Source organism: Lonchura striata, chromosome 21 (assembly GCF_050655825.1).
Source record: "Lonchura striata isolate lonStrDom1 chromosome 21, ASM5065582v1, whole genome shotgun sequence".
Taxonomy (NCBI): domain Eukaryota; kingdom Metazoa; phylum Chordata; class Aves; order Passeriformes; family Estrildidae; genus Lonchura; species Lonchura striata.
The window spans coordinates 6,873,717-7,408,410 of record NC_140723.1 but is presented as its reverse complement, the minus strand read 5'-3'; the positions used below and the strand labels follow the sequence as shown (position 1 = coordinate 7,408,410).

The 534,694-nt window shown below is 52.3% G+C and overlaps 23 protein-coding genes and 2 long non-coding RNA genes across 170 annotated transcripts; 7 read left to right on the top strand and 18 right to left on the bottom strand.

Moving 5' to 3' along the window:
* Window positions 1-3,770: 3,770 nt before the first annotated feature.
* On the bottom strand, window positions 3,771-70,331 carry SPEN (spen family transcriptional repressor). Of its 9 annotated transcripts, XM_085558423.1 has the most exons (16): window positions 70,059-70,330; window positions 63,288-64,262; window positions 51,876-52,196; window positions 48,104-48,580; window positions 27,917-28,077; window positions 26,554-26,754; window positions 25,648-25,799; window positions 23,027-23,152; window positions 22,348-22,461; window positions 21,098-21,211; window positions 19,463-19,563; window positions 8,963-16,886; window positions 8,160-8,555; window positions 7,295-7,489; window positions 6,328-6,486; window positions 3,771-4,886 (listed from the first exon to the last, which is right to left on the bottom strand). In XM_085558423.1, the coding sequence occupies exons 2-16, from the start codon at window positions 63,302-63,304 to the stop codon at window positions 4,755-4,757; spliced, it is 10,590 nt and encodes a 3,529-aa protein (XP_085414549.1). In that variant the 5' UTR covers window positions 63,305-64,262; window positions 70,059-70,330; the 3' UTR covers window positions 3,771-4,754. The 9 variants fall into 9 exon arrangements, with proteins under 9 accessions (XP_085414549.1, XP_085414547.1, XP_021393523.1 ...); XM_085558421.1 differs by lacking the exon at window positions 63,288-64,262 and having other exon boundaries at window positions 27,917-28,074; window positions 70,059-70,331; XM_021537848.4 differs by lacking the exon at window positions 63,288-64,262.
* On the top strand, window positions 38,417-48,650 carry LOC146765675 (uncharacterized). 2 transcript variants are annotated; one of them, XR_014949746.1, is made up of 3 exons: window positions 38,417-38,993; window positions 39,258-46,886; window positions 47,536-48,650. It is a non-coding gene; the product is annotated as an uncharacterized LOC146765675 (long non-coding RNA). The 2 variants fall into 2 exon arrangements; XR_014949747.1 differs by lacking the exon at window positions 38,417-38,993 and having other exon boundaries at window positions 42,192-43,228; window positions 45,476-46,886.
* A 2,305-nt stretch (window positions 70,332-72,636) lies between the features above and the next one.
* FBLIM1 (filamin binding LIM protein 1) lies at window positions 72,637-90,708 on the bottom strand. 50 transcript variants are annotated; one of them, XM_085558542.1, is made up of 13 exons: window positions 89,882-90,708; window positions 88,842-88,912; window positions 88,612-88,752; window positions 87,636-87,853; window positions 87,125-87,258; window positions 86,935-86,998; window positions 86,676-86,845; window positions 86,405-86,583; window positions 86,198-86,315; window positions 83,838-85,892; window positions 78,558-81,212; window positions 77,795-77,904; window positions 72,637-76,617 (listed from the first exon to the last, which is right to left on the bottom strand). In XM_085558542.1, the coding sequence occupies exons 1-8, from the start codon at window positions 90,208-90,210 to the stop codon at window positions 86,547-86,549; spliced, it is 1,164 nt and encodes a 387-aa protein (XP_085414668.1). In that variant the 5' UTR covers window positions 90,211-90,708; the 3' UTR covers window positions 72,637-76,617; window positions 77,795-77,904; window positions 78,558-81,212; window positions 83,838-85,892; window positions 86,198-86,315; window positions 86,405-86,546. The 50 variants fall into 50 exon arrangements, 44 of the variants coding, with proteins under 44 accessions (XP_085414668.1, XP_085414669.1, XP_085414658.1 ...); XM_085558543.1 differs by having other exon boundaries at window positions 72,637-76,612; XM_085558532.1 differs by having other exon boundaries at window positions 72,637-78,389; window positions 78,558-78,685; window positions 78,996-81,212.
* A 133-nt stretch (window positions 90,709-90,841) lies between these two features.
* Window positions 90,842-94,653, bottom strand: TMEM82 (transmembrane protein 82). 3 transcript variants are annotated; one of them, XM_085558570.1, is made up of 6 exons: window positions 94,515-94,653; window positions 93,947-94,019; window positions 93,563-93,737; window positions 92,440-92,877; window positions 91,356-91,543; window positions 90,842-91,254 (listed from the first exon to the last, which is right to left on the bottom strand). In XM_085558570.1, exons 1-6 carry the CDS (start codon window positions 94,526-94,528, stop codon window positions 91,189-91,191), a joined length of 954 nt encoding a protein of 317 aa, XP_085414696.1. In that variant the 5' UTR covers window positions 94,529-94,653; the 3' UTR covers window positions 90,842-91,188. The 3 variants fall into 3 exon arrangements, with proteins under 3 accessions (XP_085414696.1, XP_085414697.1, XP_031362460.3); XM_085558571.1 differs by having other exon boundaries at window positions 92,440-92,848; window positions 94,515-94,582; XM_031506600.3 differs by lacking the exon at window positions 94,515-94,653 and adding an exon at window positions 94,091-94,224 and having other exon boundaries at window positions 92,440-92,848.
* On the bottom strand, window positions 94,506-97,275 carry SLC25A34 (solute carrier family 25 member 34). The gene is made up of 5 exons (XM_021537829.3): window positions 96,163-97,275; window positions 95,569-95,634; window positions 95,055-95,207; window positions 94,830-94,964; window positions 94,506-94,738 (listed from the first exon to the last, which is right to left on the bottom strand). Exons 1-5 carry the CDS (start codon window positions 96,616-96,618, stop codon window positions 94,574-94,576), a joined length of 975 nt encoding a protein of 324 aa, XP_021393504.1. The 5' UTR covers window positions 96,619-97,275; the 3' UTR covers window positions 94,506-94,573.
* Window positions 97,276-97,650: 375 nt separating this feature from the next.
* PLEKHM2 (pleckstrin homology and RUN domain containing M2) lies at window positions 97,651-122,169 on the bottom strand. Of its 5 annotated transcripts, none has more exons than XM_085558477.1 (21): window positions 121,983-122,169; window positions 111,620-111,726; window positions 111,359-111,468; window positions 109,982-110,081; window positions 109,433-109,520; window positions 108,776-108,962; window positions 106,971-107,099; window positions 106,540-106,599; window positions 104,485-104,719; window positions 102,683-103,468; window positions 102,350-102,419; window positions 102,179-102,269; window positions 101,853-101,917; window positions 101,490-101,578; window positions 100,911-101,043; window positions 100,640-100,830; window positions 100,272-100,337; window positions 99,656-99,815; window positions 99,272-99,451; window positions 99,076-99,192; window positions 97,651-98,736 (listed from the first exon to the last, which is right to left on the bottom strand). In XM_085558477.1, the coding sequence occupies exons 1-21, from the start codon at window positions 122,040-122,042 to the stop codon at window positions 98,599-98,601; spliced, it is 3,162 nt and encodes a 1,053-aa protein (XP_085414603.1). In that variant the 5' UTR covers window positions 122,043-122,169; the 3' UTR covers window positions 97,651-98,598. The 5 variants fall into 5 exon arrangements, with proteins under 5 accessions (XP_085414603.1, XP_021393556.1, XP_021393554.1 ...); XM_021537881.3 differs by lacking the exon at window positions 106,971-107,099 and adding an exon at window positions 116,244-116,299 and having other exon boundaries at window positions 121,983-122,051; XM_021537879.3 differs by lacking the exon at window positions 106,971-107,099 and having other exon boundaries at window positions 121,983-122,168.
* A 5,010-nt stretch (window positions 122,170-127,179) lies between these two features.
* LOC110474455 (DDI proteasomal shuttling factor 2) lies at window positions 127,180-150,421 on the bottom strand. Its single transcript, XM_021537877.3, has 9 exons — window positions 150,201-150,421; window positions 145,611-145,740; window positions 144,381-144,614; window positions 142,406-142,532; window positions 140,483-140,610; window positions 139,828-139,956; window positions 138,995-139,098; window positions 138,405-138,594; window positions 127,180-133,344 (listed from the first exon to the last, which is right to left on the bottom strand). Exons 1-9 carry the CDS (start codon window positions 150,336-150,338, stop codon window positions 131,465-131,467), a joined length of 3,060 nt encoding a protein of 1,019 aa, XP_021393552.1. The 5' UTR covers window positions 150,339-150,421; the 3' UTR covers window positions 127,180-131,464.
* Window positions 150,422-151,494: 1,073 nt separating this feature from the next.
* On the bottom strand, window positions 151,495-156,793 carry DDOST (dolichyl-diphosphooligosaccharide--protein glycosyltransferase non-catalytic subunit). Its single transcript, XM_021537912.4, has 11 exons — window positions 156,632-156,793; window positions 155,450-155,560; window positions 155,133-155,219; window positions 154,801-154,904; window positions 153,960-154,054; window positions 153,550-153,643; window positions 152,999-153,147; window positions 152,590-152,737; window positions 152,364-152,484; window positions 152,094-152,200; window positions 151,495-152,004 (listed from the first exon to the last, which is right to left on the bottom strand). The coding sequence occupies exons 1-11, from the start codon at window positions 156,768-156,770 to the stop codon at window positions 151,855-151,857; spliced, it is 1,305 nt and encodes a 434-aa protein (XP_021393587.3). The 5' UTR covers window positions 156,771-156,793; the 3' UTR covers window positions 151,495-151,854.
* Window positions 156,794-156,805: 12 nt separating this feature from the next.
* KIF17 (kinesin family member 17) lies at window positions 156,806-171,235 on the bottom strand. The gene is given in 20 exon segments (XM_085559091.1): window positions 156,806-157,364; window positions 157,435-157,501; window positions 157,716-157,810; window positions 157,812-157,885; window positions 157,887-157,949; window positions 158,737-158,862; window positions 158,865-159,100; window positions 159,932-160,100; window positions 160,260-160,333; window positions 161,316-161,411; window positions 161,414-161,462; window positions 162,096-162,193; window positions 163,203-163,538; window positions 163,541-163,764; window positions 166,877-166,978; window positions 167,771-167,810; window positions 167,813-167,870; window positions 168,278-168,424; window positions 169,916-169,985; window positions 169,987-171,235. Coding segments are annotated over 20 exon segments (2,442 nt in total). The 5' UTR covers window positions 170,124-171,235; the 3' UTR covers window positions 156,806-157,183.
* A 62-nt stretch (window positions 171,236-171,297) lies between these two features.
* On the bottom strand, window positions 171,298-179,762 carry SH2D5 (SH2 domain containing 5). 12 transcript variants are annotated; one of them, XM_085558520.1, is made up of 10 exons: window positions 177,850-179,762; window positions 176,545-176,769; window positions 176,301-176,381; window positions 176,123-176,197; window positions 175,493-175,636; window positions 175,192-175,404; window positions 173,708-173,870; window positions 173,519-173,621; window positions 173,252-173,411; window positions 172,060-172,374 (listed from the first exon to the last, which is right to left on the bottom strand). In XM_085558520.1, exons 2-10 carry the CDS (start codon window positions 176,626-176,628, stop codon window positions 172,171-172,173), a joined length of 1,227 nt encoding a protein of 408 aa, XP_085414646.1. In that variant the 5' UTR covers window positions 176,629-176,769; window positions 177,850-179,762; the 3' UTR covers window positions 172,060-172,170. The 12 variants fall into 12 exon arrangements, with proteins under 12 accessions (XP_085414645.1, XP_085414637.1, XP_085414638.1 ...); XM_085558521.1 differs by having other exon boundaries at window positions 173,519-173,612; XM_085558519.1 differs by lacking the exon at window positions 173,252-173,411 and having other exon boundaries at window positions 171,298-172,374; window positions 173,519-173,612.
* A 148-nt stretch (window positions 179,763-179,910) lies between these two features.
* On the bottom strand, window positions 179,911-200,572 carry HP1BP3 (heterochromatin protein 1 binding protein 3). 2 transcript variants are annotated; one of them, XM_085558497.1, is made up of 13 exons: window positions 200,135-200,572; window positions 192,866-193,063; window positions 192,351-192,453; window positions 190,978-191,128; window positions 190,456-190,615; window positions 189,276-189,419; window positions 188,390-188,470; window positions 186,514-186,668; window positions 185,716-185,806; window positions 184,885-185,044; window positions 182,814-182,925; window positions 181,759-181,896; window positions 179,911-181,045 (listed from the first exon to the last, which is right to left on the bottom strand). In XM_085558497.1, exons 2-13 carry the CDS (start codon window positions 192,959-192,961, stop codon window positions 180,760-180,762), a joined length of 1,677 nt encoding a protein of 558 aa, XP_085414623.1. In that variant the 5' UTR covers window positions 192,962-193,063; window positions 200,135-200,572; the 3' UTR covers window positions 179,911-180,759. The 2 variants fall into 2 exon arrangements, with proteins under 2 accessions (XP_085414623.1, XP_021393566.1); XM_021537891.3 differs by having other exon boundaries at window positions 200,540-200,572.
* A 93-nt stretch (window positions 200,573-200,665) lies between these two features.
* LOC146765674 (uncharacterized) lies at window positions 200,666-216,375 on the top strand. 3 transcript variants are annotated; one of them, XR_014949750.1, is made up of 3 exons: window positions 200,799-202,217; window positions 202,645-211,342; window positions 214,963-216,375. It is a non-coding gene; the product is annotated as an uncharacterized LOC146765674 (long non-coding RNA). The 3 variants fall into 3 exon arrangements; XR_014949749.1 differs by having other exon boundaries at window positions 200,805-202,217; window positions 202,645-210,697; window positions 211,188-216,375; XR_014949748.1 differs by having other exon boundaries at window positions 200,666-202,217; window positions 202,645-216,375.
* Window positions 207,968-351,223, bottom strand: EIF4G3 (eukaryotic translation initiation factor 4 gamma 3). 28 transcript variants are annotated; one of them, XM_085558436.1, is made up of 38 exons: window positions 313,156-349,625; window positions 311,594-313,019; window positions 309,007-309,082; window positions 300,995-301,138; window positions 282,500-282,595; window positions 281,089-281,202; window positions 277,731-277,763; window positions 272,046-272,066; window positions 270,214-270,393; window positions 269,135-269,249; window positions 265,349-265,449; window positions 262,610-262,732; window positions 258,162-258,270; window positions 252,052-252,897; window positions 245,319-245,407; window positions 243,540-243,795; window positions 241,073-241,230; window positions 239,929-240,054; window positions 238,766-238,876; window positions 234,993-235,163; window positions 233,834-234,031; window positions 232,845-232,991; window positions 232,326-232,562; window positions 230,189-230,293; window positions 228,704-228,836; window positions 227,589-227,683; window positions 225,963-226,056; window positions 225,317-225,434; window positions 223,764-223,987; window positions 222,470-222,585; window positions 220,277-220,449; window positions 218,059-218,184; window positions 216,941-217,022; window positions 215,080-215,178; window positions 214,077-214,223; window positions 212,938-213,019; window positions 211,433-211,579; window positions 207,968-210,536 (listed from the first exon to the last, which is right to left on the bottom strand). In XM_085558436.1, exons 2-38 carry the CDS (start codon window positions 311,746-311,748, stop codon window positions 210,355-210,357), a joined length of 5,529 nt encoding a protein of 1,842 aa, XP_085414562.1. In that variant the 5' UTR covers window positions 311,749-313,019; window positions 313,156-349,625; the 3' UTR covers window positions 207,968-210,354. The 28 variants fall into 28 exon arrangements, 27 of the variants coding, with proteins under 27 accessions (XP_085414562.1, XP_085414560.1, XP_077644314.2 ...); XM_085558434.1 differs by lacking the exons at window positions 311,594-313,019; window positions 313,156-349,625 and adding an exon at window positions 351,024-351,215 and having other exon boundaries at window positions 258,162-258,267; XM_077788188.2 differs by lacking the exons at window positions 311,594-313,019; window positions 313,156-349,625 and adding an exon at window positions 351,024-351,214.
* Window positions 351,224-356,844: 5,621 nt separating this feature from the next.
* Window positions 356,845-369,178, bottom strand: ECE1 (endothelin converting enzyme 1). Of its 6 annotated transcripts, none has more exons than XM_021537886.4 (19): window positions 367,100-369,178; window positions 366,150-366,356; window positions 365,989-366,075; window positions 364,928-365,069; window positions 364,003-364,215; window positions 362,582-362,706; window positions 362,084-362,296; window positions 361,796-361,987; window positions 361,140-361,282; window positions 360,940-361,054; window positions 360,618-360,728; window positions 360,267-360,365; window positions 360,075-360,152; window positions 359,587-359,690; window positions 359,275-359,385; window positions 359,079-359,146; window positions 358,812-359,002; window positions 358,624-358,719; window positions 356,845-358,344 (listed from the first exon to the last, which is right to left on the bottom strand). In XM_021537886.4, the coding sequence occupies exons 3-19, from the start codon at window positions 366,073-366,075 to the stop codon at window positions 358,168-358,170; spliced, it is 2,265 nt and encodes a 754-aa protein (XP_021393561.2). In that variant the 5' UTR covers window positions 366,150-366,356; window positions 367,100-369,178; the 3' UTR covers window positions 356,845-358,167. The 6 variants fall into 6 exon arrangements, with proteins under 6 accessions (XP_021393561.2, XP_085414618.1, XP_085414619.1 ...); XM_085558492.1 differs by having other exon boundaries at window positions 366,150-366,211; XM_085558493.1 differs by lacking the exon at window positions 366,150-366,356.
* Window positions 369,179-370,460: 1,282 nt separating this feature from the next.
* On the top strand, window positions 370,461-378,821 carry ALPL (alkaline phosphatase, biomineralization associated). Of its 2 annotated transcripts, none has more exons than XM_021537892.3 (12): window positions 370,461-370,576; window positions 371,429-371,520; window positions 371,593-371,712; window positions 372,826-372,938; window positions 373,515-373,689; window positions 373,777-373,952; window positions 375,228-375,371; window positions 375,521-375,590; window positions 376,263-376,397; window positions 377,031-377,222; window positions 377,925-378,044; window positions 378,143-378,821. In XM_021537892.3, the coding sequence occupies exons 2-12, from the start codon at window positions 371,463-371,465 to the stop codon at window positions 378,397-378,399; spliced, it is 1,560 nt and encodes a 519-aa protein (XP_021393567.2). In that variant the 5' UTR covers window positions 370,461-370,576; window positions 371,429-371,462; the 3' UTR covers window positions 378,400-378,821. The 2 variants fall into 2 exon arrangements, with proteins under 2 accessions (XP_021393567.2, XP_085414626.1); XM_085558500.1 differs by having other exon boundaries at window positions 370,461-370,603.
* A 1,656-nt stretch (window positions 378,822-380,477) lies between these two features.
* RAP1GAP (RAP1 GTPase activating protein) lies at window positions 380,478-389,278 on the bottom strand. 2 transcript variants are annotated; one of them, XM_085558496.1, is made up of 22 exons: window positions 389,126-389,278; window positions 387,131-387,207; window positions 387,001-387,048; window positions 386,854-386,892; window positions 386,569-386,766; window positions 385,561-385,655; window positions 385,407-385,485; window positions 385,269-385,322; window positions 385,106-385,189; window positions 384,926-385,026; window positions 384,712-384,841; window positions 384,132-384,287; window positions 383,984-384,055; window positions 383,815-383,901; window positions 383,194-383,331; window positions 382,577-382,645; window positions 382,395-382,504; window positions 382,242-382,313; window positions 381,334-381,427; window positions 381,175-381,256; window positions 381,030-381,097; window positions 380,478-380,949 (listed from the first exon to the last, which is right to left on the bottom strand). In XM_085558496.1, the coding sequence occupies exons 3-22, from the start codon at window positions 387,037-387,039 to the stop codon at window positions 380,941-380,943; spliced, it is 1,776 nt and encodes a 591-aa protein (XP_085414622.1). In that variant the 5' UTR covers window positions 387,040-387,048; window positions 387,131-387,207; window positions 389,126-389,278; the 3' UTR covers window positions 380,478-380,940. The 2 variants fall into 2 exon arrangements, with proteins under 2 accessions (XP_085414622.1, XP_031362456.1); XM_031506596.3 differs by having other exon boundaries at window positions 386,569-386,754.
* Window positions 389,279-390,318: 1,040 nt separating this feature from the next.
* Window positions 390,319-421,458, bottom strand: USP48 (ubiquitin specific peptidase 48). Of its 5 annotated transcripts, none has more exons than XR_014949732.1 (27): window positions 421,202-421,457; window positions 420,234-420,354; window positions 420,008-420,149; window positions 418,855-418,982; window positions 417,220-417,344; window positions 416,556-416,664; window positions 415,257-415,390; window positions 415,006-415,088; window positions 414,298-414,477; window positions 411,635-411,760; window positions 408,221-408,370; window positions 405,708-405,908; window positions 404,328-404,442; window positions 404,062-404,192; window positions 402,702-402,773; window positions 399,807-399,931; window positions 399,530-399,652; window positions 397,628-397,689; window positions 397,058-397,168; window positions 396,328-396,453; window positions 395,562-395,668; window positions 393,652-393,756; window positions 393,077-393,232; window positions 392,805-392,930; window positions 392,100-392,148; window positions 391,969-391,995; window positions 390,319-391,870 (listed from the first exon to the last, which is right to left on the bottom strand). XR_014949732.1 is itself a non-coding variant. In XM_021537874.3 (27 exons), exons 1-27 carry the CDS (start codon window positions 421,333-421,335, stop codon window positions 391,848-391,850), a joined length of 3,096 nt encoding a protein of 1,031 aa, XP_021393549.1. In that variant the 5' UTR covers window positions 421,336-421,457; the 3' UTR covers window positions 390,319-391,847. The 5 variants fall into 5 exon arrangements, 3 of the variants coding, with proteins under 3 accessions (XP_021393549.1, XP_085414601.1, XP_021393551.1); XM_021537874.3 differs by having other exon boundaries at window positions 396,328-396,458; XR_014949731.1 differs by lacking the exon at window positions 393,652-393,756 and having other exon boundaries at window positions 421,202-421,458.
* A 1,026-nt stretch (window positions 421,459-422,484) lies between these two features.
* Window positions 422,485-466,646, bottom strand: HSPG2 (heparan sulfate proteoglycan 2). 7 transcript variants are annotated; one of them, XM_085558415.1, is made up of 94 exons: window positions 466,507-466,646; window positions 460,167-460,305; window positions 459,280-459,363; window positions 459,095-459,160; window positions 458,752-458,861; window positions 458,606-458,664; window positions 457,707-457,867; window positions 457,388-457,513; window positions 456,678-456,920; window positions 455,407-455,526; window positions 455,203-455,334; window positions 453,716-453,860; window positions 452,414-452,562; window positions 452,188-452,334; window positions 451,961-452,124; window positions 451,714-451,890; window positions 451,214-451,410; window positions 450,990-451,137; window positions 450,774-450,901; window positions 450,618-450,704; window positions 450,479-450,537; window positions 450,337-450,404; window positions 449,649-449,789; window positions 448,896-449,072; window positions 448,616-448,795; window positions 448,328-448,446; window positions 448,133-448,244; window positions 447,941-448,054; window positions 447,734-447,861; window positions 447,570-447,656; window positions 447,435-447,484; window positions 447,263-447,351; window positions 447,048-447,188; window positions 446,776-446,967; window positions 445,620-445,712; window positions 445,456-445,536; window positions 445,141-445,371; window positions 443,974-444,087; window positions 443,757-443,884; window positions 443,589-443,675; window positions 442,420-442,646; window positions 442,230-442,340; window positions 442,061-442,161; window positions 441,560-441,740; window positions 441,013-441,075; window positions 440,710-440,832; window positions 440,482-440,622; window positions 439,495-439,637; window positions 439,275-439,410; window positions 439,042-439,187; window positions 438,821-438,959; window positions 438,588-438,742; window positions 438,350-438,488; window positions 438,061-438,212; window positions 437,533-437,671; window positions 437,256-437,413; window positions 436,767-436,905; window positions 436,532-436,683; window positions 436,298-436,436; window positions 436,066-436,217; window positions 435,843-435,981; window positions 435,609-435,760; window positions 435,387-435,525; window positions 435,153-435,304; window positions 434,931-435,069; window positions 434,697-434,840; window positions 434,488-434,622; window positions 433,842-434,023; window positions 433,576-433,768; window positions 433,310-433,489; window positions 431,234-431,494; window positions 430,826-431,021; window positions 430,639-430,736; window positions 429,876-430,142; window positions 429,689-429,801; window positions 429,464-429,611; window positions 429,265-429,381; window positions 428,938-429,022; window positions 428,709-428,853; window positions 428,537-428,636; window positions 428,344-428,453; window positions 428,161-428,269; window positions 427,983-428,081; window positions 427,147-427,368; window positions 426,663-426,895; window positions 426,074-426,176; window positions 425,305-425,439; window positions 424,704-424,757; window positions 424,530-424,605; window positions 424,314-424,392; window positions 424,146-424,216; window positions 423,953-424,036; window positions 423,770-423,873; window positions 422,485-422,933 (listed from the first exon to the last, which is right to left on the bottom strand). In XM_085558415.1, exons 1-94 carry the CDS (start codon window positions 466,564-466,566, stop codon window positions 422,770-422,772), a joined length of 12,597 nt encoding a protein of 4,198 aa, XP_085414541.1. In that variant the 5' UTR covers window positions 466,567-466,646; the 3' UTR covers window positions 422,485-422,769. The 7 variants fall into 7 exon arrangements, with proteins under 7 accessions (XP_085414541.1, XP_077644301.1, XP_085414542.1 ...); XM_077788175.2 differs by having other exon boundaries at window positions 441,013-441,072; XM_085558416.1 differs by lacking the exon at window positions 440,710-440,832.
* A 2,257-nt stretch (window positions 466,647-468,903) lies between these two features.
* LOC110474429 (proproteinase E) lies at window positions 468,904-474,577 on the top strand. The gene is made up of 8 exons (XM_085558580.1): window positions 468,904-470,146; window positions 470,227-470,303; window positions 470,423-470,520; window positions 472,073-472,207; window positions 472,281-472,417; window positions 473,271-473,416; window positions 473,493-473,645; window positions 474,492-474,577. Exons 1-8 carry the CDS (start codon window positions 470,104-470,106, stop codon window positions 474,507-474,509), a joined length of 807 nt encoding a protein of 268 aa, XP_085414706.1. The 5' UTR covers window positions 468,904-470,103; the 3' UTR covers window positions 474,510-474,577.
* A 2,939-nt stretch (window positions 474,578-477,516) lies between these two features.
* On the top strand, window positions 477,517-480,879 carry TMEM269 (transmembrane protein 269). Its single transcript, XM_021537914.4, has 6 exons — window positions 477,517-477,610; window positions 478,890-479,037; window positions 480,048-480,145; window positions 480,236-480,379; window positions 480,451-480,651; window positions 480,732-480,879. The coding sequence occupies exons 1-6, from the start codon at window positions 477,586-477,588 to the stop codon at window positions 480,839-480,841; spliced, it is 726 nt and encodes a 241-aa protein (XP_021393589.2). The 5' UTR covers window positions 477,517-477,585; the 3' UTR covers window positions 480,842-480,879.
* An 861-nt stretch (window positions 480,880-481,740) lies between these two features.
* On the bottom strand, window positions 481,741-482,783 carry SVBP (small vasohibin binding protein). Its single transcript, XM_021537915.4, has 3 exons — window positions 482,693-482,783; window positions 482,035-482,156; window positions 481,741-481,926 (listed from the first exon to the last, which is right to left on the bottom strand). Exons 2-3 carry the CDS (start codon window positions 482,152-482,154, stop codon window positions 481,840-481,842), a joined length of 207 nt encoding a protein of 68 aa, XP_021393590.1. The 5' UTR covers window positions 482,155-482,156; window positions 482,693-482,783; the 3' UTR covers window positions 481,741-481,839.
* Window positions 482,784-484,193: 1,410 nt separating this feature from the next.
* On the bottom strand, window positions 484,194-490,638 carry LOC110474470 (E3 ubiquitin-protein ligase TRIM62). 3 transcript variants are annotated; one of them, XM_085558498.1, is made up of 6 exons: window positions 489,951-490,638; window positions 487,927-488,336; window positions 486,813-486,908; window positions 485,458-485,714; window positions 485,271-485,386; window positions 484,194-484,911 (listed from the first exon to the last, which is right to left on the bottom strand). In XM_085558498.1, exons 1-6 carry the CDS (start codon window positions 490,183-490,185, stop codon window positions 484,361-484,363), a joined length of 1,665 nt encoding a protein of 554 aa, XP_085414624.1. In that variant the 5' UTR covers window positions 490,186-490,638; the 3' UTR covers window positions 484,194-484,360. The 3 variants fall into 3 exon arrangements, with proteins under 3 accessions (XP_085414624.1, XP_031362462.3, XP_085414625.1); XM_031506602.3 differs by lacking the exon at window positions 489,951-490,638 and adding an exon at window positions 489,506-489,636; XM_085558499.1 differs by lacking the exon at window positions 489,951-490,638 and adding an exon at window positions 489,267-489,439.
* A 5,748-nt stretch (window positions 490,639-496,386) lies between these two features.
* On the top strand, window positions 496,387-506,807 carry ZNF362 (zinc finger protein 362). 12 transcript variants are annotated; one of them, XM_085558507.1, is made up of 11 exons: window positions 496,387-496,426; window positions 498,133-498,159; window positions 498,270-498,354; window positions 500,175-500,375; window positions 503,304-503,367; window positions 503,501-503,747; window positions 503,834-504,155; window positions 504,254-504,478; window positions 505,229-505,307; window positions 505,383-505,541; window positions 505,613-506,807. In XM_085558507.1, the coding sequence occupies exons 5-11, from the start codon at window positions 503,305-503,307 to the stop codon at window positions 505,727-505,729; spliced, it is 1,212 nt and encodes a 403-aa protein (XP_085414633.1). In that variant the 5' UTR covers window positions 496,387-496,426; window positions 498,133-498,159; window positions 498,270-498,354; window positions 500,175-500,375; window position 503,304; the 3' UTR covers window positions 505,730-506,807. The 12 variants fall into 12 exon arrangements, with proteins under 12 accessions (XP_085414633.1, XP_085414636.1, XP_085414632.1 ...); XM_085558510.1 differs by lacking the exon at window positions 498,133-498,159 and having other exon boundaries at window positions 504,288-504,478; XM_085558506.1 differs by lacking the exon at window positions 498,133-498,159.
* Window positions 506,808-507,861: 1,054 nt separating this feature from the next.
* On the bottom strand, window positions 507,862-520,352 carry PHC2 (polyhomeotic homolog 2). Of its 11 annotated transcripts, none has more exons than XR_014949734.1 (15): window positions 520,162-520,352; window positions 517,027-517,212; window positions 516,787-516,945; window positions 516,638-516,715; window positions 516,396-516,557; window positions 515,739-515,843; window positions 515,457-515,670; window positions 514,628-514,968; window positions 513,538-513,697; window positions 512,211-512,404; window positions 510,599-510,728; window positions 510,376-510,490; window positions 509,765-509,976; window positions 509,034-509,355; window positions 507,862-508,592 (listed from the first exon to the last, which is right to left on the bottom strand). XR_014949734.1 is itself a non-coding variant. In XM_085558482.1 (15 exons), the coding sequence occupies exons 2-15, from the start codon at window positions 517,168-517,170 to the stop codon at window positions 508,438-508,440; spliced, it is 2,421 nt and encodes an 806-aa protein (XP_085414608.1). In that variant the 5' UTR covers window positions 517,171-517,212; window positions 520,162-520,341; the 3' UTR covers window positions 507,862-508,437. The 11 variants fall into 11 exon arrangements, 7 of the variants coding, with proteins under 7 accessions (XP_085414608.1, XP_085414607.1, XP_085414606.1 ...); XR_014949733.1 differs by having other exon boundaries at window positions 510,376-510,512; window positions 510,600-510,728; XR_014949735.1 differs by having other exon boundaries at window positions 509,034-509,328; window positions 510,376-510,512; window positions 510,600-510,728; window positions 520,162-520,350.
* Window positions 520,353-521,550: 1,198 nt separating this feature from the next.
* Window positions 521,551-524,526, top strand: LOC110474422 (uncharacterized). Its single transcript, XM_085559090.1, has 3 exons — window positions 521,551-521,674; window positions 522,428-523,329; window positions 523,934-524,526. Exons 1-3 carry the CDS (start codon window positions 521,551-521,553, stop codon window positions 524,210-524,212), a joined length of 1,305 nt encoding a protein of 434 aa, XP_085415216.1. The 3' UTR covers window positions 524,213-524,526.
* Window positions 524,527-534,694: the final 10,168 nt, after the last annotated feature.

The following is a 534,694-nucleotide window of genomic DNA, read 5'->3' as shown; positions in this document are numbered from 1 at the left end:
TGTGTCCAGCTGTACGTACAGTGTCCAGATGGATGGACAGACAGACAGGAGCATGTTCAGATGAGAATGGGGATGATGGATCTGTCAGATGGACAGAAGAACAGAGTGTCCAGCTGGACAGTTGGACATTGTACATCTACTTGGACAGTTGGACACTGCACATCCAGTTGGACAATTGGACACTGTACATCCAGTTGTAGAATTGGACACTGGACGTCCAGCTGGACAGATGGACATTGTATGTCCAGATGGACAGTTGGATATTGTGCATTCATTTGTACAGATGGACAGACACCTGCCCAGCCAGACACGTTCCTCCTCCATCCATGAGCATAAATGCCCCAAAAATGCACTTTTTACCCCCAAGGCCCCTCTCCAAAACCAGCAATTTCACACCCCTACCCCGCCCCCCTCACGCCCCTGCCCCACCCCCCTCACACCTCTGCCCTGCCCCCACAGCCCCATGTCCGTCTGTCCGGGCCCATCCCTGTGTCCATCTCCAGCCCAGGCTCTGAGAATGGGGAAGGGTCCAGCCCAATCCCAACTCCAAACCCATGGACAGTGGGGAATGGGGTGGGGGCGTGGCGGGGGCGTGAGGGGGGTGGGGCAGGGGCGTGAGGGGGGCGTGTGGGGGGCAGGGCAGGGGTGTGAAATCGCTGGTTTTGGAGAGGGGCCTTGGGGGCAAAAAGTGCATTTTTGGGGCATTTATGCTCATGGATGGAGGAGAAAAGTGTCTGACTGGGCAGGTGTCTGTCCAGCTGTACGTACAATGTCCAATTGTCCATCTGGACATCCAAATGTCCAATTGTACAATTGGACGTACAATGTCCAACCGTCCAACTGGACGTACAATGTACAATTGTCCATCTGGACACTCCTCTGTTCTTCTGTCCATCCCCATTCCCAGCTGAACACTGTCCTGTTTGTCTGTCCAGGTGCATGTCCATCCCTCCCCACAGCCACAAGTGTGTCCATCTGTCCGTCCAGCTGGACACTGTACGTACAGCCGGACACACGGACATTGTACGTCCATCTGGACACTGTACGTACAGCCGGACACGCGAACATTGTACGTCCATCTGGACACTGTACGTACAGCCGGACACACGGACATTGTACGTCCATCTGGACACTGTACGTACAGCCGGACACACAGACATTGTACATCCAGCTGGACACTGTACATGGAGGTGGACGGACAAACACTTTCCTCCTCCATCCATGAGCATAAATGTCCCAAAAATGCACTTTTTACCCCCAAGGCCCCTCTCCAAAACCAGCGCTTTCACACCCCTGCCCTGCCCCCCTCACGCCCCCCTCACGCCCCTGCCCCACCCCCCTCACACCCCTGCCACGCCCCCACCCCATTCCCCACTGTCCATGGGTTTGGAGTTGGGATTGGGCTGGACCCTTCCCATTCTCAGAGCCTGGGCTGGAGATGGACACAGGGATGGGCCCGGACAGACGGACATGGGGCTGTGGGGGCAGGGCAGGGGTGTGAGGGGGGTGGGGCAGGGGTGTGAGGGGGGCGGGGTAGGGGTGTGAAATCGCTGGTTTTGGAGAGGGGCCTTGGGGGTAAAAAGTGCATTTTTGGGGCATTTATGCTCACGGATGGAGGAGACACGTGTCTGCCCGCCCACCTCCATGTACAGTGTCCAGCTGTACGTACAATGTCCATGTGTCCGGCTGTACGTACAGTGTCCAGATGGACGGACAGCTGGACACACACGTGGCCGTGGGGAGGGATGGATATTCAGCTGGACAGACAAACAGGAGAGTGTTCAGCTGGGAATGGGGATGGTGGATCTGTCAGATGGACAGAAGAACAGAGGAGTGTCCAGATGGACAATATACATCCAGTTGGACAATCGGACATTGTACGTTCAGCTGGACAATTGTACATTGGACATACGGATGGACAATTGGACATGACACATCCAGTTGGACAATTGGACATTGGACGTACAGCTGTGCTTTCATTTGGACAGATGGACATGCACCTGCCCAGCCTGACACTTTCCTCCTCCATCCATGACCATAAATGTCTCAAAAATGCACTTTTTGCCCCCAAGGCCCCTCTCCAAAACCAGCGATTTCACACCCCTGCCCTGCCCCCCTCACGCCCCCCTCACGCCCCTGCCCCACCCCCCTCACACCCCCACCACGCCCCCACCCCATTCCCCACTGTCCATGGGTTTGGAGTTGGGATTGGGCTGGACCCTTCCCCATTCTCAGAGCCTGGGCTGGAGATGGACACAGGGATGGGCCCGGACAGACGGACATGGGGCTGTGGGGGCAGGGCAGGGCAGTGGTGTGAAATCGCTGCTTTTTGGAGAGGGGCTTTTGGGGTGAGACGTGCATTTTTGGGGTAATCATGGCCATGAGTGGAGGAGGAAGATGTCTGGCTGGGCATGAGCATGTCTAACTGTCCAGAAGGAAATACATTTGTTCATTTGGACGTCCGTCCATCTGTTCCTCCATCCAGCTGTTCATCTCTCCATCGGTCCAAGCCTGTGTGTCCAGCTGGATGTACAATGTCCGTGTGTCCAGCTGGACCCTTGCCTGTTCTGTCCATCTGACAGATCCATGGGATCCACGGGTGGGTGAAGGGGATGGGCCTGGATGGACGGGCAGGTCCAGGCCCAGCTGGGTGGATGGACATTGCACGGACAGCAGGACACACGGACAGTTCACACCTGGCCAGACAGGCAGTGCCCTCCAGCCCTTGCGGAACACCCCAGAAATGTCCCTTTTTACCTCAAAGGCACCATCAGAAACCAGCAGGGTCGGACCCTTTCCCTGTGCCCGGTAATCCTCGTGTCCATCTGTCCAAGCCCCATCCATGTCCAGGGTCTGTCCATCAGTCCTGCCTCAATCCCCCCTCCCTGGGGGAACGGGGGGGAAGTCCAAGGCCCCAACCTGACCCCCCCAGTGGGACTTGGGGGTCGCTGTGGGGTGTCCCTGGCCAGGCTCCCAACACCCACTTCCATCCTGGGGCACCAGCAACCCCTTTTTGTCCTGGTTTTACCCCAAAACAGGCTCCGTTCTGCCCCCCACCCTCAGCCCAGAGGTGCAGGGTGAGGGTCTCCCCTGGTTTTGGGGGCCACCCCAAAAATTCTGTCCTAAACCTCCTTTTTTACCACATCTGCTTGATTTTAACCCATTTACACAGCTTTGATTAGGCTTTCCACTTGCACCTGGCAGGGATTTGGGTGGAAAAGCAGTGAAAAACATCAAGGCTGGCTCTTACATTTCCACGCACGATGAATGTCAGTAATTCAGGGATTCCAGTGAGGAACTGGTGAGTGGTGAGATCAAAAGTGGGGGCAAACCCTGTGATTTCAGTTTGCACAAGTATTTATGAGACAGGAGGGAAAATCAAGAGAAATTGGATTTAGTGTGATGAGATGACCTTTTTTTCCCATTTTTTTTTTGAAGGAGAGGTGAGTGACCCCTCCCCGGCAGCCCAAGCTCCCCTTCCCCGCTCCCCCTCCCCACGCCGAGGGACGAGGTCGGGGCGCCGACGTGTTTTGTATTTTTTAATAAAGTTCGTAATCCAATGGACACACAAAACAAAACTGCGCTGAGAAAAAAAATAAACCAAAAATAAACAAAAAAAAAAAAACCAAGTTCCATAAATTAATTAAGTGTTAGGGGAGGTGAGGGGGCCAGGGCAGAGTCTTTGTACAAGTGTATAACACTTCCACAGCTGATGAGACGAGGGGATGTTTAAATGAAGCGCACTTACAAATGAGTGACAATACAAAGTCTGAGTATGAAAATAAGATTTTTTTTCTCTGAAAACACATTTTTGGCACAGATTAAAAAAAAATGTATGTTGTGGGGATTTGATTTTTTTTTAAAGTCAGTATTATATATATTTATATATATTATATATATATTTATATATACACACACCCACTGAGTTCTGCATATCCCACCAGGAAGGAAAAAAGCTCTCCCTTTTGTTTTGTTGTTTGTTTTGTATTCTCTTGTTTTTCAGTGTAAACTGTACATCCCAGATGAAGAGAAGACGGCTGCAGCAGGGGCAGGTGGAGGAAGAGGAAGGTTCACATCCGGAAAAAATAATCCCCCCCAAGAGAAATAAACAACCCCAAAAGAAGGGAAAAAAAACCAACAAAAAACCCAACGAAACAACCAATAAAATAAAAAAATGACTGTGAAATGCTCCTTGACCCACAAATCTCAGCAGAGTCCCTGCGGAACGTCCACGGCGCGGTCAATGTGTGTCAAGACATCCAGAACGTCACAGCGTCTCCAACTGTGCAAAGTCCGAGTCACTAATTTAGTGCAAAGGCAGTTCAGGTTCTTTTTTATTTTTTTCCTTTTTTTTTTGTTAAAAAAAATAAGCCATCCTTTTCTCTTTTTTTTTTTTTTCTTTTTTGTGTATTTTTTTTCCCCAAAAAGGAGGCACGGGAACCCAAGCCCAGTCCACCTGCTGAGTGCATCAGTTGTCCATAAGCTAAAGCAACATGTAAACATCCAAGGTTTGATCGAGGCCGGTCGGGCAGGAGGCTGGTTTCTGGCAGCATATTTCTTGTTTCATAACCTTCTCTCCTTCTTCTGAATTAGTTTTATTTTAAAATTAACTTTCTGTGTGGTTTTTTTGTGGGCTTTTTTTTTTTTTTTTAAATTGTTGTTGTAGTTGTTTGTTTTTTTTTGCTGCAGGGCCTTGGAAAAATTAAAAAAAATTTAAAATTAAAATAATAAAAAGTCAGTAACTGGTAAACAGCTCATACCGACGCGATGACAATCATCAGGTGAGGAGAGATGTTGGAGATGCTGGCGAGGAGGTCGGGGGCCAGGCGGGACAGGTGGCTTTCCGAGAACTCGCAGGGTGGGAAGATCTGCAGAACGTAGGCAGGCTGCAGGGAGGGAAAAACCAAGGATCAGAGACAACCCACGCCCACAGAGGTTTAAAAATGAGACATTTTGGTGATGTTAGATCCTAAATCTTGTGTAAGAAAGAAGCTGTGGGTTTTGTTTCCCAGGTGGGGTGTTTTCCACACCACATGCTGATTTTGCTGGGAAAGGCAGAAAAATTCCCATTAATTATCATTTCAGTGGTGGCTCAGAGGGCTGGGCTCATTTTGGGCTCTTTACACCCAGAATTAAATTGCACACAGGTTAAAATGCAATCAGTGCAGCAACACACCTGGAATAAACCCTCCACTGCACCAAAGGCATTCTGCAAGAAAACACCAGCTGTCCTGGAAAAGTCAGGATATGGGGAAGAAACCAGGACTCCAGAGATAAAGAGCTGGGAAATGCATTTGGGAAATGCTTTTCAGCCCAAGATGATGAACTGGGAACACACCAAGCACACATTTGGGGTTCTTTTGGCTTTGGGGTCGCTTTCATAGATTCCATCAATGACTATATTGATCCATCAATAATTTGTGGATCCCATCAATAATTTAAGAACTCCATCCATGTGTTTGATGGGTGATGGAACTATGGGGGTTGTTTGAGCAATAACCCCAGGCAGCTCCAGCAGAAGCCTGAGCTGCCTGTGCCATTAGGGACGAGTTTGGTGTCCCTGTGGCACTGCAGGGGTGCTGTGCCCACACCTTTGGGATGGGTTTGGTGTCCCTGAGGCACTGCAGGGGTGTTCTGCCCACACCTTTGGGACTGGTTTGGTGTCCCTGTGGCACTGCAGGGGTGCTGTGCCTGCACCTTTGGGACTGGTTTGGTGTCCCTGTGGCACTGCAAAGGTGCTGTGCCCGTGCCTTTGGGATGGGTTTGGTGTCCCTGAGGCACTGCAGGGGTTCTGTGCCCGTGCCTTTGGGATGGGTTTGGTGTCCCTGTGGCACTGCAGGGGTGCTGTGCCCACACCTTTGGGACTGGTTTGGTGTCCCTGTGGCACTGCAGGGGTGCTGTGCCCACACCTTTGGGACTGGTTTGGTGTCCCTGTGGCACTGCAGGGGTGCTGTGCCCACACCTTTGGGACTGGTTTGGTGTCCCTGTGGCACTGCAGGGGTGCTGTGCCCGCGCCTTTGGGACTGGTTTGGTGTCCCTGTGGCACTGCAGGGGTGCTGTGCCCACAACTTTGGGACGGGTTTGGTGTCCCTGAGGCACTGCAGGGGTGTTGTGCCCACACCTTTGGGACTGGTTTGGTGTCCCTGAGGCACTGCAGGGGTGCTGTGCCCACACCTTTGGGACGGGTTTGGTGTCCCTGTGGCACTGCAGGGGTGCTGTGCCCACACCTTTGGGACTGGTTTGGTGTCCCTGAGGCACTGCAGGGGTTCTGTGCCCGTGCCTTTGGGACTGGTTTGGTGTCCCTGTGGGTATGTTCTGTGCCCGTACCTGGTTGGAGCCGGGGTTGGGGACGTTGATGATGCCTGCAGCCTGCTTGGCCTGCAGGTAACTGATGAAGGCGGCCTTGAGCGACTCCGTCTGACTGACCACGTCCTCCTGGTCCCGGCCGCAGGGCAGGGCCAGCAGCAGGCAGTAATCGCTCTCCACCTGCCAGGGAAGGACACGCTCAGGGAAATGCTGATGAGAGGGTGCTTTCCAGCCATCCCTCCACTATCCATAGGGGAAAATCCTCACTGTAAACTCCTTGAAGTTACAATTTGTACCCCAGAGAAGCTGTGGCTGCCCCATCCCCTGAAGTGTCCAAAGCCAGGGCCAGGCTGGACAGGGCCTGGAGCATTCCGGGATAGTGGAAGGTGTCCCTGCCCATGGCAGGGGGTGGGATGGGCTTTAAGGCCCCTCCAACCCAAAGCAGTCTGGGATTCTGTAATTCCAATACTTGCTGAGAGCTCAGCCATGGTGGAAAAGACTAAAAATGGATTTCCATGACCATCTGAACTCCCTATCATACTCAGGCACACTGAAGCCAGCAGGAGTTTGTCCCCAGGCTCAGGGTGACCTAAAGGTTTTTCCCTAAGTGCAGTGTAAGACTATTGCTCATCACCTGCAATCTGTGTTACACTCCATGGGTTGAAGGAATCAGTGTTGATACTAGGATCCCAAAACAGAATCATAGGGATCTCCTGGATTGGAAGGAATCCACAGGGATCAAGTCTAACTCAGGCCATGCACAGCATCCCAACAATCCCTCCTTGTGCATCCCTGAGAGCGGTGCCCAAACGCTCCTTGGGCTCTGGCAGCCTTGGGGCTGTGCCCATTCCCTGAGGAGCCCACATGACAGAGCCCAGGTTTTGGGGAGCCCTGGTGGCTGCCAGCCCCGCAGCTGGTGAGGCAGAGACTCCCAGACTGCAGCTCCGAGATTGCCAAGCTGCCTCGCTGCCCCAGCGCGGGCCCTCACCATCATCCTGCGCGCGACGCCCTCGAGCTGGGAGGCCTCGAGCCGCATGCGCTGCGCGATGCGCAGGGGGGGCCCTCCCTCGGGCGCCGGCAGCGACCGGTGCGCCAGGACGTTGTTCCCGGACACGAAGTGCAGCTGCACGGCCGCCGTGTCGTTCTTGAGAGCCAGCAGACCCTGCCAGACAATGGGGTATTTCTGGGAAGAGAGGGAGACAGTGTTACAGGCAAAGCAAGGAGAGAGGGATTGAAATGCCGAGCTGGCTGCCGCCCGTTCTTCCATCGGAGGTTTGAGGGCTCAGCAGAGACGTAGCACCAGATCAACCCTCCACAGGCAACGCTTGGGTTACATCCTGCTAAATCAGGAATTCAGCCCTTTTCCTTCCAGCTGGGTGGATCCCATCACCCCAATCCCTCAGCCGCCCACCCAGCACAAGGCTGTTCCTGAATGCTCTGTTCCCTTTTACAAATGGACAAATTGAGAAACAACAGAAGAACTGCTCGAGGTTATACGGGAGACATTTGGTGCTGAACACAACTCTCAGTTCCTTGTTGGTACCTGTTCCTCCCTCCTGCCTCCCTCCTCTTCCTCATTTTCTACACTTGAGAGAGTGGTTTCTCCTTTTTATTATTTAAATGAAATACAGCAACACTCTCCCCTGGCTATGAGAAAACACCTTCCAGGAAAATGCTGTAAAACTGACTTGGAACACTAAACATGGCTAAAATCCATCAGGGACAAAACAATCCAAAACCCAAACAATGGTTTTCCTGCATATGAAGTTTTTGATGCAAGAAAGGTCAGATTTGGTGCTATGGCTGAGACAGAACCAGGTAATTTCCCTCCGGATCAGGAGCACGACACTCACTGTCAGCAGCTGGACCATGTCCACAGGTCTCTGGGACACAGGGTGAGGGGATGGCTCCTGCTTGAGCGTGGACTGGGGCTCCGGGCGGCTGAGGGGCGGCCCCGAGGTCGTGGGGATGAACATGGATTGCTTGGGAACTGCCTGCGGCTGGTGCGGCGATGGAAGCTCCTGCTTCATGGAGATGGCGACGGGCGAGGGGTAGGAGGTCTGGCTCGTGTCCCCCTGTGCCCTCTGCAGGTGGATGTGGGGGTCCATCTGTGCCGTGTGCCTGTTCACAGGGCCGTGGTGACTCTGCTCCGGCCCTGCTGCCGACGGGCCCTTGGGATCCTGCGGGATCTGCGGGGTCTTGCTGCGGACTGGCTGGCTTGGGTGCGAGTGCTCGCCCTCCGGCAGACCCTGGGAAGGAGGCGGGGGGGAAGGAAAGATGTTTAGGCCGAGGGTGCATTATAAGGCTGCCACGACACCATTAAATTCCTGGTGGAGGCAGCTGTGACAGGCTCCCACTTCCAAGCCCATCTGAGCTGAAACCCCACTCCCCGAATCCTACCCCAAACCCATCCTTAGCCACACCATCCATCCAAGGATGTCTGAACCACGCACCACCTTGGTACTGACAATTCTCCCTGACACCACATACAGAAACCTGTGGGCAACTTCTCCCCTCCTGGGTGTGGCTCCAGAGGGATTCAGGAAATGGGTGGTTTTGGATTCCTCCAAGTAGCATTTGAACCCCATTTCCCAAAAGAAACAGCTCAAACCCCTCCAGATTCCAGGGAGACGGGTAAAGGGGTTTTCCTTCTCACCTGGGAAGGGGTCATGCTCCGGGAGGGCAGCCCGATGGGCGAGGCGCCCGGGAACTGCGGATGCCCGAGCTGTGCCGTGTGGTAATTCCTCATGTCGCCGTACACGGAGCGGTAATCGTGGAAGGAGCTCCCGGCGGGATGCATGATCTGCACCCCGTGTGGGACCACCACGGGCTGCGTCAGGGGCAGCCCGGGCAGCTGGCTGCCCGAGGGCACGCTGAGCAGCCGCGGCTCGCTGTGGGGAGAGTGGGCCATCTTGCCCTCCGAGGATTTGGGAGTCTCTTTCCCGGGCTGCGGGGTCTTACTGACAGGGGGGGTTTTGACGGCCCCTTCGGGCGTGCGGGATTGTCGCGTTTCCGAGTGGTGCTCGCCCACGGCGGCCATGTGCGGGTGCATGATCATCCTGACGTCCCGCGGGACGTTGTACTGCTCCAGCCGCAGGCTGCTGGGGTGCATGCGGTAGTCGGGCTGCATCACCAGCACGTCGGACTGCACCGGGGCCGGCCCGCGGCACACCGCGGTGTGGTGGAAGTGCAGCTCCTCCTCGGGGGGATGCTGGGAGGACAGCGGGGGCATGACGATGTCTCGGATGGGTGCTGGCTGGGGCGTGCTGGATCGCTGGGGTTTCATCTCCATCTGGGGTTGCAGAGCAGCTCGGGGGGAGTGGAGCGCTTCCGTGCGGATGCTGTAGGGAATGCCGGAGAGAGGAGGGGTGTTCATCCTCACCTCACCTTGGGATAGATGGCCCAGGGACACAGTCTGTGTTACGCTGTGGGGGGGCATGATAACAGATTGCTCGGGATGCATGCTGGATATGTACTGAGGAACGGGAATTCCCGGCGCCAGCATGACTGGGGTGCTGCTGGACAAAGCTGGGGATGAGGTACTGCCGGGATGACAGGCCCGGGGGAACGGCGACGGCGAGTGCCCGCTGGTACGCGGCGAGTGCGGCTCCTGTTTGGTGACCCCCAGGTGGGAGATGGCTCGGTCAGTCGGGGTGCTGGGGCCCGAGCTGACGTGGTTTGCTTCCGAGTGCATCTTCCCAGAGAGGGAAGGGTGGTGAGGACTAACCCCAGGACTCAGGTTGGAGGGTTGCAGAGTCTTTGTCTCCACTTTCAGAGAAGCTGGGTCAGACAGTTTTTTGTTCACGACCATCTGGTTATGGACCAGCACAGGTGGAGTGTTCACAGTCTGTGTCAGGACCTTGCCGGGCTGCGACGCCGGGGTCTGGACAGCAAGGTGGGACGAGTCGGGCTTGTCCAGCGCGGTGCGCTCCTGTTTGACGGAGGAGATGACGGGCGAGGTGTTGTAGGGCTGCGTTCCGAGTACCAGTGAAGAATGGGTGGAAACAGTCCCGTAGCCCGTCGAGGTCTGGGAGCCTTTCGGTGCTGGCTGGGATGGTGTGATAGGCTCCTGCTTAATCTGAGACTTGGATACAGACTGCTGGAACTCGATGTCCACAGCGCTGGCTGGGGGAATCTGGCTGATCTTGGCACTGATTCGCTGAGGGCCTTCTGTCTTCTGCCCTGAGTAACTCAGGAGCACCACACCCTCTGAGGTGTTTACCCTCAGCCCTGGACTGGACCCAGTCTCCACAGGCCTCTCCTCGATAATAGACATCGATCCTGGATGAAACCTGCTGTTATCATTTGTACTTGTCCTTTGTTTAAATTTTGGCGAGGGAGCATTGACAAGGCAGGTCTGGGTTTGGGGAGCTTGTTTCACCAAAGTGATCCTCGGAGCCTCCTCCAGATCCACGCTGTGGGGCATCCTGCTGATGACAGAAGTGGCTTTGGGAGCAATCACAGTGTTGACCTTTTCCTTCTCACTGAACACTGGCGCTTCGGCCACCGGTGGGTCCAGGGCGTTGGTGACAGGAACAGCCGGCTTCTCCTCGGAAACCGGCTTGATGGCCTCCACGGCAGGGTGGAGAGGTGCCTCCTCCAGGCATGGCGCGCTCACCGGCTCCGTGTGCGTCGTCGTCACGTGCGTGGAGGTTATGCTCGTCGCCGAGACGTATTTGGGCTCCATGAGTATCTTCCTCAAAGTGCTGGAGTTTGTGTCGATATCCGACGCCTTTGTGTCTGGTGGGAGAGCGGGCGGGGGCGTGGAACGGGCACGGGGCTCCTCGTGCCTGACCATCCACTCTGGCACTTTGGCAGCGCCGGAGTGAAGGGGGACGATGGCAGTGGGCACTGGGGTGGGCAGCTTGGCTGTTGCCGCAGGGACAGCAGGAAGGGCTGAGTTTGGGGCACTCGGTGGCGTGATGGCAGCGTTCTCCAGGGGCGACCGGATCTTGAATCCAGTCTGACTCCCCTCATCGAGGGGAACTGGCGGGGCACCCAGGTCCAGAGGAGCTGGAGCAGGCACCTTTGGAGAGGTGCTGCTCTCAGGGACAGCCTCATGTGCAGCCATGACATCAGCAGCCACAGCCTTGGTGACATCAGAAGCACTTGGCTCCATGGATGCTGTGGGTTTGATTTGCTTTTCCTCCTTTGAGGCCTCTTCAGGTTTTGTCTTTACTTCGTTGGCAGGGGGTGATTTGCTCTGCACCCTCTCCGGCTCAAAGGCGTTGACTTCGGTGGCATCGCCCTTCCTGCTTGTGCTCTTCTTGCGTTTCTGCCGCGTGGTTTTCGGGCGGCCCTTTTCTTTACGAGCAACTTCAGCCTCCTGCAAGGTCTCGGCCTCCTGGGCAGAGTTGGAAGATTCACTGAAGCTGACTTCAGACTCCTTGCTCTCAGTCTCCAATGCTGACGGGACAGAGCCAGGCACCGGCTGCACCACAGGCTCAACAGCAGCCTCGGTTTCTAGGATGTTGTTCACTGCCTGATCTGTCTCAGGCTCCATCTCCTCCCGAGGGGACTGCAGCACCAAGGGCTCTGTGGGGATTTCAGCCTCAGATTCAGCAGGATATGTTGGTGGTGCAGGGAAGCTTTCAGTCTCCCCAGAAATGTCATTGATGATGGAGCCGATGGCTGCTGCCAGCTCCGTTTCACTGGCCTGGTGTGCGGGTTTATCTGCCTCCTCCTCCTGACGGACTTCAGCCACATCTGTTGTTGGCTCTTTGTAGGCAGCAATTGTCGGAGGAGTTTCAGTGAGTTTTGCAATGTTCTCCACTGCCTGCTCGAGCTCAATCTGCTTTGCTAACTGGGCAGCCTCAGGCGACTGCTTGGGCTCCCGTGTCACCTCCTTTTCTATTTCTGGAAATGAATCTTCTACCTCATTCTTAGAGAAATGGGGTGGCAGGATGTCCTCTTTTGGAGGGCTCTTCATCTTGGGTGGTGACACTGCCGCTGGCTCTGCCTCCTCTTCGGTGGGCCGCAAGGCACCCTTGACTTCATCAACGTTGAGGCGTATTTCTACATTTTTGAGACACACGGATGCCTTGTCAACAACGGTTTTGGTATTTTTATACCTTCCCCTTTTGGATTTCGTAACCTTTTCTGGCACTGGCTTCTTCTCAGTGATCTCAACTGTGGGGATTTCTAGCTGATTTTTCTCCACATCCAGTTCCTTCCGATCACGTTTCTGCTCACTTGCTGCTGGCTCTTTCTCAGGGGCTTTCGCTTTATTGCTGTTGTCACTGATGCTTGATTCCTGACCGCTTCTTTCAGCAGCATCTTCGCATTCAGCTGTGGTATCAGCTTTTGTTTCGTTCTTCCCTTTCTTCCCCTGTTGGCTGGCAGCAGCTGACGTGTGAGTGTGCGTGAGCTTCTGGGATCTAGGAGACCTCCAACCCTCTGCAGGTTTAGGAGCTTCCACAGTATCTTTAGTTTCAGCCTCCTCCACCTCTTGTTGTACCGGTTCGGCCTTTATTGGAGAGATGTCTTCCTCTGGTTTACGTCGGGTTTTGGGAGGTCTTCCCCTCCTTGGGGTTGTGGGAACAGTTGTCACTGTTTCCTGTGGTTCCTTTTCCACTCTCTTCCTGGTGGACCTAGTGACCTCCATGGAGTCCTTCACCGGAGATGGGCCTTCGTTGTCCCCTGTGGTAGCATAGACTGACCTCACGTTTCTGCGCCTGGTCCGGCCTATTGACAAGCTCGGTTCCATATTTTCCGGCTCTGCAGCAGAACTTGGGGATTTAGCAGCATTCCTTGAAACCTTTTCTGCTTCCACTTTCAATTCAGAAAGCTTCTGGGTCTCCCCACGAGGAGAGCTCGACCTTTTCAGTTTCTCACGGTCAATTCTTTCGCTCTTCCTCGTGACAGGCTTTTCTGTGACATTAGCTGCAGCCGACTGCACGGGAGTCTTGGACCGTTTACTTTTGTAGGGCTTTTTATCTTTTACAACAACCGGAGGTTCCACTTCCATATCATTGTCGGAAACGGGCGGCAGGACCTCAGCAGTCACCTCCACCTTTTGACTCACACCAGCATCGCTGTTGGCAGAGGGTAGAGGATTTTCCTCTTTAGGTTCTGAAGCCTCATCTGACTTCAGAACTAGCTTAGGTGGAGGTGGAAGCAGCTGGGCAGCTTCAGGTTCTGGATCTACGTTGATGTCTGCATCGGAAAACGAGGCCCCAGGAGTGGGAGGTTTGGTATCCAAGTATGAAGGATGCTCTGCTGCCACAGCATCTTCCTCTGGTGCCAGGGTTGTAGCAACAATTTCTTTACTCGCTTCTATAACTGGCGGAGGCTCCGTTTGCTCAGGAGGTTCCATTTTGACAGGAGCAGCAAGGTCAGGAAAAGGTTTTTGTTCCTCTGCTGCAGCAGCAGGTTCAGAAGGTTTCTCTTCTTTGACAGAAGCTGGTTCCACCAGGATCTTTTCACTCACTATTTTCTCGGGAGTGATGGGAGCTGGTTCCTGTGGGAGGATGGTGACTGAAGAAGGACCAACAACTGAGGAAGGTTTTTGTTCTGTTTCTTTACTATCAGGAACCATTTCTGGTGTTTTCGGCCGGTTTTCTTTATCTTCCTGTTTCTCCACTTCTTTTGGCTTCTGATCTTTCTCCTTTTCTTTCTGCTGCATTCGTGTCAGCTCAACAAACCTACTGTGGAAGAGAACTACCGGCTCTTGCACCAAATCAGCCGTGCTGTTTGTCCCATCAGAGGAGGACTGTCTCCCATACAGCCTTCCAGAGATGAAGTCCAGATCATCATCCTTCCTCTCTAAATGCTGCAGGCGTTTGGAGTCCTGTTCAAAGATTGAACTGTGCAAAAACCGAGAAGCAAACAGTTCCTGCCGCTCTTGTTCCTCCTCTTTATGATCTTCTTTCTTATCATCCAGTTTTCCACCTTCGGAATCGGTTCTGATTTTTTTCTTTTTCATATACCAGGATGGAATAGGTCTTGGAGCAGAGTCAACCTTTTCTTTGTCTTTATTGTTTCTGAAACTAGCAAATCTTGAATCCCAGTCTAGAAAGGACCAGTTTTCCTCTCTGGAGGAAGAGAGGGATTTAGCCCTTTCAAGCAAGGCCTTTGTGTCAGGTGTGATTGTCTTGTCCAATGCAAAAGAGTAGAATTTGTTTCTTTCTAAGGAACTGGACTGGAGTCTTTCCTCTCTTTCACGGAACTTCTCTTCTCTGTCCCTTAATAAAAAAGACAACCTGGAACTCTCTAACAAGGCTTTTGGGGAATGGGGTTTGTTTTCGCCATCGTCATCTGAATCTGAAGGCACCTCCCCAGGTTCCAGGTCTCGGACAGACCGTTTCCGTATACTGTCTCTTTTCACAATGCTGCTTGGAAAGCTGATATCGACTCTCCCAGGCTCTTGTTTCACTTGGGTTTCCCACCTACTTGAGTCTTCCTCAGAACTCAGCACAGAGAGTTTTATTTTAGCCATTTCTGCCATCTGTTCCCTTCTGCTGGAATCATAAGGATTGAATTTTAGTGAGTCCTCCCTCACAGTCATGTTGGAGTATGAAAGACCCTTTTCTTCTATTTTAGGTGACTCTTTGGTTTCCTTCAATGGCATTAACCTTGGAGAATCGAGAGTGTCATCATCTTCATGGAACGGGAAGTGCCTGATGCTTGGGGAACAGGACATCCTTTCGGAGTCCTCACTCACCTGACGAGAACTTCTGTAGTTCCTTTCTCTCTTAGTGCTGATTTCAAAGTCAAACTGGTCAGTCTTTTTCCTTTTACTTGGTGGAGAGTCATCGGTGACGTCTTGTGGAGGCTTTCCCACCTCGTGAACCAGACTCCGCTTTTCATACTCATCCACATCTTTCTTTGGACTGCCAAACTTCTCCGACTTCGCTATCTCCATTTCCAGCTGCTGTTTCAACCTGCGACTCTGCTCCATCTGCTTTCGGTAGCTCTGTGTGTGGTCGATGTCGATGCTGATTTTCTCCTCTGTGTCAGCTGACTGAGGTTTCTCTTGGCCAAGTTTATGGTCTGGTGTTTCTTCAGGAAGGCTGGTGTAGTTCTTCCTTGTGTCCTCTCTCTCTGTTCCCTGCTCGTCCAGCAGCTGTACCTGTTTATGCTGGGGTTTTCCTGGGTTCAGTTTTTTAGGAGGGAGTTCCTGAACTTCCACTGGTTCCTCAGGTGCCTCCATGAGCCTTGCCTGCAGATCCAGGGTGGGGCGCATGCCAATCCCACCAACATTAAGAGTGTCCTGGATTTCTTTGGGACTAGTAACAGGAATAAGTCTTTCCAGTTTGAGTTTTTTAGATTCCCTTTTAAGCATCTCTTTCCTCAGGGGTTTTCTCTCTGATTCTCCTTCCCTTAACACTGGTGCTTCTCTAGATGATGCCGCTGCATCAAGCTGCTTTTTCAAAACCACGCGTCCATCCTCCTCATCTTGACTGCTCCGTTTTACATCCAGTTTTTGCCTGTCGGGTTTTGGATTTGCATCGGCAAAACGCCTTTTACGAGCCTCCAATTTGTCTAAATCCACTGCGTTGGCCCCCTCAGAAGTTTGCTCTGTCTTCAAGTGCTTTTTGGGTTTCATTTTTCCCTCCTTGTCCACCACTTCGATGTGACTGGCAAGGGCTTTCTCCTTCTGTACCTTGGTTCTGACAGGTTCTAGTTTAGACTGCTCAGACTTGGCTTGCTCAGCCTGGGATGTCTGGGTTTTCTGTTCAAGCAGTGGGGATTTCAGAGTGTCGTTATCCAGCTTTGCCCTCAGTTTCTCCAGCGCAGGCTGATCGATCACCTTCCCCTCCTTTTCCTTCACACGGGTCAGCACAACACAGGGCATCAGTTCCAGGCGGTTCTTTGCTGTCCCTTCTTTGTCACCCCTCTCTTTACTTTGTTTACTGTTGCCCTTCAGTTTTTCTGGGCTGGGCTCTCTCTCATTCTCCTGATCAGTTTCCGAGGACTGAGAGCTGGGCGAATGGATTTTTGCTTTTCGTTTCTGCTTATCTGTTTTCTCCTTTTCTATTTTTTCCAGCTTTTCCTTCCTCACCAAGCGCTTCTCCTTGTCCACCCTCTCCTGCTCGAAAACACGCTCTTTCTCCACTTTCTCATTTTTTGCGTATCGTTCCACGCGGGCTTTGTCCAGCTTGTCGTATCGTGGAGGAGACAGCGAGCTGCAGCTGCCGCTGCGATCTGAGGACCTGCTGTAAATCCTCCTCTCCGAGTCGCTCTGCAGCCGTTCCGACTGCGAGGGGGACGCGCCGGGGCTCTGCGGGCGCCGGGAGTGCGTCGGGCTCTGGCTCCGCTCGATCGGTCTCCGCTCGTGGTCTCTGTCCCGATCGGATTCGAACCGTTCCCTCTCCCTCTCCCTCTCCCGTTGCCTGTAGCTGTACTCCCTGATGTCCTGCTCGTACGGATCTCCCCGGTAATCCCGGTACTCGCGAGGGTCGTCGTAGTATCGTGGGTCGTAGTAGTCTCCTTGGTAGGGATCCCACTCAGCATAGAATTCTCTGCCCCGAGCTGGGTATTCCCGCCGAGGATCCTCGGGATACGTCCCTGGGGTCCGAACGGTCTCGTAGTAAGTACGGTCAGGGGCGTATTCGTAGGATCCTCTTCGCTCGTCTCTGCTAAACATAAGAATAAACAGATTCTAGCTCTCCTTCTCAACCAGTGTACTCTGTTACCATAGATTTTTCTTATGTAAAGAAACCGTTTTCTGGTCTTTTTTCCTACGTGCATCAAGGCAGCTGCACACAGAGGTTTGGCAAGGAATCTGTGTGCCGTGGACTGAATACTTTTGTTAACTTATCAAATACCAAATGTACTTCATGGGTAATGTCATAACAGCTCTTCCAAGTATTGTTTCACCACCCTCACTCCTTTGTTTTTGTCAAATTCAAACCTTGTATAAAACGAAGGAAAAAACAACACAACACCTGTGCACCCACAAAGGCTGGCAGGGTGAAGACACCTCCTTATCCAGAACCTGAGACCTTCATTTGACTCTGAAAACATGAGTCAAATCAGAGTTCAGGCATGGAATCTCTCCATTACTAAGCAGCAAAGTGATGGTAAGATTTCTTTAAAAATCCTAAGCCCTGCAAGTGATCTTTTAATTCCCAAATTTGCTCTTTCACTGCATCTGACTTCCTGGCATTGCCTGTTTACAGTAAAACCAAGTCAACAAACATCAGGCTGTTTATAAGTTCAGGTGAATTCATTCAGCAGAGCAAGTCAAGCAATTAATGTTATTTCAATACCTCCAAGCAGTAAGTAATTTGTTAAGACTGAACATGGCAGGGAGGTGGAATAAAGCTGGAGTTCCAATTCCTCACCATTACAGATTGTTTTGCACACTCTGTACTAAGGTGGGGTTGGGCTCTGCTCCCAGGGAACTGAGACAGGACAAGAAGAAATGGCCTCAAGGTGTGCCAGGGGAGGCTCGGGGTGGACATCAGGAGGAATTTCTGCATGGAGAGAGTGGTCAGGAAATGGAAGGGGCTGTCCAGGGAGGTCCAAAGTCCCCATCCCTGGAGGTGTCCAAGGAAGGCTGGGATGTGGCACCCAGTGCTCTGGGCTGGGGACAAGGAGGGGAGGGGATTGAGGTTGGACTCGACGACCTTGGAGGTCTTTTCCAACCTAAAAGATTCTGGAATTCATCATAGGTTTATCTGGCTTCACAGTCTATGTTTTATGTTAAAAGCTGGCAACTTGCTACTTGCACCTTTTAAGAAAAGTAAAAAATTGAAACAGGGACAAAACACAGAAGACAAAAACCTCATCCTGGCATGTGAAATGGGATTTTGTGAAAAGCAGCTGTGAAGTTAAAAATATTTATCAGGGATTTTGCTTTTTTTTTTAAATGTTTTTTTTTCCCCTGGGTCCTATTTAGACTGGCTCCAACTACAACCATGAGAGAAGGTGGTTTGTGCAGATCTCAGCAACTCTGCAAGGAAGAGCTTGAAGGGACACCAGAAGCTGCAGAATTACAGGAGTCACTGCAGAGCTTGCTCCACTGCTCCACGATCATTATCCCTATGGATCTCCTGATGACTGTTTGAGCAGAGTGACAGAGAAGGAAAAACCCGACTAACGTGTGCCCAAACACCAGAAATCAGGGTCCTGCTCAGGATTATTCCATGGCAAAGACAAGCCCACCTGAGTCCTCTGTGCTAAGAAACATCCAAAAATGCCCTTCTCTTGCCTGAATCGAGCCCAGTTCTGAGGAAATGCTTATTGCTGGCACATCACAACATCTGGCAAGGCCTGGGGAAGGCACACTTGCATTTCCATTGATCACTGATTTCCAAACTCTGCTTGCTTTTAAATCTGCTCATTTTGCACCCTATCAGACCAATCTATTTTGCTGCAGAAAACTGTTGGGTATATCCAGCTCTCAGGTACACCCAGCATCATGCTGCACTGACTCCTGGGCAGGCAGAGCCCTAACTCTGGAGGGAATAAAACATGGGTGTTTTTTCAGTCACTGAAGGTAAAAAAGCCCAAAATGTGGAGTGTTTCTGTGCCAGGTCTTCAGAGATAAACAAGTGACTGTGCAGCATATGGTGCCAGCTGCTGGCAAGGGGCAGACACACAGGACACAGCTTTATTCAAAATAAAATGCATCCTTACTCAAAATGTATTATTTTATCAAATTACAAAAAAAAAAATTTTGGAAAGAGGGAGGCGGAGGATCAGATTTTACTCGCTGCTCAAGGGCTGAGCAGCAGTTTATCAGACTTTTTGTACACCCACCAACACACACATTTCTCTGTTACAGATAAGCTGCTCTCTGCATTCCTAAGATGTGATGAATGACTCCCAACTGTGTCCTGGTGACCCACCAGAGAAACAGGATACTTAAATATGGATCACACAGACAACTGAAACCTCCACCTCAGCAGGAATTCCACTAACTGGCTACACCTCAGATGTGTGAGAGCCTGCCTGCTCTGATCTGCACAGCTTAAGTTTGCTCACCTAAATTTAATTTAAAAAATAGTGAAAAGGTTAAAAAAATTAAAATGCAGAGGTGTTTTTAATGAAACTTAAAAAATAAGTATAAAGTTGAAAGGAAAAAACTTGTTTAAGAATTATGGCCTGAAGAAAGTTTGATTGTATGATGAGGAGGACAATGATTGTAAAAGGACTGTGTAAGGTGATGCTGGAAAACAAAAAATGGAATAAAAAGATTGATACATGCCTTCTTTCTGCCAGCATTTCATAGAAGTCTCTGATATCTTGACCCGTTTTCTCCATGGAATGATAAAATGCCAACTGACTCTCCCGATTTGCAAAGTCCACCTGAAAAAGAAGAGGAAGTCACATTCAGTCACAGAAACATCTCACTCTGCTAACATTTCCCTGTCTGCTGAAGGTGGGAGCAGAACTGAAAATAGGGGTAAAATTTAACAAAAAAAACGTCAAACACTTCCCAATTCTGGCCCTGCACATCCCCAGGAATAAAGATATTTCTCAGTGGAGCTGTGTAACTACCTCCTTACTGTGTTGTTGTAGTTGCCATCCCAGAGGCTTCTGTTGGGCAAAGCAGCAGGAAAAATACACATTATTATCGTGGTATTGATGTTTTTAATGCCAGGACAGTTCCAAAGTCCCTTTTATCTCAGGGCTTTGCTACAGAGGGCCAGGATTACGAATCCATTCTGGACTCCACAGTGTTTGCCTGGGGTTATAGAGCAGGAAAAGAACCAAACCTCCTGAACTGCAGCTCCCTGTTCCAGCTGCTCCAAGAATTAGTGTTTGCTAGTACTTAGAAGCGAATGGCATAGTGAAAAAAATTAAGGATTAGAACAGATTTCATTATGTGTATGTCATACAATGGAATATTTTTAACATTCTAGTTCCTCTTATTTTTTAAATCAGCCCAGTCCCGTGTGTAACCACAGCAATGGAGCACAGTCCCTCAGCGGGGTGTTGCTTATTCCAAAGTCATTAAGCAACAAGAGCCACACAAATTGTGAAACTTTTAAGGGACCACAGGCTTTCCTGCACTGGGAGGTGACTGATATCCAACACCACACTCAGAAACTACAGAATATCCAACTCCCAGCCCTGGGTGAGGTGGGAAGTTGCTGAGACCATGCCTGACATCACTCCCACTCTTTAGGAGAGGAGAAAGGAGAAGGAGGAAGATAATTCAAAGGGTTGGCTGACACCTCATGTCCCCAATTAGTGGGACTGATGGGACAGTCAGAACAGGTATCACCACATTCACCCAAATCCAAGATATCCCTGTAAATGTTGCTCCAGGAAGAAAAATACTTTCTGTGTGTTTTCTAAAGTAGTGTTTTCAATTATTGTTCAAAATCTGTTTCAGGAAGGACAAGATGACCTTTAAGGTCTTTTTCAGCCCAAACCATTCCATGATTCCATGACTCCATGTTGAGGTTACTGTACCCCAGAGCCTGGACATCAGCATGGGGCAGCTGGATGCAGCCATGTATTTTCCTGGAGGAATTCACACCTTCAGACTTCCCTTTTTTAACACAAAAACAGACAAAAGTTTGCCTTGGATTGGGGTAAACGAGGCAGTGACACGGACACCAACACTCAGGAGCTCAGAGAGACAAGTTCAGCGAAACAAACAGCAGAATACTGGAAAAGGCTTTTTAAGTAACAGTTCAGGATTCCCTGACATCTTGATAAGCCGAGCATAAAAATATAATTTAAGCCTTTGATATGTGGGACATGTGTGTCCCGCCAAGTATTCCTTGAGCCTGGCAGTCTGCACTGCCAGCATTTAAGGGGGAAGGCCTAAACAGAATTTGTTTCTCTTTTTTTGCCTGTTTTGCTTTGGTTTGGAGGTCATTCTGCACACCTTAATTTTATTCCCACCGATTTTCCTCCCCTTGGTCTCTTTTACAGCTGCTTGTGCATATTCAATCTCATTGTAGAGAACCAGGGCCATGCCTTTTAAGCGGTCAAACACCACCTGTAAAAAACAAAAAAACAAAACAAAAACCAAATAAGAGCCTCATCCACAGGACTTAATGTCAGTCCCAACAAAATCCTAAGTCATGAGGACACCAGGAAGGAAATAATTTTTAGCAAGGTGAATTTCCAGGCTTTTCTGATGAGGCATATTGGAATGAAGAGACAATAAAAGGACACGGGACTGCTTTGAATTGTGGATATTGTGGCTTGAGGTATATTATGCCTTTATTTTGTTTTTCTGTATTTTACTTTGAATATTTTTTTCTTTGTTGACTGAGTTTTGTATAATTTCTTTGTTTAAGGGTTTTTTGTGGTTGTTTTTTTTTTTTTTTTAATTTCCAGTGCATTTTATGGGGGGGAAAAAGGTAAAGGAAACATTTAATCCCAAAGTGGAACTAGCTTTTGTTATGAGACTGCAGTACCACTCACCAGTTGTTCAACACCCAATTTCCAAATACTGCCTTCCTTTAGCTGCATAAATGTATTATTCAAGCAACAACAGCTACAATAAAGAACGTCAAAGCTGCAACACAAACCCAAAAAAATCCTTTGGGGAGGCCAGACCCTGATCCTGCAAAGATTTACACACATTGCTTAATTTTAAGCACATCCATGTCAAATAAAAATACGCAGGACAACTCCCACACTAAAGCTTAAGCACGTGATAAATCACTTGCATGGGAGAGGCTCCCGCTGCGTGACAGGGGTGTGTTGCACCATTGTTGACTTTCTCTCTTCCATGTACTTTTGATTGTCCTGATTGCTTTTAAAAAGTCTTTTTTTTCCTTGGTCTGACGAAAAAAAACATAGTTATGTCTAATTATGCAATTAGCAAGTGTGAGTAATTACGTAATTAGACCGCTGCTCTTCCAACTAACATTTAAGAAGTTTTGCTGGGGAGAGACTGTACTGCACAAGAGCAACAAATGGTTTCTAATACTCAACATCTCGGCTCACTTGAAATAACTTCTGATTGCTGTCTATGTTGATGGAGCCCTGTCAGCCGAATTCCACCCCAGGGAGAATTTTTTCTACCTGAGCTATAAAGCCCTGGACAGTGGGGTTGAAAGGACAGGATGGGAAGAAAGGAAGACAGTAACGACTTGGAAGCACACGCCAAAGCCTCCCACCTACCTTCACCACAGGCCCGTATCGGCAGAAATGTCGGGTCAGATACTGATCCGTAACGTTTGTGGAAAGCCCATCTAACCACACGCAGTTTGTAGGCATGCTCTTCCCAAAACCCAGCTGGACACAAAAGGGCAAAACTTCCATCAGTACAGTGCACAAGGGTTAAACTCACTGAACAGAGCCTGCCTGATGAAAGACTTATTTGGAGAAAGCTGTTGTTTGTATGGATTTTCTAAAATTAGCATCTGGTGCAGGTGCGAGACAAAAATCAAAGAGCAATTAATGAAAATAATTCTGCTTGTTTAAACAAATACAGTGTTTGACAACATTGGGTTCTTCTACAGTTTGAATGTCTGAGAAGTGACAGGTTGACAGCTCTGGGGCCTGACAGGCCTCGTTTGCCATGGGGAATGGGACAGATTCCCAGCACAGCCTTGCCAGACGTGGCCCTTCCAGGCCAGGGAACGTCAGTCTCTGAGTGCTCAATCCCAGGATTGTGTGTGCACAGAGCCAACAAAAATGCTGATTAATCCCAATCAGGTGGTGGTTGAAATCATCACACTCTGATATGATCTTGCATTAAAAACCATCTTACTTCCATAAACTACCTCGCTGTGAAACATCCCACGATGAGGCTTTGGAAGACACAAGAAGGATACAGTCCAGGGGAGGATTTCTTTACCTTGAGCCTGTTATTTCCAAGATATTCCCCATCCATCTTCTTAATGGCTTTGCAGACGCTGGCGATGTCGCAGTACTGCAGGAACGCGTACTGAGGGACACCGTTCACCTTCTTAATGTCGATGTCCTGGGGACAAGCACAAAACACAACAGCCCACAGTCAGCAGTCAATCCCATCTAAGAGGACTTGGCTTTTTTCAGGGACACATGGCACAGCAAGCTCTTTAATTAATATTTTCTTCAGAGGGAGGATTTAAACAATAGTAGACAGTTAGAACTTTACTGTTCTGTTGCATCTCAAAACCAAATCCTTACTGAGCAGGGAAAGCTCTTTATCCCGCAGATTTAAAATGCAAGCCCGCAGAACTAAGCCTGACCTGATCAACAAACACCAGCTTTAGGCTGTTAATACTATATCAAGAAGAGACAATTCAGGATCAAAGAAATACAGATTAATTTTCGCTCACAAAGGCTCAAGAGAAAACAACCTGCTCCGATCCTCATCCCTGAGCCAAGCTGGGCTTCTTTTCCAAATAAATCATGATCATCCTGTTCCTAGAAACACAAAGTGATGTTGGACTCATCTCTTGAACCAGACTGACTCATGGCAAAGGCAAAAAAGATTCTCAACTTCAGTTGCTGTTGCTCTTTAAAACCAAGCCACCATGGGCCCATTCACAAGTACAGCCAGAGGCCCACAGAGCCAAATAAAGGCTGATTTTAATAGATTTTAAAAAGCCCAGCAAGCCAGGAACTGACATTTGGTTAACAAACAAGCTCAGCACTAGCACTGGAAATGTACCCAAACCTCTGAACAAACTCATGATACTATGATTCATTCCAAGCTGAAAATAGGAGGTGGAGGGTTTGGCTTTATTTGTTGGAATAGCAGGAGCTGCCTTTGTGAGCCACACATGGATCTAAGCACAAATGTTCCAATGTCCAGGACAGACTAATTTCATGGTTAATAAATTTAGGGACAAGGCAGCAGTTTGACACACTCTCACCCAAGAGCTCTTTATCTGGGAAAACAGAAGTAAACAGGGAGATTTACACAACTATTAGACTCCTACAGCCCTGGCCTAATGATTTAAGTGGAATATTAATAGAAAACTACACTTCCAAGTGTTTGAAGTAGCACAACTGCAACCATGGCAAATTATACTTGACCACTCACCCTGGGCAAGCAATTCCTTGTGACAGGCAAATAAAGTATCATTATTGTGCTCATTACCCCTCAGAAAGGTTATAAAGCTGGTCCCTTCTGCACCTGAGCTTGCAAGTTTTCCTGGAAACAGCGAGGCAGTGCTGCCTCCCAGTTCTGAGCCATTAATAATGCTGACAGGGAGCACCACAGCACACAAAAGGCAATTTACACTAGCACTGATAAACATCTTTATCAGGAGAGCTCTGCTGATCTAACACTGGAAAAGGGTTCAAGCCACAGACATGGCACGAATTCATAAATCAGTTTTGGTGTCGAGGATACAGCAGAGTCTGCATACACAGACATCATGAAACGGGGATTTTGTATTTGTTCACATTGCACATGGAAGCAACCTCCTCTTCTTTTGGGGAGTAGCAGGGATGGGGTTCCTGGAATGTGTGACTGATTCCTCAGCAGTGATAAAGACATGTCATAGCAGAGTGAAGGAGGCACAGCACATTCACAAGCACCCACAGCTGACAGGGAGAACACGAACCATCTGAAGCTCAGACTCAACAGCAATCACAGAATGAATTCCAGAATGGTTTGGGTTGGAAGGGTCCTTACAGCTCATCCAGTTCTACCCCCTGCCATGGGCAGGGTCACATTCCACTGTCCTAGGCTGCTCCAAGCACTGTCTAACCTGGCCTTGGACACCTCCAGGAATGAGGCAGCCACAGCTTCCCTGGGCAACCTGTAAGGGCCTCCCCACCCTCCTGGGGAAAAATTCCTTCCCAATATCCCACCTAACTCTGCCCTCCTTCAGCTTAAGGCTTGTCCTTTCACTCCATGCCCGTGTGAAAATTATTTAAATAGGATAGTTGCATGACTTTTATGGAAAATTTCCCTTAAATATAACATTGATGTGAATCGATAGAAAGTCATGAGCAGAGGAGAGGAGGCTGCTCTACCTCATCTGGATACTCCCCCTCAGCTGAAAACCCAAATGCCTCATGTGCCATCACTGATCCATCTGCTCCAGTCCCCTCTGCCTGGGCACAGGGCTGCTTCCACATACACTGACCAAGCCCCTTGTTCCAGGAATCAACAGGAAACTCAGATTCACACAGTTGTAGGAGTCAACACGAGAACATCACCTGGCATACTCATATCCCAAACATGAAGTCAGCTTGGAGCTACCAGGAGAGAATTACAAGGAGAAAACAGCAGGAGAGACATTTGTTGTGAACACCCCTAGGACAGTTTTTCCTGCTAAGCTACCCCTCAACATTCATATGCTGAACTCTGAATACAAAGAAAAGCTTTCAGGTATATTCCAGCAAGATGAGTGACTCAGATTATTACAGAAAGACTGAATTATCTGTCGTTGACAGATTTAGCACCACTTACAGCATTTTACAGGTCTGTACAGACAGGGGAGCAGTGCCACCCCACACAGGACACCATTCACATACCACTATTCCCCCAAAGCGCTGGAAGATGTTGCGAAGGTCATGGTAGGTGGTTGTTTTCTCCAGGTTGCCTATGAACAGAGTTCTCGTTGCCTTTGGGTGAAACTCATCTATCCTTTCATCCAAAGGACGAAATTCATTCTCGCTTTCGGTTTCTAGGATAAAAGAGAGTAGGAAATTTGTAACGACTGGAGATTTGGTGCATGTTGGTTTATTCAGGTCTCCTTCTTGATCTGAACAAGAGTAACTTGTTTTTGAGAAAAACACCCAGTACTGCACCCATGACTTGTTATTTATGTGGGATTGGGAATTTTTATATTCCGCGGAGGAATCTGAGCATCTCAGGTGAAAGGGAGCTGCAACTGCTTCTCTGGAAATTTACTCTTACCAAGTATCAATGCTTGAGTGCATGAATTCCAATAAGGTTTCCCTGTGCTTGGGGAAGAGCACGTGGCAGGAGTTTGTTTTCAGGAATCAATTTTTAAAGAAGCCATTGAAGTGCAGTCTGAGAACTTCACCACGTGCTCAGGGCTGCAGCTCTCACTGGTCGGTCACGTGGGCTGTGCTGCCACAGCCTCAAAACGCAGCACTCGTTGGCTGTTTTAATTAAAAGGAGACGAAACGAGGCTGGGAGGACTCAGTTCTGTGCTCACACCACCCACTGGCAGCTGCTCCACCGAGACGTGGCAGATGAGATCGTTCCTTGCAGCAGATCCCACTGTTTGGGAGGAGGGCAGGTTTCCTTCTCTCTCGCTGTTTGATCCAAGAGCATCCACTCTTTTTGCTCTGGAGTTTATCGTGACATTTTTCCCAGTTTCTTTCAATGTTTCCTATTTCTATTCTGCCTCTTTACAACAGCTCCTGAACACACCCAGAACAGTCCTGTTGGGAGAAGGGCATGGACCTTACCTGGTCCTATCCAGGCTGTGACTTCAATCTGCATGCCAAAGAAGAGCTTTCCTTTGGAGGCATTCAGTGCTTTCTCCTGGTCCTCCTGCTGCCGGAAGAACACGAGCCCGTACCGCTCCTCGGACGCGCCGTGGATCTGCACCGACGTCACCTTCCCGTACTTCTTGAATTCGTGGAAAAGTCCATCTTTAAGGCTTGTATCTAAACCAACAAATAAATATTAACACTGCAGAAACATCACTTCTACCAGCTCAGCAGCACCATAAAGGACATGAAGAACTCTGACAGTCTTTCTGAAATGTGACTTCATCCCATTTAACTCTGTGCTCACATGAGTGCCCTTTTTAATTTGGGTGTTAATTTTGCCAATGTCCAAAGTTTCTTGCTGATCTTTCTCTTTTAAACCCAAGAAACTACACACATGAGGTTTTACATGGCTAAAGCTGGCGGTGGATGGTTTCTGCTTCTGAGACACCCAGTTCCAGGCGAAGAAGAAATAACAGGGATACTCAATTAAAAATCCCACAGGAATACTGTACACAGCTGGGATGAGGTGTCTGGAGTGGAGGCTGGAGTCACACAGCATGCAGTTCAGTCAATTCAGAAATATAACTAGGCAGATCCATCAGATTTTGCAGAATCTGACTCAGCCCCACACAGTCTGTCTGAGATTCGTGGAATATTGACCTCAGCATCGTGTACTTTCAAGGAATATGACAGGCATTAAATCTATAGGAAGATACCAACACGTGAGGTTCTCTGCTCACAAGATTAACAGATATTATTTTAGGTCAGCCACTGCTTCTGCATCCATGAATTCTGTTAAAACTGTTTCACAACTTATGCCATGCTGGTTTTTCCTGTGGAATCTCTCCTGTGCTCAGCACAGGGAACAGGGAGTAATCATGGGCACTCCTCAGCACTGTGTTATTTCCCATGCAATATGCATTGCCTTTACAAATATGCTCAGGGGTGCTTTAAGGCACTCAAACTGCAACAGAAAACCCTCAACTTTGCAAATTAAAAAATAAATTGAAGCAGGGTGAGATAAAAGAATCAAAGTTTTAAGTTAAAAATGGAGATGTGTCAGTTTTTTCCCTGGGAAAGCCTATATTACTGTTAGAAGCACCAGTTCCAGGAGCTGGAAATGCCCACTACTTGGAGCTGGGACCAGCAGGGTTTCTCACAGATGGTCACTAATTAAGCAATTTTCCCACTGTCACACAAGAACTGAGGCAGAAGCAGGGAGAGAATCCCATCCTCAGAGGCAGCACATGGCTGCTGTGCATCAAAGACTCAGTACAGGTTATCCCACCAGTCCCACCCCCTTTGTCCCCTGCTGCCCTTTCCTGAGTGAATTTACCTGTTGAGCGCACTGGAAGATTTTGCACCTTGATCCCAAAACTCTTCCGGGGCTCATCCTTCTCCAGCGACGGGAGCAGCTGGGACGCGGGCGCGGGCACGGCCGTGGATTGCACCGAGCGCGCCGGGGACTCGTCGCTCGAGCTGCTGCTGGAGTCACTGCTGGGAATGGCATGGAGAGAAGGGTGAGTGCACAGGGCAAAGTCACCCAGGAAATGGTTATCTTATTAAAAAAGCAAAATTCCAGAGTTTCTGCTCGCCCACAGGCTTTCCTCCCTTTTGTGCCCAGTTCTGTTTCTGTGCTGCCGCCCGCTATTCACACAGATTTAAGCATCTTCCTACCAATGTTCCCCTCCAAAGCCCCCAGAGGAGACAGGCAGGGAAGTGGAATGTGGGTAAAATGTCAGCGAGATCCTGTTACCCACCCTGACAATGGTGGAGATTTAATTAAGTGTAATGCAATGTTGGATCAGCTCAGGAGTTGTGTAGGAAGAGTAGAGAAATACAGGGAGGATGCACAGGTCTGACAATGCCTCAAAACCCCTCCCAGCACTCTCATGTACAGGAAAGAAATATTATTGTGCTTTCAGGCATCTTCCCTGAAAAGATCTGTATTCCAAAGAGATCATGCATGAAAATCATGGCAAGCATTTTGGTTAGCTGCTTGGGAATAACCTGGATAGGTGGGGATGTCCCAGCCCATAGCCCAGGGTGGAACAAGATGATCTTTAAGACCCCGTCCAGCTCATACCATGCTAGGATTCTCTATGAACCAGCAAATACTATTTCCAAGCTTAGCCTCAACCTCCAACTTCAGATAGGAAGAATTCAGACCCAATAATGCCTTTTATAAACAATAATTACAGCGGAAGAGGTTTTGCATATTAGATCACAGAGGGAGTCAATCTAATCCACAGACTCAGGATCATTTGATGCTTCGAGGAGAGGCAGAAATACAGAGAATATAATGTTATTAAAGCTTGCCCAGTGGGGACACGTCATCCTGCTTCAGTGGCTCATTTCTTCCCTGAGGCACGAGGGCTCAGAACAGCGCTAAAAATAATTTTGTCTGACATAACCCCGGAGACTCTCATTCTCCATTACACGAGCAGCCTTCGAAAAAATTCTGCTGGAATTTTAACTCAGAGGCTGGAGGGAGGGAGATGTGCCACGTACTAAAATAACCCTGTCAGTCTGAAATCTGCTGCTTGATTGAATTTTTATATTCCTCTCCACATCATATTAGAAAAACGATGTGCAAGTTTATCTTTTTCTTATCTTAAATATTTTATACTCTTCTTACAAACCTTCTTGCCATTAAACCACTTAACTTTTCCATTTCTTTTCTCAGGGAAACCATTTCAGGCTTCTAGTAATTTTCAATATTTGATTTTGTGAGCCCTTCTACTGCTTTTTTGTGGGTGTATTTCTTCAAACATTCAAAAAACCTGGTTTTCTTTCTGAACATCTTGCTGTATGGAACGAGCACCGTGGCACATTCCCAAAAGCCCTTGGGCTCTGTCCCCATTATATTTGGAGGCGCAGAAGGGAAGACAATCTCTGTCACAAAATACTTACAAACAATCCAGAAGGATATAAAAACAGGCCAGACCAAAATAAAACACAACAAAAAGGGTCAAAAATGCAGAAGTAATAATAAACTCTGCTGCTGGTCTCACCCTCTCATTACAACCCTCCCATCCCATCCAGCCACTTCACACGTTGGTGCTTTTCCCACACATTCTCCTCCTACTCCTCTGGCCCTGGAGGAGGAAGTTCAGCATCACTCTGGGAGAGGAGTGAAAATAAAGCCATGCCAGGAGCGGAGTGAAAAACGGAGCCCTTCCCCCTGCCCTGCTCTTCCCAAGGGCAGCTGCCCTGCACCACCCAGCCTCTCACTTCATGGATAATAAATAACATTTCCCTTCCCAGCTACAGTCCCTTGTGCTTGCCAGCAATCTCCCACCATCAAGATGTCCCTTCACAGCCTCATTCTTCTGCTAGATTGGTAAACTGCCTTTATTTCTGTCTCACCTGTGCACCCTCCTTTTGTGCCCTCTTCATTAATGAACTATTTAATCACTGAAATGGAAGCATTTCTTCCTCATTTTTATTCCATTCCCTCTGCCTTTCCATTAAATCACCAAACTACAGCATTTTGGGAAAAAAACAAACCCAACCCCACACAAAATGTCTCTCAGTGTTCTCCAGAGGTAACATCAGCCATCACCTGCTACTGGGAAATAAATTGGCAAAGAATAGAGAAACTTCTTTTAACACACAAATACAGGGCAGGGAATGTGGGTGGGGAGAAACTGAAAATAATTCCCAAGCTGACAGCAGCTCCACGTGGTTCAGCAGCCCCTGGGGAAGGCTAAAGGAGGACTTTAGGGATGCAGAACCCTCAACCTTGTGCACATTTCTACTTTTCCTTCTCCACATCTTGATGCTCCCAAAGCCTTTAGAATTCCAGTGCGTTGAGATCGTATCTCTGGAGCAAGAGGCAACGTTGAATTGATTTGAGCAGTGCTTTAGAATGGAGACAGGCTATTTTTACAGTTTGGGGTTTTTTTGTGAGGATGTTAAAAATATGGAACATACTGTTGAAATCACAGCATTCCAGTAGAGAAAAAATATTATCTCGGGATAACACTGTTAGATAGCCAAGTGATGACACAGCAGTGCAACAGGGTGATAAATTCTACAAAGGAGCCTGAATTCTGTGCATCTTTGGGAAACAAGGATCATAGTGGTAACTTCCACTTTCCCAGGGAGTTTTAAGGATATGTGTCCCTTAGCAAAGCAAGACTTTCTGAGACATTCCAGAAAAAAAATAAAAAAACAAACAAAAAAAAGTCTTTATTTCCTGACTATTTTTAGACAAGAAAATAAAATGATTGCAAGAACAATCTCCCCTTTCTTTAGGGAAATCCCCATCACTTTTCCAACTGAAGAAACATGGATATAATAATTCAAAAGTAAGTCAAAGGTTTGATGTTCTGTGAATGGGAGAATGATGGAAGAGTTAATTATAGCTGCTGTGTCACCCAGTTATAGCTCACAGCACAATCAAAATAAAGCATCTGACAGAGAATTATGTGGAGTCTTGAGCAGCAAAATACAACTCTTTTTAGCTTTAAAAATATACAGATCTGAAGCCTGAAAGCTACTCAAGGACAAGTTCCCAGAATATCAAAATGAGAATATGGCTTTGCTTTTCCCTGTGAGTAATTTTGAAAACAACCACCCATTGCCAACACAGAAAATAAGTTATTAAAAATTCTTCTGGCAAAAGTGGATTCATAAAGCTTTTAGAATGAGCTACGGAAATTTTAACACGGGAACATAATAGGATAAAACAACAGCTCTGATAATCTCCTCCTTAGAAGTATTCCAAGCATCACTAGGTTTTGGGGCAGGTGAAAGAAGACACAAAAATAGGTTTGTAACTTCATTTTGGGCTTCCACTAGCAGCATTAAACCCGGGGTGATTTTTTTCCAGAAGCAGAGCGTGCTCTGGCACTCAGCCTTTTCCCAACACGGGAGAACCTGCTCTTCCACATCGCTGTGAAGTCAGCGGAGCAGAATGCCAGCATGCCGAGGAACTAATCTCCGGAGCTGTCACAACACACGCGCGGCGCCGGGAGGGAGCTGGGAACCAACGCTCCTCCGCGCCGCGCCCGGAACGTGGCATCACTGGGGAGCACTCGGAGTCCTTAACCAGCATTTCAGATGCTCTTTTGTCCAGCCCAGGTACTTCTAAAATCACTTTCACTCTACGGCATCGCAGCATTGGAGAAAAATGATTTTTGTATTTTACTGTCAGCAAAATCAGATGGGAAAACGAAGAAGTAAGAGAGATTGTTCTTAACGAAACAAGGGGTGGACATAAAATCTTTCTCTTACACATGCACTTTACTACAGGTGTAGTTCACAAGCCCTTTTAAAACACTTATCTGCAGTCCATAATTACCTATGAGTATATACGGATGTGTGTTCTTACTCACACTATTTATGTGCCCATTTTTCATCAATCATGATAAAATCTATTATAGCTTACAATATTTATCTATGTATCTATTTTCCATTAATCAAGATTAAATTTATTTATAATCCAATCTCAATTTTATCCACATGGGCTGATTCCCAAAGACTCAACACGTAATAATCCAGCCATGAGGTTCAGATTCAAATACATCTGGTTTTATGGAATCGTGGAATATCCCGTGTTGGAAGGGACCCACAAGGATGATGGGGCCCCATTCCTGGTCTCAGTACATTGCAGCTCATTTGGCACACAGAATTTTCCTTTGCTCAGTTCTAAATGCAAAGATGACATTTCAAATCCTGGTATCTCACAAACCACTCCTCATTTCCAGACAAATTTCTCATTTTCAGGCAATTACAGTTCGCAGGCCTAGTGGCGATGAAGTTACGCTGGGTTTACGTGTGAGAAATGAAAGCACCGAGTGGAGAACACAAAGCCAGCTGTCCTTTGTTCCCACAAAAGGAGATAAAAGAGAGGCTCCAAGCCCGTCCGTGGAACGGGAGACCCGCTGCTTCCCCTCAATGGCAGCGGCGCTGAATCAAGGGATCTCACAACCTGCCCTGCACCCTCCTGCAATTCTAAAATGTGGCACAATTGTCATTTCTGCCCGTTGATTTATTTGAGAGCAGTGAGTCAGCTGCAGGCTGGGGACTCCCCACAAGTGGCAGGCGGGAAACAAAGCTGGAAACACGTCTGGAAACACAGCAGCCACCACGGAGGATAAAGCAGAGGGAAGCTTTAACGTCCTGTGGGCGCTGAGCTGCCAATGTGGGTCTAAAAAAACAAAATAAAACCAACCTGATGTTGCCCAGAAAACCTGTGACTGCACAGTCCCTGAAGTGTCCAAGGCCAGGTGGGACAGCGCTTGGAGTAACCTGAAGCAAGGGTGGAATGAGATGGGTTTTAAGGTCCTTCCAACCCAAACCATTCCATGATTCTGTCATTTCATTATTCTAACCTCTGTTGCTGGAGCAAGTTAAAAACAAAGCCACCTAAAATCAGTTTAAAACCTTTGCATTTTTCATGTCAAATTTCAGCTGTGAAAAATGTAAAAATTAATACTTAATTTTTTTTTTTTTTTTAGCTGCCTTCAAAAACTGTTTTACCAGACCCGGTGAAGCATCCAAGATTTTTTTTTTTTTAGTTTTACAGGAAATATGCAGAATGATCACTTTTTCCCTGCCAAAATTAACTTGAAATCAGGAACTCTGCCTGGCTCAGCTCGACTCAACACCCTGTCAGAATAATCTCCAAGTGAAGATTATCTCCTAGAAAGATCTACTGAGGACAGGCTCCATCCCTGCTGACGGCGGGTTATTCTCACGGCTGATACCAGCAGCAGATTCCCAAGCCGGGTCAGGAAATCCAAAGTTAATGTACAGTCATCTCTGAATGGAAGCAAGAGAACCCTTGAGTTTTCTCCCTGTCCCTCCCTTTCCAGATCCAAGTTAAGTCACTGTAGATGATCTCCATGCACAACAGTGACATTGCTGTATGGGTCAGCTCTATCCAGAAAACACAGATCCTTGGGATGCTTCATAGGCTTTGGAAAAAAAACTGTTGGTGAGATTTCCTCAACCTGGGAAAACAGCACCAGAAACTGCTCCAAGTTTCCTGAATGTACTGATGTATTGTTTGGAAATAAAAAGAATTAAAAAGACATGATTACTGCCAACCAACACCCACAAAAATTTGATTGCAACTGCTTAAAATAAAAGCTTAAAAAATTCACTGTATTCCATTCTAGCAATGGACTAAAGGATCTTCGCCTGTGGAACACTTTGACTTCTGGATGGAAAATTATATACGGGAACAGTATATGCACAGGGCTATTACAGACTGGTATTTCTGACCTATTGGCAACTATTACATAAACCTAAGATGATATTTAACCAGAATTTCCCCTGTTCACACAGATGTAAGTCAAAAATGCACATCAAATCACACTTTCCTTCCTAAGAACAGCAGTAGGCCATTCCCACAAAACTCCTGACACCACCCTGTTAATCCAACAATCCAGGTGGCTGTTCTGCCACACTCAAGCAGGAATCACAGAATCCCAGAAAGGGACTGAAAGAGACTCTAGAGATCATCTCATTCCAACACCCTGCCACAGGCAGGAACAACCACAATGAAAATTCCAGAGGTCAGGGCACACAGACCTTAACTCCTTATCAGAGCTGATTCCAACACTGACCTAAATATCTGAGCAAGCAGCAGGCAGTTGTTCTGTACACATGACACGTCCCACACCAGGGCATTTGTATGAGAAATAAAACATTTCACACACCTGCGGAAATAAATACAAGGGGTTTTTCCCTCCTTCAAAAGAGTTGTTGAACCTGAAGTTGAAGACGTCAGAAAGCCCAGTCCAACCTCTGAGGTTAGTTTGTATGAAGAGATCAAGAGGAAACAAGCCGTCGCTGCATTTTGCCAACTGCAGGCAAGCGCTGAAGGGGCTCAGCCCACACAGGGAAACCACGAAGAACCTGAACCCAGCTCCTCCACATGCAAACAAGGCTTTCCACTGGAAATACGGATATAAGAGGAAGGGAGAGAAAGCCACCTAAACATTCCCTCAGTGTAATTACCCAGTGCCCATCACCCCGGCCTCGGCCCCTCCGGAGCAAAGCTCGCTGGGATGTGATTCTGTGACATTCTTGGCACCCGTTCAAGCTGCTGAGAACTTGCCACCCGAGGAACTTTGGTTTGTGCATGTCACACACTCTGCAGTATTTAACAGCACTCAGCTATGATACAACAATCCACTGAAAGGGCGGAAAGGCCAGTGCTGCACGGAAACAGAAACAGCCACAAAAAGCACGCAACAGATAAAACCAGCATTTACAACTCTAAAGAGAGATCATTAAATACTGCAGACTAATGAAACAAGGACATCCTCCTTCCCTTAACTTTTTCTGCTTTACCACAGCCAGAGAGAAGACTTCAATGATCTCCTGCTGGGCTGGAATCCTAAATCCAAAGAAATTATATTAAATTATGTGTTTAAGGGCCATGGTAAAGCAACACAACCATGACAACTCAGTGTCCTTTACGTGGCCAACTAACACATACTGTTGTATTTATTTCAGTCTCTGACCAGCAAGTTTTTGAAGACACAGCCTCCAGGTACTATTTACCATATATTTATCCCAAGTCAAGTGAGTGCCTTATTAACATTCCATTTGCATTTCTGTGACAGGCCATGTATAAATACATATAAATATATCTACGTCAGTTATTTTATCCTGATGTCTGACACCTGATCTTTGATGAAAGTCTGAAATTAATCATGGAGAAAATGGAGATGTTGCTCAGAAGGACAGACTACTCCCACCCCCAGAACCACCTTCCCCTGCAGCCCTCAGTTTCCAGACAGCCTTGGGCTCCTTTTAATACTTCCCTGCAACTAAATAACCCATTACGATTGCTAAAAATATGTATGTTTATATTAATCGCTGTCTGGCTGAGGACACTGCCCAACCCACAGTCGGTGTTGCCACTTCGCTCCCTGACCTACGTCCCCCTGTCCTTGGGCTTGAACTTCGTACAGCCAAGAATTAAAACCACTAACCTGGGAGGGGAAAAGTGTTGGTTACAAACACACTGGCCTATCTCTGGAGTGAAGAGCTGACTCGGCACTGACAACAGCCTCCCACTGCTGGGAAGAAGCTGCTCAATCCCTGCGCTCCCCACGCTGGCTGGGTTTGGTGTTGAATTTGGGAGCAGCTGGAGTTACCTGCCTGCCCAGCCAATGCCTCTTTGAACCATGGATGCTCCCTGGGAACATTGGGATTGCTCATGCTCCGAAAGAAACCCTGGGAAGCTGGAGGAAATGCTTTCTCAGCAAACGGCCACGGTGACAAAGCTCGGTGCTGGGAAAGATAAAAGTCATCGAGGCCTTGAGGGTGAAGTACAAAGCAGCTCTTCAGCTCTGCTTTCCCACAATTAAACTTCCACCGATGCACAGAGGGAAGAAAGAGGGTGGGTGTGAGAATGGGTGAGCAGGATGAGCCTCTGTTTAACATCACCTTCACAGAGTGAAGCCCTGGGTCAAGATCCCTCGTGAGAAGTCCCCGGCAGCCACCCAGAACTCCCACCTCCTCCAGCCATACTCCAAGTTATTCCAAGCACTGCCAGCACATGCCTGAGGAAGAGCTGCTACTCCAGGCATGGATCAGACAGAAGTTGGCCAAAAGCAGACTAATTGTGTTAAAGGGAAGAGCTTTTGCCATCTATCTGCTGATGATCTAAATTAGTATTTTTGTAACTGACACCTCAGAGCACATTAAATCCTTGGACAAAAGCTGTATTTTAATACCAGATTCACGGGAGGCTGCCTTAACATCCTCTGCAGATGGAAAAGGAAGGTACGAGGAGGCCAAGGCTTTGCCCAAAATCATTCTGTGATCACAGAGGGAACAGGCTGAGGAATTTGATCTCCTGGCTCACGGGTGGCCAAGTCTTTCCAAAATACCAAGAAAGCAACACAGAATCACTGAAGCTGAAGAGGGCTCCATGATCATCAAGCCCAACATTTAAAGGCAGTTTCCTCAGCAATAGCACTGCTTTCATGAAGGGACCTACTCAGATCCTAGGAAAAACCACCAAACTACTCCAAGTGCTGCCTATGAGCCAGCAGAGTAAAATGCCATTGAAAATGTAACCACCACTGCATCCAAGTAGACTACTACACATTTACTCAAGGAGCAAAAAGTAACCTCTTCTGCCTTAAGAGCCCTGTCAAACAAATTCCTAGGAATAAACACTTCTAAGTACAATTCTAAAACCATTTGGCATTGACTAAGTGTTGATCACTGGGCATCTTTCAGAAGAAAAGCCTTTTTCAGACATATGCTGGAACAGAAAAAAGCTCTAGCACTGATTCACCTCCAGGTTACTGCAGTTACTTTTTAACATAAAGCTGCCTGAAGATCACATCAGAAAGACCCATAGAATTAATTCTGTCTTCATGTTTTAGAAAAGCATCACACCTTGCCTTAAAAAAAACCAAACCAGGCACTATTTGCATGCACTGCCTCCTCCCAACCCAAGGCACTGGGTTTTTTTAGCAATACACAAAACACCATTTGTTGAAATTCCTGATTTGGAGCAGTTTTGAAATGGTGCATCCTCTCCTATAAACAGAATTGTTCCTGGGATGGGAGCTGCAATGGAAGGCATGCCAAGATACACAGCTGAGCTACAATGCCGCTTAAGTAAATTTGGGAACATGCAAAGCTTAATATAGAAATTCCCTTTATGGCAGATAACACCGTGGAAGTTTAGTACTTCTAAAAATGGTCACTGTCCAAAGAGAAACATCCAAATGGAAATGGACAGAGCAACTCTAGCTCTCCATTCAAAATAAATCCATTTATCAAGGGTATTTTTCAAAGAGAATTTCTATTCCCTTACATCTTACAATCATAAAATTCTCCTTCTGATCTAAGATTCTAATACAATCTTCTACAGCCTTTCAAAAAAACACCAAAGAGATGAAGGGAAGAATAATTTTGGAGGCTTTTTTTTTTTTTAATGCCCCCTTTTAGACTGGCAACAGTGACTGGAGGAATCACAGGAGAGCTCTGTACAACCAGAATGGGAGCTGTTGTTCTGGAGTAAAGGACTACTTAAAATGGAAGGCCTGGGAAAAAAAAAAAGTCATTTCTGTGATCTCAGGCAGCATAAATTATAGAGAGAAGACATTTGATGAGTTCTATGCTAAGGATTAATTTGCCATTTAAAAATGCAAGGAACAGATGGATCTCTTGGCTAGGACTATATTTGGGAATTACTTCATTTTGCTGCCCACATGCAAATAAAAATACAGAACTTTTTGTGAGCTTTCACATGGGTAGAAAACACTGAAGTAATGAAAATAAAACCAAAAAGAAAATGTCTGCATGAAATAGGTAAAGTGCCACAGCACCTATTCTGGGTGTGCAATAAGCCGGGGGAGAAAATGCAGTTTTACTTTGTTGAACAATTATGGAGAGTAATGCCAGGTTTAAAAAGTAAATTTCAGAGAAAAACAATCCCAAAACCAACCCAGCAAAACCTGTATCACATGACAGTGTTTGCCACTTAAGAGTAACTTCTGAGAAAGCACCTTGCTGTAACTTAATTCCAGGGAATTTGTTAGGATTTAGCGATTACACCTCCACACATGGTCAGAAGCCCAGGGATTCTCTTTCCCAAAAGCCTGGGCCAGTTGCATCGCACTTACCAGAAATAAGCACAGGTGAGAACTTAATTTGTTTGAAGAAAAATGCGTAAGTAGGGGAAAATCCAGAAGAAAATGCCTTACACCTCCCTGGACCGAGTGCCTCTACAGCCCTGGTCTCCACCCTGCATGGCAGCGGCTGGGAAAGGAGGAGCAGCGCGAGGCAATTCCGCTGGCACAGTGGAGAGGTCGGAAGAAAAGTCCTCTGAGGAATTCCCACAGGCAAAGCCTGTGTGCTTCCCTTACAGGAGCCAGTGCTTTCAAAGCCCCAAACCATGGCAGCCACACGTACAATGTTAATTAAGCACCTTCCTTTCTTCCATGTGATTTCTCTGAGTTCGAGGGAAACTGCATGTTAAAAAGCAAACCCAACATCAACTCCCGAGACAGCTGTTAGATACCATCTCTGTTTCTCCTCTAGCAACACAATGAGCCTTTCCTCCCTCTCTCCAGCTCAAAAACAAAGAAATAAACTGCAAATTTCACCCAGTAAAGCCTTGACCAGCGCAGGACCTCCTTGGCGTATTCCCAGACTCCGGAACAGGGATAAGCATGGCTCCGCGCACATTTAGAAAACAAAGAGGAACAGAAAATCTGTACTAACCCGACAGCTTCCTTTCTGTGACTATTCATCCTTCACAATCCAACAGGACACACCAGCCAGTAAACAAACATGGAAGGGAGGGACCAACTTCAAAGCAAGTGTGTAAATCTTACATAATTTGAGGGTTTGAGATCTTGCAGCAACCTCTTACCCAACCAGGTGTCAGATGATCCGAGGAGGTCAGACCTGTAGCAGCCATGGTAAGTAGGACACTCTGCATCTCACTCAGCCCAGCTCGGCACTGTTTGTCCACAGGGACCTGGGGCCGGGCATTCTTGGGAATTCACTTTCAGGAGGAGACAGTGCCTTTCTTTCACATCTTATCACGCCAGAAAAGCTATGCTCTCAAATGGATGAAAGATAATAAACACGTGAATGCCCTTAGAGCCAAGATCTGCTGGAGATATGTCTTAATTATTCTTGATTTTTAAACTGTTTGATGAGGTTCTCATATTTTTTCCCAGGTATAAAAACTATAATTTCTGGACATCTACAGAGAACATCCCACAACCATGGAAGAAATGAAGCTACAGCACTGAAAACTACTTCCCTCTCATAGAAAGGATTCTCTAAGAGGTACCTTTCCTGCCATCCTGGATTTCTAAGTGTCTTCTAGCCAAAACCATCGCTTTGAGCTAAATAAAGCAACTGAGCACTGAAGCCCAGACGCTTCTCAAAGAGAAGGAATTAAAAGGTTCCAAGTCTCGCTTCTCCAGACAGCAGAGTGCACTCAGGGCTGGAAGTACCAGGAAACAAAGGAACAGGTCCCCTACCTTTGTTATGGGCCTCTTGCCAGGAGGGATCACAGAGAAGTCCTGTTTCTTAACGCCAAAGCTATTTTTGCTCTCATATTAGGCACTTAATGAATAATTATGCAAAGACTTTATTCACATGGCATCAACACAGTGCATGTCTCCCTGCTCTTCCTTTTGAAAACTCAGCTTCCCTTCAAGATTTAAACAAAATTTGGACCACATACCAAAACATATACATTTTTTCTGCTCTACAGAACCCATCGAAGCCCTCACCTCTCGGCCGAGCCTGTGATTTTCCACTCAAGAGTCAGGCTGCCTTCTCTCCGGGTGGCATTAGGAGCTGACTGCAAGGATCTGCAGTGGGATCCCTAATCTCCTGCTAAGAAGCTTTTGCACTTAAACCCTAGATGCCATCATTAGTGGTTTTGGCACTCGCGACGTCACGGCCGGACTGCGCTTGATGCTGGGACGATGAGGGCAAAGCTAAGCACATCAGGTACATGGTTAATTCAATGGACAAAGATTAGGGGATGATACTATTTTTTATTTTCTCCCCAATAAGGCTTATTTACTATTAATTCCCATCCCTGTGACCTTATTTAAGAACAGCGTGTTCCTCCTGAGATTGTTTGTAAAGTTAACGCCCAAGACACATTGCTACGCCTCAAGGAGACCTGTTCTCCCAGCCCTTAGGTTTTACAGGGAAGGTTCTCCTTCTGCATCCACGCCTCTGGCAGAGCCAGAAACATCCTCTTTGGGGAAAAAAAACCCCAAAACAAAACCAACAAATCACTGTATTTGCAAGTCCAAAGGGATGTGATGTCTAGGTTTTAATTGGAACACCTATGGCTGAGCACAGGCAGTGGCTGGATTTTTCCTCTGATCACTGCAACGACTGGTATTTTTTCAAGAAGCGTTCAATACAGCCTTCCTCTTCTGCTATTCATCCCTCCACGTGAATATTCATCAGAAATTATTAAACTGCCCTTTATTCCAAAGGTCTGTGCCACAGGGATGCTCTCCCCCAGCTCTGGTGCCTGCGGTGCATGCATCTCCATCTAAGCTGTAAGCACTTCCAGACTACAATCCTCCTATCTATTTTAGCCATGATTCACATCCGAGCTGTGTGTGTCTCCCAAAGAAAGGGGAATCTGGACCGCTCATGCAGAGGGAGGCAGCCACCACAGCCCACGGCACCACACGTTTCCCTGTTTTCCTTGGCTTTCTCAGGGCTGGTTTCCCCTTGCTCTCCCAGTGTGCAGCAGGAAGAGAACACATTTCTCTTCCTGCCTCCAGGATCCCTCACACTAAGCCTGGCTTCTGAGCAGTAACACGGGCAGCTTCAACTTCCCTGACCTCAGCTAATTCTTTCCTTCCCTCAGCCTACTCAAGATGATTAAGCAAAATACTTGGAAGGAAATCAAAGCCTTAAAAATGCAATTAGAAGTGACCATTTTGTTAATACGCACATGCACAACCCCAAAGTCAAGCCCAATCCAGCAGCACCTGACCTTTGGGAAAACAGCAATTTTTAGCAGCTCCCACGGACTTAAGGAACAGCCCAAAGTCTCCTACAATGCTGGTGAGAGCAGTACTGTCCACATAGCTCAGGCTTTTTCCACTATTCCTAAAAAAGGAGGTTAAGAAGACATGAAATTGTGAATTCTCACACCAGACACTGGCTCCTACAGACCTACAGCTGTCCAGGGATGACTTTAAAATATCATTTTTAGCACACATCCTTACACACACCCAGATCTTTCTCCCCCAGCTGCAGAAAAGGCAAGTTTACCAGAGGGTCTGGAATCAGCTATCACAAATCCTCATATTCTCTAGCAAGGATTCTGATCTCCTTGCAGGAAACCTTTAAAGCATTGAAATAATAATAATCTCTTTAACAACAATAAAGTCGTTTGAAATCATCAAAACAGTTATCACAGTAATAAACCAGAAATATTTTTCTTGGGCAATTTCCACTTCAGCCATCCACAACATGATACATTTTTAAGACTCCTTTCCTGAAAGATTTCTTTCTTCCTCTACCTGTAAAGAAACAAATGCTCTTTGACAAAGCAGCAGTTGAGCTTCTGGGCCCTGACACAGAAACAAAGCCTGACAGCCCAGATTTAGATAAACACCTACTTCTGCACATTTAGGAAGAGGCTTAATTGCTTTGTCATTTAGAGCCAGCAATTACCAACTATTACTGGAAGTGCGGTGGTGGTGGGGGGTATTAATTGCAGCCAAATGTCCACTCTTTTTTGGGCAGCTCATGCCAAGAAAATTAAGTACTAAATAAAAAAGACATTTAAACCCCTCTTCGTTATAACGTTTTAAAGTATTTTATTTTCTATTCATATGTAAGGGGTGGGTTCTCCCAGAGGGGCCAACAAAGATAAAATTTCTATTTAATTTTGGAAACTGTGTCAAATCACGGCAAGGTGATATTTGGATGTTGGGGCAGGCTCCAAAATCGCCCTTTTGGGGCATTTTGGGGGCTGATTCCTCCAGCGAGGAAACTAGCGCTTAACTTCTAGAGCGAGCAGAGCATTTAAGGTTTAAAACAAATAAATAAACAACCTAAAATAGGTTGAGAGGGAGAGAGGGTGGTTCTCCCCCCTCAGAGCCAGCTCTGACACAGGCACTACTTGATTTGTCTGAGCGCTCTGAGGGGAAAACCTCCACGCAGGAGCGAGAGCTGCTCCAGCGCTAAGGCGGGGGAGGGATTCTATGTATTTTCTTTTTAATTTGAAAGGTTTTTTGTGGCAATGGCGATGTTTTTTCCGCGGGGCTCGGGCGGCCCCGCCCCGGGGGCGGCGCGGCAGCCCCGGCCGGCTCCCGCCGGCTCAGACCGGTTCTCAGCGCAAACAACCGCCCCCCGCCCGCCGGGGCAGCGCGGCCGCGAAACTCCCGCTTTCCTCCAGAAACACCCACTTTTCCCTCAGGAACACCCGCGTTTCCGTCAGGAACACCCGCTTTTCCCTCAGGAACACCCGCGTTTCCCTCAGGAACACCCGCTCTCCCCGCCCCCCAGAAACAGCCGGGTCAGGCGACGCCGCGGCCGCGCCGCCATTACAGCGGCGGGCGCGCTCCGCCGGCCGTGAGGCGAGAGAAAGCGGCGGGGTTTCGCAGCGAGATAAAAAAGTCTTATTATGCAACGCACATTTTTAATAGATTGTTGCCGGGTCCGGGGCTGAGGTAACGCGGGCTGTCAGCAGCTGGGGCGAGAGGCTGAGGGACAAGCGGGCTGCGACCGCTCCCTGCCAAGGGCGCTGAGGCACCACTTCTTCACCATCCGTGAGGAGTACTTAAATATATCACGTTTTTTTTTTTTCTTCACCATCCGTGAGGAGAACTTAAATATATCACGTTATTTTTTTTTTCCACAGAAGGATCTGTTTATGTGGTTACACATGCACAGGTACGTCTTTTTCGGCATATCTCGAGCATAAAGGTTTGCTTTCTGTGTTATAATCTCTCCAAAGCCATCTGAAAACGTTCTGCCTCTGCTCTATCTCAAGAAACCCGATACAGTCCCAAGGGTAAAAAAAGCCACGTTTAAAGGATGGTCTCGGTTATATTTAGCTGAGCAGCAGCACCGGCTGACACGAGCAGAAACACAAGGAAGAACAAAGTGAAAACGCTCGACAGTTGTTAACAAAAACCTGCGAGTATCTGAGGTGGAGTTTTTTTTCTAAATTTTCCTTTCCCTAATTTCACATTTTACCGTGCAGAGAGAACATTAAAGCAGCACATGGGTTTATGTGAACAAAAGGTAAGGATGAGGTGTTTCACCTGACTCTGACAGGATTTACTGTTGCCTTTGTGTAATGGAAAAGGCCTCTCATTCTAAGAAATTATTTTAATTTTCTTTTATAAATCTTAGCCTAATTCTTTTCCCATACAAACACGAGCCTGCTCAACCCTGTTGTTCTACTAGAAGTGATTACAATTTTTCAGTAATTAACTGTACCAAATGTACGTGGAATTATTTAACCTCGAGAAAAGCCATCTCACAGATGCTTCAATAAAGACCAAACAGCTACATTTAACCTCATTGTTCCTGATTTTTCATCAGTCCTCAGCACAGGCATCTCCAAACCCCCTCAAAATCCCAAATCCCAGCTAAATCAGTGATTCATCACTTCTGGCAGCAAACAACACAGGAAGGAGGAGATTAAGACAATGGTAGAGAAAGGTTTGCATTATGTAATGAAACTAAAACTCTTTTTTTTTCTACTTTCATTTCAGTTGTTCAAACAGGGTAGGAAAGTCCCTGACTACATAAAATAACCAGGAGGTTTCAGGGAGCCTGTTTTTCCCATGATTAAAATTCTCTTGGCAGTGTTTTTCATCAGTTTATTTCAATATTAAGACACACACATATTCCAGTCCAATGGTAATTCCTTGCTCCAGAAATAATTTCATCACAGAAAAATCTAAAATTAAAACCAATCTCTAATTACCTTATGCCTTGCCCACTTGTCACGAGAACTTTAAATACATTTATCAGAATTACAAAAAAAAAAATCCCTTTTCAAATCTCTGTAAGAGAACTTCTTCCCATTTCTTTATTTCAGGAAGACTGGAATAACTGTGCTCATATAGATCTTGGTGAATATAAAACCAGTGTTGTATCTAAGCTGAAAATGCTCTTTTAATTTCCCAATATCTATTTCATATTACAAGCTATAGAGAAATAGTCATCTTAGTAATCATTCATCCAACTCCAGCATCCTGGAGATGAGACAACCAAATAAACACTCTTAAAAATAAATTAAAGGTGACTACATTACACATTATAGGAAATTATTCATTTAACTGGCAAATCCCCCAGCATCCTCCACATCAGACAGCAGAATAAACATTCTTAAAAAATAAATTAAAGGCCAAAGGAAACCTCAGGTCGCTTATCTGCAGATGGAACACATGGGGTGTTCATGCTTTCACAGCCTGAACATCACCTACAGGAAATCAAACATTTCTGCCTGGGTTTTTGTAAATGAATTCAAACCCCATCCCAACAAGGATTTTAGGAGCAAAATGCTCCACTCTCAGTGCTGGGTGGTTCAGCACGCTGCTGCAGCAAAGCTTTAAGAATAATCACTAACACATGGACAGCAAGAGACATTGTCAGGCCATTTGACGTTACAGCACTGAATCAAAAAGCCCAGAAATTATTTTTAGCACATTAGAGCACCTCAACAAGCAGCCTAGAAGAGAGCTTTTGCTACAAAAGAAAAAAAAAACCTAAAAGCAGGGGGGATCTTTCCAAAAGGTTGCGTAGGGCACAAACAAAATGTTGTTTGCTTCCTATGGGATCACCCAGCTTCCATCCAGAGCCAGCTTCTTCCATGACACAGTACAAAAATATGTTTGCTAATGTATTATTTGTGGTGCATGTCTGAATCACCAGAACGGAGACAATGAAGCTTCTGGTGGTGGCAAATTACCATTTTCAAGGGCTTTTTTATACTTTCAAGGTGATAAAAAAATTCCACCAACCCTTTTCCACTATATGGGTGGGGAATGAGCAATCTCACACTAAGAAGACTTCAAAACACAAATTCATCCTCAAATCCACGCAGGAACCATCCACATCCACGAGCTTCCTCAGCTCAGCAGGCAACTTCTGAGAGGCCACAAAACACCCCAAATAAAGCCTGGCTTCAGAGAATACTGGTTATTTTTAATGTGCTCTTTCCGGTTTTAGTTTCTAAATCACTCCCTTGCAGCACCATTACCTGCAAAGGCCTCCAAATAGCAATTTAAAGCAAAGTTTAGTGGAGACCCAACACAACAAACTCTGAACCTTTAGGAGATAAAGGCTTTTTCAGGTTGTTTTTTAATTTTTAAGCAAGCAGTGTTTCTTCAGTATTGACCAGGAAAATCAGCTCCATTTAATCAGTGTTATTTACTTCACACAGGTCTTGAAAACCACAAGCAAGGAAACCCAAACTTCTCCTTCACCACCTTACTGCTTTTTCACAGCTTCTGAAGGACAGTACCCAGCACAAAGTTCCCATGAGTGCTGAACACCCACCGTGTGCCCCAAACACCCCCAGGGCAGGGAACACAACTCTGCCAGCTGAGACCAACAGGGCCAGACTCGAGTGACCACGCTCTTAAATTTAGAAGAATGCAGTGTCATAAAGACCTTAATAATAACCATGGCCCCTCAAAATTGGCCATTTCCACTTATAAAAAACCTGTAAGAGAATCTCCAGCTTGCTAAAATCCTAGAGACCACGGAAATTGCAGGAATAATTATTCTCCAGACAAAAGAAACTGGATATATTACACAGCAAGTGGGAGCACCGAACCACGGAAAAGGGGGTGAGGCAGCTTTTGCTCACCAACAGTCTATGAGGGGCTTAATATTTACATGGCTAAATTTCAACTGTGTTGAAAATTAAACACTTCTGCTTTGAAAGATTTCAAGGCCCGGTGGGGTTTTGCTTCCCAAAGTAAAGAGAGGGTTAAATGTTTATTATTATCTAACTGATTGCTAAGAAACATGTAAAACTCTTTTCTGATCCTTCAAAATTAAATATACAATCCACCAGATTCCATTACTTGCTTGACTGAGTTTGATTTTATTGTATTAATAAGAAAAAAATGTTTTATTTCCTCCCAGAGTATAGTCTACTTTTCCATTACTACAACTAGAAATTGCCAAGAAAATGAAATGCTCAAGCACAGCAGATGCTGCTTTTCTTCTCATTAAATCTTAAAACTTGGTTCCAATGGGATCATATTTAGTCCTCTCAAATTCAGAACAGGATTTCATCCTGCCTCGACATCCCAACAATGACATTTTATAAATATTACGAGTTTCTTGGACGCCTTTCTCATTCCACAAGGAGCAGAGGAGCACCAGTAGAGATTTTTTCTTCTTCCCCTGCTCAAGATTTTTTTTATTAAAACTTAAATGTAACCAGCCCTCCTTTCAATCCATTTTCTCTATGATTTTTTTTAAACCTCTGGAAGTCTCACAGCTTTTTCTGGGCTGTAATAACTGTGAAAAATCTTTGACAAAGGATTGTCTTTATTCAAGCATTAAACTCTCATTGAGAGAGATGCTGTAAATAAACAAGTGCTTAAAAGCAACCTAAAAGTTGTCTTAAATCTTCACCTGCTCTCTAACCGAGACAGGACCTGGATTTCTAAATCCAAGAAGAGAAAACAGTAATTAAAAGAAGTAAATAAACCTTTGCATGATTCTTTAGACATGAGGGGGTGGGGCAATCAGAAGAGGAGACACTGATTTCCTAATCTTCCGTACACTCTCCGTGGGTGTCAGCCCAGCTCACCCTTCCAGAAGGTCCAACATTCAAGGTAAGACTTTGTGAGAATAATTCTCTTGGTCACAGAGTTCTGACAGTGGTAAAATTCTATTCACAGTGATAAAACACAGGATCCTAGAACGGGTTGGGAGGGACCTTAAAGTTCACCTAATTCCACCCCTGCCAATAATCCCATGGGCAGGGACACCTTCCACTGTCCCAGGCTGCTCCAAGCCCTGTCCAGCCTGGCCTTGGGCACCTCCAGGGATCCAGGGGCAGCCACAGCTGCTCTGGGCACCTGTGCCAGGGCCTGCCCACCTCACAGGGAGGAATGCCTTCCCCAAATCCCATCTAACCCGGCCCTCTGGCAGCGCAAGCCATTCCCCCTTGTCCTGTCACTCCAGGCCTTTGCGAAATCGAACACTCTACTGATTCACTTATTTACTTAATGAATATTTTCAGTTTTAGAAAAGACCTGGTATGCAAAGGAAACGCTGCCAACTCTGCAAACCCTCCAGAAGAGCAGAGCTCTTGGCCAAAGAGCATAAAACATTTATGGGTGCAACCATAGCTTTGTGGCTTCCACTCTTAGGGTGAATTTAATCTTAAAAAGCCAAATATCAGAGAGGCACTTCAATATGAATTTAAAAACTGTTAAAAGAAATCAGTCATTTTCTAACACCTTCTTTTCTCCCCCATAGGTATTTTGTAAAGCATGCAAATACAGAGCTCTTGCAGAACTAAGGACTCGCATCCCCAGGAATCGCAAACTTGGATTATTTTCTTTCAATTCTTCCAAGTCTGCAAATTTTGCTGTGAGGCAGCAGGGCGAGAAATGGGAAGGCGACAAATCAACCTCATGAATGTCAGCAGTGTCAGGGAACAAGAAGAAACAGAACAATACCACTCATCATTTCCCAAACTATGCTGAAGTGTGGTCTGTAAAAAGCAGCTGACCTTAACATTTGCTTTTTCTCTCACTGAAGCAAATAAAAGTGACCCTGTTCACCAGGCACACAGGAAGGAGGCCTTGTGTCCATACATCCCTGCTCTGCCCAGCCACCATCTTACAGATGCTGCATGGATCCACCATGGAAAATGACAAAACAACAGCACCAGCGTTCCCCTTGGAACCCTCGGTGCCAGCTGAGCCTTTTGACATTTCACTGCAGTTCACTTCTACCTCAACGACCAAAGCTTCGCCACGGAACAACTCCTTGGGCTCACACCTCGGCAACGACCCGCACAGCCCACGGCACAGGGACCTACCTGTCGCTGCTGGTACTGCTGCTGCTGCTGAGGGAGTCGCTGCTGGACGATCTGCTCCGGGAGCCGCTGCCGCTGGGGGAGCGGGCGGGCCGGGCGGCCTGGCTGGCCAGGCGCTGCGGGGACTGCGTCCTGGACTGCGACGAGTGCGGCGAGCGGCTCCGGCTGTGCTGGTAGTTCCGCTCCGGCCTTCTGCCTCGTACCTCCCGTGTAATGTCATCCCTGTAGATATCCCTGTGTACCACACTGGGCAATGTAAACTGCTCCCGGGCCCTAGGTTCGTAGCGGGGGTCGTGAGCGTCAAAGCGGTTTGGACTTCGGCTCCGAGAAGTGTAATAGAGCCCGTGTTGTAAGGTCCGCTCCCGAGGGTCTCTATAGTAATCCTGATCGTAATGTCTCGTCCGATCAAATCCGCCCGTCCCCCGCTCATGGTGTCCATAGGCACTATGTTCATAAGCACGCTCCCTGTTATCTGAAGCCCTGCATTTGGGAAGGGGGAAAAATATTGCATCAGAAAGGGGCAGGCACAACTAAAAGCAAATCATGCAAACATTCATGGCAGCACTCGACTTATTGTAGCGACTGCTTCTCCACTAACCAGCAATAACCTATCAAGCAAACAATGACAAACTTCAAAACATTTTACTTGACTCCAAAATTATATTTGTATAGGATCAAGCTGAGCAATCATTTTGGTTTAATCACAATATGGGGCTTTCATGACCAGCAACTTGCCTGCACAGGAAAAAAATTTCTGCTTTCCCATGCAGAATCCTCATTTCAATTGTTCTTTTTCTTTTAAATTCTGTAAATAAGAAAAACTTCATGTTTGTGGACATCATCACTAACTTCTTCCTTTTCTCTCCATTTTTGCTTAAGAGCTTAAAAAAGTTTTTTTTCAAATTCTGATAATTACTAGAGCTCTTGTAATTATCCTTCTGCAAAAATGGCATCACAAATTGGGCTGTAGCCATGAAAGCCTCCATGCAAAGCATGACCCAGAGGTAAGAAGCTGCTTTCAAAAGGGGTGGTATAACCCATAGACATTTCCCAGAAAATTAGGGGGTTTCTTGTTGCTGCTCTAAAATATTTCACCCTCTTAGAGGGAATTTTTGCTTTGACCAGATTCATTTCTCTACAATCATTTCTTGTAAAAGTTGTGGATGCTAAAGAAACATCTCCATTACTAATGCTGGAACTGCAAGGATGCAGGTCCCCAGAACATACTAAGTCCCTACACAAGGACTGGGAATCCAATTTTTAGGCAGTGTTTTTGTTACAACTGCTGCAATCACAGAATTTCTATCTGCACAAGCTGCTGCTTTCCAGCAGCTACAGTCCAGTTCATTTCAGTGTTTTAAACATTCTAAATTGAGAAAGGCTCGGTGATGTTCTGAGTTAGTGTGATCTCTCAAATAAAGAGATTGACATATAAAGGAACACTACAAATAGGTTGAGTATTCCAATTTAGACAAGTACCAGGATGGTACATCTTGGTTACATCCACAGAATGGAAAATCCAGAATGGTTACTTTGAACATTTAAAAAATACTTCTAAAATTCTAAATATGTCAGGGTAGCCAAAATTAATTTAAAAATTAATTATCCATCTTACAAGGACATTTCAACCTTGTTTTTCAGCCTTCTCTATCATATTCTTCCTTTGGAATCTGTTATGAGTCACTTCAGTCGCCTGCATCCTGATAACCCAATTCTGCCTTGTGCCTCCTCCTCCTCTCCTGCATCACAGCTCTAGTTCAAATGGCAGAAATATTTCAGGGATCTTTTATGAACTGAAAATGGGATTTGAATGTTTTTTCGATTAGTATCTCAGGAAGTTCCTTCCATTCTTTCTCCAATGAATCACTAGATCCTTAATCTTCTCAATATATTCACTCTCTGTTGTTAAAGTGTAACTCACATGAAGCTTTCTATAGGGCTCCCTGAGATCTTGCCTGCATTTTTTTCTCTCAAACGATATATAAAAAACTACTTAACAAGTGCAAGAGAATGTCATTATCTTCTACATCTGCTTGAAATTCATTGTTGCATTTCTATTTCCATTACCTCTTGCTCGCAACAATGAAATTTTGAAAGCCATTTCAGCATCTGGCACAGAAATGTGTCTCTGTTTTGGTTCTTTTTTCCCCCTTTTGAAGGACCAAGATCAACAATTTTACAAACGATTGCATTTAGCATCCTACAAAGTGTTAATCAGTGAGAGCTGATTTAATGAGGTCAGAGAAAAAGCAGTATTTTCTAGCAGGTTACTGCTACAGAGCTGACAGAAAGAACAAATCCTTATCCATGAGAAGGACACAAAAGACAGACAGAGAAAGCAGAGCTGAACAGCTACTGACTACAGTGCTTTCTTCATTTATCTATTAGTACTAAGTGCTACTGGAGTTAGTGGAAAGAGAGGGTTTGACTTGGGTTAGGAGAGGGGCTAATATACACAGGGCAGGACATACCAACCTTTTCCAAGTGTGGAAACACGACCTATATTCCCAATTAAATCTAGGGAGAGAATTGTGAACATAACTTCCCCAATTTTGGCCCCTCTTACAGGGGTAATCCACCTTCTTAATGGGCAAGGGTGTCAAATGATATTTTAGATGAACCAACAAGAAAAAAAAAAAATCTTAGTGACAAGACACAAAAAAAAAATTCCACTGGACGGAAGTAGTCCCAGACTGAAACCGTAACTCTGAAACCCCCAGACTTCTTTCTTGAGACAGAAGGCACTTAAATAGATCCATAATTTTAATTTCCAGCCCTAAGTCTGAATCAAGCAGCTGGTAGAAGATCCCCCGAGGCCCGAGGGCCCTCACACTGCTGCCAGCAGGCATCCTCTGGCCGCCTTGGTAACCATCCAGCCCAGTCACTTCTCACTGGTGTATCCACAAACGGGTATTAGCACCACGTCCTTAAAGCTAAAGTATGTTTAATGTGGAGCAGCAGAGCTTTTTAAGAGACTAGATAGTAATCCACTCCCCATGGCTACTGGCGTCTTGACTGTATACCATCCAATAAATTCAAGGCAGTAGTTCTTATCCCAGCTTTAAAAAAAAATAAACTATAATTTCCAAAATTTAGTAATGTCCGTCATCTCTTTTTGCCAATACCATCAGAAAGAATAATCCCAATAACTTGGAAATGATGTAGATCCAAAATGGAACCATCACAAGCTGCCTTCGGTCTTCTCCATCCAAGCGTTATTTCCATGGCTAAGAGTTGTCGGTAGTATCCAAGGGGCTGCATCATTAAAGTCTACTCTGAATTTTGTGGTGACAATCCAATTAACATACCCGCTGCGTATAGTGAGAACTGAGAGCTAGGCATCAAGCTTTCACCGAATTCTAGGTTCTAGTATTCCGAAGATACTCCACAGAGAACTTCACCACATGTTGTAGAGTAAGATAGCTCCATCTGGCAGCAGGGATACATCCAGCAAGGCCTTAATATTATCCAAGAAATGGGATCGCTACTTCTAGAAAAGAGTAACTCCAATATCGGTGCTGGCCAAAGGAAATCTTCCATCTTAAAACCACCTTATTTCAAGTGTAGGTAAATATCCAACCAGCTGCAGGACACATCCTCTATGGATCCACAAGGTACCAGCCACTGGGATAGAAATCACTTCCGTTTCCAACCCAAAATAGGAAACATAGATAATTCCCAAAATTTTAAATCCATCTGGGGGCCCTAGATAGGAGTTTGTGTTTCTCACCATATCAAATACAAAATACCTGCCTAGAGAAACCTTGGAACTTACCCATCAAGTCTCCGCTCATAACGTCCTTCCCGTGCATGAAGTGATGGTGGGGGGCCATAAGTGGGCCCCCCACCACCTCCTCTGAACCCAGAAACCTCTCTACTACGAGATGCTATGGAAACTGTATCATCCAATCCCCGCGCAGCACTGGGAATGGTTCCTGGCTCATTATAATCCGTCCGTAGGTCTCTATCTCCCATTTTGTTGACAGAGTTGTGTGCCTTCTGGGCACTTTTGATGTCCACAAAATCCACAAATGCTGCCACTCCGCCTTCCGACCCCCTCTTAGGGAGGATTTTGACACTTTCGACACGTCCATATCTGGAAGAGAAGCAAAGCAGAGCACACATGTTAGTGCTGGTGGGAAAAGACCATGTTTAATAACATTGCCTGCTGCAAAATCAACATCCAACCCTTTACCCTTCCCCTGTGCCAGGAAAATCAATCATTGGGAGACACCAAGAGGGGAAAAAGCCATTTAAACTTTCCATGGTTACATATAAACTCCTTTCTGGAAGTGTGGGGAGCCTAGTATGGGATCACCCTTTTTATAGCAACAGAGCAGCAGCAGCTGAAGAAATAGAAAGGTGTTCACAACCAGAGCACCCTGCACATCATTAGTCTGACACAATTAAAGAGGCACAATTAAAACAAAACTGTGTCACGAGTTAAAATACAGACAACCAACCAACAATTTTCTTGGGAGACAAATGACCTTGACACAGCAATTCCACTACTTCGATCTGTATTTAACCAGGGGTGATCCTCACTCCTGATCCCAAACCCATTTATTTCCACACCCAGCAGGACACACGGACCCCCAGACCCAGTTACTGCTGGGGTTCAGCCTCCCACCCCCACTGCAGACCCAGCTGCCCAACAGGAGCCGAGAAATGCTGGAGGGAATGTGACACCACCCTACGTAATGTATGTTAAGTAACTGCAACACTTACGGATGAGTAAATGTCTATGCAAAATAAAAATAAACCCAAACATGTTTGTGTACACAAGGAAACAAGATGTAAAAACATATTTAAATAAGTTGCATCCACTCACAAAAGAAAGGACAAGCTGGGCGGGATGAACACAGTGACATTTTAACAGCCAACAACTGCAGGGTTTGGGTGCTCAGTTCTCTCTGCCAAAAGATTCTGAGCAAACCAGGGAAAAGCTTTGAACTACAGTTGGTAATCCAGGACAAGAGAAGGCAAAAAGTGTATTTCTGAATGCGCCGACATAGAGGAAAGGGATGCACAAATAAAAAACCCAATCAGGAAGTATTTGTAAACTTCTTAAAGAATCATTGTGAAAAAATTTCTATGCACAAAGGCGGCACAAGGCCGGGCAGATGTAAACAGACCTTACACAGGCAAAACTGTTCTCAGCCACACATGCAGGGAGAAGGGAATATACAACCGCCAGGCTGAGGCACACACGCTGTCAGATCCCCGAGCTGCCTCGGTTTCATGCCTGGCTTTTCCTACACCTCACAATTTCATCATTGTTGTTGGATGACTAATCCTTAAATACGATCTGAAAACCTGCCTTGCTGACTGCTGCCTTCTCATTCCAGCCTGACCTACTACACTTATATATAACCTGGTTTGGATTTAGAGCCCTTTTTTCCCTGGTTTATACGCCACTGAACACGGCTGTGCGCACAAACAAGAGCATCTTCCAAGAAAAAAATAAATGCCTTGTTGGGCATAAAGAGACACAGTCACACGCAAGACACGTTCCTGCTTCTCAGCTGCCCAGGGCTGAGCTTGTCACCTTTGTGCCCCTGGGTACAGCACAGGGATGTTAATTCTTGGGAGTTTCCTAATCTGTAATGCTCTGGTTATTTTTTTATTGTTTCTTTGTATTTTATTTAATTAAAAGTTTCAAATAATGGCAAATGGAACTGCAGGAAAGCTACTTCTCAAAGCATGCTCTCTTTGGAAGCTGGGTTTCGTTATCTTGCCTTGCAAGTAAGATTTAGAAAGCCCAGAAGAGTCGAGGAGCTGGTTAATAAAATCTGTGTGAGGAAAAAAAATGGCCTAATTGGATGTGGCAGATGTAGAGAGCACAGGAGAGGGAACAGGAAAGGAAGGAGAGGGAAGGAAAACAGGAAAGAGCCTATTTGAGAAAATGTTCGTGCCATGAATGAACGTGACAAAAAAATATGGAAAGTAATTAGGAATCCTAGTTAGGATCACCCTTTAACACGTTTCAGTGCCAGTTTTCTGCAAACAAAAATGGACTCTAAGCCTCACACATCTAAACCATGTAGCTCCCAAACTGACTGCTTAGAACACACGCTTTCTTTGCTCACTGTGTTTACACGTTCAGTTTCTGGCAACACGAGCCTGCACTTGCCTTCAATCTTCAGGGGGGAACAGGATTAAGATACTGTTGATAATGGTATCAATCTCCCTAAAATCCTAGCTCTCCTTTGACTGCAGCCACCATGGCCCACCTCACATGAAGAACTGCCTGCCAGTGACATCAGAGCTGGCTCTGAAAAACTCCCTGCTCCCCATCTTGACAATTACTGCCTAATTCTGAAATCGTAACACGTACATGTTATTATACATACACAGTTAGAACTGTCATTCTTTTGCTGCAGAAGATACAGAATGTGTTTAAAATGTTCAAATATCTAAGCTCTTACCGCCCAGAAAGCAGACAGGATACAAACCACTTGTGTAGCAATGTCCCCATCTACCACAAAACCCACCTAGCAAAGGTGTGACTCTTCCCAGTATGAATTTTTATACTGGAAGAAGTGCACTTTGGCTATTAATTTTTTTTTTCCTAAATAAGAAATGGATGGGGGAGGCTACTACTGTATTGCACTGCAGCCATGGTGCTAAATCACTCCACTCCGAGACGGCGCCTGTTAATCCCCCGTTATCCAGATACATAAATATACGCTGTGCTTTGGTGTCCTGCCCCGTACCCTTGACAGGCCCTGAGGATAATCTGTGGCAATCGCCTTTGCTGAAAGCGAGGGAGGCAGGCAGGAGGAGGAGAAAGGAGGCAGAAGGAGACGAAAGAAAACCGAGGAGGACAGAGCCCTGAGTATTGCAGGGGAGCTGCTGGAAGAGGAAGGTTTGCCTCAGTCCTGTGACTGCAGGCATCCTTCGATCCCACCGCCAGGATCAATGTGCCGAGTGATCCGGCCTGGCCGCACCCATTGGCGTCTCTCCGAGCTGCTCCTGTCTTGGCAGATGCTGCCGGGAGGAGACCAGGGGGAGAGGAGGGAGATCTGCAGTGCTGCATCACCACACGGCTTCACTGCAGCACAGTAACGTTACAAGGAAAAAACCACGACACTTTCTGAAGGGCCGGGGGAGGAGAGGCGGTGAGAGCAGCGCGCTTCCTTATGCCAAAGCAAAGCAAAATGGAGGTGAACATGCTCCGAGAAGCAACCTTTGTCCCGTCAGAGGGCTGGGAAGAGGGGACAAAAGGCCAGGGGAGGCATGGCCGCGACCTTTGGTAGCGCTGGCAGAACAGCTCCTCTCAACCTTCGCCTCCTATCGCTACACCTGTGCGTCAGCCCTTCCCAAGGCTGCGTTTTGCAATCGCTGCCAGACCAACAGAAACAAAGAGGTGCCTTTGCTCGGCTCCCATTCCGCAGACTCAAATGAAAACAAGGCCTTTTAGTGCCTCTTCCCCATCCACAACTCCTGCTGATTAATCATTAGCTTCACATCGTAAAGAAGGCGGCCGAGGCCGTGTTTTCGGCGGGGTTTACAGTTCAACCTGAAGCGGAGGAGACAAGGACGTGCAGGAGCTGTTATGTCACCAAGCACCTCCACCAGCACACCACAACCGAAGCACCCGGCTGTAGACACACATTGAGCAGCCCTTGCAGAAAAAAAGTTGCCCAATAATCACTGCTTGAACAAAGCCACACTAATCCAGCTTTTCAGACAAAGAAAAAGAATTCATAATTTAAGCATTATCGGTTTATTCACTGTAGATCAAAGCACCTCTACACTGAAGCAGCTGAAATGTCTCTGGGCTCTTGGCACGGCTGCTCAGCGTGTTTCGCTCGCTCTCCAGCCCTTCCTCCTCCTCAGCTCTTCCTCCCAAACCAGGAGGCAGCCCAGCCAGGCTGGGAAGTGCAGCCTCTCCAATGCAGGGCTGGGCTGGTTCCTCCTCCCCAGGAGCGACGTGTCACCCAGGCACAGCCGAAGTCATCCCGCACCCTACAGCCTTCCCTACCCCGGGGATCGGCACCTCGGCTTTCCAGCTCTAATAAACCATTTCAGCTCAGCTGCTCACTCTGAACGTTCTTCCTGCACGGTCCCTGCTGCTCCAAGCAGAAGCATTCTAAACAAAGCATGGGCTACAAGAACACCAGCCAGTAATTGTGTAGTGAGCAAACCTTACTGTTTAGTTGCAATACTTTATAAACTGATAAGGATCTTTATAGGATGATCTGTACATGATAAGAAAAGGCAGGCTGAAGTGAGGGAGATTTGCTTTTAATATAAACCAAATCCCACTTAAAATCACAGTTTCTCTTGCTGCACTTCCCACAGGTTTGTGAAGACCTTTCACACCCAACTATCCTCATCACTGCAGAGGTCTGCAGGTCAGCTGCATTCCAGCCAAAGCAACTTCACCACATTTTCATCTAGAAGCTGATGCTGTGCTCCATTCCACAAACTACTAAATGCAACAGACACTGCAGGACCCAAAATAGTGCAGGAGCTTTTTCTGTGTGTTTCTGCACCGCCCATTACAAGCATGATTTGACAACCTGCTCTGATACAGCAGAACATCCCAGTATTCTGTATTTGCTCAGGTTCCCTTTGACTGCAGTCAGGTATCTTCAGCCATCTGAAAAGCTCGGCTGATTTTGCTGTGCCACATTCAAACTCCTTCCTCCTCTGTGATTATATAACCCCAGCAAGTCCCAGCCTGCATTATTCAGTAAAACACTTGCACAGCTTGAAGCTTTCCTTGGCCAATCACATTCCTCTGGCTTTGTTGTTATTTCATAACAAAATAATGTGTCCTGAAAAAATACTTCACCAGATGTTTGTGCTTCTTTCCCTTACTCCTGACACCAAATAAGTCCAAATACCCCACGCTAGGGGTACTCCAGCCCTGCATTCCTCCTGCACAGAGCAGGACTGCTCTAAGTACAGGGAAATCCAGCATGTGCAGCTACTACACCTCCATAAAGCAGGATGCCATCACCCTCCGTGGGGTTTTTAGCCAGGCTGTTGTGTCCAAGAACATCAGTTCTGGGTCTTCTGCTGTCATGGATGCTCATTTCACAGCCTGAGAGACCTGACCCACCACAACAGCACGTGTAGTCGCTTCCCAGCCATAGAATACACAAAATAACACAGCAAATAGCAGCACCGACCACACTGGGATCTTACCAGCAGCAGGACACGGAGCCACAGGGACAGCTATCCTGCAGAAATCCTGTTTGGAGTTGAGCACCAGCCTCTAGTTCCACCAGCTCCCAGCAGGAATCGCACAGTGAGCGTCTCCCGCCCGCACCGCTCACAAAAGGTGTTTAATATTCACCACTGAGAGAGTTCCTGAGCCAGCAACACAAAGGGAACTTGTGTCTCTACACGGGCGTTTGCAAAGATTACAGCACTACAACTGATCACAACGAGGGCAGTGATACAATAAATGAAATACGCAGCAGTTCTAACACACTTATCCTAAGGAAATGACATCTCGCCGTCTTCCAAGCTTTATATGCATCACAGACACCTGCTTTACTGCCATAAAATTTATATATATGCTTATAATGTTTTTTTAGAAAGGCAATTTCATATGTAGAGCGATATAAGATGGTATTTCACCATCTTCAGACCTGAGCAGCACAAGTCTTTGGAATTAAACTATGCCTCAAGTAATGCAGAGCATTACTCAAAATTTGACAGTATCATCACATGCCTGGCATGGAAGGAGACTTGGAGACTCAGAGACAGAAAAATCAAGGTATCTAAACAAAAACCACTCCGAATTGCACTGTTTCATAAATACAGTAACTAATGTACAGCAGATAGCAAAATCAGGGACAGACCATTGAGAAGAGTGTGCACAGGGCCGGGATGAAAATAATTCCAATTCATTGAGATGGATCTTAACAGAAACAAGCAGAATTCCACCATCCTGGAAAACTACACTTAATTTTAAGTCTAACAAATGTGGGGAACCTGTTGAGCCACAATCATTTCACTTGGTAGGACTGCCTGGGTCAGCAGCTACACTCAGGGCAGACCAGAAGCAGTATTCACTATGGACAACTCGATACCAAGTCCTGGTTGGCTCCTTCACACACTCCATGAACCTCCCAGACTGCTTCCTCTCTACTATATTTCCAGCAGACATGTGGTAGGTTTAAGTTCCCCACATGAACAAGAGTGATCATGAGACTTCTCCCAGCTGCTTAGAGAATATTTCATCTGTCTCTTCAGATGAAACTGGTCTCCTGGCTGGGTGGTTTAGAACAGACTCCCATTGGGATATTTGCCTTGTTAGCCTTCCCACCATTCTTTCCCATAAACACTGAACCCTGTCACCACTATCATTAAGCTTTAGACAATCCAAACACTTCCTAATACACAGGGCTACTCCTCCACCTCTCCTTCCTTGCCAGTTCCTTCTGAAGAAGTGGCAGCCATTCACTGCAGAACACCAGTAACGTCAGCCATCCCCACCATAATTCCATAGTGGTAACTCATACCATCATCTCCTGCTGTGCAATGGTTTCCAGCTCCTCCTGTTTCTCACCTATGCTGGGAGCACTGGTGCAGATCAATTGCTGTGTCTATAAAGATAAGACAGAGCAAGTGGCTGGGACAGCACTCCAGACCATCACAAGTAGGAAAGCTCATCCATGAGTGATAAATCCAGGAGATGTGCAGCTTTGAAATCCTTCATCTTCCCAGTGCCAAACAAAATACAAGAGCTCCTTGTATCACAAGAAGCTCTGGTTTTTGAGCCACACCAAGAACAGCCCTTGTGACAACAATGATTCAGAAATATGCCCTAATTACCAAGCTCCCATCATTTTCTAGATTACAATCTGAGATGCTTTAAAACCTGTTTAGAGTGATCTTTATTGGCTCTGTGACCTCTGGGGGGAGAAAAACAAGGTTCTTCAGGGCATTCTTTGCAGCTCTTCTAGTAATAAAGATCTTCAGGGAAACGTCAAAATCCAGGAACAGAAACAATCAATCAGGTTACAGAGCTCAGCCAGACAATCCTGGGGTGAATCCTGAGCCCAATGCTCAAACTTCTGTGCTCCTGCCCCAGCACTCAAACCTGGACCCCTCTGGACATTGCAGCTCCCTCTGGCCACCAGCAGCACTCAATGGGAAATCTCCCAACTCCCGACTACAAACGGGGGTTTTGTTAATGAGATACAGCACGTGTTCCTGCCACGCACAGAAAACAGCCAGGGCTTTGTCTGCACTCGTAATCCCTCCCTAAGAGATGACAAAGTAGGAAATTAAAAAGCTAGCATAGGCACATTCACTGATACTCCTGATACCTCTGGTATTTAGGAGCAAAACGCTCAACAGATCAGACAGGCCAGAGATAAAGCCATGCTGGAACAAATGCTCGCCTCTTTCTTTACAGCTCAGCCAAATGCTCCATTTTGAGACCCCAAGTAAGACTGATTCCTGAGGACATTTTATTTATGTCTTTACTGCAAAGTGACCTTCTGGATACTGATGAAGTATTAATATACGAATGAAATTATTACATGTCATAGAGGGAAGAAACTAAATACTTAAACCTGGCTTTTCATAGTTCCCACTTTCAGTAGCAAGGATTTAATCCAAGAGTCAATACACCAAGAAATTTTTCTGCAACCCCATGACAACCAGTTCTGCCACAGATCAGCTGTTGCAGCCAACACACACCAGGTCACATGTGAATATAGATGCATCCATTCCTTAAAATACTGACCAGCTCCACTGCAAGACCCCCAGGACACAGAACAGCCTCAAGGAGGAGTCCCAGCAACCTTTCAAACCAGGGTGAAGAGGAGGGCAGGGGAGCTGAACCCAAGCTTTGGACATGGGGATTACATGAAGCTGGATGAATAAAAACGCCTCTCAGCACTCCATGCAACATCTCACTGGGCTACATTTAATATCCTCCCTACCCCAGTCAGCAGTTCCGCTGCCAGCAGCGCCAGGAGAACCTGGCATTGCATCAGCCCAGCCAGAGCTCCACCACGCTGGAGTGGAGGGCTCAACACAACATCAGCCACTTTCAGCTGCCAGGGTAACCACACAAGGCACACCCACCTCAGCCAGCCAGGACAGAGAAAAGTCACTTACTAAGACACTTTTCCTAGTTGTTTCTTCAGAACAATCATGGAAAAGCACAGAAGCACCCATAGCTTATTGGTATATATATATTATTAAAAAAAAAAAAATCAAAGCAGCTTTGTGAGCAGAACTAATGAAGACTCATTTCTTACAGATGCATGTCTTGAGGTCGAATTCTCTGGCGTCCAATAACTGCCAGTTCCCACTGCAGCTTTTCCCACGGTCAGGAACACCTCTCTCCCATGTGGATTCTTTAATGTCTAATAAGGGCTGTGCTCTCACTGCAGCTTTTCTCTCCATGGGGTCGCTAATCAGGTCTCTCTCCTCTATTAAAACCGCTTGTTTTCACAAAACTCAAAGGAACGTCATGTCTCTGAGACTGAATATCCCCTTTGCCCTCAGGTTTAGCCAAAACTGGCAAATGGGCTCAAAATTGATTAGGGAAGATATATATACACATGGCAGGAATACCTCAATCTGGCTCTCCAAGCAGATCAGAATAAATATCACTATTTGTAGAAGCACAGAAAGGTTACAGAAATATGTAGGAACTCTGCATGTTCAGCTGTGTTGTCTCAAGTACAACGAGCTGTGATTCTTTATCCCCAACCTACACAGATGCGCACCGTCACGTTCCTACACGCTAGACACAGAGCCGCCAAATTCCATCTCCAGGGCATTTTTTTTTTCTTCCAGCTTAAAGCATAATCTGCAGATTTGCTTCAAAAACACCAGTGGTGATAGGCTACATTCAACACTTTCTGCAGGGGAATTGCTCAAGCCTGTTCTTTTGCGTGACTGATTTTAGGATTTGTTTGGATTTGATGTTAAGAACGCACTGCATTGCAACTGTAGGGGAATCTCTTGATTAATCAAGTTTTTTTCATTCTTACATGAAAGGGTAATTCCCCATCTCACTTCTGCTTCTCCAAGCTCTGCTTTGCATGTATTTGGCAGCAGATGGAGGAAAATGCAGAGTCACAACATTATTGTCTCCCTGCCATGCTGCACAGCACTTGATGTGGATCATCCTGAAGTTTGGAAGTCTTGGTCTCACTGGTACAGACTTCTCCAGTAACAGACATTTACAACCTCTTCTCCAAGGTTTTGTATACTTTCCAGAAAACGGTACTTCAGAAGAAAAAAAAATGTTTATCTGTCTGTAGTCTCTGGGACCTCAAGTGATAGAACTCCTCTCTCCCCTCAAACCTCAACTGGGTTTGAACAAGTGACTGACATCACTTCAGCCCACAGGTTTGACAACTTGAAATTAATTTCTAACAGAAATCAGCCATGGATCCAAGGACTCTCAGTCAAATCCCTAATCATAAAAGCTCACCAATGCTAAAAGGTTATGATGTTGACACCAGGGAGGAAATCCAGCCAGTTCCCAGTCAGTCCAGCCACTCCCGCTCTGCCACACCAGCCAGTCACCAAACGCAGATGTGCAAATGTTATTTCATTGCTTCATGACTCACGGCTTCCATTGCCCTGGAGAAAGTGCTTGTCCCTGTGACTAAACCAACTGGCAGCACAGTCCTTGGCGTGAGCCAGGTGTCAGCACAAGGAAAATAATATTCCCCACTGACAAGCACCCGGCAAGAGGCAGGCACACACTCGGGTGTGTTTTGTCTGCAGTGACTACCTGCGCTCCAGGCACTTTCTCCACAGGTGAGAACCCGGGACTTTCCAGAACAGAGCTCCTGAACCAGCCAGACTTTAATGGCTTTCCTTTTAGTGCAATTCAAAGTCAAGGTTTTGCAAAGCTGAGCTGGAAACTTGAGTTTCATCGCAACAACAGGCGAGGTTTCACACCTTGGCTTTAAAGGAGGCCTCCCCACACCAAAGACATGAGTACAGCTGAATCTGGAGGTGAACATGCACTACCAGATCAAGAGGGCTCGTCCTGGGGTTCAAGGATACACCACACAACCAGATACACCAACACAACTGCTGGGAAAGCTGCTCCCTCCTTTTATGCTGTTTCAGTGATGAACTTCACCTTTAAGCTAAAAAATCAGACTGACACAAGCTAGGCAAGAGCATTAACTGCAGCCAACCCAGGGGCTGTAAACTCTGAAAGGATGTAGAGGAAGAGATGCTTCCTGAGCTCAACTGCTGCCAAAAAACTGTGTATCTCACCATACCCACAACCAGCATTATCATCTACAACATCAATCTCGCAGCCACTTCTGTTTTTTAAATGTGGCAAAGATTCTCTGCTACTAATTCTTCCAATACGTTGTTTGAGAGTTAAGAAAAAGACCAAAGGTTTACTGAGACTTTGATTACAAGGAAGTGACTGTGCTGGCCATTGGCTGTCTGGATGTATATCCAGCTGCCTTCCTAAGAGCAGCATCTCACAGATCACATGAAATTAAATCAGATGTTGACTACACATACAAGGGAGATACTCATCCACCCTGAGCTTTTATTCCCCTCACAGTAAGGATGCTAATGAGGCCGGAAGACTTCTTTCCCCTCCAAAGATGACTTCTTTAAACATACAACTTGGCAATTTATTTTTCTTATTTTGCCCTATTAACTATTACAGGTCACCCGCAGCTGCCACAGAGAGCCTAAAGAGGGACATTTAAATGAGCCTCTGTGATCTCTTTGGCAGCCATCACTGTTAATGAGGACAGGAGGTATTCACCCGGCAGCAGGAGCAGATGGACCACGGCGTGGAGCTTTGTGCCGTGCGGAAGCCGTGAACACCTCAGTGAAGACACAGGGAAAGCTGTGACAGGAACACCAAGTTACTCTCAATGAATCCCATGGATAGCAAACACAACCAGGTCAGTTTTCTTCCTGGAAAAAAACTGTAGGTGATTCACCACTTGCTTAAATAAAATCATTTACAATCCGGCCTTTCTTTGTTGAGCTAAAAGATGGTTTCAAATCCAGCTCTGACTGTGTACCTGACCACCTTCATGACAGCAACTTAGTCTGAACACTGCTCTCATTTCCTACCACACTGGGAATAGTAAAAGATGTGCAAGCTCCTCCATTTGGACAGAGGGGCATGCAAGAGGAACACACACAGGTCAGAACTATCTCACCAGCAGTATCCAACAGACAGCCCTGCAGATCATCCATTCACCTTGCTTCCAAAGACATCTGGACTTCTCTGGCTTCTCAGTGGAGAGATGACAGCACTCTCAGGGCATTCTGATCAGATGCGGAAGCTCACACTCCAGATCTAAGTGTGCTCATACAAAAAAAGTGCTCTCAGTTTTAAGTTGTTGATTAAAAAGGGGAAGAAAAAGGAAGCAAAAAAAGCTCCCTTTTGTTCTTAAAGATGTCTGATCTCTAACCAGTCTTGTGAAAGACTGCTGCTCTCCTCCCATGATCAGTTTGAGCAAAAAAACTGATGCTCCTTTTGCATCTGAACTCTGCTCCTTCTCATCCAAGTCACCCCCAACATCTGCACCTCACACAGGGCACTGACACACAAACTCCAGTCCAGAGCCAGCCACACACAACGGCCATAGAATGCATTTCCAAAAAATACATCCCAGGAAGGATGTTGTTTGCACCAAATTGAGAGGTGCTGCCTTCAATCTTTCCTGCAGACAGACCAGGCTGCAGCAGGTCCTGGGATTATCTGGTGTATTTATAAAAAACCTGGAACGAGGTATGTTCTTCTACTGAAGGATGTTATCTTCACACTGCAGGATTTTACAGATTGCAGGAGATGATTACAGCAGGTTAAACGGTAACTACTGAAATGCACAAACCAAAGCACTTGCTGTTTTATTCATGGTCCAGGAGCCTTCATCACCTCCGAATGTGCTGCTGCAGAACAGTGATGGAGATGGGTTTCAGGAGATCTGAGCTGCCATTACTCCCCAGGCAGAAAGGTGAAACCTCCGAACAAGTGTGTGTGTACAATCACCAGAAGGGAAACACTGATGACTCGTAGCCTGGGTGATGAAAAAAGCAACTTCTGTCTGATTTTCATTAACTGTCCAAGGAATCTTCAGAACACCACAAAAACTTGAGCAAAGGAAAGCAGCGAGGCTGGTTGTACACTGTGAATTTCCATCCTCAGGCTCCTCTTCCTCCCACAAGATTCCTAAATCAGCATGCCAAAGACGCAGTTAAACTCAGAATCTTATTATGGAGAGCAATCATTTTTCTAGTTTATTCCTCAATTCATTGTTTAGGAATGTTTGTCCTTGCAGTCTTTGGTTTCAGGGCGTTCTCAGACCTCAGCAAGTTCAATGAACTTAATAAAAAACACAAGTGAAATATCTCACTGGTTCTTATTTTTGGTAGCTACAAATCCAGAGCGTATCCAACACAGTGGCAGCTCCACAACTCACACCCAACAGCAACTCTCCCAAAACTTTCAGCAGCCTAAAAGCAGCCAGGAGGGGTGACCCTCAGTTCTACCCCTTTGCAAACATCTTCAGAAAACAGTTTTGGTGTCTGTTATTTCTCAGCTGTCTCTTCACAAGCAAAAGTGCATCTCCTCTTCCTCACAACCCAACAGCGGTGTGAAACCACCACAACAGCAAGACAAGCTGCAGTTGTGACACATCAGCTCACAAAAACAAAGTTCCTGAGGAGCCCCAGGTCCGCCCTGACTCATCACCTCATCCAGTATCTGCCTTCCTCTCATTTGGATATTTACTTCCTTTTTTTATGGAAAGCCAGCAAGTGCCTCTTCACCCTCAGTAAAGACAAGGACCTAATTTTGGACACTCCTTAAGGTCATTTGCCAGGGAACTTGGCATGATTTTCTGGCCTATGAAAAGCAAGGAGGAATAAAAAACCAGTAAACAAGGCTATCACAAAGTGAATTTAAGCCTTTATCATCTCCTATTCTGACCTGATGAATGGATTTAATACCTTTGTATGCCTCACTGGACTGGTAAGTTCTCAACATATAAATCTGTTTTCTTGTACTCTGCAGGGATTATCTTACTGCTGTACCAAATGAATTTACAGTAAGGGCACAAAATACCAAAAGCCAACATCGCTCTTGAACGGCTCAGCAACAACAGAAGCTGCTCACATCAAATCACAAATAATCACAACTAAACACAGCCTGGACCTTTGAAGAAACTTCAAGAAGAAACAATGCCAGCCAGGCTCAGCAGATGACAGAATTTTGTGACCAAGTGTCATCAACTTATCTTTTTACTACAGCTCAGCACATAAAACCACTTAATAGAAGCTTAGTCCAAATCTACACTCTTTGTGGCTTTTCATTAAGTTTCTCTGAATAATTACCCAGCCATTTCCTTGGCCAGTGTGGCGTCAACGAGCTGCCACCTCAAGTGCAGGCACAGAGCAGAATCCAGAGCAGCCGTGGATCTCAGCTTGCTCAGGAGCCACCCTCCAGACTTGACCTGTGAGAACCAGGAGGCAGCTGCAGGCAGACACTGCTGGGTGCCAAGCCAGGATGCCACTGAGGTGGTGCCTGTGCTGCTTTAGGGCGCCTGGGATCTGTACTAGGAACAGAATTATTAAAGATCTGATAGCAAACCACCACCAGAACTGGCACCACCATCACCCCAATGAGCCACTTGACTGACCAGCCTACGCTCCATGCAAGGCTGCCTTTCAGTGGAACCCACCAAAAGAACTTGCCTCATGTGCTCCCCTTCTGATTCTGGGCAATTATTTAAATCCCCCTGCTGCAGTCTCCCAAACAAACATCCTACTATGGTCTCTGGATTACATTACTGGAAGTGTTTGTAAAACCAGCACCAACAAAGTTCTGATGCCACCCATTATTCCAGACATCACTCCAGTAGAACACAGGTGTAAACTGTACCCTCCCCTCCCTCACAGCTCTGAGTTGAAAAAGGCAGTACCTCATCTGTGAAAATACCTAAACTGACACAAACCCAGTGATGAAACAGGAATAGTTCAGTGGCCTTACTTCTGTATTTTTCTACAATGAAAGTACACCTGGATAGAGATCTCTATGGGCTGAGCTGAGTTAGGATAACCATCCATATGCTTGCATCCCAAGTGATATCCAAGGACTTAGCAGCGATCACCAAAAAAAGTCAGGGAACACATTTAAGAGCTTTACTGGAAAACCAGGAGCACTGTTCCTTCTGACTCAGGCCAGTTCATGTGGAAAGGCACTGCAGGACCTGCCAGTGTCTGATGTGAGAAGTTTTTCCTCCAAGTGTTCAACATCAGCAGTGGCTTCTTGCCAGGTCACAGCCTGGACCAAAGCTACCTAAATTCCCCTACACCACCTCAGTCCACAGCAGTGACACGCAGCAGAAGGCACAGATTCCACCCTCCCAGGCCGAATTTACACTCCAAGCCATTAAGACAAAACATTTACTCACACTCCAAGCCATCAAGACAAAACATTTACTCACAAACTGACCAAATATTCTCTAGGAATTACTGAAAACAGACACTGGCTGTCATGGCAGGTTTTTTTGCAGTTATGTTTAAAATGCCAACCACTTCTCCAGGAGGTATCCAAAGCATCTCCTGCGAAACAGACACTGGAACACAGCGAAGCCACCCAAAGCCCATTTCCCACCCCAAAAAAACCTTTTAAGTTATTTATCTTCTCCAAGATTCCCTGATCTGCAATGTATTCTGTTGATTTTCAAGGAGCACTCTTGTTTCTCGAAATACTAGACTTGGTTGCCACTGAATGTCTTAATTCTCCCCAGCACAGGAGATTGCACACAGCAGTCACATGGTCCATCATTAAGAGGCTTTTACTCCTCTTTGCCCTTTAAAACACCAGTAAAGGGACAAAGCCATGTTCTTTCAGATAACTGGAAGAAAACACAGGGAGGAAAAAAATATGGAAGGGCAGCACTTGTGTTGGGGACAAGTGTTACTATATTTAGTCGCCTTGTTCTGCAAGCTGCTGAGCATCTGTTTCAGTGATGGTAAACGACGGGTTTAATTCCAGCATTAATTAGGTGAACCCAAACCCCTGCTCCCACCACTTCCCCAAGCTCACATCTCCCAGATCATAACTCAGATTTGCTACTCATTCCACCTGAACAGTGGATCTCCAATCCTGGCACTGGCTGCATTTCTATTTCAGGGTGCCTTAACAGCTCAGTTGAAAGGAAATATAGAGCATTTGTTTTTGCAAAGGGAGTATTTGGGTAAGAAACTAAAAGACAATTTCAATGTATTGAATTGCATGGAAAAATCTCTCCTTTGCAATCCCCTTTAATATCAGAGAAACAGATTTTAAAAAGGGCTTCTAAGGAAAAAAATAGCACTGCTCATGTAAGCCAGTGCTTCTCGAGACCAGCTTCAGTATTCTCTAATTTGAGAGAAGAATCCATACTAGGGAGTGTTACTTCCATTCACCTCACTAAACTAAACAAACCAATCAGAAGCATTTGGGGAAAAATAATAAAAACATATATTTCTTCACAATTCTTAATTCATCCCTTTATAGAATTCCTTGTGAGGCTGCAAATCCCAGCAAAGTTCCCACAGTCGGTGGTTAAGTGAAGGGGGAGGAGAGGCAGCAAACCCTCCATACTCCTGCAGAGCTGTAAGTTTTAGGAGTTTTCCCTGAATTTTTGCTTGTTTGGAAACAAAAATGGTCGTTTCTCAAACTCGTGCCTAGCAGGGACCGCGCAACAACCCAGCGAAAACGGGCTTCCATCTGGGAAGGACAGCATCTCCCAAGCCCAGTGGAAAAACAAACACTCGGGTGAGCTGCACAGAGGCTCCGGGGGTGAGGCGATTCCCGGCCGCAGCCCAGTTGAGGTTTGAGGCGGTTTTCCCCCAAACCTCGCCCCGCTCCCATGGCTCAGCCTCCCCGCACACGCTTCGCCCTATTCCCAGGCTGGGGGATGGGTGGGAACCGGGCTCTGCCAAGCCCCGCTCCATCCGAAAAGACCTTCTCTCCCGACTACAGCGTCCTTTCCGAGAAGGGAGCCTTCCCCTTCCCACCTCCACGGCCGGGCAGCCGCTTTCCCTTCCCTCTGGAGAAACCCACCACGCCGTGCAAGCCCTTGTGCAGCGCCTGTCCCTTCCCCCAGGCGAGCACGGGCATACAAAGGAAGGCTCGCTCCATTGTCCACCTACAGCACCTACACACCCAGCCTCGGACCCGGCTCCCCGCTCAGCCCCTCACCCCTTTTCCAGCCACAAATATTCCAGTGGTTACATCCCACTAGCATTCGGAGGCGGCGTGCCATTCCCTCCCCCTGCTTTAGTACCTGCAGCCAAAGGGCTGAAGCGTGTTTTAACTGTTTACAGCCGTGAGATCAGCCTCATCCAAACACACAAATCCAGGGCAAAAATCACTTGGGAAAAACGGGGGGAAATGCCTGGCTACAAAGCTCCTGCCCAAACCTCTGATCGTAATTTGCCCAGGCAAAACAACCAAAAAAAGGTAATTAATTCAGCGCCTGCCATTTTTCCCATCCATCTCCAAGCAACAGCACCATGGCAACTTTTTCCCTCCTTTAATACATCTTATAAAAGGAGGAGGACTGGACAAAATAAAACCTAGGAATGTCAGATTTTCACTGTGGAGCACCTAATCCCTCAGCTAGCTACCGCTGGAATTAACCAAATAACCCTAGAGCGAGGTTTTCCCCCCAAAACCTGGCTTTGTAAACAGCACTGGGTCACAGAACCTGGACTTGAGGGACATGACAAACCACCCTGAATATACATCCACCATCCCGCGCCTTCACCAAGCGGCAAATTCTTGGCTCAGGGGGATAATAAAGGCAAAAAAAGGTGAAGCTTGATTAAAACAGGGCAATTTCAGAGCGATGAGGATGCAGAGATGGGGTTTGGCTGCTACAGCAGCTGAGGCCAGGAGGATGGAGGGGGATACGAGACCCCCAGTCCTTCCACAACAAGACGACCAGAAACCAGGGAAGAGGCGCTGGGACCTTCGCTTCTCTCTCTCGGTGTCACCGCATCTATTTTTCCCATGGTGACTCATTATTAAGGAGGCTCCGTCATTTTTCCAGCACAGGAAGATTAAAGGAAGCTTCAAAATCCATTTTTTTCTGCTGCTGGTGGGATTAAAGTGAAGCGCCTGTAGGGGCCATGAGCTGAGCAGAGCTCGTTGCTCTCTTTTTCTTCCTAAAAACCAGCTTCCAGCGTGGGGTGCATCAACTTGAGAGCATTTCCACAGGAAAAAGGTGTTGGTGAGGCGGCGGGGGAGAAGCCTCTTCCTCCTCCTCCTCGCAGGGAAAGACGGAGGGAGGAGGAAAAAAACCCAACCATGCAAACAGCTACTACTTCCTTATGAGCAGGATTAACCTATGCAATTAAAAAAAAAAAAAAAAACAAGGAAAAAACAACCCAGCACAATATAAAGAGTCCAGAGTGCTTCCCGCGTGCAGGATCCCGTGTTTTCTCCGTGGGTTTGCGTGATATTTTTTTTTTTTCCCCAGAGTCACGTTTTTGCAGCTGCCGGCGCTTCGGTTCCCACAGCTCGCTGCACCTCGGGGGGACACGCAGCATCCTCCACGGCTCCAGGTGGGAGGGAAACGCAGTGAAATGGGCAAAAATAAACAGAAAAAAGTCCGAGCGCTGAATAATCGGGAAAAAAAAAAAAAAAAAAAAAAAGGAATGGAATGGAAAATAAATCGGCCAGGCTCAGCGCTGCCTCCCGACATCCTCGGTATGGGATCCGCTCCGTGACGACCGCCGAGCCCCACTCGCTGCTGCTCCGTCGTTTCGGGTCCATTTTTAGCCATTTTTGTATTTCCCCGCTCCGGCCGCGCCGCCGATCCCGCCATGGCGCGGGTTATTTACAGCGCTGTTTTCCTCCTCCTCTCCACGGGAACCGCCGTCTCCGCGCACTCCTCCCCCCCTTTCCCACGTTTTTCCCCCCGTTTTTCCCCACACCGCGGGTCGGGCCGGACGGGCCCCGCTCGCCACTCACCGCTTGAAGTGCTCGATGATCTTCTCCTCGCGCACGTTCTCCGGCAGGTTGCCCACCCAGAGGTGCCTGGTTTCCCGGACCATGCTGCGCGGCGCGGGGCGAGCCCGCCGCCCGTGCCCCGGCTCCCGGCCGCCGCCTGCCCCCGCGCCGCGCCGCCGGCCGCCGCTCGCTGCCCGCCGCCGCCTCCGCCTCGCCCTCCGCCCCTTCCGCCGCGGGGCCCGGCCGCCCTCAGCGCCACCGGCCGCCGGACCGCACCATCCCCGCCGGGGGGGCCCCCTGCCCGCCGGGCCGGCTGCCGGGCGCCGGGCTCGCTCTCCGCCGCGGCTGCGCTCCCTCGCCGGCTCCCCACGCCGCGCCGCCCGCTCGCTCGCTCCCGCTGCCTCCTCCTGCTCCTCCTCCGGCAGCGGCAGCGCGGCGCCCCCGCCGCCGCCTCCTCCTCCTTCCCCCCCCCGCGCTCCCGCTGCTCCGCCGGCCCGGCCGCGCTCGCTCGCTCGCTTCGCCCCCCCTCCCCTTCCCTTTTCCCTTCCCTTGCCCGCGCCTCGCGCAGCGCCACACGGGGGCCCCCGCGCAGGCGCACTGCGCCCCGGGGCGCGCGCCGCGGGGCTGGCGGGGGGGCGGGGCGAGAGCGCGCAACGCCCCGCGCGGGGGGGGGCGCGAGCGGGAGTGCGCGTGCGCGGAACGGGCGGGGGCGGTGGGGGTGTGGGAAACGGGGGGACGGGGGATTGGGGTGGGGGTGTGGGAAATGGGGGGATTGGGGTGGGGGTGTGGGAAACGGGGGGATGAGAGATTTGGGGTGGGGGTGTGGGAAACGGGGGGACGGGGAATTGGGGTGGGGGTGTGGGAAATGTGGGAATTGGGGTGGGGGTGTGGGAAACGGGGGGATGAGAGATTTGGGGTGGGGGTGTGGGAAACGGGGGAATTGGGGTGGGGGTGTGGGAAATGGGGGGACGGGGAATTGGGGTGGGGGTGTGGGAAATGGGGGGATTGGGGTGGGGGTGTGGGAAATGTGGGAATTGGGGTGGGGGTGTGGGAAACGGAATTGGGGTGGGGGTGTGGGAAATGGGGGGATGAGAGATTTGGGGTGGGGGTGTGGGAAACGGGGGAATTGAGTTGGGGGTGTGGGAAATGGGGGAATTGGGGTGGGGGTGTGGGAAATGGGGGGATGAGAGAATTGGGGTGGGGGTGTGGGAAATGTGGGAATTGGGGTGGGGGTGTGGGAAACGGGGGAATTGGGGTGGGGGTGTGGGAAACGGGGGAATTGAGTTGGGGGTGTGGGAAACGGAATTGGGGTGGGGGTGTGGGAAATGGGGGGATGAGAGATTTGGGGTGGGGGTGTGGGAAACGGGGGAATTGAGTTGGGGGTGTGGGAAATGGGGGAATTGGGGTGGGGGTGTGGGAAATGGGGGGATGAGAGAATTGGGGTGGGGGTGTGGGAAATGTGGGAATTGGGGTGGGGGTGTGGGAAACGGGAACAGGGAATTGGAGTGGGGGTGTGGGAAATGTGGGAATTGGGGTGGGGGTGTGGGAAACGGGATGAGAGAATTACGATTGTGACAGTGGGAGACTCAGACACACAATGGGGGGTTGTAAGACAACGGGGGGCTCCGAGAGTCCTATTGGGGGGCTGTGAGGCTCATTACAGGGCCTTTGAAAATTGTAATGGGGCTGTGAGAGATTTAAGAGGCTCTGAAAGAATTGTAATGAGGGGCTGTGAGAAATGCATGGGGGCTCTGCAAGTTGTGATGGGGCTGTGAGGAAGGGCTGGGAGACTTGCCATGCTGGGCTGGTGGAGTTGCAACAGGGAGCTGTGAGAGACAGAATGGGTCACACTGTGAGGGCAAGGTCCTGCTGGCACGGCTCAAAGGAGCTTCACCCAGCCAGGGGCCCCTGCTGACCCCCAAACCTACAGCTCTCCCAAATCTCGTAAGGATTCCAAAATCTTGGGGTACAACCTACCTTTATCCCTAGATGAGCACACGTCCAGCCATGGCCACCAGGCAGACAAGTAAAAAGTTAATTGAGGAGATGGCAGGGAAGGCCTCGTGCTGCCGTGGCTCTGCTGTCTGCAATGGCTCCAAGGCCAGAGCAGCAGGAACCGTGAGTGAGGCTGCAGGGGGATCCCCAAAACCCCTTGGCTGCTTCACATGCTCCCCTCCGCTGACACAGGGAGGATGTGTCACCCTGAGACACTCCCTCCACCAAAGCAGGGTGGCTGTGTTGTTCTGAGGCATTTCCTCCAACAGAATGCAGACCAGGCTGCTCTGAAAACCACACAGGAGAAACTCCCACTGTGGGAAGGAGTCACCTCCTGCTCCCCCATGGGAGCTGGCACATCTCCTTAATTAACGTGGGGAGAAAAAATTGCCCAGTGCCAAGATCACTCATCTCTAGTTGCCTGACATGTCACACCCCAGCTCTGCAACGTAGAACTTTAACCCACAAGATCTTTTCCATCGAAGCATGCCACTGCACTGATAAAAACCCCTATTTCTATGTCCCAGAAGGAAAATGCCCAACCAGTTTGTACTGTGAGACTCTGAGCAGTTTGAAGTCAGGAAAAAAGACACACCCACAAGTGTTGGTGTTAAAAGCCTTCACTGCTTTCACCACTGAGCAAACCCATATTTCAGTATTTTCCATGGCCAAAGTCTCCTGATGATGTTTTGGTATTGATCAAACCCATGTTTTATTTGTCAGAGCTGCTTTTTGCCACCCAGCCGGACACCGTAACCTTCTGGCAATAAGTCCACCTCACTACTGGTCAAAGTCACCGAGCTGTAGTGCCTTAACAAATATGCAAATCTCCTGATTTAATCAGATCTCTGACGCAGGTGGATTCCATCCATGGTGGCCCCGAGCCTTAGCCCCAACTCCAGTTGCTGCAAGCCCATCCTTTGGCAGCCCGGTGCCTCAGTTTCCCCAGTGATGATGGGCTCTGCCAAACTGGGATCTACTGATTAATTAAAAAGCCCAACAACTCCTTGCACGCAAACCATCTATTATTCAAAACGTGTGATGGAGCCACGTGTGCAAAGAAAATGCGCTGCCAACACGCTCCACCGGCGCTTCCAGTGTGGAACTGGGCTCAGCTTTCCATTTTTCCATTTCCTGGTGGGAAGCCCAAGGAGCAGTTTGTACATGTCTCTACCTTTAACGGGCTCTCCATTTCGGAGAGGAAAAACCAAACCAAAAATGCCAAAAAGCCAAACAACTTTTCCATGATAAATTCTCCCTCTGATGGAGTGTACTTGCTACAACTGCAATCCCAGCTCTTCTTTCTCCTGCTGGGGTGGCATCTCTGAGGGACACAAGTAAAGCACAGCAGCTCCCAGGTCCTTCCAGGGAATCTCACACGGAGTCACTGCTGTCACCCGGCCATCTCACAGGACATGCAGGGGCTGGGAGCTGTCACAAACAAAGCCATCGACTCTGTTGACAGGAGAAGGTTCAGATGAGTGCCAGGAGGGTTCCATTTACACAACAGCCAGCTGGAAGAGGAGCACAAAGCTCGGCTGGTGACGCAAAACAAAGCTCTGGACCATGGTGATACTCTTCAAATGCTTTGCAGGGAAGCTGTTCCTAGTTGCAACTGCACCAGCGATGCTGCTGTAACCAGATCCTCCAGCTCAGCCGAAGATTTTAAAGAACACAGACCCAGGCTGAAGAACAGAGCAGGTATAACACTCCCCTCAGCAGGCCAGAACGGCTGTGACAAAGGACCAGCACCATCCTTGTGTCTGCAGAACAGACACACGTTTGTGCCAGCCCAGTGTCCTGCCATGAGCACCCAGGGGCAAGATACGGCTGCACTGCCCTGTGTGCTGCCCTTCCCGGGGGCCAAACAGCTGAGCACAAGGGGACTTGAGCCGTTCTCCATGACCCGATGGCCCTCAGCCTTTGGGATACACACTGCAGGGAACAATTTAAATTACTCCTGTGGGGGTGTAACTGAGAGCCCAGCTATCTCTGGACAACTCAGCCAGCCCCACAGTTAAAACATTTGGATGTTTCTTATCAGTGCCTGGAGAGGATTAAAGTGCCAGGCTATTTATTAGTGAGGGAGCAGGTTATAAACCCATCTCAGCTTGAGCACCACGTTCATGTCAGGAAAAGCAAGGCAAGAACAGGACAGATCAAAAGAGAGCCATTAAAGGCGTGAGAAAATGAGGCTGCCATATAAGGAGCTAATAAAGTTAGCAGCTCTCCAGTTTGAAGGGAAAAAAAAGGGCAGAAAAAGTGGAAAACATCCTTGGGGTCCACACAGCAGCCTCTCCTTGAGGAGGAAAAACCAATAAATAGAAGTGGGCAGACACAATGCTTCAAAAGGCAGGTTTATCCTTTTTGAACACAGCACCTTTCCCGAGCGGTGGAGCTGCCACACATTGCTGAGACTGCTCATCAAACGTTTCAAAAAGCAAAGATTAGATACTGAACAAGGACAGCAACCAGCACTCTGTTGGCTCAGACCGTAACTTCCTACCCTCAGGTCTGGCTCAGCAACATCTCTGTGTGACGTGTTGGGAAAGGGGGATATTACACCTCTCCCTGGCTACATCAGCCAGGATTCATGGGGATCTGAGCGGGAACACGAGGGTTCTCCCCACCACCAGGGCACAGCCAGTTCCTTTGCTTTTTGTAAAAAAGCAGGATGTTTCCCAGCAAAGAGCCCCAGAAAACACTCAGTGTTCCTTTGTTTGAGCCAGCCAGCTCCAGCCACCATCTTGTCAGGATAAAATGTATTTACGTGTCTTCCTCACTCATTGATAGTATTTATGAAAAGAACACTATGACAACTGAATATCAAATTCCCAGCTAGGCTTTTATCTCCTTTTTAAACCAGCCTGAATTATTGGCCTAATTTTATATCTTACCCATTCTGCTTTATGCTCATTTTCTCCAAGAAAGAATTGGTGCCGTTTGATATTTAGACCCATTTGTTGCCAAGACAGAGGCTATCAGCTTAGGGGCTGAAAACACTTGGAGCACAGAGCTGAGTTCTGGAGCCTTAACCAACACAAAGCACAGGATTTATATTAATAAAGCTCTTGATTTCAGTTCTTTTGAGGGTTAGTGCTCCAAATCTTCCTGATGAAATGACTCTGTGCAGAAAACTCCCTTCACGTTTTTGAAATGCAATATTTAGTAATTTGTTTTCTGATGCTCTTCCCTGTGGTGTTCTTATCCACAGTGCCAGGGACAGGAGCTGCCATGAAATGCCACCGTTTTAGCCAGTGGCTTAGCACCAGTCACACCCACAGCCCAGTATACAGGGGGCCCTGGACCTCAGTTGACATTAAACCCGTTATTATCTCTATATAAAAGCACATTTCTGTTTTTAAAATTCCTTCTACAAAGAACCAGAGGTTTCTTCAGCAGCAGAACCCAGTGTGATGGTTAAGCCACACAACCAAAATCCACATGCCAACAAAGGACTGCAAAAGAGTTTACTCACGCTTATGGCGTGGTAGATGTATTAGAAATAACACTTTTTCTTTAGCCTGTTGTTGGGAAACAATGAATATCACAGTGCCAGCTCCTGCCCTGCTTCCCCTTGCCCCCAAACTCCTCCACAACCATGTGCCAGAGAGCTGTGTCTGCTGACCTCACAAGGGTTCTCCCCAAACACAGGGCTGGCTTTCATCACTAGACAGGACTATGGCCTTCCAGGCTGCAAAATATTACATTTTAATGGAAAACCAAAGAAACCAAACATAAAAAAAAGACAGTTCCATGTGACTGGATACCCAAACAGGACAACTGCAAAGGATATAAATCCCCTAGGACTGGTTACACTGGTTACATCACCAAATCCTATACTTTGCCATTTTTAACACTTAATTGTTGCATTAACTCTACATCCGGATGTGATTTTTTACCTGTGTGCAATGCCCAGGAGGAAAAAAAAAAAATCTCAGAAATTACACTGGAAATGTTACAGGACAAGGCTTTAGCACAAGCCCTACAGTCTAAACCTGCAAGCTACAGGCTTCTCTTCCCACATTCCTCATTGGATTGAGCAGCATACCCAGCACAAAATAAACACCAAGCCACCACCATCTGAGCTTTAGTTTCATCAAACACCATTTTGATACCACAGCAAGGTGAGGGTGTTTAAATGAAAAGGAGTGATCCCATGTCTGTGGAATTACTGCTCCTTCACTCCACAGAAAGCACAAAGAGAAATATTTGTGCATCAACACCTGCTGCGCTCTAAGCCTCTCCTCCAACACGGCATGGGAGAAGTTCCTCGTCTGCCTTTGGCTTTTATTTTCACCTCTGCAAATCTCACAGTGCAGCTTTTAACTCCTTGGGCTAAGAGCAAAGCTTAAAAGACCATGGTTTTCTGCTGGAACTCAAAATGTCTCTCAGACATACCTGAGCAAGCCCGGAGTTCTCACAGTTTTCTCCTGAACAGAAGAGGAGTGGAGGTTTTTATCGCTTTTTGGCACTGGAAATTCAGGTTTTGTTTAGCTTGGAAATATCATGGATGTAGCTCGAGTAACTCTTCAGGGGTAAAAGTTCAGCACTCACAAGGCAATTCTCAGTCGTTTATCCTAAACTGCCAAAGGAAAGTAATTTAGAGTCCCACAGGGTGTGCCAGCCTGAAAAATGTGGAATCATCCCAACAGGCAGCTTCTTGCTCCTCCAAACTTCCCTGCCAGCAAAGGCCTATGAAGAGTACAAGGTGTATCTCCAAACCAACACAGCCCTAATGAGGGAATAAAATCCAAATCCCTGTCCACCTTGGCTTATTCCAAACAAGGCTTTAGGCACATTGTTCACACATCTACCACAGGGAGCAGGGTATGAAATCTGACCTGGCCACCTCATCCCCGCCCTGCACTTAATTTTGGCCAAAAAGAAGGATAAAGCTGTAGCTGTGCTAGAAATCCCTGCAGCAACCAGTCAGTGAAATAATTTCTCCTAAGGGGCTTCTCCAGGGTCGGGTCAGACAGCGGCATCCATGGAATCCTGATGCAATATCCTCATTAAGAGTGGCTAACGACCCCCAGCACTCCCTGTGCACTAATGACTGCGGGAAGCTGCGGCTCCAAGCCATGTGTGACCTGGCAGAGACCAGCACCAGGTCTTTGGTTATTGCCTTTGCAACACAACAGAAGAAATGACACCCAGTAAGGAAGCGTTTCCCTTCTTCCCCGTGAGCAGGACTCTAAGGAATGGAGTTATAAACCAGCTGCATCTCACAGGACCAAGTTCACAGAGAAAAAAAAATGTAATTCAAGGGGACCCTGATCTTCATCAATACCATTTAAGATGTTCAACACTCCCTCCGACCTCCACTACTTTTGCCTGAGCAAAATTAGGAGGAATAATAGACTATCCCACGTAGGTCTGTGGGCTTGAAGGGAAAGGGGCCCCACAGTTTTGCTCCCTGGAGGCACCCGCTGTCCCCACCCCTTTTGTGTGTATTTTTTTTAACGTGCCACACATCAGCACAATGCTGACAAGGGCTTTGTATGTTTTCTGCCTATGCAGCAGTTCAAGACACACAACTCTGGATTTTTTGAAAGGGAAAGGGGGAGGGAGCTGCCCTTTGCTGTACTGTTTAATTGCACCGCTTGCTCTTCTGCATGACCACAGGGAAGGGAAACAGCACCAAGGTTTAAAAACAGGACCATTTTTAGTAGCCAAAAGGGTCAAACTCAGTCTTCTCACAAGATGCAGTGGAGCTCAGAGTAAAATCTACCAGAGACAAGAAAAAAATTATAATTCACCAGGGTTTCTTCTCTGGAGTTGGATGTGACCCCAGAAAACAGCTCATCCATCCTCACTTGCTGCTGTTACAGTCTCCACATTTGCACACCTGCCAAAGCATATTCCAGCACTGAAAAAAAAAGGAGGGAAAGGTCTGGAAAGCTGGACTGTCAGATTTTCCACCTGCCAGGAGCAGCTCAACGAAGCCTGGGTGGCTGAGCTCCAAGGAGCAGCGAGCAGAGCACGTTACCAGCCTTCTGGAGTTCCCATCTCACACGCACATGCCTGATTCGGACAGCGCTGGCAAATAGCTTCCTTCAAAAATAAGGATGACTAATCCACAGCAGCCCCGCTTTATTTATTTATTTTAAAGGCCACAAGGCAGAGCTTTTTCCAGAAGCATCAGCCTTTGTGAACCAGCAAGCAGTGGGAAGGGAAGCCCTGGGACCCACTGATGCTCTGCAGACAGAAGTAACCACAGGAACACTGTGGGTTTGTGTGGCCCGGGTATGACACATGCAGACATAGCTGGAACCTTGTCCCTCATGCTTCTGGCAAGGCCAGATCCCACTGCCTGGGCGACTCCTGGATCCCCGCGTGGTTTGTAGGGATCTGCTGTGGAGAGGGGTTATATAAACAATACACTGTTTCCCTTGGTAAAAAACAAACAACCAAAACCAGAGGACAAAAGGCATGAAACAGCTTTAAGTGCAGCATCTCCCAGGGTGAGGGGATGTGCTGGAAAAAAAGGGGGTGCAGGGATTTGGGATCAAAGCGGAGCACCTGAATCGCTCGGTGGGTCCAGTCCCCCAGCAAGGTCACTCCGGCTCGCAGGGACACACATTAGTGTTCCAGTGCAAGGCTGCGCTGGAACCGCAGCGGAGGCAGCGCTGCAGGAGGTCACTTAGGGACTGCACAAAGGGAATGGATTAAAAAAAAAAAATCCATAAGCAGATGTTTACTGACATGCAGCAAATCCACAGCTCGGCTCTGGAAAGCTGCGTGGCTGGAGGGAGAACAGCCCAGTTCCCAGGACGCAGCAAATACTCTGCATCTACAGATTTAGGTTACAGCTTTTAGCCAGCCCCACACCCGCCACCCCACCCACCACCCCCACTGAAAAACCCCCAAACCAAACCAAGTTTGTCATCTTTTTAAGCACTCAGAAATTGAGGTTTGCCACCGAGGTGATTTTGGGTGGTGGCACCATTAAATACTTACCCACCTCACAGCCAAGGGCTGCACAATCTGAAATTTGTGAGTGTTTGCAAATGGTTTGGAAAGCTTTCCAAGGAAGGTGCTGTAGGATTGTAAATCCTTCCCGTTATTAATAAAAGGGAGCTATTGTTCCAGCTCTAATCAAGCCTTGTCTCCAGCTGGGCAATTTTAAAATGCAATTCAAAACACGCACAGGAAGAAAATAAAAGATCATGAGGAAGCTTCGGGGAAGAAAAAAAAAAACCAAAAAACAACAGAACAAAACAAAACCAAACAGTGAAGGAGAAATGGGAGGAGGGAATGAAAATAAAAATTAATACTCCTGCTATTTAAAATGAATTCCAAGCAGGAGCATGCTGGGGTGGGGGGGAATCCCCTCTCCCACCGCCTGGGAAAGGTCACTCATGCCATCGGTGCCACGGCCACGCCGGAGCAGAGCTGCGGCGCTGCCAGCCCTGCCTCATCCATCTCCATCAGCGACAGCTCTGCTTTCCAATTATTTAGAGGGGAAAAAAAAACCAAAACAACAAAAACCCAAAAAAAACCCCCTCCAAGTTGCAAACACCTCCCCAGTGCTCTGTTTTCAAGGCTGGGGGAACGGAGCAAGGGGGAGCGGCTTGGAATGAGGCTCCCAGCCAGGGAGAGGTGGCGCATCCTCCGCATCCTCCTCCTCCTCCTGCCCGGCGCTGCGGCAAAGGCGCCGCAGTGGGGGCTCCCCGCCCCCGTGGAAACTTCTGGAACAAGCAGCCAAGCTGGAGAGAGGAGAGGAACCTTTATACCCGCAGAAGGGAGAGGGAAAAAAACAAAACAAACCCATGTAATAAAAGGGAGAGGACTGCACAAGGTCGGGGAAAAATAAGCGATCTCTGTAAAAGTGAAGCCCCCGAGCGGCTCCGGCAGCCCCGGCTCGGGGGATGGTGCAGCCGCCTCGGCTCGAAACAAAACGCCCCAACAAAGCGTATTTAAAAAAAAAAAAAAAAAAAAAAAAAAAAAAAAAAAAAAAGAAAAAGAGAGAGAAAGGGAAAAAATAATGGTGGCGTTTGTAGCGCGAGATGGTGGGATAAAGGAGCTGATCCCTCCTCCTGGATCTACAGCAAAGCCGGCCATTGCAGTTCCATTTATCCTTTTTTTGTGCAATGAATTGTCTGATCCGGACTATTCGGTTGCATTTGCAGCTTCACTTACTGCGGTTTGGTTCTGTCGTGCTTTTTTCCTTTTTGTTTCTTTTTCATTGTTTTGTTTTGGTTTGTTTGGTTTTTTTTTCCCTGGGTATATTTTTTTCCTCTTTTTCATTAAAAAATAATCCTTCCCAAATCTCCCAAGGAAAATCTACATCTCTGTGGAACAAATAAAACATGCAGGCACAAACTTCCATCATGGACTGTAAAAAAAGAGATGGGTTGGTTTTTGTTATATTTTTTTTCTTCTTTTTATTTTTGATGGCATTTTTTCTCCTGCTTTTAGGACACATTGTAGTAGGAAACCAATGGAGGAAAACAAAGGTAATATATATATATATATATATATAATCAAAGATATATATGGGCCAAAGTTATAGTGATTATATATAATTAAATTATAGTTTTTAGTTATGTGGGCTTATTTTATATTTTAAGTAGTCCCTAGGAAAAGGTCATCTATATAAAAACATTAAATATATAGCAGTATTTATATATTTATATTTATTAAATACATATAAGTATTTATGTATCCATAGAAATAAAAGAGCATCTGTATAGGCCTAAATCTGCAATTCTATGGGAAAAAAAAAAAGCAATATTTTTGGTACGTAGCTTTTAAGAAATAACAAGCAATGTTATAGCCGGTAACACTGATGCAGGAAAAAAGGGTAAGGCAACATTAAAGTAATATTTAAAACAACAAAACAAAACAAAAAAAAAGCATGGTACCTTGGCTACAGCCTCCAACAACGAGTGGGTGGATGTTACGGGATTTGGGTTTTTTTTTTTTAATGGCATTACCACGTCTGATCACACCAATATATGATTTTAATTAAGCGAAAGGCGGGTGAGCTGTCGTGGGGAGCAGGCGAGCAGCGATCGCTTCTTCCCATACCGCTCCGGCTCCGATGATAAATCAATCCTCGTACGTTTGGGGCTTTTTTTTTTTTTTTTTTTTTTTGGGTGTATTTTTTTTCCCCTAAGCACTTTTGGGGATTTTCCATGCCGTGAGGAGACCGAGAGATGGCGGCTTCAACCCCTGCGAAGGAGAAAAGCGGTGGGAAAGCGAAGAATTAGGCATAAACTACCCACCTTGGGGGTGCGTGTGGTGATGATGAAGGAAAGGGGTGGGGGGCATGAGGAAAGCGCAATTCAGAGCCAAAGCCCCTTAGCTGTTAGGGGGAAAAAAAAACCTTATTAGGGGTATAAATGGGGGAGCGGGGAGGGGAGCTGAGGTGAGAAGACCGGGGGCTCCGCCACAGCCGAATAAAAATGCGCATTTCTGGCCATTTTCACATCCTTTCCGCAAAGGCGGCGAGGAGAAAAGGGCAGGAGGGAGGAGGGGATAAGAAGAAGGTCAGGTTTCACCCGCAGCGCTTTCGCCGCCCGCCCGGAGGGGGATTCCCACAGGATTAGAGCCCCTCCGTTGTGCCCGCGCCGCTCCTCGCCCGCCGCCATTTTGTCGCCTCAGAGCCGATCCCGCGGCCCCGCCGGGCGGCCATTTTGTGAAGCGGGCGCGGGGGGGCAGCGCCTGAGGGGCCGTGAGGGAACCGTGAGGGAACCGTGAGGGGCCGCCCCGGCCGGCGCCGCCTTTTGTCCCCCCAAACCTTCCTTTTCCTCCCCGTTTAACCTTTTTCCTTCGGGAGTTCATCTTTTCCCTCCCGAAACACTTGGTGCTGAGCTCCCCGCCTCGAGCCCCATCGCTTCAGCAAAAAAAGCAAACAAACAATAAAATGAAAAAAAAAACCCCACCACACTCAGGCGAAGCAATCCAGTAAATGAGATTAAAGCATATTCCACATCTTGGCTGTGAGGAAAAGTTTAGCTGCACGGAGAATTAAGGGATATAATATTACGTATACTTATTCCCTGTCCTTCTCCACTTCCCCCCCCCCCCCCCCCCCAGTAATAAATCCCTGACATCAATAATCCACCTTGACAAAGGGGATAACCTCTTCAAAAAATATCCATGTTTTTATTTCAATAAAACACCTCACTCACACTGCTTTACTGGACATTCCATCAAAATAAAGATATAACTTAAACCACTTGAAGCCAAATCTGGGTGAAAATTGGTAATTTTCAGGAAATAGGGCTGCAGGATGCTATAATCACTGATACATGAAGGAAATCTGGGGTGTGAAATAGCAAAACTCTGCTCGCAGGTGTGTGCTGTGAGTCTGTTTTGAAAAATAGGGTGGGTTGGGCTTTTATCCTTTATTTTATAAAGAAGCCAGTATAGCACTCGCAGCCTAGTAACGCGCTTGCGCACTTGCCTCATCCCTTTCCCTTCATGCTATCAAAATCAATGTGCTTTAAAACTACATTGTGGCAGCGGGTGGTTCAGTTTTTCCAGAAAAATTTGGGATAAATGAGAATATTAGCATACAGCCTTTTTTTTTTTTTTTTTTTTAAATATATATCTCACCTGTGCTGCATGACCTGGAGAAATCCACACTTGGGCTGTTCTTGTATAATCCCTGCTGGGTTTTGCCTCTCCCAGAATCAGCAGAATCAGACTGCTTTTCATTTAAGAAATCTATTTTTTTTTTAGGCTGTGTCAAAGGAACACGCAGAAAATAGGTCTGAATGCTCTGTGGGGAAGAACAGCGCTGCAGGGAGCTGGCTGGGATGTGACTGCCATTAACCTGGGATCCAAACTAAAAAAAAAAAGTTTTCCTGCAGTTCTTTCTATCTTATTTGAGAAAAGCCATCGCCAGCACCCAACCTTGCTCCCAGCACTTTTCCCAGCCCCTTTATCATCCCACTTTCCTTGCACCACACAACAAATCTTCCATTTTCCAAAGAAACCTGCAGAAAGGGTTATTGGTTTTTTTGGGGGTTTTTTTTGTGAGTCAACACTTTAACCGCTGATTTGAAAACACTACAGCTGTGCCTGGCAGCTCCTTCTTCAATTTAAAACCTCTTTTTAAAAACCAGGCAGTCCTTTGAGTTGTAAAAAGATAACCTTTAGGCTTTCTTTATGGGACGCACGGTTGTATTCCTGGGAGCAAGTTGGCCTCGCAGCAGAGCGAGAGCTCGGATGCCTTCGCTGGGAAAGCCCAAGGAAATTTTATCCGCGGGCCGCACCCAGCCTGAAGTGAGGAAATATTTGCATTTGCTGCTCCTTGGAAGGCAGCCAGGTCCTTCCCGCTCTCCTCAGCCTGCCAAGAGGGATTGCAAGAGCTGACGGGCGTATTGCAGCAGCCAAGGGAAGGGCTGGAGCCATCCGGAGCGCTGCCATCCTCTCTGCCCTTTGCCACTGCCACAGGGACAAGAGGAGGGACTTGGAGTGGGCTTTACACCTGGGTGGTCTGGGGGGGTGCTCCACAAGGCTGTGGAGCCCAGCCCCTCAAAATGTTGTTTTTTCAATGCAGGATGTGTGGTTGGTTTACTTCTGCAGACCTGGGTGCTTGCAGAAGTTCTCGTGATGGGGTGAGGAGGCCAAGGACAGGCTGAGCCACTGCAGCCGATGGCAGTGGGACAGGATCCAGCCCCAGCCCTGCAGGATCTCCTGCATGCGGCTCAGAATTCCTCGAGCTCCTCCCAAGGGAAAACACGGGGCTGTGCTTTTCAGGCAAAGCAATGCTCCCCAAGCCTCAGCTCGTAGTGCTTCTCCCTTTATCCGGGAAGATGCCTTAAATCAGCCTTTTTGTCCTCTTACCTGTGTCCGTGTATCCCTGTCCCTTGTCACCCTCCGCTCCTGAAATACCACGTCAAATCTGACCACGCCACATCCCTTCACCATGCTGCCAAACGCTCCAGCGGTGCCTTTCCTTTCTCCTTGCTTTCCAGGACCTTCTCCAAGGCTGCCTGTAAATAAAAGCATTTCCCTGCCTGTCTCCAGCCAAAAATTCTGCAGTCCCAGTGCCAACAGCCCATCCTGGAAGGCTCCAAGGGGGAAATACCCAACTCCTTCCCACCATTCCTCTGTGGAAGAGTAGTGCAATTTGCAATAACACATCCAAAACACCGCTCAGCATTGCACTTCCATCCTCCCCAAAAACCTTGAGTGGAAACATATCCATATTACAAAATGCAAACAGCCCTTTGCCCTCTGGGCTTTCTTTTTCCTGCTCCCTTTGGCCACTGCCACATCCTTTTACTTTTTTAGCATTATTTTGATGCCAGATTTTCCTCACAGTGCAAGAAGCTTTGGAAAGTGAGAGGTGACTCAGAGCACAGGAATTCCTTGGCATGGGACAAGGAGTTCCCACCCAACTGGACCCAAAGCCACCAACTTATGTGTCCAGGACAGACCACAACTTATTTATAAATACATTTAAAGCAAGTTATGATCTGATTGATGGCCCAGAGATGCTCATTAAAAAACACTGAGTAATCAGCTTTGTAGATAGGGAAGAGTCATCAGGAAATAGTTATTGATGTGATTAATTAACTATCATTAACCCCTCCACTCAAACAGAGCACACACCAGAGATGTATGTGATCCAAGAGCTGCTGGTCTGGTGGTTGTTTTCTTTGTTTGCAGCTCCCATTTTCCATCAGGAAATCATTAAACATCATCTCATGCTCATGAGATTTTCTCGCATGCGCATGCTATTTTCTGCTCTTGATTTGTGGCTTTTTAAACACTTTCGGTTAAAAAGAAAGTTACGAAGTTTCTCCGCCTGGTTTGCAGCGCCCTCGCAAACAAAACCACTAAGTGCCGCCAACATCAGTTGCACAGATGTTGGGCACGCCGAGAAATGGTCTAATTTCTGCTGGTTTGAGGCCTGGACTGAGAGGAGATCAAAAAGTTTCCACTGGCAGAGCGATATAATCTTGGATAATATGCAGAAAGCGGGCTGTCCATCTTTCCCAGCGTCCCGGCCCTGCGGGATGCTTTTAGCTGGAGTTTTACTGCCTGATGGAGGAATCTGTGCTCCGGCTGCCCTCTGCCGGCTCCGGATAGATAGTCAGCAAAAAAACCCGAAACCACACCAAAACCCCTTTTATCAACACCACGAAACATCGCCAGATCCCATATGCACCCTAAAAACAACACTCGGCTCTCCCCAGGGTGGCAGCAGCATCTGCCATATCGCTGCACCCTAAAATCAATGGTTATGAACCAATTCTCGCCACGCCTAGAAAATCCAAAACTGGCTTTTTTCCCTTAATTTAAACTTGGATTTTATAGGTTTGGAATGCAGGGTGGATTAAAGAAATGAGTGTTTAAAAACTTGGGGTTTTATTTAACTGCGAGTAACTAAATCAGTGCCCACAGCTCTCCACAGAGAGAAACATTTCAGTGAAATGCCAAGGAAGCTTTAGAAGAAAGAAACACCACCCAAGAAAACCAAACTGGCCTTCGGAAAAAGGAGTTTAAAAAAAGAAATGAGGACTAAAACCTCCAGTCCTTATTGCTGCTCTGTCAGGGCATTTTATATTCATGATGAGTGCAGAGCTGTGCGGGGACGTATCCACAGTTCTCCACCCAACCAACCCACCAGGTCAGGGGCCTGGGGACATTTTTGTGGTGAAAACTCAGTTCTGCAGTAATCTGGGGATGCAGCAGGCACCCAGGGTTGGCCATGGGGTGGATCCCACTGGGGGCACCCCCTTTTTGGTGCACTGGAAGATCTTGATGAGCTGCAGGGTCTCAGCAGGACGACTCGTTGCGCCAGTGGATGTGGCAGGACTTGCAGAGGAGGTGGTCGTCCAGGGGGTAGCACCCGTTCTCTGTCAGCTCCGGTGACAGGGGCATCCTACAACTCTGGGGGCAGGAGGGGGAAAGGAAGCCACCTTTTAGAGGTTCCTGTGTGTGTTACATCCTATTTTCCCTGCAAAACCCACCAGCACTCCAAAAAAGCGACAAACTACATCAAAAGCATGCAAAGCTAAAGTTCTCCAAACACATCACCACCACCCAATTGATTTATTTTGCCCCTCCCCATTACTCATAAGATAAACTGAGGGCTAAAACCCAGTCATGGGTGCTGTCATCCCTGTGTCCATGCTCAGCTAAGGTTCAGTGCCACCCCTTTGGTTTTGGGGACCCCTCAGCCCCCAGGGCCGTACCTCGCAGCGGTAGCAGCTCTCGTGGAAGCTGCGTCCCAGGCACTCGATCTTGTAGGTGTCCTCGTCCTCGCGGGGGACAATGGGGCGCTCGCAGGCGCTGCACACCGCGGCGTATTTCCTGATGGGAGCCAACGGGAGCAGCGTGAGCTCTGCAGGGGATGAGCCAAACCCAGCTCCCAGCGTGGGAGACACTCCCCCATGGCCAACCTGTAGTAGTCGGGCACGCAGTACACATCACCCTGTTTGTCCACAGCAAAGCTCTCGGTGCCGATGGCCCGGCCACAGCCAGCGCAGGAGAAGCAGCTGGGGTGGTAGCCCTTGCCCAGGGCATGGACAATGTGCTCCGTAATCAGCCCCTGGCACTTGGCACATTTCTCCAGCGTGGCCTGGAATTTAGGGAACACGTGCCATAAGACACCAGCCCACACCCCGAGGGATGTTCCGAGTGTGCTGGTTTTCCCCGAAGATGGATGGGTACCTGGAAGCAGGTGTCACACGTGGGGCACCCGTCTCTCTGGAAGTAGCGCTGCCCAGCCAGGAGCCGGTGGCACATACGGCAGGTGAAGCACTCAGGGTGGTACTGCTTCCGCATCGCCTCCACCGTCGGCTCCCGGGGCCCCAGCGCTTTGTGGCAGAAGGCACAGATGTCTGCAAGAAGCAGGGAGAGCGGTTAGGAGCTGCGTGCCTCAGTTTCCCTAAGAGGGGATGAGCCCATGCACAGCTGAGTCTCCTCTTACCTCTGGAGCTGTCCCTCCCCGGGTGCCCATTTGCATCCTGCCACTGCCGCTTGCCTGCTTGCTCCTGGGAAAATGTGGGCAGCTTCAATTCAGCAGGGAAGGTGGAAGGGGCCTGGCAAGTGGGGAAGGGCAAAGCCACGTTAGTGGGGAAGCTGAGGCACTGGGGGGTGCTGCACTCTGTTATCCTCACCTGGAGGGTGGCGGGCGCTGCAAGGTCCAGTTGCTGCAGTGCCAGACCCAGCGGCTCCACAGACAAGGGCTGGGGCACTTCAGAGAGGGGCAGGACTGGTGGGGGTGCAGGTACAGGGGCCACCGGGTGGGTTTCTGCAGCAACAGACAGATGTGGGGGATTTAGGGGATCAATAATGTCCAATAGCACCCCGTCACAATAACACCCTGTCACAATAACACCCCAACAGCTTTGCAGCAGCGCTCACTGACCTGCCCCAAAAGCAAACGCCATCGAAGCAGGAGGAGACAAGCAGCACCGATAAGCACCCAGCAATGGAGAGCAAACACAGCCCGTCCCCAGGAGCCGGATCCATGCCGGGTTGCATGCAGGGATTTGGGGAATAACTCCCCAAAACATACCCCAAAATGCCCTTCCGCACGCACATCCTTTAGCAAAGCATCTCTACAGCCTCCTCAGCCCCATTGCCATCCTTCCACATCGCTCGCAGCCCCCCATGGACACCCCTCACCTCTGTAGGGCAGCGAGGGGGGTGACAGCAGGATCTGGGGGTGATGAGCGCCAGGGACCTTGGCATCACCTGGCTGCAGCTCCCGTTGGGTTTTCTCCTTGGTGGCCACGTCCCTCCGTGGTGGCACGAGGGTGATGAAAATGGATGAAGCGATTCTCTTCTCTGCTTTCCCTGGCAACATTGCTGAAGCCATGGAAAGGCCAGATCGGGGGTTGATTCTAGGGAAAATAAGAAAGAAAGAGAGTAAAACTTGCAGGCACACTGGCAGCTCCTGCAGCCGTGCTGCCCTTCGGCATCAACCCACCTCCCTCCTCCCGGAAAGGGAGAAGGAACAAGCGTCCCATCCCACGTCACAGCAATAAATGGTCTCGTGCCTGGGAGGACACAGGGTACAGAATCCTGACAGCAGCTGATATCTCCCATTTTCACACCTCTGTGGCCATATTCCACCTTTTCATAAGCATTTGGATCTCCTGTATTTCCTCTTATTGCTCCTACCCACCTGGGATTAAACTCCCCATGGGCAGCAGGAAGTACCCACCTTTCCTTTTATAAAACAGGGCAGCTATGGGATTTTGCTTTTGCAACCCCTTTTTTGAAATCTTTCTACATCCCCATTCCCTCCCTCCTTATCCCCAATTCCTTGCCAATCACTTCCAGCTCTGCACATCCCCCTCTTTTACTTTTCCAGGTGGGAAAACTGAGGTGTGGTGCTGTGAATCACCACATCCCCGACACTGACACATCCCCTGAGCAGCACCCGGCAGCACAGGCAGGACGCACCCGACCCCGAGAAACGCTGCTCAGGAAGGAAAAGGGCTGTTTGTCCAACTTCCCAAGGGGAAAAGCAGCTGGGGCGAAGCTTCCCCTTCCCAAATGGAATGGACTGAGGGGGGGGACCCTGAGGCTTTAGTCAGGGCGCTGTGTTGGTGAAGCAGAATTCATCCCTGAGGTGAATTGGCAGCTTGAAAGATACCTGTGTGATGAGTTCCCGGTCTCATGCGGCTCTGCTCCCCCAAAATCTCACTCACGGGGGTCAGCACATCCTTTGAGGGGCAGACAGACTCCCCGAGGTGGGCAAAAAGCTTCGCGATGTTCCTGCTGGTGACTTCAGCCTCTGACTCAAGGGATTAAAGAGGAAGGGATTAAAAAGGAAAAAGAACCCCGATCATTTGCTCCCTCTTTCCCTCCCTCCCCGCCGGCTACCGGTGCCTTCGCCCAGCTCCTCACCCGCCGGGGCTACCGCTTTTCCTCCTCCCCAGCAGAACTGCGGAAAACTGAGGGGAAAAAGAAAAGAACAATCATTTAAAAAAAAAAAAAAAAAAAAAAAAAAAAAAAAAAAGTTCTCCGGGGTTAATAGGAACCATGTGCTCATCGCATTCCTCTTTGTGCCGGGGCTGACGGGATCCCGGCAGCGGCACCCCCCGGATGATCCCCCTGGCCCGGGGCCACCGGGCTGGTCGAGGCTCGAGGGGTGCATTAACGGGGGTCCCCCCTTCCCATGTAGCTCCACCCTGGTTTGGGGTGGCCGAGGCCACACTGGAAAGGAACCCCCCTGGTTTCCCTGAAATCTCCTGGGATGGAAGTTCGGGTGGGATTGATGGGAATAGGGCCACTTATGGGGTATCCCCACAACCCCAAAACTGGCATGGGACGCAGCCCTCTAGAGCTGCACCTCGACTCTGCCCTGGGAGCTCTCACAGGCTGCTCCGAGGACGCCCAAGGAACAAGGGATGGGATGGGGGTACATAACACTTGGTGTCCATCTTCCCCCACCCCAAGCAGTCCCGCTGTCCTCTTGTCCCTCACCTGGGGGGTGGCCTTGCAGCCCCCGGGCATCCCCTGTGCAGCCCCACAGCTTCCTGTCCCCCACCTGGCAGTGCCCTGTCCCCTGTGGAGCGGTGCCCCACCGTGTCCCCCCTGCCTGGGAGCCCCCATCCCCTCCCTGGGAGGGTCCCCAGTCCCCTCCGTGGGGGTGGCTCTTGGTCCCCTTGTCTCACCCCAGGATGACTTCGGTCCTTATCCCATCCCGTGGGGGTCCCGTATCCCATATCGGGGTGTCCCCTGTCCCCTCCTGGGGGGTGGCTCTTGGTCCCCTTGTCTCACCCCAGGATGACTTCGGTCCTTATCCCATCCCGTATCCCATATCGGGGTGTCCCCTGTCCCCTCCTGGGGGGGTTTCCAATCCCACATCTGGGGTGGTCCCTACCTGAGGGTGGCCCCTGTTTCCTACCTGGGGGTCGTACCTTGCGGGCGAGGAGGGGTGTCGCCTGCCCGGAGGTGGCCCTGCGGCCTCTCGGGGGGTGACCCTGTCCCCGTCCGTGTCCCCGACCTGGGCAGCGGCTGCGGGTCCCTCCGTGCGCTCCGCGGGCGCGGCGGGGGCAGCGGGAAGGCAGAGCCGCCCGGCATCACCGCCCCTTCCTCCCTCCTCCTCCTCCTCTTCCACCTCTCTTCCTCCTCCCCCCTGCCTGCCCCACAGCCCCGGGCGGAGGAAGAGTGGGGCACGCGTCCTTAGGGTGCCCCATGCACCCTCCGACTGCCCCGCGCTCCCCAAAGCGCTCCCTGGGGGCCCCATCTACCCCAGGGTGACCCATGGTCCCGTGGGTGCCCCATATGCTCTGGGATTACCCCCTCCCAGGTTTTCCCATGGACCTGCGGTGGGCTCCACACACCCTCAGGGCACCCAACCCCAAGGGGTGCCCTGTGAGCCCCCCATACACCCCCGGGGTGCCTGCGTACCCCAGTACAGCCGAAATACCTCCATATACCCCCAGGATAACCCCTATCCTCCAATACAGCCGGAGTTAGCCCCATATTTCTTCTATGTACCCTCAGGGCACCCATGTGCCCCCCTAGAGCCCCAGCATGCCCCATAAACCCCTATAGAGCCCCCGCTGCCCCAAACACCCCCAGACCCCCTCCTGCTCCTCCCTGCATTGGGAGCCCATGCCCAGGCAGCCAGAACCCCCCCTCCCCACACTGCACCCCACCTTTGCAGGGCCTGTTGTTCCCTTGCACAGCACAGTGAGGTGCAGCCGGGGGAAACTGAGGCACAGGGGCACCTCCCAGCCAGACGGTCACCCCACTCAGTGCCTCAGCTTCCCTTCCCAAGGAGGAATTCCACCCACCTCCCTCAAAAATCTGCACCACCACCATCCCAAGTGCCTTTCCAGCACAATGGGACCCCAGGTTGCTCTGCCCATGGATTTTGCTGGAAAAAAACACCTTTATTTTCCGAGATTTATAATCCCCTGGAGGCCCCTGATAGTGTGGCCCAGCTGCCAGCAACGATGGGACATCCATCAGCATCCTGCAATCCCACTGGGACCAGAGAACAAACCCCAGCAGTGCTGCAACCTCATGGAATCCCCCCAAAAACCAGGGGCAACATGAGCCTTCCCCCCAACCTCCTCCATCCCATGGGATGGGGTCGGACTCCTTCCAGGAGCCCTTTTTTCCTTATTCCCCACGGGGGATCTGTGATGGGGGGATTCTGGGGTGCCCAGCGAAGCCACCCCGAGTTCATTTCCGCTGTCCGGTTCCGCCCTGCGGCTCATCGGGACGATTCCTCGGGTCCGGATCCCGACAGATTATCCACGCGAGGCTGCTGGGCAAAATCCTGGCCGGGATGGAAGAGAGAAGCCAAAAAATCTCTCACCGTGGCCCTGGGGCTGCTGCCAGCCCTCACCCTGCGTGGCAGGGAGGTGTCCCCCCTCTCACCTGCCTCCAGCAGGACTCCAGCAGCACCCCGGAGCGCAGCAGGCACCAGAGCTCCCCCAGCAGAGACACGAAGACGTGCAGGATGTCGGTCCATCGGCCCACGGTGAGGAGGAGGATGAAGAGGCCGCCCATCCGCACCAGCACGGTCCGGAACGCCGACCCCCTGCCCGTGCTCTGCCGGGACTCCTCTGCGAGGACGCGGCATTGGGGAGCCACCGCGGGGACGCTGGGACCTCCGCAGCCCCACAACGGGGACACCAAGCATGGGGTGGCTTCATGGATAGCCCATGTAGCCCCTATACACCCCCAGGACAGCCCTTGTACCCCTTATAGTCCCAGGGTGCCCCAGGTACCCCCAGGACATCCCATGTACTCTCTGTACCCACCCAGTACCCTCTATGTACACCCAGGATATATATACACACACCCCCTACAGACCCCCAGGGTGCCCCATATACCCCTGTACACCCCCAGAATGTACCACATACCTCCTTACAGACCCCTGGCATGCCCCATATACCCCTATACACCCCCAGAATGTACCACATAGCCCTTTACAGACCCCCAGGATGCCCCATATACCCCTATACACCCCCAGAATGTACCACATAGCCCTTTACAGACCCCTGGAATGCCCCATATACCCCTATACACCCCCAGAATGTACCACATACCCCTTTACAGATCCCTGGCATGCCCCATATATCCCTATACACTCCCAGAATGTACCACATACCTCCTTACAGACCCCTGGCATGCCCCATATATCCCTATACACCCACAGAATGTACCACATACCTCCTTACAGACCCCTGGAATGCCCCATATACCCCTATACACCCCCAAAATGTGCCATATACCCCTTTACAGACCCCTGGCATGCCCCATATACCCCTACACACCCCCAGCACATACTATATATACTACCTATACAACCTAAGGACACCCTGCATACCCCCAGTACACCCCATATACTCCGCACAGGCTCCCAGTCTGCCCCTATACAGCCCCAGGTGGGGGTGTACACCCCAGTGGCCCCACACACCCCGAGTACATCCCACAGGCCCCTCGGAGCCCCCCGTACCCTGCATGTAGGCGACCAGCAGGGTGTAGCAGATGGTCAGCGGGGTCCAGAAGCGCACGGCCTCGCCCGTGGAGAGGAAATCGCGGTTGATGAGCTCCACGGCCGCCAGGTCGGCCACGGCGAAGGTGATGGCCAGGGCGCTGCGCAGCAGGCGCGGGATGCCGTGGCCCTTGGCCAGCAGCAGGATGCAGACGCCGCAGTAGCGCTGCCGGCTGTGCAGCTCGTACAGGGCGCAGACGTGCCGGGCCAGGCGCCGGGCGTGCAGCGCCAGCAGCCCCGCCAGCCCCGCCGCCAGCGCCAGGTTCCAGCTGCGGTGCGGAGCCCCCTCCAGCAGGAAGCTGAGGCCGCAGGACACCCCGCAGCCCAGCGAGTACTGGCACAGCAGGTAGAGCTGGCTGCTGCGGGCGCCCTGCAAAGCAGCGGGGGGGTCATGGGATCCTGCAATCGGTGAGGATGGAAAAGATCTCCAAGATCAATGAGCCCAACCGTTCCCCCAGCATTGCCGTGTGCACCTCTACTCATGTCCCCAAGCGCCTCGTCTAAACACTTGTTGAACCCTTCCTTGGACGATGACTCCAGCACTGCCCTAGATAGCCTGTGCCAGTGCCTGAGCACCCTTCCCATGAAGGATTTTTCCCAATATCCAATCTAAACCTCCCTTGGCTCAGCCTGAAGCCGTTCCCTCTCCTCCTGTCCCTGTTCCCTGGCAGCAGAGCCCGACCCCCCGGCTGTCCCCTCCTGGCAGGAGCTGTGCAGAGCCAGAAGGTCCCCCCTGAGCCTCCTTTTCTCCAGGTTGAGCCCCTTTCCCAGCTCCCTCAGGCTCTCCAGACATTTCCACCTCTGGACACTCCAGCCCTTCAATGTCTTCCCACAGAGGTCCCAGAACTGGAGGTGTCCCACCAGTGCCAGCACAGGGGACAAGCACTGCCCTGGGACTGCGCCCACACTGGGACCAGCCAGGGCCCATTGGCCTCTTGCCCACCTGGGGGACACCTGGCTGAGGTGCAGAGGGACACATGGCCACCTCCACCTACAGCCCCTCCATCCCCCGTGGGTGCTGAACAAACCCCCAGTTTCCCAGCTCCATCCACAGCGTGCCTCAGTTTCCCCCGTGCCACCTCACCTTGCCGAGGGAGAGGATGGTGGAGACGGCGCGCAGGGAGAACTCCAGCACCACCAGAGCGGCCACGCGGGAGCCCACCAGGGCCAGGACCGGCGTCAGCACCAGCACGTGCAGCGGCTCCAGCAGCGGCCGCCGCGCCGCCATCGCCTCCTTCTCCGCCTGCCTCTCGGGGTTGCTGGGGACAGCAGGTGGGAATGCTGAGCCAGGGGATGTCACCCGAAATAGGGTGACAAACCTTAGTGACATCCCCCTCGGTGCTTTGCAGCAGAGGCTGCAGCCCCTGCCCTGCACCCCTCGGTGCCAAGAGCCACGGCCCAACAGCAGATCCCAAAAATCAGATCCCCAAAACCAACCTGCCCCAGGGGACAAAGGGCTGGTGCTTACTTCACACACTGGATGTAGAGATAAACCTTCAGGAGGCTGCAGAGCACCGAGACGGCGCAGGCGCCCACCAGCCCTGCGGGGAAAGGCAGCAGTGGGTCACTGGTGTCCCCTGGGCTGTCCCCAGGCCACCCTCGGGGATCTCACCTTGCAGGAGTGCATCCAGCAGTGCCCAGCCCCACGCCAGCCCAGGAAACGCTGGGAGCCAGAACCCCAGGGAAAACATTTTCGGTGGAGAGGAGCCACAGTATAGCCCGGCCCCGGCTCCAAGGTCCACGGGGTGGAGGCGGGGAGTGGCCCCCCCCAGCTAGTAAATCATTATTAGGGGAAGCCAGGGCAGCTGGAGCCCTGGCTGGATGAGATGAGCTCCAGCTGCCCCGTGGAGGTGAAAATTAGGAGATGAGGGATGTGATGCACATGGAGGGGCTCAGGGACCACCAGCACCTTTAACCTCCCCCCACGACAGCATTGCCATTCTCCTCTCCACCCTGAGGCATTGCAGTATTTCAGGTCTTGCCCCCGCTTCTGCACCACCCCAAAGACCCCAGGACAACACCAAAAATAGAAAAACCTCTTTATTAACATCGGTGGTGGTGCTGGCAGGAGTCTGTCCTACAGCCCTGGGGGCCGCTAGTGCTGAACCATGTTCCTGAGCTTGTCCCAAAAGAAAAGGCTGAGGACGGTGTGGGGACCGAGGCGGAGGTAGACGGCGCCGATGCCCTTGTACAAGCCCAGCAGCCCCTCTTTGCTGGAGATTTGCAGGATACAATCCAAAAAACCTCGGTAGAGCTTGCCCTGGGGAGAGAGGAGCCAGCTCTGCACCCCTGCCGGGTGCAATCCTGGGAAAAGCCGCGTGTCCCCTGTGCCGTACCCGGAATGGCCTTACCGTGCCGTCGGCGTCCACCGGCTGGTTGTAGAGCCGCGTGCTGATCACGTCAAAAGGTGTCATTGTCACAGCCACAGCCACACCACTCACCATGCCCCCCGCCAGCACCGCTGCCCAGCTGCCCTTCCTGAACCACTGCGGGAAGCGCCGGCATCAGCTCTTCCCAACAATGAAGGGGAGCCCGGGGGGCCGGTGGCGGCCGGATCCGGCACACGTCCCGCTCACCTGGCGCTCGCAGACCCAGTCCTTGGCGGAGGCGAAGGTGGCGAGCTGCACGGCCGAGCCCACGGCCACGCGGGGCACGGCGCCCGACACCCCCCGCCACAGCCCCACCACCCCGTGCTGCTGGTAGATGCTCCTGAAAGCGCCGGAGATGCTCTGGAGAATAGAAGGAATCAGGGAAAATGGGAAAAATGGTGCATCCCACGTGGCCAAAATTTCCCACCCTGGCAGAATATCCCACCCCTGCTGGTGGTGACATGAAGCCACTATTGGCATTGGAGAGATCTCAGGGGGGTCTGGATTCTCTGGATTCGGTATCGCAGCCCCACGTGCCTGTCACACCCCCTCTGTTCTCACACTGTTATTTATAGCATCATTACGGGGCCAAGCAGCCAAACAACAGCTTTAAATTCCTGCTGACCAAAATAGCATCGTCCCCGCTGGGGCCCGGAGCGTGCACGGACAAGGTGCCACCAAACCCTCTGTGTCCCCTCACCCCACCCTTGTCCCCACTCACCTCATGGTTGTGCTGGTGGCCCACGGCCATGGCCGACAGTGTCTGGGCTTGGAGGTGGGTCTTGACCTTGGGGGGGGACAATGCCAGGTGACAAAACCCTCCAACGCCCCCGCTGGGACCGGCTGTGGTCCCCCCATCTTCTTGGCAGATTTTGAGGGGAAGTTTCAGCCCCTCCAACAGACGTGGGGGACACAGCTGAGCAGCCAAGTGGAAACTCCAGACTTTGAATCCCGTTCCTTTTACCCCTCTCACCTGGGGCAAAGGGACCCTGCAAACACCCACTGCTGGAGCTCTGCAACCCCAAAAAACTGGAGAAACCCTCTAAAATGGGAGGGGGGAAGCCCCACAGTTTTGGGGATAATTTCCTTATGAGGGAGTTCTCTGCTGGTTTCCTGAGGGGGATTTGGGGGAGAAAGCAGGGGAAGAGCATGCACAGCGCGACCCCACATTTTGGGGGTAGTGGCAAGGGATGAAGCAAAACAAGCTAAGCGGCGGAAGAGAGAATGCACCCAGCCAGCGTTTATAGGATACAGCCAAGATGCCGAACCTTTTGGGGGCCCCCCAAAACACCCCTTGGGGCGGAGCAGCACTCACCAGGTACGCGGGGCTGCCCACGATGGCTCCCACCGCCCCGGCCACGGCCCCGGCGGCCACGGTCCCGCCGGGATACCCGGTCCAGCCGGCGTCCTCGGCGTGGGAATAGCAGTAGAAGCGGACGCCGTTCATGAGCCCCTGGTAGAGCAGCCCGGCCGCCAGCCCCTTCTGCAGCCCCCGCAGCCCGTCCGCCCGGCACACGGCCACGGCCGCCCGCAGCACCCCGCGGTAGGGCCGGGGGTACGTGCCCGGGGGCTGCAGCTCGCCCTGCAGCTGCAGCCGCGTCTTCACCACCTCCAGCGGGTTGGTGAGGAAGCAGGCCAAGCACCCGGCCGTGGCCCCCAGCACCAGGTCGGTGGCCGGGGGCACTCCCCCGGCCGGGGGGCTGTTTTGGGGGGGGTACTGGAATTCCTGCAGGGAGTCGGCAGGGCGGGGGGCGAGGGTCCCCGCCGCCATCCGGCACCTGCCCGCGGGGGTGGCCCCGGGCTCCACCTTCCCGAACAACCGCAGGGAAAAAAATCCGGGGGGAGCGAGAGCGAGCGAGCGCCGCCTCCTGCACACCAACCCCCCCCAGTCCGGCCCCCAATTTGGGGAAGGGATGTGGCGCAAAGGTCGGGCCCGGGGATGCGTCTCCGGCCCCCCCACCCCGACACCGGCGCGGCCCCGGCAGCCGCGTCCAGCCGGGCCCGGTCTCACGTGATGGTGCTGCCCCGGCGCAAATAGGGAAAAGCAGGCAAGAAAAAGGGCGGTAACATTGAAATAGAAACGGAGGGAGAGGAATTTTGGGTCACCCCCGCCGCCCCAGCCAGCCTGGGGAGGAGGATGAGCCCTGGAGAACTCGCCGCGCTCGTGGCCGCGGTGCGGGGGGACTTGCAGGGAGGGTCTCGCCCGCCTCTCCCGGTGCTTTGAAATTGGAGCTTCCCGCGGAGAAATGCTGCGGGGGGTATGCCGGTGTCCCACCCTCCGCCGTGGATTCCTATTTTTGGGGCTGCGCAGGCACCCCCTGGGACCTCCATGGCCGAGGCACTGCGGTGCTGATGGGCAGGACGGGTGAACACCCCCATACACCAGACTCCTCCCCTGCCAGTGGCTGTGCCAGTCCCAAATCTCCCAACACTTTGGTTTTGATGTCAGAAGTCAAGGAGGGTTTATGGGGACAGTGGGTGATGCTGGTGGCTGGCCCCATGGCTATTTCTTTCTTTCCTAGACTGGACTAGATCTCCCCAATCTAGGGGACTGGGAATATCTCTTGGATCCAGAGATAAGCAAGGACAAAGCATGGAGACTCTGTGTCCTGATGGGTTGAAACCACAAACGTGTCCCACCGCAGGGTTAACACTGCTGGGATTCAGGGAGGAGCTGGAGGTGCACATCTTCCCCTCTTTTCATCCAAATCCCCTTCTGCCTGCCCAGAGCCATCCCACAGGCTCCAAAGTGATGGCAGGAGGAGCAGTAGCCCCAGTGGCAGAATCTGGCATAGGGCAAGGCTGAGTTACCAAGGTCTATTTATTTGGGGAGGGGGAAAAGGAAGCAGATGTATGTACATATACATTCAGTCACGTAAGTTTCCTCCCACAAAAAGGCCCCGTGAACTTATATTACATGAGAAGGTCTCCAGGTTATTATTATTGTTATTAATATTATTTAAAAGCTGGGGCTGTGCCCCAAAGTGCTCGTTGTGGAGCCCAAGTGGCGATGGGTCCTCACTGGCCTCGGATGCAGTGAGCTGAGGAGATGGGGACGTGTTTGGTGGTAGCCACCAATGTGACAATGTCCCTCAGGACACCTGAAGAACGTGGGACTCCATCTCTTCTCCCCAGTGCACAGGGTCAGCATTCAAACCACAAACCGGCCGCTGAGATGTCCTAAAACCATTTTTAAGCCAAATATTTGGCCCTGTTCCTTCTTCCTTAACCTCTTATCTCCTGGACAGGCTGAGAGTGGCTCAGTGGTGTCCGGATGCTCCAGGTGAACTCTCCAGGAGGTGGGGAGGTGCTGACTCCTCCTCCCAACACAGCGGTGATTGTATGAGCAACAAAACATGCACGGTGGCGATCGAGTGTTCCCACCTCGTCCCGACCCTGTTCGAGAATGAACAAGTCCTCAGTCCTGCTCCCCACCAGAACGGCGATGCTCGTCCCAGCTCACTCTGCTCCCACCCTCTCCCTCACTACTACTGGGACATTATTCTGTGAAAGGCAAATTATTTGCCTCGTGGCAGCTGGACAAGGAGGAAGGTGCAGGTGGTGAAGCGTCTGGCTGCTCCCCAAACCATTCTGGATGTCCCTGGCTCGGTGGAGAGCGCGGGGTCCACGCTGCAGGCATGGCCCTGGTGGGGACCAAGCGATGGCAGGAGGGTTTGGGGTGCCAGTTAGCCCAATACAGGCCCTGATCCCCAAAAATGGGCCCCCGTGAGCTGTCCTCCCCTGGGCAGGGTTAACACCAGGGGTCCCGCTCGGCCCGTCCCCGGCAGAGGCTGTCACTGCGCTGCCAGGCGCTGTCGATGAGGCTCTGGGCATCCTCGCATTTCTTCTTCACAGCAGCATCCAGAATGGCCTTGTGCTGGAGATCGACCTGAAACATGGGTGTGGGGAGTCAGGAGGGGGGACATCAACAGTCACGTCTCCCTCTTGCTGTAAAATCACCTCAAATCCACATGGGCAAGCAGCCTGTGACATGGTTATGGTGACAGCGGGGCTGACCCACATTCCTCCCACTCCCCTTGCCAGCCTCTGGGTGCTCATGGCTTGTCTTGCCAGGCTCTAAATCCCACATCCTGTGATTATATGGACCCAGAGGAGCTCCCTGGCTCTCCTGCCCTTTGTGGGACATCTGGGTTCACCCTGCAGGGACAAATTCATCCCTCTGCCCTCCCTCACTCGATGAGGGTGTGAGGCAGGCCCACAGGCTCACCTGGTAGATGTTCCTCCACGCGACATTCAGTGCTGACAGAAACCTCTCCAGTTCCGTAGTGCAACTAAAATACAGGACCCATGGGGGCAGGAACTCCTTGCTGTCCTGAGCAAACTCCTAAACCGAGAGAGGGGCCAGGTGTCAGCACTGGGTGCTCGCCCAGCCCCGGGCCGGGGGTCCAAAGCCCTGCCCTCACCAGGATGCAATACTCCTTGCCAGCCTCCGTGGAGACGGCGGTGACGTCGGTCAGCTCCGCGGTGCCCAGCGAGCGGAAGAAGCTGGTCTGGCAGTCCTCGTGGCACGTGAAAGCCTTCTCGTCCGTCAGCACCAGGCAGCAGGGAACGCACGGCGTCGGGGCAACGCCCTGGGGGATCACCTGCGTGGGGTGGGGAAGGGGGTAAAACCTGGCATGATGAAGCCCCATCTCCACGGGGTGGCCTGTGGGGAAACCCTCCTGGCTCAGGATAAAGCTGCCTGCTCCGTCCTGCCAGACATTCCTGCTCCCTTCGGCAGCGCCAAAGGGGCTCTGAGCAAAGGAGGGGGCTGAAGCACCCACGCTCGGGGCCTGTCCCCAGCTCACCCCTTTGGAGACAGCCTGGCAGAAGTACTGCATCCAGTCTGCCATGTCCTCCTCGTTGTCGGCGCTCAGCTCCAGGGAGGGCCGGTCCGTCAGGATCACCTGGAAGGAGTGGGGCCGGTCGGTGGTGTTGGAGCGCCGGCATCCCCCGCACTGCTCGCCGCTGGGAGAGAGGGGGAGGATGGAGATGAGCGGGATGGATGGGCCAGCAGGAGCCTGAAAACAGCCTCTGACTGCCCTCCCTGGGCAGCACCTCACCCCTGTTCCCAACAAACACTCATTTCCCATCCATGACATCCCCTGGGATTGCTCCATGGACCATCTCCAGGTTCCTGACATTGCAGGAGAGCTGGAGTTGAGCACAGTGGGTCTCCCAGAGGGCTGCATCACCCTTCAGAGGCCAAGGCCCCATCCAAGGAAGGAAATGAGCCCATTTCCAGTGGCATGCCCTGGAGCCAAAACAAATGGGCACCTGCCCCCAGGCATGAGCAGCTGGGATTCCTGCAGCACAGACCAGGTCATGATCCAGCCTGGAACTTCCCTCTGGACATCCCAAATAGCTCCTGCTCCCCAGATCCCCATGGAGTAGTCTGGGTGTTGTGTCCTACCAGCCACTCACCCCATGTTGATGGAGAGCAGAGGGGTGACGTCCGTGCGATCTGGGTACTGGTACAAGATCCCATTGCTGCCATTTGGGAAGATGAGAGAGGGGTAACCGGAGTCAGCCCAGCTCTGGTATCCCCTGCCTTTTGTCCCACACCCAGTCCTGCCCTGCCCTCCACCCCCACAGCCCTGTGGGGTCACATTCCTGCTGTTGGGCACTCACAAATGGTGGCTTTAGTCACCAAATTGGTGGCTTGGCCCCTTTAGGTGGGTAGATGAGTCCTCTCCACCTCCCAGGGAGCTCTCGGGCAGCAAACTGCTCCCAGCACCTTCTCCCAAGAGCCCTGTCCGACCCCAGCCCTGCCCCACAGCCCCAGTGCCCACCTGAGCACCACGAAGCAGGGCTTCCACTGCTCCTTGCCCAGGTAGGAGGTGCCTGCCTTGTAGTGCAGGACGCCGTCCTTGGTGATGGCGGGCTCTGCAGAGGAGCAGCTGCTGCTGGCAGGTCCCAGCGCCTCATCCATGGGATCCTCCCAGTGAACGAGGCCGTAGAAACGCACAACCACGTTGCAGGCCTGTAAGAACCAGGAGAAGTCAAGGGAGTCTCCTGTGAGCCTTCATCACCTGCAGTGATGGCGGTGATATCCAAACTCACCTCACACTTGGACTCCTGTGCCACAAACTTGGCAAGTGCCAGTTTCTCCATGGTGGCATCCGTGAGGATACTGGGATAAGGGGGCTCCCGGCACCCTTTGATCATGGCTGACTTCAAGGAGACCAGGAAGAACCTGAGAGGGAGGCAGAGATCTCTGACAAGGCTGGGGCAAACAGCCCCTTGTCTCCCCCATACACTCTGGTGCCCAAGGGGCTCCCCTTAACCATGGGCCTCTGGTCTTCCAGACCACAGAGTCGCAAAATCAACCTACAGAGCAAAGGTGACGGGAGGCTGCAAAGGAAACAGATGACACCGGGAGGTGCTCACTCATCCCAGCACAAATCCTTGTATGACCTGATGGTCACCTCCCCGAGCTGCCAGCACACACACAGACCTGGGGACAGGCCTTGGAGCTCATCCTTGGCATTTCCAGCTATCAGCTGGGTTCAGCCAGTGGCATCAAACCAGCCCCCAACCCCCTCACGGGTGCCAGGACTGTCGTGAAGGGCTGTCTCTGGAGTCTCCCACTGTCCCCAAGTCCAAGAATTCCGGAGTTCCACGCTCCAGTTCCCCACTCACTCAGTGAGAGCCACGTCGGCAGTGTCGAGCAGGAACTGCTTCCTCCGGTTGGTGCACACCAGGGTCACTGTCTGCTGATCCAGCCCAACCTGTGCCACACAGAATGGTTAGGAAGGCCAGGCACAGGATGAGGGGCAACAGAGCAGGGCTGACAGGGCTTCTAGCCCCAGGGAGAGGGCCAGTGGTCACTCTGCTGCTCATGCAAAGACATGAGCAAGGTGGGCACCCACAGAGGTGGCACTGGAAGGGGCATCACTGCCAGCTCTCCCAGTCTCAAAGGTTCACTGTCCAGAACACTCTCCATGGACATAAACACACCCTCACCCCTGCACAGGTGAGAGCTGCCCCCCTGGCTGGGCTCACCGAGATGTAATCCAGCTCGTTGTAGGACACGGCCTCCTCCACCATGTACGGCTTCTCCGCTGCCCCTGGCACAGACACAGACAGCCACATGAAGGGGGGCAAAGCACCCCCTCTGCAGCAGCAGCAATGCACCTGCAAACCAAACCATGGCCCAGGCAGCACAGAGCCACGGGACACGTGTCCCAGGGCTCCTGGGGGACTAGTCAATCTGAGCTCCTTGCTGTGACCATGGGACTCAAGGGAGCTGGCAGTGAAGGCAGTGATGGCCTAATTAATGGACAGGCCATGGATGGAGCCTCCCTCCCTGCCACTGAAGGATGAGATACCTTTCCGGATCAGGTACACATAGCAATCTGTCAGCAGGACGTAGATCAGCTGCAGGTTCCCTTCCATGTGCCCCGTGCTCATTCGGATCATCTGCATGGAAAGGAAGGAGCTCTCAGCCCTGGGCTGATGCAGGCACAGAGCTGATCCTTTGATTGATGGAGATCCCTTACCCTGAACAACTGCTCCTCGTTCTCCCGAAAGACGTGGATCATCAGCAGGAGGAGATGGTTGTTATCCACCCTGTGGAGAAAGACAGCAGAGGATGGACATGGATGTGAGGCTGGGTGAGTCCAGGAAGGGCAATCCCCTTCCTTGTTGAGCATGTCCATTATTTGGGCACTTGTTAGCTCCCCAAGGCTTTCTCTTCCTGACCCTTTGTGCCTCCTCTTCATCCTGGAGAAGGATGGGCTTTGCCCCCCAAACCGAGGACAAACAGAAAGGTGTCAACTTGAGCTCAAGATTGTTTTGAAGATGCTCTCCCTTGTGAGCAAACCCATCCTCACCTGAACTCGGAGGGATGTGTCAGCTCCGAGGGGCTGCCCTGCCCTTCCTCCACCCCAGAGTCCTCAGCGCTGCTCAGGGAAGGGCTGGGCTGCTCCTTCTTGGGCTCACAGAGAGCCTGCGGGTTGGTGGTTTCTGTCTGGCTAGGTTGAGGATCATCACTCGCTCTTTCAGACTCCTCTACTGCCCCAACTGCTTCTCCCTCTTTGCTTTCTTCTTCTTCAGGAGCCTCAGGGCTACTAGAAACATGTGGCGGTTGGCCAGGCCCTGGAGGGTCATGGTGGCCACCACCTGGTGCAGCAGTGTTTGGACTCTCGACGGTAAATCGGTAGAAGTCCATGGGGGCTGAAATCCCCTCGCTGAAGTCGCCAGAGGACGATCCATCTGGGGTCTCCCCTGGCGTGCCGGTCCGAAAGGGCTGCCCGGGGGGCTCCAGGGCGGCGTTCCAGCCCCCGGGGTCCAGCTGCCCGTTGAGCCTGTCCATGACCTTGCTCAGGGGCTGCCCCACGCTCTCCATGGATGTGTCCTTCATCTCGGGGATGCGCAGGGCCAGCGGGCCAAGGGCAGCGCGCTCCCCACCCTCCTCCGGCCCGCCCGGGGCAGCGGGACCCCCGGCCCTTGGCAGCTCCTCCCTGTCCCCCTCCCCGTCCCTCGGGGGCTCCTCCCTGTCGCTGAGCCCGTTGATGCCGCTGTCCCCGCTGGTCTCGGGCGCTGCAGGTGCTGGGTTGTTCACGGCCTCCTCAGGCTTCACTTTCTTCTTCTTGCCTGTCTTCTTCTTCTTGGCTAACCTGTGGGAGAGAAGAACGTCACCCACTGTGCCTGTTTAGACTCTGCAATACGCAGGGAGGTCCAACAACATTCCTTCACAATTTTCCCTATTGCAGACAAATCCTTCTAATCAGCAACATCACTTAGTGTGTAGCCGTGTAGAGCCCCCATCCCTGTGCCAGTTTTCATGAGACAAGGTATGGGCACTTTCTCCTACCTATCCTAGAAAGAGGTGTCACTGCTGACACAGCACCTTGGGCTTTCTTTCAGCTGTAAAGGGATCACAAATGGTTGTGGCACTGGAGTGATGTGGCTGAGATCAAGAAGCTGCGAAGGGAGAAGGTTTCTGGAGGTGGCAACACCGTGTCTCCACCGGCCAGGAGAGGGAGATGCAGGTTGGAGCACACCAGGATGTGCTGCAGGAGTGCTCTGGCACCTACAGCACCCAAACTGCTGCCAGGTCACCCCCGTTTGGGAAGTGAGCCCAGTGCTCCCCTTCCCTGTGTCTCCCATGTGGGATGATGTGCAAAACCCAGCTGCTCTGCTCCAGCACAGCCCTGCTGGGCGGGTTTGGGGAGTCCCCATCGATGGGTGTGAGCAGACAGAGCCTTGAGCTCTTTGTCTGGATTGAGGGCTCTGAGGGATCCCTTGGGGAATCTCCCCTGCTGGAGTCAAACACCCAAACCCCAGCCAAGAGCTCTGCAGAGGCATCTCCTGTGACAGGTTCGACCACAGCTCACTGACAAACAGGAGGAGGGGCAGGATGGGAGACAAGAAAGATCCAAGCCCCAGAGCTGCTGCAAAGCTGCCACCAGCTGGAGAGAGCTCCAAATAAACGCTCACGGATTACTGTGAGCCCTCTGTCGCACACTGGCAGGGAAAGGGGGTGATGTGGAATCTGCCCAAGGGACCCAGCCCAGCCCCACGGGGCTGAATAAAGGCTGCAGCGCACAGACCGTCCTCGCTGGGATAGAAGAGGTGGCGCATCCTCAACAAGAGGTGCCGCCTCTTCCGAGGCCAGCAGCTGTGTCCCTACCTGATGACCTCCAGCTCTGTGCAGCTCTCGGACTGGTCTGTTCCCTCGGGGGTGGCCTCTGCCTTGTCCCGGGAAGCCGCGTGCACCGGCGTGGTGTCGGCAGAGGATGGCACCTCGGCCCTGTCCTCGTTGAAGGGGTTGTGGCGCTGCGTGGGGCTCCGAGCCGCGGCCCTGCCGCCGTTGGCCTCCGAGGCGGCAGAGCGCGGGCAGCTGAGCGTGTCCGTCAGGTCCCCGTCTGCAGGACAGGATGGAAGAGAGGATCAGCGCCGGCTCGGGCTCCTGGACACAGCCAGATCAAGCCAAGCCACGCACCGGGGGCTCGGGGCACTGTGTGGGCACCACGCCACTGGCAGTGCCAGCAGCTCTTGGTGAGGATGGACAGGGAGGCCAGTGTGAGACCCTGCACCCCCTCTGCAGCTCAGAGAATGACTGGACACAACAGAGAGCAGAGGTGGTGTCTGTGGAAGCAGTCTGAGGGGTCCTGGGGCCACTGCTCCTGAGCAAGGTGACAGCAAGCCACGAGGCTGCTGCTTCTCCCCTGCCATGGCCACGGGAAGGTGCCTGCTCAGCTGGAAGGGCAGACATGGAGCCAAGCCCATGGAGCAGCAATCCTGATGGAGCTGGATGCTCTGCTCTGCTCACATGAGATACACATGGGGGCTGGAGCGTGCTGGAGAGGGGACACAGCATTCAGCAGGCGGCACAGACAGGGCAGAGCACAAACAGCTGGGCCCGTGTTAGTCTTCAGATGGAAAAAGAGCAGTGGAGAAGGGTTGCAGGAGTCATGCTTGGACTATTATTAATCCAAAATCACAGTTAAAGGAAAGTTATCCATGCCCTTCTCTTCTCCAGCACCATTCCTGGTCTAGTGGAAGGTGTCCCTGCCCATGACAAGGGATTGGAATGAGATGATCTTTAAGGTCCCTTCCAACCCAAACCATTCCATGATTCTGATTCCTTTCCACAGTCAGCTAAAAAGGCACCTTGGGAAGAGAACCACAGCCCTGGCAGACTGATTTGGAGTGTAGGATTTGAGGAGGAAAATGAAACCTCTTGTAAAACTCTAACCCAGCCAGTTCGTGCTGCATGATTTCAAAACTCCACTTTGTTCTCACTGAAAGAGTGGCCCTGGAGCGGGGAGAGTGTGAGCTCTACCAGGGAAGTTAATCGGGTTTTAAATCCTCAAATTCAGAGGGATCTGCCTTCCCCCAGCATCCCTGGGCTTCAGCCTCCACCCAACACTCCCACTGGAGCTGCTGGCTGCACCCTGGGTTTGGAAATCTGGTTTGTACCCTATAGAAACAGGTTAAACCACCTTTGTGACATCCCTGTGCTTGGGGTAAGAAAGAAAGTAAGAGGGAGCGTGTTAGAGCCCGAGAGCAATCCACATGGAATTCAGGCAGATTTACCCAAATAGTCCCCAAATATTTGGGTGCTTCCATCAGGCTCCATCCAGCTTTGAGCTGCAAATGATGGAGTGTGGGTGTGTTTCCTCTGGGGGTGAAGCAGAGAGGATGCTGCTCCAGTGGAGGACATGCACAGGGGCTGCATGCAGAGGAAGAACAAATTCCTTTAACTGGGCAAGTCTTCTTGGCCAGAGGTAGCTGGTAAGTGAGTTTAACAAGTGGTAAAATTCATAAAAATAACAAATGTAGTGACCTAAACTGAGCATGGCCATGTGCTGGATATTCTGGTTTCATGGGAGAAGTTTTGACATGGGACACAATGATCCAGGGAAAACAAAACCTCCCAAACTAATCCCTGCAAAATGCCCAAAATTAAAGGCAGCAGAATTACTTCAGCTGTTTTCCAGGGCTTTCAGGAAACCAATGATAGTGGATCATTTTTTCAGTCAGCATCTTGTGTGCTTTACCCCAAAGAGGAAATCCATAGCATGAGGGCAGCTGGCACATCCCACATTTTGAGCCTGTATGGAATTCCATCAGGACAGGGCAGTTGGTTGTTAAAGAAACAAACATGGGAACATGCAGCAAGCTCAGGGGGCAGCAATGCAGAGAGAAAACAAAAATGCTGTAAGAGATGAGTGTGTCCCACCTTCCCAGTCTCTACTGGGCATGGTCTGCATTGCTGGAAAGACATCTCCAAAATCATAATCTACAAAAATGAGGGATAAAACTCAGGATTAGAAATACAGGTAGTGAGGAGGGAAGTGGGGAGAGGGGAAAGTGTGAAGGGGATTTGGGGAGGGAGATGGGAATGGGGAGAAACAAAACAATTGCCCACTGGTATCTGAAACACAAGAGAAAATAGGGAATGTGGATGTGAATGGAAACCAGCTGCACTAATGGTTGTTCCTTCTGGAACAACCAGTGTTATGGGAGCTACAAAGGGACCAGGGAAGGGTGAAAGCCCCATTATTCAAGCTGCTGGGAAGCTAAACCAGATAAACAGTGTCACCTAGGACTTGATCCTCTCTGGGAAGCCATTTAATTTCTCTGCACCTCAGTTTCCCACTTCACACTTACCTCCCATAGATATTGTGATGTTTGACTCATGAATGTTTGCAAAGCCAGGGATCTGATTAAAGGGGAAAACTTGTCCTCTGATCCTACAATCCCCAGTTCCACCTACACTCTCAGGGTAGAGACATGCTCCTGTTGAAATGATGAGCAGGGTAATAGTTACAGGGGAAAGTTAAATTCCTCCACACCAGAGGAGCAGCAGCAATTCCTGACCTCCTGGGTCCTGGTCCAGCATTCCTATGTCAGCACCAAATCCCTCTGTGCATGGGGAGACTGAGACACAAGAGCACAGCCACTGCCTGGACACATAGGCTGAGATGATGCCAAACCCAAAATCCATCTCCAAAATCTCCTGAATCTCTACTCCAAAGCCCTCTTTTCTTGAGCTTTAAGCAGACAACCACCAGAAGGCTGGGGACACCCAGTGATAGGGACAGGTAGGAGATGTCTGGCACAAGACATGCTCTGCTGAGGGAGGAGCAGGAATGCAAACCCAGAGGTGCAGCACAACAGCTGCTTATGTCAAATCTCTGGGGACAGAGAACCTCCCTCTGTGATTTCTATTTCTAGGTTCCTTGTGCTGTCTCCAGCTTCCCTGGGACACTGGAGATTTGGCATGAGTAAGTCCCTAAAATCAAACCCTTTCCTGAGTGCAGATTTGGTGAGACCAAACCAGTGCTGTGCTTCCAAGTCCTTTGTTAAAACAACTCCAATGCCCATCCCAGGCTGCTCATTCTCAGCATCTTTAATACCTGCAGGCTCTGTCTTGCTCATAAAAGGCAACTGGTGACTCTTGTCTCAAGGAAACCCATCTGTGTGTGGGCTCAGTCCCAAATTCCCTGCATCCATTTAACAGTTCATTCCAATGCAATTCTATTCCACAATCCCTTTTGCTCAAACTGACATAAAAACCAAGACAGGGCCAATGCATTTTGGATTAGGAAGAGAGCTCCCTGCTCTGGGTGCAGCAGATTCATGGTGCAGACACAAGGTACATGTCTGCCCAGGTCATCAGGAATAACATCCAGCTTCTCTGAAAGGCTAAGGGGGTGGGTAAGACAATTTATCAGGCTGCTCAAGATGTATCAAGAGGAAAAACCAACACCTCTGAGACCACTGGCTATCTTTCTCCCAGACTGAAGACACAGAGGAGACTCAGGAAACTACTCCCCTGCACATGTGCATCTGTGGACTGTGAAACAGTTAAAAACCTCCCCTGCAGCCCTGTGTCCCTGCTGGCCTGGAAGCCACATTCAGATACAGGACTGGCCTTTACTCTCTGGGGAGAGTCCTCCAGTTCTTGCTAAAACCCCCAGGATGGGAATGTGGCCTGGGGTGCCTGCAGGGAATGTCCTTCTCTCCCAGTCTGAGGCATAGAATCAGCAGAGAATGGTTTGGGTCGGGACCTTAAAGTTGACCTAACTGCACCCTCTGCAATGGGCAGGGACACCTTCCACTATCCCAGGAGGCTACAAGTCCCATCCAACCTGGCCTTGGACACTTTCAGGGATCCAGGGGCAGCCACAGCTTCCATGGGCACCCTGTACACCTCTGGGCACCTCACCACCCTCACAGGGAAGAATTTCTTCTTAATACCCAATCTAAATTTCCCATCTTTTAGTCTAAAACTCTTAGTTTAAACCTATTTCCCCTTGTCCTGTCTCCCAAGGATGTAAGACAGGACAGACTCCCAGCCTGGCTGCTGGGTCTCCTGCTTTGGTCTCTTCCAGTCTAAAATCTGCTGCCTTATCTGAAGGGGATATGGGAAGAACACAGCCCTGTCCACACTGTCCTCAAAACCCACTGACCCTCACTGGATGGAGCAATGGCACTGTCGTCCCATTCCAGGTTGGTGGAGGTGACAGAGTTGAAGGAGTTGAGGGAGAGGCTGTCGGAGCCGTGCACGGAGCTGGGCAGGCGCTCCTCGAAGTCCAGCAGGTGCTGAGGCTTGTAGTAATCCGGCATGTACGGGGCCAGATCCAGGTATGGAGCATCCTGCAGGGCAGGGAACGTGTTCAGAGTCAGGCTCCAGTGTCACTGTTACTGGCACAGCTGGGGGGGAAATGCCACCCCATCAAAACGGTGGGAACTGCCCCTTGAAGGTCCCTTCTCAGTGTCCATCTCAGAGAAAACCCAGCAGTTTTACCAAGGGTTATCCTGTGGATTTGTATTTTCTGGAGGGACACCGGGGTTTTGTATCACACTTGCAGAGCTCAGCTCCTTTATCCCCATCAATCTGCCCTGCAGCTGCCTTGCTTCTCCTCCAAACAGTGAAGAACTGAGCAACAGAAATAAATCCCATTGCTGGATCCCCAAAGACCTAAAAGTCTTTCCCAAAATCATCAGCATCACGTTTCCAGCAGAAGATCCACCCTGGTCTAAGCAGAGGGATCTGTCCCACCCTGGACTTCCCCTGCTCCACATTCCCACTCTTCCAGAGCCAGGAAAAGAGATCAAACACTCACCAGGTCCAAATCAAAGCGGATGAATTCCAGTCCAGACACCAGTGTTAAGAACAAGGTCAGATGGTCGTGACTGCAGACCAGGGCGTTCCTGCCGCAGGGAGGAACAAAAGAGCTTTACAGATGAGGGAAAGAGGAGGAGCAGCTACAAGGGCCCTTCTGTTTCCTTGGGGCTGCCATAGATCAGCCCTGGAGCTGGCAGCCCACTCCTTCCCTCTGTGGGCAGCCACTATGTGCTGTCCACAAACTGAGCTACAGCCACATTTCCAAGTGTCCAGCAAAGCTGGGTGCCTGGACAAGAGCTTGGAAATAATGGAAAAATATAAAGGGGACTGCAGAGTAAAAGCAGGAACTAGGAGAAATGTTTGCAAGGCCTCATAGAGATAAGAGGACAATGTGTTCACATCTAGGACCTTTAAATTAACCACATAAATGCCACAAGGAAAAAAATCAAACCCTGATCAACTGCTTGTCCCCCGCTGGCAAATTCAGGCTGGCTTCTGACAAGGAGGGATGTCAAATGCTGCCCAAAGAAGGAGCTGGGATACTCACTTGACATAGTACTTGTGCAGCAGGCTGAGGTTCTCCTGGAACAGCCTCAAGTAGCTCTCCAAGGAATTTTCGTTGAGGGCAAGGTATAGCCAGGCCCGGCCTGGAAGCAGAGCAGCAGAGAGATTTATCTGGAAACACCTGAGAAGTAACACAAGCCTAGAAATAGTCATTAATTACTTAAAACCCCTCAGATCATTCATTCTTATCATTTGAGGGGAGCAATTATGAGGGAAATACGCAGGGGGAAATGACATTGAGAGATTAATGATTTGGAGTAAAATTGGTGAGAGACAGGAGAAGTAGCCACACAGCTGTGTCTCTCCAGCAAAATGGGAGCCCTGTCAGCAATGACAGGAGATGGGAGAAGCAGAGGGAGAATCGCTGTGAATCAGCCCAGGTGAGATTTGACACAAATTCTGGTGCAGAGAGAGGTGACATTAGAGCCTGTGCTCAGCTCTGCTCTCACCAGCACAGGCCCAGGACAAAGCAGCTGTTTGGAAAAGCAGGCACAGAGGATCTAGGCACGGTCCTGTGTCAAAAGTGGCCTCGATCATCCCAAACATCTGCTATGGACAACTCGGAGCAGGGAAAATGCAGAATCACACACATGACTGCTACAGCAAGATGTGGGGTGAGAGGGGATTCTCCCATCTGCCAGGAAACCTTCCCAAGGGCATGGCCCCACAGAGCTCCCATCTGCCAGGAACCCTTCCCAAGGGCATGGCCCCACAGAGCTCCCATCTGCCAGGAACCCTTCCCAAGGGCATGGCCCCACAGAGCTCCCATCTGCCAGGAGCCCTTCCCAAGGGCATGGCCCCACAGAGCTCCCATCTGCCAGGAACCCTTCCCAAGGGCATGGCCCCACAGGGCTCCCATCCTTCCCAAGTGCTACCCTCTGCAAGGAACTCTTTCTGAGGTCATGGCCCCACAAGACTCCCATCTGTCTGGAACCCTTCCTGAGGGCACAGCCTCTTGGGTTTCTGGACAGCAGAAGCCAGGCTACACCTCAGTGCCTGACCCTGAAGCATAGTGACATTATTTCCAGAGACCTCACACGGTCATGGCAGGACTCCCACCTCCTTGGCACAGGCTGCCCAGGGAAGTGGTGGAATCACCATCCCTGGAAATGTTCAAACCACATGTGGATGTAGCCCTTGGGGATGTGGCTTAGTGGTGGACATGGCAGTGCTGGGCTAATGGTAGGACTCGATGATCTTAGAGGTCCTTTCCAACTTTAATGATTCTGTGATTCCTTTGCCCGCAACCTGGATTCCAATGGCTCCCTCGATCTGCCAGCAGCCCCAACTCCTCAGCACAACCTGGGCCTCCCCAAGTGTCCCCAAAGCCAGAGCTTTGGGGGACACTGTGAATACTCACTGCGTCCCAGGTTGGTGGCCACGTGCTGCAGCACTTCAATCTGTTTGATGGCTTCCCGGCGTGTGAAGTGAACCACCAGCACCCAGTACCCCGAGGAAAGATCTTGCAGTCTGGAGGAAGAAAAATCCCAAAGGAAAATTAAGCAAAAGCTTCATTATCTCCACCCCAATCCCTGCCTAGATGCTTTCCCCATGCTAAGGCTCCACACCAGGCTTTTTCCATGGGGAAGAGCAGCATCCCAGAGATGGGCTCCAGGCTCACCCGTACAGCAGAGCGTGGTCCAGGTGTTCACAGAGCCTCTGCAGGACCTTGTCATGGTTTCTGATGGCCGGTGTCTCATCTTCACAGGCAGCAAAGTAGCTCTGCAGCTGCAAAAAGAAGGGATGAGATGGCTGGAATGGCCTTCTCCAGCCCACAAGGAGCAGGTAGAGGTGCCAAAATGCTCATATCCAGCACTGAACAGTTTTTTGTGATCTCTCAGCTTCCTAAGCCCTGTTGCAGGTTTTAGTTACAGGGTGTAGCTGTACCCTAAAGGCAGTAACTACAGGGAGACCCTTGCCCAGAGTCCCCACATCTCACAGCCCAGCAGTGCTGTGGTGGCTGCACAACCAAGTTCCCTCATGGTGAGCAGCCTCTTCCCTACCAGCCAACACAACAGCAGGGTCTGGAGGTTCCTCTGCAGCCACCACAAAGTGGTTCAGAGCAGAAATAAACCCCAGCTCTGCTCTGTTTCTGGCTCTGACATGGATGAGGCCTGTCCTCAGTTTGGCTAGAAATCCTAGAAATCCCCTTGGACCCAAATCCTGAATCCTTTCCCAGCTGACCCACAGGCCTCCTCCTGCCCCCAGAGCTTAGGGATCTATTTAGGTCCTGTCTCACACACTCTCCATCCAGGCAGGGAGATTACTCTCCTGGGATGTAATCTCAGCTGGACAGGCCATGGCTGTTTGCTGGCAATGCACATGAACAGCTCAGCTGAGCCACAACAATATTAGAGACAATATATATGTTATTTTAGTGACCTGACATGTCTTTGCCAAACCCCACTAGATCATAGATGTGTAAAACCCAAAAACTTGACATTACTGTGCTTGTCAAGTCCCCCAAAACAGGTTTCTCCTCCAGAATCATTACTAGAGAAGCTCCTTCTGGAAAAATCATCCAGTCTTGATGTGCATTTACCCAGGGGTCAGAGAACACCCCGGGGTCCCTGGGAACTGATCCCAACAGCACTTTTAAGAGTATGAACATATCGAGTTCCAACACCCTGAAGACCTTGAATCCCCCTGGAGCTCTTAGGTAAGATGGCAGAGCCGGGCGTGTTCCTGCATGGAGCTGGTCCCAGCCCTTAAGTGAGAGAAAACTGCTGAGCCTGGAGAATGACAGCCAGAGCTCCCTGCCCGATGGCACAGCCCTGCTCTGCCTGTCCCTGTCCCTGTCCCAGCAGGTGAGTCCCCTGGGGAAGCAGATACACAACCAGGTGATGATTGCAGAGGCACCTGTGGGTGTTCTGGGCATCCTCAGGGGCTCTCACAACACCCAGGTGAGACCTGGAACATTTCAGCTCAACTGCACCTATCCATTTCTGGGAGGAAACTTTTCCAGAAGATTCCCAGTATTCATAGGCAGCCCAGACTGACACAGAGAGGAAAATGCCCCAAAATCCCACTATTTAAGAAAAAATTCAGGAGGTACTTGCAACCAGTCTTTGAAGCTGCAGCAAGAACACCAGAGGAAGAAATAAATCTATAATTTAGAGCCATATCCCTCAGGTGATGGATAGATGAAGTCATAGGGATGATCTCCAAGAGTTGGAGCTCACTAGACTATCCCATTTTTGAGAAAACTGAGGCAGAAGCAAAGATCTCACAGGACATGAGCCAGCACTTGAAGGCAGAAATTCCCAACTTGTCCCAGCCAGGCTGTGGGCTCTGCAGGGAGCTGGGGTGCCCTTGGAGGAGGTTCTGGGTGTTTCTGCAGCCTCTGTGCTGGATTGGGGAAATGCAGCTGTGGGGAACAGCTGAGGGAAACAAGAATAAATCAAGCATTTTGTTAGCTCACCACTGAATAAAAGGAGACACAGCTTGGGGAGGTCTGTTTGGAGGGAACTTGGAGCCTGTCTGTGCCTCTGACTGGAGGAATTCCTCGTGACAGAGACACTCCAAGCCTGGGCAGCAAAAAAGATGAGGAAATAGAAGTATTTCCTCTTTTTTCTTTCCTCCTTTCCCCCAAAATAACTCAGAACTTCGTCATGCTCCTTCCTGCAGTCAATGCACAGCTCCAATTCCTCTCCATGGACTGATCCGCTCCTGTCATCCAAGGGTGCAAACTATTAGCAAATGGCAGCTGTATCCACCTCAAAAATGGATTTCTCTTCCTTGGAAAATCCCAATCTTCCCCCAGGAAGGGGTTTAGGTTTTGAAGGGCTCGTTCTATGTTACACCAAGGGCTGGTGTCCCTTTTAGCTGCTCTGCAAGGAGAACTGAGCCTCCTGCTCTGCACAAACCAGCTCTCCCTGCATCCCCCTTCCTGGGAGGCTGCTGGAAAACCTGGCCCCATGGCCATACCACAGCAAACCCACCCCAAAAGGCTCAACCTGTGGCACATCAGGGACCACATGATGGGCTGCTGTGACTGCTTTGCTCAGTCATGGGGTCACACCAGCCCAGAGGGTAGGAAACACGTGCTCAGCAGTTTGGGATCGAGATTCTGGCACTCCGAGTCACGGCCCTTGAGGAGCTGTGGGTCACAGGGAAGCCACAAGGGCTCACTCCCACTGAGATGTGCCACCATGTCCCCATACAGCGCTGCACCCAAGGACGGTGCCATCCCCAGCATCTCTCCAAAATAAACACCAAAGGCTTCCCGTGCTTAGCCAAGGGCAGGCACGGCTCACTGGAGCACAAATCCCAAAAGACATCAGCCATGTGAATCCCTGCCCAGTTACCCTGTCCAGGGAGGAAACAAGACACAGCAAGCCTTGGGATCTCCTGGGTGGAGTCATCCCTCCAGCCAGGGTGGGGAAAGACTTGCAAAAGCTGATGGGGAGGTGCTTCTGGCTCAGGAAGAAGGGTGAAGACACACAGAGAAAATTTAGGATGAAACAGCTTTCCCAACTGGAAAACAAATTCCAGCTGCACTGTTTTTCAAAGATCCAATGCCTAGATTTGTAGAAATTTGTAGAAATCACAATGAGCATAATGAGGGATGATCCCAGCACCTGCCTGAGTGCAGTAATAGCAGCAGTGATGTGGCACTGCCCCAAAAAAATGGCATTTAATAGAGTGTTTATGTGGAGTCTCCTGTAGGTTGTTATAAAACACACATGGATAATTGAACCAGCCTTTCCCTCCACAGTCAGACCTGTCTGGGAGGTGGTGACCAAACTTCATGAAGCATCCACAAAGCAGCTTCCTGACACAGCAATGTCACAGCAGTGAGCTGGGCTGGAGCCAGGGAGATCAGGAAGGAGGCAAATAATTGGGTCAAAAGCACCATCCCTGGGTTTCCAGAGAGATGCTTTTCCCCTCTTCTCCTCTGTGCCTCAAATCCAGAAGGAAGGGCTGAAGGCTGGCTCGGATGGAGGGCACAGCAATGCCTGGAGCCCCGACCCAAGGCTATTTATAGACATTCCTGTGGCCAAAAGAAGCCCTGCTGGCATGCAGAAGGCATCCCAGCCATCCATCCACTGGGACCACTCCAGAGCCCCAGCCAGGTCTGAGCACCAGCACTCCTGGGACAGAACCTGCTCAGGGAGAAGGCCACAACAGCCCAGCCATGAGCTGAACACACCTGGGAGAGCAGGTGTTTGTCCAACAGGAACAGACCTGGCTGCCACTGGGAAACACTTGCACCTCTTCCCACCGAGGAGGAGGATTTAATTGCTGTTTATCAATCACAAGTTCATTTTTCTAGCAGTGACACACCCCACCCCACACTGGCAAGCATGAGAGAGGCTCTTCCTTGCACAATTTTATAACCTATTACTGCAGCGGTTCTCAATGAGTGTGAACATTTCCAGGCTGATCTGCAGAGCTCCTGTGTTGCAAGGGAAGCCAACAAATAATCAGGGAGGTGCTGTTGAAAGCCCATTCCCAAATCTAATCATTCTTGTGGTGGTTTTGAAATCCCTTCAGTAATTCTAAAAATGCAATGGAATACTGAAATAGTCTCCTGACCTGTTCAGGGCTGGTCACAGCTCAACTGAGTTCACATTTTCCCTCTGTAAATCTGCCCTGCAGATGTTTCACCAGCAGCTTTCCAACATAATTCTATTTCATTTGTTCTGCTTGGTATTTCCCTGGCAGGACAAACAGGGTGGAAGAAGAACAAATACCCTTTGCATTCCTCAGCTCCTTAACTGGGATGGGAGGGATGAGAGGTGCTTCAAAAGCCCTCATTCCCACCCACAGCACATGGACTGAGGTGAGGGGTTTGCTCCAGCTGGAAGAGCTGAGCACCCTCAGAAGCAATCCTGGAGCTCCAGAGAGCACAAGAAAGGGCAACTGACCTTGTCCAAAGCAATGACAGCTCGAGGGAAGACACACAGGAAGGCCAGGACAGACACCTCAGAACTGACACTTTCACACCTGCTCAGGGAGTACAACAGCAAATGGATAAAGAGGAGGCTGAACTCCTGTGCCTGGAAAAGTCCTAGTTTTCCATACCATCCATAAAAGCAGGCTGAATGCCATGGCAGGAGCATTAGTCTTCCTCACACACTTGCACAACACAAAGCCCTAAAACTCCAGCTCTAGCAGGACATTTTGGAGGTCACACACATGATCTGACTCAAAACTCCTAAAAATCAGCACTGGCCTCAGCTCCCAGATTCCCACTTCATGCACCTCACCTTGATCTTGGGGTTTTTTCCAGAAAAACTCACCAGGCACATTCAGAGCATCAGCACTTGGAAGGTACCACGAGTGCCAGTAGAGCAACCTGGAGATGTAGAGGGACAGGAGCCTGACCAAAGTGAAGCTGAAGCCCACAGCAAAATTGCTCATTGCTGGAAACACTGAGCTTTGAAGCATTCCCAATCCAATGCCAGCAAGATTGTCACCCCCTGGGACACAGACACATCTCAGCTCACACCCCCCAGGGCTTTTCTGGGGCTTTCCTTCACTGTTTCTAAGCAGCAAAGCTTGCAGCAGGTTGGACACACGTGTGGCTCAGACAAGGATAGGATTTTTTCCAGTGGGAATTTTTAGGGAGCATCCTGTTCCTCTGTCACAGCAAGCAGAGCAGCGGCTGAGTACAGAATTGGCTGCAGGGGAATAGGGGTCCCTGAGCTAACCAAAGGCAGGTGGGAAGATCACATGCTCAGCATAACAGAAAAAATAGATTTATGGGAAAAAAAAATAAAACAAGTCCAGTGGCAAACACACCAGAAGCAAGCAAAGTGCTGCTCTCCCAGGGAGCTGCTGCTCCTTCACACACCAGGTACCGCAGCTCCGAGTCCCTCCCCACCACCCATGGCCTCTGGCCCCTGCTTAATTCAGTTACACCTCTTGGACGAGCTCACCAGAAGTGGGGAAAGCTGAAATCACTTAACAGCCACCAAAATTGTGCAATCAGAGGCAGAGAGGCTTGGAGGCTTTCCTTTAGCTCCTTGGGAAAACCACAGCCAAATTTACCCTCCTAAACCGGCTGCTCTCCCAGCAAAATGCTTTGTGTTAGAGGGAGGAGAACAAACGATATATTTTAATTCCCAAAATGTTATCACAGGCTTGTTCACCCTCAGCTCCAGAGCTGATTTTGGGTGTTATGGAGGACAAACATCAGTTTAGGTACCTGCAGAACCCAATTCCCTTGAAACTATAGATTATGAACTCTGGATCATCACCAGCCCTGTGGTGGTGCGAGTGTGACAACCAGAGCAGCTCCTGGATGGCCAGGCAGGGAAGCTTCCTGATCACTGGGATGAGGCAAGAGGAATTTCTAAACAGATAAACCTTGAAATACTCAAGCAATCCAAGCAATACACAGCTGTGATGAGAGTAGAACCACAGCACCAAAGAGACAAAGCCCTTGGAGGCCCACCAAAACACATCTGTAGACTTGCTGAAAGCACCTGAGTGACTCCTGTGTCTTGTCTTCATGGACAACTCAGGAACTCCATGAGATTGCTGCTACTTCAACCCCAGGCTTTTGGCAGCTGGGAAACCTGGGACACGTGGCAAAGGAACATGCAGGGCTACCCTCTTCATGTGGTCCCAGCAGCAGCAACAGATGTGGCTTGGGGAGATGTGAGTGAACAAGAGGAAAGTCCCTGGCAGAGATAAAACCCCTGTGGTCTTTGAGACAGAGAGGTGTTTCTCAAAAGAGAGCAGAATGCAAGAGATCGCTTCACTGTTTTCACATCTCAGAACTGCTGCCTCAGTGCTGGGCTAAATAAATGCAGCCAGGCAGAGATGAGCACATTCCCTACGTGATTTGAGTAGGGATTCTCCACTCCAGCACTCCCTGCTCCTCTCCAGGACACGGGGGCTCTAAGCCATGCCCAAACCCACCCTCCCTCAGGAGAAGCAGAGGTGTTACAAGGCAGAGCTCAGCAGCTTAGGAGACTGCAAAGCCATTTCAAAGGTACAGGGCTAAAAATCCAACCCGGAGACAGGCAGCAAAGGCTCTGCATTAACTTGCTGTGAGGGCAGTGGAAACCTTCCCAAAGTAATGCAGAAACAGAGCAGAGCCAGAGATTTTGGCAAGAACTCCTGCAATGTCAGCAAAAACCACTACTCCACCTGATTGACATGCACCAAGGATTAGCTGCTCCAGAACTCATGGCAATGTGTGTCCTTCAAAGCCAGAAGAAAGGCCTGAAAATCAGAGGAGTCCCAAAATCTGTGATTCTAACCTCTCTTCTGGTTTTACATTCAGCTCCTGGAATTGTCCACAATAACACTAAAGACTTTGCATTTTCACCACCTAATCCCAGGTAGGAGAGCACTAAACTCCTCCTGAGCCCAGGGAATATTCAGGGAAACCCAAGAGAACACAAACCACCAGCTTCATGGACCAGGGAACCTGTGACAGCTCCTGGCTACCAGGAGATGTTTGGCCAAGGATGGATTTGAAGTTGTTGGCATTTCTGGTATGTTCAGATTCCACCTGGGCAGCACCAGGAAGCTGCTCTCATCCCACTGCCACCACACACAGCATCATCTCCTAGAAGGAAACAAGCACTTGAGTGAACAAGAGCCTGCACACTGAGCCATAACATGCCCAACCACAGCCTTCTGCCCCAATAAAGCCCTAAATCTTCACAAAAAACAAGGGTTAGGCATCAATCTATGCAGTAATTTGAGCTGGAGCACAGCCCTCTTTGCAGAAGGGGAACTGAGTGGGAAAGGGGAAAATAAACAGTCACAACACTGTCCATGTGTGCAGAAAGCATCACACTGTGAAATAATCTTTAGCTCCCAGGGAGGACACAGAGGACAAACTGTAGCTGGGAAATCAAAACCATGCTCCCAATTTTCTTGCAACTGAAGCAGCTCCCTGGTGCTGAGCTTTCCCAGCCTCTCCTGAAGCCACCAAGAGCAGAAACCTCTTGACAACTCTCTGGTTAAAGAAGCCTATTTTGTCTAAGTTAGGTGTTTTGTCTCACTTTTATCAGTGGAGGCTGACTTCACACCTCCAACCTCACACCTCTGAAATCCACAGCAGAGCTACCACTGATCTCGCCCCCCTGGGTACCCAGGAACCAGACAGAGAACCCCCCAGGTTGGAACTACCCTCTCTAAGCACATTTGGCACTTCTCCATCTGTGCTCTATCCCTCAAGTCTTTCCAGAAAAATAAGAGAAACAGACCTGTTTATCGAGGTTTGAGGGATTTGCTTGGAATCTAAGCATTTTTTTGCTGTGGAGTTGTACAAAATCCACACACTCATAATCCCAGTTCTATAATTCAATTTTAGAAGCCTTCTTCACATCCTCAAGTCAAATGCAGTGTTCTCTTAGGGATCAGTGCCTGTCAGCACAATAAATCTAAAATTCTCAGTAGCCAAGGTTCTAACACGCACCAATCCCCCACCCCTAAAATCCAGCAGCACGGGCTAAAAGCTGAAATCACAGCCAAGTACAGGTGCAGCCTGAGTGTCCGACCCTTCCCAGGGCTGTGCTGCTGCTCCTCTCCTTCCCCATCCGAGGCTGCTGAGCACAGGGTGCTCTTCCCTGGGAAAGCTCCATGAAAATATGAAATTGTCTCCTCCCCTTTGGCTCTGCAGCTGAGAAAAGAAAACCCCCACCATCACCATAGACACATCCAAATCCTCCATTGCACACCTGCATTGCTGGTGAAAGGAAGGAGTGAGCAACCCACACTGTAAGGAAGCTTCTGAAATCAGAGGCAGGATACTTGGAAAACTCCTCCAAGCCCCATGACACAATTCCAGTGCCAAGGAGTTACTCAAGACGAGGATGACGGAGAGCAGGATTTCCCAGCACAAAGCCACTTGCTCCCTTAAACTCGTACTTTACTCTTGCCACTCACAGGAAAAAAGAGGACCAGGGGTTTCAGGCTGATGTGGGAGAGGTAAGCACTGGGAAAAATTAACAGCTCCATAATGAATTTCCCTGAGGAAGGAGAACTGCATCCTGGGGGTAAAAAAGCAGAGTGGAATTTCACCATGGCCTGAGTTTCGTTTCACTGGGATGGTAGAAATTAATCCATCAGCCTGAAGCAGGCTCCTACAATTCCCTGAGTTTTTCTCTGAACAAGAATAAGCAGGCAGGATTAGAAAATCCCTACATTTTCACTGCTGGACCAAGACAGGAGTTAGCAGGGATTGGGTAGGCCAAGGTGTGCTGGCAGAGCTGGAGTTGAAGAGTCCTCTTCAATCACAATACTAGTTAAAATAAACATGTTGATTTTTTAGCATTTCCAAATGTGATCTTCCAAGGATTTTCTGCATGCAAATAAATTATGTCCAAACAATCCTGTGTAGGAAGTTGTATTCCTTATAGATACAGGGAGGCAGGAGCATTGCAGAGCATTGTGACAGAGCTCAGAGCAGGCTGAACATCCACGGATTCCAGATAGATACAAGATTATCCTTAATTCTTAGAGGACAAAAATACAAGAAACCAGAGGTCAGGGCCATCCATGGACAAAAAAAAACTGGGAGAGGTTTGTACATCCATCCTACATCCCAGAGACAGTGTCCAGCCATCACTTTCTTAGTAGCACCAGGAATTTGCTCATGCTGATCTTCATAAAACAGGTTTTCATGGATGAATATGTGTCAGGACACACTGCAGAGCACAGAAAATCTATTCCACAAGGCAGAGGAAACCCAACAACTGGAGAAACAACAGCAAGTCCAGACAGCCTTTGCCCCAAAACCTGGGACAAACACAAATGAAACTCCCGTTGCCTCCTCAAATGGAGCAGGGGTTGCTTTCAAGGTTGCTTGGAGCTCATGTGTGGGCCAACCCAAAACTTCCATCACGTCCTTACAACTCACTCCTTTGGCCTTCCCAAGGATTTCAGCATCCCAGTGACAGCTCACGGATGTCTCCACCACCAGGATGGGCTTTAAGGAACCATCCAAGGAGAAATGAGGAGCAAGGAGAAGGTGAGAGGACACATATTCAGAGCCCTGTTTTGAGGGCACAGAGCAGGGAACAGGAATGAACCACACATCCCCTGTGTCCGTGGGAAGCATGTCCCAGGTCTTGCCCCTCTATCCTGTGCCCCCGCAGGACATGCCTGGCTGGAGGGAGAACCTCTAGAAAGATGGTTTTAGGCTGGACTCCAAATCCCTCCTGAACAAAGCCCCAGGAAAAAGGGTCTCCCTAATCCTGTCCTTTGAAACAGGGAATCCCAGGCAGGAGAATCCCAGTATATCTCAGTCAGCAAAACAGAGGGTCCTGGGGGTGACCCTGGCAGTGTCCCTGTGGCAGGGTGACTCCAGACTCCAGATGTGCCATACCCACCACCAGAAGAGCTGCGTTCAACCTCACACCCTCAGCACAGGGGGTCTCCAAGGACACTCCCAAAAGTGTCCACCTCTGGCAAAGGGGATGCAGTGTGCCCTTGACCCCACACTTCTGTCCAAGAGTTCATCAGTATCCCTGGGATGTTTCCCGGGTGTGAGGGTCTGTAGGATTGTCCCCCAGCCCCACACCTGAGGCAGGAGACACATGGGGTCCCGTCCTTCAACCCTACACCCATGGCAGTGGTGTGTGTCTGGGGGGTGCCCAGCAGTGTCCCCCAGCCCTGCACCTCTGCAGACACAGCCCGCACGGCTGTCCTGGAGCCGTCCCCAGGCCCACAGCCCCACCCTCAACCACAGGACAGTCAGGGGTCCCAGAGCTGTCCCCAGCACCAGCTGAGAGGGGTCCCCAAGGATGTCCCCAGGCCCAGAGCGCTTGCAGAGCAGGGCCATCCCCAGCCCCACGGCTGTCCCCAGCCCCAGCACAGGGAGGTCCCCACACGTACAAGGAGAGTCCCCAGGGCTCTCCTGTCACCAGCGCCACCAGAGCACAGCACCGGCCGACCCGCCGGAGCCCAGGGCTGCCCCCAACTCCTACAGCCCCAGCCCAGGGGTGTCCCCAGGCCCAGTCTTTTCAGCACCGCAGCTCGCTGCCCGCAGCCCCCCGCCGTGCTCCCGCTCCCACCTTCTTGACGGAGAGGGAGATGTTCTCCAGGATGCGGTCCTTCACCTCCGCCGGCTCCATGGCGCCTCCGCCCACCGCCGCCGCCGCCCGCCGCGCCCGCCCGGCGCAGGCCGAGCGCCGTCCCGCCCGCCGGGCCCGCTCCGTCCTGCCGGCTCCGTCCTGCCGGCTGCCCCGGCCGGCCCCGGGCTGGCGGCTCCGCGGCGCTCAGCGCGCCATGGCCGGGCGCGGGGGCAGCGGGCCCCGCGGGAGCACAGCGGAGCCGAGCCGCGCTGGGGCCGCGCTCCGCCGGGAACTGAGGTCACGGGGAAGGAGGGAGGGACGGAGGGAGGGAGCGAGCGGCGCTGCCCGCCCCGGGCCGGCAACGGCACCGCCCCGCCCTGGGAGCAGGGGCCGGCCCGGCGCGGCCGAGCCGAACGGAGCCGAGCCGAGCCCGGCCGAACGGAGCCGAACACAGCCGAGCCCAGCCGGGTCGAGCCCAGCCCGCCCCAAATGGCGCCCGTGGGGGGGGAGGGACCCTCGTGACCCCGCGAGGGGACCGTGAGGGAGCTGTGAGGGAACCCGAGGGGACCGTGAGGGGACCGTGAGGGGACCGTGAGGGAACCCGAGGGGACCGTGAGGGGACCGTGAGGGGACCGTGAGGGAACCCGAGGGGACCGTGAGGGAACCGTGAGGGGACCGTGAGGGAACCTGAGGGGACCGTGAGGGAACCGTGAGGGGACTGTGAGGGAACCCGAGGGGACCGTGAGGGAACCGTGAGGGGACTGTGAGGGGACGCGAGGGGACCGTGAGGGAACCGTGAGGGGACCGTGAGGGAACCCGAGGGGACCGTGAGGGAACCGTGAGGGGACCGTGAGGGGACGCGAGGGGACCGTGAGGGAACCGTGAGGGGACCGTGAGGGAACCCGAGGGGACCGTGAGGGGACCCGAGGGGACCGTGAGGGAACCGTGTGGGGACCGTGAGGGGACCCGAGGGGACTGTGAGGGAACCCGAGGGGACCGTGAGGGAACCGTGAGGGAACCGTGAGGGGACAGTGAGGGGACGCGAGGGGACCGTGAGGGGACCGTGAGGGAGCCGTGAGGGAACCGTGAGGGGACCGTGAGGGAACCGTGTGGGGACAGTGAGGGGACGCGAGGGGACCGTGAGGGAGCCGTGTGGGGACCCGAGGGGACCGTGAGGGAACCCGAGGGGACCGTGAGGGAACCGTGAGGGGACCGTGAGGGAACCCGAGGGGACCGTGAGGGAACCGTGAGGGGACCGTGAGGGAACCCGAGGGGACCGTGAGGGAACCTGAGGGGACCCGAGGGGACCATGAGGGAACCGTGTGGGGACCGTGAGGGGACCCGAGGGAACCGTGTGGGGACCGTGAGGAGACCGTGTGGGGACCGTGAGGGAACCTGAGGGGACCGTGAGGGAACCCGAGGGGACCCGAGGGGACCGTGAGGGAACCGTGAGGGGACTGTGAGGGAACCCGAGGGGACCGTGAGGGAGCGCGAGGCGATGTGCCACTGCGGACAGTGAGGGCAGGTGGGACTGGGTTCCTCACAGCCCGGGGCTCAGTGAGGGGACATGGTGTTGAGGACAGTGAGGACATAGACGGAGGTGGCACTGGCTCACTCACAGCCCTGAGATTAGCGAGGGGATGTGGGGAGAGATGGCCTTGGGTCTGTCACAGCCCTGACCTCAGTGAGGGGAGATGGCATTTGGGAGACTGCCATGACGCAGTCAAGGGACACAAGAGAAGGTGGCGTTGGTTCTCTCACGCCAAGAGGGATGTGAGGGGGATAAGGGGAGATGGTGTTGGTAAGCCCCATTTGCCATCACAGAACAAAGATGGGAGTTGATGAAAAGACTTTAATTATAAATAAAACCTGAGGCTGAGGTGAAGGGTTGTGAACTGGGGCTGGCCTAGCACCTGCATCACCAGACCCTGGTAACTGAAAATTGAACTGAAAGTAAAAGCATTAAAAAAATGTGAAAGCCAGCAGCTTCCAGGAGTGCATTCCTTACCATTCCCACCCCTTCCTCCATAAATAACCTGCTGGCAGGGAAGGAAAGGGCTGAGCAAGGGCTTGGACAGAAAAACCATGCCGGCCAAGCCTGCTCTTTTCCTGCAGGAATGGCCCAACCAGTTTAACAGCTCTGGAAACCATGAGGGAAGGGAAGGGGAAGGGGAAGGGAAACTTGGGTTAGAACTGAGCCAAACAAAAAAACTTTTCCCAGCTCCTCGTAAGCCTCTGGAGATGCAGAAACATTGCATTAAGGGGGATCCTAAGGATAAGAGCTTGATTTGCATGTGAGGAGGAAGGTGACTCCTGCTGAAGTGGGGGTGGGGGGGTATTGGAGCAAATTCTGAAACACCCCAGCCTGATCCCCCACAAATCACTGGGGAGACTAAAGTCAGCTGCTTATACAGCAGTCCAACAGATCCCACACACCAGTTTATGCTTTCCTGGTTAATTTTGGGATTTAAAGCATAAGGTATAAGGCAAACAAGCTGTACAGCACCAGCAGGTACAGGCATCCATTTGCATTCCTCCTTGTTCTGGAGGCACCAGGTGCAGCATTTACACCTGTATAATCCCATGGGGTTTGGAGTGAGCTTTAAGGTCCCTTCCAACCCAAACCACTCTGGAATTCTATGGTAGAACAGACTTCCTGGTGTCCTGCTGTTTTCCTGAATGTTTTGAATGCCCCAAGTATTTGTTTTATTTTAAGTAAAATGAGTTGGTCATAATCCATAATCCCACAATTATGGATTTACATGGAAAATTGCCCGCTCCCAGCATTTAGACAGCTCTCATTCTCCTTAGAAAAGCTTGGGGGATCCATCCCACTCCCACCACATGCTGGGTTGCCTCCCACCTCTTCCCAAGTTTTAACTCTTTGGTCAATATTTGCAGCCCGAAAGTTGGCATGGAGAACATGATCCCCAGGGAGAAGAGCCACCAGGTGCCTGCCACGGATGGAGAGTGAGGAAGCACAGAGTGAGTCACTGAGGGGAATGTCCCCCCTGCAGCAAGGTGTGTGACGTGCAAGATACTCCCAAGATACCTCAGTAATGCTGAGTGATCTGGGGGGAATTTAAAGAGGCACAGGAAACACTTCAGGAACTGCAGTATGGATTTCAGGAGGAAAAAAAAAATAGTATTAGGAAAAACATGGAAGAAATTGCTGGGTTATAAGGATAAGTCAAGAGTGAGCCCATTTCCACAGGCAGAAGTGATTTAGTTTTAAACTCCTTCCCATTTCCATTTGTTAACAAAGAGACTGGGAACCAGACATTGCTTTGGCAGTGGCTATTGGGAGGGATTTCAGTCACCAACCACTCACATCCTTGTGTTTGACTCAGTGCTTTATTGGCAAGCACACAGCACCTTCTAATTAGCACATGTGGTTGCTGGAGGTAATTATGTCATAGTGTAGTGGTTACACTACCAGGGGTCCCAGCACCCCCAGGGAATGAGGCACAGTGAATCAAAAGCCAGGTGGGCCAGCAGGATTTCCCAAATCCCATTCTGGTGACAAACTGGCCCAAAAAGTGGTTACCTTGGCAAAGACACATCAGGCACGAGCTCAGACATGGGACTGCAGAGGGGCTGGGCAGGGGCTGATGAAAGGCACTGCAGAATTCCTGAGCAATGGCTCAGTCATGTTCCTTCTGCTGACCATTCCTTGAACTATTCTGAGGTAGGAAATTGCATGAAGGAGCACTCACCTCTCTGCATCCTGGTCCTGCTCTTAATGCAGCCGCTGCATCCACGTGACTGCTCAAAGAAACTCCAGCTGTTATTTTTAAACTCCAGATCTCTGCAGGAAGTTTTTAGGAGACCTCTACTCCTAAAGGCCCACAAAAGATAACCAAGGAAAACACCAACTTGGAGTGCACATTTATTGCATGGGGCCTGACCCTCTCTTGGCTGTATAAAAACTGCAGATTTCAGGGTGGCAATGCCCCAGTTCATGGAATCCCAGAATGGTTTGGATGGAGGGACATTAAAGCTCATCCCATTCCACCCCCTGCCATGGGCAGGGACACCTTCCACTGTCCCAGGCTGCCTCCAAGCCCTGTCCAGCCTGGCCTTGGGCACTTCCATGGATCCAGGGACAGCCACAGCCCATCCTTGTTAAGCTTCAGGACATCAGGCCAATTCAGACTGATGCAATCCCAAACATGAAAACCGTATAATAATAATTTTTACACATTAATTACCAAAATAAAACCATCTTCATCAAGCAGAACAGGCAAGACCCAAGTGCTCAAAGTAGTTTTGAACCAGAGTGTTCAATCCTTAAATCATCTCCCAGCAGAAGAAATCAAAGCAACCCTTTGGCCAATGTATGATGAGGCTGTAGCAGCCCACACATCAAACCTTCCCTTTGCCCACTCTGAGAGCTGAATTCAAAATGTGGTTTTGCATGATAATTAATGACCTCACTTAGTGACAGTGACACCAGCATCACGTGCAGAGCCCTGAACATGTGAGGAGGAAACCACTGCCCAGTTTGGCATGGTCACTGAATCATAACCCATTGTGTTTGTGTCTCTCTCACATGGCACCAGCACCTACAGCTCTGGTTAGCGGGGATTTAAAATGGCTAAAACCTCAGTGCTGTCTCAAAGAAAAGTAGAAGATTTTTTAGGTCTGAAAAAGGAACTGCTCCTCCATGAGAGGACCTTAGGGTTAATGACTATGCCCCAAGTTTCAGAGGAGGAATATCCTCTATGCCTCCCTTCTAAAACCTGTTTCTAACTAAAACTCTCTTGAGCTTTACAAGACTTTAAATGACAATTTTTTTAAATGTCCCAAGAAATTAGCTTCCAGCTCCAGAAAAACAAACCATCTGCTAACTGAGCTGGAAATGAGGTATTCAGGTAGGAGACGAGTGTCCCATTCACTTTCCCATCAGACAGTGCCATGGTCAGGTGCTACATTTTGTGTATACTCTGATACTTTTCCAAGTCCTCCATGAAGGACCCAACAGCCCATCCCCAAATAAAGGGAATACAGGAATTTCTCAAGTCTGTTCTCAGGCCCTCCCAACCTTAATAATTTTACCCACAGGTTTCTATTCATTCTGTTCAAAATGGCAGCATTTATGTTACGGAAAATCCACTGGATTTGGGAAAAAAGGCAGTGAAGGATTTGAGTGCAGAGCTGCCAACCTCAGAAATAGAGATAGACCAACCAAGCAACATTATGATAAAGTGTTTATTCATTTTTTTTAAATATCAAATTTTTTTACACATAATTTGTTGATAAACAGTCCCCCAATATTAAAAAAAAATCATAAAAGAATCAAGTGTGTATTACTTTGGGCAGAACCACATCCCATTGATGACACACCCACTCCTCTCTTCAGCCGCCTGCGAGGCCACAGCGTGTTCAGCCCACAAGAGTCAATGACACAAAACGCAACCAGCTTTAGGATTCCTGAGTATTGATTCCCTCAAGTTCCCTAAGTGAGTCTGTAAAACTCTGAAGCATCAGTCAAAGTGTGACCCAAACTGCTGCGCTTTGGATCACGGACTAAGCCTCGTCTACATAGTGCAGGAAGAAATCTCCAGCGCTCAGAGGGGAATGATGTACATGAAACTGACCTCGTTTCCCAAGCTGACTTCGAGAGAGGCAGGCAGAAATACCTCTGGATTCCTCCTCTTTGAATTTCTGTTAAAGAGTTCTGGGGAGCCGTTTGGCAGGAAGTCCAAGTCTGGTGAAGAAACCTCTAGGACCTGTTCCTCCTTTTGTTCATCAATGGCATGGTTTTACAGAAAACTGATCTGAAGTTGAGCATTCAGCAAGTACACTTAAATATTGCTACTTTTTAGAAGAGGAGACAGCAAGAAGAAGACACAGAAGAGGGGAACATGGAGGACATACAAGGTTAACAGTCCTGGAGACCAAGTGTCTACATAGAAAGTTAAACATACACAGCAAGGAGGCAGAGATTGTCACGGTAACAGCATAGCTCAGCTCTGTCCTGCAGCAGGTAAACACGCCAGGGACAGTTACCAGGAATACTCCCTCCTCTTGTCAGAATTACCCATGCCCAGAAACTTCCAGATGTTGGGATTCCACTAAATATCACCTCTGTGTTCACCTGTGGCCTCGTGTACACAAACACACAGTCACCAAGAGGCCAAGTGAATTATTCAGTATTTTAAAGGAAAAAAGTAAATCTCAGAAACCAGGACTGACTCCAGGGCACACCCTAAAAGAAACTATACAGGCCCACATGGGTCTCCATAGGTGCTGGCAGCTTTACAAAGCAGCTTCCGAGCACTGCTTTACTCTCTAGAGCTGGACTGCCATGGTGAAATCCCTTTATTAAGTGATGTGACATTAGGACACTACAGCAGTGATTAATGAAGACGGGGAAAAGAACAAAGTGCCTGATTTTAGGCTGGAACACCTGGCTCCTTGGAAACCTGGACAGCTGTTGGTGGTACCTCTATCCCCTGCTGTGGCCAATAAGCCACAGCACTCTGCCATCCTTCCTTTCATATAAATACTGGACCAGTGAAGGGAGTGCGGGAGGCTGAACAGAGGATGTGCGTGTGCATGCAGCAGAGAGGACACACATTGAAACAAAGACAACTTTTAGACAGCGTTTGCTAAACATACATTCTATTACATTTTATTTTGACCTTAAGTACTCACTACTGCCCCAATTTTATACTAGATCTTGCTCCTAAAAAAATTATTCACTAATTTAGCAGCACTTAGCCATTCACTCAAAGCAAAGTTTGGAAATGAAGAGATCTAAATCACCAGGCTTGGACCTACTTGATAAAAGTTTTAGAAATATTTATCAGTTGGGGATCAGGGTTTGCTTCTAGAAGTTTGGAGAGAGTTACCCATGGAATTCTAGCACTGTGGATAAATGCTTCCATACAGCTTTGGCAGAAGGGCGAGATTGAAAACTTATATTTGACAAAGAATAAAAGTGAGCATTGAAGCAGATTGGCTGATGCTCTAGAGCTTTTATAGCATAAATTCTGTATGCGCAGCCTAAGTCAGCGTGGCCATGAGAGCAGAGCCTGTCACCAGCTTGGTGCAGAGCAGCACCACTTGGGCCAGCTGAGCAATGGCTTTTCAAACAGAGAGAGTGATACAAGGGGCTAACACTGAGTAGCCAACACTGAGTAGCCAACATCTGCTGCTCCAAGCAGCTGGCAGTACATCCACCCACAGGCAAAGGGTGCAGGTTCAGCTCTCCCGCATCTGAGAGCCAACCAGGCCCTGGCTCCTTGTGTCACTTTGCTCCCAGGGCCACCTCACCAAGCCCTGCAGTGTGAATCAGGAGCAGATTCAGCTGTCTGAAGTTGCTCTGGATCTGGAAGCCTCATTGCTGCTGCTTCTGATGGTGAACCAGATGCAGACAGGAATGGGTCTGATGGATCCTATTTCCTAAAAGCCTTAGGTGTAGAGACCTGCTGACACTGTACTCCCGTACCAGCCTAAGCTTGCCCTTCACAGAGGGGCTTCTGCTGATTTGAGGTGCTCATTGCAAGAATATTAAACCAAACCTTCAGCAGGGGTAACTCTACCACCTGCCTGGTGAAGATGAGAAAGCTGCAGTCTGGCCTCAGTAACTCATTTTGAGCAGACCCTCAAGTGAATCACTGGATGGTGCTCCAGAGAGCCAAGCACTGCTTCCCACACGGAGCGGTGCCTGCTGATGCCATCACAAGCAGAGGGATGTAAGCCAAACCTGTGTGGGAGCTCCAGGTCTGGGTGGTACTGTCCCAGCTCATGGAGAAGCTCCATTTGACAGCAGAATGCCTTAAAGCCCTTTATTACTCCAAAGGATCTCCGAGCTGCCCAAGTGTCTGAGGCAAATCTGACACCAGCACTCAATGACAGCACAAACTCCTGTGAGGTGACAGATGAAACCAAATCGGTGCTGTTTTTAAATGCCACCTGCATAAAAACAGCCCAGCACACACACAGGAGACCTGCTAAAGCAACAGGGAACACAAACACCAGGACACAGGCCTGGGACAACCACAAGACCACATGGAAGCCATGAACAAAAATGTGACGTGGCTCCAGGTTTAGCTCAACGTGTCTATTTCAAGACAAACACCTAACACAAAGCCACTTCTGAGATTTGCTAAGTGGGACTGAATCAAAGCTCTTACTTAAAATTTGGTTTCAACCATGCCTTCCTTCCTTTCCCTTCCCCAGCCCTGACAGAGTTTTGGGGCTTTGCAGAGCATCACAAAGGAGTTCTTCCCCCCGCTTAAAAAAGCATCTGGAAAGGGTTCCCTACAGCAGAGCCCTGGTGAGGCCTCTCCACTCAGGTGACTCACCAGAGGTATCCCAGAAGGCCACGATGGTTGTAACGCAGAAGCCACATCGGTGCATTTTTCCATGAACCCTGCTGGGGAGCCCTTGCTCTTGAGGCGGTGTAAGATCAGCACCTCCAGCCATGGCATTCACAGCCACAAGGCTGACCAACACCAGACATCCAGACAAACCACAGCAAAGCAGATTCTTCCTTCTTCCAATCACAGCCCTGTTTGGAGCCACTGAGATGAAGTTCATTCCTCCCTGGGCACAGGGAGATTTTAGAGCTATAACACACAGTTGGTTTGTTAAACAAATTCATCATTAAGGTTTAGCCTTAAACTGGTTGAGCTTGTTCTTTTTGCATGAGAAAAAACATGATGTGGGCAAGGCTAGAAAAAAATGTAAATATCTTTTCCCTCCCCTCCCGTCCCTACAGTTAATACCAGCACATCTCCAAATAAGTTAAAACATTTCTTGTAAGTTTTGGTAGCACCAAATTCTATCCCTTCCCTTCTTCTATCCCCATGTTGTAAACTGGAATACACTGGCCCAAGAGCATCACAGAATATTTTGAGTTGGAAGGGACACACAAGAATCACTGAGTCCAACTCTAAATCAAAGCATAAAAGGGTTTGGCAAAAATAAGCATCAGCCTTCCCCATGCACACACAAAAACCCATGCTCCCAAAAAACCCCCTCGCTCCTCTGGCAAAAGCCTTACACATCCAGGAGCATCTACACACCTTTAATAGCTGCCAGAATAATTTCAACAGCTGGGTTCCAAGGAGTTGCAACAAATCCAGAGTCCACACGGGACTCAGAGTGCACCTCCCCTCCTGTGCGTGTGTGGCCATTTCCCATCACAAATTGCTTTGTGTCAGACAGGGCAGTGAGCGCAGTGGCTGCTGCTTTGTATTTGCAGCATTGGAGCTATTCTAAAATCATAAATTTAAATAAAAGTAGTAGTTTTAATCCAGTATGCATGATTAAAAGCTATCCTGTCCACACAATGCAAGGACATTTTCTTTCCTTTCAAAGCCCAAGTCTAATGAGCGAAACAGAAATGTTTTACTTTGGCTGCAAATAATTTAAAAAATCTGGCTCAACACTCTGCTTGTCCATTGTGGTGTGTAGTTGAGATACTCCTGTAGAAGAAAAGATCCCCCAGTCAGCTCCCTCTTCCACAGTTACGTGGGAACAACAATGCTCTTGGCTAGCAAAATGAGAAGAGCAAGATCTGCATTTCCACCCGCTTGTTCCAAGGCCTGGAGAGCTTCCTGTGGGGTAAAACCAGCACCGAGGATCCGGTCGACATCAGCCACAGGGAAAGCAGGGGCTGGAGAAGCCCCTGTGGTCAGTCTGGTGTAGGCAGCTGGGGGGCTCAGCAGTGGTTCCTCACTCCCAGCCAGCGGCCACGGACCTGCAGGAGCAGCACTGCCACTCCTCCCAGGTGCTCCTGTGAACAGGCGCCAAGTATCCTGTGGTGCTCCTTCACCCAGAGCAGGTGTGGAGGAAACAGGCGTGCTCTGCTCCAAAGCTGGACTAGGTGCACTCTGAGAACCTCCTGCCAAAACCTCCCCCTGCTCTGGGCTCTGCTCCTGGCCAGGGGTGGCTGCAGAACTCAGCACGCCCACATCGCTCTTACCTGAACCCTTCTGCCTCTCTAAAGCACCTCCCCCAAGCACAGGCTGCCCAGGAGCAACAGGCCTGGTGCTTATGTGCTCTCTGCCAGAATCACAAAGCTGGCTCCCCTCTGTCCCTCCACCCTCACATCTCGTCTCAGGGAAGGAACAGCTCTGTTCCTGGCTGGCTGGATCCGAGCCTTTCTGCTCACCTTCAGAAAGTCCTTTCTGCTGCACAGCTGGCTCTTTGTGAACCATTTCCAGCTGTGAGACTTCTTCTGAGGCAAGGATCTTGAATTCTCCTTTCCGACTGATAACCAAGAGTTTGTGAAGCTCTTTCAAGGCTGATGCTAGAGGGAAACATGGCTCTTCTGAAGGTCTTCCTGGATCTGTGTCCAGCTGTTGGGTGCTGGAGGGGGAAGAGCTGCCTGCTGCCAAATTAGCCAACTCGTGATACTCTGCAGGAATTTCACTAGTGCTTTTAGACTGCAGGACATCACTGGTGGAAAGTGGATCACTCAAGGAGGATGGAGACTTCAGCAACTCCACCTCCATGGAGAAGGCATCTGAGTTTGGGTTGGATATATGTCTGTTCTCAGTCTGCTGCTTCTGCTGCCTTGCTGAGCTCTGCGCTTCAGCTGCAGCCTGCTCCTCTGCATCTATTTCCATGGTGGCTTCCATGTGCACGTGGCTACAGGAGGCTGACAGTTGGATACTCCCTTTCACACAGGAAAGACCTGCTCTCTCCAGTCCATCTCTCATTTCCATGGGAGGATTTTCTGGCTGTTTGGCTTCTGCCACGGCAGGTTTCTCAACCCCATCAACACAGCAAGGAGGTTCTGGGTCAGTTGTCTCAGTTTGCTCCTCAAGATGTTCCTTTTCTGGCTCTTTGCACATCCGATGGTCTGTGGGAAGCTCATGTTTTTGCTCCTGCTTTGAAGACAGACAGACATCTTTATCCTGCTTGGTAGCAGTGTCATCCAAATGGACTTTTGTCACTTCCAGAGGATGTTCCTGACCATGATCTTGTTCTTTAGCATTACATTCCTTTAAAATGTCAGCACTAAACGTTTCTGTGAGTGTCTTCTGTGAAAGGCAAGCTGGATTGGAGCAGGTCCCATCTCCAGTGTGCGGAGAGGGGTCATTATTTGCCAAGGAAGAGCTATTGGAATGATGCTGTAATACCAGAGCATGTTCTTTTTCTGGGGTTATCTGGTGTTCAGGTGAAGAGTCAGAAGTCTTGATGGCTCTAGGATCAATGGGCTCTGCGAGGCTGGATTCAGATGAGCAAATTGAAGCAGGGGCAGAGACAGAACGATCAAGTAACTGATTTGTGGGATTACAGATCTTGGAATTTAGTCCTGAAGACTGGACTGGATTTTGAAACCCATCAGAAGCTGGTAATGAGGGCATTTCCAGTGAGGTAGTTTCTTTGTCACTATTCTCTATGGAAGACAGAAGGAAAGGAGCAGTCAGGACACAGCAGAAGCACCGTTCGCACCATGGCAGCACAAACTGGAACGGGTGGCTCTAAATACCTGGTCTGTGGCCCACTCCAGCTGCAGTAAACACACACTACATGCATCAAGGCTTCCGACGTTCTGTTTGGATTAGGAAACAAACACACCGAACTCGTGTTAGCATTCAGAGCACACACCATGCATGGTTACAGTCCTGCACAGCTCCCCTCCTGACTGTCCAGCACAACGGCACGGAGGCTGCAGGAGCTCCTGCCTCCCAGAAAGATTCTGCCTGGCAAAGTTGGCACATCAAGGCAAGAATAACTCGGCCAGAGCACAATTTAAAGGCTGCTCTGTATTGTCTATGCCACAGAGAAACTCTACACAGTACAACATGTGTCTAGTGCTGTACTTGTCTGTTCTCCCTTTGGCTGGAGATACTCAGGACACATATTTCAGGGATATGGGAAATGAGATGGTAACACAATTCTTGAGTTGTGCTCCCGGCAGTGGCATCAGACCCAAAAGAAGGTGTCCAAACACCAAACACTTCCCTTTTGCTGGCTGCAGAAGGGAAGTGTACAGATTGTAGGGGCAAAGAAATCCCCCAAAAGAACTGCTGCTCAAGGCAAAGCAAAGGAGAAGCACCCAAAAGTCAAGTCCAGCTTGCTCCTTCCTTGTCCTCACAGAGAGCTGATGAATTGCAGATCTCTATCAGAAAGACCAAACACTGGCTGTGGTTATCAGAGGAGATTAAGTGGCCTTATCTTGCTGACAGTCTGATCTCGCTGATGTATCAGCGCTCTAGTGCTTGTTAAATCACTCACACGACCTTTGCAGGAGTGCCAGCCCTGTCTGCCCAGGATCACACACCCAGGCTCTGTGCTCTGTGATTTGCTGCCCTTTCCTTTCCCAAACTCAGTGGTCTTAAACACACACCACTGGTTTTCCTGGAGTCTCTTTTTACAGGAGTACTGGGGTGCAGCTTGCCATGCCTACACCTCCAGCCATTCCCTTTAAATTCCACAACACAACAGAAATCTGCCTTTCTGTCCTCAGCATTTTATTATCTGTTCCTTTTATTCTGTTAACTAAAACCAGTGCAGTATCTGCTGTGACACCAACCCCTGCTCATCTTTCCTAAGGGTGGCAAGAGCTTTGTGACAGAGGATATGGATGAAAGCCAGAGGGATCCTTTCTATGTGGACTGATTACATTCATGCTCTCTGCTCCCAAACCAACCCTTCAGGGAGAAAGCAGAACTGTCTTTTGACCTGCTGGATCATTAATTAGGGTCTGATCAGACACAGCAGGGATTTGCATTTAGGTAGCAGCAGGAGCTGGTTTTCCGTCAAGCTCTCCTCAGTATTATCCTTCTCCTGGGGTAGGCACAGGAGCTGAGTCCCAGCCCCACCAGGGATATTGATCCAGCTAAAAGCAGGAACAAACTCTTCCCACAGAGTGCACCATCAGGGATGAATTCTGCTCTGTACCAGGAACAGCCTGAGCTGTTTGTGGTGGCAGTGACTTGGACCGAGGCTGCCTGGATGAAAAGGTGTGTGTGGGATGAACTGCCTGGCTACGTTTCCTCCTCAGCAAAACAGCTCCAGTTTTGTTGCCAGGTTTGTAAATCCTCCATAATTACCAAGTTCCTCAGTGGTGGGAAATTGGCACAAAACAGCATCTAGCCCTCAGAGGTAAATAAGGATGTGGAGGTCCTGGATCTTAGTGAAGCCCACCAGCACTCCACCACCACCTCAGCTGCCTTCCACAGATGCTGAATGTTGTGGTTTGATACAGAAAAAAAGAATTTTTTTCTGAAGGAAGAGGTTAATTTAGTTTGGGATCAGGGTTGGATATTAATATTTAGAGTGATTAATTGAGAGCAGATATGTTTTTGAGAATATAGAAGGGTTAAAAGTAAAATTTTTAGGAGATTTTTTTTGTTTTGGTTTTTGAGAGTATAGAGTTTTTTTTTTTTTAGTCAGGTGGTTGGGTGGGAGAGGGGAAGTTATGTGGTTTAGGTTGAGGTAAGTTGAAGGGTGGAGAGTTTAGAACTGGTTTTGGGTTTTTGTGGATGGAATGGTAGAGAAAAATTTAGGATGTTTGTGTTTGTTTTTAGAGTCTCTCTTGAGAGAGAGAAAGAAACAGCAATAGTTTGTTAATAATATACTGGTAGAGGAGGTAGAACGGGGGGAACAGTGTGGGAGATGGAGCTTGGGTTGAGAACTATTTAGGGAGTTGAGATTTTAAAATTTTTTTTAAGAAATGAAAGATTTGTGAAATATTTTTTTAGTTTAAAAGAAAAGAGAGATCGTTTGGGACTTGGGATGTTAGGGAAAGAAGATTAGGGGGAAGATGATGGAGTAGTTTTTAGTTAGATTTTTTTTTTGTTAATTATAGATTGAATTGATTTTTTTTTTAAGAGAGATTGTATTTTAGGAAGATGTTAGTGAGTTAAGAGATTTGTTTTAGTAGTTGAAAAAATAAGGAGTAAACAGAGAAAAGTTAAGGAAGTTTGTGGTAGTGCTGCTTTTAGAGAAGAAGAAGAAAAGATTTTGGTTTTAGACTTTTAGTTTTAGGGGGAAATGGGGGCGCTGGCATTGTGCCAGTATCAAACCATGACACTGAACCACCAGCAAAGCAGCTGACAGAAATCATGAGGCTCCCTAAAGTGGACTTCAGGGAATTAAATAAAGCTCAGGGATAATCCAGGTGCATTCAAAACAAGCACTTTAATAGCCTCCAGGTGCAGGCAGCCATTTGTGTTGTACCATCTCCTGGAAGCCAGCAAAAATTCCTGCTGTTATAAAAGAACACATGTGTTGTGGGGAGCTGAGCTTCTTTGGAGCTGCATCACATCCTCTTTCTGCGCTTCTTCCATTTTCTTTTTTTTCCTTTCTTGGTTTTCTTGGTACCATCTAGCAGCAACTCAGGTTTTGGAAGAGAGAAAGAAGCAATGTGCTGACATTTTAGGATACAGCCAACAAAAGCCTATGGACCAGAGGCCAGTACTGTGTCTAGAACTGTCCCAGTCAATCTGATCAAGAGCTGCTTTAGTTCTGTGCCTCGGTGTTCTACAGGCATTAAGTGAACACACAAAATGGATTTCCTACTCCCATAAATCTTTTACATTCCTCTAGGGCTCAGCATCAACTGAAAGTGTCCGAGTGCTGACTAGCCTGAACAAAGCCTCATGGTCTTTAGAACCATATGTGGTACATAAGCAGATTGGATTTAAGTAATTTCAGGCACTTTTCTGTTTAAAAACCTTGTCTAAAATGCTTTTATTGTAAAGACTCATAGTTTGGGCTGAGGTTTGCTTGTTATTTAGTTCTCTTGCAACAGAGAACTAAATTCAACCAACCACAGTATCTGCAAGCCTCATCCAAAGTAGAAATATATTCCAAAAGCTAACCCAGGCTCTGCCAGGCTCCAGGTTTTCACAAGAAAAAAACTTATATTTACACCTGCCAAGCTGTGGGAACAGACAAGAGCCCAAGCTCCTGAGCCTGGCCTTTAGTGACATCAAAACCTGATCACAAGGTCAAACCCATGTTTGTATTTCTCTCTACTGGCTGCAACTTCAGTTAATAAACATTCAAATTTGGCTAGAAAAGTCACACATTTAAACTATTTCTTACTGATTCATTAAAGCCAGACCTTCCTTCTGATGTTTTTTACATTTCTGGAAAACTTATATTCTTAGGATATAAGAAAATAGGCCAGAGGGAGCAATAAGTGCAGTCCTGTGCTCCCTTTAATGTTATCAACTTCATTATTTGTAATTAACTGCTTACTCTTTGGGTTGTCAAACAGTAACTGGGAGGTGTTAAAGAAAAATTTTGGTGCATTTCAACTAAATATACATATATATATATAAAATACATTTTAGTATCTAATAGATATATAAATATACATATAATATATGGTTAATTCTTTTTTTTCTCATTTCAATTTTAAATATGGGCATGCTAGAGTTTTCAAAAATTAGCAAGAAAAATATTGAAATCAACTCAGCCAGCTTAAACCTGATCCAGCAAAGAGTTCTACATGTGTGTAGGAAGCAGAATTTACTGCATTCTTTCTGAGGAAAAATGAGCAGTAAAACTCAAAGGTCTCTAGAGAACTTTTGGATATAAAATGTTATCTTTAAAAGTTTTGGAAAAGGCTTAAGGAATACACCCTGAGGTATTCACAGCTCCTCTTGAACAGCAGGAAAAAATTAATTTCCCCTTCAGCTAAAAGCTGAATTAAGGAAGGAGTTGAACAGAAAATTTGAGTTTCAGACTGGTTTTGGCTCATAGTTCAGCTTTCATCTATTTTGGCTGCAAATAAAATTTGTTAAATTTTGCAGCCACCAAAAATCCTTGTGGCCATCACATCTGTGCAGCATTTGGATTCCAGGGACACTGGGAACAAAACTGCAGGAGGGTGAAAGTTCTCTTTGCAGGTCATGTTTAAGGCTGAGGATGAGAATTCAGCTTTTGAACCTTAGAGCAACTGCAAGGAGGCAATTCCCCCTCCAAGGGCACGAGCACCATTCCAGGGAAAAATGCTGAAATAGTGCAAATTCTAAAAATTGTCATGAACTTTTGTCACTGCTACAGCTGCTCTATTTTTACGTGGTGCAGCCAATAAGAGCAGGGTTTTGGGAGCCTCCCCAAAGCTGTGCTCACACGAGGCTGCAGCAGCAGTACAGCTGAGCCACATCCCTGCCGGGCACTACAACATGATCCTGGCCACAGACAACCATTAACCTCCACACCTTGAAAGCCAGGAAACCAGAACGGGTGGGAAGCTGCAGGGAAAGCACCAAATAAACAGCTTGAGTGCCTTTGTGCAGGTTTTCCAGCCCAGAAGGGAATAGAGAAGTGCACTCAGAGGCCACAAGCAAGAATAAAGCCCTCCTCTCCACCCTTAACTGGCCGATGCTGCTCCCAGAAGCTGGAAGGGGAACAGCTCACAGACATCCTGCCATGCAGCAAAAAAAAAAAGAAAAAAAAAAGCACATATTCCTATTTCAAGTGGGCTGCTGCTGGTACCTGCTTCCTCTACGGATTTCTGTATTGCCTCTGCGAGCTCCTGGTCGGCGATGTCCTCGGGCCGCACGTCGTCGCGGCCCGCGCCGTACGCCAGCCGCGCGCACTCGGGCAGCTCCCCCTCGGGCAGGAACGAGGTCTGCGAGCCCGTGGTGCCGATCACCAGCACGTTCTTCTTGAGATCAATGGAGCACTGCAAAAGAGCATCCACACGTCAGGGGCCTGTGGAGAGCCAGGCACTTCCCAGGGGAAAAGGGAGACACGAGGTCAGGCGACGCGTCTCCAACAGGACGGCTCACAGCAGGCAAGGGTGGGCCAGGAGAATCAGCTCTAACCAAAGGGCCCTGTCTGACTCAATTTGTAATAAATCATTCCATTGGAAAGCTCTGAGCATCTCTGATCACAGCAAAAAGCTCCAGGCAGCAGCCAGACACCCCAGAGCTGTCCATGATGGATGTGCTTCCAGGCTGGAAGATAATCCACCATCAACTGTCCCCAGGAAAATCCTATGAATTCACAGGCCAGGCATTCATTTTGCACTTCTCACTAAACCTACAAGAGCCAGGTAACTGTTTCAAAAGAGGTTTTGATACCTGATGCCTCTTAAGCATATCCAGTCCTAGGAGCATGTCCATGGGCTGCTCTTCAAGGATTGAGAAGGAGCACGCCAGGAAATCCCCTTCAATCTGCACCTGAGCTGAAACACAAGGCAGAGAAGTTCCTACTACAGCACAAAAAAAATCTGCTTTCTTTTTCAAAAAATTTCTGCCCTTCCACCTGGGAATCTGGGAAAATCTGAAACCAGCACTCTGATGTACTGTTTTGGTGACGGAAAGTCTGGCCCTGTGCAAGCCCTAGGACTGCCAGGCCTGCCATGGTCCCAGAGTAATTATTTTAAAAGCTGATGTGCCTGAGAACCTCCAGCCCTGCTTCTCTGACCCTCCAAGCTTCAGGGGCTGCAAACAGTTTATTAGAGCACAAGTCTAAGCAGCAGCAACAGCAAACAGAATTGATTTTTCAGTAATAAGGGCAGTGTCCTCCATCCACAAAAGCTGCAAAAGAGCAGAGAGGCTTCTCTTTCCAAAGGAACAGCAAACACTGCACGGTGCAGGAACCCTTCCTGAGTAGCTCACTCTGTCCAGCAGTCCCACCCAAAACAGGGAAGGTTGTGGTGTTTCATGTTCACCTTGGGTTTTGCCCCCAGAGAACATATCCTCTACGTGTGCAGGAGCTGGGACTCCCTCACCCCAAAGCATTAAATGAGACAGAAGACAGAGTTCTGTGCCCGAGACAAACACATTGCAGAGGCACTTTGATTTTACTCTGCAGGAGCTCCTAGCAATTACAGCACCAATCCTCAGTGCCAAGATTGCAGGAAATGCAGTCAAACCCCTGCTAAAGCTACCCCAAAAATGCCAGTACTTACCTAAGTGCACTCTGCCAATGATTTTCTGTGTCCCAACACCTTTAGCAATGCCAGCCCACCGCCGATCCACCAGCCTCATGATGTTGCACCTTTCAGCACAGGCTTGGCTCATGATGGTCATCTGGGCACCTACCAGCAACAGAACTTTTGTTAAATCCTGATGGCTCAGCACAAACTTTTATTTTCTCCTGGAAGAGTTTAAGATATTACACTCAGTGTCTGGGAAACCAACCCACCTGCCCCAGAGCATAAAGGCTTCCTGTGAATCCCACTGTGCTGACCTGGCTGCCCACGCACGGGTCAGCACTGACCATTACTGTGGGCATGGAACAACCCCAAGAATTTTCCCTTGCAGGTGTATGGGAACCACCACATTAAAGGTGTGTGAGATTCCCCTGTCTGTAAAATGAGATAAGATATAAACATGGCAGCGACCTTCCAGGCATAGAATCCCAGAATCTCTCCTAGGAGCCCTAATCCAGGGTGTTCCCACACTGCTTCTCCCAGCAATGTGCTTTGCTCGCCCAGGCTGTGCTCAGGGTTCAGTAAAGTGCTCCAAAATCTTGTCATGCAGTGCTTTATTGTAGGATTTTTAAAAAAAAACTACTGGAATGTTTACTGTTGCCCTCAGTGATGGAGAGTGTGGAGAAAGCACCTGAGTCCACAAAGGCTTTCACGGGGTGTCCATTGACTTTGCAGTTGATGTAGAGCATCACCACCTGCCCAAAGCTCTCAGGTGCCTCTTCCATCGCTATCGTCATGTTCTCTTCAATGTTTTGTTGCCTAAATTTTGTGGAGAAGAGACAGAAAGACCAAAATTTCTGTCACCTGGATCTTGTAACATCCCTCTGATTGACAGACAGACCTGGAAATCCCACCTGCTGCTGCTCACCTTACAAACACACATTTGAACCACCGCAAAGGCTGCTTCCTTAATGAAACACAGACTTGGGAGCTGAAGATTGCTAGAAATCATCTCAGCTAGCTGAGTCCAGAGACATTGAGTGATTCCCCAGCAGCCACTACCCCTTCCAACCCCTGCCTAACTCACACCTCAGCTCCTGACAACCTTGTGCTGCCAACAGGAACCTGACATCCATGTTAACCTGGAGAACTCAGAGCAAAAAACCTGTGGATTCATTAGTCATGCCGAGTACACGGAGGTGTTGCCAATAGCTACATCACTGGAATCCCACACAGCAGCTGAACATTAAAATCCTCAGGTTTCCCTGGTATCTTTCCTTTTCCAGGCATAGGAAAGGAGGGAGGTGAGCAAAACAGCAGAAAGAACACCACCACGAGCACCAGCCCTTGGTGCAAATTCAAGCCGACAGAAAAAATGCTCTTCAAGAAATCCCTCATAGCCCCAGGGAAATCTTGGAAGTGATGGGCATCTGCAGTGACTGCATCCAAAACAGCTTCATCTCCCCAAAACAGGGAAAAAGGCTTCAATTCTGACGCCATTTCATTTTTCGCTGAGTGGGGTGTGAAATCTGGGTTTGGCTCAGCCCAAACAGCTGCAGAACCTTAGGCACATCCCCTTTACCTGTCCCTCACCTAAGGAAGAAGAGAAGCATTCCTGTGCCTCTGAGCAATGTTCCACTACCTACAAATGTCTATTTTCTGCATTGCTGAGTGTTTATCTGGCACCAACACCTTGTCAGTTGTGATGTGAGAGCGCTCCTATCACCAGTGAATTCTGGTTCTGACCAACAATGGGTCTGTATCAGACACTTTGTTATCAGGGGAAAACCACCAGCCATGAACTGACTCCAGGATTTACCACTCAGCTGAAGAAATCAAGCCTCAGCCCAACACAATTACATCTGGAAGGCAGCAAGAGGGATCGAGCTGATGAGCAGGATGCATTTCTGCAGAACCTCTCATCAGTGAATTGGCCAGACACGGAACAATTAGCAGGATGCAAAACCAAATCTCGAGGGCAGCTGGGAGGAACATTGCCGTGTTGCTGTGCAGAGCTCAGCTGGGAGACAGCACCAGCCCAGCTCTTGGGTTCAAAACGCCCCAGGCAGCAGCCTCAAGAGGAGATGTCCTTTCCACAAGTGCTCCAGTCTCGAGAGCAGAGCAGCTCAGGCAGCTCCAAGACATCACAGGCACAGACAAATGCTGTCACCTCGTATCACACAGTCAGTCCCAGAACAGTTTGGGTTGGGAGACACCTTAAAGCCCACCCAGTGTCACCCCTGCCATGGGCAGGGACACCTTCTACTATCCCAGGTTGCCCTAAGTCCTATCCAACCCTGAACACTTCCAGGGATGGGGCACCCACAACTTCTCTGGGCAACCTGAGCCAGGGCCTTCCCACCCTCACAGGGAGCAACACTCTGTGATCTCAGCAGGACACCTCTCAAGGATGGGGTGCACCTCCATGTTCCCAAATCCCAACCCTCCCACGTGCACAGGTGGCCCAGAGCAGTGCCCTGCAAACACTCCTTGATGCAAGGAATGTGTTTAGATTGTGCCTTCTCCGAGGAAAAAAGACCATGGACAGAAGCACAGAGCAGTTTTTTCTCCCCAGAGAGGACCCCAACACCTACAAGCCACTTTGATTTGTTACCTTATGTCTTCTTCTATCTTGGCCTGTGCCTCGAGATCAAAGGGGTCAGCGGAATAGAGCCGGATCCTCTCCTGCTCGCGCCGGGCTCGGTCCTGCTGTTGCTCCAGCAACACCCTGGTGAATTTCTCTGCGGGAACAAGGAGATAAAGAAATGCTTTTTACTGGAAATTACTCTTGCAAATCAAATTCTGGCACAGCAAATGCTTCTTTTGATGCCAGCTGAGGAATAGACTCAGCAGCACACAGAAAAAAAAAGATTCCTCTGAGGGCAGCGTGGATGGAACTCAGAGGATCAGTGGTAAATCTGGGAACCTGCTGAGATGAAAAGCAACTGGACAGAGCTGGCTCTCCTCATGTCCCTACCCAAACACTGCACAATCAAACTCAATTTCCTGGCACATACATTTTTATAGGGAAAAAAAATTTTAAAAACACACAAAGGTTAATGACCAATTTCTTTCAAACCCAAGGAACACAGCAAAACCAGAGATTATAATCCCTAAAGCTGAATGCCTACCACTGGAACCAGGGGATGTTAGCCAGGTCTAAATGCACATTTTAAGACCAGTTTTTAGATTCCCACTTTCCAGATGGCCTCTGGCCATGTTTTACTGCTTGAATGGGATAATGTACGTCCCCAAAAGGACTTGGCAGTCTGTGCAGGTCTGCACAGAGGGAAGGTTTGGGTTTGCTTCCAGAGATGCCATTCCCAGGAAGCAGCTCTGCTCAAAGGCTGTTATGGGCTCAGAGAGGCATTGGGTGTATCTGACTGTTGGATTTTTGAAATCAGGCTTCTGTACAGCAGGTGCCTTCATCCAGCACAGCCACCGGGCACGGATCTATGCAGATATTTGGGAATCCAAGCTGGAGCTGAGCTGGATCTGTGCCCAAACATTGCCAGCAGCAGCAGTGCAGCACTGCAAGGAAAAACCAGCCCTAACCACTTCCTCCTGACAGCCCAATGCAGCAATTTGGGACTGAAAATGCACATCTGGATCAAAGCGTGATGTGCACAGACCAGGCAGAGCAGCAGAGCAGCCAGTTCTGGGTATCTTGGGCTTAACCTCTGGTCTCCTGTGCCAAGAACAGCACCCCTGCTTAAGGTGATGGGGAAAACTCCCAGCAAGATGCATGAAAAAGCCCGAGAGTGCAGAGAAAGCCTCAGCACTGGATATGAACTCAAGGCAGAGTTAAAAACAGAACAGGCTGACGAGGTTCATAGAAGTTCCTCTCTGGTTTCCTCTAACAGAAATAACTCAGATGTAACCCTGAGAGTGGATAAAATCTCCTGCTAGAAGCTCCTTCTCTTCATTTATTTCTCCACACTCAACTATGTCCCATCTACTGCAACCCAAAACTCCTCCCTTTTCACACCTAAAGGACATCAGAGTTCAAATCTTTCACCACAGGAAGAAAAAGGGACCAACATCAGCTGCAGAGGAAGGTTTCAGCTGAAGGATGACATTTCAACTGTGCTCAAAACACACAGACACTTCCAAGATTAATAGAAACGTACACATTTATGACTATTTCTATTGAGAAAGTTCCTAAAAGATATCATTTTCTTGTTCTTTTCCCTTTCCCTTTCTGCAGCTCAATTCCACAGTACCAGATCACTATGGACAGAGCTGGGTTTGGAGTGTGCTGCTCTCTGCTCAGAGTCCCAGCAGCATATGGGATGCAGCTAACACACCACCTTTACTGGAAAATGTGCAGTAAGGAGTGTCTTAGCGTAAAAATCAGGAGCTGAGTCACTTGTGTTCATAGACATCCAGATTATCTATGCCACTGATATTTCTGAGTAGGAGATATTAAAGAGGATATTAAAGATGCCAAGCAGGAGAAATACACCCAGAAATGGAGGAACTCTGCCTTGAATGCTCCCAACTGGCACCTTTAATCTGCACCACAAGGAACGTGCAGCACATCCCAGCTCGTTCAAGAGCTGACCCTGCCCACCCCAAGCCCAGCTCACCGAGGTCCCCGCTCAGCAAGGCCTCGGCCAGGGGCGGGTTGCGCTCCTTGAGCAGGGACAGCTCGTGGGGGTTGGCCAGCAGCATCTCCCGCAGCAGCGCTGGGTTGTCCAGGCCCTGAGGGAACGCGGGCGCGTCCGGGGGCGACGGGCGCGGCCGCTGCGCCGGGGCCGGCGGCTGCTGCTGCGTGGATGTCCCGGGCACGGCGATGCTGCTGAAATCGATCCTGGGCAGGCCTGAAAGGAAGAGCACAGGTGTCGGTGCTTCGTGGTTGCAGTTCTGCTGGGGAAACCAAGGGAAGGATGAGCTGCCCTCAATGCTGCATGAGAGCAGATTCCGTGAGCAGCAGTTTGTGATGGAAGCGCAGCCACATCCCCGGGTTACTGGGTTAGCAACGCTGGCACATTTATGTAACTGGTCTCGTCTGTCTGCCCCATTTCTAATCCCCTGAAATGCACTTGCTGACTAGCTACTCCCAGCTTCATAAACATGAATCCCTCATGGAGGAACTACAGGGCTAAACCCAGTGGTTCTGAGGCACTTCAGAGTCTCTTGGGTTAAAAAAAAGCAGGGGAAAAAAAAAAAGTAGTAACGTTCCTGCAGACCTGCATTGCAGGTACCCATCCTCCAGCTGAGACAGGACGAGGACCTCAGCAATGCTCCCACGCCCTTCTCAGCCTGTGGCACCTTTTCTAGGGATATTTTATGTCTGGGATTTGCTATGAGTGGCTGTGGAAGGCAGGACAGAGGTGCAGGGCTCCACTCAGGCATTCCCAGAGGAGCCTTTGGCATGCACACATGATTAAGCCACTGGATTTGGCAAGATGTGGCTTCTCAGGGAATCTGCCACAGGACAGGTTCAGGACACATGTCCATAGAGGCTGTTCCTGGGTCTGAGCCACACATGCCTGTGCCATCACACCCACCAAGAAGGGAACTGGTGGTTGTAGGGAAACTCACACACCTTTACCAAACCTGTTCTGAACCAGTCACCTCCTCACTGCCTCCACACTTCCCCAAAGGAACAGTAAAATGGTATTGGCTTCCTCAGAATAAAACACTGAATCAGAAGCCCTCTGGGTCATTTACAAGCCCCCCTGACTCACCCCAGCCACCTTCCCCCCCTCAGCACTTTGTGCAGAAGGTGCTAAAGGACACCGACAGAGCTGGTGTTGGTAGGTGTTGATGAGTCTCTGCAGGCTCAGGCAGAGCTGGCACGGAGCCTTTCTCACCTGGGAAGCGCATGGAAGGCCGTGGCTCCACCGTCTCCTTCTGGCGCAGGATCACCACGTCCCCGTCCTTCAAGCCATAGGAGGCCAAGGACCTGTTGTTGTCGGTCAGCGGCCGCTCCGCATAAACGATCTGTGCCAGGAGAGCCACCAGCACCACCAAGCAGAGAAAAAGTTAAAACAAAAAGCAAGATGTTATTTTGTTATAGGAGAAGAATAAAACCATTCCAATAAATCCTGCGGATCCATCTCAAGCTTCAGAAGGGTAGGTGTGATGTCCTCACAGGCCCGGCCTTGGGCACGGCAGGGCCTCGACACGTTCCTTGGACAACACGGGGTTGGTCTTGCTGAAATCCAGCTGTGGTTTGACAGCTGGCACCACAGAGAAGGGCCAGTCTCCCCTGATCAGAGGCCAAGATCATCAGAGGGAAGCAAGTCTTGACCAGGACTGTCTGTCCACATTCCCAAACTCCACGATTACACAAGCCACGGGCGTTTTCTGCAGCATTCCCTGCCCCAAGTCAGCACCCACTGACCCTGGACTAACTGCAGACATGTCAGCAGTGCCGATCCAGAGATGAGCCAGCCCAACATCCATCATTCTGCCTCTTGTCACAACACAGCTCCCCAGAATAACCAGTTTCACAGGAACCTCAATCATTAGCTCACTGCTTTCCATTTCACTCCAGTGATGCAACTCTCCAGACCCAGAGCACCCAAAGGCTCTGCTCCCAAGATTGCCATTAGTCCATGCAGGGAATTGTTGTGACTGCAAAACACCAAGTCAGATCCATTTCTATTTTGATAACCTGGTTTAACATGGGGTCCACAGACTAAACATAAAATCACTGAGATAAAAGTGAATAATCCCCATGGAACATTTCCATGAACATCAGGCCTGTAATACCCCCTACAGAGGTCCTAAGTTCTGGGAAAGCCCAAAATGTAACATAAAGCTGGAAGAGAAGTTCCCAGAAATGGCATCTGGCAACAAAGGTTTCTGTGCTGTCACTGGAGCACAACAAGACCAGGAAGATCAGCCCAGCCACCTCCTGCCCTGGCAGCAGCCCAGATTATGGAGAACTTGGCCTAAACCCCTCAGGCAGACGATCAAATTTCACAAATACCACTTTGTTTAGCCAAACCTCCTCTCTTTGGGGCTGGAAAAGGCCAGTTCAGCAACACGTTTGCCACAGGTCAGGGCTGGCTGAGCCATGTGAGAAGAGCTTTCACAGTCCTGGCGAGGATGGGCTGTGACTCTGCCTGATGCTATCACAGGGAGCAGATCCAACGAGGTGCCAAAAAATCAATCACTACCTGTCTTAAGGTCTGGCTGGCACTACAGACTTTCACTGCTTCACTCCAGCAGCTCCAATATCTTACACAGACTCTCCCTGCAGCACTCAGCAGTGGAGACCCATCTCCAGCAGCAGTGCAAGGCAAGACGAGGCAGGAGGAACACAAACCACCAGAAGCTCGTGGGGCAGCAATCAGAGAGTTGGAGAAATGTGTGATGGAACCAGGCACGAGCTTCCTGCCTCCTCCCCACCACCGGAGCGTGCAGCCTCAGCGCTGCCTCACACCCCGGGTTTCTCCCAGGGTCATGGGCAGCGATCTGAAGGCGAGTGGCCTCCACCCCAGCTGGCACCACCAAGGTCAGCTGGTGCTGGCAGAGCCAGGCACAGCCTCTCAAGTTACCGGCCTGAGTCGATGCCACTGCAGTGACAACCAGCATGTCATAAATCCCAGCTGCACACCCAAATCTGAAGTGGCACATTCCCTGCGCAGACACTCTGGAAGAGACAAGTTAATCAGTTTAAGTGAGGCTTTACCTCTGTCATCTTGCTGGGATTGGATTTATGAGCATTCGGCCTTACATCCCAGACAATGAATTAAGCGCCTGGCACTCGCCACGTCCATTAGCAGCACAGATTAATCCACTCCTGACCCATTCTGCCCCAATCTCAAAACAAACTGATTGGATTTTGCTGCCTTTTGATTGTCTGGTTGGTGGCAGTTCTGCTGGCTGGCAGGCACCAGCCACGGGTTCTTCTGGAGGTGACTCAGACAGGGATGCAGGCACCGATGGATTCATTGTGCACAATGCCAGAGGGTAGAGCCTTCCTATGGAGCGGGGAAGCCCAGCCAGAGTGCTGGATACCACCTGCAGCCATCAATCAAGCCAACTCCTGGGCCCAGCAAATATTCCTGAGCACGGCACAGATGGAGGGCACGCAGAGAAAATAAACAAAGTCAAGGAATGAAGAGTGTGGCTCTGCTGAGAGCCTCCTGTCCCCTCTCCCAGAAAGCCAAGGCTTCGTGTGTGGAGGAGACTGGAAAGTCAGATTATTTCCCCTCGCCTCGCCCAGCTCCTCTTATCACCACAGCCACCAGCAGCTCCCTCTGTTATCTCAGACGTGTGCCCACAGTGTCCCTTGGACACCTCACAGCTCCCTGCCCCACCCCAAACTGCAGCACCCGGAATTCACTGCCCAAACCAGCAGAGAACAAGGCTGGGATTAACCTTCCTCCACATACTGAGTGGTTTACTCCACCCTGCATGACCCTCACAATGAAATTCATCCTTTCCAGTGCCAACACAGCACCTTCAATGCAACATTCACCTTGGCCAAGGAAAAAGGGCAGAAAACAGCCAAGTCTGGTAAATGCAAAACTGCCTATTTGTGATTTAACAATGCAAAATCCTTCGACACAAGAAGCTGCTTATCTGGTAACTTGTATTTTTATAAATTTCACACAGGAAGTTGAGGCTGGAAAAAATCAATGAGGCTGGAAAAGCCCTCCAAGATCATTAGGTGCAATCCCCACCTTGTCCCCAGCCCAGAGTGCCACATCCAGCCCTTCCTTGGACACCTCCAGGGATGGGCACTCCAAACCTCCCTGGGCAGCCCCTGCCAAGGCCTGACCACCCTTTTCCCATGAAGAAATTCCTCCTATGCCTAACTTGTTCTCCCCACTGAAGCTCCTCAAAACACCTCACGCACACCAGGGAGGAAGAGAAGAGAGAGGAGTGATAAATATCAGCCTGGCAAACGCGGCACGACGCGGCACAGGATGATGCACGGGTGGCAGATGGATGAGCAGAAGGAAGGCAGAGGTGGCTACAAAAGCGCAGCGCTGCTCCCCTCGCCCGGGGCTGGCAGCACCCAAACCCCACACAGGTCAGCTGGGCTGGAAAATCTCAAACAAGGGCACTGCTGACAAAAAATACACGCAGGAGTGACCCCTCGTTACCCTGAACCAGACCCGGAGCTGCAGGTCACCCTGACACAAGGGACAAAGGTGACAGCGAGGAGTTTATGCTCCAGTTCATGCCTGGAGATGTCAAAGGCACTGCAGAGTCCCCCATGCAGGGGCTGTCCTCAGACCTGGGAGCTCACTGAGGGCTGTGACAGACACAGGAGGGTTGCTGAGAACCTTTGTGTGAGGTGGGTTCTCCCTTTCCACCTGCCCAAAACCAAGAGGTTTTTTTCCTAAAAGAGAATCCACCCTACCTGGATTTCCTACCCCTGCTCTAAGACTGTTTCTCTGTCATCACCAACCTCCCATTCCAGAAAACAAGGCTCTCCCAAGACAGAGGGAAAGCCAAACGTCAGGAACCTGCTGGGTGAGGGACACCACAGCCCCAGGGCTGCCCCTGCACCAGTTCTTCCAGCGCTGACTAATCTTGGCTTGGCTGGAAAAACACTTTGTTAATTTAGACTGGGAAAAGGCTCGGGAAGCAAAAGCCACCACCGCCAAACTCCACAAACTCTGCCAGGCACGGCCGGCGCCGAGCAAAGGAGCCGACACCGCCCTGCCCAGGACAAACGGGAGGAACGGCCAAACACGCGGGACTGAACCCAAAACATGAGCAAAGCCCAGACAGATGGCCCAGAGCCGCCCCCAGCGCAGCCTCCCCCACGTTTGGTACACGAGTGAGCCCCCAATCCGGGCTGGAGGGGGATATTTGCTGGCAAAACCACACGGATGTGCCTGCTCGGTCCCCACACCTGTGTGGAAAAAAAAAGGAGGAAAAGACTCAATGCGCCCTTTCCGCCCCAGACCGGGCAGGCGTTTGATGGGATAAATAATCCTTTCCCGAACATTTCAGCCCCGTTTCCCGGCGTTCGAGGATACCACGGACCCCCACCTTCCCCGCGCTGCGAATCCTGTTCCCCTCGCTCCAATTCCTGCCCCGTTTAAACATCAAATTCCTCCGAAACCTCCACATAAAACAAACCAAAACAAACCCACATTATTTTCTCCCTTTCAGCTGCACGGCGGGCGCGGACCGAGCCTTTCCCAGAGGGGACCACAAGTCCCTGGGGACGCGGAGCCCTCTCCCGAGCGGACTTGGAGTGAAAAGCGAGCGGTTTCTCCCCAAAGCCCAAAGGTCCGTGAGGGGAGAGACCGGGAGGGACCCACCGCCCCAAACAAGCCCAAACTCCGGATGGCCCCGGGGGCGTGGGGGACACGGCCGCCCCCAGCCCGGGAGACCCCGACCCTGCGGGAGAAGAGGCCACGGCCGCCCCCGGCCCGGGGGCACCGGCCCGGCCCTCCCCGGCGCTCGGGGCGGGGGCAGGCCCTGACCTGGCTCTCGGCCGCCGGGATGCCGGACTCCAGCTCGCAAAGGGCGCGGAAGTTCTGCAGCTCGAAGTCGGCGTCCACCTGCAGGTTGAAGGTGATCTCGGAGCGGTCGCGGCGCAGGCAGAACACGGTGAGCAGCATGGCCGCCCCCGCCCGGACCCGCACCCGCCGCCGCCGCCGCCGTCAAGCGCCGCCGTCGCAAAGCGCCCGCCCCGCCGGTCAGGCGCCCACGTCAATCCGAGCCGCCCGGCCAATCAGAGAGCGCCGAGCGGGAGGCCCCGCCCCCTCCGCGCGCCGGCACGTGGGAGGGGCCGGAGGGGCAGCGCCGCGGGCCCGGGACTCCTCTGAGATTCCCCGGGACTCCTCTGAGATTCCCCGGGACTCCTCTGGGGTCCCCGGGGCCCCTCTGGGATCCCCGGGACTCCTCTGGATCCCCGGGGCTCCCCTGGGATTTCCGTGTCCCCGGGGCACCTCTGGGATCCCCGGGGCTCCTCTGGGGTCCCCGGGGCCCCCCTGGGATCTCCGTGTCCCCGGGACTCCTCTGGGATCCCCGGGGCTCCCCATGTCCCTGGGCGTCACTGGTCACCGGCGATCCCCGTGTCACCCGTGGTCCTGGTGTCCCCAGATGTCCTCCGGCCGTTCCCGTCTCCCCAAGGATCCCTGGTGGTCCCTGATGTCCCTAGGTGACCCCCGGGGGATATCCTTGATGGTCACTGTGTCCCAAGGATCCCCATGGGTCCCTGTAGCCCACCCACTGCCCCCCAAGGCCCCATCATCACCTCCATCCTTTCATTCACTCGTTCCTCACACCCCGTCACTCCCACTGTCATTTCTCCACCTTCCATCCCAAAACAGCCCACGTGCACCCCAAGAGCCACTCACTCCACCTCACACCTCTGCCCCCACTTCAGCTCTTCCACTTCACTCCAATTTTCTTGGGATTCCAGCCGATTTTTTCCCCCCTAGACCCCTCAGTGTGCATTTGGGGCGATCCCTGGCCCTTGCTGAGCTTTTGGTGTGCCCCTCAACTCACATGTTTGGATTATGCGGGACAGAGGGGGTTTTGACATGCCCTGTCCTGCTCCATGTGCCTTTGGTGACACCTCAGACCCTTTGTTGTACTTTTTGGGGTGTCCCAAGTCCCCCTGTGTGCCCCAGACTCCCCCTTTTGCCTCTCAGCACTCTCCAGCCCCAGCACAACCTGACTGCTCCCTCCCCTCCCACCCTGGTGGGGACACAGCCCCCAGTTCAGGAATGCATCTGAATGCCCCAGGCATGAACTCGCCTTATTCCCATGGAGGATGAGAGGAACGAGACTTTATTTTGAACTGGGAATTAATCTGCAATCCAAATCATTCCAACCCAACTCCAACCCATATCATTCCAACACGACTCCAACCCAAATCGTCCCAACAGTGGAGCGAGCAAAAAATCACAACTCATCAGTAAACATCCTGGTCCTGGGATGCAGATACCTTGGTAACAGATTCTCCCCCCAGAATTTGTCATTCTCAATAACCCCCCAGGTGTAAAAATGAAAAAGACCAAACACAGCCCCACAGTGCACCCGGCACCCACCAGTCCTGACACGGATACACGGGAGGCTCTGAGCACTGCCCAGCCCCCCTGGCGCTGGGAAAAGGCTCCCACAGGGAGCTCAGTCGGATTTCTCCTTCTCCTTCATGTGCAGGAAGACGATGCTGAACATGAAGAGGCCGACCATCATGGAGAAGGCGCCGGCGTAGTAGGGATATGCCGAGGGGATGAACCGCTCGTACTGCGTGTGCTGGAGGGGACGCACAGACACCTGGTGGGGGACAGAGCAGCCCCTGCAGCCCAGCAGCCTGGGGCAGCCTTTCCTCCTGGGACACGGAGCATTCACTCCCCTGTGCCTACCTGTGTGGAGGAGTAGAGGTGGGTGTATCCCAGCCGGTTGTAATCCACTTTGAACTGGAACACGCCGTAGACGTCCGGCAGCTTGAACTGCACGCTGTATTTGCCACCTGAGGGAGAAACAGGTGACACTGAGGGGACACGAGAAGCTGTGGAAGGTGAAAAAACCCCCAAATGTGTGGCCGGGGCAGCAATGGAGACCCCCTGCTCATTTTGAGGGGACCCACTGCTCCCCTAGGGGGGAACCTCCTGCTCCTCATGGTGGGGACCTACCGTTCCTCTTGAGGAAGGTGCGCACGAAGGGGTCGATGCGCACGAACTCCAGCTGGATGTCGTCCCCATCAAAGGGCACCCACTTGCCGTCAGCGAGCTTCTCAATCACGATGCTGTACTCCTGGGACAGATTAACCAGCGATGCCTGTAAACCAGCCTGGCCCACCCCGAGCCCCAGCGCTGCCCAATTCCTCCCTGCAGGCCCTGCCCCGCCCGGCGGCCTCACCACGAGGTCGGTGACGGTGTAGGCGTTGGGCGGTGCCCGCTCCCCGACGCGGTGGTGGGACACGGCGCCCACGCGCAGAACGCCCTCCTCCTTGAACACCCAGCGGGACAGGGCCACGGCCAGCTCGTAGTTACCTGTCTGGGAGTACCTGCGCAACAAGGGAGGCTGAGACAGCCGAGAAAATACCCCATGGCCCAAACCCAAAGCAAACAGAGGAGAAAGCAACACAAACTGAGCCGAGGTGAAAGGAAGGAGCTGCTTTCCAAAGCACTTTGTTCTGACATAGTAAAGGATGTGTCACCCCAATTCAAGCTTTCTGCTCCTTCCATAAACATTTGTTGCCCGTTTCCCAGGAGTTCTGCCCTCAAAGTGCTCCCCAAACACTCCTCAGCCAGGGAAGCCAACGCACCTCTTGGAGCCGGGAGTCGCTTTCTGCACGGCAGAATTGAAGAAGGCGTCGCTGAAGAAGTCGAGGGAGCCGCTGAAGACGACGCGGGCGTTGTTGCGCGCCTGCAGCCCCGCGATCAGCAGCGTGTTCTTCCCCACCGCGTGCGGGTACTGCGGAGCAAACGGGAACCGGGCTCAGCCCCCTTGGGGATGCACCAACAGCACTCCGCTGTGGGCTGGGACAGTCTGGCTGTAGTAGCACCAGCTGCAATTAAGGAGTAACCATGAAGCTCAGAAAAAGCAGGAATAGGATTCTGGTTCCACTCCAGACGGGATGGAATGGGAGAGATGCTTTGATCTAGGCTGGCCTCTCCTCACGTGTCCCTCACACTGAACACCTCCTCACCAGCAGAAAGCAGAGAGGCAGACAAGATCAGGAAGCAGCCAACAGCCCAATCCTTTAAAAACCAGTCAGGAGATCAAACACTCCAGGATTTTCCCAAGCAGCTGAAGTTAGAGGGACTAAATTGCAGAAGCACAGGCCAAAACAGAAGAGAAAGGAAGGGAGCATACCTGAGTGATGGGCTTATCTGGGAAGAAGGAGTAAGAGGTAGAAGAGCCAGTCAGGATATCCAGCACCAATGGGTTGTCAGGATCAGCCACCATCCTTGCAGGGAAAGCCACAGTGAACAGAACGAACATCCCCAGGGTCCCTGCACCCAGAGGAACATGTGGCCACCTCCTCAACCCCATGGACCTTCTCACCCTTCTACCTGCTGAGAAACTATTTCCTCCACTATTTTGTTAGCAACCATTCCTAAGTGAACAACTAAACTAGTTTGCAGGGTTTCCTTCTATTTTTGTTTGAAATCAAGAGAGATTTGTTAAGCTCACATTAAGAGCCCCAGAGGCTGACGCCACCTCACCTCACAGCAACACCACAGGTTCAACTGTCTTCCCCCACCTCACCCCCTGCTGCTCACCCAACTCCTCGGAACAGGATGGGGTTCAGTGCTGCTTTTCCCACAATGGTGGGGGCCTTCAGGAGGTTCTCAGTGTCAGCCACGATCAGCGTGTGCTGGGGAAACAGAGATCTGTGTGAGCTGAGAGGGGTCTAATGACAAACAACAGCTTCTCAGTTAAAAGTTTATTTTTACAGACAATTACAACTACTGGGTGAGCATTGTAGTTCAATTAAAAAGCAAAACAACAGCATTTGTGTGTTTATAATCAAATTAGGTTAATACTGATCTTCAAGGAAATACAAACTGCCATTGATAAAGACAGCAACACCTACAGTGTTTTATTTCCCTGCATTTAGCAACCTTCATCCTCAAATCAGGTCAAGGTGCACGTACATACTGCTTCAACAGTTTACCTTAAACAAAAATTACCAAAGTATATTTAGCTCAGACTTTAATATGTGTTTTAATTTTAAAATGCTGGATTACACCAGGCAGGCAAAATTGAAGAAATGCTTGTGTGTTTCTATACTGAGCTGAAAATCTGGGACTGAAAATCTCCCTTCCCACACCTGACACGTCGCACTCGGTGTCTGACACGCCTCACCCTCAGGTGAGAGTCCCCCCCAAGCTTCAGAGAGATCCAGAAGCAGCATTAATCACAGCCCCACTGCCCGCACACGGTGACCCTCTGAAACCAGAGCCTGAAGAGTCCTGACAGCAGCAGAACTGAATGTTGCAATAGGGATTATTTCCCACCTTCCTGGGATGGAGGAAAAACGGGAGCACAAGGACAGAGGATTCACCCCTAAAGCTCTGCACCCATGTTAAAGCAGCCAGAAGGAGCAGGCAGGGCCCTTACCTGGCCGGGGTCGGAGATGTCGTAGTTGTGGTGGTCGATGACTGCTGTCCTCTCCTCATCAAACTCGATCCCACACTCGCTGCCCAGCTCTCGCAGGGGGTCACCTGCAGGGACACAAGGGACCCTCTGTCACACCACACAGTAAATTCAGCTAAGAGTCGTGTGCTCAGCGCTCTATGAGCCAAACCCCAGGGAGCAACACGACTTCCCCACTGAATTCGTTACTAAAGGCATGAATGACCCATTTCCTCCCAGAGCAAGCCCTGAGGTGCACAAGGAGAAGCTGGTTTTGCTGCAGTGAATTAATTCTCCAGAGGAACACCTGCACTCACCGATGTCTGAGCTGGCGGCGACGAGGACGCTGCCGCCGCCATCGATGAACGCAGTGATGGTCTCCACATTGATGTTCCCACCAAAGTCTGAAAGCAAACAACAAGAATTCATGGCTAGAGCTCAAAAATAGCCCCTGGCAGAGATAAACCACCAGCTCACCAAATCAATGGAAGAACCACCAATGAAGGCTGGGACAGAGCTGCCGTTTGCTAGTGGGTACATCCAAAGCATAGGACTTAACTAAAATTCACAGAACAGCTGGAAATCCCCTTCCAAAAATGCCATCAAGCTCCAGAGTTTTCCCCTCCGCATTTACCTTCTATGGATGGGGAGAAGATGATGAGGTTGTCGTACAGGAATTCCCCGTACTTTATCAGGGACAGGCCGGCGTCATCTGCTGTCCGGAAGGTGAGGTCGAAGCCCCTGTCTGCAGCCAGGACACAAAAGTGACAACTTCTGCATGCCATGAAACCACACATGGAGCAGCAAAACTGCAGTAGGAGTCAGAGGATTATTTCCCCAGTGAAGGATCACTTTGGAAAAACTGCCTTTTAAGAGCAGCACCTGAGAGTTCCCAAATAAACCCAAGGGGTGGATCCCCTCAAGAGCCCTGATGTCAAAGAATGCCTCACTGTCATCCATCAAACAGGGACTGATGCTGCAGGGGAGCTAAACACAGGCACAGCTGGGAAAGCAACCCCCATCTCCTGCCTCCTTCTGACCAGGAGACCCCAAACAGTCACACCACACCCTGCCCCTGCCTCCAGGGAACCCCAGTCTCCTCCCTTGGCTTGGGGTCTCCTTCTTCTCACTCAGCCTGACCAGGGAACTCCAACAGCACCCCCCTCACAATCTCCTCCTTCAGCCTGACATGGGGACACAAATCTTCTTCGTTCTGGACAGAGGAACCCAAACAACCCTCTGTCCCCAGCAACACCAATTTCCTTTTCTGTCTGACCAGGAGATCTCGATCTTCTCCCCCATTCTGACATGGGGAACCCAATCTCCTCTCTCATGCAGGCACAGCGTCCCCATCACTTCTCACAGACTGACCAGGAGTCTTCAAACCTCCCATTCTCCCTCAGGGGACCCCGATCTGCTTCCTCAGCCTGACAGGAGACCCTAGTCTCCTCCTCCACTCTGACATGGGAACCCCAAACACCCCCCTTTTCTGCCCGGAAATTACCATTTCCACCCTTTGCCCGGTGCAGCAATTCAAATCTCCTCCTTCAACCTGAACAGGGAATCCCAACATCCCCCTCTTCCTCATCCTGACAAGAGGACAGAGGAGCCCCTTCCAGCAAGGGACCCTTGGCTGCGCACCCAGCCCAGCCAGGGGACTCCAGTCTCCTCCCTCGGCCTGACCCGAAGACCCCGAGCATCCCCTTTTCCCTCAGGTAACCCCAGCCTCCTCCCCCATCCTGACCCTGGGTCCCCAAGCCCGCTCCCCCCGCCCCATCCAAGCCCTCCCGGGATCCCGCCGCGGCCCGCTCGGTACCCGCGAGGCTGCGGAAGAACATGGAGTGCGTGTCGCGCAGGTTGCCGTTCTCCAGCAGCACCAGCGTGCGGGGCCCGCCCTCAGCGCCCGCCGCCAGCGCCGCCAGCAGCGCGCACACCGCCACCGCGCCCGCCGCCATCTTGCTCCGGCCCCACAACTTCCCCATGGGCTGGCAGCCTCCAGCCAATCAGCGCTAGGGCCGGGCGGCCTCTAGCCAATCAGCGCCGGCGCAGGGCGGCCTCTAGCCAATCAGCGCCAGCCAGCTCCGCCACGCTGGGACGCGGCGCAAGCGCCGTCGCGCCCCGTCCCGGCCGCTGTCGCGACTCAGCGCCGCGGGCGCGGGAGGCCCAGCGCCATCCCCGCGCTCCGTGCCGGCGCTGGGAGCCACGGCCAGGACTGCAGGCGGAGGGCCGGGCCTGGCGCATGCTGCAGGAGCTGCGAGAGGAGAGGAAGGGCGTGTGGTGGGTCAGCGCAGCACCCAAAACGCGAGAAACCCTGAGAAGCCAAGGGGTTGAAGCAGAATTGATCCTGGGTGGGTCGCCGCTTGATTTCTCAAGGAAGAGGAGGAAAATGAAGAGTGCCAGCCATATGTGGAAAAAGGGAATTACCTTGGTCCAGGTGGAGAATCCGGCTGGCTCGCCGGGATTCGAAGTAGTTGCTGGCGATGGTCTCGCCGTCGCTGCTGTGCAGCACCAGTCTGTAGTAGTGCTCCTCGGGCTGCAGGTGGCAAACGCTGCCAGCAGCGCCAGCAGTAAGGCAAAATGGGTAAAATGGGATAGAAATGGAGGAGGAATGGGCCGTACCGTACCCTGCTCTCATTCGAGGGGCTTGTCCGGCCAGGTCTGGGCTGTGGCAGGGCTGGAACTGCTGTGGGAAGAGATGGCGTTAAGGGTTGCTGTGTGTAGAACAATCGCCATTCTGCTGGCTGCACTCCCTGCTCAGATTCCCGAGGGATCCGCAGCACATGCCATCTTTGTAGCTCACACTTTCCAGACAGCTTTGGAAGATGCTAGGAAGTGCACACCATCGTCACCTCCGTGTCCCCCCAGCGCCCTCCTCTCCCCGGGCACTGTCCCCTTAGCTGCGGGCAGCTGGGTTCTCTGAATGACAGGCTCTGGAATTAGCCAGCAGCCGCTCTCCTCGTCCCACACGGGCTTTTCCAGGTTGCTCTAGTTGCACAAGGGACTGCACCTGACCCAGCAGCTGCTGGCAGAGCAGCAGGTCTCGCTCCTGGCACCGGATGGTGCTCAGGTAAATCCATCTTCTCCAGCCCAAATTCCAACTGCAGGTCTTTGATCTTGGTCTCGGCAGCCTGGAGCTGGACACAAACCATCAGGGTTATAAGGCAGAGAGACCAATGCAAACCATAAGTACAGGAATTTGCCAAGCACAGAAAGATACTCAGGAAAGCTTCAATATTTGGAAAGTGTTCTAATTTAGGTACAAATTAGGATTAAACTTGTTTTGAGAGATTACTCCATGCCTGTTTTAAAGGAAGTTTTCTCATGTTTCTCCACAGGGATTTTTGAATGAACCTGAAGTTAATCTTACTGATGTGGTCTTTGAAGTCCTGGAATGTCCTAACTTTGGTTAAAAAGGTGCAATATTTCTTTGATAACCTAAACACTCAAATAAAGTAAGTCCTTCATGTGCAGGTCTAGGCCTGTACACAAAAATGTAGATTTTTTTTTTGCAGACCCTCTGATTCTGCCACAAACTATCAGAGCAAAACTGATTTTCAAGTGCTTTGAAAATGAAGACTTTTAAATGTAAAATTTAAGAGCATTACTTTTATGCTTTGTTTCTTGCCCCAGAGAGCGTGCTCAGAACTGGCAGCAGCTGCAGCAGATCTGGAGGTCGGCAGAGGGAGTCACATCCCCTCCCATCCCAACACATGCTCCTCCCGGCAAGCGTCACACATCGAGCCTTTACAACTTGGGGGGTTTGGGCTTCAAAAGCTTAATCCCCCACCTGAGGGATTTCATAAAAGCTCACACACACAAAGTGGCGTATGAAATACTGACACAGCCAGAGGCACTCTCTAAACCTACAGCCCTGTAATGTAAAAAATGGGGATGTGGAGGAGGAAGGAGTTGCTCCCTCACCTTCTCCTGCACCTTGCTCTTGGCTCGAACCTCCTCGTGGATGGAGTCGTAGACGTTGAGGAGATCCTGCTCGCTGCTGTCCTCGCGGGATTCCTGCAGGGCAGCCACCAGCTGCAGCCTCCTGCATATTTCCTCTGGCTTTTCCTTTTTTGTTTGTGCTTTTCCTTCAGGTCCTCATTCTGAACCTGCTCCCCCCCGACCACCTGCTGCTCCAGCACCTGCAGCCTGCAGAAGGGAACACTGAGCTCAAGAACCAACTTCACAAGCATGGAGGATGCACATCCTTCCACGGGTGACATTTGGGAAGACACAGAAAAATGAGAATTATTATAAGATTTTCTGCCCTGAATAATCATAGCAAATCCTACTTATTATTAACAGTTTCTGTCATAAAAAGAATCCCAGAATGGTTTGGATTGCGAAGCATCCCACTCCTGCCACGGGCAGGGCCAACTCCTGCTCTCCCAGGCTGCTCCAGCTCTGTCTAATGTGGCCTTGGACACTTCCAGGGATCACGGGGCAGCCACAGCTCCTCTGGGCAAAATACACGTGTATTACTCCAAGCACCTCAGTCAACAAGGATGTCCAGAAATCCATATCTAAGCTCACAACATTATCTCTGCGAGTCTTGTTTTGTGTACTTTATATTTAAAATCTTATTTAAATAAACATGGAATATATTATGTTAAAGGTTTTTTAAAATATGCACAAAAATTACACAGAAAATTATTTTAAATGATGAATGTGGGAGTGTTAGATCTGAAGCCACAGTGTGGCTTCCATTTTGGGGCAGTATCAGCCAAAGCTGATGATTTCTGTGACCTCAGCATTGTTAATGCAGCACTGGCACAGGTCTATGTTTGAAATCATGCTCTCATGTGGAAATAAAGCCATGCTCCAGAGCCATTCCTTTGTCTGCACAGGATCTGGAGCAGAGCTGATAGCTCAGGTTGGCCAGCCCTGGCTCAAATTTGCTGATAACCCCTATACTGATAATGGCCTCCTAATTATCTCCAAACCCTGTGAAAGGGCTCATTCTCCCCCAGAACTGACCTGCTATTTTGCTGCACTGCTCCTGCCCAGCGACCTTCCCTTTCCTTTGCTTAATATACACCAAATCCAAGGATTCAGTCCTTGCTCTGCTGAGCTGCCCTGATGTGTAAAGCTTAAGCAGGTGGCTTTGAAATCCCCACACCTGTGGAACCAAACCCTCCTGCCCAATCTGCACAGAACCTGGATGTAACTATGTGATTAGAAGGACATTTTCCCTTGTTTGCCACAAAAGGAATAGGATTCATTCTTGCAATAGGACCACTAACATTTGATATCAAATTCAAATGAAGGGCTTCTTTGGAGAGCTCTCCCTTAACAGACAGAATTGCCCACAAATTACAGACACTGCTGTTCTGCATTTCATAGCATCTCCTTTTTGAGCCAGGAGAGACTAAACAGAGCAAGCACACACCACAGGAAAGCTGAAAGACTGGTTAAAGCCCACAGAAGGACTGGAGCCTGGAGGGTACCTGGGCTGATGTTGGCTCTTCTGCATGTTCATATGGAGGTGTGTGATCAGAGGTTGTTCTAGTCCCTATATCAGCTGAAAAGAGGAAATCCCCACAATGCTGAAAATGAACTGTGCAAAACTAGACATAAATCTGTGAAACCATTTCCAAAAGCCTTCCCCCAAAGCTAGAAATTATGTGTCTAGAAGGAAAACGGCTGTCATTCACCTGCTTTTGCTGGTCAGTAAAAACCATGAAACACTGAGAGGGTGTATTGGGTAAGGAATGCAGATTGTACAGGGCTGGGAGAGCCTGGCTCCAAAAAAGAATCCATTTCAGAGGCTGGGGGTGCACATTTGTAATCAGAGGGGGAAGAAATAAAGAACCTCTTAACCTACACCTCAAAAAGTGATAGCACCAAAAATGAAGAACACAGGTTCACAAATTGCTAGTGGGTGATAAGTGCTGTATGAGCACATGGCAAACCATGCTCTGAGGTACTGCAGGTGTCCATAAAAAGCAGTAATGGAGAGGGAGAGGAGGCAGCTTCTAGGATGTGAGAGGAATATCTGCTTTGCAGTGAGCGATGGTGTGGATAATCCACCGGGAGAGCAAGTGCTGCAGCACATTTGCATACCGAGGAGGAGACTGCGGCAGCCACCCCGGCCTCGGGAACGAGAGTCCAGGGGGAAGGGGGCAGAGCAGTGACCTCTGCTCCAGAGACACGCTCAGCAGGGGGAACTCTGCTACGTGGGCAAAAAGCAGGTGTTTTACTCAAAAATGAGGCTTTTCATTGCTTCAAGGCTTCCAGGGTTGGGTCAGGGTCAGGCTGATCCCAACAGAGAAAGAAGTCAGGGGTGTAGGGAAGAGGACAAAGCTGGGACAGAGTCTTAAATCTGGTCCAGGAGAGGCAGAGTCCCTGCTCCTGCTGTGGATGAGGGTGGGTTGAGAGCAGGGACTGCTGCTGCCAGGCAGCACTTGCTGCCTTTTAAAGGCTGCAGTGGCTGCCACAGATCTGAGTGCAAAAACAGTCCCTGCTCCCGAGGGAACCTGGGTTGGGCTGCACAGCCTCCACACCTGCTTCCTTCCTGAGGAGATCCTGCATTACAGACACCTTGAGACCAAAGCCATCCCTCAGGCTGCTGATGTCCTTCTCCAGGCTTGCTCCTTGTCCTGCTCTGCTTGGTAGCTGGCCTGGAGCTGGGCCAGCCTCTCCTGGAACTCCTGCAAGGCATAGCAACAGTCCTGTGACTGTTCCCGAGGTCACACCCAGGTCCATTCCAGGTCACACCTTATGTCCATCCCAATACAACTCCACCACCAGTATTCATGGACTTTTTCTGTGACTTAAGTTGACACAGAAGTGATTGTTATTGATGAAAGTGACTGTTCAGCCCTAAAAACGGCTGCCTTGGCTGGTTGTGATGCCCTGGAATGTACTTTCTAAAGAGCAAGGAGAGAGTTTTGTTTCCCTCTGACTCCTCCTGGCTCTGTAGTCCTCTTTTTCCTCTCTGTTCTCTACTCTTTTTCATCTTTGTCCTGTTCCTAACACCTTTGACTACTGCTTTCCTCAACTCTATTCCTCCCTTTTCTGATAATTTCACAGGTAGTTCTTCCAAAAATTCTTCCTGGGAATCCATTCCAATCCATCCCCAGGGAGGGAGGTGGGAACAAGAAGTGGGTTATAATAAGGCACATGGCCTCCATAACACATGGTCTGTTCACAGAAGTCCAAGGATTAAAATAGAGAAAAATAGAAAAAGAGAAGTGTTCTAGAAAGGCTGAATCATATTTGTAATGATTACTATGAAAAAGGTTTTAGTCAAAGCCACTCTGGGATATCTGTTCCCAACTTACTTCTCTGATCAGCTGCTTCTCTGCTTCCAGATCCACCTGGGGTTTGAGGCAGGGAGCTGGATTTGCTCCCAGGTGAGCAGCCTCAGCAGGCAGAAGCCCTACAAAGCAAAGTAGAAATAAAAATCACTCACAGTCACTGGGTGGGATTGTCTGCAGAATTCCTGGAAAGAGAACAAAGAAGCTGGGTGCCAGGAAAGAACATGGCAACCCCTGTGCTCCTTCAAACTATGCTCGCTGCCAAAACGCCGCTGGCCCGGGCTCCAGAGGTGTGGGGAGAGAGGGAGAGGTTCCAGCTTCAAGGAAATATAGAAGTGGATGCAATTGTATGGTATTTATATAAAGAAAAATAGGACTTGTTTCCAGGGCTATGCTACAGATTTGGGAGATAAAAGGGAAGATGAAAAGTGCAAGGAAATTACCTTCTTTCTTCACAGCTCTTTCTAGGGGAAAAAAAAAATCATCCTACAGCCTTATTCCCCTGCTGAAAATTGCCCTTTTTTAGGGGCTAATTCTCCAAAGGTGATCAGCTCCCTAAAGACTGCTCTTCCCTATATTTGCTCCTACATTTCCTATTCCTGCTCCAGAGGACAGAGCACATGTGCTGAGGCAGGGCTGAGTCCTCAAGCACTGCTATAAGGAGGGCAAAACTTCTCTTGTAGTGTCAAAAATATACACTGTAAGAGAAGAGAGGTTGAATGCTTTCTTTGAAAACATACATGCATATATTAAAATATAAATATAAATATATTTAATAAAGAATTTTACAGTATTATTTCTTTTGCAGCTCATTTTTGTTCTTCCTGCTGAAACCTCTCTTCTGCAATTGACCAAATTCTAGCCACAATCACCAAAAATAACCAAGGATTTGAATCATGTCAGCCTTTTCTAACAGAATTTGTGACTATTGAAAACACTGCATTATTGAGATGGTCTTTGCCATCCCAGTAGGATAAGGTCAATTCAGCAACAGTGAAGGAAAAGTCTGTAACCAGAATGGAGAATTCTTCCTCTAATAGGTAAGGCAAAGGTTGAGGGAAAATTTAGCTAACATTTTATGTGTAAAACCCTCTTTTTTGGCATCTCTGCAGCCAGTAAAGGTGCTCCTACCTGACAAGTCACTCATGCCCATCTGTTTAGCCATAATGACCTTCAGCTTCTTAATCTCCTCCTGGTACTTCCTCAGCAGAGCATCCTTGGGGTCCTCATTGATGCAGGGCTTGTTCCTGATGTTCCTGGCCTGACTTGTGTAGTGCAAGGTGCTGAGGCTTTCCTCGTAGCTGTCGTCAGCCTGGGACATGCACGCCACCATCAGGGTCCTGGTGTTCCTCCCCAGGGAGCCCTGGAGCAGCCTGGTCAGCTTGGAGTCTCAGAAGGGAACGTGTCTGCACCTGCCATCCACCAGGGCTGAGATGATGTTGCCCAGGACAGACTGAGAAAGGTTTTAGTGGCCTCTTTGAGCCCCTCCCCTGTGGCACCAGTCCTTGCCTGTCTCTCGCTTCCTGCCAGATCCAGCAAGTTGAGTTTGGCAGCCCTGAGGGGATCCTGCCCTCGCAGGATTCTCTTGGCAACATGTCCTGTTCCAGCCCTGTTCTTTGTCTGCTTTGGGCCCTGACTCCCTGAAGTAAGCAAATATCTACTTAATCTAAACACTGCACATTTTAGTGTTTTTCTCGACAGGATTCACAGCAAAAATTCATGCCTGTTCTTGCTCTCTCAGTGAGCTCTGAACACACATGCCCCCCCACCCCCCCCACCCGTTCCATATATTTCAACAGTATTTACAATTTCAGCTGAAGTCCTCTACAAGTAACATGATCAGACCATGAGTTTATACAACTTTTTTCCTCCTCAGTTTGTTCCATGAGGGGAAATTTAGATGAGATATACAGAAATCTATCAGAAATCAATGTGACCCCCAACAGGAAGAAATGATGGTGCCTGGCTCCAGATCAGAAGGCTGAAGGATAGCTTTATTAAAATTATACTATAATATACTATTTATATACATTAGTATACTATTTAAAGAGATACTATACTATTCTACAAACTTAATTCTTACTTCCCTAACTAATAAACTCATTCCTCTGCTGAGAGTTCAAGGCACAGCTGGACCTGATTGGTCACTGAACCCAAACAACCTTCACCAGAATCCAACCCAGCAATCACTGCAGGTGAACGATCTCCATACCACATTCCACATAGGGAAAACAAAGGAACAGAGATAAAGATTGTTTTCTCTTCTTCTCTCTGTGCTTCTCCTGAGAGACAGAATTATGTCTCTGTCCAGAGAATGCGAATTCTGTGAATGTCACAGAAATCCTTTCCTGTGAGGATGGGCAGGCCTTGGCCCACAGAAGCTGTGGCTACCCCTGGGTCCCTGGAAGTGTCCAAGGCCAGGCTGGACAGGGCTTGGAGCAGCCTGAGATAGTGGAACATGTCCCTGCCCACGGCCCAAACGCCCCAGATGAGGAGTCAAACACGGTGAGCTGGTGCCATTCCCATCACTTTAAGGCAGGAGCAGATTGAGCTGAGGCTGCCCAGCTGCCTGGACACACCTCACACATGGAATACCTACCCTGGTCAGCATTTGAGGCTGGAACAGTGTGATGGCACAGGGTCCCTGTGAGGAACACAGAGTGTACCTGGTTCCTTTAGGAGCCCTGCACTTTCACTGGCTCCTTACCTTTCCCAGCCTCACACAGAGCAAAGACTTGGGCACACATTCCTGGAACTGCTGTCCTAAGTCCTGGACCACACTCTTGGATGTCCACATCCAAAATACTCCATAAGATTGCAACCCAAATTCAAGGGAAGAGCTCCTTTAGCATTCCAAGCACAGAAAGCACTGAGATTTTAACTCAATCCACCCTTTTCAAGGGAGACTTCCACAAATCCTGGCCTCAAAAGGAGTCAGAGTTTTGTTTTACAGCTCTGGACAATACCTAAACATGAGCAATGAACAATCTGATGCGTGAGAAAAGTTGAAAGTTCACAGGTAAACACCAAAATCTCTAAAATCTCTTGTCCCAGGATACTTCTGTTGCAACAGACTGGTAACTGTGGAATTGAATGTTTGCTGCTGAGCAAAGTTGCTTCACTCCAGCTCATTCTCATGTGTCAAAATATGGGAAAACAGAGTAAAAACACATGGGGTTTAAAGAGAGCACCCTCTCATCCTTTCTGAGTGCTGGGGTGAGTGGGCAGCCACAAAAAATAGGTTTCCTAACCCTTTCCCTTCTTCCCTTGGCTCATGTAAACACTGCCAGGCTATCAAAAAGCTGTGTTGGTTCTTGCCAGTCCTTTTACCCACCGAGGCTGTTTGTTTCCAGCTCAGAGTTCATGGACTAGTTCCCATGGTGTGAGAAGGTCCCCAGACTCCTACTAAAATGTCTGCAGCAGTCTAAAGATCTTCCCTAATTCCCTGTCAGTCCATTGTCTGGTCACAACAAGGGCCACTGAAACAGTGGAAAATTACACTGGGAATGGCCTGGAAGCTTGAGAGCTACATGAAATTAAACTGCAGTATGACAAAAACAGCAAAAAGCCTGGTTTCTGAAGGAGGAGAAAAAGAGAGAACCCTCTTCATAGCTCAGAGAATTCAAGTTAAAAGTTGCTGATTGAATCAGACATCCCCCAGGCCATGGGGAACCTGGTTTCTATCCACCCTCCACCTTCTCTATTATTAAGCTGCATATTTTAAACAAGAATCAAAACACATCTCACCTATTATGGCAAAGGCTGTAAGATCTCCTCAGTCATAGGAAGCTTTTTTTAATATCAAAGCACAGATACAATATTCCCAGATATTGTTCCTGGTGCTTTGCTGAACTCTCTGCTCTGAGTGGGTGGCTTGAGATCACTGACAACATTCCCAAAGTACCACTCATCACACGCAGGTGAACTGTCACCATTTTTCTCCACATTAATTAATTTTTAAATTAACAGGAATTGTCTTTGGGACCCTGGGTTGAGACAGAGAATTAAATACCCAACAGCATCTTCTCAGTAATTATCAATTGCACAGATGAAAAGTTTCATGAATGTTAATAAGCAATGGAAATATCCAAAATTTTGAGTTACCCATCAAACCTACATAAAAATACAAAATAATCCAGAGATCCCTGCACTCCTACACCAGCCCCCTCCACAATGGGAATTTTAAATGAGCTACATGAATTTTCCACAGCTCTGTTACACCCCACATCTGCTAAGTTCATCACCAAAATTATCTTTATCTTGTCAGCTGGGATATTGAAATATAGTTGTCATGACAGAGCAACAGAGACCACATTTGGCACTGTGACTTCCAAAGAGGAGGCTCAGATACTTCAGTGATGCTCACAAGAAATGATGTAAAACAGCGTTTGCTGTTAAAAAAAACCCCACAGAACAGAGCAAAAGTGGCTGAACACTTAACTGGGTGGGATTTATCCTTGTTCCAAAGCCACAATGCCTGGGATGAATCCAGGTACAGTCACAGGCAGTGTTCATAGACTGTGACTGCTCTGTGCTACTGAGAACCCCAGGACTGGCCTGGCTCTGTCTGGGGGTGTTGCAGAATCCCTGAGGAACACCTGACCGAGGACATGGCTGCAGTCACTGAGGTGAAAGGCAAAGGAATGAGCACAACTGGGGTTCTGGGGGAACTGGGGGGCTCAGAGGAATGCAGTGGGGCAGCCTGGGATTTATTTCGGCAGGACACACTCCCTGAAGTACTCAGTGGAGGCAGCAACAGGCAGCGTGACAGAGTTACCCTGGAAACTGCTCTGCCCAGCTCCTGCCTGCCCAGCGCCATCCGCGTCGCCATGGAAATCCGTGTCACCGCCGCGGTGGAACAAAGGAGAGGAAACTGCAGCAAGAAGTCCCCTTCTCCCACTCTCCCTCTGCAGGAGACAGGCAAAGCACGCTTGGAACATGGAGCAGACAGGGGTTTGCCTGCCTTAAAGCAAGAAACCTGTTAGAAATACCTGTCCTGTACAGCAGTTTGGGTCTTTGCCATCCCAGAGTGCAGCAAGCTGTTACTGCCTTGGTTTTGTACACCGGGGCAGGCCTGCAAAGAAGTAAATTGGGACAAATTTCTAGATCCCTCCAGGAATACAAACAAAAGGATCTGCAAAGCCAACAGGAGGTAAATGTTATAAAGATCAGCCCCCTGGTTAGGATTTTGGGAGAGTTTACCCTCCTATGGTCCTGTAGATGTCACATGTGTTCCCATTGTGATTAATATCTGCTGTGTGCCCTCAAAAAGGATCAGTCTTTTTGATTTAGGCAGATAAAGAGATCATCCATGGCTCCACTAGATCAGATTAAACATTTATAAGGCCCAGAATCCTCTTGCTTTAGAGACAAGCACAAGATGAAAAGGATGAGGAAGAAATTGCCCCATGAGCACTTTATTCTATCCTTGTCCAGTGAAGGATTTTCACAGAGCTGCTGCTGAGCAATCAGCCACTATCATGTGGGATACACTGGACATGTCTCCAACTGCATGGAGAAAATTCCTAAACTTTCACTAAAGTCCCTCAAAAGTCCCTCTTAGCTTCCATATTTCTCATGTAACTTCATATTCTGGCACTCAAGCTTCTGACACACCTTTGTGTCACTTCAGTAACTTGTGGTAACACCCATCTGAGCTAATTAAAGCACTTAATTAAGACACAGTGAGCCCACCTCACCTCCAGCTTCTGTTGGTATCAGCTCCTAGAAGGTCTCTATGTCCTCATTGTAGATCTCCAGGTAGGAGGCTCTCAGTAGGAACCTGGTGTTTTCAGCACACTGCAAAGCACAGGGAGGATTTTGGGTTTTCAGCACACTGCAGAGCACAAGGAGGATTTGGGGTGAGGCTGCACAGCACAGGCAGCCCAGGGAGTCCCTCCCACAGCTGGGTGCCCAGCACCCTTCAGCACCTCATCCAACCTCCCCTGCCATTGACTCCAGGTGGAACCACTCAACACACTCACTGCATGGGGCTTCTGGTCCTTCCACACCTGGAGTCCACAATGTCACCTGGCACGAGGGTGCAGTTCATCTGACTATGCACAGGCCTCAGCTTGAGGATGAGGAGCAGTGCACCCCAAACCTGTCCCCATTCACACTTCATGCCATCAGCACTCACTTCTTGGCACAGCACACCAAAGTGTTTCTAGCAAAACAAGATCCAAGAGGATCTCTTTCACACCCACCTGTACACTCTCAAAGATGTGTTCAAATGCCCTGGGAATGATCCCTTTCTGTGAGGAAGGATCCACAGCTCCCTGCATGGTGAAGGACTTCCCACTGACAGCCTGGCTATAGGCACAGATGGTGCCATTGTAGCCTTCCATGACACCCTGGAAATGGGGGAAAACCAAAGAAAACAACCATCTTCTTTGCCTAACTGGAAAAACATTGTCCAGATGCATTCCCACCCCCTAAAAGGTATTTTTAAAGGAAGAGCTGGAAGTAAACATCAAACAGATGCTTAAATCTTCACATGCCATCAGAGTATAGCAATTATAAAATTAGCATATAAATCAATGTTTTTCTCTCAAAACAGGGAATCTTGAAGCAGTGCAGGTGTTGAAAAGCAGTTGACAACACCAGCACTTAGAAAACTATAATATTTTTGTCATAGGGCATAAAAACTTACGAAATTCAAAGAGACAAATAGAACAATAGTTGGTTGTGGGGTGGCCAAAGGGATGGTCTCTGGCTTTGAATAATTTTTGCTTGACAAGCTGCTCACTGTCACTTGTCCTTGTTTCAGAGAAGTGTGGTAGGAAGAAAAAAAATAACTGGATTTCTTAAGTTTTAAATAAGAAAAAAAAAGAACCTATTATTCAAATATCTGTTTCTAGTCCTGCTTGTTCTCATGATCAGGAACTTCCATCTTAAAACCATCAACAAGTCATTTAATCCATGTTACCACTTCTAACAAAACTTTTGGCAGGGGGGAGGTTGGTCTTTTTTTGCTTAACAAGTTCTCACCTCACCTGTTTCCTGTGCTGATCTGCTAACAAGGAAACAAATGGATCCCCTATCCTTTTGCCAGTCTAAGCCAGGCTGAGGTTCCCTGTCTTCTTTAAGAAGGTTTCCCACTTGACAGTAAAAATGTCTCTAAAATCATCAGTTTGGTACCAGAGCAGCTGTGGCTGCCCCTGGATCCCTGGAGGTGTCCAAGGCCAGGCTGGACAGGGCTTGGAGCAGCCTGGGACAGTGGAAGGTGTCCCAGCCCATGGCAGGGGGTGGAATGGGATGAGTCTTAAGGTCCCTTCCCACCCAAACCTGTCTGGGATTCTATGATATAAACATCCACCTAAAACAATTAAATGTAACTCTCTCCTCAGTGCCCTGCTAGCTGCTAACAAAGTTTTGTTTCTTCCCAATTTCTCAGACTATTTCTGTGACACTGTCAGCTCTCCTCTGCTCCCCAGCCTTGTAGCTAAACCTCTTGAAGAAGTGCACAGGGCTTTCTGCCCATAAATAAGAGAATCCCAAATGGTTTGGGTTGGGAGGGACCTTAAAGTTCATCTCATTCCACCACTCTGCTGTGGGCAGGGACACCTTCCAGCATGGGGAAGGTCAAGCAGATCCTGCTTCACTTAGGGATCACCTGTAAAATTCCTCAGCCTCTGTCCCAAACTATGTGTTCACAGAATATCCTCACCTGGAAGGGATCCACAAGGATCAGAGTCCAACTCATGGCCCTGCACGGACACTCCAACAATCCCACCCTGTGCCTGAGAGCATTGTCCAAAGGTTCCTGGAACTCCTTCTTCCATTGTGGTGCCCAAAACTGCTGCTGCCCCTGGCTGTGCGGGCTGCCCTGGGTGTGCACTGACCTCCACCAGCGGCTGGGCGATCTCGTTGTAGATGTGCTTGGTGCTGTGCTCCCCATCCGAGGAGAAGTGCTGGGGGCTCCACGGGGTTCTGCACGAGGTTCCGGCCCCGCGCACTGTCCACACCGACAATGGCTCGGCACCCCAGGGCCCCCTCACGCCCACTCAGCGGCCAGCAGCGCATGGCCACCTTCACTGCCTCTGCGGCCATCACCCTGGCCACCCCCACAGCGGGTCAGTGACACACGGGGGTCAGTGACAGACATGGGGGTCAGCGACACACAGCGGGTCAGTGATACACACGGGGGTCAGCGACACACAGCAGGGTCAGTGACACACAGCAGGGTCAGTCACAGACAGCGGGATCAGTGACAGACACAGGGGTCAGTCACAGACATGGGGGTCAGTAACACACACACACACTGGGGTCAGTCACACGGGGGTCACTCACATGAAGCAGGGTCAGTGACACACAAGGGGGTCAGCAACACACACACTGGTGTCAGTGACAGACATGGGGGTCAGTAACACACACATACTGGGGTCAGTGACAAACATGGAGGTCAGTGACACACAGCAGGGTCAGTCACACACACTGGGGTCAGTGACACACAGCGGTATCAGTGACAGACACAGGGGTCAGTGACAGACATGGGGGTCAGTAACACACACATACTGGGGTCAGTGACAAACATGGGTGTCAGTGACACACAGCAGGGTCAGTGACAGACACGGGGGTCAGTCACAGACATGGGGGTCAGTAACACACACACACACTGGGGTCAGACTCCCCCCACAGTCACGCCACCCATCCAGACCAGCCCCACACGCACTCACTCGGTGGGACTGGGGGGCACCGGGGGCTGGGTCAGCCTAACCCCGGGCATCTGCACCCCTTGTGGGAGGGACGCATTTACCCCTCACTGGGGGCACGCAGGGGAAGGACCCCGAGAGAGGGAGGCTGGGGGGGAAGGGGAAAGTATGGAGAAAAAGAGCTGGGGAGGGATGCAGGGAAAGCTGGGAACAAGGTCTGAGGGGGAATTAGGGCAGCTCGGGAGAAGGAAACCTGAAGGGAGGGTTTGTGAGGGAAACCCTGAGGGGAAGCTGAAGGGTGGGAAACCCAAGGGTAAGGAACCCAGAGGTAACTTTTGGGAGCCGAGACACGCCCAAAGCGGACTGAGCGAGGCAAAACCGGAGGTGACCCCGCCGGCGCCGCGCTGGCCGGAGGCGCGCACGGAGCCCTCAGGGCACGGCGGCGGGGGGCGGCCCTGCGCATGCGCGAGGGACCGCGCGCGGCCACCGGGGCCGCGCCGGGAGCGAGACCCCGCCCGCCGCGTCACGTGACCGCCGGGGGCGCGCGGGCGGCGGGGGCGCGCGCACGTGTGCGGGGTGTGCGCGAGGACAGGTGTGCACGAGGACAGGTGTGCAATGGGGTGACAAGTGTGCAAAGGGGGGTGCACGAGGACAGGTGTGCAGTGGGTGTGCGCGAGGACAGGTGTTCACGAGGACAGGTGTGCACGAGGACAGGTGTGCAATGGGGGCGCACGGGAACAGGTGTGCAATGGGGGTGCACGAGGACAGGTGTGCACGAGGACAGGTGTGCAATGGGGTGTGCACGAGAACAGGTGTGCAATGGGGTGACAGGTGTGAAAAGGGGGGTGCACGAGGACAGGTGTGCAGGGAGGGATGCATGAGGACAGGTGTGCAATGGGGTTGCGCAATGGGGTGATAGGTGTGAAAAGGGGGGTGCACGAGGACAGGTGTACAACGGGAGTGCACGAGGACAGGTGTGCAGTGGGTGTGACAGGTGTGCAATGGGGGCTGCACCAGGACAGAGCTATGACTGTGCGATGGCAGCAGTGCCCAGCTGTGGCCCCTGCGTGTGCAGGCGAGGCTGAGTGGCCACGTGGGTGTGCAACCTCCCGCGAGCACCAGTGCAGCGCTGCAGCAGCGCGGGAGCGTGCAGGAGCCCGAACGCGCGGTGCAGTCGCATGAGTGCGAGTTCGTGCGGTGCCTGGGCCAGAGATCGTGAGCACACGGGTGTGAGCTCACGGGTGTGAGCACTCCGGTGTGAGCTCATGGGTGTGAGCACTCCGGTGTGCGGCGCGTCCCGCGTGGGCGAGTGTGAGCATCCAGCCGAGCCCTGCTCCGATGCACGAGAGCCTTTATTGTGGGAGGCGCCGGCCAGGGGGATAAGGCGGGCAGCGAGTGGAAGCCGGGGGTCTCGGGGGCAGCCGTGCGCGGGGAGGGGGCCGGGCCTACCCCCGATCGTGCTGCACCCCGGTGGGGGCGGCGGGGGCCCAGGCGGCCTCCCCCGCCCCGGCGCTGGCCCCGCCGCCGGGGTCCCGCTCCTCGTAGCCGGGGTTGCGTCGGCCGGGGGCCAGGCGGCAGAAGCAGCCCCCCGGTGGCCCCGAGTAGTGGGCCAGGAGAGCGGCCACGCTGGCGAACTCGGCGTTGGAGTGCTGCCGTCGGGAGAGAGGAGAGAGGGAGAGATGAGCCCCCTCCGTGCAGGCTGTGCCCCCCACACACCCCTGCACCCCTGAACTGAGTGTGCCCACGCAGCAAATCCCGGCGTGCCCGTGTGCCAGCACACCCACGCACCTCGCACACCCCGGGCTCTGCAGCAGGCATCCACAGAGACAAGGTACCCACGCACCAGGGCACAGGTGAGGGTGTGAGTGCAGCACAGCCTGCACGCCCCGCACCCCGCGTGGGTACTGGGGGCTGCGTGTGCCAGGTACACCCAGACACACGCACGGACCAAAGCACCTTGGTCTGGCTGGGGGACCAAATGCACACCAGAGCACTTGTGCATCACATACCTGGGCATTAGTGCACCCAAAACTCAGGCGTGTTACACACCCAAGGGTGGATGTGCCAGTGCACCCACGCCCAGGGGTACCTGTGTGCCGTGCCCAGATACACCTGTACCCCAAAGCACCTGTGTATCAATGTGCCCACGCACCCACACCCCTGTGTGTGCACCCACACCTGCACCCGAGCCCAGCTTGGTGCATCCCTGCGCCAAGGCACCAGTGCAGCCATGCACAAGCACCGCAAGTGCGCTTACGCGGTGCATTAGGTGCGTGCGCACAGCAGCGCATCCCCGTCCTGGCGCACCAACACACCGGCGCAAGGCACAAATGCACTTACAGCGCCAGCGCACCCGCGCACGGGTTCTCCAGACACGCACAGAGTACCACGTAAACGGTGTGCACACACATCCGTGCATGATGGGCACACCAAATGCACCGAGGCACACCGCGCCCCTCTGCACCCACACCCGGTGCGCCTCCCCGGCTCAGCCCCCGCACCGGACCCGCCGCAGCCCGGGCTCACCTCCACGCAGAACCTGCCCTGCTGTGTGCGGAGCACGCCGTAGCACACCACGCCGCAGGGCGCCCGCACCCACAGGCACCAGCGCTTGGGCAGCCCGGGCTCGGCGCGCAGCACGAAGGAGCCGGGCACGTCCCGCCGCAGCAGCGCGACCCCGGCGGCCCTGGGGACGAGGCGGGGCTGGGGCAGGACCAGGGCGGGCAGGAGCCGGGCTGGGGCAGGGCAGGGCTGTGCGTGCCGAGGATCAGGTGCTCGCACACACGCACTCACCTGGCGATGCCGGCGAAGGACCACACGCTCTCGGCGAGGACGCTCTCGTTTTCGGGCAGGAAGGCCAAGCTCCTCGCTCCTTTGCTTTCCCCTCCTGCCGCCGCTGCGGGAGCCCGTTAATCCCCTCTTGGCTCCCAAACACTCGTGGTACCGTGTGTCCCCGTGCCTCAGTTTCCCCCCGGCACTCACCGGCGTCGCGCGGCTGCTGGTGGAGCTGTCCCTCGCCCCCGCAGTCCCGGTAGGCTCCCGAGCGCAGCACTTTGCTCCGGATGGCTTTCTTGCGCACCAGCACCGGCGAGCAGTAGGGGTTCCCTGGGCGCCAGGCTCTGCCCTCCACCTCCGACCGCCGGTCCTGGGGGATGGACAGGCTGTGAGAGTGGCCTGGGGGCTCTGGCCGTGGGGAATGTCAGGTGAAACACCACACGGAAAAATGCTATCCAAAGGACGCGACACCAAAAAAGCTGTGCAAAACACCATGCAAAAAACAAAAACAAAAACAAAAACAAAACAAAACAAAAAAAAACCAGAAAGAAAAAAAAAAGTTGTACAAAACACCGCGGGGAAAAATGCAGTGCAAAAAAATGATGGGTAGAAGAAATGCCATGCAGAACACTGTGGAAAAATGCCATTCAAAAAATCACCACGCAGTGCAAAAACACAGTGCCAAAAGAGCTGTGAAAAGCATTTTTACCGTGTAGACATTTCTGCCAGAAATGCCACACCAAAACAGCCGTGCAAACCAACATGCAAAAAGTGCCATGTAGAAAAGTTATGAGAAATAATGCTGTGTAAAAAAAGTTCTACAAAAGCATATCATGGAAGGAAAGTGCTGTGCAAAAACGCCAAGTTTAAAAGGCACTGTAAAACCTCCTGCAAAATCGCTGTGCAAGTAAAAGCTGTGCAGATTGGCCGATGGCAGGAAAGGCCCTCAGGGAAAGGCCGTTTCAAACAGGCTGAGCAGAGCAGCGTGCGGGGCCGGGCTGTGCAGGATGGACCCTGCAAAGTGCGACCCTCAAAAGAAAAGGTTGTGCAGAGCACTGCACACCCAGCACTGTGCAAAGAAAGGCTGCACAAAGAGGAACTGCAAGGAAGCCATGCAAGACACCAGGTAATGATGTGTGGTGTGACAGTGTGCTGCTCAAAATGCGAGAAAAGGCCGTGCAAGAGCTGCTTGGGAACACGCTGTGCAAAAACGCCTGTGACTAAAGCACCGTTCACAGACTGCTGTGAGAGAAACGGGGCGGTCCTGTGCAGGGCCAGGAGCTGGACTTTGATCATCCCTGTGGGTCCTTTCCAGCTCAGAATGAGGAAAAGCCCCACAAGATCCCATGCACAAATGGGCTGGGCCAAAGCACTTGTGCAAAATGCTGAGCCAGGAAACCCCTGTGAGAACCTCAAGTGTGAGAACCCCGGGTGTGAGAACCCCAAGTGTGAGTACCCCAAGTGTGAGTACCCCAAGTGTGAAAATCCCGGGTGTGAAGACTCCAGGTATGAGAATCCCGTGTGTGAGAATCCCAGGTGTGAGAACCCTGGGTGTGAAGACTCCAAGTATGAGAATCCTGTGTGTGAGAATCCCAGGTGTGAGAATCCTGGGTGTGAGGACCCCAAGTGTGAGAATGCCCTGCACACACACGAGCAAAGGAGCAGCAGCCGGGCAGGGCAGGGGCACCTACCCCGGTGCCCAGCGGGCCGAGGCCACCGGGCGCGGGCAGGCGCCGAAAGGACACGAGGGCGTTGACATTTTGCGACACCTCCTCGGGGTTGAGGGGCTCCCGCAGCACCCCCGGCCCCGGGAGCTGCTCCCCCTCGCCCGCCTGCTCCTCGGGGTGCGCCAGGAGGTAGCAGAGCTGGAAGGAGCGGCAGAGCAGGAGGTGCAGGGTCTGGACCTAGGGGAGGTGAAAGACGCTGCGTGCAAATATTAAAAATAATAATAATAAAAGTGTTTTGGGGGGTGGAGCGGGGCTGAGCCACCACCTCTCCCGGGAGTCCCACGAAGAGGTGGCAGAAGAGGGTGCTGGGGGGGCTGTAGGGGTTGCGGGCCACGAAGGCGAACTGGCGGTCGGGGGGCCTCCAGGTGCTGTACAGGATCCGGCGCAGAGCATGTGCCATCAGCAGCGTCTGCGGGACGGGGCGGGGGTCAGGGGCACCCAGCACCCCTGGGCCCCCCCAGGGGCACCCCTGCTTGCACACACAAAGCAGCTTCTCTAGAGAAAAGAAGTGCTCAGAGAGGCAGAGCCCTCCCAAGCACCTTTCCAGCAGAACACTCACACCTCCCCGGTATCCCTGACCCCCTGAGAACTTCTCACTCCTCCTCCCAGCACTCCTGACCCCGTTCCCAGCACCCGTGACCTTCCAACCCCAGCTACCCTGACTCCACTTCTCAGACTCTGACCCGCCTTCCCCAGCACCCCTGGCCCCCTCACCAGGCCTCCAAAACCCCTGACCCCTCCCAGCATCACTGACTCCCCTCCCCAGAAACGCTCATCCTCCTCCCCAGCACCCCTGACCCTCCCAACACCCCTGCAACATCCCTGACCCTCCTACTCAGGCCTCCAAGCCCCAGCACCCCTTGCCCACCCCCCTTGACCCCCCCCAGCCCCCTACCTCCCCATCGGCGTCGTAGACCTTCAGCCCCTGCAAGCTGAACCTCAGCACCACCAACCTCCTCCTGGGACAGTCCTGTCCGGGGGAGATGGGGCACTGAGGCTGTGCCCCTGTGGGTGCCCCGATTATTTGGGGTCCCCTGTGTTTCCCAGCGAGGGGAGTAGTGGTCGATCCCGACCTTCAGCGCCTGCAGCTGCTCCTCCACCCGCCCCGCTTGCTGCTGCAGGTCCAGCTCCTCCACCGTGAAGGATCCCACGTACTGGGGGGGCAAAAACCCCACTCGTGTCAGCAGCAGCCCCCCATGATGCTCCCCCGGGCAACAGGCCCCTGCTGAGGTGGTGGTTTGAGGAGTCATGAGGGTGCAACAGCACCCGAATCTCATCTCAGGGTGTCACCCCCCGCCCCCGCCATGGGTAAGTCACCTCTGCTGGCTTGGTGACAGAGCGGGCTCGCTGCTGGGGGGCCGCAGGGTCCGGCCCCCGCCCATTCCCCGGCTTCCTCTTCATGGCAGCGAGGATTGGGGGTGAAGGCTGGATCAGGATGGGGTCAAGCAGCTCCGATGCCACATCTCAGTTATCCGGAGCCTTCCACGGTGATGGGGCTAGAGCAAACACGGAGAGCCTGAATCCGGCCCCTGGTCACTGTCCCTGCGAGGAGGGAGGGGACAGACACAACCTGTCCCCACTGTCCCCTGTTTCCAGCCCTCTGAGCCCTGGGGAGATGCTGCAGCCCCTGCACGGAGCTCCCCAAGTCCTGACGCCAATGCAGATGTCCCCAGGTCCCGGTACAGGTGTCCCCAGGTCCTGGCCCCAGCCCCGACACAAGGCTTCCAGCCTCCTGACCTCACGGGTGATGTGAGGGTCCCCATCTTCTGTTCCTGAGGTTCAGTCCAGGCTCCCATGTCCCCACTCCAAGCAGCATGCAGGCAGTCACCCATGTCCTGATCCCGACAGGGATGAGAGGGTTCCCACATTTCCACCCCAAACCTGATGGATGCAGTGCCCATCTTCCACCCCAAATGAAACCCAAGCAGTCCCTGCATGCCGAACATACACCCTAGACCCCAGGTGAGGTGCATGCAGTCTCACATCCCGAACTCCAGCAAGGTTTTGGGGTCCCCCCACATTCTCCCCCTCCCATCCTCCATCCCACTTCCCGCCTGCCACGCAGCAGCACCGAGACCCCGGGAGCTCTCCAAGGGTGATCCCAAAACACCAGCGATGAGGGCAGCAGGTTTGGGGATGCTTTTTGGTCCAGAGCAGCCATGGAGGAGTGCGCCGGACCTTTCTCCGGCCACCCCAAGGGGGGCTGTGCTGCGCAGCCTTCGGCCGGGCTGGGACCGGCGCCGCTCGTGTCCCAGGGCCCCGCCGCAGCCGCTGCTGCAAACGCGTGACGGGGGAGGGGGTCCGGCTGCCCCGCTCGCATCCGAACGGTGCGGGGGTCCCTGCGGTGCCGCTGCCCATCACAAGCGCAGGTTGGCCCCTCTCCTTCCCGGCACAATTTGGGGGTCTCCCCCCTCCCCCAGCCAATCCGCGGACAGGCAGCCCCCAAGCCCCGCCCCACTTTTCCCACGCTTCATTTCTCAATGGAGCCCCCAGCCCACCGACCACCCTGGGGGTCCCCGAGGAGGGATGCTGACCCCCCCCCCCCCAGATTTAGGTGATGTGTGACACCAGGCACCAAGCATCCCCTGGGACCTCCATCCCGCTGGATCCCCCCCGGCTCACGGGCAGCTCTCGCTTGGATGGCTCCGGAGAAACGCAGGTGAAAAATTCCCGCTGCTCCGGTTCTCGGCCTCCGCCGGTCGTTTTCCCCTCGCCGGTAGCTCCTCCGGCCGCGGCGCAGGGATGCTCGACCCGTGGGTGTCAGGCCCTCGCCGCCAGCCAGGCCCCGGCGAGCCCGAGCCCACGGAGCCCACGCCGGGCACGGGGCAGGCAGAGAACTCTCATTTCCTGCCTCCGATCTGCCCGCGATGAATCACCGCAATTTTCCTCCTCGGTTCTCTCCGTTTCTTGGAAGCGACGGAGAGCAGGAGCACTCGCTCGGGATTTTGGAAAACGCGGCGGCAACTGATTTTCTCTGCGTCTTTTCCCGTCTCCTCCGGCGTGCCCAGCGGAGCAGCGATTTCTAACCCTGACACGTACACACGTGGCTGCTCGCTCGCCACCCCCTGCCCTGATGCTTAGACCCTTTTCACCCAATTTCTACATTCCCTGTGGAGTTTTGCCCACTGCTGCCTGCTTTTGCTGGAATAAAAATGAAGAGGGCCTCACTGCAGAGCAACCACGTAACCCAGAGCCTCCCTCAAACCCTCCGTGCCAGCTGAAGGAAGCTGCCCCCAGTCCCAGAGACGAGCTTGGCTCCTGCAATAGGAAAGCAGCAGTCTGGGGAGGAGATGGGGTCTATCCCTCGGCGCTGCATCCAAAAATCCCTGTCTTGTGCCCCAGCAATCCCAAGGGTGTGAGGAAAAGGGTCTGACCGGCACCATTCAGCCCTTGGGCCACTGCCAGCACCAGCTGCTTCAAGACACTGTGAGCTGCGATGGCAGAGCCACCCCATCATCGACAGCAGAGAAACCGTAGAAGGAAAAAAAAGGGACAGATGGGGCTGAAGAAACAACATAATGGAGCCCAGTCTGGCCAGGAAACAGAGACTGGGGAAGAGTGAGGGGCAGAGCAGGCACAAACCCCACAGACAGCGTTTGCTCTGCTGGCAGCAAAGACTTGCCCATTCAATCCCAGTCACTGCTCCTGGGAAGAAAGGACCACTCCTTTGGATTAAATACAACCAGCCCTGTGGCTTTTTATGGCTTGGTGTGCAGAAATCACTTAATTCAAACCACAGCCAGAGTCTGGTGATGACCAAGGTTTTGGCACAGCTCTTAAATCAAGGTGCTCCTACTTGGATGTGAGAAAACTGTGTCATCCAGAGCAGTGTTTTAACAAATACTCATTGGATTATTGGTGTGGGGATGCCACTGGGAGGAGGGAGGTTGAAAAAGGCCAGCACTGGGGTGAAGACTCCTTTTCCCCATAAATATGCCAACACTGAAAAGCTTCTCCAATTCATCTCACCACAATGGCAACAAACCCCATGGCTTTGGTACAAGAAGCCCCAGGAACAAGCCATTAACTAATGTTCCTAATTGCTTTACATTCCTGTGGATCATTCTTTGATCAGAGCTTTCACTCTGTTTCCCATCAGCTGTGATTTCTAACCTGCTGTTTGTACCCTTCTTACAGGGCTGGGAACAATTTAGGCCATTTCTACAGGAATTTTTTAACTCCCAGCTAGAGGTAGCACACTGAGACAGCAGCTGAAAAGAATAAATTCAATGAAGCTGTTTTCTCCCTTTCTGTGTAACTCCCCTCCTCACAGCTCTTTACAGCAGCACGTTGGAGACTGTCAGGTTCCATTGGCATCGCTGCCCCAGGTTGGCAGAGCGGGGAGGTGGTGAGCTCTGAAGGCAGGTGCTGCTCTGTGGAGCAGGGCTGGGGGAGAAGGTTTCAGCTGGGATTTTTGTCCTCAGTGATAAGGGGAGAAGAGGACCAGCAAGAGGTTGCAACAGAGCTTTTTTTTCTCACTCACCTTTGTCTCCAGAGAAACCAAGGAAGAAAAAGGTCAGGAGTTGGTCCAACTACAGAGCTTGGCGGTGGCTCAGGCTAAATCATGCTGACTTTGAACAAAGATCTGCCTCTGCAGCAATCCGTGGTGACTGTATTCCCTCTTCTCTACCTTTCCAGGAGGAGAAGCTGGGGCGAGGAGAGAATGGACATAGAAAGCAGGCCTGGAATCTAGTTTCATTTTATTTTAGCAAACCGCATGTTCTTCACTTATCAACATCTCTACATTAGCAATTGTATAGCTTTCCAACTTCTCTTTAAAAAAGGGTAAACAAAAGGTGACAAACTCAGGCTTTTCATCTCTTAAAAACATTTCAAAGTTGGATTCAAGAAGACTTTGATATATTTTGGTTTTAAGGTAACAGATGTGGTGTGGAAACACTAATTCAAATCACCCGCCTAACCAAGAGCTGCCCCTTTTGGAGCCCCTCTGGCATCAGACCCTCAGGAGACGCCAAGGATCCAACTCAGCAGCCACCCCTGGGCCCATGGCTGAGGAGAGCAGCACCTCGGGGCTCAGTGCAAGTGCTGTCTGTACACAGCTCCCTCATGGGAGCGCCAAGGACCCCGGCATGCAGGGATCTAGGGAGGACTCCTCTGCCATGGCACCTTCTCAGTAAAGAATCACATTCCCCCAATCATCTTGTTCCTGCTGTCTAAAGATATAAAGATCTTCTTTGAAGAATTGTTTTAAAAGCCACCCTCCCCCCTGAAACCCACGTGGAACACCATAAATGTACAGATTAGAGACGTCCTAGAAAAGTCCTAAAATTATTGCAGAAAGTAAAGATGACTCGTTCCAGGGGAGGGGTAGGCACGAGGCACAGCATTGAGATCTAATGAATGCTCGGGTTGGTTTGATTTAGTTTTCAGCTTTTCCCCATCATTCAAGAAAAAAAAATTAAAAAAAAATTAAAGAAGTATTTAAGCATCAGAACTAAAATACAAATGCACGTTGACTTATAAAACAAGATTGTGGATTTGACCATGGGATTCCCTGACACTGGAAACATTTTACTTTTTTGCCCGGAGAGATTTCCTCATGGTAGATTTGCCCTTGGCAGAGGGCTTCACTTCCTTCCTTCCACTGGCTGCTGGTTTCTTAGAAGAGCTGCCACTGGAGGCTTTCTTGATGGCTGGGGCTGCTGGTTTGGCTTTCTTAGCAGGGGTTTTGACCTTGGGAGGGGGCTTTGCTTTGCCCCGGCGGGGGGTGGGGGTTTTCCTTGGCTTGGGTTTGGACTCTCTTCGCTTCATCGGAGGGGCCCTGCTCCGGGATTTGGGGGGTGGTCTCTTCTGCATCCTGTCAGGAAGAGACAGCACAGAAACTCAGTGGAGGCACAAACGGTACCCAGAGCAGAGCTGCTGTCAGCAATTTGCATAAATGAAGCACATCTTGGCATCCCTGTCCTTTGCCAGCACATTCCATGAGCTAAATCCCAAAGAGCAAGAGCTCCTCTGGTAGCTCTACACTGAGCACTTCCCATCTCCACAGAGCTGCCAGCTTACAACCCCTTTGTTAGGCAAATAAACATATAAATAATGACAGTGAATCAGTCAGCTGTCAGAACAATTAAGAGCCCTAAGCACTATCTCTCTCTCTAAATGGGATTTTATTACTTAACAAACAACACTCATATTAAGTCCAAATTCTGAGTGAGGCTGGTCTCATATCTGGCTACAGAGCTGCAAATAATTACTGTAGGGATGAATTATTTTAAGGAAAAAATAAATATAAAAATTTCCATGCAAAACATCACACTTTCTAAAGCAGGAGACTAAAGGCAATGCAAAGAATAAACACAGGCTCTCTCTCATCTGGAGGAGAAAAGGGAAGGCTTCAAATTATGGAATGGGGGAGGTCAGTACCTCTGGAATAAGGAATAATTAGAAACTCCTGCCAACACCTGTGGATAGGTGACCATACCAAGAACACACACACACCTGAGCACTCTACAGCTGTGACAGACATTTATTTCATCCAAAGGAGCCCACACAGCTCTCATGCTGCCATACCTCTTCTTTGGTGGTGGCTCTTCCTCCTCAGACTCTTCCTCTTCAGATTCTTCTTCCTCCTCAGATTCTTCCTCTTCTTCCTCATCAGATTCCTCAGAATCCTCATCCTGCTGCTTCTCTGGATAGAGCACATCTGGGCTACAAGAGGGGTCTGGTCAGGGCATGATTTGCTTCTAAGGCACAACTCCAGGGTAAGCAAGCCCCGGGTAACACTGGCTCTCCTCTGGCACTGCAGCTTCCCCCTAAGGTTACAGCTTTAGTCCAATCCAGAAATACCCCCAGGAATTCTGTGATTGCTGCTGTCCCAAACCAAGGTTATTTAGTCTCTGCAATGGCAGAAACACGACAGCCTGGGAACGTACCAGCCCTAAGCTGTCCCTTCTCCATTTCTCCATTTTTCCTATCCCTCATTGCTCCTTCCCTGCGAACCCAGGGAGAGGAACAGCAAAGGGGCAGGATCAGACCCCAGCAGCTAAGCATGGCTGAAGCTGTGGGGGCTCACATGTGCAATAAAGGGGGCTGGGGAGCAGGCACTTCAATGACTGTGCTGCCATTTGGCTCTTTCTGGGACACCAAGGCCTCATCCTAGGTCTCCACATGGCCCAGCACAGTATCAGCTCACAGGAGAAGAAAGGCTGGTTTAGACTCAGTAACTAAACTAGGTCATCCTCCCTCCTCCCACTTCTCCACCCTTAAGGAAGGAACATCTGGGTCCTGCTCCTTAGGAGCATCCTGGCATGGAGAACCCACCCCAGTCCCTGCTCAGGTGAATTGGTTTTAGCACAGAACAATGAAATAGCCCAACTTGCAACAAAATCAGCACAACAGACTACCTGAGAACACTGAGCCCTTAAAAGTTTCCCTTCCTAATGAAGTCAGCTTTCTGTTCACCCGTGTAATGCCATTATCCAGAATATGGATGACAATGTGGCAGTTCACCAGTGATTAAACCCTCCACAACTTCCCTGTAAATAGGAGGTTGGCTCATGATCTTCAGCTCTGATACTTGAGCTGTGCAAAACTCCTGAACATAATTTTACAGACCAGATCTTTACCTGGGGTAATAAGGGAAGCAAAGCTGAAAGGTTCCACTGAAGCCCTTCCCAGAAATTTGCTCCATCCAGCCATTCTTCTCACATTTCTGCAGGGTTCTCTTCAGTAGATGCACTGTGAAAAAGAAATCAGAGAAAGGTTGTGTTACTATCTTTATACTCTTGTCTGATCTTACTGCTCTCTACTGTGTCCTCTGAAATCAGAGCTGGAGTCAGGATGGGAAATCCTCTCCATCAATTTGAGCAAGATACAAGATATTGTTCCTGAGCACCTGTAAGAGTGGCTTTAAACTCTCCAAAAGAAGGAATCGAGAACAGTGCACATGTCCAATGTCATGATCATGGGATGCTCCTTCATAAGTCATTTGGGAGCACCATGTAACCACCACTGTCCAGATTTAACCCAGGTCTCAGAATGTCCTCTAAAGTGTGTTTTAAAACAAGCCTTTTACCCTGGTTTTGATCTCCTCATATCCTAAATGTTGTATGTGCTGCATCTTTCCCCATACTGTGGTTTGCTTTGTGTTTTGCTTTTTAAAGGGTAAAATATCTGGTCTAGAAATACAACAAATGAACTTCTTACTCCAGACTTTTATTCCAGCCATTCCATTGTGTACTGTGTAAGAACTGAAACTCAAACTGTGCAAATACAGGGGATCTTTGTCTCTGGCAAAGGTCTTGGGTTCTTTAGTCAGTTCAGAAACATTTTCAGCTTGAATTAGAGGGGCCATTTACATATTGAGCTCCCAGGAAAAAACAAGGTTTACTCTCAAGTATGTTCCAAAGTTTTTATAACCACAAGGCAGGTTTTACTCTGGGTATCAAAGGTCAATAACAGCATGCAAGGGATTTGACTCCAGTCAAGTCCAGTTCTGAGATGAGGCATAAACTGGGGGAGACAGCAGAGCTGTGCTCTGCAGTGTGTACCCGCCTGCTTTTCACATCTCACCAGATCTTCCTCTAGTTCTCTCAGAACAAAGCAGAGATCATCAAAATTCCTTTTATGTAATGGAAGGAGAAAGAAAACAACAGATTGCAAGCTGAGATTTCCTTATTGGCCTTGCAGGAGTGACAAGCATTGGAGGCTGGCTCAACACAGGCCCTAAGGACCAGGGACATTTCCAATGGTCCTGAAAATAAACCATGGGAGAGCTTAGGAAGACTGGAACCTATTTTCCCTGGCCCAAGATTAACAAGTCACACCCAACATTAATTTCTAATTGGCAGAAGGCCTCAGGGCAGCTTCTTAGTCCTGGAACCTGTGCTGTGTGTCAGTAACCCTGCACCAAACAGCTGTGTTGATGCTGTGCTCCAGCTCCAGGTAAAGACTGTGGGATCAGAAATCTCCTCTCTGCTCCTGAGGAATGGCACCAGCTCAGTGACACCACAGGAACAAACTGATCTATGTTCAGGTTTGAGCAGAGACCACTGTGACCCCAGTCTGTCTCTACGGACCTCCAGCATCATCCAATTGCATGGGGGCTCAGCCCAAATAACCCAAATAAGCCACCAGAACATCTGCTTGAAAGCCTCTGCTCAAGCAAAAGTCAAACCAGACATTAGTGTCACTCCTGGGAACAAAGACATGCCAAATCACCCTTCCAAACAGAATACAATTGGCTTTCTCCTTATTTGCTTGGCCTTTTAAAAATCAGATGCAAAGTAGGGTCTCAAACAAATCAGTAAGAGAGGTGCTCATGAATTTTTAAAAAAAGTTAAACTACACAAGTTCTCTAAATAAAAAGCAATTAGGAACTGCATTGATGCCAAGCTGCTGTCCCTTTCAAAGCAGAGAGATATGAAATCAACTTGATGATTTAAGAACAATGAAGTACTTAAATACTATTCCCCCTTCCTGGCTATAGACAAGAGAATCATGCATTCTGTCTCAGGAACTGGCTTGAAAGCAACTGATAGAACAAAAACCACAGAGCATCTCTGCAGCACAAAGGGCTGAGCAGCTGCAGCTCCCTGCAAGCTCAACAGAGCAGTTTAAAGGTGCTGCACAGGCACATCTGCAGCTGCAGGACTCTCAGCATGCAGAATAGAAGTGGTACAGGGATCAGTACTTTACCCTGCAAGTTGGAGTTGGTCCCTGGGTAATTTTCCAGGATATACTTCTTCAGGGCTGTGGTGGAGCAGGTCTTCGGTTCATTCATGGCCGCAATAGCAGACAGGATGGCATCTTCCATCAGAGTCCCACCCAGCAGGGGCTTCTCCCCTGATTTCTTCAGCTATTTTCCAAGGAGGAAGAGAAAAGCATCAAGACAAAATTCTCCCAAACCAGGTCAGGACAAGCTCCTCTGCACCAGGTGGGTCGGCGCTCCTGCATTAGCACAGATATGTTTAATATTAAAACACTGCACAGGGAACGCTGCTCTCCCAGCTATAGGTGGGAGGACAGGCCTAGTCAGTCAGCTGGCCTGGGGGGCTTTATCAGCAACACCTCAGCCCAGCTCCCAAATACACTGCAAAGACGTGGCAGTCTAAGGGCTTATTGCTCAGGGGAGGAAAGAGCAAAATAAATCACATCTTCCTCCATCCCACGGACCAAATGTACCCAAGAGATTTCCGTGGCACACACATGAGTAAAAGATGTTGCGGGCATCTGGGGTACCTGCTGCACTTCCAGTGAGGGATGGAAAGGAAAGCTTACCACACCAGCTCCCTATTGTGCTGGTGAGTCAGAGCTGAGCAGTGCATGCAGCACGCTCAGCGAGGGAACAGGGGTCTGCTCCTGAAATGGAGACCAAGAGGAGAACAAGAGGCCTACTGCTTCATAGCTGGACAAGCACTGAGCATGTCAGACTGCTGGAGAAATGGCAACCCAGGGAAACCAGGGGACAGGGCGCAGTAACTGACATCCGAGGCTTGTGGTCAATAAGGATTGAACCCAGTCTCTGACCTGGAATGTCCCAGATGCTCCCTTTCCTGTGATCTGCTCTAACTGGCCCTTCTCTACAGCTCTCTGCAGGGCATTCTTCAGCAGCTGGGGTCTGAAACACAGGAGGAGAAAGCTTTACTGACACACACTGACAGCTCCAAAAACAAACAGAGAAACAGAGCTTTGCAGCGTGTGAGCAGAGCAGCACTTAGAGTGTCTGCCTACATGCAGACACTTTACATGGAGACCTGTCAGCGAGGCTCGTTGCCCGGGCACCACGCTGGGAGCTGAGCAGCGGCGTGGGCTCAGTGTCACAGCAGCTCCGGGCACGCGGCCCTGCCAAGGGTCCACTCACCTTGAGCAGCACATTTGGATGTGGTGGGCACTCAGCTCACAGGCAAACAAGGGCTGACAAAACCCTGTTACAGGTGACACGCAGGCTTTTCCTAGTTTTGCTTCCCAAGCTTCAATCTGCTCCACACAGGTCAGCTTAAAGATTACTGTACATACATGCTGCCTTAAAGCATCCAGATCCAAGGAGCATGAGACTCCAAGGAGAGCCCTTCACATCCAGGCAGTAAAGGGATGTGGGTATCGTTAAGGTGTGCAGAACAGCACTGCTGGTGGTGTCAGGAACAAAGATGGGATGTGGAGGGATGCAGGAAAAGGCACAGCTTTTCCTCAAGCTTTCCCACAGGCCCTGCAACTCAGAGCAGCACCTGGCTTACCTACCAGATTGAATCATTGAGAAATGAGACAGAACCAGAGGAGGGCCCAGTTTCCCCAGTCCTCTGCTTCCTTAAGCAACTCCAGACTTACCTTATATCTACTTTGAGTTTGGGGTAATACTGAGACACATATTTCTTGATCAGGCTGTAAGAAGCTTCCTTGGGCTCACACAGGCGGGTGAAGGCCAGCGGCAGGACGTCCTCCAGCTTCACCTGCTGCTCTGTGCTCAGAGCAGAAGTGCTTTTCTGAAACACACAGACTTGTATGCATCAGCAGGGCCTAAAACTCTGGGTTTTTGAACCAGCAATGCACATGTGGGGATAAGTGCTCCTGCCATTGGCTGCTGAGCTGGAAACTCAGGAGCTGTAAGGCAGTTCTTTATCAACTTAAAACAGTTTGCAGCTTAAGAGATATACAGAAAATCTGGCTGAATTGTCATAGGAGTTTTAGAAAGACTTTACAAATAAAAATTGCTGAGTACCTAACATCTGTATTTTTAATTACTTCCTTCCTCTTGCTATAGATGGTTTCCTCTGCCACACTTCAGTGAGACAGAAGAAAAATCATAGAATCACAGAATTACTCAGTCTGGAAAAGCTTTCCAAGATCATCAAGTCCAAACATTAACTCAGCACTGACATGTTCACCACCAGACCATGTTCCCAAGTGCCACATCTGCAGGTTTTTTTAAGAATTTCAGGGATGGTGACTCTCTGGATCCTCTGTGCCAATGCTTTATAACCCTTTCTGTGAAGATGATGATACATGCTGACACAAAACTTAAAACTCAAAGACAGAATTTGTTTACATAAATCAAGTCTTCTTCCCCAAAATGAACAGTTAAACAGGATTCTTTTTATTTTTTTTCCAAATAACACAATAAAATCTTGATTGAAGCCAACATTCCCTTCTGAGTTTTCCTCCACCACTTTTGTTACTATGAGAGGGGACGATTAGGGAAAAATGGTCTGTGCTTTATACAGAAAATGTGCTGAAGTTCAGTGATTTGATGCTGAACAGCAGCTCTGCAAACAGTGCAATGGGTGAGGGAGCTGCTCCCTTGACAGCCAAATTCATCCAAAACATTTGCTTTGCTGCAACGCAGAGAAAGTAACTGGTAACAAAGACACCCATATGCTGCAGAGAGAGGTGATGTGTCAGCAGGTATCAGCTGCCTTGCTCACACTTCTTATGGAGCCAGTGAGCTCTGTTTAAGAGCTCAATAATTCCACTACAATTAGTTTCTTCCAGGGCCCTATACCAGGTTCAATTTTAGGGCTTTTGGTCTCACCAGGAGGCAAGAGCTGACCACCAAGGTGTTACATGTCTAATGTCACCTGTCTAATCCCAAGGGATTGGCAATTCCAGCTAAACATTTTGTAACTGCAGCGTTAGGAATGTGTTTCACACACTCAACACAGCATGGAGTGGAGATCAGAAGTGCTGGGACCACAACTAACTGTGAAGCTCAATAAACCATCCTCTTTCCCAACAACACCAAGCATCAGCAGCTTTCTTCCAGAAGCCTTAAGATATTTTCTTCTTCCTCCCATTGTCCTCAAAGCTGATGGGAAAACATTCCTCTCAGTCCTAAAGACTTCCCTTTATCTACACAACACGTAAAACACACAGAGCAGTACCATAAAACTCTCTTCCAATACCTGAGAAGCACTTCTCTCTGCCTAGTAAAGACAGAAGAAGAGTTTCATGGTAATTCAGTTTTCTGTCTCTGAACCAAAGCCTAGGGGGTTAATGTAAACATTTTAAAACTGAGATTTTGATCATTCGACTTGGGTTTAATTCCTCACAGTAGCTTTCTGATACCAGTGGGATGAGTGTTTTAATTGCTGTACTTGGGGAGAAAAAGCACAGGAAGGAAGAGAACACTGGGTTGAGAATGTTGGGTAAGGTACATGTGTTTCAGTGCAGTACATTTCAGAGTGTTGTTTAAAATGATCCATCTTACCTTTCTGTCTCTGGATTTTGGAACAGTTTTTCCTGCATTAGACACCACCACAAAGCTCCCAGAAGCTCCCTTTCCTTTCACCTGGTTCAAGAGAAAGTAACAGAGTAACTCAGGATACTAACAACCTGAGAGGAACTTATCATGATGCAGATTTTGAATGCACTGTCACCCTGCAGTGGGTTTTTATGGCAGAGGCCTGACTTGAACCCATTGAAACTTCAGTAAGATCAGAAACTGCAGCCAGACATTGGGACATACTCTGCTGTGCTGACCAGGAGATCCTGACAGATAACACAGGCAAAAATTAAAGTGTTAAAACCCACACTGCTGCAAAAGTGACACTGTGGGACTCATGTGCTGCTGCAATGCTGTGTGACACAACACCCAGAAATGGCAGGAATTGCACAAAAACCAACGGTGTCGAGAATGCAACTGACACAACAGTGCTGAAATCCTGCCAGTGTCCAACAAAGCAGTGACAGAGGTTGAGGAACCTCCACGAGGGGGAACATGCTCATTCCACAGACTTTCTAATGGAGTTAAGGAATTCCTATGCAGTTCCCAAAACCATGGAATGGTTTTGGCTGGAGGGGATCTTAAAAATCACCCAGTTCTACCCCTGCCGTGGGCAGGGACACATTCCATTATCCCAGGTTGCTCCAAGCCCATCCAACCTGGCCTTGAACACTGCCAGGGATGGGGCAGCCACAGCTGCTCTGGGCAGCCAGTGCCAGGGCCTCCTCACCCCCCAGGGAAGGATCATTTTCCAATACCTCATCTAACTCTGCTCTTTGGCACTATGAAACTATTCCCCCTTGTCCTGGCACTCCAGGCCCTTGGAAATAGTCCCTCTTCAGCAATGCCATCTCCACAAAGCAGCTCTTACCTGCCTAATGATTCCCCTCTCCAGCTCCCTTTTCAGTGCTTGCTTCAGGAGGTATCCCCTCCTCTCCAGCTCCAGGGAAGGGTATTTGTGGATGATGTATTTCCTTATTGCAACGACCGAGGCACCGCTCTTCTGAAAGCAGGCCTGAAACAGACACAAAACATCAGAAACCACCTACACTGGAACTATCCTGAGTGGGGTGGAAGAACAGAGATCGGACTGATGCACACAGGCCACCACAGGGTGCCAGGACTGGCCTTTTCCCCACTGTGAATCAAGTATAAAACATGACTAACAAAATACTTAACTTTCCTCTTCTGGGTAGCTGAAGAGCAACACAAACAACACAAAAGCAGCACAGCAAGCACATATCTACTACTGCCCTGCTCTGAAGCCCTCACACAGAATGTCTTAAAATACAAATAGTTACCTTTTGCAGCACTGCACAACTGATTTACTAACATTTTATTAATGCCAGACTGAGTAATCATTAAGCCAGGACAACCTGCCAATTATTTTTTTAAGAAGATGGAGGATTGACATCAGTAAACTAGCAAAACTAGCAAAACCTAGTGAAGTTGTTTTAGTAACGTTCATCTTTTGAAGATAGATGGAAAGGCCATCTTGCAATTAAGGCGGGTGGAGTCCCCGCCTCCTCTGAAGGGAGCGACCAAGCCTTAGAGGGGGGCAGCAGCACAGCTACAACAGCAGAGATCTCCTCTGACAGTCAGGAGGGATAGAGTAAACCAGGACCAACTAAACCAAGACTTTGGAATGCAGGTTTACAGTATCTCCATCTGTACTGAGTTAGAGTAAGTTAATGCTGAAAGAAAGCACATGTATCAAATGGATGGATGAATGCAGGTAAATGAAGTCAAATATGGCTAGGAGGCACAGCAAACAAAATTATGACAGCAATCAACAAGGTTATGCCATCCTAGCTGTTCCTCATCATGTAATTAGGGAGGGAAACAAATTCTAAACAAAGATATCAGCTACGGGGCCCCTCATCACCCTCATGGACTCACATGTCAGCTCCATGGGCTTCCAGAACAAGCACAGCCATCTTACACATGCAGCTTCCTACTAATACACAGCACTGTCACCTGCACCTCAGCAAGCTGAAATTGTGTGTTTTAGAACACAGATTGAATAAAAACCACATTTGTGTCCTGCTGACCTTGATGGCCTCAGTTAAAATCGCATCCATTTTGGGCCGGGAGGTGGCTGCCATCTGAGTCTGCTTCTGTGCCCGAGCCAGCTGGCTGGCAGAGAGCGTAGCCCACGCAGGGATGGTCTTCTTCACCTTCTTCTCTTTCTCCTTAGTCTGATCCTTCTCACTTAGGGAAAATGCAGAGCAATAGTAAGACAGGAGGCACTAAAACAAGCCAACAAGCAGGACAAGAACAACAACAACAAAAAAAAAAGCCCAGAACATCTGACATTATTTAAATTAATGTAACTTAAAGACTACTTTGATGTTTCTATTAGTAAAAGAGAGACCTTGTATTGGTATTCAGCTTCACATGTTTGAGAACAGCAGCTCCACGTGATCAGGAGCTTCTTCCTTAAAGTATCTTAAGGAGATGCACCTTATGGCACTCATTTTCCTTTTCTCTCCCACCATCTTTTCTCTCTGTAGAGCCTGACTTCCTTCAGAATCCTACCCAAATCCCTGAATTCAGCACCAAGTAAGCCTTACTCCTTTTTGGTTTCTTCTGAGGACTTTGTTTCCTCCTTCCCTTCATTCTCAGGTTCCTTTGGCTGTTCTGCTTCACTGGATGCAGCAGGCAAGGTTTCAGTCTCTTGCTCTTCTCCAGCAGAGGCAGATTCCTCAGAGGTGACTTCTGCATCTAGAAAATGTGAAAAAGCATGAATTTACCATCCAAAACCAGCTTTTATTCTCTAGGAAGGTAGAGGGAACAAAACCCAAACTTAAGAACATACCCCACTAATTATTTCCCACCAATTTATTTTCACTAACTTAAATGTGTTATTTAAAAGCAATTTAAAAAGTGAAGAAAAGTACTGAAAAGAGCTTCCACAAAGGTCCAGTCAGCCTTCAAATGCCAGAATAACTACAAACAACATCATGCAATATTTTCACAATTAGCCAGTTCTAACAGTGTTCTTCTCTTAACTCCACAAGTTGCTGTTGATTCTAAGAAGTAGCTTTGCTTATGACCCAGTTGCTTTCAAACACAAAAGCACCTGAGGGATAATTACAATTCCATCACATTTTCCCAGACTTGGCAAAGTTTTGGGTGGCACGTGCATTGGCAGGAGCACTTGGATAGAAGGATCAAATCCAGTCAGAAATCAACTTACCAAGGAAATAAAAAAATAAAAAATACCTAAAAGTACATTTAGCTGAGAACTGGCCTTAGAGACTGGGCTGCCTACTAGATAAAATGCATATAAACTGAAATTCCAGACTTTTTGGATAAATAATTGCCCACCAACATTGCTCCGTGCAGCTTAAGCATTTCTGATCCATTCCTGTGCAGTTTTTCCATGGAGGCCTTTAAAATACACAGTGAATTAAGAGTAAGTTTTGTAGGCAGTCTTTTTAATTTGTGACATCAAATAGGATAAAGTCAGTGAAACCAATTGACTGCAGTAGTGAAATGACACATTCTGGGACACTGAGGCCAAGCTGCTAAGACCAGTCATGTTAATATCATTGCATGACACGTTGTGGTAAAACATTTTTACTCAGAAAAATTGAAAAAAAAATGGACTACTCTTTTTCCATTCATTAACTCCACCTTTTGATCTCAAACCATCTTTCTGATGCTACTGAAATTTCATAATTTCTTTACCCTAAAGGATGTGCAAACTTAAAAGGGACAATATTTAGCCATATTTTCATGTCTGGAGTGATACAGGGTATGAAAGACAAAACAAGTGGGTTCAGACTGAAAACAGTGTCTGCAAAACACAAATCCTGGAAAAGCCTGTGACAGGGAGCCAAACATTAATAATATTTGCATCCTGGCTGTAGGGTTTTCCAGGAGTTTCAGAACCAGCCTATGTTTGGATGTATATGAACCCCCTCTAGAGCCATGACTGTACCTGCTTTGACCTCTTCCCCTTCAGCAGGTTTGCTTTTGGGAGGAGTTTCCCGGGACGAAGCATTCACCGAGCGGCGGATTGGCATTGTGTCGTCTTCTACTTTCTACAAAAAGCATGTGAAAATCAGCACAGATGCTGGAAAGAATCAGAAAGTTTTGAAAAGGGATTAAAGTAAATCAAAGCAGCATAGGTAGAAATATTCTGGTTTGGATTTTTTAGGATGTTAAAAGACAGTAGCCCTCAAACCAGCTTCTTCAAAGCATACTAGGAGAGGATAGTTCCACATTTTATGGTTAGAAAAGAAATAATTTCAATTCCAAATTAAGTGAGATGAGCATTTGAGGATTTTGACAGGTATATCAACTCAGGGAAAGCAGGGAAGGGGAAGCAGAGTTTGTTAGACTCCCAGCTGAGTTTCCTAGAAGCAGGGCAGAAAGAGTACTGAGTAACCTTGAGCAGGACTGGAAGCCAAGGACTGATCCAAGGGCAAGCTTGGAGAAAGGGCCAGCCCCTACCTCACTTAACTTGTCCGTGTGGATCAGCTGAGCTCCCGTTAAGAGTGGAAGCGCCTTATGATGCACGGGTTCAGCTTCAGATAGATCAGTCGACATTTAAATTAATTTCTAGACCCAAGTGCAGGTAACTGTGGAGCCCCACGTTTTAACCCCAAGGACTTTTTCCTAATGGCTTTCACAGTGCAGTGAGGAGTCAACCTAAAGTACAGAAAAGATGTGGTGTAAAAATTAACAAAACAAAAACATCTGCATCCATGTATCTATCAAATTAAAGATTAAAAAGAAAAGGAAAAATGACTTACAGCTCATGACTAACACAACTGACAAACACTTGCATTCAACAAAGATGCTAAAACATGTGTGCAAACTGGTAAGCTATAGGTGGAGCAGAAATGGGAAAGGTGCAAGCCAGACCTGCTCCATTAGAAGATGGCTGAAAGATAAAAAGGCTCTTTAAGTTAAGGGCAAGCATTGATGAGAAGCAGTCATTGCACTGTGCCCTGCATGAGGGAACTCAGAGACTTTGGGTAAAAGCAGGAGCTGGCACCTGGAGCTAAGGCATTACACCATTACATCTGTCAGGCACAAGATACAAGCATTGGGAACCCAAGCCATGCTCCCTCAAACGATACTCCATGCAATTTAAAGAAATGAAGACATCTTTTGACAAAAAAAAAAAAAAAAGACAATCAGAAGAACAGTCTCATGCCTTCTACCAGAAAGCATAAGCTTGCAAAAGCTTTGCTCCAAACACATGCACTGTCGTGGATAACAAATGGGTTAAGCTTAGTTTAACCCTCATCAAGTCTCAGCCCCTACCACTATTATGCTTTTACAGCCTTTCTTACCTGCTGCCCATCTGCCTGCACTGGTCTCTCCTAGAGAGGGGCTCCACTAATTCCATCACAAAACCAGGATTCATTGGTTCATTCACTTCCTCTCAGCATTCCCTTTAAAAAGCTTCTGAGTATCCTCAGAGGCAAAGCCTCACCTCCAGCAGACCACGGCTGGACTTGTCCCAGTTGCATCCAAAAATCAAGCTCAGCCTGGCCTCCTCCCCTCCTGACAGAGAGACAGCCAAATGCCCCCGTTTTCACCTCCTCTGGGTGTCTCTTTTCACTCAGAAGGCAGGCACTTATCCAAAACTTTCTTTTTCAATAGGTATTTCTCCAGCCTGGGTATTTTCCTCTTGAACAGCCCCAGCCCTGCTTTCAAACTGACTTTCACCACAGTTTCAGCACTGCTCTCCCCATTGCACATCTCTGTACCACATCAACATTTTCTTGCCCAAAAATACAGTCCTGTCATTACTCAGCAGTGGGGATCCCTAATCAGTCAGAGGCACTTCTGACAGGAACTGAACAGCCACTCTCTGAAAACCCACAGAGAACTGGTCTTGCCTCAGCACCAGGGAAAGCAAAGCCCAACAGCACTGGATGTTTTCTTCTGAGGCCAAACAGAAAGATCAAAACACACCACATGCCAACAAAACAAAAAAATGAGATCAGTGAAGCTTTCTTGTGAAATGTCAGGATGTGAAAATATACTAATTGCCAACTAGAATATACAGAATTTAGCACAGCACTTAAAAAAATCTGGCCTGTTTTAAGGAACCTTTCTTCCTCAAGTGTGGGAAGTGAAAGGGAAAAAAAAAAAGAAAATTTTCACCAGTCTTTAGCTCAATATCCAGTGTTTCCTCTAGCAAGCAGAGTCTAAAGCCCTTTAAAAAAATGCCAGAATTTTGAACTGAGTCCTAAAATAACCAACTGTAGATTGCCCCAGAGGGAAATCAGTTGGGGACTACAAAAGATGCATTCCCTGGGATTAAAAACACACACAAGCCACACTGTAGCTGACATGGTCCTGGGGTTTAAGTATTTTTAAGCTGTGTAACCTGCATGACACATGCATGAAAACAGTACTCCCAACTTTGAGTTAAAATTCCCCAAGTTCTGGAAACCCTTTCGTTTATATGACTGTAAAAAGCACTGGAGTCTTTTTGCTCTCTAGAGTACAATTAAGCACAATTCCTCACTTCTGTGCCTACAGTACATGCAAACAAGCCAGGATCCAGCAGAAATTCAGGTTTGTTGAGTCCCTCTGGATCATCTCCTGCTCAAAAGGCCCAGGGAATCAAAGGGGCAGGAGGACAATCTCCTCCTGACTGCAAGGCACTGATCTCCAGGGGCCAGGTCAGAAGCTCCACCTCGTGAGAACATCCTCTCAGGGACTGTGCCTGCTCAGCTCATTTCTTTCCACAAGGGCATCAAAAGTGGTTTCTGCACTGCGCGTGAAGTATCAACCACATACAGGCCTGAATTCAGTTCATCAAAAAGATACAGTGAAAAAAGAGAGTTTTGCAATGACAATGTAGACAATCTCATTCCCCTCTCCAAATACACCAGATCCATGTAAAGGAGAGATCAAGTCACCCAAGCCAGCTGTTACTTGGACACACGATTTCAAAAGACAACTTTAAACAGGAACCACAGCTACAATCACAACCATCACCCAATAAAAAAAAGTAACAACTGGGTTTTACATTTACACAAACATCAAACAAACGTTGTGCCTTGAAAGGGGGTAGAAGCCACCAGCTGAGGATGCAGTTTTCAAGGTGGCTGTTGGGTGATTTCACTGAACATTTAAAACTAATCAACTGTCAGAAAAATATCATCACATCAGCAGTGAAAACACCACTGGGATACTAACCTTCACTAAAGTACAGGAAATCTCTCCTGACAGAGTTACATCTCCTTTTCTACAGGAAAACTACAGATTTCTATAGGTTCACAGGCTCCCAGACTATCATGAACTGGTTATTCCAAAGGAGGTAATCCAGCAAGGAGCTGATAAGCAACAAGCCCCCCGCAAACTCCTGGATTTCTAGATGAGCAGGAATGTGTCCACTCTCCCAGCTCAGGGAGTAGCTGCTAATGGAAGATCCAAAGATACAGAGAGTTTTTCAGGAACTACTCTGAACCCTCCATAGCAGTCTCCTCCTGAACTATCACATTATTAGGAACAAATAAAGGGAGGTTTCAGGTGAAACACATATTTGATAATATTTCCAAAGTGTGGAGTCCCTCCACTAATGTAAGAGACACAAGAATTAAAAAAAAATCATCTGAATTGTTGCATTTCTGCTGGCTGTAAGATTTTAAATTTAGCCTTCAACCTCCTTTGAGAGAAAATGCTTCAGGATGAATTAGGTTTTGAATATGGCAATCCAAGTGTCAGGCTGGCAGAAACTCCAACTGACAGGGACTCGGGGTAGGGTGAGCAGGCTGAAAACAAATATGCAATGGAAAAATAAGGAAGTGTGTCCAATCCTGGTCCAGTGGGGTGTCCCCTTACTGTCACATGACACCTAGGGGTGATTGATGTACTTAGATGTGACTGGGTACAAAGCACACGACACCAGCCTAGAAATGAGGTCAAAAATGGCTAAAAAAAGGTTTTATGCAGGTTAGAAGGCAGGGCAACAAGGGGTACAAATCCAACAACCTGACAAGTCATGCAAGCAAAAACAGCTGTTTGATATCAGGTCTTAGAAAGCACAGTAAAACTGGGTTTAAAAACCAGGCTATCGATTACTGACAATTATTTATTACTCTATAATGCACAAGAGTATTTAAATTACTTGGAAATTGCAAGGAAAAAAAAGCACAGGAAATGTTAATACTTCTGCAATTCCAAATCAAACATGCCAAAATGCATCACCTTCTAAACAGCAAGCTGCACAACTCTGTTAAGTCTTTGTCCCCCTGAAATCCTCCAAGCTGCTCCCTAAAAACCCAGCCCGGGTAGCAGCAGATCCATTGTCAAACCCTCAGTATCTACATGGTCACAGTATATAATCCAGCAACATCTCAGATACAACTGTGTCTGTCAGGAGTTCTCAGCTGGGGGTTCCACTGCCTGCCCACTGAGGCGTTCCAGCAAAAATCCTTTAGCTTTTCCAGCTCATGGAGCTGCCTGTGGGCTTGGCTAAATCAGCCCAGGAGTATTTAGTCATTTAATCCAGCCTAAAGTCCTGCAGATTAATAAAATATGTTATTGAATAAAGAATATAAAGTTAGTTCCAACTTCTGATCCTTATTTGTCAACCCACTTGGAAACTCCCTCGTATGTGCTGAGCACAGCTGGCATTCCCATCACTCCTGCTGCATCCAACAAGTTTTGTCCCGATCCTTAGGGCCACCATTCCCCAGGAGGTGTCCCAGCTCCCTGGAATGTCCCCAGATTCAGCCCCAAGGTCTGCTTTTGCAGCTCTCCTGCAGTGGAGGCTCCCAGGGCTCTGCTCCAGGCTACCTGAGCCCTGCACGGAGCAGCTTGTTTCAATTAACTGGGAGCAGTGGTCCAGCACACACCCCCAGAGCTCCCCACTTGCCAGGCAGCAATTCCTCAGCCTGTTTTACAGTGTCCATTTCCATCCCCTCCTTCCCTGCATAGGGTATGGGAGGAACAACAAACCCCATACTTCAGGGTCCAGGGGAGCACAGCAAAAATCCTTCACAGTTCTAGCATCCAACCGCAGGAATTCCTACATTCAGAGACCCAAAGGAGAGGTTTTTAAGCCTAAAAATATATTTTCATTTGAAAACATTTTCGTTCAGTGTTGAATTTGAGCCTCTGACTCCAAATGCCATGAATGCAACCCAACTTATTTGTCCCCTGTCCAACCCAACCTGTCCTGATTTTTATAGAACACAGCAAAAGTTAAACCTTGCCCTTCTGTGCACACAGATGCTCCTTTCACTGAAGATAAAAAAAAAAAAAATTGGTACATTACTAGAGTGAGACTGATGCTCTGACCCAGGGCTGAGCTCAGCCCTTGTCTCTGTTAGGGTCCAACACCAGCAGCCCCAAGCCAGCCCAATCCCCATGTAGTAACCCCATGTAATTCCCATGAAGTAACCACCCATGCCCTACCTCCACTGTTCTCTACACAAAAACCATCAGCTCAACAGAAAACCACTACAGGTTTCTGATTCTCTCACCAACAATCTCTGACCTGCACAGAAGCCAGTAAGAACAGATCATTTCTGTTGCTTGGATTATTTTCCATTCCTACACCCAGGGGTTTTTCCTCACGTCCCCAAATAGCCACAGTCAGTGAGCAACTTAAATTACACCTAAAACTCACAGAAACCTCAGCCAAGGGACTAATATGAAGCAGAATTTCTGCCTGTATGGCTGTCTGAAAATAATCCTTCACCACACTGATGCTCAGGATCATGATGGTGACAAGCTCTGAGGAACAGTTAGGAGTTTTGAACAGTTTTTGGCTTGAATGGCCCTTGATCTAAATTCTACACACTCTATCTATGCCTCATGGCCACTGAGGGATGAAATCACCCTTGTTAGCATGCACAGGGTTCAGCTTTAAGTTTAAAACAAGCTCAGGTCACAAAGTTAAAACAACTCCAACATGAAAAATCCCCTGCTGAAAGTTTTCATAGCCTTGGATAAAATATCTTAATTCAGGATCCAACTTAATGAATTTTGACAAACTGCTGACACTTGAATGAAAATTTAGGCTGCAAGTGTTACGTACCAGGGTTTGAACCCTTTATAGGCCATCTCCTCCTTGCCTAGATAAATTTAAAACCACAGTATAAACCCTCCTCCCAACTACTACTTATTCAGCTATTAGTTATTATTCTACAGCCAAAACTATACATGACAAAAGCCATTATTCCATTGCAGTCTGTAAGAAATCTACCCACACTTCCCATTATAGTTCATCAATGTAACACTTTTATTCCCTCTCACAGAAGTTTAAATCCTCAGAGGACCCCAGGTCACTTGTAACAAAACGCTGCCAAAAGATTTACATGTCACTTTCTGCTGAAAGGGAAAAAAAAAAAAACCCACAGGAAAAGATATTCTGAAGACAAAAAAGCAATTCAAGGACCTTCTGCCTGACCAACATGCATGATGAATTGAGAAGAACATTAATTATAAAGCTCACACAGGTAAACAAGAGAATTCTTTAAAAAGTCACCTTTTTGCAAGGTATTTATACCAGGTTCTTCCCCCCAACAGGAATTATGTGTTTTTTTTCCCCTCTACTCATTCCTGATTTCCAAAGATCTCCCACTCTATCCAACAATTTTTTGAAGTCTCACCTGAGGAAGGTCTGTGCTCTCCTGCCCAGTCCATCAAACACCTCCCCTCCTGAACTGAACTCACCTCCCTCTCCCCTCACTGCTCTCATGGAGAAGGGACGCTGTTTACAAACACAAGCACTTCCGAACCTCTCCCGCCTCAATGGGAGCTGCTTGCCAAAGACTGCTGGCCAACTCTTTCTTGAAGATGCTAAAAATACTATTTATGGTCAAAGCAAACAAAAGTCACGTGCTGGGAAATCAGAGTGCAACACTTAACAGTTAGTTAAGCACGGGGAAGTGACACGGTCGCTAACCCAGAAATAATTCAGTAGGGCTCTTAAGAAGTGAGAAATACCCGAGTATCCGAGAAATACCACATCTGTAAACAAACTATCCAAGCGATCGTTCCCTGCTACACTGTATGAAGGAGAGAACACACCCACAACCTCACATAATCCAACTTTTCTTCTGTAGCACAAGCTGCGCAGTTCCCCAGTGTTTTGCAGACATTGGTTAGTGGGAAAAGAGTAAAAATACAGAAGGATTTGTTCTGAAGTGTTCCCAGTCTGGAGCTGTCCTCAGGTGGAGCAGGTAAGGTGATGGGGCCCCCTTGACCTGGCAAAAGCCACCCCAGAAACTGCTCCTTCACTCCTTAAATCTATGCGATGTTTTACCCAAAAACACGCCACAGCCTTGAGAGGCAAGAAGGATAGCGATACAGGAACGGAAGCCTGCCTGGAGCAGCCCCGCTGCAGAGTGGAATTTAACAGCTTTCTCCGTAGAGAACCTGAGCACTATGGGGAGGAGGGCGATTAACATTCCTTAAGCAGGCTGCGAGCACCGGGGCGCAGGGAGGCACTCGCAAGTGCCGGGAGCCTCACGCGTAGGTCTGTAGCCATCGCTATCGGCGCCGAGGGCGATTAGCGACCTCTTTTAGGAAGCGGAGACACACCGAGCCAGGCTGAGGCTCCCCTCGAGCGGCGGCACTTGCCGGGCGCTGAGGAAGCGAGTTAGTGCAGGCAAAACCCCGAACAACCGCACAGCCGAGCGGCCAAAGGCGGGAGGGCCGCGGCGGGAGCCAAGGCGCTCCCTAAGTTTATAAATAGCCATTATTTATTGTGTCGTGGCCCTGCCAGCCCCTTCCGCCGCTGACCTTCCCCGGGGCTCGCCCTGTGCCGGCGGGACGGGAGAGGCGTGCTTGAGGCGTGTTTGAGCCCCGCAGCTCCTTTGTGAGGCCCGCGGGCCCGCAGCCCGCCAGGCCCCGCCGGGCCCGGCGCCACCCGAGGCCGCCTCCTCGGGCCCGTGCCAGACCGAGCCCACCGCGACATCGAGCCGCGCCTACGCAGCGTGTCGCGACTCCCCGTCACGACAGCCCCGCTCCCCCAGGCCTGTCAGGGCAGGGAGGGCGGGGGGGGGACGCGCTGAGGGCAGTTCCGGCGCCCCTTCGGCGACGCCGTCAGGCCGCCCCCGCGCCTCGCGCGCAGCACCCGCGGCCTCCCGGGCGCGGCCCCGTGTCCCGCCCGGCGCGGCGCCGGGGGCGGGCGGGGCCGGGACTCACCGGGCCCGGCGGACACAAAGCGGCGGCGCCTCCAATGGCGGCGGCGGCGGCGGGACCGGGGGGGGGCGGCCGAGGGGAGGGGCGGAGCCGCGGCGCGAGGCGGGGGGGCGTGGCCGGGTGGCGCCGCCGGCCAATGGGAGGCCGCGGGCATTTTTCGAATGCCTCCCCCGCCCTCCGGCCCCACCGCCTCCACGTCGCGCGAGACTGCGCGTGCGCAACGGGGGGCGGGGAGCGGGGCTGCGCGCGCTTCCCGCCACCACGGCGCTGAGGCGATTCCCGCCCGGCGGGTCCGTGAGGGGCCGGAGGCGCCCCCGGCACCGCCTCAGCCCCGCCGGGCCCTCAGCTCAGCCCCGCCGGGCTGCGACTGCGCCGCCTACTCCTCAGCCCTGTCAGAACCGAGTGTACGTGTTCCTGTATCACCTGCTCCAGGTGACCCGGGCTTGAACTGGATCTTCTCCAGAGGTCCCTTCCAACCCCAGCTATCCTGTGATTCTGTGTGTACCCATGAATTCCCGGTCCGGAGCACTCCCGCCTGTATGTCACCTCCAGCTCTTCTCACCCTCTGCGGTATCCCCAGTACCGCCCTCCCTTTGCCTCAGCCTCTTCACCCCCATCCCTCATTAGCTGTGTAATTATTGCCTCCTGCAATTACACCAGTCCCAGTGCTAAGGTCTGGCTGCAAGCTGGGAATTTTCTGTCACAACACGCTCACAAGTTCTCACATGTGGGAAGGATCCCTTTCCTGATGATACTTTGCTCTTCTTTCAAGCAGTTTTTACCTGTGCCTCCACTGCTCAGGGTGAGGATTATCATAGCAAAGCAGAGCTGAGGTGTGACCCACACTTGTATCTTCACTGTCACAGTAATCTCAGCTGTGGAGGTACACTGAGAGGTAAAACCCGAGCTTTTCTTGTGTACCTCTTGCTACACTTTTGCTCCAAGTTTATTTAGCTAGACTCCTCGATGTTTTTTTCTTTCCCCCCCTTCCTTCAAACGGACTACTTAATAAGTTTAAGGTAGAATTCCTCAATTCCCTACCTTTTCATATTTTCTGCCATAAGCATGCTTAGAATCACAGAATCATTAAAATTGGACAAAACATTAAGATCATTGAGTCCAGCCTTTCCCATGGCACTGCAAAAGTCACTGCTAAACCACGTTCTCAAGTGCCACAGCCACACTTTTTGGACAGCTCCAGGGATGGTGACTCCTAGTACACCACAGCAATTTCATCTGCTCTCATCTGAGCAGTTTTCTCATTTTTGTTTTCTGAAATAATCATTACCTGTCTCCTGCCAACCTCTCTTCCCATCTGTGTTTTTACAATTTGAAGACCATATGGGCACTTACCCATTTATTTGAGCATTTTTATCCCTGCTGTGATGGGAAACCCCTCTGTGAGCACATTTAGAAGCATTTACACCATTCAAAGCACTACAGAAATGTCTTATTTCTGCAGTAATGCCTGTTTCTTGTCCAAGCTTTTTCCAACTCTTTCCCCTGTAGGTCACTACTCTAAGTTTACTACACCTGAGAATGCCACCTTCTAAAGGCTTGTGAGGAAAGCCTGGCCCTGTTCAGTCTCCTCCACTCCAGATGATCACTGACGTGGAGCTGAGCAGCCCTGGGAGCGGTGCAGACAGATGGCTCCACTTTGCTGAACATTCCTGTCTTGCCTGTGAGTGTGAAACGAGCCCTGTGCAACTGCAGAAAAATGTGTTCTTTGGCTTTTTTCCCCCCTGTGGTGCCTCTCTGGCAGGAGAAGGTGGAGCAGAGGGGGAGAAGAGGGAATGTGCTCCTTCACTACTGAGTTTTAAGACACCAAGAAGGAAAATATGAAATTAGACCAGCAACTCTCCCTTTGCCCACTGCAAGGATGTGCCCCAGCACCTGTGTTGGCTGAGCCACAGAGCTACAAGTGGAGGAGAAAAGCTGTTGATATCTCCTTCTCTGGTTTTTACCTCAAAATCCATCCCAGAGGGGAAGAGCAGACCCTTCACATTCCTTACAGCCACACTGTGGGATCACAACCCACTGCTCTGTCTTCTCTGCTCCACTTTTTGGGCAGGTTTGTGTCATTTGTGTCCCTCTTCCTATTCCCACAGGAATGAAGCAGTGGGAAGCTCAGAGCCAGCACAGGAGGAACAGGGAAATCCATGGCCAGGGAATCAGACTGCAGCTTGGAGCTGCTGCCAGAGTTATTTGTGATGGTGTCAAGCCCTATCAACATCAGGAATATTTCTAATAAGGACTCATTTTTAGTAAGTACTAAGCACTGTTAATAAGTCCTAAGCCCTCTCAATACCTTTCCTGCCTGCAGGTGCCATGGACTAGTAAGATTCCAGCTGTTTTTTCCTTGAAAAGAATTTAATTTGATTCTACCTTGCTGTCCCTTAGAGCTCTCCTGAGTCTCCCCACAGCTTTGGGCTTGGGCTGTGCTGCTTGCAGATCATCCAGATACATTGCTTTTGTTCCCAAGGAGTCATTGTACAATTTGGAGTCAAGGGTTTTACTGTTTCCACCCAGCATCCAGAGCAATACCACTTGTTGTTCTTGTCCTAGAAACATGGAACCTCTTGTGTTTCTGATTTAGATAGTTTTATGTTTTAAATCTGTCCATGGAAATTCCATTCCAAGGGTTATTTTGTTGACTTTTTTTAACCTAGACCAACTCACATTTTCCCCACTTTGCCACGTTTATTATTTAAAGTGAACACTTGAATTTAATAAGCACACTTCTGTGAGGCTTAACATCTATCTGCCACATGATTATTACCTTTATTACCTCCGTCAAACTGTGCAACTGCTGAAATAATCTTCTGCTGATACATTCTCAATGTTTCAACGTTGACCTGCAGCTCCAAACTTCAGCTCTGAATACATTCAGGCCTTGCGTCTGGTGTTGTCACCCCAAGTTTTTGTCGATTTTCTCCCTTTCCACTTTTACCTCAGCTTTTACATTTATATTAGGAAGCCTTTTATGCCCTTCTGACCTGCAGTCCACCTGGCTCAGGGAGAATTTGAGCCTTTTTTCCAGCCCCGCCCATGTCTAGTTACCACCAGACTGGGAAGCTCTTCTCTGTCACTATACTCAATCATCCCTAAAACTCCATGTTCTGCTGCTGCATCTTCAGCTTCTTGTGCTTTGAAAAACAAATCTAATATTATATATACACACAATCTGGTATTCCCTGAGAAGGTCTTTACCATCAGATCTCACTATGCCTGAATATATATCCAAGGGGGTTGTTTTGGTTCTGTGTCCAGCCATGAGGGGATGATGGTCGCTGCTCTCTTCAGCTTGACCCTTTGTATCTGCACAGGGAGTGATGCAAAGCACAACAATCCCATAACCACCACTGAAGCAAACATTTAATTCACGTGGGTCTCTCACTTGTTGAGCCACACACAAACTTCCAGAGGCTTTTTGCCCATGGCAAAATAAGCATTACACAAGGACCTGTTACGTGGTGATGTTGCCCTTCCTGCAGACACACACATAATTCCTGTCTTTATACCTGAGCTGCTTTTTGAGTTCTTACTTCTACTTTACTTATTAAGATTTTTTTTTTTCCTTTTACATGTCCTGTAGAAATAGGGACTTTTAGTCCTTTAAACTGGAATTTTCCACTTTGTTGCTGATTCACTTCACCAAAGACCTCTAATGATCACCAGAACAACTTACAATTCTCTTCCAATTCATCTTTACTTTTTTTCAGCTGCAGTCTTACTGTCATCCCTGCAGCTTCTTTAATTCTATGCAAAAATAACTAATTTTCTGCTTTCAACCCCAAAATGCATATTCTCTGTCTCTTCGTGGCTTTCAAGATATCACTTGATTTTTTTATTTCTTATCAGCTTCCTAGTAATTAGTTCTCCATACTTTTCCCAGTGTCACCCTACACCATCTCACAGCTGGTCTCCCTTGCTGTCTCTCTCACACTTACCCTTAAGGTTCTACTTCCTTATCTTTTCAAACATTTTCCCCTTTCCAAGGGGTATCCCATTCCTCTATGCATTTTCAAACCAAACAACCCATTTTTTACATCAGATCTAGCAAGTGAATAAAAATACACTTAAATACACCAAAGTTGGTTTCATTCTGGAGCAAGTGTAGCATAGAAATACCACTGGAGCCGACAGGAATTTGGAGCAGGAATTTGGAGCAGGAAAATGTTATGGCCTGAGCAGTCTCCACAGGCTGCTGCTTTTCTAGAAACACCCTGATTTGAAATAGATCCTGAGTGCTGTCATTACTAGAGGACCAGGGGCTGGAAGCTGTGATTCTTTTTCTACACCACTTTTGGCATTACAGTAATGACTGATTTTGCCCAAGTCAGGTACATGAAGTGACACCTTCACTAAGCAAGGAGCAGCTGAAGACCACCAACTCAACACTGCACACAGGGACAGCTTTCCCAAAGCTACATCTCCCCACAGTTAAGAGACCTGGCAGTGAGAATTTCCTTAACTCTGAACCAAACAGTGTTTTGGATGGTAACATCTGCCATTAATTCTTGCAGGGGGCTGCAACAGGACAGCCAAGAGCTTCACTGCTCTCTCCCCTCACTCAGTAACACTGACATTTCCCAACCAACAGCATCTATTGCCTTCCTCACGCCCACTCTCCTTTCCCATTTGCAACCACAGCATATCCATTCCTGCAGCTGGGCCAGCAACTTGGACACAAATTCCCCCATGGAAAGGACTGAATGGAGTGGAGCTGGTTTTATTCCTGTTGCTGTTTCAGCACAATTTAGCAGCTGGAAACGAGAAAGAGAAGCTGGTGCCACATGACAAAGCTTTCCACAGTCAGCATCCCTACAGCAGCATTTAAAGAAGCAGGAGTTATTTCAGCAAACAACAGCTCCACAAAACCTCACCAAAGGTGGCAAATGGAGCCCCTTGAAAATCAGAAGGGTAGACAATCTGAGGTTTCCTCAGATACTGTGATTTAGTCATGCTGCTGGAAGCTGAGTTAATCAATCTCTTGCTGCTGTTCTTTGCCCATTGCTGGTTTTCCTCCAATGGCTCCTTGCATGTGGCCTGTCTGAGGATCCTCTGGGCTGAAGCCTCCTGGTCCCCAGGCTCCACCCTACAGTTGTTGCAGGTTGCACATGGCCTCAGGCACAGCAAACCTGGAGTTTCTGTCAGCGTGTGGGGCCTTGTGCAAACCTCAGGGCTGGCACCTCATGAAAAGCCAGTGGTGTGTGAAGAGCTCAGGCTCCTGCTGGTGCTTCTTGGCTTCAGATACTGCTCAGCTGGCAGCTTCCAGGCCAACACCTCCCAAAGAGCAGAAAGGCCGAGTTCCAGTTCCCAGCCTGACTGGGAGAAGCAGGAGCTTGGAGCACTTGCCAGCCCAAACACCTCCCAGTGGATTCAGCCCCAGGTTAGAGCCCAGCATTCCTGGCCCAGCTCCAACCATGAAGCATCTCGCCCCCACATATGACCTGCAGCCAGCAGCCAGCTCTCCTGCAGGTGGTTCAGTGCCTCAGGGCCAGGGCCATTGGATCTAAGGGCACAAAAGCATTCTGGGGAGGTCTGATTTTGAGATTCCTGCCCCCAAAGTTAAACCCTCTTGAATCTGAAAGAAACCAAGCATACAGGCCTAGCTAACAGCTTCTCTGCTCTGCCCAGGACACTTCTGACAAAGCAACCCGGGGCATCTACCAAAAACTCATAATGGGACCAAATGCAGCAGACCAATCACAGCCACCCTCTGGCAATGAGATGCCAAAACCTGCAATTGGCTTTAAATGTTTTCAGAATGCTTAGCAAATTAAGGGGACATTTCATTGACCCTATTACTCCTTTATCAGTAAAAACAATCCTATAGGGTTGGAACAAAAGCTCTGTGGGTCACAGCAACAATTGGTCTAAGTTATTAATGGCTTAGACCTGCCTTGTGCACACTAAAAACCATTCCTGCAGAGGAATCCCTTCTCCTGAGCCTCTCCTGCCATGTGGCCTATCATGTCCTGCACCAGGGAGGGCTGATCCCAGGCAAAAAGCTCAGGAGCTGGACTCCATCATCCTGATGGGTCCCTTCCAACCCAGCATATTCTAGGATTCTATGAAGACACTTCCATGCGCCAAAATCTGCTCCCGGACCTGAGGCTTTTCTGGAAAATACGGTAAAACCTGAACATGTTGACACAAGCAGAGAGCACAGCATCTAGGATCAGTGTACTTCTGACCTCATTCCCAGAAATGGCTGATCTCATTCTGAAAACCCTTTCCTAGAAAGAGACCACCCTTAGGCAGACACCCGGGCTGAAAATGTGCTGTTTGGTGGCTTCAAGATAAGGGACATTCTCAGTAATAAAGAGGGATTTAAGCAATGCATCTACTTGCCTTTGTTTCTGACAGTGCCCCAGCCTTGGGAAAAGAAGGCTTCCCAGCAGTAGAAATGGTTCTAATGCCACTCTTCCATGCTGAGCTGTGCTAAGCCCTGCCACACTCAGGAGCCTGCACACAAGATGTGTTTCAATAGGATCAAGACTAGGAGAAAAAAGCCTCAGCACAACCTGCAGTATTCTTGGTATAAACCTGCTGCCCTCCCTGCTGAGGCTTTGCTGTAACGTTGGGCCAGTGACCACAGCTGATCTCACCTACACAAAATGAGGCTCCTGCAAATCACATTCCACAGGAACCTGTTTTAATTAATAATTCATTTTCTATTTCATATAGTTTTTTTGTATTTTAATACCTTTCACAAGAAACTGGTTCCAAGGATGTTTCATGAGCCACATCCTGAGGAACCACAACCACCTGCACAACTGTGCTGGTCTAGAAGGAAACTGGAAAGCAACTGGGTGCAGTAAATGCATGGCAAAGAACACAAGAGAAGCGAGTTCTGCTCCTTGCAGCGACTTTGTTGGGAAGCTGAAACTTCAGGTGACACACCCACAGCTGGAAACCTCAAGGCCTTGTGCATAAACTGCTCACAGCATCCAGTGTGCAGCTGAACTGATTTAACTTCAAAGAAGCCAAGACCTGCCATGCTGCAAACCCAGCTTTGGGTAATTCTGAAAAACTCCTTGTGAAAATCTCTGAGAAGAGCCTTCCTGGCCTTTGCAGGACACTAACAGGGCAAGTTCTCACCCCCTGGAATGTCATTAAAGGCTCTAACAAAAAGGGGAAAAATTTTCTCACCTCACCTCTACCCACCTGCTGGCAATTCCCGTTCCCTCCAGCCAGTGGTTTTCCAGTCAGAAGGTTTAAGCTGCCCAGCCCTGACACACTGGATTCACTGGGCTATTCAAAGGCCCTGCAGCAAGTCTGTCCTTTCCAATCCAAGGCTATGAGAGAGAAATCAGTCCCTGCACAGCTCTGCTGCTGCACACTCATGTTCCCAGCAGGCTCTGACACTGCCCACCCTGAGAGGAATTCCATCATTTACCCACACTGACTTGGCAATATTTACCCTTATTTCCATACAAACTGGCATTCATTTAATTCAACAATTTAACTGCTACAGACCACCATGTACCGCTCCAAAAAAATGCCTTTTGGAAGAGGAATACCCACACGACCTTCTGCAAAGGTGTAACAGACACCCCTGGAGCCCTGGTGGGTGGGGGTTCCATGGGGACAGACCTTTTGGAGACCTTGAGAGCCCATCCAAACCTCTGGGCCCAACGGCGAGGCTGAGGCATCACTGGATGTGGTACATGCAGATACATGAGTGTACAGTAACGGTGAGAATATTTTTTCTTTTTTTTTTTTTTAACAAAACTTCAGAGAGAAGTGTTTTATTGTTACTAAAAAAAAAAAAAAAAATAACCAAACAATGCTCTAGTGTTTTAGGCCATGGATTCTCTAGCTCAGATTCATGGGGTGGAACATGTTAACAGGGAAAGTGTCTCATGGACCTCTCCCTTCTGGCCACAACCAGGCACCTCCTCCCTTCCCCGTGGTGATCAAATCACATCCTCAGGCAAGTACAGCAATTGTTTACATGTAAAAGCAAGATTAGGAAAGTAACATATTTGTAGCCTTTCTTCCCTTTTCCGTTTCTTTTTGTTGTTGGTTTTTTTTTGTTGTTGTTGTTTTTTGCTTTTTTTTTTTTGAAGAAGTGATTTAGCAGCTGGAAAGAAAAAGACAGCATCATGTGAGCAGTCAGTGCTGCAGACACCCCCAGCAAATGCTCCACAGATTACTCACGGTCCACGGCCCACAGTTCACAAAGCACATTTCAGGCTTGCCCATCTTTGCAGAGTCCTTGATGGCAGGTGCTTCTCACAGTGAGAGCCAGCGGGTCATCCTGGGTGGCTGCAGACACACGAGGGCCTTCCTGTCCTCAGCAGCAGCTGGGTGTGGAGCAGCAGCCCGGGTCCCGCTGGGCACGGGAAGGGCTCCCACGGCTCTGCTGCCCCGGCACTCGGAGCGGGCGGGCAGCGCCGGGCAGGCAGCGCCGCTCCTCCTCCTGCGCCCTTCCCTGGGCTGGGCTCTCGGATCTCGGCTCTCACAGCTGTGGCCTCCGGAGCTGCCAGGGTCACAAGTCCCCGGGTGACGCCGCTGATCCAAGTCACGCTGCCACAGGGCTGGAGAAACCCAGCTGGGGTCGGGCACAGTCTGCCCTGAGGTCACATCCCAGCCTCGGGAACCAACTGCTCCTGCCTGGCCCCGCAGCCACTGGCTGCTCCTTGGCCAGGGAGTTTCTCGGCACAACAGCATCCCCTTTTATCATTTTTTCATTTTTTTTAAACAACAATTGCTCTCACCCTTCATTTTTGGTAGTCACACATACAGACACACACTATATGTACACAATTTGGGCCCGAGGACCTACGGCATGCCAAGGAAGCCAGCACCGCTCAGGATGGTGCACACATTCAGCAGCTGTCAAAGGAGAAGTCGTTTTACTTTCTTTTAAACTTGCAATGTTTGTCTTTATTTTGTTCTTTATATTTTGAAAGTGAAAAGAAATAGTATTGAGTCAATTTTTCTTTTTTTTTTCCTTTTTTTTTTTTTTAAATATTTGTTCTATGTATTTACAAGCCTTAAAGTTGCTCTAAAGGTTCTCAAAGTATCACTAGTACTTTTTTCCCCGGGGTAGCACGGTTTTCAATGAGTTATTTTCGGAGCACTCTGGTCCTCAGCGGTTTTCTCAAATGCGTTTTCCTTCCGATCCAAGGTTATGTATGGTTTGATTACTATTTTCTTTTTAAATTTCTGAAGCAAGCTGAGAGGCAGGCATAAAAATCTGATGACAATAAAAAAAAAAATTGATCTTGTCCTCATCTAGCTCACCCCAATCCCCTTCAAAGTTTTGTTGATTTATCATGCTTTGAAACAAAACTGAGGTGCGTATGAAGGGGAGGGAAATTTATTTCTCTGCTTTTGTTCTATTATACAATTTGTTTACAGAAACTGCAAATTTAAAAATTACACTGGCATTTGCAGTCCTTAAAATAATAAATTAGAAGTTTTCAACTTGTTTTTGTTTTTGCTAAACAGATTTGTTTTGCTGTGTGTTTTCCTAAGTATGAGTCCTTGTTTAAAAACAAAAGAAAAAGATTAAACCAGAAAATATTTTCTATAAATAATACACGTATTTTGGTTTAGTGCTCCCGCCCTCAGGTTTGAAGTTTACTTTTGTGGGTTTGTTTTCAAGTACCTTTTTGCCTCCATGATCACCTCGGTGTTTATCGGGTTTTACCTCTCCCACTCGTGCGTGTGTGGGGCAAGGGGGGTCTGCGAGAGAGAATTGGCCTTGCTGCACTGTGATTGGCGAAGACGTGAAACTTTTTAAAAAAATACTTAAATTGTTTCTTTTTTTGTTTGTTTGTTTTAAATCTGTATTTTAAGTTTTAATTATCCTCTGACTCCTCTTCGGCCTCCCGTAGCCACGTGAAGAACGCCGTGACAGATTTTAGCGCTACTCCTTTTCCGTTCTGCTCCGCCGGGTCCTTGCTGCTTTCCCACTTGTAGAAAGCATCCTCTGAAATGACCTCCTCGTCATACAGGCAATCAAAAAACATCCGCAACAAATCTGCAGTAATGGAATAAAGGCAGGGAACATCTGTCAGCTCTGCTGCGGACAGAGATGGCTGCAGATAAGGGGATTAACTCGACCTCTTGGCACGGGAGATGGAGAGACAAGGAGAGCACGAGGCTCTTACTCAGCTATTGCTTCTGGCTGCTCACACTCGGGTGAGGGGGAAAACCGACCCCTCTGACACTGTCAGAGAAGAGGGAAAGCTGGGAAAGCAGCTGTGGGAATATGTTATCTAGAGATTGGCTGGCAAGCAGGACCCACAGCAGCCCATCTCCTTAGTACCACACATCTGGATTCCCTCCAACCCTGGATTTTTGTGGCTCATCAGCAGAGATAATGCCCAACTAATGTCATAAAGGGCACTAAGGATGATTATGTTGAATGTTTTGAGCCACTCCTGGATTTTGTGCTGCAGATTCCCTGGGAATCCCTGTTTCTTTGGCTACTCCCTTGCCTCTTGTCCCACAAGGGTTTTCTGTAGCATCTCTGGGACAAAACTCATGAGTTGACCAACTCGTTCCCTCCAAGCCCACAAACATCTGTGAAGTAGCAATGCAATAACAACACCCATGCTCTCACATGCCCAGGCACTGCAAACTCAGATTATTTTTTACAGCTCTTTTTTTGCTCTCTTTTTATCAACAGGTTTGTCCTTCCTTCTGTGTGGCTGCTCACAGGAGCAACCAAAAGAAGAACCGGCCTCTGGCCAAGCATTTGGGAACCTGAGCTGCTCTAAAAGTCTGGGATCTGGACAAGCTGAACCCACCCACACCAGCTTCTCTCATCTGGTACCTACAAAGGTAAGGAAAAGTACATCTTCTTCCATATCTCCCACAGAACTCCCCTGCCTTTATGCAGGCTCAAATCCCCAGCACAGAGGCAACACTTACTAGGAGGTTGATCAAGTTTTACTATTGATGCTTGTAGTGCATAAAGTGCTTGTAGTTCCTTCTCTGTGTCTGAGTCCAGGTACTTGAGTAAGATGGGCACTCTCTGTTTGATAACAGCAGTGTCCACTCGGAAGCTAGAAGAGTCCGCTGAGGGGAAGAGGAGAAAGCAGGGTCAGCTTGGCACATGGCAACAGGGACAGGCCTTTGACTGCCTTTACTACTGCAAACAGCAATCACAAACACAGATTAGAGTGGAGAGAACAGGAAGATGAGAAGTAACAGGAAGATTTTTGGTTAATGGCTATTTCTGGAAGTCTTTATTTCTGGAAGTCCTTACAGTTCCCCAAGTTCACTGCCTGCAGTGACACCAGCTCTAATACACACAGAAGCAGCACAATCTTACTTTGCAGTGCAAATTGTGTCTTCACAGGCAACTGCATTCAGAAGGTTAGAAGGTTTTTAGAATTTTTTTTTTCTAAAAATACCAGGGCAGAAACAGAATCATAAGTTGCACATGATATAGGAAATAGTAAATATATAAAAATATGCATTAGAAGTCCATCAGCCACAAGGATGATTCAGCAGCTTTCAAGTACATCATGCAACCCAATTAAATGATATTTTGCAAACAAAAGAAAAAAACTCAGAGGCAAGGTCAAAATTTAAACCAGAGGATGATTTTCCTTACATAACAGGGAACCCTGAGGCGCTGGAAATGAAGTCCTGTGTCATGTCTCTGTTAACACTAGGTGGCACGAGCAAGGTTCTGTTCCCAGAGAGAGGAAGGAGCTGGCCTGTCCCTCCCCTCGCTCACACGGTGGAATCCAGCCCGTTCTCTCCCCCAAATCACAGCTCAGAGCAGAACCAGACCCTTTACAAGTACCACTTTTTGCTGTGCCAGATGCCAACAGTAAAGTTAAAGAAAGCCAAGTGAATTGAGCAGATGTTTCTGGCTGCGGTGCTTTACTCAACCCCCCTGAGGGTCTGAGGCTCACGTGTCTGACTTGGGAGCCCTCCCTTCCCTGTGTTTCCAGCTGTACAGTCAGGCAATCCACATAAATCATCTTTCCAAAATTGAAACTTTGGATATAAAACTCTTACACGCCTGAGCCCCAGACTGGCTTTGTCCTGCAGCCCACGCTGGGGTGCCCACGCATCTTTGCTGACACAGGAGTGATATGTTAATTGCCTTAATGATGATCTCAGTAATTTCCACCTTTGTCAAGAAAATCAACAAACAATCTGGCATTACCCAGGGCTGTCTGAGACCCCTGCTCACACAAAGTCACTGGGACACACCAGGGTCACCTCAGGAACACCATACCCGGCAAAGTGCCCGGCTGTCACGTGGGGAAGGGACACCCTGTTCTTGGGCATAATCCCAAATGATGGAAAAGCCTTAGTGTGTGTCAAAACACAGCCTTGGCTGTGGTATAAACCTCAAAAATACCAAATACTTCTTTGCAGGTTTGGTTTGTGTGGTGTTTACACTGCAAGTTACTCACCTATAATAGCTGCTTTACAAACTGCTGTCATTAAAGCTCTAAGGAATGTAGGTGAACTCATCTGGCTTTCATCTAGATTAGCCTGGAATCAAGAGTAAACGGACCAGTTAAAAACATGGAGCTGCAGGACTGCAAAACTCCAGCTCTGAACCCGGCAGCAAGTCCAGGCTCAGCTGCTGCTGCGGCACAAGCCCAGCTCAGCCCTGCAACACTCGGCTTCCCCACTCCCTCCTTGGAACTCCCTCAGGACCTCAGCAGGCAACCCCAGCTCCCAAGGGATCCATGTGCCACCGAGCACCTCCTGCAAGGAGCCGTTTGTCTGCAGAACCAAACCAACCACGCTGGGCTCCTGCAGTGTCCTCACAGAGCCTCACAGAGTTTTAGGCTTTTCCAACAAACTCTACGGCGTGCTCCTTGGGTGGAGATTGTTTGCTTTGTGAAAGAAATTCAGGGAATGGCTGTGGAAACTCCCAGATTTTCAGTGCTGCTTTCATTCCACCCTCAAATCCTCTAACAGCAGTGGAAAAATGACATTTGTAACACATTGCTCTGCCATAGAAATAACTGAACTGAAGCTGACCAAGATTTAGTATAAGCACAGATGTAAATGCATTGGTTGAGTATAATTTCAGATACTAAACATATGAGTTAAAGAAGGCAGCCAGAGACTGAGAGCAAAGACCAGTGGGATGACAGACCTTTTCCTCTTTTTTTCCTTTATTTTAATTTTCTCTTCCAGTGCCTGGCCCAGTGCACTAGGAAAGGTGCTCTCAGTGACTGCCCAGCGTGTTTTTACAGTGGGAAATTTGGAGAGGTCATGTTGGAAAAAAGTAGCGAGAAACTTCCCTATTTTATGAAGAAATGATGTAGCAGTGTATATCTAAAATGTACTGAGTGGCAGAAGCAGGATATTCAGTGTCAGAAAGTATACAGTATTTAAAAGACGTTAATATGGCTAAAAGCCTTCCTTCCTAAAACTGACTCTTAAATACTGATTATATTTCAGATTTTAATTCTTTGGAAGTGTTGATTGCATAGATCAAATCCCCACAGTGTCCCGTACCCTGAGATGTCCAGACCAGAACATATTTACAAAAGCAGTTAAACAGTCTGCAGGGAGGGTGAAAATCTCTTTGTACCTCTACCCAGTCAAAGATTTGTTCATCATTCGCCTTGTCCTCAACAATGAGTTTTTCCAGCTGCTTGTTCAGCTCTTCTGCAGACAGTTCTTTCTCTGAAAGTGCTTCTGAGGAACTGGAACAGTCAGACTCTGTGAACTCCAACTTCTGCAACACCACACGTGATGATGAGAATTAGTGAAACGTACTTTCCTAGCCTGAATTAGACCAGATTGAAGCAGGAAACTACATTTAATTCTGTTTCCTGGTATCTTTCAGCTGCTCAGTTATCATTACCATATCAACTTTCCCTGTTCCAAAGGTTAGGAAGCATTTTACAAACACGTGGGAACTCCATTATCCAGCAAAGACAAGGAGGCACCTCAGGCAGCTCCAGCCCTGCACAGCAGAGCACAAAATCAAGTGTGTGTTTTCTGGCTGGAGCTACAGGGGCTGGAATGCAACAACCAGAGCTGGCACTGGCTCAAAGGAATTGCAGCCAATGCCCCAATTCTTGAAAACTGTGACAGAAGAGCTGCAGTCCCCTCAGCAAGGCCCAGGCCATGGTAATAATTTCATTTCCTGCAGCAATTCCAAAGTGCCAGAACAGGGCAGCAGATCAGTTGAAGCTCCAGAGGGGGACAGTGACTTCCTGAGGAGCAACACCAGCAAGAGGTGAGGTGCCTCCATCAGTCCTGGCTCCCTCCGGGATCATAATCCAAGGTGGGATGAGTGAATAAATCCTGCCATTACTTGTGACCCTTCTACAATTGTCTGTCCTTGCTCCAGAACTCATTAGTGAATGTTTTTTTCCCAGCTGGAGAAAAAGGTCTCCTCGAGGAAGCCAGGTGACTGGAGATGTGTGTCTGGGAGCAGCAGGGACAGGCTTTCCTCCCTGTGCTTTCAGGTAGTGCTGAAATCTACCCCAACGTGGAGACACTTCATCCCATATTCCAACTGGGCATACAAATGGGATGGGAGAGGATGAAGAAATGGGATGATCAAACAAATGATCTGAACTCACCTGTTCCATGAGAAAGGTATGTACATCCTCCCCTTCGGGCAAGTAGTCCTTCCAACTGAGGCCAGATTCCCTCCATAAGGCTCCCACTTTCTTATGGCTCTGAAACACAAGCAGTTTGTCCATTTAAAGAGCTGAGGGACACCCTGGGAACTCACAGGGGCCGGAATGGTGCAGCTGTGTCAGGAGGAATAAAGGACAGTTCAGCCACCCAACAAACGGCCAGCAATGAGTGAGAACATCTGGAGACCCCGTGCAAGAGAAACCACATGTGCAATCCCCCTGGGAATGCACATCTTGTCAGGTGGGCAATGCCTGGTGACGGGCAATGGGCAAGGCAGAAGTGACACGGGGGGTTCGCAGCGAGCTCCGAGGTCACCCAGGAGCAGTGACACGTGGAACAGGGCACCTTCCCACGGCTGACTCAGACCCCTCTCCTGACTTTGTCACTCACACTCCCTTGCCTTGACAGTAAGGCTCTGGCAAACTGCTCCTTTGAGAAAACTCCTCATTTACACGGCTGTTTGCTGCGCAGAAACCAAGCCTCAAATTCAGGCACATAATCCCAAATTCTTTCTTCAGTTCCTAGAGTTTATGTAAACCTTGAGAGCAGTGCCTTTGAGCACAGACAGTTCAGCCTTTTGCAGCCTCTAATGTCACACTGACCTTAGAGCCTCCTGCCTCAGAGAGCACAGTTCTCACACACACAGTTCTGACAAGAATAAAAATGCTGAGCACAACCAGCTCTTTTCACCCAAATGCTTTGCCAAAGTTTCACCTTACAGCACCTGCTCACAGGAGATCACTGAGTACCTAAGTCAAGCTGAGAAATGCTGCCTAATTTTAAGTTTACAAAGCAGATCACAATTTTCAGTTTACAATACATAGTTCCTGCTCTGATCCAACAAGATCTGGATTATATGGCTGATGTTACACTGAAATACCCGAGTCCAAGTCTTGGCCTGGACAAGATCTGATCAGAAAGCTGTGGCAGAAACAGAGACCCAAGGCTGTGCTTCCACACCCAGAGCACAGCAGCTTTTCTTTCAAAGAATAGTTAAAAAAAAAAAGAAAATTGACTGTCCAAACAAGCACAAGACTAAAATAAATAAATAAATAAATAAAAAGCCACTCTTTGCACTGTTGGACTGAAATGCTCCTAGAACATTCAACCTTACTTGAATGCATGCTTGAAAAAAATGAAAAAAAAGGCAAGTGAGGGATTTTACAGGGTTGGAAATAGACACTATCCAAAGTGCAGGATTGAGCTGGATTAAAAAAAAAAAAACAAAAAAAACCGACAAAAATGGAGATGAGTTATAGGGAAACCACCAAACTGGTTGGACACGCAGCTGTGAGGTGTGAAAGAGAGCTCTCGGAGTCACGGGGTGAGGAGGTGTCACTACCCCAGTGCTGGGTGAACCTCAAGAGTCGGCAGGTTTAGTTTGGATAAGCACACAGCAGTCTGAGGCCATCGGGAGCTTATCCGAACCCTGAGAACCTCTCCGGTCTGCAAGAACAGTTCTCTCGCAAGATTCCCGGCACTTGCTGCTTCTGGTCAGCCCAGAAATCCCTTGAGCATGTCCCTCTTGCAGTATTTCAGCACTCTTAGCTTCTGGGAGAAGCCAGGTGCAAAGGTACCTGCAAAAGGGAAAAGTGATGAGAAAACAAAAAGTTAACTCAACTTTTTGGAACCTCGTAAGGCTTGGTTGGAAACTGGGGGTGCGAGGCAGATTTCCTAAGTTATCTGGACTGGCTGGCCCATCCCTAAATGTCCTCATGTGGGAATGGTGAAGGTTTCATGCATGAACACGGGCGCTGCATCCACTCCTCCCTCCGGAGGACAGGAGCATGGGGCACTCACCATTTGTTTGCATAGAAGGTGCAAGATTTCAGCAAGCAAGACACCGGCTCTTCCCACAGGAAGCAAGGGTTTGCTAAATTCTCTAGAATGAAAGAAAAACAGGTGTTTTTTCTGTTATAATTCATATTTGGAATGCAAATCCAGGGGTAGTGATCAAACTGAAGCAGGAAATCACCTTTAACTTCTGCCAGGGAGGAAGGATTTGATTAATCCAGCACTGCTGATAAAACATTTAGTGATGCAGTGACCTTGTCACAACAGGGCTAATTACAAAGACTTGAAGTTTGCATCCAAAAATATGTTATATTTATGTCAAATCCACTAATTTTTGTGGGATACTGCACTTGGATAGACTTTGAAAAGACTGTTATTTTCTTAATATACTGGTAATAGAAACAGGAACCATTCAACTGGCTCACAGTCAATCCCCAAATCTGTAAGGACATACAGAAAATACAGGAATTCTGGTCTAGGAAATAGTTTCTTGTCTTGCAGACAAGGTTTTGTGCCCCTTCAAGGCAGTGCCCAGATGGTAGAAAAATAGAATCCCATAGTTTGGGCAGAGACACCATCCACTGTCCCAGGCTGCTCCAAGCCCCAATATCCAGCCTGGTCTTGGATATCTCCAGGGATCCAGGGGCAGCCACAGCTGCTCTGGGCACCTGAGCCAGGCCCTGCCCATCCTCGTGGTGGGGGAATTTATTCCAAATATTCCACCTAGCCCAGCCTACCCTCACAGGGGGTAATTGATTCCAAATATCCCACTTAACCCAGCCCTCCTTCTGTTACCCTCTGAGCCACGCAGCCGCTTTTCAATACCTCACTCTCTGCAAGTCTAATTCTCACAGCCTCTGTGCTCCCAAATCTCTCCACTCTACAGCACTGGAGTATTTTTAAGCTCAGTTGAAATAAGCAGCAAACTTATGGATAAAACCCTTCTCCAAGGGTGAAAGCACCAAGCTCCCTTCCCAGCAGAGCTCTCAGGCTGGTGTGGGCCCCTGAGGATGTGCAACAGCTCTCCTGGGGGAGCTGAGCCTCCAGCACTGCTCATCCTTCACCTACTGATGGGAACCACACTGAGAAAACACTACAGGCACAGCTGGGAAAGCATCACTTACTGTATAAGTTCTCTCATAGAGATTCCTCCTTCTTTTAACATGGGGGTCACCAACTCAGCCAGGTACAACCAGATATGGGGTATATCTATGGCCATGTCATCCGCCATCTCCAGGGTCTCGGAAAAACTTCAGAAGGAGGAAGAAACACCAAGTATTAAATAAAATTTAATTAATTAATTAACCCCCCCCATATTTTTAAATATAATTTAAAAATTTTATAATTAATTTCTTCTTTCAAAAGAAATCTGCACTTGAAAAATATTTTGTAACGTAAGAGGAGCGAAGAGAGAGAGGAGTGAGGAGAATCACAAAGGTAAAAACCTATTGCCATTTTATGCTTTTGGTACTTCCAAACTGCCAAGACTGAATTTCTCCATGCAGTAAAAAGGAGAATATGTGGAAAAGACACCACCTTTTGTATATCCAACAGAGACATCCAGGAAACCTCCAGTTAAAATAATTGTTATATCCCAGCAGCCAATCACTTGCTGAACAGTAACATCTATAAAACTAAAAAGCTTTTTTTTGTCTGTATATATAAACCATCAAGTAAATGAAACCTTCTTAAAAATATCCAAACATTTAGAGAAGGGGGTTAATTCTAACAGAATTCCAAATGTAAGGTAAGCAGTGAAATGTGTGTAAGAGGTCAGTTCAGCAGAGGAGAGTTTCTATCTGCAGCAGGAATTAGAGGACTGCTCCCCAGTGATACACTTTCCAGAATGGCTCAAAACTCTTCTTTCCTATCAAGCCCTTGCAGGTGGCTTCACTTCCCATGCCTGAGAAATGGTAATTTTTCTGCTCTCTGCCATTTCTATCATGGTTCGTTTCTCCCTGAAAACCTTGAAAAGTCCAGTGTCCTGTTTAGTGACTATAAATCCACATTTTCTCTCACGTTTCAAAGCAGAAACCATCTCCTTTGCTTTGTTCTTTGCATCTTCTGCTGCTCCTCCAGCCTTTCTGCCAGAAATATTTTTCCTTTTGTGCATCTCCCCAGCCATGGGCTGTGACCAGTGTTCATCCTGTGACCCCTCATTACACTTCTCCTGTGTCTGTAGGTGAGGGAGTTCCTGGTGTTCTCCTCAGCACCCACTGAACACCACTTGCCCTTTCCATCATCTTCAGGAGTTGTTTTGCATTGCTTATTCACATTCAGAGAACAGATCCCAATATTTCATCAAAATCCATTTATCCAAACTCCAGGCAGCTTGAGAGCAGCTTTAATCACAATACATTTTGGATATGTATCACCTCAAACGAGTCCCTCTGACCATCAGTGCTGTGTGGACACAAGAGTATTCCCTGTGGATTTAGATTTTTTCAGCTGTTCCATACAGTTTTGAGCTCAGGCTACCTAAACCTTTCCTGTGAGCTGAAAGAAGTTCAGGGACAGACACGGGTGTGGGGAGTTTCCTGTTGGAGCAGTCAACGGTACCACAGTGACAGGGACTCATATTAAAGCCAGACAGAACTATCTCCTCAGAAACTCAGTATACTTCATCTGCTCCTTCACTGCTGCATTTGTGCTTATCCCTGTTTTATCCCTCTTGCTCTGCACCCCAGCGAGGACCGAGTGCCACCAGGGACCTCCAGGGGAACAGGGATTGTTTTAGTACTGGACACCAGGCTGGGAACACAAAACTCAGGGAGCTGAAATGAGCCAGCAGCTGAAACTCGGGTCTCTTGAGGCAGGTCCAACCCATCTGCTGCATGTTCTCCTCTTCAGCCCCTCGAGGGTTCGGCCGCTCCAGCTGAGGCGTCCTGGGAAGTGGCAAAGTGTTGGTGAAGCTTTCTTCCCACTGGGAGAGTGGCTGAAGCTCTGGGTGCACAGGAGATACTGAAGTTGTGTGAAGGATTCTGACTGCCTCCTCTTCCAGTTACATTCAGGCATTTGCAAAAGGCAAACAGGGAGAAATGCAGCACAGAACAGGGATCTGAACACACACGTTTAAATAGACACCTCGAGATCCACTTCAAAATAAAAACTGATATAAATATGAACATATTTATGTTCACTAAAACATCTGAAACACTAAAATATATTACAATAATAATATTCCTTATAAATACACCCAAATGATCCAGTCCTTCCAAAAGAATGTGTGGAGAGGTCAGGATACCATAACAAGGTGGGAGATCATTTCTCTGCAGCACAGCATCCGTTTGCAAGAAACACTGAGGAAAAGAATCTGTGGATTCTCTGTGCAGGAATACCAACCCCTTGAAGAAATCCTGCTTGCTCAGCTTTCCCGAGTGCACCAGCTGATGTAACAACTGGCCCATGTGATCCCTGGTGATCTGACTCCGCTCCAGCGTGGACTCCACGCCCACGCGCACGAACACGGGCAGCAGGTTCTGGGCACTCAGCTCCTCCACACACTGCATGGCCTCCTGTGGAACGACACACAGCAGTCACCCTCCACCAAAAAGCATCAAACACGGGGCACGAGAGTATTTCCTGCTGTAACACCGGGGATTTTTGGTGAAATGAGTACTTAGTGAGGCTGCCAGGAAAAGTGCTGAATTAGGCTGTGGAACCTCATCACATAATAATAACAAAACCAACAATAATAGCACTAGTGGAATTTATACTACTCAGGTAACAATTTTTAAAATACACAATCATATTCCAGGGCTCCTTGGTGAAATGACAGGAGTGGATGCCATCAAAACACCTATTACTGCATCGAACATCAAGCCAAGTCAAAAAAAAGGTATCAGATCAGATTTGTTACTGATCTGACCTGGCACAAATGCCCGTTACAAACCCATAGCTCATCAAGAAGCAGAAAATAGCTGGGGAGCACTTGGAGGAAGATTTCCCCTTTCTAAAGCTCCCACTTTCAGACTTAAGCATTTTGCAGCCTAAACAAAGAAAACACTCAGAGACATTGAGAGCAGCTCTCAAAGTCCCACATCACAAATCTTCACTGCCATCACAAAGATCTTTCTGTGATCTGGGTCCAGCCCACAGATCTCAGGGGACTTCCTGACCACAGGCACCTGCTCTGTGACCAGTTATGCCTTGAGCTACCAACACCTGGCAGCCCCAGATGTGTTTCCTTGGGCCCTGTAGGGCTTTTTCCTGCAGGTCAGGAGTGCAGTGCTCCTGGCCTGCCTGCTCAGGCTGGAGTTCATCACAGGACCCTGCTGTCCTGGGACACACAGGGAACCCTGCTGGCCGACCCTGCTGTCACCAGGGTCACAGCTCAGCAGTTTGAGCTCGTGCTCAGATCAGACTCTGAGGACCAAACATCTGCAAAGGGTCATTCCTCTGCTCTACACAGCAGGAACTCACTCGTGGGTGGCTGCAGGAACATGAGTGTAGGCAGTCAGAGCTTTGCTGCACCTGAGGAGCACCAAGAATCCGCCAGGACCAAGTAATTCCTGATGCAAACAAGCTGCCTTGATTCCATGAACTTTTAACCAGCCCTGCCCTGTCTAATGCAATTCAGCTTCATTTTTCCAGCCAGCCACAGAAACACACTGCTGTATTTGTAAACAGGGAACTGAAGTGGACCCTTTATTGCAGGCATCCAGGGGAGCCTTTGGAGTCCATCCTAAGCAGGAAAAAGAGCAGAGACTCCTTGGCTCACCAGCCCCTGGGTCCCAGGCCAGCTCACTGCCAATCAGAGCAAGGTTTTTCCTCTCCAAACCAAGTATTTAATAATTTATCCCAATAACTAGATGTGAACTCTAAACAATCCATCATAAGACTATTAATCTTTCCAATTATTAATTGGAAGTCCAATGAAATGGAAGCAGCAATTCTGCTTTTAGGGTGCCAAACCAGCAACTCCCAAGTGCTGCCATTTCAAACTTGGCAGGTTTGAGAATTTATTGCAGGGAAAGATCAAATGAAGCAGCTTTGCAGCCAATGTAACACTTCTTGAAAACTCCCTGGACGAGCTAAAAAACCCATTTACAAGGGAAACAAAATTTCAACCTTTTAACTAGGAAGTGATGACAGCTGCTCAGTAATTTCCAATGTTTATTAAAAATCCTCTGGAGTGGTTTGTTCAATATTTAGTATTGCTTTATCTGCCTCCAGATCAGAACAGCACATGCTTTGATAACTAAATGAAAACCTCTGTTTATTTTCCCACTAGCTTTTCTGCTTCCAAAATTGCTGCTATTATGGAGCTGCTCAGTGATTCATGACAGACACACATCCATCTTGCTACTTTAAAACACACAGGCTGGGCTATTTTTCCTATTACCAGCAGGGCAGAAAACAAGCTTGGGAGACAGCTGTCCTGAAAGTGCCCCTGGAGCTGCTGCTGCTGCTGGGCTCTGTCTGGCCCTGCTGCCTCTGTGTGGGCTGGGTGCTCACAGAGACACATCCTGGAGAGAAATCAATCACTGCTGCTCCTCAGAGCTGTCTGCTAAGTGAGGTTTGCATCTTGCTTACCTTAAAATCATTAATATGCAAGAACTCGTCAATGATAGATTTGCATTTTCTCTCTATTTCCTCTTCTGAGAGTGAAGGCTTTTCTTGAACTGGAGCTGGGGGAGCTTCTGGCTTGGCTGGTGGAAATACAACAACAAAAAATGTTTGGAAAAGGAAAATCAGCATTTTAGAGATGACATTCTGAGAACAGAAGTCACTAGGGCAGGTGTGTCCCCTGTCCTACCCTCAGGCACAGGGTAGTTGGGGCTTGGAGCAACCTGGGATAGGTGGAAGGTGTCCCTGCCCATAGCAGGGGGTTGGAACTGGATGAGGTTCCTTCTAACTCAAACCATTCTGGGATTCTGGGATCCTTTCCTGGCTATCTTTCCCTCATATGAACTCCCAGTATTTCTGTAACTTGACCTTGCAGGATCACAGCTGGCAGTGGCACAGGTTGAACACCTTCAAAGCTCTGCACGAACATTAAATAATTAAATGGGAGCTGTTGCAGCAAAGTTAAAATGCGCTGACTGTGATGGGCAGCAGCCCAAGGCAATCTCCCAGTCATATCCCAAAACCCTGGTCCCCATGGACTGTCTGCAACATCCCAAAGCTTCAGGATAAGCCTGTGCTGTGCTGTGGCAGTCGAGGTGTTTCCCTCACTGCAGCAGTCTCCAGATGTTTCCCAGGGAAAGAGCTGAACGCTGTCCTTACTATAAAAGTTTTGTCCACTGGAACATCACCCTAATTTTCCCATTTTCCCAGGCTGGCAGGAGGGAAAAGCAGGAGCTGCAGGACTGACAGGGTGACAGGTGAGATCCTGGTGGGTGACACCATCCTGCTGCACCAGGGCTGGCTTGGAAGGAGGGTTGGCAACAACACGGTGCTAAAAAGCTGCTGTGCATCATCTGTCCCAGACCCAAATCCCCGCCCTGGCCCTGGGGAATGCTTGAAAAGGGGAGATATGACTTCACTGGGCACTGAAAAAGCATTCCTGAAGAACTGACACTGATTTGGGGGACTTTGTGTGCAGAAGCCAGTGGGACAGTGACAGAAACAGGGCAGACAATGCCATGGGGTGGTGCTGTGCTGGCACCTGCAGCCTTTCAGCCCCGCTGGATCCCCCCAGGGCTGCAGAGAGGGATAAAGCCCACGCCTGCCTGACTCAGCTGGGTCACCCAGCTCTGGGAGCTGCATCCCAGCTGCAGCAGCCTGACAGTGCCCTGCACAGGCACCTGTCACTGCTCCTGACAGGTTCTCCCTTGTGCCTTCCCACACATTCAGCAAGGCTCCCCGAGCACAGAGGAGCCGTTACCAGGTTCCTTGGCTTTGTTCCTCTCGGCCTCGGTGCTGTTCCTGTCCACCTCCATGCCTCCTGTCAGCTGCTTCACCGTCTCCAGCATCTCCCTGCGCTGCTCCTCCTGGGCCTGGTTGTCCAGCAGCAGCTCCTTGCTGCTGCTGCCCCGGAGGAAGGTGTTGGGCCGGGACAGGGAAGCTGGCAGAGGTTTGTCGTTCTTCTCCCTGCCCGTGCTCCCGCGACTGCCAAACAAAAACCCGCTCAGAGCTTAGAAAAGGGACTCGAGGGCTTCACTGCAGGAGAAAACCACCCCCCGAGCCCTGCAGGATTGTTCACTCTTTCTTACAGCTATACACACAACCAAAATTAACTAATTTCAGAGATGCACAAACACAAATACCCAGAGTGGACAGAACAGCCAATGCTTCCTAGAGAGTATGTGGAAAAGCAGTGCTCTAAAGCACCCATTTAATACATGGAATAGTGAATTTTATAACACAAGGACTCTGTTTCCCTTTGAAATGGTGTGAGAGCTTTAGATTAGATGTAACAAAGAAATTCCCCCCTGGGAGTGTGGGCAGGCCCTGGCACAGGGTGCCCAGGGTAGCTGTGCCTGCCCCTGAATCCCTGGAATTGTCCAAGGCCAGGTTGGGGGGAGCTTGGAGCAACCTGGCAGAGTGGGAGGTGTCCCTGCCCATGGCAGAGGGTGGGAATGGGTGATCTTTCAACTCTCTCCAACCCAAAACATTCTGTGATCCCATGAGAGTTGTATTTTTTACCCATTAATTGAAAAATACCTCCCAAACTGTGAGGGCTCCCAACAACAGGTGACAACAATCTGCCCTACTAATCATTGTGTTAATGAATAAACTGGGCAAAACGATGACAAAATGGAGTAATTTCCAGGTAAGCCCAAGTTTTACTTGAAATAGAAGGGAAAACATTAGAGGCACAACCCAGGAAAACACTTCAGCAGCTTGTGTGCACTGGAAGGAAGATCCAGTGACATTTTAAATGAACTGTACATTTATAAACCGTGTCTAGAGTTAATAAATTATTGAGGGTTAATACATGTTTCATGCTCCAAACCGGAGCGGCTGCAGCCCTGAAGGAATTGGAGTGAGAAAGAGGCTCTGCAGTTTTTTGTTGAATGTGGGAGCATGGGCAGGTCACACCTCCTGGGAAGGGTCAGACACAATTTTATGCTGCATTTCTGCAGAGTTTTAGGTGTGTTTTCCTGGATAAATAAACCTACTGACCTAGCTCCATTCATAGCCATTAAATCCAACCTATTTATTACTACATTTTATCTGAAGAGTTTGTAATCTGTTAAACACAACTACCCTTGACTGAAGGGTGAAGTGGAAACTAAAACATTAATCAACATGGTTTTAAAAATTAATTCCACCTTTCTCCCCTATGATACTATAAAATACAGGCATGTTCAAAGGTAACTCTGAGTGGGAAAAGGACACAGCCATTCCTGAAAAAGCAAGGAATTATCTTCTGTGCAAGTGCTGGTGCCAGAGCAGGGGGTGCAAAGAGCAGAAGAGCGATGGAGCGACACTCACCTCGTTAAGGCCCTGCGAGATTCTAGTTCTGAAGATGCAGATGAGGCAGATACTGGGGACACTGGAGGCTGCAGGGCAGAAAATCTGTTCAGACTTGTGGCACTTGGTCGCAAGGAGTCTGGAGATGGTGGAGACAACACAGAGCAGAGCGACAAGGTCAGGAGCTGCTGACAGCTCAAGGTCACCGAGCAGTTCAGCCAGAGCCACGGGGACAGAACTGCAGGGAAAGGCTGGGCCTGCCCCACTTCCACCCTTCTTGCCAGGAGCTCACACAGAGAGCAGAGGAGCCAGAGGGGAGCCCTCACTGGGGCTGCAGCTCCTCCCGAGGGGCAGCTCTGATCTCTCCTGTGAGCAGGGACAGCACCCAGGGAAGGGCTGGAGCTGGGCCAGGGGGGTTTGGGCTGGAGATCAGGAAAGGTTCTTCCCCAGAGGTGCTGGACACTGCCCAGGGAATGGTCCCAGCCCCGAGGCTGCCAGAGCTCCAGGAGCCTTTGGACAGGCTGGGATTGTTGGGGTGTGTGTGCAGGGCCAGGGGTTGGACTCTGATCCTTGTGGGTCCCTTCCAGCTCAGGACATTCCCTGGTTCTGTGAACCCCACCCAAACCCTTGGCAGCAAAGCCGAGGGTGAGGGTCCATCCTGACTTACCCATCTCGCTTGCCTTGGCTCCACCACTGCTGCCCTTCCCCCAGCTGCCCAACTGGGCTTTAGGCACGAGCTGAATCTTCTCATCTATTGTGGGCTGTAAAACACACCAGGATGTACAAGGGCAAATCATACAGTGTAATAATAAATGGGAGATGTTCTGGCAATAATCCCAGTCTCGTCTACACCAAAATACACTTCACATATTTTTGGAAGACTAAACTGTGGCTCAAGACAGGGAACACAAACAACAAAGGGCATCACAAAGAGGCTCTTCCAAACGTCAGTGAGAGGTGAGAGACATTCACAGTGAGCAGGAGCTTCTTTTTACTGGGAATTCTGAAGCTCAGGAAGGTAGAAAAGCTCAGTATATCCATATTTGAAAGATATTCAGTTTGTTTCTGATGTGTAAGCCAGTTTCACTGTCCATCAACTGTCCAGTCATGGCTTTGGGGGGATCTGCAGGGCACCAAACAATCCAGAGGGCAAAGGACGACAACAGGTCACAGAACCTGGAGGAAGAAGTGATGTCTGGCAAGAAGACAATATTGATTTTACAATGTTCAGTTGGAGAATTTATTGACAAGGAGGTTGTGACCTCACAGATCTCATGGGAGCTCCTCTTTCCTTCCAAAGCAGCTGCTCCAGCAGCTCCATTTGTATGGAACAGAGGGGAAGGGCTTTCCCCAGGTGAGTGGTAAGGCCAGGCAGGAGGAGGCTGAACCTCTCCTGCTAATGAAGTTTTGGAGACTGCTTTATGACTTTCAGAAGGAACAAACTGACTGGATCTGCAGAAGGGCTGCAGTCTGTCCAGGTCCTGCCTTAGAGCTCTCCGAGAATCCAGGCACTGAGCGTAAAAATTCAGGGCAAGTGACATTAAGTGGGATAAGGGAATATTTAGGATTCAATGATTTATGCAAAGGTCAGACTTTTCCTTGGCAAGAAAACCCAGAGCTGTTCTGAAGTTTGACAAAGGAGAAATCTCCAACTTGCCCAACCTGCAGCCTGGAAAACTGTCCCAAAATCACCAGTTTAATGGTGAAATAACAGGAAGATTCTCATCTGATGGATGAACATGAGAGTTTATCACATACTTTGGGATGCAATCATGCCACCAAGTCAAGAAACTTCTAAGAGTAGACACAGCTCTTCTCATTCTAGTGGAGCATCCTAAGTCTGGAGTGCTGCTATTTGTGACACATCAAAATGGATGTGGCCGCTCTGTTTTATTGAGGAGCAGCATCAGAGTAATCTTAAGAACTTGAGGGAGCCAAGGATTTCCAGCAGGTGTTTGAGACCCATGGAACATGGGTGCTGTGCTGCATCTCCATGTCACACAATACCCTGGCTCACACTTTCATCACTGAGTAAAATGCAGATTTTCTGACTGTGAGAGCTTCTGGATTACTAAAAGAACACTGTCAACCTGAGAAAGAAGTCTGCACACTCCTTTCCCTCAGGACAAAACAGGAACATCCAGAAGATAATGCAGCTTGATTTGCACACAGTATTTAACTCAGAGGATTTAAAATGTCCCAGCCCCATGTTTTGACCTGCACACACCATCCCGGTCCTTCCTGGATTAACAGATGTTTTGTTGCCCTGAAGGAGGCTTGTGCTGGCACCTACCTTGGTGATTTTAAGGAACTTGGTGGGGTCCAGCACTCTGCTGTTCTTTGCCCCCTGCACAGTGTTCCAGCCGCCTTCGTCGACCCGCGGGACACCTGAGGAGGACAAACAGAGCCACATTCAGCTCAGCTCACCCTGCTGCTCTGATGGGCAGAATCCTGCTCAGGAATGTCCTTTTCTCTGGCATGCCATAACCAGCCTGCCTGCCTGTGCTCTCACAGAACAGTTCTCGCTCCTTCCAGGTGCTGCTTTTGGAAGGGATGGTTCCTGCATGGATTTCTCTGCGTTGCTGTGGGTGCTGCACGTTCACGAGCTCGCAGAAGGAGCAGGTGAGATGCTTCCCTGGCAGAACCTCACTCACCCCACAATTCCTGCAGTGCTTGGCTGGTCTGACACAGAGCCCCTCAGACACTCCCAGGTTCCTCACCTTCCCCTAAGTCACTTTTAGGATAATTAAAGTCTACATGGATTTTCTTTACACGCTGATTTTTGAAAACAGCATTTTCATTTGACAATCCTTAGAGAATCCCCCAATACTTAAAGAATCCCCAAACTTACTTTCTCCTTGCCCTGCTCTGTCCCAGTCTTAATTTTCCCAGTCACTCCAAATTAGTCTTCAGACAATGCCCTGAGGGCCAGGAGCAGTTTAAGGTGATGCCAAGACACTCCCTCAGACAGAGTCAGCACCTCATGACTTTAACAACTAAAGACAATACAGTTACTCCTGAAATTAGAAGTTTTTCTCTTGAAATGAGACTCTGCAGTTCTGCAGTGCATGAGAATGAATGGCAAATCTGACTCCTAAGTAATAAGTGGTTAGAACAGATTTCTGGCAGCCTGTCACAAAATCAAACATGGTTTGCATGAAAGGAATGTGTAAGCACTGTTGGCCTGTGGTTGGTTATTTTCACCCATGAGATTTGCCCCTGAAAATCCCCACAGCCAATACATGGCAGATCTGTTCCTTTTCCAGCCTCTGCCATATCAAGCCCATTACATTACACTGCTCATTACATTTAGGAAAAAAAAAAAACCCACAGATTTTTTCCTTTAATGTGGGATTCCCTCTAAGACCATTGGATGTGAAATGAGCAGCCAACTTGGCTTTTATTTACCCGGTCTCCTCTTGTCTTTGGTCATGAGTTGTTGCACCTTCCTCTGTTCTTCCTGCTCTTCAATCTTGGCTTCTTTGTGGATCTGCTCGATGGTCTTGGGGCCCTGGTCTGCTCTCCGTGACACCCAGTTGCACTGGGGAAGAAGCAAAAAAACCAAACACGTGCTCAGGGAAACTTCCAGGGGAGCATCGAACGTGGCGAGTTTGAATATTGGGAAAGAGGATTCATCCTCCCACCCCTGTCATGCCTTAGAGGGGCTGGAGAAAATCCTGTGGAGCTGGGACATGTTATGGGCATGGTTATCCCAACACCCAAGAGCAGAGCCTTGTACTCAGGTACAGAGACTGCAGCAAAGACCTGACTGAATTCAGGACATGTTCATCCCCAGCCTGCACATTCCCAGCTTCTCTTTCAAGGCTCAGAGGAAAGAGAAGAGCTGCTGTCACTCTCTGTTTATGCCTGGTACTCTTTGTGGGAGCCTCTCCTCCAAGCTTGAGGGAAGAAATGAAACCTTGAAAATAAAAAAAGCAAGAAGTGACTGATTTAAAGTGGAGACAGTGCTTTGCACTCCAGGAATGGTGATGGCTGACACAGGAATCCTGCAGAGAGGAGCAGCAGTCACTCCAAAAACACTTTCCTTGCTTGATGTGTCTTTTCAGCCATGCAGTGCCCAGACCCCTCCAGACCTGGAATGACCAGGCTATCCCTTATCTTGCTGCAGCCTCATTACAGCTGTTGGGGTAATTATCTACCTGCAGCCAAAATGGTGACTTCAGCCTCCACACAACCCAAACCAATTCCCCTGGGGGGAAACTGCAGGTGCTGGGAGAGTTTGTTCCACCCACGGTCACATCTTCACCTGCACCGCATGTGTACTGACCATGGCACCAGGACAACATGGAGACATTTCCTGGCTTTGGACAGCCAGGCTTGGGGGAGAAGGGGAGCAGATCTCCCCCTAACATCCCACTTGAGCCATGAATCCCAGCTCTTGAGCCATGAATCCCAGCTCTTGAGCCATGAATCCCAGCTCTTGCATGCTGCTCTTGCAGCTTATCCAGCCTGGATATGGAAAGGAACATGACAGACTGGCATCAGAGCTGGGCGTGTTCACCTGCAGGAGAGAAGGCCCCAGGGAGAGTTCAGAGCCTCTTCAGGGCCTAAAGGGGCTCCAGGAGAACTGGAGAGGGACTGGGGACTAAGGGGAATGGCTTCCCACTGCCAGAGGGCAGGGTCAGATGGGATATTGGGAAGAAATTCTTCCCTGTGAGCGTGGGGAGGCCCTGGACTGGTTGCCCATGGAAGCTGTGGCTGCCTCTGGATCCCTGGAGGTGTCCAAAACCAGGCTGGACAGGGCTTGGGATAGAGGAAGGTGTCCCTGCCATGGCAGGGGGTGGAATGAGATGATCCTTAAGGTTCCTTCCAGCCCAGACAGGTCTGGGCACCCATGATTTCACACTTTTACTCACTGGAGCTAGGACCTACCAGCCTTAGGTCTATTACATCCTGAAGCATGAACCGAATCCTTGAGGAGGTTTTCCTCTCTTTCACAATCTTCTCCATCTGATTAAAATACTGGTCCATGCGGGGCTAGACAAGAAAAACATCATCAGAACATTGTGGAGAAAAATGAAAACTCCCTGGAGCTCCCTGGAGGGGCACCCAGTGGGTCCTGCATTCTGGGATTTCTGTGCTAGAAACATCAGGGACACAGGGCTGCTCCCCAGAGAGGTGAGTGCTGGGTCTTGTACACTCCTCCAGGATGGATTTGAGGGTGCACAGGGCAGCATGTACAGGAGATGAGGCATAACTGTGCAGGCACACACTTCCTCTGCGTTTTTAATTACACAAACCATCTACACCCTCTGCATGTACAGAATAAACATTACATTCATTAAAAATATATCTCAATCTGAGCTTCCCCCCCTCAAATCAGCTGTGTGCTCACCTCAGCCCAAGAAAAACTGGCTCAGGAAACAAAATGGGTACAAAACCAGCCTCAGACACATCATTCCATGGTTTATCCCCTGAGCTGAGCCAGGCCAGACTGAGCAGTAGCTCTGGGTCTTTCTCCAAGAACAGTTTAATGGGCTCAGCTGTGGGAAAAAGACCCAAACTCCTCATCCAGAAAATTGTGATCTCAATAGGTTCACACCAAGACATGAATTGGGATCAGCAGACAAGCTCTTGTTAGGTCTTAATTTGGCTCAACAAGCTCTAAAAAGCCTTCTTCTCAAATTAGGGCCTCTGGTTGTTTCAAACAAGAGTTTCAGAGCAGTTTTCTACCATGTTTCCCACTCTCTTCACTAAAAACCAGCTAAATCCTTTTCCTTGTAGTTAAACAAACAAGAAAAAAATCCATTAAAATTTGTGTTTGGCCTTGCCTTGGAAAGTTCCAGCTCTGGGAGCAAGTGTTTCCAAAGTTAGGAATGATGGGGAAGTATTTCCAATAGACTTTGTTTAAAAGTTTTAATTAAATTATGACTAACAGTTCAGCTTCAATAAAAACACATAATAAAATGTCTCCCCCATTAAGAAGGATTCTCTCAGTCTTGACAGAAATAACCAATCCCAAAAACAGGACAGATGTATCTGGAGTTGCTCCTTAGCTCCGTGCCCTGCCGTGCCCCAGCCCGAGGGTTCAGAACCAGCAAAGCACCAAAATGTTGACTTTTAGAGTGCTCCAAAAAACCAAAACAGCATCCAGGCCTCGTCCAGCCTGACCTCAGCCTGGAAGTCAGACCTAGTTTTCCTCCCAAAGCACACGGAGAAACTGATGGAGAATGGTGCTGCGCCCACAGCACGGGACGTTTGCCTGTTTGCTGATAAACCACGCTGTTTTGGTCAATGCTCACGGAACAGCCTGGGAAATTCCTTCCCCCTAAGGCTCAGGACTGATCTGCCCTGATCCCTGAGATCCCTGAGTGGAGAGGGAACTCCCTGCCCGGGGCAGCTCAACACAATTAGCTCCGTTTGTTTCCAGAGCCCAGCCCCACTGATTCCTGGCAAAACCCCGGAGCTGTTCATCCCAAGGCTGGTTTTTGTGAAGGAGCAGCAGGCTGTCTGTGCCAAGGGAAGCTCTTGGACTGCACAATGCTCTGTGCTACAGATATATTTGCTGGAAAAGGGGAGGAGAGTGCAGGAGCACATCCCAGCACATCTGGGGACAAGGACGACACAAAACACAGAAACCCCCGAGGCTCAAGTGGGGGCTTGGACTGGTTAATGAGGGTGTTGCAGATTTAACCTGAGCAACACATTTCATGGTGACTTCTGTAGGTAACACAAACCTTCAACTGGAAATAATAATGTTTTGGGAGCTACAAAGGAAGAGGAACATTCAGCTTGGGAAAAGGAAACATTGAGCTTTTTTGGACTGTGTGTTTGGATAAAATCTTTGGAAATAACAACTGGATAGCACAGCTGAAAATGATACAGAATCTATTACAGAGCAGGGAGCAAGGCCAGGTCATGATGAAACATCCACAGAGGAGCGGATGATTTCCTCATGCCATATGGAAATTCCTGAAGAAAAAACAAATCTTCAAATAAAAACCACCCCACACCCATTTTTCCAGCTCTGCCCAGAGAACCTCATCCCTCGCTCCCATTCCTGCCCCACCTTTGCCTTCTCAAAGTCCAGGTCCTTGCCAATGGTCGTGAGCAGGCGGCAAAGGCACTCGAGGGACTCCTCGTCGTGGTTTTTCAGCAGCTTCACCACGCAGTCGTGCATGATGGCCTCCGTCAGCATCTTCAGCTTGAAAAGCTCGCCGATGAATTTGATGTTCCCGATGGATCGCCGCCGGGCTTTGTCCTTGGCCTCCTCCAGCTCGTCGTGGAGCCGTGTCTTCTCCTCTGGCTGTAAAACAGGAAAACAGCTCTGCAAAACCACGTTCCCAGTGCACAGAACTCTTGGAAAGATCCAGTTTTATCTTCGTAGACACTGTTCCCTCTTTTTCTCCTAAAGCCCAGAAAGATGTTGGGATAAACCCACCGTCAAGGCAAGTATTTTTTATTCTTCTCAGGCACAGTGACAGAATGAAAGTCTCAACTCCAAAATTCCCCAAAATCAACTGCTGTTTCAAAAGGAAATAATTTTCTGAGGGAGCTCTGAGAACTTATGGAGAAAAACACCACTTACAGTGGTAGCAGCTTCGAGTTCTTTCTGCTTCTTTTCAAAGACATCATCGTCAGCCTTGTCCTTTTCAAATTCCTTCTGGCAGCGATTTAACAGCAACTTACGAAAATTTACTGTGCTCCCAGGTTTGTCTGCCATGGGCACTTTCAGCTGGAGTGAGAAGGAAGAAAAACATCAGCAGAAATAGGGATAAACTCCACAGAGGAGGGGTCATCCATAACAATTTATTTTGCTCTTCATGTTGAGCTGCGTAGCTCCGCAAGGCTGCGGAAGTAAAGCCTTACATCAGGATTTCCAGGGGAGTTTTACATTGTGCATGTAAAGTCACACTCCAAACTTGGCTGACACCACCTCCACCCGGGGATGAATTACATTTCCATCCATATTCTCCCTTAAAAACACCCCGTGCTTGAAAACACTCCTGTTCTGTGCTGAAGGCTTAAGTCCTATTCCTTCACTGCATGTCATGAAGGACCTGGGGAAAAGAGGGCTCTTTTGTCCCAAATTCACCACCTGAGAATGATCTGTGCAAAGCCTGGCTCATCCTGGGCTCCCTTGGAACTGAAGGACACAGAAGGGTGGGGAGGCCCTGGCACAGGTTGCCCAGAGCAACTGTGGTTGCCCACCCCAGAAGTGTCCAAGGCCAGGCTGGAGGGGGCTTGGAGCAACCTGGGATAGTGGAAGTTGCTCCTGCCCATGGCAGAGGGTGGACTGAGAAGGGCTTTAAGCTCCCTTTCCTGCCTGTACTATTCCATGCTTCTGTGATTCCATGAACTTCCCAAATACGACTCATCTTGCAAACCAGGTGGAGGCAAGGAGTCCTCAACTCCCAACAACTGCTCCAAACAAATCCCTCTGCCTTGGGCATGGCCAACAAACCAAGACTCCACATTAATTATTCCTACTTACACTCAGAAGCTGCCATTTAACTCTGCTCTCTGCAGTTTCTGTCGCTGCCCCTGAGCCCAGAGGAGCTCCCGGGCGGCTCTTACCGTCACCAGGCAGCGGCACATGTTGGCGTAGGCCACGGAGAAGCTGGGCTCGTCGATGGCCTTCTCAAAGACCAGGTCGATGACTCCCTTCAGCCTCTCCTCTGTGTCCACTGTCAGGTCTGTCACCTGCTTCATCAGCTGGTTGAACATCTGGGGCGTCAGCTTGTTCAAGATGCTCCGTACCTTGCGGAACAGCTCCTGAGGGACAGAAACACTGCGAGCTCAGGCACAAGTGGTGCACGTGGATTTCAGGAATGAGCCAGGATGCTCTCCACAGGGGAATGGAGATATCCTGTAGGAATGTCTGGAAGCTGAGTTACACACCACACGCTTCTGCACAGCCCAACCCCAGTCCTCACTTGGTCACCAAAGACCAAGACTGCAGGGCAGGAGTTTTGGAAAACACCCCCAAGTGCTTTTGTCAAGTGCAACAAAGCCCTTCCTGTCAGAAATACTCTTCTTTATATCAGTTTAATCCATGAGCTGTATATTAACAGGGAGTGGCCACTGTCTCCTTCAGCCAGAGATAATCAAACTTTCCTATAATTCACTTTAAGGTACTTTATTTTTTCCTATCCAGGATGATAATGAGGTCAACAATGCCACCATTAGCTCCAAGAACAGAATTCCAGTATCCTTCAACACCATCCCAACTTATCTTACAAATTACAAACTTGACCACGAGACAAACATCTCCTCCCACAGCGAGTGCCCCATGGAGGAGAGGAGGGGGAGAAGGACAGAGGCAGCTTCAGATGGCACCGCTGGGCTGGGCAGGACCAACTGAGGGATTTTACAGAGGAACCTCAGTCTTGCTGAGGATTCAGGGAAGAAACGTAGTCTAAAAGGAGATGAAAACCAAGTTCTGTGCTGGGAATGTAGGGCTCTTTGCTTTACAACAGAGACAGAAATATTCCAGTAAAACAGCAGTAGGAAAGCAACCCTGGAAGAGAGACAGGAGGTTGTCTGGTGTTCTCTGCTTAATATGCAGGACTGGCATTTAAACACCAGGTCAAGAATAAACATACAGAAAATACCATCAAGGAAGGGGAATTCCAACTGGAATTCATTGCCCTTTTTCACTGTCTGATATAAGAGGGAAGCCAAATACCATTACCTGGGGCAGCTGCTGCACCCTCAAACCTGCTTTTGCTCTCACCTGGGTTTTGACATTTTCTGGGTCCTCAGTTTGGTTTTCCCTCTTCAGGCTTGGTTTCCAGGCGTTCTCTGCCTTCTTCAGGTGCACATCCTCCTTCACACACACAGTGATGATCTTCCTGGGCTCCCTCCTCTGGCCTGGCTGAGATCTCCTCGGTCCAACATTCAACAACTAGGACAAAAACATTCCTTGTTATATCCCACTTTAAGCTCACGCTGGATAACACATCCAGGGCAAACGCCAACAGCCGCTGGTGGCACTGCTGGCCACCAGCACGTCCTGCTGGGGCACCAGGAGTCCTCCTGACCCTGGGCTGCTCACAGGAACCTGCAGACACCCAACACATTTCTCTGGGCAGCTTTTCCCAACAGAGAGATGGGATGACTCTGCCTACACAACTTGGTGACGCTGCGAGTGCTGCTACAGGGGGCAGAACTGACCCCGACTGGCCAAAAGTGCCTCTTGGGAGTCAGAAACTGCGTAACTGAGACACCACAGCAAGGTGGGGAAGAATTCAGCCCTTACAGGTGTATTTCAAACACACCATCCCAAGCACTTAGACAATGATAAATTGGCAGCTTTGCCAGAAATGTTAAGTTTTACTGGAAATTGCTTCCAACAAAGCAATTTTGAGATGGGAATTACATAAAACACAGTGAAGGAGTATCACTGCAGCTTCTGCACTCTAAAAATATGGATCCTAACAGAAATGGGACAAACTCTGTGTGGTTTCATGGAAAAAAAAGGGAATTGGGATGCTTTGGAACTGCCTAAGCACCTCTGCAATCCTGTGTAATGTGATGTTCCTAAACAGGCACAAAACCTGCCAAAGCTGGGGAGTTTTTCACCAGGTGTACAAGTGGTGGGACACAGGACACCCCCAAACCTCCTCTTCCTCATCTGGGGGGCTCTGATTAAAGACTAAAGGTACCAGGTACTGTTGGGAGGTTGCTCTTCCCCCATGCTCTTTCACATTTCTGAACTCATTTATCACAAATGGCCAACCTCAAGGTACAAATTAAAGCAGCAAAACTCCATTATCAAACCTGGTACTTCCCACAGCAGTAATTAATCTGCTCAGCAGCCACTCATGGAAGATGGGCCATTTCAAAGACTGCTTTGTTCAACAAAGGGATTGAATGAGCATCAAAAAGGCCGGTGCAGTTACTTGAAGAGCTTCAATGAGTAGGAGGAAAGGGCTCTTGGCTGGTGCCTCTTATGTCATACATCAGCCACAAACCTGGATTTGTGGTTGTTGAAAGGCAAATTTCTTCTTAAAGGCAGGAGGGAGTTGAACCACTTGCCTTTGACAAGGTAAATGTGTGCAAATGAGCAGGATCACCAGCAGTGCTGGGGCTCCTGTCTGGGGTAACAGCAAGAGAGGGAGATGTTGTCAGAAGACAATGACCTCATGCTGTGACCTGCTCTGTGTGCCCAGGGAGAGGGCTCAGAGGAGCAGGGTGTCACTGAGCTCCCCTCAATTTACAGAGACCCCTGTTCACATCCCCTGCCACGCACAGAAATAGCCCAGCAGATTATTCAAACTGCACAGGGCACAAGCCCCATGAATGCTTTAATTCACCGAATCATTTATCTTGGAAAAGATCTCCAAGATCATCAAGTCCAACCTCTTGTAGCGCAACTGCACCAGCTGATCACTCCTGAGGAGTCAACAGTGGAACAGGGAGCCTTCAGGAAGTTTTTGTGTCAGACACCTTCCTAAAGCAGACACTGATCTCTCCCTGTGTCCCCTCTCTGCTCCCACCCTGAGCCCTGGCTGACACTGGTCTGGCTCAGCAAGGCCTGACAGCAGCCCTGCCTTCACACATCACCTCTGGTGTTGCACAGTTCTGCAGCCCAGGCTCTGACCACGCTGCAAAGGTGCAGAGAAGAGACTTCCCTCCACCAGACAATGATGTCAGAGAAAACTGACTGGCCACAGCCACGTGTGCCACAGCTCAGCACACACCTCCTGCCTGTGGACAGCTCTGTCATGGGAGCCAGGCTGGAGCGTGCCCTGAAAACCCAAACCTTTGAGCTCATTCCCCCCAGAACAGGGCAAAGCCAAGGAGAGGTGACCTGCAGCCATCCCACCTCCTGCACAGAGGCAGCTCTGGTCTGAAGGACCTCCCAGCCAGCCAGGCTGTAACGCGTGGGACGGAGTCGGCACTTCCTCGGGCACGGGTCCATGCAAATGTTCCTTTTCAGCAAACACCCACCCCTGAGGGAGGTGACTCCCTTGGAAAACTGAGGGATGCATGGAACACCAGAGTGTCACCTGTCACCTCCTCGCATCTGGCTGCCTTTGAGCCCAGACCTTTCAAGCATCAACACAGTAAAGACTTTCTTTGAGACTGTATGTTTTTAATATCTGTGAATAAAATCAGTTCAAACTGTGTGATTAGGTTTTCAGTCAGTGAACAGAAGCATCCTTTGAAGATGTAATAACATAATAGATGGATCTAATTTTTAAGAGAAATTGTCTAGGGGTCTGGGGTTTTTGGCTCCAGATTTATACAGCAAATTAAAGAGGTGCCTGAGCTCAGGCCTGGCTTCCTGTAAACACTAATGGTTCTGGAGCATGGGACAAGCACCAGGTGTTCCTGCATTAATCTGAGTGACCTCTTTCCCAGAGGAAGATACGAAAGGAAAGCAGGAAGACACAGGTACAAGACTCCTGCAGGGGAGCCAAAGACCCACAGCAGCATGGAGTGGCCTGGTGCTCCCACTCAGGCCACAGGCCATGGAAATACTTTAGAAACCATCCAAGGAATTAAGGAAGTGCTTCTTCCTCTATAAGAGGCTTTGAATGCAGACAGTGAAATTGATCCTCGATGGTGGGAGGGGTTGAGGTGATTTCAGTTTCCACCACCTCTCAGGAAGGACAAAGCAAACGCAGCCCGTGCAGGGACGGACCCATCTGCTCCAGCCCCACGTCTCTGAGCTTGCATCTCCTCAGCTGGCACGCTCACCTAACCCTGCCTACACCAAAGAACCTTCCCAGCTGCATTCTGCTCCTGTGCAGCTCCACCCCGCTGCCGTCCGGCGCAACTTTGGTTAGTGGCAGAGACAGTCATAAAACACGTTCAAGCAAAAAGTGGGAAACAAAGACAGAAGCCAAAGAAGCAAAACAAAAGACTCTCCACGTGCCGGAAGCGGTTAGCGCTGAGCTGCTCGATGTTATTTGGGGCAAGGAAGAGGCAGTGGTTTGATGGTTCATGGCATGGCCTGTGCAGAGGTGGGATGGCTGGGGACAGGCAGCGCACACGCAGGGGTGGCCATGCGTCACGAGAGGGGAACGTCTGCCACTGCTGGGGCTCAGAACCCTCTGATCCTACAACCGCCGGCGTCGAGGACAGGCTGGTTAAACCACGTCACCTTCCAGCCCTCCTCCAGAACAAGGCAAGGAGAGGCTCTGCTCTGCAAAGGTGCAAATGTAAGATGTATGTTACGTGCTGAATGCTCCAAATGAACGGGGTAAGCGGGACTTACCTTTTCTCCCCCTTTCCACAGGTCTGCAAAGTGCAGACCCTCGCGGATCCCGCTCGGGCCAACGTGCCAGCATGCCCTCAGCTGGTGATGTCCCACCCACCACTGAAGACTGCCTAGAGGGGTACAACGCAAGTCTTGTTTCGGTTTTTTTTTAAACAAGGTTGCACCTTTTTGTAAAGTTTTCTGCCAGTCGTTCTTTATCAACAGCGGGTGGTGGGGAAAAAAAGGCAACTCTACAAAAAGGTGCAAAGTCTGGAGGGAGAGGGGGGGATTTGGCTTACCCCTATTGGCAGGTTCCTCAATGGTGGGTGAGGCGAGACCAAGAGAGGGCATGCTGGGGGCCCACACCGAGCCAGGGAGGGCAATCCAGGGGTGCTCTGCACTTTGCAGGCCTGTGGAGAGACAAAGAGCGACAGCCGCGTTACCCGGGCGCCGCAGGGCTCGGGACACAGCACTGACAGGAGAGGAGGCGCCGCAGCACAGCCAGCATGGGAAGCACTGGCGATCTCACGAGGTTCTGTGGACCAGGTGGTGCTCCAAGAGAAACTGTGGCACCGAAGCAACTCCAAGACACAGACGTGCAGCCCGGAACTGAGGCACCGGCCATGAGGATGATCCCAAACCAAAAATATTACATTGACCCAAAATCTTTGGGTACGACTCCTGGAAAGCTGTGCATTTGAAGTTGGGGTGATTCAAGGAACTCTTCTGGAACCAGCAGATTTGAAAGCTCCACGATGGCTGTGTTGTTAGACACATCCAGATGGACACAGCAGAAGCAGCTCAATAGCTGAAAATCAGTGATTGTCCCTAATGATGTCCTCCTCCAGTGGCACTGACGGGGTAGCACGTGCTGGGGGCACCCATGCCCCAGGAAAAGACATGGCAGAGGCAGGAGTGAAGAGCTCACAGGGGGATTTCGGAGTGTGGGCAAAGCCAGACACAGGGAGAAGAAGGGAAAATGAAAGAAAAGCAGCAGAAAAGGTGGGAAAACAAGGAATAAAGTGACCAAAGCAACATGTGGAAGCACAGAGAACGCAGGAACACACAGGTGCTGGCTGTATTTTGTTTGTTAGTAAAATCTCTTTGCTCTGTGGGTGTGTTTTGCAGCACAGCCCCCAGGCTGACGCACTGACGCCGGGTTTGTTGTACGACGAACGCGCGACCGCACACGCGACTGCCGGGTCCTGGTGTGGAAACGCTTCCACCTCTCCCACAGGGAAACAGGAAGGAGACAAACCCTTCCCAAACAACAGCTACCCATGACAAACATCCACAACTGTTTCCAATTCCCCTACATCTTGTCAGCAAAGCAAACATCACCCCCGCAGTCATGCTGACAAAACCAGAACCACCGGCGCATTGGAAGAGGCCCACCGGCCTGAGGAAGGACTTCATCGGTGTTAATACCAGTTTTTAAATGAGCAAGTTGGGGTAAACTCACACTTCCAGACACGTTTCTTCCCCCGGGGGCTTGCCTCCCAAAATCAGCAAAGGCTGGTGTGAAGTCGGGGCCTCGTGGCAGGATCCGGGGGTCCAGAGTCCTCAGCGGCAATTTGGGCGGGTTGATCTGTGCCGTGAGCAGAGCACACAAACAGGGGCTGCTCAGGGGTCATGCAATCTACAGACAGCATCTGCTACACCATCACAGTCATATTTAACAGCCAAATTAAAGCTTTTAACAAACTACTCAAGTTTTAGGCAGCCACACTTATGCTAAAAATAAACATTTAATTTAAAACACATCTTCAGGAGACTATTGAGGAAACAGGAAGAGCTCAGAAACATTTCAAGGATTATGGAGTTGGCAACACGAGAGATGGGCAACTGAGCCCAGGAAGCTCAAACACAGAACGGTGAGAAACAATCATGGGAAAATAGAAGGTAGATGAAATAATTTTGGCAATAAAGCTGTGTTTTACAGTTTGCCTGGGTATGAAACTCAGAGCGGAAATGTTTCTGCACACGAGGATCACCCACATCCCTGAGTCTCATGAGTGAGGCTGTTGTGGCTCCATCAAAGTCAAGGAACTCTCCAGCTCTCAGTGAGAGCAGAACGAGGCCTTGGTGTCAGCACTCAGAAATCCCAAGTGTTTCACTAAGCCCAGACCTCCAGCAGAAACAATCAGCTCTGAGATGAGGCTGGAGAGAAATCCCAAAACTGCCTGAGAATGGAGCTCTTAAGGATCTTTTATTAGATCAGCTTATAAATAGTGAAGAAATTGCTTCAGGTCAAAAAAACAGTTTGCCCAAAAGCTTCTCTCTGCTTTTTAATTGATCTAATAGATCAATTAATTGATCTAATAGAAGCCACTGTCTCTCCATCCAGCCTTGCTTGGATCTTCAGCTCTTCACGGCTGGGTAATTTTAAATTTTAATAACATCCTGGTATAACTTAATCTAGATAAAGACTATCAAAAACGCTTCAGTTTTTAATCATCTGTGCACATTCATCAGGCACCAACACCTCTATTTGTAGAATTTTGTGATGAGACCAACTATTCCCACTTCCCACTAAAACCTGGCATGGAAATGGCTCAGGAATGAGGCATTATGGATCTTTATTTATATCAAAACCCTGCACATACCTGTTTTATGGGCTCTCCTCTCACCTTGTCGAGCACCACGTCGCTGATGGGAGGCAGCCCCTCGGGCTTCTGGATACAGGCAGGCATGAACTGGATATCCAGCAGGAATTCCCTGTCGTATTGCTTCTTCCCCTCAGGGTCCAGGGGCTTCCACTGCTCTATAGGGAGAGAAGTCCCTGAGAGTCACAGGAAACAAACCCCTGCTCACCCAGATGTGGGTCTGGTAAATCCAAAGGGATGAAGCTGCTGCACCAGACTGGGACATTTCAATTTAATTTGATTTTCGTTTTGAAGGGAGAGAGGAGGGCAACACACCCAACATTAAAAGGATATGAATAACAGAGAGTGTAGAGCCAGGTCCCACCACACCTGGATCTGGTCACTAATTCCAGTTCTAACCCATGTATCTAACTTTGACTTTGCTCTCCTGTGGGATATGGCAGAATGAGAACAATTCCCTGGTTCTGTGTGAAAATAAGGAAGTTAAAGGGGTTTGTCTGGTGTAAAAGGAAGCCAGAAACATGAAGTCAAGGAGAGCAGAGCATGGGACAAAAACACCCTCTGAAAATGTGAAACCATGGAACTGTGAACAACCCATGCTGGAGATAACAGGCAGAAACGAGAAGCCACAACCACAGGCCATGATCTGGGAATTACAACTTTCCATCTATTTTACATGGGGCTTTTTGGGTGTGGAGGACTCTGCCTGGGGCAAATGAAAGCATAAACATACAGCCACTTTAGCACAAGGGAAGTCAGCCTCTGGTGGCCTGGAGATGGGACTTTTGGCACTGGCCACACAGTTTGTTTGAAATTAGGGAAGAAAACACGTTTTATCTGAAGGAAAACATCTGTATGAGATGCTGCCTTTGGATCTCCCTCATACCAGACTGCATTATTTAGCATTCATAATCCCTTCAGGTATTTATTTCACTCCCTGACCCCTGGCTTTGGATCTCTGGGATCTCACCATCTGCACCCCTGCAGAGGCCACGAGCAGGGACTTACTCCAACGATGGGTTTTAATAACTGGGAATGAAAATACACAGAAGTGATTGTGAATTTTAGCTTTTTATGTAGTTTTGTTTCTACAGAGCTTTAGGATACAGGGGTGCAGAAATGGTTTGGCTGGATCCTGGCTGGAATTCCTGGCCTGTACCTGTCATTTACCGTGGAAAAGCTCCAACACAACAACAAGCAGTTTATGTATAGTTTCCTTCTCCTGGAAAACTCTCAATGAGCTGTTTTAATGTGAGGAGCAGCCAGGCAGCATTACAAGAAGGATCCCCAATGCAGGGAGAGACAGGGATCAAATACAGAATTCCTCCAGAGGCAGAAATTCCCCTTTCTCAGAAGAGCAGAGCCGAAATCAAGGACTGTTGCACAAGTCTGATGTATGTTGCTTTCCCAGAGATCCATCCAAACCTTCCAGCTGAGTGAAAGGACATCTGGACACAACTGGGATTGTTCTGACTGCATCAGCTGATGAATTATGGATTAACTTCAGGAAGTGCTTGGCTAGTGAACTGCTCAGGTACCCTCAGTGTGATGAGCTATCAAGAGGCCTCTGTGTTTTCCCCTCACAATATGATTGTGCTGAATTAATAAAACCAAAGCAATTGAGGTCTTTGTCAGAACCAAGTGGTGCACAAATAACCACTGCAGTGAAGTCCCTTAATGGTGGTGCTCCTTGCCCATCAGGTTCTCCAGGTCCCTCCTTACTATTATTATACTCTTTAATTTCTGGGCTCTCAAAAAATGTCTACTTTATGTGAAGCATTTGAATAAGAAATTGCTTAAAAACTGGGAGCAACTGAGAAGCTGGTCTCAAGTTCTCTCTAAATGAGGTGGATTAAACTGAGGTTTAGGTCCATAAATTACAAAATCTTCATAAATAATAAAAAGGTTGCGTCTTGATAAATAACAAAAACACTCTATAGATATCCGATACCCTAATCAATGGGGCTGAGCTGGGCAGTGCCTGGATTGAAAACCACAAACTGTTTCTCTTCCTTACTTTTCTACAAATCCAAACATCCATGCAACTGTTTAGCCAGGAAATTAAATCTTTATGAACACGCATATTTGTATTTAGGACCCAATGAACACTTTCATTTCTTATTTAACCACCTCTTATTTCAGAAGTATTTTGGTTTATGTGGAATTTCTTGGATAATTTCCAGCTGTGGATCACACAGGAATCAACTCTCATTTCCACTGTGCTGTAGCCAGCATCCAAATACACAAAAATTTCAAGAAGTTAGGGATTTTCTCTTCTCTTGACCACGACCAGCAAGACAAAAACCATTTCCCCCTTTCGCCGCCCTGGAAGATCTCTCGGGACCTGCTGGGTTGCAAATCTCGGCGGATCTAAATCCCCTTCCAGCCCCAGTGGGAACTCCTGTAGGGATGGCACTCGGGGTGCTGGCCAGGAGGGAGGCAGAGGAGCAGGTGGAGCAGGACCTACCTGGTTTGTACTGGTACCCGGGCCCCTCTCCGGGGCTCTCCGTGCAGCCGCAGGCGGCGTCGGTGCCCTCGCCCTCCGAGACGCTCTCGGCGCCGTTCCGCACCGGCTCTGCCTCCTGCTCCCCGTTCTCCTCCACGCCTTTCACTGCTTTGAGCTCTGAGGGTTCCCTCTCTGCTTGAAGCCCATGGCTCATTTTCTCCTGGTCGGATTCAAGTACTTTGTCCCCTGAAGTTTCCTCCTCCTCCTCCTCCTTCGGCTGGAGCACCGAGAGAAGCAGAGGTTTCGTTAGAAACACCTCGACAAATTCAGTGCACGTGAAACGGCTCTTCATGGATTCACACTGCATTTTTGGGAGCAGCAGGAATACTAATGCATCTTACACAGGGATATGGAACACCACACTGAGCCACTGGGTGATTTATCAGCTCATTCCCATGGATAACCCACCGATAATGAAGGGTGCAACTGGAAAGACTCAGCATTGCCCATGAAATCCCCATGGGATTGGATGGAGGGAACTGTTAAGCCATGACCAACCCCAGCCTAGAAACACAACTCTGCTTTCCTTTTCTCCTACCGTCCATGACAAAGGGATGGTAAAGGGCACATGGTGCTTATTTTGGGGGATTCTTCCTTTCAATGCCTGCTGCCAACTGGAGCAGATGCCACTAAGGAAGGCAGTGTGAGATCCAGCCACAATTCCAGTATCTCAGTTTCAGGAAAAAGCATTAATAGTATCCCTGGCTGTTAATTTTAGAGCTCTCCAAGGACACAGCCTGATTGTGCATTCAGACGAGGAGGCGTCGGAATGTGCTTCTCCCGGGAGAAATCCCAGCCCCTCTCAGCACTGAACAAAGGAAAAACTTCACTGAGGATGCTCCAGAGGAAACTCCCAAACGTTTGCCTCCCTACCTGACAGCACCACATCCTGAAATACTTCTTGCAGAGTTTTCAAGGGAATTCTCTGAAGAATTCCCCAGTGGAACTGCTGGGTGGTGCAGGAGACACGACTCCTCCAGAGGAGGATGAACCTCCTGGTGCAGCCCCTTTGCTCTCCTGCTCTGCACCACATCTGACCAACCTCAGCTTTTATCCACAGTTTTACTCTCTTGCTTCCTTTCTGATCGATTCTAACCTCATACTGACCCAGGATATTAAGCACAGGCCCCTGCTGCAATATCCCTACTAGAATAGCAGTGAGGGAGGTTTTCTTTACTCATCTAATCACTCTTGATGTGGTTTTGCCTGAAAACTTCAGCATTTTCCTTTGTCAGCTTCTCCATCACTTGGTCATCAGAAAAACTATCCTTGGCCATGATATCCCTGCACAGAATAACCTGCCAAATGTCAGGATGGTGGCCTGAAACCAAAATGGGGCAGAGCTCAGGGATCCAAACCCACTTTTCCCTCACCCTTCACTGAAAGGGGTTCTTCAGTGCTGGGAGGCTGGTGGAAATTTAGTGGAATCTTCTAGAGGAAGGTGCTCCTTGCTGTGGCAGGGGTTGGAATGAGATGAGTCTTTAAGAGCCCCTCCAACCCAAACCAGCCTGTGATTCTATGACTGTATCAGTCATTACATTAGGCAAACCCAAAGAAAACTGAAGAGCTTTAAAAGGAAGAAGACTGACACCTGTTATCTAAAGGATGCTGAGGAACAGCAGAGCTCCTCCCCAGAACTGCCCTGTGAGACAACGAGGAAGCAACGTCTCTAAAGTACAATTTCAAGAGAGGAACACCATCTTTAAATTTGGGTAAAGCAGGACATTGGTTCCCTCTCACCTCTGTTTCTGCCTCTGTCTCCTCCTCAGTGGCTTGGGTCCGGTCTTTTGGTTTCTTCCAGGTCTTTGGTGCAGTTACAGCGGTTTGGGCTGCAAGGTAAACGTGCATCTGTTACAACCCTGAGTGACACGGAGCTGATGGGGCTGTGAGTGATGAGCTTCCCTCTCAGGGGCTGGTCTGAGGCACAGGACAACGAAGCAGCTCAGCCTTGTGGAGGATTCAGCTTGATTCAACCACTTCGGCCTTCAATGCAGCAGTAACAATCATCAGAATGACATGAAAACACAAGAATTGTTTTACAAGTTGCTCATTCAAGCTCCAAATTGCACTTGGGGTAGCAAGGAGGTCACTGCCAACAGCACAAGGATCATGCAGGGGAAAAAACCTTCAGGAAGTCAAGTTTTTAGAAGGATCAGCTGCTGGCTGGGAGAGAAGGTTGTTCTCAACATATTTTTCTCAAGAATTACCACTGTTATAATATTAACCATAAGCAAGCCCATATTTACAGTATCTCATCCAAAAGGAAAACTCCTTCAATCCTGCAGCACTGCCCTGAGCTGGATTTATATTTCAATTTAAAAGCAGGTTCATAACTCCAGCATTAATGATCTCCCTGGCCAACTGAGTCAAAGGAAACACCACAGAGTATTCCCAAGATCAGCACTGATTTACTCCAATCGTGTTTTCCCTCTAAAGAGTAGAAGAAACCACACAATATATTAAGAGGAGACAAACCCATTAATCCAATCTGCTCCTAATTTGTGGCAAATGCTCCCAGCTTAAATTCGGATCCCAGGCACACATGCTCAGTTAACAGAGTGTAAATGGGATTGATTTTGTGACTGAAGATTACTGCAAACAGATTTCCAGCTCTGGCCTTTGGTTTCCAGCAGACACTGTGGAAAAACCCAGTGTGTACTTCCTTTATCACAATAAAACAGAATTTTGAAAGGTTCTTCACTATGGATAAATAAAAAGAGTTAGTAACAGCCAACTCTGTTCCTAAGGGCATGGAGCAAATGGGATTTGCTGCATTCCCACTGCCCCAGAGAATACATACGAGCTTCTGTGGCTTCTCCAGAGTGTTTCTCTGTTTGGAGGGTGACCATGGACCTGCAGCCACTCTGCAGATTCCTGTGGGAATCACCACATCCAGGCCCCAGCCCAAAGAGCAACAGGAGCTACTGGTGCTGATGGAAGACTTTTACCCTGAGGCTGAACACCCCAATTAGAAAAGGAAAGTCTTATTTAAATATTCAAACATCATCTCTGTATTCACAGAACAAATGGCTGGAAAACTCACCCAGATCTCCCAAGCTCCAGGTCCAGCCCATCCCACCCATTGCATCTCCCTATGGAGAGGCTTTAAGGGCAGGGCAGAGCCCAAATCCCAAATTTCCTGGGACTCAAAGGAGGGGAGTCCAGGCAGGCCCAGACTGCAACACAGCTTTGTCTCCCCCAGCTGGGATCAGCCTTTACTGCTGCTCCTGGCAGCTCCCTTGGCAAGAACAGCCCAGTTATTCCGTGTCCAGGGGCAAAACCAGGGCTGGGGATGAGCAGTGTCCATGCACGTGGTAATTTCTGGAATTCAGCAAAGCACAGATCTAAGACAGGCTTCCATCACAAAATCTGCTAAAAACTCAGTGAAAAGTGAGCCCTTTTCAAAGGGCTGCTTTCAGTCTTCTTTGATGATGCCACTTGTGCACTTCCAGGGGTTTCTCCAAGAATGAATTAGGCCTGCAAAGCAACAACCTCAATTTTGCCACAGCCAAATATTTTAACTGATCAGTCCCAAACTTCTTAATCAGAATTTCACTGCCCTCAAACTCAAACCATGGAAACCATCTACAGCATAAAATAACATTTCATTTTTAACTGCACAGAAATAAATTCAGGGGTCATGGATTTGGGGCTGGCAAAGGTCCGGGTATTTCCTTCCTCAGCTGTCAGGATGTGAACATTACTGCTGCTCAAGTATACATTTTTCCACCTTTTTTTGGCAAAAGTAAGCTCTGTAGAGGCTGCAATCCTGCCAAGCCTCCCGAATGAGTCTTGCTTTAAATCCCACAACTTCCATCAGCCTGGGGGTTCCAACCCCTGGCCGTGTTGTGGAGCTGCCCAAGGTGGATCTCCAGAGATCTCTGGAGACATTGCTCAATCTTCCCCACTCTTAAAATAGCAGACACCAGATTCCTTTTTTTCTGTCAAGTTCACATTTCTGCTGCAGGAGCTCAAAGGAGAATTTGCACTGATGGGAGTTTGGGTTCCCAAACCCCAAATCCAACAGGACAATGGTGTTATCATCTGAAGATGGAGTTTCATCTGTGAGGCTGTAGGGAAATACAAAGTAATGTGTCCAGTTTGGCTCTTGGAGAGGGACAACTCCAGACACTTCTGGTCTTCTTTTCCATTTTCTTGTCCCCAGTTTGAGCAACTTCATGTCCTCTCCAACAGCTTAAGTCCTGCCCAAATGCAGATTCATTTTTGCCACTATTCACACTTCCAGACCTTGCTTTCAGCTCATGTAATTCCTTTGGAAAAGGGACACCGGAAACCCAACCAACACTCTGAGCTCTTATCACAGCTTCCAAAGGCGAGGGAGATAACAGGAGGGATAAGAGATTTACTTTAGGACTGGAAAGAGGAACAAACCCTTAATTCCAGACTGCACCACTGCCAGTGCTAACCCCACCCCTGCAGGGATCTGCTCAGCAGGCCCAAAGCTCCCTCACCCCTTTCTCCAGCTGTGTCACGTTCCCAGTGGAATATCTTCCCACAGGATTTACCCACCCGCGAGCTCACGGCCCGTCCAGCGGGACACGAGGCCTCTCCTCTCTGATGTGGTGCCAACTGTGAAGCCTAAATTAATACCAGCTCTTACATTTTTATTTTATTATCCAACATGCCATGAAAGACCAAAGCAAAGATTCACCATTGCCTTCCAGCTTATGGAAAAGAAAATATATTCCAGTGGTTATGGCAGCAAATCAAGAAAAAGGCGACACCTGATTTATGTTTCTGCCTCTCCAGGTTTTGGTGCTGGAGAAATGTCTCCAAGGTATTTCCAATTACAGCCCAAGTTGCTCGTTACAGCCTCCTCAGCTCAGAAACTCCAGGACTTGCCACAGCTGGGCTATTTAATACAGAAATATGTCTCATAAACGAGCTCTGCAAGAAACAGCCCTTTGAATTCCATGTGTATTAAGTTCTTTCAGCTTCCTGTGTCCCAAGGAGTTCTGTTTGAGACACATCAGTCTCTTGTTTTCCTCTTTGCTTCTTTTAATAGCCATGATAGAATGGTAACATCAAAGGCCTCAGGTCTCTGGTAGCACCTTCTGCAGAAATTCCACTCTACCAACAACACTTTTCCTGTTTTGCTGCCTGGAAAATGCTGGTCCCTCACTGTAGTTACAGGAACCCCAGAATCTAATAAAAAGCAACAGTCATTGATGACCTTTAGCCAGGGTGATGTTTTTAGTGTGAACTAGAGCCCAGGTCCTCTCTTGATACAATTTTTCTCCTTGTAGAGCAGATGAGGAGGAATTAATTACTGTAAAAAGCATGTGCTCTTGCCCCTTGCAGATAACAGCTCTGCCTGTCCTAAAAATTTCAGGGAAAAATTCCTGAGGAGGCAGGAACAGAACCTGTACCCTGAGAACAGGGGAAACGTGTCCCCTTTGGATGCTCAGACCACAAACATGGTAAGCAGCAAGAAACCATCCCTGGTGCAACAGCCTGCACTGCTCAGTGGTTTAGTGCTCTGAAACCCACCACATCCTCCCCATTTCATCAGGATGCACAAGCAGTGGTGCTGATGAGCAGGGAATGATGATCCAGTCACTCAGACACACAGACTGAACCACCAAAGCTGCTGACTTCACTGTGAGGGTGTTCAGAGCAGGTAGAATTCAGTGTAAAATACAACAAGGCTGCTCCAGCAGAATTCCCTGACCTTGGAAATCTGGTAGAGACCTAATGCCAGTGGAAAAGGAGGACTGGATCCCTACAGGATTAATTCAGCTCCTGCCCCTCCCTGCAAACACTGACAAAGTCCTTTTGCTGAGATGTAAAAAAAGAACTGCTGCAGTCTAAAGATGTTTAACAGTCTTAATGTATTTTCTTTCTCGCCACAGAGATTGACAGAGCAAAAAATCCAAGTCTGGTTTCCTTGACTGTTGGACAGAAGGTGTGTCTTGTAAAACTCTACAGGAAGAGGCAAATCCCTTTGCTCATCCCCAAAAAGCTGCCACCTCCAGTGCAAAATACAGGATCCACCTGGGAGCCTCAGCAGTGCTGCCCCAGCAGCTCAGAGAGGAGGGGAGGAAGGTTTCATTCCCCAAATCAGGCAGGCCAGGTTACAGCTATGAAAAGGACAGGCAGGAGGAGCTGCTGCAGGAGTGAGATTATCCTGAGAGGTCCCAGCACTGTCCCAGCCAGCCCAGCTCAGCTCCCTTTAAAGGGAAAGCAGGGGCATGATTTGTGGCCAAGCTGCTCTGCAATAAAAACACCATTCTGCTGAAAACCCCAGAGAAATATTGCTCAAAGTCACAGAGCTCACAGCTACCAGCACGTGCTCGAGAAGTTTCCCTTATCCCAGGTTTAATCCTAACTCCAGAGATCATAAAAAAAAAATCTCTTGGCCTTTAGTCCAAGAAAAACACAACAATATAACCCTTTCTCCTTGCTCCTGAGGGTCAGCATCTGGATTTTCCAATGTATATGGCAGACATGCTGTTCCTTGTTCCTGAATTAGCAGGCAGCCTCAGATGATGTTATTTCAATCTCTCTTCCTCCCTCCAAGAAACAAGAAAGAACTGGAAAATTATTGCTGAAAAGAAGGTTGGCAGAGAAATGCAATAGTTCGGGATCATTAAATCAAGGGTAGAGCACAAAGAACCACTTGGAGAGCTTTGTGCTTTCTTTGAAGCCCTGAGCTTTTAATAGAAATCTGGGTTTCAAGTCATCTTTTACATGACTTGAGAACTCCTTGTTTCCGTGTTGCCAAAGCCAATGGCTTGGCTAATGTGTGCTCTGGAGCATAATGACATTACAGCATTAAAATTAATCTTCTGCATAATTAAAAGCCCAAACACTGTAAGTTAATTTTTTTTTAATTTAAACTACAGGCCATTACAAAGCCAGTAATAACACTGCAAGCTGGAACCTGCCTGTGAAAAACCTTATTTACAGAGTCCCATTTCTCCTCTCCTTTTTAAGGAAATTAATTTGGGTTATGAAGTAGCTCGGATTGAAAGAACAACAAGTGCCACAGCAGTGAAATGACCCGAGTGAAATAAAAATAGAAGAAGATTAACAGGAAAAAATCCTCATGGTCGGTGTAGTAAAGGGATTTTTCTTCTCATCTGTAGATACTGGATTTTAAAATCAGCATATTGAGCATCACACAAACATGGAACAGGGCCAATCTCAGCCTTTCAGGGCATTTAAGAGCTGAGATTTCTGAGCCCATTTCCCATCTATCAAAGAAAAAAACTAAAAAAAACCTAAATGAAATGTTACTTTAAAAAAATGAAACCAACATGATCCAGATCACAACTGACTGTTTGTCCTCTTTGTCCAAGCTTCACCAGGTTCCAAGGAACTGAAAATACTGCAGAACAGGATGTAGAAAATATGACACATGAAATGCTTTAACACTGCTGGGTGTGAAGAACAGCCCCCATTATACCCCTCCAGCAGCAAATACAAGGAATTGATAATTTAACTTCTTTTCCACAATTTGATCTCCAGGAAGTCCTGCAAAAAAAGCCATTTTCCACAGGAAACACAGAGTTTAAAACAGTTGGCACTGTTAAAGCCACAGTGCCAAACCAGAGATGTGGCAGGGCTGAAACCAAAGGCAGGAAACAACACTTGGAGGAACAGGCTGGATTTTAAAAGGTGGTTGCAGAAATTGCAGTTTTAGTGAATTTTAAACTGTAAACTGCAGAATTTAAATTTAAAATTGGAAATTGTACATTTTGCTTGCATGTGATTTTTGCAAATGAAAAGCAGAAGCATGATCCTGGTGTGACACTGGTGTGACCCAGGTGTGTGACACTGGTGTGACACTGGTTGTCAGTTGTATGGGTGAGTGTGAATGGTCCATTTCATTTTCCCACATCTGGGAACACCGTGACACATTTTTTCAGCTGGAAAAGGCCCAACTCCAGCAGTTCTAGAAATTGCTTCATCCCAAGAGCTTCAGGGTCCCAAATCCAGAGCAACAGGCCCTTGGACCAATTGCTCACCTCAGAGGGAAGAGGAGCTGTCCTGTCCCTGGAAGTGTCCAAGGCCAGGTGGGACACTGGAGTTTGGAGCACCCTGGGACAGTGAAAGGTGTCCCCACCCATGGCAGAGGGTGGCACTGGGTGGGATTTAAGGTCCCTCCAATCCAAACCATCCTGGGATTCCATGAAGAGCAGTGTGCTCTGCACTCCCCCTCCACCAGCCCTGTGCTGCCATGAAAGCATGAGCCCACCCCAGCCTGGGACACACGTGCCAGTCAGTGACCAGTTATGAACAACCTGGAGGGATTTCTATCCCGGCCAACGAAGATCAGCATTTCACAATCACAGCAGCCATGCAGCCCCACCAGGCTTTTTCTTTTGCAGAGAGAAACAGAAGTCTATTGGATGATAGAACAGAAACAGAAACATCTACTGGAAGAAGAAAAAGCCCTTTTCCTTCATCCTGCAGTTCACAGCATGAACCCACAGAGCTCAATGCTTACCTGGGACAGGACTCCTGCTTGAGTTCACAGTCAGAGCCTCCCGGCTCTCCTCCATTTGCCCATCTGCTTCTGTCTCTTCCTTCTTTTCAGTATCTTTTACCTCTTCACTAAGAGTAGTTCTTGTGCTCTCCTCTCCCTCTAAATCTCCCTGGACAACAGGGAGGGCACTCGGAGACAGGAGAGGAGGTGGAGAAGGAGCTGTAGGGGTGACAGCAGCGATGGGAAGCGGAGGGGACGGGGGTGGCGGGGTGGGCGGCGGGGTGGGAGGAGGAGAGGGCGCAGCGAGAGGAGCACTGGGAGGTGATGGAGCGCTCTCCACCTCTGCTGGGGGGGCCTCGCTGGGCTCCACCTCCACAGTCAACGCTGCAGCTTCCTCCTCAGCCACCTCTGGCCCCGGCTCGGCCCCGGCGCTGCTCGTGTCGCTGTCCCCAGCGGGCCCGGCCGGCTGCGCCGGGGCGTCACCGGGGGATGCTACTGCACTGCTGGGCTCTGTGCACGCCTCGGCACCGGGCTCCTCCGCAGGAGGAGCGGCCACTGGCTCCGGGCAGGCTGTGGCACTGGGGGTAGGCATCGCCTCCTCTCTGGGGAAGGCCAGTTCACATTTGTCCTCCGGGTCAGCCGCGGGCAGGGCTTGGCTGGACATGGTGACAGCAGCGGCAGCCGCGGGGACAGCGGCGGCCGGAGCGGCCGGGGCTGGCGACGGAGCACGAGGAAGTTCTGCCGGGGTTTCCACTGAGCTGGGGGCCTCGGTCGTCTGCCCAGCTTGATCTTTCTTCTCCCCAGCAGGTTCTGGTCTGAGGACTGGAGAAGGTGGTTTTAATACTGGGTCTGGTTTTGGCTTCTCTTCTAGGAAAGGAGAAAAAAACCCATTATCAACAGCAAGGCAACTCCATGTTCCTGCCCGGTGCCTTGGCTCCCTTGGTTCCCATGCCTGCATTCTGCCAAGGAGCTCTGGGGAAGACACCAGAGGTCCCTGCACCCCACTGGGAATCTAAATTTGAACATACAATCTCTGCCATCCTGAGATGAGAGAATCTGGAGAGACTCATTGCCGCTTTCCAGTGCCTAAAGGGGGCTTATTAAAGCAAGGAGGGCAACTCTTTACATGGACAAAAACTTGCAGGACAACAGGGAACGGGTTAAACTGAAAGAGGAAGATTTAGATTAGATGTTTGGAAGAAATGTATCAACGCAACCCCCAAAATCTTGTGCAGAAAGAAGTCCCTGCACTTTTCCTATGATTAGCAACAGACCTGGTGATCCTGTCCCTGCCATGACCATCACACAGCTCCCAAAGCTCTGCTGCAGCTCTCTGCTTCCCACTTCTTTGCTACAAAAGCATGAGCCATTATCATTTAGGATCTTGCAGGAACACTGGACTCCTTCATGACAATGTTACACCAGCAAAAATAATTCTGGAAAAGCCAGAGGCACAAACCTGCTCTTCAGATTAGAAGTCAAAGGCCACAACCAACTGTAAATCATCAAAATTCAGGTAGAACTGAACAGGTTTGGCTCTGCTGGATTTCCATTTGGGGCTTATTCAACAGCTCAGCTGAAAAGAACCGAAGGGTTTTTGAAGGAGAACCCATTTGAAACTGCCTGGAGCATCAATCCCACTTTTAGGAATAGCTGGAGCAAAAGTGAGCTCTGCTTGCAGCCATCAGCAGCCCCAGCAGCATTACAGAGGCCCATGGCCAAGCAGTAGCTTATCAACCTAATGAGGCATCCAGGGACATGGCTTTGGAGGAGGATGACAAGTGAGGAAAGAGATGGGAAAGAGTATCCCAACAGCTGATTTTGATTCTGGAGGCTCAGTGGAAGAAAAGGATGCAGGAAGTGGTTTGGAAGAAGAAAACACGTCACCTCTGATTACTGGAACATCCTTTGCAGGAACTCCTGGAGCATTCCTGACATTTGCAGCTCACTATAAACAACTGCCTGGATATTCTCTCCCTGAGTCAAAGGAGAATGCTCAAAAAAAACCCAAAAAACCACCAACCAAATGCATTTGAAGTGTTAAGAAAATAATTCTGAGAGATAAAACCAGCACAAATCCACAGCTGTGTTTGAAACCAGAGGTTTAACTCCCTTCCCTCAAACCACACCTTGTCTGGCCAATGTTCTCGTCATGGATACAGGTTGTGTGTGCAAAATCCCAGAGGAAAGTGATTTAATGAGGGATTTCAGAGAATGAGGAGCAGATTTGGCTGATGAGAAGCAAATCTGAACTTGAACCCCCATCCCAGAGAACAAATCTCCAAGTCCTGGCAGAGGAGGACTCATCCTTGCCAACTGTTACAGAGTCACGTGAACAACTCACAGTTAGGGAGGGAAAACAAAAATCAACACAATTCATCCCAACTGGATCAAATCCCTCTTCCTAAATATGCTGAGATCATTCCTCATGTTATATTTAGAAAGTATTTACAGGAAGCGCTGGCTGTTCCAGGGGAAATATCAAGAGATTTTTTTAAATGTCCTGATAAACACAATTTTTGCAAAATTATTCCTTAAAGATTCTTTCACATAGCCAGTGGGACAGCCCCCACTGCCTGCTTCATGAAGAGCTGTTGTTGGGCTGCTGGGTGGTCCCAGTGGCACAGACTGGCCAGGACAGTGGATGAGGAAGATTTTCCTGGATACAGGAATTTGTTCCTGCTCTGTAGTGTTTATCTGACAATAATTGCTGGGCTCGCTGCCATTTTTCCATCTTTTGTCCTAATGCAAACACTCACGAGGTGGCACCAGGACTGACTCAGTGTCAGCAGAGAGGTTTTGGAGCTTTCCAAACTCCAGGGTCTGACATTAATCTGTTCTCCACAAACCATGTTGTACATTCTACGTGTCTGATACATTGCAAGATTTGGAAAGAGGTTTAAAAAGAGGATAATACTACTCCAAACATCCCCCTGAACCTCTGCAAGCACAAAAAATGTGGGCAGCTCTGATTCCATGCAGTTCTATCCCACTGCACCTCCTGCACCAGCCTGGCCTGCAGCCAGGCTCCGCAGACCCGGCCACTGGCTTGACCTGGATTCTCCAGCAGAATCCTCCCCTCTGTCAGCCTGGCTGGCATGGACACACCAGGGACATCTCCAGGAACCAGAACTTGCACCTAAAGATGGGATTCTTCAAGGTATTGTAGTAGCAATTCCTACACCTGGTCCACTGGAAGGCGTCCCTGCCATGGCAGTGGGGTCAGAATGGAAGGAGCTTTAGGGTCCCTCCAACCCAAACCATTCTGGGATTCTATGAAATGCCAAAGGCTTGTCTTTAAAAAAAACCAACCATGAATATAAATAATGCAATCCCAAATCCAGCCTCAGGAATGACTTGCAGACCAAGCCAAAGGGACTGCAGATCCTGGTGAGCTGGCAGAGCACACAGCCCCAACCCTGAGCCGAGCCCAGTGCAGCAGGCAGATGCTGCTCACTGTTAGAAGCAGCTGCACAATCAGCACTGGGTGTGACAGAATCACAATGAAATCCTGATCCCAAACTTCAGCAGCTGCCAATGGGCACAGGAGAGGAAGGGCACAGGGAGAGCTGATCCATAGGATGGACAGGGCAGAGGGGATTTGGAGAAACAACAACACTGGTTTGAATGAGCACTTCAGCCATGCAGCCCCACCTGTCACTACTCTTGTTCTGAAAGCAAAGATCCCCCAACATCAAAGTGAAAAATCATGTTGATACCTTGGCATGTATTTCTGAACAGAAGTGCTCCCCAAAAGTCATTAGTTCAGTTTAAAAATAATTAATGGGCTCTGTTAATTACTGACACCAACCCCTACATTGCTCTGCCCCCAGCCATGGCTGGGTGCTATTCCAGGGCTTTCCCTGCAGTGCTTACATAAATGTGCTCTTTAGCAATTTTTGGACTGGAACAAATGTTTGACTCTTTCTGGGATGGAACAGAGATAAACACAGGAAAGCTCATCAGTGTTAAACCCCAGTCAAGCCCTGCTTTATGTTTAAACCAGTACTGTCAGAGCTATGTAACTAAGCAAACACACTTACTTCCAGTTTACTCACAGCTGCCTACAAAGGGATTAAGTTAAAGAGAGAGAGAAAAGGGATAAGACCTGTTTGTCCTGGAAATCCACATTTCCATACAGAGAGATTAAATACTGTGAAGGAAAGTGCTGGATTTTCAAAGATGAGAGTTCAAGGAACTCCTAGTCGTATGATTTAGTGGTAGGTAGTCCTGTGAGGAGCAGGGGGTTGGACTTGGTGATCCTTACAGGTCCCTTCTGGCTGGAGATGATCTGTGATTCCACAACTTTACAGCTCAGCCCCAGCTCTGTCCAAAAGATGTCCCTGGCAGCAAGAGGGTCTAGGGAATGTTGGCAGAGGGGACAGAGACAGGGATGAGCAGCTGTGCCAGAGCTGGGCAGCACCAAACAGCCAGGGGAGCTCAGGCAGCACAGCCACAGCAGAGCCAAGGGACATCAGACCCACCACGCCTTGTTCAGGTGACACTGGGGACATTGAAGGTTTGCACCAACATCTACACAGAGCCACAGGCTGCCTTTAAGTGGGAGATGGGACCAGACCAGTCCCCAAAGGTCCTTTTTCAGCCTTTTATAACCAATTTCTAGACACTGCAGCAGTTTAGAGGCACAGCACTGGAAAAGGGAGACCCTGATGTCCACGCTGTGGCTGTAAGAGCAACCCCAGGGACACTGTCCTTGGCTTCCCAGCAGTGACTGTGCTGGGATCCAGGGCACCTGCAGCACCAGAGATGTTGCTTTGTCCCCTTTTCTAGGGCTGTGCTCCTCTGGGCCTTGGTTTTCCTCTAGCAAACCTCTCCAGGGAATACACAACAGGACAAAAGGAAATAGCCTCATGTTGTGGTTCAGGTTGGATTTTGAGAAAATTCCTTCATGGCCAGGCACTGACCTGGGCAGTGGGGGAGTCAGTGTCTCTGAAAGTGTTAAAAAAAAAGTGTGGGCAAAAAACCTGGGGACATGGTTTGTACTGAACATGGCAGTGCTGGGTTGGACTTGAAGATCTGGGAGGGCTTTTCTGACTTTGGTGATTCTGTGACTCTGGATACCCTGAAATAAAAATCCCAGCACTCCATGATACCCTGAAATAAAAATCCCAGCACTCCATGATACTCTGAAATAAAAATCCCAACACCCCATGATACTCTGAAATAAAAATCCCAGCACTCCATGATATTCTGAAATAAAAATCCCAGCAACTCATGATGTCCCTGCACGTGCTGCTCCAGGCAGGGCCTGGAGGCTGTGATGCCATGGGTGAAACTGGGAAGCAGATGGTGGTGTCAGCTCTGTACCCCAGCACCCATCCTGCTGCCACACATCAGGAACTGCAGCTTCCAATGGCTGCAAACTCCAGTGTGGAACAGCCTGGGCTTGCTCTGTTGCCTCCTGGGACAAGTCCCTGAACAGTTTTAAAAATTTCCCTTCCAATGGGTATTATGGAATATCCTGAGCTGGCAGGGACCCATCAGGATCATCAAGTCCAACTCCTGGCCTCATGCAGGGACCCAAATAATCCCATCCTGTGCCTGAGAGCACTGTCCAAGGAAATGGAATTTTAAGAAACTCACTCCATCTGTGCCAATTTTACCAAAGTCAGCAAAATCTGCTATGGGCTTTATGAGACACTTGGCATACTAATGGGTTTTTTCCTAGTTAATGTTGCCCATTCCTACAGGACTGGACACACAAGCAGCTCTGGGGAAGCCATATGATCCTCTGGATCCCTGCCACTGCTGTGGCTAATTACCCAAATGATCCAAAGCCTCTCTGGCTAAAGCGTTTCCCTGACAACACGCTGGGTTCTGGAGGATGGCACTTGGGTGAGAGGAGTTTCTTCCTTCTGTGTGCTCTGAAACAACATTTAGGACACAGAAGACTGAAGACAATTATTTTTAACCAGTTCCACATTAGCAAATTCCAATTAATTGCCTTAGCAACACACTTAAAATGTTCCACTGGAGGAAGAGAAGTTCCTCCCCTCCTATTTCTGCTGCCTGTTGGTCTCCCTGCCAAAAATATTCCAACTAAAACAAGAAAGGAGGGGAAAAAAATAAATGATTCCAAATAATGAAGGAGGAAATCTCCATGAACCGACCTTGTTTGGAGGCGGGGGCCGCGGTGCCGGGGGCGCTGCCAGAGGGGTGGGAGCTCTCCACGGCTCCCAACGCCGGGGGAACGGGCTCGGGGACCTGGCTGGGCACCTGCTGGGGGGGAGGGACAACAGGGTGAGCCTGGGAACATCAAAACAGGCAGCAAAGGTAAGGGGGAGATGACACAGCGTGGGATAGAGAGGAGAAACCAAAGGTGGGGAGGGCAAAGAGAAAAATAAAGAGAAAAGATACACAGGTCAATTGGATAAATCCAAAAAGCTCATGGGAAAGGGAGGGAAAGACAGCAGGAAAAGGGGAAAGGGATGTTCCCTGTTAGGAACAGCAAGGAAGGGACAGCACAGCACCATTATCAACGTGCTTTGCTCTCCCAGCAGCTCCTCCATGCAGGACACACACCAAGCACACTCCTGGATCTCTCTGTGACTTCAGTTCACCTTTGGGATTTGACTCCTTTCTCTACTGATCCATTATTTCAACCCCCTTAGAGATTTAGATCTATTGATTTACTCTTCTGTGTACTTATCAACAGCTGATGTGTGCAGGATGGGATGAATGGTGGATCTGCACACACATCACTCCTTATCCCAGGAGGAAAATCATCTCAGACTGGGAGTGCTTGGATGAAAAACATCCCCAGCCTACAGCAGCCTGGGGGTGGGAGAATAAAAGCAGCTGGGCAGCAATCTGAGGGAGAGCAGGAGGAGCAGATTCCCAAAGAACATGGACTGAGATTGTCTGTATGGAAGAACAAAAAAAAAAGGCCTGCAAAGATTGAAGGAAGACTGAAGGAGCCCCAGGCTGTGGCAGAAACACGTATTTCAATGATCTCCCACCAAACACTCACCTGTGCTCAAGAAAGTTTGATAAAATCCTTTAGTATTTAGTCTCAGAATTTAAGGAAGACCAAGTTATTGTTATTGGCCCAGACTTGAAGGTGAGACTTTCTGGAGTGAACACAGACAGAGCAAGGCAGCTGGTCACGAAGTCCCCTGAAATACACACTGGCCAGGCAGAATAAAATGGGGCTAAATTTTAATTTCCTAATCCCAAGTGGAAAGCCAGGCATCTCGCTGCAGGTGTCTGCTTTCACCCAGTTCCACATCCAGGAACTTCTCTGAACAGATAAAGGACTTTTTAATCACTCCTGATTGCAGACAGGCTCTCAGAAACCTATGCAAAACTTATTTCCCTATAAAAGGAAATGCTCTGGCAACCTGCTTCTCTTCCTGATAGTCTGTTTTTTCCTCCCATCTCCAGCTTTTAGCCTATTGCATCTGAACAGTGCAGGATAAAGAGGGAATTGTCTCCAATACACTATTTTTCACCATTTCTGGAAGACCAGGAAAAAGCACATCTGGAAAAATAAGAATGAAGATTTAATTGGGGCTGAAGGGTTGAAGTTTTATTTGGGATTGCTCCTCTTTCAGGAATGAGCCTGACAAACTGGAGAATGGATGAACTGCAGCCTAGCCTCCAGCCAAAGGGAAGGAGCCAAAGAAAACCCAGCTTTACAAATGAGCAGGTTTCAAGAACATTTTCCCCTCACCCTCAGTGATCAGGACATTTCTTTTATAAGAAAATTTATGGATGAAATCCATATTGTGGAGAAAGAAAACTGTGATAGGAACCACAGGAACCTAAGTAGAGAGGTGAAGAAGAAACCCATGAGCCCAGAAACTTCTTGGGTCAGGAAATGTATTTCCTTAAGAAATGTAGAAAACATTTATTTTGTGGGAATGATATTGCAAATGAATAAATGCTCCTTATGCACTGAGTCTTGCAACTGCAAAATAGAGCATTTAGAGAGTTTTCAGGGAAAAATCCCACTGAAAATTGCTCTCCTGATTTATAATGCTCCAAGGGTTGCTCTGGGTTATTCCACCCCACCATGGCCTGGACACTGAGCAGACACAACTCTGACAAACTCATTGAGACTTGGAAGAGTTTGGCCAGGAAAATAAGAGCATTCACTCATTAAAAAGTGATCTTCTGTGGAAGCCAATGCTGAGGCAATACCATAATCAGATTCTGGCCACGGGTTTTCTTTCTCTTCCAAGTAAAAACCAGAGTGAAAATAGTGCCTGGCTAGAAATGGATAAATCGTATCTCCATGCACCTCCAGCTTCTTTTGCAGGGACTTTAAAGCACTTTACTTGCTTGAAAGCAATTAAAACACACTGCAGAGGCACTGGGAAACTCCACCTAAAACACTTTTCAGTCAGCACTGCTGAGTAAAAGGTACAGGAATGGCTCAAACCCTGCATCTCATCTTGGCAGCAATGCTCATCTTTTGCACAATTGCAGTAACTTTTTGATGTTAAGCACAATTCCAACAATTTTTTGATGTTCAGCACTTAAATCTATTGAGAAAAGAGGGTGCTTAGGGCTCGTGCTAGCTAAGTTTTGGTTTATTTGAGTCTGTTAATAGAGTAATTCAAATCTAAAGGAAAAAAATATGAAACTTTGTAAATCTATTATTATTATAAAAGGGTTTCTTTTTCAAATGCAGAATTTGGGACAGGGAGTGGTCTCCAGCACTTCCTGAGGATGTTTCTTCCTCTGTGTTTGTACCATGTAAATAATGAGGTAGCAGATTCAGAGAAAGAAGTTTTATTAGAATTTGCTATAATTCTAAAAATCGCATTGGACTGGGAGTCACTTTGATGCTGCCTTGTCAAGCCCTGAGGCTGCAGCAGCTCTGCTCTCCCTGCACTGTCCCAGGAGCTGCCCCAGTTCAGGAGCATCTCAAAAGTTATGGCTGCATATTGAAAATTTACTGACTCGAGCCTGTTCAAAACAGTACCACCCCCACTACTGCAATTCCTGAGCACAGTTATTAAGGCACGATTTAATTTCACCCAAGATATTAAACGTGCTCTGAAGACTTGATTTAGAGAAGCTGTTGGGACAATAATGTTGAATTTCCTGGCTTAAGTGGGCTTAAATTTTCAGTTATGTTACACTAATGAACTTATTCTGGTGAGCCCAATTTCAGAGCTCTTCTGTGATTACCAAAAGTGGTTCCAAGCACCTAATCAAAAGGAAGGCTGGATATTAAACAATGGAATATTTGCATACCTTGGAGGAGATGATTGGACATCACTGCTGTGTTCTGAATAGAAATTACAGCTGATCAGAATTCAGGCCTAGTAACCTCCTCTTGAAACACATTTATTTCTTTCTGTTTGACTTAGTTGTAGTGCCTTAACATAGATTTCAGAATGTAAGAATGGCCAGGTAGGTGCCTGGATTCACTGCACTGTGCAGGAATACCACAGGAAATCCTGGCTGGTTCCAACTCTTCCCACTTCCAATGAGGAAGGTCGGGTAGCAAGAAGAAATGGGGAGATGATCTCACCAAGATTCTCATGTTTGGCATCTTTACTGTCTTTTCTAAAGGAAAGAAGTTTACCTGGTGCCTTGCTGCTGCTTGTCCTGGATGGGGACCAGAGGAGAAAACTGGTGACAAAGCAAAAGGTGGAGCCTTCAGAAGACACAAGGATTGGACTCAGTTGGGAATGGCTAAAAGCTGAAGCCCTGCTGCTCCCAGGGAGGGATCTCCAGGCCAGGCTCTCACTTCACCTCAATGATCCCAGTTACACCTCCCTGGAATCCCAGCACAAGCAGTGCTCCCAGACAGAGCTGTGCTCCTGCCTCAGCACAGGCCTTTCCTCCCACACGGAGAGGAAAGGAAGGTTTGAGCTCAGGAAAAGCTGTTTCACCTTAAAAGCTGCCAAAAGCTGGTGACATCGAACAGAGAAGAAGGTGGAAGAAGAAGAAATCACATCCCAGCACCAGCTCTGCTCTACAGCCCAGCCATCAGCTAGAGAACCTTCCTGACCTCTACCCAGGGACTTAGAGGAGTCAGACTAAAGGTGTATGACAAGAAGGGATTTAAGAGCTACAGAAAATTATTTGGAATCTTTATAATTTTTCTCTCACCAGCAATATATATTGTTAAGTTTGAACACCCAGAGACCAAATGTGTGATAAACTTATTACAGTTCTGTGAGACAATTCCTGAGTTCCAGATCTTCTCTAAAACAGCTGCACAAAGGCAGAAAGAACAGTGATGCAACTGAAGGTCTGTAATCAATCACCTGTGTGACATGGACTTTCCTCAGGTGCACAAGACTTAACAGAGACACCCCCTTTCCCACAGATATTTTGGCTCCTCCTTTAACTCTGAAAAGCTCTGAAAATCTACTGCTGATGAAAAACCAGGGAGGGAAAAGTACAGCAGCACTGGGGCTCCACATCGACAAGCCATGGACTGCTAAGAATGATCAAACTTGGGAAAACATCATTGCTGAAGAATATTGATAATTTAGGAGCATCCAGGTCTCTGAGATGGTCAGAGGTGTGGTTGGAGGCGTGAGGGAGAGGCACAGCAATGCAAAGGTCACAGGGGAGGAATGCAGCCCTTCCTTACCTGAGGTGGAGTCGGGGTGGAGGTGGGTCTGACGATGGGGGGGGTGGGGTTCCTGCTGCCCCCTCCAGACATGATTTCTTCTGTTATGTCTTTGCCTCCCTGGTTTGGATCCCGGATTCGTATCTACAGGATTGAAAGAATGGCAATAACAACAAAGGAATAATTCCCACAAGTGCTCCTGGTACTGCTGTCCTGGTGGAGAGCGGCGTGGGCAGCACAAGCTCCCAGGAGATGCTCTGGGATGAGCTGGTGGTCAGCAGCAACACTGGGATGTGGCTTGTTTCCATGGCTTGGAATGCATGGCATGTCACCCCTTCATCAACACCTAATTTAATCAAAACCTAATTGAATAATCAACCACACCAGTTCAGTCTAAATATGTGCACCCTGTAATTCAAACTACAGGCTTTGCTGCTGGAACGTGAGTTTCCTGCAACTGAGAAAATGTGGGAGACAGTTTAGGTACAAGCTAAGCTTGCCCAGTAGTGGAAAGGGCAAGAATGGAGAAAAGGCTGTCTTTTACCCTGACAGGAAATTCCCTGACCTTGCCAGCCCAGCTTCTGGGAAAGGGGGAAAGCAAATCAGTCCCTAGTTCCACCAAAACAGAAGAAATCAAACAAAAACACTGAGTGGAGGAAAGGGAAACTGAAAGAAACACTCAAGTCCATAGAACTCTGCAGCATTTAGGAAAAAAGTGGGATTTCTGAGTTTCTTCACAGCCCCAAAATGGGAAGAAAAAAGTATTTTCCAAAACAAACCACTCCAGAACACTCACTGAATCCTCAACTGACACTTGAGCCAACCCATGTCCCTGAACAGGGGGAAGAGCCAGCATGTCTGGGATAATGTGAAACAGCTTTTCATCTCCAGTGTAAGAACTAGAGATTCTGATAACCCTGGAGACAGAGTTCTGTCTATCTGCCCACCTTCTCCAAAGCTCTTGGCTGAACTCGAGATTAATTCCAGAAAGAAATCCAAGCAAACAATTCCAAGCAAAGCAAGAGACACCATCACCCTTCCCAGGGCAGGGGTTCTGCTGGAAACCACCCTGTAATTGCCTCATGGCAGGGGATGGGAATGGTCCTTCAGGTCCTTCCAAGCCAACCCTACTGGGATTCTGGGCTATAAAATCCTAACTGCAGAAGAGTTTTGTGACTTGCCAAACTCAGTTTGGTGGATGGTGGCTTCACACTGTTTGTGAACACACAAACACACACACTGTACTCAGTATGTGGAGTTTGGGCTTTTCTTATTTTTGATGGAGTTTTTTTTTTGCGAGTTGGCACTAATTCCTGCCTTCTCCTCCACCTGACACAGAGTCAATGGCATTAAAAACAAGATTTCCCTGCCTGCAAGGGAAATTTGTAGTATTCAATACTCAGCTCATGGTGGATGTGGGCATGTGCACATGAATACATTTAATTTTTCTCATTTCTCCAGTTGCAACACCAATTAGCAAACTGAAACAGCACATTCAGAGAGAAGCATCCCGGGCATTTAAAATCCCTTTTCTGCCTCAAAGAACGTAGCTTGGCTGGCATGGAAGTGCCTTAATCCCAGCTGAGCGTGTCTGATCAGCTCTGCATTTCAATGGCATCAGGGATCTGGGCATGTCGTGTTTGGGATGCTGAAAAGAGACTCCTGGGGACTGAAGAGGTGACAAAAAGGCTGCTGAGAGCAGCCATCAAAAACGCCTTTCCTGAAAGCACAGCTCACACATTGTTCAGCTCTTCCGGTCTCCCAAATCAAGTGTCACCCCAGATCACCCTCAAAACTCCAAAGATGCAAATATTCTGCATTTTGAGACATGTCCAAGTTCTTTTATTCTTTTCTACCCCCAGGAAACTGTTCTTTTAATGTTTCCAAAACACTCTCACACAAATACTGCTGCAATTTCCTTTTCAGTCCTTTACAAATGATTCATTCACAAGTTCAAGGCCATATCATCTTTTCTTGGTTAAACCTTATATTCACCCCAAAGACCTTCACTGCTCCCCACCATCCACCTGTAGATGAGTTTAAATTCCATTCATCTGCCTCTCTCAATTCCCCCCAGTGAAACTAGAAAGAGAGGGAATGTGCTCTCCAAACCCATATCCACTTTGATAACGTGGTCAGGTTCTTTCAAGCCTGCAAATACATCCACAACTTACTGGTTTTCCACCTCTTTCAAGGCATAAAATTCAATAATTTCTAATTTGTCACTTTGAACCAATTCCCAACATTCTCCCAAACTGATGAGTTCACTCATTCCAACCTGGCTTTTTGGGAACACTCTAAGCAGCAGCACAGGTGAGGATTCCAGGTTTGGGGAGACCATGCTGCTTTTGCTTATGTTTATTTGAAACCAGCAAAATTATTTTCCTTTTTGATTGGCTGAGATGTCACAAACTCAGAGTGCGACCATAGAAAAATGGAAAACAGCAGTGTGCAATGTTTAATTACACTTAATCCCTTTGGGAATCACAAAATGACTGGTTTGGGATGGAAGGGACCTTAAAGCTCATCTTCAAGCATGGGCAGGGACACCTTCCACTGTCCCAGGCTGCTCCAAGCCCGGTCCAGCCTGGCCTTGGACACCTCCAGGGATCCAGGGGCAGCCACAGCTGCTCTGGGCAGCCTGTGCCAGGGCCTCCAGTGAAGGTAAAGCTCAGGCTTAATCTTAAGAACATTACTGATGTCCTTGCAGCTCCCATCCAGGACAGAGCCTGGGGCTGAGTCCCCCAGGGCCCCACTCACCGTTTTCTTCTCTCTCTTGGCAGGCGGCGGCTGCTGCTGCTGCGTAGGCACAATGATGGGTGCAGACTGGTACACGGGCTGGCTGGGGTAGAAGGGAGTTCCTGGGGCAGCAATGACACAAACCAGAGGGACAAGGTCAGCTCAGGACAGACAACCAAGGCCAGAGGTGCAGCTGGCCAGAATTTCCAACATCCATCTGGTAATGCTGCGTTTGCTCAGCTCCACTGCCACTGAACAGAAGCTGATGCTCCATCAAGACAAGAGATTCAGTCCCCATTTCTTATTTGATTTCCATGACCCAAAATTGGCCACGTACATCATCCATTTCTGAGAGGCTGTGGATACTACAGAGGCACTGCAAGACCATCCCTGGATTCCTCTGCCTGACAAACAGGAAGATTTTCTGCTGGATTTGCTGCTGGTTTATCAGGGGTTTTCTGCCTTTGTAGAGAAATTTAGTCTAACCAATACAAACAATTTGTGAGGTCAACTGCAACCTATTTGGAAGCATAACCAGAAAATTTAATTATGAGCAATGCTCTTCTCATGCTGCAACACACAAAAAGCAGGACCACAGTGATGAGTGCAGGATTACACCATGCTGCTGATCACATTCCTCACAGCCAATGTAGCTCATTATGGTTTTCTCAGTGGAATGAGAGTGGCTCAATAAATAACCAAGTGCTTTAAGACCACGCTAGAGATCAGGGTGGCAGAACAGAGCTGCCTCCTGCCCATGGATCAGGTGTCAGGGGAATGTGTAAGGTGCTGCTGGGTGTTCTCCCTTCTAGGCATGGATGCTGGATGAGCTGAGTGCTTCACTTGCCTCTGGCACATTCTGATCTGTTCTTCAGCTACACTCACCTTTAACTGGGAATGAAAGTCTGGATTGTGCCTGTAACCCAACCGGGAGGTCACCACATCTCAGGCAAGGGGTGAAATCCAAGAAAGCAAATTAAACCAGCCCAGCACAGCCAGATTTGCAACTTCCAAGGATGCATTCCTCCTGCTGAGAGCTGGAAAGCCCCAGCTAGGAGCAGGCTCCCTGTCTGCATCCTCAGAGAGGGAACTTTTTCCTCTCTAAGCAGGGAGCACTGCATGGCATCAAGGAGCTCAAAGTGACACTCCTGGGTGGGCTGAATCACTCAAGAAATGTCTCATTTTGAATGCCAAGGTCAGCAGAGCCACTTCAGATCTGGCCTCGAAGACTCTATCAGCATCTCTGCAGGCTGGGAATCAAATATTATTGCCCAGAGCAGCTGTGGCTGCCCCTGGACCCCTGGAAGTGTCCAAGGCCAAGCTGGGCAGGGCTGGGAGCTGTGGTATTCACTTTCTCTGAACAGAGAGAGACATGATTCTCTCTCTCCCAGGATTCTTCCTGGGAAATTGTGAGACACAGTGAGAAAGCTCAGAAAAAGAAGAAAACAATTCTTATCTCTAGTCACTGCTCCTGTTGTTTGGCACATGTGGAATGTGTTATGGAGATTGTGTTCTGAAGAGTGAGCTGTTAATTGGGCACCGGTGATGGCTGTTTGGATTGATTGGCCCATTGGGTCAAAGCTGTGTCGTGACTGTCTGGAGACAATCACAGGTTTTTCTTTAGTATCTTTTTAGTATGTTATAGTTCTAGTATAGTAAAGTATAAATGTAATATAATTTAGCTTAATAAAAGCAATTTATTTAGCCTTCTGCACCATGGAGTCAGAGCATGTTATTCCCCGTACAGGGGGTCGCACTGCTTTGACAGGGAGCAGCCTGGGAGAGTGGAAGCTGACCCTGCCCATGGCAGGGAGTGGGACTGGATGGGATTTAATGTCCTTCCAAGCCAACCATCCTGAGATTTGGTGATTCTATGAAGCCTGCTGATGAGCAGGTGTCCAAGGAGAGCCTGGGTAAGGTGAGGGAACAGGGGAAGCCTGGGATTCCTGCAAGGGGTGAATTCCCTTCACTGGTAGTCTCCTCTAACCACATCACCTGCAATGTGATCCCTGATGGAGAGGCAGCTCCAGCAGAACTCAGGGAACAACTCTCACTTTATGAAAAGTATTTTTGAAACCCAAGTCCTGAAAAAAGATGGGAAGAAACAGCCTCTGTGACAAGTCAAGTGCATTTGTCAGTGCTACACTCTCTGCTCAGCTCCCTGCCTGTGATCCCTTCCAGTTCTTCAGCACCCAACTTTTATTCTCTTTCCTACTCACTGTTCACTTCAAGGTCTTTCCCAGTGTTGTACAGAAACTCCCTGACATCAGAGAATGAAAAACTGCAAAACTAAGTTATAAAACTGCACTGTCCATCTTCACAAGTTCTGTCTTTCACTGTACTTTCCCTCATCACCTTGTTTAGGTCTTGCTGAACTGCAATGGTTTTGATATCCAGCAGCCACACTGCTGCAAGTCCTGTGATTGATGGAAAAGGCACTGCCAGCAGCATTATCCATGCCTGGACTGTAGATTTAGCTGTTCCCCAACCCTGGCAGCACCTGGAGAGAAACTGAGCATTCCCAGTTGCTACACACAGCAAGGGAGTGACAGGAGGGAAAGGTGGGTAAGCACAGGCAAATCCCTGGTGAAACCTTCCCTGCCTGGAAAACTCTGCAGGACAGAGAGCTCTGGCTTCACCCACTGATGCTCCACAGTTGCAGCAACCTAAAGCTGGGACTAAAAGATTCCAAGATTTTCTGCAAAAAACCAGGCGCTTCCAGGAGAGGAAAGGAGCTGGAAATGAACCTTTTCCTAATTACAGAAGTGAAGACAGATAAATGGCACCAAGCAAGCAGGAAGTAAGAAAGCAGACCTGTAACAGCACAAAAAAAATGAGGAATACTGGGTAATTTCCTCATCTAGTGGATCAGATTTGAAGAACCATTACAATATTTCTTCTATTTTCTCTAGGATCAGCCACTAGGAAGTAGCTGCCCTGTAATTACCCTCTCTCCTATTCTGAAATTGCATTACTAGCTTCAAAGGCTTCATGACAACCTTTCAGTAATTCCCTTGAGTTCCACACAGACCAGATAACTAAGAGAAGGAAAAGAGGAAAATAAGAGACCTTTCTGAATGTTGGACAGGGAAGCTACTGGGTTTTTCTCTCCCTCCAAAGGGATCTCTGTGTGTGAAGAGCAAACTGCAATTCTGCCAAGGGAGCAGGGCTGTTACTGGTCAGCCTGGAAGAGAATCAGTCACCCCAAAGCTCCAAAATTCCAACAGAGAATTCCCATGGGAGCCTGAGAATATCTCTGCCCCCAACAGGCTGCAGAATGTGAGTGGGCAGGGAGCAGTGAGTGACCAAATGCATGAAAAGGCCAAGTTTTGGCCTCTGCAGGGGTTACAGACTCTTCCACTGGACTAAATTATCTTTGCAGCACCAATCCAGGGAAAAACCCACACAGCTTGTTCTTATCCCCCAGCACACACCTAACAAGAAACACTGGGATAAGAACTGTTACCTGCTGTTAACTGGTAATGCCAGTGCATGGCAGTGAAAACCAAGACTGCCAAATGTTCCCACAATACCTGAATAAATAATAATGATTGAGCAGGGACTAAAACCCAGCCCCATTCCTGGTCACAGGCAATTCTGGGCAGCTGCAGCCTTTCCTGACACACTCACACAAACAATACTCTGGGATTTTTCAGGAGGGAATAATCAGGGCTGTGACACCACCAAATTTAGCAGCTATTTGAAGTTCAAACAAATGCTAATCCAGCTTGTTATTATAAATCTTCAGCTTGACAACAGAAAAACACACCAAGAAAAGACTGTAAGAACTCTCCAAGCAGAACTCACCGTAGGCATTGGGGAATTCTCCAGGACCTGGGCCTGGATAGAAGGGTCCTGGTCCTGGTGGCTGCACAGGATATTGCTGGGGTGGCCCAACGTACGGGGGGCCACTGTGACGATACTGGGGGGACAAAAACAACCATCACTGTACAAGGACTGGGGCAACCTGTAACTGAGCCCCCCAGGATCAGGGATCTGATCCTCACATTGGTTCATGACAGCTTTGGGCATCACAGAATCATGGAATTGTTAAGGTTGGAGAAGATCTTTAAGACCACTGAGTCCAACCATCAACCAGCAGCACCACCAAATTCACCTCTGACCACGGCCCCAGGTGCCACATCCACATGTTCTCTGAACACTTCCTGGGATGGGGACTCCACCACTGCCCCAGGCATCCTCTGCCACTGCCTGACCACCCTGTCCACGAAGGGCATTTCCCCAATATCTACCTAAACCTCCCTAAATGTTAGTGCCAGAAGTAAGGTAAAGCCAAGGCAGGGAGGACACAGGAGCTGAGGTAGAACAGAGTCACTCCCCTGACTGCAGCACTGTGTAATGAGGCCCAAGGTTCTGGAGTGTCTGTGGATTGGTTAAGTCAAAATAAATGTTTTTAAAGCACTAAATATTTTCCAAGAGCTTGGTTTCCTACTGTGCTTGAGAGAGGCCTGAAAAAGGTGATTGGTTCCTACTGCCTCCATGCACAGAACAAAAACTTCATACAGAGAAAGGACAGAGGCTGAACCACAGAATCCTGGAATCATTTAGGCTGGAAAAGCCCCCTACAACCACCAAGTCCAACTGTTCCCCCAGCACTACCAAACCCACCCCTAAACCTTGTCCCCAGATGCCACATCCACACATTTCTTCAACACTTCCAGGGATGCTGGCTCCACCACTGCCCCATCATCCTCTCCATGAAGGAACTTTTCCCAATACCTAATCCAGACCTGCCCTGGCACCTGATATACAACTACCAGCCTGATTTCACAGACACGTCTCCACACCCTCCTGGCAGTTCCTGAGGACCCCCATGGAGCAAACATTGCTCTGCAGCTCCTCAGGTGCCTGGATGCTGGATTTACCTGTGGGATACAGTACTGGGGGCCCTGAGGCATCGGGTAGGGCATTGGCAGGTGGTTCACCATCATGATGTGCTGGTTGGTTTGGTACACGGCAGTCGGGGTCTGCGCTCCGGGACGGATGGAGGGGCTGCTGTTCTGGATGGTGGCTCTTGGAGGCTGGATCTGAGGCCTCTGAAAAAACTAGGATAGGGAAGGGAGAGAGGAGAGAAACAAAGAACTGGTCAGACTTCCTGGGAAAGAATTGAAATATCCTTACAATATTATAGTTACGGTGTTAAGTTTCCAGGTATTGCCACACTTCCCGAAAACTGCAGGACAGTCCATGTTTCTCTGTGAACAGCAGGGCCATCTATGGCTTTCTATTTTACAAGGCAGAAAACAGGCAAGAAATTTTACAAACCAGTAATTATTAGTTTGTATCCCCTGAATTTTACAGCTGAACCTTCACAGTCAACTTTAGAAAAATTAGTTTATCTAATTTTCTTTTTATAAGGTGGGTTGGCTGCTAAAAAAACCCACCTTCATAAATACCCCAGGGAAATAAAACATCAAGACAACTGTTCCAATTTATCTCCAGAAGAGCTAAAAATCCAGAATTTCATAGAGGCCAGAGGCACCTCATGTCTCTCCTTCACATCCAGGTCACTTGTCCTGCCCTGTTTTCCAAAGGGTGGCAACCTGTCCCAGAGTGATCCCAAAGCCTCGACCACACTGGCATGAGGCTGCCCCGGCGGATGGGCCAGGCCTGGCAGCCCAGCAGGGCCTGGCAGCAGCTCCACGCTCGCCCTCCTGGCAGCCCCAGGGTGGGCACAGGGCTGGATCTGCACCCCGGGACGGGCACAGGGCTGGATCTGCATCCCAGGATGGGTACAGGGCTGGATCTGCACCCCAGGATGGGCACAGGGCTGGATCTGCACCCCGGGATGGGCACTGGGCTGGATCTGCACCCCAGGATGGGCACTGGGCTGGATCTGCACCCCGGGATGGGCACAGGACTGGATCTGCATCCTAGGATGGGCACAGGGCTGGATCTGCATTCCAGGATGGGCACAGGGCTGGCTCTGCACCCTGGGATGGGCACTGGGCTGCAGGCTCTGGCTCTGTACCCCGGGATGGGCACTGGGCTGGATCTGCACCCCAGGATGGGCACTGGGCTGGATCTGCACCCCGGGATGGGCACAGGGCTGGATCTGTACCCTGGGACAGGCACAGGGCTGGCTCTGCACCCCGGGATGGGCACAGGGCTGGCTCTGCACCCCAGGATGGGCACAGGGCTGGATCTGCACCCTGGGATGGGCACAGGGCTGGCTCTGCATTCCAGGATGGGCACAGGGCTGGATCTGCACCCTGGGATGGGCACAGGGCTGGATCTGCACCCCAGGATGGGCACTGGGCTGGATCTGTACCCTGGGACAGGCACAGGGCTGGCTCTGCACCCCGGGATGGGCACAGGGCTGGATCTGCATCCCAGGATGGGCACAGGGCTGGATCTGCATCCCAGGATGGGTACAGGGCTGGATCTGCACCCTGGGATGGGCACTGGGCTGCAGGCTCTGGCTCTGTACCCCGGGATGGGCACAGGGCTGGCTCTGTACCCCAGGATGGGCACTGGGCTGGCTCTGCACCCCAGGATGGGCACTGGGCTGGCTCTGTACCCCAGGATGGGCACGGGGCTGGCTCTGTACCCCAGGATGGGCACTGGGCTGCAGGCTCTGGCTCTGCCCCCTGCAGCTCAGGAGGTGAGGGGTGCACCGCACGCTGAGGCATTCACTGACGGAGGTGTGAGCAGGTGAGAGACACTGATGCCATGCAGAACCAGGAGTTAGAGTTACCTGTATAGGTCTGAATCCTCCCTTCAATAACGAAGCAAGAAAGCAGCAGGAAACAGAAAGAAAGCCAATGGAACAGCTTACAGATCAACAGGAAGGAATAGGATACAACATGCACCCTAAATGCACAGTTGTAGTCAGCCTCTGCCCTGCTCTGACTCGTCCCTTCCAGAAACAGCCAGGAAAAGACACTGAGTGGTATCACAGACTCTGCTGCCAGAATCCCACAGGGTTAGAACTCTCCTAGAAAAGTTTCATATGGAAGTATAAAAGTTAAAAAAACAAAACAAAACAAAACCAAAAAACCCAATCAAACCATGATTTACTGCATGAAACATGACACTACAGAAAGACTTTATGTTTACTCTGTTCCTAAAACATCAAATATTTCTCCTTCTGGTCTCTTTCAGTGGTACAGAGTGAGCAGATAAAGCAGAAACCCTGGCTCAAATCATGGATTTCTCTCCTTTTCTGCACCAAGCCTGGGAAGGGAAGAAATACCACATATTTAACTGTTCAGTAAAAAGTAATTATAATAATTAGGCCACCACACATCACACTGAATCCTGCTGGCTGCTGTGCAGTGATGTGTTACAGGGAGTAACTGTGCCAGGAGAAGTGAGAAAAGAAGAGAGGAGAATGAAGGGATGAGCTGGGATTATCCACCCCAGGTTTGGGAAGGGTGGGGAGGTTGTGATGTCTCTATCCTCAACGTGACAATGAGATTAAAATGGCCATTCTGGTGCTGCTGAAGATTTCATGACACCTGAGCTGTTCCCCACAGCAAACAATCTCTCCAGGAAAGCCCTGGATGACTCTCCTTCAGATAACCAGACATTGTTAAGGTGAGCACACTGATTTTATGTCCAGCCCTGTCAACCTGGATGAACAGCTGTCCCCAGCATGCTGGAAGTGTGACCTGAACTGGGAGAAGGGAACTGTTTAGGGAGAAAAGCTTGGAAATGAGGGTGGAGAAAGCAAATGAGAAGAACAACAGCCTGCCATAGTCCTGCTCTGATAAAACCCGTGTGTGGCTGAGAGATGTGGGGGAGATGCAGGAGTGTGGCATGAACCAAGTACAGGTGCTGAATTTATGGTAAGAATCACCAGAGTTTGTGATTTTTCTATATCCAAAGACACCAAAAAATGTAAAAGTCTTCCTTTTTTTCACCGCAATTCACTGAGTAATGGTCATTTCTAAGCAGTAAGCATGTTGCAGCTTTCACTGAGGGAAGGCTGGAAAAATTAATAAACCCCACAGGTGTGTGTTTATGCAGAGTGAAAAGGGCTGGAGGCAGAAGTGAGACCTCTCTCTATCAACAGCACCTCCAGTGCAGTGGCAGGAAAACCCCCACTGCCAGAGACAGGGACACTTCACCCATGGGAGCTGCTCCTCAGGCTCCTGCTCACAATTAACTGGGAGTATTGGGGGAACACTCCCAGCACTGGGAACTCCTCGGGCAAGGACAGCTTCTCACTCCCAGAGCCTCCAGCTGGCCCCTGGCTGGGGCACAGCTCTTCCACTCCAAACCTCCTGCCTACCCCTCTGCCCTTCCTTGCCATTTTCCCTTTAGTCACTGCTCACATACCCCAACCCTCCCAAATCCTTTTATTTACCATCATCTTCTTCATTTTCTTCCCCAATCACTCCGTGCCCAGAGTAATAAAATCAATGATCAACGTGCCACCTAGGAAAAGCAGAGATCAAGGAGAGCCCCAGCCCCCTCTGATCACCCAGCACTGCTTTCCACAGATTTGCCACGTGCTCTGTATTTCCAGGCCATGACTCCCAATGCCAGGAGTGCTCCCTTGGACCCCCAAGGTGCACCTAAATAGAAATTTGGGGTAAGAGCCTGAAAACAAACCTATGCTAAGCTCAGCCTGGCAAACATGGGCATTCATCTACTTTTTTTCCTAGGCTCAAGGCTGGATGTTATGATGGGTCCACGGAGCCCTATGGGAGGTTTGGAGAATGGAAGCAAAAGGGAAGTTCAACAAGTTGTCACCCAAGCTCTGCACTTCACTCAAGCTTCTCATGCCCCTGTTATTAATTTTTAGTCTTTCTGGTGCCACCAGGAAGGCTGGTGGGATAACCTGAGCCTGGCCTGGGGGAGAGAGGTGCCTGTATGAGCAATGCAGTGGGAACTGAGCCCTGAGATGTGAAGATCAGAGAACTGTAGAATTGTTTAGGTTGGAAAAACCCTCTAAGATCATTGAGTCCATCCCTAGCCCATGTCCACAGGTGCCACATCCACACATTGTTTGAACACTTCCAGTGATGCTGACTCCACCTCTTCCAGTGCCTGACCACCCTCTCCATGAAGAAATTTTCCCAATATCTAACCCAAACCTCCCCTGGTGCAGCTTGAAGCATTTCCTCTTGTTCTGTCCCTCCTCCAGGAGCAGGAGCTGCAGCACAAACCCCCAGGTCCTGCTTCCCCAGCACCTCAGCGCAGCTCTTTTGGCTGCTCAAGGCAAGGCTCATTTCCTTCCCCTCTGACTCCCCCTGTTTTATTATTTACTAAATGATAAAATGAAGGGGAAAAGCCCTTTTTGACATTTAGATGTGGCAGCTCCACCACACACTCAAGGATGCAGACAGGGAAATGACTGCAGCAGTTTCCCATCACTTTCTGACTTGGAACACCCCAAAACAGCCACAAAATGGTCACTTGGGTCAGTTCAAGGAGTGAATTCCTGACCCCTCCAAGTCCCAGAGCTCTTCCACAACAGCACCCAGCCAAGCCCATTCTCTGTTGTACCAGTTACACCCAGAGGAACTCAAGAAACCCCAAGCTAAAACTGTAATAAACTCCACCAGTAACCTCAAGTGAGAGGCTGAGCCATGAGCAGCAAACCCATCTCAAACACAGTTCAAGTCAAAAGGAAATGACCACATTTCAATGTGTATTTCTGGTTTAAGTCACATCAGCCTCTTCTGAGAACCTCATGCTCCCCAAGTCACCTCATAAGTGAAGAGATTTTAGGCAGATTCAAATGTAACAAAAATTTGCCTTTTGGAGCTGGGGTTAGAAGAAAACTGCTGTTCTCAACTGTGCTTTGTGAGGATCAGAAACAACAAAATGACTCCAGAGCCTCACTCAAGAAAAAGAAAGAAAAAACAGAGAAAGTCTGTGCAAAATACTGCCCAAAACACTTTGTAGGGGCTATAAAGTGAGATTCTGCAGATTCTCACTGTGTGATCTCAGAATCAGGGATTACTGATGCACATTTAACTTCCAGTCAGAACTGCTGCAATTACTTTATTTCCCTTCAGCCAGTAATGTTAAAACCCTAAATCTCTGCTATTTTCTCTCGTACAGTGGGGTCACACTTCCTTCAGCATTAACTGGCTCCACCAACTCCCACTGTAACTGTCCAACTCCAGGGAAGGCATTTCCATCCAGGAAAAAACCCTGCTCATAAAGCTGTCATTCAACTTCAGGTGCTTAAATCATGCTCATTTGAGAACCTTAAAGATCTAATAATTACAGGCAGTAATACTGAAGAACAATCCATTATTTGCCTGAAGGAGACCCAGAATCAATACAAGGCACATGTTAATAAAAGCTGGGATGGACACAGGGAATTGCAAACCCCACGGTGCTGCTGCTGCCTTCAAAGGGAAGGTGGAGTTGTTGCAGTAAATATTAGCCCTGCTGAGGCCAATTCACTTATTTAGCATTTTCTAGCTTATGAATCCCAGTCTCAAAGCTCTCAGCTTGTGTTACACAATTTAACCAAGTTTAAAAACTCTCCCGTGAGGATAATTATTTATGTTGGTCTTGAGCATCCAACCCATTTATGTGGGGTTCAGGATGAACATGCTCCCACAGCTGTGACCCTCCTGCAGGTGGCAGGAGTCAAAATCCCTGTCTGCACCCCCAGTCTACACCATGGGTGTTTTGGCTTAAAGGAAACAAATAGCTCTTCCACAGCCCAGGTTTCTCTGTGCCTGTCCTGGTGCAGCACACGACAGATGTAACTGGGAATAAAGCCTGGAATATTTTTCTAATGGTGACAGCTACTCACAGATCATTATAAGCAGATTCAAATGTAACAGAGACAAAAATCTAACTGTGATAAAATCGGGAAAACACTTGGAATTTATAAGCACATTAGGGCAGGGCCATAAGTGGGTCCAAAGGAAAGTTTTGGATCCCATTCTGACAGACTGGCGGCCAAGTCCCACCAGTAAAACCCCAGTCACAGGAATATTTCCTCCAAGGCTGAGCTGCCTCAAGTCTTGTGGGTCAAAACCTGCTCAGAGAAAGCTCAGTAAATTTTAGGAGAATGTGAAATGGCTCCCAGTGAATACATCCCTTAGGAATGACCCGTGAAGGAGCTAAGGAGCTGCAGAGCAGTAATGCACTCTTTGTACTGTGCAGTATAAACACTGACCTGAAGTTAAGGTCAACAACAAAAGTATCTAAACAAGATCCTGATGCCCCCATCATTGCCCAGGCTGCCCCTGCAGTCATCCTGCAAACAGTCCTCTGCCCCTGCCTGTCCAGCCATGCACACAAATCACTGTCCCAAAGGTCCCATGCTACCTTTGCCTATAACCCAACACTGCACATGTCCCATTCTACTCCCTACACTCCTTTTTCTGCCCTGCTCTGGAAGGCTCCAGCTCCCCTGCTGCTCCCTGAGCTGGAAGGAACAAGGATGATGGGGATTTTGGGCTCTGTGCCCACCTAACACTTACCTGCTCTCCCCCACGGTGCTCATCCCAGTGTTCAACTGCTCAGGAACATGAGTCAAGTGAGAACAAAATAATTCTCTGGAACAAACCTTCCATGCCTCAAGCCCCTGTCCTGACACCACAGGATTAATGGGACTTTTTCTTATTAACTTGTGGAAACAACCTGCCTCAAAGCCAAGAGAGCTCTGGGAGAGCCTTCCTGCCTTGTCCTGCCTCTCCTCTCTTTCCCACCAGCAGTACCACCTCTGTTCACTCAAAACCTACAAGAAGCATCAAAATCAGCTCCCAAGGATAAGTGTTTTGGCAAAGAGTAGTGTAGGAGCTGAAGAAAAGACAATTCCAGACACCCTGACTAGGACAGACAGGCCTGTGTATGTGTCCTGACACTGGAGAAATCCCAATTCTGCCACCCCTGAGCTCCAGGAGCCACAGTTATTCCTAGCTCTCCTTCTTAATAACAAAGTGGTTCCTTACAAAGTCCAAGTCGTGCAATGGGAACACTGAAAAGTTTCCTCCAGGTCTGGCTTTTGTGGGCTAAGTGAAAATGACATTAAGCAATGCAATGGTGACAGAGAACCAGGTGTATCACACAACAAAGGCAGGACCTGGGAAGTCATGTGTTTTGCTCCAAGCTGGAAAAGCAGGATTTTATCAGGTGACATCTTCAGAAAACTGAATCCACCCATTGTTTGGGAAATACTCAGAACAAGGTTCTAGTGATGTGAGAAGGCAAGGGAATCCCACAGTGGCTGGCAATGACTCCTAGAGGTTCTCCTCCCCGGGGGTGGGGTGGTTAATGGGAGCAGTGACCCTGGGTGAGGTCTGTGTCACTCAGCGGTGCAAGTGGTTGTTAGCAGGGTTATGCACGTGCCAGGAGCTACTGCAGGGCTGCTTTCCTCCACTCGAGTTAGTGGGTGAGTCACCTCCACCCCCACCCCCCAGCCAATTAGTGCAGGGTGATAACGAAGGGGCAGGTACTGTACCTGGTGATGGGCAGGTCGAGGCCCCGCTGCAAACTGAGGAAAGGCGGGAGAAACAAACACAAAAGGAAAGGCACAAAGAGTCAGAAACACCACAACGAACCAAAATGTCACACTCTATGCAAAATAAACCCACAGAAAATAAAATAACAATGACACAGTCAAAAGCTTTGCTGCAGGACAGCGACACACAGGGACTGAGGTGTCACGATGGACATCGCTACGGGCACTGTGCTGGGAGCTGGGACAAACAGCCAAAGCTGCCCGGGATCCTACAGGCACTCAGGGATGCAGGCATTCCTTATCCTGCCTGGGAAGAACACATAAAACCAAAAAACCAACTGAAAACGAGCAGCAGTGGAGATCCTGAAACTGTCTGAGGTGGGAGGAGGTCAATGGTTAGAGCAGCTGGGCCGGAGCCGTGCTGGGGCTCTGAGGAGAGCAGAGGATGGAGAGCCATGGCTGGGGACATCCCTGCGAGGCAAAGAGCAGCCATTCCTGGCACGTCCAGCCCTGCTACTGCACTTGCAGCTCTATTCCTCCTCTGGGGTCGCAGCAAAGCCCCCTAAGCAGTGGCATGTGTCACCCTCTCTGGAAGCCAAGGATCAGCTTGTCCCCAAGCCCTGAGGGCAGCAGCAGTGCAGCCTGGATGGAGAACAGGAGGTCCCAGCCCTGAGCCCAGGCCACTGAATCATCTCCCACTCACTTAGGCCACACGCAGAGGAAAATAATCCCAATTTAATATGCTCAGCTGACATTAAAAGCATTTCCCAATAAGGAACTGATTGTTAAAATAGAAATAAAAATGAATGCAAGAAATGGAAAATATAAATAAAGATGACAAGGTACCCACTTCCAGAGCTGAGTTAGGTGTTGAAACCCATAATTCTCAGTGTAATGAGCAGAGCTCCACAATGAGAGCAGAGAATTCTACTGATAAGAGTTCCAGTAATTAACTGCAGTGACCACAACTACATCCATAGAGGATTTTAGACACCATGTGCCTCTGCTGTGATGGCTCAGCACAGCCACCTCTGCTCACTCAGGGGCTCATTGTGGTTTACTTTCTGCCTCAGAACAGTGATCAAAACTGACTACTAATTAGTGACTTCCTTAATAAGTTTATTTTCTATAAGGAAAAGTGGGCCTGAGTTCACTTGCAGCCCCTTACAGCTCCTCTAATGCCATCAAACATGAAGCAAAACATAAATATTCACTGGTCCATTTGATCTTTTCCTTTACAAACACTTAAATTGCCTAGATTTTAAGATTTCCAAGAACTACTCTGCTAATCCTGGTGTTTATATACTCCTACCTTCACCTCATGGTGGCACTTGGTGACACTTGGATGAAAGTCATAAAAACCTTCAGAAACGAGTAAATATGGACACACAGGCTGTTCCTGGGACAAGAGTTTATAAAGAACGACCTGCACTGGTTCACCAAATAATTTTCTCACCCTGGAAAATTTTCTCTAAGCCTTACACTGAAGAATAAAAAAGCAAAGCATGGTCACCCTGTGAAACTGAAAAGCTGTAATTTCTATTTTAATAAAACAGAAGGACTCAGAACCTCTCGGCATTCTTGCAGTGGCTCTGTGCATGAGGAGAAACAGGTACCTGGATGAGTCTCTGGAGATAAATGCACTTCAAGTCCTTAACTTCTCAAAGAACATCCCTAAAATATCTTGTGTTTGGGAAAAGGGACTAAAGGTATCCTGGAAGGGCTGAGCCTTTCCATGGGGCTGCACGTTCTGTGTTAGACACCAATGAAAGAAAACAGCCAAAAAGAGAATGTTGGGATGCAGAAACCTTGTACTGCTTCACTTCAGGGCCAAGGCACCTCTCTCATCCCTGTTGCACAGAAAAGATTTGTTCTCACTGCACCTAAAACAAGAGCTGGAAGTTTACATCTGAAGAAGCCAAAGTTTGTTCCATGGTGGAAAGTAATGTGTGTTACAAGAAATAAAAGCTCCAAGTTAGTGAAAAATGCCCTTGTCTATTTTGCACTGGTCACCACTGGCTCTTGATTTTTAAATGTTTTAAAAATAATTCTGTTTGATAGGAATTATTAGCTGTTAATAGCTGTAAGCAACAGAACAAACTGTAGTAGTCACTGCTGGCTTAAAATAGACACTTTGGGTTGTTTTTTCTCTGTTTGATGAAGACAGTAGATAGGAAAACCTTATAAATCCTGGGTCCAACCTCCCTGCCCCATCCCCACTCCCTACAGTCCTGCCCACTGCCCCATGGACACAGGAATGTTCTCTCCCTGCAGATATTGGGCTGGCACACCTCACCCCTCCTGGACTGCTCCACCACCCTCTCCAGCATAACTTTTTTTTCGGCAAAGTCATAAAATTGGACAGTTTGTGTTGAGATGGGGGCTGGCATGGCCAAGAGCTAATGGGGAATTTTCAGCAGTGCTGAAGGTCCTGGATTTTGTTTTCCTTCCCCAGCTGGAGCTTTGCAATTCCCACTGTGGGAGTGATGCTAACAGGGAGCAAACACGGATTGCAAAGGCAGCTGTCCTGGGAGGAACAGAAAAGCCTGAGCTCTGCACTTCCAATGGCCCTTGGATGCAGAGCAGGATGGAGGAAACTCTGGCTCGAGGGAGGGGCTGGATCAGCCCTGCCTGCCCACATCAGCTGTGCCACAGCACAACAGAAACCCCAGGGATGGCACAGCCACCCTGCCACCCTCCTCATCCCCTCCTCACCCTCCCCTCACCACCAAATGGACGGTTAAAAAATAAACGGAAAAAAAATAATAACTAAATTACAAATAAATAAATCAAGCAAAGAACCAAATGCAGGAGTAGCTCAGGCCTGGGCTAGTCTTGCATTTGCTTTGGGGTGGGAGGTGGAATGAGATGTGATGGGTGGCAGCAGCTTTTAGTCATGGGGTGAGATGGGCACTAGCAGAGCACATGGCAAAACCTGCACACAGGAGAGCTCAGAACAATACAAGCAAGGCTGACAGGTGCAGATAAATTCTTCCTCGGGATCTCCTCAGTTACAGGGTCAAAACCCTAAAAATTTGACATTTACTGGCCAAATTTCCTGCAGAATCTCTCTCTGCTGAGTGACAAAGCCCAGGGGGCCCTGGCCTCTGTCCTACCCCAGGTCAGACCCCCCAGCTGTAATTTAGCTTTGGACCCTTGTGGCACCACCTCACCTGGCAGAGGCTGCCACGGCAGCTCGTGCTTTCAGCAAAGAAGCAAAACCAGTGCATTTCTGTAGCCAACAAAAAAGGATGTGGTAAAAAAAAAATATATATAATAAAGAAAGGAAGAAGAAATAAAAACAGTGCCGTGGGCACAATTGCCTGCAAGAAGGAGTACAGTTTGTTATATTGCTTACAATGCAGTATTTTATCCAGCCTCTTCCAGCCAGGGACCTGTAAACCGGACTCTGTTCCAAAACCTTCCTCCTCTTCCAGTTTTCTGTGCAATGTATTGGCACTGTTCTGCTGGGCTGTCAAAAAAACTGGTTTAGAGATGCAGCTCTTCAGTCAAGTTTTTGCTCCAGTTCTAACCATACCAGCTTAGTTGTGCTTTGCAACAATTAAAGAGAAAGATGATTATACTTACTGAGGAAAGAGTTTTAGCAGCAGTGTCCTGCATTACTGATCAGAATGGGGCACTAAAGACAAATTCCCAGCTGTCCACATCAAAGAACTTCAAAGTCAGTGTTACTTGACTCGTTCATCAGCAGAGGTTGAGGAGCCTCAGAACAAACCCTGGCATGTCCTGCAGGGGAAACCTCCAGAGCTGGGCATGTGCCCCAGTGATGTTGCAGGTTTGGGGATCCTTGCCCTGGGTATATCTGTATTTATACCTGTTTTGTGGACAAATTTCTCTGCCTCAGAGGCTTTCAGTTTGTTCCAGGAGTGTTCACCTTACTCTAAAGAGAGAAGAGTGCTGGGAAGGCACCAGGGGGTTATGGGCAACTGGAATATGTCCTGACACAGAGGGGCAGGAGGTGCAGGATTGCTGCTCCCTCGGCTGATGGAGCCCTGAGATGTGGTGATGGGAAGCCACCATGCCTCCAGAAGCTGGGCAAAGCCTCTGATGCCCTAGGAGGGTCTTCTAACATCATGTGGAGCTGTGCTACAAGCAGAGAATCCCCAGAAAGTAGCTGGTGTGGGGAACTGAAGTCCTACAACAGCAGAGCAGTATCACAATAAACACCCACCCCCAAAAAACAGACTGTGAAGGATGATCAGACCTGAAGCTGGATGAAAAAGGGGCTCAGCACAAAAAGATCTGAGTACACAGAAGCTCTAGGTTACATGTGAGCACCTCCAGGGTTAGAACTGATCGGTGGCATTGATTTGGGAGCAAAGCCCAGAGGCCACTGGAGACCGAGGGTTGCTGCAGAGAACTGCTTGTGTTTGATCTCTAGTCTATCCATGCACAAAGCAGATCCTTAAAGAAAAAAACAAAAAGAAAAAAAAAAGAAGAGAAAGATTCTGGCAATGAACCTGAACACTATAATGAAGTGAACCTGAAAGTAACTAGGCTAAAAATAAATGGTGTTATTTGAAGGTAGATGAGAATCCCTCCATCACTTCTTTAGGAACTTTAGAAGGAAAATTATCCTACCAGGATATTGTCTGAAAAACTCAATCAAGGTTTGCCATTCAGGATGTGCTTCCACGTGAGTAAAATGGGCTTTCCAGAGAACCAGCCCCGTGCTATAGACACACAGACAGAGAAACACACGAGCAAGGAGGAGACAGCAGCAGATGAGGCCAGCATGGGCTCCTTACCGGCGAGCGGGTCTGAGGCTGCGTGCTCATTGTTTGAGGGGCTTGAGGGTACACCAGCGTGGTGGGAGCTGCATTCTGTCCTGAGGGATAAGGAGCCTGCCAGGGAACAAGAAAAGTCAAGTGAGTGGATCCAATGATTCATCCCAAAAACCAGGAAAAAACACATTATCAACTGTAGGGATTGACATGGAGATAAAGATGAAAAGATTGCAACAGAGAAACCATCTCTGTTGAGGACCAATTCATCAACACTGCCTCTCATGGGAGCAGCTTGTAGCTCCACTAGGAAGTAACAGCTCCATTAGTAATTATTAGTCAGAGTTTACTACTATTTTATAAGTCAGAGTTTGCTACTATTTATCACCTGAGCTCCCCAAGTGCTGCAGTGGAAAACAACCCAGGAGACACATGTCATAGTGTCACCACAACCCTGCGTGTCCAAAGGCCTGGCCAGCTGTTTCCAAAAGCCTCCCCTGAAGCAGCTTCCAAGGAAAGCTAGAACTGTAGATGATGCCAATAAATCCCCCAAAATCAGACAAAGAGCAAGAAACAACCTTGAGTGTGTTTAACAGAAGCTGCTGCTGCATTAAAGAATTTCCAATGCAATGGAACAGCCCAAAATCATCCCAGATGGAAGGCAGGCCGTGGCTACAGGCTCTGCACATTTTTCCTACTTCCACCCATTTCCATGGGCTATAACAATTTATCCCACCAGATGCTCTCCCCAAATGTCATTTGCCCAAAGTAACAATAAACTGGAGTTCTGCCGATGACGCATTTTAACGAGACATTTAGAAATAACTTTTCAGAGTGCCTTTTTCCTTATTCTTTTTGAATAACAACATTATAATTTACATTATTATTTTTAAAAATTGTTTATTATTATAATGGCACTAAAACCAGCCACCAGGCTGAAACAGCTTTTGCTCTCAAGAACCATAGGATTGTGGAATTGGTAATGTTGGAAAAGCTCCTCCATTCCTATCTCTGGAGATGCTCCAGCCCCTCCAGGTCCTTCCTATCCTGAGGCACCCAGAGCTCCCCAGGACTGGAAATGCCCCAGAAGTGCCAGCACAGGGGTACAAGTTTGTGTTGTCTCTTTTTTCTGCTTTTCCATCTCTGGCCTAATCACCTGCTGAATTAAGCCACATGCAGTAAATAAAAATACAGTTTGGAAACAATCCAATCAGGAATTCCCTGGTCTCAAGGAGAAGGAAAAAAAGAAAGGAAAAGAGAAAAATACAACAAATACAACAAACACCCCTTCTCAAAACACAGTAGAGGGGATGAGGGGAATGAGCACAGTCCAAAAATAGCCCCATCCCATCCTACTCTGGGACCACACTGGAACTGCTTTTTAAAAAGCAAAACTTAGACACAACTCCACAGACACGTGAGGACACTGCTCCTGCCACACAATGTAACTAGGCAGGACCTTCTGTTAGCTTCTGCCCCATTTTCACAGCTTTTTGGGTCAAAATGATGATAAAATGTGCGTCTCCAAATACACCACTAGATCCTTACTATGATCCAGGACACCAAACACACTGGGCAGGGTATTTAGCTGGACAATGTTGTTCTGGAGGAGTTTATAACAATACAGCAGCACAGCCTCTGGTTCAAAAGCAATGAAATGCTTTGCTCAGCTCCTGATGGCAGCAGCATCCTCTGAGGGGTGGGCAGGGCAGGCTTGCCCTGTCCCTCCTCTCCAGGAGCTCCCTGATCCAATTCACTCCAGAGCCAGCCCTTCTCTCTCTTTTCACCACTGCCAAAACCTAATTAAGGTAAACAACTAAATGGAAAGAATTTTCTAATTCTTTCTTCTATTTTTTTTGGAGATGTCAGATGCAGCATCAATTCTTTTCCCCTTTTAATTGAGTGATTCTGCTGAAGCTGGTGGTGTCAGTGTCATTCCAGAATGAATAACCCAAAGCTAAGGAGAAGTGGGGAAACTCTTTTCACCCACAACCTGGAAAAGTTGTCCTGCCTTTGTAGTATCCTCCTGCTGACTTTCTGCATCTGGGATCTTTGTCCAATGTAAGATTAAGGCTTCTTCCACAGGTCCAGATGCTGCTGTTCCTATCATGGAATCATGGAAGGGTTTGGGTTGGAAGGGATTTTAATCATCCTCATCCCATTCCACCCCCTGCCTTGGAAGGGACACCTTCCACTGTCCCAGGCTGCTCCAAGCCCTGTCCAGCCTGGCCTTGGACACCTCCAGGGATCCAGGGACAGCCACAGCTGCTCTGGGCACCCTGTGCCAGGGCCTGCCCACCCTCTCAGGGAAGGATTTCCTCCTAATATCCAACCTAGACCTACTCTCTTTTAGTTTAAAGCCATTCTCCCTTGTATATGTCCACCAGCCAGCAGTGTGCACACAGGTAACTGTGTTGGGAAATATTATTAATAAGTAATATCAATAAATGCACCAGTTGATCACTGACTCCTTGTGCCTCCAGCTCCACAGGAGATAAGACCTCGTCCCAAACTGCTGCTCCCACAGCACCTCAGCAACAAGAGAAGAAAGTATCTACTATTTGCCCCATCTTTAGGCTCATGAAAACATATTCTTTAGGCTTAAACTGCATGTGACAGAGCAGAGCTCTGACATGACTCCCAAAGGTAAGTCAGTACCCAAAGTCTGTACCCACCTCCAAAGCAGCCCTTGTTTTCTTTTAATCACCCAAGCATAAGGAGATGTGAGAGAAAGGGAGAACAGCTGTCATTAAGCCTGAAAATCCTCTGAGTTTTGGCAGTAAAACTATAAAACAGGTACTTGGAAACAAAGTGCCAAAGGCACTTCACTGGTGACACACCAGTAACACAATCCAGGGTTAAACTTGGTTTAGTATTTGAACCCTACCAGAATGAGCACAGCATGAAGTTAAACATAAAGAAAAAACCTAGAAAGGCTTAACTAGAGGCCACAGAAGGGTTTCTGCTATTAAGGTGTCATCAACCAAGGCAATTCTGGACAGATGACCCCCATGGGTGCGAGGTCACAAGTAAGGAACAAGTGCAATAAAAATGCCACTGGAGACCACAAACATCAGCTAAATAAGTATGTTTTACAACTATTGCACAACAACAAATACCTCTGTTTCCAACCAGAGGGACGTTGCCTTAACTAGTATTTGTGTTAAAACCATAATAGGGGGAAGAAAAGAGAGGGAAAAATGGTTTATAAATTTCTGCAGGTATTGACTTCACATCAGCTGTGGGAACCTAAATAAACTATCAAAGATCCAACAGAATAAATCACAGCACTCTGCTGCTTTTCATACACATCAGCTGATTAAAGCATTGCATCTATTCATCTGCCAAAGGACTTTTTTCTGTGCCAAGCAGCTAAATGGGTACAGAAAGTGATGTGGTCACGTGCAGCCACACAGGGCTCCATGCACTGGGGCTGGAATAAGGGAATGAAGAGATCAGCGAGGAAATGCTCCAAAAATCCCCTAAATAAACCCCCACAGAGGGGACGGCAGGGAAACAAGTACTGTTCTGCAGACAAATGTTGGTCTGAAGCATCTAAAGGCTGGATTGAATCCCTAAAGTTCAAATAACTACTGGGAGAGGACAGAGTGCTGCTGAGCTGCTCCAGTTTGAGACAGAGCAATTTGCTTCCCTTACAGCTCTCACCTTCCTGATTTTATGTTTCAGCTGTGGCTGTTCAGGGGAGGAAGGTGATAATAGCTGAGTGTTTATGTATTCCCATAACTTGCTGGGAAAATCCTTTCTCTGGACTGTTTCCACCTTGAGCTGCTGCCTGTGCTAAGCAAGGAAAAATAATCACTATCAACAAAACGACTGAAAAAAGTTATTCTTAGCTCAGGCCCGAGCTGGTTAATAAACACTGAGCCTGCAGCGTAACATGACTCCCTTGGGACTGCCTGTCCTGGGAATAAACAGGCAAAGTACACACATCAGGCTCGAAAGAGCTGAGTCACCCAGTTCTGCCTCTGGAAAAATCTTCTGGGAACAAAACCCTTCCAGCCCTGAGCAGAAAAGTGTCACTTGCTGAGCTGTGGCTGGCTTGGCTGGGAAGGGGTTAATCCCTGTGGCAGATTCCCGAATCCTCAGGGAAGGCTGCTGGGTCTATATTTACTGAAGTTACACATGAGGAGGAGAACTGGACCCGCAGCTCCAGCACATGACCGTGACTCAGGAGCTGCGCGGCTGCTGCCAGCGCCCTGACCTTGGGAGGAAACCTCTGAATTCCCAGTCCCAAACCTCTGCATTCCCAGTCACTTCCCAGTCCCAAACCTCTGCATTCCCAGTCCCAAACCTCTGCATTCCCAGTCCCAAACCTCTGAATTCCCAGTCACTTCCCAGTCCCGAACCTCTGCATTCCCAGTCCCAAACCTCTGCATTCCCAGTCACTTCCCAGTCCCAAACCTCTGCATTCCCAGTCCCAAACCTCTGCATTCCCAGTCCCAAACCTCTGAATTCCCAGTCACTTCCCAGTCCCAAACCTCTGCATTCCCAGTCACTTCCCAGTCCCAAACCTCTGCATTCCCAGTCCCAAACCTCTGCATTCCCAGTCACTTCCCAGTCCCAAACCTCTGCATTCCCAGTCCCAAACCTCTGCATTCCCAGTCCCAAACCTCTGCATTCCCAGTCACTTCCCAGTCCCAAACCTCTGCATTCCCAGTCACTTCCCAGTCCCAAACCTCTGCATTCCCAGTCCCAAACCTCTGCATTCCCAGTCCCAAACCTCTGCATTCCCAGTCACTTCCCAGTCCCAAACCTCTGCATTCCCAGTCCCAAACCTCTGCATTCCCAGTCACTTCCCAGTCCCAAACCTCTGCATTCCCAGTCCCAAACCTCTGCATTCCCAGTCACTTCCCAGTCCCAAACCTCTGCATTCCCAGTCCCAAACCTCTGCATTCCCAGTCCCAAACCTCTGCATTCCCAGTCACTTCCCAGTCCCAAACCTCTGCATTCCCAGTCCCAAACCTCTGCATTCCCAGTCACTTCCCAGTCCCAAACCTCTGCATTCCCAGTCACTTCCCAGTCCCAAACCTCTGCATTCCCAGTCCCAAACCTCTGCATTCCCAGTCCCAAACCTCTGCATTCCCAGTCACTTCCCAGTCCCAAACCTCTGCATTCCCAGTCCCAAACCTCTTCATTCCCAGTCCCAAACCTCTGCATTCCCAGTCATTTCCCAGTCCCAAACCTCTGTATCCCCAGTCACCTCCCAGTTCCAAACCTTCACATGCCTAGTCACTTCCCATCCCCATAACCACGGCTCCAGCTCCCTCTGGACACCAGCACCAAGCTTAAATTTCTTGGGAGGAACGGGACAGAGTAATCAGAACACACCAGAAGAACCCAGGGTTTGCCAGGGCCACAGGCAGCCCCAAAGGCTTTTTCTGCATGGCCACAGACCAACGTGGTGCTGCAGATCCCTTGCCCAGGTGGTTTTACATCTCGTTCTATCTCGTGTATCACTGCACTACTGATGGGGAGCACGCAGCTAAAAGCTCACCCAAGTGCCACCACACACATTTTCAAAAGCATCTTGTAATTATTTAATATCAAGACATAAAGTGCCAAAAACATGCACTGTCTAGAAAGAGGATAAAGCTGTTAAGAGATCTCTTTCCCCAAACAGCACAACACCCCCAGCCCACCCCAATTTCTCCTGCATAAAACCTGCACTGGTCTGTTCCCAAGCCATTCCCTGACCTGGTTGAGTGATTCTCAGAGGCCCAGTCAGTGTTCTTCATTTAGATTTATAAATTCTAACTCACATATGCCCCTAAGACCAAAGGCAGTTGCCTCTGAAGCGAAGTACAGGAGGGGGAAGTCATTGCACAGAAGGAGGAATCTCCTCTTATCTCTGATTTTAACAACCAGACTTGGTTTTCCTTCCACCTGCTGAACTATTTTCGTTGAGGAAAACCACAAAGGGAGCAGGGGAGCAGCTGTGTTGATGCACCAGCCCCTGAGGCTGCTTTTGCAGAGGCCTTCCCTGGGTCACTGGACAGCAGGAATTTGGCCTGAGATACAGGTGAAGAAATCCCCCACAGCAGCAGAAACCATCACTTCAGCCACAAGTGTGGAGTGATGGTGACAGCAAGGATGTGGCTTTTAATTGTGAATCATCATTTCTTTGTGGAGCTGGGCTGGCTCTGCCCTCCCACAGCCCCAAATCCAATCACTGTGACAACTCAATCACTGCAACCCAAACAACTGCAACCCTCCAATGAGGGAAATCTCTGGGCATTCAGCTCTGGGAAAGTAAGAGGATTATAATTTAAACCCTGTCTCTTCATTTCTCCCTAATGAACTCCCTGCAGGCAGCGCAGGCTGGAGCAGCAGCTCCTCAGGCTGCCCCTCCTCACTCAAACCCAGCACCTTGATTTCCCCCAAGCTTTGGTTTCTGCATGCCCTGGATTTTGAGAAAGGTGCATCAGGACGAACTCAGTGCCAGGGGAAGAGGCTTTCCTGGCCTCCCCACAGGCAGGTGCTCCCGTTCCTGGGAAAATGCACAGAGCATCTGAAGAGATGGTTACAGCGAGATTTTACTTGTTATCTGATGTGCAAAGCTGTGTTATTGAAGGCAGAGAGAAAGCCTCAGCCAGAGCATCCCAGAAGAGCCCCGAATCTCCTCCTCCCACACACATGGCCAGGGAATGGCTCCTCTCCCATCCAGGGGCTGCCTTGGCGACACCAGCAGCACCCAGGGGAGCCACAAGGACGTTCCTGCTCTCCCTGTCTCCCCTGCCACACTCCCAGGGGCTGCAGCAGAGATCACTGAACACGGGGTAGAGCAGCTTTTGACCTAAAATCAATATTAAGGCACAAAATGAACCACTTTGTAGCTATATCACCAAGAACTGGACATACCCAGGATCAACCTCAGGTACCTCTAGCATCTGACCACAAACAGGGTCACTCCTGCACCTCTTCTGGACACACCTGACTGTCACCATTATTTTGGCAACCACATAATTCAAGTCCACCTCATTTTTTTTTCCCCCCTGGTGTGCTCTGCACTCAGCAGAACAGGTTTGGAAGCTGCTGGCAGGAAAAAGAGTATCTGTAACATACAGATCCAGCTCACCTGCAAGTATTACAGATGATGGTGGAGAAACCTGAATTATTATATTAATTCATTTCAGCCTTTTTTATACAGCATCCTCTCAAATAATGCATAAAGCATATTCTCCCACTATTCCTGTGAACTAGTCCAGCTTTAAAAATAGCACAACAAATGATTAAACTGCTAAACAAGGACAATTCCCCTCTAAATGCTCCCAGTTTGCCTTTCATTATTACAATGATATTTCAATGATCATCATACACAGTCTCAGATTCCTCTGCTTGAATACAAGTCCCCATTCACAGCCACGTGTTCAAATATGCAAGTCTGAGGTACCCACCACACCAGGGATGCCACATTTTTTAAGCAGCTTATTTGCAAATTATCTAGAATCACTGAAATCAGCTCATCCTCACCAGGGCAATGCTGCAAAACAAAAATATGCAGCAGTTCTACTCTGCTGCCTCTCTCAGCCAGGGCTGCTCCCCTGCAGGGTGCATCAGCACCTGAGAAACACTGTTTTCCTGAATATATTGATATATAATACCTGGAATATTCAAAGTCCCATTAAAATCAGTGACAAAAGGACTAGAGCTCTTCTCTGACACCAAGCAAATTGTGCAAATGAAGAGCTCCATATAAAAAACATAATTAACAAAATTCCAGTGCAAACACTCTGCTCCTGATGGAGGGGTTGGGATGGCACCAGGGTGGGACATGGCCCAAATCTCTGTATATTGGATTTACTGGGAAGTTTTGAGGTTTGGATTTGGGTGGAGGCACATAATAAACAGGAACTGTGACTGTTCAGTGAGTTTATTTAAATATGTAGGCTTTTTCTAAAGCTATTTCCTCAAAATGCCAAGACTTGGCTTCAGGTGTTTTGCTTGATTTGAGGACTTTAACAACTTGCAGACAAGTAGAAGATGCAGAGAAGAAGTAGCTGTCATCCCCATTCTCCTGACAAGTATACTGATGTGTTCCCTATTTTTCCATAAGTCCAGCTGTCTGGGAATTCCTCTTGTTGGTAAATATGAACATTTTAGTGGAATGTGTCCATGCCCATGGCAGGGGGTGGAACAAGATGAGCTTTAAGGTCCCTTCCAAACAAAATCAGTCTGGGATTCTGTGACTAAGCTCAGCCTTTAAAAGGATACAAATATCCTGACCCAGAAGGAATTACTCCTCTCTTTCCCCTTTTTCCTCTGCAGAAGTTTCTCTTGGGATACATCATCTGTGTCATTTCCTGCACAGCCAAATTTGTAACCATCTTTTTTATGGCTTTACATGTTTTCACCTCACACATCTGAGTGGGCAAAGGAGCAAGGCACAGGGAAACAGCCCCAAGTAACATCCACGGAGCTACAGGCACTTTTCCTACTTCAATGTGGATAATGAGATTGTCTCCAAGGGAGGATGGTGAAGGAACATGGTCTGCTGTTCCCTGGACAGGGACTGTCTGTGCCAGGGACCCCAGTGACACAAAATGCACATTCTTGACCTGCTGGAGTGAGTCTTGAGGAGCCCATGGAGACACTCCAGGGCTGGAGCCAGGCTGCGAGAGCTGTGGGTGTTCACCTGGAGAGGAGAAGGCTCCAGGGAGATCTCAGAGCCCCTTGCAGGGCCTGAAGGTGCTCCAGGAGAGCTGGAGAGGGACTGGGGACAAGGGCTGGAGGGACAGGACACAGGGAATGGCTCCCACTGCCAGAGGGCAGGGATGGATGGGATTTGGGAATTAGGAATTGTTCCCTGGGAGGGTGTAAGGCCCTGGCACAAGGTGTCCAGAGAAGCTGTGGCTGCCCCTGGAACCTTGGCAGTGTCCAAGGCCAGGCTGGGCAGGGCTTGGAGCAGCCTGGGACAGTGGGAGGTGTGGGACTGGATGAGGTTTAAGGTCCCTCCAGCCCAAACCATTCTGGGTTCAGTGATTTTCTCCTCAGCTCCACTGGCTGTACGCGTCCCTCACCACAGTGCAAGGGCAAAGAGAACACCCAGCCTGAGGGAGGACAGAATCCTCTTCCCCCTTCCCAGGCACAGCTCCAGCCCGTGAGCCCATGCTGAACTCTGGACACAGCAGAGGACCTGCAGTGCAAGACCAAACCAGTGATTTTGAGCCATGGGGGTGGACAGGGGTCCTGCTGGTGGCTGCTCCCTCCCAAAGCCATTTTTAGATCTATCAGCATGGAATCTGCTGCTAAACAAAGTTTGAGGCCACAGATAATGTCCCAGGAAAACATTCTACAACATCTGGAAACACTGCTATGGCTTTACATGGCTCCTTCCTGAGGCTGAACTGCCAGGCTCTGCCCTGGCTGCAGCACCTGGCTCGCAGCCTGAGGTGGGTGGTCTGCTAATGACCATTATGTAATTAAGCAAATTGGCATTTTCTGTAATAAAGGTACTCAAAAATATGGAGTGTATGTGTGTGCTGAGGGCAGAAATTCCACCATCACCACTGCTGAAAGCAGAGCTGGGACTGACTACAGAAACACCCTTGAGTTCACAGAGGGCCTTTCACTTGTTCTATAAAACTGCCTCCCATTTTAACAAAATAGACTTTGAGGACAAGTACTTGCTCCCAGGAACACAACCCTAAGCAGACAAGATCCTATTCCACATCAAAACAGCATCAGTGGCTTTGCAGCTTTCCTCCTATTTTCTTCCAAAAGCCAACAAAAACCTCCAAAAATGTGTTATCTGGTATCTCAGAGGATGCTGCCATCCTTGGAGACACTCAGAACCCAAGGGCAGGTGGCCCTCAGTTATTTCTCCAGCTGACCCAGCTTAGAGCAGGCACCTGGACCTGATAATCCCAGGTTTCTTCCAACCTTCACCTGTGTAAGGGCAGCAATCAGATAAAATATCAAAGTTTTTCTGAATTCTACAGAAGCCCAGAAATACCCTTCATATAAAGTGTCTGAATGTGCACAAAGTTAAAACAAGTTAATAAATGATGGGTTTCTAATGACACCATAAGGAGGGATCTGTGGAGAACACAGGCACAGCCCTTCCAGGCTGCAGGGAGTGGAATTATGATTCCAACATCTCCGTTGGTTCAATGGAAAGCAGCACAGTGAGAGTTCAGCTGGCAGGAGAACCAGGTTCTTTATGAATTCAAAGCCTCACCTCTGGAATGTGGCTGTCCCTGCTGCAGGTTAAATGCCTCCAGAGGTTATTCCTCTGTTTCCCAGTCTGACCCCACAGCTAACAGTGGACTCCAGGAACTCCAGGGCTCCATCTCCCTGGTTTCTCTGGCTGCAGGGATATTTTATGCCCTCTGTGCTCACAAAATGCAGGCTGTGTGAAGCCCTGACTTTTCTGCTGATTCTGGTGCTTTACAGAACACATGGTGTTTGTTTAAAAACTGCCTATTTTCTGGAGCATGCAAGAAAACATCCATTAAATTGCATGGAACAGAAGGTACTATTACAGAAGGAATTCCAGAATTGAAGTTATTAAATGCAAGAAAATGGCAAATTGCCTCGTATTGTTTTGTCTTCTTATATTATTCATAAAAATGTGGTTCAACAAGTGGCTAAGTCTGAAAAGCACCAAAATAAAGCCCAGGGCACGTGACTGTGAGAACAGAAAATGCACGTGGAGGAAAGGGATCTGAAGAATTTTTAAACAGCTACAGAGAAGTTTGATTTTCTATTAAAAATGCTGTTTTATTTCACCCAAAACCAAGTTACTGGCAAGTTTAGAAGTGCTTTTGATTCCCAATAATCTGACAGGCCAAACAAAGCCGCTTCCGCTTGTGCAGCAGCCAGGATGTGCCGAGTGGCCAAGACACCCACAGAGAGCTTTCCCTTCCAAGCCCCCGTGCCTGCCCAGGGTGGAAGGGCCAGGGAACACTCAGAGCCAGGTCACGGCTACACCAGAGAAGAGGAAAAGCTCAAGCAGCAGTAGAAAAACACTTCTCTCCCCACTGAGCAAAGCAGACCGCCTGGAGAAGGATTAAACACACCTCTCACAGCAGGAATTCTTTACAGTGCCAGGACAAGGGAATGCTTCCCACTGCCACAGGGCAGGGATAGATGGGGTACTGGAATGGAATCCTTCCCTGGGAGGGTGGGCAGGCCCTGGCACAGGTGCCCAGGGAAGCTGTGGCTGTCCCTGGATCCCTGGAGGTGTCCAAGGCCAGGCTGGACAGGGCTGGGAGCAGCCTGGGACAGTGGAAGGTGTCCCTGCCCCTGGCAGGGGTGGGACTGGATGAGATCAAAATCCTTTCCAACTCAAACCATCCTGGGATTCTATGATAGGATTCGATGAGGCAGATGAGGGGTGGGTCTAAAGCCAGACCTAGTCCCAGCTAGACTCAGTATTTCTGCTGCATTCTTTTCCTATGATAAAATTGTAATGGGTCTTCCTTTCTTTCCTTTCCTCGCTAGAAAAAAATTAATTAAAAGCTCTTTCTGTCCTTGAGTGCACAAATACTAAAACTAATTCATACATCTCTCCTACATTGAAATGAATTCATACCTCCCTCCTATGAAGCTAACTGCTTCTAAGGTTAAATAATTAAAATAAATAATAATGTTAATCAGCATTTCAAGCTACATTATGCCCCAACTCTCCCTTCCTGCAGCTCTCACACCCGGATGCTCTCCCAAATTAGAAGACACCCATGAAGCCCAGCATCCTCACACAAAAGCCTCCTGAAGCCCAAAAGCACCGAGATACAAGACATGTTTGATGTTTCCAGCCAGATTTGCCCAGACTTAACTTAATGAGTTAAAAAGCACAGTAATGAACCAAAAGTAATGAAATACACTCTCAGAGGAAATATTCCCAGCATTATTAACCCAATCAAAAACCTCCTAATCCTATTACAAACCAGAGGGTTCAGCTGCACTTCCAGCTTGAACACAAAGGCCAAAAGAAGATTACACTCCTGGATTTATCAGCTATTAAATAACTTGCAGTTTCAAATCTCTACCTGCAGTCACATATTCCTGCAAGCCTGGAATTTGCAAAATGCATTGGAAATGTGCTGGGATGAAGTCTGACCCGGATATACAGAAGGAAGCACAAGGAAAGAAGTGAAAAGAAAAAGTGGTCAAACTCTTGACTGGTTAAGAAAAAATCCATTGCTACATATTAATCTGGTTATTTAGGTAGGTTTATTGTTCACAAAACACAATCAGGAGTTGAGTTGTTTAAATTTCCCTTATTATCTGGAATGGACAGCAGATCCAAGAAACTGGGATCTGCTACTTGGAAGAGCAGCACAACCAGGCAACATTTTCCCTCAGCTGGTCCAACACCAACTTTACACAAGGAGAGTTTAATCTTTCATTCTGTGTCTACATCACAAATAAACTACCTGACTGACAACTATAAAAGTTATGGCACTGTGGGCAGGTTTAACCAGCAGGGAATTGGCTCCTTACACAAAACAGGGAGGTTCCTACACAGAGAAGTTCTCTGGGGGAAGAGCTCCCCGCAAAGCTTAGAGATCAACTCAGATCAAGGGATTCACAGCACTGCTCCTGAGCACAGAAAATGATGGACAGGGAGTTCATCTGAATGAGATGATAAAATTGGGAGCCCCTTGTGTCCCAGGAGCAGTGGAAGTTTATTATCTGATTTTATATTGACTATTTCCTTCTAGCAAAGCACATGTGGACCAAAATAATGGGAATCATCAATCTGGAAGGGACCCACAGGATCAGAGTCCAACCTCTGGCCCTGCACACACACCCCAACAATCCCAGCCTGTCCAAAGGCTCCTGGAGCTCTGGCAGCCTCGGGGCTGGGACCATTCCCTGGGCAGTGCCCAGCACCTCTGGGGAAGAACCTTTCCTGATCTCCAGCCCAAACCCCCCTGGCCCAGCTCCAGCCCTTCCCTGAGGTCCTGTCCCTGCTCACCAGGGGGAAGATGAGTTTAATGTGTAGCAACCAGACTCCAAAGGCAGCTGCCTCCAACACGAGGAGAGAACAAGGATTAACACTCCCCATGTCCCAGGGCACCTGATTGACCCCAGGGTATACCAATGGGTGAGGTTACAATTAAATTACATCCCTCCTTCTGTTCCAATCCCTTAATAAAAATCCCTTTATTAAAAGCATCTCAAATTGGGCTGCAGAAGATGGAAGCAGTGAATAAGCATCATGGTTCTAACAGGATTATTCCAGCTCCTGAAGAAAGGATCCAAGATCATAAAAGAGGGGCTTGGGGATTGCCTAATAAACATGCCACAGATGGCAGGCAGACTTGCTTCCTGGCACACATTCCCAGACCTGAAGGTACTAAGGAATGTCTCCCTGCTATTACAAATACTAATTCAACGATGGTGACATTTTTGAGGAGCAGAATGAGACCACAAAACTCTCTTCACTTCAGGCACAGAACCAGATGGTAACAAGTTTCAGCTGGTGCAATCTGTTCTGGATTTAAATCAGCCACCTAAAAGTCAAGGTCTCTGTGCACCAAGATCCAGAGAATTCAGCCTTCCTGAACTTTTGTTCACTTAGGTGTATCTCGATCTTTTCAGGAGCAGGTGAGGGATGTCCACAACTACAGCAGCTCCAGAGGAAGGTCCCCACGAGTGCTGTGGGATCCTCTGCTCCCTAGAGCTCCAGAATTCCAGCCCATCCCAAGAGGCAGCCGTGGGTAGGCAGCACCAATCTGCTCAGTGCACAGCATGTTCTTAATGAGAGCTGAAGCTATCCCTGATTACAGAGGAAATTCCTGGCAATTTCTTCTAAGCATGGTCGCTTGATGCTTCCAAACTGTGGGCCTGGACTAAGAGAATCCCTCAGCATCCCACTGGGGCCTGCAGTTCTAAAGCTGAGGCAGAGAAAGCCAAGAGTCTTTTCCAAACCATTCATCCTCACATGCCAGAACCCACTGCACTTGATTCTTGGGATCCTCCAAACCACCCCCAGGTCACAAGGGAGATGAAACTGCCTTCTCCTGGTGCCCCAAGCTCTGCACACTGCCTCTGGAGGAGTCCTCTCCTCCTCTGTTCACTCCATGGACAGAGGAAAGCTCTTTCCTGCTGCTCCCAGCCCAGCTGCTCTAGAAGTGCTCTGCTTTCCCATTATCCCATCCTACCACGGCTGCCCCATCCCTCAGTGTAAGGCACTGCAATGGGGCAGATTTACAGCGTTTCAGCTGCTCCTGTTAGGGGCCCTGGGGATGCTCTCAGCCTGCTCTGGATTCTCCATCCATCAGGGGATGGTGCCTCACTGTCAATCCAGGCCCTACCTGAGCTCTGCATAACCTGCTCTGGGAGCCACATCCAAGGAGGAGCTGCTCTGCCCTTTTTCCAATGGCTTCTCCTTTACTCCACACACTGAGAAAGGGAATTCTGTCAAACCAGCCCCTTCTGCAGCCTCAAGCCAGGAGAGGAGGAAGAGGGGCCATGCCCCCCCTTCCCTTGTCGGAATGAGGGAAAAACACGTAAAACCCAACAGGAATATGAAATTTTATATATTTGGGGCCACATCTGGCCATAACATCACTGCAGCAGCATGTGCTGTGCATTCCCCTGTGCCAGAGCTCAGCACATTCCCGAGAGCAGCACTATGACTTCAAGGCCCTGGAATTTGGGAAGCAGAGATGCTGCCTGTTGCTGCAAAGACGGGGGTGTGGGACTGCTGCACATCACTGCCAAGGCCTCCTCACTGTGCTGCACAAACTAATCCTGAAGGGCACCAAAGTCGGGAAAGCCTCAGAGGAGGTGGAGCAGGGAGTTGTGCTCTTGTTTTGGCTATGCCAGATAGAAATGGTGGAGGAGGAAGAGAAAGGACCACCCAACCACAGCACCACAGAACCAACTGCTTCTGTCTGTTTAGATAAAGCTAAAGGAAATCAAACAAAGGTACAACGTTCACTTGCACCTGACTTCTCAGGTTAAATACCCCATACATTCCCTGATTCCTGGTTCCCCAACTCTCCCTTTCAGACCACTCAGTACAATGCTTACAAACACACAAACTTACAATGAACTGCTCCAGCTCCTGGAGCTCCAGGAAAGGACAGCAATTCCCTTACTAGAATTCAAGATATTACTGCATCACCCAGCCCCCAGATGTGCTGGGACAGGCAGCTCTGGAGCAGCCAGGACAGTGAGGGGTCACTGGTAAAACCAAAGCATTTGTTAACCCTCCTTCTCCTTTGGAGCATGGCTTCTGCCAAGGGTGAGGGGTCTGGAGGGGCCACACGAGGAGCAGCTGAGAGCACTTGGTGTGTTCAGCCTGGAGCAGAGCGGAGCCCTCACTGGGGCTGCAGCTCCTCCCGAGGGGCAGCTCTGATCTCTCCTGTGAGCAGGGACAGCACCCAGGGAAGGGCTGGAGCTGGGCCAGGGGGGTTTGGGTTGGAGACCAGGAAAGGTTCTTCCCCAGAGGGTGCTGGCACTGCCCAGGAAATGGTCCCAGCCCCGAGGCTGCCAGAGCTCCAGGAGCCTTTGGACAGGCTGGGATTGTTGGGGTGTGTGTGCAGGGCCAGGGGTTGGACTCTGATCCTTGTGGGTCCCTTCCAGCTCAGGACATTCCCTGGTTCTGCGAGATCCCCTCTTCAAGAAACTCTAGAGCCTGAGGAGATGCTGAGATCCCACCTGGGTAACAGCAAAGAGAGACTCTGCGGAGCACTCAGAGCAATCTTCCCCACCAGCAGTGACATACATTCTCTCTCTGCCCAAACTCCATTTAGTACCAAATGACATCCAAAGCCTAAAACACCCACCAGTATTTTCACTCACTACTGCCTCAAGAGCAGTCCCTACCTTGGAAAGACTCACTTTGATGAGGATTTATTAACTCAGGAGTCTGATGAAGAAATCAATGACTCTTAATCAGACTGTAATTCAAACTAAGTGGTCTTGTCCTTATCTTTTATGCACAAACACCCCCTCACTACGTTAGGCATGACTGGACAAAGGCAAAGACAACGTTTGTTCAGTGTTCAGTCATCAATGCAGTGTGGGTGGGTAAAATACAGTTATTTGTGGTTTATTGCTGTTAAAGTAATTAATAACACCACATTCATCTGAGTCCCATGTCAGCTTGGGTCCCTTCTTCTCTAAAGGGAAACGGTAGAATTTAAGATTTAAGGTGCCCAAGAATCAGACAAAATTACTCAAAAATTACTCTCTCACCATTTTCTAAAAGAAAGCAAATGAATGAAAACATGATGGAAATTCACAAACTACAAGAGGTGTGGAAAGAGAAAACTTCCACTCACCTCCTTCTTAACACAAGCACTGTTTCTTGAAGCCCAGGGGAGACAAATCACAGATGCAATGAACAGGTTAAACTTTCATCCAAATCTCCATTTAGCTTGGGAATTTCTTACCATAACACAGCCACTCAACTCCTGACAGGGGTCCAAGTGAGATACACAGAAAAATATTCAGAATGTACATTTACCCAGCTCTCTAATAGTTCAGGGGTACAGAAAACTGTCCCTGGGGACATGTTATTCTGTAAGGCTTTAATCCCCCTTACTGGTGTCCCAAGTGCAGGCACCTGCATTTTGGCTCTTCACAGAACCCTGGAATGATTTGGGTTGGATTACCTTGCTCCAACTTGCCCAGCCATGGGCAGGGACAGCTTCCACCAGACCAGGCTGCTCCAAGCCCTGTCCAACCTGGCATCAGCACCCAAGCTTCACCCAAAGGGGAGGGTTCCTGAGGGGAGCCCCGACACCGGCTGGGAATGAGCAGGAGCTGCACTTGTGCTATTTCACTGCTGAGTCCCACCTTGGCAGGGAACACCTGGGGAAAACCCTGCAGTGCCCAGGCCCCTCTGGCCCCAAAGCCTTGCTGCTCCTCCCTGTCCCTCAGCACACGAGGGCTGGCTCCTAACAGGGGGAGCAGCACGGCCACCCTGGGAGCCCCCAGGGCCCTCAGCTGTCACCAGGGCTGTGAGGTCGCTCCAGCAGCATGGCAGGGACACAGGCTGACCCTCGCCTCCAAGAGCCAGCAGGACAGGAAAGCAGCATTATCCAGCTGGCTGGAGATTTGGCACAGAGCCCACTCCCTGTGGATGCACTGACTCAATGGAAAATACTAAGGGAAGAAAAGAAATCCCTTGATTACAATAGATTTAAAGAGGCTGCTCAGAATGTTCTCTTCTTCCCCTCTCCTTTGCCACATGAGTAGCTTCCATGTGTTGATGAGGTTTACCAGGAAGGAATGTCTTGATCCAAGACAAAAGCCAGGCAGCATCTGAGGGTTTGCTCTGCAACCCTGCTGTGCCCTCCCTGTTCCGTGAGCCTCAGCCCAAGAACCCTGCAGCCCGAGTGCAGGAACAGCTCCAACACCACCGATGCCTGCCACAGCCACTGCAGCCTCTAATGTCCCACCCATGGAGGATGAGCATCTGCACATTGCCAAACACAACCACGAGTTTCACTTTCCCCATCATGCTCTATCCAGAATGTGCATCATTCAGGTGAAGTGTTCCTTCCATGACCTGTTTCCAAGCATCTCCTGAAGGTCAGCTGCAGATTAATGTTTCAGAGGCTGGTGGGGGGGCTGGGATCCACCTGAGGCTCTCCCCATCACTTCCCCGTTCCCAACCCACCTTCAGCCTCCCACCCTGCTCCCCTTCCTCAGAACAAAACCACTCTCCTTAATAGCTGACCTGCCCTGGCCTTCCTGTTTGATCCACACAAGTGTAAATCTATCAGGAGCAGAGGGAACATCAGGCTTTCCTCTAGTTCACACCTCATTCCTCACACATCCCATTTTCCCCATCCCAGTACCTTTTATCTCCCTTTTTTTCCTGCCCTATTACCTGCCTCTTTTGCCCCCTCCTTTTTCAGATAAGCTTCTCCACTCAAGTCAGCCCTGCAGAATATTTATCTAATAGAGGCTACAAAGAGACCAATTTATTCCACATATCTCACTAAACTCTATTTCTTCATCCTTATTATAACTCCCATTTATCTCCGGTTCTGGACTTTTCTGTAACCAGCCCTTTGTCTCATCTCTTTTATGAGAAATCATTTGTGCAACTCGTTTTCCTGACACATTTCTTAGACTTACAGAACTGCACCATCTTGTACAAAACTGCACCATCTTGATCTCCCCTCAGAAAATCCCTGAGACAGGACACAGGGCACTTTTAGGGTGTTAAACCTGGAAGTCAGGCTGTGCCCCAAACTGCCCGATCCAACAGCAAAACACATTCCTCCTCATCCATGATTATTTTCTCTAATTTTTCAAGTTGGTTTTAGTTTCTATTACAGACTCTAGGAGGAACTAATGCCTAATAAACTCGTACTTAATTTATAAATACCAATTTATGGTATTGGTGTGCTAAGCTAAGTGCTGCTGATAGGTCACTGCAAGGTTCAAGCCACACCCTTTATTCACTTTATTTCTACACTGGACACAGACAACACAACTCAGTTCCTTGCTGAGCAGAGAAGCTGAGAATGGGATAGGAGGAAAAGGGGGAGGCTGGGAATGCTCTGCTCCAACGCCAGGTCTTACCTGTGAGAGCCCAGGGGACGATGCATGTCCCGGTGGCGTTGCAGCAAGATTTGGGTGTCCCTTATTTATTTCATGTGCAGTGTAAGGGGATGGGGCAGGAGGACCCGGTTGTCTTGCTACTTGTGTTACCTGTGTGGAGATAAACTGTTAGTAAAACATTACATTAGTAAGCAGTCTGCAGAGACTCCATTGTACATATCTAGAGAGACAAAATAATGCATATTTCTCTAAGTGAAACACCGCACAAGTTATCTAACTATTTATGTGATTCACAATGTGGAAGGATCAAAAAATCAGAGCACCACCTGCAGTCACTGGTGGAAATGTGTGGGATCCCTTTGCCTTCAGGCCTGGGATCTTCTGATCCCTCCATGAGAAGCTATATCAAAAAATATTGGGATTTTGCAAGGGGATACACATTACCAGCAATAAACTATGGGGGAAATTTGCATATTCCCCTCAAAAAAGGAAAAATAAAGGACTGCAGAGAAGGCATGGTATCCGCAGGGCTTGCCACAACCAAAGAATGAAACAGCAAAGCAAATCTTGCATATGTTTATCTCCTTTCTCAACTTTGATTAAAAAAGCTCAACAAAACACATTAAGCAAAATATTTGAAAAATATTTTCATGGCACACAAATATTTGCTCCACTTTACTATCTCCACGATGGAACTGGTTTAAATATATTTTAGAGAGTGGCTATAGTTGAAAAAAAAGGGAATCAAAGGAAAAAAAAAAGTCACACAACTATTGGGTGACACCTCCAGCTGTTCAACGCAACTGAATTTTGGCAGATTGGGTTAAAATGCGGGCTACTGAAATCCAGCATTTGCTTCTGACTGACCTTTTCTCATTTATTTGTTTGCTGAAAAGCACCACTTAATAATGGAACGATTTGGGTTGGAAGGGACCTTAAATCCACCCAGTTCCACCCTTGCCATAAGCAGGGACACCTTCCACTATCCCAGGCTGTTCCAAGCCCCGTCCAACCTGGCCCTGGACACTGCCAGGGATCCAGGGGCAGCCAAAGCTGCTCTGGGCAGCCTGTGCCACCCTGCCCACCTCACAGGGGAGGATTTATCCCAGTATCCCATCTAACATGCCCCAGTCTGAGGTAAAGGCACCTGAAGCCCACACAGGTCACTGGCACTGCACAGGCCAATGTGTCCATAAATGTCCCCAGTGGGGTAAAAAGAAGACAGAAGGAAATTCCTGGCTCCTTTAATGGAGTATTAGCTCCAAGCTCCAAGAGAGCAGAAGTCACGGAGTTCACCACTTAAGTGCTTTTTCCAAGTCACTTTATTGCACCCAGAGTGTCCACGCCTGTCATTACAGTTCCTAAACCACAGCAGCTGCGCCAGCCCCGAAATCCCAGGAAATCACAACGTGCAATGGCTCCAGGGCTTGGGAATGGGCCAGGAGCCTTCACTGTGGGAAGATTTACAGCCCCTGAGTGCTCATCAGAGGAAAGGGTGGGTCAGTCACAGAACCTCATCCCGTGTCCCCAACTGGATCCTTCCCTTTGCCAGGGATGAATCATCTCTTTTTTGGGCTGATCTCTCTTGGCAGGTGTGCGCACGCAGCCTCGGCTGAATCAGAGCCAGCCTCACAGAGAGCTCCATAAAACTTTCCACAGCCCATCCCCGAGAAAATGAAAGTCTGTCCCATGACTCTTGTGTCAACCCTGAGAGAGTTGTCATGTCAGTCATGCAGCACTCGGTGCTTAGAAGTGACTACGGATTGTGATGGGTATCAAATAATGCAGTCAGGAGGGGGAGGAAGCAAAGGCAACCCCAAAAACCAAGGAACTCACTCCTGTCAACAGCCCCTGCAACGGGCTGTGCCCATGCTCCTCACAATTCCCCTTGAATGGCACTTCTTGGGGGAAAACAGAGGTAATTTTGTGACAGATGTGGGACTTTAACACTGCCAGTTTTCACCTCCAAATTCTCAGCAGTGCAAACACTGCTCCAGCTAAGGTTGGAGCCATCCAAAATCCTCAGATCCAACAGCAGCCAAGTCCACAAAGGGCTTTGACAATGGGGACAAGGGGCACTACCAATACCCCAGGTCACTGTGAGCATCCAGCAGTCCTCCTCCTCCTCAGAAATTGCAACATGCAAATAGAATCGTGGACTAGAATCCCAGAATCACAAAGGTTGGAAAGCCCTCCAGCATCATCTAGTTCAACCATTAACCATGCACTGCCAGGTCCCAGGTGCCACATCCCCACTCCTGAACACTTCCAGGGATCGTGACCCCAGCACTGCCTTGGGGAAAATAACCTAAGCTGGAAGTTCCTGAAAGACATCAAGAAATACTCTCGTGAATGGATCTGAAATCTGGAAGCTGAACTGAGAGAAAAACTGCAGCTGCCTGAGTGAGTCCATGAGATATCCTCGTGCAGTGCAGCAGGCACATGACAGACACAGGTCTGGACCTACTAAAATTGGCTTGAAAGCCTAACGAAGGCAGCAGAACAATTATAAAATTGTACTAACTTGACAGTTTGGCAACAGCACACTTGGAGAGTATCCCATAGCAGCCTACCACTGATTTTCCAGGACCTCCAAGTTTAGCAAGTCTAGTTCAGTGTACCCAAAGCAAGGACTGGTGTTTGTTCCAGCTGAAGGAAAAGCACAGAGAGCCTTTCTCAGCAGCTACAGCAATGTTGGTGTTTCCACACCTTCCTCTTCCTACAACAAATTATTTATAAATAAACTGAATTATATAATATTGATTTTAATGTAAACAGATAGTAAAGGAAGACAAATTTGCTGAATTTGTGCTTTTTCTTCAGTAATTTTTAACAAAAGTAAAAGGTAGAGATTCTGTCTAAGCTCATCACTCCTGGGGTATCTGCCCCCATAGAGCCCTGGGTGTGGTTTGCTGCTTCTTAAATGGTCTGAGATGACTATGGAAGCAAATAACCTCCTTAAATCTATAGGTTAAGTCGTTCTCCTAAAAATGGATGTACAAAATTACATATTAATTTGCTAGGGCACTGCTTTCTATTTTCCCTGAGTAGCAAGAGCTAATTTTAGTTTTCCAGAAGCTTTAATCCTGTATTTTAAAGGAAGCAAGTAATGAAATACAAAATAAAAACTCAGTCTAGAATTCTTGCTTTTCGTTCTGAGATCTTTTACATGTTTTGGGTTTAGCATTTTCTGCAAGTTTGGGATTACTCTTTACCACACCTAAATCCCTGGTTTCATGTACTTCAGAAGCTGTGGCCACCCCATCCCTGGAAGTGTCCAAGGCCTGGGATTGTGGGAGGAGTCCCTGCTCATGGCAGGGGTGGCACTGGATGGGCTTTAAGGACCCTTCCAACCCAAACCATTCCATGATTCTAGGCTGGAACAGGATGAGGAACTGAGCTTCCCTCCTGCACATTCCACAGCCTGTGCAGCAGGGACTGTCGGCCTCCTGACCCAGATCCTTTGAGTACAGGGTGGCTGGAGAAGCTAATCCTCCCTAATCCCTTTTCTACAGGATTCTCTTCACTGCAGGAAGATCCCTTCAAAGGACACGAAGGTGAATCACAGAACCTCTGCTGGATGTGAAACTCTCGGGGGGACCAGTGGGCACCCCAGGACAGAAAACAACCAAAGCAAACACCCCAAGAGCGAATGACAGAGTCAACCCTTAGTCCTTGAAAATCTGGGACAAGGGGGCTCTTCAGCACTTCACTTCCCCTTCGCCTTCTTTGCCCCCCACTGGTGTGAGCTGAGCACCCTGACAGGATGTGGCACCTGCTCCAAAAGGCACATGAGGACAGCAACTCACGAGTGCCTTCAACGAGTGCCGGATCCAGCCCTGCCACAGGGACCCTGCTCCAGGCTGCACCTGACCAGGCGACTTTCCCCCACACAAACACACCTTGTTAACACTCACTCCTAATCAGTTCTCATCCAGAAGTCATTCACAGAAGCACAGAATGGTTTGGGTTGGAAGGGACCTTTAACTCATCCCATTCCATGGGCAGGGGCACCTTCCACTGGAGCAGGTTGCTCAGTGCCTCAAGTGTTGCTCCTCAGCTCATGAGAGTTTTTCCCTGAGCAGTTTTGGTCCAAGCTTCAGCACTTCCAATCACAACATGGTATTAAATCAGTTACAAACCTCCACCATAACCTGCCAAAAACAGTTATTTGTGCAAAACCAGGATGTCCATGAACACTGTTATTCTTCTTATCCAATTCTGCTCATTAATCTCATTTTCCATAGATTCAGGCCCATTCCCCTGGGCACAGGACAGGGGTGGTTGGTGGGATTCACACTCACTTTTTGCGCGGTTCCCTTCCTGTTAGAGGTCTACATCTTTCAAAATAACTCCAACCCAAAAAACTCTCTTGAATATATTTCTTTGAAATAATTTACAACAGAAACAGAATTTCATGCTTATGTCCCTTCTCAGCTCTACAGGTTTGGGATTTTTCAGATGCTATACAAGTAATCACCCTCACTTCTTGCAGTGTAGAGGATCTGGAAACACTGGGCAAGAAGCAGTTTACAACAACCCAAACTTTTATGTCCAAAAGCAGCACTGCAATAGAGCATTCTCCATTTTTGATGAGGGAAAATTATTGCAAGGTTAGTTTATTTATTTCCAGCTGTGGCTTACTTTCAAAATTTTCCTGCTGGATTTATTTATTAAAAAACTCAAGCCAACAACTCATTCAGTATAACATGTCACAATAAAGAAATAAATACAGATGACTTATGATAAATTTAAGTGGGTTTGGTTTTAATACTAGTAAAAAAGGTTCTACTAAATCCTTACTGTGCATTTTGAGCATCTCCAAGTTCTCAGACAAACTTCATCCCACTTTGCCTCTTCCTCACCTTCTACCTCTGTCCTACAGGAAAATTTGTTCCTCAGATTTAATTTTATTATTGGGACTCATAGTGAAAGCCACATGATTTTCCATTCCCATTTTTGTAGTTGTGGGGGAAAAAAAAAGAGCTCTGGAATGTGCAACCAAGGTTCTGAAAGGCACAGAAAGGATAATTGAATTATTTTTTCTCTTTCTCTAACTAAAAATTGGGGGTTCATCTGTGGGTTATCCATATCTCAAGTGATTTCTCCTCCCACCCCATGCATGATGTACAGGGCCAACACGGGGGTAGCTCAGTCACCACGTGGTGGTTATGGACCCCAGAACTCTTCCCACACCAGTCATGCTCTGGAAAAACACATCTCTAGAAATGATGATCCATAATCCACGTGGAATCCCACAGAAGATGTGCAAGCAAATAAAACACTGATGGGAAAAAGCAGCCCCTGGGTACTGAGGATGCACTTGAAGGTTGGACTTGAAGATCTTGGAAGCCTTTTTGAACCTTCAAGATTCTGTGATCTCACATTGCTCTTCAAAATGCCTGTTTAATGCAAACCCAGGCCTCAAACACATGGTGCTGTTCCTTGTGTAACAAACCGCTGAGACCTTTCATGAATGAATTTGTCAAGGCACTCCCATCATGTGTTTTTTCCATCCCAATTCATTTTCCCCTGGACTCCCTCTGAATCTGAAATCTGCCTGGGGCTTCTAATGGAAGCCTGAAAGGAACCCAGGCGAGAAATTTCTCTCCTTTCCCCAAAACATGAAATTTTCTCTCAAACTTCTGCATTCTCATATCCTGAAACTGAGATATTTCCAGCCCTGTCTTCTATTCCTGTAACATAGGAGTGGTATTTTTCCACACTGAAAAGCTATTTTAGGTCATTCTTCACAGTTACTTTTCTATTTTACATTAATTTAAATTTTTACAGTCATATTTTCCCCCACAGGCATCTGCATTATATCTTGGGAGGAAAGAATTGAAAAAAATAACCTTCTTTAAAGGACTTCAGATATTTTTAAAGTGTTTTTTAAGTGTTGTGTGGGGTATATAAAAGATAATACAAACTGAATTATTTATTATAACTGTTTGTACATTTATGTTCACAGAATGGTTTGGGCAGGAAGGGACCTTAAAAGCTCATTTTGTTCCAGGGCCAGGGACACTTTCCACTGTCCCAGGCTGCTCCAAGCCCTGTCCAGCCTGGCCTTGGACACTGCCAGGGATCCAGGGCAGCCACAGCTGCTCTGGGCAGCCTGTGCCAGGGCCTCCCTACCCTCCCAGGGAAGGATTTCTTCAGAATTTGTTCCTTTGGTTTTACTTTTCTGCACACAAACATTTCTCTATCAGGTGCTGAGAACAGAGGTACCCAAAGCCTGCAGCTCAGGTTTGTTGTTTCCCTGGTTTCAATGCTTCAGAGTCTTCAACCCTTGTTAGCTGTACCCCACCCATTCCAACTCACCTGGGTGGGAATCCCCAGCTCCCTGACCACCAGAGCACCCATGGCCACACCTGTGTCCTCCTGCCACCACAGCACCTGAGCTGCTGCATTTCGGGGGCCAACGGGCACTTGGCAGCACTTTTACCCTTGATCCTGCCCAGAGCTCAGCTTAGCATCCGTGACAGCCCCCGTAGAGGAGGCATCCCAGAACTCCTCTACCACCCAAAAAAGGGATAAATATCATCATTATCATGGAACCATCATGGAATGGTTTGGGTTGGGAGGGATTTGAATCCTCCTCATCCCATTCCACCCCTGCAGGGGCACCTTCCACTGTCCCAGGCTGCTCCAAACCCCAATGCCCAGCCTGGCCTTGGGCACTGCCAGGGATCCAGGGGCAGCCACAGCTGCTCTGGGCAAGAGATGCTCCAGCCCCAGGGGCCCCCAGGGAGCCAGAGCCAAAAACCCCATCCCCAGTCACTCCTGCAAACAGAGAAGGAGAAAACCTTGCACAGCAGCTAATGTTCTTCTATAATCAGCCTATGTTCCTGTATAAAACGTAGTGAATTTATCCCATCTACAGCTTTTCTTCCTGTTTTCCAAATAATTAAAAGAGCAGCTTAAAAGCAGGGTTTTTTGGCATTAAAAATATTTGCACTATCCCAACCAGAAAAGCAAAATATGACTTTCCCAGGGCTGTGCTGATTTAGCAAAGTTTATAAATAACCCTGGGCTTCCAGCTATTGCCATTGGAAAAAATTAATAAAAGGAAAATACTATCATGTTCACAAACAAACATTGCTGTATCTAAGCTAAATTTCTACAATAATCAATATTATACATTAGCAATCATCTAGGACAGTGAGCCAAAGGCATTTATCTCAAATATTGTATTTACTATCAAAATATTTCCTCCTCTGTGTAATGAAATGTTTAATGTGAAAACAAATCTTTCTTGATCATTTTTCTCAGAAGAAGGTACTAGAAATGTGAAGCCACTAGTACACAAAAAAATCAGTCTGTGTGATGCAGGGGAAAGAGATGGAGCCACCCAAGTGAAAACACTGGCCAAAACACTGTCATTCCAGTGACACTCTCCCACTGGGAGAGTGGGAAAACCCACTCTCCAATATGCTAAATAAAACCAGAGACACTTATAAATAGCAATGGACCCACCAGTATTTCAAAGACTTCTCCCTTTCTTGCTCCTATGCAACTAAAAAGATTCTTCATAAAATCATGGAATGATTAATGTTGGAAAAGACCTCCAAGATCAAGCCCAACATTCCACCAATATCCCAGTGCCCACCCAACCCCTGTCCCGAGGTGCCACATCCACACATCTTTTGAACACTTCCAGGAATGTGACTCCACCACTGCACTGGGCAGCCTGTGCCAATGCCTGAGCACGCTTTCAGCAAAGAGATTTTCCCAACATCCAGCGTGAGAGGTTCACATGGCACAACTTGAGGCTGTGTCCCCTTGTCCAGTCCTTGCTCCCTGGGCGCAGAGCCTGACTTCCCCCTGGCTGCACTTTCCAGTCAGGGAGTTGTGGAGAGCCAGAGGGTCCTCTCTTCTTTTCCTACTCACATGCCACCAAAAGGGTCATTTTGAGCACCATTTTTTCAGGGACAAAAGGAAGTTGCATTTTCTCCAACGCTCGTTTCTGGCTGCTCTGGGGTTTTGCCCAGCCCCGATCCCCGCGCTGCCCCGGCCCCGCGGATACTCACAGTGCTGTACACAGCCGAGACGGTCGGAGTGAAGATCCGATCCTCCAGGGGCTGCTGGACAGGACCTCGGGGGATTCTGCAACACAGCCAGTCAAGGAAAGCAGCGTGGAAGGCTTGGGGACCCCACCAGGGACACCCCACCCTGGAACCCCAGCTGGGCAGCTCCGATCCCTTGGGATCTCCCAGGCTCCAGAGACAGCTGTTCCCACCCTAGGAACGAGGGAACCAACGCAAACTTGTTGCTGAATAATCCACAAAACCTTGGGCCTGTCCCCCACCTCTGCTTCTGTTTGAAAAGGAAAAAGCCCCGGAGCCACAAGCCCTCAGTATTCAGTGGTCAAACCCTGTGGATCAGCAGGGCACTGCCGGACAATGGCAGCTCCTGTTCTGCCAACCACGCAGGAATCCTGCTGGAATTGTTTCCTTGTTTGCCTCTCTTCACCCAGTGACTCCTTTCCTCATCCGCCCACCAACAGAAAGGGCTGGCAGAGCGATGGGAGGTTTTGAGGAGCTGCTGCAGGGTGATTTAAAGGCAAATTGAATGAGTTTTCTTAATTGTAAAGGCATTGTGAAAATCTAAGGGGGAAAAAAGAAAGGGGGAAAAAAACTATGCACAAAAAGCCCCCACAACAGAATCTGGTTTATTTGTGGAATAAAACGGGGGGGATGCAGGAATCCAAAAGAATAAAAAAGCCTGACTTGGGTAACACCTTGTGGCCTCACATAGATCTAAACAATACCCAAAGCCCACTGTCACAGAAAAGGTACCTGCTGAAATATTTTCCTAAATGCCATAATCGCATTTCACTGTTTTTTTAATGTGAAATGAGAACAGCTGGATTGACTGAAATTCGTGTACCTCCAGGGCAGCAGAGCCAGGAACAGGATCCAGCCCTGCTGGTGCCCAGGCTGGTGCTCATTCACCCTACATCTCATTTTGCCTTTTTTTAACCATGACAAGAATTCGTTTGCAGGGTCTAAAGCTCATCTGCACTTAGCTCATCTGCCAGCTCAGGCTCAAGTGGTGTCATTTGATAAACAGAGAGGTTTTTAACAACCAAATGGGATTTAAAACCCTGAGTCAGCCAAACAACTGTAAGATTTGTCACAAACTTGAACAGTCACTCCCAGCCTTCATCCCAAGGATCTTGCATTCACCCCCAAGTTTTGGAAAACAAAAAAAAAAGCCAAAATCTGGGACAAAAGGATTAAAAACACACTGGAAGATGGAATGAAAACTCAAATTTCCTGCTGTAGCATCATTCCCTCTCCCCTAGAACATCCCTATAGCAGGGATGACAGCACAAGGTGTGGTATGGAACTGCCCCCCTTGTGTCACAGCTGAGATTTCCCTTCTCCAGGCACTCCTGACAATCCATTGAAGCAATTGCTGCTTCAAAAGGGATCACTCCTAAGTTTGGAAAAATGGTTTCAGCCCTGTCAAGGTTGGGATTTATTTTCTTATTTTAGAACTTATATAAGTCAGGAGGAAATAATCTCCTTTGAGCAGAGCAATCTCTCTTTTTGCACCCAGGAAGAGCTGCCTGAAGGAAGGAACAGTTTAGATGGATTTGCAGAGTTTGGAGTTACTGTTTAAGATCTCTCCTAGGAAGAGATGAGTCTCATCAGATCCAGAAGAAACCTTTTAAGTCCTTTTTGCAAAAGGATTTGACCTGGACATAAGACTGATAGGAACAAAATGACCTAAATTCCAGTATATCTTAATGAAATAATGGTTGGAGAAAGTGATTATTTCCAGCATCCAACTTGTGGCATCCACAGGCTGACTGAAAGACGCTGGACAAGTGGAAAGGTTCCTGCTTCCCTGAGAGGAGCTGGACTAGTGGAGAGATTCCAGCTTCTCTGAAAGGAGCTGGGCAAGTGGAAAGGCTCTTGGCTCCCACCAAGCCTCTTGGAGCTTGTTCCTGCTCCCCAGTGGAAATCACCACCTTCCCTCTCCCTCCACCTGCCAAAGGAGCCTGTTCTGGGATAACAGCTGCTGTTACTGGGGGAGAAGCGAGCCAGGGTGCCAGCAAAGCTCATCACAACTTGTGCTGATGAGGCTCTTCTAGGAAAGGGTTAAGTGACAGCATGGATACTCCACCAAGGGAGGTGAACGGGTCAGGGCAGGCAGGTGAGAAGCAGAACCTCATCCAGCAGCATCATTCTATCCTTCTGCACATCCACACCCACACCACCCCAGGGCACTCACTCATCTGCTCTCGCACACAGATTTTAGTGCCACTGAGGCTGCACATTCCAAAATGCAGCACAAGCTTGGGATTGCTGCCCTCAGGCTGCCCCAGCACAGCCAGGCAAGTGCAGGATGAGAGTCCAGCCAGCCCAGCCTCGCTGCAGCACTGGATTCACCACAGCCAGGAACACCAGGATGCCCTGAGTAATTCAGGCAGCTCTTTTGTGTTACTACCCTGCTGTGCTGAGATCCAATTCAGGAGCACCCTGTGCCCTCCCTCTTCCTCCCCCATATCCTGTCACCCACATTACTAATTTGGGCAACTATACTCTGAAATCATTCAGGAGGGTGGGAAGGGAGAGGGAGCAGAGGAAAAGCAAAGAGAATCCAAACCTCACACAGTTTTCACAGCTCCTTCCACAGGGAGAAAAGACGAGGAGAGCAATGAAGCAGAAGAGCAGGAGCAAGGAGACCCTGTTAAATCCAAGAAGAACCTCTTGAAGTACCATCAGCTGGTAAGGTGGAACTGCAGCCTCTGTTTTGCTCATGTCAGGCTGAATGACTCCTCAGAGCTCTCCCTGCTCCATCAGCATCATGCCAGGATCTGGGAGAAGGATGGCAGCACAGGCAGTACCAGCACTGGATTTTCCTCATCGCTGTTCAGGGCTCATTAACTCATGAAATATATATCTAAAATCTCACCTAAGTGAGATACTTCTGGCAGATTCATAAATGCAGGCACAGATGCAATGGGTGTTCCACCTAGTCCCCATCTGGCTGCAGCAGTGATTACAAGCTGGGGAATTTTGGGAGCTATTATAGACCCAGTGGGAGAAGGAACGCCGGCTGGAAACCACACAGAATTTTTCTGGAAGCCAAAAATCTCCCTAAAAAGAGGAAGAGCTCTGTTAATTAGACAGCCATGGCCACACTCTGAGGAGAGGGGAATATGTGACTGCTCTGTAAAGCGATTAAGGAAAAAAAATCCAGCCTGGAGCTGCTGGAGCAATCAGTGACACTGCCAAATGCTGAGTGAAATGACAGTCAGCAGGAATTCCTTGCAGAGATCTCCTCCTTCTATCACATTTATCTGCTTGTTCCAATCATATTACAGAACTGCGATTCTGCGAGATTTCTGTCTGCTGTTACAGACCTGGGAACACACACCAAAACCAGCCCTTCCAGCAGGAATTTCTACAGATTTCTCTGCTCCACCAAGATTGCAGGAAGACAGAGAGAACATTATTCTATTTTCTCCCGAAATGGATTCATTTTCCCTCGAATGGGGCTTTTCACCTAAGCTCATTTCAGCAACTAGGAACCATTTTACCCTGAGCACCGCTGACCTCTCCTCCCCTTCCAGCTCACAGCTCTGAGGAACCACCTCTTCCCAGGAATAAAAACACCTGCAGTACCCACAGGCACCTATGCAAACACCTTACACAAAACCAGTCCAGAACTCCTGATTTTCATCTCTGCCCAGAAATGGAGTCAGTCTCCCACCAGCTTCCCCAGGGTTATGTAATCCCCACACGTGTTCCCGCTTGTACCGAAACTGTGCATTAAAAATCCCAAGGAAAAACTGTCAAGCAAGATTACAGAAGGGCAAGAAACCACATCAAATTTGAGCATTTCTTTCAGTTTTTTTGAGCAAGGAATCTATAAGAGCCAAGCATGCAGGGATGTGATGGCAGGGAGCTTTCCAGGACCGTGTTTCTCCTCTGCAGCCTCTTCTCTATTCACCATACAATTAAAATGCAGGAGGTGAACATCCCAACAGCAGCAACACTTCATTGAGCTGGCTGGGCAACACAAAGCTCTGAAAAGGTTCAAAGGGAAAAGCTCTGCCACTCACAGCAGCTGGAACTTCCCTGGCATCACCCCATCTTCCCAGCTCCACCGGCCTCCACTTGCAGGGTCAAGCCTTTTGTACGGCACGGCACTCTCAGTCCTACCTGGCAGGGAGCTCCAGCAGTGAGATCCAGGGAGCTCTGGCAGGGAGATCCTAGAGAGCTCCAGCAGTGAGATCCAGGGAGCTCTGGCAGGGAGATCCTAGAGAGCTCCAGCAACGAGATCCAGGGAGCTCTGGCAGGGAGATCCCAGGGAGCTCTGGCAGAGAGATCCCAGGGAGCTCTGGCAGAGAGATCCTGGGGAGCTCCAGCAGTGAGATCCAGGGAGCTCTGGCAGGGAGATCCTGGGGAGCTCCAGCAGTGAGATCCAGGGAGCTCTGTCAGGGAGATCCGTCAGAGAGATCCCAGAGACCTCTGTCAGGGAGATCCCAGGGAGCTCTGTCAGGGAGATCCCAGGGAGCTCTGTCAGGGAGATCCCAGAGACCTGTCAGGGAGATCCCAGGGAGCTCTGTCAAGGAGATTCCAGGGAGCTCTGTCAGGGAGATCCAGGGAGCTCTGTCAGGGAGATCCCAGGGAGCTCTGTCAAGGAGATTCCACGGAGCTCTGTCAAGGAGATCCCAGGGAGCTCTGTCAAGGAGATCCTGGAGAGCTCTGGCCGTGAGCCGGCTCAGCGCCGTGTCCTCTCCCTGCATCCATCATCGAAGCCCACGGCTACATCCCCTCACAGCCACATCCCCTCACAGCCACATCCCATCTGTGCCACGCCGGGCTGGCTCCGGAGCTCTTCCTGCCCATCCCCATGCAGGCAGAGCCTGAGCTCTTAAAGAGGCAGCACGGGGGGTTCTCCGTGGAATTTGGGACCTGAGCACCACAACCCCGCTGCCATCTCGCTGCTTCCCCGACTTCTGTGCTGTGCACGCACAGGAAAAGGGATGGGAGGCAGCATCACGCTCCTCCTAGCAAGTAGACAGGGGATAATAATCAAGCCAAGCTTGTAAAGGAAAGGGTAAAGGAAAAAGATGAACTCCGCAGCACAGAGTGGTTTGGAAAGCTTCACGGCAATGAATGAGGAGTTCAGAAAGCATCAGTGCTCTCTATCAGAAGAATTAAATCTCAGCACAAACTCCTCAGCAGGAAATTTTGCAGCTTGTTTCCCCTCAGCTTTCATCTTGCTACTCCCAAATGTAGCACCACAGACTCCTTTACTTAGCAACTACTTCAGCAATCAATTTTCCCTTCTAAATCAATCCCTCTTTTGACAGATCACGTTTCAGAAGCCTGAGGAAGGAATGCTGGCAAAGCAAACTACAGCCTTTAGAAGACTAAACAACAACAATATCCCAAAGCAAACTCCACCAAGTGACACATTAACTGGGAAAAATGAAAATATATAAGATCAAAACAGTGTCATCATCTTTCCATGCTGAAATGCGAAAACCAAACTGACTTCTTCCCAGGAAGAATAAAATTCATGTTACAAAGCAAGTAACTCCAAACTTAGGGAAAGGCAGGATTGATGTTGCCTGGGTGACCATAATTCAATCCTCCTGTGTATCTGCAGAATCCAGCCCCTAATTACAGAAACCCATGCTGATTTCCCCCATTCTCTGTCACCTCCACATTTTCAGCTCTTACAGGACTTGAGCACCCTGACCCTTCACAGCTGAGCTGCTCTTGCTCATAACAGATGAGAGCTAATTAATATTACAAAAATCAAGAGCAACATAACTTTGGAAAACATTTAAAGACCCCACCTAATAAAATGCCTACCCTCCCTAACCATCCCCTGCCTCCATCCAACGACACATCCCATCTCACTTCCTTCAGAGATTGCATTTTATTTTAGGGCGTGTTTGGGTGGGGTTTTTTGTCTGTTCAGGGTTTTTTTTGCTAGTGGATTACCAACAAGGGATCAGGTTCTTTGGCTGAGTCTTAAGGAATGAGGTGGCCTCTGTATGAAAAGAGTGCTTTTATTTCCTTTTTCTCAGCTGGATGCAACCCCTCTTGCACAACGTGATGGGATGTCAAAACAAAGCACAATTCTGAACCCTGACTACACCACAGGTCAAGCTCCAGGGAGGCACTGGTGTTTCAGTGTTTGGTGTTTATTGTTACTATTCCAGGGAAAAACAAGTACAATTTTTTGCTGGCATGAGCACTCAGGAATACGGTCAAGGTTAAGAGCTGCAGGTGAGGAATTCCTTAAAAGCTCATGGCAGCTTTACACCAATAATTAATTCTGATCTAAGGACTATTTCTGGCAAGTCAAATGTTTTAAAAACAAAAGAACACAATAAAAAGTGTTTGCAAAGTGGCAAAAATGGGGTTCATGGTTTAAAAGTACTGAGATTTTTAATAGAGCAGTACATCATCCCTGTCAAGAGATGCAAACCTTCAGGGTCTGCCACTTTCCAGAACGACTTATCCCCTTATCCCCAGAAGGATCCGATGGCAAAAGCCATTATTAAGCTTGTTTCAACATTTTATGGCCCAGTATAAAGCTCCTTGGTGCCACATGTGTAGTCAGTGTTCACAGTCCAACTGCCATTTATCAGACATATAAATTTTAAGTGGATCAATGAAGTGTTTGTACAAACAACCTCTTTAATCCTTCATGCGTTTTGTGTATTAAACTGCATCAGTGGACTCTCTTTAAATTCTTGTTTATGGGCTATTTTATACTCGGAACAAAACCTTAAATAAGGTATTTATCTTCTCCTTTTGTACCAGAAATACACTTACATAAATATTGTTGATGTTTCACCACTCTTTTATTGCCTTGTTCAAAATCCCTGACTGCAGGACTCGTTCTTTGCTCCCCAACTGAACTCTGAGATAACTGGAAGTTATCATCCTGTCCATCCCTCTGCATTAAGTGCTCCTCATTAAATCATTCTCCCCAAGCTGCAGATCCAAATGTTACAGTGAGGCTTTCCCAGCTTATCCCAGCTTATTGCATGCTCTAAATGAACACTCTCCTTGTAACAAAACTTGCCTCAAAATACATCTTGAGCTTTTTACCTAATTATGTATCATTAATCTCAGCACCAGCTTCCAAATAATCCCAAACACTGCCTTTCCCTGCTGTCTGCCACACAATGCACGGAGCTCAATGGGAACAGGGAGAGCTTTCCAAAGAGAAGGAGCACACAAATCCCAATGAACCTCAATGCCTGTCGGAAAACAAACTTTCCACGGTTGAAAACTGCAGCTTGAAAGGAAAATGTGACCTTCTAAAGCTCACTGAACAGCAAGCTGTCTCCCTCTGCCCCCAGCATCTTGCCGCTGTTCAGAGTCCTGCTCCTCTCCCTTCAGGAGTCCCGCCACGTTTTGGAATCTGCGGACGCGGGCGTTGGCACGTCCGAGTGTGCGGCCCAAGTTCAGGGGCAGAGCCCACCTGGCACATCCCCATCCTCTCTGTCTGCAGCAGCCACAGCCACAGTGCACGTCCTGTTTGTACCTGAGCACGTCTCCAAATCCTCCGACTTACATCCCTTTAAATATCCATTCCACAAAATACCCCAGGATCCCAGACTGGTTTGGGTTCTGAAGGTCCTCACAGCTCATCCAGTCCCACACCTGCCATGGGCAGGGACACCTTCCATTATCCCAGTTCACTTCCAAGCTCCATCCAACCTGGCCTTGGACGCTTCCAGGGATGAAGTAGCCACAACTGCTCTAGGCACCCTGTGCCAGAGCCTGCCCACCCTCAAAAGGAAGAGTTTCTGCCCAGTATCTCCTCTATCCCTGCCCTCTGGCAGTGGAAAGCCATTCCCCTTTGTCCTCTCAGTATTTGCCTGTATAAAAAGCCCCTTTCCCCTCCATCTTTGGTCCATGTGTGATAATCTCACAGTCAAGCCAAATGTGAATGCCAAAGGAAAATTGGGGGCTTAGGAGGAAGGTAACAGAAAAAAAAATCCCTTTGTTGCAAATTATCCATATTCCCCACATCCCACTGATTCCATGACGCTTTCAAACACAAACCAGCAATACTGGGAGCACCAGCTGCAATAGTTCCACCTGCAGACAAGCACCTAATTAGCCAGAGCTCATTACTTCCAGGCTCAGTTCTGCATCTCTAAATTACCCAGCACTGAGACAGCTCACCCGCACTAAATCATCGCAGACCTCGCCTCACCCCATGCGTCTCCTGCTGGCACAGAGCTCCCGGGGCTGGCAAGACCCACGCGCGAGCCAACGCCACAAAACCCCAATCAATTCTTCTGCCCAATACAAATGTGTTTCTAAGGGCAACCTGATTTTGTTAGTTCGTCTCTGTCTCCCTCCACTGCAACCTCAGCATGGAGGCAAACTGGCTATTTTCAGCTGAGACATGGAAAGGTTGTTTGGGGTGGAAGAAACTGTGTCTAAACCCTGCTAATCCTGCTGGGATTTTCCTTGAGGCGGGGTGTTGGTGGGTGGGGGACGGGTCTGGAGGCGACACACGGAATATTTCTGTAACTGTGAACTTTGAGGTGTATTTTCAACATTCTCAGAAGTGTTCACAGCACAGCCTGGATAAGGTTAAATCCAGGTTTCAACCCAGCTGTGAAATATTAGTAATTACCAAAATAAAGCCACAGAGGCTCCATGGGTTCTGCCTGTGTCAGCTCAGGTAACAGGGTGAAAAATGTGGCAGGAGCGCATCTCTTGCTCAGCTACAGACAACTTCTCACCAGCTGACTCGTCCTCTTTCCTCCATAAAAAAACAGCTACTTCCATATTTTTTCAATTTACATTTTATTCTCAAAATATACGGACTCTTCTAAGAAATGAAAGTCAATGCATCTCATCAACTCCCTTCAGCTGGAAATCATGGCATTGCCACGGAGAGGCAACAGGGACTGGTGCCAATGAAGCCTTAAAATTCCATTAATTTTAGGAGGGTTATTTATGATTGTACTTGTCCATGTTAATTGAAACTCCCATTAGGCTGCAGAAAACAGGCAATACTCAGGAGCCTGGAGCAGCCCTATTTGTCTTCCAACAGACCCTGCTGCTCTGAGTGATTCCTCATGGATCTCTAGCCACAAACCCCAGGACAGGCACCTCATAAAGAGCCCAAAATATTAAGGTGGGGGAAAAAAGGCTCAATAAAGTGAGCTCTGGAGACTCCAACTGAATTCTGGAAAATCGGCTCTAAGTAGCAGAGGACTATGGTGGGCCAACATCCCATGGAGATATTCCAGATGAGGCCTGAACTCCAAAATGCACCCAATAAATTGGAAGCAGAGCTGTGTTACACCAGCAGCATGCACACCCAGCCAGCTCAGAACAACCTGGCCCCAGAATCAGCCCTCAAGTCCCAGGCAGGGCAATGCCAAGAAGTTGGGCTCATGCTATGTGATATAGTGCTAAATACCTCCTAAAATTCCATGAAATTACTATGGATCTCTGCTGGAGCTGTGCTGCTCTCAGCAATGATTAAGCTTTTCTTTGCTTTCTGCCCAAGGAGAGAGCCAAAGCGTGGGAATGAAGGATTTTGGTGCTGCTGTTCTTTACATTCATATATTAAAGGCAAACCTGGATTTTTGTTTGTCATCTTAAGGTGTACACCAAGACATCATTTCCTTATTTCTTAAAACAAGCACCAAGTGATCAAAACACAGAGTCAGAGCAGTCAGTGTGTTTGTAAGGATCCTACAATGTGTAAATGCACCTTTACAGGTGATTCACAGGCATATAAAGCAGGGAAAGAAAATCTGCATTTCCCTGTTGTTGTTTCAGAGGAGCTGCATGTTCCCAGGCACCAGCCATGTGTGGGAATAAATCATATCCAACATGGCCTAGGTAAGATCTCTGTCACTCTGCTACCAAAGTTGGGGTGACGTTCTTGGAGAACCCATTTCCAGCTGTCTGGGAGGTCAGACTGAGGTTTCCAAAACCATTGAGGTTCCCAAAACAGCAGGACAATGGGAAAGGAAATCATGGAATGGGTTGGGTTAGAAGGGACCTTAAAGATCACCCTGCCATGGGTAGGGACACCTTCCACTATCCCAGATTGCTCCAAGCTCCATCCAACCTGGCCCTGGACACTGCCAGGGATGGGGCAGCCACAGCAACCTGTGCCAAGGCCATGCCACTCTCACATGGTGGAACTTCTTCTATTTATCTAAGCTGAATTTTTCCTCTTTCAGTTTGAAATCATAACTCCTTATCCCTACAGTTATCCTTATCACTACAGTTCCTGATGAAATTTTAAGCTCTTCCCTCCTTATGACACAGCAACTTCCTGCTACTCAGTCCCTCCTCTCAAACCTTTCATTCTGCCTTTTAAAACTCCAAATCTGGCCCTTGCTTCCTTTCAGGGGATGAGCTGATTGGGAAAGAAAGCATTTGCAGCAGCTGGATGCTCTCAGACCTATCCCTAGGGAATTCCTAGCAGAAATGAGGGAACAGACAAGCCTCTGCTCCCAAGACTCCTGAGAGCAAGGGTAGGCACCCATGGCACCTAGAAGTTGTCAGGTGGCATCAGAGGAAAACTACTGTCATGAAGGTGTAATCCAAAGGACAGGCAGGGACCGAGAGGAGATGGAGGATTAAGCTGTCACCCAGGGGAAGGCTGCCCCACAAAATGCTCCTGGTGTCGATTCCCTAAGCACATCCCTGCACAGGACTGTGGGGATGCAGTACCCCCAGAGGCAGCAGCCAAGGCCTATCTAAACATAACCTAGTGATCCTAAACATCCTGAACATTACAATCATGGACTCATTAAGGTTGGAAGAGTCCCTCAAGATCACAGAGCTCAACCATTAAGCCAGCACTGTCATGTTCACCATTAACCATGTCCCCAAGAGCCACATCCACACATTTTTTGAACATTTCCAAAACTGGGGACTCCACCACTGCACTGAGCAGCCCGTGACAGTGCCTGACCAGGAAAATTAAACTACTGAATCAGATGCCTTTCCAGAATATTTTTGCATTCCCAAATGAGAACCAAGCAGATCCCCCTTGAGAAATAATTTTCTTTACTGTGTCCAGTTCTGACCCCTCAGTTTGGGAAGGACGTTGAGATGCTTGAGCATGTGCAGAGGAGGCAACAAGGCTGGAGAGGGGCTGGGAACACAAACCCTGTGAGGAACCACTGAGGGAGCTGGGGGTGCTCAGCCTGGAGAAAAAGAGACTCAGGGTGACCTCATCACTCTCTACACTCCCTGAAAGGTGGATGTGGCCAGCTGGGGTTGGGCTCTTTCTCCAGGCAGCACTGACAGAACCAGAGGACACAGCTTTAAGCTGCACCAAGGGAAATATCGGTTGGATATTAGGAAATGTTTTTCACAGAAACAGTGATGAAATTCTGGAATGTTCTCCCCAGGGAGGTGGTGGAGTCACCATCCCTGGATGTGTTTAAAACAAGACTGGATGTGGCACTGCGGGCCAGGGTTTAGTTGAGGTGTTTGGGCTGGGTTAGACTCGATGATTTTAAGGTCTCTTCCAACCTGGTGATTCTGTGATTCCCACAGGAGATGGTAACAATCTAAACCTTCAGTATATGATTTACAGGTACTGGGAGAACCACCAGCTTCACAAATCAAGCAAGTCTGGGAGGACTTAATCAGAGGATGAAGGTTTGATGGGACTGGGAAAGGAGGAGCATGTACACACCCTCAGGAACAAGCTGAAGCAGTGCTGTGCTATACCATAACCATGTATCTACCTAAGTCTGACTGGAGGCCACAAGGGGGTTTTGGAAGATGCTGCTCCCCACACCCATGTGCATCTATTCTAGGAGCACAACACACTGCGAAAGCAGCAGCTCACTCATCTGGAAGCACAGGGGATAAAAAGACCTCAGTAAGATAAAGGTAATAACAAACAGCTTTTAGTTTTACCCTTCCCAATTACAGAAAAGCCACCAAGCCATCCTTGGTGCACCATCCCCCAGGGGCTGATCAGACTTGACCACACCAGCAATGAAGGCTGCAAATACAGATACAAACATCAAAATCATCCAAACTGAGTAAGTAACAGGCTTTCAGTTGACCAGAGACAGTGACATTTATTCTAAACTTATTCTTGTGGTTGGCAGCAGCTGCTAAATCACCTTCTGTGCTTTGAGACGACTCAGACATCTGCATGTTCTCACAAAGGCAGAAGGGCTCCTATAGAAAACGCTGGAGGAGCAGCAGCTCCTGGCTTGGCTGCTCCAGACTGGGCTTGGAGCAACCTGGGACACTGGAAGGTGTCCCTGCCTGTGGCAGGGGGTGGCACTGGATGAGATTTAAGGTCCCTCCCAGCCAAAACTGGTCTGGGCTTCTATATGACCCATGAAGTTGATTTAAACAGGAGAAACCTTCATGATTCCTGATGAAGAAGCTTTTCCAGACATTCTCACATCCCAAAAGAATTAGCATTTTAGTGGCAGTTTACAAGACTAAATAGTTCAGCTGCTTCTTTTAATTAGAAGATTTTTATGCAACTATTGCACTGCTGCTATTCCCTGAAACAAGACAAAGCTCTGAAGCTCCCTTGCCATTGAAATACTTATTCTTGTGGCCCTGATAAAAATAACATCCCTTTTAGTGTCAGCCAGCAGACTGCCTGCCTCTACAACATCACCTCACCTTCTGCCCTCCCAACACAAAAAATTCTCATCTGTCTACTCAAGTAAAATGAATGTAATAAATAACATTAATTCTAATAACAACAACAATAATTTCTTGTGCAAGTGACTGAAGTCAGTGACTGTTACTATTTTACATGGCTCTTACATTGCATATCTCATACTTTCAAAACACAAGGGACAATCCTGGATCAGAACCAGAAAAAGCTGGGAAAAAGCCCAAGTCCTCCATCCTGCAATACCTCCATCCATCCATGCCTGGGTGGCCAGGTAGGGAAAGAAACAGAGATTTCAAAGGTGCTGCAAGCTGTAGATCTAAAAATTGATCTTCCCCTTGTACCCTCCACCTCTGTGGAGCATTGTTTAGAAACCTTCTGGAGCACTGTTAATTAGGGGGACAAGGGGGCATAACTCCAGGTCATGGGGTAGCCCCAGTGTCCCTGGGAAAAGGGAAGAAAACCAAGGTATGGCTCCCTGAGGGCACAGTGCTTCCCCTGCCCCTGCCACAGGTCAGCCTGCATGGGATCCTAAACCTGCCCTGCTGCCAAACACTGGTACCCACAGCTTCTGCAAGCTGCCTCAGCAAGGAATAATGCTCCTCAGAAAGGACTAAGGATCACAAGATTCCTCTGTGAACCAGCTCAGCCTGGTGAGTCAAGAGAAAACTATTTTTTTAGCCTGGCTGGGTGAAGTTTTCCATGAATTCTTTGAGCTGATTTAAATCACCAAACGTTCACATGATCGTCACATCTGAGACCAGTCAGCAAAGGCAGATCACCTTTCCCACTGCAGCTCAGAGGGACACCTCTAATCCCAACATGAAACCACATCCATGAAGGCACTCCCAGAACATCCTAAACTCACACTGTGAACCAGAGGCTGGCGCCTTTCTCAGCTGGGCAGAGCTCCTGGTCCTGCTCTGTGGCTTTGCCTCCTTTGCATTCCAGTGGAGGGACTGGGTATGACTACACACCAGGCTCTTCCTACACACTAGCTCTTCCCTTCTCCTCATGTTTCCACACCTCCACTACAGTCACAGTCCTGTTGGAGTCAGGAGAAAGCCCTGAGGGACCAAAGTAGATTTTGAAGCTATGAGAAAGGAGTAAAGCAATGGGTATGTTCACAGCAGCTGGAGTCACAAGGAGCCCTGTGATTCTCCACGATTATTTTAGTCCTTCATGTGAGATGGCAGGGAGGTGAATCTTGGTAGGATGCAGCTTATTCCTGAGGGATGGGGTCTGTCTAGGTGAAGGGAAGTGGTGCAGAGCAAATGAGTGAGAACCAACACAGACACCACAAGGACCACTTGAGCCTCAAGGCACTTCAAGCCTTAGGACAGGACACAAAACTTGTCAAGCATTTACCAAAGAAAAAATAAGGACATGGGGAAAGCAACACTTTATCTGAGAATAGATTTCCTACTGCTTCCCTTCAACACTGAGATTGTCCTCTATGTTACTTCCTGATTTGAAGTATTCTAATTTTTTAATGAGCAGTTCATTTCAGTGCCATTAGTTCATTAGCATGCTGAAGCTTTCAGATGTTTTACATACTACCTTGAACATGTCAACTCTTGCCTCCTCTGGAAAGACACTTTGGGAAGGGTACCCTTCCATCTGGAGCTGTGTCCAGCAGTGCACAACCCCATCCCGTTCTGTGGAACAGATCCAAATCTTGCAGCTCCACCCCTGCAAATGCTCCAGTATTGTTTAAAAACATCAGGTGAATGCTACGGTCACAAGCCAAGCTGTGATGGATATTTGGGATCTGTCCCTCCACAGCCCCCTGACCAAACAGCAGTGCAGTATGACCCAAGTGATGACTGTAACACAGGAGGGGGTTTGGAAGGGACAATTCCGAGGGAAGACAAGTTTATGCAGGGGTCAGCTGCAATTCCACATCATCTGCCAGGCGAGGGGCTTTAAATTGTTCCTTTTTCTGGTTTAGGGATTAAGCTGTGGGGAAGGAGATCACCAGCACTGGGAACAGGGAGCAAGGAGAGATCACGGACAGGGTCCAGCCCGGAGCTCATGATTTACCCCAGCTCCTACCTCTTAGTGCACTGGTGGGAACAGTATTTATAGGAAGTGACACTAAATAGAGCACTGAGCACTAATTTACATCCAGGGAATCTTTTCAATAGACATGACAAGCAAAAAACAGCCAACACTGGAAAAAAGTAAAATCAAGGAATCTACCATTGAAATCTAGGCATGAAGGTTTTGTAATTCAAGATATGGGGCATTCCCAGCTGGCACAAGGAGCTACAGGGCACTTGTCTCTATGTAGGCAGTTCCCTCCAGCCATCTGAGGACTTCAAAGCAGAAGGGAGGGGAGTGAGGAGGTGACCACTTGTGCTTATCTATAAAGTTCTTCAGCAAAAATTCAAGCCTAATGGAACTTGAGGCAGAAGAATGATGCCCTCCCTCATCCCTGTACAAGGAAACCAGGAGGTCATTGTCATTTAGCCTTCCTCCATACGAGAATTATACCCAGAAGCTGCTGAACATCCAGAGCACCAAATCTGCGGCTGCTCCCAAGCTCAAGTCCAACATAAGTCCATATATAATCTACCTAAATAATACAAGTCACCACGGGATCAGAGTTTTTAAAATATCCCATAATACCAGATATGTGGCTGCTACTCAGCCAGCTTCCTCTTTTTTGTGTTCCTCAGAGGAAGCAATGCTGGTGTTAGAGGACAAATTACTTATTAAGGAAGGAGTTTCCAGCTCGTGCTACTTCAGTGCAGGAAGTTTTCTGGCACAGCTTGAGAAAGAGCAATTTAGCAGCAGCTTGTGCAACTGGCTGCACTCTGCTCTAAACTGATGAATTGGTGTTATTATTTGGGATGCTGGGCCCATGCCTTCCTTAGCTGAGGGGGTCCCTCGAGGTGGGAGGCAGCTCTGAGGACCGGGATCCCAAGGAGCAGCTTACCAGCACTAACACAGGGGGCAGCCAGCAGGAAAGCTGCCAGGACAGGGCCAATTACACCAGGAGCTCCCTCACAGAACCACAGGAACAGGGACAAAGATCACCAGGAAGCATTCTGGGGCGTTTGTCCTCAGTGCAGCAAGCAACCGTACCCATCACCAGAGGGGTCAGGCACACAGGTATTTACACCATCATGGGAAATCATGCTGGAGGTGGAAGGTTTATGACTGTTTTATTAGAGATATTAAAACCTCTGAAATTTAGGAACAATTAAAGAATCCCCATGCTGCACAGCAAAAAATACAGAGCGAGGTAGATTTTTAAGCAGATTTAACTGAAAGCAATTTTCCTGGATGCCCGAAGCACCACATGTGGCTTTTCCAACAGTTATCATATCCCTATCAGCATAAAGAGCTCTCATTCTATAATCCTCTGTAATGCTTCAAGACGAAAAGTATCCCGCCCTTCCCATTTCTCCTGAGTCATCTCACTCTTCATGCTCCTCTATTTTCCCAGCAAATGCCAAGGTCACTAAGATTTTCCTGGGCAAACAGTGTCATTTGATGGCACAAGAACTGAGGTGTAAGAACCACTTATGCAACCCACTGGCTTTAACATAAGCCAGGAGTATCTGAGGTCAGCGCTCACCTGGGCAGCACAAACACAGCCCTGATTTTCCAGGGGAGGAAAAGCTGCTCTGGATCAGACAGCAGCCCAGTATCCCCCTCATTCCCACTGCAGTTATGCTGCTGCTACCAGTAAAGAAACCTTTCATTTCCCTAGACACTGCTGAAGTATATACCTTAAATATTGTACAGGAATAGCAATTCAGGAGCATTTATAAGGTTTGCATCCAAGTTTGGACAAAGTCCTACCTGTATATTTGCATTATATCCAATAATAGGGATGGATTTAGGACTTTTCCACCTGTGATTAAAACCCAATATTCCTTTAAAAAATAAAGTAGGGGCTAATCACAAATAACTGCAGCATTTTTGCCCCAGTTCTGCCAGAAGTTTCACTAACCATATCCTTGGATTGATGTACAATTCTGTACCTGTTATTAACATCAGCTAACATTTCCTGCAATAGGTGCTGAGTATGGACACAGTCAGATCTGCACCCCTGAATATTCCAATTCCCCCAGAATCATCACATTTTTAGCAACAAATTATCAGAATGCAGAAAAACCCTTAAAAGCTAACTCCCTCAAAGCCAGGCAAATTCACATTTAATCTAAAGCATTCTGGTGTCTCTTTGGCTGAGTTTGTTTACTTAAAAAAGGAATTTTTAAGGACCCATAGACAAGGAGTTTACAAAACTGCAGAGATAACCGAGTTCTCCTTTAAGTAAAAAGAGAAAACAGATGCTGTAAAATTCCAAAGCATCCAAGCCCAGCTAACCCACAGAGCTCTTCAGAGACCATCCCCATTAATTAAAGTGTGCTGAGCTCTGTTCACAACTTCTCACACACATTCACTAAATGGCTTAACTGACAATACTGACAATGATAGAATCATTTAGAGTAAATACACGTGTGATTTCAAGATTTACATAAGTAAATGTCCGAATTGTTATAAACCAAACACACTACCTGTGGATTTGTGTGAGGTTTCTTAGGGTCATGGATCAGAGTTTGCTTGAGAAGTTGCTTCTCCAGTTAAGTGGAATATTAAGCATGCTGCCACTCTATATATTAAATATAACCAAGTGATTGTATCTACGTCCTGTGATGTGCTCCTCCATATTTAAGAGCACACAGCCAAGAGAAAGCATTTTGCAAGGTCAGCTATTTCATCAGCCATCCTTACTTTTACACAACACACTTTTTACCCTTTCATCCCATGGGTTATTAATCTTTCCCCTATTCCAATATAACCAACGGCACTCTCGAAGGGGAAACCCAACTGGAAATCCCCAGCAGAAGCTCCATATCTTGAATGCCAATTAATTTAATCACACTTGCTATAGCCTGAAGTACCTGGCCTTAGCTACATAAAAAGGCTTTTTCCTCTGGCTGTTTAAGTGGACACTTCCATTTGGGTTGACTCACACCCAATGTGCCCAGAGACACTCCTGAACCACCATGGTGACCCAACACAAGGCCTTTTATAAAAACAAGAAATCAAAAAGTTTTTAGGGAGGGCAAGTGAGGATCTGTGCAGAGACAAAGAACAGAGAAGGCCGTTTCCAAGCAGGAGAAATTGCTCAGCCAGGTAATGGGTAATGTAATGTAAATGTAATCCTAATCTGTACCTTGCAGTGACAGAGCCCTGCAGCAGTGGGAAGCACATCATGGCATGTAGGGCAGAGGGGAAAAGCCCACATGGCACTGCTTTAAGGACCACCTCTGCCACAGGCCAGCTGAGGTGAGCTGCTGCCATAGCACCCAAGGAAGAGCCAACACGTATAAACACTCACTGAATATGTACCATGGCAAATCCCAAAGCAATCCATGCATAATTCCACAGACAGCTGGGAGTTACCTTCTGCTATTTACTAGAAAATAAATTCCCTGTTATGACAGAGAAAAGTGTCCTGAAAAAGAAAAATCCTTTAAGAATCTCCTCCTAACTGAAGGGATTGAGGTAGTGAAACTTTGACTGTTATTGTTGCTTCCAGGATTAAAAAACCCTCTACATGAGGGAAGCCTTAACTCAGTTAAACATACCCTACAGGCTTCATCCTCTCTCTCATCCCTTAAAGGAAGGGCTGGTACACATCCAGGAAAGCAGAGGCTCTTGAATGGAAAAATCTGAGCACTTTTCAGAAACCTCTGAGGGGCATTGGGAACCTTAGATAAACTGAGCTATGGAAACACCCACACGAGGCTGATTACTGCACAGCAGGCACTGAGCTGGGGCCAGTGGCCAAGGGCAGAAGGAAACACTGAGGCACAGAACAGTGCTCGAGCAAAAAAAGTTACAATTTCACCATGCAGCTCCTATGAAATAGTGAAAAATTGATTTTATTATGGATAAACTGATTGCCACTTTGATTATTTTCATTTTATGTCAGTTGGCCTGATCTGCTACTTTGGAGCTACTGAAATCAAGACTGAACAATCAGCTTTTGCATGTTTTCCCAGCTCCTGGGTCTCTCATGCTCTTGTTGCAGAAGGACAGGGACTCCCATATGAGCAGGAGTTAACTATCATCATAATCATTGTATGTTTTCCTTCAGTGGCATTAACCTCCTTGGCTCTGGCCATCAGAAGAACAGCACTTGACTGCAGAACAGATTTTCTGTTTCGTGACATCTGCAAGAGCATCAGAATCAGTCCATGAGTAACAGCTGTGATGTGTCTGCCTCTGATTCCACAACAGGAGCCAAGGTCCCACCTGGAGCTTCCACGCAGCCCTGGAGCACCTCTCTTCCTTGTTCCCAGCCGACCCCTGAAGCACAGTGACCAACCCAAAGTGTTCCCCAGACACTCTTTCACAATTTTTGCAAGCACAGGGACGTCTCCTCTGTAACCTCCTGGAGGTGGAGCAGGAGGAACAAGGCATTTCAGAACTTCCCAAAACTGCCACAGCAAGAACAGTGAGAAACAAGGGTTGAAAGCCAAGCTGAGTGAGCATTTGGTTTGCTCTCCTTACAGTGCAATTCCTGCCCTTTCTCCTCCTCCTCCATCATGAACCAAGCGACAACCAAGGCTGGGTTGAACACCACCACTGCTCCATGCAGCTCACTCCAGCCCCTACTCTAGAGCAGAGAATCCCCAAGACAGCCTTCACATCCTGCCCTAAGGAACTTTGGTGAAGGGCCTGGAGTGCCAGGACAAGGGGGAATGGCTTCACACTGCCAGAGGACAGGGTTAGATTGGATATGGGGAAGAAATCCTTCCCTGTGAGGGTAGAAAGGCCCTGGCTCAGGTTCCCCAGAGGAGCTGTGACTGCCCCACCCCTGAAAGTGTTCGAGGCCAGGCTGATAGGGTTGGAGCAACGTGGAGTAGTGGAAGTTGTCCCTGCCATAGGATGAGCTTTAAGGGCCCTTCCAACCCAAACCACTGCATTCCGCCCACTTCTGAAGCCTGATGATTTTTAACACTGCTCAGCCTCCAAGGATAAGACGTGTACATGGATTTGTGAGCAATCCCATGGAACATGGCAATGCTTTGTTGCCTGAATTAAAAGCCTCAGCACTGAGCCTGGCACCTACACACTTTGAGGGTGAGTGAAGAGCATCACTAATGACTCTTTGCTCATCCCCAGGGGTTTAAGAGCCCAGTGGGATCCTGCCTTCCCCTCATGGCCTGGCGCCTCCCAGTCGCTGAATGAAGCACTCCTGAGCCAGCCTGCACCAGCTTCCGGGACTCAGGCTCTTCAATGCCTCCTTTGAGCAGGGACAGCTGACTTTTTCTTTGGAGAGACGTGGGTGATGGTAGAGCATAAGAAATGGGTATTTATGGCATTTGGGAAGGATGGGGTTCTCATCCCCCCAAAAGCTTTTGAAACCCAGTAGCTACTTAGTAAAAGGAGAAAACAGCATCGCCAGATTTTCCTTAAGCACCTGAACTGTGGTTCTCTACCCCACTCCCTGCACTGATTTTGGTACAAGGTCATGACAAATCATCCGTATCCCCACAGAATACATCTCCATGTACCTATTTCCAATGATGTTCAGACAGTCAAAGGAAAAAAAACTAACAATATAAACAGACCTCAAGAGGACAAATACCTGAAACAGAACCATGAGCATGAAAAGTACTGTGACAATTAGTAAGAGGGTGTGAAAAAACAGGCTAGTTCTTATTGCCTAGAAGAGAGCTGGAGCTGAAAACACACTGGTGGGAAGGGAAGTTAAGGAAGAGAATGGAAGGACCCAAACAAAAAGGAGTTGATCCAATTCCCTCAAAGCCCAGCAGCTGGGTGCAAATGCAGCCACTCTCAGTACAAGCCCCACAGTAAAACAAAGGAGCAGCTCCTCTTGGCACAGTCCAACTCATCTCCTGCATTCCATGTCAGGGAAACAGAAAAGCTTTCTCCAAGATCAGCCCAAATTGGAAAGGTACCACTGCCTCAGCTCCTGTGGCATTTTCATCACCCCCCAAATCAAACAGATGCATTTAACAGGCCGGGTTCTTCTGCTCCAGAGGCCTCTGCGGGTGTGTCTGCCAGGTCAGCTAACAGGCGTGCAATGGGATTTTGAGTTTCTGGACAGCAAAGGCTTAAGGGACTAAAACAGGGATTGTGCCTTCCCATGGCTGACAGAGGGACAAACTCATATACTTTAGAGGATCAAGCATCACATAAGTGTGGTCAAGATCCCTCCTAACTCAGCTGCACCAAACCCCTCCCAGCCATCCCGGAGCTACCTCTGCACTCTGACAACTCTCCCACTGTAATTAATTATCTGATTTAAGAGTTCCAGGCTGATGGTTCTGCATTACAAAAACCTCTCTTTACTCAAACCTAATCAAACTGAGGTTGAGCACTGGTGTAGTAAGTCTGGAAGCACAGCCATGTCTGTCTGAGCACAGCACGTGCCTGTAGAAATCACCACAAATATCCAGCACTCCAACATCAAAGATGGGAAAAGATGAGCAATAAAAAGGGTACCCAAGGTCAAAGCCAACACCAGGGCTGCTAAACCCAAGGTTTTTATTAGAAAAAAACCTTCCTGAAAGACTTGCAGAGGAAGGTGGCAGATTTCCTCCCAACAGAAAGAGAACCAACATCTGAAAACCTGCATTTCAGCAGCCGGAACACAGCCATTGGGTGGATTTGTGCCACAGGTGATTCTGAAACACACTGTGGTTTGGGTGGCTTTCGGGGTAGGGGGGATTAGAAAAGCACTCCTTGCTTCAGTCAGGGCTATGTGTATACCAAAATCCAGCTCATTTGGTCCAGTTCTGAGGTCTAAACCCTCCACCACTGAACCAAGAAGTGTTTTACTCACTGAAGATGCCAAGGACACGGCTAACTTTTACTTTGTTGGCTAAGTTTGGGCATATATTTTAAATAAACTATTAAGAAAGGACAATTTGAGTGTTGTCTCATGGACACATCTCACACTTTTTAAGCAAAAGCAAAGGCCCCAAGGGCTTCAGATTCATTTCCCTTTTGATTTACAAGCCCCTACATTTATTAGCCTTCTGGACATGTGGTGAGGCCCATACTTCGTACAGGAAACTGGAAGGAATTCAGACAAGGCTTTAGTAAAAGTTCACACTCCCCCTATTGGGCTCCACTACCACACAAGGATTTTACCCCAGGCACTAAGTTCCAAAGCTTAAAAAAAACCAAAAACCTGGAGCCAGACCCTGTGACAGGAATAACAGAATTAAGACAATGCTTACCAAGGCATGAGGAGTGTTTGCATTGCATGGTCGACCAGTTGTGAAGTTGTTTCTGGATAAAGTAATCCCTTCTGGGTAATTAATGAAATATTAGTGCCTTTTTTGGTCATAGAATCCCAGAATGGTGTGGGTTGGAAAGGCTCTTAAAGCTCATCCTGTTCCATGCCCTGCCAGGGGCAGGGACAGCTTCCATTATCCCAGGTTGCTCCAAGCCCTGTCCCACCTGGCCTTGGACACTTCCAGGGATGGGGAGCTCTCTCCAGGATGGAGTACACTGCAACCAGACAGATCCACATCCTCCAGACAGGAGGCAACAAAACATCAACTTAGGGGATTCTCCCACCTTCCATCCCAATGTTGCTGTACCTATCTGAAGTTGGTTTAATTTATTTAAGACTATGGATCTTCAAGCCTTCAAGTCCTTAAAAATAAATGTATGCAAGGACGGGTACTTTCTGTCAGTGAGGCACGAGCTGGATGAGGGGGAGTGATGAGCAGTTGTGTCTGGGGTTACTTTTTCCAGCTTGAAAGTGTATGCTCAGCAGCCATCTATTGAAAAGTTTAAGCCATTCTCCATTTGGTGAAGAAAAAACATCAGTCATGCTCTCTTGACAAGGATTTTTTCCATGACCTGCTCACACCCCTCCACATGTCAGAACACTGTTTTTCTCCCTGTTTGTCACATATTCATATGGAGGGTTCTGCTATCCTTTAAAAGGTGCAGAGATATAGCCTCACTTCTCCCAGCTTCACAATTTGTGTTCCAGTCAGGGCAATGGTAACCAAAGTTGACCCAGCTTTACACGCCATCAAAAATTGGCTCAGAATACCAAGACTCCAACTATTTCTAGGAAAAAAAGCTTCACTGAGGTGCTTTGAATCCTGCAACAGCCTTCGTGGTAATCTCTCAACTGCTGACACTACCTCATGTGAACAATCAAACTCATCCCTGTCCCGTTCTCCTGGTTTGTTTCACCCAACAGTGCATTTGATTTTGGGGTACAACTCCCCCCAAATCTGCCCATCTTCAGGATAAAAAACAACCATTCCCCCTCCATCCTCACTCCCAGTAGCATTTAGATTTATTTCTGCCTGCCTGCTATGCAACAGTCCTATCCATCAGCTGCTTCCTAACAATTTATTTCCAAGAATTAATTCTGTAGTGGTGTCTCATAACGATCAGAGAGCACCTACCAGCACCTTTCAGGTTTATTACCATGGAATTGGAAAAGTAGCTTTGCTTTTGGTCTTCTCTATGCACTGGTAAGAAATGCTGACCTAGGAGATTCTCCCACCTTCCATCCCCATGTGGCTGTATCTATCTGAAGTTGGTTTAATTTATTTAAGACTATGGATTTTCAAGCCTTAAAGCCACTAAACTCACAACCCCCTCACACAACAGAGTCAGTCTGCGGTGATGCCGAGCGAGTTCCCAAGTGTTGCACGGCACCTCCTGACTCGGCGCTGCCACTTAGCAGAGCAGCTGTTTTAGTAAATGCTTACGTCTTCAGCTGCCTAATGCAGTAACAAAATTAAACAGGACAACATGGAGCCTAATCCAGCAGGGTGGGGGAAAGCCAGTTAGTGCTCCCAGGGCCTGGAACAAGGCGCCGGGCTCCGTGCGCAGGCGCTGCCCCGCCACGCTCCGCTCGGGCACGGATTTGCCAGGATCTGTTTACACAATCCACTTTTCCCTGCGAAAGGCATGAAAGAAAATACTCTGCGGAGAATCTAAGAGGCAACATGTTCTCTCTCTGCAGCTTTTTGCAACTTTTCCTGCAAACTGAGCAAACAAAATGAATTCAGAACTATCAGTGCTGCTCCGGAGCTGCATTAACAATGAGCGTGAGGCTGCCCGGAGAGAAAGGGGGGACTGAGCGCATTAACAAAAGCCCAGAGCGCGCTGGCTGTGGCCAAAGCAGGAGCCTGAAAGGCTCCTTTGTCTCTCTGGTCAATGCAAACCCATTCAGCGGCCCATAGACAGCAGAAAGAAAGTGAGGGTGGGAGGAAGAAGAGTTCTGTCTCTTTAGGGGACGTCTCCTCAGCTGCCAGGCTGCGAGGCAGAGCAGGGACTCGCATGGACACACAGCAGCGTCCCAAGCGCCCGCAACGCCGGCATTGTGCACAACAAATGCCCACTGAGGACATGATCTGCTCACACCCAACCTTCCTCCACCAAGGGACACACATTCCAGGAACTGGACATCTAGTCCCCAAAAAGCCTCCAAGTGCAATATAAATAGTAAGTTATAGAAAATAACCCCCTGTTTCTGAGTCTGCTGGCTTTTCTGCAGTCCCTTCCTCCCAACAATGAGCTATTGTTCCACTCCTGGGACTAAGGAAATGTTTGTGTTCCTTCTCTGAGTCCTTTACATTTAGAGACTTGCTCCTCATTTCAACATCATTCCCCACCACACTAAAAACACCTGGCCTGTCACAGTTCAAGAGAAAACACATTCAGTATTGACTCCAGCAAACAAAACTAACACCCCCTTCCTCGTTTTCTTCGTGCTACCATAAAACTCAGCAGAGCTCAACAGCAAACCAAAATATCTAGAAATGATCAAAGGAGGAGGGTCCCAGTTGGTACTGGTGCCCCATTTAAACATGGACACATGCGACCACCAGTCTGAAAGGCAGTGATAAAGGTGAGCACCACCTCCAAGCATCTGATGCTTGCTGGGTATGTTTCTCCTCCCAGATGTTGAAGGAAGGGTACACACACTCCTCACCTTGGCCACACAGCTGCCAACACTGGGAAGGTCCATGAGGAAAGATCTTCCATGTGGTGGAAGAGGTGGCCATCATGGACTTTTTGTGGGCTGCATGTCCCAAGGAACACAAATACTCTACTATAAAAACCCAAAGCAATGAATTCATGCTGGGCTGCTCCTCTCCTCTCCCAAACTGGGCTCTTGCTGCACATGGGAACATCTGAGCAAAAAGCAAAGTTTGAACCTTCTGTGCTTCAGCAGAGCCAAGGTTTTGATGCAAACATAGACTCTAGCAAGAGATTTCTGCAGGGAGTCTCACCCATGTACACAAGAAACATTTAAGTGAGCAAAACCAATAAAGTATGTATTTCCACTGCTTTAATATTGATCCATCTCATCACACCAGGCTCATCCTGCCCTAACCAGGGAGCTCCTGCATGTTCCACACACAGGACACACAAACTGGCTCTAAGGAAACTGGCTCCATTTCCCTTCAGCAGACTGTCTTGGGATAACCACACAAAAGGCAAAGCTGCCTAAATCCTGTCCTTTTGCACCACCCCATGAGCTAATCCATATGCTGCGTTTAAACCTCACTTTCAGGAACTCCACATCTATTTTTGGAGACGGCCAAGGGGCAAGATATTTCTGTATACAAAGAAGAAAGCTAATTTATTTTTGCCTAAAACACAAGGGTTTCTTAATTGCAAGCACAGGAACAACTTCTGCAAGAAGAGCTGGTAAAGATAAAAACTTTCTTCTCCCTGTATTGCAGCTGAACCAAAAAGGAGAAAAACCCCGCCAGAACCACAGGTTTAATTAAACTGATTGACAGCCCATTCACACGGGCCACAGCTCCCACAGGATGACTTTTCCTTTCAGGATTTTTCAATATAGAAAAGACTCCTGCTCTTCACCATTGAGATAAAGATCTTTTAAAGGTGCTGATCTGTTGCTTCATTGGAAAATGAAGGAAGATCTCATTAAAAACAGCCAATTGTGCAAAAATGTTACTGTTCTTCAGGCATCCAGAGGGGAAATCCACTCAGAGGGAGCAAGCCTGGAGACCTATCCAAACACACCCCTGGCAGCACAAAGAAGCATTTCAGACACACACATGCTCATACTCACACACACACTCCTGCCACTCTCTCCTCCTCCAATGCAGGAATATTTTGTGCTTCCTTTGTTTCCTCACAGGTGGGGAATGGCAATATAATATAGAGTAGGCAGCTGGGGAAAAGGAACTACATACAAAGTCCCTGGCACAGTGAACAGCCATAGACCCGTGGCTGCTGCAGAAGTGGGAATTTACAGCTGCTCTTGCAGCATATCTTTTGTTTTTCCCTTTTTTTTTTGGTCAGGTCCAATACTCTCAAGTCCAATTATCAGAACACCCTCAAAAGTGAGAAAGAATGAAGAAGCAGAAAAAAAATAGAAAGTTATCCTTGGGGCATAAAAGAAAGTGATTCCTGTGGTTGTCTTGTGCAGGGCCAGAAGTTGGACTTGATGATCCTTGTGAGTGCCTTCAAACTCAAGATATTCCATGATTATCTGGCATGAAATCAGATAATTCTTTGTTCACTCAAAACGCCTGTGAAGGCAGCAGCTGCTACAATACACAAGCTTGAAGCCAAAGTCTAAAGAAATGTGGAAATAGAGAACAAACAAAGAAAAAAAATCCCTCAAACACCTACTGCAGATTGGCAATGACTTGGGTTTCCACTGGCAACTCTGGCATGATGAGTAGTGATGGGATATAAATAGGAAATTCCTTTTCACCTTCCTAAGGTAGAGCTGTTGTTCTGGTCATTGAGAACAAACCCAGAGAGTCAGTTGTATTTATTTATATTTCAAATCACAACATGCACCACACAGCATTAAATACCAACTCCTTACTCCAAAGCTTTAGTGTTGGCACCATAGATAAGAGAACATCAATAATCCACAGCAAAGTACACCCTGTTTCCAGATAAAGCAAGATGTATTTGTTCTACTTAATTCTGCTTTGTACAGTCCAGGGAACACAAGTTTTGAGACGCAATTATGAAATGCCAGCATTTAAAATCAATCTATGATAAGAGTTAATATAAGAACCAAAGGAAAAATAAAGCACTTCTCAAATATGCTACACGGCACACCAAGATGCTGCTTGTACCTGAAAATTCATGTGGAACAAAATTAAGACTTAAGAAAAGCCACACAAAAACCTCATTAAGGTGCTTAGGGCCACTAGAAGAGCTCCAAGTGTAGATACCACTGAGCAGATGGATTTAAGTCCCAGCTGTTGGGCTTTCCTGCTTTCAGTACAAACACTGCAGCCAACACTCCAGGTATAAACAGGCTTAAAGGGACAAGCAACACAAGCAAAACGGGTTAACCAAATGAGCTTCTTCAAAGCATCATCTGTAGAAGTTTCCTGGTTTTATGTTTTCTGCTTTTACTGAGTAAACTGCAAAGAGGGTGATGAGTGTTTTGGGTATAGAGATACTACAATCTCTGTTCACTGACCTCACTCCATTTTGCAGCTGCCCAAGTAAACTCTGAGAATGGGATGATGTTAAAATATTGTCCTGTACCCTGGCACCATGCAAAGTGACTCCAGAAACTGCTTTTGCCATGGAAATGAAAGTCTGCCCTCTGATCCTACCTGCTCCTAAAGCTTACATCAGGCAGCACACCTGAGGCCTCTCAAGAGGACTTTCTCTCATGGGTAACTTCACATACTGACCGCTCCCACCCTGTGGTTACACTGACCCAGAAATCCAAACCTACAAATGGACATCCTGAGCACTGCAAGGGCAAGTCCAGCCTGGGAATAATGCAGAAAAAAGTCACAATTCCAGCTGACAGATGAACAACTGCTAGCTTGAGGGCACCACGTGATGAACTATGCAAGCTTTGGCCTTTTCTGCCCATTGAGACTGAAGGTTGCAAAGGGAAATTGATATTATTACTAGACACAACCAAAATTACAATATCATGCAACACCTGGAGCTGATCTTTACTTTTCAGTCCCTATAAAGACTATTGTGTCACAATTCCCTTGTATCTAAGGTGAATTTAGCGAGACAGCTGCTCTGATTGTCTCTGCAGTCAGGACATGTCAAGAAAGTGAGGAAGCTCCTTTAAAATAATTTTGATTCATTAACCTCCCATGCAAGTGACCCCACTTTCTTCCACTCAATCCTTCTGCAACCTGGCTTCTCTGGAACAGCAATGAACAGCAAACAGCCTCAGCTGTTTCTCAGAACCACAGAATGGTATGGGTTGGGAGGGACCTTAAAGACCATCCAGCCCCAACCCCCTGCCAGGGCAGGGATGTTCCTCCCCAGAGCTGTTTCCACTTCTCCCAGCCTATCACTGTCTCTTAGGCTTTAATCCAGATAAAATTCCTGATTTCCTGAGCTGAAGATAGAAAGTTACAGCAAAGAAACAGCTTTGTTCTCACCTTTAAGCAATAGAAAATAAAATACTCAGTCGAACCTCAGTTACACCACCCTGCAAGGTGACAAAGGATGGTTCTGCAGTGCACCACAGAGGGGCAATGCCTTGAGCTGGACAAGACCTGCTTCCCTTGAGGCACCCACCAAAAAAACCAACACAGGCAAAAAGTTCAGGACCTCACACTATTACACCAGTGGCAACAAGGGCAGAGCTTTAACTAAGTGATCAAAAGGTGAGGTTTAGTGCATCACCAAATGTTTCTGAGAATCATGGAAGGGACCCACAAGGATCAGAGTCCAACCCCTGGCCCTGCACACACACCCCAACAATCCCAGCCTGTCCAAAGGCTCCTGGAGCTCTGGCAGCCTCGGGGCTGGGACCATTCCCTGGGCAGTGCCAGCACTCTCTGGGGAAGAACCTTTCCTGATCTCCAGCCCAAACCCCCCTGGCCCAGCTCCAGCCCTTCCCTGGGTGCTGTCCCTGCTCACAGAAGAGAGCAGAGCTGTGCCTCCACAGCCCCTTGGGAGGAAGTCAAATACAAAACAAGGTGAAGTCCCTCTATCAAAAGCAGCTCAATGTTTTTGCTGATATATCTGAGCTGTATTTTGGGTGACAACCCTCAGTGCTGCAGTGGAATCCCCTTGCTCTGATTTGCCAAGCTTTTCACGACATGTTTAGCATGGGATGTAGCTGCCAGTACCAAACTGGAGCAGATCCTCTCTGCCCAATGGCATTTGGATCAGTCTGCCTTCAGAGCCATGGTATGGAAAACCTGGGGAGCAGCACATCCCAATCCCCACCTAAAAATAACTGCATTCCAGGAGTGACAGTCAATTCTAACTCTATTACTCAATCTTGATTAAATCTAACGTTCAGTATATTTCTTAATCAACTTGCCTCAAGTGACTACCTTAAGGTTAATCTCTCAAAGCCTTTTTCAGGGGAGAGAAGATTCTTCTACCATCTGAACACAATGAGGAGCAGGTAGAACATGAAAATTATTATCCACAAAGCTTGTTCTTTCCAAAAATATTTGGCAAAGCACTGGGTTGGGATTTTTTTGTCTGTTTCATATAAACACGATGTAAAAAGAAGTTAAAACAAAGTCTCAAAAATGCCCTTCAGCATTTAAAAAGGATCCAAAATCAGAGGAAAGAAAGCATTCTGAACAAGGCATTTCACAGCATCATGCAGCAAAAAAAAAAAAAAAATGTCCTTTGGATACTTTTAACTGCATTTATTATTGCAATTAACGACAACAGAAGGGAAAATAAATCCAGTACCTAGCAGAGAGATATCTTTACACTGCTTTCCTTGAAGAAGTTCTCCTAGAGCAGCCTTTTGCTACCAAGCATTGGGTAAGTGTTAAAATCCATATTTATAGATGGAACAATAGTATGCCAGCTCCCAGACCCCTAAGCACGCATGGAGGCACCTCTGCACACTGCAAACCTCCCTCTGGAGACCATGGAATGCAAAGGGGCTGCCAAAAACCCTCCAGATGCTCAGGAAGGCATTTCTGCCCCAGCTGATAACAGTCCCCACAAAGCCAACCACACCCACCTCTGGCCTGGCAGCTCCAAAGTCCTCCCTGACCTGCGACAGTAAAATGATCCTTGCTTGAAACAGTTAAATATGGAAGTGAACAGAATAATGGAATCCCAGAATGGTTTGAATGGGAAGCAACCCTAAAGCTCATTCCAACCCCTGCCATGGGCAGGGATGCCTCCCATTATCCCAGATTGCTCCAACACCCATCCAACCTGGCTCTGGACACTTTCAGGGATCCAGGGGCAGCCAAAGCTGCTCTGAACATTGCAGAAGGGTTGGGAGGAAAAGAGATGTACTAGGAAAAATTCCTGGGTCACTTTTTCAAGCAAAGCCACCAACCAAACTAATTTCAACCATCCTTGGGGAAAATGGAAGATGCTCATCCCAGATGGTGGTCATAACCATCACTCCCAGAGAATGAGAAGGAGTCTTCAGAGTGAAGAAACTACATTGTTCAAGAAATGAGGGAAAAGCAGGAATCTCTAATAGGAGACATGCATTCAAAGAAAAACATCACACACACAAAATTCCCAGGCAGTGGCCAAGGAAGGGCCAGGGCAGACAGAGGCAAATCTGACATGAGGCAATATCAGAGTCAGAACTTGTAATGATAATTTCATTTACTGAATTTTCAAGGGAAAAAAAGAAAAAAATAAACCCAGTACTGGTCTCACACTGAACAGTAGCTAAACAAGGCTAAGACAGAGCAAACCTCCTGGTAGATGCTGTAAAAATATCCAAAGCAAGGCTGTAAGCAAGCTGCCTTGATGGAGATGACAAGGAGTGACTGGGAGGAGACAGCCAGAGGGAACAAGGCTTTGATCTGCTGTCTGGCCAGACACACACACCAGCCTACTCCTTTCTGGAGTAACTTTGGCTTTTGGTCTATTCCAAAAGGAACAGAGATGGTTCTTCAGCTGTTCTCTGCACTTTTGGCTGCATCAGATGCTTGTACACATCTAGTCTGGCAGAAAAAAAAGAGGTTTTTTAATAAAATGCCACAGAGCAGACACCACAGTTGAAGTCACACCCATCTTCCACCTTTCGCATTCTGAAATGCAGCTCCAGATACGTAAGTTATTTTCAAATACTCCTGAATTTCAACCACTGAGCTTAAAAGAAAATCACATCAAGCAGCCAAACCAGGTACTATGTCACACAAACTGAATCACAATCCAGTGAAAACGAAGGTCCCCAAACTCAGTGTAGCTGTCCCCTGACTAGCAGCTGAAACAGCAGTTTCTGGCCTGATACCAGCTCAGGGAGAGGGAGGCAACCTGATAACCACACTTTGGGTATGTGCTGGGAAGCCCCTGCCACTGCAGCAGAGGACGCCAAATGGGAAACAGTCCAGTCCCAACAGCCCCACAAGGAAGAGAAAATTTGGATTATTTGGGTCTTGCTTCCTTCAGAGCAGTTACTTAACACACACACAGAGTCATTTCTATACCAAGTTTGCCCTACACACACATAACCAGGTAAGAGCATTAAAATTACAAGAGCCAAAGCAGACAGGGCCAGGTGATGTAACTAAAAAGGCACAAACAGAGCAAGGCAGAGCAGGAGGAAAAGGATTCCATCACAGAGAAAGATTCACAAGCTTTTATCCAGCCCTTATTTAGCTTACAGCCTGGAATAAACTTCTGTGTGGGTATGAGAGCCTACCTTCCCTCATGCTGAATTCACAAAGTAAAACCTCCCAGCTCTGGCTCCCCTTCAGCACCAGCAGTTACTGCAGCTGGGGCACATTTTTCCACCACCAGAGAAGACAGTTCCCATGCAGACATGAGCATTGCAGCACTCATTCATGGCAATCTTCACCCAGGAGTCTGAATTACTGGGAAGTACTAAAAATCAGCTCATTTTTCTCTTCCTGTGCATGCCATTAACACAGAACTGCCCCTGCCCACTCACCTCAAACTTTGTGCCCTAAAACCACAAATAAACCACTCCAGCTTGCCAGGCTTTACCCCCCACATGTCACTGCTCCACAGGGACAGCCCCTGCTTGTGTCCTGGGAATAGGGGACCCTGCAGCAGCATCCATCCATTTCTGAGCCAGGCTCTCCATCTGTATGATAAGCAGGAATATCAAACAGCCTGGTATTTTACCATCTCATTCACTCAGCTGGGTTTCCTGAGGTGTCTCCAATACTTCACACTGTGATCTCATGGGGAAATGCAATGCTCTGCTGGTCACTTTGTTGTGGTGACACCAGCGTTGTTACCCAGAGCGATGGTCCTTCCATCAGCTGAGCAAGGAATTCTGGAAGGATGATTCTCCAGAGTGTTGATGCTCATTTCCATTCCCAGTGCTGTAACTCCTCATAGTTTTTGGCCCATAATTTTTATTTCAGCAGTTCATCAACATGACATGAAATCCTAAGTACCCTCTTGCCACATGTGGAGCTTACGACTTCACCTGAACTAAAATTCTGTGTCATACAAAATGATATCCAAGCTGGCATCCAGGGAGGGCAGAGCAACACATCTTACACTGCTGCATGAAAACCAAAATTCACAGAGGGCTGTAGGTAGGACGGGAGCCCTGAGCCTCCTCAGTTCAACCCTCTGCACCTCTAATTTCCCTCATAAAGAATCTCAGGTGCACACTTCACACACACCTCTGCAGAGGAATCCAAGAAAGAGTAACAGCAATGATATATTCACCACACCAGGGTCTGAAGATGAGCAGTAAATCAGTCTCTGAGCATTTTCCATTAAAAGAAATCCTGGTTTTCTTCCATTGGTTCAGCCTGTTGAATCCAAGGCTAGGTTGGATGAGGTTTGGAGCAACCTGGTCTAGTGGAAGGTGTCCCTCCCTGCCTGTGGCAGGGGGTGGAACAGCATGAGCTTTAGGGTTCCTCCCAGCCCAAACCATTCTGGGATTCTATAGATTCAGGCCACAAACAGGGATAAAACACAGAGGGAAGGCTACAGCTGCTGCAGTGCTCTCTGAAATGATGCCACACAGCTGAACCAACACAGAGGCAGTAGTCAGTGAAGACGCACCTGATGGACTATCCCAGATGGGAAAGAAAGGAAAGTTCAGGACCTGTCCCTGCCTGGTTGCTGAGGCCTGTCTGCACCATCAGGACAACCCATGCCTCACCAGAGGTACCATGATTCCTTTTCTGAGGAGCATAAACCCCAGCTGCACCAATTTCAGACTGCACTATCTCCACAGCCACAGCAGGGCTTTAAGATTGAGCTTTCCACCTACAAACACTGCCCAGACACTTGGATTTCACCACCACCACAGCCACAAGTGCCATCACCACCTTAAGCATGGACAGGGAAGCTCTGAGGACTGCGCTGGTGAGCAATGCTATTTTAGCAGCCTTTTTTTCAAATTAACCATAGTTAAGACCAATGTTGTGGATGGAAAAAATAACAAGTATTTTTCCCTTAAATGCTCATGTTTTGGAACACTGCAGGACAGGAATGGATCGAATCAAACATTTCTGTTTATCCCTAGCACCTCTGACATTATCAGGGGCTGCAGTACAATTTGCTTCCCAAAGTAGTTGGAATACACTTCATCTTCCTCCTTTTTCCCCACAATCCAGAGACATTTTGGACCCACTCACAGCCAGTGTGGATTATACAGATCTTTTGTCTCCCATTCCTAAGCAGAAACACCATCTTAAGCACAACATCATAAAAGCAAGGATGGAGCTAGACCACAAGAAAAAGTAATCCAAGCCTGAGGAGTGAATTCTCCTCCTCTGAGGGAATATTTGCAACCCTCTTCTCCCAGCAGAGGAAATTCAGCAGAGTTTTCCAAGTGCTTCCAGAGCATCAGTGACCTTTAGGAGTTTTAGCTCAACCAGTGAGACCTCAAGTGACTCCCTGATGGAGACCAAGACTTATCCCTGCTTTCAACACTTCCAAGCCTGGCTGCATTCTTCCCTCAAAAACTCCTTTCAAACAACAAGACAGAGCTGACCTGACAATAGAGACACAGCTCTCCCCACTCTGTGTTTGTCCTGCTCTCTTGTTTTATTGCTATGCTCCATCTCCTTTCTCCACGCCCTTCCCAGGTTGATTAATACTCATCCTGGACGATCAGATGTCTGGTAATTCAAGCTTTTACAGCGCTCCACACTATAACTCTCTGTAAGGCTCACACATTTCACCAGAAAGCTTTTTGCTGACTGTTCCCACTCCTGACATCCCAGGCATTCAATAAGACATTCTGGACAGGGGTCCTGGCTATAAAACGCTCATGTTCTTCGGCTGCCAGGATGGGAATTTGGTGACAGTACAATTCATTCATTTATTTAATGATCCTAACATCAGCCTGAGTGGATGAAGTGTGCTTTGGCTGCAGCAAGGCACGGAGGGGGCTGTGCCAAGGGCCAATTGTTTTGGTGAATGCTGGTGACACCAGGTACTGCTGCCACAGCCACCACTATGAGATGGGGTATCTGGGGCAAAATGGGAATCATTTCAAGTTAAACATGGTGCACAACCAAACATCGAAATATAAAGGAGTTTATTTGTGCAAATGAACTTTTTCAAAATTGAAAAAGTGTTTTGGAAAGGTAATCAATGGAATTAAGGCAAATAGCTTAAACTCATTGAAACTTGTGCTTTGTTATATTTGCATATCAGCAAAAATTAGGTCTTTTTTTCTTTTTGAAGAGACAGACGTAAAGGGACTCTGAAATAGACTTTAAAACACAACACTGAAGGAAAACATAAAACTCAAAGTTGACAGCTGAATTATTTGCATTCACAACTCTAAAATATGAAACACAGAGCCCAGAAACACTGAATATTTGGAAAAAGACTGTCCAGTGACAAGTATTTATAACTGTGTGAGCACTAGTGAGAAAGGATGACACAAATTGAAGCTGGTTTCATATTATACAGAGCAAGTAGAACTCAAGCTGTCTCCCCAGCTCAAGAAATGCTACATCCCAAAGCACCTTCCAAACAAGCCTTGCCTTGCTAAAACTGCTGAAATCACCTTCCCAGCACACTTCAGAGTTCAAGGTGCACCATGAATTTCACATTAAAAGTCACAATAAACAGGCTTTAAATGTTTCTTTGGTTTCAGTTCTTGAATTCCCCTCAAATTACTGGTATAGGTTGCTCACCCTCAACTTACAAGAGCCCTGCTGGGTTCCCTTTCCAACATAATAATACATTGAGTCAGCCCAATGATTCAGCTGTACATTGCAAAACCCAGGGTCCAGTATGGAGCCTGTCCACCACCCCAAACAGGAATTCAAGACTTCCAGGAAGTTTTCAGGCCAGATTTCAGTCTGAATTTCACATCAGATCTGACAGTTCTGTGGAAATTCTCATGGCACCTCCAAGACAGAAGGGCTGGGTCTCACCACTCAGTAAAAATGCACTGGATTTTTTTTTAAAGGTCCTTTCCTCAGGATGCTTAGGAGCCTTCCCAAGAACAGAGTTGACTAAAAAAACAAAGCTGAAAGTAGCATCACTAAAAAAGTCCTCTCCTTTGATGCAAACAGAAAGAGCCTCCTGCTTGGTCTGAAAGACCAGAGACTTCTCTCATTTTTGCTTTTTGGCAAGAGAACAAAATAAGCCCGGGAAAAGCCAGTTTCAAGGCACAGTAACTTCTACGACTTACTTATAACACATGAAAGAGGGAAATCAGTTTTCAAACCACCATTAGCAAAGCCATAGCACCTGCTCAAATGGATTTTCACCCATCACCAGTGACACAGACACTGCAATCAGACTCCTCTGACTGCTCTGAGTAACTCAGTAACTCACAGTCACCCTCACTGTAAATCAAACCAAACACACAATCATCATCTGGCAATCCCAAACAGAGCAGCCCTGCAACATTTATTAATTTCCACCTTTCAAAAGTTTTCCAAACTTGGGAAAATCTGTATTATTTAAGACCTTTAACTGCATTCATTCCTCCTTGTTTAGTGTTTTCACAGCAACAAGTGCAAACTCCACGGCTGGCAGGGAAATTTCTGTTCCCACCACATTCAGTCCACTCCCGTGCTACAAGCAGGGATGGTCTTTGTGCTTCCAAATTTACAGCTACTCCTGTGCAGATACTCTTACTCCAGAGCATGGGAGCCTCATTCCTGCTGAGCTCAAGCACTTGGAAAGGAGCAGCTGCTCGCTGCACCTCGACAAGTCCTAACCCATTTCCACACTCCACCAACAGACTCACAGAGCGCCACCAGGATCGGTCAAGGACGGATAAGTTTTACTTTAAAGACACACATTCTGGAAGCCACTTGGCTTTTTTTTCAAGTCTATCTAAAACTCTAGAAATATTTCAACTCTCACGTAGATAAAGGAAACACAAAGCTGTTACAACCAACAACTGAAACATTCTATTTTTGTTGGCAGAAGTGATTTAAACCTGATACAATCTCGGTGTGGGGAAACTTGTCCTTTTCTCTCCACCTCAACTACACAGCAAACAAAGGTAAAAACAACTCCTCAGGTACAACCGAAATACAGAGCGTGTAATTTTCCTTTCAGGAAAGAAAAAAAAATAATCATGCTGTCCCATTAACCTAGTTACATGCCCAGCAGCAATTTGACTCAAGTCCCATCAGCAACAGCATGCCATCACCTATTCCAAAAAGAGGGAGTGCGCCCTGGGACACCTTCCAAAGGTAAAGAATAAACCAGAGGAATAACATGCACCAGAAAACTTCACTCGCCTAAAAGCTCATTTTGCTCTCCTCCCTTTGATCCTTTTCTTTTTTAAGAACACATTCTATTTTCTTTTTCCAGCTGTTCCACATCATCAGCTTCTATCTGGGAGACAAAACGGAGTCCAGGGTTTGGGAGGGAAAGGTATACAGAGAATTGCTTGAAATTACAGCAAGTGTAAAACACAGCACCATGAGAGTCTCATCAACTGAATTCCCTTAAAAAACAAGAAGAAAAAGTAGTTTCTCCTGGTTCCTCCAGACCACAGGGCACACGACTCCTCCCCCCACATGTTCATGCCTTGGAACAAACACCAGTTTTCTCTTCCCCATTCATTCCAGAAAAGCTTTTGCAACTGCCAGCAACCACATTCAAGTCACAGATAAAGTTTCCTACCAAAGCAATGCCTGTAAAACAGTGATACTACCCATCTGTAATTCCCCAGAGTAAAAATTCCAGCAACTCTAATCATATTAGCGGATTTACACACAACTAAAGTTGACAGTTGACTAGGCCTGAAATTGCTGGATTAGGGGAAAAATAAAATAGGTAGGCTATCTCTGCCTTCTAAAGGGAGGTCTTCACTACTAACTCCTACTACTAAACAGAAATGGAGCAAATGCACCAGCTCAACACATCCCAATGTTTGCTAATGACAGAGAAAAGTCTTCCAGCTTGAAAATTATGGACAAAATCCATCACAGATAAAATAATAGAAAAGACAAAAATCCTTCTACGTCTCAACATCTAAAAGGGAAGTTACTTGTTCTGAGTCTCCTGTTACTCTCTCAACAACTTCTTACACAAAGTCTGCTCCCAAATCAGTGCTGTTCATTAAATACACATATATTTAAATGGATAAAGTAACCCTCTCCCACAGACTTCTGCCAGAGAACATACACAATCGTGTCCTTGGATGTGAGAAGAAAATAAGCCACTTGAAATCACATTTTTAGAATGGTTTTCTCCAAGAGAATTTCACCACAAAAATCTTACAGAGCTGGTAAAGTGACATATCTGCGCTCTAACATGATTAGCTTTTCTCATTAAATAAATTAAAGCTATTGCTGCTTGAAAGAACACTAAGATGTGCCAAGGCTGGGGAACATCAACAGGGGAGATGGCAGAGAGGGCTTAAAGCATTTTATTTTTTGGCAATACACTCCCCAATCCGTGCCCGTTCCTCCCCTGCAGAGGAGCCACCACCACAGAGCAGCAGGGAAAGTCTCTTCTCCTGCTCCGACCCTCCCAAGATGTTTGATCTCCACAGCTTCAACACTTCTAAAGAGAAACACTCCCCAGGCAACACCTCTGCCCCCTTCCTTTAATCCAGCTGAGATCTCAGAACATTCCTCCTCAACTCAGAAACACAGAGAGCAAGGGACACCTCTGATCTCAGCCTGGTCCCTCCTTCCCTCCTCTCACCACTCCTTCCCTTTTGGGACCATAATGCTCCCAACACCTTCCTCACGTGGCTGCCACTGGCATCTGGAAGGGGTTTCCAACTGCTCCAGGCCGGAGTCAAAACCTCAAGGGGAGCACTTCACACCAGAGCCACCAACACGCTCTTCAATCTGACTTTTGTGCCCAAGCAGCTTCCAAATGCCTTGTTCCTCAACTACAAACTCGTCAACAGACAAACTCCAGAAAGCACAGAGCTGCTCCCTCACACAGTCTGGGAAAACACCACTCAAAATTGAAATAAGGGAAGGAAGATGGAATTGGCTCCAAGCTTCTGGAGGGGATCACAGCAACCCAGAGACCCTGACCCTCTAGTGCATGCTGTAGATTCTCTCCTCACTAAAATTATTGGGCACTTTCTCCTACAGCTCAACTCTTGGTTCATGGAGAGACAACAGAGAACCCCACTCACCCAATCCTCCTCAAGAATCTTGATTTAACCAGATCTCCAAGGCAGGCCTGCTCTGCACGCTGACACAGGGCAAGCACTGCCAGGAACTCACCCCAACTTCTCACACAGCCTCAGGCATTCCAAAATGCCACACTGTATTTCCTGCTGTCCTCCTGGGCTTTGGGGAAGCTGCTTGCATCAAGAAGATGCCACCCAACACAGCAGGAACCAGCACAGCACTTCCTGAAAGGGACTACAGCACGGTTAGCTGAACAATGCAGGAAAAACTAAAACTAAATTACTGAGGCAATGTTAGCATAACACGTTTCCTTGTAGAGCAATGATGGAATTCACAGAGATCAGTCCCTCAAACATTGATCCTTCCTCTCGGCTTCTTGGAAAAGGAATTAACAAGGAGGAAGAAGAGAAAAAAAAAAAAATTAGTAACAGTCTGTTGACACCCACCCTGAACCTGCCACAACCTGCAATAGCCTGAGGAGTTTTTCAGAGATGTCCAATCCCATATGAAAGCAGCCACAGGGATAGATTAAAGTCAAGCTTACTGGTGCCTGCACATGAACAACCAGGAACTCCCTTCAAACGTGAGGAAGCTGGGAACAGAAAACAAAATCCTACTGACACCAGTCCTGAGCCCAGACAGTTCTGATTTGTCTGTGACTGAACAGTGTCACATTATCAGCAGCCAGGGGATGTCACCCCAGATGCCATCCATCAGCCTGGCTTACCTTTACAAGCCAATATTTGCCCACATCTAGGCTGGGAAGAAACTGGTGACCTGATTATATTGATCCACAAAATTTATTCACAGCACAGGGACTTTTGAAAGAACAGCTTAATGTAAGGCACACCAAAAAAATACTTCATTCCTAAGTGGGAGAGTAAAGAACAGGGTGGAGTGTGACACGTGTCAGAAGTACCACTGAGGTAAAACCACAAAGGCCCACAGTGCCCCTGCAGCACCTTTGTTACTGCACCTTTTTATGGAAGAAGCCTCACTCCAGACTTCACAGGAACTTGTCCTGCAGAGGCAGTCTGGCAGTCAAAGCCAAGGAGGGCAGATTGGGATTTACTTTTTATAATATCCTTTCTGTGTGTCATTTCACCCTTGCCTGTCCTTTCCACCCAAATAAGGGTCAGACTCCAACTGAAGGATTTATCCATACTTACACCTTTTGAGCACAATTTCTGCCCAAAATGAGGTTTGGCTGAGTACTCACCACTAACAGAGCCACTTATCTAACTTACTTTTACACAGGAAATTTAACTTATTGAAGCCACTGTGTTAAGGAAATTCCTCACAAGTCTGTCTTGTCTTACAGCAGCTCCAATAACTTCCTATTTAGCAGGAAACAGAATGAATCTCACATCCAGACATTTCTGTTCTTCATGTCCATCCCTTTACAGCTTCTCTTTCTCTCAATAATTATTTTCTAAAAAAATTCTTTATTTCCCCCGTATTTTAATTTCCCCTTCCTCATGCCTTGTTACATGCACATGCTGAACACTTCTCTCTCACACATTTTTTTTCCAATTACACAGATATTGTTTAATTTCATGATACATTAAGTCTGAAACCACATGTATTTCCAAAGTTACAAAGTTCACCAGTAAGAAATTGCTTTGGTTTCAAAAGCTCTAGTCAGAGAAACCTGCAACTCTTTTATCTGCTCTGAGGTAACAGTGGCTCAACAGTTGTATCAAAACATAGAGAAAAAAAAGATACCAAAGAGGGCTAAAAATAAGGCTGAACTGAGATGACCCCCTGCACTCCAGTAAATCAGGGATGAACTCTCCTCCCCGAGCTTCACTCGGAGCAGCACTGAGAGGTAACAGCTTTTGTTTATAATCAAATACAGGTTTTGGTGGAGGATAAAACCAGCCAGGGCATCTGAATAAGCTTCACCAGGACATCTGAATAAGCATCAAAAATAAAGCATTTGAATATATTCCAAGCACAGATCAGTAGTTTAGGAGTTAAGGAGAGATATCGGTCAAACACAATGTTTTCAAAACAGGCACATCTAGAAATAAAAATGAAACTGTGTCATTTTAACCAACTTGTCATATCCATCTAACACTTCTCCCTCCCTCTGTGCCTCCTGCTCACGGTGTCCAGTTGGGTCCCCAGGACAGGACACAGCAGCCCCAGATCCTCTAAGAGCTTCTCCAGGCTTTCCTTTCCAAGCCCTTTTGTTTTTAGGCTGTGCTCAGAGTAAACTCAAACTTCATCCCTCTGTGCTTCATGCAACACTCACCAAAAGCAACAGCCGCAACAGCACAGCCCCTTGTCTGACCCAGCAGGCTCCCCCCGGAGAAACACTCCAGGGAATAAAGTGTTTGGGACAGCCCAGCACCGCCCCAGAGCCAGGCAAACTGCAGCCTTCAACTGTCAAGGCATCCAAGTGCCACTTTCCCGGTAAAAAAAGCCCCTTCCCAGACAAACCAGTACCTTGCTGGAAGATCAGCAGGGCACAGCCCGTGCACGCTGATATTCCCACTCCAACTCTTGGCACATCCCTCAAAAATGAAGCAAATTCTCCCTGAGCAACAGTTTTACTTACCACCACCCTGCTGACTCTACTGACAGCACCTTCCCACTTTTTTTATTCATAAAGCACGGGTTGGAATTACGGAATACCACAAATCAGGCAAATATCAGCCAGCAAAGACAACGTCCAGGGGTTTCCACTTGACCCAAACAAATCTGTAACGTCAACAGTCTCATGATTTAAGCAATGAATTTGTTGTCATGGCAGGGGTGATTCTTGCCGGAAGTTCAAGAAAACAATGGACCTAAACTGATTATAAAAAGGCTGGGTTTTCCCACCTCCAAAATGAAAGTGAGAGCAGGAAAATGCTCATACACAGGGAACGCAGTTCTGAGAGCACAGCCCTCGGCACGAAAACTACCCTGCGCTTCCACCTTAAAATCCAACACACCGCTAAACATTAATAGGAAAACACACTCCCGACCGTCCCTGCACCATTCCCGGGTAACACAGCACGGAGATATTCCACAAAGTGTGTGTTTCACGTCACACTCCCCCCAAAACTCCAGGGAGGGGAGGCGAGAGAACGGCCAGTTTGCCACGGGATGCTGTCGGACGCTGCAAACAAAACCTCAGGCCGGCAGGCACTTTCCTGCTGATCCCTGCAGTATTTCCCTCCTGACTCGGGGCCTACTCGCAGCACAGAACCCAAGACCTTTAAAAAACACTCGCAGCCCCCGCCGGCCTCTCTTTGTAGCAGCGGCCGCTTCGGTGGGGGGATTTTGGGGAGTGGGAGCCTGCTCCTCCTCCCCATCACGCGTGGCCTGGCATAGAAAGCTGCTCAGTGAAACGTTCTACCTGAAATTTATTTCCACCAGCCAAGTAAGAAAAATTAAATTAAATTAAATAAATCACATGAAAATCGTCCCCAGCTGTAAATTTAAAAAAAAAAAAAAAAAAATTTGGCTTAAATTCGCCTGGAAAAGCAACAAAACCAAAGCACTTACCTGGGTAGGATCAGAAGCAAAACTGAAGAACGATTTATAATTAAAAGTTTACCCTTGGGGTCACCGCTGCTTTGGGGGAGGGGGAAAAGGGACCCCCTGGAAAGGGCTGACCCTCCAAAGCAGCCCACTGGGGAGGTGGACGGCTCCCCTTTCCCGGCACCATCCCAGCAGGTGCAGCCCCCCTTTGCAGGGGGCCCCACGCACAAGCAGGCACACAAAAAAGAGCCGGGAACCCCTCAACAACCCCCACTTCACACACCCCCCCGGCTCTGGGGGGCCCCGAGACCCCCAACCCTCCCCCGGCCTGCGGGGCCCCTCACCCCCCACCGCCCCCAGGCCTGGGGGCTCCCCGCAGCCCTCACCCCCCCGGCTCCGCTCGCTGTGGGGAGGGGGAGTCACCCCCGAGCCCCCGGGGCAAAGGATACTGCTGGGGCGGCTGTGGCGGCAAGGCCCTGATGTTGGGGTGAGGCGCCGGCGCCGGGTGAGGGGGAGCCGCGGGGGGAGGCGGCCCCGCCGCCGCCCCGCTCCCGGGGCCGGTCCCCGCCGCCGCCGCCGCGCCGGGTTTCAAAGCCGCCTTCTGCGGTAAACTCATGGCCAAGCGCAGCCACCACCCCGCGGCGGGGAGCGGGGCCGGGGGGAGCCGCGGAGCGGGCCGGGGGAGAGCCGGGGCAGCGCGGCGGGCCGGCACCGGCGCCGGTCTCCGTGACAACGCGCCTCCCGGAGGGCTCGGGAGAGGGGCCGGCGGGGAGGGAGGGAGGGAGGGAGGGGAGGGAGGGAGGGAAGGGGGGGGCGGCTCAGGCCGCGCTGCTCATGAGCCGGCGGCGGCGGGGGGTCGCGGTCGCCCTCGCCGGGGGCAGCGGAGCCGATCGCGGCGGCGGCTCGGGGCGATGCCGGCGGATTTTCCTCACTGGAGTAGCGGAGCATCAAACATGGCGCTGCGGCCGCCTCCAGCTGTCCGGCCGGGCGGGCGCTCGGGCGCCTTCGGGCCGCTCCGGAGCCGCTCGGCCCGGAGCCGATCGGCGACCTTCGGTTCTTTCCGGAGTCACTCGGCTCACCGCTGATCGGCAACCTTCGTCTCTTTCCGGAGTCGCTCGTCAGCCAGCGCCGCTCGGCAAATCTCGGATTCTTCCGGAGAGGCTTTCGCGTGCGCAAGCGCCCTGCCTCGCTCCCCCTCCCTCCCCCTCGGCCCAGCACCTCCCGTGACCCCCGCGCTCGGAAACTTCGGCTATTTCCGGAAGACGAGGGCGTGAGACAGTTCGGGAAGCTTCGGAGCGGCTCGGAAGAGGGAATCCCGCCCCGCCCGCAGCTCTTCGGAGCTTCTCGGAGATACTCGGAGTCCCTCGGGTTCGGCGCGGACGCAGCTTCGGGCACACTCGGCTACGCTCGGAGAGACTTCGGCAGCGCTTGAGGTTGAGGGGTTGGCCTGAGGGTGTCGGGAGTCCTTGGGGTCCCTCAGTAGCCACCCACTGAGGGCTTCCCCTGCCCGAAAACTCACCCTCAGCCCCAGTTGCTGGCTTCTGGAGGAAAGGGCAGCACCGCAGCCCCCCTGAGGCATGGTGAGGGCCGGCAGCCCTGAATGCAGCATGGAAGCCTGGGACCTCCTTGGCTGTGTGGGGTCCTGCAGTCTCCACCCTACCGCGGGCCCGAGGAAGGGGCTTACCAAAAAACCTCTCCCCTATTTCCATTACCAGCCCTACAGCTCCCAGCCCCAATTCCCAGCTCCTGGGGCAGCTGACAGAGGCCACACTGCAGCCCCTCACGAGGGCAGACGGTCCTGAGGGTGACAGGGTGGCTGTGAGGGACCCCCAAGGCAGCCCACCCGTGGCAGTGGGGCACCTCCAGACTTGCCCATGTGGGGAGACATTTCCACCTAACCCCAGGTCACACCAAGCCATCAGGCCCCACACCACCACCACCATGCTCACCATTTCACACCTAACCTGCAGAACCCTCCTCACGGCCACCACCTGAGCTCGGCAGCGGCCAAGGCGGTTTGTACCATCTCAGGGAGATAAAAAGCACCTCACAACAGATTCCGGCAGCTGCCAGATTGTCCTGACTTGTCCTGCCTTGCCGCTGGCTGCCGGGGGCTCATTCCAACCCGCTGGCACCTTCCAACATTCCAGCTGCGCCGCACATCCCAGGGAGACACTCCCAGCACCTTTGCTGTGCCCACAGGTATTGTGGCCCCAGTCACCAGCCTGGGGTGCTGCTCTAGGAAACCTTCCCAGAGCTTCTTTGTGTCCTGTCTGCTGCAAATTCTGAGCAGCTGCAAGTTTAGGAGGAAGATAATGCTTTAATTCAATCACAAATAAACACTTAAATGTAAAAAGCTTCTTTTACTGAAGTGAACAGCTCTCATGATGGTGTATTCAGCCACCTGGAGAGTAGCTAGTATAATCACAAGCTGAGAGAAGAGGTCTTGTGCACTAAAGAAAACCTACCTGAGAAGTCACATCCGTCCCTGTTTGTGCAATGGTCCTGTTTATGTGCAGAGAAGTAATTTTGAATTTTAAAAATAAATCTGACAGTGGAGAATCTGGACTGGGTGCTGTTCACTGGGGCAGAACTCAGCACAGTGGGCAAAAGGTAGTAGAAGTGCATTGAGTATGTTTTCCCTTTGGAGTCAGACTCTGAGTTATTGAACAACGGGGTTGTGCAGGGCAGGTGAGGTGTGTTCTCAGAAGGAAACTGGGAGCTGCCATGCAGGTCTCCATTAAAAGCAGCCCTGCAACTGGAATACTTTATTTCTTACTCACACGCTACCCCGGAAGGTACAGCCACCTCCTGCAGTGCCTGCAGGCATTAGTGGGGCAGGGGAAGGTGATCATGTGCTGCTCAGTGTCCCTTTCTGTGCTCTTTGTTCTGCTTTGGGGTAAGGGAAATACTTGGGAGGAGGTGAGCTCATACATACCTCACAATGCCTGTGAGAAATGGGGGGACATAGGAAACACTGAGATTTCTTTTTGAGGGGAAACAGCCCAACCAAGCCCTGCGAGCCTGTAAAGTCCTGACTGGGGAATATTTATATTTGAATCCAGGAACAACTATCTAGAGGGGGCTGTGGCTGTTTTTTCTGAGTCAGTTTTCCTCAGAAGCCTTCAGCCTGCCATATTAACTAATTCCCCACCATGAAAACTGAAGAGATAAATAAGAATGACTAAAAAGAAAGGCCAGGTACTCCTCCACTCCCCAAAAATGGGAGTCAAGGTCATGGTATGGAATTTTCCCTGGTACTAATAGATCTCCCAGCATCCCAGAGAGCTGCTGTGTTCACAGCACACCTCTCCTGCTGGGAAGACAATTCTTCCTCCACAGTTGGTAAAGACTTGGCTGTTATTATTTGGAGGATGCAAGTAGAGCTGTGTGTTCTGGGGGGGCTGGTACCATTCCATGACCACCTTCTGGCATGGTCCCTCTCCAGCTATCCCCCTTTGCATGGATGGAAATTAATATCAAAAGCAAATTGACATCCATGGCTGCCTCTGTTCTACAGAAATAGCTGCCTGTAAACACAGCTGCGAAAGAGCTTCCGAACTCCAGGATCTTTTGATATAACACTTTTTGCCTGTTTAGACAGGAAAAAAAAAATGGCATTTCCACCATATTGTCTGCTGAAGCTCCCAAAATGTGCTGGCCAGATGAAAGAGCCAGGCTCCCAGCTCTGCCTTAAAACCCTTACAGAGTCAAAGTCTTCCCCCAGCCATATTTTTCCCTTCTTTGTATTTTTTCATGAGAAGAAAAAGCAGATATGTCTCCCTTCTACCCTATGTAGGATGATTTGGTCAACAAATCCTGAAGATTTTAGAGCCTGAGCGAGTTCCAGCTGGATTCACACCCTTCTTTCCACCTCTCCATTTTGTTTTTCCTCCTCTTTTCCTGCTAGCTCTGTTAGCACCTGGGGACCGATGTGTCACCGTGGGCAGCTGGAACCTACAGTGTTGAGTTCCTGTTTCAGAGCATCACCAGCCCTTTTTCCAGTCCCACCCGTCTCTCATGTACCTGCCACAGCAGAAACACAACCCCACAGCACAGGAATGCTGGAGCTGTTGGTGAATTTAAGAAAATACAGGATTGGGGTATCCCCTGAAGGGATGCTAATGAAGAGAAAGCATAAAGTGAGAAAAGTGTAAAGCACAAAGCCACGGTCCTGGGAGTGAGGAGAAGTGAGGAGATACAGCCTTCCTGTTGACTCAACTTGGCTCTGAGTGAAAACTCAGTGATCAGAATGAGCAGGTCCCAGCTGCAAGGTGGGATTTAGAAACCTGCTCTCCACCTCCCACTCCCCATCCTCCTGCCTTCAAGAAGGTATGGTTTGTTCAGGGAAGCTTTTGGCCCTAAAATCCAGTTGTCTCACTAGGTAACCTCAGTACTGTTGTGATGTGTCAGGGATCAGATCCTACCTGGAGGGAACAAAGCAGGAAGGAGAGGGGCAGTTCAGATGGTTGGGTTCAGCCTCTCACCTCTCATCAGCTGTCTTGGCCCCACCAAACCTATGAACAGCCCCCATTGCCAGCTCTGTTTGTAGGCTCCAGCATGCTCCAGGTGCCTGCTTTCACCCAGCACTGCACAGCAGCACCTCCCTCTTTTGGCTTCTGCTTTTCCTGCACTGTTCCTCTTCCAATGCCCTCCAGAGAAAAAAAAAACACCCAACATTTAAAAAAAAAAAGAAAACCAAAAAGGTCCTGCTTGGAGCTTTCCCCATTCTTCTCCCTGCCCAGGCTAAGCCCTCGGCAAGCCCTCCAGGGCACAGCTGAGCGCAAAATAAAGCAAATACCACCCAGGACCAGGCAAGCCCACACCAGGCGCTGGCACAGAGCAGGATGATTCACCTCCTGCCCACTCTCCCTGTGCCTGCAGCCTCCCAGGGAGGAAAACCCTCTCTACCTGCACCCGGCATGGGCAGCCTTGACCACGGTGTCCCCTACTAGACACAGCTCATGGTCACCCTCAAAGTCCTTCCTGCCCTGGGGCTGTCCCTGAGCCATCATTTGCCTGCTCCCTCCTGGCAAATAAGGCCCAGAGAGCCAAAGTGTTTTCTGTTTGGATGGTTAAACCACTTCTAACAGCATCTGCATGTGATGCCTGTGCTCCCTTCCTTGCTCCTTTGCAGCTGGGAAAACACCCTCTCACCCCAGCCCCACTCTATTCCTCTTTGCCTTACACCCACGCTGTTCTTCTCTTTCCCTAGGAATGCAGGTATTCCACCACAATTTAAACATGTGGAGCCACATCCAGACCAAAATAGGACTCCGGTAACATCACTGGTTCCTGCCAGCCAAGCACTGGAGTGTGCAGGCAGCGATTTTCTCGGCTCCACCGCCCTCTGCGGGTTTGTGCCATTTCCAGGCAGATCTCAGGGAAAACAACGGCCACGGCCGCTCTCAGCGCTGCAGGAAACCGAGGGCCTCACACTGAGTCGTGCTCACACCGAGTGCTATTACTACATTTCCATTCCATCTGGGTGAGAAAACACAGTAAAAAGAGTCAGAGAGGTATTTTCATGTCTTATTTATGCAGCACCCATGTCCCCAGCTCACTGCTGGCTCAGTCCTGCCCATGCCAGCAACAGAAACACTCTGTATTCACAAAAGTTTGCTATCAGTGGGCTGCAGCCTCCTAGTTTTGCCCCAAATCCAGGCCCCAGTAACAATTCCAAGGTTAAATAGCAAAGGAGTACCCAGCACTTGGTGTGGTTAATGAGCATCAGCCCTGCCAGTTGCTGGGGTGAGGCTTGCAGGGAGCTAGCAGTCCAGGTCCTGCCTTGCATTTTTTGGGCAAGCCTGATGAAGCCATGGAGCATCTGCTCAGAGTAAATGTTGGCCTGTTATGGAGCTGGCACCATCCTAGCAGCATCACCAAGCCATAAATAAGGGAGTTTGGAGGGAAACCTGCACAGGGCCTGTACCGCTGGATCCAACCGCAGCCCAGCCAGCCAAAACTCACCCAGAAGGAGGAAGGAAAAGCATCTGGGAAAGACCTCCCTGCCAGGGAGATGTGTGGGGCCATGCCATGGAGATGGAAAGCAAAAAGCCACCCACAGTGAGAGTGAGGTTTTTGGGCAAAAACCCCAGGATTTAGCTTCCAAGAGAGGCAGAAGTCACCAGGCACAGGCTGGGAAAAGCCTCGTTGGCTCATTTTTGTCAGCACGGGACAGTCTCAGTGGTGTAGACAGGGAGAAGAGCACAAATAAATGGATGCAGACCCTCCTGCTCTAAGAAAATTCGAATCGTGATCAGCTCCAAATCCAGTAAAAAGTATTTATTATTTCAATTACAACAAGCCTCATGCGTAGGGTGAAAAAATAGTTACAAAAAACCAGCCCCTTCCATCCCTCCCTTTACATATAAATATTAAAAACTCCCTCTATGTCTCTACTTTGTCTAGAGCAAGACAACAACACACAGCACCTGAGCTCCTGGCAGTGCTTTCCCCTCAAAACAAGTATTAAAAACATCCCTTAAAAAAGTCCCTCAGCCCCATCCTGATCACTTCTCACACTGGTGCCAAACCAGCTGTGGAGGGGCAGAGTTTTGGGGGCACATGGTGCTTTCGGGGCTTGCAGTTTCCCGGGCAGAGGGCAGGCTTGGCATGAGAGAAGCAACGGCAGGAACCGCCTGCACTTGTCTGGGAAGCTTTAGGGCCAGGAAATCCTGGCTGGCCTGGCTTCAGAGGAGACAGGAGAGAGAACAGGATGCTTCATCCACCCCATCACCACCTTGGTTACATCTTTGGTTACGTCAATTTTTCCCTTTACACTCTGAAATTAAAGTTAATCCCAGGAGCTGCAGTATCCCAGCACAGCCTCTGTGACTTGCAGCATCCTCCAGCCCTGTCCCCAGACCTGCTGTCCCTAAGTTTCCCATCAGCATCCTCTGAGGATAGTCCCTCCCAGAGAAACATAGGATCCAAGACTGGAAAGTTATCCACAGCCCTACCCAGCTTCCCTGGCCAAGGGACTGTCACCACGGGGTACTGCACCTACGGCTGCACTAAGTAAAAAAAAAATTAATAAATATACTAATATTTTACTTAAAAAAGGCTTTAAAATGCATTTTCCCTGAAAATTTCCAGTGTATTCTACAACACATGAAAAAAATATATGTATTTTCCCCCCCAAAAAAATATATCTTAAAATATTTTCCACCCTCGTGTGCGCATCTTTGGAGAGAAGGTGGTACATCATTTGTATTTAGACACGCAAACAAACCTGCTGCTGCTGGGGGTTCCCTTTATCACCTCCAAAACAGAGGGGGTTTCCAGGCGGTGGGTCAGGCTGGAGCGCTGTATGCGTAAATACAGGCAGTGCCCACGGATGCCTGTGCCTCGGCACTTGGCCCGGTCATGGTGGGAAAGAAGAGACCCCCAAACTGAAGTCATTTCACCAAAAAGCAGGGGGATGAGGAGTTTTCACAGTGGATTGAACCTCGGACAATGCCAGGGGCACAGACACTGCTCCGGCTGAAGAGTCGGGCTCTCCGTGGCATGGAGAAGTGGTTTGAGCCTCAAAGGACTGGGAAGCCCAGCTGTTGGCAGAGGACAAAGCTGGTTCCCTTGGGCACTTGCCCATCACCAGACTTCACACTTCTTGAGGGGGTTCATGGGGGAGCCCGGGGGGCAGCTGAAGTGCTCCGCGAACTCCGGGGAGTTGGAGACGGTGCCGATGACACGGAAACGTGAGGGGCTGTGGGGGTCGGTGATGAGCCCCTCATGCGAGCTCTCTGGTGTGCGAACTGAGCACCACACCTGCAAACGGAGCACAGGGAGCCTGAAGACTGACACTGATCACCATGGGGCCAGTCCAGTGCTGAATCCAACCTTTCTGCCTGTGTGATGGGGGCCAAGGCAGCTCGAGCTGCAGCTTTGTCTTCCTCTGTAACCAGCACCACCCCAACCTCATTTTCCATCCACTACAACATCTCTGGAGGACTCTGTTTTGCCATCACACCCTCCCAATCCCATCTGAGCATGCTCCACCTCCAAAAATCTGTGTGCCCACCCTCCCAAGGTCACCACATGACCTACCTGTGCAAAGCCAACGAAGAAGAGCTGGTAGTTGGTGAGGCCGAGAGTTGGGAGTGTTTCTTCATCCCCATTCTTTTTCAACCAGTTTTGATATGCCTGAAAACCAGGGAGCACAGTGGGCTCAGGAGACAACACAAATCCCACCACACCATGTCCCACTTCAAATCTCCCCTGCCCCGTGGTCCTACCCGGTAGGCAGCCTTGAGGCCCCCGTTGTCAGCGATGTTCTCCCCGAGGGTGTGCTTGCCATTGACTGCCTCACCATTGACAGTGTAGTTGCCATACTGCTCCACCATGCACGCTGTCTGATGCTTGAAGGCCTCCACTGAGGAATTCTTCCACCAGGGACGCAGGTTGCCATCTTTGTCATATTCCCGGCCTACAAAAACATAGTGGATTCTTCATCTCATACCTGCCACCCCTCCAGCTGCCCACCCACCTGGCCATGGTCATACCTTGGTCATCGAAGGCATGTGTCAACTCATGGCCCACCACCACACCAATCCCACCAAAATTCAGGGACCTGCAGGAGGGCAATGCAGAGGTTAAGAAAACAGTTTCTGCTCTTCACAGCTGTGAAACTTAGCCAAAGATGTGCATATAGGAGGAAAGCTGGGCATCCTGCCCTCTCTGTTTTCCCATGGCTCTTACTTGGGGGATGCACGGGTGTAAAAGGGGGCCTGGAGGATGCCAGCAGGGAAGACAATCTCATTTTTGGTAGGAGAGTAATATGCGTTGACCGTCGGAGGTGTCATGCTCCATCTGCAGGAACACAAACATGGCCAACATAAACCATCAGCAGCCTTTGATCCAACAACATCCACTTTTGTTGCAAAGCCCAAAGCCGTTGTCCTAAATTTATCTCCCCAAAACTGGTACAAGCTGGTGGAACCAAATCCCAGTGCTCCAGATATGCTGATATTCCCCACTGAGTACAACAAGGAAGTGGAGCAGAAGACTTACTGGTCCCGGTTTGGCGGTTTCCGGAGTTGGTCAGCCGTGACCCTGGCTGAGAAGTTGTAAAACTGCATGACGTTCTCAAAATAGAGGTCGGACACGGCCTCGTACTGTAAAAGAACAAGGAGTGAGTGGTGTGTGCTGATCGCCCAGCCCCACTCCTCCCTTCACAGTCATGTCTGAGCCTCCAGAGCTAGCAGAGTTATGGCTTCTCCTGTTTCTCCTCCTCTCCAACATCTGTGGAGTCTCTGGAGGGCAATGAATCACCATTACGGAAAACGGCTCCTCCTTTTCCCGGGCAGGGATCCCAAGAGCCCCAGCCACCCCAGGACTGGCCCACAGTTCTCTGAGAAGTCCTGAGAGAAGGGGCCAAGGACATCAAGTGAGACCTTTCTGGAGGAACCTGGGGTTCAAGGCTGCCCTGAGGCCACAATGATACAGATACATCCTGTACATCCTATAGAAGACCCAGGGGACGTATCTGACCAACTCACATCATTAAATACTTTATCCAGCTCCTTGGGGTCCATGATGAATTTGGGATAGCCAATCATGTTGTAGATGGCATCTGCCTGGAGGGTGACAAAGACCAGAGTGCTCTCAGTGCCAGGTATGGAAGACAGGCTCACCCTGTTACACCATCATCCACCCTCACCCTCTCCCCAGCGCAGCCACCAGCACCTCACCTTCTCTTTGGCTGATTTCCTCGTCTCTTCATCCATCCACTGCAGGGTCTCCAGGCTTTCCTCGAAGGCAGTTTTAATCTCCGCAATCATTTCCTCCGCCTAGACAAAACAAGGCAGCACAGTGTCAGTCCAAAGAGCTGGCTTCCTGTCCCAGAGAGGTCAAGGACCTTCACACCACAGGGAGGAAGAGGCTGGGAGGCCAAGACAACACATGGCGAAAAACCCAGCATACGGAGATGCACAGTGAACGCAATAGGGTAGACAGAGAAACACTGTCTGCCCCAACAGTTCCACCACTGTAGAGGCTTGCCCAGCACCAGGGACTCGCACGCTGCTGTCTTGGGGACGTACCACCTGCTTGCTGTCCTCAGCAAAAGTGGCCTTGACAAACATGGCCCCCAGGGCGAAGCCCAGGTTGTTGTCCGTGTCACTGATGCAAAACTTCCAGCGTGGGAGGCAGCTCTGCATGGGACAGGAGGTGGTCATCAGTGGTGGCATGGAACAAAGCCCTCCACATTCCCACCCCCTTGCTCCACTTGGCCCATCCAACCCTCTGCCACCCCAAAAGCTGCCCCACATTTCTATTGTTTGGATGCCACATAAGAGGGCCTTGACATAAAAAGCCATCAACATTTCAATGTGATTATGGTGCACTAAGGGACTTCACCCTCACCTTTTTTGTCCCATACATCACTTCCATGAATTTTTCCTCAGCATCCCGGAAGCGCTGGTCAAGGAGCGGGCTGGTTTTCCGCACCAGGTTCCAGATCATGTAGTTGTTGAGGAGACTATGGTGAGAGGTGGTGAGTAGGCAGCAGCACATTCCTGCCCACCCTGGGTACCTGGGTCTTGGTACAGGCTGGGGATTCTCACCACTTATCCGTGGCCAGGATGAGGTCAGAGACCTGCTCCAGGTACTCCTTGGCATAGACCACAACGGGCTCTGACTCGTTGAGCTCCACGGGGTAGAAGACTGTGGAGAGGAAGGGCATCCAGTCCACAGCCGGTGCCAGCTCCTGCAAAAGCCACAGTGCTGCTATGAACCTAAAAACCATCACAGGGGGTGGCAGCTGCTTCTTAAACTGGAATTGGCTGTATCAATCCCCATTTGATGCATTCAGCTGATTTTGCAGAGGCCAGTTCCTGTAACAGCAGCGTCCTTGAAAGGCTGAAGGGGAGTAAACAATTTCCTCCCACAAAGAAGGAAAATAAAGTGGTGTGGGTGTCAGATGTTGACACAAGCTACAGCCCCTCTGGGGACACTGGGACCAGGCTGACGTCCAGGGGCAGCAATCCCAGGAGGACTGCTGCACTAGGATGGTTGCTAGCTCTAGGGGTGGTCCAGAGGCTGGGAGGAAGGGTCAGGGTAGGATTTCCCCAAGGAGGACGTAGGCCAAGCTGTTGCACAAGAGCTTCCCAGGCTGTGTCAGCTGGTGTCAGGATTCCCAAAGGAGCTGTGTCATCTTCACCCATTCACCCCGCTTCCTGAACCACAGCAGAATGGGGAAACTCGCCAGCTCCATTCCTACCTTTAGGTCTCCCACTGTCATTTTATGGTAGATGACCTCCTCATCCCGATGCTTCTCCTGCGGGATGGTGATGTTGGCCAAGGCCGTCTCAAAGTCCAGGATCTGCTGCATCTGCTGCCGCGTGGACTCCTCATCGGTGCCTCCCAGGAACATCCCCAGCTGCACCATGTAGTTCAGGTACCCAGCGAGCACCTGCACGGTGGGATCAGCACGGTGGGGTCAGCATGGCAGGTGCCACCCACACACTGCATCCCCCCAGCCAACCCACGTTTCCCCTGACACCCTCACCTTCTCATTCTCTGTCTTGTTCAGGTAGTAATCCCGCGATGGCAGGCCCAGCCCCGACTGATCCACCTGGATGACGTTGCTGTTGGAGTTCTTGGAGTCGGCGCTGACGTAGACGGAAAAGAAGGGCGAGGTGCGGTAGTGCGCCGTCACCTCCCGCAGCGTCTCGTTGAAGTTGTCACCGGCACAGGTACCTGTGATGTTCCAGCCACCCAGCTGGGGACAGACAGCAACCAACTTTTGAGTAACAAACAGCCACCTGAAATGGCTTCGATATTCCCTCAATATTCATCCTGGGGTGAAGCTTGCAAGGGTTAAAGGGGCTAAAAAGCCCCATTATAGGATTATAAATCTCTGCCTCTGCCTGCTTGACTTGAGGGATGCTCTTCTGCAGGAAGCACCAACAATGGAGTATGGACAGTGCTGGGACTGCCCATGACTGAGCTTTTCCCCCCCATTTTGAAGAGGGAAGATGGCTTTTCCTCAAGGACTGGGACAAACCTTTTGGATGAGTTCCATGAGTGGGGTGGCACGCAGCTCCTCGATCTTGCTCTCATTCATGCAGGCTTGGTAATAGCGCTGTGCCTTGCGTTCTGCCTCGCTGGACACATTGGCTGTGGTGTTTTCTGTGGGAGGTACACATGGGGCTCCAGGGATGAGCATCTGCTGGACCCAGAAGGATTCAGCCCCATTATGGGGCAAGGCTAGGCTCCAAAAAGGCGCCAAGGATTGTCCCAGTAGTTGCCACCATGCCCCAAGGGCATCCCATTGGCCTCATCCCTTCCTGGCCTCCTGCCCCCTCTCTCTTTTCCCACCCACAGTGACTGCTCCAACTCTTTGGGGACAAAAGACAAAGAAAAGAAAAAATAAAAAGCATTTTTATTTTTCCAGCAGCTCTGATATTCCCAGCATCATCCAGCCCCACGTGCTGCCCTTGCCTCTGTGCTGGTGCCCCCTAGACCTGTATTATTTATTCCTGCAAAAAGGAACAATAAACCCATTTTTCTCCTCTGCCTCCAAAACCTTCCTTTCATCTCCCCAGCTAAAATTCTGCTTTCCCAGAGGGTTTTGGGGTTTTTTTTTATTTATTTTCCTGATGACACAGCTTGCACCTTTGGCTTCCCAGCTGTGTGGTTTTATTAACTAAAGGTCCCTCAGCTCCAAGGAATTCAAGGAAATGCCGACCGCGACCACTTGGCTGGAGGCCCAGTCTCTTCTCCCGGTAAAACTAGCGCCAGATTTCTGCGGGAAAAGCCAGGGACGAAGCTGTTCCCGCACCACCCCCTTTCTCTCAAAAGACAACACTCTTCCCAAACCTTCTCTTTCCAGATAATCAGCTCTGGTGCAGTGGAAAGTGCTGATAAGGAGCCAGTTGTTTGCTCAAAGCTTGAACAAACCGTCCCCGCCGGTTGCTCGGATAAGCCGCTCTGCTGAGGCATTCGCACGCAGAGGCTGAGCCCAGGACCCTCCCTTTGCTGGGAGAGTTTTGGCCCCCCAAAAATGGCCATACTGGCAGCCAGCCCCCCAAAAGGCTACTCACAAAGGCTGGAAGTAACAGAACAAGGAAAATACATGTCCTTGGGGTGATACTGGGACACTACAGCCTCTGGATGCAGTCTGGAGCGCACATCCTGAATTTCAGAGCTCTTGGGAATGCCACCATGGGGTTTACAGAGCAGAGGCCTTTTCCCTACTCAGCACCACAGACTAGCAACACCACAGTCAAAAAATCTCAGGAGCATCTAGGAGAGCAAACACAGCCAGGATCCATTTCTCAATGTCCTCACAGCTTGTGTGTCACAGGCTGGTTTGACGCTGGAGTTCAGTTCCAACCTCATATTCCCATGCATATGTTTTTGGCATCCCCCGGACCCAACAGAGTCCCTGAGCATTGCGGGGCCCCACTGCTCCCATGCACTCACCCAGCAGGTGCTTCATGATGGCCTGGTTGTGCTCCCAGAGGTTGTTGAAGGTGCCCCAGCGCGAGTGACCGTCAGGGAGGGGGTTGGCCTTGATCCAGCCCCCGCAGGCGTAGCTAAAGAAGTCCTCACAGGGGTTCACCGCACGGTCCAGCGAGCTGAGGATGGAGCTGGTGATGGAGATGCAGGCTTCTGACAGGCACACAGCGGGTGGCCCTGATGGGACAGGGACAGGTTCAGCTCCTCTGCTGCAGCATGGTGAGCAGCACCACAGAGCATCCTGCCCTGAGCTGAAGGATGGATTCAGGAAAATACCCCACCTGGTGCCTGAGCATCCCACCTTGTACATTACCACCCTGCTCTAGGGCAAGCAATATGGACCAGCATGCTGACCTACGTCTGAGCATCCTGCCCAATCACCCCAGGGCAAGCAAATCATCTTATGTCCAAAGATCCTGCCCAGTGCCCAGTCATCCACCCGGGGGTGAAGGATGCAGAGAAACGGTCCAGCCTGTGCTCAGGCATCAAGCTCCAGGATAAAGGATCAGAAACACCTTATCCTGCATCTGAGCATCTTGCCCTGGGGTGAAGGGGTGCAGGTGACCATCCTGTCTTGAGCCCAAAGATACCACCCCACACCTGAACATCCTGTTTGATACCCAAGAATCCTGTCCTGGAGTGACAGGTATAGGTAAGTATCCCCCCACTTGCAGGGCAAGATTCTGCAGGGCAGATCCCCAGCAACCCACTCTGGTCAAGGGGGCAGGATCCCGTGTGCAGTTGTTTGCTCAAAGCTTGAACAAACCATCCCCCCCACTGGTTGCTCAGATAAGCCGCTCTGCCTTGGTGTTCGCATGCAGAGGCCGAGCCGAGAATCCTCCCTTTCCTGGGAGGGCTTTGGCCCCCAAAAAATGAGCAAAGGACTTACTGGCTCTGTACTGGAAGATGAGTCCCAGCAGACAGGCCACGAGCAGCACTGCCAGCACCCCCACCAGCACCACCAGCTGCTTCTCAGCACGCGTCCGCTCGGCCCAGCACCCCCGGCTGCCCCGGGAGCCGCGGAAGTTCACCTGCGGGAAGAGCAGCGTCGTCTCCCCGCTGGCAGAAAAACTCACTGACGCAGCCCCCATTTTGCTTCCCGCAGCCCACAGCAGAAATTTAGCCCCGGCAAGGGATCCGTCATGGATTGGGCTGGGAAAGGCAGCAGCTGCCTTCCAGAAACCGAGCAGGAAGGGCGGCACAATGGCAGGAAAGGGAGCGGGACGAGTGCTTTGGAGGGCTCACCTGCTGTCCCGTGCCACCCTGAACCCTTCCTCGAGCACAGCATAACCCCACGGCTATCCCCGTCCCCACTGCCAGCACTGGGACAGGGTGGGGGCTGCGTCGAAAAGTGCCTTAACAGGATACTCCCACTCAGCCAAAAAACATCCCCAGGAAACATCTCGATGTGACCGCAAGCGGAGACAGCCCCGCCGGGAAAAGTAAAAACACATTTGGGGCAGAAACCACCATTCTAGAGACTGATGGAGCTGGGGCTGGTGCCACAACACAGAGGGTCTCTCCAGACCTGAACCTTTCCCGGTGAGGCTGGACACTGGCAGCAGTGGGGTTTTTTCTTGCCACCCTTGGCCCTCTTTAAGCTGCTTTTCCACTGCTTGGGGAGGAATTAACCTAATCTCCTTTTGTGTGGGGACAAAACTCCCAGTGCTTTGATAATTGCTCACCCCAACCATGCTGGGAAGGGGTTTGGCAGCAGAAAAACTGGGAGGTGGAGTGTTGAAACAGCGCAGGCAGGATATGGCCCTGCTGGCTCCCTGTGCCAGAAAGGGAGCGAAGGGCAGCAGTGGCAGGAGGCAGCATGGCACTGCCCACACTGGACTTTATCCCCCAGACACTGGTCAAAGGTAAAAAGCCCTTCTGCACCCCCCTCTGCTGCTTGCCAGGACACAAAATCCCCTTTTCCCTCCTAATAGACACATGAAGCTATACCTGAAAGCCATTGGGGTATCCATCACCATCACCAAGGGACTCCAGGGGGTCTTCATCATCCAGCGTTGCCCGCTTGTAGGTCGACATCTGCACAGGGAGATCAGAGGTGCTCAGTGGCCCGGGAATGAGGAAGAAATGAAGGACAAGGAAAGTTTACACACCTTTTAAAGCCACCTCCTCCTCCGGGGAGCAAAATCCCGAATAGCTCCGAGGTAGCAGAGCACTACACAAAGCCGGAGGATGGTTATGGAAAGCACAGAGGGCCGGAGCCAAGAGCTGAGCAAAGCCCGAACCCGCCTCACTTTCCCCCGGGGCCGGGTTGTGCAACCTCCCCTTCAGCCTGGAATGAAGCCGGATCCACCTCCGCCCTGCAGTGGGGAGAGCGACCCCCCTGTGCCAGGGAATCCCGTAGTGCCAGGCACCTGGGAGAGGCTGGCAGCAGAGAAAATGGCTTTTCTCCCTGACACTCCCGGCTCGCTCGCGCTCAACGCCCCATCTGCGAACCCCGCGCACCCTGAAACAGCCGGAGAAGTCCCTGCGAGCACCCAAAGGAGACAGCACCAGGAATTTCAGCTGTGGACGGGATCCCTCCCGGCGCCGTGTCCTCCGGGCATTATCTTGTGCCAGTGCCCGGCTCTTATCTCATCCCCGGCAGAAAAACAAGGAAAACCTCCCGGGTTGGCAGCCGGCCCTTATCGCGCTGCCGCCGCTGCTTCCTTCCCCCTGGCACTGCCCTGCCATCCAGCCAGATTGTCTCCCGATGGAGCAAACAACCCTCCACTCCCCACCGAGGGGCTGAGCACCCCAAAATCCACCTTGACCCTGCCACCGATGGCCCGAGCGGCACCACTCAGAACCCTTCACCCGCAATCAGCACAAGGAGGGGGTTTAAACCCATCTGGATGCCCCCATCCCGCTGCCATCAATCCCAAAGGGATGAGTTGATCCAAACCCCGCAAAGCCGAGCCTCAATTTCTCCTGGCAGAATGAAAGCACCGGTTTGTTTCCAATAGCAGCATTCCCAAACCTCCCTTTGCACGCTTAATAACAAGTCTCATTCTCTCCCCGGATCCCAAATCCCAGCCTCAGTTTAATTAACCACAAAACCCACCTGGGGAAGAAAAAGGGTTAAAACAAAGATGTGGTTTCCCTCCTTGGTTGTACCGAAATCTCTGTTTGCGGCCCCAAAATCTCCCCTGGGCGCCCGCCTGGAGCCTGAGAACCGTGAGACGAAAGAGCCTCAACTGCAAGATTTTATCGTGGGGAAAATCTCTGTTTAGATCCTATTTTTTCCCAACCCCTTTCACTTTTTTTCCCACCTATTTTAGTACTTCGCACATGGCTGAAATTGGCAGCTCCGCGCACAAATCACCGCTCACACGGTGGGGGGGATTCATGAAGCCTCCACGGCTCCGCAACACCAAATTCCTGGAATCCCAGCTTTCACTCCATTTCCTGAGGAAATGCAATCTTTTTTTCCTCAGCTATCCCCCACCCTGCCTACCCCAGCCCGAAAACCAGGAAAAAGACAAAAAAATGAATCCCTTTCTGTTCTCCTTTCACAAGAGATGTGCTGGCTCAACCCGGTACCAGCCATTAGAGAACCCAAACTGAGCCCGAGTTCCCCCAAACACCTCCGAGAGGCACTGGGATCGACCCCCAGCATCCTTAATTTGAGGGGAAACTGGGCCCAGGAGGTATTTTTTTAACACCCATATCCTTCACACTGAGGACATAGTAGCACCTCGGGGTGCTCCTCACCCTCTCCAGCAGGTGAAGCAGGAGCACCCCTTTTTGGGGGGAAAAATGGGATAGATTTTGTCACACACTCCCCTCTCCAAGCCGTTATTTACTTCAATCCTAATAAAAACGCATTCTCCCCGCTCCAACAGGGTGGGGGGACACCCACACTTTAACCCCCCGCGCACGGGAGTTTCACCCTCTATACAACTTACAAAAACCCCGGCATTAAATACCCTGCTTTTACCCCAAATCTCTCCTTCGCTCTATAAACAATAAGCCCCACGTGCTCGGAGCCCGCACACCCCCAGCCAGGCCCGGGGGTCCCCCAGGGCCCGGTTCTGCCCCGCCGGGGGAGCCCCGCTCCGGTACCGGGCACCCCGCGCCTCCGCCGGCTGCTTTCAATTCCCGTCCGGGCGCCATTTCGGAGCAACCGCAGCCACGATCGCCATGGCGATTCCTCGCCTTCCCCCAGCCCCTCCGACGCCCCGACACCACCCTGAGCCCCCCAAGTCACCCCCAAAGCCCCGCCTGGCAAAGCGGTGCCCACCCGCCCCACCCCCCAGCACCCATGGGTGCCCCCGCACCTCTACAGCCAGCGCCCAGCGAGGCTCAGCTTGCTAATTAGGATGTCCGGGGGGTAATTAGCAACTTCTGGTGTTAATCAGGGGTGCCGGTGTTAATCAGGGTTTTGGGGGAGCTCCTAGTTGTGTAGGGAACCCTGACTGTGCAGATTGAGTAATTTTTAAAGAAAAGCTTAAAAAGCACTCAAAAAAGAGTTAAACTTTACCGAAAATAAATAAATAAATAAATAAATAGGGAGAAGTACAACCCAGTTTGGGGGTGCTCGAAAACAGCCCCACAAGAGTGGGTTCAGTTGGGTGGGGGGCGCCCCCCTCCCTTTGCCGATGGAAACAAGGTGCAAACCCCCGCGGGTCTGGGTCAAGAGTGGATTTGGGGGCGCCGAGGGGCTTGAGGAGGCACCCAGAGGGGGGCACCCACTTTGGGGTCCCCACCTGCTGACCCCACCCGCCACAAAGAAAACGCCGCTGGGGGGGCCCGAGTGGGGCACCCAGGGGTGCTCGGGGGTGCAGCGGGGGTCCCTGGGGGTGTCTTAGGGGGGTCCTTGGGATGCAATGGGAGACCGCTTAAGGGTCCAATGAGGGTCTCACGGAGATCCTCGGGGATCCAAAGGGTGACCAGCGGGGACGCCGGGGGTACCCCGGGATGCAGTGGGGGGGTCCTATGGGGTTACAAAGAGCATCCCACGGCAAATACATCACCCGGCGCCCCGCTTTGGCCAAGCGGCCCCTACTCAACCACCCCCAGATTTCGGGGTGTCGCCGGGCCCCCTCACTCACCATGGCCGTTACCCCGCTCCCGCCGGCCCGGCCCCGATGGGGCGAGCGCCCGCTGAGCCCCGGCACCGCTCGTGACGCCGCCGCGGCCTAGCGAGGGTGACGAGCAAAGGATGTACCTGGGATGGGAAACCAATGGGGCCGCGGAGGGACGGGCTTCCCGCACGCCTCCTTTAACTCTTTCGGGGGGCCGCAAGCCCCGTTTGGGGGGCCCCGCGTGCCCCGGCGCTGCCGGCAGCATCCCCCCGAGGCAGCCCTGGCTCCCTGGCCGGAGGGGATGTGGCGTCCCGGGGCGAGCGTGCAAGGCGCGATGCCGGCGGCGGCCGCTTGTGCAAGGGCGAAAGCAACGCGGGGCGAGCGCGCTCGTGCAAACGCGTGGGCGAGCGCGGGGAGGCCACCAGCAGCCCCACGCGTGCTTGTGGACGGGCACGCGGCGCAGTCGTGCAAGCGCGTGTGCTGCTTGCACGCCTGCAGCTGCACACACTCGTGCGTGCCCGCAGCTCCGCGAGTGTGCCAGCGTGAGCTTTCCCACGCCGAAAGGCACCGGCGTGCCCTGCCGTGGTGACGGGCATGGGGACACGCGGTGCCACCTCCCGCCCCCTGCGCTGCCCCGGCGGGCTGAGCACTGACGCGCTCATCACACCCACGGGATGCAAATGGCTTCTGCTGGGCTGCGAAAGTGCTGGGGGGTGCAGAGGGGTGAAGAGACGGGGGAAGGGGAAAGGGGAAAGGGTTCCGGAGGGATTTGGAGCGTCCGCAAGGGGCCGTGCCCGTCCTCTGGCATCGCGGCCGTGTTGGGGCTCCCTCGGTTGCACCCCGAGGGTCCCGGCGATTTTTGGGCTGAGACCGCCACCTTCTGGGAGGCCACGGGCGGCTCCGCGGGTCACGGAGCGGCTCGGGCCTCCTCCATGGGGAAACTGAGGCAGGGCTGAGAGTCACCCACTCCCCCCGCCCTCGTCACCGCGTCGTGATTATTGTAGGAACTACAGTAATGCCACGGGATCCCACCAGGGATCTCTCGCGGGCTGCTGCAAGAGCCCGTGTGGTGAAACTGAGGCAGGAAGACCCCACTCATCTCCATCACCCCCACCCCAACCCCAACCCCTCGCCGGTGCCGCTAGCACGGTTTGGGTGAAAATAATGCAAAATCCGGCAAAGCGCACGTCTACCCCACCAAGAGGCACCCCAAACTCCCACGTGTGAAGCGAGGGAGGGTTTCTCAGCACTTATAGCCAGGCTTGGTGCTCCCCAGTCCTCCCAGTTCTCCCAGTATAACCCGGCAGAGGGCACCAGTAAGCCCAGTTTGTGGCCTTTTCTCCCCCCGCCCCCCCCCCCCCCCCTTGCTGGCAGCAGGGGGAGGGTGGAGGAAGGGGAGGAGGAGGAGGAGGCTAAGGCCGGGTGCGGGGGGATTTAAGGGCTCGCGATCCCCCCGGCCCGGCCTCCTCCCGCCGCCCAGAGGGACGTGGGTGTAGGGACCCAAGTTAGTGCGGGTACGTGTGTGGCAGCCCCCACCCCCGGTAAGGACCCCCCCGGGGGCCACCGCTGCCATCCCGGGGGAGGGAGGCTCTCCGGGAGCGCGGGGTGAGGGGGCGTGCAGCGGAGGGAAGCTGCTGGGGGGATGTGGGGGTGATGGGGACACGGGAGCGTGGTGAGGACGCGGGTGTGCAACGGGGACACACGGAGATGCTGCAGGGACTTGGGCGTGCAACAGGGACACAGACATGCAGTGGGGCCACGAGCATGTGGTGGGCACACGGGCATGGGATGGGGACACGGACGTGCAGCAAGGACATGGATGTGTCGTGGGACGCGGTCATGCGGGGACGCGGGTGCACAACAGGCACAGAAATGCAACAGGGACACGGGTTTGTGATGGGGATGGGGACAGGGGTGTGTGGTGGGGACATCAGGGACGTGGCACACACAGGGGATGCGGTGGGGACACGGGTGTGTGCTGGGACTGCAGATGTGCAGTGGGGACATGGGCATGGGATGGGAACACGGAGGTGACAGGGACACATGATGGGGACACATGAGAGGTACACAAGCACAAGATGGGGACGTGGACATGGAAGGGGAACACACACGTGATGGGGACCTCACTGTGCCACAGGGACCATCCTGGCTTCCCCCAGCTCGGGTTGGTGGCAGTGAGGTGACACCTCATGGGACTCATGACTAGGGAGGCACGGGGGAGGCGGGGTAAGCTGGCATGTCCCCAGGGGGATCACATCGGTTACTGTGTAGGGAGGGGACATTTTTTCTGTCCTCGCTTGGTTGACCCCGGACCAAAGGTCTCAGTGGGGAAACTGAGGCACGAGCGGGTGCCACCCACCTCGCAGCTCTCTTCTGGCAGCCCCCGCTCAGCGCCGCAGGATGAAGGCTCTGTTAGTCCTCCTCCTCGCCCACCTCTGCTCGGCATCGCTGGTCCCAGGTAGGTGAGGTTCGGAGGGGCAGCACCCCAAAGGTGCTGCCGTGGGGTGCTAGGAGCCCGCTTCTCCTGCAGAGAGGGAGAAGGACCCCGAGTACTGGCGGCGGCAGGCGCAGGAGACCCTCAGGAACGCGCTGCGGCTCCAGCGCCTCAACCAGAACGTGGCCAAGAACCTCATCCTCTTCCTGGGGGACGGTGAGATGGGAGGGGAGCACCCACCCCGGGCGGGGGCAGCGGGGCTGGGGGGCACGGGGGGGCGATGAAGTGGCTGCAATAAAGTGGGTGCTGGGATAAACTGGGGCTTTGACGCATTGGGTGTCGTGGGAAAATAGGTGCTGTGGTGAGTTGTGTTCTGGGATAAACTGGGGTTCCTGTAAGCTGAGTGCTGGTGTGAACAGGGTTTGCGAAAAAGATGTGTGCTGGGGTAAACTGGCTGCTGCAATGAACTGGATTTACAAAGAAAATGGGTGCTGTGGTAAATTGAGTTAACAGTAGACTCAGTTTATTTTGTGGGTGCTGGGTAAACTGGATTTGCGAAAATATATTGGTTGCTTCAATCAACTGGATTTGCAAAAAAATGGGTGCTATGGTAAATAGTGTGAGTTTACAACAAACTGGGTGCTGGATAAACTGGATTTGCAAAAAATATTGGTTGCTGCAATCAGTTTGGTTTGTGTTAAGTTGGGTGCTGGGGTAAACTGGGTGCTGGTATGAACAAGACTTAGAGTAAGTTGAGTGCTGCAATAAATTGGGTTTGAAATGAATATTGGGTGCTAGGGAGAACTGAGTTGCAATAAACTGGGTGGCAGCATGAGCCGGGTGCTGCAATGAACTGGGATTGCAGTAACCTGGTGCAGGGATAAAGTGGATTGGCAAAAAATTGGATCTCAGGTAAATTGGTTTTGCCATCATTTGAGTGCTGGCATAAACTGGGATTGCAATAAAGTGGGTGCTGGGATAAATTTGGTTTGCCAAAAACTTGAGTGCTGGGATAACCCGCGTGCAGGAATGAATTGGCTTTGCAAAAAAGTTGGGTGTTGCAATAAACTGGGCTCTGTGATGAACTGCCTTTGTGATGAAAAGTGGCTGCTGGGATAAACTGGGAGCTGGGATAAACTGGCTGCACAATAAACCGGGCTTGCAAAAAAAATTGGTTGCTGTGATAAACTGGACGATGGGATAAACTGGATGATGGGATAAACTGATCGATGGGCTAAAGGGGGTGTGCGGTGAGCAGAGATGAGCGGGGTTTGCGCGGAGCGCGCTGCGCTGCCCGGGGCCGCCGGGCTGGCTGACGGTGTCCCGCAGGAATGGGCGTCTCCACGGTCACGGCCGCCCGCATCCTCAAAGGGCAGCTGCACGGGCAGGGCGAGGAGAGCCTGCTGGAGATGGACAAGTTCCCCTTCGTGGCCTTGGCCAAGGTGAGCCCCCGCGGGGCACCCACGGGGACGCGACACCCACCGCGAGGTCACGGGCGGGCGGCATCGAACGAGCCGAAATTAGGTCATGGGCGAGCGAAGGCAGCTGGCTCCGGTGCCCGCTGGCCGTGCCAGGGGCCGGCCGTGGGAACGGGGAGGGGGGCAGGAGGAGCCCGACGCCTGCGGGACGCCACGGGACCCCCCTGCTTCTCCTGGGGTCGTTTTGCTGAACGAAACATTGTAAAATAATAATTAAATTTGAAGTCGGCGGCCCCCTCCATTCACCCCGTGGGGATGCCCGTGGCTGTGGCTTCCATCTCCCTGCCAAAAGATGGACTGAAAAAAGGCTAAAAGCAGCAAAATGCAGTGTGGAGGGGGGGATGTCCCACCACGGTGGAGGGAGTAGGGGGTAAAATAGGGGGCAAAGGGCAAAAGAGAGGGGACACAGGTGGGATGGGGGTCTGGTGCAGCCAAACAGCCCAGGAAGGGAAGCCCCAGGGTGGGAATGGTGGTGCCGTCAGTGGTGAGACAATGACGGTGGCGATAACGATGGGGGTTTATCCATCTCCCACCTTCCAGACCTACAACACCAATGCCCAGGTGCCCGACAGCGCAGGCACGGCCACCGCCTACCTCTGCGGTGTCAAAGCCAACGAGGGGACGCTGGGGGTCAGCGCCGGTGTCACCCGGGACCGCTGCAACACCACCAAGGGCCAGGAGGTGACCTCCATCCTCCGCTGGGCCAAGGAGGCAGGTGAGGCACAGAGGAGATCCTGGGCAGGAGGTCCAGCGGGCGGCTTTGGGGCTGTTCTCACCGTTGTCCCCTGAACTGGTGGCTCAGGCAAGGCCGTGGGCATCGTCACCACCACGCGCGTGACCCACGCCACACCCAGCGCCGCCTACGCCCACTCTGCCAACCGTGACTGGTACTCGGATGGAGAGATGCCCCCAGATGCCCTGCAGGGGGGCTGCAAGGACATCGCCCGGCAGCTGGTGGAGAACATCCCTGAGATCGAGGTAGGCATGAGGACACCTGGAGTCAGGGGGATGGGACCAGGGCCATGGATAGATGTGTGACCAAGATCACCAATGGCTGAAGAGCCTGGACTCCCAGGAGATGTTGGGCTGGAACCACCAGTGGTTGAAGAGCCAGAACTCCCAGGAGATGTTGGGCTGGAGCCACCAAGGGGTGCAGGGTCAGGACTGAGAGTGGCTACAAGACAAGGACCACCCTTGCAAATGTGAGGCTGAGACCACCCGTGGGTGCGGAACCAGGATTGTGGGTGGATATGGGGCCAGAACCACCAATGGGTGCAGAGTTGGGACCCTGATGCAATGTTGGGCTGGGACCACCCATGGGTGCAGAATCAGGACCACCCATGGGTATAGAGTTGGGACTCTCATCAAATATGGGACCAGGACCACCATGGGTGAGGTACCAGCACTCTCAGGTGGACATGGGACCAGGAAACTCAAACATAGGTCTTGGACCACAGCACCTGTAGGATCAAGCCCCAGATCCACAAATCCATCTTAGCCTCCTCTTTTCCCATACTCCCAGACCCAAAACTCTTCCTTTTCTCCCCAGTTCTGCTCCTTACTGTGGATTTATGCAGAAATTCAGCACTGTAAATAAATCTTCTTCGGTCCTTCAAAATAGCCCCAAAGCAAAACATCCCAGCCTGTTATTTAGCTCTTTAATAGCCTCTTTTGCTTTTTTTTTTTTTTTTTCCCTTTAATATAATTTTAACTCTGTCCCAGGCTGGAAATAATTATATAGTGGGGAAAAGACTTTTTTTTTTCCCTCTTTTTTTGTTAATAATTTTGGCATTGGTGTTTTGCAGCTTTATAATTCACCTTCTACGCAGAGAAAGGGGGGAAAAATACAAAAAAAACCATAAAATCTCTGCTAGGTTATAAATAACAGAAGCCAAATAAATCAGGCTCCAAAGCAAACAGGGAGAGCCGCGGGATGGGGCTCCATCCCAGCGGGTTCATGTGGGGATCCCGATGTGGAGCATCCTTCCCACAGATTGGGGGAAAAAATATTCAAAAAGCCAAAACCCTGCTGGAAATGGTTATTTTTGTCCTGAGTTTTAATTAATAGGCAGATATTCAGAGTTATTTTGAGCGAGGTGAAATTCCTTGGGTGTTTTTGCCCACAACTCCAGGGCTTTCCTGGACATCCTGCTCCACTCCTTCGGGATCTTCCCCCATTCAACCCCAGCTGGAAGGGGAGATTGAAAAGAATTTTAAAAGATTTAAAACCACATTTCCTCCCTTCTTTTGCAGGTGATCCTGGGCGGAGGGCGGAAATACATGTTCCCCAAAAATGTCAGCGATGTGGAATATCCCCACGAGGAGAAGCAGCGGGGCACCCGCCTGGACGGCAGGAACCTGGTGCAGGCGTGGCGGGAGGCCAAGCCCCGCGGCAAGGTAACGGCGACTCTGGGGCTGGGGGTGCACACACATCACCCCCCCGTAGCCCTACGGAGCCGTTCCTGGGGCTGGAATATCTCGGGGAGCATCTCCGGGGTGGCAGAAGCACTTGGAGAGGTGACAATGCCTGTCCCCCCCGTGCCCAGGTTGCTGAGTACGTGTGGCACCGCCAAGGGCTGCTGGCACTCAACCTCAGCCGCGTCGACTTCCTGCTGGGTGAGTCCCTGCACCCACGGGTGCCCTGGCATCAGCTGGGTGCTTTAGGGGGACCCTGTCCTGGGGTGCTGGGGCAGCTGCAGTGGCCAGTTCTCCTCCAAGGGATTGAGGAGCCCTGTCCTTGGCATGCTGGTAGCCCCCCAAGATGGTTCTGTTCCCTTGGGGATGCTGGTACCCGCCCTCACACTGATCCTGTTGCCTCCCTGGGGATGTTGGTACCCCAGAGGGATGCTGTTACACCCCCAAGATTGGTGCTCTTGCTGCTCCCAGGGGTGCTGGTACCTCCCAAAGAGGTTGCAATTTCCCTGGAGATGCTGGTGCACTCCCTGGAGATGCTGGTGCACCCCCTGGAGATGCTGGTGTGCCCTCAAGGATGTGCTGCCCACCCAAGGACATTGTTACACCCCCAAGGATGCTGCTACTCCAACCCTGGGACACATCTCCCTCCTAGGGATGCAGTTCTTTTGTCAGCAGTGAAATTCCCATCCCAACTGGAATGTGGAATCCAGCAGGGCAGGAGGAAGGAAGGGTTGGGATTGTCCGGCTTCTATCTAATCTTCCTGGATCCAGTGGTGTGTGAAACACTTGAATCAGCAGGAGGAGCAGGATTTGCCCCCCCCCTTTTTTTCTTTTGGTGGGAAAGGATGTCCCCAGCAGTGTCCCTGTCCCCAGGCCTCTTCGAGCCAGGGGACATGATGTACGAGCTGGACAGGAACAACAATACAGATCCGTCCCTCAGCGAGATGGTGTCCGTGGCCATCAGGATGCTCCAGAAAAATCCCCGAGGGTTCTTCCTCCTGGTGGAAGGTGGGGGGTTCATGGGGGTGCAAAAATGGGGCATGAAAAGAGGCAAGGAGGGGTGCAAAAAGGGGGGGATTAAAAAAAAGAAGGGTGCAAATGAAGAATAAAGGGGGTGGTGGGGATACAAAAAGGAGGAAATAAAGGGGGTGATGTGGTGTAAAAGAAGGTGCACAAAGGTGGGGAATTGGATAAGGGGGAGGTACAAAAAGTGAGGACTGGGAGGTGGAAAAGGATGATAAAGGCGGTGATAGAAGAACAAAAAATGGGGATTAAATGTGATGGTGCAAAAAGGGAGGATAATGGGGAGATCGGAGTGCAAAAAAAGGGGATGACAAGGAGGAAGGATAAAGGGGTCGTGGGGAATACAGAAATGACAGATAAAGGGGATATGGGGGGATGCAAAAAGAGGAGTAACAGGGGCAGAGAAGGTGCAAAAAGGGAGGGATAAAAGAGGTGGAGTGCTAAAACGGAAAAAGGGTAGGGGGATGAAAAGGAGGAGCAAAGGGGCTGATGGGGGTTCAGGAGGGAGGATGTGGGATGTGACAAGGGGTAAAAATGGGATGGGGGCGCAGAAAGGGAAGAAAGGGGGTTCGAGGCGGGGAGGAGGAGCGCAATGCCGAGGGGTGCCGGGCTCCTCAGGCGGCCGCATCGACCACGGGCACCACGAGGGGAAGGCAAAGCAGGCGCTGCACGAGGCGGTGGAGCTGGACAGGGCCATCGGGCTGGCCACGCGCCTCACGTCCACCCAGGACACGCTCAGCGTCGTCACCGCCGACCACTCGCACGTCTTCACCTTCGGCGGCTACACCCCCCGTGGGAACCCCATCTTTGGTGAGCCCTGCGCGGGGACAGCTGGGGACACCCTGGGGACAGCTGGGGACACCCTGGGGACAGCTGGGGGACAGCTCGGGGACAGCTCGGGGACACCACAGGGACAGCTGGGGGACACCCTGGGGACAGCTGGGGACACCCTGGGTACAGCTGGGGGACAGCTGGGGGACACCCTGGGGACAGCTGGGGGACACCACAGGGACAGCTGGGGACACCCTGTGGACAGCTGGGGACACCCTGGGGACAGCTCGGGGACACCCTGGGGACAGCTCGGGGACACCACGGGGACAGCTCGGGGACACCCTGGGGACAGCTGGGGACACCACGGGGACACCCTGGGGACACCACGGGGACACCCTGGGGACAGCTCAGGGACACCACGGGGACAGCTGGGGGACACCCTGGGGACAGCTCAGGGACACCACGGGGACAGCTGGGGGACACCCTGGGGACAGCTGGGGGACACCCTGGGGACAGCTGGGGGACACCCTGGGGACACCCTGGGGACACCCTGGGGACAGCTGGGGGACAGCTCGGGGACAGCTGGGGGACACCCTGGGGACAGCTCGGGGACACCCTGGGGACAGCTCAGGGACACCATGGGGACAGCCCAGAGACAGCCTGGGGACAACTCGGGGACACCCTGGGGACAGCTGGGGGACACCCTGGGGGGATCCCATCTGCTGACTGCCACACCACCAGGTCTAGCCCCGATGCAGAGTGACGTGGACCGCAAACCCTTCACATCCATCCTCTACGGCAACGGCCCCGGCTACAAAATCGTGGCGGGCGAGCGAGAAAACGTCTCCGCCGTGGATTTTGGTGAGGAAGTTTTGGGCCAAAACCCCTTCAAATCACCCCAGCTTGGCTAAAAGGAGCTGCACTCTTAGACGATTCTCACTTGTGCCGTTTGCCCCCAGCTCACGCCGACTACCAGGCGCAGTCGGCCGTGCCGCTGCGGCAGGAGACCCACGGCGGCGAGGACGTGGCCGTGTTCGCCCGCGGGCCCATGGCCCACCTGCTGCACGGCGTCCACGAGCAGAACTACATCCCCCACGCCATGGCTTACGCCGCCTGCATCGGCTCCAACCGAGGCCACTGCAACGCCGCCGCCCGCCCGGCCACCCCCCTGCTCCTGCCCTTCCTCGGCCTCCTCCTCCTCCTGCTCCTCTGCTAAAGTGCCTCTTGCAAATCACTGAGGGGGATTTATTTTTAATTCATCCCCCCTTTTTATTTTTCTGTGGACAGCAGCGCCCGGGAAAGAGGAGAGAGAGAACAGAGAGACTCAGCGGAGCAAAAGCAGCCGCCGGTGGTTTGGTGCTGGGAGCTGCCTCTGTAAATACATGGTTCCTTCCCTATAATTAGCAGCGTTCCCTGGCCTATCCCAAAGCCACCGCGGGATTTGGGATGGCAGCTGGAGCCTCGGCGGATAAAACCCCCTCTTTGAGCGAGACGCGATGGGGCTGGGTCCCAAAATGCCTCTGCGGTCCCTGGGCTGAGGACTGACCCTGGTGCCCAACTCGTCACATGCGTGGGGAGCCAGGGACCATACGAAGATGGGAAAAAAAAATTAACTCATCGGGTTAATTTGTCCCTAAACTTGGGTTTTGCTGTCTCCTCGGTGATTTATTTTGTTTTAAAATTCTTCGGGTTAAAACAACTTGCTGCCCCGGGAGGGGTTGGGGCTGGGATTGTGGAAGGGGGGTAAAGGCAACAAAGCGGCATGTGAGGGCACGCCCCCGTCATTAGGGTGAGTTAATTAAGGGGGAATTTAATAGGTGGGGTCACAAGGGGAAAGGGCTTGTGTAGCTGGGGGGCAACACTGGGTGGGCAAAGGGTGCTGGGAGCAGGCAAATGTCACTGTGCTTGTGCCAATGTCACCGTGCAAGTGGGTACGGTGCCTTGCACATGCAAATGTCTCTGTGCCAGTGCCACTGAGCACTTGCAGACGCTGCCTGAGCTGAGCAAAAGGTGCCCTGAGTGTGCAAATGTCACCCAGATGCCATGGTGTGCAGTGCCTTGCACACGTGCAGATGTCACCCTGCCTGAATTCCCCTTTCCAGGTACAAAAGGCACGTGTGACTGTCACTGTGGGTGACACGCAGTGAAAATGTGCAGTGCAAACACGTTGCTTGTGCAAATGACCCCTGGCACGTGCAGAGGTGCCCGTGCACGCAGGAAAGCCCCACGGTGCCCCCGAGTTCCTGTGCTTGTGCAGATGGCTGGGAAAACGCTGCCTGCCTCCCCCAAATCCCCAAAAAGCCCCCTGTAAATACCTCCCTCGTTTTTCATTCATTCACCAGTTTTATAATTAAAGCTCCAATTCCTCATTAACCAGGACCCTCCAGAGGGGATGCAGGTGCTGGCCCCCGCAGGGCAGGATTTGGGGGTTCTGACCCAGGCAGGGCAGGATTTGGGGAGTGCTGACCCTGGCAGAGCAAGATTTGGGGAGCTCTGACCCAGGCAGGGCAGAATTTGGGGAGCTCTAAGCCCGGCAGGGCAGGATTTGGGGGGCTCTAACCCTGGTAGGGCAGGATTTGGGGGTCTCTGACCCCGGCAGGGCAGGATTTGGGGGGCTCTAACCCTGGTAGGGCAGGATTTGGGGAGCTCTAAGCCCGGCAGGGCAGGATTTGGGGGGCTCTAACCCTGGTAGGGCAGGATTTGGGGGGTCTGACCCCAGCAGGGCAGGATTTGGGGAGCTCTAACCCTGGTAGGGCAGGATTTGGGGGGTCTGACCCCAGCAGGGCAGGATTTGGGGGGTCTGACCCAGCAGGGCAGGATTTGGGGGTCTGACCCCTGCCTTTACCCCCTGGCATCGCCGGCTCCCGAGCGAGGCCCGGCCCTGGCGCTTCCCAGAACTCGGGCAGCCCCGGGCTATGTTTAACCACTCCCGGGGTGCCGCGTGGTTTTGGGGGGTTCAGGGGGGTGGGAACCACTTTCCCTTGGCCAGGGGGTTGGCAGGACGCCGGTGGCCACCGGGGCTGTGGCCAAATGCCACTCCTGACGCCGGGCTGGCCAGCAGAGCTGGAAGAGGCACTTCGGGGGGGGCTGAGGGCATCTCCTGCCATATTTTGGGGTACTTGCTGCACCCCAAAAATGGGACTATCAAAGAAAGGCTTTGCTCGGTCAGGCTGCTATGAAACCCCAACATCTGTCTAAATGACTCCCCAAAATGAGTGTTTTTACAGCCCCCACTGATGTTTGGGGTTTTGGGGACCCCCTAGATATTGGAGACCCCCCTCCCCTCCGCCACTGTAGCGATAAATAAACCTTTATTTTATACAGGACTCACGGGAAACACAAACACAGTTTGGGAGGGTGTGAAAAAATATTCCTCCCCTTCCCCCCAGTTCCAGCCTCCGGCAGATTCCGGAACTTTTGTCCCTTAAAATAAAGGGGGGGAGAGGGAGTTCCACTTTAGGGTTACCCTGGATTTGAGTCCCCTCTTTTTTTTTTGGGGGGGGGGAGGGGATGATGCTGGGGTTGGACCCACTCTTCATTCCGGGGTCACGGCAGAGGGGCGGCCCCTTTGTGGTGCATCACCCCCTCACCCAAAGGGTTTTTGGGGTGACAGAGATTGTCTGGAGGGGGGCACATCCCAATTTTTTTTGGAGGTCCCCCCCAAATCCTGCACCGGGGACGATGGCTTCAGCTCCTGGCACGGGGGTGGCACACAGAGGGGGGTGAAGCGGTGACACCCCCGCAGACGGGGGGGTGACTATGAGCCCTGTGGGAGGGACATCAGCGGGGGCACCCCAGGGTGGGCACCCCCGTACTGCAGCGGGGGAGGGGGGCAAACAGCCTCACCGGGTTATGGGGGGGCTGCTCCAGCTGGATTTTGATCTCGGGGCAGGGCGGGTCAGGCGGGCGGCGGCCTGGGGCAAAGGGGGGGTCATGAGCACCCCGAGGGGTCCCCAGCCCTGCGGCGCCCCAACCGGGGGTGCTGGGCTACCTGGGGGGGTCCCGGGGGGCTCATCCGGCCAGGGGGTGTCAGTGAAGGCGTCGCGGTGGCTCCCCGAGGGCGAGCGGCTCTCCTGAGGGGGTGGAGGGGGTCAGAGGGTGCTGCCCACCCCAGGCTGCCCCCCCGGAGCCCTCCCCGGGCTCCCCGTACCCGTCCCGGCTCGCCGGGCTCCTCCGCGGCGCTGCCGAAGCTGCTGGCGCTGGAGGAGGAGCGGGAGAAATCCGGCGGCTCCGGCTTCTCGGCCCTGCCAGGGACAGTCCCCAAGGCCAGGGACAGTCCCCCAGACCACAGCAGGCTGGCACCGCGCCTCGTGGCCACCGCCGTGGCCCGCTGCGATGCTGTGCTGGCCCCGGGACGCCCTGTCCCCATGCCACCCCGTCCAGGACACTGGATCCTCGTGTCACCCTAGCCCTGGCATGTCCCATCCCCGTGCCACCCTGTCCCCACCCCATCCCATCCCTGGGAGGTCCCATCTCCGTGCCACCCTGTCCCCATGTCTCTTGTCATCATCCCAACCTATCCCCGTGCCACCCACCTTCATGCCAACCCACATCCAGGCCACCCAAGTGCCACCCCACAGCCCCCTGCCACCTTGTCCCTGGGACACACAGACCCGGTGCCACTCAGTCCCTGGGTGGACCTGTCCCCGTGCCACCCTGTCCCTCTGGTGCCTTGTCCCCACGCTACCCTGTGCCAGCCATCCTGGTGCCACCTTGTCCCGGTGTCACCCATCCCTGTGCCACCCAGCCCACTGCATTCCTTTGCTGTCCCATCCCTCCGGTCCCTGTGTCACCTTCACATCGCCCTGTGCCAGCGCCCATCCCTGTGCCACCCCGTCCTGGTGTCACCCTGTCCTTGAGCTGCACCACCCCAGTGCCCTCCAGTCCCCGTGTCACCCTGATGTCACCCTGTCCCCATGTCACCTGGTCCTGGAGTCACCCATACCGGTGCCACCCTGTCCCCTTGCCACACCAGCCCAGTGCCCTCCAGTCCCCGAGCATTCCCAGCCCGGTGCCCTGCTGTCCCCGCGTCCCCCATCCCGGTGCCAGCTGCGGGACCTGTCGGGGTTCCGGCGGCTCTCGGGGGAGCTGTGCGTGGAGCTGGAGCCGTCGGCGGCTGCGGGGCCGTCCCTGCGGGGAGGCGACGCCAGTGAGGTGACACCGGGAGGGGCCAGCGGGAGGGACAGCGGCGGTGCCGGTACCGGCGCTCACCTGCCGGCCGGCGCCTCCTGGATGCTCTCGATGCCGATGGCGCTGGAGCGGCGGGAGCCCAGGGGGCCGGGCCGCCGCCGTGACGGGCTCTTCCCGGGCACCAGCAGCGCCTGCGGGGCGCCGTTAACCGGGGGGACACCGGGGAGCGGGGTGACACCGAGGGGGGACAGCGAGGTACCCACCTCTTCCACCGAGCCCAGCCCGATGGCGCTGCCGCGGCGTCCCCGGCGGCTCCCGGGCACCAGCAGCGACTGGGGGCGGCAGCGGGTCACCGACCGGGGACCACGGCGGGGGGCTACCGGGCACCGGTGGGGGGAACCGGGCACCGGGAGGGGAACCGGGCACCAGGGGGAGGGGAACGGGGCACCAGGGGGAGAACCAAGTACCGGGGGGCGAACAGGGCACCAGGGGGAGGGGGAACCGGGCACTGAGGGAGGAACCAAGTACCGGGAGGGGAACCGGGCACCGGGTCGGGGCGGAGCTAAGGGCGAGTGGGAGGGGCTTGTGTAAAGGGGCGGGGCTTAAGGCGCGGGGCGCGACTTGGGCGGGGATTATGCAGATTAGGGGCGTGGTCGACACGGGGCGGGGCTTGATGTGAAAGGGGCGGGGCTTGCGGACACGGGGGCGGTCCGTGCGTGAGGGGCGGGGTCACAGCAAAGAGGCGTGGTCAGACCAAGGGGGCGTGGCCAGCCGAGGGGGCGTGGCCAGCCCGAGGGGGCGTGTCCTGGCCGGGGCTCCCGAACCGGGACCGGGACCGGGACCGGGACCGGCCCCGCCGCGCTGCGGGACCGCGCCCCACCTTGAAGGACTCGAAGAAGCCCGGGGCGGCGCCGCCGTTGTCGGGGCGCTCGTCGTCGGGGCCGAGCCCCAGCATGGCCTGGCTGCGCGCCTGCAGCTCCTCGTGCAGCGTCTCCAGCAGCGCCGCCCGCGTCCGCTCCTGCGCACCAGCCCTGCACTGCTGCGCCCACGCGAGACCACCCGGCCCGCACCTGCCCCGCACCCACCTCCGCAACCAGCCCCGCACAGCCCGCACCCACCCGCCACCCACGCAGGACCAGCCCCCGCCCTGCTGCACCCACGCGGCACCGCCCACAGCCCCCTGCAGCCCCTCACCCACCGCTGCCACCCACGCGAGGCCACCGCGAGCACCCAGCCCTGCCCTGCTGCGCCCACGCCACACGGCTGCACCCACGCGAGACACCCACACGCCAGCGCAGCGCTGCACCCACACGTGAGACCACCCCACGTGCGATTCCCCCTACCCCGGGCACCACCCACCTGCCCAGACGGGGACCCAGCTCCTGCCCACCCACGCGGTGCCTACGGTTCCCACGGTGGGCACGGCACCCACGGCACCCACATCCGCATCCCACGGCTGGCCCAGCCCCTCTGGGTGCCCCCCGGCACCCCCTGCCCGCACCTCCAGCTTGGCGAACTTCTCGGCGCGGTAGCAGGCGTACTCGGCGTTGATCAGCTTGGTCAGCAGGAACTCCTGGAACTCGGGGCCCTGCGGGGTGGGGCGGCCCGGGTGGGTGCGTGGGTGCGTGGGTGTCCCCTGGGGCTCCCCGGCGGCACCCACGGGCACGCACCTTCCTGAAGACGGCGGGGTCGGGCAGCGGCGGGCCGAAGAAGGGCACGTCGTCCCGGGCCGTGACGGAGACCTGCGGCGGGTGGGGGGTGACGGGGCACCCCGCGGGCGCCCACGGGCACGGGGACACTGAGGCACGGGGGGGGTACCTTGTAGAGGGTGCCCTGGGCGCCCCCCTGCTCCAGCTGCACCACCACGAAGGCGTGGAGGAAGTTGGAGGCGATCATGTCGGGCACGAACGGTGTGTTCTCGTCCTGGAAGACGATGGCCACGATGTCGTTGCCGATGTGACGCTTCCGCTGCAGCTGTGGGGACAGGCGGGATGCGGAGGGACAGGGAGGACGTGGGGGACGAAGGGTGGTCACACCAGGGGCATCAAAAGGAATGAAAGCCCTTGTGCCCCACAGATGCACCCCAGCACCCATGGGTGCTCCACCAGCCCCCTCCATCCTACAGCTCTCCCCTGGCACCCATGGGTGCCTTTACAGCCCTCTGCATCCCAAAGATGTTTCCCCACACCCATGAGTGCCCTGTCACCTCCTGGGCCTCACAGCTGCCCACCACCCCCCATGGGTGTCCCAGGAGTCCCCTCCATTCCATGGGACATCCCCAAAGCCCCAACAGCCCTTCCACCCATAGAAGTGCCCCAGGAGCACCTCCCACCCCCTGCTCTCAAGCACCCAAGTGTCGCCCCCAGTCCCCCTCCTGTCAGCCCCCATGGGTGCCCACCTGCTGGGCGTCCCCCTCGGTGTAGGGCAGTTTGGTGGAGACGTGGAACATGATCTCCTTGTCACGGAAGTGGCAATAGACCGACTCGCTGCCTGTCTGCCCGTGGGTCACATCCAGCCCCCCTCGGAACCTGCGTGGGTGGGTGGGTGGGTGGGTGGGTGAGAACGGCACCCTGGCCCCGCGGGTCCTTCCCCCCCCAGCATCCCTCACGCACCCCTTGAAGTCCCGCAGCTGCACCCGCTGACCCAGGACGTCGAGGAATTCGGCGAAGGCCGGGCTCTCCTCCGTGGTGCCAAAGAGCTCCTCCTCGGAGGTCTGCAGTGGGGTGGGGATGGGTGCCAGCACCCACCCAGGGACTCCCCTCACCCTAACCCCCACCCACCCCACCCCATACCTGCCCTAGTTTTTGGTAGATGACCCCAAATTTGAAGTGGTTGCTGAGCACGTGCTCATCAAAGGCGAGGATGAGGCGGGATGCCTGCGGGGTGGGGAGGGGTCAGAAGTTGGGGAGAGGCACCCACGGGTGCCCAGGTGCCCCCTCCCTGCAGCCCGTTCACCTTGGGGTAGAGCACAGGGTAGAAGCGATCCACATTGACGTCCTCGCACACCAGCTGTGGGAAGGAGGGGTGCTGCCATGGGGGGCCTGGGACTGGGGGGCACCCATGGGTGCTGCTGGGAGCCGGGGCCGCACCCACCTTGGCCATCTGCACCACGTTGGGGAACTCGGCCAGGCAGGAGATGGGCACCACATCGTGCAGGGTGCGGGCACGGGTGCTGCGGAGCAAGGAGGGGGTCAGGGGAGCCCCCGGCCCAGGCAGCTCCCATGGGTGCCTCCCGCAGCCCGCTCACCGCAGCAGCAGGTGGAGGTGCTCCTGCTCGTCGTACTTGAGGGAGAAGACGAGGTGTCCCAGCGCCGGGTCCAGGGAGTAGTAGTTGAAGTGCTCCTGTGGGAAGGAGCCGAGCAGCCATGGCCAAGGGCGCTCCTGCTGGGGCACTCGTGCCATGGGACACCCAGGCCCATGAGCACCCACATCCATGGGACACCCGTGTCCATGAGCACCCACATCCATGGAGCACCCGTGTCCATGAGCACCCACATCCATGGGGCACCCGTGTCCATGAGCACCCACATCCATGGGGTACCCGTGTCCATGAGCACCCACATCCATGGGGCACCCGTGTCCATGAGCACCCACACCCATGAGACACCCGTGTCCATGAGCACCCACATCCATGGGACACCCAGGCCCATGAGCACCCACATCCATGGGGCACCCAGGCCCATGATCATCCACATTCATGCAACACCCATGTCCATGAGCACCCACACCCATGAGACACCCGTGTCCATGAGATACCCACACCCATGAGCACCCATCCTAATGGAGCACCCATGTCCATGAGCACCCACAGGTGCCTCCTATGGGGCACCTACACTCAGTGAGCCTCACACCCCTTGTGGCATCCAGGTCCTATAGACACACAGACCAATGGAGCCCTCATGTCCATGGGCACCTCCTGCCCATGGAGACTCAACACCCACCTCCTCACCACCCACCCCACGGAGCGCCCATGTCCGCACACAGCCGCATGCCAAAGCACCTGTGTTTGTGAGGTCTCCATGTCCTTCCATTCCCATGGAGAACCCACCCCAGGCACCGTTGCCATGCCCAGGGATACCCACCCCACATCCATCAGCCCCACGTCCATGGCCCGTGGGGCTCCCCTCCCCGTGGACACCACACCCACGTCCACGAACACCCGAGTTTATGTGGTCTCCGTGCTCCTGCCCATCCAATACCCACAGGACGTCGGCCCCACCCCAGACCCCACGCCTGCAGCACCCCGGGGCCTCACCTTGCCCAGGAAGTGCTTGCGGTAGATCTTGGCCGTGTGGTTGCCCTCCAGCTTTGCCCGGGCGCCGGGTACCGGGGTGGGGGGCGAGTCAGGGGCCCCGCTCAGCTGGTGGTTGGTGCCCTCGATCCAGTAACCCCCGAACTGCGGCAGGAGGATGAGGGGGAACGGCCCCTCCCGGCCCAGCACCTGCGCCCACAGCTGCGGTGGGTGCTTTGGGCACCACCCCCAGCCCACCCAGCCGGGCGCTGGCCCTCCCAGCCCCCTCGGGAGAGCGGGGCGCTCTACCTCGTGCACGCTGGGGTAGGGGATGTAGTCCTCCTCCGTCTGCAAGGCAACGGAGTGGTGACGGCCACCATGGGTGGTGGGATGGGTGTTACCCATGGTGGCACCCCAGGGTGCCGGTTGCGAGCCCCCCATCCCAACAACACCTACCTTGAGTGGTGGGGGGATGGCATGGCGCTGCTGGGCCATCCTGCTGCCCTGGGGAGAGAGGGGCTGTGGGTGCCCGTCTCCCCGCCTTGGGGTGGGCATCCACGGGTGGGGGGCATCCACGGGTGCTTACCTCGTGGTTGGGAGGTGCTGCTGGCTGGAGACGGGTCTAGGTGGTGCGAGGGCGTCCAGGGGGGCCCATGGCGCTTCCTGCGGAGAGGAGAGCTCCCGCACAGCCCCTCCCCGGGACTCCGGCCGGCGGCCTTGCCCCGGAGCCGGCCGGTGGCCGGAGCCGAGCGCCGGCCGCGGGTGCGGGGTCAGCGCGGGACCCCCCCGAGGGGCGCCCTCTGCCGGCGGGCGGCGGCGGCGCGGGGCAGCACCACGGACAGCGCCGGGACCCGCGGGAGCGGCACCGGCCCCGGGGAGATGGCACCGGCCCCGTGAAGTGACACCGACACCGGGGAGGTGGCACCGGCCCCGGGGAGGTGGCACCGACCCCGTAAAGTGGCACCGGCCCCGGGGAGGTGGCACCGACCCCGGGGAGGTGGCACCGGCCCCGTAAAGTGACACCGACCCCGTGAGGTGGCACTGACCCCGTAAAGTGTCACCGACCCCGTAAAGTGGCACCGGCCCCGGGGAGGTGGCACCGACCCCGTGAAGTGGCACCGGCCCCGGGGAGGTGGCACTGGCCCCGTGAGGTGGCACCGACCCCGTAAAAGTGTCACCAGCCCCGTAAAAGTGTCACCGGCCCCGGGGAGGTGTCACCAGCCCCGTGAGGTGGCACCGGCCCCGTAAAGTGACACCGAACCCGTGAGGTGGCACCGACCCCGCCAAAGTGTCACCGACCCTGCGAAAGTGCCACTGACCCCGTGAGATGCCACCGACTTCACAGAAGTGTCACTGACCCCACGAGGTGCCACCAATGCCGTAAAGTGTCACTGACCCCCACTGACCCTGCCAAAGTGTCACCGATCCCATGAAGTGTCACTGACCCCGTGAGGTGCCACCAACCCCGTAAAGTGACACCGACTCCCACCGACCCCATGAGGTGTCACTGACCCTGCGAGGTGCCACTGACCCTGCAAAAGTGTCACCAATCTCGCTCCCATGTCATCCATCCCGTAAGATGTGGATCATGCCCCTGCCAGTGCCACTGACCCCGAGCCAGTGCCACCAACCTCGTGCCAGTGCCAAGCACGGTCATTTTCGTGCCAATGCCACCGACCCCTTGCTCAGGTTTCTCCCCGTGCAAGTGTGATCATTCCCGTGCCAGTGCCACCGGCCCCGTGCAAATGTGGCTCTCCCCGTGGCAATGCGACCGTTCTGGTGCAAACACCACCGTGCCCGTGCAAATGGCACTGTCCCCATCAAACACAGCCCCGGTGCAAATGTGACCCGGCCCTGTGCAAACACAATGACGTGCGGGCACGTCCCCGGTGCAAAAGGGACCCCCGTGCAAATGTCACCGGCCCTGTGCAAAGGCAGCCCCGGTGCAGGTGTGACCCGTCCCCGTGCAAGCACGACCCCGGTGTCCCCGTGCCAATGCGACATTGCCACCCGTCCCCGTGCACACGCGACCCTTCCCCGTGCGGCCCCGGGGCCGCTGCGTGACCCCGCGGGGCTGGGGGTGACCCTGGGGGGCTCCTCTGTGGCTCCCCGCACCCCCCAAATCCACGGTGGGGTCTGTCCCGGGAGGGCGGGGGGAGATGCTCTAAATGTGGGGGCCAGACTGGGGGGCGGGGAGGGGGAGATTTGGTTTGGGGGGGACACGGGAGACTGGAACAGCGGGAGAGATGATGGAGGGCAGAAGAGGGGGGCAGGTTTTGGGGTATCCGGGAGGGGGGGCAGATTTGGGTGGGGGGCAAGTGGTAGGGTGTAATCTGGAGGAGACATTCGGGGGGGACCGGTTGGGGGCCAGCGGGGGACTCCTCGCCTCGCCCCCGCCCCCAGCCCGGGTCTTTTCCCCCAGGCCCGGAGCATTTCCCCCCATCCCCTCCCCCGGTACCGGCAGCGGTGAAGGTCACGGGCGGACGGACCCCCCCGGTGCTGCGGCGGGGATGAGGGGACATCCCCAGAGGGGGGTCTCCGGGGGGACCGCGGTGCCCGGTCCCCGCGAGGCGGCACTTACCGGGGGCGGCGGGGCCGGGCGGTCCCGGAGCGGGGCCGGTACGGAGCGGAGCCGAGCGGGGCCCCGGCGCTCGCTGCCACCGCGCAGCGTCACGTGCGGCGGGGCGGGGCGGCCCCTCCGGGGGCGGTGGGACCGGGAACCGGTAACGGGAACCGGGCACAGGACCGGGGAACGGCCGCGGGCAGCGGGAGCAGACCACGGGCCACGGGCACCGCCAAAACGGCACCGGGAGCTGAGATGCGGAACTGGGGATCCCCCTCTCCATCCCTGATGTCACCCCCGGGGTGTCCCCTCCTTGCCCAGCGCCCCGGGCCCCGCAGAGCAGGGACCCACCCAGACATCTCCCTGTCCCCCCGGACCCATCTCCATCCCCTGCCCGCAGCTGGCACCCGGGTACCGCTCTGCCCATCACCCACACCTCCCCAAATTCGGCTCACGGGGTTCTCTCCCAGAGCTGGCTCCCCCCTTCCCCTCTGCCCACCCCTGGCTCCCGGCAGGCCCCGCTCATCCGTGCCCCCCATCCCTGCTACTCAGGGCCCCCCATCTCCATCCCTGGTGCCCAAGCCCCTCCTCCCACACCTCTCCATCCCTGGTACCCGAGGAACCCCCCCTCCGTAATTCCCCATTCCTGGTACTCGGAGTACCCCAAAAAGCCTTAACCCCTCCTCTCCCACACCCAGGCTGGCCCCCATCCCTACCTGAGACCCCCACCCATAATCCCCCCACGCCTGCAGCCCCCCCAGCACCCACCCCATTCCCACCTCTAATGCCCATCCCCAGTACCCAGGCCCCCCCATCTCCCAAGGCTTCTCTCCTCCCCCCACCTCCAGCACCCATTTTTCCTCCCCCAGGGGCTCAGGGGGACACCCTGCCTCGGAGGGTCCCAAGGAGGGGCTGGCATTGGCTGCCAGGAGGGGCAGGGACCCCGCTAGGGACACACCAGCTGGGGACAGGGGTGGATGTGACAGGGCCAGGGCCACCAAATGCTGCGCCCAAGCTCCATAAAATCCATCCCCTCTCTGTGCAAAGGAGGGAGAGGGGGGATTCCTGCTCCAGCAGGGTCCCTCTTGCTCCCACCCCACCACGCAGTGCCCGCGTTCCTTTTTGGGACAGCTCAGTGGGATTTATGGGATAATCACCTCCACCTTGCTCCAACACCCTTGGCCCACGTGTCTGCACTGTAACGAGGCTGCCACAGCTCAAATGACAACTTTAATCCGATAATATTTGCAAAGAACAGACAAAACAGGAACGGGGCCTTGGCTCACACCTTGTACCTGTGTCCTCCGTAGGATCCGGCGCTGCCGGAACCGCCACAGCCCCGGAACGCCCCACGGGATTCCTTCCAACAGTGTAAGCTCAAGGAAGAGACTTTTTTTATATATAACATTAAAAAAATTAACAGCAACTTGAAAAGATGGAATTTCCAAGGAATATGTACACAAGCGAGTGCTTCAGGTTGGGAAGAAAAGCCTCCTGTGGCTTTGGCATGGAATCTGCCATGTCTATACCTTGGGAAAGAATCCACGGGTCCAAACTGCCTCAAAATATCACTTTTTAGGAAATTTAGAGCTCCTCAAATGCTGCTGCTTAACCCCTAAGCCCAGCAGGGACAAGGGAGGAAGGCGCTGGGCAAAAAGCAGCTGGAATTCTTTGCATAAAACATGGGAAATCAAACACTGGAAATCAAAACAAGTGGGGTTTTGGGGATGGAATTTGTGGCCAACATCCTCTTCTTGCAACTCAAATTCCTGCAAACATTGAAAAAATAAAACTGCTGTGATCTCTGCATTGTATTTTTCCATGGAAACAAAGGAAAAGGTTGGAAAGGAAGAGGATCTCTAATAAAGAGATCCCTTGGCAGTGCCCAGTGTGGATCAGTCTGGAAGTGGGATACTATTTCCTGCTAAAAATTAATGGGGAGAAAGGTTTTCTGGGAGATGTTATAAAAAAAGAAAAAAAAAAATTAGTGCACTGCTGAAAAATGAAGAGAGAGGAGTAAGAAAACCTCTTCCCATGGGAAACATGGCACCCACCTGCACCCCCTCGCCAGCTCCGACTGCCCCGAGCCAGGAACACTCCCAGCAGCGCCAGACTGGAGGAAAATGTTCTCCAGAGTCATTAAAATATCCCAAACTTCTAAAAAAACCCACAGTTCCCAGAGCCCAGGTGGTTACTGGATTGTCCAAGGTGTGAAGTGACAGTGGAAGGACGCGGAGGGGGGGCCCAGCTTCCATTTTGGGTGAAGTAAATGAAGTTTTGTTGTCTGCAAGCGCCAGACATCGCTCACGAAGTCGCAATTCCTGTACTTCCATGCTGGACCGAAAGCGTAAGGGTGGATGAAAGACAGGATTACCCTAAAGAGTTACAGCAGAATGATCAGGATGCTCTGGATCCCCACCCCTCTGCGGCCGGGCTGGGGGACACACAGGGCCACCCCTCGTCCCACACACACCAACTGCTGCTCAACTTCCCAACCTTCCTGTTCTCTGTTAAATAAACCCGGGAACGTTGTCCTGAAGCAGGATGTCCTTCAGTGCAATCTGCTTTGACATAAGGCATTTGTTTTGTTTTTGTATTTTTTTTGGGGAGCAAACGTCTCACGATGGATTTTTGCCTTCTGGAAGAGTCAAAAAGTACTGTATCCACCTGTTTTTATTCTTTTAATGCCCTATCATGTGACAAATTCTCTTCCCTTCTAGTCGCTCCTCTTGGAAAACCATCAGTGGCCAAGTAAACCAGTCCCTGGGAAGGAAAGAGACCAGCAGCAGATGAGGAGGGAAATGGGATGGGGGTGGGATTCGTGTGAGGGGGTACAAAGGGGGAAAAACACCTGGACTCACCTTTAAATCCCTCTTCAGGCATACAAACTGGGATGGAAAGGGAAGGAAGGCATTAGAAGTGGCTCTGAGGATTCCCAGCTGGTGACAAGGAGGGTCACAATCCCCATTTCCCACCTTCCCAGCCCCCTCACCTTGCATGACATCGTCCATGGCCGCGTAATCCGCGATGGGCTCGTCAGCCTGCAAAGGGAGCAGGGAATAACCAGCACAGGCACCAGGAGCACAGCTCGTGGCTCTGCTCAGAGCAGGAGAGGAGCAGCTCTCCTGCCCCAACAACACTGGGAACTCCATGGAAGGACTCACTCCGCAATTGAGTCGTGTTTTGGGCTGCTACCCACAGAGCTCAGCAGCTGTATCAGCTACAAAGCACTCTTGGAAATAAATTAAAGGAAAAAAAAAAAAAAAAAAGAGGGTTTTCTCCTCCAAAACAAAGATAAAAAGGATTTACCTCCTCCAAAACAAATAAAATTGAAGATCCTCCTCCTCCAAAACAAAAATAATGAGGATTTCCCTCCCCTACAAAAATAATGAGGATTTTCCTCCCCTAACACACAAAAAAAATAGGGCTTTTCCTCCTCCAAAACAAAACAAAAGGATATTCCTCTTTCAAAACAAAAACAAAAAAAAAAGAAAAAAAAGAAAAAAAGGATTTTTCTCCTCCAGAAAAAAACCAACCAACCAAACAAAAAAAAACCCTCAAACATCCATGAATATTCCTCTTCTGAAACAAAAAAATATTAAGGATTCTCCTCCAAGGAGCTCCCCATTTCCACACACAAGGCCACTGGCTGCTCTGATCCCATCCCGTGGCGTTCCCGACTCCCTCCCGCCGGTACCTTGAGCAGGATGACGGACTCGGGGATGACCCCCAGGCTGCCCAGCGTGGCCGTGTCATCGCTCAGGATCTTCCCCTCCAGGGACAGGTTCTGGTCGAAGGGGGCCACGGAGAAGGCGTGCATGATCTGGGGGCACACGGACACCTCGTCCCTGCAGCTGCGGCACCTCCCGCCCCGGCACCCATCCCCAGCTCCTGGGGGAGCCAGACCCTTCCCCTGCGCCCCTCACTGTGTGTTTTCTCCCTCCTTCCTGGCAGGAGAGCTGGCCTCACCTGGATTTTCAGCTCTTTCAGGGTTTGGTTGGCCGACACAAGCAGCGCTTTCTCCCCCCGGACCTTCCGGTGCCGCGTGCTCCTCCTGATTCCCTGTTTTTGGTAAGTGATGTAGCTCTGGTGGGACAGCTTCTGGCGTTTCGTGCCACCGTTGGCCTGGAGATGAGGCAAAGAACAAGGAGGTGGAGTTGTTTGGGGATAAACACAACCTTCCCAGATCCCAGAGAGTGTTTTGGGCCAATTGGTCGGGTGAGGGAAGGAAGGAAGCGATGGAAAACCCCTTGGGAAGCCAATTGAAGCATGCAAGTGTGGAGATGACCAAAGGCTTTGCCTTCAAACCTCAGTTCCTAGTCCTAGTGCCAGTGTGGGGCAGATATCCACAAGCACATGAATCCCTGCCCACATTTAATCTCTCCAAACCCAGCACTGGTGTGGTTTGACCATTCAAATAGCAATTTAAGACACTTTTCTGCTGCCAGTGAGATGCAGAGGAGGAGGAGGGTAGTGATTCCATCATGCTGACTCAAGAGGATGATACAAAAATCAAGGAACCTGACAGGATTTTTCATCTCTACCTGGTTAAAATCAGGATCTTGCTCCCCCTCTGGCTTGTTTTCCTCCCTTTCCTCTTCAGCTTCCGAGCTGCTCACATTCAGCTCTGGAGCCGCGTCCTTCATTACCTGGAGTCATAAAAATCATTCTCCATAACCAACAGCAGCATCCACGTGGCCTGTCCCACCATGGCCAAGAGCTCCCGGGGACCTCCGGGTGCCACCTCCATCCAGAGAGCCCAGGAATAACCCTGGGAGCTGCTCCATGAGCTCGGCCAAGGCTCCTCCACCCTCCCCAGCTGTGTGGAACCTCAGTGGGATTCAGCTCAGGAATCCCCCTCTGTGGAATTGCAGGTGCTTCCTGGCCTCCTTTCCAGGCAAAGGAAAGTCTCCTGAGCCCCCAGCTGATTCCTTTCCCATCAGCTGGCTGATCCAAGTGTATTACAAAAGCCCCAACATGGAGAAAGTATTTTCCGTGAATTAAGACATTTATCCACCCCTGCAGCAGCCTGGCAGGGACACACAGCACCATTACTTATGGGGCTGGAGGTTGTAAGCAAATTAAATATAAATAAGTTAGACGAATACAAAAATAAAAAGGTTGTTCAGGCCAGTGAAAGTCACTCCAGGCACAGATTTGCCTGTTTCCCAGCTATGCTGTGACTGGAACTGGGCTTTGCAGGAGCCCAGGAGATGTGGATGCTGAGAGCTCTCTCCTCCATCAATGTATTTGCAATTAAGAATGCAATTCCAGCTCCCAAACATTCCCCATAGTCCTCTGAATTCCAGCACTGCCACCCTACAAGGATTTTATCTGGATGAGGCTTCCCTCTGCAGCATCATTCACCCCAAGGAAGAACCAGGTGGTGCAGAGGAAGGAGGAAAAGGGGTGAGGGGCTGGGAAACACTCCCTGATTTTGCAAAGCCAAAAGGATCACAGTGCTGACAGTGATCCTGGCCAGCATTCCTGCTGCTTCCCATCCTGCCAAGGCTGCCCTGTTACTGGGAGATCTCGTGGGCACGTTCTCACCCCCTTCTCTCCAGCTCCAGCTGCTCCATAAAGAATAGCTCCCTGTTTTTCTGCCAGCCCCACGTGTGAGCACAGTCCTGTCCAGTGCCAGAAAAATACAACACCCAACCCTCTTGTGCACCAGAGCCAAGAGGGATTCAGGCTCAAAGCCCGTGGCTGAGGGCTCCAGACGGTGCTGCGTGATCCACATCTCACATCCAAGGCAGGAACACATCCAGCCTCCAGCTTCCTGCAGTTCCCCAGGCTCCAGCGCCTCCCTGGGATTGGCAGGGAGGTGGAAATCAAGGAAAGGCAAAAAACCCCACCCCACACTCCAAAGGTGCAGAGATTGTCTTCATCTGAGCTTGCCCACCCTTGGCTCCCTTCTTAAGAGCACTAAGGAGGGGGGTTTACCAGAACCAGCTTTGGGTACTTGGAAAAGCAGTTCTAGAGCTGATCCTGACACTTAAGACCGGTAAAAACAAAATTCACAGCATCAGGGGATCCTGTGAACCATCTCCAAGCTCATTGTCTCACCAGCACTGAGGGGAAGAGCTCGTTTCTACCCAGGAATAAAAATGTCACTCGAGCAAGAAGAAAGGAAATGACAAATACTGGAGGGGGAGGAGAGCAGGTGGAGCCTGGGAACACAGCTAAGACAGAGAAAACAGCTGGGAGCATCCCTGAAAACACCAAGGATTTGGTCTGTCAAAAGGAAGCCTCAAAGAGACGGAATTTTCAGACCCAGAATGTCCCAGTTTGCTGGTTTTGCCAAAGCTGCCTGGAGCCGCAGAGCTGGGGATTGCTGCCCTCAGCACCATCAGGATCCCCACCAGTCCTGGGGGCACGGGAGCTGTGGCAGCCCCCTCGGGGCACTCCTGGGGCACCTGGAGCCTGGCTGAGCAGGGGTGGGGACAGTCCTTACCTTCTTGTTGTCCACCACTTTGTGGATGTAGATGGTGGCCTGCGTGTACTCGCGCAGGTCCCGCTGCTGCTGGCACAGGAGCCCTTCCCGGCATTCGGGGCACAGCTCTGGGCAAACACCAAGGGAAAAAACATTTCATTGCTCCAGCTCCTCAGAAGCCCCAGTGCAGGGCCCCTCACTGCTAACAGAGAGTGAAACACATTAAATCCCAGAGTAGTTTGGGCTGGAAGAGACCTTTAGGACCTCATCCACTCCCTGCCAGGGGCAGGGACACCTTCCACTACCCCAGATTGATACAGGACTTGGACACTTCCAGGGATGAGGCAGCCACAGCTTCTCTGGGCAACCTGTGCCAGGGCCTCCCCAGCTTCACAGTCAAGAATTTCTCTGCATTACCCCGTCTAACCCTGCCCTCTGGCAGTGGGAAGCCATTCCCTGTGTCCTCTCCCTCCAGGCCCTTGTCCCACGTCCCTCTGCAGCTCTCTTGGAGCCCCTTTATGCCCTGGAAGGGGCTCTGGAGCCTTCTCCAGACTGAACACCCCCAGCTCTCCCAGCCTAGCTCCAGAGCAGAGGGGCTCCAGCCCTCGCAGCACCTCCGTGGGCTCCTCTGGACTTGCTCCAGTGGCTCCACGTCCTTCCTGTGCTGAAGACTCCAGAGCTGGACATGGCATTGCAGGGGGGAACCTGCCAAGTTCTGTGCTCCCCAGTGACCCCCTCAGACTGAAGTTTCCAGCCCTGAGCCCTTCCCAGGAGCAGAGTCACTCACGGGGCTCGGAGGCGTAGCGGGCGCTCTCGGGGCCGGCCCCGGCTGCCTGCGTCCGGGTGATTTTGATGACGTGATCCACGACAAAGAGTTTTTGGATCCTCTCCCACTCGCTGGGCCATATCAGAGCTATACTGTGCAAAGGAACAGGCAGGTGCTTTATGACATTGGAAAAGCCAAGCCCTAAACTCTCAAAAAATCCCTCCCTCTTTGGCTTGTCGGTGTGCCAATGAAAGAAAAAACTGCAAAATCCGTCCAAAAGCCAGCTAGGCGGGAGGGCCTGTACACCCAGATAACAGCAGCCTGTGATTAGTGACACTGCTGTGCTCCCGTCGTGCCGGGGGAGGGATGGAGGAGGAAAGGAGTGGAAGATTTCCTACTTTTAGTGCTGCATCACTGCAGAAGCAAGGCTATGGAGCATGAAGTCCAGCCCTGCAGCCAGCACTCCGGGGGGGGAATGCTCACGGAAAGCAAATTGTAAAGAAGCAGAACGTTTCTGCATCCTGGCCAAATCCAGAGTGGTTATTGTCAGGAATGAACCAAGCTGAAGGAAGCTCTATTTTCCTGACCCAGCATCCTTGGCCAGTTTAAGTCTTGCCTTGAGGTGGCTCTGAGAAAGCCTTGGTGTTAATTTTGAGGGAAAGGATTACTCCTTATCTTGCTCAGCAGCAGGAGTATTCCTTTGGGAATATTCTCCCGGCAAAAGGAAAATGTGTGAAGGGAAGGAACTCACTGTTTGGAGTCTTCTTTGGTCATGGAAGCAAAGGTGAACATGAGCCCCCCGTGAGGACAGAGCAGGACACTGTTTGCTATGGAGGACACGGGGCTGCAGCGTGTCGGCCTCCTGCAAAAGGGAAGAGGTTTGGAAAGCTGGATCAGGTTGTCCCACCAAAACCCCCACAATTCTTCAGGAAGCCAGGAAGAAATCACAGGTGAGTATTTACACAAGGCATTCCAACAAGGAATAGGAACTACTAGTGATGAGGAAATCAGATTCCTCTGCGGTGCAGAATGACTCTGACCAGCAGAGATTTCCATCTCCAGCCCCAGCGGTGACCTCTGGGATACAGAGCTCCAGACAGATGAAAAAACTAATCAGGTTACCAGCTATTCTGACCATCTGGTTAACACGCAGCAAACAAGGAAATTCGGTGTCTTACGCTGTATTACAATTTATACAAGTCCTGCAAAAATCAGCTTAATTGTTTCCATGAGGCCACCGTGCTGGGAGTCAGAAGCAAAATATTATCTACAGCCCCCAAAATAAGAGATAAAAAGCACCAAAACCCTCCAGCCAAGTTACCTGACAAATTTCCTCCATTCTTCTACAAAGAACTGCGAAACAATATACAGCTCATCCGTCTCCTGGGGGAAAAGAGGAGGGAAAAGGATCTTTTTAATGAACCCAACAATGACTGTTCGGTTTTTCGGCAGCACTCTCTCCCTTCGAGACCTCAGTGCTGCTTTACCATGACAACTCCATCCAAGTGGGCTGTGAAAGCCAAGCAAAATAATTTGGGATCAGGTACTAAGCACTGCCATTGCTAATCTTGTGTTTATTACAAAGTTACTTGAGCTTTTGATCCAATTACTTTTAATTCCCAGCGGGAGAGGGCATTTCCCTGGAGCAGCCAGGACTCCCCAGCGCTGTTTCTCTTGCTGGGTACTCAGTGTTCAAAGCTGGTGAATCCCTCCCTCCCACAGGCATGGGGTGAGGCCACCCCAACATCTCTCAATTGCTTCCAACATCAAAATCCACAAGTTTTTCCTTTTGGCAGCAGCAGGGATACAAAACCACAGCCGTGCACCAAATGAGGCAGCGTTTTTGGGATAATCTGTGGGGTTTTTGTCCCAGTCTTCCTTTAAATTGTTTGCTCCTGGACAAGACACTATGGTAGTAATTTTAGCCCCCAGGAACTGGGTGATAAAATTATTTCCAAGCTCTTCTTTATCCTCACTCCTTTCCCAAAGACAGAATTAAGGGCTTGCTCCATCTTTCTGTAGGAAAACTCAGCACACCTGAGGAATATATATACACACAAACATATATACACAGTTCTTAATCTCCCTTAGTCTCTTGATTTCTGCTTCATTTCCTCCCCAAACCTCAACTTCTTTGGATCAGGAAAATGCCAAAGGCTTGAGGGGAATATCCTCAGCTCTCTTCTACGAGGCTCCCTTGGGAAATTAAAAGGGAAAGGAGGATAAAAAGGGAAAGAAGGATGTAACCCTGCTGGTGGAGACCCTTCAATGTCTGACTCACAGTGATGAGTTTCAGCTTTCTCCAGCTCCAAAAGCAAATCCAACCAGATACAACCTTAACCATCACTGGCAGGACCTAGAGCTCAGCATGAAAGGAAAACTCCTTTTAAACCATTTTGGGTCTCCTTGGTTCTGAGCCAAGGCTCTGTGCTGCCTCAGCTTTTATTCCCAACTGGAACAGCGAGGGATGGAGGCAGACACCTGCCAATGCACCTTGGCAGGATTGTAGAGCCAGCCATTAATCAGCACCACAAGACTCCCAGGAGGCAAGGACTGGAGCCAACAGCTCCTTCTGGGCACCTCAAACCCCCAAGAATTCCTGGAGATGCTGCTAGGAGAGAGTTTGCACAGCCACCACTGCTCTTAGGAGGGCTTCAGCATTTTGGGAAGCTCCCTGAGCTTTTGGGACACAGGACAATGCTGGAGCACACCTGAATTTTGCCCAAGCAGCAGCAAAAGGTGGTGGTGGGGCAGAGCTCAGGTGTGCTGCAGCACCCTCCTGCACGGGAAGGCTGGTGGGGAGCTGTGGGAAGTGGACGTGCTGTTTCCTCCTTCCAGGGAGGGATACAACCATGGAATTGTCAACATTGTCACTGTTATCTCCCTGACTGCTGGCCAGCCACAGCTCCCTTGGCACATCAGCCACTCCTGGGGCTCTGCAGGGCCTTGTGCCAGCAGGGCTAACCCAGGGACGTCACACCCCAGCACAGCACACGTGAGAGCTCTGGGGCACACACTGAGTGAATGGTTATGGAATGGTTTGGGATCTCCTGCCATGGGCAGGGACATCTTCCACTACCCCAGGCAGCTCCAAGCCCATCCAAGCTGGCCTTGGCCACTTCCAGATATGGGGCAGCCACAGCTTCTCCAGGCAGGAGTGATTAAAGCCAACAAAAACCTCTCCCAAGCCTGGCTGCATTCCCTGATCCCCCTCCTTCCCTACCTGAGGCCAGCTGCCCAGGCAAGGCCTGCATTTATCATAGAACAGGTTCTGGAGAGAAGTCTTCTGCTCGCTGGCCATCATCTTATGCAGAGCTTCATTTTCCTCCCCTTCACGCTCCAAAATCTGCAGGAAACAGTTAATTAAATCCCAGCTCCCATTCCCAGCTGCCACTAAAGGTGACTTTACTCTCCTCCATTGCACAGGGTTGTTTCAAAAAGGAAAACCAGAAATACAACCAGTATTTACAGTCAACAAAAGGGGAGTAGTTGGCAAATACCTTGCACTGGGAACAGCACTCTTTGTAATTTGGGAATTCAGGGGCTTTTGGAAAATATTGTTTGAGTTTCTCCCAGGCTTCCTTGGAAACCACCCTCCGCTCATTTTCAGAGATGCACAGGTCACCTGCAGGGAGAGAATCAAGGAAAGGCTTTGATCACAACATGCTCAGGGAATGTTTTGCAGCTCTTGATTGAAGAGATTACAAGGAACAAGCGTGGGGAAGAAATCCACACATTCATCAGCCAACACCACGTCAGCAAAAAACAGTAAAGTCACCTTCAACTCCTTCTTTGCTTCCTTTAGACAGATAATAATAATATTAATAATTATTTAATTTATAAAAATGCTCTTTATATTTCCAAGACCATGGCCTAAGCAGCTGATCAAACACAAGGAGGGATGTGGGGAAAAGCCAGAGGCCACAGGGCTGCTGTTTTGTGATCCTGGCTACCCACAGCTACTCCCCATGGTGACTCCATTTGCTGAGCTCCAGGATAACAATCCTGTGTCCCATGGAACCAGGTGCCTTCCACATCCTTGAAAACCCCAAACTCCCTCTGCAGATATACTTCCACATGCCCTAACCAAGCACCTGCAAATGTGGAAAGGGCAGATTTTGCACCCTAAATCTACTCTGGGGACTAACTGGATGTGAAGCATAATTTACCAGCTACCCCCTAGAACACTTTATTTATCCATCAGGATTATTTATCCTGATATAAGGATTATATATCCTGATGCTCAGGCAGCTCCAAGACCCCAACGAGGATTTCCAGGAGCCATTTGTGCCTGTTGTCTCAGGGGTGGAAGCAGGAGGCACACAGGCACTGGGACACCACGTGCACAAGAATGACACGTGCCGGCCGGATAAACAAGGCTTGGAAAAATGGGAAAAAGCTCTGGGATCTGACCAGCTGCCCACTCACAGGGCTGCTGATGGCCAAGGGGAAAACACAACCACATCTCCCTCAGAGACTGCAGCTGGGAAGTGCCTGTGCAGGGAGGAACACGGGGAGCAGCCGGATTTGGGAGTATCTGTGCCTCAGTGGGACTGCACCAGCAAGAGGCAAGAAAAACAGCAACTGTGGTGTCCAAGGGGCACAATCCCTTATTATCTGCTTTTCTATAGCCTGGAGAGCTGCAGAGAGAGGAGAGAAGAGGGAGAGAAACTCCTTCCTCCCCACCCTCCAGCAGCTCTTTAACATGACAAGCAGCTCCTCAGGCCCACAGACTCCCTCCAGCTGAGCCTGGAATTTGGCCAGCCCTGAAGAAGAAAAAATAGCAATGCTCCCCTCCTGCTTTTCCTCTAATAAACAAAGGTCAGGCCTCGGTGCAGCACTTGGCCACTTGAGCTTCATCCAACAAGGCCAAATGGCTCCGGAGGCTGGCCCAGGATGCTGCCCAGAGTCAGCAAGGATGGGGAAAAAAAGGAGCTTGTACAAATAAGTGCCTTGGCACCACATGATTAATGAAAACAGATTAATACAGTGAGTGAAAGAGGTGGAAAAATCAGCAGGGCACAAGTGTTTTACCATCTGGAAGATGAACCCAACCACTGCTGACCCTGCTTCCCACTCCCACCATCCAGGGACATGTTTTGGGCACGGACATCAAAGAAGGCTTAACTTGGTATCTGGAAAAAATTCCCTGGGAATTCAGGCAGCTACTGGAGAGTGAGGAATTGCAGCAGGGATGCAAAAGGAGCTGTGGAGGGAACGCCCGGGTGGCATTCCTGGAGGCCAGCCAGCCCTCCCAGATCCAGCACTGCCTTTTCCAGAGCCTACCATGGAGGCAGGAACCTCCTCCAGCACAAAATTAAGGCCGTAGGAACAAGACTACAGATTTGCTGATCCACTCCAGAGGGAGTTTTTCAAGGTGGAAAGCTTGTTTCCCATGAGTAATCAGAGGTTAACTCAAGACAACAAAACCTTCCCTGCCAGCAGCCCCCTTATTTAGTATTATTTATTCTGCTATGACCCCAAGTCACAGATCAACCAGCAATTTAACACCATACATTTTCCAAAGGCCTATTGGCCTATTTTTCATTGTGTCTGGCTCCCTAAATGTTCCATCCCCACGCTCCATGCTTTTATTGAACAGCAGCAGCCTCGAGGCAATGGGAAATGCAGCGGTTTCAAGGCACTGAGTAACAGCTAAAATCGTGACAAAGTGCTTAAACACTCTGCTTGAAAATGACATTTCTCAAGTCTTACTCCACGTTCCTGACTAGCCCTGATGACAGAAGGTTGTGTGGCTAATTTATGTCATTTTTCCTTCTGTTTGAGGTAAGATGGAACCTCCCCACAAACTGATGCCTACAAAGAGAAGCTTAAGTAAAACTGGGTTTTATGGCTGGGAACACAAGCTTTATAAAGTGAGATTAAAACAACAGGGTAGCCAAGGAGGCAGCTAATGAGGCATCACTTTCAAAACAACTGACACAAGGTCAAAACCTTACGTAAACAGACACCAAAGCACAGCAGGTTGGGAAATCGATATCCAGGAGTGGTCCTGGCCCAGGTGCTGGGCGAGTGCTCCTGTTTTAATGCAAACCAGGATATTAAACAGATACTCCCAGCTCCCACCTGGACTGATTTACATCACCTCTTCCTCTCTTACTGCTTTTAGAGCTTCCAAATGGCTGCAGAGCTTTGGTGCTGCCCATGCAAGGACGGGAAGCTCAGCATCTGACAGCTCTGCTTGGCCGAGTCCTTACAGAGTCTGCCTGCAAGGAAAACTTTTGAGTGCAAGAAACACCAGGAAAATTAGAATTAAGCACACTTCAGCAGCGACTCCTCAAGCTGGCTACAGTTGGAGCAAAGGCTACAAGGTTAATGTGTGCAGCAGTGGGCAACAACTGAGATATTCAGCTCCATCCCCCGGAGAGACTCACCATGTGGGCAAACGATGTCTTCATTAAAATTTAACTCCTCTTCCTCCTCCCTCTTCTCTTCATTTGATTCATCTAATTAAAAAAAATAATAATACAAGAGGATTGCACAGAGCTCCTCTCCCAAGTGAAAAAAATCTTACAGGGAAAGGAGCACGGTCACCTTTTAAATTACAGCAAACCCCCTCACCCAAGGGAAAATTTGGAAGGAAATTCGTTATTCTCCGATATTTTGGCCTCTGGGCAGGCGGGATTACAGCCCCCAGGTCACGTAGGAGGGCTTTGAAGTGCATGGAGCACAAGCCAGGCCTTTGTGAGATTACAAAGGATGCATTTGTTAGGGCTGGAACACCACAGGGGTTCCCTGCTCGTAGACATCCCCGAGTTTAACCTAAACACAAGGCTAGGTAAAAGCAAAAGGAGCAGAATTCCTGGCAAAATTCCTAATCTAAACCAGATGCTGCCTGATAAACTGAGGGGGAGCCTGCCAGGGGGCTGACAAGCCCTACATCAATCTCTAAATTAGTTAAAGTCAAGCGTTGGCCACTGAATGGAGCATCATCAAGACAATGATGTGTCAGCAAGAGCCTCTAACGAGCTGCCTAATGAGCAACTTGGCTTGTGAGTAATTCAGAGGCACTACTGGGAGTTGCAACCTGTTGTGAATCAAAGTCACCCCGGAGGAAGGAGGAGTGGTAACTCAGAAATACCCTTTTCTTCATGAGTACTCCTCCTTACCAGGGGGGCTGAGGTGCCCTCCAGCCCAAGATCAATGCCCTGAGCCATCATTCCCACTTCCATTCCAACAAGCTTCTTACCCAGTTCAAAGAAGCTCGAGAAAAATATGATTTTCAAACATTTAAAAAGCAGAAGGCAAATAAAACCTTCATCCATTCTCATGATATGGGCACAGAATGGAGTGCAATTCATGAATTTTGTTCCTAGGCTGTGTTTTCCCAGTGCTGCTACATCAGCTGTGCTGTTTTATCCCTCAACCTTCACAATAAACATCATCATCATCCCTTCCCCAAGGTAATTTTCACGTTTTTTCCCTCATTCAGAGAAAAGTGGATAAAAAGATCATGTGTCCGGGGTGGTAATTTCACATAGCTTTGTAAAACCACTTATCACCTCATCTCCCTCTCCTGTATGAAGATCACCCCGCAGTTTTCAAGCTTAGCAAAGAAAAAGCTCCTTAAATGAAGGCTTTTTTTTATTCGATTTATTATCCTTTCCTCCCTACTCATACAAGGGGAACAAAACAGCTACAGAAACCCCTGACGTGTTTTTTGTTAGGAAGGATCAGGCAGAGCTGGTGGGTCTCTATAGCAGCAGAAATTAGGAGGAAATCAGGAGTAAATACCTTTGTTTTGTGCATTTCCATTCATTTTTCCATTACTGTGCTCTGCATCTTCATCTTGCTCGTTTAATTGCTCCAGAGCCAGCTGACGCCAGCTCCTCAAGGATGCTTTTCCAACCCAAAACCCGTCGTTCCTGCAGGGAGAGAGACACCACTGGTACCCCAAAATCACAGCTCCCTTCTTCAGAGCCTAAACAGGCAAACCTTTAGGAAAAAGCTGTTTAAGCACTTCTGAAAAGGATCTTTGACAGAATTTGGGACTTCCATACCCCTTGACTGTCATCTTCAGCAGGTTGGTCACGGTTTTGTAGTCCTCGTTCAGCTGGTTCTTCAGCCGCAGGATTCGACACCTTTCCACCACACAGTCCTTGCAAAGTGCTTTCACTGGGGTAGGGGGGAAAGAAACAGGTTTTTACACTATTTATTTCATCATTTATTGCACAGCTAGTTTCCTGCTGGTTTGAAGGCCCTCAGATAGGTGTGTAGCAAGTATCCTGCCTCAGGATGGGTGATTTCATGTGTAATTGAGGAAATCCTGGGGGTTACAGTCACATCAGGCCACGTTTGAAGTTTAAAAAAGCATAAAATACTTCAAATGAGCTGTGATCTGTTCCACTGCTTCACAGGTCTGCTCTCACAGCTCCTGGTATCCACAGCCTGCAGTCACAGTGAGCCAGGGCAGCCCAGCACCCAGCCACAGCAGGCAGGAAATGCCAGGAAAACAAACACCTGTATTGTGGCACTTTGCCAGTCCAACCCAGAAAATCCACCCTCTTGCAAGGCTGCTCTGGACCAAGGGAGTGGAAATCCTCTAGCTGGGTGTGTATTTAGATCTGCATCCTGGAGCAAGAGGAGAAGGGAAGCAGAGTGTCCATCCATCCTTTTACCCATCCCTCCCTCCCTGCCAGCCATACTCAACCCATAACCCTTGAGGCAATCTTCCACTTGACTAATAAACCTTGCCCTGTTTTTCCCCACAAAGGCTGCCTGCGTCACAAGCAGTTTCTTCCCTACAAGCTCCCAGTAGGAGCTGAGCTAATTTGGTCTCAGTGGGAGTTACTGAGCAACTTCCTAAAAGGAATGAAACCTGGGGCTTGATGAAGGGATGTCCAATGTCTGGAGGGGCTGGGCTGACCCTGAAAAGAAGAATGTGTGGTAGGTGCTTCAACAGGAGCAGGCTAACAGGTAAGTGCCTCCTTGGATGAGGTGACAGACAGGAAGGGATATTTTTGGCCTGAATACTCCATGAAACCCAGCCCACACAGGAGCTCTGGGTGCTGCAGGCACAGAAAATAATTGTCAAGAGTTTGGAGTGTTGCATGTGCAAGTTTTATTTTCTAGAATCGCCTTCAAACCTTACAAAATTATTTTTTCTAAGCCAAGTGCCCCATTCCTCCACAGCAATTCCGCCAGGAACAGCCCTTCCCTGAGCAGAGCCCAGGGCCACAGCAGACCCTGTGATCACCCTAAATGGGTTTGGGAAATGGTAACAGAATTAAGTGATATTAAAAAAAATCCCCAAAAATAAGGCAGCACTAAAGCCATGCACTGAAATAAAGTTATGATGGTAACTGATAGCTCAAATCAGGTCTGGGAGCAGAACAAGGCTCCAAAGCACATGCCAGGAGGTGACTGGGAGAGAATGTTACCGTTGAGCCGGGGCCCTCCTCCGTATCTCCGGTAGAAGAAGTCGGCCACGTATTCCGATATCCTCTTCATCAGGGAAATTTTATCAGGATGGAGTTTGCCATGGGAGCACAGGCAGGCTGTGTTATCAATAGGTTTGGGAGGAGTGGACTCATCCAGCCACTTCTGCAGCCATTCCAGAGAGATGAAATCATAGGGGGAACCTGGGAAGGGAGAAACCACAAAGAGAAACGAGACCATACATGTCAGCTCCAACACCAGGTGGTTATTTTATAATTACTCTTAAAAATTAACAGGCAGTCACTGTTGATTAAATCACCGAGGTACAAGTTTTCAAAGGTCTGATCCAGCTACTCCCACCCCATTCTGATCTCAGTGTCACAGATTTGGAAGACAGGAGCTACGTGAGATTAAGATGTGCAGATCACTTTGGATTCAGCAATCAATATGCAACAGCTCCAAGGAGGAATGAGTGCTTTCAAACCTTTTGGGGATTACTGGAGAGCAGTCGAGGAAAGGGGAGGGTTTTCCTACCATCCATCAAGGGACTGATATAATATTTAAATACTGATCATACATTACAGGCTTTTTCTACAACAGGGAGAGTTCACTGGGGTAATTTGAAAATTAAAGGCAACAACAGCAGAGATTAAATCAGTGTTCCCCGTGTTCTTTCAGCACACAAATTTTCATTGCCTCTTACAACTTTAGGTGAGAAAATACTAAAATTTACAGGGCAAATGGAAACTTGCTTAGACTTTTTGCTGAAGCAGTGCAGCAGGCTTGCCCTTGTTTGCTGGAAAAAAAAATACAAAGCCAAGGTTCAGGAGCATGTCAGTGCTTGTATGAGCAGGTTGGGGTGAAACCCCTGTATCTCAATATTGAGGCACAGTATCACTACACAACTCTTCAGTGGATGACTGGGAAATTAGGACAAAATTAGGAAGAATTCAAACCCATTCTGTGCTGCCACGAGGGCAGCTCTGAAACCGTGGGGAAATGCACCCATTGGTGACATTTATAACTGCGCACAAATCCTTTATGTTTCCTAGGAGGGAGCAACAGAGAAGCAAGAGGAAAATATGGAAGACAGGAAAACACTGTGTCTCCAGCTTGCACTGGAGCTCTGAGAAGCCTCTTTTCCTCCACAGCCTCAATCCATGGTGTTTTCATCTTATGCAATGCCCTCCGCAGCCGTGACCTCCAGAGAATTGCATCGCTGTCAGAACTGGTTTGCTAGTCTGGGATGAAACTGCCTCCCCCAGAAAGGAGGGTTTTTCTGGGGCAGGCTCCACAAAGCTGGCAGGAAACGTGTCTGCACAGCTGCAGAGAGAGCCCCAAGCTCCACAGAGAAAGGACCCGGAGCAGTGCTGGAATGATGCTGCCTCTAGCTGCGCTATGCCCATGATGTGCCAGCAGCAGGCAGAGGGTGCCTCAGGGCAAAGTTTCAGGTCCTGTCATCTCTAAACTGGGGCAGAAGAGCTTCACCTGCACTTGTAAAAATCATATATTTTGAGATTTATTCCTCTGTCACATCAGAACTGCTGAGAGCAAGCTCTTCTGTTCCTGCTGAGGAAAAGCACACTGCAACTGTGCTGCTGCTCCATTTCACGGGTGACTCAGGGCAGGTTCATCCCTCCAGCACAACTCTGATCTCACAGTGACATCTGAGTGCTGCTCAGGCTTCTGAGGAGCTGTGACACCTTCCTGCTGCAGAGTTAAGCACCTGAATTCCCAAACTGCAGAGGCAGATGTTTACAGGAACAGGAGTTTGTTGTTGGGCTACTCCAATCTCATGGTGGACTCTGAGCATCCAATAATAAAAGCCGAACAGTGAATTCTCTTACAGGCCACACAATTAAACCCACTTTTAAGTCTTCAATTGTAATTATCCTGCAGTTTTTAGGAGAGGCACGTAGTGAATACAAACTCCCAGGGCTGGATGGATAGAGCAAGTTTTGTGGGAGATGGGAGAGAAAAACAAGGCGGGAAATAAAACTCAGTGTGCTGAGGCAACAAGACACAAGAAGGAGTCTCCCTACAAAACCGAGACACGGAGCAGAGAAGCACTGGCAGGGATGGATCCAGTAATTTTCTGCTGGAGGTCAGGCATTCTCTTAGCCTGTTACCTGCTGATGAATCGGGCTCACCAGCTCCCAAACCTGCTGTGAGCTGGCAATTTGGGAGCAGGCAGTTATTCCGCCTCGATGATCCTAACGAGCTGAGCTGCTCACCAGGCAGAAGAAAAGAGTCACAAAGCATGAGGCTGACGATGGGGAAGGAGCAGGAGGGAATTAGCAATGCCAGAGGCCATGAGAATGAGCAAAGAAAGGAGAAAAATAGGTTAAGGCAGGAAAAGAAGCAAGGGAAAACAAATGTAAGCATGCATGAAGCTCTCCCTTTGCAGAGGGCTGTGGGAATGCCTTCCAGCAAGGCCACGGGAGTTGGGAGTTAGTCACAAATCATTCCTAAGCTTAACAGCTCTACTACAGCAATACTCCAATGTCTTACAGACCAGCTTCGGCGGGTAACCTTTGGTAGAGCTCCTTCACCTCCTCGTGCTTGATTTTGCCTCTGGCCACGCTCTGTTTGCGCATCTCGGCCATCTCGTTGCACCACTCCTCAAACTTACAGTTATCCCGCTCTACCAGCTCCTGCAGAAAAGCTGGGAAAGAAAAAAAAAACCAGGAATTGAAGGGAAAATGCCAGCTATGTTAATTACCATGGGTTATCTGGGGACAACAAACCTAAAAATTCCCTCCCGCAGCATTGCTGGGCGAGGTCTTTCCCCAAGCCAAGCACGTGGACGTTGCTCTCTCTGATACTGACGGTTGCAGATGATTGCACCCAAGAAAATAATTTACTTGGGGTTGGTTGCAATCTTAAGTGCAGCTCCTCTGTCCTTCCTCAACATTCCCGGGGGGAAACAAAAGCTTTTCACCCTCTGGATACACCTGAAGCCTGTCAGGACCTGCAATCCAGCATCTTGCAAACCCAAGGGCAAAGAGCCCTCAGGAGATGGGAGATTAGCCAGGGCAGATCAACAGAAAGGTGAAGGAAATCGGGATTTTTGCTGCCACTGATGGAAAAACCCCAAACAAACAAAACCTCAGCAGGGAAAAAAGAAGATAAACCACTTCCCTCAGAGGGTTGGTGCGAGGGAGCAGGGGGGAAGCTTTGCTTATCTGAGGCCTTTTCCTATTTAGAATTATTTTGAAGAGCAAAAATATCTGCAAAAAGGTTAATTCTTGACCAAAATATCCACCTTGGGAGAATATCCAGTATCACAAAATAAGCAGCCTGACCTCCTTGAGAACAGAGCCAAGTTACGTCTCTCCACTGTCCCGGAAAAGCCGCTTTTTAACAGCATCAAAGCAAAATGCCTCAAATTTACAGTTCCATGAAACCTCCCCACAACCACAGAGCTCGACTGCTGCCCTTCACTCCCCGTTCCCTGGCAGGATTCCACGGGAAACAAAGGCAACCGCGGGGCTGTGCAGGAATTTGGAGCTGGGTGGGGAGGTTTTTGTTGAGTTATTGTTTTGGGCAGAGGGGTAGGAGGAAAGGGAGAGCAAGAAAGCTCAGGAAACAGGCTGAAAATACAAATCCAGGCAGGAATTAGTGCTAATTCCTGAAGTTTTATGTCTTGGAGGGTGTATTTTAAACAGGGGGGGCTTGGAAAAGGTTTGGGGTGTTATTAGGGGGAATAAAGTATATGATTTACCCCCCTCTGCAGAGATCCAAAGGGACCTGCCACCTCTGCTGTCCCCACTCCACAGAAAATGAGGGAAGGGGGAACACACCTCAGCACCAGGGGCCTAATTAGTATTTCTAATCAAGGAGCAGCCGAACAGGATACATTAAACCCACAGGCAAAGCCCACAGGGAGTTCTGGCACCCCCAGAATTCTAAAGCACAACACGAAGGCACTTGGCCCAAATTCCCCCTGGGGGCTCGGAGCCTCTTTATTTTCATGTCATTCATTCCTGACGTGGCAAAGCTGAAGCAGTTGCAGAGGGAACCTGACATCTGTCAGGATTATTCACCTCTTCGTGCATGCTGGTGACATTTAACCACACTGCTCTCTCTCCTGCACCTTTAGAATCCCAGCAGGATGATCTCCTCCTGACCCCAGCTTGGCCAGGTGGGTAAGAAAGCAATGTCTGAGTGGGCACATGGAGGGATGAGCAGATTAATGTTATTCAAGTGCTGGGAAAACCCAGGAGTTTCACTGGTCAAGACATCAAGGTGCCAGACAGCACCTTTGGGGCTCATGGCAAACAGTCAAAAATCATGGAATCCTGGAGTGGGTTGGGAAGGACCTTGAAGATCATTTTTTTTCACCCAGAGACACCTTCCACTAACCCCCAGTTGCTCCAAGCCCCATCCAACCTGGCCTTGGACACTTCCAGGGATGAGGCAGCCACAGCTTGTCTGGGCAAACTGTGCCAGGGCCTCACCACCCTCACAGCCAGGAATTCCTTCCCAATATCCCATCTGACCCTGCCCTCTGGCAGTGGGAAGCCATTCCCCCTTGTCCTGGCAATCTATCTCTTGTCCCAGTTCCCTTTCCAGCTCTCTTGGAGCCCCTTTAGGCACTGGAAAGGGCTCTTAGATCTCCCTAAGGTCTTCTCCAGCTCTCCCAGCCTGGAACCAGAGCAGAGCTAGCCCTAAATGGGGCTTCAAGCAAAATTCCACCTCCTGGCCCACCTGGATGAGCAGGATCCCCAGAGGACTCACCTGGCACCTGGACTGTGAGGGATGGCTGAGCAGGGCCCAGGGACTCACCTGGACTGAGGGATGGCTGAGCAGGACCCAGGGACTCACCTGGACTGTGAGGGATGGCTGAGCAGGACCCAGGGATTTACTTGGACTGAGGGATGGCTGAGCAGGACCCAGGGACTCACCTGGACTGTGAGGGATGGCTGAGCAGGACCCAGGGATTTACCTGGACAGTGACGGATGACTGAGCAGGACCCAGGGACTCACCTGGACTGAGGGATGGCTGAGCAGGGCCCAGGGACTCACCTGGACTGTGAGGGATGGCTGAGCAGGACCCAGGGATTTACCTGGACTGAGGGATGGCTGAGCATGACCCAGGGACTCACCTGGACTGTGAGGGATGGCTGAGCATGACCCAGGGACTCACCTGGACTGTGAGGGATGGCTGAGCAGGGCCCAGGGATTTACCTGGACTGAGGGATGGCTGAGCAGGGCCCAGGGACTCACCTGGACTTGAGGGATGGCTGAGCAGGACCCAGGGACTCACCTGGACTGTGAGGGATGGCTGAGCAGGACCCAGGGATTTACCTGGACTGTGAGGGATGGCTGAGCAGGACCCAGGGATTTACCTGGACTGAGGGATGGCTGAGCAGGACCCAGGGATTTACCTGGACTGTGAGGGATGGCTGAGCAGGACCCAGGGACTCACCTGGACTGTGAGGGATGGCTGAGCAGGACCCAGGGATTTACCTGGACAGTGAGGGATGGCTGAGCAGGACCCAGGGATTTACCTGGCACCTGGACAGTGAGGGATGGCTGAGCAGGACCCAGGGACTCACCTGGACTGAGGGATGGCTGAGCAGGGCCCAGGGACTCACCTGGACTGTGAGGGATGACTGAGCAGGGCCCAGGGACTCACCTGGACAGTGAGGGATGGCTGAGCAGGACCCAGGGATTTACCTGGACTTGAGGGATAGCTGAGCAGGACCCAGAGATTTACCTGGACAGTGAAGGATGGCTGAGCAGGACCCAGGGATTTACCTGGACTGAGGGATGGCTGAGCAGGGCCCAGGGACTCACCTGGACTTGAGGGATGGCTGAGCAGGGCCCAGGGACTCACCTGGACTTGAGGGATGGCTGAGCAGGACCCAGGGATTTACCTGGCACCTGGACAGTGAGAGATGGCTGAGCAGGGCCCAGGACTCACCTGGCACCTGGACAGTGAGGGATTTCTCACGGGCCTGCAGCCTGTACACCAGCATGTAGGCGTTGCGGGAGCAGTGCGTGCCCTTCCCGCACTTGGGCTTACGGGTCTGGGATTTCGATGGCTCCGCTGTGGGAACAAAAGGCAAAACCTCAGCAACACACAAACTTCTTCCCTGCTCCTCCATTAACGGGATGAGTTTGCCACCCAGCCAGCTTCCCTGTGCCAGGCCTCTGTGCCAAGCACTGGGCTTGGCACGACTCAAAATTGTAACCCAAAGAAAGCCCCAAATCTCTCCAGTCTTTCTGGGTAAATCAAAGGGACTAAATTTAGGAGGCTGTTCTGAACCTCCCTTCTCAAGAGCCTTTCTTCTCTCCCCAGTGGAACTTCTCTGAGCCAAAAGCCACTCTTGGAAAAACATCCTTTCTCCCTTTTGCCTCTTGTTCTGCTGTCCTGACTCCAAAGAAAAGAGTCAAATCCTCAGGGAAGAAAATGGTATTTACAGGTGATTGTGGATATGAAAAAAAAACACAGCAAAGCTTTTAGGAAGCCAAGAGCCATGGAAAGGGTTGTTTGTGAGCAGCTGCTGGGGGGTGTAAAGTTGTGTTGCAAGAACTGCTGCTTCCAGATGGATTCTCAGGCAAGGAAAACACTTATCTACAGCTGCAGCTTCAAAAATCAAAATAAAGTGAAAAATTAAAGGAACAATGTTCCATAAATTGAACTCTAAGTGGGCCATTGAATTAAGTTTCTTTTCCTCCAAATTCTGGTAAAATTCATGTGCCTTTCTCCACCCCACACCATCCAGGGGACTTCCCAGACTCTATTTATTTGCATTTTATCCAAGAATTTTCTGAATTGCTCCCATCTGCATGGCCAAGACTCTCCCCCCCGACAGACCTTCAGTTTATGTTACTGATTTTCTCCTGCTGTTACATGTATTTGTAACAAAGAGAAGCCTCAGTTTTGCCTGGAACAGGCAAATTACATCAAAAATTGATACAAACATTGAGCTCCCAGCTTTAAGAGGCTACTAAACACACTTGACTTCTATTCTCCAAACAGCCTTGAATTGAAATACGAGAAATAAGAACATTTACTTGCAGTTAAGCATGAAACTTTATAAAATTGAGGTCACAGCAGTTTACTTGCATCTCAGTTGTTGCACTGGGCGAGCGGGGAGGGTAAAAGCAAAGGCTGAGCTGCTCTCAGGGCTGTTGAGGGCTCAGTTTCCCTGTGCACCACTAGATGTCCGGCCAGCTCCAGCCTGGGCCGGCAGCAAGCAGAGGGAGCCAAGGGGAATGGGATAGAGCTGCTGGCACAGCAGGATCATGGACTCACTAAGGCTGGAAAAGCCCTCCAAGATGTTCAAAATCAACCATTAACCCAGCACTGCCAGCTCCACCACTAACCCATGTCATGTCTCCAGGTGCCACTTTTAGAACACCACTGCTGCCCTGTGCAGCCTCCTCCAATGCCTGACTATGCCTTCCATGAAGGATTTTTCCCAATATCTAACCCAAATCTCCCCTGGCACAGCTTGAGGCTGTTCCTTTTCCTTCTGTCCCTGTTCCCTGGGAGCAGAGCCCGACCCCCTCCTGGCTTGGCTGTTCCCTCCTGTCAGGAGCTGTGCAGAGCCAGAAGGTCCCCCCTAAGCCTCCTTTCCTCCAGACTGCCCCCAGCTCCTGCAACTGCTCCTCAGAAGTTCTCCAGACTCTTTTCTTTGTGCTCCAGACCCTTCCTCAGCTCCACTGCCCATCTCTGGGCACACTCCAGCACCTCAAGGAGCATCGTGCAGGTGAGAACAAGGAAATAGGAGAAGGCTGATGCTCCATTACACCAAAACAAGGGAGCACTTAAATCTGCAGTTTTGTTTTTTTTTTTCTCTAAAGATGCCCTAAAGAAAAACAACATTCCATAAATTCTAACCACAGCAAAGCATCCTGGTGAGTAACAATTCCTGGGAATGGACTGCTTGCACTGCAAGTGCATTTCTTCATAATTTCCCTGGTTTTCCCTGCTGTGAGCACCTGCACTACAGAACACTGAGCCACTACAAAACCATTTCGACTCTAAATGAGCTGCTTTTATTTATTAGCTGAAGAGTAATAAATCCACAGGTCCAGCCTCAGCCCAAGCTTTCCAAGAAATCTCCAAGAAATCCAGTCCAGAAACACAGTGATATTGGCAGCACGTGACGAGCCAGGAAAACACAAAAGCACCAAAGAAAAAGCTCAGAGTGAAAAGGCAGTTTAAGCTTCCAAGTTGTTATTTGGATCAAAATCTTTTTTACTGCCTCCAAGTAAAACACCTCAGTGGAAATAGAACCATAATGTGTTAAGGAAACTGAAAGCATTCTCCTTATCTGTTCCAAGGAAGTGGCGCCCGCCTGTTGCTCCCTGATAGGAACCCTCTGCCCGTGTTATCAGCGTCTTATCTGCCATGTGGCAGCCAGAGAAACACTAGAGTAGCTGATCATGAGGCGTAAACACTCACACGGGGCTGAAAAGAAGCAAATCTGGCTGCAATCACCGGGGATTGCTGTTTCCCACCTTCCTCTGAGCCATGACAGCCCGTTCTAGGGAGGAGCACGAGGCTGCATCTGGGGATGCCAGTGGTTGTGGTAGAAATATTTTAAAAGGGCACTCACAACTGAAAGGTTTTACCTAGATCTTCCTCAATTCCCAGCTGCAGTTTCTTCCCCTCCATCTTCTCGATGTCTTCGTCGTTGAACTTGTACCACTCGCCCGTCTGTGGGTCCTTCACGTGGGCGATGTAGTGCCCGGAGTAGGCACTTACTCCACGGTGTATGAGCACAGCACTCAGCTCATACACGTACACACCGTCTGCAAGGCAAGCAGCACTTACACACAGCTCTGAATGCAGCTCTGCAGCCAACAGCACTCATCCTTCCTGTCCTAAAACCTCGTGTTTTCACCAGGAACCAAAGCCTGCGCTTGAACTCACAGCGCTTCAGGACATCACTAAAAGGGTTGTGGCTTCATAGCAAGGATGTTGCCTAAAGTATGGGCTTCAAACAACTCTGGACAGAATTTTAAATCAAAAAGATGATTCAGAGGAATCACTGAATCCCAGAATGGTTTGGGTTGGAAGGGATCTCCAAGCCCATCTTGCTTCACCTCTCTGCCAGGGGCAGGTACGTTTTCCACCATCCCAAGCTGCTCCAAGCCCCTTCCAACCTGGCCTTGGACACTTTCAGGGATCCAGGGGCAGCCACAGCTCTCCTGCTTCTCTGGACAGCCTGTGCCTGCATCATCACCCTCACAGGGAGGGATTTCCTCCTAAACAGAATTACAGAGGAGATCTGCCAAGAAGCAGTGGTCAAAGGTAACAAAAAACTGCCCCAAACTCACTTTTTTGCTCCATGAAAGGCTCCATGTCCAACAGCTCTGAGAAGCCAATGTAGGTGTTCAGCTTCTTCTTGTGCCCAGTTTGTCTGTGTGGAGGCAAAGCTGTGGCTCAGGGCACAGCAACAACAACTCCCATCCCAAAACACCTCCCTTAAACTCCCCTGAGCACCCCTCAAGAGGCTCAGACACCTGAAATTAGAGCAGGAAGAGGAGGGTAGTGATTTCCCCAACAGCTTCCAGGTGTTCCCACTCACCTGTCAAACACAAAGCGCATGAGCTGCAGGTTGAGGGTGCAGGGCAGGCTGAGCAGCCGGATCTTCCTCGTGGCATTTTGCTTGCTCTGACAAGTCTCACAAAAATAACGATTGTCTCCTTCTAATTTTTCCTCCTGAATGTGGAGAGGCAGAGGGAAAGGTCTTGAGAACAGCACTGAAAAGTCAATTGAGCTACTTAACAGCTGGAGAATGAGAAGCACCAAAGTTATTTTAACTATTTAAGTCTCTTCTCAGCTGCTTCCCAAATTTTTCTGAGCTAAAGACACACTAATCACTGAACTTTACAGCATAGTCATAGCAGGCTGCTCTCACTTCAAGGCAAATTTTAGACTGAATCAAACCCCATTCCAAGTTCTCAGGTCTCTTACTCTTGCTCCTTGCTTGACTGAGTTGGTTTATACCAAAGAAAATAATTAAATCTGGATCCAGTTAATGTAAAGCCACATTTTAGCCTGGAAATTATAACCCTCTGCTCAGCCACCCAAAATCACCCTGCAGGAGTCACTCACTGCCTAAGCAGATCCAAGGGTAGGGTTAGGCCAGAGGAAAATTCCAACCCCCCTGAAAAACGTCACAGGGCTGTTTTGTGTGAAGGAGGAGCAGACAAATGTCAAATACTCCAATTCAGGAATTTAATCTGTGCACCCAAACCAGTTTTTTTCATAGCAGACTTTCCAGGCAGAGCAACTGGTTTGCTGAGTGCACCAGCAAGCAAGGAGCTCAGGGAAGAGGTTCAGTTCAGTTCAGTTCTGTCCTAGTCTGAGTGGAATCCACAGCTTAGAGTGCCAGAGCTGAACTTCAGATCCAGACAAATTTTCAAGCTGAATTGAGGGCACTTGCAGCTGTTCCTGCAGCTATTCCCGGCACTCCCTGGTACTTCTGAGAGCAGATTTTTCAGCAGGGAATGTCTCCTGTTGCTATGCAGATGAGCACTGACACAGAAAACAAGGAAAGCAGCCATTCTCCCAGTGCTATCCGTGACAAAGCAGGCAGAGACTTTTCCCTAACTTTCCTGGCAAAGTATTTTAGCTAAAAATGCAACTTTCAAGTGCTTTTTAAAGCTGTAACAGGAGCATGTGATATCATGGAGCTATTCCTTGCTCCATGTCTCAATCCTCATTTTTGGGTCTGCAGAAAACAACATTTTCACTTGGATGCATCTCCCTGAGCCAAGTCAGTGGCTTCACTCCGACACCGACCTTGAGGGCTGTGAATTGGAGGAAGGAACTGAAATTCCTTGCTAAAAATAGCAGGACTCCAACTACAACAAGCTCATACCTTGAGGAATTCTGTTATACAGTCTGTCAACTGCTTGTGTCCTTGGATGTTTAACTCCAGCTCGTAAAATTTAGACACCAGTTTAGATTCTCTGCCACACTGGTTGCAGCTGGGATGGGAAAGAAGACAAAAATATATCTGAGGACAGGTCAGAGCTCATGCATCAGGGCTCCCAAGTCTTTAGTAAAATATTCCTTGAATAAAACCAGGAGAAAAAGTGAAGTCAGGGCTAAGGAGATTCACACCACCACACCATAAAAACTCCAGGAGAAGGTTTAAACAGCTTCAGAGCACCTACCAGGACCTGTCACAACTTGCATGTACCATTTTATATTATTTTTAAGGTGAAATTCACAGCTCTGAGAACACAGGAATGAAAATACAACACCCAGGATGCTGTTTTCTGGCTGGAGGACCTGCCACTCCATTAACTCACTGCAGATTTAGTTGGTAAATTCTCATTAAAGGAGTAAAAGCAGCTGGAGAACTGTCACAGCAACACCATACACACAGGAACAGGAAAGAAAAACGTAAATATTTCTCAGAAAGTGTTTCTGCTGCAGCTTAACTGCCTACTCTGGTTCTTAGGAGGGATCTTCCCCTCCTAAATCCTTCTAAAAATTTAAATATTTACAGAAAGGGTCTTCCCAAAATGATTACTTACACTGTGACATAGGCATACTCTCCACAGAACTGCTTTTGCACAATATTCCGGACATCTGGGTTTTTCTGTTTGGACAAAGTATCTTCCAGCAGGGACATGAACAGCTTGGAAAACTCCTGGGCATCCTGAAAGAGAAAACCAAGTTCATTAACAATCCACCACAGCACAATCCCAACCCTGTCACTAATTCACTGCTAATTACCCCAAGCCCTCTACACAGGCTGTGCCGAGGCTCCGTGCACAGCATGGAAAATAAAGACCAGGCAGGAGAACTAAGGGAAACAGAGGAATTTGGCTAAAAGGAGCATGAGGCCCTCGGTGTGGGAGCACAGCAGGAGCTGCCCTGGCTCCCTGCCAGGGCTTTGACTTCTGCCCTGCTCCTCCCAGGATTCTGGAAGGGATAAAAACCCTCCCGTGGAGCTTTCGAGCCCCTTGATCCTCCTTTTTGCAGCTGTCCCTGCTCAGATCAGAGGTGAGAAGAGAAATAAAAACACCCCAAAAATGAGAAGCTGCCCTATGGGTGATCCCGGCGACGCTCCAGAGCTTCCCCACACCCAGCTCGGGGCCTTTCTCTCCCGCCCTGGTTCTCCTCTTCCAAAAACAAACAGGTTTTGGCCTCTCTCAGCTGCCCTTTGGTGTCCCTGGTCAGCTTCCTTCCTCTCCTGACCCTCCCAAGGAAACACTGCCAGTGCTCTGCTCTTGCTCCAAAACCTCCCATTACCTCTCCAAGTGGATTTCCAAGCCCTGCCCCTCTCCCAAGCTCTCTCCAGCTGCAGCCCCACAGAGCCCTGCAGCATTCACCTCCCACGTGCAGCCCTGGCTGGCTCCTGGTGATCCACCTCCCCCTGAGGAGCTCCTCGCCCTTGGGAGGGCCCTCTCAGCACCCAACCCCCCGGGGAGGAGCAGCCCACAGAACACCTGCAGGACCCTCACTGCAGCTCTGGCTCCCACCTGGCCCCATCCCACAGCTCCTGGGCTTCATCCCACCACTCCCTTGGCACTCATCTAGCCTCACTGCATGCACTTCCTAGCCTCATTCCATTGCCCCCTGGGCTCCTCCTTGTATCCCTGTACTTATCCCATTGTTTCATGTCCTGATCCCATCACTCCTTGGACTCCTCCTGATCCCACTGCCCCTGGGCTCTTCCTTATCTCTGCATAATCATCCCATTGTTCCATGTCCTGATCCCATCACTCCCTGGGCTCTTCTCCATCTCCCTGGCCCCATCCCAACACTCTATGTTCTCACTCCCTGTACTCCCCCTGATCTCCTTGGCCTCATTCCATTGATCCTTAACCCCATCCCATCATTCCCTGGGTTCCTCCTATCTCCCTATCCTCATCCCATTCCTCCTGGGGATCCTCCTGATCTCCCTCTCTCCATCCCATTGCTGCCTGCTCTCCTCCTGACCTCCCTGTCCCCACCACATCACTCCTTGGACTCCTCATCTCCCTGGCCTCATCCCATCACTCCTGGTCCCCTCCTGTTTCCCCCCTGCACTCTGGCAGGGGCCTGCAGCCCCACCTCCCCCATCAGGTTTGCAGCCAGAAGCCAGACCCAGCTGGGAGCTGCCCAGTGAGCACCTAAGGGTGATTCCCAACTCGTGGAGGTGCCAGGAATCCCCTCCCACACACCTGCTGCTGCCCCGTGTCCAGCCCCAGCGCCTTGACAAAGCCCGAGGGGTCGATGTAGCGCCGCTTGCTGTTCTGCAGCAGAGCAAACAGGTACTGCAGGTGCTCACAGATGGTCTGGGGCTCATAGTCTGGGAAAAACACAAGGCACAGCAGGAATTCAGGGCGAGAAGGGATCGCTCCGAGTGTTTCACGACCACTAGAAGTGATGGGCTTGGAAGGTAGTTTGAGTTGTCAGGAAAACTGAAGTGGAACGTGTAGGTGATGAGAGCACATCCCAGCACAAGCCAAATAGAGAATAATTCAGGTTGGGAAAAACCCTTAGGGTCAAGTCCAACTGTAAATATTTACACTCTGTAAATTTCAATAAGGAGGGTGGGGACAGGCTCTGCTCCCAGGGAACAAGGGACAGGATGAGAGGAAATGACCTTGAGTTGCACCAGGAGAGGTCTAGGTAGGATATCAGGGAAAATTCCTCCATGGAAAGGGTGGTCAGGCACTGGAACAGGCTGCTCAGGGCAGTGGTGGAGTCCCCATCCCTGGAAGTGGTGTCTGTCAAAAACTGTCTGGATGTGGAAGCTGGGTAGGTGGGTTAATGGTGGGCTTGGCAGTGCTGAGGGAATGGTTGGACTGTTAATCTTGGAGGAGTTTTCCAACCTTAGGAATTCCATCCTGCAGTGCCCAGCACCAGCTGTGAGTGAAGGGTTTACACAGCATGCACCAACTACTCCAAAAACCAGCTTCTTATTTATCCCAGAAGGTGAAACATAATTTACAACCACCGTGAAACAGCAGCAGAGCTGAGGTGGCTGCGCCGACCCAGAGCCTCCCTGGGGAAAGCACCCAAGAGCAGAAAAAAACAGGGAGCCTTAATCTGGGCCCCAAATTTCAGCCCTGCCACGGGATAAGTGCAGCTCTGCAACAGCACAGACCAGCCCTGACCAGTACCACCACTGGGCTACAAGCAGATCATTATTTTCAGCTCAGACCACTCTGATCTAAGACATCACCTGGACTGAGGTCGGTTCATCCCCAAAATCCAGACGATGGCTCCGACGGCGCGCGCGGCTGGAGCTTCCCCCACTGATCCTTCCTGACAAACCTAACCCCAAGGTGGGGTTTGAGGGAAGGGAACAAACCCCCGCGTGCCACGCACCTGCGTCCTTGGGAACGCCGTCCCCGCAGGCGCTGGGGCACAGGTAGAGCGCCTGCCGCAGCTCCAGGTTCAGGAACCACATCTGCAGGAAGGTGTTGACGTAGCACGTGGCGCCGAGGTTCGTCAGGCCCACGAAGGCGTTCTGGGGGGGCAGAGGAAGGGCCAGCTAAAGTCACCTGCCCTGGTCCCCCCAGCGTGGCCCTGTCCCCTGGGGGGTTGGGGGTACCTTCTTGCGGCGCTCGCAGTTGGGGTCGTCGATGTTGTGGAAGCTGTTCTCGTCGATCTCGCCCAGCCACGCGTGCTCCCCAATGCCCACCAGGCAGTTGGGGTTCCCCCGGCAGTTCCTCCTGGGGAGCCAGAGCCCAGCTGTCACCCCCATGTCCCCCGGGGGCTGGCGGGGGGTGACAGTGAGGGGTATGGGGAAGCACGAAATGTTGGATGGGATGAGACGTGGAGCACACAGCACCCCCCCACCAAAAATCAGTGGGCGTGGGTGAGGAAGGAGGTGGAGAGCTAGAGGGGTTTTTGGGTAAAAAATGGAAATCCAGGGGCAAGTATGGGACCAAGGGGATCTCCTCTATCTGGGAAGCCAGGCAGGGTGAGTGCCGTACATCCAGGCAGGGATGGGTTCTCTTCAGCCCACAGGGATCCCCTATAAATGGGGAGCCAGGCAGAGAGAGGGGTGCCTACAGCCCTGGGGCAGGACTAGCTCCTTACACCTGAGAAGCCAGGCAGAGAGAAGGGTTCCCTACAACCCCGGGGCTATCCTAAAAATGGGGAGGGACAAGCAAGGAGAGGGGCTCTCCCATATCTGAAGAGCCCAGCAACAACGCGTTCCCCACAACACGAGGGTGGTGCCCTGCATCTGGTGAGCCAGAAGCGTCTCCCACAACCCCAGGAGAGCTCCCCAACATCAGGGCAGCCAGAGAACGAGAGGGGTTCCCCGCAGCCCGGGGAGGGTCGCTCCCCTGTGTCTGAGCAGAGAGGGACAGAGGCTCCCCAGCACCCGAGGGAGCCCCCTGAGTGTGGGGAGCCGCACAAGGACACGGTGCTGAGGGCCCAGCCCCGGGGAAGGGAGCACGGGGGAGGCTCCACCGACCCCGCGGGACCTCGGGAGGGGCGGGGAGCGCCCCGCGCCTCACGGCGGGAGGGAGCACGGGGGTCGGAGGGGGTCGGTGCCCGGCCCCGCGGTACCGGCAGGCGCCGCGCTGGCAGGGCTCCAGCCGGACGCGATAGGCCGCCTCGATGTGCTCCTGCGCCACCGCCTCGGGCGGCACCGTCTCGGTCCAGCGCCACGCCGCCTTCTCCAGCTGCAGCCGCGGCGCCATCGCTCCCGCCGCGCCCTGGGGCTGCCCTGCGGCTGCCCCGGCCCGGTCCTGCCCCGGTCCCGGTCCCGGTCCCGGCCCGGTCTCGATCCCGCCCGGCCCCTCCCGCCGCCGTCAGGGCCGGTGACGCCACCAGCGCGACGCGGTGACGGCGCGAGGCGCTGACGTTATCGGGGCGCGACGCGCGGGGCTGGGGCGGGGCTTCCGCCAAAGGGGCGGGGCTTGGGAGCGCCAGGTACGGGCTCGTGCCCGCCAGGGGCGGGGCTTGAGCGCGCAGGGGGCGTGGCTTGGGGCACAAGGGGCGTGGCTTGTTTGAACTCTGGAGGTGTGGCCTGTGCGCACGGGGCGGGGCTTTCGACCCATGTGGGCGTGGCTAATGTGGTGTGGGCGTGGCCTGAGCGGACGGTGGGCTGGGTCCCATCGCCCCCTCCACCCTCCCCACCGCGCCCCCAGAGACCCCCGAGCCCCCCAAAGCCCCCAGAGCCCTCCAGAATTACCCAGAGCCCCCAGAGGCCCCCAGAGCCCCCCCCAGGCCCCAGAGCCCCCCAGAGAACCCAGAGGCCCCCGAGCTCCTCAGAGCCCCCAGCGCTCCTCAGAGCCCTCCAGAGCTCTTCAGAGACCCCAGAGCCCCCCAAAGCCCCCAGAGCCCCCCAAAGCCCCCAGAGCCCCCTGAGCCCTCCAGAGCTCTTCAGAGACCCCAGAGCTCCCCAGAGCCCTCCAGAGCTCTTCAGAGACCCCAGAGCCCCCCAGCCTGGTACCCCCACCAGACCCCCGAGCACCCCTGTGACATTCCCCCGCAGCCCTGTACTACAGCCCCCCCACGCCATAAGATCCCGGCCCCCTGAACTCCCACAGCCCCAAACCGTATCCCCCCCTATACTGCACCCCCCACACCCCAAAACCATAACCCTTCCCTACCATAACCTCCCGGGCCCCTCCACCCCTGCAGCCCCACACCGTGCCCCCTACATCTTCCCACTGTACCCCCTCTCTTCTACCCCCACATGACCCCCCAAACCGTCTGGCTCATGCCACGCCGCCCGCAGCCCAACACCAAAGCCCCCCTCTATCCCCACACCACATCCCAACCCTCCTGCTCCCCACCCCACCGCTGCTGTACCCCCACAGTGCCCCCAAACTCGGCAGCCACGCTGGTTGTCTCTCCTTTAATAGCTGTCCCCGCAGGGGGGTCCCCGCCAGCACCCCGATTGTCCCTCGCGCCCCCAGCCCGCCGCCACCCCGGGGGGCGCCCAGGCGGCCCGGCCGCCCCAGCACAGTTTCGGGGGGCCGGTGGAAGGGGGGTGTAAACATTTTTGAGGGTCCCGGCCCCCCCCCCAGAGTCACCCCGGGGCAGCGAAGCACCGTTTCCTCTTGGTGGCTTTTTTTTGGAAAAGAATAAAATTGGCCAAATTCCCCCCGAGCTCTGTTTCAGGGGGGTTAGGAGGGGCAGGGGGGCACAGGGGAGCCCCCCAGCGCGCCGTGCCGGAGGTCGATGGGGTGTCGGGGGATCCCGGCGGACTCCAGCGCCAGCCCCCGCACGCACCCCGAGAGGCCGGAGCTGAACTTGCCAGCGGTCAGGGCGCGGGGGTCGGGGGCACCGCCTGTGGGCACAGGGCGGGCACTGGGCAGGGGCACCACCCGGGCCGGGCCTGGGCACCTGCCCGCCTCCATCTTCTGTCCCACCAGTGTCCCCACCCCGTGTCTCGTCCTGCATCCACCCCAAGTCTCTCCCTGCCTCCCATCCTCTGTTCCACCCTGCCCCATCCCGTGTCCCATCTCATGTTCCACCTGGTGTCTTATCCCAGGTGTCATCCCATGCCCATCCCGTGTCCCACCCCATGTCCATCCCATGTCCCATTCTGTGTCCATGCCATATCCCACCTCGTATGTGTGTCCCACCCCATGTCCATCCCCTGTGCCACCCCATGTCCCATTCTGTGTCCATCCCATGTCCCATCCTGTGTCCCACCCCATGTCCCATTCTGTGTCCATCCCATGTCCCATTCTGTGTCCCACCCCATGTCCCATTCTGTGTCCATCCCATGTCCCATTCTGTGTCCGTGCCACATCCCACCTCGTGTCTGTGTCCCACCCCATGTCCCATTCTGTGTCCATGCCATATCCCACCTCGTATCTGTGTCCCACCCCATGTCCATCCCCTGTGCCTCCTCATGTCCATCTCATCCCATTCTGTGTCCCATATCCCACCCCATATCTGTGTCCCACCCCATGTCCATCCCATGTCCCACCCTGTGCCCATCCCATGTTCCACCCCGTGTCCCACCTTATATCCATCCCCTGTGCCACCCCATGCCTCATCCCGTCTATCCCACATCCACCCCATGTCCATTCCACGTCCACCCCACATCCACCCCATGTCCATTTGTGTCCCAGCCCGTGCCCCCCGTGTCCCCCCGTGTCCCCGGTCCCACCGTACCCACGTAGACGCTGCCCTCGGTGTTTGCCATGACGTTGGATCCGGGTGATTCCCCACTCACCGGCTCCTCTCCATCCACCTGGAGCTGCCCACGCCGGCCCTCCCTGAGGGGCACTGTCAGCACCTGCAGCCCACCCCACCCCACCCCACCCCACCCCACCCCACGCCCAGACCCCTGCCCACCTTGTCACCGTCACCCGGTGCCACTCGCCGTCGTTGACAGGGTCTTCAGAGGTGATGGTGGCCTCGCCACTGCCCAGCTGGTAGCTGTTGGGGGGCACGGTGTCAGCCCGCAGGGCACCTCAGGGGGCACCTTGTGGGCTCAGGGGACCCCCGGTGCCACACGTCACGCCAGGGGACCCCGGTCCCCCCTCACCTGAACACCAGGTGCCCATCCTTCAACCCGAGACCAAGGAAATCTTTGGCTTTGCCGCCCTCGCCGGGCTCCTGCGGGCGCAGCGGGGGGTGAGCAGGGGGCACCCGGACCCCCAGCCCGAGGGGGTCTCACAGCCGGTGCCCCCCGTGCCCCTGTGCCCCGTCTCACCGCGCCATGCCACAGCAGCAGCCCCTGGGCGCTGCGCGTCCGCAGCTCCAGCTCGATGGTCTCGGGAGCCTCGGGGGGGCTGCCAGGGGAGGGGGTGATGGGGGGCAGCACCCAAAAACGGGGTGATGCCCTGGGGGGAGTGCAGCACCCCAAAAACGGGGGGGTGCAAAGGGGGGTGGGGTGCAGCACCCGCTTGGGGTGTCCCGTGTCACTCACCCACGAGGGAAGAGGTGCCCAGGAAGGGCCAGGTAGGATCCGTCCTGGAACGCGGCGCTGAACTGCCCGGGGGCGTCTGGGGGAAGATGGGGTGTCAGGGGGGGATGGGAGGAGGGGACCCCACCCCCTCCTGCATTTTGGGGGGAAAAGGGGGAAATGGGTGCAGGGACCCACCGCCACCCCCGCTGCCCTCCTGCCAGTCCTGCTCCAGCTCTGCCAGTGCTGAGCCTGTGGGAGAAGAGGGGGTAAAGGGGGGGACATGTATCCCCTTGGTGTCCCCAGCTGTCCCCCCACCATGTCCCCGGGTGTCTCCAGTTGTTCCAGGTATCTCCAAGTATTCCCCAAGTGTATATCCTCAACAGTGTCCCCAGGTGTCCCCCATATCCCCAGTCAATCCCCAAGGGTCTCCAGGTATCCCCAGGTGTCCCCCCCATGTCTCCAGGTGTCTTCAAATGTCATCATGTGTTCCCAGGCGTCCCTAAGTGACCTTCTCCCATGTCCCCAAGTGTCTCCCCGTGTTCCCAGTTTCCCCCAAGTCCCCACATGTCCCAAAGTGTCCCCAGGTATTTTCAAGTATTCCCCAAGCGTGCATGTCCTTGTGTCCCTGCGTGTCCCAGTGTCTTTCCTTTGTCTTCCAGTGACCTGAGGTTTTCCTCTGTGCCTTCAAGTGTCCCCAGGTGTCCCCCCTGCCCCTCCACATGTTCCCCCTCACTGTGCTGGCAGTGCTCCCTGTGTCCCCAAGGTGTGCCCCCATGTCCCTGTGCTGTCCCCTCACGGTGCTGGCAGCGGGCCCCGGTGTATCCGGGGGGGCAGCGGCAGGAGCCATGGACACAGGAGCCACCGTGCAGGCAGGGCTGGGAGGGGTGACAGCCCTCGGCCTCCTCCTCCTCCTCGTCCTCGCAGCGTGGGCCTGGGGACAGCGGGACACGGTCACTGCGGGTGACGGGTCAGTGTGCACGGCACGCACGGGCACAGACAGGTGTGTGCAGTGAACAGGCATGAACTGTGTGTGCACATGGCACAGGTGTGTGCAGTGAACAGGCGTGAACTGTGTGTGCACGTAGCACAGGTGTGAACTGTGTGCACGTGGCACAGGTGTGTGCAGTGAACAGGCGTGAACTGTGTGTGCACGTGGCACAGGTGTGAACTGTGTGTGCACGTGGCACAGGTGTGTGCACAGCACAGGTATGAACTGTGTGTGTGCACATGGCACAGGTGTGAACTGTGTGCACAGACATGGCACAGGTGTGTGCAGTGAACAGGCGTGAACTGCGTGTGCATAGCGCACACACACACAATGCACACACAGTGCACACACATACACAGGTGCACACCTGCGAGAATGCACATGCAGCACACATGCAGTGCACACACACACATACACACACATGCAGCACACACATGCAGCAATGCACACACGCATACAGACATGTGCAGCACACACACGCAGCAATGCACACGCACTGCACACACACACACGTGCAGCACACGCACTGCACACACGTGTGCAAACGCCCCCATGCCAGCCCCGTGCCCGCTCTCACCGCGGGTCCCGGGCCGGCACGGGGCGCGGTGGCCGCAGGGCCGCACTCCCCGGCTGCGCAGGAAACGCTCCCGCAGCTCCAGGCGCTTCCCGCTGACGGACACCTGTGGGGACACCGCCCGCTGTCACCTGCCACTGCCCACTGTCACCTGCCACCGCCCACTGTCACCCGCCACCAGGGTCACTGCCCGACCGGGACACCAACAGGCCGAGGGGACGCCAGTGAGGGACACCTCTCCAATGAGGGACATCAACAAGGGGACACCAAGACGAGGTGTAGCCAACCCAGTGAGGGACATCAACAAGGGGACACCAAGACGAGGTGTAGCCAACCCAGTGAGGGACATCAACAAGGGGACACCAAGACGAGGTGTAGCCAACCCAGTGAGGGAACCCTCCCAGCCAAGGGGACACCATCAACAGGGTGATTTTCCCCAGGGGACACCAAGAGGGGTCATCCCCCCAACAAGGGGACATCAGTGGGGTCACCTCCCTCCCCACCAAGAGGATCATGTCCCCAGTACGGGGGAATCCCCTCCCCACCTGAGGGGGGTCAGCTGCCCTCCAAGGGGACACAAGGGGGGTCTCACCTCTCCGATGCAGCCGCGGAAGGAGGCGTTGGTGGGGGGCCGCAGGGGGGGCTCGGTGCCCCCCAGGTACAGGGGGCTGCGCAGGTTGAGCCCCTGGCTCTTGCCAGGTGAGGAGCGTTTCACCGGGGCAGCATCGTCCACCACCAGTGTCCCATCCTTGTGAACCCGTTCCGCTGTCACCCAGTGCCACTGGCCCAGGGCCACTGGCTCTGCGCTCCGCAGCACTGCCGGGCCTGTGGGGACAGGGCGTGGTGTTGTGGAGGGCACTGAGGGACAACTAGGGAGACTCACAGACCTGAGATGTGCCCTGGGTGATGCTTGAGGACAAGAGTGACTCCCAAGGACCCCAGTGACATTTGGGGACCCCACTGTGGCTGAGGGACCCCTTTCATGGCAGTGCACCCTGGTAATGCTGTGTCACTCCCTTACTCCCACGGTCCCTGGTGCCACCTGTCCACAGTGCCCCCTGCCCTGTGCCACCCACCTGAGCCCAGCTCGTAGCGGAACTCGAGGTGGCCACCGATCATGGCCAAGGCCACGTAGTCCTCGACAGGGGCAGCTTTGCCGGCACTGAAGAGCAGGAGCCCGTCGGGCGCCAGCGGCAGGAACTCGACCTCCAGCCGCAGCTCGTGGTGCACGTTGGTGAGGGGCGGGTACGAGACGAAGGCTCCCTCCTCATCGAACGATGGCACGTTCACCACCTCACCTGCACATCCCAGTCAGTGCCCAGTGCGGGACCCCACCACCTCAGGGTGGGACCTCCAGCTCCATCTTCAGAGCAACATCCATCCACAGCCTTCATCCGCAAGGTGGGACAACCATCCATCCATCCATGCATCCATCCATCCATCCATGCATCCATCCATCCCCAAGGTGGGAACCCATCATCCATCCCCAGCCTCCATCCCCAACCTCCAACCCCACAGTGAGGCCCAATGTCCAACCCCATGGTGAGACCCAACCTACATTCCCAGGATGGGACACCAGCCTCCATCCCCATGGTGCCCATATTTCCAGGATGGTCTTTATCTCTAGCCAGTGTCCCCAGGGCGGTACCCAGCCACGTCCCCATCTCTGTGGAGTGGTCCCCAATCCTACATCCACTTCACCAGGGCAGTCCCAGCCATGTCCCCATCTTCATGGAATGGTCCCCAATCCTACATCCACTTCACCAGGGCTGTCCCAGCTATGTCCCCATCTCCGTGGAGTGGTCCCCAATCCTACATCCACTTCACCAGCCATGTCTCCATTTCCCTGGGTGGTCTCCACCCCATGCCCATGTCCCAGGATGGTGCCAGCTGTGTCCCTTGTGTCGCTCACCCTCGGTGCACCTCTCCCCAGTCTTGCCCAAGTGGCAGCGGCAGGTGTAGCCCTGCCCGTCTGGCCTGTTGACGCAGGTGGCATCAGGCCCACACGCCTCTGTGGGGTGAGAAGCCATGAGCACCCATCCTGAAGGGACATGGGATGATGTCCCCATGGAGGGAGTGGCGTCACCTACCCGGGTGACAGTGCAAAGCCTGTGAGTACTCGCAGTTGCTGCCAGTGAAGCCGTGGGGACATCGGCAGACGTAGGTGCCAGTCTCGTCGTCCTGGCACACGCCACCGTTCTGGGTGAGGGGTGACATGGGTGTCAGCAGTGGGCAGGGATGGGTGGGCATCACCTCCTCCCTTCCATCCTCACCTGGCACGGCCGGTCCTGGCAGGTGGGACAATTGGTGACACCGTGTGCCTGCAGGTCCATGTCTCCAAAGGCCACCTCTTCCCCTTGGATGCGGAGCTGGCGCACGCAGCCTGTGGGGTGGTGGAGATGGGCAGAACTGTCACATGATGCCCACGTCCCCTCACCCCGGTGCCCCCCAAGACCCCTCACTCACCCATGAAACCCCGGCTGAGCCCCGTCTTCGCCACAGCGCCGATGTCGGGGTACCCCCCCAGGTACAGCTCCTCGTTCAGATCCAGCCCTTGGAACTTCCCCTGCAGGAACACCAGGGTGGGCACCAGCTCCAGCGCCCTGGCCCCACCCCACAGCCCACCCTAAGGTGCTACCTGGGAGGTGCCGTTCACAGCGGGGTGCCCGTCGAGGCCCAGCGAGCCCCAGGTGAGGTTGCGGAGCAGCCGCACCGTGTGGTACTCGCCCAGCCGCAGCGCTGTGGGGTGACGGATGGTGGCCATGCCCGAACCAGCATCAAACCTGATTTTTTGGAGGTACAAGGGGTGTGGGTGTGTGCTGGCACCCGTCTCCCACCTCTCCCATACACCCGCTCATAGGTCTCACCTAAATTCGGGGCGTCCACCCACCAGCCCGAAGGAGATGAAGTCGGCGCCGCTGTTTTTCCGCTGCCCATTGTACAGGAGAAGGCCTGAGGGGTGTCAGAGGATCAGATGGGATGGTCCCCATCCTGAGATGGGGGACACATCCTAGGGGACCTCAAAATCCTCCCAGAATGGAGGAGAAATCCCCCATAAACTGGAGGTCTCAGATTAATAAAGTAGGGCAAGTGGAGCATGAAGGGAGGGGAGGATGAAGGTAGGGAAGGGAGAAGGAAATGATGGAAGGGACACAAAGGGGGACACAAAAGACACTTGGGGCACACAGGCTCACCATCAGCAGCATCAGGTCGGAAGGTGATGAGGATCTCAAACCTCTTGTAGGCGTCCTTGATGGTGGGCAGGGGGAGGAAGGAGCGGGGCGACTGCCCAAAATAGGGGACCACGTGTTCTGCAGGGATGGGAGGGTAAGGAGGAGCAGGGCACACCACCCCCATCCCATCCACCCATCTGTTCCCTCTGTCTGTCCTCACCCTGGACCTTCAGCACGTAGTACGCTGTCTGCTGGCCGCGGTGGTTGGCGGCCACGCAGGTGTAGACGCCGGCATCCTCGGGGCGCACAGCCGGCAGCGTCAGCACATTCCCCTGCACCCTGGCACCTGCCGGCAGCTCTCCCTCCAGCTGTGGCACAGCAGAGGGGGGTCAGCCCCCACAAGCAGCCCCCACATCCCCTGCCATCCCCCACCCCTCCGTTGTACCTTGCTCCAGGTGATCTCTGGCACTGGGAAGCCAGATGCCAAGCACGGCAAAACGGCTGCCGATCCGAGGGACACCTCCTTCACCTCCGGCTGCCCGGCGATTTGAGGAGCGGCTGGGGACGCACGGAGGTGTCACCAGCCTGCGGCGACACGGTGTGCGTCCCCACCGCTGCGTCCCCGTGCTCACCTTGCACGTGGAGGATGACGTGGGACTGGACGGTGCCCACGGCGTTGGTGGCGGTGCAGCGATACTGCCCGGCGTCAGCCCGCTCCACCTGCTCGATGGTGAGGGTGCCGGCACGGACCTGCACCCCGGGGCGGATGCGGCCCCCCACTTTGCTCCAGGTGACGTGGGGACGGGGTTCCCCCAAGCCCAGGCACTCCAACTCCACGGTTGTCCCTGCCAGTACTGTCTGCACTGCGGTCCGGATGTTGATCAAGGCCCTGGGGAGAGCTGGGGGGACAGTGGGGATTTGGGGTGAACCCCTGGCACAGGGAGGCATCGCAGTCTGGCACTGGAGTGGTAGATAGGGAGAAACGGGGTTCCTGAGGGGATGTGGGATAATTGTGGTGGCTGTAGAAAGGAGGAGAGGCCAGAGGTGTTGGGAGTCCTCGTGAGCATGGTGAGACATGGGGACTAGCACGGTGGTCATGGGTGTGGGAAGAGACAGGGGGCACTGGGGTGTCCATGGGTGTGAAGAGTGACTGATTGTGTCAGGATGTCCACAGGCATGGAGAAGGGTGGGAGGTATTGGGGTGCCTGTAGGCTTGAGGAGAGATTTCGGGTCACTATGGGCATTGGGGGCTATCAGAGCACCTGTGTGTGTAGGGAAATGGAAGGTGCTGGGGGGTCCCTCGGTGCAGGGACATGGGGGTCCTGGGGTGCCTTTGGTGGTGGGGAACAGGTCAGGGGGTGGACATGTCCCCTGGTGCTGGGGTGATGCTCCTACCCTGGACAGTGAGGGTGGCCCTGTCCTCCGCCTGTCCGCCCAGGGCACTGGCCCGGCACACATACACGCCCTGTGCCCCCGTCACCAGCTCCGGCATCCTGTGGGGACACAGCCAGGATGAGGGACCCCACGGGGGACAGTGCGGGGGTCCCACCTCCTGTGGGGGTCCCGGTCCCATGTTCCTTACCTCAGCACCCCATCCCGCACGCTGTGGGTGGGGGGCAGCTCCCCACCTTCCTTCAGCCACTCCACACGGGCACGGGGATCCCCGGAGACAGAGCAGGCGAATTCAGCAGTGCCACCCACCCCCTTGACGAGGCTCCCTGGTGTCACCCGCACCACCAAGGGACCACCAGCGACGTCCCCACCTTCACCAGCGTCACCTGGAAGGATGCAGAACCCCAGTGGTACCCAGGAACACCAGGATAAGCAGGGTGGGATGCAGAGCCCCAACGGCATCACCCACGGGGATGTGGAGCCCCAGCGGTACCCGTCAGCACCGGCATCGCCTGGGCAGGAGGCAGAACTCCGAGGGCACCGGCAGCAGTGCCACCACCCAACGTGGAGCACCAACGGTACCCAGGGATGGGCTCACCGTGAACAGCCACACGGGCGAAGGCCTCGGCGGTGCCGACGCGGTTGGCGACGAGGCAGCGGTAGGTGCCGGCGTCGGCAGGGGCCGCGGGGCTGAGGCGGAGGAGGCCGGCGCGGTGGGCCACGCGTGCCGACAGGCTGCCGTTCACCTTGTCCCAGGTGTAGTGCAGCGGGGGGGTGCCGTGGGCCAGGCACTGCACCTGCAACGCGTCACCCACCCGCACCGCCGCATCCTCCGGGAGGATGGTGGCATATGGAGGTGCTGTGGGATGGGAGGAGCTGTCAGCCATGATGGGGCCAGGAATGGGTCAGCGGGGCAAGGAGGGTGTCGGTGAGGGGTGTAGGGGGTGATGGAGATGGACATGTGTTGGGATGGATGAGAGTTGGATGGATCCATGAGGAAGAGGTGGATAGAGGACTGAGAGGAGATGGAGATGTGGATGGCTAGGATGGCCAGGAGTGATGGATGAATCCACCAGGAAGGAAGGGATGGATGGGTGGATGGATGGGTGGATGGATGGATGGATGGATGGATGGATGGATGGATGATGGATGGATGGATGGATAGATGGATGGGTGGATGGATGGATGGGTGGATGGATGGATGGGTGGGTGGATGGATGGATGGATGGATGGGTGGATGGATGATGGATGGATGGATGGATGGATGGATGGATGGATGGATGGGTGGGTGGATGGATGATGGATGGATGGATGGATGGATGGATGGATGGATGGTGGATGGATGGATGGATAGATGGATGATGGATGGATGGGTGGGTGGATGGATGGATGATGGATGGATGGATGGGTGGATGGATGGATGGATGGATGGATGGTGGATGGGTGGATGGGTGGATGATTGGAGAGTCTGAGAGGAGATGGCAAGCTGTGTGTGTGCTGGGATGGGTGAGATGGATGATGCACACGGAAAAGGTGGATGTGGGAGACAGGAAATAAGGAGTTGGATGTGAGCTGGAAGGATTGAATGATGGATGAATGTATTAGAAAGGCACGGATGGATACATTTGAGGGGAGATTGAGAAACAAGTGTATACTGGGATGGATCACATGGATGGATGCACAAAGAAGAGATGGATAGAAGAGTTAGGAGATGGATATGAGCTGGGATGGTCGAGTGATGGATGAATCCACAAGGAAGAGGTAGGTATGTGGGTGGGTGGATCAATGACTGGCAGAGTTTGAGGGCAGATGGTGAGTTGGGCATGTGCTGGGACGGATGAGATGGATGATGCACTAGGAAGGGATGGATGGAAGAGTGTGAGAGGAGATGGAGAGATGGCATGTGCTAAGATGAACAAGAGATGGGTGGATGCACAAGGATGAGATGCATGGAGGGGTGCGAGAGGAAACAGAGAGAGGAATGTTAGCTGGAGTGGGTGAGCAATGGATGAGTCCACCAGGAAGGGATGGATGGAGGGTGTGAGAAGAGATGGAGAGATGGATGTGAGCTATGATGGATGAGGGATGGGTGAATTCACAAGGACAAAATGCATGGAAGAGCAAGAAGACAGGGAGATGGGTGCATGCTAAAATTGATGAGTCCACAAGGAAAACACAGATGGAGAGGTCTGAGCAGAGATGGAGAGATGGACATGAGCTGTGATGGATGAGTGAAGGGTGAATCCTCAAGGAAGAAAGGGATGTTAGAGGAAGGAGATATAGAGATGGGTGTGTGCTGGAGATGAATGAGATGGATGGATCCACGATGAAAAGATGGAAGGAGAGATATGAACAGAGATAGAGAGATGGGCTTGAGCTGGGATGGATGAGCCATGGAAGGATCCACGATGAATGGTTAGATGGATGAATGAGAGAGCAGAAGTGGAGAGGGACATGCACAGGGATAGGACAAGCAGGTGGACACACCCATGGGAAGGGTTGGTGACAGAGCTTGAGAGGAGGAGGATGAGTGCTGCAACGGAGTGAGGATGGTCTCATGGGGAAGGGCTGGATGTAAGGGTGGAGGCGGCCAGAGGAAGGACGGGTGATGGCCACAGCAGAGGTGGCAGCAGGAACATGTGGACACCCCAGCCCCCTGCTGTTCCCTTCTTACTCTCTACATCGAGGGTGACAAAGACTTCGGTGGAACCGACGGGGCTGCTGGCGTTGCAGATGTACTGGCCCGAGTCCTGCTGCGCGGCACGAGGGATGACCAGGCTGCCGTTCACCACGCGGTGCTGCCAGGGCAGGGGTGCCCGCAGCTTCGACCACTCGATCCGGGGCACTGGGTCACCTACGACCACACCGTGCCCATCACCCTGGTGTCAGGTACTGCTCAGAACATCCCTTCTCCACCACTGTCCTCCAGGCTCCCCATACCTCTGGCCACGCAGTGCAGTGTGGCGGTGTCCCCAGCCACCACGGTGACGGTGGACGGTGCGGTGACCTCGGGGGCCCCGGGGTGCTGCTGCGCTGACTCCACGCTGACGTCCACCCGTGCCTGTGCCGAGCCCAGGGCGCTGTGCGCCGTGCACACGTAGGTCCCGGCGTGCTCCGGCTTGGCTGGTGAGAGCTGGGGAGGACAGGGTGGGGATGAGCACCAGGCACTCCCGGGTGCCCCGTGGCGCCCCTGGGTGCTCCCTCACCTGCAGGATGGCCTGGCTGTCCATGTGCAGCAGCGTCTGGTGCTCCACCTTCTGCCGGGAGCCCAGCCGGCTCCAGCGCACCAGCGGCCGTGGCTCGCCGCGGCCCAGGCACTCCAGGCTCAGGGATTTGCCCTCCTTCACTGTCACAGGGCCTGGTGGCATCACTGACACTGTGGGGGCACCTGGAGAAGGAGGAGGGCATTGTGGTGGGGATTAGGACACCACCATGAAGGGCAGCTGGAAGGTGCCCATAGGGGCACCCATCACTCTGGGAGCATTGGGAGCATGGGAGGAAATAAGCATGAGTGTGGGGATGGGGACACAACATCTCAGGAGCTTCTGAAGCCCATGGAGGACATCTGCAACTGGGATGGGGACATCACAGCTCCTAGGGGCCCCTGGAAGGACACCAGCATGGGGACATGGGCACCACCACTCCAGGAGCACCTGAAGCATAGAAAGGAGATGGGGATAGGGACACCATCACCCCAGTGCTATCTGGATGACATGGAGGACACCAGCATGGTAACAGGAAGACCATCCTGAGGGCACTTGGAGCACATGCAGGACATGGGGATGGGGACACATGTGCCCTGAGGACACCTGGAGCAGATGGAGGGACAGGTTCACCATGGCCACCTCATACCTTGCACCACGAGGTTGACGACGCTGCTGGCGACGCCGAAGCGGTTGGAGGCCACGCAGTGGTAGGCGCCCTGGTTGCTCACGTGGGCACCGGTGATGGAGATGACTGAGCCATTGGCACTGATCTTCACATTGTCTGGGCAGGGAGGAGCCATCAGCACCAGGGCCACCCTGGGGACCATGCCAGGACCACTCTGGGGACCACCATACCTTGGAAGTGTTGGCCAGGCCCCATACGCCAAGTGATGTTGACAGGCCGGGCGCCATCGTGGACACGGCACTTGAAGGTGGCATCTTCACCTGGTGCCACCGCCATGCTGTGCGGGTCGATGGAGATGATGGGGCTCTGCAAACCTGTGGGGACAAAGGCACAGAGAGGCCATGAGGTCACTCACATCACCCATCTCCCCTCAGCATCCTCCCTCACCCTGTGGCCGCACTCACGGTAGCTGGAGCTGTCACGGGAGGTGACAGTGACAGAGACAATGGCCTCGCGGGAGGCACTGCCCGTGTCAGCCCGGCACACGTACTCTCCCGAATCAGCCACCGAGAGCTGTGACAGCCGCAGCCGGGACCCCGAAATCTGGCGACGTAACAGAAGGTGGTGGCATCACCCCTCCACGCACAGCAACCATCGTTCCCCACCCCACCGGTGTCCCAAGCTACCTGGTGCTTGGCTGGGAGGGCCCCACCGCGCTTGTACCAGGTGATGGTGGCCTGTCCCTGGCCGGCCACCACACAGTCCAGGTCCAGGGTCTGTCCCTCGGTGACAGAGGATGCTGAGGACTCAATGCGGATGGGTGGCGTGATGCTGGTGGCTGCATGGGCAGGGTAGAGGGTGAATGGCCCCAGTGGTCCCTGACACCAGTAGGAACCTGTCCCCTGGAGGGTGGCACTTACAGTGGGGTGGGTTGTCTCCGTCATCGATGGTGACGATGAGGGACGTCTCCTGCGTGATGCCGCCTGATGTCACCCGGCACACGTACTCCCCCGAATCGGCTGCTGTCACCTGGGGGATGCGCAGGCGAGTGCCTGACACCTGGAGGGAACAGTTAGGGGACAAGTCAGCACCACGGAGCAGGGGAAGGGACAAATTCAGAGTGACTCTCCCCTGTCCCCTACCTGGTGGCCAACAGGCAGGGAGCCACCACGCTTGTACCATGTCACGGTGGTGGGGCCGGACCCTGCCACCACGCAGTTGAGGTCCAGGGTCTGTCCCTCAGCAATGGCCGAGGACAAGGACTCGATGCGGAGGGGCTGGGAGATGCCAGAGGCTGAGAGAGGACAGGGAAAGGGAACGTTTATCACCAAGGTGACACCCGACTGTCCCCAAGCGCTGCCCGCTCTCACACTCACTGTAATAGCTGTCGGCACTGCTGGGCACTGTGACAATGACAGATGCCTCCTGCGTGACAGTCCCCAGGGTCACCCGGCACACGTACTCCCCTGAATCGGCCACTGCCACTTGGGCAAGGCGCAGGCGGGTCCCTGCCACCTGGGGACATGACAAATTGGGGACACATCAGTACCTGATGTGGGTTGTGGCCTGCAGGGCAAAGCCACCTCCCCCATGTCCCACCTGGCTGTTTGGTGGCAGAGCTCCCCCGCGCCGGTACCAGGTGACATGGGGATGACCCTGTCCTGCCACCATGCAGTTGAGATCCAGCGTCTGTCCCTCGGTAACAGCAGCGGAGGAGGTCTCGATCCTCACTGGTGGTGTGACACCGACGGCTGGGGGTGGCAGGAGAGTCCATGGGGTCACCACTGTGTCCTCACCATGTCCCTATGTCACCTCTCACCCATCTCAGTACCATAAGAGGAGCCAGCGCCAGTCTGGATGGTGACGATGAGGGATGTCTCATGTGTGACACTGCCTGATGTCACCCGGCACACGTACTCCCCTGAATCAGCTGCTGTCACCTGGGGGATGCGCAGGCGGGTGCCCGACACCTGGAGAGGTGACACATGTGAGAATGGGGACATAAACCCCTCAACACCACCAAAAATCCCTTTTCCACCCCAAAATGCTTCTCAGTGTCCCCCACCTGGTGCTTGGCTGGGAGGGGCCCCCCACGCTTGTACCAGGTGACAGTGGCCTGTCCCTGCCCGGCCACGATGCAGTTGAGGTCCAGGGTCTGTCCCTCGGCCACGGAGGACGATGAGGACTCGATGCGCACTGGAGGGGTGACACCAGCGGCTGGAGACAGAGACAGGAGGGTCACCCTAAGGACTGCGGCACTGCCCCCCAGTCCTCAGCCACCTCCTCCTGTCCCCACTCACAGTAGGCACTGGCACTGCTGGGCTGGATGGTCACCATGATGGAGATCTCCTTGGTGGTGGCCCCGCTGGTCACCCGGCACACGTACTCGCCCGAGTCGGCCGCTGTCACCTGCAGCAGCCTCAGCCGGGAGCCAGACACCTGTGGGGAGGGACACAGGGGTCACAGGGACCATCAGCTTTGGCAAGGGGTCGTCTGGGATTGCACAAGGCCACTTGAGCTTGCACAAGGCCACTTTGGGCTTGAACGGGCCACCTGGACTTATACGGGGCCATTTGGGCTTCCTTGTGGTCACTTGGTCTTCCATGGGGTCATTCACGCTTCCACAGTCACAGGGCCATCTGGGCCTGCCCAGGACCAGCCAGCCTTGCATGGGGTCATCAGGACTTGCATGGGGTCCCCAGGACTTGGATGGGCACCTGGTCTTGCCCAGAGCTGTATGTCATCCCTATCTTCCCCACTTGGTGACATCCCCTCTCCGTGTCCCCTACCTGGTGCTTGGCTGGGAGGGTCCCCCCACGCTTGTACCAGGTGACAGTGGCCTGTGCAGGGCTGGCAATGACACAGTTCAGGTCCAGGGTCTGTCCCTCAGTCACGGGGGATGACAGGGACGAGGACTCGATGCGCAGTGGGGTGTTGCTGCCTGGGGCTGGGGACCAAGATGGGTTAGAGACTGTGACCACCACCGTGTGTGTGACCTGCCCAGGGACACTGGGAGCAGTGTCAGCCCCCAGTGGGAAACCTCCCGTGTTCTCTGTCCCCACTCACAGTAGGCACTGGCACTGCTGGGCTGGATGGTCACCATGATGGAGGTTTCCTTGGTGGTGGCCCCGCTGGTCACCCGGCACACGTACTCGCCCGAGTCGGCCGCTGTCACCTGCAGCAGCCGCAGCCGGGAGCCAGACACCTGTGGGGAGGGACAGGGGGGTTACTGGGGACACTTGGGCTTCCATGGGGCCATGTGGACTTGAATGGGACCACCAGGGCTTAAATGGGGACACCTAACCTTTCATGGACTTAAATGAGCTATATGGACTTCCATAGGTCACCTAATTTTTCATGGCCCACCAGGGCTTGCATGGGGTTTCCTGGTCTTGTATGGGGTCATCTGGCCTTATAGGGGCCACCTGGGCTTCCATGAGACCATCTGCATTCACACAGGTCACCTAGGCTTGCCCAGGGCCAGCCGGCCTTGCATGGGCCAACAGGACTTGGATGGGCCACCTAGGCTTCCCCAGAGCTGTTGGTCAGCTCCATCCACCCCCTTTGGTGACGTCCCCTCTCCGTGTCCCCTACCTGGTGCTTGGCTGGGAGGGTCCCCCCACGCTTGTACCAGGTGACAGTGGCCTGTGTGGGGCTGGCAATGACACAGTTCAGGTCCAGGGTCTGTCCCTCGACCACGGCAGAGGACGGGGAGTCGATGCGCAGGGGAGTCGTGTTGCCTGGGGCTGGGGACCGAGACAGGAGGGTGACACCAGTGACCACAGCAGGGCCTCGCCAGTATGGGCACCTGAGCCACGGCTCAGTGCTGTGACACATGAGGACTCCCCGCTGGCACTGCCACCCACCCCCTGTCCCCACTCACAATAGGCACCGGCACTGCTGGGCTGGATGGTCACCATGACCGCGCTCTCCTTGGTGGTGGCCCCGCTGGTCACCCGGCACACGTACTCGCCCGAGTCGGCTGTTGTCACCTGCAGCAGCCGCAGCCGGGAGCCGGACACCTGTGGGGAGGGGACACAAGGGCCACCAGGGCCACCTGGGCTTGCACAGGGCCGTGCATCGACCCCAGCCACCCTTCACAACATCACTGCATCCCCTACCTGGTGCTTGGCTGGGAGGGGCCCCCCGCGCTTGTACCAGGTGACAGTGGCCTGTCCCTGCCCGGCCACGATGCAGTTGAGGTCCAGGGTCTGTCCCTCGGCCACAGTGGATGAGGATGCCTCGATCCGGACAGGGACACCTGAAGCTGGTGGTCCTGCAGGGGAGGACAGAGCAGCTGTGACCGTCTGTTGGAACCAGCTGCTCCTACCAGTGCTGCTGAGCCCATCCTCACCGTAGGATGAGCCTGATGCAGCCACGACGGTGACAATGACAGATGCCTCCCGGACAGCGGTCCCCAGACTTGCCCGGCACACGTACTCCCCTGAATCAGCTGCCGTGACGTGGGGGACACGGAGCCGGGACCCTGAAACCTGCAGTTGGGGACATGCTGTGGTGTCACACAGCAGAGGACGGGGCAGCATTTGGGGTGCTGCCCACCCTGCTGTGCCCTACCTGGTGGCCAGCGGGCAGGGAGCCCCCACGCTTGTACCACATCACGGTGGCAGAGCTGGGTCCTGCCACCACACAGTCCAGGTCCAGGGTCTGCCCCTCGGTGACGGATGGGGACGAGGACTCGATGCGGACAGGCGGCGCCGCCGCTGTGTGGGGCAAAAAGGGTGACATGGGTGGGTTGTAGCCCCCCAGAATCCATCCCCAAACCCACTGGTGTCCCCCACCCTCCTCACCTGGCACCACGACCACCTCAATAGCAGCATGGGCCGTGCCAGCGGCGCTGGTGCCCACGCAGAGGTAGACGCCACCATCAGCCGCCGTCACAGCAGGGATGATGAGCGTGGCAATGTCACCGTGCTCAGCGCGGGACTGTGGCACAAGGGTGGGTGTCAGTGGCACCGGTGGTGCACCCACACCCCCCGGAGCACCCACGGGTGCCAGCATCCTGCTCACCTGCGGTGGCAGAGTGCCTCCCTGCTTCTCCCAGGTGATGGTGGCAGTGGGGGACCCCGAGACCCGGCAGTAGAGCCGCACCGTGGAGCCCTCCTGCACCTCCGTCCGCTCCGGGCTCACCTGCACCTGTGGGGTGCCTGCGCCTGTGGGGAGGGGGATCAGGGCGGTGCTGGGGGCAATGGCGGGATGGGGACAATGGGGGTGACATGAGTGATGCAGACGATGAGGGTGAAGGGCACCGGGGGATGATGGTGGTGATGAGGGTGATGAGGGACAATGAGAGTGATGGAGATGATGAGGATGATAAGGGTGATGGGAACAATGGAATGATGGGGACAACAGAGACTATGGGGGTGATGGGGGTGTTGGGGGCAATGGGGACATGGGAACAATGGGGTGCACAGAGATGTTGGAGATGATGCAGATGATGGAGATGATAAGGGTGATGGGAACAGTGGAATGATGAGGGACGATGGGATAATGGAGCTGAGGGGACAACCAGGGATGAAGGGGAAGAAGAGAACAGTGGGGACAATGAGAGTGACAGGGATGGTGGGGACAAGGGTGTGAATGAGAGGTGACAGAGACAATGGTGGTGATGATGGGATGATGGGGACAAAGGGGATGATGAGATGATGGGATGGTGGGGATGAGGGGGATGGACAATGGGAGGTGACAGGGATGATCAGGGTTACGGGGATGATGCAGACCATGAAGACAATGGAGATGGACAACAGGGTTGATGGGGAGGGACACAGATGATGGGTGATGATGGGAGAAAGAGAGGTGACAGGGCCAATGGGGACAATAGGGGTGACGTATGACAGCAGTGATGGGAATGATCGGGGTAATGGGGATGATGGAAATGATGGGGATGGGGGTGATGGGGGTGACAGGGACGACAGAGAAGATGGGGATGATGACGACAATGGGGTGACTGACGATGGAGATAATGGGGATGGAAGGGACGATGGTGACGCCGCTCACCTTGCACACGGAGCAAGGCGCGTGCCGTGTGCTGCCCGGCGCTGCTCCGTGCCCGGCACTCGTAGTGCCCGGCATCAGCGGGCTCGACCGCGGCAAAACGCAGCGTCCCGCCCTGAACCACAGCCTGTGGCGGCAGCGCACCTGCAGGGACACGGCCTGCCATCACCCCTGCTCGCTGTGTCCCCCCACCCACTCCCAGCGTCCTCCCCGTCCCCAGGGGGCACCTACCGAGCCACTCAAGGGTGGGCTGGGGGCTGCCGGTGACCACGCAGCGGAACTCGGCCGGCTGCCCCGGTGCCACGCTCAGCTGGGCCGGCTCCACGGTGGCGGTGGGGGCGCTGGCGGTGCCAGCTGCGGTGAGACCCGGGGGGGTTTAGGGCTCGCCAGGCCCCCCGGTGCTGTCCCCAGGCGGTGGGGTGGTGGGAAGCGGGGTGGCGTGGCACAGCCAGCAGCGGGGTGCACGTGGAGCCCCAGCATGCAGTGGGTGGGGGGAGCATGCGGACCCCCAGGAACCCTCCCCTGGTGACTTACCCGGTCTGTGCCCCTCCATGAACTCAATGGGTCCGTAGAACATCTGAGTCTTTGAGGCAGCTGCTGGAGGGGATGGGTCTCAGGGGAGTGTGTTCACCACCCTGATGTGCAGGCACCAAACCTGCCCACCACACTGATGTGCAGGCACCAAACCTGCCCATCACCTTGGCATCTAGGCACCAAACCTGCCCACTGCCCCGGTGTCTGGGCAGCAAGTGTCTGGGCATTCAACGTCCCCATCACCCCGGCATCTGGGCACCATCACCACAGAGCCAGGGTGGTGAGTGTACCCATCACCTGAAGGACTGGGGACCAAGTAAACCTATCACCCTGGTATCCAGGCATTGAATGTGTCCATCACCCTGCATCTGGGCATCGACCTCCAAACAGAAAGTGTGCCCATCAAACCCAGCACTGGGGGGGCCAAGTGTGATCACCACACCGTGCCTTGGCCCACCACCCTCCTGTCTGGGCAGTCAATATGCCCATCACCCTGGTGCTGCCCATCACCCCATCACCACGGGGTGAGCCACAGTGCGGGGCTCACCCTGGACGTAGAGCGTGGCGGTGCCCTGGTCCATGTCCAGCATGTTGGAGCCGGTGCAGACGTAGACTCCGGCGTCCTGGGGCCGCACGCCGCGCAGCGTCAGGATCCCGTTGAAATCCACGGCGCCCGCCGGCAGCGTCCCGTGGTTCTGCCGTGTCCACACCAGGGTGTAGGCGGGAGACTGGGGGGACAGAGGTGGGGAGGCTTCAGGCCACTGGGATGGGCCCAATGGGGGGCACATACCCAGCTGTGCACCCATGGGGGAGAGGTGGCACCCAGGGATGTCCCACAGAACTACGTAAGGTCCCAAGGGGGCTTGGGGGTCCATATGGGCACAACAGCTCCTGTGCTCTGGACGTCCCCATGAGTACATCCTTGGGTGTCCCTTTCCTCTGTAGGACCAGGTGGGCATCCAGGGGCATCTCCACACCCTTGATGTTCCTGCACACAGCCAGGGGTGCCCTGCAGCACCCCTGCCATGCTGTGCCCCCTTCCCCTCACCTTGCTCTTGGCGGTGCAGACAAAGGTGACATCGGCGCCAGGCTGCACCCGCTGCACCCGCTTCTCCTCCACAGTGACGGTGATGGGCTTGTCGGGGGTCTCTGCAACCACACAGAAAGGTGAGCCCCGCTCCTGCCTCCCCTCCGTGCACGTGGGGACAACGACCTACCTGTGACAATGATCTCAGCACGGCTGGCGTTGCTGTGCCGGAGGTTGCGGCAGGAGCAGACGTAGACGCCGGCTTCAGAGGGCTGGATGCTGGGGAAGTGCAGCTCCTCACCTGGGGGGGACATGCAGGTGTCACCCCACACCTTGGGGACACCCCGATGTCCCCCCGCCACCCAGGAGCCCCCCAGTACCTTGCCGGCGGCTCTGGGCGCCCTCGGGGAGGGGCCGCCCGTCCTCTCGCACCCAGTGGAAGTAGAGCGGGGGGTCCCCGGCGGCGTGGCAGCGCAGGGTGACGGCGCTGCCCTGCGGCACCGCGCTGCGCTGGGGGTGCACGCGCACGGCCAGCGCCGGCGGCGGCCCCACGGGGACACAGCCCTGCCCGCGCACCGTGGGGTCACCCGTGTAACCCGGGGCGCAGCTGCGGGGAGCAACGGGGGCACGGGGTTTGTGGGGCGCAGATGGGAGGGAGTATTTTGGGGTGGGTGCTTTGGGGATGAGCATTTTGGGGTACACGGGGTGGGTGTATTGGGGTGAGCACATCACGGTGAGTACATCAGGATGAGTATAGCGGGGTGGTGGCTGCATCAAGGCGGGTATAAGGGTGGAGACTTTGGGGCATCTCCACCAGGGTAGGTGCACGGTGTATTGGGGTGCTTATGTCAGCACTGAGCCCTTTAGGATGCAAAATCTGGGGTGAGCTCATAAGGGTGAGTACATCGGGGTGGGTGGAGGGTGGGTGTAGCAGAAAAACATTGGGGTGGCTATATTGGGGTGGGTGTATTAGGGTGGGTATACTGGGGAGCATTTTGGGGTGAGTCTGTAAGGGGCAGGCCATCAGGGTGAGTATACCGGGGTGCATAATTTAGGGTGAGCATATTTTGGTGCATATGTTGGGGTGAGTATATAGACGGGGTGAGCATATTGGGGTGCATACATCAGGGTGAGTATATAGATGCTCTTTAGGATACGTGTACTGGGGTGAACTCATAGGGATGAGCACACTGGTGGGTACAGTAGGAGTACATTGGGGTGAGTACATGTGGATGGATAGATGGGAGTGAGCCCATCAGGGTATGTGAAGGTCAGGCAGTGCAGATGGGTTTTGGGAAAATAAAAGGGTGACTCAGTCAGGGTAGGGTTTTGGGGTGGGTATATGGGGGTGAACCCATCAGGGCAGGTATAGCAGAGTGGGTATACAGGAGTGAGCCCATGGAGTGGGTTTTTGTAGGGGTACATTGGGGTTGGTTTTGGCGAGGAGTATATTGGGATGGGGTTTGGGGGTGGGTATATGGGGGTGAGCCCATGGGGGGGGTTTTTGGGGCAGGTTTTGGGGCCGGTTTTGGGGTGCCAGCAGCCTCACCGCTCGCAGTACTGCCCAGTGTAGCCCGGCTCGCAGGCGGTGCAGCGGTACCCGCCGCCTCCCAGGCTCTCACACGTCCTGGAAAACCTGAAGGGACAGAGCAAGGTGAGAGCATGTCCCCTCCCTGGCACCCCCACCCAGCACCCCCAGCCCAGCGCGGGCACCCACTGGTTCTCAGGGTACGGGAGGGGACAGGCGCAGGGCTGGCAGTCCTCGGGGGTCCCGGCGGTGGCGTCCCCGTAGAAGCCGGGGGCACACTGGTCACAGAAGTCCCCGGCCGTGTTGTGCGAGCATCCCTGGGGGATAACGGGGGCACAGATTGGGGGTGTCAGGGCTGGGCTAAGGCCACAGCTCCCCCCAGAACGTTCGGAATGCGGGGGCTTACGGAGCAGGCGCCGCTCTCGGGGTGGCAGCTCTCGGAGTGGCCGTTGCACTCGCACAGCTCGCAGTGCCCCAGGTACAGCCCCCCGCCAGTGCGCGTGTACCCGGGGGCACAGTCCTGCGGGGAGGGACAGCGTTGGGACCCCCACAGCCTGGGCGAGGGGCTGGGCAGGGCTGAGGAGGGGCCTTGGGGGACACAGGGGTGATGCGGGTGCTGGGGGGTGATGAGGAGTGATGGGGATGATGGGGGCAATGCTGGGGGAGGTTGGGGGAGTGATGGGGGTGATGGGGGGATACTGATGGGATGATGGGGAGTGATGGGATCAATCCTCCCTACTGAAAGGAGAATTGAGGGTGATGGGGGTGATACTGAGGTGATGGGTAGATAGGCTGGTGGTGATGGGGTTGCTGGGGGAAGAATGAAGAGTGATGGGGTGATATTGGGGAAATGCTGAAGGGGTGATGAGGTTGATGGAGAGTGATAGGGGACATCCTAGGGGATAGGGGAGATCCTGGGGATGCTGAAGGACATGAATAGGACATGAGAGAGGGGACTGGGGGACAGATGAATGATGATGGGTGTGCTGGGGGGGGTTGATAGAGGATGCTGGGGGTGATGATGGGTGGGAGTTGTTGGGGATGATGGGTGGGAGGTTCATATGGGGTCATGAGGGATGATGATGGGGTGTGATATGGGGAGTGATGGAGTGATAGGGGGGTGCTGAGAGGATGCTGGGGGCTGATGGGCAATGATGGGACTGCTGGTGATGGTGAAGGTACAGTGATGGAGGGGTGATGGGGGGAGTGCTGGGGGGTGATGGAAGGTGATGGGGGGGTGACACTGCAGGGAGAACGGAGGGGTCACAGGGGTGAGGCTGGCAGGGTGATAACGGGTTTGATACGGGATGAGAGGATGGAGTGATGATGATGGGGGATGATGGAATGCTGGGGGGATTGATGGGGGGATGGAAGGTGATACTGGGCATGATCGGGGGATGCTGGGGTTGACGATGGGGACAATGACAAAAGGAGTGATGGTGGTGATGGAGGGTCACCCCGAGCTGATGGTGGGATGCTGGGGGGTGATTGTGAGGATGATGAGGAGGTACTGCGGAGGAGGGTAGGGATGTGATGAAGGTGTTGGGGTGGCACTGGGAGGGGCTGGGCTCACCTGGCAGGACAGCCCGTGGTATCCGGGGGGACAGCGACATTCCTCCACCTCGGGGGCTGGGGGCAAGCCGGGCTGGGGGGGCACGGCCGTGTCCATGGCCACGTCAGCGATGGCGGCCACGGCCGTGCTCGTGGAGTAGGTGGCTCGGATGAGGATCTCGTCCAGGTCAGCCAGTGCCATCAGCAGGTGCTCCCGTGTCGCCTGCTGCCCGTCTGGCCGCTGCCAGTATTGCTGCAGGAACGGGGGGTGAGTGGGGGGACAACACACTGTGGGAAAGGGGGACATCAGGGACAAAGGCTGCCCACCCCCTCCTACCTCCCGAAAAATGATCTCGAAGGCCTGGGGGGTCCGCGGGGGCAGGTCAGGCTGGTAGGCCACCAGCGTGATGTCATTGCCCTGTGGACGAGGGGGCCAAGGGGGTCAGGGGGTCCTGGTGGCACCTGGTGGGTCCTGTCCCACCCCAGCCAGCACCCCCTTACTGTGATCTGGACGTCGGCGTCGGGCTGGGGGGCTCCCTGTGCCCCCGGGGTGTAGGTCAGGGTGTAGCGCAGCCGACCCCCGTAGGAGCCCACCTGCAGCAGGATGGGATGGCATGGGCAAAGGGAAGGGCACGATGGGCACAGGGATGGGGATGTGTGGCATTCCTTAAAAGCAGAGGGCTTGGGGCGCATTGCAAAAGGCAAGCCTCAAAAACAGCAAGATAGTAATTAGAGCTAGGCAGTAGCTAGAAGATTTGTCAGCAAAAAAAGTATACAAGAAGTAGAAAGAAAGGACAATAGTCTGTGTATTAACGCTTAGGTAGAATAAATTCCTAAGTTACAAAAATGTATATCTGGTGAGATATTAGGAAAGTGTAAGCTTAATAATAAAGCTCTGGACATTGTATCTTAAAGCTTACAAGCAAATATTATATTCAAAATAAGCAAGCATTGTTTTAACTAAAGGTATGTGTGCTTATAGTAATTAGATAGAACTCCTGCCAATGTGCTTTTGCTTTGTGTGACTGGTCAAAAAGTTTATAAAGTAAGTTGTAACTTTAAGTTCTTAGTCTGTTGCCTAGATGTGAGCTGCTAACATCTTCTCATTGTCCTAACCATATAATGAGATTGATGCTAAAAAATAAACAGCTCAAGACACATACCACAACAATCCCATCCCATTCATAACTTATATATAACCCCCAGCCAATGATAGGGGTGGGGAAGATGATGAGAGGAAATAGGGATGAGGAAGAGTAGAGGGAAAAGGGAGAGGAAAAAGTGGGAGGGGAAAGAAAGAAGACAGGGATGAGGAAGGGAAGAGGGTGGGGAGGGGAGGGGATGATGATGGGGAAAGAGGCGAAAGAAAAGAATGGGGATGATGATGAGGACAGGGATGAAAAAGGCAAAAATTATGAGAAAAGGAGAAAAGGGAAAGGAGAAGGGGCAAAGGGGAAAAAGATAAGGTGAAAATAGGTAAAAAGGAAAGGAAAGGGGAAAAGAAAGAAGACAAAGAAGGGCAGAGACAAGGAAGCTGTGCCCACACCCCCACCCCCAACAGTGCCCAGGGTGCCCATGGGGAGGGGGTGCAGCCCCTGGTGGGGCATTCCCATGGCTCCCATGGGCACCCCTGTCCTCCCAGGGGTCACCCTGTTACCTTGTCCCCCTGGTAGGGAGGTGGCAGCTGCCAGTAGTAGGAGTCAGGGGGCAGCTCCCCAAAGCGCTCGTAGGTCAGGTGGGGCTGGGGGTGCCCCAGCTGCACCCCAAAGCCGCTGCCCACGCGGGTGCTGCGCTGGCGGTTCACCAGGGCGAACCCCTGGGCATCCCCCGAGGCAAAGGACGTCCGGATCTGCGGGATTGAGGGGTGAGAGAGGTCTGGGACAGGTGGGGACACCCTGGGGCCATGTGGGGACAGCAGGGTACACTCACGGTGCCACGGGCATAGGCGGTGCTGGTGCAGTGCTGGACGATGCCCATGCAGAAGCAGGGCAGGCACCCAGCTGGCTCATCCCCGCTCAGGTGGAAGTGGTGGGGACGGCACGTGGCACACTGGGGACCCTCCACGTTGGCCTGGGGGGGAAGACAGCATGGTGACATTGCCCTGTCACCCTTCCCGGGGTTGGGGACACACACACAGGACTCACCTTGCAGTGACACTGCCCGTTGGCGTCACAGCCCTCACCGGTGCTGCCTCGTGGGTCACACTGGCATTGCACGCCGGGGACACCAGGCACTGAGGGGGGACACACAGTCAGCCACACCCCCCTTAGTGCCACCACAGGGGACACCACCCTGTCCCTGCCCTGTGGCACTCACCTCGGCATGGCTCTCCCCGCAGCGGGTCCCCCACGTACCCAGGCGAGCACCTATGGTGGGACAAACCCAAAGGAGGCAGTGAGAGGAGCGTTCACCCCAAAACAACCCCCTGCCCCACCCCAGCGTCCCTGTCACCTCTCGCAGAGGCGCCCGCTGTGCCCGGGGGCACAGGCACTGCACGTGGGCTGCCCGTCCGTGTCCTCAAAGCAGACCTTTGTCACCCTGTGGAGGGGACAAAGGGACAGGTAACACCCAGTCATTGTCCTCAGGGACGTGACAGACCATGGAACGGCACCTACTGGGTGTCCCCATGGGGTCCATGGCAAGGACAGGGCTGGCAGTCGCCTGGAGTGCCCCGGGTGGCATCGCCGTAGTAGCCAGATTGGCACTTGTCACACTGGGGACCCTCCGTGTGATCCCGGCAGCCCTGTAAAGAAAGGGGGTGATGGCATCGGTGTCCCCACCACGGGGGCCCCCGGGGAGTCCCCTGGGTGTCCCCAGCTGACCTGGCAGACGCCGGTGTCAGGGTGGCACTCGCTGGCATGGCCGTGGCACTGGCACGGCTCGCAGGTGCCCAGGTAGAGCCCGGCGCTGCTGCGGGTGTAGCCGGTGTCACAGTCCTAGAGGGGACAGTGGCAGTGGGGTGGGACACGGCTCAGCATCCCCACAGTGGCGGTGAGGGGACCTGAGGGTCTCACCTGGCACGAGGCCCCGCGGTACCCAGGGGGGCAGGCGCAATCCTCCACCTCCAGCGCGGGCGGGCGGCCGGTGGCGTGTGGCACTGCCACATCCAGGGTGACATCGGCCAGCCTGCGGGACCGGAGGGGAAGTCAGCAGTGCCCTGCCACCCTGCCACCCTGCCGTGTCCCCTCCTGATCCCACCAGGAGCTCACCTGCTCTCCTCTGGCTGCTCCGAGTAGGACGCCCGGATCATGAGCAGGTCCACGTCGGCCAGGGCCATCAGGAGGTGCTCGCGGGTGGCATCGTGCCCATCTGCGCGGCGCCAGGCGCCCTGTGCCACACCGGGGTGACATGGGGGCTGCCATCCACCCCTGCACCCAGCCCAGCCCCTGGGGCAGCCAGTCTGACCCCTGGGACCACAGAGCACCTCCTCCCCAGCACCCAGTCTGACCCCCCCACCGTGACCCCTCTCGCTGGGTGCCACACAGGGACCCCCTCACCTCACGGATGGGCACAGTGACAGCAGTGGGGACACCAGCCGGGGGGGTGGCACCGGAGAAGTGCTCCAGGAGGATCCCATTGCCCTGGAGCAGGACGTCAGGGTGCCGGGGGGGCAGGGGAGTGCCAGCCGGGGCCTGGTGCGTCACCGTGTACCGCAGCTCCCCGCCGTATGCCGTCACCTGTGGGGACACTCAGCATGGCTCGGGGCCACCCACGCCCCGAACTGGGCGGTGGGGACACGGAGAGGCGCAGGGGTGTCCCCCGGAGCGGCTGTGTCACCTTGTCCCCGGTGAAGGGCGCGGGCAGCACCCAGTAGTGAACGCCCCGCGGCAGCTCTCGGAAGGCGTCGAAGCGCAGCTCCCGCGGGGACACAAAGTGTGGCACGGCTGCCACCAAGCGCGCGCCCGACAGGTTGGCCAGGGGCAGCGGCGCCGAGTCCTCAGAGCTGAGCAGCACCTGGCAGAGGGATTGTGGTGGGCATGGCCTGGCATGGCACGGCACGGCAGGACACCACATGGCATTAGGCAGCATCGCTTGGCACAGCATGGCGCTGTATGACGTGCCAAGGCACAATGTGTCTGTGTGGCATGGCACTACCCACCCCGCCCTCCTGCCAGTGGCCAACTTCGACCCGACGTTCAGCCTCCTGGGGTGGATCTTGGAGATCCAAGATCTTTGAGAACTTTGAGATGAGTTTTTGGTGGTTTTGGGTGGGGTTTTTTTGGGATCCTGGGGTTTTTGGTGGTCCTAGAACCACCAGGTTTTTGGCGCGCCGTGGCGTGTGAGATGTGACGTTACAGTATGACATGGCACAACATGGTGCTACATGGCACGGCACAGTGTGACACCACAGACCATGCCATAGCATGGTGACATGTGTTGTGACAGCACATGGTATGGCACAGCACCATATGGCATGGCACGACATATAATGGCATGTCACAACATGGCATGGCATGGGATGACACGTCAAGACAAGGACAGGACATGGCATGCCATGGCCCGGGATGGCACGGCCTGCCCCGTGGGTACCTGGTGGCGGTGCCAGGCGGAGCTGGCGCAGGAGCGGGACAGCCCCATGCAGAAGCAGGGCAGGCAGCCCGCGGGGTTGGCAGCACTCAGGTGGAAGGTGCCAGCGGCGCAGGAGTCGCAGAGCCGGCCACGGACGTTGGGCTGGGGGCACAGCGTGGGCAGGGGTGAGCAGGGAAATGGGGGGCACTGGCTGCAGAGGGTGGGAGGGATGCTGGGGGGGCTGGTGGGACCCCAGGGATCAGACTGGGTGCCACGGGGGGTCAGACTGAGCGTTATGGGGGATTGGAGTGGGTCACACGGGGCATGGACTGGGTGCCATGGGGGGCTGTCACTGGTGCTAGGGGCATTGGACTGGGTGCCCCCAGGGGTCAGACTGGGTGTTATGGGGGATTGGAGAGGGTCCTACTGGGGGGTTGGGCTGGGTGCAATGGGGCAGTGGGTGGGATTGGTGCTGGGTGGGTGGACTGGACACTCCAGGGATTGGGCTGGGTGCTACAGGGGTGTAACTTGGTACTCTGGGGGGGTGGAACTGGTTGCCTCAGGGGATCTGGGCTGGGTGCTGTGGGACAGAGGTAGGATGGGTGCTAGGGCAGGGACTGGGTACCTGGGACCAGGCTGGTGCAGTGGGGGATGGCAGCACCCAGCCCCCCATTGCCCCCCCACTGTCCCCCCAGTCCCCTGCCCTCACCTTGCAGCGACAAGTGCCACCCGCCTCGTCCTGGCCCCCGCGGGCATCACACTTGACGAGCTCCTGCCCTGCAGGGAGCAAGGGTGAGGGTGGGGGGCACCCAAGGGTGCAGGGACCCCCCCAAGCAGCACCCTTCACTCACCAATCGGGGTGCACTTGCCACCCGGCTGGATGGGGTCTCCCTCGTAGCCTGGGGCACACCTGTGGATGGGTGGGTGATAGGTGGGTGACGGGTGGGGGGTGTGAGGTGGGGGGGTTATAGGGAGGGACCCCCCACCCACCTCTCACAGCGGCGGCCGGTGTATCCAGGGGCACAGGCGTCACAGGTGGCCTGGCCATCTGTGTCCAAAAAGCAGGACTCCGAAAACCTGTGGGTGACAATGACGGTGACACCAGGGCGGTGACATCAGGGGCTGGTCCCTGGGGTCGGCACCCACCTGCGAGATGGCTCCGTGTAGGGACAGGGACAAGGGTGACAAGCGGTGGCCGTGCCCTTGGTGGCATCGCCGAAGAAGCCAGGCTTGCACTTCTCGCACTGGGGACCCTCCGTGTTGTGCTGGCAGTTCTGGGACGGGGACACATGTCACAGGGGAGTGGTGATCCTATGCTGCATCCCTGTCCCCTTGTCCCCTCGTCACCCCCTCACTCCTTACCAAGCAATGCCCAAAAACAGGGTCACAGGTGTTGGAGTGGCCGTGGCAGCCACAACCGGAGCAGGTCCCCAGGTAGGGTCCCCTCGTCACCCGCTCAAAACGGGGGGCACAGCGCTGGCACGACAGCCCCGTGTACCCCACGGGGCACCTGGGGACAGAGCAGAGTGACAGTGGCACCACAGCAGCAGTGGCACCGAGCCCGTGGCCTTGCTGCCAGTGCTCACCTGCACTCCTCAATGTCACCAGCCAGCCCCAGGCCGGTGTCTGCAGAGCTGGTGATGTCCATGGCCACGTCGCTGAGCCCCACGCTGGCCATGCGCCCGTCATACACCGCCCGGATGAAGATGCCCTCCAGCCCCTGCAGCACCAGCAGCAGCAGCTCCCGGCTCACCGGGGCACCCTGCTCGTCCTCCCAGTGGTCCTGCCGGGACGGTGACAGCAGTGTCACGGAGGGGTGATGGCAATGCTGGCACCACCCACCCGCCACCGCTGGCATCAGTGACCATCATCAGCATCACTACTACCAGCATCACCCACCCACCACCGGTGTCACCCACCCTTCATCAGTTTCTCCTTCCCATCCCTGGATTCACCCACCACTACACAATGCACCCATCTCCACCGGCATCACCCACCCACCACGCCCTGCCTGCATCACCCACCACCACCACCATCACCCATCCGTCACCGCCAGCATCACCTCCTCCCCACCACCATCACCCACCTCGGTGAGGGGCACGTGCCGCTGGTTGAGGATGTCTGGCTGGGTGTCCCCGGCCCGTGCCCGCAGCTGCCGCCCGTGGCCCCGCAGCAGCAGGTCGGGGTGGGCGGTGGGCTCAGCGGGCCCCCGGCCCAGCCGGTACCGCACCCCGTAGCTCAGCGCTCCCCCGTAGGCGTCCACCTGGCAGCACAGCGGGCTGTCAGCGGCCATGCCGCCGGTGTGCCCAGCCCTGACCCCACCTCGGCATCACCTTGTCCCCAAGGAAGGGCTCTGGCAGTGCCCAGAAGGCGTCTAGCGCCAGGAAGCGGCGGGACAGGTCCAGGAGCTGGAATTCCTCAGTGCCCACATCCACGTGGAGTTGGGTGGCCGAGAGCACCGGCGCGGATGGCGCTGCTGGCACCGTCACGTTGACACCTGCAAGGAGAACGCTCAGCCCCTGCTGTGTCCCTTGCCTCGTCCCCTGTCCCCACAACTCACCCTTGAAGTCGTTGGCGCGGTTGAAGCGCAGGTGGAGGCGGTGGCGGTGCCGGGTGGTGGCACGGCAGGAGGTGGTGACGCCAAAGCAGAAGCAGGGCAGGCAGCGGGATGTCCCTGTCACCTGGAAGTGGCCCTCGGGACATGGCCCTGTGGGAGATGAGACAGCGGGTGATGGTGACAGTGCCACGGTGCGATTGGTGGCACGGAGCGGGGAGAGGCCGCTCACCGGGGCGGGTGACGGTGAGGATGCTGTCAGGGATGCCGAACACCATGCCCAGGGTGTTGATGGCCTCGCAGGTGTAGGCGCCTTGATCAGCTTCCTTCACGTCCCGGATGGTCAGGGTGCCCTGCCCAGCCTCGCTCACGATCGACACCCTGTGGGGCACGTTTGCTACCCAGAGCCTGGCACAAGTGGAGCTCGGCACACCCAGGAGGCACACACACCCCGTGCAGAGCACACGCAGCACCTGGCACACTTGGGGCTCTGCACACCCAATAGCCTGAACACCCAGTGCCCTGCACACCCAGTGCACCCAGTGCCCCGCACACCCTGTGCCCTGCACACTCACACCACCTGATACCAGGCACACCCGGTGCTCTGCACACCTAATACACCCAGTACCCTTCACACCTGGCACCCAGCACCCTGTACACCCAGTGTGCTGCACATCCAGCACTCTGCACAGCCATTACACCCAGTGCCCCACATACCTGTTACACCCAGTGCCCTGCACACCCAGCGCCCTGCACACCCAATACACCCAGTGTCCCACACACCCAATGGTCTGCACACCCATTACACCCAGTGTCCCACACATCTGGCACCTAGCACCCCGCACACCCAGCACCCCGCACACTCAGTGCCCCACACACACAGTACCCTGCACCCCAGTGTCCCAAACACCCATTACACCCAGTGTCCCGCACACCCAATGGTCTGCACACCCATTACACCCAGTGTCCCACACATCTGGCACCTAGCACCCCGCACACCCAGCACCCCACACACCTAGCTCCCCACACACCCAGCACCCCACACACTCAGCACCCCACACACACAGTACCCTGCACCCCAGTGTCCCAAACACCCATTACACCCAGTACCCTGAACACCCATTACACCCAGCGCCCTGCACAACCAGCACCTCGCACACCCAGCACCTCGCACACCCAGTTTACCCAATGTCCCGCACACCCAGCACCCCGCACACCCAGCACCCAGCATACCCAGCACCCTGCACACCCATTGCACCCAGTGCCCCGCACACCCAGTTTACCCAGCACCCTCACACCCATTTACCCAGCACCCGCAAACCCCGCGCCAGCCCAGCCCAGCCCGCGCCCCCCGCACCGCCCCTCACACCTCGGCCCCGCCCATTGTGCAAGCCCCGCCCACACAGCCACACCCCGACAGAAGCTCCGCCCATCGCAGACCGCACCCAATCACAAGTTGCTCCCATGGCAAGCCACGCCCCTTCCTCCAATCAGCACCCAGCAGCCCTTAGGCCCCGCCCCCGGCCCCGCCCACCTGTGGCTGCTGGGGGTGTGGCCCCAGTTGAGGCGCCAGGTGACGATGGGGGTGGGGACGCCGGTGGCCACGCAGGTGAAGGTGACGGTCTGGCCCGGCACCGCCCTCACCGACTCCCGCGGCAGCGTCACCACCTGTGGGGGCACTGCCACCGCCACCCAGTCACTGCCACCGCCACCGTACAGCACCCCCGGGGGACAGGGACGCTGCCACCGCCAGCGCACAGCATCCCCGGGGACAGGGACACTGCCACCGCCACCCAGTCACTGCCACCGCCACCGTACAGCATCCCCGGGGGACAGGGACACTGCCACCGCCACCGCACAGCATCCCCGGGGGACAGGGACACTGCCACCGCCACCCAGTCACTGCCACCGGCAGCGCACAGCATCCCCGGGGCAGGGACACTGCCACCGCCACCGCACAGCATCCCCGGGGACAGGGACACTGCCACCGCCACCGTACAGCATCCCCGGGGGACAGGGACACTGCCACCGACAGCATCCCCAGGGGACAGGGACACTGCCACCGCCACCCAGTCACTGCCACCGCCACCGTACAGCATCCCCGGGGGACAGGGACACTGCCACCGCCACCGCACAGCATCCCCGGAGGACAGGGACACTGCCACCGCCACCCAGTCACTGCCACTGCCACCGCACAGCATCCCCGGGGGACAGGGACAGTGCCACCGTGCACAGCACCCCCAGGGGACAGGGACACTGCCACCACCACACAGTCACTGCACCGCCACTACCACTGATGCAGTCACCACCCGCCCCAGGTGTCAAGGACACTGTCACTGTCACCCCTGTCATTCTGCACTGCCATTGCTGTTGGCACCACCTGCCCTGCTAGCACCCCAGGCACTGCCACCCTGTCATTGTCACTGTCACTGGTCATTGTCGTTGTCACTGTCACTGGTACCATCTGCTCTGTGTGGCACCGCTGGAAGATGGGGACACTGTCACTGCCACACCCAGGACAGGTTCTTTGGCACTGCGTCTCCAGTCTAGCCTGGGGACAGGGTCCCCAGAGTGACACCCAGCCTGGTTCTGTGACTGTGCCCAGCATGGCACCACCCGGGGGCAAGCTCCCAGGGTCCCCAGCCTGCTGCCATGACACAGACTCCCAGTGTGGCACTGTCCCGTGTGGCGGCCAGCACCACGCCACTGCACCACAGTGTCCCCAGCACGGTCCTGTGGCCCCGGCTGGGGCACAGAGCCCACCAGCCCAGTGCCATGGCACAGTGCCACCAGCCCGGTACCATGACACATATCCCCCACCCTGTGCTGTGGGCAGTGTCCCCAGCCTGGTGTCACAGCAAAGGGTCCCTGGCACAGCTCAGCCACAGCCCTGTACCCCGAGGACAGCTTGAGCACGGCGTCCCCATCCTGGTGCCGCAGCACCGATGGCACAGCGTCCCCATCCCAGCCTTATTCCCCATGTCCCCTGCCAGCCGAGATGTCCCCTCCGGTGTCACTCACCGCATCCGACCTCGTCGCTGCGGTCGGGGCAGTCGGGCTCCCTGTCGCACTGGTAGCTGGCTCGGATGCAGCTCCCGCTGGACACGCACCGGAATTCCGCCGGCCCGCACGCCGCGCCGGGCGCCTTGGTGGCTGCGGGAGGTGCCGGCGCGGTGTCAGCCGCGTCCCCGCGTCCCCGCGTGCGTCCCCGGCCCCCGTACTCACGGCAGCCGCTCTCGTCGGAGCCGTCGCCGCAGTCGTTCTCGCCGTCGCAGCGCCAGAGCTTGAGGGCGCAGTGCCCGTTGGCGCACTTGAACTCGTTGGGCTCGCAGGGCGACGGGGTGCCTGGGGGGCATGGGGCAGGTCAGCACCCCCAAATCCCAGACTCGCTTTGAGACCGGCGATGACCCAACGCCACCTTGTCACCCAGGCCATGGCACCGCGCGCCGCTTCCAGGCTTTCCTCAAACACTTCCAGGAACGGCGGCTCCACCGCCACCCTGGGCAGCCCCTTCCAGTGCCAAGCCACCCTTTCTGTGTAGAGCTTCTTCCTAATGGCCAGCCTGAACCTCTGGTGCACACCTTAGGGCTGTGTCCTCTCATCCTGTTCCTAGAGCTCTGGGAGAGGAGCTCAATCCCCGCCGGGCTGTCCCCTCATTTTGGGAGTTGTAGAGTGATAAGGGCCCCCTGAGCCTCCCTTTCTCCAGGCTGAGCACCCCCAGCTCCCTCAGCCTCACAGGATTTGTGTTCCAGACCCCTCACCAGCCTTGTTGCCCTTCTCTGGACACGCTCCAGCCCCTCCACGTCCTTCCTAAATTGGGGGGCCCAGAACTGGACACAGCACAGGAGGTGTTGCCCAACCAGTGCTGAGCACAGGGGAAGAATCACAGCCCTGCTCCTGCTGGCCACACCATTCCTGATCCAGGCCAGGTGCCAATGTCCTTCTTGGCCATGTGGGCACTCTGCTGGCTCATGTCCAGCCTGCTGTCCCTCAGTCCCTGCAGGTCCCTCTCTGCCTGGCTGCTGTCCAGCCCCTCTGTCCCCAGCCCAGTGCTGCAGGGGTTGTTGTGGCCAAAGTGCAGGACCCGGCACTTGGTCCTGTCAAACCTCACATCGACGGATTCGTCACTTGGACCCAGCCTGTCCACATCCCTCTGCAGAGCCCCTGACCCTCCAGCAGATCCCCACGTGCCCCCAGCTTGGTGTGGATCTCAGTGCCCTCGCCCGGATCATCAGCAAAGATATCGAGGAGGTCTGGGCCCACCACGACACATCTGGTGACCAGACACCGACTGCACCATCTCCCATCACCGCTTCTGTGACATGTCCCCAGCATGGCACCACCCGGGGGCAAGCTCCCAGCCAGTTCCCAGAGTGAACCCGCCCAAGCCATGGACCAGCAGCCTTCCAGCAGTTTGCCACGGGGCACAGCATCCGATGCTGTGCCGAAGCACGGGTACGGAGCCCCCCAAAACCTCGACGCCCCCCAGGACCCACCGCAGGCGTCCTCGTCGGAGCCGTCGGTGCAGTCGCGCTCTCCGTCGCACAGGTAATCCCGGGGGATGCAGCGCCCGTCCCTGCAGGCGGCCTCGCCCCCCTGGCACCCCCCGGGCGCTGGTTTTGGGAGCCGGGGGGTGAAGGGGCGCGGGGGGGACGCGGGCGTGGTGCCCGCAGGGACGGTGCTCAGCGGGCGCGTGGTGGCCGGGCGGGCGGTGCTGGGGGGCGGCCGTGGGGAGGGCTCTGGGGGCAGATAAAAGGGGGGACTTAGGGGGGAGTGGGGGTGAAGAGGGTGGGGCAGGAGAGTGGTGCAAGGGGGGCTTATGGGGTGTATATGGGGAAAAAAAGGGGGTGTGAGGAGTGTTTATGGGGGCATAGGGATAAAACTGGGGTGCCGGGGGGATTAAAGTGAGAAATGGGGATGCAGGGTGGTATAGAGGGGTATACCGGGCAAAAGGGGTGTGGGAAGTGTTTATGGGGTGCAGGGGGGCTGGGGGGAAATGAGGGCATGGTACAGTATAAGGGGGTGCATGGGAAAAAGGGGTTGCAGGGAATGTTTATGGGGTTAAAGGGGGAAGTGGGGGTGCAGAGGGAGAGTATAGGAGGGTTATAGGCAAGAGAGGGGGTGCAGAGGGGGAGTGTCAGGGCCATGGGGCGGGGAATGGGGGGCAGGGGGCAGAGGAGGTTTTGGGGGTGCAGAGCTGCCTCACCACATCCCTCCTCGTCGGAGGCGTCGTGGCAGTCGGGCCGGCGGTCACAGCGATATTCCAAGGCCACGCACTCCCCACTCCCACAGGAGAACTCCTCCGTGGTGCAAACTCGTGGCTGGGGGGTCACTGCGGCCGGGGAGGGGACACGCAGTCAGGGGGTCACCCCGAAATATACCCCCCCCCCCGAATTTGGCTGGACATGAAAGCCAGCAGAGTAACATGGGTTGGGATGTGGTGCTCTGAACCCCCTGGCCCCAAACTGCTCCAGAGCACCCCAAAACCCCCTCAAGCCTCCCCCCAGAGCCCCTCCCGGGCTCACCGGCTCCCAGGCGACGGAACTGGAAGCCCTGGGGGGAGGTGAGGTAGGAGGCGATGGAGCCGCCGGCCACCAGGTCCCGCAGGACCCCCCCGAGCTGCGTCTCGTCCCCGTTGCCCTCGGAGCCCACGTCCAGCTCCACGAACACATCTCCGTCCACCTGCCTGGGGGACAAGGGGTCAGCGTCCCAAAACAGCCACACTGCGCCCCCAAATCAGCCCTGAGCCTCCAAACATTCCACACTGCACCCCAAGGAATCCTCATCACCTCCAATCCACCCCATCACCTCCAAACGCCTCCGTCACCCCACAAACTCCCTGCGCTCCCAAAAGCTCTTCACTGCACCCAGAAACGTCCTCGCTGCACCCCAAAAGCTCCTCTTTGCACCCCAAAACATTCCCATCACCTCCAATCCACCCCATCGCCTCCAAACGCCTCCGTCACCCCACAAACTCCCTGCGCTCCCAAAAGCTCTTCAATGCACCCAGAAACGTCCTTACTGCAACCCAAAAGCCCCTTTGCACCCCAAAACATTTCCATCACCTCCAATCCACCCCAATGCCCACAAAGCCTCTCTGTCCTCTCAAAAACCCCTCATTGCACCCCAAAACTTCCTCATTGCACCCGAAAATCTCCTCATTGCGCCCCAAAAGCCCCTTCACCGCCAATCTGCCCCATCACCTCCAAACATCTCCATCATCCTCAAAACCTCCCTGTGCTCCCAAAAGCTCTTTTCTGCATCCCAAACTTCCTCATTACACCCCAAAATCTCCCCAGGTGACGCCTTGCTCCCCCAGGCTCCCCTGCCCCACCTTCCAAAACCCTCTGGGCCCTCCCAAACCCTCTAAGCCCCTCCAGACTCCCCCAAGCCCCCCCAAATCTCCCCAAGCCCCCCCACTCACTTGATGAAGACCACGCTGACCACCTGCTCCCCAGGCACTTTGTAATACTCTGACTCCAGCTGTTGGGGGGCAGAAAATGAGGGGTCAGGATGGTCCCTTGGGTGCCCCCCCACCCCAGCACCCCCTGAGTCCCCCCCGGTCCTCACCGTATCCACCACGGCCTCGGAGATCTCCCGAAATTCCTCGGAATCGGGGTCCTCCAGCCGTGAGCTGTAGTCGATGCTGCGGGTGAAGTTCACCAGCGCCCGGAAATAAACTGGGGGTGGGGGGTGCCAAAGTTGGGGGATGGGGTGCCAAAATTGGGGGAGCGGCACCTTCACACCCAAAAAATCCCCTCCCGTGACCCTCACCCAGCTGTGACCCCCCCCCCCATCCAGATGTTCCTCCCGTGTGCCCTCCACCCAGTGATTGGGATCCCACCCGATAAAGCACAGGAGGAAGAAAAGTGGGGGTGCAGCAAACGGGGGGTCCCCAAAAAGTGTCACTTACTGATTGGGGGGTCGTCCTCGGGCTCGGCCACCACCATGCCCGCGGGCGCGGGGCGGGGCCCGGGCGCTGCCCCCGGGGAGGAGGAGGAGGAAGAGGAAGGAGGAGGATGAAGAGGAGACAGAGGTTGAGAGCGGTGCCAGCGGGGAGCAGCCCGGGGCCGGGTGCCATCCACAGTGTCCCCTTACCGGTGGGTGCCAGCCCGCTGCTGGGAGCCGTGGCTGTGACAATTGGTGGCCAGGGAACACCACTGCCATCCTCCCCGCTGCCATCTGCCGTGGGCACAGCGTGAGGGTGGCACCCGCCCGCAGGGACTCCCACGCGCGTGGGCACACACCCACGGTGACACCCAACCCAATCATGGTGGCACCCACTGCCACATTTGCCACCAAATGCCACCAGATCCCAGGGCCATCCACCATGGGGACCATGTGTTGGCACCTGAGGGGCATCTATCTGTGCCACACACACCCGTGGTAGCCACCACCTGGTGGCATTTTACATCCAGATGCCACCAGGTCCTAGTGCCATCTGCCCTGGGGATGACATGGGAGCACCCAGGGTGGTATCTACCCACGGTGACACCCACTGATGGTGACATTCACCCACGGTGACGCTCACCCACTCGCTGCCACCCTTCCACTGGCTGCCACCAAATCCTGGTGGCATCTGTGATGGGAGCAGCGTGAGTGGCACTCACTCACAGTGACATCCACCCACCCAGATGCCACCAGGTCCAAGGACATGGTGCCTGGGACAGTGCCAGCAGCATCCAAGGTGGCACCCACACATCCAGTGCCACCTTAGTGCTGGATGCCCCCAGCTCCAATTCCCACCCGCAGTGGGGACAGTGAGTGGCACCCACTGATGGTAACACCCCCCACCTGGTGACACCGTTCGTGTCACACCACAGTGCCACTCAGCCAAAGCGACTCCCACTCCTGGTGGCACCGACCCACCCGGTGCCACCTCACACCAGCTCCCAGCGCCATCCGCAGCGGGGACAGCGCGAGTGGCACCCAGGGTGGCATCAGGACCCACCCACCCACCCTGGTGCCCCCTGGGGTCCCCTCACCTCCAGAGGCCACCAGGTCCTCGTCGTCGGACAGGTGCCGGTAGTAGCGCCGTCCCCGCGTGTCCCCGACGTGATCGGCCACCGTGTCCTCGGTGTCCTCGGGGAAGGCGTCGGCCCAGCCGCGGGCGCCACCGGTGACCTGGGGGATGGGGCCACCACGGATGGCACCGGGGCCACCACGGAGGCACCGGGGCCACCACGGAAGCACTGGGGCCACCACGGAGGCACCGGGGCCACCATGGATGGCACCGGGGCCACCACGGATGGCACCGGGGCCACCCGCGGGACGCGTCACCCGCGGGGGGACGGGGGTGGGGGTGCATGGCTGTGCGGTGGCGTCACCGGGAAAAGGGAGCGGGATGAGCTCATCACACACTCGGCATTCCTGCCGCAACCGGCACCGGGACCGCCCCCACCGGGATCACGGCACCGGGACAGCCGGAACCGGGATCACGGCACCGGGATCACGGCACCGGGACCGCCGTAACCGGGATCACGGCACCGGGACAGCCGGAACCGGGATCACGGCACCGGGATCACCCCACTGGGATCACGGCACCGGGACTGCCCCCACCGGGATCATGGCACCGGGACCGCCGTAACCGGGATCCCGGCACCGGGATCACGGCACCGGGACTGCCCCCACCGGGATCATGGCACCGGGACCGCCGTAACCGGGATCACGGCACCGGGATCACGGCACCGGGACAGCCGGAACCGGGATCACGGCACCGGGATCACGGCACCGGGACAGCCGGAACCGGGATCACGGCACCGGGACCGCCGGAACCGGGATCATGAGCACCGGGACAGCCGGAACCGGGATCACGGCACCGGCACCGCCGGCACCGAGCCGTGCGTGTGCAGGCGCTGTGGCGTGTGCCAGGCAGCCCGGTGCGCACACGCGTGTGCAGCGGCACGGGAAGTGTGTGCACACGCGTTTACACCGCTGCACGTGTGCGCTGACACGGGGACGGGTGTGCTCAGTGCCGCGGGGACACGTCCACGCTGCCACACGCAGGACGCGCGGGCACGCGTGGCCTGTGCTCACGCTGACGCGTGGCTGTGCACGCGCGTGGCCTGTGTTCACGCGTGGCTGTGCACACGCGTTGCACGAGCTGTGCCTGCACCAACGCAGAGGCAGGCCCGCAGCCGGCCGTGCACGCGTGTTCGCGGCGCCACGCGTGTGCTCCGACGTGGGGACGCGTGTGAGCGCGCACACCGCGGCGGTCACCTCCAGGGAGCCCTGACACGCGCGTGTGCCCCGGCCGGGCGTGCCCGGTGCCCGCGGGCCCGGGCACACGCGGTGCCCCCGGCCCGGCCCCGGCAGGAATCCGTCGCAGCAGCACTTTGTTGTGCAAACAAGCGCCGGGGGATTAGGCGGGCGCTGGGGGGGGACGGGACACGGGGGGAACACGGGGGGGACAAGGGGGGCACGCGGCCACGCGGGTGGCACCCCGAGGGGTCTGTCTGGGGAGGCCCCTCATGGGTGTCAGGCTCCCCATGCCAGGGGAAACTGAGGCACGAGGCCGTGTGGGCTTGGGGTGGGCTCTGCCGCTCCCCAGATGCGCACGGAGCGTGTGAGTGCTCGGCCCCACATCCCCACACGTGTACCCCGCCGCGCGTGGGTGCTCTGCCATTGTCCCCACGCGTGGGGATGCTCAGCACCCACACCCACACACCCGCACCGAGCCCGTGGGTGCCAGCCCCGGCTCCCCAGCCCCTGAGTGCCCTGGAATTGCCCCCCACTCATGCACCGAGCCCGTGGGTGCTCAGCCCCCGCTCCCCAACTCCTGGGTACCCTACAATCGCCCCCACTCATGCACTGAGCCCCTGGGTGCCCTGGAATCGCCCCCCACTCTTGCACCGAGCCCGTGGGTGCTCAGCCCCCACTCCCCAACTCCTGGGTACCCTAAAATCGCCCCCACTCGTGCACCCAGCCCATGGGTGCCCTAAAATCACCCTCCACTCACGCACCGAGCCTGTGGGTACCCTAAAATCGCCCCCCACTCGTGCACTGAGCCCCTGGGTGCCCTGGAATCGCCCCCCACTCATGCACCGAGCCCGTGGGTGCTCTGGAATCGCCCCCCACTCGTGCACCGAGCCCGTGGGTGCTCAGCCCCTGCTCCCCAGCCCCTGGGTGCCCTAAAATTGCCCCCCACTCATGCACCAAGCCTCTGGGTGCTCGGCCCCGGTGCCGCAGCCCGTGGGTGCTCTGGAATCGCCCCCCAGTCATGCACCGAGCCCGTGGGTGCTCAGCCCCCACTCCCCAGCCCGTGGGTGCCCTGGAATCGCCCCCCACTCGTGCACCAAGCCCGTGGGTGCTCAGCCCCCACTCCCCAGCCCGTGGGTGCCCTGGAATCGCCCCCCACTCGTGCACCGAGCCCGTGGGTGCTCAGCCCCGGTGCCGCAGCCCGTGGGTGCTCTGGAATCGCCCCCCACTCATGCGCCGAGCCCGTGGGTGCTCTGGAATCGCCCCCCACTCGTGCACCGAGCCCGTGGGTGCCCTGGAATCGCCCCCCACTCGTGCGCCGAGCCCGTGGGTGCCCGGCCCCGGCGCCGCAGCCCGTGGGTGCTCTGGAATCGCCCCCCACTCGTGCACCGAGCCCGTGGGTGCTCAGCCCCGGTGCCGCAGCCCGTGGGTGCTCTGGAATCGCCCCCCACTCGTGCGCCGAGCCCGTGGGTGCTCTGGAATCGCCCCCCACTCATGCACCGAGCCCGTGGGTGCTCTGGAATCGCCCCCCACTCGTGCGCCGAGCCCGTGGGTGCCCGGCCCCGGCGCCGCAGCCCCAGCCCGGCCGCAGGAAGGGCAGCTGCGTGTCGGGTGTCCGGCGGTGGCCGGGCAGGGTCGGGGACAGTCCCCTCTCCGGTTACCGGAAGCCTCCCCGCGCCACGGCCCCGCACCCCCGGACGCCTGGGCCCCCCCCGGCCACCCGGGTCCCCCCCGCTGCCGCCGGGGCACCGCGCCCGGCCGGACGCCACGGCCCCGCCGCCGCTCACTTTTTCCACTCCCCGGCCCAAATCCTGCCCCGCACCCTGGGGAAAAGTTGGGGGGAGGGGGGCGAGGAAGAGGAGGTTGAGGAAGCACCACCCTGCCCACCTCCCGTTCCAAACTTCACCCCAAAAACTGGGGGGGGACAGCTCAGACCCCCTTTATTTGGGCGTCCCCCGCCAATCTGAATGCCTGCTCACACCAGTTTCACGTTCCCTCACTAAAATCTGGATGCGGCTCCTCAAATCTCCAAGTGGCCCCCCCAAATCTGGATGTGCCCCCCCCCGTTAATTCATCCGGGTGAGGAAGAGGAGGTGACGCAGCACAAGAATAATAACCGGGGGGGGGGTTATTAATAGCAGTCTCCCCCCGGCTCATTGTTCCCCCAAGGTCATGCTAAAAGGTGTTTCCCCCACGAAAAATCCCTCCTCCCCCCTCCCGGGGGTCCCCAAAGACCGAGCCACCCCCAGTTTGGGGGGATGGGGGTCACCCCAGGATTTGGGGGGGCTGCCAGCACAGCTGGTGGGATGCTGGTCCCGGGGGGGGGCAGAGGCAGCTGCTCTCCCCCTTCCCCCCCCCAAACCCAGCCGCCCCCGGGATTTGGGGGTGAAACAGCTGCGGGGTCAAAGCCACAGCCGGGCAGGCAGGGGGGCCCCAAATCTGCGGCTGCCCTCCCCCCCTGCATTCCTCCCTGCTGGCATTGCCTAATTTATCCCGAAAGGACTCGGAATGGGGGGGGACGATCCCCCCAGGCGGTTTTGGGGTAAATGGGTTTGGGAGGGGAGACTTTTTTTGGGGAAGGGTGATTTTCTGGGGGGAGATTGGTGGGGGGGTGATGGGTTTTTGGGAAGGGAAATAGGTTTTGGAGAGTGGAGATGAGTTGTGGGGGGGTTGATGGGTTTTTGGGGGGGGAATTAATTTTTGGGAGAAGGGATATGGGGTTTTTTTTTGGGGGGGAATGGATTAGGGGGAGATGGATATGGGTTTTTTTTTTTGGCGGGGGGGATATACAGATTTTTCGGGGGGAATTTTTGAGGAAGTAGGATTTTTTTTGGTGGGATGACAAGACTTTTTGGGGGAATGTCGGGTTTTCCTGGCGAAGGGGGAAACCCAGGAGTCCTGGCAAGGACCCAGCGTCTGAGCTGACCTTCCTCCCCGCCTTCCTCCTCCTCCTCCCCCTCATCCCAGCCGGGCCATCTTTGGCGATGGGAAAGAGCCGAAGGCAAGAGGCCATGTGCGCCGAGTGCCCGGAGGGTCCCCGAGTGCCCTCGGGTACCCCCAGGCGGCCCCAAATGCCCCCAGGTGTCCCCAGATGCCCCCAGGTGTGACAGGAGCCTCCCCAGCAGCTCGGGGCCCCCCAAAGCTCCGTGGCCGTGTCCCACTCCACGCGTGCCCCGGGCACACGAGTGTGCGGGAGGTGTGCGTGGGGTGTCCCCCCCTTCCCAGCCCTTCCCCCCGGGCAGGGTGATCTTATCGCACATTCCTGCTTCGCCCTCCCCTTCCCCCCCCACCAAATTAACCCTTCGCAGCCCTCGGGGGTGGCACCCCCGTGCCCCACCCTACGCCAAACCCCTCCGTGGGCCGCGTGGGACCCTCCCCCCCCCCCACTCCGTGTTTGTAGGGGGATGTATAGCCCAGCATCCCAGCCAGGGGGGTTATTGGGGTGCTCGGTCCCCAAATCCCCCCCAAGCGCCTCAGCAGAACGCGGGGTGGGGGATTGTAAAGTGGGGATCCCCCCCTTTGTCCCCGCCACCCCTCCCGGACGTGGGTGGGAGCCCCACGGGCAGCGGGGGGGCCGCGCTGCCAGCACGGCCCCGAGCACAAGGCCCCCTCTGTTCTCCACCCCGGGCACCCGCCCAGCCCCAAACCACCCCCTGCCCCTCCACCTCGCCGTGCCCCCGCACCCCAATCAGGGACCCCCCGCACCCCAATCAGGGACCCCCCGCACCCATCAGGGACCCCCCGTCAACCGGGAGCGCGCAGCCCCACGGCGCAAACCCCCCTGCACCCCCCCGGGGGTACCCAGGGGTGTCGCCCCCTGCCCCACTGCCCCCAGCAGGGTGGGGACCCCCCCCCAGGGGCACCCCCAGACGCAGCGCCCCCCCCCGGGGGGGTATTTTGGGACAGTTATTTTTAGGGTGACCGGCGCCACCATCACCCTTTAAATTTAGCTGGGGCGGGGGATGGGGTGAGGGTGTGGACAGGATCGGGGGGCACCCCAAAAGCGGGATATATGTGCCCCTATAAGTGACCCCCACCCATGGCAGGGTGTGGGGGTGAGGGGGGGGGGGGCTGGACCACCATGGGTGGCTTTATGGGGTGATGGGAACCATCCCCTCTCTGGGCTCATGGGGACCCCAATTCCCTGAAGGAACGGGGTGGGGGTGATGGAGACCCCCCCCCGACTGGGCCCCTCATGTGGGGGTCATGGGGACCCCAGGGGTGTGGGGATGGGTGTCCCCACGTACCCCCAGTCCCTGGGGGGCCTCAAGCCCCATAAGGACAGGCAGGGAGTCCCCACGCACCCCATTCCCAGGTGGGACAGGGCATGGGGAGAGGGACCCCACCTCTCCTTTGGGGGGACACTGCAATTCCCAGATGGGACAGGGTGGGCTCTGGGGTCTCCACGTGGCTCCGGTACGGGGGGGGGGGACCCCCAGTCCTTTAGGGAGGGGGGCAGGGTGCCAGGAATCCCCTGGTACAGGGGGGACACCCCAATCCCTTAAGGAACAGGGACCCCCACATCTCCTTGGTGTCCCGGGGGACCCCCATTCCGTGCTAACAATGATCCTCAAATCCTTCAAGAGACACCAACCCCGTGGGGAACCCCAACTCCTAGAAAAATCCCCAACTCCGGGGAGGGGGTCCTAACTCGTCTAGGGGACCCTAATTCCTTTAGGGGACCCCAGCTCCGTGGTACCCAAAACCTTTAGGGGATCCCAAAATCATGTGGGAACCCCAACTCTTTTAAGGGCCCCAAGTACTTTAAGGGATCCCAAAACCACAGGGGGCTCAAACTGCTCCATGGAATTCCCGCTCCGGGGACCCCAACTCCTGTAGGGGACCCCAACTCCTACACGGAATTCCAGCTCCGGGACCCTGACTCCTTTTGGGGATCCCAGCTCCGCGGGGGGACTCCAACTCCTGCAAGGGACCTCAACTCCTTTAAGAGCCCCCAAGTCCGCGGGTAGAAACCCCAGCTGCCTTCAGCTACCCCAAATCCTTTAGAGGTCCCCAAGTCCTTCGCGGGACCCCAACTCCGGGCCCCCCAACTCCTTTCCCGGAGCTCCCAGCTCGGCGAGGGGACCCCGGCCCCCCGCGCTCCGGAGCCCCCCCGGCCCCACTCACCCCCAGGAGGGTCCCCAGCAGCAGGAGGGTCCCCAGCGCCGCCGGGCCCCGCCGCCCCATCGCCGCCGCGGCCCCGCCGAGATCGCTCCGCTCGCTCCGCTCCGCTCCGGCCGCGCCGCCGCCCCGGGGCCGCCCCGCCCCCCCCCGGCCCCCCCGGCCCGCGGGGCGGGGCCGCGCAGCGCGCGCCCGCGGGGGACACGGCGGGGCGGCGACGGGAACCGGCACCGGACAGGGGACACGGCCGGGAACCGGCACCGGGACAGGGGACACAGCCGGGAACCGGCACCGGACAGGGGACACGGCCGGGAACCGGCACCGGGACAGGGGACACCGCCGGGACACGGGGACACAGCCGGGAACCGGCACTGGGACAGGGGACACGGCCGGGAACCGGCACCGGGACAGGGGACACCGCTGGGAACCGGCACCGGGACAGGGGACACGGCCGGGAACCGGCACCGGGGCAGGGGACACCGCCGGGACACGGGGACACCGCAGGGAACCGGCACTGGGACAGGGGACAGCGCCAGGAACCGCCACCGGAACACGGGGACACCCCCCTGGGGACTGGCACCAGGACAGGGGACAGCGCTGGGAACCGGCACCGGGACAGGGGACAGCCCTGAGAAACGGCAATGGGACACGGGGACACCGCCGGGAACCGGCACCGGGACACGGGGACACCGCCGGGGACCGGCACCGGGACCGGGGACACCCCTGGGAACCGGCAATGGGACACGGGACACCCCCCTGGGGCCTGGCACCGGGACAGGGGACACAAATGGGAACCGGCAATGGGACACGGGACACCCCCCTGGGGCCTGGCACCGGGACAGGGGACACAAATGGGAACCGGCAATGGGACACGGGGACACCGCTGGGACACGGGGACATCCCTGGGGACCGGCACCGGGACACGGGGACACCCCTGGGAACCGGCACTGCGACATGGGGACACCCCTGGGAACTGGCACTGGGACACGGGGACACAGGGCAGTGTCAGCGGGGACACGCGGGGCCATAGGGACACTGTGGGATACCCCTGGGAACCGGCACCGGGACACGGGGACACCGCTGGGACACGGGGACACCCCTGGGAGCCAGCACTGGAACATGGGGACACCCCTGGGAGCCAGCACTGGAACATGGGGACAACGCTGGGACACGGGGACACCCCTGGGAGCCAGCACTGGGACATGGGGACAACGCTGGGACACGGGGACACCCCTGGAACCGGCACCGGGACACGGGGACACCCCTGGAACCGGCAATGGGGCATGGGGACAACGCTGGGACACGGGGACACCCCTGGAACCGGCACCGGGACACGGGGACACCCCTGGAACCGGCAATGGGGCATGGGGACACCGCTGGGAACTCCTGCAGGGACACCAGGGGGACACGGGGGGACACCTCGGGACACCCCTGGGAACTTGAATTGGGGTACAGGGATATGGGGACAGCCCTGGCAACTTCTGCAGGGACACGGGGGGACAGAGGAGGAGAACTGAAACTGGGACACGGGGTGCGTGGGGACACGGGGTGCGTGGGGACACGGGGGTCACCTCTGGAAACCTCTACTGGGACACGTGGGTGCATGGGGACACCGTGGGACACTCTTGCGACACTCCTGGGAGCTTGTCCCGGGACATGGAGGAGCATGGGGACACCATGGGGCAGCTGTGGGAATTAGCACAGGGACACCGTGGGGACACCGTGGGGACACCGTGGGACACTGCTGGGAACTTTATGGGAACACAGGTGTGGGGGGAGAACGTGGGGCAACCTCTGGGAACTTTTATGGGGACAAGGGGCACGTGGGGACACCCCTGGGAGCTTTTACAGGGACATGAGGTGCAGGACATCGTGGAGCACCTGCAGGAGCATTTTGGGGACAGAGGGGTGTGTGGGGACACAGGGGCCACCCCTGGACAGCTGCAGGATGACACGGGGGTGCGTGGGGACACCGTGGAGCACCCGCAGGTGACACGGGGTGACACGGGGGTCACCCCTGGGACCTTTTATAAGGACATGGGAACACCTTGGGACACCACTGGGTGTTTTGTGGGGACACAAGGGTCACCTCTAGGAACTTCTCCAGGGTCACGGGAGTGCGTGGGGACACTGGAGGGGCATGGGAGACTCCTGTGGGAACTTCCACGAGGGTTCTGGGGTGCGTGGGGACCCCACAGCCCTCCGGGCATGTGAGGAAGTTTGGGAGCAATGGGGGACATGGGTGGGGGGTTATAGGGCTCTGGGAATACCGGGGGATGTGGCTATGGGGGAATTATAGGAACTAGGAAGGGGCATGGGGGGGAAGCTATGGGGGTACCAGGGCTGTAGAGAGGGGCCTATGGGGGCACAGGGGGGCTACAGGGGCTATGGGGGTACCAGGGGCTACAGGGGCTATGGGGACATGAGGTTTGTAGGGTCTGTGGGGGACACCAGGGACATAAAGTGATATGGGGGGGCTATAGGGGTGCAGGAGGGCTGTGGGAGTTATTGGGGCACGCTATAGGGGGTATGTGGGGAACACAAGAAGCATGGCAGACAGAGGGGGGCTATGGGGGCACAGGGGTTTAAAGGGTCTGTTAAAGGGTCTGGGGGTGATTGTGAGGGCTCTGGGTTGTGGGAGGGGGCTGTGTGTGAGGGCCAGGGGGGTCAGAGTGGGCTACCAGGGGCAGGGGGTATGTGGGGGGCACAGGGACCGTGGGCTGTGGGAGGGGGTGTTCCTGTATGGCAACATGGGTGATATGGGGGACACAAGGCTGGCTGGAAGGGGCTGTGGGAGCAGCAGAGGTGACTGGGGGGCTGTGGGGGCACAGGGGTGCTTGGAAGTGCTGTGGGGTTTGGGAGGAGGGATATATGGGGCCATATAGTCCATGGGAGCTATAGGGACCATATAGGGACACTATGCAGGGCACCTGGGATGGTTGTAGGGGCTCTGGGGGTCCAGGAGGGGAGGGTATATGGGGCACTGAGCCCATGAGGGCTGCAGGAGCCCTATGGGCACACCAAAGGCACAGGGAATATGGGGGGACAGGGGTGGTGGTAGGGGCTTGGGAGCTGTAGGGCCCAGGGGGTGGGGAGGGGCCTGAGGGGCCACCAGGGGCACAGGAGGGGCACTGTGGGGGGCACGGGGTGGTTATGGTGACTATGAGGGTACAGGGGGGTCGTAGGGGCTCTGGGAGGCACAGAGGTGACCGTGGGGGTTATGGGGGAGGCACAGAGAGGTCTGAGGATTATGGGGGGCATGGCGGGTGGGTCATCGGGGCTAAGGGGGGCACGGGAGCAGTTTGAGGGACTGGGGGGGGGGAGAGCACTGTGGGACCAGAGGGCCTGGGGTGGACATGGGGCACTCTGGGGGTACACAGGGGGTACAGGGGCAGCAGCAGCAGGGACAGAGGGTTTGGGATCTGTAGGGTCCCCGCTGGCCGGGTGCCAGTGCCACATCCCCCCAAAGCCAAGGTTAATGTTTAACCCCTCCCCAAGACCCAGCTGGGCACCAGGTGCCCATTCCCAGGGGTGCCCTTGGGGGCTCCCAGTACCGGCGGGGATTTAAGGCCGGCAGGTGCCCGGGGCGGCCACACTTGAGCCATGGCTGCGATGCTGAGCCTCGTCCTGCTGCTGGTGGCCGGCGGTGAGGTGTCCCCTGAGCCCCCCCCCCGTGTCCCCAGGCTCGGGTGGGTGCCCGCTGGGTGACGGTGCCGTGTCCTGCAGGCGTCCACGCCGCGGTACTGCCGGACCCCCGCGTGGTCAATGGGCAAGACGCGGAGCCCTACAGCTGGCCCTGGCAGGTGAGGGGACAGGGGGACAGGGGGACAGGGGGACAGGGGGACAGGGGGACAGGGGGACACGGGCAGTGGCAGCCGTGCGGCGGGAGGGTGGCACCCAGAGGTGTCTCCCCCTCTCCCAGATCTCGCTGCAGTACGAGCGGTACGGCACCTTCCACCACACCTGCGGGGGCACCTTGATCGCTGCCAACTGGGTGATGACGGCCGCGCACTGCATCTCGTGAGGGCACCGCGGCTGCGGGCACGGGGGAGGGCAGAGGGGCGTGCGGGCTGCAGGGATGGGTGCCGGGGTGCAGAAGTGGGGGTGGGACACAGGGGTGGGTGTGGGCTGCAGGGATGGTGCAGGAAGGGTGCCAGAGTCCAGGGAGGGGTGCAGGGAAGGGTGAAGGTTGGAGAGGTGGGTGTAGTGGGAGCTGGGGGTGAAGGGAGTGCAGAAGGGCTGCAGGAGGAGTGCAAGGTGCAGGGATGGGTGCAGGAGGGGATGTGGGGTGCAGGAGGGGATGTGGGGTGCAGGGATGGGTGCAGGAGGGGATGTGGGGTGCGGGGATGGGTGCAGGAGGGGATGTGGGGTGCGGGGATGGGTGCAGGAGGGGATGTGGGGTGCAGGGATGGATGCAGGAGGGGATGTGGGGTGCAGGGATGGGTGCAGGAGGGGATGAGGGGTGCGGGGATGGGTGCAGGAGGGGATGTGGGGTGCGGGGATGGGTGCAGGAGGGGATGTGGGGTGCAGGGATGGGTGCAGGAGGGGATGAGGGGTGCGGGGATGGGTGCAGGAGGGGATGTGGGGTGCAGGGATGGATGCAGGAGGGGATGTGGGGTGCAGGGATGGGTGCAGGAGGAGTGCAAGGTGCAGGGATGGGTGCAGGAGGGGATGTGGGGTGCAGGAGGGGATGTGGGGTGCGGGGATGGGTGCAGGAGGGGATGTGGGGTGCAGGAGGGGATGTGGGGTGCAGGAGGGGATGTGGGGTGCAGGAGGGGATGTGGGGTGCAGGGATGGGTGCAGGAGGGGATGTGGGGTGCGGGGATGGGTGCAGGAGGGGATGTGGGGTGCGGGGATGGGTGCAGGAGGGGATGTGGGGTGCAGGAGGGTGCAGGGGGGTGCAGGGACAGCACATGGAGAGAGTGCAGGTGGGTGCTGAGGTGCAGGAGCGATGCAGGGGAATGCAGGAGTGCAAGATTGGGTGCATGGAGAGGGTTCATGGGGGTACAGGGGGGTCCTGGGTACCGGAGGGGTGCAGTGGGGTGCAGGGAGGGAGTCCTGAGTGCAAGGCGGGGTTCTGGGAGCAGGGAGGGCATTCACCGCGCAGGGAGGGGCTGCCACAGGCATGGAGGAGTGCATGGATGGGGTGAAAAGTGCAAAGTGGGTGCAGGGAGGGGGCTCAGAGGGCAGGGAGGTGAGTTTGGGAGCAGGGTGGGTGCACGGGGAGGTGCAGGGTGGGGGCTTTGGGTGCACGAAGAGGTTCAGGATGCAGAGGAGACGGGGTTGAGGGTGCAGAGAGGTGAGTTTGGGTGCAGATTTGGTGCATGGAGTGGTGCAGGGCAGGGATTTAGGGTGCAGGGCAGGGGCTTTGGGTGCACGAAGAGGTTCAGGATGCAGAGGAGACGGGGTTGAGGGTGCAGAGAGGTGAGTTTGGGTGCAGACTTGGTGCATGGAGTGGTGCAGGACAGGGATTTAGGGTGCAGGGCAGAGCGTTTGGGTGCGTGAAAGGGTCCCGGGTGCAGGAGGGATGCCGAGGGAGGGCCGCACACCCTGACCCCCCCTTTCCCGGCAGCACATCCCTCACGTACCAGGTGGTGCTGGGCGAGTACGACATGAGCGCCGGGGAGGGTCCCGAGCAGCGCATCCCCGTGAACTCCGACGACATCTTCGTGCACCCCAAGTGGCTCAGCTCCTGCGTGTCCTGCGGGTGAGCGGGGTCTCTGGGGGGCTGGGGACGCCGTGCCCCCCCGGCCGCTCCTCTGACCCGTGTCCCCGCGCAGAAATGACATCGCTCTGCTGAGGCTGCAGCGGCCGGCCGCGCTGTCGGCGGAGGTGCAGGTGGGGCGGCTGCCGCCCGCCGGCTCCATCCTGCCCAACGGGTACCCCTGCGTGCTCAGCGGCTGGGGACGGCTCAGCAGTGCGTGCGGGCGGCGGCAGCGGGCCGGCAGCCCGGCGGGCCCACGGAGGCGGCGGGGAGGCGGGCGGAGGGATGGATGGGGAAATGGTTGGGGAGATGAGGGGAGGGATGGGGGACGGACACATAGGGAGATGCATGGGAATGGTTGGGGAGATGGAGGGAGGGGATGGGGTTGGGTGAGAATTGGTTGGATACAGGGGATGGATACAGGGATTGATAGATGGGGATGGATGGGATGGGGGGATGGAGGGAGGGATGGTCAGGGAGATGGTTGAGGGGATGGTGAGATGGGGAGGTAAGGGAGGGTTGGGTGGAGGGAGAGAGGAATGGATGAGGAGATGAATGGGGAGGTGGAAGGAGGGCTGGAGGGAGGGATGGATGGATGGATGGATGGATGGATGGATGGATGGATGGATGATGGATGGGTGGATGATGGATGGGTGGATGATGGATGGATGATGGATGGGTGGATGGATGGGTGGATGGATAGATGGATGGATGGATGGATGGATGGATGGATGGATGGATGGTTGGATGGATGGGTGGATGGATGGATGGATGGATGGATGGATGGATGGATGGATGGATGGATGATGGATGGATGGATGATGGATGGATGGATGATGGATGGATGGATGGATGATGGATGGATGGTTGGATGGATGGGTGGATGGGTGGATGGATGGATGATGGATGGATGGATGGGTGGATGGATGGATGGATGGATAGATGATGGATGGATGGATGGGTGGATGGGTGGATGGGTGGATGGATGGATGGATGGATGGATGACGGATGGATGATGGATGGATGGATGGCCGTAGGCACATCCCGGGGTGCTCTGATCCCACAGCTGGGGGGTCGCTGCCGGACCGGCTGCAGCAGGCAGAGCTGCCCGTGGTGGACTATGAGCACTGCACCCAGCCCGACTGGTGGGGGGCCCTGCCCATCCGCCAAACCATGATCTGTGCCGGCGGCGCCGAGAAGGCCGGATGCAACGTGGGTACTGCGCCGGGGGGAGGGGGGCACGTCCCGGGCCCCTGTGGTGCTGACCCAGCCTCATCCCACACCTCAGGGCGACTCCGGGGGACCCCTGAACTGCCAGGCTGAGGATGGCACCTGGGAGGTCCATGGCATCGCCAGCTTCGTGTCGGCCCTGGGCTGCAACGCTGCCAAGAGACCCACCGTGTTCACCCGCGTGTCCGCCTTCGAGGACTGGATTGCAGAGGTGGGCACAGGCTGCCAGGGGGCCGGGGAATGGCATACTGGGTTGTCGGGGTGCAAGGGTGACAGAGAATTGGGGTAGCATGGTGCCAGGGAACTTGGCTACCATGGTGCTGGGGAATTGGGATGCCATATCAGGCTGCTGGGTGCCAAGGCAGTGGGGTAGCAGGGCTCTGGGGTGCTGGGGCACCGGGGCACCAGGGGGAAAAGGGGCCAGGCTGCTGGGCTGCCCTGGTGCCGGGGTATTGGTGTACCAGGTTGTTGGGGTGCAGAGTGTTGGGGTGTTCTGATGCTGGGGTACCAGAGGATGGGACTGTCAGGGTGCTGCCATGGTGCTGAGGTACCAGGTGTCAGTGCCACAGTGCCAGCGTAAAAGTGCTCTGGGGTGCTGGGATGCTGGAGTGCCAGCGTACCAGGCTGTGGGGTGCCAGGGCAGTGGGATGCCTAAGTGCCAGGGCACAGATGTGCCACAGCACTGGGGTGGCTGGGCACAAGCACCCTGTGAATTGCTGTGGTACCAGGACAATGGGGGCCAGGGGCTGGGGAGTCAGGGTACCATGGCACCAGGTTCCTGGCATGCCAGGTTGCTGGGCTGCCAGGACAACAGTTTGCCAGAGCTCTGGGGTGGTAGGGTACCAGGGTGCTGGGTTCTGGGGTGCCAGGGAATTGGGGTGTCAAGGCAGTGGGGTACCAGGGCTCTGGGTTCTGGGGAGCCATGGTGCTGGGGTGATGAGGTGCTGGGCACTGGTGTGCCAGGCCCTTGGGGCGTTGGGATGCCAGAGTGCTGAGGTGTTGGGGTGCCAGGGTGTTGGGGTACTGTCCTCCTGTCTTAGAAGCTTCTCCCTTCCAGATCATGAGAGACCACTGAGCATGGCAGCGTCCTTGTCATCGACCCCCCAGCCTGGCATTGGGCAAATAAACCACCAACAGCTGGCACCAGTGTGTCCCTGTGCTGGGGAGGGGTCTGGGGGCAGCAGGGGCTGCAGCATTACCAGTGGATAGTACTGGGAGCACCCCGATGTGTCCAGTGCCACAGGGATGGGCACAGAGATACTCCAGTGACACAGGGATGGGCACAGAGAGACACTCCAGTGTCACAGGGATGGGCACAGAGACACTCCAGTGCCACAGGGATGGGCACAGAGATACTCCAGTGCCACAGGGATGGGCACAGAGATACTCCAGTGACACAGGGATGGGCACAGAGAGACACTCTAGTGTCACAGGGATGAGCACCAGAGACACTCCAGTGTCACAGGGATGGGCACAGAGACACTCCAGTGTCACAGGGATGGGCACACAGAGACACTCCAGTGTCACAGGGATGGGCACTCAGAGATATGCAGACACAGTGGGGATAGACACTGAGAAGTGCCCAGACAGGTGCCATGGAGATGGCACCCTCAGACACCCAGATCCCACAGGGATGGGTACCCAGGTGCCAGAGGGCTGGGTAGCCTCAGACCCTCAGGTGACACAACGCCAAGCACCCCGAAGTGCCCTGTGCCACGGGCGTGGGGCACCCTGCTGCCAAAGGCACCCCAAGACACGTCGGCGCAGTGGCTCCGGGCACCCTGAGGACACCGGGGTGGCCCCAGTGCCACGGTGATGGGCACCCAGCGACGTCCTGTTCCCCCCGCGGGGCTGGGCCCCCCCGAGGCTGCGGACAGCCCCCTCGGGGTGCCCCAGGGCTGGGTGCCCATGCCCGTGGCCCCGTGGCCCTCCTGGCCTGGCCGTCGCTTCGCAACCGCCGGCACCAGCGCGTGACCGGCGAACAAAGAGCCCTTTCACCGGCGCCCCCGCCGTCACCAGCACCCTGGGACCCCCCAGCGGGGCACCCCAGGGCCTGCCCCCCACCCAGAGACCCACGGCCATGGGTTCTGCAGCACCCCCCAATTCCCGCCGGGATGTGGGTGGAAAATTCCAGCAGCAGGGCTGTATAAGTTTTATGGGCCCCTTGTCACTGTGTCCTCGGGGACCTTTGCTCTCCCGCTGGTGGCCCCGGCAGCCCCTCGCTATCGCCGGCCCTTTGCTCCAGGGGAGGGGGAGGCCCAGCTCCCCCGGCTCGTGACACCCTTGCACAAGTTGGGGCCGCCTGGCACAGCTCCAGGGTGGCAGAAAAGGTGACCCAGCCCAGCGCAGGGGGTGAGGGTGGGGGGGCACCAGCCGTACTCCCGGTGCCACCGGTGTGAATTGTTGGTGGGATGGCACCGGGTGGTGACACCTTTTGGGTGCAATCACCCTGTGGTGGCAGCGGGGTGCAGGGACAGGAGTGTGGCAGTGCCAGGGGGGTGGCGTGGGGCTGTGGGACTTGTTCTGGGTATTGTGGGACTGGTGTGGGTGCTGTGAGGCTGCCATGGGTGCTATGAGCACGGCACAAATACAGGTGGTACACATCTGGAAGAGGTCCTGTGAGAGAGGGATGGGTGCTGTGAGCCTGGCATGGGTGCTGTGAGCGTGGAATGGGTGCTGTGAGTGTGGGATGGGTGCCGTGAGTGTGGGATGGGTGCTGTGATTGTGGGATGGGTGCTGTGAGCTTAGGGTGGGTGCTGTGAGAGAGAAATGGGTGATGTGAGAGAGAAATGGGTGCTGTGAACGTGGGATGGGTGCTGTGAGTGTGGGATGGGTGCCATGAGTGTGGGATGGGTGCTGTGATTGTGGGATGGGTGCTGTGAGCTTAGGGTGGGTGCTGTGAGAGAGAAATGGGTGATGTGAGAGAGAAATGGGTGCTGTGAACGTGGAATGGGTGCTGTGACTGTAGGATGGGTGCTGTGAGGTGGGATGGGTGCTGTGAGCATGGGATGGATGCTGTGAGTGAGGGATGGGTGCTGTGAGCTGGGATGGGTGCTGTGAGCGTGGGATGGGTGCTGTGAGCGTGGGATGGGTGCTGTGAGTGTGGGATGGGTGCCGTGAGTGTGGGATGGGTGCTGTGATTGTGGGATGGGTGCTGTGAGCTGGGATGGGTGCTGTGACTGTAGGATGGGTGCTGTGAGGTGGGATGGGTGCTGTGAGCGTGGGATGGGTGCTGTGAGCGTGGGATGGGTGCTGTGAGTGAGGGATGGGTGCTGTGAGCTGGGATGGGTGATGTGAGCATGGGATGGGTGCTGTGAGTGAGGGATGGGTGCTGTGAGGTGGGATGGGTGCTGTGAGCCTGGCATGGGCAACACAAAGCATGGTGTGAGCACTGTGAGCCTGCCAGGGGTGTTGTGGGCAGGATATGGGTGGTGTGAGCCTGGCACGGATGGTGCAATCCTGGGATGGGCTCCGAGAGCCTGGCATGTGTTCCATGAGTGTGGGATGGGTGCTGGAGTGTGGGATGGGTGCTGCAGGTGTGGGATGGGTGCCATGAGCTGGGTGTGGGTGGTGCGAGCCTGCCAAAGGGGCTACACAGCTGGCAAAGGTGCTGTGAGCATGGCATGGGTGGGCCACACCTGGAGGAAGGAGAGAAGTGAGCCTGGAATTGGTGCTGTGAGCCTGTCCAGGTGTTAGCAGTGAGACACCCGTGCTGGGAGTGTGACACAGGTGCTGTCAGTGCACCACGGGTGCACGGTGTGGGTGCTGCAAGCCTGGCACCAGTGCTGTGGCTGGGCACGGGTGCTGCGAGCCTGGCACCGGCGCTGCGGGGCTGGCACGAGCACTGCAAGCCTGGCACGGGTGCTGTGAGCCTGGCAGGGGCGCCGGGAGGCTGGCAGGGGCACCGCGAGCCTGGCATGGTCCCCCGGCCCCCCGGGGCAGCTCCTCCCTCGCCGGTGGTGCCAAGCGGCTGCGAACCCCCCGTGTCCGTGTCCGTGGCCTCTGGCCGGACCCACCCCCGCCGGGTGACTCAGCCCCGAGAGGCTTTTCCTTATATAACGCGGCACCGCGCGGAGCCCCACGGAGCGGCCCCTGCCTCAGTTTCCCCTCGCCGGGACGCCACTGTCACTGCTGCCACAGCTCCCGCTGCCATGTGGATGGTGTCACCGCCGGTCGGTAAGTGCCACCTGGATGCCACTCGGCCCCTTTGCGAGGTGTCCTCTATACCTAAAAATCATCATTTGGTGGGGGTTAGTAGAAAAATCAGGGTTATCGGAGCAGAAAAATGTAAAATACACGCATTGCCCCCCAAAAATAGGTTTAATTTTGCATTTCCTGTGGCTAAACCCCTTTCCCCTGCGCCTTGGAGGGGGGTGAGATAGCCCTGGGGGCACAACCCCCTCGTAACACACCTGGAAGCACCAAAATCACCTTGCTTTCCCCCCCTAAAGCAGTGCTAAAAGCAGCGGGAGCGGCGCAAGGTTAAAGAATTCCCTCCCATCCCGGCACTTGGATTTTGGGGCGAGAAACGCCGGGACCGCGTTGGGGAGCCCCGGCTGTGCCCGGGTGCTGTGACGCTCCCAGGTGCCCGAATCCTGGGCTGCGACAGCTCCGGAACATTCCCGGAGCCCCGATCCTGCCTGGCGGCTGGGAAGGGACGGCAAAAATCCCGAAATATCGCTTTCCGACATCCCCAAACTCACCCCGAATTATGGGATAAAAGGCGGGGCGCAGCACGGCTTTAGACACCCCCCCCCCCGACCCCCCAAAAAACCCAAATCCCTGGCTCCGGCAGAGGCAGGAGCGGCCGTGCGGGGCTCGGGGGGATTTTCCCGGCTCAGCCCGAGCCGGCGGCTCCGGGCGCGGCGGCCAAAGGTCGCTCTCACCGCCGGACCCCCGGCACCGCCGCTTCTCCCGCCGCTCTTCCTGGTTTTCCCACCTGGGGAGCTGTTCTGGAGGCGTTCCGGCGATCTGCCCGCACGGGCTCGGCTCGGGAGGGGCTCTGAGGGGGCTCGGGGGGTTTGTTTTGCTCTGACGTCCTGTTTTCTTTCAGATGAAGGATCTGCCTGGCTTTGGGACACGGCAAAAGCGGGGGGCAAAGGACAGGACCCTTAAATTCTTTCCCTAAAGCTTAGCCCGATAGGTATATAAGATCCATAGAGCTTAAACCGGGGTTGTGCTTTTAGTCTAAGCTTGGGTTTGGCTTAATTTGTCTTTATTTTATTATATTTTACTGTTCTTTTATTCGTTTCTTTGCTTTTTTGGCCTCTTTTATTCCATTTTTGGCCGCCGGTGGGGAGCTCAGCAGCAGAGCTTGCACAAATCAATCCCCTGCTGCTTCCTAAACAGATTTTGGGGGATTTTGGTTTAAGGAGGGGGAACCCCTGCACCAACCTGCTATGTTTTTGGGGGGGCTGCAGCCCCTCCCTGGTTGGAACACGGTGGGGGGTTGTAGGTATTTTCCAGTCCACCAAGAAGCTGGTGCTGAGTGAGCAAGTGGGACGGGGCCGGGCACTGGAATTCCTCCGGAAAAACGCAGCCAACGGGCTCTCCGTGGCCAACCTCCTGGCTGGGCTCTCCTCCATCCTCTGCAGCATCAACAGGTGGGGGAAATTGGGAAAAACGAAGTGAAAAACGCGGCTCGGGGGTGGGGGTCACCCTGGTTGTGCTCTCCCTGTGGCCAAGGTGGTGGCCAGGCTCCCCTCCAGCCTCTGCAGCTTCAATAGATGGGGGAAAAAGGGATGAAAAGAGAGGAAATGTGGTGAAAAATATACACAGAAGTGGGGGTCACCCTGTTTTTCATGGAAAAAGGGGGAAATGGGAGGGCAAAGATGGTAGAAAAGTGTGGTTTGCTGGAAAAAGGGTGAAAGTGGGTGAGGAAAGTTGGAAATAGGGTGAATATTAGGTAGGAAAGTGGGGGCCAACCCAGTTTTGCTGGAAAAACAGGGGAATGGGGAGGAAAAGGGTGATGAAAAGTGGGGGGCACTGGGTTTGGCTTTCCCCATGGTCAAAGGCTCCTCACCTTTGGCCTCAGCATCATCAATAAATGAGGGGGGAAAATTGAGGAAATGGGCAGAAAATGGGTGAAAAAGAGGGTTGAGAATTGGGGGTCGCCCCAGTTTTTCTGGAAAATACAGGAAATGTGATGGAAAAGGAGGAAATAGGCTGAAAAAGGTGTAAATGTGGTGATAAGGAGTTGGGAAGTGGGGGTCACCCTGGATCTGCTCCCTCCATTGCCAGCCTCTGAGGTCAGGCTCTCCTCCATCCAAAGGAAATGGAGGGTGGGGGGAAAGGGGAAAAAAAGAAAAAGAAAAAGAAAAAGAAAAAGAAAAAGAAAAAGAAAAAGAAAAAGAAAAAGAAAAAGAAAAAGAAAAAGAAAAAGAAAAAGAAAAAGAAAAAGCAGGTTGCAAAGTGGGGATCACCCTGCTTCTGCTGGAAAAAAGAGGAAATAGGGCAAAGACAGGATGAAAAGTGGACATCACCCCAGTTTTGCTCTCTCTGTGGCCAACCTGGTGGCTCGGCTAATCTCCCCCCTCAATATTTGGGGGAAAAAAAGGAGAAATGGGGTGAAAAAGAGGGGAACAGGGGCTGAGAAGTGGAGTTTTCCCCCCAGGCAATACCAGTACTCCTGCTGGCTGCTGCTCCTGGGCTTCCTGCTGGATCTGGCCGACGGGGCCGTGGCCCGGCAGCTCGACGCCTGCTCGGCACTGGGTGAGTGCGTCCCCCCGGCCCAGGGGCGACCCCAGGGGTGTCCCCTGTGCCCGGTGCCCACCTGGCACCTGCCCCTCGCTGCCCCCACAGGTGCCAAGCTGGATGACTTTGCCGATTTCACCACGTTTGGGCTGGGCACGGCGCTGTTGCTGCAGCCCCAGGGTGTGCTGGGGGGGCTGCTGACCCTCGCCTATGCGCTGGCCGTCTTTGCCCGCCTCTGCTTCTTCTCCAGCGGTAAGATGAGCCCCTAGGGGTGGGGGGCTTGGGGTTGTACCCCCCAACACTGAACTGCTGACACCCCACAGGGATCCCCTTCACCTACCGAGGGCTGCCCTGCCCCTACGCCTCAGCGCTGCTGGCCAGCACCTTCCTGCTCACCGGGGGACACGTGGCCCTGCTCCGCGTCGCCGCGGCTGCCATGATCCTGTTCATGGCCGACTGCGGCTTCTACCCCCACGACAAGGTGCTGGAGTCACAGCTCTGGAAGAAACTGGTTTATGCTGGAGGTAGGGACGGGGATGAACCTCTCGGGATGGTGGTGGAGGGGGAGGGAGAGCAGATCCCCAAGGATTCTCCCGCTCTGTAGGGGTGGTGGCTGTCCTGCTGGCACCGACGGTGGTGGCTGCGGTTTATTGCCTGGCCTGGGCCACGTCCTACATCGTCTTCCCCTTCGCCCTCTGGAGCTGCAAGGCCTGAGCCCTCCCTAGAGCCTAGTAAAGCCTTCCTCATCCTCATCCTCCTGGTCCTTGCTTTGGGTGCTGCTTCCTCCCTTCGCTTTTCCCATTGAATCCGGGTGGCAGAAGGAGCCTGCTAAGGTAAAAAAAGAGAAAGGCTCAACTTCAGGGAAGCCCCAAAATCCCTGTCCTTTGGGGGGAATGGAGGGAACCCACATCCCCCCACACCAACAGCAGAGACCTCCAAATCCTTGGCAAACAGGAAACCCAGAGTTTGCTTTGACCAGAGACCCCCAAGCTCTTCTCTGTGAAGGAAACTGAAGTTTAGGGATCGCTCACACTGCCCAGTGGGAATTCATTACAAAGGGAGGTTCACACTCCAAAAATACGGAAGGCCCTCCCTGGGTGGGAGCAGGAAGATGCTGATCAAACTTCCAGAGGGTTTCTGACACGGGATTCACTGGGAACAGTTTGGAATTCACCGCTTAATCCGTGGCTGCAGGGAAACACCATCCCAAATGTGGTTTATTTTCACCCTGTCAGTGCAACACCGCTGGGGCAGGGAGAGGGGGAAGCAGGACTTGATCCAAAGTCTCTGCAAAGCCGGAGGCTGCCGGGCAGCGGCGGCTGGAGCACAGAGGGTGTGGGAGGAGGAAGGAAGCGAAGGTCAAACCTGGTGCTGGAGAAACACTCAGGATCCCCGGGGAGGCTCTGGCGGCAGGAGCAGCTGCGAGATGTGGCTCCTGCTGTGTTCCCCTGGGATAAACCCCAGCTCCGGGAGGGCAGGACCCTTCCCTGCGGCAGGAATGTCGGGATGGGGCCGCGGCTGGAGCTGGCACCCGGCACTGCAGCTGCTCTGGCGCCGGCCCCGCTCTGACCTCCCCCACGCCATTCGCACCCGGAGCAAGCAGGAGCCAGGGAGACAAAGGACCAGCACAGATTTTATTGATATAAAAAGGACGGTTTGATAATAAATACTGGGGGGTTAGAAAAGGGGGGCGCAGGGCAGAGGCCGGGCTGTCATTCCCCGGATCCCTGCATCTGCTTGCAGAAGGAGTCGAACTGCTGCTGCTCCAGCTCCGTCATCACCCGGTTCAGGGCGTAGATCTGGGGTTGGGAAAGGGCGGATGGCACAGGGGGCTCGGCCGCGGGTTGGGCCGTGTCCCTCCCCATTCCCAAATTCCCACATTTCTTCATTCATTCATTCATTCCCACCTCCGCCCGCTGCCGCTGCTTCAGCTCCTGCTGCGCCGACCTCTGCTTGGCTTTCTCCAGGCGAGCCGCCGGCTCCCGCGGCTTCGGCCGCTCCTTCCGCGGCCCCGCGCCCGGATCCATGGCTGAGACACGGGGCGGTCACCGGGGACCCCGCACGCGGGGCAACCCCACGGCATCCTCCCAGGGGACTCCCCCAAATCCCTCCTGCGGCCCCGAGGTGACCCCCAAACTCATTGCGAGCCTTACAGGTGACCCCCAAACGCATCCTAAGCCTCACAGGAGACACTCACCCCCACCCGAGCCTCCGAGGAGACATTTCCCCCCCCACCCCATCCTGACCCTCGCAGTGCTGTCACACCCCCACAGGACCCCCCAGGCCTCTCCCCGTCACCCTCACTCGCCACACTGCGCCCCCCAGCCTCACAGACACCCCTATCCATCCTCACAGCCCCCGCACCGCCCACAGGGGCCTCCCCCAGCCCCTCATAAACCACAACCCCCCCACCCTCAGTGCCCCACACACACCCCAGCCCCACAGCCCCCACCCTTAACGCCCAACAAGCTCCTTCCCAGGCCCACAGCGACGCCTCAGCCCCCTGACTCCCTCAGCCCCCTCAGGGCCGCAGCCGAACCCCTCAGGCCCCGCGCCCCCCGGTACCGGAGGGGCTGAGCCCGGGGCAAGATGGCAGCGGGCCCCTTCCGCCTTTCGGCGCTCGATTGCCCGTCCTGGGCGCACGCGCCGAGCGCGCGGGCCGGGCGCCACAGTGCCCTCTGCCGGGCGGGTGCGAGAACTGCGCCCAGTGCCCCCCAGTGCTTTACTGGTCCTGTACTGGTGTGTGCCACCCCCCACATCACCCCCCTGTCCTTTACTGGACCTGTACTGGTGTGTGCCACCCCCCACATCACCCCCTTGTCCTTTACTGGTGTGTGCCACCCCCCACACATCGCCCCCTGTCCTTTACTGGACCTGTACTGGCGTGTGCCACCCCCCACATCACCCCCCTGTCCTTTACTGGACCTGTACTGGCGTGTGCCACCCTCCACACATCGCCCCCCGTGCTTTACTGGTCCTTTACTGGTGTGTGCCACCCCCCACATCACCCCCCTGTCCTTTACTGGACCTGTACTGGCGTGTGCCACCCTCCACACATCGCCCCCCGTGCTTTACTGGTCCTTTACTGGTGTGTGCCACCCCCCACATCACCCCCCTGTCCTTTACTGGACCTGTACTGGTGTGTGCCACCCCCCACATCAACCCCCTGTCCTTTACTGGTGTGTGCCACCCCCCACACATCACCCTCCTGTCCCTTACTGGTGTGTGCCACCCCCCACATTGCCCCCAGTGCTTTACTGGTCCTTTAGTGGTGTGTGCCACCCCCCACACACTACCCCCCGTACAGCCCACCCTTACATACCACCCCCTACATAGTGTTCCTATAAACAGCTCACCCCATGTATCACCATAGCTCCACACACAGCCCATCCCCTGTACAGCTGTGTATCTCCCCTGCTATACCACAGTCCTGGCACAGCCCAGGCCCTAAACATCACCCCCTTGTATCACTCTACTGTACAGCCCACCCCGATGTACCACTTCCCCACACAGCTCACGCACCAGGTATCTCCCTCCATATACAGCCCACCTCCCTATACGACAGCCCCATAGAGCCCAGCCCCTACATATAACCCCCCATACACCACATCCCCTTACAGCCCACCCCAACGTATCTCACAGCACCCCCTCTGCAGCACCTCCTGCACACAGCCCACTCCCCACCCTCTGTACAGCCCACCCCACGCAGCCCAGCTCCTGTACACCCCACCACACGCGGTGTCCCCCACATTGCTCACAGAGCCCTGCCCAGGGCTGGCACAGCGTGGCACAGCCTGGCCCAGCCCAGCAGCACCTATGGCATGGCACAGCAGGGCACGGCACTGTACGTGTGGCACACGGGTCACAGTACATGTCCCACAGCACAGTGTGACACCCGTGGTACCCCCTAGCATGGTGACAGACCCTTGCCATGGTACAGCCCACCATGGCACAGTGTCCCCAGCACAGTGTGGCACCCCCGGCACGGTGACAGAGCCCTGCCGTGGCACCCCACGGTGCCCCCAGCCCACTACCCCCACCCTGGGGCTCTCCACCACCCAGCCCCTTCTCTCCAAATCCTTTATTGCCATATCCCAGCCCCCCGCACTGGGATTCCCTGGAAGCACAGGACCGAGAGAAGCAGGCGGAATGCCAGATCCTGCCCAGCACCGGGACCAGTTCCTGGAGTGGGAAACCACCCATCACGGCTGGGGGACACCCCAAAAACCCCCGCTAGATACGGACAGTGTTGATCCGCAGCGGCTGCACGTTCTTCCCGTTGGCATGGCTCTGCCCAGGACTAAAATACGAGCACAGCTTCCCGGGAAACCTCTCCCGGAAGGTGTAGAGCCAGGACATGTCGTCGGCGTTGTAGAAGATGAGGAGCCCCTTGTCGTAGTCCAGGAAGACGCCCACCTTCTCCAGCTTGCCCTTGACGTTGAGCCGCGTCCAGGGCTCGGTGCAGGCGCTGTACTGGTTCCCGTCGTGCATCACGATGCAGTAGAACCCGCGGCTCGGCTGGATCTGGATGCTGCCCTTGCGGGTCACGGCCTCGTGGGCCAGGCCGATCATCCACTGGGTTTTTTCGGACACCACCACCTCCCAGTAGTGCACCCCAGCGCCGAAGGCCTCGGCGCCCAGCACCGACACCTCCACGTCGAAGCGCCGCGGCGAGTCCTGCAGCGGCTGCGGGTGCAGGTTGCCGTAGGCCACGATGGTGCAGTCGTCAGACAGGATCAGGCGGTGGTGGGCAGTGCCCGGGTCCAGCGTCAGCGCTGCTGGCACTGGGACAGCAAGGACAGGGGGAATGAGGGTTAGCACAGCACTGGAGCCAGCCCAGGTGCTCTGTCCCACCAGAGCGATGACCTGTCTCCATCCTTCACTGTCCTCATGCCCATCCCTTGTCAGTGATGTCCCATGTCCCTCGCTGGTGTGTCCCTGCTCCTCATCACTGATGTCCCAGACCCTTGGCAGCAATGTCCCCATCCCTTGTCATTGACAAGGGACATCAGTGACATCCCGTTCCCTCCCAGGTGATGTCCCCTTCCCCATCCTCACTGGTGTGTACCTGTCCCTCCCTGCTGTGTTCCCACCCCTGGTGACCTCCCCACCCCATCCTACCCCCCCATCCCTGCGCCCTCACCAGGATGGATGTCCTGGAAGAGGGATTTCCAGATGGTGTACTGCAACGGGCCCATGTACTTGGAGGTGGGAAAGTCCTCATAGGTCAGGTTGGTCTCGTGGATCTTCCCCTTCAGCCTGCGGAGAACACATGGTGCCGAGGCGGGGGTGACACCAGGGACCCCTGCCATCCCCTCGCTGCCACCCACCTCTCGGAGAGGGACGCCACGCCGGCCAGGAAGACGTGTTTATCCGCCTCGGCCAGGCGCTCCTGCAGGATCTGGGTGCCCTCCTGGACCTTACGCAGCTGCTGGCTGTAGCGCTGGATCTTGTGCTCGATGTCGCTGAGCGTCCGCGCCGTGTCGGCCTCCAGCTCCTCCAGCATGGCCTTCTGCCGCTCCCGCAGCAGCCGGTGCAGCCGCTCAAACGCCTCCCCGATCGTCGCCCGCAGGCTCTTGGCTGAGGACTTGGGGTGCAACGGGGGGTTAGGAGCACCCAAAGCTCTGCTGGTCAATCCAGGGGTTCCTTAATCCCCAAATAAATATCTAAAAGGGCAGCAGATCAGGGAGTTCTGGGGGCTACAAGGGTGGATTTGATCATTGCACCCTTAAAAAATGGGCTAAAAGGAGTCTAGAAGAACCATCCAAAGAGTTTTCCAAAGAACGCTAGGAGAACCTCCCCAAAAATCCTTAAAGAACCCTAAAAAAACCTCGCAAATAACCTTAAAAAGAACCCTAAAAGAACTCCCCAAGAACCCTAAAGTAACCCTAAAAGAATCTTCTGAAGAACCTGAAAAAACCCCAAAAGAACTCCCCAAGAATCCTAAAGTAACCCTAAAAGAATCTTCTGAAGAACCTGAAAGAACCTCCCAAAGATCTTAAAAAAATCACCTTAAGGAATCTCCCCAAGAAACCTAGAAGAACACTCAAAGAAGCTTCCAAAGAATCTTAAACCAATCTCCAAAAGGACCTTGAAAACATCTCCTAAAAAACTTTATAGAGCTTTTAAAGAATTCTTAAAGAACTTTTAAAGAGATCCTTTAAGAACCCTAAAAAAACCCCTAAAATCCTCAAATAAACTCTAAAATCCCTCAAATTACACCTTAAAAACCCCTAAAAAAACACCAAGAAACCAACCTAAACTAAAAAAAAAAAAAAAAAAAAAAAAAAGACACCTAAAATAACCCCTAAAACCTAAAAAACCCCACCCCAGTTGCTGGTGGGGATGTGGGGAGAAAGTTGAACCTCACTGGACACTGAACTCCTGACTGAAGAGCTAATTAATTAAATTAATTAAAAGGATAAATCAAAGCTACTCTGCGGGAAATTGCAGAAGGATGAGTAGCCCCATTGGGGTACCACAGAAAATAAAAAAAAAAGGGGTAAATCCATGAAATTGTGCAGTTTGGAGTGTTTGGAAGTTCCAAAAACAGGCTGGTGAGGGTCAGGGCTGGGGTGTCATCGGGGTGGCAATGAGGATGACCCCAGCTCTGCTTTGGGGGGCCTGTGAAGGGCTGGGGAATCATGGGGGTCCCCAGGGGTGACAGTGGTGTCCTCACACGTACCTTGGTCTCAGCCAGCTGCTTCTTGAGGAGCTGCAGGGCCTCCGTGTGGCCACGCTCGCTCTCCTGCAGCCCCTGGAGCTGCTCCTTCAGCTCCCGCTGGGGACAGGAATGGAAAATCCATAAATAGGTGATTCGGGGAAAAAAGGGATCCCACACGGAGCTTTCCCACCCAAACCAACCCCAAAATGGGGTTATGGGGCAGTGGGATGGCCAGGCTGTGGGTGGCCCCTGTGGAATGAGGGTCCTGCCTGGGGTGGGGGTAACAGGTCCTGGATTAGGAGGTCCTACTTGGGGGGCAGCTCAGCCATGGGGTGATTTGAGGGTTCCCAAGGAATTCCAGTGGCGATGGAGAAGGGGGATCCCAGAAGGGGAGCAGTGCCAGAAGTGTGGAGGGATGGAGGGTTGGAAGGCATGGGTTGTCCCCGACGCAGACAAAAGGGCTGTGGGGACAGACAGACTGACCCCAGTGGGGACAGGAGGGGTGAGTGACAGACAGAAGGGAGCCATGGCACTTATTCCAATGGGGAAAAGGAGTACAAGGAAATACAGGGTTCAGGGAGATGTGGGCAGGACGAAGTCACAGGACTGACCCCCACGGAAACAGGAGGGGCACACAGACAGATTGATGGGAAAAGGCATGGGACTGATCCCAACAAGAAAAAGAGGTGCAGGGACACAGGGACAGACAGGAAAACAGGGACAGGGGGGCTGCAGGGACAGATAGACCCGAGGAAGCCATGGGACTGACCCCTCTGAACCTCCATGGGGACAGGAGGGGTGCAGGGACAGACAGGATGACAGGATACAGGCACAGGGATCACCCTGAGAAGGAAAAGGAGTACAGGGCTGGCAGAAGCCATAGGACTGACCCCAAAGATGAGAGATGGGCTGCTGGGACAGACAGATATACAGAAAGAATCACAGGGCTGACCCTGAGAGGGAAAAGGAGTGCAGGGACAGACAGATGGGAGGAAGCCACACAAGACTGACGCCCATGGGCTCAGGACGGGTGCAGGGACAAAAGGGAAAGGCACTACTATGGAAGTGAGAGGGACCAGCAGGATACAGCAGCCCCGAGGAGCCACCCGGAGCAGGGAATCCCACGGGGACCCACCTGCAGCTCCTCAAAGGCATCGTCCACGTTAGTGACCTGGTGCTGCTCGTGCATGGCCGGCTCGTCACAGAAGAAGCAGACCACGGCACGGTCGGTGAGGCAGAAGAGCTTCACCTTCTCGTGGTCCTTGCAGGGGAAGGGGCTGCGCTGGGCCCCCAGGATGGCATCCAGGGGGAAGGCGCTGTAGCGCTCCACGATGTTGGCCAGCTTGAGGCTGGGGGCCAGCGTGGGCTCGGGGAAGGTGCGGCGGCACTCGGGGCAGTCGCGGGTGCCCTGCGGCTCCTGGCGCACCCAGTGCTCGGTGATGCAGCGGCGGCAGAAGTAGTGCTCGCAGCCCAGCCCCACCGGGTCCTGGTAGATGCTCAGGCAGATGGAGCACAGCAGCTCGTCCTTGAGGCTGGACGCCATGGCTGGGGGCAGAGAGAGCGGCACGGGGTCAGGGGGGCTGAGAGAGGGGTACGGGGTCAGGGGGGAGTGGGGAGAGGGGCACGGGGTCAGGGGGGCTGCGAGAGGGGTACGGGGTCAGAGGGGAGTGGGGAGAGGGGTATGGGGTCAGGGGGGCTGCGAGAGGGGTACGGGGTCAGGGGGGAGTGGGGAGAGGGGCACGGGGTCAGCGGGGAGTGAGGAGAAGGGCACAGGGTCAGGGGGGACGGGGAGAGGGTGAATGGGTGATTGTGGAGAGGGGGACAAGGTGAATGGGGGGCTGAGTGTGAAGAGGGGGCTTTGGGTGGAGCAGCGAGGATGAATGAGGGAGCCTCAGAGGGGAGAGGATAAAAGGGGGGCTATATGATAATAAGGGGGGGCTCAGGTGAGAATGGGGGGGTGTAATGGAGGGCAAGGTGGGGGTTGGGATGCAATGGGGGCTGGAGGGGCTGCAGTGGGGGAAATGGGAGTGTCAGGAAGCAATGAGGGGCTGGAGGATTTACAAAGAGGGGGAACATGGAGGGTCAGGATGCAGCTGGGAATGGGAAGATCAAGCCACAACAGGGGGATGTGGGGTTACAGTGGGGGACCAAGCTGCAATAGGGTTGCAGTGCAGCGGGGGGAACTGGGGGTCAGGACACAATGTGGGGGCTGGAGGGGCTGCATCACGAGGATCAGGATGCAGTGGGGGGAATGGGAGCATCAGGATGCAGTGGGGCAGATGTGGGATAGAGGTGATCAAAGCAACACAGGGAGGGGACACAATAGGGGTGAGGCTGGGGGTGAATCAGATAACAGAGCATGCCGGCTGGTCTGACGGGGGAGCTGGGGGTACCAGGGATATTGGGGTGTGGGGCTGAGGCTGCACCAGGGGCCCTGGCTGAGGTTTAATGGTGAGAGGCAGGGATGGGGCTGACCTGGGGGCACAGGGGTGGGTGGGGCTGAGGAGTCAGGATTGAGGCCGGATTTGGGGGCCGTGGGTGAGGCTGGGCTCGGAGGGGTCGGGGCTGAGGCTACACTGGGGGGACCGGGGCTGGGGCTGCGGGCGGCTGCAGCGGAGCCGCGGCTTCGAGCCGCCCCCCGCTCCCGGCAGAACCCGGCTTCGACACCGGTGCCGCCAACCCCGTCCCGTGCCAGCCCGCGCTGCTGCCCTCACCCAGCCGCTGCCCGGCGCTGTTCCGGTGCCGTGCCCCGCTCCCGGTGCCGGTGGGATCCGGGGCCCCGCCGCGACGGGCCGGGGGTGGGCGCGCAGGAGGGGGCGCGGCCGCGCGGCACTTCCTGCCCGCCCCCCCCGCGCCCACAGTGGGCCCGCCCCCACCCCATTGTCCCCCGCGCGGCGCGGCCTCAGCGGCGCGTACCATCACCGCCCGCGGGGGGGCGCTTAAAGGGGCCACGGCCTCGCCAGCCGTGTCCCGTCCGGCTGTCCGGACAGCCGGACACTGACCCTTCCCCATCCTGACCTTAGGCCCTTTTTCTGTCCCTGTCTGTCCCTCTGTCCAGCCCTTTCTCGTCCACCCAGCCATCTCCCTTGATCCATCCATTTGTCCGTCTGGAGTTCTGTCTCTCTGTCCTCTAATCTTTCCATCCATCCTTCCACCTACCTCTCGGTCCCCTGTCCAACCTTCTTCCCTTCCGGACCTTAATCTTTCTATCCATCCATTTGTCTGTCCTTTCCCTCTCTCCACGCACCCATCTCTCTGTCCATTCCTCTGTCCAATCATCCGTGCCTCTCATTGTGCTTCCCTCTATCCACTCCTCCCGCCCTCCAACCCTCCTTCCATCCCTCCACATCTCTTTAGTTACCCTGTCCACCCATCCAGTCCTTAAAACCTTCATCCATCCATTTGTCCACCCTCCTGGACTCTCATCTCTTCATCCTTCCTGCCCTCCATCCATCCATTGCTCTCCTATCCATCCATTTCTCTTGTCCATCCCTTAATCCCTCTGTCTCTCTATTTGTTTATCCATCCTGTCTATCCATCCTTGCCCCTGTACTCCTACCCCTGTATCCCTCTCTTCCTCCCAGTTTTCTGCACCCACCAGTGACCAGAGCCAGGTGACCCCACAGCTGACACTGACAAACCTATTGCTTTCCTCCCAAAAGTACCGATTTAGCCAAAAATCACAGAGAGGCGTTTCGGGTGCCAGGCATCTACTGTGTCATTGCAATGCTTGGCCGTGGTGGGACCAGTCAGGAGCAGTGGCAGCACTGCCTGCCCCATAATGAGGTTTCTTCACCCTGGGATGCCCAGGGATCCTTCACTCCCCCCTTGAAGGACCAGAGAGACGAAGAACCCCAGGGTTGGGGTAAGGGGGGGCTGGAGGATGGAGGGGGCAGCGGGGAAGGGGACACAGTTCCTGAGGGAAAGTTGAGCTGCATATTTGGGAAGAGGCGTGACCATCTGGCCAGCAGCCAACAGGAACAAACTTCTTGGCTTTCACCGCTGGATCACCCCACTCCCACTGCTGGCACCCCTTTCCTCCCCCCAAACACAGGTACACCCCATCTCCCCGTTATCTCCCATCCCCTTCCAGGGAATAACTATTCCTCTTCCTGCTAGGCCCCAAAAGCTTGGAAACAGCTAAAAAAATATAACAAATTCACATGGTCTTGTTTTTTTTCCTGCTTGTTTTCCTGCTTTAGGAATTCAGGTCATGTCTCCCCTCTGGGACCCTCTGGGGACTGAGGAACAGCTGGAATGATATCAAATAACCATGGAAAGAAGGAAAAATCCTTTTTACACCCCAGATTCACATTCAGGGCTAGGGGATCCCATCCCATATAGTTAATGGGTTATTTAATTGTATCCTAAGCATTTGGCTGAAATTTCCAGGAATTTGGGGCAATGGAGAGAATCATCCCACCGGAGCACATGGCACTCAGCCAGCACTGCCAACACTTATCCTGGCGGATCATTGGGCAACGAAGGGAAACCACAGGGTGGTTTGGGCAAACAGGGAAATTAATCCCAGTTAATTAGCAAATTGGCTTTGTTACCTCCCGGTAAACCCTGCGTGAGCCGGGGAGCTCCACCGTGCCTTGATTCCCAATCTTTTTATGGGATACACAGCCCTTCCCTGCTGCGGTTCCAGCAGGCTGGAGGATTCCACAATGTGGCAAGAGGAGCCTGGGTGATCTAGCAAAGCCGGCGGGCAGGGAAAACCTGTCTCCTCCCCACGCGTGCTGCGTGTGCCGGGAATGCTGGCGGGAAGGGAGGGAGGCCCCGAGGAGCCGCAGTGCTGGAATGTTCCCCCTCGCTGCTGGCGGGATGGGCACGCTGGGACGTGCCTGCTGGCCTCTTGGCATGCGTGTTTCCATCCTGGCATGGAAACACATCCTTGCTGGAATGCCGGGAGCATCCCGCCTGCTCCCCGAGTGCACCACCCCACTGGGTTTAATCCCCACTTTGTTTATGGACCCCCTTCCTAAGGAGGATCCCGCACTGCGCCGTAGAGGAAGCAGGAAGCTACCCCACACCGACAGGGCTCATCTCCGCAGTGCTTTGCAAACAGTAACTAATTAATCCTAATTAACTCGTTACCTAATTAGAGCCCAAGGGCTCTCCCCTTTGCAGGGAGATGGGAAATTCTGGCACCTCGGGGGATTTTTTTTCCAGCCCAAAACCTCCATGTTTGCTTTGCACCAGCATCAGACAGTGCCCTTTATACTCTCCATGGCTGCCAATCCAGGGAGAAAATCCTACTTTTTGGGGTTGCTAATGCCAAGAAACCTGGAATGAGCCTTTTCCCTCATCTGGATAGCTGTCACTGGGAATACTGGCCTCTCCAATGTCCAGTGTGCCCACCCATCCCAGGGGAACCCACTCTGGTAGGTGTTTTCAAGCATGTTTTTATGGAAAACAAGGGATTTTTGGGGAAGGAAACAAGTAGGTGGGTGGGATGAAGGTGTTTCCCAAAGAATTCCCTTTCCAGTGTGCCATGATCTGGGACACAGGCTTTGGGAACACTGGAAAAGTTCTAGGGGATCACCACTCAGGAACCACATTTCTCACTGGAAAATCCCAGTTTGCCATCCATAAAAAAATCTCATTTTCTTTGCTGAGTCAGCTGGAGGTCCTGGTTGGATCTGTTTTCCTGGTGCTGGTGGATTGGGAAGGATACACTGCTCTGTGCAGGTCTAACGGCCCCGTGGCTTTGCCGAAACCCTGGGATGGTGATTCCAGCATGATTTCCTTCCACTCCCACCTTCTGTTCCTTTTAATTGCGGTTGGATCTATCCTGGGAGCAAAACCAGCCTTGGAATCATATTTTTTTTTCAGCAGGCAAGCACTAATTTCCTTCATTTTGCAGCCTGGGATGGAGCTGGGCATGGGTTTTGTTGGGTTTTTTTTGTTTTTTTTTTCCCTGCATACCAACCACCTTCCCAGGAAAGGGGCCCCTTTCCCACACCCAAGATTAATTCACCCAAAGTAGGGTCAGAAAAAAAGCCTGGAGTGTCACTTATCCCAGGCAGTCCCAACAAGGAAAATCCCAGGAGATATTCACCAATCCTTGGTGCATCCCACAAGCTCAGCAGTGACCCACATTGTCTCCTCCCAGTGCAGATTTGGGATTGGATAATTCCACTCCCCCTGCAAAAAAATCAGAAAATGCCTAAATTGGTGCCGAGGTTTAAAACCACCAGTTTCTTAATCACAGGGAAAAAAAATCCCACAGCAGAAGTGAAAACCCTGATGGAAATTAACCCAGCAAGGGCAAACATGGACATCAGGGAAGATCTGGGGGGGATCCAGGCTCTCCCAGTGTTCCATTTTGGGGTGACACCAATGCTGGGCAGCAACTTCTGGTTGTCAGTATCCAAAAAAACAGATTAAAAGGGAGTTTTGGAGCTGCTGGCTCAAGTTCTCAGTTGAGTCATGGATAATTAATGGATCTGGGGATCTTCCAGGATGGGGAAATGCTGGGTGATGGGGGATCCCAGCTTGAGACTGACAGAGCAGTGGGAATGCGGGGAGGGCCAGGGACAGACCCAGAGGTCCCACAGGGGATGGTTTCTCTATCCCAGCTCCATTGCTGTGGCCAGGACCTGTTCCAGAGGCTTCTGACACTCTGGGCAGCTGCAAAGTGATGTCCACTCTGTGGTGGAGACCTCTTGGGATCCCATCCCATCCCAAATCCTTTCCCGTTTCCCACCTCTCTCGGAGGCACCATTTCCTTCCAGGACAGCCCTCTCCTCTCCATCCTCCTCTGTGACAGAACATTTTGGGAAAACATGAAAAAGAGCCTTAATTTTTTTTATTTTTTTCAAAGTAATTTCAAAAATAACAACTCAAAAGCTCCAAGGTCAATCCCCTGGACATAGAAGAGGAATAGGTGGGATTTGCCCCGCTCTTCCTTCCCCTGTGGGTGGATTTGGGGGGCTGCAAGAGACCCACAGAGGAGCTGAGGGGACCCTGAGAGGGGCTGGAGACCCCCTGGGAAATGGAAGGATCCTCAGGACGATGAGGAGGTACGGGGAGGACTTGGGAGTGTCCCTGAGGGGGCTGTGGAGCCTCACTGAGGGTGGCAGAGGCAGAGAGAGGAGCTGAGGGGCACCAGGGAGGGGACTGAGGGGAACTGGGGCACTGAGAACTGGGGGGACTAGAGGAACTGGGGAGGTGGGGTATTAGGGGAACTGGGAAGGGCTGGGACCTGGAGGGGCTGAAGAGATTTGGGGGGCTAAGGGAGTTCAGGGGGATCGAGGAGAACTGAGGGAGGCTGAAGAGAAATCAGGAATTCTGAGGAGTTTTGCGTGGGCTCAGGGGAAATGGACGGGTGGCAGCTTCTGAGAGCTGAGAGGAATTGGGAACATGAGGAGCTTTTGGAGGGGCTGAGGGGAATCAGGTGGAAGAGTTTTAGGGAACAGGAGGAGAACTGGGGGCTGAGGAGATTTTGGGGGGTCTGAGCAGATTATGAGGAGTCTGAGGAGATTTGTGTGGCCTGAGGAGATTTTGGGATGGTCTGAGGAGATCTGGGGAGGTGGGGACACTGAGGAGTACCTAGAGGTGCTGAGGGACTGGGGGGTGAGGAGATTTGGAGGGGCTGGAGGAGAATTAGGAGAATGGAAGGAACTGAAGGAATCTGGAGGATCTCAGATTTGGGGGGATCTGAGTGGAACTCAGGGTCTGAGGAGATCTAGGGGGTGTCTGAGATTTAGGGGATCTGAGTGAAACTGAGGGTCTAGGGGGACCTAGCGTGGGCTAAGAGGAACTGGGGGGCTGAGGAGATTTGGAGACTTTGAGGAGATTTTGGGGGATTCTGAGGATATTTGGGGAGGTGAGGACACTGAGAAATTTTGGAGGCAGTGAGGAAACCGTGCGGTTGAGATTTGAGGGATCTGAGACTTGTCAGGGTCAGAGGAGAACTGAGGAGATCCAGAGCACTGAGGAACTTTGGGTGGGCTGAGGGAAAATGAGTGTCTGTGGAGATTTTGGGGGTACTGAGGTGAACTAAGCAGGCTGAGATTTGAGTGAGCTGAGGAGATTTGAGGGTTGCAGAAATTTGGGTGAGCTGCTGATGCTTGAGGGAGTAGGGCAGGTGGAGAACTGAGGGGATCTGCAGGGTGAGGAGACTTGAGGCAGCTGAGGGAACCAGAGGACTGAGGAGATATGGGAGCCTAAGGGAGCCCTGACAGGGCTGAGGAGGTTTGGGGAGCCCTGCTGGGGCTGAGGGGACTGGCTGGTTGAGGAGGTTTGTGGGGCTGAGGGAGCTGGGGAGCCTGGCTGGGGCTGAGGAGGTTTGGGGGGCTGAGGGAGCCCTGACAAGGCTGAGGAGGTTTGTGGGGCTGAGGGAGCCTGGCTGGGGCTGAGGAGGTTTTAGAGGCTGAGGGAGCCTTGCTGGGGCTGAGGATCTTTGTGGGGCTGAGGGAGCCTTGCTGGGGCTGAGGAGGTTTTGGAGGGTGATGGAGCCTCGCTGGGGCTGAGGTTTGGGGAGCTGCGGACACTGAGGGAATCAGGGGCTGTGGAGCTTTGGGAAGCCCTGCCAGGTCCGAGGGGACTGCCCGGCTGAGGAGGTTTTGGAGGCTGAGGGAGTTGGGGAGCCCTGACAAGGCTGAGGAGGTTTTGGAGGCTGATGGAGCCTTGCTGGGGCTGAGGATCTTTGTGGGGCTGAGGAGGTTTGGGGGGTTGAGGGAGCCAGGGAGCCTTTCTGGGGCTGAGGAGGTCTGGGGAGCTGTGGACACTGAGGGAATCAGGGGCTGTGGAGCTTTGGGGAGCCCTGCCAGGTCCGAGGGGACTGCGCGGCTGAGGAGGTTTGGGGGGCTGAGGGAGCCGGGGAGCCCTGACAGGGCTGAGGAAGTTTGGGGGGCTGAGGGAGCCGGGGAGCCTTGCTGGGGCTGAGGAGGTTTGTGGGGCTGAGGAGGTTTTGGAGGCTGAGGGAGCCTTTCTGGGGCTGAGGAGGTCTAGGGAGCTGTGGACACTGAGGGAATCAGGGGCTGTGGAGCTTTGGGGAGCCCTGCCGGGGCTGAGGGGACTGCCCGGCTGAGGAGGTTTGGGGGGCTGAGGGAGCCCTGACAAAGCTGAGGAGGTTTGTGGGGCTGAGGGAGCCGGGGAGCCTTGCTGGGGCTGAGGAGGTTTGTGGGGCTGAGGAGGTTTGTGGGGCTGAGGGAGCCGGGGAGCCCTGACAAGGCTGAGGAGGTTTGCGGGGCTGAGGGAACCAGGGAGCCTTGCTGGGGCTGAGGAGGTTTTGGAGGCTGATGGAGCCTCGCTGGGGCTGAGGTTTGGGGAGCTGCGGACACTGAGCGAATCAGGGGCTGCGGAGCTTTGGGGAGCCCTGCCGTGGCTGCGGGGAGCCGAGGAGCCCTGGGTGCCTGAGGGGCTCTGGGGAGCCGAGAGCGCTGTGCGGGTTTGCGGGCGCCGGGGACGCTCCCGGGGCTGCGGCGGTTTCGGGGCGCTGCGGGCCCCGGGGAGCCCTTCGGGCCGGGGTGCCCCAGCCCAGCCCAGCCCAGCCCGTCCCTGGGCGGGCGGTGGCGGCGGGGCCGGGCGGGCCGGAGGCGGGGGCGGCGGCGGGGGGGCGGCGCGGGGCTCCATCTTCCTCCGTGCGGCGGAGCCGGCGGGACGGCGGGGCACCATGGCTGTCGGTATAGGAAGTGTCTTTTTTTTTTTACCTTCCCCCCCTCGCTTTATTTTTTTTTTTTATATCCCTCATCCCTCCCTTTCCACCCCCCCCGTTCCTTCTCTAAAACACCTCAAAACCCCTCGGAACCCCCCTCACCCCGAGGGCGAGCGGGAAAAGAGGGACCATCACATATTCTCCCCCTCCCTCCCCCCCCCCCCCCGCGCTGCTTTTTATTAATTTTTCATCTAAATCAATAATTTTTTAAAAATTTCCCTCCTTTTTTCCCCCCCCTCACCCCCCTTCCCCCTCCCCTCAGCCCTGCAGAACATGGCGTCCCCGTCCTAGCGTTTTAAAAATAAGCCGGGGCTGCCATTTTTGTTTGCCTTTTGTCTGCGAATTTTAATAAAAACGTCTGAGAATGTGGGAGAGGCGGCGGATGGAGGGGGGGTGGGGGGAGCACCCAGCCGGGCCACCCCCCCTTCCCCAAACCCCCCCTTCCACCCCCATCCCCCGGCCTTTTTGTCTGGCAAACCTCCCCCCCCCCGCAAATCCCCTCCCAGGTTGAGGATTTCAACTTCACTTAACCAAACTTCGCCTTTTTCCACCTCTTTTTTTCATTATTATCATCATTATTCCACCAACCCCCCTCCAAGCAGGAAGAAGAAGGAAAGAGAGAGAAAAAAAGGGGGGAAAAGCGGGGCGGGGGGGGGACACATCGAGGAAAATACCCATTTACCAGGATTTTCCCTTTTTCTTTCCCTCTGGATGGTCTAATGGAAAAGTTAATTGGAGCCGAACGTACCTATTTTTGTGGATGTTGCATGTTTTGCGGGGGGGTTTGCTTTTTTAATGCATTCTTGGGTTTTTTTCTGACTTTTTTTGCTTACAGGAGGTGGCAGAAGCAGCGCAGGGGCTGAATATTATCATTACCATCATCATAATCACCATTATTATAATTTTCACCATTTTAATTCCTTTTCTCCTTCCTCTTTTCCTCCTTTTCTTCGCTGTTTTCTGCATTAACTGGTTTTGTCTAGTAAAGTGGTCTCGCTGGCTGGAAGGTCTAATGGAGGGGGGGAGATATTTTTTTTCATGGCGTTTTTGGCAGGAATGCGGCAGCTTTAGCGAGGGACCCAAATTTCTGTGGCTGTGTCCCAGAGGTCTGTCTGTCCCTCTCCAACATATATTTAGCCATATACTATTTATACATCCATAATCTCCTGGCCACGTCGGGGGGACTGGGGGGGGAGCTTAGAGCCGGCGTGGCCACAGTGATGGATTTGAACCCAGGAATGATGAATTTGATGATTTTGATTTCTTTTTCTCCCTTCAAGGTTGGAGGATGCTCCTTGTTGGGTTATTCCCCCCCCCCCCCAAGCCTGCGGTCCTTCGGATAGCAGCCGGGTTTTTTAACCTGGGGAGGATGGAGCAGGTGAAAGCGGCTTTGAGCCCGAGGCCTTTGAGATTATAAAGTGATATTTTAGCAGAGAGGTAAAAAAGTTTTTTAAGTCCCTCACGGCGTGCGATTTGCCGAGAGGCGGAGGGTCCAGGGCGAGGGGATGGATTTCACCCCCCAGTTTTCCAGCCAGCTCCCGATCCCTCAGCTTTCCCAGCAGCTTGGGGATGAGCGGGGCTATAAAAAAAAACCCACTATTTTTTATTTTTGTTGTTTTGTTTTTATTTTCCCTTTTTTTTTTTTTTTTTTTGTTGTTTTCTCTCTATTTTCAGGCAAAACCCCACGTTCCCACGGGTCGGGTAGGTCGGAGCCGCTTCGCTTTTGTTCCTCCGCTGTGGGATCTCGCGCGCCGGGGGCTGGCGGGGGGTTCGGGGTGTGTGAAGTTGTCCTCCTCCTTGTCCCCCCGTAGAAAAACGCCCCACGTGCAGCACCCGGTCTCAGCTAGAGCTGGAGATGGACGCGGATAAGGGGAAGCAACGCCAGTACTCGCAGAGGTGGGCATGATGGCTGGATGGAGGGGATCACAGGGAGAGAAAAAAAACACCCCTGCTTTTATACATTTACATCTTAAAATAGCATCTCGTGTGATGATGTGCATGCATGTAATTATATGTGTGCTTATGAAAATAATATACATATGCACACCAGAATCTAGGTATTATATGTGTATATATATATATTTCTATGTTAGTGGGGGCATGGTATTTTTTTGGGGTGTTTTGGGGGTGTGAGGGGCTTTTTGCCTACCCCCTCTGCAGGGAGGGGACCCCTTCTCTGGCGTATGTGTGACCCCTTGATATTTTCCCTTTTAAGAAACGTGCCTTTATATGCATAAAATAATAACGTTCACCCTCAACTCCCCCCCCACCTTCTGCTTTTTCCCTTAAAAATGTGGATTTTTGGTCATTGGGCGCAATGTCAGGACAAGTGCATGTTGGATCCGGTGCTCTCACTCCCTCCTCAGGGTGATCCCCTGCCTGTGCCTCGGTTTCCCTGTGTGCTGTCACCCAGGAGTGACCCCCCCGCCTTGCTGCTGGGGGTGGGCAGTTGCCCCAGGCTGGTTTGCGGTGCTGCCTTTGCCTTGCGGGGTGCCTGGCTGGTTTCTTTTGGGGGGGCTGGGTGTATTTGAGGTCTGGGGGAGGCAGGACCCCCTCAGGCTGGAGAGTGGTGTGTTTTGTGGGGCGTGTGTGCCCTGTGTCTGGTGTGTTACCCCATGGGCTCTGGCTCTTCGTGCGGGCTGTCCCTGTGTCCCCTCTCTGGGTCACTGGATCCAAACTGTGGATTTGGGGTCACACCGCCTTGGCCCCCATCTTTTGGGAGTGTTGCCACCCTGGTTCCCGCTCCTCCACCCCCGAGCTGGGCACTGCGTGGGGGTCTCCGGCGTGGCTTTGCCTCCCCTCCCACTTGCCGCTGGTGCTTGGCTCCTCACCCTGCTCCGTGCACCCCTTTTCCTGCACAGGGACCCTCAGTCCAGGCTGGGGCTCATTTTGGGTTGGTTTTGCTGGAAATGCAGAAGGAGAAGCCCCAGCCCAGGGCCCTTCGGGGGGCGGAAGCCGGGGGTTTAATTGGTTCCATCTTGGGTGAATTCTTGCGGCGTGCAGGCCACCCCCTCCCCGAGCCACAGGGGGCTCGCCCGGCGTTCCTGCTTCGCAGCCATGCCTGCCTTCTGCCCCCTTCGCCTTGGGGTGAATCCTTCCTGGCTGGGGCCCATCTGGGCAGGGAGGGATGTGTGTTCCCTGAGGATGCTGCTTCCTACCCTGGTGGCCTTGGGATGCAAGTTTTGTGGATGGGCACTTGCTTTCCCTCCAAAACTCTTCCTGCCCCAGGTGAACCCCAGGGAAACTTGCTCTTAAGAAGGGACAGGGGCCATGGCTTTGTGTTTTGGGAGGGAACTGAGGTTCCCTGGGTTCCCTGGCCCAGGGACCATCCCTGGTCTGGCCTGCGTTGGGAAGGACGCGCAGGGATTTGGGTGGGGGGCGCGCAGGGTACATCCAGCCCCCAGCTCGGTTCTCCCCAGTGCGCCGTCTCTGGCTGCCGCCGGCTTTCCTGCGCTCGCCGCTTGGCATGGGGGTGGGACCTCTGCCCTGATGCTCTTGCTGGGACACTTGTGGACACCAAACTCAGTGTCTTGCTTGGTCGAGGACACATTTAGCTACCAAGTGCTTCTCTGATCACCCCAAATCCCTCTCCTCACCTCCCAGACCCCCCACTTTCAGGCTGTACCAGGTTGGTGGTCGCTTGCCGGTCCCTGGGAGCTGCCCCTTTTCTCTCGGCGGTGGCGTGAAAAGAAATCTCTTGTTTCTTTTTATTTCAGCGAAGGCGAGACAGAGAGGGCTGCCAAGGTAGAGGCGTTCCCTAGAGAACTGTAGCTTGACTTAGCGGCAGTTGGGTAGGAAGTTGGAAGGCTCTAGTGAGCTCGTGCCCACCCGTGCCATCATCTACCTCCCATCAATCTGGAGCCTCAGCGACACGTCTCCCCAGGCAGCTGCGCCCACCTGGCTCCAGAGGCCACCCTGTGAGTACCAACCACCGCCGACCCCGACGGCCCCGGCACTGCCGCCCCTCGCTGCCACTGCCCCCGCTCTCCCCTCGCCACCCCCAGCCCTGGCTTGCCGGCTTCTCCCGCTCTTCCCTGCCCGTGGGTGCGGAGGCCAGGAGGCTTTTGGTCTCTTTAGGGTGCTGCTGCTTCCCTCCTTGGCCTGGCTGAGCAGTGGTGCCGGGTGCTGTGCTGTTCTGGGGAATTTGGGTTTCAGCCCATGGTTTTGGGGCTCTGTGCATCTTCCTGCTTGCTCTTCCCACATCCCTCTCCTCTGGCTGGGCTGCTTGGGTCTCCACCATGCTTTGGGCACCCACCTTGTCTCTGGGGATAACCTTCGACAACCCCTCAGCAGCCAAATCTTGTGCCTGTGGAGGATGTCAGGGGCTCTTCCCACCATGGTTTGGACCACGGGACCCCACGCCACTGGAGATGTTACCCAAGAGATGTTACCCCCTGCCCAGCCAAAAACTGGGGGGGCACAGAGAGCCCTACCACCCCCCGTGCCCTGCAGAGCCGGGGGGAGACGTGCCGCAGCATTCCCTACCCTTCATAATTTCCATTTTAATGGATTTTCTTTTTTTTTTCCACCTTTGCTGCATGTCAGCTTCCATTTTTCATAGTTAGCTGAGAATAGAGAAGAAGGGAGTTTTAATATATATACCTTTTTTTTCCATCTGCCTTCTTCCCCCTCCCACTCCATTTCCCAGCCCCAGAGAAGGGGATGCCGCTCCCCACGAAACACTGCACAATTTGTTACATTAAATCGGGACAGGAACAGGGTTTTTTATAATTATTTTGGCAATGCCGACCATTTCTTCCCTCTTGTTCATCCAGCTCTGAGCGTGGTGGTTTTACAAAATAATTTCTCATTTCTTTAGTAAGCCCTCCTCAGGTGGGGGTGGGGAAACACGTGATATTTATGCTTTTCTCCCCAAAATACCCTTTGTGCCTTTTCAGCCCCCTCCAGCTTTGCAGGAAGGATCCTGGGACTGGTGTGGGGGTTGGTGCCGTGTGCTGGTGGTGGTTCGGGGGCCACGCTGGTGGCTTTGATCCGTCTGGGTGCTGCTGCTGGCTCCGCTGGAGCCCGGCATGCTATCGGGACAGGGAGAAGGATGGACAGATGGACGGATGGGAAGGACAGAGGTCACGGGGCACCTGCTGAGACGGGGGATCAGCTCCAAAAAACCCTTTTCTAATCATAGCTCCAGTTTCCTGTTTTCCCACGGCTGCTCTGGGGTGGGGGATTGGTGCCGGGGTGCTTGGTCATGCTTAGGGGGCTCAGAGCCCTCCTGCCTGAGCTCCTGCTCCCTGCCTGCCTCTGTACAAGGGATTCCCTGCTGCCAGCTCTGCTTTTGTCCCCGGTTCCCGGTGTCCAGCCCCTCGTGCTGGCACCGGCATCCCTCATCCCGTGCCCATCATCCCAACAGATCTTATATATGTGTGTATATATATACACACACACACGTAGCCAGTGGGTAAATGCATGCTGTGGGCGGCCTGTGGGTACATATATAATTACACAAAATAGCTGGCAGCGGCTGCGTCCGTGTATGGGGAGTGCATGTAACATCCCCAGCGAATTCCTGTTCTGTGGCATGGAGTGGGACTTTGCCTCCGCCTGTGCCTCTGGGATCTGGACCTGCTATCACTTCAAAACCCTAAAATTCGGTGCTTGAGTAGTCGGGAGGTGACCTGGAGTGGTTCAGGACTGGGAAAGGGAATTCCCAAAGCTGATGCCGGGTTGGTGTCCTGGACAGTCTGTGGCATTGAGGGCTGCCATGAGAAATTGCTGCCATTCCTTGATAGCCTGGAACACACCTCATCCTGTGCCAGGCTGCTCCATAGCGCCAGGGGCAGGTGGTTCCTTCCTCCCTGCCTTGGTTTCCTCCCAAAACGGGCATGGTCCCTCCCACAGCTTCTTCAGGCTGCGGTAGCTGCTGGGATGGTACATTCTGGTGGGACCAGGATTCCCTTTCTCTGCGTGCTGCCCCCCTGCCTATGGGGAGCTCAGAGTGTGTTTGAAACCTGGGGCAGCAACAGGGAGGAGGAGGAGGAAGAGCATCATCCCCAAATCCTGCCACCCCCAAAGCTTTTGGGGATGCACTTTTCTGGAGGCATCACTCTAGTTTCTCCTGGAATCCTTGCCGTGGCCTGGTTTATTTTGAAACCAGAGCTCCTGGGGGACCCCCTCCCATACATCTCATCAGGATCCTATAGATGCTTGCCCTCATGTCCCCATAATGGGATTTGTCGGGGTGGTGGTGCCTGGTGATGCTGGGCTGCTCTGCTGGGATCATCCTCTTGCTGCCCCCTTCCAGCTGTTTCCCATTACCCAAAGATGGATTTAGAATGAATTTTCCCAACACCTTCAAGCGTCTCCATAAATCTCCCAGCCCTGCTGGATTCCTGGTGTTCCTGTTGAGCTGCTCCTGGGCGTCACAGGCACTTCACTTGGCTTTGGAGGTGTATTTTAGAGGGATTCAGCTGGGATTGATGTTGAGTTCAATGTGCTACTGTGCTTGCTCTCTCCCATGGCAGCATCCCATCCACCTCTAATCCCTTCCTGGATGGGAGAAATACTTCTAGAGCTTGAGAGACTTGGGGTTTTTCCCCAAATTTCAGCTTTCTTCTTTTCCAAATAATGTCCTAGTGCACTCACCAGTGTTTTGTGGTCTTGGAGCAGGCAGGTGCTTGGTGTCCCCATAATCCTACAGGAATTTTCATCTGGGAAGATGCTCAGGGGGTTCCCCAGTCCTGCCCCCCTGCCAGCTCCCTGCCTTCGCTCAGAGTCTGGGTCTTGCTTCTTGGGGGGGTGATGGTTTGTTTTGGGGGGTTCAAGGTGGGAGGGTGGGGTGACAGTGTGGCAGCCAGTGACGTCCCATAACCGCCCCCCTCTCTCCCCAGGATGGCGGAGCCTCGCTTCAACAACCCCTACTTCTGGCCGCCCCCCCCCACCATGCCCAGCCAGGTAGGACCCCTGCCCCCGGATTTTGGGAGGAGGGAGGATGAATGGATGTGGAGAACACTGAGGGGGAGGCTGGAAGTCCCAAGGATCCCAGTTCTTCTGCCCTCACCCACCTCTCTGCCTTCTCCCCCCTCAGCTGGACAACCTGGTCCTGATCAACAAAATCAAGGAGCAGTTGATGGCGGAGAAGATCCGCCCCCCGCACCTGCCTCCCACCTCGGTGGCCTCGCAGCAGCCCCTTCTGGTGCCCCCCTCGCCTGCTGAGAGCAGCCAGTCCATCATGTCCCTGCCAAAGCTGCAGCAGGTGCCGGGGCTGCACCCCCAGGCCGTGCCCCAGCCTGACGTGGCCCTGCACGCCCGGCCGGCCACCAGCACTGTCACAGGTATGGCCACTGGTCCCGCCAATCTTGGGGGGCAGAGGGGGATGTGGGGTCCCCTTGAAACTAATACTCTGTCACATTGCCACTAGGGCTGGGGCTGGCATCCCGTGCACCGGCCGTCAGCACCTCGGAGTCCAGCCCGGGAACAGGGACCACCACCCCCTCGACCCCCACCTCCACCAGTCAGAGCCGCCTCATCGCCTCCTCGCCCACCCTAATCTCAGGAATCACCAGCCCCCCCCTCCTCGACTCCATCAAGACAATCCAGGGCCACGGCTTGCTGGGAGCGCCCAAGGCTGAGCGGGGCCGGAAAAAGATCAAGGCGGAAAACCCTTCGGGACCGCCGGTGCTGGTGGTGCCCTACCCCATCCTGGCCTCAGGGGAGACGGCCAAAGAGGGGAAGACATACAGGTAGGCACACCCCCGCCCGCTGTGGGGGCTGGGGGTGATGGCGGGGAGCCCCCCCACCCCAGCCCGGTCCCTGCGGGGTTCTCCCCCACACCCTCCAGGTGTAAGGTCTGCCCCTTGACGTTCTTCACCAAGTCGGAGATGCAGATCCACTCCAAGTCGCACACAGAGGCCAAGCCCCACAAGTGCCCCCACTGCTCCAAGTCCTTCGCCAATGCCTCCTACCTGGCCCAGCACCTGCGCATCCACCTGGGCGTCAAACCCTACCACTGCTCCTACTGTGAGAAGTCCTTCCGCCAGCTCTCCCACCTCCAGCAGCACACCCGGTGAGCGCCCTGCCGAGGGGCTGGGGACACGTGTTCCTGCTAGCCAGAGGGGCACCCCACACCCGCCAGTCTCTCCTGACATCCTTTATGGCCCTGCTCTGCTTGTTGGTCCTGCTGTCATCATCTCATAGTCTCTGCCACACTCGGCTCCCACTGTGCTCATCGATTCCCCCCCACACTGGCTGTCCCCATTGCCTTTGTCATCCCTGCCACGCTCATCATTTTCAGCACTTCCATGGACTCCTCCATGCTCATCATCTCCACTATCTTCATCATCCCCACCATGCCAATCTGACTCCACAGCTTTCATTATCCCTGAGATTTCCACCACCTTCATAGTCTCCGGTACCTCCGTTGTCTCCACTACCTTCTTTCTGACCACATTCACCATTGCCACCGTGCTCATCATCTTCATTACCTTTATTGCCCCCACCATGCTCAGCCATCTCCACTGTGCTTTTTCCCACCACTTTCTTCATCCCCACCATGCTCCCATGCACCCACCACCTTCACTTCACCCCACTGTGGTCATCTGTCCATCTCCTGCACGCTCACCAGTTTCCAGCACTTCCATCCTCCCAGTCCCATCTCTCGTCTCTATGTGTCCCCTGCTTTTCCTTGTCACCTCCTGGGGCACAGATGTCACTGTGCCCACTGTAACCCCCCACTCCGGTGTGACCCCGTGGGTGGGATTGGCACCGTCCCTGGTGGTGGAAGGGGAGGTGACAGTGACCCAACGTGTGTCCCCAGAATCCACACCGGCGACAGACCCTACAAGTGCCCGCACCCCGGCTGCGAGAAGGCCTTCACCCAGCTCTCCAACCTCCAGGTCGGTGTGGGGGGACCCGGGGCAGGGGGCCACAGGGTCACCACGGTCCCCCCCTGACTCCCTCTGTCCCCTCAGTCCCACCAGCGCCAGCACAACAAGGATAAACCCTACAAGTGCCCCAACTGCTACCGGGCGTACACGGACTCGGCCTCGCTGCAGATCCACCTGTCTGCACACGCCATCAAGCACGCCAAGGCCTATTGCTGCAGCATGTGCGGCCGTGCCTACACCTCGGTGAGCATGGGGGATGCCCCAGAAGCTGCCCGCAGCCCCCGGCCCCCCGCTCACCCCTGTGCCCCCCACAGGAGACCTATCTGATGAAGCACATGTCCAAACACACGGTGGTGGAGCACCTGGTCAGCCAGCACTCGCCGCAGCGGACGGAGTCACCCGGCATTCCCGTACGGATCTCCCTCATCTAAGCGGGGAGGGGACAGGACCCCCCCAGCAGGAGGAGGAGGAAGAGGAGAAGGAGGAAGAAGAAGAGGAGGAGGAGGAGGAGGAGGACGAGACCCCCAGCGCCGCGGGCCGCGCCCGGGCCGTGCTCCTGCCCGGCTCCCGCAGGTTTGGTGACATCCAAAGACGGTTTCAGAGCACTTTGAATCTCTGCGGTTTGGTTTCTTTGGGGGGGGCAGTGGGGTTGGGGGTGTCCCCCCTGCCAGGCCCCGCCCCCCATTTTGGGATACAAATATATATATATATATTTATTGGCCAAGAACTTGGTGCTGCTAAAGACCAGAAATTCACCCCAAAAACGAACCGTGGATGGAGCAAAAAGCAGCTGGGGGAGGGGGAAAGTCCCACTACCCACCCCCCCCCACAAAGACTCTGGGCCCAAGCGCCTCCATTTGGGGTTGATTTTTAAGCATTTTGGGAGTTTTTGTGTTCTTTTGGGGTCCCTTTCGAGGGCGAAGCCGCGGGCAGAGCTGCGTCCCCCCGGTGGCGGCCCCCCCATTCCTCAGCCCCAGTTTTGGGGGGTTCGGGGGTCCCCCTGCTTTGCCTTGTGCCTGCCTGTACATACCCCCTGTATAGAGCCGGGGGCACTCCCCCCAAACTCATCTATATTCTGTACTTTTTGGTTCATTTTGGATATTAACTGTGTTATTTTTTATACACTTTTTAAGCCTTAACTCAGCGTTTCTTTGGGGTTTTTGTTGGTTTTTTTTTTTCAGGGTGTTTTATTTACCTTTTATTAATTTTTAACCCCTCTGTTATTTTTTACTCCCCCTATTATTTTTACTCCCTTGTTTTTTACCCCCCCATTATTTCTCCTCTCAATGTTGTACGATATCAATATTGTAACCTTTTTTGTCAGCATGTTAATACTGTGTAAATATGCCTCTTATACACTTAGCCCCCACTTTTTTCTCCCCTTCCCCCAAATTTTGGGGCTTTTTTATTTTCCTCGCTGCCCAGCCAGGCCAGGCCTCCCTAGAGCTAGTTGGTACCTTATTAAAAAAGGGAAAAAAAAAAAAAAAAAAAAAAGAAAAGAGAAGAAAATGGACAAAAAGTTGCCCCTTTCCCTGTTGTCACCACTCCCCCCATCCTGCATTGTGGTTCCTGGAGAAGCTGGGCAGGCCATGGCCTCACAGCGTGGAAAAGGAATGAAACTCCCCCAGCCCAGCCCCTTTCCAAAAAAACAGAATAAAAGAGAACAAAAAAAAACCAAAACCAGAACAGGAATGAATGAAAGTGAGGGGTTGTGTTTGGGGGGGACTCCCCTGTGTCTGGGGACAGAGGTGGGGGCCTGGTCCCTGTGGGGCTGCAGGAGGGGCTGTGCAGCTGCGGGTCATCCTCAGCAGGTGCCTTGTCCTGTTTCCCAGGGAGAGGGGTGGCACAGTGCTCCAGTGCTGCGGGGTATGAGTGACCCACTGCTGGGGACACCAGCTCTGGGGACATCTCACCATAGCCACCAACTCTGGTGGGACCTCCATGTGGCCACCAACCCCAGGGACAGCTCAGTCTGGGCACCTGGGGACCAGGTCACCACCTCGAGGGACACCTCATGGTGGCCACAGCTCTGGGGTCACCACACACCAGCCTCGGGGGCGGTGGCTGCCATCTCCACGGTCACCAGCTCTAAGGCTATGTCACCGCCCTGGCCACCAGCTCTGGGGACAGCTCACCATTGTGCTTTGCAGCTTTTGGGACACGCTGCTACCAACAGCAGTGGCCATGTCACCTCCAGCTCTGGGGACACCTCAGTACTGATGCTACATCCAGGGACCCCTCTCCAGGGATGTGTCACCCCCTCCCACCGGTGACATGCCACCACCTCCCCACCTCAGCGACTTCGGGGCCCTGTGTCCCCCTAAGCACTGGCACCTGGGGTCACCTGGAGGTGTGGAGGGTCCCACTGTCACCACAGGCTCCTGGGAGGGGAACATCACCCCACGTCCCAACTCGGGGGGCAGCAGGGACCCCAGGTCACACACCACCAACGCCGTCCCACCACCCACGGTAGCACCTGGAGACATCCCCGAGTTGCTGCCTTAGTTGACATGAGAAGAAATTTGGGGGTGGGAACTGAAGAAAACTGGGAGGATCTCAGGGGTTTGTTGTTTTTTTTTTTCAGTGTTTATTAAAAACAAAAACAAAAAACAGGAAAGGGGGGGTGGGACCATGTGTTTTTTTTGCAATTTTTTTTTCCTTTTCTTTTCTTAAAAAGATCGTGCTGGCTGAGGGGGCAGTGGGGGGGTCCTTACCTGCCTGGGGGAGGACCCCCACCACTGTCCTCTGTTAAGGTGCCCCCAAAAACAGCCCAGTGAGTGGGGGTGTGTGTGAATGGGGGGTGACGCCTCCTCCGCGCCCCCCACCTCTCCCTGACCCCCTTGAGGGGGGAGTCCAAGCCTCCCTGGGCGCCCCAATCCCAGCTGGGGGAGGGAGCACACGTTAAGGCAACCGTCCTGCTTGGCTCTGCTGACCTGGGGGGGACATGGGGCAACACGTGGGGACCCCCCTCCCTGCTGGAGAAGGGGGGGCTCTAGAGCTACGGGCTATTTACACCCCCGGGGGGGCAGGGGGGGCCGGGTGTGCTCACAAGTGTCTTCCCCCCCTCGCCCCCTCCCCGGGGCCGCGTTGGGGGTCCTGCGGGGGTCCCACGGGGGGAGTGGGGTCCCGTGGCCCCCCCTCAGGAGTCCTTGAGCATGTTGATGCGGGCGTAGATCTTGAGCGCAGGGCCCAGCTTGATGTTCATGGTGCTCATCAGGTGATCCTCCTTGAGCAGCAGCAGCGCCTGCCCGTCGATCTCCTGCGCCCGGAACTCCTCCGCGATCTCCTGGCAGCCTGTGGCGAGGGGCAGCATCAGCAAACCCTCTCAGAGCCCCCAAAAATACACCCAGGGGCTTCTCCGTGCTTAAATCCCCCCAAAAAATCTAGGGAGTTATCATATGTAAATCCCCTCCTCCAATATTCCTTAGGTTTGTAAGTCCCTCTGCTCCCACCCCAACATATTAATGGATTTGTGAGTGGAATCTCCCCTCCCTTAAAAATATTTATGGGGTGATCTGTGAGTAAATCATCCCCCAAAAATATATGAGATTATCTGTGTGTAAATCCTACTCAAAAATATATCTAGGGGGTTCTCTGTGAATAAATTTCTCCCCAAAACCACAATTTCGGGGTTATCCTTGAGTAGATCCCTCCTTGAACACATCCTGAGGGACACAAGCCTTCCCAAAACCACTCTGCTGGGTATCTACGGGTAGATCCCAGGGCATTCCTCACCCGGCAGCGAGCGGATGAACTCGTAAACGTCCTCCACGTTCCACTTGCTGGGCTCGCTGGGCAGGAAGCGGTGGCCGAGGCCGGGCAGGTCGCGGCCGTGCACGTCCGGCAGCTCCATGTCCCGCAGCTCCATGTCCCGCTCCCCCTGCCGGCGCCGGGACGTGGAGGAGCTGGCGGAGATGGGCGACAGCGGCTCCTCGTAGCTGGAGTTGTCAGAGCAGCGGCTGGAATCCTCCTGGCTGTGGTTGAGCTGCAACGACGCCGTCACCGACCCCGCTGGGACAGACCCCGGCGGCTGCGGGGGCAGTGCTGGCCTCAGCACCTGCCCCACGTCCCCAAAATTCAGGGGCAAAACCACAGCCTCAGCACCTGCCCCACGTCCCCAAAACCCAGGGGCAAACCCCAGGCTCAGTACGTGCCCCATGTCCCCAAAATTCAGGGGCAAACCCCAGGCTCAGCACCCACCCCACATTCCCCTGAGGCCAAAACTCGACATCAGTGCCCAATCCGTGTCCCCATAACTGGGGATCCTGTTATGGGGTTGCCCACCCTGTGCTCAGCGCCCACCCTGTGCCCTCAAAATTTAGGGACAAACCCAACTTGGGGACCAGCCCACATTCCCAAAACTGGGAACAAATTGCAGCCCCAAGGCCAAACCACCTGGGGACGGACCCTGGCCTCAGTGCTCACCCCACATCCCCCAGCTGGGGATGAGCTTCTGTCCCCCTCACCTGTTTCTTGCTGTCCTTGCTCAGGGGGGGCAGGGTCCCCTTGCAGCTGCGGCGCCGCCCGTGGGGGGGCCCTCCTGGTTTCTGCAGTTTGCTGCGATCTGGGTGGAACAACCCCACCCTCTTCGTGCAGCCCACATTGTACCTGCACGGAGCCACGGGTCATGGAGGGGTTCCCACTCCACCGGGGGAATTTTGGGGATACCTCTACTCCACTGAAGAAGAGGGGAAAGCTGGTTATTTTGGGGTTACCCCTCCCACGCTGAATGGATTTTCAGGTTACCTTTACCCCGACAGGTGGATTTCTGGGGTTACCTCTACTCCTGTCAAGCGGATTTTGGGGTTACTCCCACCACCCCAGGTGGATTTTAGGGGTTACCTCTACTCCACTGAAGAGAGTCCAGATGGGTTTTGGTGTTACACACCTGCTCTGTCAGGTGGGTTTTGGGGTTACCTCTACCCTGCTTGGGCAGATTTTGGGGCTACCTCTATCTGGCTGAGGAGGGGGCTGGGTGGATTTTGGGGTTACCTCTACCCCGCCATGGAGGGATAGCACAGGTTTTGGGGTTACCTCTACCCCACCAAGGAGGGGATGGGTGGGCTTTAGGGGTTACCTCTTGGCACAGGCCATGGAGCAGAAGCGCTTGGAGCGCTTGAACTTGTAGGCGAAGTCAACGCGGCCACAGAGCTCACACTTCAACTTGGGGGGGTTCCCCTCCTCTTTGGATTCTGGGGGGCGTGGAGGGACACCCAGAGAGAGAAACCAGCCAGCTCAGCCGAGGGCCTGATCCCGGGGGGCTCCCAGGGGGCTGGGCGGGTCGGGGGCCCGGGCGCTACCTTGCAGGTACGGCTCCTCCATGTCCGAGTCGGTGGTGGTGGTGTTGTCCTGTGGTGGGAGCTTGTCCGGCAGCAGCTCCTGCGCATACTGCTTGTGCAGGGCCCCCACCAGCAGCGAGGAGCGGCCCACCTGCGCAACACAGCCGGCTGCACCGCTGCCCCAGCGCCACACCGACCCCTTCCCGTGGCCCCTCCACACCCAGGGATGAGGGGAAGGAGAGGGGGATGCGTCACCAGTTACAGCTCTGCACCTTCCTGGGTGATGGTGACGAGGGTGTGGGGTCCATTCTTTGAGTGACCCATTCCCAACCCCTCAAGTCCAGGAGGAAGGATAAGGAGAGGAGGATACGTCACCAGGAATGATTCTACCCCTTCCCGGATGCTGGAGTGCTCAGTAACAAGGGCAAGGGTTTGGGGGTTCATAATTGTCAAAGTGACCCACTCCCAGCACCCCGAATCCCAGTGCCCCCTTCCCAATCCCTCAGCTCCAGGAAGGACAACAGGTATGTAACCAGGAACAGTTCTGTCTCTTCCCAGATGATGGGAATGCTCAGTAACGTGCGTGAGGATTTGGGGGCTCATGATTGTCTGGGCATCCCATTCCCAACCCTCAAATGCAGGAGGCCCTCTTCCCAATTTCCCACATCCAGGAACAAGGACATGTAGAGGGGGATACATCACTGGGAACGGCTCAGCCCCTTCCTGCACAATCAGGAACTTAAAAATGTGAAGATTTAGGGATTCACAATGGCGTGGATGCCCCATTCCCCAGCCCCCAAATCCAGAAGCAAGGATAGGGAGAGAGGAACGCATTACCAGGAATGGTTCTGCCCCTTCCTGGACGATGCTGAATGACATGTGTAACATTTGGAGGTTCACAATCGTCTGGCTGCCTCATTCCCAACCCCCCAAATACAGAAGCCCCCTCCCACGCACACAATTCCGGGATAAGGACATGGATTGGTGGATACGTTACCAGGAACAGCTCAGCCCCTTCCTGAATGATGAAAAGCTCAGTAATGTGGGGGAAGATTTGGGGGTTCACAAAGGCCTGGATGCCCATTCCCAACATCCCTCTGCTCCAGAAATAGGGGTAGGGAGGGGGGGATACCATACCAGAACATTTTTGCCCTATTCTCAGTCACGAAGCTCTCAACACATGGGTGGAGGATTTGGGGTGGGGGGGGGGGGTCATGATTGTTTGGATACCCCATTCCCAAAACCTCCAAAATCAGGGATACGGATGCAGAAAGAGAGATACATTACTGGGAATGATTCTGCCCCTTCCTGGATGACATCCTCGATCATACAAGTGAGGATTAGGGGGTTCACGATGGTGGGTGGGTGCTCCATTCCCAACCTCCCAAATCCAGCAGCGGGGGTAGGGACATCGGGATACACCACTGGGAAGAGCTCAGCGCCTTCCCGAATGACAAAACACTCACTACCGCGGAGCGATGCAGAGCCCCCAGTCGGGGGATAAAGCCCCAGATCGCGGGATCGCTACCGGGAACAGCTTCGGATGACGAAGCAGGGGGACGATTCGGGACCCCAAATCCCGGAGCCTGCCCACCGGCCGCAATCCGGGCTGCGGGAGAGCGGGATACGTTACCGGGAAGGGCTCGGCGCCCTCCTGGATGACGAAGCCCTCGATGACGTGCGTGAGGATCTGGGGTTTCACGATGGCCTGGGGCGGTTTGTTCTCACCATTGTGGGGGGCGGCGCCGGCGACGGTGGCGGCAGCGCTGCCGGAGCCCGAGGTCATCCCGGGAATGCGGGGCTGCGCATGGAGGCGCTCGGGGGGCTCTGGGGACAGCGGGGACACGCGGCTGAGGGGCGGGCGCTGACGCGGGGCCGCGATTTCCATACAGCTGGAGCGGGCAGCAGCTGCCGCCGCTCCCGGCGCCGCCCAGGGAGCCCCGGCCGGCCAACGGGGGCCGGGAAGGGCTGGAGGGGCCCCGGAGCACCCGGAGGGGCCCGGCCGCAGCCCGGGAGCGCAGGAAGGGGCAGCGGCCAGGCCCGGATCCACGGCGGAAAGCGCCGATCTCCCCGAGAACGGGCCGAGCGGGGCTCGATCCCCCCGGCAAAGCCCGACCCGGCCCGGCGGGGCCCCGGCGCACCGCGGGACGGCCGCGGCGGGGCCCGAGCCGCTCCCCGCCCGCCAGCGGGCCCGATGGCCGCGGCCCGGCCCGCCCCGGCGCCGCTCCCCCCGGAACGCCCCGGCCCGCCGGCCCCCGGGCCGCGCAGGCCCCGGCACCCCCATCACCTTTGTCCGGCGGCGGCGGCACCGCTGCCCCCGCCCCTCCCTCGCCCGGGCCGCGGGGCCGGACCGGGGCCGGGGGCGGATGCGGAAGTGAGGTCAGAGCCGCCGCCGCCGCCGCCCCGGGCCGGGCCGGGCCCCCGCGGCGGGCGCTGACTTACCGGGCGCTCAGGGGCTCGGGGGGGCCATGGCGGGGGGCCCGGGCCGGGGCTGCGGCGGGAGCGGCGCCGGGAGCGGGGCCGGGGCCGAGCGGGGACAAAGGCGGCGGCGGGGCGGGGCCTGCGCGGACACGCCCCCGCGCGCCCATTGGCGGGCGCCGCCGCCGCGCGCGCCCGCAGCCGCGGCCCCGCCCACCCCACCGGGCCCCGCCCCCGCCGGCGGCGCCGCGGCCGCGCCCCGCGAGGGGCGGAGCCGCGCGGGCCCGGCCACGCCCCCACCCGCGCGCCCCGGCAGCCGGGGCGGGGCCCCGGGTGTGGACACGCCCCCCGCCCACAGAGAGGGGCGTGGCGGGGCGCCCGCGCGCCCCCTGCCGGCAGCGGGCCCGCGCGGGTCACGCCGCGGTTGCGGGTGGGCTCGCGGGGCTCCCGCAGCACGGCCCGGCCGCGACCCCCCCCCGCCGCGGGGCTCGCGGCTGCCGCTCCCCACCGGGGGGTGCTGTGGGAGCGGGGCCGGGGCTTACCGTGCGTGAGGGGCCGCTCGCCCTCGGGGGTGTCGGGGCCCGGGGGGGCGGCGGGCGGTGAGAGGGCGGGGGGCTGCGGCGGGGCGGCAGGCGGGCTCTCGGCGCTCCTCGGCACGGGCAGCGGGTCCCGGCGGGCGCCTTCGGGGACCGCGAGGGACGGCTGTGGTGGCAGGGACACGCGTGGGGCAGGGTCAGGGGCGCACACGCACGTGCGGGGCTCAGGGCAGGTGCGTGTGCAGGTGGCGCAGGGACATGCACCTGCGCATGGGTCACACACAAGCATGTGCCTAGAGTGGCATGCACATGTGTTGCAGTCCGGCACGTGTGTCCAGACACACCTGATCTGGCACATGCATTTGTACCTGTGTGTAGGGAGCCTGTACACACCCCTACAAACACACACGTGCAGGGGTCTGGCATGAGTGTGACACACATGCACAGGCCAGACACATGGATCAACCACATGTGCACACACACGGGTCAGGCAAGCATGTCTGCACTCATGTGCATGGACCTGGAGCAAGTACACACACACATGCAGGGAGCAGACACACATGCATGTGCATGCATCTGGCAAAGCTGTGCACACACACGTGCAGGGGTCCAGTGCACACATGCATGGTCAGACATACAAGGTCAAACACGTGTGCACACACACACATCAGCCACATGCTCCCCATGCACAGGACCAGGCACACACAGCCATGGATGGGGCAAACCTGTGTGTGCACTGCATGGGAACAGGTACACACACACCGTGTGGCCCCGGCGTGCACACCTGAACAGCTGCAGGCTGACGTGACAACTGGGCCCCCGTGCACATTTCAGGAACACACATGCACACACACGTGTGCAGGGACTGTGCACTCACACGTGTGTGCACTCAGCTGACTCCCCAACATCCCCACTCCCACTCAGTGCCCCCGTTCCTCCTTCCCTCCCCTGAGCTCCCCCCACCAAAGGGCTTGGGGGAGTTTGGTGGGACCATGAGGGTTTGGGGGGAGTTTGCTGGGAGGCTTGGGACGGCTTTGGGGGACGTTTGGGGGCCCCTCATGATGAAGGTTTGGGGGGAGGTCTGGGGACCCCTCACCGTGGGGCCGGTGGGCTGCAGCTGCAGGATGACAGCCGAGGCGTGCTGGAACTTGCGGGGGGCAGCGTGGCAGCCAGGGTGCCCGTTGGGGGGGCCACCCTCGCCCCCTGCTCCCTGGGGGACCCCTGTTTTGGGCTGGGGGCCCGTGCCGGGGCTGGCAGGGGGCAGGGGCTGCAGCTGGGGGGTTGTGGGGGGGCCCGAGGGAGGCTGCCCACGGGGGCCCAGCTGCTGCTGCTGCTGCTGGATGACGAACTGCTGCTGCTGCTGCTGCTGCGGTGGCTGCGGCTGCATCGGCTTCGGCGGCTGCTGCAGGAACTGGGGAGGCTGCAGCGGGGCATAGGCTGCGGGGACAGCAATGGGGACAGAGATCCCCCCTCATCACCAGCACCTCAGCCCCACGGGACCCACCCCCAGCATCCCCCTCCAGGAGGCTGCTGCCCTGTATCTGTTCCCTCTGGTGACAACCAGCTCTGCCAGCTCCTGCTGCTGACGTGGGAAGCTGCGCCCGGGCTGTCCCGGGGCGGGCGGTCCCCAGTTTTGGGAGCCACGCCAGCGCAGCAGCCCAGGCTCCAGCACTCACGGAGCCCCCTGGCTCACACCCTCACTGCCCCTGCCCCCTGCACCCCACAGGACCCCGGGATCCTATGGGTGCTGAGACCCTCCCGCGCAGGGCCCCTGCCAGTGAGGGGATGGACCCACAAGGTCCCAGATACAGGCAGGTGACAACGTCCAGGACACACCAGTGTGGGCCACCACTAGGGCTCAGCGTGGATAACCTGTGACTCCCCCAGCACCCAGGGGTGTCCCCCGCCCCGGAGCAGCCCCTTACCTGGGGTGACGAGCGGGTGGGTGGCAGCGGGGGCGGTGGTGCGGGCCAGGGCATGGGTGCGGCCCTCGTGCCCCTCGGCCTTTTTGAGGTGCTCGGCGGGGGGCTCGGGCGGGGGCCCCCGGGGGGGGCCAGCCCGGGGAGGGGCACCCCCGGGGGGCTTCATGGCCAGGGCAGGGAGGTGGGGGCCGGCGGGGCGCAGGGCCAGGCTGTGCACCTGCAACGGCAGCGGGTCAGGGGTGCCAGGGCAGATTCTGTGGGGCTGGCAGGGGTGGGGAGACTCACCTGAGGGGTGGTGGGTGGTGGGGCAGGTGGCGGGGCCGGTGGAGGGGCTGGCGCGGGGCTCTCGGGCCGGACAGCGCTGACGGGGCCCGTGGGTGTGAAGATGAGCTGGGGACAGGGAGAGTGGGTGCACGGCTCACCATGTCAGGGGTGGCACACCCTGTGTGTCCCTCCTCTGTGTCCCTACAGAGTGGCACATGGGTATCTATCTATCTGTGTAGCGTAGGAACAGGCACGCCCAGTGTGGGACAGGGTCCCAGCATCCCCCAAAAGGCAAAGAGCGCCTGCTTGTGTACTCCCAGTAGGGATCTGGGTGCTCTGTGGGGTCTGGGCATCCCCAGGGGGATGGGGCTCACCCCATATGGGAGCTGGGTTCCCTCAGCTGAGTGAAGGCACCTCATGAAGTCTACACACCTGACAGCAGGCTGATAGGCACCTTGTGGGGTCCTCAGAGCCCCAGGAGGGTTGGGGGCGCCCCACAGGCTCTAGGCACCCTATGGATTCCCCACAAGTCCCAGGCATGCCACGCAGAGCAATGAGCACCCCCAGTGTCATAGCATGGCCACGGGCACTCTGTGGGTCCTGGTCACCCCACAACAGGATGATGGACACCCTAATGCTCCTGGGTGCCCCATCGGGATGCTGAGGCCCCACCCTTACCATCTGTGCCCGCAGGTACATCTGGGCCTGGCTGGCGGTGAGGGCGGGTGAGGCAGTGTTGCCCAGCAGCACGGCCTGCTGAGCAATGCCCGACGCCCCGGGCCCCACGCTCTGCGCCCGGTTCAGCAGCTGTGCCGCCGCCGGCGACGTCGCCAGGTTGATCTGGAATGGGGCATCAGGAGAAGGTCAGGGCGGTGCCACAGGTGGGCACGGGCGGGGCGCCGAGAGGCTGAGGGACTCACCGTGGGCTGCTGTGCCGGGGCCGGCTGGGTGCCATTGCCCCCCGAGGAGCCGCTTTGCCGGTTCGCCGCCAGGCTTGCCTTGGGGGAAAGCCGAAGGTGAGGGCTGTGCCAGCCCCGAGCGTCCCCCCGTGCCCGCGGGGTGCCCATACCTGCTGGACGGCGGCCAGGCTCTGGAGCTGGGCGCTGGTGAGGTGCTGCTGCTGGAGCGCGGCCGTCTGCAGCATGAGGTGCTGCTGCTGCGCCGCGTACATCTGCTGCAGGTACTGCGCCGCCGTGTTGGGCTGCCGGTGCAGCGCCTGCTGGATCACCTTTGGGGAGGAAATGTGGCCCCGGGCTGTGCCACGACCCCCCCAAGGCCCCCAAGCCCCCGGTGCCCCCCTGCCCCGTACCTGCACGGTCTGGCGGTCGGGGATGCCGCTGTAGACGGAGATCTGGGGCCCGGGCGGGCGCGTGGCCGCGGTGCTGGCGGGTGCTGGGGCTGTGCCACCGGCGCTGCTGGCAGGAGCTGGAGCTGGGAGCTGCTCATTCTCCATGGCGGGGCCGGGGCGGGATGGTGGAAGGGGGTCAGACTAGAGCTGGGCAGGAGGAACAGAGTGAGGGGGGATCCATCATGTCCGGATGAGGGATGGGGGCTGGAATCACAGAGGAGGAGGAAGCTGGGGTAGAGGAAGAATGATGGGAGAGCCTGTGGCTCATCCTCCTCCACTAAAGTGGGGGTCAGCACCTCAGGGAAAATGGGGAAGGGAGTATAGACAGGCGGATGGACAGAACAGAGGGGAGGAAAGGACAGGAGGAAGGGTGGACAGAGGGAAGGCTGGAAGGCAGGGAGATGGAGGTGAGGAGGTAGGGATAGATAGAATGATGGACTGGAGGAAGAGAGGGATGAAGGGATAGACAGACAAAAGGAAATGAGGAATGGAGAGATGGATGGAGGGAAGGAAATGAGGGGAGAGAAGGAAGGAAAGAGAGAAACCAAGGGAGTTATGGAATTAGGAAAGGGTAGATGTAAGGACAGGTGGAAGCAGGAAAGGGATGAAGGATGGAAAGACAGAGAGAAAGACACACAGGAGAAGGAAAGGGATGGACAGAAGGATGAATGGAAAGGGAGGGACAAATGGAAGGGTGGATGGGCAGAAAGGAAAATAGATGGGAGGAGGGAATGGAAAAAAGGATGGACATAAGGACAGATGGAAATAAATAAGGAAGAAGAGACAAGAAGGACAGGAAAGAGAGAAGGAAGGAGGGGTCAAGGATGGAAGGAAGGATGGACAGGAGGACAGAATAAATGACAGACAGAAGGAATGATGGCTCTAAGAACAAAAGGAGTGATGGACGGATATACAGATGGACAGAATGAGGAAAGAATCCAAGGATAGAAAGAAATGCTGAAAAAAAGCAGGAAACTGAGGGACCAAGGGATGGAGAGAAGAACAGACCAGACAGGAGAGAGGAAGTATGGACAGATGAAAAGACACAAAAGGGAGGAAGGGAGAAGACAGGCTGGATGGACATAGGAAGGGATGCAGGGATGCAAGGAAGAATGGACAGAGGAAACAGATGAGGGGAAAGGCAGATGGAAGGAAGAAGAGGGACGAATGGATGGCAGGAGGGGGATGGACAGCATGACAGAAGAACAGAAGGATGGGGACAGTGATGTGGGGGCCAGAGAGGGGGTTTTGTGGGTGCCACCTCTGTCACCACAGCCACTGTGGTGGCCATGAGGCTCCATGGTCACTGACAGCCACCGCGCTCCACCCGTGTCACCCCTTTGAGCCCCTGCAGTGCCACCGCAGCAGGACCAGGGACAACAGTGTGGGACACTGAAGACTATGGACAGCAGCCACTGAGGGTGGCCTTGGTCACCATGGCACAGCACAGCCCCACCAGGCCATCCCAGCCCGGCACACGAGGGACGTGGCAGCAGTGATGTCCTGGCCTTGTGTAGCCCGTGGGGCTTTGTCCCCTGAGATGCCACCGTGGCGAAGCACAGGGTGGGACATCCACGTGTGACAGTACATGTGGCCTGTGACACTTCCCACCCTCTGGTCTGCATCCATGGCACGCCCTCAGCATCAGCTGGAGAGGCTTTAGGCAGCACTTTTCCCACCCAACAGCCACAGAATTGTTTGTTCTGCTCTGGTGGCATCGAGTTCACACGGGGTCACCGCAGTGACCGACACAGAGGGATCACACCAGGCCCATCTGGAGTCAACCCTCCAGGGGTGGGCAAAGCCCAGGAAGCCCCCACAGCTCCCACCCACTGTGGGTCCAAGCCTCCTGCCCTCACCTACACCAAACCCCACCAGGGAAGCTGGGCTGTCAGATGGGGATACCTCACTTTTCACCCAGAGGTCAAACCCTCAAATTATTACACCCACCCAAAATAACAAAAAAAAGGAATGTTTTGAGTACTGCTGGGACCCACTGGGCTGGGGGAACATGGGGGGTCCCACAGCCAGGACAGGAAGAGATGGAATTCCCTGAGCTGAGTCCAAAAACGGAGGTGGGAAATGATGAGGGGGTAGGGAAATCTTGGAGGAATGGGCTGGAATGGACATACAGACAGGATGTGGGGGCAATATGGGATATAGATGGGGAAGATGGGGGGAATTATATGAGGGTTCAGAATAAGGGGGGATGCAAGGTGCTGGTGAAGGGTGGGATTTGGTGGGAAGGTAGGATAAAGAAGAGTGGGGTCAGATAAAAGAGTAGGGATTGGGAAATGATGATGGGATGGGAACAGTAATAAGGAGCAAAAGCAGAGGAAGGGGTGGAAGATAATGGGAAAGAGAAGAAAACACTAATGACAGCGTTGGATAGAAGTGAGGGAGGTCAGATACAATACAGGGGGTCAGAGGTAACAGCAAACAGTGGCAAATGACTGGGGGTGAGCAAAAATAACAATAAAGGGGTGCAGGATAGGGAGCAGCAGGATATGACATAGGGAATGATAAGAGGGGGGATGCAAGATCCTGGTGAGGGGTGGAAAACACTAGAGGGGGTGGGATAGAAAAGAGGGGGTCAGATTTAATAAAGGGGGAGTCAGACAAAACAGTAGTGACTGGAACACGATGGTAGGGGCTGGGAATAATACTAACGGTGCAAAACCAGAAAAGGGGGTGGAAGATGGGGAGTGGGATAAGATGGCAAGGGGTGGGATAGAAGACAAGGGGGTCAGATATAGTATAGGGGGCCAGAGATAACACGGGGGCACTGGAATATGATGGTGGACAATAATAATAATAATAATAATAATAATAATAATAATAATAATAATAATAATAGAGTCCAGAAGCAGAGGAGGGGGCGCAGGAGAAAGGGAAGGAGGGGAGACACAGATACGGGTGAGTAATGGGGGGCCCCACGGGGAGCGGGGAGCGGCGGAGTCCACGGCCCCGGGGTGGGGAAACTGAGGCACGGCGAGTGCGCATGCGCGGCCCCCCCTCCCCTCAGACCCCCCACACCCCCCACTCCCCGGCCCAGACAAAGCCGCCGGGGCCCGGTAGCGGCGGCACGCGCGGTACCTGCGTGCCGGGCCGGGCGAGGCGGAGGCGGCGGCGGCGGGCGGGCCGTGCCATGGCCCGGGGGGCGGCGGGGGGCGGCGGAGCGGGGGGCGCGGGGGTCCCGGCGGGGCCGGGCCGGGCCCGCTCCCTCCTCCCTCCCTCAGGCGGCGGCGCGGCGGCGGCGCGAGGCCATCGCTCATTTGCATTCCTGCGCGCGTCACGTGGGGGCCGCCCGGCCAATCGCCGCCCCCGCCCCGCCCCGCGCGCCCCGCCCGCCGCGCCGCGCGCCCGCGGCTCGCGCTCGCCATGGCAACCCCGCGGGCGGGGGGGGGGGGCGGAGGGGGGAGCGGGGTCGCCATGGCAACGCAGAGGGGAGGGGGCGCGGAGGGGCCCGAGGGGCGAGGGAACGGGGGGCGGCGGAGATCCGGTGCTCGGGGGTCCCAGGAGTCATCCCGGGGCTGCCCAGAGTCAGGCCCAGCGGGATGCTGCGGCCTGGGGATGGCGGCAGCGCTCTCTGCCGTTACCGGGGGTCACCCCCGGGGTCACCCCGAGGATGCTGAGAGCCGGTTCGGGCGGGGAGACGCGGCGTGAAGTTGGTGGCACCGGTCGTCGCTTCTGCATGGGGTCATGCTCGAGTCATTCCGGTGCTTCCCAGAGCGGGATGCTGCAGCCTGGGGATGGTGGCACCGGTCCCTGCCGTTACCGGGGGTCACCCCGGGGTCACCCCGAGGATGCTGACAACCGGTTCGGGCGAGAAGACGCGGAGTGAAGTTGGTGGCACCGGTCCCGGCCGCCGCCGGGGTCACCCGGGGTCACCCTGGGGATGCGGAGCGTCCACACCGAGGGCAGGCAGCGATACAGGCGTGGTGGTACCTGTCCCTGCTGCCACGCCGAGTCACCCCGGGGGATGCTGAGGGCCGGTACCGGCGGGATGCCGCAGCGGGGGGACGGTGGCACTGGTCCCCGGTGTTCACAGGAATCACCCCGGGGGATGCTGAGGGCCGGTACCGGCGGGATGCCGCAGCGGGGGGACGGTGGCACTGGTCCCCGGTGTTCACAGCAATCACCCCGGGGGATGCTGAGGGCCGGTACCGGCGGGATGCCGCAGCGGGGGGACGGTGACCTGGGTCCCGTGGGGTCCCCGCTGCTGCGTGGGGTCGCTCGGAGTCACCTCGGGGCTGCCCCAGGACCGGCCCCGGCGGGATGCTGCACTGGCCGGATGGTGGCACCGGCCCCGCCGCCACCGGGGGTCACCCGGTGATGCGGCGGGCATCGGGTGGCTTGGCGGGGGTGCTGACAGCCGTCCCCGGTGTTTCCCAAGGTCAGTCCGGCCGTGGCCGGGCCGGTGCCGCAGGAGGTATCGCAGCACCGCCCGGAGCTACCGGGGCTCGCCCGGGGACATCCCCGGGGATGCCCGGGGGTCGTTACCGGCGGCGTGTGCTGCAGCGGGATCGGTGGCCGCGATCCCCGGTGTTTCCTGCGGTCAGCCGGGGTCACCGCGAGGGTGTCAGCGCCGGTAGCGGCGGAGGCTGCGGTACGGGGGTGACAGCACCCGGTGTTTCCCGTGGCCGGCGCCGCTGCCGTGCGGTGGCGGGGGGAGGTTGGTCCCTGTCCCGGTGCTCTCGGGGATCACTTTGGGGCTCGTGGCTCACTCGTGGCCACCAAAGCCCTTCCGACTCGGGGTCCGTCCCCCCGAGGCCAGCTGGGGTGTCCCCGGGCCACCGGCTGGGCAAGGACGGGATGTGCACTGGGGGCGCTGGGAGAGCGGTGTGGAATGCTGGGGAGACTGGGGGGGATATGGGGGGACACTGAGCAATCCGGGGGGCTCTTCGGGTGCTATGGGGGCGCTGGGGCAGACTGGGAGGCTGTAAGGGCTGAGGAGAGGAATTGGGGGGCCACAGGGGATAATGGGGCGAGGCTGTGGTGGCTGTGTGGGGGGGACCCTGGGGAAGTCTACTGGGAGCACTGGGAGAGATCGGGGGGGGCACTCAGAGGGTGTGGGGGTCCTGGGGTGGCACAGGGTGGGCTATTGGTGTATTGGGGGGATATGGGGGAGCTGTGGGGGATATGGAAGTACTGGAGGGAGCTATGGGGGCACCGAGTGGAGTTATGGGGCCTGGGGGGGGCGGAATTTGGGAGCTTTGGAGGATTCTGGAGGGACTCTTGGGGACCTATGGGGGCACTGGGGGGCTGTGGGGACACTGGGGGATTTGGGGACACAGGGGTGGCTCTGGGGTGGCACTGGGTGCTCAGGGAGAGCGACGTGGGCTCTGGGGATGCTGAGGAGCTGTGGGGATTTTGGGGGGCTGGGGGGCACTGGGGACTGTGGGGTGGCCCCGGGGGCACGTCCCGACCCCACGGAGGCTGCGTGGCCGCTGCCGCGCGAGGGCGCCGGGGCTCGGGCATCCCGCCGATCCCTCGTTCCCTCTTTACCTCTGCTCTCCCCGTTTCCCCCCGGATTTCCTTCCGGATTTCTCTCCTTTCCCCACTTTTTTCCCCATTTACCCTTTCCCCCCCTCTATTTCACCCCGCTTTTCCTCTGTCTCCCCCGTTTCTTCTGTTTCTCCCTGTTGCCCTCTGCTTCACCTCTTCCCCCTCCTTCCCTCATTTTCCCTGTTTTTCCTTCCTATCATCCCTTTCCCCCCCTTTCCCTTGTTTTCCTGTTTGCCCCGCTTTTCTCCTCCCTTCCACCCCTTTTCCTCGTTTCTTATTTTTCCTCTTTTCCCAATTTACCACTCTTCCTCCTCTTCATCCCCTTCCCCCTTTTTTCATTTCCCCCCACTTTTCCCATGTTTTTCCCTTCTTGTTCCCCATTTCCTCCCTTTATCCCCTCTCCCCCATGTTTTATTTCCAGTTTTCCCATTTCCCCATTTCCCCCTTTTTCCCTTTGTTTCTCCTTTCTGCCCCTCTTTTCCTCTCTTCCTCAACTCTTTTCTCTCCTTCCCCCCTCCCTTTATCCCCCAATTTTCCCCATTCCCCCGCTATTTCCCCCCATTCCCCTCTTCATTTTCTCTTTGCATCCCCCCCTTTTTTTTTCTTTTTTTCCTTTCACCCCAGAGCATCCCAGATTCCCAAATCCCACCCAACCACCCCTCCCCAAAACCACCTCAGACCAGCGCATGGCCCAAATCCTGCCCTTTCCAACCCAAAAAAGCCACGTCTGGTGACAACATCACCCCTGGGACAGAGGTTGGGAACCATCGCGGAGGCCACAGCGTGCTGGAGGCTGCGGCTCCATTTGGGATGGGATGGGATGGGATGGGATGGGATGGGATGGGATGGGATGGATGGGATGGGATGGATGGGATGGGATGGGATGGGATGGGATGGGATGGGATGGGATGGGATGGGATGGGATGGGATGGGATGGGATGGGATGGGATGGGATGGGATGGATGGGATGGGGATGGATGGGATGGGGATGGATGGGATGGGATGGATGGGATGGGATGGGATGGGATGGGATGGGATGGGATGGGATGGGATGGGATGGGATGGGATGGGATGGGATGAGAATGGGATGGATGGGATGGGATGGGATGGGATGGATGGGATGGGATGGGATGGGATGGGATGGATGGGATGGGGATGGGATGGGATGGGAATGGGATGGATGGGATGGGGATAGATAGGATGGGGTGGATGGGAATGGGATGGGATGGGATGGGATGGGAGGGATGGGACGGATCCCCATTTCACATCCCACCCTCACCCTACATCCCTATCATTGGTGGTTGACTCCCCCATTCTACATCCCACCCCTCATCCCTGGCTCCCGAATATTTTGGGACAGGGATGTACCCCATATCCTCATCCCAGCCCCATCCTGGCTGCGGCTCTCCGCGTGGAACCCCCCGAAATCCCGGGAGCGCGGCGCTCCGCGCGCATCCCGCCGGCACCGCGGGATCCGGGCCGCGGTTCCGGATCGCTCCGGGGAACCGCCCGGGAAAACCTTTTCATCCCAAATCCATATTGTTCCCACCCAGCGGGGCGACCATTCAACCTCCCACCAGGCGCAAGGGTTGGGCTTCCAGCCGGAAATTTCCGTCCCAAGGTACAAAAAAAATCATAGCTGGCCCCAAAAAAAATAAAAGTGCAATTGGGGTGGGGTGGGAGGTGGGGGGAAGGGAGAGAAAAAAAAAAATTCCTCGTCCTCCTTCCCGCACTTTGGGGCTCTCCAAATATTTCTGTGGATCCCAAGGGGTCCCGAGGGGACAAAGCACGGACACGGCGCGGCTGCCCCGAACAATGGGGCCGGATATTTTCTGATGTGAGCGGAGCCGGATCATATCCGGCCTACCAGGCGCTCTAGGAAAAATAATTGATTTTTTTTTAAAAAAAAAAGGAATAAAGGAAAAAAAAAAAATTATATATTTTCTGTAAAAAGACGCTCGCTGGATTTTTATTTATTTATTTTTTTTTTTTTAAGTTTGCGAAAGTGGATTTTTTGGGGAAAGCAAAACAGCTTTTCGTTCTTTGGGTAAAAGGGTTTTGTAGAAAAAACAATGTTTCCCTGGAATAAGGTGATTTTTAAAAAAATAAAGCTTTTGAGGGGGAAAAAGGGGGTTTTGGATTAGGAAATGAGATGTTTTTATTGTTTTAAAGAGAAGGCGTTTTTTTAAAAGATAAAAGGTTTGGAGTGGAAAATAACACACTTTTTTTTTTTTTTTAAGAGGCTTTTGTTAAGAAAAAGCTTTGGGGGGAAAAAAGGGCTTTTTTTCTTGGAAAAAGCAGACTTTCTGGAAAAAAATGTGGTTTTTTTTAAAAAAAAACAAAATAGCCAATTTTCTTACAGGAAGAAAAGGCAGGAAATGGTCTTTAGAGGTCTACAAAGAAATTCTCTACATACTACAAGAAAAAATGGGTTAGGGGAAAAAGGGTTTTTTTAAATTAAGGAGGATTTTTTGGAAAAGCTACTTTTCCTGAGAGACAAAAAAAAATCCCCTCTTTTCTTGAGTAAAAAAAAATGCTTTTTTTGGAAAAAACCCCCATTTTTAGAAAAAAGTTGGTTTTTTTTAAAGTCAAATTCTTCTTGGGAAAAACATGTCTTTTTGGAGACAAAAACATGGGTTTTGGTGAGAAAAATAAAGCCAAAAAAGCCTTTAATGGGAAAAATGGGGGGGAAAGTGCTTTTTTTTTTTTTTTTTTTTTTTTGAGAAAAAATAAATTTTGGTGTAAGAAGTATTTTTTTTTTTGGAAAAAAACCTTTGTGGGGAAAAAGAAGTGTTCTTTTCTTTGCAGGAATGAGGCTTGTTGGAATAAAACTAGTGCTTTGAGGAAGAAGAGCTGCTTTTCTGGGGGGAGTTATGCCTTTTTGGGAAAGAAATGCCTTTTTTTTTTTCAGGGAAGTCTGCTTTTGGAGGCGAGAAAAGGCCTTTTTTTTGAGGAAAAAAAAAGTAATTTCTGAGAAAAAGAGGGGGTACAAAGGGGCAGAATTCTGACTTTTTCTGGCTTTTTTCCTCGGTGTGCTGGAGGTGGCACTGGAGTGGTCCCCAGGTGCCACTGGGCAGTGCCACCCCCTCCACCCTGGGGTGCCAGGACCCCAGACCCACCCTGTACCCCCAGAGCTCCCTGGCCACCCCCAGCACCCCCGTTCCAAGGCAGGAGCGGTCAGAGCAGACGTGACCAAGGTTACATAAATACCCCAAGCCGCCTTTGGGGCTTTATTCCGTTTATTTGCCGTGGATTTGGGTACTTTTCCAAAGGAAATCTCATGCTGACGTGGTCAGTTCGTCCCGTCCCCCTCTCACCACCCGTTGGCTTTTTTTTGGTTGGTTTTTTTTTTTTTTTTTTTTTTTGTTGTTTTTTTTTTTTTGTGGGTTTTTTTCCCCTCCTCACCCCTCGTTTTTCCCCCAAATTTTCCGTTTTCTACTCCCAGAGCAGGAATTACAGTTTCCATCCACTTGGTGTCAGCTCCGGCCCCACCATCCGTCCGTCCATCCCCAACCCCACCAGCATCGGCTGTTTTGCTGGATCCATTCACTTCCCTGCAGTTAAAATCCTTGATTTATTAGCATTAATAATGTCCAGCTCATGATGATCCTATGGGATCCATACAGGAATTCAGCCCATTTCCCAACCAACCCTGGGAATGCACTACCTTGCAGAGCTTCACATCTGCACCATCCTTGGGTTAATTAACCCCCCTCCCTCCCAGTTAATTTGAAAATGGATTAAATTCTGGGATAGGGGGGGATATCCCCAAACGGAGTCTCTGTTTTCGGTTTTAATGTGAATTTTTTCACTGGTGTGTTTGAAGCAGGATGAGCCGAAAGCTGCTGTGGCACTGAGCCTTGGGGAATTTAGTGCCTGGAATATTTAGTGCCTGAGGAATTTAGCGTTGGGGTATTTAGCTCTGGGGCATTAAACACCGCGACGTTTCAGTTTCGGGGAATTGAATGCTGAGACATTTAGCGTCCAGAGAATTTAGTGCCTGGGGAATTTGGCACCGAGGATTTTGGCTCCAGGGGTGCATTAAACACCAGGGCATTTAGCTCCGGGGAATTTAGTGCCTGGGGAATTTGGTGCCTGAGGAATTCGGTGCCTGGGGAATTCGGCATCAGGGCATCTCTGGGATATTTAACTCCGGGATATTTAATGTTTGGGGAATTTAGTGCCTGGGGAATTCGGCATCGAGGCATTTGGCTCTGGGATATTTAGCTCCGGGGTATTTAATGTTTGGGGAATTTAGTGCCTGGAGAATTTGGTGCCTGAGGAATTCAGTGCCCGGGGAATTTGGCATCAGGGCATTTGGCTGCAGGATATTTAATGTTGGTGCATTAAACATCAGTACATTGAGCTCCGGGGCGTTCATTCCCTGGGGAATTTGGCATCGGGACGCTGAACTCTGGAGCATTGAACTCCGGAGTATTTACTGTTGGGACAGCAGCCCAGGGAATTTAGTGCCTGGGGAATTTGGTGCCTGGGGAATTCAGCATCAGGGCATTTGGCTCTGGGATATTTAACTCCGGGATATTTAATGTTTGGGGAATTTAGTGCCTGAGGAATTTGGTGCCTGGGGAATTTGGTGCCTGGGGAATTCGGCATCAGGGCATCTCTGGGATATTTAACTCCGGGATATTTAATGTTTGGGGAATTTAGTGCCTGGGGAATTCGGCATCGAGGCATTTGGCTCTGGGATATTTAGCTCCGGGGTATTTAGTGTTTGGGGAATTTAGTGCCTGGGGAATTTGCCAACGGGACATTCAGGAAAAGGGCATTAAGGATCGGGAGGTTTTACCAGCAGAGCTCTGGGGCATTAAACACCTCGGCACTGAGTTCTGGGGGTTTAGAAGCATTCAGCGTTTGGGGGATTTAGCGCCTGGAGCACTTAGGGCGGGGGCGTTTAGCAAAAATAAATCGGAATTAGTGTGTTTCCCAGCGGGATATTCAGCTCTGGGATGTCTTACACCGGGACATTCTCACACTGGTGCATTCAGCATCTATGCAGAAATACGCATCAAATATCAGGATGTATAGCTCTGGGTGTTTAGGATTGTTAAACATTGGTGAGTTTAGCTCGGGGGTGTTTAGGGTTGGGACGTTCAGCATCAGTCCATAAAACAATTGGGGCATTTAGGGAATGGACTTTTAGTGTTGGTGCATTTGGCACTGGGGCATTAAACATCGGGGCAATCAGCTCTGGGGCATTTAGGCTTGGCATATTGAGCACTGGGGCATTTCGATCAACACAGAAATCATCAGTTTAGCTCTGGGGCACTTGCTGTTGGGGCTTTTAGCACTGGAATATTAAGCATTTGGAGCATTCAGCCCTGGGAGTTTCAGGGCTGGGGCATTAGCAATAGGCACTGAGCTCTGGGGTATTAAAATGGGGGAATTTAGCCCCAGACATTTGGTGTTGCAGCATAAAAGCATCGGTGATTAATACTGGTGTGTTTAATGCTGGGGTATTTACCCTCAATGTTTAAAATGCACTGGGGCATTTGGCTCTGGGACATTAAACAGGAGTGTGTTTGTCTTTGTGACATTAAACATCAGTGCATGAAATACTGGAGCATTTAGCACTGAGCCATTAAGAGTTCGTGTAATTAGCACCAGCTCATTTAGCACTGGGGCATTTAGATCGATGCATAAAGGGGAATTTAGCTCTGGGGGATTTAACATCAGGGCCTTGAGCACTGGGGTGCTGAACGCTGGGGCAAGTAATTTGGGGTATTTATGGTTGGGGCATTTAGATCAATGGTTAAAACAATTAATTTAGCTCTGGGGCACTTGGGGCATGAAACATGGGCATGTTTAGGTCTGGGTTATTTAGGATTGGAGCATTTGACACTGGAGCACTATGCACTGGGAAGCTTAGCTCTGAGATATTAAACCTTAAATTATTAAATCTAAGCTTAGCTTAGATATTAAAAGTTTGCTGTCTAACTCTGGGATGTTAAATATCAGGGTGTTTAGCTTAGAGTATTTAGGGCTGGGGCATTAAACATGAGGGTGTTTAGCTCTGGGATATTTAAGGTTGGGGCTTTTGGCATTGGGGCATTGAACTCTGGGGAATTTAGCTCTGGGATATTAAACATCTGCTGCTTAGCTTTGGGGTATTAAACATGGAGCTGTTTAAATCTGGGGTATTTAATGTTGGGTTGTGAGACCATTGGGGTGTTTAGCTCTGGGGTATTTAGTTTTGTGGTGTTAAACATTGGGGTATTTAGCTTTGGGTCATTAAACATGGGGATGTTTCACTTCGGGGTGAATAATACCCTATGAATAATAATTTTTATAGGGTATTAAAAACTGAGGGTATTGCACTGGGTATTTAGGGCTGGGCCATTAAATGTCAGGGTGTTTAGCTTGAGGGATTTTTGCTGTTGGGACATTTAACATTGGGGTGTTTGGGGCTGGGGCATTAAACATGAGGGTGTTTAGCTCTGGGATATTTAGGGCTGGGGCATTAAATATCAGTGTATTTAATATCCTTGCAGGTGCTGGGGTTCACAGACACGAGGGATTTGCATTTGGGGGATTTTCTCTTGGGGGATTTCCACTTGGACCCAGGCTCCCAGAGAAATCCCAGCTCTGGGCTGAGCGGGACTCTCTCACCCTGTGGACTTGCTCCCAGTGCACCCAGTCCAGTCCTTTGCATTTCCTAAGTGGAAATAAACATTTCCCGGTGGAATCTGAGCCTGGGAACACACAGGGAACCAGGGAGAGGGTGGCAATGCAGGGGAGGGGGTGATGATGCTGGGGAGGGGGTGGCAGCACTGCAGAGAGGGGGGAATGTTGAAGAGAAGGTGACAATGCCAAGAAGAGGGTGACAACACCAAAGAGAGGGTGACAATGCCAAGGAGAGGGTGACAATGTCAAGGAGAGGGTGACAATGTCAAGGAGAAGGTGACAATGTCAAGGACAAGGTGACAATGTCAAGGAGAGGGTGACAATGTCAAGGAGAAGGTGACAATGCCAAGGAGAAGGTGACAATGTCAAGGACAAGGTGACAACGCCAAGGAGAGGGTGACAACGCCAAGGAGAGGTGACAATATCAGGGAGAGGATGACAATGCCAAGGAGAAGGTGACAACGCCAAGGAGAGGGTGACAATGCCAAGGAGAAGGTGATAATGCCAAGGAGAGGGTGACAATGCCAAGGAGAAGGTGACAACGCCAAGGAGAAGGTGGGAATCCTGGGGAGAGGATGGAAATTATGGGGAGGGGGAAGGAGTGGCAACACCAAGGAGAGGGTGGCAGTGTTGGGGAAAGGCTGACAATTCTGTGCAGAGGGTGACAATGCCAAGGAGAAGGTGACAATGTCAAGGATGGGGCGGCATCTCTGGACACCGCACTGCTGTCCCCAGGGCCATGGGTGTCCCCCACCACCTGCTTTTCCCTGGCTGGGAATGCTTGGGATGGTGTTGCCTCAGCACCATGCTTCTTTTTTCTTCTTCTCCTCCTCCTCTTCCTCCTCCTCCTCCTTCTCCTCCCCTGCTCCAGCCGGGAAGTGTCTGGCTCCGGTTGCAGGAAATGCAGCGGGTCCAGCAGAGAGCAGTGGTAACACACTGGCATCCCGCCACCTCCCCCTTGCCCATCCCGGCCTTTCCAGTAAATCTTCATTTCCCTGGAAAGAGAAAAGTGGAATTTGCCAAAAAAACTTTGGGGCTTAATTAAAAAAAAAAAAAACAAACCCAAACCAAAAAAACACCCCAGTTTTCCTGGTGGTGGAGGTGGAATGGGAGCGGACAGGGCTGGCAGAGAGATTTACGGGCTGAATCGAGACTGGTAATTGCAAAGAAAAAAAAAAAACTCGTAAGAGCAAGAAAAAAAAACCCCTTGTAAAAATAAATGATCAGCTTCTCTATTAAATTATTCTGCCCCGCTGGAGCGGGACACCCGTGGCTTTTGATCCTCCCGCTGCTGTCCCGTTCCCAGCCCGTGGGATGGGGCCGAGGGGTCCCGGACACTAATGGGCCCTGACAGCTTGGAAAAGCGAGACTGGCTCTTCGTTAATGAGCCCTAACGAAGCCAAGGGGCCCAACGAGCCCGACGGCGGCTTCTGCTGAGCCGGGAGCACCGGGGTGATGCCCCGGGGGGCTCGGGGTGCAGGAGGATGGGATCTGCTGCCTGCCTCCATCCCTCGTTCTTCCAACGGGGGAAAAAAATAATTAAAGAAAATTTAACGGCAGATCCAGATCGGGGAGTTGGGTTTGGGGCACTTCCTGCAAATAGGAGACAAGAAAAAAGAGAGATGAGAGCTTGACTTGCTGTGAACTTGCAATGCACCTGCAACAGGCTTGCAATGGGTTTGCAATGGGTTTACAACAAGAGGGTTGCAATGGGGCTGAAACAGGTTTGCAGTGGATTTGCAATTAGTTTGCAAGTGGTTTGAAATGGACTTTGAAAGTCCCGAGTGAAATAGCAAAGAGCTTGCAAAGGGTTTGCAGTGGGTCCACGGTGGGCTTAAAGGGAGTTTACAACAGGATTTGCAATGAGTTTGCAAGGGGCTTGCAAGGAGTTTGCAGTGGGTTTACAAGAGGTTTGAAATGGACTTTCAAGGTTCCCAACCTTGCAATGGACCTTCAGATTTTTGCAAGAGGTTTGAAGTAGGTCCACAATGGACTTGAATGGGGTTTGCAAGGGGTTTACAACGGGCTTGCAATAGCTTGCAAGGGGTTTGCAATAAGCTTGCAATGGGCTTACAAAGGGTTTGCAGTAGGCCTGTGAGTGGCTTGTAATGGGCATACAAGGAGTTTGCAGTTAGCTTACAACGGGTTTGCAACGGATTTGTGGTGGACCTACAAAACAATGTCTTCTCTCCACATGGGCACATCCCAGGAATCCAAACCCCGCTCCTGAGTTTGTCCCTCATCCTGGGGAGCCTCCTGCCTGTGGACTCAACACATCCTGGGAATGGATTCACGCCCTGGCCCACCCCGGCCTTCCCTCTCGGTGCTTTCAGGAGACGGGTGGGAGATCCAAGACCCCACTAGAGCTCTGGAGGGTGGAAAATCCCCCGGGGGCATTGAAGGGCCGTGGCTGCGTGGGGCGGTGACGGGGACGGAGCCGTGACGGAAGCCCCGGAGCCTGTGTGGAACTGGAAGCAGGAGGGACGGGAGTCCAGGCTGGGAAATCAGCCCGGAGAGGTCGGGAGCAGCAGGGTTCCTTTGATCCCGGCCTCGCTTCCAGGCCTCCTCCTTCCCTTGCTGCTGGGAGCTTACAACAGGCTTGCAACAGGCTTGCAACAGGCTTGAAGTGGGATGGGAATGGGCTTACAAGAGGTGTACAACGGGTTTGTAATGCATTTACTGGGAGCTTACAACAGGCTTACAACAAGCTTACAATAAGCTTGCAACAGGCTTGAAGTGGGCTGGGAATGGGCTTACAAGGGGTGTACAATGGGTTTGTAACGCATTTACTGAGGGCTAACAACAGGTTTGCAAACGGTTTGAAGTGGGATGGGAATGGGCTTGCAAAGGGTGTACAATGGGTTTGTAATGCATTTACTGGGGGCTTACAACAAGCTTACAACAAGTTTGCAACAGGCTTGAAGTGGGCTGGGAATGGGTGTGCAAGGGGTATTCAATGGGTTTGTAATGCATTTACTCAGGGCTTGCAACAGGCTTGCAAGGGGCTTGTAATAGGTTTACAACAAGCTTGCAACAGTCTTGCAACGAGATTACAACAGGCAGTGGGCTTGCAATGAGCTTGCAAGGGATTTACAACAAGCTTGGGATAGATTCGCAGTGGGCTTGCAACGGGGTTAGCAAGCGGTTTGCAACAGGTTTGTGACAGACTTGTAATAGTCTTACAATGGGTTTACAATGGACTTGACAGGGGTGGGACAGAAATTAAAGCAATAAATAAATAGGCACATAAATGGAGGGAATTATTTGCATCTTTATTGTTTTGGGTGAATTTGGTGCTTCTTTCAGCCTCTGTCACAGATTTATGACACAGAGAGAGGAAAGCAGCCCCTACACCTGCCCAGGTCATCTCATTCCCAACGTTTATTCCATGAAAATATCAACACAAACCCACCCTGGACCTTGTTGGATAAGCAATCCCAAACCGATTAAACACATTTACATGGATTTGAGCTGGAGGGCTGCAAATACTCCATATTTTTGGGGTTTCTTTCTCTTACTGGGGCTACTCCACTGGTGGAATTTCCCATTCCCTTGGAGGTTTTGGCTATTTACGGTGGGACCTGAGGGTGGTTTTGGTTCCCATTTTGGACTGGGGAGGATATTTGGTATCACCCCCTGAAAAAAATTACATATATCAAAGCCCAAATTGCAATGGACCAGGGATGGAAATGCCTTTTACTGGGAATCTGCCTCTTTGCAATCCCAAATCTTGAAGCAAGATGCTGAGAGATAAAAACCCAGAGGAGGGATCGCCTGAGGATGGGTTTGGAAAAATTGCACAACTGGTCTGAGGAGTTTCCAGCCCATCCCAACCTCTTGGTTTCATCCCTGTGATCCTAAATAAGGGAAGAGGAGTGGGGTCGGAGGATTTTCACCCGCACTGATGATTCACCCAACCCCACAACCAGTCCAGTCACCCGTGGGTGTGTGGGAACCTCTGGCGTGGGTTTGTACCCTTGGAGAAACCTCCTGGAGAACCTGATTCTGGTGTTTGGAGTTCTCCTAGGAGGAGAAAAGCTGTTATTACTGGTGAGTCCTGGAGAACTCATCTGGGTTGCTTCCCTCCAGCCAGGAATGTCCTCCAAATCAACCCAAGGAGGAGAAAAGGCAAGGAAACCCCATCCTCTTACAGCAAAATGCTCCTTGTACTTGTGCTGTGATGAGGATATAAAGCTGTAAACCTCCAAAATCCTCGTTGGATCAGCATTTCTTTGGGAAGCAAATGGGTCTGTGGGTTTTTCCTGTGGATCCAGGGTGTTTATGCCTTCACACCAGGAGCAAGCAGAGATCTGGTGCCCTCTCCACCCTCCTCACCATGGCTTGGGACATGTGATGATGCTTTGGTGCTGCTGGAGATGCTCTCAGGGAATTTCCCAGGGAGGCATTTTCCTCAATAAACCACCAAAATTTGCAAAAATTTGATTTCCTTGAGTAGGGATGAGGTCCTCATGATGATTAACAACTAATTGGGACCACTTGAAGCACCCCAGGAATCTGCTTGGCCATCTTGCTTTTGGAATATGTTGGAGAACCCCATCCCCACATTCATCCATCAGTAATTTGGACATGATCACCTCCAAAGTCTTTGCACACCAATATTGGCTCTGATGAAGATGTTACAAACGTGATAGAGTTGGGAAGTTCTCTTCAGCTAACCCCTCGGATGGTGCCACCACTGCTGGATGTGATGTGCTTGGATCTTGGGAATGCTGGCAAGGAAAAACCAACGAGGTTATTTTTGTGCATCGCCTGAACTGGCAGGGAGTGGATCTGGATTCTGGCAGTCACGGGGTTTTGGGATGTGAGCTGGTCTCTGTGGGCTCTTCAGGCCGGTGTTGGCACCCTGAGGACAAAACTGGCTGGAAATTGGTTTCTTCTGACCAAATCTTGAGTCTTGGAATGGGTGACCAAATGCCAGAGCTGCCTCCAGTCTGATTCCACATTGCTTTTTGGGGCACATCTGGCGATTTTGGGGAAAAAATGTGTGATGTCACCTCCTGACCCCAAATAAACACCAAGTTTAAGCTCTCCCCTCTGAGAGGTTCATGGGTGATGCTCTGATGTTCTTCCCATGTCTCCTCTGACACGGGATGAAGCTGGGACAGGGCAGCTCCAGCCAGATGACTCTGAGCCACTTTGAGTTCACTGGCACAAAGTCTTCCCCCACCTCAAACCCTCCTTGTTGCTTTGTCAGAGGATGTGGGACCAGGAGCTGCCTTGGTTCCTGTGCATCAACTCTTCTCTGTTTTACCCAGAGCTGACCTGGCCCTGCTGGAGTTTCTCCTCGAGCTTTGCTTTCTGGCTGATATTAAACCCACAAGGGCCACAAAGGCTCTCCACCCTCCTCACGTCAGCTGTGAGAGCCAGGAATGTGCAAAGTCCCAAAGGAATGGACATCTCCAACCTGGCCTTACCTCCAGCATTTGCTCCAGCTCCTCCTTTTCACGGCTCTGGTTCT

Bases quoted from the DNA above. Each gene is read 5' to 3' on its own strand.
- ECE1 (XM_021537885.3), bottom strand. The intron at 360,153-360,266 runs GTGAGGTGCTGG...GTCACCCTCCAG, and splicing joins GGAAATCAGCCAAAGAGAAG to GCAGATGCCATCTACAACAT. The intron at 359,691-360,074 runs GTGAGTTGGTCA...GTTCTTTTACAG, and splicing joins TGGATAAAGTATTTAATGAT to TACGAGGCCGTGTCCGACCT.
- ALPL (XM_021537892.3), top strand. From the start codon at position 371,463: ATGAAGGCTCTGTTAGTCCTCCTCCTCGCCCACCTCTGCTCGGCATCG. The intron at 376,398-377,030 runs GTGGGGGGTTCA...CGGGCTCCTCAG, and splicing joins GTTCTTCCTCCTGGTGGAAG to GCGGCCGCATCGACCACGGG. The intron at 378,045-378,142 runs GTGAGGAAGTTT...GTTTGCCCCCAG, and splicing joins CGTCTCCGCCGTGGATTTTG to CTCACGCCGACTACCAGGCG.
- RAP1GAP (XM_085558496.1), bottom strand. From the start codon at position 387,039: ATGGCCCAGCAGCGCCATGCCATCCCCCCACCACTCAAG. The intron at 386,893-387,000 runs GTAGGTGTTGTT...GTTGCCTTGCAG, and splicing joins CCATCCCCCCACCACTCAAG to ACGGAGGAGGACTACATCCC. The intron at 384,842-384,925 runs GTGCGTGAGGGA...CCACCCACGCAG, and splicing joins CAGCTGCGGGACTTCAAGGG to GTTCCGAGGGGGGCTGGATG.
- HP1BP3 (XM_085558497.1), bottom strand. From the start codon at position 192,961: ATGTCGACTGATCTATCTGAAGCTGAACCCGTGCATCATAAGGCGCTT. The intron at 182,926-184,884 runs GTAAAGTACTGA...TCTTTTTCACAG, and splicing joins GACCAACTCCAACTTGCAGG to TGCATCTACTGAAGAGAACC. The intron at 181,897-182,813 runs GTAAAGATCTGG...CCCCTCTTGTAG, and splicing joins TGCTTCCCTTATTACCCCAG to CCCAGATGTGCTCTATCCAG.
- LOC110474429 (XM_085558580.1), top strand. From the start codon at position 470,104: ATGGCTGCGATGCTGAGCCTCGTCCTGCTGCTGGTGGCCGGCG. The intron at 470,304-470,422 runs GTGAGGGGACAG...CCCCTCTCCCAG, and splicing joins CCTACAGCTGGCCCTGGCAG to ATCTCGCTGCAGTACGAGCG. The intron at 473,417-473,492 runs GTGGGTACTGCG...CCCACACCTCAG, and splicing joins CCGAGAAGGCCGGATGCAAC to GGCGACTCCGGGGGACCCCT.
- SVBP (XM_021537915.4), bottom strand. From the start codon at position 482,154: ATGGATCCGGGCGCGGGGCCGCGGAAGGAGCGGCCGAAGCCGCGGGAG. The intron at 481,927-482,034 runs GTGGGAATGAAT...TCCCAACCCCAG, and splicing joins AGCAGCGGCAGCGGGCGGAG to ATCTACGCCCTGAACCGGGT.
- SLC25A34 (XM_021537829.3), bottom strand. From the start codon at position 96,618: ATGGCGGCGGGGACCCTCGCCCCCCGCCCTGCCGACTCCCTGCAGGAA. The intron at 95,208-95,568 runs GTGAGTGGGGAC...TCTATTCTCCAG, and splicing joins GCCACCAGCACAACCATGAG to AGCATCTCCGGCGCTTTCAG. The intron at 94,965-95,054 runs GTGAGCGGGACG...CGCTTCCCGCAG, and splicing joins ACTGGGTCTGCGAGCGCCAG to TGGTTCAGGAAGGGCAGCTG.
- TMEM82 (XM_031506600.3), bottom strand. From the start codon at position 94,169: ATGTTTTCCCTGGGGTTCTGGCTCCCAGCGTTTCCTGGGCTGGCGTGG. The intron at 93,738-93,946 runs GTAAGCACCAGC...TGCTGTCCCCAG, and splicing joins CTCTACATCCAGTGTGTGAA to CAACCCCGAGAGGCAGGCGG. The intron at 92,849-93,562 runs GTGAGGTGGCAC...GCTGCTTTGCAG, and splicing joins CCATCCTCTCCCTCGGCAAG to GGCGCCCGCAGCAGCCAGCT.
- ZNF362 (XM_021537902.4), top strand. From the start codon at position 497,964: ATGGATTTCACCCCCCAGTTTTCCAGCCAGCTCCCGATCCCTCAGCTT. The intron at 498,160-498,269 runs GTAGGTCGGAGC...GTCCCCCCGTAG, and splicing joins CCCACGTTCCCACGGGTCGG to AAAAACGCCCCACGTGCAGC. The intron at 503,748-503,833 runs GTATGGCCACTG...CATTGCCACTAG, and splicing joins GGCCACCAGCACTGTCACAG to GGCTGGGGCTGGCATCCCGT.
- TMEM269 (XM_021537914.4), top strand. From the start codon at position 477,586: ATGTGGATGGTGTCACCGCCGGTCG. The intron at 477,611-478,889 runs GTAAGTGCCACC...GGGGGGTTGTAG, and splicing joins GATGGTGTCACCGCCGGTCG to GTATTTTCCAGTCCACCAAG. The intron at 480,652-480,731 runs GTAGGGACGGGG...CCCGCTCTGTAG, and splicing joins GAAACTGGTTTATGCTGGAG to GGGTGGTGGCTGTCCTGCTG.
- LOC110474422 (XM_085559090.1), top strand. From the start codon at position 521,551: ATGCCCGGGGGTCGTTACCGGCGGCGTGTGCTGCAGCGGGATCGGTGG. The intron at 521,675-522,427 runs GTACGGGGGTGA...GATGCTGAGGAG, and splicing joins CGGTAGCGGCGGAGGCTGCG to CTGTGGGGATTTTGGGGGGC. The intron at 523,330-523,933 runs GTTGGGAACCAT...ATTTTGGGACAG, and splicing joins ACATCACCCCTGGGACAGAG to GGATGTACCCCATATCCTCA.
- SH2D5 (XM_085558511.1), bottom strand. From the start codon at position 176,628: ATGAAGAGGAAGCCGGGGAATGGGCGGGGGCCGGACCCTGCGGCCCCC. The intron at 176,198-176,300 runs GTCGGGATCGAC...TCCCCCGGACAG, and splicing joins AGCAGCTGCAGGCGCTGAAG to GACTGTCCCAGGAGGAGGTT. The intron at 175,405-175,492 runs GTGGTGGCTCAG...CACCTCCCCTAG, and splicing joins TCGTGGGACTCCCGGGAGAG to GTCCAGACCCTGCACCTCCT.
- EIF4G3 (XM_077788188.2), bottom strand. From the start codon at position 351,190: ATGAGTTTACCGCAGAAGGCGGCTTTGAAACCCGGCGCGGCGGCGGCG. The intron at 240,055-241,072 runs GTATGTGCAGGG...CTCACGGCACAG, and splicing joins GAGGAGAGCCCATAAAACAG to ATCAACCCGCCCAAATTGCC. The intron at 238,877-239,928 runs GTGAGTTTACCC...GTCTCTCCACAG, and splicing joins GAAGAAACGTGTCTGGAAGT to GCCTGCAAAGTGCAGAGCAC.
- LOC110474455 (XM_021537877.3), bottom strand. From the start codon at position 150,338: ATGCTGCTCACCGTGTTCTGCCTGCGCCGCGACCGCTCCGAGATCACC. The intron at 142,533-144,380 runs GTGAGCTGGGCT...TTGTTCCCGCAG, and splicing joins CTTGCTGAGCGGGGACCTCG to AGAAATTCACCAGGGTGTTG. The intron at 139,099-139,827 runs GTAAGTACTGGC...CTTGTGTTTCAG, and splicing joins CATTGGCAGAGTGCACTTAG to CTCAGGTGCAGATTGAAGGG.
- SPEN (XM_021537848.4), bottom strand. From the start codon at position 70,141: ATGGTCCGGGAAACCAGGCACCTCTGGGTGGGCAACCTGCCGGAGAAC. The intron at 48,581-51,875 runs GTAAGTTCCAAG...TCCCAAATGCAG, and splicing joins TATGAGCGGAGACTTGATGG to GGCTTCAGATAACAGGGAGC. The intron at 8,556-8,962 runs GTGAGAAGGAAA...CCTCCTTCCCAG, and splicing joins GGAGCATGACCCCTTCCCAG to GGTCTGCCGGAGGGCGAGCA.
- FBLIM1 (XM_085558531.1), bottom strand. From the start codon at position 90,210: ATGGGGCCCCCAGGGAGCGCTTTGGGGAGCGCGGGGCAGTCGGAGGGT. The intron at 88,753-88,841 runs GTAGCCGGCGGG...CCCTTGAGTCAG, and splicing joins GGAGCTGGGCGAAGGCACCG to AGGCTGAAGTCACCAGCAGG. The intron at 86,846-86,934 runs GTAAGAGGAGAC...TGCTTCTTGCAG, and splicing joins GGGGAGGGACAGCTCCAGAG to ACATCTGTGCCTTCTGCCAC.
- USP48 (XM_021537874.3), bottom strand. From the start codon at position 421,335: ATGGCGCCGCGGCTGCAGCTGGAGAAGGCGGCGTGGCGCTGGACCGAG. The intron at 415,391-416,555 runs GTATGAGCTTGT...CTCCACATTCAG, and splicing joins GTATAACAGAATTCCTCAAG to GAGGAAAAATTAGAAGGAGA. The intron at 397,690-399,529 runs GTAGGGAAGGAG...CTTTTCCCCCAG, and splicing joins GCCTGGGCAGCTGGCCTCAG to GAGACGGATGAGCTGTATAT.
- LOC110474470 (XM_085558498.1), bottom strand. From the start codon at position 490,185: ATGAAGGTTTTAAGGACTGGATGGGTGGACAGGGTAACTAAAGAGATG. The intron at 488,337-489,950 runs GTAGGTGGAAGG...CTCTGCCCCCAG, and splicing joins GTTGGACAGGGGACCGAGAG to CCATGGCGTCCAGCCTCAAG. The intron at 485,387-485,457 runs GTGGGTGGCAGC...TGTTCTCCGCAG, and splicing joins GTGGCGTCCCTCTCCGAGAG to GCTGAAGGGGAAGATCCACG.
- DDOST (XM_021537912.4), bottom strand. From the start codon at position 156,770: ATGGCGGCGGGCGCGGTGGCGGTGTGCGCGCTGCTGGCGGCGCTGGCG. The intron at 153,644-153,959 runs GTGAGCAGCAGG...TTTCCCTGCAAG, and splicing joins ATCCTGTTCCGAGGAGTTGG to GATGGTGGCTGATCCTGACA. The intron at 152,201-152,363 runs GTAGGTCCCCAC...TTTCTCCCTCAG, and splicing joins CACCTTCCTCAAGAGGAACG to GTGGCAAATACAGCGTGCAG.
- PLEKHM2 (XM_085558477.1), bottom strand. From the start codon at position 122,042: ATGGAGCCGGCGGAGGTGAAGGACCGCATCCTGGAGAACATCTCCCTC. The intron at 102,270-102,349 runs GTAAGGGATCTC...CTTTCCATGCAG, and splicing joins ACGAGGAGCAGTTGTTCAGG to ATGATCCGAATGAGCACGGG. The intron at 99,816-100,271 runs GTGAGTGGCTGG...CCTCTCTCCCAG, and splicing joins CTGCTCTCCATCAACATGGG to CGGCGAGCAGTGCGGGGGAT.
- HSPG2 (XM_085558415.1), bottom strand. From the start codon at position 466,566: ATGGGGCGGCGGGGCCCGGCGGCGCTGGGGACCCTCCTGCTGCTGGGG. The intron at 450,705-450,773 runs GTGGGTGCCGAC...TGTCACCCACAG, and splicing joins TACACGGAGCCATCTCGCAG to GTTTTCGGAGTCCTGCTTTT. The intron at 434,841-434,930 runs GTGAGTGCGGCC...TTGTCCCCACAG, and splicing joins CCGTGACAGCTCCAGCTACC to GTTTGCAGAGCCCCATCATC.
- PHC2 (XM_085558480.1), bottom strand. From the start codon at position 517,170: ATGGAGAATGAGCAGCTCCCAGCTCCAGCTCCTGCCAGCAGCGCCGGT. The intron at 516,946-517,026 runs GTACGGGGCAGG...TCCTCCCCAAAG, and splicing joins CCGACCGCCAGACCGTGCAG to GTGATCCAGCAGGCGCTGCA. The intron at 508,593-509,033 runs GTGAGGAATGCC...CCCTCGCCACAG, and splicing joins GTTCATCCGCTCGCTGCCGG to GCTGCCAGGAGATCGCGGAG.